Source organism: Cynocephalus volans, chromosome 14 (genome assembly GCF_027409185.1).
Source record: "Cynocephalus volans isolate mCynVol1 chromosome 14, mCynVol1.pri, whole genome shotgun sequence".
Classification (NCBI taxonomy): Eukaryota; Metazoa; Chordata; class Mammalia; order Dermoptera; family Cynocephalidae; genus Cynocephalus; species Cynocephalus volans.
This window is the reverse complement of record NC_084473.1, coordinates 12,209,798-12,786,513: the sequence shown is the minus strand read 5'-3', so window position 1 is coordinate 12,786,513 and position 576,716 is coordinate 12,209,798. Positions and strand designations below refer to the sequence as shown.

General features: G+C 40.4%; 1 protein-coding gene and 1 pseudogene across 1 annotated transcript; both read right to left on the bottom strand.

Moving 5' to 3' along the window:
• Positions 1–269,584: 269,584 nt before the first annotated feature.
• LOC134362464 (probable ATP-dependent RNA helicase DDX23) lies at positions 269,585–270,348 on the bottom strand (annotated as a pseudogene).
• A 180,370-nt stretch (positions 270,349–450,718) lies between these two features.
• Positions 450,719–451,605, bottom strand: LOC134363176 (NADH dehydrogenase [ubiquinone] 1 alpha subcomplex subunit 5-like). The gene has a single exon (XM_063078748.1). The coding sequence runs from the start codon at positions 451,573–451,575 to the stop codon at positions 451,225–451,227; it is 351 nt and encodes a 116-aa protein (XP_062934818.1). The 5' UTR covers positions 451,576–451,605; the 3' UTR covers positions 450,719–451,224.
• Positions 451,606–576,716: the final 125,111 nt, after the last annotated feature.

Below are 576,716 nucleotides of genomic sequence, written 5' to 3'. Positions count from 1 at the left end.
GGTACCATTCCCTTGAACACTTTTCAGCTGGCAAGAGACCAGGGCTATGGTTCTGCTCTTGCCACGTAGGCAGCAGGGCCCCTTGGGGCTTCTGTGTCCCCATGTCCCCCATCTCTACTGTGAAAGGGGTGGTCTTCATGAGCTCCAACTTTCTTCCGGAATTTAAATTCGATTGTGTTGCCCATGCACACATTTTGAGAAGCCATCTGCTCTGCTAGTGAGCGCACCTGTATTTCCCCTCACGCACCTGTTCCCATTGTCAGGCTTGAGGCAGCAGATTAGTAACATGAGAGGCTAAATGCACACACGAAGGAAAGCAAAGTGAGAATCTTCCAAAGAACATCGCCAGAGGGCAGGGTTCTCGGTGGAGGTGGTGGCCCCCTCGTCCAGAGCTCTCCCTGGCTGCAGTCCCTGATGTGGCCGCTTCATGGACTGTGTGGAGGGGAACAGGATGCCGAGATGACCGGGGTTCAGTTCAGACTCACATCTCTCTAGAATAATGTCTGAGCTCCTCAGCCGCATGTGCCTGGCCACTCATAATTTAACTGCCAATTCGTTGGTGTGTTCACTCCTTTCTCCAGCCTACTGTCTTTAACGCTCTCAGCACCTTCATAAGGTACCTGTGGATTTCTTATGGTTCCTCCTACATCACTAGATGTTTTATTCTTACTTTTTCCCTCTCTGAGCCCTTGCCCATGCTGTTTGCTTTGCCTGTCACAATCCTTATCACCCTTTTAGGTCCCCATGGCTGAGACCAGCTCTGCTAACAATACCAACACCGACGGGCTCCTCCACATGGACCCACTGTCCTTGACCTTAGTTAGTTGTGTGACTCATCTGGCCTAAGGACTGTGCATGAGGATGGCATGAGCGAGGTGTCCTGCAACACCTCTGTTCCCCACCCACCAGCTGACGGCAGCAGGTCAGCTTGGGCCAGAAGATGAAGAAGATGGTGGGGTCACAGGATGGAAGCACAAGCAAGAAAAGGAATTAAAAATTGGGTGATAAATGGCCCCTTTTCAGAAAAGGAAAAATATCTGTATCTATTTAAAAAAAGAGAAATGGAGAGGGTCCCAGTGTAATATCTCCCTCAATCCCAAACCATTGCCATTAGAGGTAGGGCCATGAAAGGCTTTTGTAATCTATACTTTATGATGTGAAGCTTTATTAAGGGGCCTATTCTGCATTTCAATTCCAATAAAGAAAAGTCCTCTAGAGAAGCCATCAGCATTGGGAAACTTCTCTGGTTCATCAAGCAGAGGAAAGTAGAGTTTGCCTTTCACATATTTGCAGAATTGAAAAAATTTGGAGGATCTTTATTGCAAATCTGGAAATAGTGTTTGAGAGAAGACACAGTGATGTCTTTCTAGTCTCCTGCACTGCTACAAGGGAGCCACCCCATGTGTAAGTTAGTGGCTAATGAACAGATAATTTCTGTCTTACAATGTAAACTCCCAGAGTTTCCTTTATGTAATGACAATAGACTATACACAGCTACCTTTGTGAAACCTAAAAACGTCATTGCTTGCAGCCAGATGTAATGTGCAGTAAATAATTTAGCAACAAAGCTCTCTTCATTCTATTTACAGTAAGTTAGAACTCATCCCCATGGCCAATGTGAAACACCACTTAGCGGACTGGCAAATTCCAAATATATCTCCAGTGTAACCCGATTCACACTGAAAGGCCTCCAATAATTCCAAGATACTTCTGTGCTTGGAAGTTCTCCTGCCCTCAAAATTAGCATATGTCTCCTTTTTCGTCCTAGTTTTTTTTTTTTTTTTACTCCAAATTAATTCAGTGTCAATTAATTAATGCACACCTATTTGTTTGTATCTTTAAATGCTTTTCTCACCTCCTAAGATGTTTTGGATAGAAACTATGGCACCTCGTTCCCCAGCTGTGATGATAATATTTCATGTCTAAAGAGTTTCATATTCCACATGCCCTCACCAGAATAATGTGATCCACTGGGTAGGTTCTTTTACATATATGGAAACCAAGCTTCAGTGGTATTCAGGCTTCCCAATAGGACCTACTAGGTGCTGTCTTTCATTCAAAATGTTTAATGAGCACCTGCTACATGCAAGGTGTAGTAGTTACAGTGAGCTCTGGGTTATAAGGCTGAAAAAGTCAGAAGTTGTCTCTGACCTCATAAAACTTACATTGTAGTGGAGAAGACAGCCATTTGTTGCAAATGATGACTTGTTACAGCTGTGGCTGTGCTGGTGACAATGCACAGGGTGTGCAAGTGTGCAGCAAGGGGCCCTGACTCAGTCCAGGAAGCCAGGGAAGCTTCCCAGAGGAACGGGCATGCAAAGTTGGAATTAACTGGTTCAAGCAGAGGGACTAGCAGGTGCAAAGGCCCCAAGGCAGGATCTGTTTGAGCACTGATAGTAGCCCTTCGTTAATTGGCAGAGGTCATCTTCAAATCCATCTTTCAATGCCAACTGTCATGCTCTTTTCCTGTTACAATGAAGACATCTCAGAGCATGTGAGCTGGTTGTGGCCTGAGAAAACCACCTTTACCTCCCAGAAAAAGGCTTTTTCACTCTTGAACCTCAGCCTTAGAGTGTAGTCTTCTTTGGGACAAGAGGGATAATTAATAAAAACTCATGGCAAATTTGCCTGGAACTCCTGAATTAATGGCAAATGGTAGCGGCATCTATTGCCCACAGTGGCATGGAAGCAAAAATGAGAATGCCCTAATGAGTCACATTAGCTCACATTTGACAGCACTTTCACGTATAAATCCTCTTCAGTCTCTCAACGGCCACGTGGATGCACATGATCAACCTCATTTTATACTTGAAGTTACTGAAATTTAGAAGATTCGGTTGCTTGCCCACGTGACTCAGTTGCTACAAGGCAGGACTTGAACCTAAGTCCTTGCCCCAACTATTGCATTTCCTCGAATCCAGCATGGATCCTGGATTCCCCACACTGCAGACCTGTGACCCTGAGTACAATGCTTAACATCTCTGCACCTCAGTGTTCTCCTCTGTAAAGTGAAGATAATAATACTGACTCACAGGGTTAGAGCGATGATTAAATCAGTTAAGATACGTACTGTGCTTAGAACCGTGCCTAGCACAGAGTAGAAGTCATGCAAGTGCTAGCGTGTTATTGGTTCTGTTTGTTATTACTTTTCTCCAGAACTTGGTTTAATATTTTAATTTTATATTAGTCGCATTTGGCCCTTCTGTCAGCTTATTCTGAAACTAATAATGAGTAGATAAGATCACCCAAAAAAAAGCTATTCTCTTTTTTTCATAAATGGAATCAATTAGAATTGGATTAAATGGACCTTGAACTTCAAAGAAGTCATGAACTATTCGGCTAAAATGATGGCTCCTTTTTCTAACAAACCTGCCAGCCTCAACACAAGTGGCTGCTGCCTGACTTCTTCCTTTCCTTTCTTCCTTTCTTCCTTCCTTCCTTCCTTCCTTCCTTCCTTCCTTCCTTCCTTCCTTCCTTCCTTCCTTCCTTCCTTCCTTCCTTCCTTCCTTCCTCTCTCCTCTCTCCCTCTCTCTCTTCCTCTCTCCTTTCCTTTCTTCCTTCCTTTCTTTGGTTTTCAGTATAGCATATAGGGAGCCCCCATGGTGTGTCAAGTGCATTTCTACATATAAGAATGAATAAAACAGGACAAATTCCTGTCTTTGTAAGACTTACATTCTAGTCAGAGGAATATAGTAAGACATAAAGAAAATAGAGAATTCAATGCATATTGTGTAATGTAATGATAAGGCTTTGATGAAAGATAAAGCAGAAAAGGGAAAAGGGTAGTGCAGGGTGAAGGTGTTTTAAGTAAGATGACCATTGAATGCCTCACTTAGAAGGTGACATTTGTGCCAGGACTAGAAGAGGGTTAGAGACTGGCCTGCACAGCTTCTGGGTTAACAGCATTCTAGGCAGACTATTTCATGTGTTCCATAAGTATTTCAGATTGATTTCTCTGAGAAAAGAACCATACCTTATATTTGATTAATTAATGGTTTTTATTCATTTATTCAGTATTTTGTGATTACCTGCTTTGTTCCAGGCCCTGTCCTGGGTGCTGTGGCTTCCAATGAATCCGCAATGACCACACTGTCTGATAAGGGCTCTAGCTCAGACAGAACTGTGGGAAATAAGGGAGATCATCCTCAATACCAAGGGTGAGGGCCTCAGTCCTGGGGATGAGTCACGGAGGAAGTGACAGGCAAATGAGCCCCAGTAAATGAGGGGACTTTATCAGGAAGGGCATTCCAGGCAGAGGAACGCACGCACTCAGTGACAAGCACAGAGGTGTCCTCTGGTGGCTGGAGCAAGGATGGGAGGAGGGGGTGGTAGGAAAGAGGCTGGCTGGAAGACAGGCAAGGCAGGAGCTCCTGGGGCCCTGCACACCAGGAGAAGGGGTGTGACTTTGTCCTGGGGCTAGCACAAGCCCCACAGGATTTTGAGCAAGAGTAGGGCACAGTCGTCTCTGTTAGGATGACTATTTCCACAGCTGTAAGCTGGGGAAGGATTGGCTTTCTATTATTTCCAGACTGCGGGACACAGATGAGACCCACAGACAGCGTGAAGATGATGAAGACTGCCGGGCAGAGGGACGTGAGAGGAGGCACAGGGTTCTAGATGGCGTAAGGAGGTCGATTCAGGAGGACTGGACAATCACTCATCTCAGAGCATGAGGAAGGAGGCCAGGAGGGACTGACATGGGAGAACAACGGGATGATGACATCACTGGCCAAGACAGGGATGAGGACAGTTTACGGCTCAAACGTGGACTTTCTGACTTTGAAGTTCTCCAGGGACATCTGCAAAGCAGTTGAAGACCATTGTGCATTTGGGTCAGGAGCCCATTTCCACAAGCAGCATCTACCATGAGCCATTCCTGTGCCCAACGCAAATACACTGGCCTGGCCTGGGCCCCACCTCAGGGCCCCATGACTTACGATGCCCTTGCAACACTCTCACATCCCGCAGCCCGGAGACAGAGGTGGCTTGTTTTAAATGTCCAGGCTCTGCCCTCACAAGAACAATTCATAGAGCACTGCCCATGTGCCGATGCTGTTTTGAGAATCTGACATTCATTTTTTCATTTTGATCTTCAAATGTTCTTCAAAAGGTAGGTACTCATATTATTACCATTTTATAGACAAGAAAACCAAGGCTCAGAGAGGTAACTTAGCTTCCCAAAGTCACGCAGCTAGTGGTAGAGTCAGGACTTGAACCCGGGTCATGGAGCAGAGCTGGCACTCCTAGCCACTGTCTTTCACCACTCTGGGTGTTGTTGTTGCTGTGTTTTGTTTTGTAATTTTTATTTATATATTTTTTTTGATGGCTTTACTTAAAAGAAGTTAAGGTGGAAACTTCGATTATGTGAATTATAAACTATTGTTGAAGAAATATTCACTGTAGAAGGAGAGCCTACAAAAAAACTGGTATTATTTGAAGCAGATTCAATAATAAGCTCATGGATACAAGAAGTGATGCTTTGGGTTCTCTCAAGGTTCCCCAACGACGTGCATGTATTAATCACCCAACATTCATCGAGCATCGGCAGGCACCAGGTTGTGCTGGGAAGACAGAGTGGGGAGAAAAAGACAGCACCCATGCCTCGGGGAGCTCAGCAAAATGAGAAACCAAAAATGAGGCTACTGGATTGGCCCCAAGGCAGGCTCTTATCAACCACATTATAGAAACTGAAATCTCAAAAGTGACTTACCTTGATTACATGTGTTGACGTAAGACCCAATGCTTCCTTGACAGGCCCCCAGGGGAAGAATTACTCTCAGCATTGCAGGGTCCTCTGGCAGGAAGGCAGAGGAAACAGGGAGAGGAAACCCTGGAATGGAAAACTGATGATATACAAACTAGTAGCTGCTGTTTTACTCTTATTAATAGTAGCCAGCACTTTTATTAATCTTTAAAGATCACAAAGAAGGGCAGCATCTGACAGCAATGCTGTAAAATTACTACCATCCTCATTTAATGGCTAGAGTCCCTTGAGCCAAGACCTGTCACATCATGTTCTGCCTGCAGCTGGATCCACTGATCCCCTTGAACCCCAAACATGTCCTTCCTGTAACTCAGGGGAGTCACAAAGAGGGTGTAGCATGGCAGAGGCCCACCGCTTGGTCACAGCCCCATCAGCCAATGTGCCAGGCACCAATTTTCCTGCTTCCAGAATGACAGCAAACTTGCTACACCCCGAATTGTGTTTCTTAGTACAAAGGAAAAGAAGAGCTCTCATTTTTCCTTTAAAAAGTGTGTTTTCTTGGTTTGCTTTTTTTCTTTTTTCTCTTTTTTTTTTTTTTTTTTGCTAGTGTTCATGAGTACATATACATGTTTGCTGAGATGAAAAATCTGGAAAAGCTCCAAAATTGCATTATGTTCCAACCCACACACCAGGAAAATCCTCAGGGAAACAGTGAGAGCGTGATGGTGGACGTTGTTTCATTCAGCGAGAGCCTAGATCTGGCGTATGAAATTTATCATCCCCTATTCCTTTGCTGAAGACTTTGTACCCAAATATACACCAGGAAAAGTCCTCTTGGTGGGTTATAGTCCAGGCAATAGGGTGATGCTCCTTCCTTTTTCCTGCTCAGTCAATGATTCAACCCAGCAATGGAGGAGTAGGCACCACTCCACTCCCCGTTGTCAGGAACTCTCTGTGCACCTCTGTGTGCCTGGCAAAGTGATAACTGCTGCAAGCTAGTTAAGAAATGTAGCCCTCAGTCCCCATAAACAAAAGAGTACCATTGGGATGGCATTGTGAAAACATCCTTACAAAGCCAGTAAACCAGCTGTGAGCCCCTGGAGGACAGGACTCGTTGTATTTGCATTTATACTCCTAACGGTGAAGGTGAGACCTGCATTCTAATAGACACTCAATGATTATTTCTTGAATAAAAATACAGCGAAGGAAAGCTTTGCATGTTCATGTTATATTTAATACCATTTTCTACTAGTGCATTAAAATGTTAAAATATGTGGTCCAGTTAGAGTATAGGACAATTTAACATGGTACACATTACGGTCTACAAATACAGTAGATCAGTTAATTTATCTCTCTCTTCCACATATTCATTCACTAGGCATTAATTTTGCTAATTACATGCTGCATACTGTGTTTTGTACCGGGGACATAGTGATTAATTACTGCCTTCCAACACACGGATCTCTCCTGTCTCCATTCAAGTAATCCATACTCAGCTGGGGAGAAAGACAAAGGAACAGGAGATTACAGTACCTAAAGGTAAGTTTTTTGGTGTTACACCCCCCACTTTGTCCCCCCTGACACACACACGTGCATGTGCTGCGTGTACTACCACAGAGCAATTCTGACAGGAGTTTTCATGGAATGTATCTCAGTCAATGGGGTGCTTGGGTTGAATTCTGAAAGGTTATGCGGTGTGTTTTCCTGGCACACTGCCGCAGTTCAGGGTGGATTTATGTGCGTTTGCTTGCTCTGCTCGACAGTAATCTCCTGAGAGTGCAGGAACAGAACGTGATTGAGCTTTTCTGTTTCTAACAGCACCTTCTGGAGGCAGCCCTATGAGTCAGCACGTTGTACTAGAAGGAGCAGGTATTTCAGTCCCACTTCTACTACTTACTGGTTCTTTGAGCAATTTCTCAAAAACACTTTGAACCTTAGTTTTCTCATCTAAAATAAGAGATAATTGATATCACCTTCTAGCGGTTGTTTGTTATGAGAATCAAATGTTATTACCTATGTCCAGTGCCTAGCGTGAAGACTGTAAAATTACTAGCATATGGTACATGATATGCCTCTACTCCTCCTTCTTCCTCGGTAGATTGTATATGCCAGAAGAGTTGAAACCAGAGTAAAAGGGTGGCATTCTGGTGGCAAAACTAAACATAGTGGAAGGGCTTCATCCTCTTCAAAAGCCCACAAATAGGGAAAGATAAAAAGGCCAGCTGTTGACTCACAGCCAGGATGGTATGGGCTGGAGATCAGGACTCTATTCAGATCTTGTAGGAGTAGTGACCAAAGAGAGTGTGGAATTTCTTTCTAGAGAAATCCTGATTCCCAAAGCAGGCTGTGCTTTTATTCTATCCCCCATCTGGAGCATCAGCCCTTCCTTGGACTCAATCAAATCCTACTCCCCTGGCCTTACTCCAAGATCAAACCCTTCTCAAGGGGACCTGTTACTCCTTTGGCCTCATCAATATTTCTATTCACTTCACTTATTTAATACTGAGTTTGGGGGCCAGGCCAGGTTTCACCGCAGACCTACTAACTCAGGAGTGGAAAGGATGGGTCTGGGCAGGTTAAGAGGAAGATTTTTAGAGGTCCTGTGCATTGTAAAGATGGCTACGTTCTCACCTGAAAAAACAAACAAACAAACAACAAAAAAAACTAAGCTGCAGAGTAAAAGTAAACTCAACTAAGTTGATATGTTACTGCTTTATAAAAACTCTCAAGAATCGGATTGTTTTTAGAAAGATTTCTTTTCATGCTACTGGCTTCCTAGTGTGTAGCCTGCCTGTTGAGGCATTTAATACTGATGCAGAGCAACTGAGGTTAAGGCTCTGGAAAAGGCTCCATTTTACCAAAAGAGGAAAGCCATCGGCAGACATCCAACCCACAGGAAAGAAGGTGGCGTGGCTAGAAACAAGACAAACCAGAGGCTAACCCAGAAGAAAGCAAATCGAGGACAAAGCAAGCAAGTCTCACACTTGCACAGGCCAAAGATCTCAAAGAGTGTCACATCTTTCAGATAAGATGAGGTGTCCCAGTCAGTTATCAGAGCGAAAGGGGCTGCTTTAGTAATTATGCTGAGAAAGCAGCAGGAACTAAGGGAGGTATGTCTACCCCCGAACAGACAGCACAGGATGTGTAGGTCATCTTATTGTCTCCTTGGAGGAGGATAAAGATAATAGAAGCACAATGTTTTATTTCACCCCACTCATTTATTTGGTACATGATTAATGTAGATTTGTGAGAATTCCAGATAAAATCAAAATTTCTTAGCCTCGCTTTCAAGGTCTTTCGCCCTCTCCCTACACTCTCTGCACAAGCAAAACTAAGCATTCAGCATATTCCCACCAAGCCCTTCTTTTATTCACTTTACAATTCTGCCTATCCCTCAAGCTCTCCTTCCCCCATCTCATGCCAACAGCACTTAGAAGTTTGGATCTTATTCTAATATAATCTAGGTTAACACCTGTTTGTCCTCTGAAATTTTTTTTTTTTTTTGGACACGTCCACTCTTTCTAAAGTAGTTTGTAAAATAGAATTATATGCTAACACGTAACTTGTAATAAATGTTGACTGAAAAAGAAACTGAAGCCTTATACATATAGCAAGTATTTATTGAGCCAATATGACAATTGCAACGAGAGAGACACAGAGATCAGGTCGCCCTGAAAACTGTGTTCCAAAGTAGGCCAGGAGAGCTTAGCATTTTATAATCACAAGAAGGGGTAGAAATCAACGGAGAGAAGTAGAAGGACAGCCCTCCTAATCACTTGGTCAGGTTTTCCGTTTATTGTTCACACCGTATAGATTTTGGAATTGTTATTAGTTTACATCCTACATGCAGCATTCCAGGGTAAGCTTTACAAGAAGCAGCTCAGGTTATTTTATAGCTTTCTGGTGCCATTATGGCTGCTTTTAAGTAAAGTGGTCTTACAATAACATTTTTAGGACAGGTGGACATGATGACTGACTTATCCCAGATCTCTCAAGGTACTATAATTCAGCTGATCTGGTGAGAGCGGATTCTCTGGGTTATCATCAACTTTGGAGCAATGTAGCTTTATACTACTTCTACCATGTTGCAAGTGGCACATTCTACTTGGCCCTCAGGAACCAATCCCAGAGTATCCTGCTTACCTTCCTCCCCACCTGCTCTGTTAGAACCTGGAGAGAATCATTTTATCTTCCTTTGAAGACTTATACTTCCTTTAGCCTGAATGGCATTTATTTAGTGATCTGTTTTTCCCATTGCCTGGGAGCTTCTCAAAGGTGGCAACTCAGTCTGGTTAAGCTCTGCTAACAATCCCTACCCCACTCCCACCCTGTGTCTAGAAAAGGGTCTGCCATACAGTAAATATTCTAATGAATTAATTTCATGATATTATTTCCATTCCAATTTTACCTATAGCTAATTGTGATTGGGGGCCCCTTCTTCAATTTCTTCTCCTTTTAAAAACTAATTGTAAGTTTTGTGTGTGGCAGGTGGGATGGAGCCTGGGGGAGTAGGAAGGACAATAGCTTCTTTGCTAAATTTGGAAATAAGTTCATAGATAGGCTGTAAAACGAATGTTGTGTTTTTTTTTTTTTAATAATGAAGGTTCTCCACTTTTAAAATGAATAATATATAATTACTGACAAAGAGAGGTTAGAAATGTTAATTAAATCCAAATCTAGACATTCAATCAGATCGCTATTATGTAAGCTTAATTGTTTAACTTTTTAAAGTTATCTGATGCTGACTCATGTTCGCATTAGCTGTACTTCACATCACAAACTCTTCTGCCTGTCAAACATTTCAGTGCCTGGAGACATTTCTATTTCAGCTGACTTCTCTTGTCAGACGTTTTGGTTTTCTCTGTCTTCCAATTAAGCATTAACACTGATTCTTAGATAATTCTTTCAAATGCACATGAACTCAGTAGTCTAGGAAGGAATTTTAATGACAAGGGAATTCAATCTTCATTTTCTTTCTTTCATCTCCAAACATGAGAATTCACGGAGGTTTCTGTGAAACTATGTGTGACTTCATTCAGCAGGGCTACTATACTGTCAACTTACCTTGAGATCTTCTCTGAATTTTCCTTTCCCCATCTTCCATGTATCTAGAACCCTCTCTCTGGAGTACTGGTCTATGATTTAGACAGGGCACAAGTTTTAAATCAAAGCTCAGAAGAAAACAGGTCAATTTACACCCAAACAGAAAGCAGCATGTTGAGAGTTTACTTTATCTCCAGCCCTCCTGGAGCTGACAACTTAAAACTTTTCATAAAGATACTTTACCTTCAAGCAGTTAACCTTCAAGATTTGTTGTTGGAAGAAGATGCATTTATTTAAATAGCTCAAACTAGAGTTGGCCTGAGAGAAGTGAACAGTGTCACTCATCCACCTGTCCCTGGCTATTGACCAAGGTTCCTTGAGTAAGAATTATTTAGAGAAATGCAAGTAGTAACAAACATGATTTTGGCTACAATTGAATACTCTGTTGGGGGCATTTCTGAAAAAGACCAGAAAAAGCTGCTTAAATAAATCAAACATATATCTTCTTAAAATTACTACTATTTTTTTCCCAATAAATCACTCTGTTTTATAAAGACAGATCCTGATTTAACTTTTTTAGGAAGTCAAATAAATAAGTGAAACTTTTTATTGAGCATCTATTCCAAGCTAGACTTTCTGTTAGCTCTTTACATGAGCATGAATCCTTTTAATAAATCTTGAGGTAAGTATTTCTTTCCTGCTTTATATATGAAGAATATCAGTGCAGTGAGACTAAGTAACTGCCCCAGAGTGAAGAGATATGGACTTTGATAAGCTGGAGTTTAAACTCAAATCTGACCTTTCTTTCCACCAAATGGTGCTCTCTTAGAGCTCCCTCTGAAACAAATCCTGGGTAGCTCTGAAATTTTAGCTCAAATTCTTCCTTCAGAGAGCCTCAGAATGCAAGCTGGAGTCATTAACGTGTCACTTAATACCTGTATTCACAAATCATTTATTTATTCACTATCCACGGAGTGCTTGTGTGTTCCAGGCACTGTGCTAGGATCCACAGATGGGTCAATATGATTTCTGTCTTCAAGGAGCTCAGTGCCTTAAATTTCCATTTTCTTCCTCTGTAGGCTGAATGGACACTGTGCAATGCCTGGTCCAAAGTATGTGCTCAGCCACAGTTGGTGAACTGACTGATATGCATGGGAGCAATATTACTAAGTCTCTGTGTGAATTACTTGTGGTTCTGGTCTCATAGGCATTGCACAAGCAGAGAGGCATTGCTCTTTGCTTTCTGTGTGACCTTCAACAAGTCATTTAATCTCTCTAGATTTCAGTGTCTCTAGGTGCAAAATAATGCAACACCACCTACCACACTTAAGGTTAAAGATAACATTAAATGAAAAAAGTGCCCCACAGAGAGCACACAAACTGAAGCACCACCATGTTGATCAAGGGTTGCAAAGGTCCCAATACTAATACAAATACCAATAGTATAAAACAGAAAAACGTGAACCCAGGAATACCTCCTAAAGACTCTACTTTGTAAATCACTGATGGATCAAATCTAGTTTTCATGGTGTGCTGATTAAAAAACTGAGTCCCAGATGGATTCTCTGATGGTTCCAAAGAGGAAAAACATCACACTTCATGGTGAAACACTGAATGCTTTCTCCTTAAGATCAGTAGTAAGGCAAGGATGTCCACTTTTGCTATTTGTATCAAGTAGTGGAATTTCCAGACACTGCAATAAGGCAAGAAAAATAAATAAATAAATAAATAAATAAACAAATAAATAAATAAATAAAAGCAAATTGGGTGGGGGGAACCCTCTGTATTTACAGATGATGTGATTTTTTTATGTAGAAATATAAAGAAATCTACCCCCCCCAAAAAAACCCAAATTTCTAGAAACAACAAGTGATTTCAACAAGGTAATGGGATATGAAAGCAACACATAAACAATATCATTTATATATACTAACAATGAAACTATGAAACCAAATTGAAAAAGCCAATCCCAAAAGGTTTTGTAACACATGATTTTACTAATAGAAGATTTTTGAAATGATCAAATTTTTGAAATGGAGAACATACTAGTGGGCCAGGGACTAAGGAAGGGGTGGGTTGAGTGGAATGTGAGTGTGGTTATAAGGGGGCAACGTGAGGGATCCTTGTGATAATGGATATGTTCTGCATCTTGACTGCATCAGTGTCAATATTCTGGTTGGGATAGTGCATTGTACTGTAGGTTTTCAAGATGTTGTCATTCGGCAAACTGGGTAAAGGTGCATGAGATTTCTCTGTATTCTGTTTTATCACTGCATCTGAATCTACGCTTATCTCAAATTTAAAAAGTTTAATTTAAAAAATACAGTGTATGAACATGATATAAAATTGTACAATACAAGTATTAGTTACAGTTTTTACTATTAGCACTGTTACTAATGGAACTGACATTCAAGAAAGGTGTTATGGAGAGAATAAATATTAAAGAATGAGAAAGAATTAAAAATACAGATACCATCACCAAGCCTCGGGAGGACATTTTCGATACCTGGGTTGGAGGTGGAGGGAATCAGGCTGGAGAGGTCTGCTGGAGTCTTCCATGTTCTCCTGAAGATGCTCTGGATTTACCCAGTTCATGGGGAAAGAGGATGCTAAAGGGTGGGCTAAGGATATCCATGCTTAATTAAGCCACATAAGGGATGCTAATAAAAATTCTCCAGACATTTTCTCTCTGAAGTAAGGGGAGGAAGGTGTGACTTAACAGAGGTGCATACAGTGAGGGAATGAGCTAGATAGTGTTGGATCACGTGGCAGAGGCCAGGAAGAGGGGGCTTCTTGAGACAATGAGGAAACACTGGGGTGGATGAGTGAGCAGGAGTGAGCCAAGGACATGGCATTGCACTCTGCCTGCAGTGTAGAGAAGGATGAGGGGTGGATAGAACAGGTCTGCAAGCCAGGTCATGGTCTAAGACCATGGTGCAGAATCAGGTAAGAGATGAAAGGGGCCAGATATGATGAAGGGGCAGGAAGTCCCTGTTTCAGGATAATGAGGCCTGTCTTTTACAGGTATTTGTAAATAAGCAGAGCAGAAAGTTGGTCTGTCTCATGTTAAGGAGATTGCCTGGGTTTCTTGCAATGAAAAAGGGAGGGATTCCAGAGGGATCAATTGGGAGGAGCACATTAGAAGAATTAGAAAGGGGGGTGGGTAATTAATGACTGGGATCCTGAGTTAAGAGGCCAGGTTAATCTCAGACAGGAAAAGTGCTGTCTCTTCCTTTGAGATAGAGATGATACATGAACGATGAAAGACAATCCAGAGAGAATTGGAGGTTTAGGGAAGAGGCACCAAATGAGATTGAGAGAGCAGAACAAAGTCCTACCTCACCTGTCCTTCTGAGGGCAGAATTCAGCTTCTTTAGACCTCCAGAATGTTTCAATCTGAGATTCTCCATTCAGAGGAAGGAAAAAAAAAAAAAAAAAAATCACAAGAGAAATGGCTCCCAGTGGACTAAGATAATCCATTTTTTTTTTTTTAATAAATTAACTTATAGCTTGTGACATTAAGAAAATCAATGCAGTTTCTCACGTTTGCATAGCATTTGCTTAGCTGAATAATTCTCTAGGGAGTGAATTTTTTCATGACAGATTTGATGGTAGATGTCATTAATTTGGAAAAGCCTCTCTCTAAACTTGCATGGTCTCCTCCAATTCATAAACTTGTGTGACACTGAAGCCAGAGCTCAAGTGTCACTGCTTCCTTTAAGAGAAGAAGAAAATTTAGACCAAGATAGAAGAGCTACCCCAAAGGTTAGAAACTAAATCAATGAGGCTATTTCCTGGCTCGTATCTAATTCTCTTTTCTGATTCTTTGAATCAGAAGAAATGGTTTGTAAATGACTTCAGTTTGATACAGCAATGCCCATATCATGGTTGCAGACTCTGCTCAGCAAGGTCAGTCCAGGAAGAGCACCTTAGGGGCTACTGAGGTCTGGACAGCTCTAAAGAAATTAGAGCTAATGGGGCAGAGGTGGTAGAGAACAAAGTGCAGGTTCAAGAAACGGGGCAGGGCTGTTCTATCACAAAAGCCAGCTGAGGAGTGTAGCTTGGGAAATGAGATGAGGTTAAGATCGAGTAAGGCAGATGTGCTGAAGTGGGGTAGGGAGACAGGTGTGGAGCAGGCACACAGATTTTGAATGGCTTGTGGGAACTGGGCTTCTCTTTTCAATTTTGCATAGTCTGCAAAACATTCTAAGCATTACATACCTGCAATTTGCCAAGTTCATTCATGGCAGAAGGGAGTAGACAGTCTAATTCCATAGGGTACTAAATATTTGATCCTCTAGTCCTGATGCCTTCTACTTTGCTACATTTGAGGCAGATTTGAATCAGTCATGAGCACTCTGGGCAAATGAAACTGGACCTAACTCTGACACAAACCCACAGAGTGACCTTAGTTATTTCCTTTCCCCTCTTGGAGGAACAAATGACAGTATTAAACTGGTCCCTTAGGACCTATCAGTCTCTGACCTGCTCTGATTGTACCTGGACAAGATGGTCAGGCTAAGCCCAGCAGTGAATTCCGTGAATCGCACTTCCCTCTAGCCCCGGCCCCCAAGTACCACAGTCGCCCTCGGATTAGCTCCAGGTGCCCAAAAGGGTTTTCTACTGTCTCACTGTGATATTCCCTGGGGGGTGGGGAAAGTCAGCAGCTCCTTTCCTGGATGCTGCAGACACATTTTATTTCCTGTTACTCTTAACATTCTCAGTGGCAGCCTCCTGAGCTGGGAGGAGAAGCAGGCGGTCCCCGCGTCATGCAGGAGTAGCTGGAGCCTGCTCTCCCTGCCGTCTGATTAGCACAGGATGCCCTCATGTTGACATCATGCTATAGTGAGTGACCTCTGAGGTCTCACGGTGAAGGGAACAATTACATAACTGGAGCAGTTATGCCGAAGGAAACAAAAACATAACAAGCCAGGCCTGCAGCTCAGAGCAGAGGAAGTGGTGAGAACAGGAGACAGACGAAGGCACTGAACTTGGGCCCCGCGGCCTCACCAGAGCACACATAGGTTTTTAGGAAACTTCCCAGCTTAACCTAACATGTTCTTTTGCAGTATCCCATATCCTTATTCTAAGACAAAAACAGTGATTTTAAGCTTATGCCACACATCTTTAATTTATATTAGAAAATTGTGTCATTTAAATTGTCCAGGCTCTGCTGCAAGAGATGCTTCTGATCATTTTACTTAACTGAAGAAAGGCTTTAGTCAAGAGATGTGGTCATATATTACACTCTCAGTGAGACATCTAGAAATAAATTCTGTCCTGGCACTTTTAGCTGGGGGATTCTGGGCGAGTTACTTTTCCTCTCTGGGCTTCAACTCCCACATGAATGAATTAATTTTATCTTTCATTTGTTTATTTATTCATTAAACCTCTATCAAGTGTCACTTGTTCAACTCTGTTCCAGGTGCTGGGAAAATCAATAATACCACAGCCTTCAAGGACAAATAGTGACCTTCACTTATTAAATGAGAGGTACTGACTGCAAGCTTGCTAGAGTCACTTCTCTAATTCATAGAATCAAAAAATGGATCCTTTTGTAATGCTGTTTCAGGTCCACCCATCACCAGTGGGCACTGAAGAACCAGTGGAAAAAACAGAGGTTTTGTCTCCATAAGGGCTGTGTTCACTCTTGGCTCTAACCTCTGCTAACATAAGGCACACAACTCTGACCTGCCCCCTCTATAACCTGGAGATAATGCCTGCCTACCAAGCAGGGCGGAAATCAGTGACTATGTGTAGAAAAGAACACTTTGTAAGCTGCAAAGTGATGTGAAATATTAGGGTTATTCATATAGGGAAAACCTGCTTATATAGTAAGGGACAAATTGATACCTAGAAAATGAATGCCTCCCCAACTGTTAAGGTTCAAAATGGCCCTGGATTTTGTATCTAGTTCAATCTTGTGTTGAATGGTATTTTGAAAGTTTTTATTAGACTTTATATAAGCCTGTGACTTTGGCAAGGTGGCCATAGAAACAAGCTATAACTTGTTGCAAATTTCAGATTCCAGATATATCCAAGAAAAGTTCCTAAAGATAGTACTTGGGGATCTTATCGGAAGTACCCCTAAAAATAACATTTTCCAGCCATTACATTTTCTGCTGGGGAAAAAAAAATGGACTCCAGAGAAAGTTAATGATTTTCTCTGGATCATATAGGAAATTGGTAGGGCCAAGATTGGATTCATATCTGTTAGAGGCAGCTGGTAACTCCCAGGTCTCCGGTTTTCAATTCACTGTTTGTTCAATTTGTCACTTTCCCTTACTGCATAGCTTTTTCTTTAATTTGTTACTCTGGACTGGAACTAGGTATGGACTTCTGATGGTTTCCCCAGAATTCCCCCCATCTCAAGATCCTTAATTAAATCACATCTGCAAAAACTCCTTTTCTAAATAAGGTAACATTCATAAGTTCCTGATATTAGGACATGGACGTGTATGTTTAAGGACCACATCCAGATAATGTGAGTATTAATTGTGTGAGTCTAGACTCTGCCATGCAAAGACAAGGCTTGGCAAATGCTGGTGGTCTCATGCACAGGTATTTAGAGAAAAATATAGCTGCCTATTTTGCTTTTAAAGGGAACAATGATTTTTCTATCTAGGTAACTTGGTTAACGTTAAAACTAAAAGCAGCTGCTGATTATTGTGTACCTGCTATGAAGCTGGCATTTTACATGCTTTGCCTGACTTAATCCTCACAACCATAAAAGTGGAAACTGAGGCTAAGATGGGCTGAATAGCTTGTGGGGCACACAGGCTATGCATGGCAGAGACTTGAGTCAATACCAGGCAGGCCTGACTGCCCTCTGGGTTCCCCGTGCCTTCTCTCCCATTTAAGGAAGCAACCATCTGAACAGATCTAATGCTCAGCTAATTCAGTCTCCTCAAGAAGTTTTCTTTCTAAAAGCAACAGATGAGAGTGCATTGCTTGACTTTTCATTCTGATTTCTAGACTACCCCATCATCCATGAGAAAAAGGCCTCTCAAAGTATTTTTAGCTTTTCCTCAAACCTGTATGAGTTTTGTAGCTTCTGAGTCATCTTTGTGTGCAATATGATTAGACTATTAATCAAATTCTTAATAAAAAGTTTTCTGAAAGAGTGCACATCATGAATTATGGAATACTGGCTTTCACTTGCCTCATCTTATTTAAAAACACAGAGCACCATGATTAAACATCTCTTCCATGAACATTTGGGCTTTTCAGAAGAGCACTCTGCTGAGATTTATTCAAGTGTTTAGAGGCAGTTCTAATAAAACAGTAGACTGTGGAATCTGCAGCTCAGTGCATTGAACTGATAGGGAAAAAAACATTCAGATGTCTGTGGGTTCTGAGGCTTGAAATAATTTTCACATCTGATGACCCTTTTCTGTTTTGGTCTACCTCATTCTAATTTTCTTTGTGGGGGTAAAGTGTGTATAAGGGAGGTCACTGTGGAGATGGGAAAGGAGTACAGCTTTGGACTAGAAGTCCATTTTCCCACAGTCCTCTTGGCCTACGTTGGGGATAGCTACTCCAAAATAAGGAAGAAACAGTTTGGCTTGGCTCTGCATTGGTCAAGGCAGTTTGGATGATTCTGTATGGATCCGAGCACTGTACTTCTGTAGGAGCATGGATGAATAGAGCATACTCAGAGAAAAGCAACCAGGATTGAGCGGTAGCTGGAAACCAGGTGATAGAAGATACTGTTGAAGGACATGACAATGGTCCTTCAGAACCCAAGTTCAGGCATCTGAAAGAGTAGACAATCTGCTAAATCTCAAGGGATACAATGAGAACTAAAATAGGAAAAAGATGCAAGAAGACCACAAATGGTAAGCTTCAACATCTTGCATGGTGCCCACATGGTGGAACCAGCAAATATTTGTGTAGTGAATAAATGAATGAATAAGCGAAAATGGAAAAGGCTTTGGTATGGAAAGAAGATTAGATTTTGAGTCAAATAGACTCGACTTCAATCTGCCTTTTCTTAGTATGTGTACTTAGGAGCATTACTTAATATCTTTGACTTGAGTCCTTGTCTTTACAATGAGGATAATGATATTCACTTTCCAAGACTGTCATGATGATTGAGATAAGTCAAGATTAGGGGTGTGAAAGCACTTTTTGAGGCATGATTAGGCTTGACAAGAGCACACTGAGAGCAGCTAAAAAGGAAGCTCATGATGAAGCCATGAGCAGATGTGGCTGGTGTAAGAGCCATGCAGTCGGGAGCGCTACATAGGTGGGTGAACGGCTGAGACTGGGTCCACCAGTGGTGCCACTGAATAAATGACACGTGTGATGAGGATCCTATGCTATTCAGATGTAACAATATGGTACTTTGGGGGGGCAAAACATGAGAAATGTTTAATGCATTTAGGAAGTTTTTTATAAAAGCTGTTTTGAATTTTCTTTAATTTATATATTTTTTATATATCTGCTTTAGGCTTAAGCAGGATAAAAATTTGTTTTTAGAAAATTCTCCTAGATAAAATGGCTCCTTCTCCAACTGAAGGGTAATATCTTAATTCTTTTATGGATTGATTGGTGTTCATTGTGGTTTTATGAGGCCAAACACTGGGCTAGTTGAATACATAGTTTCTGTTTCCTGAGTATGAAATTAGAGGATATAAAGTTAATTCTCAATTAGCATAGAAAAATCCTACAGAACCACGTAAGTCTCTTCCTATGACTTACACGGTCAAGGCAGACACGAAAGCCAGGACTGTTGACTTTTCCTCTCGAGATTCTACTCTCTGATGTCCTGCTAGAACCCTATGTCCCAGCCATTCCGGCTGCCTCCAGACCACCCTTGATGCTCTGGGAAGCTTCTCCTGACTCTGCCAGGTCGACTTCCTTCTCTTCTGTCATGTTTACTGAATCTTCTACCCACTTCTACTGTAGCACAAATAAGTAACAGTAGCTTCCTTTTACTGAGAGCTGGTCTGTAACAGGTACTGCATCAAAGGTTGTGCATATTCGTATATTGACTCATGAAATCCTTCCTACAACCTTAAGAGTAGACATAATTATCTTCCTTTTACAGATAAAGAAGCCAAAGCTTCAGGAGCTCGGAAGCTTGCTAATAAGCATTCAGCTAACGAAAGGCAGAGCCTGAATTTGAACTGAGGTTTGTCTGGACCCAAAGTCATTTTCCTCAACTTTTACATTGTACTGTGTCTCTTTACACTAGACTGTGAATGGTTTTCAGGGAAAATACTTTATCTAATTTAATTGTGTGTCCTCATTGCTTTCCGTGGGGCCTGGGCTATGTTAGATGCTCGGGAAATTTCTTTGTTATCATGAAAGTCACTTTCTAAATAAATGGCTCCTGGTAAGAAGCTGGACAAACAGATGCACACATTCAAAATCCTTTTTTTATACCTGACAAAATGAATAAAGCCCCTGATGTCTCAGTGATGCAGTTTCTGACCTGCACAGCACCTGTAAAAGCATCAAGACTGAAACACTACCGAACCTGCCCTCTCAGACCCCTGGCTTTTCAAGGCAACGAGTAACTTGGAATTTTCCCTTGATAGCTGATGAACGTGACTTCCAGCAAGATAGAAATAAGTTTGTTTGTTTTTAAGGTTGTCCATATGGCCACTTCCAGCAACAGTGAGAAAGAGCCTGGGACGTTGAAATAAAATGGGGGGAAAGGGAAGGGAGAAGAACAATGGATGTTCAAAGCTCAACCTGGGCCAGGGTTGAGCTGTGGCTCAGGTTTAAACTTTCTGTTTCAGCATGCTATTTGCTGTTTTCTTTCTCTATAAACCCCATCTAGCAATGTATTAAGTTTTGCCTCAGTCCATGCTACCATTTCTTCTGCCTTCATGGAACCAAGCAAATGAAAAGCTAAATTATTGTTGCTGGGTGTATTCATTTCCTAGGGCTGCTGAAACAGTACCATAAACTGGGTAGTTCAAAACGATAGAAATGTATTCTCTCAAAGTTCTGATGGCCGGAGAGCAAAGTCCAGGAGTTGGCAGGCTGCGCTCACTCTAGAGGAGCTAGGGGAGATTTCGTTCCTTCCCTCTCACAGTTCCTGTTGGCTCCAGGTGTCCCTTGCCTTGTGGCTGTATCACTCCAGTCTCTGCCTTTGAGGTCACGTTGTCACCTCCTCTTCTCTCTTTTCTTGTCTTCTCTGTCTTGTAAGGATGCATGTAACTACATTTAGGGTACACGCAGAAAACCCAGGACATCTCAAGATCCTTAATTATACCTGAAAAACTCTCTTCCAGTATGGTAACCCTCGTAGGTTAGGGGGTTTAGGACAAGTGCATATCTTTGGGGGGTCATCATTAATTCTACTACAATGTATATGGCTTCATGAGAATTGCCTGGGAGCATATTCAAAAGCCATCCCTGGACTCAGATTTAGAGTAGGTGAGACCCAGCAATCTGAATTTAGTACAAGTTCACTGAATGATTCTGATGGCTCAGCCAGGTTTAGATAACCCTGTCTCTAGCTTATATCAGTACATAACTAGTTTAAGACATCTTCAGAATAATCTTTCTAAAACAGAAATTAGAGCACGTCACCTCTCCAGGTAAAGCCTCCACTGCTCTATGTCCAGCTTAACCTCCTTTCCAGACACCCTGTGTGTGTAGAGGATGCTCTAGCCATGCAGGGCTCTTTGTAATTCTCTGAAGGTACAAAGACTTCTCTCATCTCAAATTCTTTACACATGCCCACTCCTCCATTTGGAATCCCCCAACCCCGCACCCTTAGCTTGATGACTTCTTCTGTCTAGTTCAGTAACTTCTCCCTGAACCTGGGCCTTCTGGTCACTCCCACAGGTGCTACGTTTACATTCCCATCACTGTGACCACATGGTTCCTTCTTTGTTTCTCTCCCATTAGATGGTGAGCTCACTGAGGAGCAGAACTGCGTGGTACACATTTCTCTTTCTCTAGTACTTGGCAGAGAATGGCTGACATATAATAGGAATTCAGTACTTGTCTAACATGAAATGAAGAATGAATGATTGCATCTTACATGAATTTTCCCTATCTTTCAAGGTCTTTACCAAATTTTCTTAGTATGCTAATTCTAATGAGAATTCTGTTTAAAGAGAAAAAGTCCAACAAGTTTCAAATTGTACTGCATTAAAAAAAAAAAGTCATACATATGCATACTTTTCCATTGATGGTCCTTTATCTCTTTCATTTGGATGGGATGTTTTAGTTTACAAAACACATTTTCAAATTTCATCCCACATAGCAGTCAATGACTTAGGCAGCGTGGATATTAGTGTCTTCATTTTATAGATGAGAATACAGATCCAGTTAGATCAACTGACTTGCCCAAGGTCACCCAAGTGTTCAGCAGTGAAACCAACAATTATATGACTCAAAGCCAGCAGAATTTGTACTGCCCAACTTTGACACTAGCACACTGCAGTGTCAGCTGAGTTGGGTACAAATTCCAGCAAAGCTCAGGCAAGCATGTGGCCTAAGATATGTATCTTTAGATCCCTAAGTCCCCAATTGTTTCTCTCCCATTAGATTGTAAGCAGATATCTGGAGCTAGAGAAGACAGGAAGAATGGTACGAGAGCTAGTCTGACCTGCCCTGAAAGTCAGGTTACCTCTCTGGCCAGATGTGAACATAGCAGGAAGAGCCACACCCATGTGGGTGACCTTTACTCGCACAGTGACCCACCCACCAATAGATATGACTCAACATGTGTTCAGTCAGATTAGCACTGCTCCTTCCTGTGGCACAGACAAGAAGGGAAGGCATAAGGGAGAAGTCTGGGGAGCTGGCCTGATACAGACTGGATCCCAGTGGCCAGTTCAGCAGTTCTTTAGCCTCAGGGAAGCCATTTCCCTTAGGGTCGTGTGCCAGGTTCTCCTTCAAAACTTCGTACTCACAAATGACAGAACAGGACAGGAGACTGGGTAGCATCAGTCTGCATGCCTCTCGGTGCCTCACAACAACCTCTGTGTCTCTAGAGCTGAGGTCTCCAGAATGGGGTGTGCTCACCCAGGCAATGCTCCAGGAGACCCACTGTGATGGGAAGATGACACTGGAGCTTCTACTTACATTTATTTCTAAGCCCTTCTTTTTTTGAATTTCTGTATTTTGTATGTCAGTTCAATAATAAGCATAATACTTTGAGTGCAGTAGTTTGAGTATATAATTTATAAGTAAATAAATATACGTATAAGAGAAGTAAAATAAAAATCACTTGTAGATGACTGGCCTGGACATGCCTCTATAAACATCCAGGTAGTCTATCAAAGCCGGGATGAAATGCTCTAATTCAGTGATTTCCAACACCAGTCCACCAATGTTTTGAGCTAGCTTTGTGAGAATAATTGTTAAAAATACAAAATTTCGGGCCTCCCACGTGGCACACTCGGGAGAGTGCAGCACTTGGGAGCGCAGCGACGCTCCCGCTGTGGGTTCAGATCCTATATAGGAATGGCCAGTGTGCTCACAGGCTGAGCGCGGTTCGGGCGACACCAAGCCAAGGGTTGCGATCCCCTTACCGGTCACAAAAAGACAAAAAAAAAAAATACAAAATTTCAGGCATTGCTTCTAGAGATGCCAATTCTGTAGGTTCAGAGTAGAGCCCAGCAACCTTCATTTCCAGGCATCTCCACAGGTAGCTTAAGTACACGGCCAGGGTTGCCCCTTTCTGCACCATGGTTTTCCCACTGCATAACAAAGAAACCAGGCAAAAGGGAGTCCTACTGTTGACATTTTGTGATTCTATTAACTTAACTAATGTGGAGGAAAGGATGTTACAGTGAGAGTCAGGAATGTTTGGTGCTAATTTCTTTAATTCAGTCTCTGACACGGTATCTGGTCATCTCAGTTTCCTTATCTATTAAATAGCAGTAATTAAATGATAGTTAACATTCACTCGGTGCATACCAAATGCCAAGCATTCTAAGCAGTGAATATCTAGTAACTCATTTAATACTCACGTCAATTTTATGAAGCCACTTATATTGACTCTCACTATTTTATAGATGGGACATTGGAACAGAGAAGATGAAGTCATTTGCCTAAGTCTACACAGCTAGCAAGTGGTATGGCTGGGTTGTCAACTTTGGTAATCTGTCTCTAGATCCCATGTTCTTACCCACAGCAGTAGCAGCCGCAGGTACCAAATGAGGCAGAGTATGGGACAATGACTGGCATGTCAATTGCTAGAATCCATCAGTTCAAGAATGTCACGATTCCATACTCAGGTGGAGCAGGAAACTGCTTCCATGCCTATGGTACTCACTCCGTGGGATTCATCTGGCAGCTTTAGTGTGTTGCTGTGGAAGAACACAGAGGTGGACATCAGGGGCCCGGGTTCCAGCCCTGCTCTGCCACAAAATCAACAAGCAAGACACACCCTCGCACTCTTCAGCTTCCCCATAAGACATGCTAAGATGTCTTCTGGCACTAAGGATTTATTCTGAACCTGATGCCTGTAGGAAAAATAGTGGGGAAGTGCTTATTTGAGGTGGAAACAGTGACAACATCGGTCACAGGTGAGTTTGCCTTGCAGGAAGGTATCTGAAAGGACTGCACACACCCGTGATGGAACCCCACATCCGAAGCCGTGGCCTTCCCACCTCTTTGCACTGTCAGCTCCCACACTATCGCACTCCATGGAGGGATGGGGACAGGGTAGCTTCAAGCAAGTTCAGTGGAGTGAGATGCGGGGATGTTGGGAGACATACGGAGCCCAGCATGAAGCAGCCCTGAGGCCTAAAGTCCCCTCTCGGGCGCACATCAGGTGGTTTAAAAATGATTTGGCTTTGGAGCCCTCTCTCTATTGAATAAACACTTTTCTGCTTATAGTTTTGAAAAGGTCAGCAGGAGCTTCAAGGCAGTGTGAGGGATAAGGGAAAATTACCAGGGTAATGCGCTGACTTTGAAGAAAGATATGGTCTGAATTCTACCGTAAATTTGCTCAGTGAGCTTGGGCAGGTCATTTTTCTTTTCTGGGCTGATAAACCCTTATAAGTTAGCAGCATTTTTTAAATAAATGAAGAAACTAACCAACAAACAATAGCTCACAGCATCATCTCACACAGAAACAGTGCTGTGACACAGGTATTATTATGCACACTGTTGACAACAGTATGAAGCTCCTGGGGGTTAAATGACTTAGCCCGGGTCACCCACCAGGTCAGAGAAGAGTGGGACATGAGTGCAGATCATCCAGGCTCTCTGGGACTTTGTACACCTGCTGCCTCCCTGGGACCTGCTAAATCAATTGGGCTGTAACCCTGTGTTAAAGCCCCGTCTTCCCTCTCCTCGAGAGGTCTGAGTGGGGCGTTGTGTCATTCATCACAAACAGTTCTTTCACCAGCTGCCCCCGCTGAGGACCACCCAGGACAAAGCTGGTTTCAGTCACAGCTGGACAACTTTAGGTCAGATCTGTAGAAGAATTTCCTGGCAGGGTGGATTAGACAATGGGATGAGTTCCTAAGCAAAGATGTAATCTTCATCTTCAGAGGATATAGAAATTAGAGCAATTTCCTCTGTCTCCAAGTAGCACAGGCATTCAGTTCACATCCTCTTCAGGTCCCTTTACACCAGACAGGTCCACAAAGCCCAGGAGACACAAAGTGTGCCCCCAGCCAAAAAGGAAGTTGCCTGGAGTAGTAGAAAGAGGCTGTCAGTCTACAACTTTTTATCAAACTCCTACTGTACACCCAGCACTGCCTAGATGCCAGGGATAGAGCAATAAATGAGACAGGGTCCTTGTGCACGAGGAGACATGATTCTAGTGAGGGGGGACAAACGCGACAGTGAATAAGGTGATAGCACGTTCTGATGAGAAGCGGCAGACACATTGAGATAATGTGGTACAGAGAGAATTTGGGGTGCTTTAGCAAGGTCATCCAGGAAGTCATCTCTGATTAGGTGTCTTTTGAATTGTGACCTGAAGGACGGCAAGCAGCATGCAGATGGACATGCAGCAAAGAGCATTCGCAGCAGAAGGAACAGTAATTGAAGAGGCTGAAGCAAACATGCCCAGAACTGTACTCCTCTTCCCAGCTCACAGTACCTCTCTGAGCTTGAATTTCTTTATCTATGAAATGGGGAGAGTATTAGTACCTGCTTCACTGGCTTGGTGTGAAGATTAAATAAGAAAAAGAGATTCACATGTCTGACACAGAATTGACACCCCAAATACTCTCTGCTGCGGCATTTGGGCATGCAGGTGTTTGACAGCACACGCTGGCTAGGACTGCTGCACACTCGGGGGATGGGAGCCAAATGAATAGTCAATGCCGAGTCCATCAGACCTTGGGTTTGGAGCAGCTCTGACTACCAGGCAGTTTTCATCAATCGTTTCTCCTCTTTGAGCCTTGGTTTCCCTGTCTTTCAAATGTAGACAGTATTACACTTTCCTCTGAGAGTTGTGGAGAGGATCACATTTATTTATTCAACAAATCCTTATTGAGTGCTTCCTATTTTCCAGCCCCTGTTCTCTGAAGGCTAGGGATTCACAGGGAACAAAGCAGAAAATGCTCACTCTCAGGGAGCTTCCACTCTAGTGGCGAGTGAGAGACGAGCAGAAGAGCAAACACGGAGGCAGTGTGCACGGGGCGCCCAGGCACAGCCGGGGACTTGGTCAGCCCGGAGCTCAGCGGGTGGTGGTGAGTCCCAGCAGGCCGGGGAGAACATGGCAGCCATCCCCCACATCTAATCCTGTTCTCTGGATTATGATGTCTGCTCAGAGCTGCTGCCACATTTAATCCTCTCCAGAACCCTGGGAGGGATCCATAATCACCATCAATTTAAAAATGAAAAGAAAACAGCTGGTCTCTCAGTCCTGAGGAAAGGAAGGAGAGTAGCCCCATATTTGGAGTTCACGGCCAGTATCCAGCCTGGGGGATAGAGGTCGGCAGCATAGGGTCCTTTCCTGGAGGACCTGGAGCAGTGTGGTGGCTGAGCCCCAGAGCAAGGGTGAAGTCCACCTGTGGGATGGGGGTGTGTGCAGAGTGGACAGGAAGCCAGACAGAATCGGCACTGTGGATCTGGGCCATGGATCCCTGGCTGGAGAGTGGAACCAGCCCCGAGCCAGGGCCAAGCATGGCGCAGAAGCAGCAGAAGAGGTAGACGTGGTGCTGGGTGGTGCGGTGGCCATAGAGGTGACCACCAGGGTCTCCCTCCAGAGCAGACCTTCCCCTTTGCACTGCTGGACAATTCCAGGACAAGGCTGTGCTCTTCCTGGGAAGCCCCGAAGCAACGACTGTGCGTGGCAACAGTAGTAGGGCCTGGCCACTTCCTCCAGGCACGGCCCTCTTCTGACAGGCAGTCCTTGCTCCAGAGCTCCCTGTTAGGTTGGCTGAACCTGTCAGATCTGCCCTGCTGTATGAGTCTCTCCCTGCCCAGGCTGTTAACCACAGTCTGCCTTTTTTTATTTTAGCAGGTGCCAATCTGCATCATGGTCTGAAAGCTTATGCACCCAACCTGGTGTCCCCGTCCTCTTATCATTCACAAGCTTTACCCTACGATCCTCTTGCACTCCTATTTCATCTCAGGGTCAGCTTCCTGGAGCACCCAGCTGGCACAGGCAGGGACTGTGCAGGCTATAATTGGACACCTGCTCCTGGACATGTTGTGCTGGGTCCCCTGGGTAAGCTGGTAAAACTGATCTTATCACGTGTCCAACACCAGATAGCAAGACCCAACTGTAAGTTTTTTTACACTTTCTTAATCGCCTGTATGGCTCATGGGGCCATTTGTGCCACATTAATGTTCTCAGCCAAACAATCTCTTTTTAGAAATGTAATCACATTGCATCCCAGTGGGTGGGAATCTTCCATGTTGCAACGTGGTTCGATTTTACAGACTTGTGGAGTTGGAAAGGCTGTCCATGTAATTATTCATTTATTTGCCATTGAAAACACACTAGGGTATCTGCCTTCTCCTCGTTTGCCTAGGTGGCAAACTCCAAGTCAGTATGTAATGCCCATATCAAACTGTACCTCCTTTAGGAAGCTGTCCCATTCATCTGGAAGTCTGAGGGTCTTTCATCACTGTGCACACATACACTGAGGCATTTTTGTTTCACCTTCTGAACTACTGGAGTTTTTGGAAGGCAGGAATCATGAAGTAACTCCTAGCAGAGTGTCTAACACATAATGTGGTTTTAATAAATATTTGATTTTTTAATATAAAGAAAAACAACATTTACTGAGGACCACAATGTGTTAAGCTTCTGTTAGATGCTGAGAAATGAAAGAAAAGTGAGACACACTGTCTGCCCTTGAGGAGCTCATGATACATGTGAGAAGGTGGAGGTGCAGGCAACAAAATGTAGAAAGAAGAGCCATGGGCTTATGAATATGTGATCAATATAGTCCGATCAAAGTGCAACGCGTTTTTCTCTTCTAATACACAGGCCTACCATCGTCATAGTCGAACATCTGTTTGTCTGAGTCATAAACCCATCGGGAAAAGGAAACAAACTCTGCTGAAAATGGCTTCTTCTCTGTGGGGCACTGCTAATACTCTTATGTCCCCCAGTGTTCTCTACACTCAGCAAAGACTATGACAGATTTTAAAATATTGATCCACAAGAGAAACCTAAGAAAGAAGAAAAAGGAAATTGAACCACAAGCTCCAGTGTTTGCCAGTCACAAATAATAAGCACGTACTTCCTTGTCTTTCTGCATGAGAAATTGTGCCCATGTGAAAGGTCAGTATTGTCTAGTGTTTCATTTTAAAGAATACTTCTCACCTTCCCAGGCAATTAAACAGTTCATGCTGATTATAGTTTTATTCCTAGAGGCCCTATTTTTTTTAACCTCTCAAAACAGTGCATATTTCAACTTTGGATAAAAATGATATCATTTCATTTGATCACAGTATTGAATGTCTTTATAAGAGTCTGCATGCTGTCATAGCCCAGAGGATTGTAGACCAGGGGACGACTGAAATCAATTGAGGAGTAATCTCCTTGGAAAAAGAGTGCTGCTTTAGGAGGCAGTATAATTGGCTGTTCTATAATAAGGGGCAGAGCTCAGGCAGCATTTATACAGAGGACCTTCAACCAAAACTTGATAGTCTCTGAAATTGGTGTTGGCGCATTGTCCTGTTGATGGAGCATGACTGTTCAGCATATCAAGGGACAGAGCTATCCCCCAACTATGTGCCATGTACTGGATTTTAACTGCACCACCACCTGTGACCTTGAGAACAGCTCTGCAAGGTAGACCTTGGTATTATTCCTACTTAGTTGATAAATAAATGAAGTCAAAGGGGTTAACGACTTGGCCGTGATCACATAGATTGTAAGGGGTGAGCTGACATTACAATCAGCCATATTATTTTCCAGCCTTTTTATTTTTTATGATTCAACTTTAGCATATAAGTTCAATTCAAATACATATAACGATGATGATAATTTAATAGGTACTATGGTCACACAGATATTTGGTCATTACAAAGATAACTTGATTCTTTTCTGAGAATGAAAATCCTTTATGACGTGTCTAACCATAATTGCCTCTTTATGGGAAAGTTTCCTGTGCATTCATACAGATTATACACTGTGCCTGACATGACCTTCTCCCTCCACCCCTTGACTTCCGGTAAATTCCTCCTCATCCTTTCTAAAACCTTCTAGGAACAGGTAATCACTCTATCCTCTGTGCTCCCCAAGATCCTGAACATCAGTGCATCACGCCCCCCATCACTTTCTATTGTGTGAGCCTCCATCATAACGGACTCAAATATTCACTTGTATCAACTGCAGGTAAGTTTTGAGGGCCAAGACTGGGCCGATTCACCTTTGTTTCCACATTGTCTGCATACAGTAGGTGCTCAGGATATGTTTGAAGAGGAGAGGGAAGGCAGGACGGAAAGAGAGAGTGCAATGTGTATGCCAGCTCCACAGGTGTAGATTCAAGTATGTTAGAAAAATAATCCCACAGCATCCCTGAAGCAAAAGGTGACCATGGCAGGAGGTGGGACCAGGGGCTGACCAGGGATTTCAGAGTCTACAGAAAGGCTGAGACCCTACAGAGCAAGGCTATCCTTGGGCTGAAGAATCAATACATAGTTTTCAGCTGTTGATCTAGTTTCATGAGCTGCAGGAAGTGCCTGCATATAGCCACGTAGAAGGTTTCATCTTGACAGTCATAAAACATTTGGCTTTGTCACTTCCTTTTATTTTCCTTTAACACATTAATTTTCTTTTAACAAAGAACATACAATCTAAATCTAGACATGCTCTCAGAGCTTTAGAAAAAAAGTGATTTCAAATTGTCTTGGGTTTCCTTTGGGTAGTCTTCAGATGTGCCTTGACTTGCATGTGTTGTTGCAGGTTTGGGCGTAGCAAACTCGGTGGCTCTTTGTCTCTCCATTCTCACCAACCACCATGAAAGGTGACAGTAGGTCCCCTGATGGCTGCAACTCAGTTTGAGATATAATCTCATCAATGTTGTAGATTGTCGGAAGTTTTGAATATAACCTCTTCAATGTCAGTGATGGTTGAACGATCCCTTTAGAGATTAACTCTACATTTCACCGGTGAGGAAATAGCTCCCTAGAAGTAACTGGCTTGAGGTCCCTCCACAATCTTTGGTACTAATCTCAACATTTCACGTTGAAGAAACTGAGGCCAAGGGAGTCAGGGGATGCACCTTCTAACTCTTGATTAAAATGATGCTATTTTTCTGGTCATCTAAGTTGTTAAAAATCTGTGGCATTTAGAATGTCAAAACAAGAATTCACCATGTCAATTTCTGAGCTATTGACTCAGATAAATATAATATATTTTTATCAAATTTCATCTTGAAATTATTTACATATTCAGTATTAACCTGTTTACAAATATAAAATATGGAACCACAGTGAAAGATTTTATAGATGCAAAGTGCTTTGTGCTATTTTATGCAGATATTCTGTGAAAAAAAGGTGTTTACTAAAAATGGGCATTTTTTTAAAACTTTGATCTGCTTACATTTTTCCTCTGGATGAATGCAATTTGATCAACTCATTTAAAAAATAAAAAAGACACATACTTTAGAAATTGTTGTGAATTATAAGATTGAAAGATTACAGAATCTATAAATTCTGGCAGAAAAATAAATAAATTGATATTCCTGGAGCTGTATGTTTTCTCATATGTAATGAATATTCACTACATGCAAGGCCCTGGGTTAGGCATGAGCACCAATTTGGGGACAAAAATCACAAATGGATATTACTTGTAGTATGAGAGGAGATATGATTATATGATTGAGACCTATATCATAATAATGTGATTAATGCTGCAAAAATATTAATCTATTCCAGATTAATTCACAGATTTAATGCAATTTATGTCAAATCTGTAGAGTTTTCAAAAGATAAAATGTTTCTAAATTTCATCTTGAATAATGAACAAATAGTGGATGAAAAATTAGAACATTAAGGCAAGATGCAGGAGTTGATTTACCTTATGCAATAATTTATATTATATAGCTATATAATTAAAAGAGTATGGTAGTTGCACAAAATTGCAAAGAAAAAAAAAGTACAGCACAGAAAACGCAGTAGTTGAATTCATCTCAGAAGGCAAAAGGACGCACCCTCATCCTCGAGCACCCAGAAAGCAGCGAAGTCTGGAAAAGCTAGTGAGGACCACACAGCACGTGGGGCAGGTGAGCAAGGCTGGCAGGGAGTTTCCTCTGTTAGCTCATTTCCAGTGCTCCATCGCAGTGCGTTCCTTCCAGGGATGGGATTTGCAACTTTCGAATGTCACAGATGCCTGGCGTTGAGATAGGAACTTTCTTGCGGTGAATCCTTTCAGCAACCCACAGGATGGAAGTCATTCCCATCTGATGGGTAAAAGTACTGAGACCTGAGATACTGCGGGGCTGGTGATTTGCCTAAGGTTTTGCAGCTCAGAGAGGTACCCGGTAAGTCCCCGCAGGCTTTCTAGGACGATGCTATGGGAAAGCCCAGCCAGTCACTGCGAGCCCCCTTTATAGGGATGCTAAACATGGACCGCCATTCCAAACACCCTCGGGCTTGCTTTATTATGATGTTTGCCTCCCCGTGGTATAATTTCTTGTGGGATTCAATAGCCTCTCCTCTCGTCTTTTCTTCAGCCTTGCTCCTCTCCAGATTCACATCCTAAAGCCCCAGAGAGGCTAGAATCACTTTCCAGAAAAGGGTTAGTGTGACTTGCAGTGGGATGAGGCAGGGTCTCCACTCCCTACTGACATACTTGCAAATAAACGAGGATAAGCACTTTCCCCAGCTAGACATTTATTTTTTAAGAAGTGATACATGACAATAAAGGCAGAGAGAAAGTTCCACTCCTCTCCTGTTACCCCCACTGGACTTCCCCTCCCCCCCAAGGCCATGCTCCCTCACCCATCACACACATAAAGAAAAAAAGCATTCATGAGCAGCGTCAGACACAGACACCGTGAGTGACACCCGTCCTCCCAGCTCCCCTCCCCCTGCCGTTGCTACAAGCAACCACTGCCAGCAGGTACCTAGGTTTGGGGCCTCATGGCAAGACTGGCTGCATGTCACATTACAGCTCCAGTAAGTGTGTGTGAGCAGGAGAGGGACACTCACCAGATGTGTTCTCTTCTGTAATTAGTCCTCAGAATAGCCTCCTTTGTCAATCTCAGCTCAGAAGAGGAGGGTTTCTCCTGAGGAAGAAAATAGCTGTGTTCTTGGTAAAGCAGACATTTCATTCCCAGAGCTCCCTGAGCATAGCACCTGATCTGGAGAACCAAAGAGGTGCCGGGCACTGAGCTGAGCATCTCACACATACGCCAGCCACTGCTCCTTAGGGCCAGCCCTGCAAAGTCAGCTTTCTCATCGCCACTTTACGGGACAGCAAGTTACTCACTTAATAGTGTACAGCAAATGCCTGGCAGAGCTAGGACTCAAAAAACTTGTTTTTCTGGCTCAAAGTTTATTCTCATGCCACAGCATCGTAACTGTCTTCAGAGTGCAAATCCTGGGGCAGGGCTGCACCTGGGGGGAGGGAGCTAGGGGTGAGCCGAGGGGCAGGGGGCGTCTCACACTGGTGGCGGCAGATACTCTGCTCTGACTTTGCTGCTAATGAGGTGTATGAGTAGGGCTCATCTCTGGACCTAACTCTCTGGCCCTCCAGAGGGGCTAGCTCTCATTGAGGCGGCTTCGTGGTTCTTTTTAATGCCGTACCCTTCCCTTCCGACCACTTTAGCCCGGGGTGCTTGGTCCGTCTGACCTGCCTGCACCTCCACACTCTGTATTGCTTGTCTTGGATAGCAATTTAACATCTTATGTTGATGTTTCAGCTTTTCACCTGCATAATCCTGAGGCAAGATGCAGCATCCTGCCCTCTTACAACCTATTCATCAGCTAAAACAAAGAAACAAAACTAGGGAGACCTATATCTTCCAGAGCTGAATCCAGCTTAAAGTCAAATGAGGTCACACATGAATAAAATACCAGAAACATAGCAACTCAATACATGTGTTTTCTACTCCTCTGGGTCCCTCCAAAGCCTACTGCTCTGCTAGGCATATAGAATATATAGTACATGCTCATAATGTCCTGTTAAATCAGCAAATGAATCGATGATGTCTAGATAGAACAAAGCCTGTTGGAACTCTTAGCTCCCATTATGCAGAGATGGAATCTCTGGAGCCCCACTTGACAATTTAAACTAGGTCAGGTTTGGTTTCTGTCATTTACAAATGAATTCAATTGTACTCTCAGTTGATCATTCTGATTGGCCTTGCTGAGTGAGAATTAAGTCAGTTACATACAAAACCTGAGTATTCGTCCCATCTCAGAATTAGCCAGAGACTGATATGTGGCCAAGCCGATCCAATGATTGATGAGAAAGACCTCAATAGGACACAGAGTAGAGAGGCTGCCTGTTTGGGGTCAGGGGACTTATCTCTAAGTCTCAATGTTGTCATCTGCAAGATAAGGATGGACAAACAGATAAGAATAATATAATGCCAATAACAGTTATAAAATAAGCTATGGTTTGGTGAGCCACTACCAGGTCCTGGGATTTTAACTTAGATTATCACTTTTTTCTTAATTATTCTTTGCCGTCTCTTCCTTTCTTTCTTCTTTCCCTTCTGTGATGGTTATTTTTATATGTCAACTTGTCTGGGCCACTGTGCCAAGATATTTGTTCAAACATTATTGTAGATGTATCTGTGAGGGTATTTTTCTTTTATGAGATTAGCATGTAAATTATTTAAAGGGGCGTACTTTGAGTAAAATAACTTGCCCTCCATAGTGTGGGTGGATTTCACTCAGTCAGTTGAAGGCCTGAATAGAACAAAAGACTGACCTCCCCTGAGCAAGAAGGAATTTTGCCAGCAGACTGCCTTTGAACTTGAACTGTAACTCTTCTCTGAGTCTCTAACCTTCCAGTTTATTCCATCAGATTTTGGACAAACCAAGCCTCTACAATTGCATAAGCCAATCCCTTAAAATAAATCTCTCTCTCTCTCTCTCTCTCTGTCTCTCTCTGTCTCTCTCTGTCTTTCTCTCTCTCTCTGTCTCTCTCTCTGTCTCTGTGTGTGTGTGTGTGTGTGTGTGTGTGTGTGTGCGCGCGTGTGTATGCCTACATATATGCATGCACACGCTGTTGATTCTGTTTCTCTGGAGAACCCTCATTTCCCTCCTTTCTCCTTTCTTCCATCCCTTCTTCCTGCCTTGTGGATGAAGAAATCGGCTCAAGGAGATGGAGTAAATTGCCCAAGGTCAAAGTACTTATAAGTAGCTGAAACTGGGACTGTATTTCAGGTCTGTCTCACTGCAAAGCCTCTGGAGCTTCAACAGTTCCATTCAGTGAGCTGTGAAGTGTTGCGCAAACAAACGGGAGACTCTGCTGGCAGGTCTGAGGTCACAGAGCAAATCCGGTTTTGGCTTCTCATCTCTTGTCTGTATTGCACCTGCGAGAGCTGCAATGAGACAGTTGAAGACTCTCTCAGATCTTTTGGAGCCCCACAGAGCCTGACACCAGGCATTTATTGTCTCTCCTCATATTTTGCAAGTACATTAGACATTTTGCTAGTGTTAACTTATCATTTCATGGGAAAAACAATCGCATTCTATCCATGCGTCCAGTTCAAGTAAGTGCAATTTGAGCTACTCTTCAAGCTCTCCAGTCTCTGCTTCCTGTCCACTCCCACCCCCTGAGTGCTTATCCCCATCACCTCTGCGACCACCTTCCCTTCCTCCGTTTCTGCCAGCAGTCCATGCCTGCAAACTATTCTCCACGATCCAGACAGGGTGATGTTTTTAAACTGGAAATCTGATGACAATACCCCTTTTCCCCACCTCCAAGCAAAACCCCACCAATTCTACAGTTGTTCAAAGGATCAAATCCAAGTTTCTTAGTACTACAAAGTCCTGCATTGTCTATCTTCTGCCTTAACATTAAGTCTCATCTCTCACCTACACTTGGTCTTACTTCATGCTGTAGCCACAATAAATGACAGCCATTTCTGCCTGAGGTAGGAAGTATCATTGTTCAAAACACTGAGTGCTGCTCCTCACTGGACTCCTCCCTATGGAACATTAAATAAACCCAGCCCTTGATGTCCATCTTGGCCATGTGACTTGCTTTAGCCAATGAAGTACGGCAGGAACTGACAAGTGCCACTCCTGACCGGTCATGTCCTTCCACCACAGGTCCTCTTTGCCGTCTGGCAAGAGACCCACATGTCCCAGACAAGGGCTGCTGCGCCTAACCTGGATTCCAGAATGATGATGACTTGTAGACAATCCTAAATGAATCTGATCATCACGTGAAATAAGCAGGAAATTAAGGTTTATAGTAAGCTGCTAAGATTTTAGGGTTGTTTGTTGTCATCATATTACTTAGTCTGTGCCAACTGAACCCTCTCTCATCCTGAATTAGGTAGCCCTTCCCTTAGAGCTCACTCTGCCATGCACTTTATTCTTATTAGAGCCCTTATCACATTAAATGGTGATTTCTTTTTACATGTCTTCCTTGATAGCTGGGGAACCCCTGAAGGGCAAGAGATTATGTGCTTATTTATCACTGTATCTCCAGTGCCCAGAACAGCCCGGCATTCCCAATGTGTTGTCTGAACACATTGAATCAAGCCCTGGACCCAAAAATCTTGCTTAAATATTGATTAATAAAGTTAACAGAAATCAAAGAGGTTGTTACCAATAGCTAGAATGAGGGAGAAGTGGTAGGTGTATGATGAAGATCAGAATGGTGTGCATCACGGAAATGGAAAGAGCTTGGCATTTTCTAATAAATGGAAACTACGGATGTGCGAGTATATATACTGAAGAAAGAATTTTAAACACGGTATTAGTGTCAATATGAGGCTATTCAAAAGACTTTTCACTAAAGTTCTGAAACAAGGGGATTCCCTTCTCCTTTACAGTTGCCCAGAAAAACAGTAACATTCACAAAATTCTTGTGTTTAAAAGAAGAAAAGATTTGATGGTATGTAAAGAACATAATAAAAAAGTATCGACTCTCCCGATGCTAGTGATTCACAATAACCCTCCTGACATCTGCTCCTTCGCCTTTGCTGAACTGAGATGTCACTCATGGATATGTGCTGTTAATTCTGCTCCCCTTTGAATAATTCTCTTGCTTTATTCTAATGCTATCCTGACACCAGTGATTTACATTGCCCGTGTTGAAAGAGACCAGGACAAATAGAAGATGTAAAAAACATTCACAGGAAGATGAATTTCCTGGAAATCACACCCAAGTAAAAATACAAGATACAGATAATCAGGTAACTAATGAATTAATTAATTTTAAAAGGAATATTGGTGGGTGGCGGGTGCTTATCAGCCTCTAACAACCCTGCCTGACAATCCTTTCCGGTCTAAGAACTCGTCATTAGAAGGATATCCAGAATCTTTTTTCTTTTACTCTTGCCACTTGCTTTCTCACAGCATAAGATAGAGACAAATGCACTTTTGAAATTATTAAGTCCAAACCTGATATTTTTTTCACTAAAGTCAAATCTGAAAAAATGACTCACTCAAGGGCAAACAGTGAATTTGTCATCAGAGCCAGCACTGGAACCAGAGTTGCTTATGCTATAAGTGTTGTTTTCCTCTTGTTTTCCTTCGTTTAAAATAATTTTTGAAGGATTATTCAAGGGCATTTCAAAGATAAACAAGGAGTTTCTACCATGTTTTTTAGTAATCATGTGAATGATTTTATATTAATCTCTGAGTTTATTCATTTGGATTACTATATATGGTTTGCACATCAACACAGGAGTACAGCTCTGGAGCCATGGGTATCAGGCAGACCTGGTCTTGGCTCTGAGCCAATGCGTGTTCTCAGACAAGTCACTTGACAAATTGTAGCCTCAATTTCCACTTCTGTTAAACATGTGAAAGCTACCTATCCATTGTGAGACTTACGTGAGAGCATGACTGAGAAAGTGCCTTTGAAACTGACAAGAGGCACATTGCCGCAAGCCATAACCATGTCAGATGTCTTTTTATACAAAGGGGGTTCAGATAAATTAACATTTTTCTGTTCAACTGGGCCAAGTGTAAGCTTAGAATTTCCTGAATACATAATTTCATAGTTAGGCATAGTGTTAATATGTGGGACTTAAAAGTACATACTTTTTTCCTTTCCTCATTAGTTACAGCATGCTATTTCTCAGTAAAAACATTTCCTTTGTGACTTTCATGAAATCACTATGATTTCCTAATAAGGAAATACACTCAAAGTCTACCCAAAGCCTCTATTTCCCACCACTTGGGGACTGCAGATTATGGGAGTAATCACTGGGGCTGTCATGCTAATTGCCTATTCTAGTTTCTGTCCTAAATTCTGACAGGAAGAACAAAGCATCCAAGAAAACAGAACAAAACAAAAACGAGTTTATTTTAAAATGTGGTATTTCTGGGGTTTGTATTTGCAAAGGTTCTAATTCCAATTGCCAGCATGACAAATTCCAACGTAGACTAGAAAAAAACATGTGGTTCTTCAGTTAGAGGTCAATCTCGATTCATGCATCCATTCACTCATTCATTTAACAAACATGTGCCAAGCCCTGGGGTACAAAGATGAATTGGAATACTTCTGCACTCAGGGTGCTCACATGCTAGTAAGAGTAGGAGATGCATAAGCAAGTCAGCACAAAGGTGTGTGGCAGGTTCTCTGAGGGAATTCTGCATGGGGAAGAGAATATGAGTCTATAGGGGGACAGGAGGAGAGAGCAGGTCGGGAAAGGCTCCTTAGAAGGGACTGAAGACTGCTTGGTTATTTGCCAGGCAAATGTGCCAGGGCAGAAGAGGAAGACAGATGGTCATTCAGAAAGGGGAGCAAGTGTGAACAAGGGAATGAGATCCAGAATAAATTTGGGAATAAGGAACTGATTGTAATGTCTATGATGAAGTAGGATAGTGGGGGATATGGGGGTGGGGGAGGAGCTGAGGATCGGCTAGAGGAAAAGCCAGAGAAGTAGATCCAGATCTTCTGGGTAAGTGGGGTTGAAAAAAATACTATATAGAAACACATGATCTACGGAGTTGATAGGTCCAGATTCGAGTCTTGATTGAACCCCAAACTAAAACCTGATTTCAAGAACATTTATTTAACTTCTCGCAGTCATGCAAACATACCTCGGTTAACAGTGTGATAATCAAATATACTAATGTATGTAAATGCTGAATGTGTTCAATAAACTTTCCACCTTCTTCCTTCCCTTCCACTCTCCCTTCTTTTTGCTGTATTTTTTTTTTTTTTTTTTTTTTTGTCTTTTTCGTGACCGGCACTCAGCCAGTGAGTGCACCGGCCATTCCTATATAGGATCCGAACCCGTGGCGGGAGCGTCGCCGCGCTCCCAGCGCCGCACTCTCCCGAGTGCGCCACGGGCTCGGCCCCTTTTTGCTGTATTTTGATAGATTTGAGATTCCCAGGCTGATGTTGTGACTGAGGTTGAAGAAACCTAATGTCCTCCTACATCCAGATAATTCCCTGTGCATTCCCGTCCTTGCCTTCTTCATTTAGCCATCTCTAAATGACGATGAGCATTTATCACCTTCTATAGGATGGGGTTTTCTTCTTAGAGAACACCCTCTGCTTGTGTTCTCTTGGGCATTCTGTCTGCTCACTCTCTCCGCGCTCTCTAACACATTTAATCTCTTTGTTTTCTCTGACAGCTTTATTTTGACCTTATATCACGCACATGTTTTTTCCAATCTGGAAAAGACAAGTCAAAATACACCAGCATTTCTCTTACTCTTGCTGTTTCTGTCCCCCGTTGTACCTCCTTGCCATTTTGTCCCATGCAAGGCAGGTAATACATGTGCTCTGACCATCATTGCACACTCACTCCTAAACTTCCCCCACCTAGATTCTTCCCTGAACTGAAAATATATGGGTGTATATCTGCCACCTTCCCAGCTCAGACCTGGAGGTGTCCAGGAGCAGCAGCACTGTGTTGGGAGCCACAAGGGAAAGCCACGATACGAGATGTCGATGCACATCTGAAGGAACAGGATCGTGAAGAAGCTGGAGACAAAGAATGAGCTCAGGAGAGAAAACAGGGAGCTGGCCCATAAATTTATATGGAAATTTGATTAGGGTAGTAGATATGGAGTAGCTGCAGGAAGTAGAAATTATCTGCCTTTTTTTATTATCAGGCAAAGAATCCTTTTTGAGAATAAAATCTTACAGCGTACAAAGCCTACAGATGCTCTCCTTGTATTGACGCTGGGTGTGGAGAGCTTGTCTGGACCCGTGAAGGGCCCTGCAAAGCTGCCAATGTCTCCTCATGGCTGGTCAGGCATCTTTCCTCCATCTCTCCTCCTCCAAATCCCTCTTGCTTTTAACATCGTTTCTCTCTATTAACCTTCCCCCCGCATTCCTCCTCTCTTTCCCTGCTTTGGCCCTAAGGCTTCAGGGAATTGCGAAGTCTTGTAACTTTCTATTTCTCTAATCCTGCTTCTTTGACTTTTTCACTGGCTCCATTTCTCTCTCATCCAATCACAGTGGCTTCTAGAACTCTGTGTTCCTCTTTCTTTATGCCTCTCTGTGGAGTGGAAAAGACACCCAAGCTGTCGCTCATATGGGAGGATGATGCACACTTATGTCCCTAATGCCCAGCCAGCCTGAGGGTTGATGTGCCCGGTCACCTGCACTACACTGAGATGAAATCAGGCTCTGCCTTCCTCCTCCAGTCTGTCTCTCTCCAGGCTCTGTTCATGTAGACCTGCCACCCAAATTTGGCTTCTGCCACTTCCCCAGGTCCCATAATTGGTCAGTTGACTAGTCTTGTCTGCTTTTCTTTTAGAATTACGTGTGTGTGTGTGTGTGTGTGTGTGTGTGTGTGTGTGTGTGTGTGTGTGTGCACCCGTCATCTTTTTCCATCCCTGCTGCCTCTGCCTCACTTCTCCACTGGACTCCTCAAGGGGTCTCCTGTCTGTTATCTGCATGACTTGGTTTCCTCTCTCCCACTGTGCTACAACAGTCTGACATTCTACAAGTGACAGAACCTGAGCTTAGGGAAGTTTAATGCCATTTCCGTAGGCACGTGCCATGTAACTGGCCAAGCCAGACTCAAATCTGGGTTTTCTGCTTCCAAATTCGGTCGTATACTTAGCATTTTCGTAACTGGGCTGTTTCATGTAGGATGAACATACACCAGAAAAGGTGAGAACCTGATACATTTGAAATGGGTGAAGAATCCAGTACTTACTAAGTGCATTCACATAGGCTGCTGGATAAATGATAGAGCCTAAGAGGGAACACGGAGCTACCGTGAGACCTGCAGAAAGGCACCACTGTGTGAATGCACAAGGATGCCTGAGGAGCGGCGGAAAGACCTGCTTCCCTTTTGATTCTAACCATCCTGTGACATAGGCACTATGGACACCTACCCATTTTATATTTAAATACCTTTGGGCTCAGAGAAGTTAGGAAAAGTGACCCCGCTAGTTAGTAGCAGAGGCAGATGTCTCCAAAATTGGTTCTTCCCTAGTCCATCACATTCCTTCAAGCCTGGAAGCTGTGACCACGTATAGTGCTTGAGTGCAGCCCTACACACACATGTGTGTGCACGCACATGCAAACACACGCACATGCTCACATGCACCTCTGTCAGTGGAGAGTAAAAGCAACAAGGGAGATTCATTTAATGATTAATGGGTTAAATAACCATATCGCTTTCTCAATACCTAAACCACTTCTCCTGTTTCTTCCTCTGTACCACGGTTCTTCCTGCTCGTGGTCTCAGGATAAAATGGTAAGGAAATGCTTCTCTTCTACATTGTAACACTCTTACTTCCTCCCTTTCCCAGAATTTGTGCTTAGCAAAGTTCCCTGCCGATAGTGGATCTTTAAAAACATGTGCCCATGTTGTTTAGCTCTTCTCTCACTTGAGCTGCAAAAACCCATTTGCACCATGGAGTTCAAGGTCTCAGGTAAGCTAAGTGGTCCAGTCTGCAGTCACTGGCTTGGAGGAGCTCTTGGAGCAGAAGCCAAGACCTGTGCCTTCTGCCTCTACCTCCTGAGCTGTGTAGCACCCGCTTCCCCCCCACACACCCCCAACCTCCCCGGGGAGCCTGTTCCTGCCAGTCAGCTCATTTGCATCATAATAACATCCTGTCTTAGTGTCTTTTCACCTTAAAAAAATGAGCGCCTGGACAGTCATTCTTCCCTGATGAGATGTCTGATAAGGTGTCTATCTTAGACAAAAAAGTTACTTTACTGCAGTGTTTTACAAACATGGAGGGAGGTGTCAAGATGCAGATGAAAATGGTGTCGACTTCTCCAGCCCTGACATTCCGCGGGAGACAGAAGGAGCCCTGCATCTCTGACATACAGCAGCCCCCTTCACCACACACAGCCGGTGCAAAGAGCTCCCCAGAGGCCTCAGCCTCGGGTTCAAGTTCTGCTTTGACTTGCTTATTAACCTTGGGCAAGTCGCTAAACCTCTCAGCCTCAGTTTAAATGTCTGTTCTCATAGAAGGGAAAAGAAACTATCACTTACAAAGAGCCGACAATATGCCAGACTCTCTGGCAGTTATGTTTACAAATTCCACCTCACCATATTCTCACATACCTGAGGATCGGGGATCGTTTCCCATCCTTTTCAGATTGTTTTTTGTTTGTTTGTTTGTTTTGTTAACCACTAATGCTCATTATTTTTCTTCCAAGTAGCTTAGGATTCCACATCCAACATGTTCTTATCTTTAAGGACCAGGATACAGGAAACCCAAATGTAATGAGCTCTTCCAAGGTGTCAGGCACTGCATGAACACTTTATATCCTCAGTTTATTCTTATATCAGGCCTCGAGGCAAATATCATTATCCCCATTTCTAGAGGAAAAAGATGCAGAAAAGCGCTGTCTCTAGCTTTGAGCTAACCAGGTAGTCATGGCCAGGTTGGGATTCACACTCAAATCTGGCTAACTCTACAGACTTCACCCTTTACACAACACCAAGCTCTTCCCTCTCTGTTTTCTCTTATCATCTCTTCATGTCTTATGGAGCCATTGAAAATGTTTCATCATTCCTGATTTAAAAAATAATTTTATGTCACATCATTCAATCTTTATTAAAACCTTCTAGAAAATTCTAGTTTTTGAAGGTGAATTGCTATAGAAATTTACAATAGTTTTTTTTACTTAATTATGCTAATTGCTATGTCTAAGCATACTTAGCATTTTGAATTATTTACTGTAATTACGTCAAACAACATGTTTAGTTTGTCATGTCAAGTACAATAATTAGTAATAATTCTTGAAAGGATGTCATTAAAAATTCGAAGTATTTACAAGGTATAATTATGTCAAATGTGATAGTCCTAAAGAGTAATACTAAAGCTTATAGAAAAATGTTACTACAAATATTTTGAAAGTTTAATGTTGTGGCCATTTTAAATATTTTTGTTGCTCAACAAAAGTCAAATCTGGTATGGTTTAGTGGTTTGCTACTAATTAAGAGAATAAAAACAGGGTCTTGGATTACAGCTGAACTAATGTTTAATCCGTCCAATGTCCCTTTCTTTCTTTCTTTTTTTTTTTCTTCTTTTTTTAAACTCCAGAGTGAATAGTAATGGTTTTCCATATTAAATAGTTATACTTAAAAAAATCACTCTGGGGAAATAAAGACAACCCCGAAACAAATGGATTTCTTCCAAATATGGAAATTTCAGGCTAAAGTAAGAGGTGAGTTAAATTAAATGGTCCAATCATTTCATGGCTGTGTGGCTTGCCAAATCCCAGGCATATTTCATTTTCAATAACCTTTGCTATAAAATGGGGATAACGCATGCTGTTTGCAGAGGGGAAATGAGATGATGCTAAATTGCTTTGTAGTTATAGGTGGTCTACCAATGCATGTATCATCATTACTATCAGGATAGCCCAGGACTAATCAAGAGAAATGGCAGGAAAATAAAAGAATTACGAGTGACGCAAGTCCTGTCACAAGTGGTGGTCAGCTGCTCACCAGCTGGGTGGTCCTGAACAAGCCATTTTGCCTCTTTGAGCTTTAGTTCTTCCAGCTATAAAATAAGAAAAATAATACAAATTTCAAAAACAAGTTGAGGACAAAATGACCTTTACTTGATGAATATGTGGGTTAAAGTGGAGCCCAGGGACCACATATTGGAAAAGCTGTATGAGGAGTCTTGTTCCTCTTACATCCCTGGCTTCCCAGTTTCATAGGACACTAAGTGAATGCAATTTTTAAGAGCCCAGTCTCTGGGCTTAGACACCCTTTACTTAGAATCCCAGCTCTAACCACTTACTCTTTACAAGTTGAAGGCAAATATTTTAGTCCGTTTTGTATTGCTATAACAGAAATATCTGAGACTGGGTAATTTATAAAGGAAAGAGGTTTATTTGGCTTACGATTCTGGGACAGCTGCATCTGGCATGGGCCTCAGGCTGCTTCTACTCATGGTGGAAAAGCAGCAGGCAGCCAGCGGGTACAAGCAGATCACATGGTGGGAAAGGAAGCAAGAGAGAGAAAGAGAAGGTGCCATGCCAGGGTCTTTTTTAAGCAACGAGCTCTCGCAGGAACTAATAGAGCAAGAACTCACTCATTAATACCCCTCCCCCAGGGAGAGCATTAATCCATTCATGAGGGATCAGTCCCCATGAGTCAATCAGTTTCCAACACTGCCACATTGGGGATCAGATTTCAACATGAGTTTTGGAGGGGACAACACATCCAAACTCCATCATTCTGCCCTTAGTCCCCCAAAACTCATGTCACTCTCACATACAAAATACTATCCCAAAATTCTATCCCAACAGTCCCAAACGTCTTAGCTTGTTCCAGCACCAACTTAAAAGCTCAAAGTCCAAAGTCTCATCTGAGACCAAAAGCAAAGGTCCTTCCAACTGTGAACCTGTAAAAGTGAAAACCAGATTTATCTACTGCCAAGATACAATGGTGGAACAGACATTGGGTACACATTCCCATTCCAAAAGGGAGGAATAGGCCAGAAGAAAGGAAAAACAGGCCCCAAACAAGTCCAAATCCCAGCAGGGAAGACATTATGTCTCAAAGCTCCAAAATAATGTTCTTTGACTCCAAGTCCTGCATCCTGGGCACAATTGGGCATCTGAGCCCCCAAAGCATCAGGCAGCCTTCTTCTCACAGCTCTGCTAGGCACAGCCCAGTGGGCCACACTGGTGCCTGTGGATTTTCCAGGCCTATGTTGCACGTTACCCGTGGCCCTGCTGTTCTGGGGTCCTGGCAGTAGCCCTGCTGCATTGGCTCTACTAGACATTTACCTGGTGGGGGCTCTCTGTGAGGGCTCCAACCCCACTTTTCTGCTCGGCATTGCTCTAGTAGATGACCTCTGTGGTGGCTCCACCCCGGCAGCAGGTCTCTGCCTGGGCTTCCAGGCTTTTCCATACATCCTCTGGAATCTGAGTGGAGACTGCCATGATTCCTGCTCTCACATCCTGCTGGCCTTCAGACTTAACCCAACGTGGAGGCAACCGAGGTTTCTGGCCTCTACTCTCCAGGGCTGCTGCATAAACCACACTTGGGGCCGCTCTAGCCAGATCAGCTGGGATGCAGGGAGCAGGTTCCCAAGGGCAGCTGTGCCCCAGGTCTGTCCTCTGGGACAACTCAGTCCTTCTAAGCCTCAGGGCCTGTGATGGGTGAGGCACCCTTCCAGACTTCTGAAATGCCTTCAGAGCTTTCCTCTCATTTTCTCTGCTATTAGCACCTGGCTGCCTCACCGCCAAGATAATGTCTTTAGCAACCAGTTTATCTGCTTCACCCTTGCATTGTTCTCTTCTTTACTGCATAGTGAGGCTGCAAAGTTTCCAAATCTTTATGCTGTGCTTCCATTTTAAATTCTGGCTTTACATTATGCCTTTGCCACCATAACTCAGAGTAGGCTGTTAGAAGTAGCCATGCAGCGTCCTGAATGCTTTGCTGCTTGGAAATTTCTTCAGCCGAATGCTCTGGTTCACAACTCTTAAGTCCCACTTTCCACAAAGTCTAAAGGTATGGACACAATGCAGCCAATTTCCTTGCTATGGTGTAGCAAGGGTGATCTTTTGTCCAATTGCCAATAAGTTCCTCATTCCTATCAGAGACCTCATCATCTGCATGGCCTTTACTGTCCACATTTCTATCAGCATTCTGCTCACCACTACATAAGTCTCTAAGACATTCCAAACTTTCCCTCATCTTTCTATCTTCTTCTAAGTCCTCCAAATGCCTCCAACCTTTGCCCATTACCCAGCTCCAAAGATGCATCCACATTTTCAGGTATCTGTATAGCAACACCCCACTCCTGGTACCAATTTTCTATTTTAGTCCGTTTTGTGTTGCTATAACAGAAATATCTGAGACTCGGTAATTTATAAAGGAAAAAGATTTATTTGGCTTACGATTCTTACAGCTGCATCTGGCACAGTCCACAGGCTGCTTCTACTCATGGCAGAAAAGTTTTGGAGTTTTGGAGCAGACAACACATCCAAACTCCATCAGCATGGGATCTTCCTCCCTTCCTTTTTAAGTTTGTATGTATTTGGGGCAGGGAGGGGAAAAGGATAGTTTATAATAGAAGAATTCTTTTCCTTCCCATCCAAAACCAAAGATCAGGAAATTGTTTTGCTATTTTAACTATGTGGATAGTTTTACATTAGAGTCATATCTCTCAGGGTGTGCGATTCACCCCTGGAACTCATGCCTTGCAAAACAAATTTCACTTCCAGAAGCCTGTTAAACTCCATCTTCCCAGGCTGACCCTTGCCCCATAGGTGACTGACAAACACCTATAATGGCTGACAAACACCTGTAATGGCTGTTACTTTTATTCAAGTATTTTTGTTTAAGTAAGAACTCTGTTGTCCTCCTTATTTGCTTGGTTTTTTCCATTACAATAAGTAGAACTTTTTAAGGGATAGAGCCTGTATCTTCAATAGTAGGTGAAAATCTGTAGATTCCCCAGTATTTAGCACTGGTCAGGCATATAGTGAGAGTTAAGCAAATGTTTACTAAATGAGATAAAAAATGAATAAACTTTGGTATGATGTCTAAAATGAGAGCTAGTAATAAAAACTTCTCGGGATTTGAATTCAAACAAAAATGGTTAACTTGTTCACTCATTCATTTATTCATTTATCAATTCTTCCTTTATTTGATTATCAGCTAAGTACCAGGCACTTGGCTAAGCTCTGGGAATGTTACACTTCCCCCTGTGTAATGGAGATGAAAAAAAGAATTACATGATTACTCAAGGAGTCTGTATGCATTGAGGCCTGGAAGGACTGCACTTCAGTAATTTCCCCATTAGGAGGAGAAAACTGAATGTGTCAGTACTGATTCAAAGTTAGCCTCTCCCTTTTATTGCAAAGATGAGGAAGTTTCACAAGAAAATTCAGTTGATTTAATCATTACAAAACACAAGTGTATGGGCAGAACTAATATAGTTTTAACAAGTGGAAACTAGTGACATCAGTGAAATAAACAAAGTGACATTCCATAATGCAATTTGTAAAAGGTTAAGTCAATCCACCAACAAAAGCTTGTTCTTAGCAAATACTGTCTTTTCTTACAGCAATTTCATTAGTATCAAGGAACTTTCTTAACATATCAATCAGTAGGCTAACCAAGGACATCTGTCCTTTAGCCAGCAATTTTGCTGTGTTACAATTCTTTATCCACAACAGAGACTTTAGCCTGGGGAAAGTTTCCTGTCTTTTGTAAGCTTAACATTTCTATGTGTAATTTTTAAAAGTTAGGTTATACCTGAAACTACAGGGCCTGGGAAGCTAGGCCCTGTGAAATACATTTGCTTTATTAATGTTAGTAAACTCCATATGGGAATGTATCAGCAAACTAATTTAACACAGATGAATCTTCCTTATATTCTAGTGCAGCATTTATCAAAGTGTGATTGAGGAATTACTGACATCAGAATCCAGGCAGGATGTTGTAAACAAATATTTATATCACAAATATTATAAATGGGTCATAACCTCTGAGCTGCTAAATTATATTCTCTGGATATGGGCCCTGAAGTCTCCATTTTTGACAAATCCTTGATTCTTATATTCATATAGTTGTAGAATTACTGGATTACATTTTGATTAAGTTAAATGCTAGATGGGTGAAATTAGAGCGGTTACTCAACACCTCAGAACCTCAATTTCCTCATCTGTAAAAATGGGACCAGCACTACCCACCACAGAATTAGTGATGAGAGCCATACATCTCTTTAAGGTGGCTCCTAGATGTTCAGTTACTTTTCAGTTATTGTTTCAAAGGTAAGGAGAACAGGAACAAGATAAGGATGCCCACCCTCATCACACCTAAATAGTTAAACAACATAGTACTTAAGGTACTTGCCAGAGAAATCAGGCAAGAGAAAGAAATAAAGAGCATCCAGATTGGAAAAGACAAACTCAAATTGTCCCTATTTGCAGATGACATGATCCTATATGTAGGAAAATCTAAAGACTCTATCAGAGCTGGTTAATAATTTCAGTAATGTTTCAGGATACAAAATCAATGGCCACAATCAGTTGCATTTATATTCTTCAATATGAACTAAAAGAAAGAGAAATCAAGAAAGTAATCCCATTTACAATAGTCACCCCCAAATTAAAATACCTAGGAATCAATTTAACCAAGGAGGTGAAAGTTCTGTACAATGAGAACTACAACCACTACTGAAAGATATTAAAGACACAAGAAGATGGAAAGACATCCCATGTTCTTGGATTGGAAGAATTAACATTGTGAAAATGTCCATAGTGATCTACAGATTCAATGCAATCCTCATCAAAATACCAATGACATTCTTCACAGAAACAGAAAAAGCAATCCTAACATTCATATGGAACAACAAAAGACTCCAAACAGCCAAAGCAATCCTGAGCAAGAAAAATAAAGCCAGAAGCATAAACCTACCTGACGTCAAATTATCCTACAAAGCTATAGTAACAAAAACAGCATGGTACTGGCACAAAAATAGACGCTCAGAGCAGTGGAAAAGAATAAAGAACCCAGAAATCAATGCACAAACTTACAGCCAGTTGACATTTGACAAAGACAACAAAAACATACATTGGGGAAAAGACTTCAATAAGTGGTGCTGGGAAAACTGGATATCCATATGCAGAAGAATGAAATGAGACCTGCACCTCTTACTATATAATAAAATCAACTCAAAATGGATTAAACTTAAGTATAAGACTTGAAACTGTAAAACTACTAAAGGAAAATACAGGGGAAACATTTTAGGAACAAGGTCTGGGCACAGACTTTATGAACAAGAGCCCAAAAGCACAAGCAACAAAGAAAAAAAGAAATAAATGGGATTCTATCAAACTAAAAACCTTCTGAACAGCAAAGGAAACAATCAAAAGAATGAAATGACAACCTACAGAGTGGGAGAAAATATTTGCAAACTATACATTTGGCAAGAGATTAATATCCAGAATATATAAGGTACTCAAGCAATTACACAGTAAAAAAATAAATAACCCAATTAAAAAATGGGCAAAGGAGTTGAATAGACATTTTTCAAAGGAAGATATACTAATGGCCAAAAGGTATATGAAAAAATGCTTAACATCACTAGTCATCAAGAAAATGCAAATTAAAACCACATTGGCATATCACCTCACCCCAGTTAGACTGGCTATAATCAAAAAGATGGAGAATAACCAATGCTGGTGAGGATATGGAGAGAAGGGAATGCTCCTACAGTGTTGGTGGGACTGTAAGTACAACCACTATTGAAAACAGTATGGAGGTTTCTCAAACAACTACAGAGATCTTCCATACTATCTAGCAATACCATTTGTATGTATATAGCCAAAGGAATGGAAATCATTATGTTAAAGGGATACCTGCACCCCATGTTCCTTGCAGCTCTATTTACAATAGCCATGATAACATCAATGGACGACTGGATAAGGAAACTGTGGTATATATACACCATGGAATACCACTGTGCCATAAAAAAGAATGAAATTCTGCCATTTCTCAGCTACATGAATGAGCTTAGAGAAAGTTATGTTGAGTGAAATAAGCCAGGCACAGAGGGAAAAATACCACATGTCCTCACTCATAAGTGGTAACTAAGAGAGAAAGAAGAAAGGAGAGAAAGACCACAGTGGTGTGTTGGACTTGCATGGGAAACAGCATACCTAGGGTTGCAAAGTAGGGTTGGGGAGGTGGGGAGGTGGAGGGAGATCAGGGATTAATTGGGTGGGGGACACAGGGAATAATTGCAATTTGTGGTAACGGGCATGCTGATAGTATTGATCTGGCCATCACATCTGGGGCAAAAGTGATGACAGCCAGCTTTGTACTCCATGAATACGCATAATCAATTTTTAAAAAAGGAAAGACTGCTGTAGATTTCTGTTCTCCTAGAAATTGCATGAACAGGTGATTTTTTTAAAATATCAACTCTAACCATAGTAGCAAATATCTCCATTTAAAATGAACAACCACTTCACAAGTTGTCAGTTTTGTCAGCTGAGATTTCACATACCATATTTTCAGTTCAATTGGACAGCAGTTTATCAAGTACCCACTCAAATGTATATGAACAAAGGTGGAGTTCTTGACTCCCAGCCGCTCCTGATCACATTGGGGATACAGATCTGTATATATTAATCTCAGCTCGACAAACCATTTCAATTCCTTCAAGAAGTTGGTTATTCAGAGATGAAAGGCTGAGAAGTCAAGCAGAGCAGAAAGAGGCAACAGAGCAACTGGGAAGAGCAGTGAACTGCTCCCACACCTCAGCTGGAAGGACAAAGAGGGAGGTGGTGTCACCAGAGCCAAAGCTCCCGGGTCACCTGACACAAGCTGAAATCACCACGAGCTTCCCTGGGGAGAGCAGGAGACACAGAACAGACAGGGCAAGCTGCTGCCAAGGACACCTTTTGAGGGAGAGAGAAGCAGAACAGAAACGTCCTGGCTTTATCCTCCTGCTCACCTCTTGCCCTTGCCTCGTGGTGGTGGAACCTACCTTGAATCAGCTGACAAGACCCTAGTAAGTGAGCCTGAATGGGGTCTGCAGATGGCAGGAGTGACAGGTGCAGAGATTCCGTGTAAGCAGGCAGCACTAAGTGCTCAGATGGAGGTGTACAGGCAGTGAGAGAGGACAACCACGCCCCATGGGAGCCAGGCAGAGCCTTGCAAAGGACAGAAAGGCAATGAGATCACCATGCTTTGGCAACTTCTCAGCAGAGTGTCGGTGGAGAGACTGTGTTTTGCCAAAGTGCCCCATAGGGATCAGACTCAGAGGTTCTCAACCTGCTGATCAGAGCCTTAGGTGATGGAAGTAGAAACCCAGAGTCCATGTTACTGGTTTACAATGAGAAATAACCCTACTAGATTACTCACCCTAATGCTTATCTAATCTCTCCTTTCAGTGACAGATATTTGGGAAGCTAAATTACAATCAGAGTGTGGAACCAGGTTGGGAAGGAAATTGAAGAGTCTTAAATTTAGTGTAATTCAGCTATATCTCCTCTGCAGGACTACTGCATTTCCTCTTACCTACGATACCACCAGGTGCAAGGACCACCATTATTTCATGCATCACGAAGAAGCGGGACGAAGAAGAGGAGAAGGTGTTAAATGTTAAAATGAAAATGTGCATATTAGACTCGTGAGAGTACAGTAACTGCAAGATGTAAGGATAGTCAGGGCAGCTCCTTAAGTTTTTCATAACCTGGAGATACTTTATGTTACAATGACTTGATCTTGCTCTTGGATCCTCTTTGGGTCCAGCCTCCAAACAGATAACTCCCCATCTGACCATTCAGAAAGGATCAATACAAAGAGATTTCACTTTCCTTATGCAAAATCACACTTGGTTATCTGTGATTGGATTGGGCGTCCTCAAATCCCCTTGACCTTGTATTTACAGAACCACACTTGGGCTACAACTAGAGGTGAATAATATTATTCATTATATTTTCAAATCTTCTCAATTGCAATCAGGAATTCCTGGGTGTTTTACTATCAACAACATAAAGACAGATCTGTTGAGTATTTTTTCATTCACAAGTATCTTACAGCCTAAAAAGTTTTATTTCTTGGATTTTCTTATTTGAACTTCATAATAAAGTTGTAAAAAGGCCAGGGTACCTAATAGTCCATTGTTATTATTATCTTCTTTTGACAGATGAGGAAGCAAAGGATCTGAGATGTTAAGTAATTTTCCAAAGTTTACACTGACAGTAAAAAGCACAGCTGGGACTCGTAATGCCAAATCCTGTTTACTTTCCACTGCAGTCTGCTACCGTAATATGTTTCGAAAACGAAGATTGGGTATGATATTGATTTTAGTTTGGGTATCTGGAGGTTTGGGTGATGGTTTTTCTAGGAAAATATATGACTTGAACTAGGTTATATTCAAACAAATTTTATCAGTATTTAAAATTGAGAAGAAAAGAAGAGTTTTCATTTCCCATAAATCTCCATTTTAGACTTAAAATGGATTCAGTGTCTCTGATCATATCTAAGGAATCATGAAGGACTGAGAACTCTGCTATAGTATCATAATATGTACTAGTGAATTTCACTTTATAGTTCTGAGATGTTGAAGAAAATTTCGTGTATCTACTGTTGTGTCATAATCCACCCCAAAATTTAGTGTTTCAAGACAACAACAATGATTTATTTTCTCTTATTTGCAGTGTTTTCCTCAGCAGATGGCTCATATAGCTCCATAAGAGTCAGCTGGGTCTCTCTGGGAGTCATGTTCAGCTGACGTTGATCCAGCCAGAAATGTCAAGGTGGTTTCACAAGCCCATGGTCTTGGAACTGGCTTTCAGGTGAGGCCTCCTCTCTGCTCCATGTATCCTTTCTTGCAGTATAGCTGGACCACTTTATATGATGGCTCATGGTTCCAAGAGAATGGAAACCACCAGACTTCTTCAGGGTTAAGCTCATAATTGGCACAGTGTCACTTCTGCTGCATTCTATTGGTCAAAGCAAGTTAGGTCAGGTCAGACTCACTGGAAGAAAGTATTTTCCACTTCTTGAGGCAGGAGTGGCAGGTAAGTACAGGGAGAGGGGCAATTGTTGACAACTGTCTTTGAAGACTACCTGTTTCAATATTCTATGAATTTCCTGGGAATACTGTAAAATAGACTGATGACTTCTAGGAGGCACCAAAGGCAAATAAGGACTGTGGGCTTTGGGGTGAAATATGGATGGTTAATGCTATGGATAGAATTGTGTCCCTCCAACGTTTAATGTATTAGAAACTTAATTCCCACTGTGACAGTGTAAAGAGGGTGGGAAATCCTATGATGGTAATTCAAAGGTGGGACCTTGAAGAGATGATTAGGTTGTGAGGACCACGCCGTAGTGAATGGATTAGTCCATTGATGGTTTAATGGTGGTCATGAGCATGGTTCTGAGGGCTTTAAAAGGAGAACACGTGAGAAGCAGTCTCTCTGCTCAAGCTATCCCCCATCTTGTAATGTGATACCCTACGTTGCTGAAGTCACCACCAAAGAAGGCCCTCACCAGGTGTGTTCCCTGGACTTCGGACTTCCCAGCCTCTGAAACTGTAAGCAATAAATATTATTTCTTTACAAATTACCCAGTTTCAGGTATTCACATTATAAGCAACAAAAATGGACTAATACAGTTGAGATGACCAATAACTGGCTTTGATGCCTCCTGTCCTCTAGCCGTATTTGCACTGGGCAGGCACTAGGCTAGCGAGGCAGAGAATTTAAGGCCGGGAGTTGAGGAAGTGGTGGAGCAGTGGAGAGTTGTTTTGTTGCAACCATACTCTGTCCCTGAATATTATTCCAGGCCTTAGATGGACCACATGCCTACCCTTTGGCATGGTCCTACTTTTCCTTATTAACTCCTTCCAGGTTTCACCTTGAACTTGGCTATGATCTGGAATTATTGCCTGGTATATGGCTTCATAAAACCTGTTGCTAGAATCCTGGCTGTGCAATTTCCTAGCTGTCTGATGTTGGGTGAGCCCTTGGGCTCTTCTGATCATCATTTTCCTGGTTTTTAATTGATGGCCATAATGCTTTCCATGGAGAGAAATGAGTATTATTTTCCTTCTCATTCTCTTGCACTCTCCTTTCCTTCTTTCCTTCATAAATAGCTCTGCAAAGTTTTATGTGATGCTTTACATGCCCTTGTATTTAACTTTGTTTTCAAATATAAGCAGGGTTCCTGGCACACATTGGGCACCTAAGATATATGTTTTATGCATAAATAAATGACCAAATGAACAAACTTTATGAGGCATTTTAGCTGATATTCAAAAGGTGTTCTTTTCGAGTGATATGGGCATATGCATATACGCCCAGATCTGTTACAAATGATGACTATGACTGCCATCGTGTAGCAATGCAAAGGTATTCTGGGTCTCTACCCACTCCTGAAACATGTGCATCATTTTTGAAGGAGGACCTCGGTCATTCACCTGGGTCCTTCAGTCTGACAAGAAGAAGGGAATACTCAGGCCAAAATTAAGACCTCTACAAAAGGGAACAAACCATTGAAAGTCAGTCCTGCTGAGGAAGGCAGAGTCATAGTAGTTGAGGAAGTGCCCTCCAAAGTCCATCAGCCCAGGGCTGGATCTCGGCTTTGCCTCCTCTCCCTCCTCGTTTCCAGCATTAGGGTGAGGAGTAGGGCAGGAGACAAAGTAGAAAACAACTCTTGCTTTCTATGAGCACACGCTCTAGTGAGAATAGGAGCCAGAAGCCTGAATTGGCTATTGCCCCCACAGCATGCCTCTTTATAAACAAAAGTTTTAAAGTTATGTATTTCGGGCACAATGTTGTCTTCATACATACGTCAATTACTTTCTCTGGTGGCCAACCAAAGAAAATAGTGATCTGTTACATTGCTAGATTAGGGGGAAAAACTGGCTGTGTTGGAGTTACTGAAGAACAGGTTGGTCTCTGCTGTGGCACCTTCCTAAGTGATTTTCAAGGGCAGTTTGACTATATTTAAATTTCCACCTATATTAATTTCACAACCCTACTGCCACATGAAGTGTGTCTTAATTATATGTCACAGAGGGACGCCGAGTAGGCCTCGTGCAGTAGGTATACTATACCAGACGTCACTTAGTTGAGTGCTTAATACCTACCAGGCACCATGCCAACCCCATGCATTACCTCTAATCCTTATGACAACCATCAGCAGTAGATATTACTATTCCTGTTTAACAAAGAAAAGCACAGAAGGCAACCATCCTGCTGAGCATTGCTCAGCCAGGAAGGGGCAGAGCTGGAAATCCAGCCTGGCTCAGACTGGCTCCACACCCGTGCTCATTTTCTCTTTCACACTGACTCCCAGAAGAAGCCAAGTTACACTAAGTGGCTGCTATTTGCTTCATGACTCAGTGTGGGCTGCCTTTCTTAGGCCTCCCAAGAAGTGTTCTCTTCGGTAAAATGGAAGTTTGGAGCTTCTGGTTCTAACATGTGCAATTCTGTGCCATAGCAAGGCAGGTTGGTTGCTTGGGACCACAGAATGGATCACTGGAAGTAAGCACAACCCAAGAAATAATACTCTTGACCAGCATGCAGGCCTTTGCAGGTCTTCTGCTGAATCTTCTGTTATCCTGTTATCTCTCTACAAACAGGAGTGATGGAAGACACAGTAGAGTGAACAGTTGTCTGCACTGTATGCCTGTTGCATTCTGAAAATCATTGAACAATGCTCCAAGGTCGTGTGGATGTCAAATCCATTATTCACTTTAACAGCACTGTTTGTTGAAGATATTAACATTGAGATTACCTCTTTATCTTTGACTACATTTAAAGACCAGGTTTTGGCCCAAAACCTGCTGTGGCTTCAGGGGAGGGATTTGTTTGTGGATCCTGTTTACATGAGAGATGGTCTACCACCATCTCTACTCTTCAAAGATACAATGGGTTTGTCAGGCTGATGGGTGCACACAGTGTACTGAAAGAGACCAGAGGCTCTATTGCTGACAAGCAGAAGCATTGTAGGATTGCAGAGTGGAAGCCAAGAACAGCGATAATTCAGTCAAACCACCCTTTTCCAGAAGAAAAATAAATCAGTGGCCCTGAGCTAGTGGTTTGTACAAGGCTCCAGATCTGAATCACTTAAGGCATTTAATCTGAATCCACAGGGCTGTTCCAGCTACAATGCCATCCTCATGTCACATTCCAGCCACACTGGATTTCTTACTGCTAATCATAGAAACTTCCACTAATTTGGTTCTGCATACGCCTTCTTGTGTGAAATACCCCCATTTTTCTTGCCACCCTTTCCTCTTGGACTAATGAATTCCTACTCTTTCTCAAAGTACAACTCTAGTGGCTGTCTTCCTCCCTGACTCCTTGGAGGTCAAAGCTAGCCGTCCTCTCCCAGGGACCTCACCACCACTGATTGCTATTTGCTTCAGCATTTATGAATCCTCCTGTAATGCGTCAGTTTACATTTATCGCTTCTATTTTCCCAGTGGGTTTTCCAAGGTCAGGGTTAATGCTTTGTTCCTGTCTTCAATTGTCCACCCAAATTCCCACCACAGTTTCTGGAATGTAGAGGCTAATAAGCAAATATTTGCTGAGAAAGGGATCTTCACATATTTAATTTATGTACTTCCTGCTTTGTTCAGATACACTAAAAGCATATTCAAAGGAAGGGTGGAAATGTAAGAGCGTGGGAGGGAGAAGAGAGAGAAAGGAAGAGAGAAATAGAAGGGCAGACAGAAAACAAAAGTTTAGAAATAATAAGTGATGAATTAATAGGACCCAGGTGTTCCAGCTCCAGCCTGGGGTGACTATGTTCCCCAAGACTTTGTGCTGTCTCTCACCCTGTGGATGAACCTGCAGAGGGACAAGGAAAGAAGCAGGTACCAGTGTTTGGCTTTATTTGTGCCATAAGGGTAGGGACTCGAGGCCTCCCAGCCATTCAGGGCTGGGGTCCCTGCCCCATCCCCAATACCAGGCCTAGTTGCTCTTTGGCACATCCCATCGGGACCACTGGACTGTGTGGCAGAGGGAGGCAGAAGTCCCCACCCCCTTCCCCTGTTCTTAGTCTACAGCTGAATTTATGATGCCTTTTTTGTTTCTGCAGCTTCCTGCTCTGCCCATCTGCCCTCAGACCAGTTTCACCCGTGCATTTCTGGAAGCCAGCTGTGCCTTCCAAAAGCTGAAAGATATGCACACCAAGGCTCCAGAAGGAGCTGCCTTTCCTCCCAAGCTGTATGATAGTTCTGAGGGACACTGTGAGGTACAGAGGGACTTTTCGGTCCACTGGGCTGTGTTCAGCTAGGCTGTCACTGTTTTTCCTTCAGCCTGTCTAGCTTTCATGCCAACCAGGACAACAAGCATAGCTGCTTCACATCCTGTGGCTTATTTTGGACAATTTAATCAATATTTCATCAGAAAATTATTTTTTAGCTTTTTGGAAATGTGATCTTGAAAGAACTGATTGCATTTTTAAGTAGAATTGTTCTTCAAAACCATACTACTTATTTTTATTTACAATAAGCCAAAGATATTTAAAACAGAATTTGATGAATTCTGGCCTATGTATATACCCATGAAACCATCAACACAATCAAGATAGTGAATATATCCGTCACCCCCCAAAAGTTCCCGAGTGTCCCTTTGTAATCCTTCCTTCCTGGTTCTCTTTGTACCCCAAACAACAATGTGCTTTCTCTGAATACATGAGCTCGCATTTCCTAGAATGTCATCTAAATGAAATCATAATACTATGTGCTCTTCTTTAGTCTCCCTTCTTTGATTTTCAGATTTATCCACAATGTAGCAATATTTTGGTTCTTTTATTCCATTATATGACTATATGACAATTTGTTTATCAATTCACCTATTATTTATTGGCATTCAGGTTATTTTCAGGTTTGGTCTATTAAAAGTAAAGCTACTGTGAACATTTTCAAACAAGTCTTTGTACAGGCGTATGCTTAGTTTTCTTTGGGGTAAATAAGTAGGAGTAGAATGGATTATATGGTAGATGTACGTTTAACTTTTTAGGAACCTGTCGAACTGTTCTCTAAAGTGGCTTTACCATTTTACATTGCACCAGCAGGTACCTGAGTTCCATATCTTCACCAACTCTTGATATGGTCATTTTTAAAAATTTTAGTAACTTCAATATTTGGGTAGCATTGTTCCAATGTGGTTTTAGTTTGCATTTCCCTAATGATTACTGATATAGGGCTTAAATTCATCTGCTTATTTTCCATGTGCTTATATCTTCTTTGGTGAAGTGTCTGTTCAAATATTGTACCCATTTTTTTTAAAAAAAAGTTTATGATCAGATAAGATCAGGTGCATTCAGGGTGCTATGGCCATGAGAGAGGGAGGGGGGAAGAGGAATGGGTAAAGGGTCATGAAAATCAACTACAATGTATATTGAGAAGTTACATTTTTTTAAAAAATGAAAATAAATTTTTAGTTGGGTTGTTTGTTTTTGTTATTGGGTTTTAAAACTTTATTATTTATTCTGTGCATAAGTTCTTTGTCAGATATATGCTTTGCTGTGATTGTGGTGTCTTCTTCCCTCCCCCCCCCATTCATTTGTATATTTACTTATTTATTTTTATTAGCTCCCACAAGTAAGTGAGAACATGCGGTATTTCTTTCTGTGCCTAACTTATTTCACTTAATATAGTTTACTCTAAGTCCATCCATGTTGCAATTTTTGCCTTTTAGTGGGGTTCTCTAAACTGCTTAAATTTGATGCATTTATTTCTATAGTTAAGTTCAAGACTATTGTATTACTGTTTTTGTTTATTGTATTACTGAAAGAAATTTTTTCAATTCTTCTTTGTTCCTATTTCTTCTTTCTCTGCCTTTACTATGGATTAATTGTGAATTTTTTATGATTCAATTTTACCTCCTCTGTTGGCATATTAGCTATAACTCATTTTTTTTATTTTAGTGGTTGCTTTAGTATAGACATTGTAAACATTTAACTTATCACAAATTATATGTAATATCATACTACTTCACATATGGTATAAGAACTTTCACATAGTATGCTTTCATTTCTTCTGTCTAGACTAATATTCCCATTTGATATTATATTAGTCTGTTTCTGATGCTTATAACAAAATACGTGGAACTGGGTACTTTATAAAGAAAATGAAATTTATTGCTTATAGTTTCTGAGGCTGGAAATTCCAAAGACTAGTGAACACAGCTGGTAAAGGTTTTGGTAGTAGCGACAGTGATGACAGAGTATCACATTGCAAAAATGGTGGAGCAGTGAGAGCAGAGACTAAGGTCCTCAATTGCTCTCTTTTTAAAGCCCTCAGAACCATTACCCTGACCACCATTTTTAATCCATTCATTATGGCATGGTCCTACAATCTAATCACCTCTTCAAGGCCTCATCTTTCAATTACCATAATAGGATTTCTCACCCTCAACAGTTACAGTGGGGATTAAGTTTTGGGGGGACATTCAACCCAAGGCAGATATTATTTTTCTTCAGCCTGAAAGACTTCCTTTAATATTTTTTAGAGTGTTTGCCTGCTAGTAGTGAGGCTTTCAGCTTTTGTATTTTTAAAAATGTTTTTATTACTCTATTGTCTTTTGAAAGATATTTTTGCTGGGTATAGAATTTGAGGTCGATGATATTTTTCTACCAGTTATCTTAAAGATGTTGCTGCACTGTCATCTTGCTTGCATTGTTTCTGATGAGAAATGTAACATCGCTCTTATCTTGTGGGTGAATAGCATCTATTTTTTTCTGGCTGTTTTTTAAGATTTTTCTCTTGATTGCTCATTTTGAGCAATTTGGTGCTGATACTTAGTTTTCTCCATATTTCTTTGATATGTAAGTTTGTAGTTCCATCAAATTGGAGAAGTCATTGGCCATTTTTTCTTTAAATATTTTTTTGTCCCCCCTGCTTTCTTCTCTACATCAGGGACTTCAAATTATACATTGTGCTGTTTGAAGTAATCCTACAACTCACCTATATTCTTTTCTCTTTTATTTTTATATTGCTTTTTTCTCTGTGGTTTATTTTTTTTCAATTGCTGTGCCTTTAAGTACTTTTCTAATATGACATAAAATCCTATCCAGTGTATTTTTCATATTGCACATTGTAATTTTTCTCTCTAGAAGTTCAATTTGGCTCTTTTTTTAAAAAAAACTTTTCCATGTCTTTACTTAATTTTGTGAACATATGGAATGCATTTATAATGACTGCTTTAATGTCTTTGTTTGCTAATTCTAACATATGTGTCAGTTCTGGGTCGGAATCTTTGATTGGATGCCAGACACTGTAAATTTTACCTTGTTGGATGCTGGGTATTTTTTTATTCTTACATATAAATATTCTTGAGACTTATACTAGGGTGTAGTTAAGTTATTTGGAAAACAATTTTATCCTTTAGAGTGTTGCTTTTATTATTTGTTGGACTGATTCAGAGCAGTTTAGGGCTAATTACTCCCCATTACTGAGGCAAGACTTTCCTTAGGATTCTACTCAATGCCCAGGGAATAATGAATATTTTTCAGTCCGGCTGGTGGCAACAGACACTGTTTCTAAATCTCTGTGAGTGCTTAACACTGTTGCATTTAATCCTTTGGATGGTTCTTTCTCCAGCCTTGAGTAATTTTCTCATGTGCATAGCTTGATCAATATTCTACTGAAAACTTAAGGGGGCCCTTTTGCATTTTTCCAGAATTCTCTCTCTGTACAGTTTTCTGCTCTTCAATTCTCTTTTCTACAAATTCTAGCTTCCTTGGTATTCGTAAAATCTTGGCTTTGTTTCTTTACCCAAGGAGTTTACCAGTTCTTCCTGGGTTCTCTCTTCCTGCATCATAGTCTGCAAACTGTCTCTAGGTAGTAAGCTGGGACTGTTGTAAGGCTCACTTCATTTGTTTTTGTCTCTTGTCAATCACTGTCTTTTAATGCCTCATCTTCAGTGTCTTGAAAATCATTGTTTCATATATTGTTTGTTCAGTTTTTATTTTTTCAGGTGGGATGGTAAATCCAGTCCTGTCGTTCCATTTTGGCTGAATGTGGGATATAAATTATATTACTTCTGATCTATACAATTATATCTCCAATATTGTAATAAAAGTCAAAGGACAAAAATAACTCAATAAACATTTGTTTTGTTTTTAACATAACTTTTTTTTTCATTTTTATCCATTTATTGAATGTGACTATTATTCCCCCTTTTTAAATTTTTTTAAATTTTAACTTCTCAATATACAGTGTAGTTGATTTTTGTGACTCCTTATCAGTTCCTCTTTCACCCCTCCCCCCCACAACATCATATCTGTTCACTTGTCTTAAAAAGTTCAAGGAATTGTTGTGATTGTGTATCTTCTTCCCCCCACACCCTTTATTTGTTTGTATGTTTATTTATTTATTTATTTTTATCTCCCACAAATAAGTGAGAACATGTGGTATTTCTCTTTCTGTGCCTGACTTATTTCACTTAATATAATATAAGTCCATCCTTGTTGCTGTGAATGGTAGTATTTCATTCCTTTTTATAGCAGAGTAGTATTCCATTGTGTAGGTATACCACATTTTCCATATCCACTCATCTGACGATGAATATTTGGGCTGGATTCAACTCTTGGCTATTGTAAATAGTGCTGCAATAAACACTGGGGTACAGGTATCCCTTCAACATGATGATTTCCATTCCTCTGGGTATATTCCCAGCAGTGGAATAGCTGGGTCATATGGTAGATCTATCTGTAATTGTTTGAGGAAACTCCATACCATTTTCCATAAAGGCTGCACCATTTTGCAGTCCCACCAACAGTGTCAGAGGGTTCCTTTTTCTCCACAACCTCACCAGCATTTATCATTCTCATGCTTTTGGATAGTAGCCATCCTAACTGGAGTGAAATGGTACCTCAAAGTGGTTTTGATTTGCATTTCCCGATTGCTGAGTAATGCTGAGCATTTTTTCATGTGTCTATTGGCCATTTGTATATTTTCCTTTCAGAAATGCCTATTTAGCTCCTTTGCCCATTTTTTAATTTGGTTATTTGGGTTTTTTTTGCTGTAAAGTTGTTTGAGTTCCTTGTATATTTTGGATATTAGTCCTTTGTCAGATGTATATTTTGGAAATATTTTCTCCCACTCTGTTGGCTGTCATTTCACTCTGTTGACAGTTTCTTTTGCTGTGCAGAAGCTTTTTAGTTTGATATAATCCCATTTGTCTATTTTTCCTTTGGTTTCCTGTGCTTTGGGGGTCATATTCATGAAGTCTGTACCCACTCCTACTTCCTGGAGTGTTTCTCCTATGTTTTCTTTAAGAAGTTTTATTGTTTCAGGGTGTATATTTAATTCTTTAATCCATTTTGATTTGATTTAGGTATATGGTGAAAGGTACGGGTCTAGTTTGATTCTCCTGCATGTGAATATCCAGTGTTCCCAGCACCATTTGCTGAAGAGGCAGACTCTTCCCCAGTGTATAGACTTGGTGCCTTTGTTTTTGACACAACTTTTAAGAATTATATGCCTATGGGTGCATTTTGGATGACGATTAACAGGAAGGTCTAAGTCTGTTCTCTTTTTGATCTCATCTAGATTTAGCTAAAATACCATTATGATTATTCTGAGGAGAAAGCATTTTTGATCTGTGGCATGTAAAGAATTAACCTTGCAATATATTCAGTTATAACAATCATTAAACATGTGACAGTCTTATGGAAGTTTGTTTGGGTCACTGGGGAAATGGAACACTTTGGAGATATGCAACCGGAGAAATCAGTGTGTCTCATACGAACCTGGATCTCTCAGAGGACCACTTCAGGGCCTCATTCACTGAAGGTGCTCAACAAATACTGTTGAATGAACAAATAAGTGAAGAAGATATGACTGTAGAGTGGTAAGGCTGGTTATTTGGTGCACATATTCAAATGCATGGAGGAGAAGCCCAGTGTGGTAGAAAAAGAACCAACTTTGAACTCAGAGGGAACTGGGTCCTAATTTTCACTCCTATTTACCAGACAGCTAAAAACAATCTTAAAAATCCAAGCTTCAGTGCCTTTATCTTTATAGAGAAATAACATTATCTATATATTATCAAGATAAAATCAGATGTGCATAATATACAGCCACACAGAGTATGCATACATTTGGCATCCAATTAATGCAAGTTATCTCTTCTACAGGCCATCCCACTGTGGAAGGTAAGATCTTTGCACTGTCATTGCTCACAATGTGTAAAGGACTAACTTAAGTAACCCAAATCCTGCCCATCTCATCTGGCTGTCTTTTTGCACCCAGCTCTAAAACCATCTTATTTTCAGAACAAAGTTAATGGTAGTCAATCAAACGGTAATACAAGTAAAAATATTTTGGGAAGTAAGCAATCCTATAAATTATTACAGTCATTATCATTATTAATTTCTATTCCCAATGTTTCAAGCTGGAGACAAACTTAATCTGCAGGCATTCTTAAAGAGTGACTTCAGTTTTGTGTAGCTGGGTCTTGGCAGTTGGGAAAACACACACAGTGACTTTAGTGAGATTCTGAATGGTTATCTCAGGAGTCTCCTGTGGCCTGTAGGCTCAGACAGAATGCAGTGGGAACTTCTTTTCCCACACCTCTTTCTCCAGCAAGTTTAGGCTCAGAGTGCTGGGGGTGCTCCAGCTGCTTCCAATTAGAATCCCCCAAACAGAAAGGGAGAGGGGCCAGGTTGCAGCTCCTGCAGAAACATTGGCATGAAGTCGCATTTCCACTAATGGTTCAGCCTCCTCACCAGGACTCACTTAGACGTGTTGTGTAGAAAGCTCTTGCTCTGGAATGAAGCGATTTTAACAATGGGAGCATTGTTCTCTGGAGCAGACAGCTTACTGCACTTCAAGAGTGCCCACACTGTGAGTCAGGAGGGGAAGCAGACCTCAGCTCCAAGTCAGCCTTACGCTTGCTTTTCCTGACCCAGATTCAAAAAAGTCTGATTTTAAAAACTACGCACCTTTAAGATCAAGTCAGGGCTGTCCCCATCTCTAAATATACTTGTGATTGAAAAATGTCTAAGACCAATGAAATATGGAGGTCTAAAAACTGAATACTATAAATTAAGCAGCTGACCCACATGATAAGACCTGCTCTAGGTAGGGTGGGAGGGCATGAGACCACTGGGCTTTCACAGTTTTTATTTGACCTGATAAGACAAAACATATCTGTCTAAATTAAATTACCAGTGCTTTTTTCCTGCCTTGCCACAGCCCATGTGTCTCACCCGTATACCCTATAGGGACCATCATTTGGCATTTTTGCTTAGCTCAGCTAGGTGAGAAGTCACGCATGAAAGTCATGTCAAATTGTCATTGAGGCTAAATTTTAAAAGGACAATCTTGCTTTTCCTTTGTTCTAGTTCATGGTGGTGTTACGGTGCCACAGTAGAGTTAGTTACCATGGAGTTAGATTGTTAAATCTTGAGGATATCCAAATAGAATGACTTCAATTGTATCTCATCAAAACACACATAAAGATAATGCATATTTCTAGCTGGAGTCCAATATTTCGGTAGTTCCTTCTTACCTAGTTAATGTTAAAGTCAGTTAAACCCCAAACTAGCAAATTTAATATATTGGGAACAATTTTGACATTTAATTAAAAAAATACATATGAGTTAAGTATTATTATGCCTCCTATATGAAAGAGAAAACCAGAATTCAAAGGGTGGGGTGCACCCATTGTAGGCATAAAGCTAGTGAATAGCACAGCTCAGACTTAAATTTGGAGTTCCTAGCACCTGGCGTATAACTTTTTACATCCCTTTGACAGCCCACCACCTGTCCCTTAATAAGGTCAAGGTAACTCTCAAGGTGGGGCAGGCTGCCCTCCTAGTCCCAGAAGTGCCTCAGGCTGCATATGGGTTCATGTATTGATAGAAGAGAAAAGAAACAGGACAGTCAGGTGAACGAAAGTACAAGTGCCAGGACTTTGAACTAGACAGCCCTATGTCCCATCCCTCCTTCACCATGCATTGGCCACCTTAGTGAGGATAGATCATATAACCCTAGCAAAGTTTTTACAGGGATTAAGTAGAGAAATGCATGTCAGATGCCTAGCATTGTTCCTGCATGTGGTAAGATCTGAGCTTTAGATCTGGTGCGGCTATCATAGGAACTGGGAGCTTGGTGAGCCCTCATTGTTTGAGAATCATTTTATGAGCTTTCACTTAGGATGTGTGGATGTCAGACTCCATCAGGGACATTTGTCTCTTGCAGCCATGTGCAGGGAAATTGAATTGCAAATGTTTGTGCCTTTCCTATGATGTGGCCACCCTCCTGCCTGAGGGATAGGTGGGAAAGCATCCCCGGCCAGTGACCCTGATGCTGCCTGAATTGGCTTTTCTATTCTTGTCCAGAACTATGTGCCTCAAGCCGAGCAAGACAGCTTTTCCAACAGAGCACAGGAGGATGACCAGGGCCTTGGGGAGGTCCCTCGTTGGTGGTCTGGCCTCAGCTGTGTTTGGCGATATCTAGGGCATGATGTAAGAGTGAGTTGTTTGTTTAACTTTGGGGTGAGACCAATATCTGAGGCTCTGCTTGCTTCTTTCTCCAGTCCCTGACGTTTCTGCTACTGATAGCAATTTCTTCCTCCTTTCAGAGCCACCTGCATACAATGGAAGGCTTTCACAGTGATGCCCTGTACCCCCTTCCCATGGCCCCATCATCTTCTTCCTCACTCCCAACCTCTCCCCACATGGACCCAGGTCCTTAGGTTTAGGACAGGCCCAGAAACCTGCCTTGTCCCCATCACTGCTACCCCTGAGGACGATGAGCCCTGGGCAGGCGCGGGACACCTGGAGTGGGGTGCGGTGCATCCCGGAGTTCTCCCGTGACTGAGGGTGAGGTAGGTAGGGTGGGGAGCATGCTCACATCTCTAGAGCCTGCAAGGACCTGGTGGCTGCCCTTATCCTAGCTGGAGGAATCATTTCTCACCTTGATTATGGGTTCGAGTTCATAAATATTAATATACATCAATCGCCAACCCAGGACTGCACACTGAGCTCCAGGTGCCTTCACACAATTGACTGCTGTAAACTCTGGCTGTGAAACAGGCAGCTCCAACTTAACAGATCTGAACGTGCGTTCGCCATCACGCCCATCAGACCCAGCCTGGAATCCTGTGTTTTCTACAGACCAGTGAATGGAGCCATCATCTGCCAAGCCATCAATGCCAGAAACTTCCCCTCCTCTCACCCCTTATGCAATTAATCTCACTCCCCTTGAATCACTCTTGGATGTCTCTGCCCTTGGACTTCTTCGCTGCACGTTCTCTGTTATTACGTCAGTTCTTCCCCTCATGATTTCTGCTCTGGCCTATTATAACATGGTCTACTTACCAGAAAAATGTTTAAGTCATAACAATTTCCAGGCCCCATTTCAGACAAGTTAGAATTACTGGGGGAGGGGACAAAGAGTGGTGTCTGGGCACCAGCATTGTTTTTAAAATCTCCTTGGGTTTCTGCTCTTGGAAACCATTGTCCAGCAATTCCAGCCTGACCCTCTTCCTCAAGTCACTTCTTTGAAGGACGTTTTCCATCCTTGCCTGAACTTGAAACCAGCTTCTGACTGGGCCCTTCATCCCAGTCCCCTTTGCCATTTCCCCTGCCATATTGAACCCATCGTCCTCAGTGACCCACCCTCTGGCCTCTGAATGGGCTCTGCCCTGGCCCTTTTGACAGCCTAGCAAAGCTCCCCTTCTTGATGCCAAATATTAGGGGTGCTACAGGCCAGCTCTACTGGAGCAAAATAAAACAAATCATGCTTATATTGAGATTTTATTTTTATATGGGCATCTCCCAACAGGATGATATTTTGGAAAACCCTAGTCTGGGAGTCAAGAGACCTCATCTCTGCCTTGAATGTAAAAATAGTTTTTTGTGTGATCTTGCATAGGTGGTCATCTCTCTCCCTCTTGGCTTAGTCTCTTCACACATAAAATAAAGGAACTGGATTAGGCGTTCTCTTACGTACAAGGTACAAAATTTCACGATGGTCTCCATTAATGATACATAATTCCCTCAAAGCAATTTGTGTTCCTGGAAGTCATTTCCCACCTTAAAGCATTTGTTTTGCTTTGGAATTGAGCTGCTTCCAGCTCAGATTTTATCACAACATTGATATGATTGAACCCAACACAAATTAGTACAAGGGCGATGAATGAACAGATTAAAGGCTTCATGCTGAGTTTGAAAGAGGGAGAGGGAGAGAAATAGAGAGAAAGAGAACAGGGTCGCCAGACTTCCAGGAGGTACCAGTGTGGCAGTGACAAAGGAATCCAGGAGATTCGTGTGTCCCTCACAGCCACACCCATACCCCTTCCCCAAATGCAACCATCAGCAATATCCCCAGTCCTAAAAATAAAGCAGTCATCTATTTGGGGGGGGGGGGGGGGGTTACCCATTGAGGATATGTTTGGAAATTGGCTAGATTCTTGGGCTCTTAACTCTGTCTCCCCACCCACCCCTGCTGGCTTTCCAGCTTGAGCAACCAGGTCTTTTCATATGGAATCTTGGTGTATCAACAAGCGTTAGTTATACAAAATAGCATTCCAATGATCACTTAAGTGTCACTGAATTAAAAACAGATGGCTCATATTGCCTCTTAAATATATGTGTTTGAGAACTGAAGGAAGAAATAGTTGACACAAGCTCATACATGTTTTCCCATCTTTCAGTGGCTGGAATGCCAGTGTGACCCATTTGGTTGAATCCCAAGGCCTCAGAATAGGCTCTCCATCAGTCAGTTTTCTCACCTGTAGAGATGTGATAAGCTCCCAGCATCTCAATGGATCAGTGTTCTCACCTTTGGTATACACTGGAATCACCTACGGAGCTTGGACAAGCAAGCTGACTCTTTGGTCCCTCCCCCAGAAATTCGGATAATTGTTTACAATGGGTCCTGGGCATCAGCCTTTGTTTGAAGTTTTCCAGGTGATTCCAATGAGCAGCCAAGGTTGAGCATGACTGTGATGCAGGATACCAGGGAGCCTGGGCTCTCCAAAACAAGGAGTTTTCTTCAAATTATTTAGATTACTGTTAAGCTAGGGTTAGGGTTCACAAACCCTTCAAACCTGTTGTACAGACTGGGCACACATGCACAGTTACATTAGACAACCAAGAAACACCTGGGTGCATGTGCATATTAACATCAGATGCTCAGCAAGATTCTGAACATCTGAGAGGCCCTGACCATTTTCCTATATTTTCCCAACAGCAAGGAATTCCTGGGCAGGTAGTCAATTTTCATCACTTGGCCCAAAGGCTAGGAAGGCTGTCAGTAGGATTCTAATATCAACTCGAAGACAAGTGTCATGGTTTGAATTCATAGGTTAAAGTGCTAACAACCCCCAGTACCTTAGAACATGACCTTATTTGGAGATAGTTCCCTTGCAGGCGTAATTAGTTAAGATGAGGTCATTAGAGTGGGCCCTAATCCAATATGACTGGTGTCTTTATAAAAAGGGTAAAATTGGATACAGAGACAGACAAACAGGGAGGACACCATGTGAAGATGAAGGCAGAGATCAGGGTGGTGCTTCTTTAAGCCAAAGAATGCCAAAGATGACCAGCAACCCACTAGAAGCTAGGAGAAAGTCATGGAGTAGATTCTTTCTCACAACCCGCAGAAGTAATCAACCCTGCTGTCACCTTGATCTTGGACTTTCCACTTCCTGAACTGAGAGACAATGAATTTCTGTAGTTTAAGCCACCCACCCAGTCCGTGGTACTTTGTTATGGCAACCTTGGCAAAAGGATACGATAAGTTTGATTTAAGATTCCCTTTACTTAGAGATTCTCAAAAGAGACAGAATAAAAAAAGAAAGAAAGAAAGAAAGAAATCAGCAACAACTGTGTACCTGCTATGTGTTCATCACTCTGCTGTGCCTCGTAAACTCTGTCACAACTTAGTTCTTACAACAGGTTTTAATGATTGGTGTGATTATCTCTAATTACAATGAGAAAACAAGTGAAAGTCAATTAACTAGAGAAACCATCATAAACAAGAAAATGAAGAGAAAAAAAGAAAAAGGAAACTGGTTCTGTTGGAGTGAGACTTCTGAAATTGTACATACTTCAAAGTAAGTTATTACAGAAAAAGTACTCCTGTCCTTTCAAAGCTAATGCTCCCCACCTCCTTAGGTCTGTATTATACACAGCTATTAAATTATCTTCCTTGTAGGAAAAGGTGTAAACATTTGTTCATTTAATACTATGAGCAATTAATTGGTGGAGACAAAATTACCTGCACCTGGGGTAGGGAGAGGTTTGTCTAAGGGATGCACTAGTTTGCTAGGGCTGCCATGACAAAATTCCACAGACCAGATGTCTTAAACAACAAACATTTATTTTCTCATAGTTCCCAAGGCTAGAAGTTCAAGATCAAGGAGTGGCAGAGCTGGTTTCTTCTGAGGCCTCTCTCCTTGGCTTGCAGATGGCTGTCTTGTGGCTCTGTCCTCACATGGTCTTTTCTCTGTGCACACACATTCCTGGTGTCTCTTTGTGTGTCCAAATTTCCTCTTCTTTGTGTATCCAAATTATCTCTTCTTAAAAGAGTGTCATTCGTACTGGATTAGGGCTGTCTAGCTAGGGCCCATAGACCCTTCAAACCCATTCTACTTAATGGGTCACAGACCACTCATGTGCCAGGCTAAGTCACAGACCCCTCACATGCAGATTGTGAGCTAGGTAATCGGGAAAGATCCCAGGAGCCATTGGCAGAGGATACTAGCTCAGTCCTCAGCTTCCTCAACAGCAACAGCCTCCAGCAGCAAAAGCAGCCTCCCTGTGGCCCCTCAGTGATGTCCCAGGGGCAGGGGGCACTGTGGATCAGAGCGGCTCATCCTTTATACTCAAGTCTGATAACCCAGGAACACCTGAGTGGAGTTAGACAACCAAAGAACATCTGGGCAGACATGCACAATTACATTAGACAAAAACCAAAGAACACCTGGGTGCACATGCATATTTACATCACATGCTCGGCAAAATTCTGAACATCTGAGGGGTCCTGACATTTACCTTCACTTTCCCTACAAGGGCCCACACTAATGACCTCATTTTACTTTAATTATCTGTTTAAGAATCCTATTTCCAAATACACTTACATTCTAAGATACTGGGGGATAAGGCTTCAATAAATAAATTTTGGAGGTACACAACTCAGCCCATAACAAGGGCAAGAGAAGCATTTGCACTAGTCCCCAGGGATAAAGTGAGCTTTGAGGTATCTGTGACATCAGAGGGAGGTCATTGCCCAAATGATTCTTGCCAGAGTCTACCACAGAGAGACAGTTGTTTTTGTGTGTTTGCTTGCTAGTTTTTTCAGGAGTCTGACAGAGATTCATCTGGAGTAAAGCATTGTGTTTGCAAATACATTCAATTTTTTTTCGTTGTTCTTTATGCCTGGTCTTATGTTGTTTACGGCTGCGTCTGCCCTCATTTAAAAGCTCCTCCCCTAGACTGCAGGACTGTCTAGACGCACAGACACCTGAAGACCCATTTTCCATCTCAGACAAGGCTTGCAGTGCGGCACTCTAAGCCAGCTGTCAAAGGTGGAGCTGATGCCTTTCCATCTGTAAAGTGGGAATAATAATAGTAACAGTCACAGTAACTTACATGATGTCTGAGAACTCCAGCCCCCACTGAAGGGCTAACACAAGTGGTCACTCAACATAGGTGAGCTTCCTGCCCTTACACGCAGAGCCAGGTAGCCAGTTACGACGCGGTCACAAAATGGTAGTGGGAGCAGTGGTGTCCAGGCCTGCATGGGAGCTTTGGCAGCAGAGCCGTAGGCACAAGCAGGATCTGTACACTTACAAACAGCAAAAACAGAGCTGTGCAGCCAGTGACAGGATGGCCAGGGAAGGGAGACCCACCTGTGCCAGTCGACAGAGACTGCTGCCTTTGGAATGTGAACAAATTTTGTTTCAATTCTTTCCAGAAGAAAGAAGGGGCAGGAAATCAAAGAGAAACAACTTTAAAGACCCTTCTGTCCACTCTTGGGGATCCATAAACCAAGGCCTGTTAAGCACAGCCAAGTGGGTAGCTAGTTTATACCCTGGGCACTGGCTGGAGCCAACCCTGGTGCTCTGCCCTGCAGGACGAAGGTGACTGTTCTTTGGCTGACACTTTTCTTCACAAATGGAACAAGTGCGTCACCCGGGAGAGAGAGTAAGGCTGGTGGAGGACACCACGCCACCAGCGGCACACGCGAGCTGTCAAGGTTTGTCACGCAAGGCCCACATTCATTTCCTGCAGCCCCTTTCCAGGCTGGTGAGGTGGTGGATGAAGGGGGGAGTGTGGTCTGACACATCATTAAAAGAAAAACTAAAACTCACCAGGCAGATGGAACTGGTGTGCTGGGGCTTTGCACAGGGCAGCGGCTGGGACATCTTCATTAATTTAGAGCCATGGGAAACGGGAAAGTGAAGATCACCCATTGTTCCTTCTTACAGCTGGGAAGGAGGGGCCCAGAGACGAGGGATCCATCCGCTTAACTGCACCCAGAGAACTTAACACTGTGTTGGGACGAGAATTATCCAGCACTCCTGAATCTGGTTCGGCGGTCTTCCCAATTCCTTTGTCATATGTTTACTCTTCACACCGCTGCTTGCACTAGTCCCCCTGCTCGGAATGCCTTTCCCCTGGTGCTCTGATGTGCCCTAAAAGCCTCTGTTCCATCCATATCTCCTTCAGGAAGTAAGCCTTTCCTGGCCACACACCTGTTCCAGGTGGAATGATGGACCTGTTCTCTGTGCCCTCTTAGCGCTTATCTCACCGTCCTGACATTGGGGCCCTGTGCTCTCTCTGCCCAGCTGGAAGGCAGCCAGCTGATGGCTGGGCCAGCGTGCAGCACAGCATGGCACCAGGGGTAGGTGTTTGGTCATGTGTGTTAACTACATGACATAATCCTGAAAGTCCAGAATCAATTGGCTCACCTACCAAATTGCCTTTGCAGATTTGGGGGTGTCATGGTCAGCTAGGATTTGTGAGGATGCCTTGCTTCTAAAGAAAAACAAATCCTTCTTCAAGAACAAAAGAAAAACAATTCAAAGGTTCAGGCATGAACTTCAATTTAGAATCAGAAGGTTGTTTTTCCAAGAAATATTTGTACCCTGTGTAGGGTTGGCTTATACATAGTAACAGCACGAAGTTTTCTATAGAGACTACTTTAGAATCTTTCAAAAAGCTCCACAGATCTCCTGTAATTTTTGCTGTTGTTGTTGTTAAAGCATTAGTCTATTTTTAAAATAAAAATGTACTCTGAGTTAGAAAATTCAAGGAGTTAGTGCCTTGGGTTGAATTATGTGTGCCATTAACAGGGAAGGGGACACTAAATGGTAGGTCTGAAAGTGAGGTGGAAAAGCCATTGAAACCGAGAGAGAGACAAGAGAAAGGTAACACCATATGGCTATCCTTTAAATTGTGTCTGAGCAAACAAGCTCCACTGAAGGTGAGAGAATCCTCCAAGTCACTGATTTTCAAGCTTGTCTATATGTTAGATTCAACTGTGGAGATTTCAAAAAGCAGGAATGTCTAGGATGCATTCCGGGCTAGAAAATAGACACCTGGCAGGGGAATCCCAGGCATCAGTATTTGATAAAGCTTCTCCAGACCATTCTAATGTGCAGGCCAAAAGAAAATCATGGATGTGAGGCCTCAATTTAGTGCTGATGGGAAGACCCACCTATCTCATAATGGGAGCTGAGGATCATTGAAGTCTATCTTCAAAACTTTGAATTTGTCTTTTGGGTCCGGTAAGCCATTGTGAATACCTTGTTGAGGGGACTTGGGTTGACTTAGCCATTGTCATCTTTTCCATATCCATTCACGTGCCAACACCCTTTCTAGAGCTCAGAACTGTGGGTTCCCCTGAGCACACGTGTCCTCTTGGCCATACTGGTTTGCCTTACAGAACACAAACCCATCCACAGGTCTGCCAAGCCCATGCCATATACCTCTGTCTTTCAGCAGAAGGTCTCAAAACACACAGAGCTTAGGCTGCTTACAGCTTCTGCTCAGCTTGAATCCTCCTTAGTTTAGCAAAACTGAGGCCATCAAAAGACAGGGAGTACTTTTCATTCCTCTTTGGAGACTGCATATGAGTAAGTTGAGAGAACAGACCCCTTGGAACCAAGCACACCTGGCTTCAAATTCCAGCTCCAGCATTTTCTAGCCATGACGTTCTCAATACCACTAGAAGTCTGAGCCTCAATTTCCTTTTCTATAGGATGGTGACAGTACAACAGCACGTGTCTCACATGGGAGAAGGGAGAACTTACATTCAATGCATGTGCGGTTCAGCAAGCCCCGTGTGTGAGTTGGATTCCTCCCTCCCCCGTCACCTCGTCCCCAGTGCCCACCATGGTTCAGGCACAATGTAGATGGGAAAATGGGCTGCTTTGAGAATGGAAAAATAAATTCATTAATCGATTCCAAGTGTGCCGTAATCTAAAAGCACAGCATGAACTTCTTAAGTCTCCTAGTTGAATAATAAATGGCTTTTTATAAAGCCATATTTTATGGGGTTTTAATTAATCCCTTATTGGGGGCTTTCCTATAAAATGGGAAATCACCTTAGGGTGCATACACAGCATGAAGACATCAGTTACCTGACACACAAACTGGTCTCCACTGAAGGAGCAGCCACGGAAAAGGAGCCTGTCAAGCCGGTGCTTGTTAGACCATGTCCAGTGGGGAAATGCCCAGCCGCAGAGCAGGCCCTGTCACTTGCCCCCCAGAGAACTTGCACTGCAGTCCAGGCATCTCGGGGGTAAGTCACAACAAGTCCCTTTTATCGGACCCCTTCCCAGCTCCAGGCAGCACTCACCTCCTTCCCTGTTTTATGTCAACCCTCACAGCCCCTTGGCCCCTTTTACCAGTGAGGAAACAGACTCCCAGAGGCTCGGCAATGGCCACACTGCTCACGGGTGCAGAGGCAGCGCTGAACCCTTGTGTCTCTCAACAGCCTGGGACAGGTCTCCTAAAAGTGAGGAGGTGGTGAGCGTGGCCTTCCCTCCAGGCCAGGCCTGGACCTAAGGGCTGCATGAACACGACGCTCACATCATAGGAAATATGACACGTCCTTCAAGGTGAGATTTGAAGGGGTCTTGGGGAGATCTGTAAGAGTGAGATGCACAGATAAGCCAAGAAATACAAGATCAATATTCATATTTCAACCCAGAAGTTTTAAACATCATTTTCTGATTTCTCTGGGGCAGATGGCTGGTGACGACAGTAATGAAGCCCCTTGGAAGGTTGGGCCAAATCTTCTCTCTCTGGGGAAGAGAGCGCCTCCCAGTTTGCAAGCCCAGGGGAAAGATTGACTGTCTGCTTCCTGTACCCTCATGTTTTAAAGATTTGTGGTCCAGACCTGCTCCAGATATTCAAAATGGCATTTTGTTTAAAGTGTAGATGATGCGAGAAAACCCATGTACTATCTCTCATAGCGTTTGTTCCTTTAGCCCTGGCCACGATGATCTTGGTTTCTTATACGTGCTGTGCATTGCACGATGCTCGCTCCTGCTCCTGTGCATTGGCGGCTCCTTGACCTTCTCTTGCTTTATCTTAACAACTTCTATTTACCCTCTAGCTTCATTTCATGTACTCTGCCTCAGCAAAGTTTTCCAGTACCTTTGCTGGATTTGATTAGGATCATTCGTGTAACGGAGTTGGTCTGTATCTTCCTGCCTTGCCAGCTTTCATTCTGCGCATTGCCCACCTTTCTCCTCTCAGGACCTAGCACAGGCCTGAAAGGGTAGAAGCTCAGCCATGTCGAATGAATGAATGTTCAGTTTTAAGAGCATGGTACAAATAGTATGTGTATATATGCATTACATAACTTCTCCCATAATATGTTTTATAGACCCACACACAGAAAACACAGGATATAAATATTAACCATTAGGGTCTGGGATTATAGGTATATTTTCCCTTATTTTTTGTCTGTATTATCTATATTTCCCACAAGCAGCATATGTGATTTTTATAATCAGATAATAATATAATCAAGTAATGAAAAGAAAAATAATAGCCCTAACGTTTGGTGAAAAATACAAAATAATTTATGTACAGCTTTCTTCTCATAATGCTTTTTTTTTTGCATAAAATGTGCATTTCTATTTGCTGAAAACTAATAATAATTTCCATTGCAGTGCTTCACAGCTTTCGAGGTGGTTTTGACATCCACCCCCACATCAGACTTTCCACAACCCTTGATTTATTTAACAGAAAGGTTTGTTTTTATTTTACAGAGGAAGATGTGTAGGCCCAGCCTGGGCAGTGGAAAGACAGCTGAGCTGGAGCTCGCACATCTTGAGTTGAGCGTCCACTTGGGAAGGGCATTTGGTTTCTCTTAGCTTTAGTTTCTTCATTAGTAAAATTGAAAGAAGGACTGACCTCCCAGAACTTAAGCACCATCCTGGAGTGATCGAATCGCTGCTTACACAGCAAAGATGCTCAGAAGCTTAACTGACCTATGTGAGGTTTGTCACCAATGCACATTGGGAGCTGGTTTGGAACCCAGGCTTGTTTATACCTTTTCCATACATTATACCATTAGCTGAAAATAAAATATCACCTCCACCGTAACTACCTCAGGATACAAAGTACAGGTTTCCACTTGTTGAAATAAAGGATTGGGATGGACCTTGTAAAGGAATCGCTGATAATGGCCTTTGTCTTCTCAGGATGGCAGATGTTCTTCTGCCATGGATTGGGCATCATGCAAGGAAGTGGGTCTAAGTGTGCTGCCTTCTTCCACTACACCCTGGAGTGCCATTGCTTGTGCCATCTTCATGTCACTATGCAGGTGTCCAAGCCAGAGCCTGGGAACTTCTCTGCTTGTGAAATTCACAGATGAAGAAAAATTAAGGTTGCGGGATCTGTTTGGATTGCATAGTTATAATGTAGTCGAGTGTCAAAGACAACTTTCCTTCCACATATGCTTCTACCAGAGCAGTTATCACCCTGGACTATGCACTACATAGTGTCTGTCTTCACCCATGGGAGTTCTTTAGCCAGACCATATATCTACTTAACCTTTTACTACATGCCTTCTATATAGAAGACTCTGCTTTGCTGAGCTATAGAAATAAAAAATAAATGTCTGTCTTTATAGATGTTTGCATTTCCTACCTCAGGTAGTGTGTGTGGTAGACCCTCAGTAAACTGTAGCAAGGGAACAGATGAACGTTCGAGAGCCTTCTCTAGCCTGTTCATCCATTACATTTAGAAATCCCTGTTTTATTAGTTTGGAATGCATGTTTTAAATAATCTGCGAAAAATGCCCATATCTGAATCAGTAATTGCTCTTTGATATGTGTGCAAGGTCCTGCCCTCAGAAAGGCCCCATGCTTGGTTTTATAATCTTTAGTCACCATCTTGAAATTCTAAATAGTTTTTGAGCAAGGGCTCCCACATTTGCACTGGACCACACAATTCATATAATATCTTTCTGCTCCAAAAAAGACTCACAGTACTGGAGGAATTTTTCAATATTAATTACTTACACAAAACAACATGTTAATGAACTGAGTGTGGCTGAATCAGAAACATGTGTTAAATTTTACTCTGCCTGAGCTTAAACAAAATGCAGAGTAAAGAGGGAACTGTGTACATATGCTTGAAGTTAAGCTGACGAGAAAATATCTGACAAAATTTTAGAAGTTAGCTAGGAAGAAGTTGTTCTGCTGTCCTCCATTTCTCTGGCTTTAGATTCTGAACACCAAACGCAAATTAGTTCATCTATTGAGTAGGCATGCTCCTTGCACCTCATTGAGACATTTCTGCCTCAAAATAAATCAGCACCTTCAACACCATAGCTTGATAACTATGAAAGTCTAGGGAGCATTAACCAATGTGTGCATTCTGCACAGAGAGAAGGAAAATGAACAGAGTTAGAGCTGGGAGTTTGAGGTCTCTTTAGTACAGAAGAAGTTTCTGGGAGTCTGAACTGCAGCTTGCATTGGCACATAGTAGAATAACAATCTGTCCTAGATTCGCCTCATCACGTCCCATTTTGTTTAGAAAGTTTTGTAGCCAAAATCTCTGTGAACTTATTGGTGTCTGAGGTCCTATTCTTTTTTTTTTTTAGTTGCAACGTATTGATTATACATATTTATAGGGTACAGAGTTATATATCAATTTATGCATACAATGTATGATGATCAAATCAGGTTAATTAGCATATTCATCATTGCAAAACAATCATTTCTTTGTGATAGAGAACATTTGATCTCCTTTCTTCTGGTCATTTGATAACGTACAGTAAGTTATCATAATTTATAGATGCCTGGCACTAATGTCCACCACTGGAACTTATTTTTATCTCCTGTAATTTTGTGCCCATTAACCAATCTCTTCCTCTCCTCCCTCCCCCTGCCCTTCACAACCACTAGAAACCACAATTCTACTGTCTACTTCTAAAAGTCCGACATTATTTATTTATTTATTTGCTTCCACATACAAGTGAGAACATGCAGTATTTATCTTTCTGTGCCTGACTTATTTCACTTAACATAATGTCTTCCAGGCTCATCTACATTGCTGCCAATGTCAAGATGTCATTCCTTTTTTTTCCTGAGTTGCATTCCATTGTGTGTATATACCACATTTTCTTTATTCATTCCTCTGTCCACAAACACCTAGTGTGATTCCATGTCTTGACTATTTTACAATAAACACGGAGGTGCAAATATCTCTTCAGTTTACAAATTTCCTTCCCTTTGGATGAATGCCTAGTAGTGGGATGGCTGGAGTAGCATTTCTATACACCAACAATGAATGAGCTGAAAACAAAATCAAGAAAGCAATCCCTTTTACAATAGCTACCAAAAAATAAAATACCTAGAAATAAATTTAACCAAAGAGATGAAAGGCCTATACAATGAAAATTACAATACACTGATGAAAGAAATTAAATAGAGCACAAAAAAGTGAAAATAAATTTCACATTCATTGATGGGAAGAATAAATATTGTCAAAATGACTATACTACCTACCCTAAGTGATCTGCAGATTCAATGCAATCTCTATCAAAATACCAATGACATCCTTCACAGAAATAGAAAAAAAAATCCTAAAATTCACACAGAACCACAAAAACTCTGAATAGCCAAAGCAATTCTAGACAAGATGAACAAATCTGGAGGCATTATGCTACCTGTCTTCAAAATATAGTACAAAACTATACTAATCAAAACAGCATGGTACTGGCATAAAAACAAACACATAAACTAATGGAAAAGAACAGAGAACCCAGAAATCCACATATCTATAGCCAACTGATCTTTGGCAAGGGCTCCAAGAACATACATTGGGGAAAGGATAGCCTCTGCAATAAATGGTGCTGGGAAAACTGGATATATGTATGGAGAAAAAAGAAACTAAACCCCTATCTCCCACCATATGCCAAAGTCAATTTGAAATGAATTAATGACTTAAATGTAAGATCTGAAACTATAAAACTACAGAAGAGACATAGGGAAAACACTCCAAGACATTGGTCTGGGCAGAAATTTTATGGAGGATACTGATAAAGCACAGGCAACAAAAGTAAAAAGAGACACATGGGATTACATCAAATTAAAAAGCTTCTGCAAAGCAAAAGAAACAATCAACACAGCAAGGATGCAACCAACAGAATGGGAGAAAACATTTACATACTGATCATTCAACAAGGGATTAATATCCAAAATATACAAGGAACTTAAACAACTCAACTGCAAAAAGAATGGCTATTATCAAAAAGAAAGAGAATAACAAATGTTGGCAAGGATGTGGAGAAAGCAGAACTCATGTGCTGTCAGTGGGAATGTAAATTATTACAGACAGACATTATGGAAAACAGCATGGAGATTTCCCATAAAACTAAATATAGAACTACTATATGAGATCCTACTCTCTGACAAGTGAGGCTACAACACAGAACAGCAGGTTGACAGCCAAAGGAAAGCTGGCATGTGTCAAGAGATGGGGCCCATCCTACCTGTTCAGTGATAGAGACGAGGACCCCACATTGTGAAGCCCTCCCTACCATGTCACCCCCATGATGACATTTAACCTCATATTTTGATCTATTCTTTTTATATGTTTTTCCATAGCTCTGCCTTTTGAGAGATCCGCAAATAAAATTTCTGATGGAAGACAAGTGTCCCTCTTAAAGAAAAGAAGAAGGGATCTTATATTTGTTGAGTATCAACAGGTACTTTTCTTATATTTTGGCATTTATATCTTCCAGAAATCCTCAGACAAAAGCATCAGTATTATCATCTTATAGGTAAATTAAGTGGGCTTTGGAGATGTTAGATAAAACGGTGAATAAACAATGGAACTAGTATTTGAATACAGCTAACTCAGTCTAAACACCTTGCTCTTTCGCTGCCACACAGCATCAGCCCTGTGGCCATGGAAGAAAAGTCAGTTCTGGGGTGACCTTGAGTGAAGTGGTTTTCTTAAGAAAGTTTCTTTCTGACAAGAGTCCAAGACTTGGGACCTGGATCAAGTCTGCCTGACACACTTTATTATGCTGGGGAAGTTGCTTTGCTTCTGGGGACCTTCATGTTCCCAATTGGCCAGTACAAAAAGTAACACCTTTGCTGCCTACTTCACTAGGTGTCTGGGATTAGAGGGGGCATGGTTCAGGTAGAAGACCTCAGAAAGAAGTAAATGCCACGTGGTCATGTGGTTATTGTTGGTGATGTCATTTGTTTTTGCAGAGAAGTGAATAAGTTTCTTCTGGAGGTGATAATTGAGAAGGGCTGTCCCCATGCCACCAGGCACCATAGCCAGCCAGCCGGAGCTCCTTAACTTGAGAATTTCATGAACACAGTAGACATCGTCGAGCTTCTGTGCAGGCAGAGCAAGGCCATAGCATTAATTAATGTGGGTGAGGGGAGACAGGCTTGGTTTTTAATTCAGATTCTCTATGAAGCATGTTTTCTTCTCCAGCATCTCTTAAACATGGAGAGAACTGCGACTTTCATGGAGTGAACAGCTGTCCGCCTCCCGAGCCCCCCTTCCTCAGCCGGCTGATTTCCAAGCCTGGCATCTGGGGTACAGGAAGATCAGGCTTACATCCTAAGCCGTAGGAAATTTTGCCTCAGCTCACCAGGTTTATTCCAACCAAAAGGTGAAAGGAAACTAAGAGTTAGTTGATGCCAAAAAGGGCAGTCAAACCAACACAAACCAGAACCAAGTTATGTCACTCTGGGCTTTCTGCACCGTTGCCCCCATTAACACCTAGAAGGCCTTTGATTCTCACATTAGCAAAACATGCCATAAAGCATGAGCTTCCCTTCTTCCCACAGAAACCCTAGCCCCTTTGCACGGGGGGGGGGGGGGGGGGGGTGGAGGGGACTGTCACAAAGGCACCATTCAGCCCTGGAAGGGTTTTTTGATTAGGCCTCTGAGGGGAGACTTCAACCAAGACTTCTCATAGGAATGTGCAGCAGCAGTTTCCAGCACCTCCTGGATGAATGACTCTTGGGATATCTGAGCTCAGAAGGGCAATGGAGGCTAGATGGGCAAACCACCTTATTTTATAGAGAAGATAATTGATGCCTCAGGTGAGGAACTTAGTTTGCAACACGACTTCTGTCTACTACGTGTCAGCCAGTATGCAAGATACTGAGGATGAAACAATCCCTAACTCCTGCCCTTTCAGAAGAGGAGACCATTCGTTCCTCAAGTGTATTATGCGGGAAACACTTGCCATCAGTGACTGGGTAAAAAGAGCTGTGGTAGAATGACAGCCCCACACTCCTAATGAGAAAGCCCCAAATAGGCTAACACACACACGATAGCTATACAGGTAGCTAAGTTGGCCAAATCATGCAATATTTACATTTCAAATTAGCTATAAATTTAAAATTACATCGTTTATAGAAAATGTTAATGTTTCTCCTCTCACTTCATGATGGGAGTTCATTCATACTCTTCTGGTCTGCTGAGTCCCTCACTTTCTGCACCAGCAAAGCTGCTGTTGGAGTCACTAGCGTGCCTTGTCTTTACATCACCTGAGTTGTTGAGAGACAGCTCTTCCCCAGTCCTTGTAAGATGTTGTCACTGGAAAGTTTTTCCCAAGCTATAAGTTTTTATTCACTGTTCATGATCTTCACAACATAAATCTCTTACTCTGTTGCTTTCTTAAAGTAAGTTTAAAAGCCTTGTTTGTGACATCATGTAAGGAATGAACTTGAGAGGTCATAACCAACCCCTCTCCCCAGAAAAACAATCACACCTAAATTCAATTTCTTTGCCTCCATGTTAATAATTCCATTAGGTGACTTCTATGGGGATCTAACACCAACATTTATTGGGGTTGCTTCTTGCTAATGTCTCTTCTCCAAATACTACTCTGATTTAAAAAGTATAATATTGGAGAGAGTCCTCTGTAATAGATTTCATATAAAATTAGACATAATATAACTCCTTATTTTCAAAAGGATATGTTTTTTAGGGAGAGCTATTTTGCCTTTTAATCTGGCACTTGTGGTAAATAAGCATACGCTAAAAGGTAATATAGAAGAGAGTGTGATTGACTTTTTCTAGTGGAGAGAGGGGGTGAGTTAAGAAATTTTCTGAAGAGGCAGAGATGCCTGAGGGTGATTTGGAAGGCCAGAGGTCACAGTGCTAAGGAAGTAAAGTTGGGAGAATCTCTCAGACAAAGGTGCTGTGGGAAATGTTAAGTACCATGAAAGGTCTGAGCTTCTATACTCTTTGGAAGTTAGCAAGTTAGTTCCAGTTTCACAGATGCTGGCAGAAAGAATAAGGTTCCTAAGCCAGAGACAAAGGACTGTATTATTTATAACACAGCGAGCAGCATGAGCTTCGTGGTGGCACAGGTTCTCCTGGTTCCCCACCTCTCATGGGGGCAGCACAGAAGTGGGCCTAGGAGGACACTGCACGCACAGTAGGTTTGCATTACAGGTGAGGAATCCCAATCTCAAGAAACCCAAATCTTTTGTACTGGACCACAAGCAAACTTGTGCAGCTACCAGCATGTAATGCCAGCCTATGAGGTCTAAAGCATGGCCTCAGACCAGGAGAGCTATAGGTGTAGAACTCCCCGAGGACTTGGGGACCCAACACCCACACCAGCATGCAAACGATGCCAAACATGGAGTCAAGGTACATGATTCACCAGCTGTGAGTGAGATTTAATGCCTGCTCTGCTGTTTTCAGACTTGCTTAGAACCTGTTACCCCATTCTTTTGGCCTATTTTCCCTTTTTAAATGGGAATATGAAGACTTAGGGGCTATAGGGGTGAAGTGAATATATTTGCTTGTGAAAAGGACATCAGTTTTGGTGGGCCAGGGGTAGAATGTAGTGGATTGAATTGTGTCCCCCAAAGTTTTATGTGTTGGAAGCTGGATCCCCACTGTGGCTGTTAAGAGGGTGGGGAATCCTATTATGATAATTGAAAGGTGGGGCCTTGAAGAAGTGATTAAGTTGATGGTTTAATGGTGGTCATGGGTGTGGTTCTGAGGGCATTAAAAGAAGAGGACATGAGGACCTGTCTCTCTCTCTCTCTTTCTCTCTCTACTCCATCATTTTTCTGCCATGTGAGACCCCCTAAATTGCTATAAAGCCACCACCAAGGAAGACCCTCACCAGATATGTTCCCTGGACTTTGGACTTGCCAGCCTCTGAAACTGTAAACAATAAATTTCACTTTCTTTATAAATCATCTAGTTCCAGGTATTTTTGTTATAAGCAACAGAAATGGACTAATACAAAAAATTGATACCAGAGAAGTGGGATGTTGCTTATAGCAAATACTTGAAAAATAGAACTGAGAGTTGAGGAGAGGCAGAGGAATTTGGAGGAACAGGCTAGAAAAAGCCTAGATGCTGTGAAAATTTAGAAAATTTAGAAGACAAGAAAACCAGGGAAACGTTTAGAGATTGGTTAATGGTGGTGACTGAATACTTATGGAAATATGGACTGTAAAGACCATTCTAAGGAGGTCTCAGATAGAAATAAGAAGGAGTTATTTTGGAAAATGGGGCAAAGATCACCCTTGCTATGATCTGGCAAGGAACTTGGCTGCATTCTGTTCATACCAAAAGCATTATGGAATGTGAAACTTCAAGGTGCTGATCCAGGGTACTTGGCAGAAGAAATTTCTAAGCAGCAAAGCATTCAGGAAGCTGCATGGCTACTTGTAACAGTCTATGCTGAGTTATGGTGGCAAAGGAATGACATAGAACAATTGAAAAGGGAAGCAGAGCATAAAGATTTTGAAAATTTGCAGCTTGGCCATGTGCTAGAGAAGCGAGAGAATTTTCAGGGGAAAAATTCAATGGTGCTAAGAAAATTAGTACAAAAGAAAGGGATTTTCAAGAAAGGGGGGGAAAGGCTCTGAAGGCATTGCAGAAGCCTCTGGGGCCAACTCTTCCATTTCAGGCCCAGAGGCCTAGGGGGACAGAATGGTCTTGGGGAACAGGCCTGAGGCACCTTCCATGGGCTCACTGCCCAGGGCCACCTCGGGAGGCTGCTTCCAGTACGAGAACCCCAGCTGCTTTGGCTGCTCCCATCATTGTATCTTGGAAGTAGATAACTTCTTTTGATTTCACAGATAGGACCTTGAGACTTTGGACTTATTTTAATTTTAATTTTTGATACTGTATTTTAATTTCATTGCATTTTTTCCCTAACTCTGCCAGCTCCTTTAAAACCTTGTCTTCCACTGGACCAACACTAATTTCATCTCACTTCATAGCAACAATATTTTCTTATATGCTGAAAACACAAAACAGATGCATTCTATTTTTTTCTGCCATTTGTATTGAATTATTTTCAAAAGTATGGTTTTCTCTGAATCTTTATTGCTATGTCTCACCTTTTTATCTGCCAGAATATTTTCATTCAACCTATGTTGTTTTTATGTTGTTTTTTTCTGGGTTTTTTTCATATGAGTTGAGATCTTTATGTGTCTGCTGTTTGCCAACAGGCAGGAAGTGACGATTCACTTTGATCTTTTTTATTGTCCACCTGGGTGCTGTCTTAATATCCCCTCACATCTTGAACTGTGCTGTAAGCATGGTTCCTATCCAAGTGGCTAGGGTCAGGTAGACCTTTATTTTGTGCTGTTTTGTTGGGAAGGTGGGATTTTTTTCTCATTCCCTCAATATGGTTCTCTGACTATCACACATTTTTTGTCCTCTCATGCTACCTTCTGTGTACTTGAAACAACCTATATTTTTTCTTGTTCTTATGAGTGTGAGGCATGTAAAAATACACTACACATGGCATTTTGCTTCTAACTCTTCGCCTGCCCTTGATGGATTCACTGCTGACAACATTCTATGCTGTAATGTCAATTTCACAGCTGGACTTGCTGAGATCAGGAGCAACTGAGCATAACTGGGATGTGGATGGGAGGAAAAGAAACAGAACTTGTCTCACCTGGGTAGAGGAGGACATATGCTACATGCGGGTGGGCCAATGGGTCTTTCTGTTGAGCCACATAGCCATGAGTCTTTGAGGGAGAGTCATGGAGTAGAGGTGGCTGACAGCATTCTCCAGCCTTCTCTCTTTCCTAGTTTCAGAAGTTGGGTGGGAGCCAATCACTGATTCTTTCCCCAAGTTCATTCCTGTTGCAGTTTAGAACAATTCCTTCAAAGACTGGTCTACCATGAATCAAAATCCTCACTTCTAACCATATTGCACCTTTACCTTTACCATTAAAAAAGAATGTTTCTTCAGGATGGGTTCAGTTCAATAAGTGACTTGCTTGAGATTTTGCAACAAGTAAGGATTGAAAACAGAATTTAAGCCCACTGCTACATAAATGTGAAAGCATGCTTCTTCCGATTGTAAAAAAAATAAAAACAATAAAGTAATTTATCAATGGAATACAAGATCAATTGCACTCAATGTGTTTTATGGGGTTTTTGTCTTCTCCCATCTATAGTTCTTTAGGAGACATTGGCATGAAGACACAATTTAGAAAGGAAGCCTGTGTTGTCACAATTCCAAGTTCTGTAGCTTTTTGATTTATAAGTGTGAGGCAGCTTGGGGAATGCAGGCGCCTATGATGCATATTGCAATCCATAAATTAATGAGTGATTAAAATCTTACTAAGGCAAACACATAGCCACAAATCTGAATGATGCACGATTATTGCCAGCTATAGCCAGCAGATGTATAGAAATAATTGGCTTTTAATGCTCATTAGTCAGTTTCATTACAAGTAATGCATTTGCATGTTTGTAAATTTATGCTCCAGTGTGAAGACATGGTGACAGCACAGTACAAACAGGCAAAGCAGTTATGAAAAGCGCATCCAAAATTTATTAATTGTCCAAAGACACATTTATTTATATGTTTGTTTTAACCTTGCCTCATTCCAAAATAGAATAATTTAAAGAGATTTGAAGAAATATAGCCATTATAAGAATTTTAAAATGAAGAAATTATAGAGAAAGGAAAAATGAAGGTCAGAAAATACAATGAATCAGGGGCAAAGTCAGTATGCAAGAAGAATGTCAGAACATTGTGCAAATGACAAAAATGTAATGCAAAGCAGCCTCTGCCTTAATTCACAGGCAAAGCAAAAGAGTGAAAACTGGTTAGTGTAAGATTGGTGGTGTTCAGAGGAAAAAAGCAGAAACAGCAAAAAAAAAGTTTATTTCAAGAGAAATATAACATTTCTTGGCAAAATGACCTGAGGGAAATTTACCTTATAGTTGATCATAATGGTGACATAAGCATAAAAGGAAATTAATATTTAATAATATCTCTAAAGCTAACACAATGAAGTTCTTTCTGATAATGCTCCAGCGTATTGGCTGATAACCTTCTACCAAATCACACTTTAACAAAAATTAGGCATGTGAAAGGGAGAATTTACCAATTTTCTTCTATCCCTTTCTCTGCCCTATTCATGCACACTTCCTGGCCCATCATCCTTCCAACCTATTTACATTTTAATTTTAGTTGAGTACAAAATATAGTGTTTACCTTATGCCATGACTGTATAAAAGCAATGTTCAGAGTATGTACTGCACTTTAATGAATCTTCTTGTACAACTTTGTTTTCCCTAAAGTTGTCTTGTTCATTTCTGATGTTTTCTATTAATTGTGATGATTTCATCCTAAATTCCTCCCCAGAAATAAAATCTCCTATCATGCAGTTGGGCACATCTAGTAATGTGAAAGTTTCATCTACTTAAAGACTTGTCTCTCAGAGGCTTCCATCCGGACCAGCAGCTCACTGAGCCTAGTGCATAGCTGTCACTCAGGAGCTCCCTCACCAGCACGTGGAGGTATCTCTGGCTCTCTTGTGTGAAATTCCTAGTTTAATGAATCCCACAGTTTTTGGTATCTTCCCTCCAATCCCCCACTTTTGTTTGTTTGTTTGTTTGTTTGTTTGTTTGTTAAAGTACCTCCTTGAGTTGCTATCTAGAAAAGGATATATGTGAGGCTGTTACTTCTGACTTGGGCCCACATTCAGAGCCAACTCACCTGCCTTGGGTTGAATGTCCCCCCAAAAGTTAATCCCCACTCTGACTATTGAGAGTGGGAAATCCTATTATGGTAATTGAAAGGTGGGTCCCTGAAGAGGTGATTGGATTGTAGGACCATGCCATAGTGAATGGATTAATAATGCAGGTCATGGGTGTGGTTCTAAGGCTTTAAAAGGAGAGTACATCAGAGGTTAGTCCCTCTCTTCTCTGCCATTTTCTGCCATGTGAGACCCCTGGGTCTTCACCAGCTGTGTTCCCTGGACTTTGGACTTCCCAACCTCTGAAACTGTAGGCAATAAATTTCATTTTCTGATAAATTACCCAGTTCCAAGTATTTTATTATAAGCAACAGAAACAGACTAATACATCATCTGTGAACCGAGCTCCAGCTCTTTCCTTTTTCACTATCTGGGAAGGCCCTAAATCCAATGACAAGTGTTTTTATAAGAGACATATGGGAGGTTTAACAGACAGAAAGGAAAAAACAATGTGACTAAGGAGGCTGAGATTGGAGTAATATAGTCACATGTTGAGGAATGCCTGCAGCTACCAGAAGCAGGAAGAGGCAAGGAACTAATCTTTCTGAAAGCCTTTGGCGGACACATGGCCATATCAACACCTTGATACTGGACTTCTGGCCTCCAAAACTGTGAGACAATGAATTTCTATTGTTTTACACCACCCATTTTTTTGTAATTGCTATGGCAGTTACAGAAAACTAACACAGGTAGAATCCTGGTTTGCCCTGAACACTGGACCCCTAAATATTTTACTGATGTGGTAGCCCATGAATTTTTGCATGGTGATGGAGTTTGGATATATTGTCCTCCCAGAACTCATGTGGAAATCTGATTCCCAGTGTGACAGTTTGAGTCAAGGGGGCTGATCCCTCATGGATGGATTAGTACTCTTCCTAGTGGGGAGAAGTAATGAGTGAGTTCTCTCTCTATTAATTCCTGCAAGAGCTGGTTGTTTAGAAGACCCTGGCACCTCCTCTCTCTCTCTCTTGCTTCCTCTCGCCATGTGATCTGCTTATACCCACTGGCTGCCTGCTGCTTTCTGCAATGAATAGAAGCAGCCTGAGGCCTGTGCCAGATGTAGCTGTCCCAGAATCGTAAGCCAAATAAACCTCTCTTCTTTATAAATTACCCAGTCTCAGATATTCTGTGATAGCAACACAAAATGGACTAATACAGAAAATTGGTACCAGAGAAGTGGGGTGTTGCTTGTAACAGATACTTGAAAATGTAGAAGTGGCTTTGAAACTGGGTGTTGAGGAGAGGTTGAGGGAATTTAGAAGAATAGGCTAGAAAAAGCCTAGATGCTAGTGAAAGTTTAGAAGACAAGAAAAACAGGCAAAATTTTAGAGTTTGGTTAAATGGTGGTGACCAGAATGCTCATAGACATATGGATTGTAAATACCATTCTAAAGAGGTCTCAGATAGAAATAAGAAGGAGTTTATTGGAAACTTGGACAAAGATCACCCTTGCTGTGAACTGGCAAGGAGTTTGGCTGCATTCAGTCCATGCCCTAGGACTTTGTGGAAGTTGGAACTTAGGAGTTGTGAACCAGAGAACTTTGGGGAAGAAATTTCTAAGCAGCAAAACATAAAGGAAGCTGCATGGCTACTTGCAACAGCCTACACCAAGTTGTGCTAAAGGCACAACATAAAGCCAAAATGTAAAAGAGAAGCAGAGTGTAAAGATTCGGAAAATTTACAGCCTGGCCATGTGGTAGAGAAGCAGAGAGCATTTTCAGAAGCAAAATGCATTGGTACTAAGAAGATTGACACAAAAGTACAGGATTATCAAGAGAAAGGGTAAAAGGCCCTAAAGGCACTGCAGAAGCCTCTGGGGCCAACCCTTCCATCTCAGGCCCAAAGGCCTAGGGAGACAAGATGGCCTTGGGGAATAGGCTTGAGGGACTCTCCATGGGCTCACTGTCCAGGACCACCTTGGTAAACTGCTTCCAGCACCCCAGCTGCTTTGGCTACTCTGGCTGTGGGTAAATTGGCCCCAGGTGTGGCTGGATGTGCAGCTTTGGAAAATACAAGCTGGAAGCCTTGGTGGAGTCCATGTGGTGTTAGGTCTGCAGCCTCCCAGAATGCCAGAGCTAGGAAGGCTTGGGGGCTTCCATCACAGTTTCAAAAGACCTATAGAAAAGCCTGTGGACCCAGGAAGATATCTGTCACAGGGTTGGAGTCACCACAGACAGCCTTCACTAGAGCAATGCCGAGTGGAAATGTGGGGTCAGAGTTGTAGCAGAGAAACCCCATCAGTGCCATGTCTAGTGAAGCCATCAGAGCGGGACTGCCATGGAGACCCCAGACCTGTGGAGCTACCAGAGTGGAACACCAGCCTGGGAGAGCTGAAGTGTGGCCTGCAACCAGGAAAGCCATGGGAGCAGAGCTGCCCAAGGATTTGGTGACCCAACCCCCACACCAGTGTGCAGAGGACTTTGAACATGGAGTCAAGTTACAGGATTCACCAGCTTTCAAATTGAATGCCTGTTCTGCTGTGTTTTGGACTTGTTTGGGACCTGTTACCCCCTTTTTTGGACTATTTCTACCTTTTTGAATGGGAATATGTACCTTATGTTTGTCCCACTATTGTATCTTGGAAGTAGATAACTTGTTTTTTATTTCAAAGATGGGCCTTTGAACTTTGGACTTTTGAGTTGAAACAAGTTAAGACTTTGGGGATGAAATGAATGTATCTGCATGTGACAAGACATGAATTTTGGGAGGCCAGGGGCAGAATGTAGTGGACTAAATAATATCCTCCCAAAACTCACTGAAGCTTGAATTGTGTCCCCCAAGTTTATGTATTAGAATCTTAGCCCCCACTGTGACTGTTAAGAGGGTGGGAAATCCTATTATGGTAATTGAAAGGTGGAACCTTAAATAGGTGATTGGATTGTAGGACCATGCCATAGTGAATGGATTAAAAATAGTGGTCAAGGGCATGGTTCTGTGCACTTTAAAAGAAGAGGAGAGTCTGTCTTTCTCACTCGCTCTGTTCTCTCTGCTTCCAGCATCTTGCAATGTGAGACCCCTAGGTCACTGTCACCACCATCAAATGGACTCTGGACTTCCCAGCATTAGAAACTGAAAGCAATAAATTTCATTTTTCTTTATAATTACCCAGTTCCATGTATTTTGTTATAAGCAACACAAAATGGACTAATACACAGGGATCGTCTCCCACCCTCAGCCATACATGTGTCTTACTAAGGCTTCTAACAAGGTCGACATTTTTTGCTCCTACAATCTGATTAGCATGAGGTCTCAACGTAGGGGACCAATGTGATGTTTGGTAGGATGTCAGATGGTCCAGGACCTCTCAGACTGTATTATTGATAGGGTAAGAGAAGTAAGGAATTAACGTCACCCTGGGACACAATTGTGAACCCATGATTCCATCCATTCAATGTAAATATTAGCTATTTTTGATCTTTTCTGATAGGAATAGAAAAGAATGACCACAGTTTATGGCCACAAACTGTGTACTAAAACAGTGTTAATCTGCTCTTTCAGGCATACTCAATCTGAAACAAAGACTGCAGTTGCAATGGGGTTATACTTGCTACACTGTCTTCCTCCAAGCTTTGTCTGATTTCTGTAGAGGCCAGACTGATGAATTAAAAGGAGGATTTGATAGGGATGACTCTTTATGTATCACTTTGATACTTATGAACAAAACTCTTTTTTGACACATCCCTGGAATGCATATTGTTTTTAATTTACTGCCTTGGCTTGGTGAAGGGAGCAGCTTCAGAAGGGTCTAAGAGAAGTTGTAGACTGTGGACCCACAGTTGATTGGGCATTCGCCAGAACTCCAGCTATACATTTGGCCCCATTCCAGCACTGGGGCCATAACGACTTAGGGGTCTCTAGTATCAATGTTAATCTGAATTCTCCTATTCCCTCAGTATAAATTTACCTAACTAAATGTCTATTGGTCCCTTTGGGGAAGTACTGGGGAAGTCATTATAACAACTCCTATGAAACTTGCCATGGTGATGCAGGGTTCTTCAACCTGTCTTCTCCTTTATTTAATGGATTCTTGTGACAAAAACTGGCTCAGGTCCAGAAGCTGCATGGGGGATTATAATTTCTTTGAGTGGGGTAACTGATTTCAGTCACCAGATCCCTCATCCTTGACTTTTAATGATACAAGTTAAGTATCACCCTTATTGGTTTTCCTTCTATTTTTGACCCTAGGGACACTGTGTTCTGTTCCTTATCTCTATAACTCCTCATGGGTAAGGCCTTCTTGATTGTCACTACAATCTTGCCACTTACTACAGTAATTGTGTCTACCTGGTATCAACAGGGATCTTCTCGTTTTCATTATCAGTGAGTCCAGTTGTGCAACGTCTTCTTCACTGTCAACCCCACCTACAAAGGAGAGCCACCGTGGGCTTCTTTATGATGACGATGCCCTTCTCACCAGCACATTCCTTGTTTCCTCTGGTATTTCCCATGGAATGCATTGATATGGTGAGTTTTCATACATTGTATATCCCCCCCAGCATGCCTACTCCCTAAGACTCTTTTTTTTTTTTTTTTTTTTTGTCTTTTTCGTCACCGGTGCTCAGCCAGTGAGCGCACCGGCCATTCCTATATAGGATCCGAACCCGCAGCAGGAGCGTCGCTGCGCTCCCTGCGCCGCACTCTCCCGAGTGCGCCACGGGCTCGGCCCTACTCCCTAAGACTTTTAATCCCATTCTCCACCATAAGACACAGTGGCTGCAGCATTTAGACTTACCATACTCTGGGCATTACTTTTTCCATGCTTCTGGGAAATAGTCAGTATGATCTAAGAACCAGTTTACACCATCTAATAGGGTTTTTGCTAAGTGTTACATCCTGCGTCTCGGGAGAGTGTTCCCAAATCACTAAACCACTAGTAGATAAACTCCCTTATTCACTCAGACTCCAGTTCCCTCCAGAACCTGTTCCCCTGGCTCCTTCTGATCTATGTTAGTATGTCTTATCGCTCCTTCAAGGTGTAACCCCTTTTCTTCCTCACCAGACTAGCATGTTCCTGGCTGGGTCATGCCTCAACTTACCTTAGTTATTGAGTTAATGGCCAGAAGGCAGATGGAGTCAGACCCTGAGTGCAGCACCTGCTGTTTTGCAGGGGAGTGACCTCTGGGTGGGTTAAAACAGAGGTAAAGGCCATTTCTGTAGGCTCACAGATTTGAAGAAATCAGGGAATTCAGAATTTTCTTGAGCATTAACCCATGTGTCAGGGACCCATTCTTTCCAGTCAGGGTCTTCATCTAGGCATAAGAGGCCTCGGTCATGAGTTTTCTCTTCATAGGTAAGGCCTTCATAGATTTCCATTATGATTAAAGGGTGGAACTGCTCCCCAGCTTTCTCTGCCCTGCTACGGCAGGAGATGAGAGCCTTTCAATACGGCATTACAGAGGCTTTGGATTCACACTTAGCCTCTTAATCACTCTTAACCTTATTTTTATGTTTTTCTAGAGCTTAGAGCTTAAAAATAGTCAGAGTTTGCCCTCATAGTCTACATTCCCCATACTTTTCAAATGCCTGATGTATCATGCCTTCTGTCACTGACATAGCATCCCAACTCACCTCCAGTGAAAGGTTTAACAAACACATGCCACCTTGTGCCAGGCCTCTATGGGCACCATAAGCCACAGTGACTGCATCTTAAGTGACAGCTGGGTGGTGAGGAACCCAGCCCTAAATCAAATCCCACCTTGGCTCTGCTTGCATCACTGATATTATTAGGACTGGCCAGGTTTAAAGTGTTTATTAGAGTATCCTTGAAATCAATGTCTATGGAAAGGCAAAAAAGGCAGGATTGGACAAAGGGAAAAGTTACACTACCATGCAGACCTCACCTTAGCCAGTCCCATGGAGAACTCAGGAACTAGAATGGCCAGAGCTGCCCTGCATTTGGCTGAAGTGGCTGGGCCTTCATAACCTTGCCTCGGTCAGTCATTGGATGTGGGTCACTCTTGGAAGGAAATGTCTTTGGGCAAAGTGGCTCACTGCAGCTGAGGCAATCCTTGAAAGTGCTGGCAGCTGAAGCCTGTCTCAACAGCTCTCCCCAACAGCCAGCAGGGGTCAAGGACTGTGTCCCTGGGAAATGTGGATGCTACATCCCTATGGCTACCATGTTTTGACTCTGCCTGAGGAAGATGTGGGCAGGAAATTAAAATGTCTTCCATCTTCTGCAGTCTTGTCCCTGCTATTGAAACACTGATTATAATTTCATTCTGAGTTGATGCTCCCCAAAAACCACAATAAATCCTGGAATAATTACCAATGCACTATAGAAATAACTATCTGTAGGTATAAGCAGAGAACATGGAAGCTAAACTCTTAATTCTTTAGAACATTGAAGAATGATTTCAAAATGATTCAATCAATAATAGATTTTTATTGATTGTCTGTGAAGTGCTAGATACAATGCCTGGTAGCAGTATTCTAAGCTACATGCTCCAGATCCAGTAGGGAAAACAGACAAAACACATATTTGACATGAATATTGTTCAGTACATGCTGTAATTAAATAATGTCCCAATTATGGTAGGAGCTTAGAAAAGAGAGCTTCTAAGGAAAGATTCACAAAGGAAAGGACCTCTGAACTGAGACGTCTGACACACAGCTTTCATTCAATGAACGTTTGTTGCATAAATTATGAGTGGAATATTAACAGGCAGCAGAAATGAGGATGGATGGGGAAATCACAAGCAGACCTCAGAGGCCTTTAAATGTTTCCCTGTATAGAAAGCAGTAGGTAGTCAGTATGAATATTCATTAGGTGAGGCTAGAAATGTGGGGTGATGTCATATTACCTTGAATTCTCTTATAAGGAGTATTGACAATATTCTATGGGCAGTGGGAGAGGGCATGGGCTTGAGAGTTTTTGAGCTGATGAGTAAGTGACACATTAGTGGTTCATTAAACGGCTTCTCTGTGGAAGTGAGAACAGATTGGTTAAAGCAAGAACTAAGGAAGGAGGACAAAATAGGGGTATATAGCAGTAGCCTTGGTGCTCAGTGACAAGACCTAAAGGACTACATGGCAGTGGTGGTGGACAGAAAGTATTCCTGAGGGATGATCTTGAAGCCACGTTTCTGAAACTGTATGATGCAGTAGCACCATATGTCCACTGGTCCTCATGGGACTCAGTGCTTCACGTACCTTACATTGTTTATCTGTCACCCCAAACCAGTGAGGTCAGTACCATGGGTCTCCAATTTACAAATGATAAAACTGAGCCTAGAGCCCTTAGAAGACTAGCAGAGGGAAGATGTGAACTCGGTCTGGACATCTCCAAAATCCCAGCCTCTTTCACTGCAGCCTTAGACTTATGATCGAGACTATCTCCCTTCAGCCAACAAAATTTCTTTTGTAATAACTGGACAGCAGTAAATACCATTTTTATCTCCACCCTCAGTAATATTACAAGATATTTAGGAAGTGAAGACACTTGCAGAACTGGGCAGCAACCTTTTATGACTGACTGCTGGGTCTGAGCTGTCCCGGAGCCACTGATAGTTGGCATGAGCTCCCTAGGGGACAATCATGAGCGCACACGTGTAAGGGATAGGGAAGCGCACAACAATGTATCCCAGCACTGTGTCACACTACACAAATTCACTGATTTGTTAGTCTCTGAGCCCAAATCAGCTCCTGCTAGCAATTGAGGTCACTGGTGCTGTTGCCTTCTTCGTATCTCCTGTGAACACCTTTTCCAGATACTTTTAAGGCCACCTGATAACAGATCTAGCCTTCCAGTTACCCACTCATTGCCTCTCTGGGCTATGGAAAGAGTTCCAGCAGGAGGAGAGGAGTGCTGTTAGTGTCCCCATGCATTTATCATGGGGCTACATGTCCACAGGTGGGACAGACTTCCCCTAAGTGGCTGTTTACTTAGACAGAGTTTTACAAAAATTCTGTGAGGAGATCACAGAGCTCAATGTAAAACCATTCAGAGGTTTAAGCCTAGAAAGAAATTATCATTATTATTATTATTATTATTATTACTATTATTATTAAGTAATATGCCTTTTGCTGTAAGTCTATCAGTGTCCCATGCCCCAGCTTTATAATGTCACCTTAAAGTATTGCTCATTGCCTGCTGTTGGCAATCAGCCCCCATCAGACAAGAGTTAGGTGATGTCTGCTGGAGGAAAAGGTCCGTCCATCTCAGCTTCTGAGAATAAGGTGAAGCCCATGTTTTATAGCAGGAGGACTTGCATTCGAATCATAGGACCTTCTAGTTGAAATCTCTTTTGTGTTCCTCTTCTGCCTTCTCATACTTCAGGGACAGAGTCTACTGGTACTAAAATATTCTGCATGAGCCAAAGTCCAGCATGTCTCAACCCAAATCATTTTACATATTTGGGGGGCAGTGAAGAGACTCAGATATGGAGTTGGGAAATCCTCAGGCGAGGAGAGAAGGCACAAGAGGAGGTCAAGTGAGGACGAGTTGGGAGGGGCCAGTTTCTGCCTAGCTCCGGTCCTTTGATTTCCCTCTATGTATCAGGGACTGAGCAGGGGTTAACTATGCAGTTAGCCAATCCACTTTCCTTCCAAATCTATTTTCTCATTCCAAACAGTACATAATGGTCTGGACTTCTCACGGTCATAATAAAAATTAAAAAAAAGAAAATAAAGTGTCAATCACAGCACCTGGCATATGAGAGGTGCTTGACAATTGGGGTCTGCCTTTTCTTAACAATGTAGAAATTTTCGAATTTGCCAGGTGCTTTTATGAACTCCATCTCTGAGATTTTTTAACTCTGGTAAAAAAAATTAGGATCTGCATTTGTATGCCTACTGAGCAGATGAGGAAAATTGAGGCTTAGGAAATTAGTTGAAGCCCTGTGATGATAAGGGCACCAACCTCTCCTCCTCGCAGTCCCATCTCAAATCCTGGTGGGATGCTAAGCAGGGACATGCCCCTTTTAAGAACGCCAGATGTGGAAAGCGTCAAGACATTGATTAATTTTGGATTGCCACTTTCCTGAATGCTGTACTCTGGAGAAATGAGAAATACCCTGTACCATTTTAACACCATATTTGGAGCTTCTCCCATAACCTGTAACTTTCAATATTATCTGCTTAGGACCCCTCTACTCTCCTTTATTGAGAAGCCAAACCTAAGTAATTTATTTTATAAAAATCAGTGCATTAGTAAATGATATATAAATTATCTTTCCATTCATTCCATTCATTTATCACCTTTTTGAGAAAAACGGTCACATGTAGAATGCTGTCTATAAAAGGTAACGAGAATATTGGCGTTTGATCAGCAGGTACCTGCTGTTGGGCCGGTCACTTTCTACGTGCTGTGAGGGTACAAAAGGCAGATGTGAGCTGCTGCCCTTTCAAAGCCATCAGCTCTCATTCACCCAGACCCAGAGAAGTGGAGACAGAACCTTCTAGCACACAGCTATGCTTCATGGAGTTAGCGAATGAGCATCCGAGTGGCAGCTACCGAGTGCAAAGGTATAAGTCTGAGGACCACGTAGTTAAATCGATCTCATCTGAGGTCGACCTCAAGCTGGACATCAAGGAGCCAGAGTTTAAAGGAGGATTGAAGCAAACTCTCTTACACAGAATCACTGAATCGGTATAATCCACATTTTGCAGCTCCTACGTGCATGTGTATGTTCTTCTTGTCAGAGCGGTGGGAACACTGTACACAACCCACTAGACTGTCTTTTTCATTTCTCCTCTTGATACATGAACATTCTACCAACACCGTACCATTGACTACTGATGAGAAAAGACCTGGAAGGAAAAGGAGCTGTGGGTGCCCTATCTTTCTCTTTTCTTCCATTTTATCATTTTTGTTGTATGTAATTGACTAATACAGGGAAGTAGCCCAACTGTGAAAAGGTGTGACAGGGTCTCCTTGTGTTTCTTAGAGCTTTGTTCCTGCATTTGAAGCAAGTTCTGGTTTGAAAGGAAAATGTGGCCTTCTAGGGCATCAGCATCCCTGCTTTCGTGGGCTTTGATTTAAGATGCTTCCCTCATCCTCTCTTGGGGTCTTGCCAAGCCCCCCTGCACTGTGGGTCCACTGGAATTCTGTGCTGACAGGGCATCGTGGGCACTAGCTGACGACGGGCTGGCAGGGACAGGCAGACACATTTATCATGCATATCTGCTCACAGCATGTTCTGTTACTGCATCTGACTTCACTTCCAAAGCATAAGCTCATAAAGAAAATTATTAAGAAATTCAAGATAACAACAGCAAAACATTCAACTAAATGTGGGGTCCTTTCAAGCATGGACCCCATGGGACTGTAAAGCCAGCCCAGTCCTTGACCTTCATGGTTCTTTACCATGTGCTTTGTCTCCGGTTAATGACTCCACCTTGTGTCTCTGATCTGAGGCCAAATACTATGCTTTTCTAGATTCTTCTTGACAGTGTTTTGTAACAACATGTTGATTATATTGAATTCAGATTCTTTGGTTGGCGATTCAAGGATTTTAGACAGTCTCATGGGGCTATCTCCCAGCCAGGCTATTCATGGCTGGCAAACTCACTAGCCAATTGCTCAAGTGGAACCAAGACCTTATAGTTAAGTGTAAACTCGCACATAGATTCCACCAGCATTTTAGACATATTTTCATGTAATGACTTTTTCCTTTCCTTCCCAGCCACTAATGCAACTCTTTTCTCTCTCCTGTCTACCACACCAGTTCTTACGAATATCCACATGGCGAACAGGGGTCTCCATTTCCTTCTCTTTGTGCTTCTCGCCCTGTAAGGAAGATGTTAATCAGCAATAAAATGCAAAGAGGTGGGCAGTAGGGGAGAGGACAAGCAGAAGCCTGACTCTTGGATCATCACCAGCTGTCTAATAATAAGTAAACTGCTGAAGGACCAGTGCCGGGTGTCCCTGCATCCCAAACCAGGCATGTCACGTCAAAATTAAGTCTCCTAGTTAATGACCATTTCATTCCAAATTCCTTTGTGGAAATAAAAACGTGTTGTACATCTTATTTATTTATTTATTTTTTATTTTGGTGGAAATGTAATTATTTAAATGTGTGCGGGTTGTCATCCCTTAGCAAAGACCTTCAAACTCTTGTCTAAATACCCATTACACAACAGAGAGAACATTTTTCTTTCTGTCATCCCTTCATTGCATTCAAACTTTGATCTATCATTTTCTTACATTATGCTTTTACAACTTTCAGGATGCCTTGTAAATAATCCAAATAGATTCGCAGAAAGCAGATCAGTTGTTCCTGTCAGTGTGGCATCAGGCAATCCCCACGAGTAAATGTTCATTAGCAGTTATTACTTTGATGACATCACCAGTAATTTGCCTCATTTACTTTCTAAGATGTTGTAATTTTGCTTTGAAAATGCTGCACATAATAAAGAGTTACTGGCAAGGGTTTTGAACTACCACATCTCAAGTAAGCTCACAATTTAACTCTTCCAACACTGATCATTTCTCGACAGCTGCAGCTTGAATAAATGTGGCTTCTGAGGGTCCTGGTTACGTGCAGATATTATCTCATTGGTTTCATGGTTTCAAATTATGGCAGCCTCTTCTCAGGACCCAGTCATCTGGAAAATAATGAAGTATGAAGCAGTCAGAGAGTACTGAAAGGAACACACAATTTTGACTCAGAAGATCCACATTAAGCCACAAACCTTGGCCAACTTACTAAAGTCTGAAGGTCTCAATTCCCATCTTTCCACTGTGACTATGGGAATCACTCAAGAGCATATACATGAAGATGATTTACAAAGCTTTTAAAAATTAATCAAGTGTAACACTAACGTGTAAAAATCATGAGTATGTTGCCTGGTAAATTTTACCAGAGGAACGAATCCATGTTAACCACCACAGAAATTAAGTCATGTAGTATTACCAGGACCCCAGGTGTATTTCTCTTGCCCCCTTCCAGTTCTTACGCCCCCATTCCCAAAATTATGTCTAGTCTTACTTCAATTATCATAGTTATGTTTGGCCTGTTTTTGGAACTTGACTTAAGTGAAGTCGTACTGTATGTACTCATTTATGTCCATATTCTTTCACTCGACATTATGTCTGTTAATTTCATCCTGATGTCTCATGTAGCAGCACTCAAAACTTGGCCATTGCACCGTAGTTTCCTATTGTGTACTTGAACAACAATTAACCTGTCATACTGTGGAAGGATGTGCGTGTTGATTCCATTTTGAAGCTATTATAAAATACATTTCCAAGAATATGCTTGTGCCTAACTTTTGGTGTATATGCGTGCGTATTTCTTCTGGGCATATTCTTAAAAGCAAAATTGATCAATCACAAGGTATGCAAATGTTTCATTTTAGTAAATGCTACGACAACATTTTCTAAGTTAATTGTGAAAATTCACATTTCCGTCAGCAATAGAGTTACTCCATATCCTCACCACCACTTAGTCTCGATAGGTTTTTGTTTGTTTGTTTTCATTTTCTTTTGGTTTTTTTGTTTGTTTGTTTGCTTGTTTTGTTTTTTCTTCTTTTAATTTGTTCTTTCAGGTGGTCATGCTTAATTGTGGTTTTCATTAGCTGTTTTTAGAGACTTGTAATATTGAGCAGATTTTACATGTTTATTGTTCATTTTGGTATCTTTTTCTGTGAAATTGCTGTTCCAGACTTTTGCCCATGTTTTTCCAATTATATTTTCTATATTGATTTGAGGAAGAAGGGGTAAACAGGATTGTCTTATTTCTCTCTCTTAAGAACAACTAAAATCAACATAAGTGGAAGTAAAAGTAATGCAAAATAAGATCAGTACTCAATGAAATAGAAAGCAAAGCAAAACAGAAAGGAGAAAAAATTCAAAACCGATTTTCGTGGAGATTAATAAAATTAGTAATTCCTAATGAGACTGTTGAAAACAAAAGAAAAAGAAAGAAAACACACATTTCCAATACCAGAGTGAAAGAGATCCTACATTCCTTGACAGGGTTGTAAGGGAATGCAGATGCTAAAATCAATAAAATGACTGTAGAAAAATAAATAAAACAACTTTTACATTAATGAATTTATCTATATTAATACATAGCTCCCTTTTCCTTTTATATGAAGAATAGTATTTCCTGCAATAAGATTATTGTATATTTTATTTAACCATTGTCATTTTTATGATGATGAACAATTAGGCTATCTCTAATATTTTCTATTATAAACTGTAATGGTGACATTTATACATGTGTCCTTGTGTGCAATTACAAGAGTTTAGGGTACTCGTCTAGAATTAAATGTCTTGGTCAAAGGGCACACTCAGGATAGTCTTTAAGTAACTGTTAGCTAAGTGGCTGGACAAGTTACACTCACATAGGCAGTGTCTGAGACCTTTTTCTATATTCCTCCCCATCACTTGGTGTTACTACATGTATTTTTCAATCTGACGACTGTGATATTTACTGTTTTATTTTGCATTTTGCTACATGCCAATAAAGTTAAGCAACTGTTCGTGTTATTATTATTATTGGCAATTCAGATTTCTTTTCCTGAAAATTATTTTTATTGTTATTAGATTTTTAGTAATGATTTTTTATAATATCTTGAATATCCAATTGATATAAAATGCCATCAATCATATATTGGTTATATGAATGGCAAATACCTTCTGACATTCTGTGGCTTTAAAAAAAAAAAAAAAACTACATTGTCTTCTGTCCCATAAAATTTTTCATTTTAAAGTAGTTAATTGAATCAATACTTTTCATTATGAGTTATGTCCATTATGTTTTATTTAACAAATTCTTCATTGCCAAGCCCAAGGTTATAATGTTAGTTTACAATCTGTTTCTCTGGGTGATTTAAAAGTTGTTGTCTTTTTGAGTTTTAGTCACTTGAAGTGAATTTATTTTACATGATTTGGAGTAGAGATATCATTTTTTCTTTATATGGAGAGCAGATTTTTGAAGTACCGGGTATTGAATCCTTCTTTCCTCCCCGATTTAAATGTTGCCTCTCATAGGACAAGTTTCTATACAAGTGCCAATCTGACTCTGGATTCTGTACATTGTAACATGAGTCCACTTTTCTATTACTGAACTAACACCGGACCACAGTGTTTTCCTTGTTATAGTAAATCTTGATTTTGTTTTTCTAGGCAAGTTCTCCCACTTTATTTTCATTCAAATATAAATAGCTGTTTTTGGCTATTTATTCTACTTCATGAATTTTGAGATCAGCATATCAGATTACATATATAAAAACAATTTCTTGGAGATTTTTAAAATAATAGTTTTATTGAGATCTAATTTATAAATTGTAAATTCCCCCTTTTGATTCAGGGTTCTTTTAACATATTCACAGAGTGGTGCAACCATCACAACTATTAATTTTTAAATATTTTTACCATCCCCAGAAGAAACCCTGTACCTATTAGTAGTCTTTCTTCCTGTCCCCGTTCTTCCACCTGTCCCCTAGCTTATGACGACTACTTATTTACCTTCTGTCTCCATGGATTTGTCTGTTCCTGACATTTCATATAATGGAATCATGCAATACATGGTTTTTTGTGCTTGATTTCTTTCACTTAGTGTAATGATTTTTAGGTTCATCCATGCTATATAGCATGTAAACGTACTTCATTCCTTTTCATGGCAGATAATATTCCATATACAGATATAGCACATTTTGTTTATCCATTTATTAGTTGACGAGCATTTGGGTGGTTTCTACTTTTGGGCTATTATGCATAATGCTACTATGACATTTGTGAACAAGTTTCTATATGAATGTATATTTTCAGTTCCCTTGAGTATACACCTAGGAGTAGAGTATACACTCTAGGAGTATACACCTAGAGTTTATGTTTAACTTTTTGAGTATACTAAACTGGGTCACCTGCTGGGTTGTCTCTATCAATTATCTTTTTTCTTAAGAACGGATCACATTTCTCTCATTCTTTGTATGCCACGTACTTTTGGATTACAATCCAAGGTATTTACCACCCATATAACAAAATATGTGGAACACACCCTATGTATTTGACTGGTATGCAGTGCAGCAACATTGGATTGGACTGGAGATTGCACTTCCTTGTATTTCTCTGAAGAATGTTGATGATTTTTTAAGCAGGCTTTAACTTGGTTGGACTCAAGCAGTTTTCACTTGATTGGACTCAAATAGCAAATTTTACCTCTTAAATGGCAGCTCAAATATTATTTTTCATCCTTTTCCTTTAGCTGGATTCTGTCCCCTATATGCATGTTTTGGGAATTAGCGAGACACTTACTAAGTGTTTATACACAAAATTTGATTTCAAATTTATCTTTGGTCTTCCGTTTCCTAAAAATGAAGACCTGAAAAATACGTAACATATTTTAATACTTGTTCATTCTAATTAGTGGACAAATGCATATGAATATGCTTTATCTTAAATTTGTTGTGAAAGCCAGTAAATATTGATAATGGGCATCCCGAAATGCAGCAGAATTTAGAAAGTTGTTAGCTTTAAATTATAATTTTTACCTTTGATTTTCTATTTCTTAGCAACAAAAGGAACTCTTTCAATGCCATGATTAGTATTTCCATAGTTAATATTTTGTAAGAGGTGGATTAACAGGTATAAAGTTACAGATGGATAGGAAGACTAAGTTCTGGTGTTCTAAGCTGACTAGAGCTAATAGTATTATATTATATACTTCTAAATAGCTAGAAAAGGGGATCTTGACCATAATCACCACAAAAAATTAAAAATACGGATAACATTTTTATTAAATTTTCTAATATTCTTGAGCTAACTTTTCTGCACATGCACATAAACACACAGCTACTATTGGTACATATGTATATTTGTATGTATTTAGCATATATTTTATATAATATATGAGGGTACATGAAAAAGTTCACAGAAAGATTTATATTATCTTTTATTTCTATTTTTCATGAACTTTTGAAGTACCCTTGTATATGTAAATAATGTTTTTTGCATATATATATATGTACTCATATATGTAGATGTGAGAACACATATATGTATATGCATACCTATGTGTTATATATGTTTGCATATATCACACATTTTATATACATGTAAGTATTATAAACAGTTGTGTATATACATTATATACTGCAGAATTATAGTTCTGACATTTTATTTGGACTTTCGTATTGATGTCCGTAGGTGGCACTGATCAGTAGTTTTCTCTTTGTATTTGTTTTCAGATTTTGCTCTTAACCTCATGATGGTTTGGTAAAAAAAAAAAAAAAAAATTCTAAAAAACATTTTTCTCTGTGGATTGAACAATTTAAACACATTTGGGTTTACATAGTCATCAAAAATACGAAAGTAAGTTGCCAATAAAACACCTTTTTAGAATGTGCTGTGATGTGTGTGCATGGGAGGAAGGGAGATCGCCCCATACTTTTTCTAAAAAATGTTTTTGTGTCATTGGTTTGTTTGGGTTTATGAGATCTTTTATGGAATGTAATTAAGTCTTTAATTTTTTTTAGAAATTCATCCATTTAGGGGAGTTATAATTTTATATACACAGAGTTTAGTGATACAACCACTCAGAAGCAATTAGCAATATTTAATGTGGGTTTCCCCTTTAACTGAGAGATTTCATTGAGCTTGAAATCATCCTTGCATATGTCTACAAGAAAAGATAAACAAAAAAGCATGTCTGGTTTTTCAAAAATGCATCTTGCAGAATAATTCAGCATGATATTATTTCTATAAATGTTAAAAGATCTCATGGTTTCAAATACAGTTCCCAAATATAGATGCATTCATTATTTATGGACATATATGTTGTTTTATAATTTGGTTCAACATACACAAAGTAAGTTCTCCATAACAACTGCCTCAGAGGAGAGTGAAAGGAGAAAGAACAAGTTGACAAGAGGACTTTGGTTATATCTCTGATGTTTTATTTCTTTCTTTAAAAATGTCTTGAAATAAACACAACATAATGTGAAAAACTGTCGGTTTAGGATAACATATATCTAGCCATTTCTTACCTTATTCTTCATATTAGTCTGCATTTTTTTTCTCAACAAAACAAAAAAAAATAAAAAGGAAAAAAAAAAGACATAAACATCCTTCCCCATCCCACCACCTCCACATATTCCCACTACCCAGGCAGCAGTCACTGTTCACAGTGCAGTCCTCCAGACCTTGGTCTATGCCTATGGCAATTTGCATTTCAACGCAATCAGGAAGAGTGAAATTTAACATTTCTTAAATGTAACATTTGTTTTTGTTTTTATTTGCATTTCCTTTTTCATAATTTGGAAATATTTTTTGCCTCATTAGTTCTTCTAGGGTTTACCTTCATACAAGAATAATTTTTCCAATAAACCTGTCATCTCTTGACTTTCCACTACGAACATAGAGAAATAGGAAAATGACACATCCTCCTTTCCTTCCCTACTCCCAGATATTCGTTATAAAACATTTTCCATGGTCTATCATAGTTATATAATTATTTTTCTTCATAAAGCAAAAAAAATATATATTTTTTTCTGTCTTAAAACATAACATATTTTAGGTAACCATCATCACCTCAATTATTTCAGCTTAGTTTTACATGTACATGGATTCAGGGCTTATTGCCAGTCCTTTTATCCTAGGTTTTTCCATTTTGTGAGTTTCTTGTTTTCACCAGTGAGATTTTTAAAGGTGTCAGTCTCTGTATCCTAGCATTTTTTTAGAATGTCAGTGGATTTCCTTTATACCTGAATGACTATCAAGCTGCTATAACATTCAGGGATCATACAGTTTCCTACCCCATGAGCCTCTGTTGACATTCCTGCCTTGTCTTCTGTCATTAATTAATACTAGGTAGAAGTTAGAGTGCAATGGGATTTTTCTTTTCCTTTTACAGGATCCTTTTTTTTCCCCTAATGGTCAGGAACTTTGCCAAGATACAAACAATAGCTAATACAGTACTTAGAAAGAATATCCTCTGTACCAATCACTCACCTAAGGACATTACATATATTAACTCATTTAATTCTCATTCATAACAAACCACGAAGCTGGTATTTTTAACATTCCCATCTTACAGATTAAAAATCAAACTGAGGAACCTGCCCAAAGTCACACAGCTGCTAATGCAGGAGCTGGGACTCGGGGCAGGTAGTCTCCCAAACTCCCTTTTCATACAGGGATGCAAATGCTTCTCACATTTGAGGGTTCAACAACTTTTTCATTTCAGGAAATATTTCTCTTTATCTGAGTGTCCTTTATTTGTTCCGTTATTTTGTCTTCTGCATTTCAAGGACACAGTGGTCCACATGCTGCTTCTCTGGTGTATAACTTCTACATCTCTCATTTCCTGGAGCTGTCATCCTGCTCTGCTTTCTATGACAATCCTTGTGATTATCATTACAGCTTTTTTTTTTTAATTTTATTTTGTCGATATACATTGTGATTGATTATTGTTGCCCCTTACCAAATTCCATTACAGTTTTAATTTTCACTGTTGTTCTCCTCACCCTGTAAAATATTAATTTATTAGCTCTGTAATGGTAATGTTTGATATTCAATTTCTTTCCCTACTTTTGCCAATTAATTTGGTAATCTTATATTTTAGATTTTAACTTTTATTTACATCAATCTGTCCATCGTCTTAATTGCAGTTTGGGGGTTTTAAAAATATGGTCTTCCGAGAAAGTGTGCATGGGAATATTTTTTCTATTACTTGGTGTGTACCTTTTTCCAGAAGGATTTTTTTTTTTTGTACTATTTCATGTGCTACCTTCCCTAATTATCCTCCTCCTACTTATTTTTCTCTTCTTTTATGATTTCTTAATAGGGGCATCATTTTTTTATTTGACTCATATTTAATATTAGTAGCTCTAGCTAGAAACTTTCTTTGTCCAGCCATTGCATATACAGATTCCTCTTGCTTATCTGCGCATCTTAGTGACGGCTTGTTTGTGTTTTCCCCTAGAGCTTCAGTTTGTGGACTGGTTACTACTGGTGTTTGCTTGTACATGTTTCTGTTTTCTTTAGGAGTCTTAGATGCAGTTGTGACTATGTTTATTGTTGGTGTGTTTGTTAAACTTTGTATAATATTATTATAATAGGGCTTTTTCTGAGTAGTCTAGGGTGTATCTTTCCCACGTGGGCAGAGATACTATGCTTATATTGGATTGTTCTGCCAGTGTAGACGTGGCCTGATGGATACAGCAGCTTCATTCTGCCATTGCCCTGGACTCTCCTAGGCTGTTATTCTTCTTCCTCTCCATCCACAGGTGGGGAACGTGAGTAAAATTTATTTTCTGAACAAGATGATATTGAACAAAAGACCATATAGAGGTTCTCTTTCCCCTTCCTTCCACACTGTTTTGTTTGTCAAGGGACAACCAAATCCCATCAAGGTTTGGTTTTACTTTGCTGTTGTTTATTACAAGAAATGATTACCTATGACCCATCTGTTTTAACTCCTACTTTTGTAAATTTCAGGAAAAATCAAGGAGTGCTAACAGTTTTCACTGACTTAGAAAAATTTCTCCTCTACAAGTGTAGTTCAAAAAGTTTATGGAATGATTTGTATTCTCTTTTAATTCCCGTTTTCCATAACCTTTTTGCAGAACCCTTGTATGATGTCGGGAAGAGGCTTCTATTATGAAGGGAGAATTTCACAAAATTACCCAGGATGGCTTTCTAAACTGAAGGATATAAAGAGATTTTTGCCAATAGATGTCCCCTTACACCCTACATACCTTCTTGAAAAATAGGGAAGTATTTTCATATCACCTTCTAGATTCCTCTTTTGTTTTCCAGATTACCTTCTTCAAAATGAGTAATAATAAATTATGCTCCATCTATTTTTGTATGCTCTTGGAGAATTGATATCTTACACATTTTTGCTCATTTCATTCATTTTGTTAGGTTTTGGGTCGGGGGGTTGCAATCTTGCTTTGCACATCATACTATTTTCCCAGAATTCCCTGTCATCTTTCATCCTGCCTGTAAAGTCACCTTACTGATCCCTGATTCCATTTTTGCATGCAAAATATTTAAATGTCTGCCTTAAACGTGGTTTACTCTCTCTTACACCTATGCTATATATGTTTTTGTTTGGTTGGTTGGTTTGTTAATTTTGTATTACAACCTCTCTTCTCTGGGCAACCACCGTTCTTCCTTATTTGCTAAACATTTACTTTATGGTGTTTTCCAGCCTAATATTCCCTCTCTAAAGTTTTAACATCTGCCTAGTGTTCTAGTTATCTATTACTGCATGTGAATTAACTCAAAACTAGTGATTTTAAAATAATAATAATAGTATTATTTTTCTCACACCTCTGCAGGATAACTGGACTCAGGTAAGTGCCTCTCCCTAGAGGTCTCTAATTTTGTTATAGTCAGAGAGTGGATAAGCTGGAATCATCTAAAGGTTTGTCCAGTCTTATGTCTGGTGGGCTGGGAAGATTCAAAGCCTATAACAGCTGGAGCTCCTTGGACATCTCTCTCTGTCACTAGGTTGTCTTGCCAGGCAGTTTCTCCAGGACGGCAACTTTGAGAGCAAGGCTGGGATGAGGTCCTGCCCAGTTTCAAGGGGAGGGTAAATGGACTCCACTTCTTTTTGGAGAGATAGGAGTATGATGGAAGAGCATGTGGACTATGTCTATTGGTATGGGTATTTTCAGAAAACAACAACAATCTTGCAGAGTCTATCCTCTGGCCACAATAATTCACTTTCCTTCCACCTGAAAAATGTACTAGACCTTACCCACAAGATCCCCCCACCCACAAGCTTTGTTTTATGATGGCATCAGGCTCAGCTTTAGATCCAGAATTTCCTCATCTAAATCAGTTCTAGGCATGATAAGGTTTCTTGCCTTGGGTGCGGTTCCTCAGTTACAGCTCTTGGAGAATGATTCCTGTGGATGTGAAGACTTGTGATGTAAAGAGAAAATTTGTCTGCCCCCTACCCTTCCTACCCTCAACATATAAAAATGCAACAAAAATAGGATAACCGCTATAAACATTCCCATCCAAAAGGGAATACCCGGGTACATAAAGCAGTTACTGGTTCATAGAATTCCTGAAATCAATCCTGGCACATTTTGTCAGATTTTTTTAACAACTTTGTTAATATATGAAGAATTGCACATATTTAATGTATACAATTTGATGAGTTTGGTCATAAGCAAATACCATGATTCCATCACTACAATCAAGGTAACAGATACATGCAACACCTCTAAAAGTTTCCTTGTGTTCCTTTGCTTATGGTTGTGTGTGTGTAGCTGTGTGTGTGTTGAGAACATTTACCATGAGACCTACCCTTTTGACAAATTTGAAACTGCACAATGCCTAATTGTTACAATGGACACTGTGTTGGACAGCAGATCCTTAGAACTTACTCATCCAGCATAAGTGAAACTTTAAACCCATTGAACAAAAACTTCCCATTTTTATATCCTACCCCAACCCCTGGCAACCACTACTGTATTCTTTGCTTCTATGACTTTGACTTTTATAAATAATTCATAAAAGTGAAATCTTGCAGTAATTATTCAGTGACTTGCTTATTTCACTTAGTATAACATCCTCCAGGTTCATTCGTGTCAAACATGGCAGAATTTCCTCTTTTTAAAGGCTAAACCATATTTTATTTTATGTATATACCACAATATTTTCATCTCTCCATTTATCTGTCGATGAACACCTAGATTATTTCCATATCTTGGCTACTGTGAGTAATGCTGCAATGAACGTGGGAGTACAGATATTTCATCATGATCCTGATTTCAATTCTTGTGAATATACTCCCAGAAGTGGGATTTCTGGATCATATGCTAATTCTGTTTTTAATTTGTGGGGAACCTCCACACTGCTTTTCATACTGGCTGCTGCACTGTTTTGCTTTCCTGTCAACATTGCACAAGGGTTCCAGTTTCTCCCCATCATTGCCAACACTTGTTATCTTTTAGTTTTTACTTTGATAATAGCCATCTGAACAGATGTGAGGTGATATTTCATTGTGGTTTTGATTTGCATTTTCCTGATAATTCCTGACTTCAAAATATATTACAAAGTTACAGTAATTAGAACAGTATGATACTGGCATAAAGACAGATATATAGACAAATGGAACAGAATAGACAGACTAGAAATAAGTCCATGTATATACAGTCAACTGATCTTTGACAAAGGTACTAAGAACACACAACCAGGAAAGAATAATCTCATCAACAAATAGTTTTGTGAAAACTGGACATCCACATGCAAAAGAATGAATTTGGAGCCCTACTTTATACCATATACAAAAATCAACTTAAAATGGATGAATGACTTAGATGTAAGACCTGTAAAACTCCTAGAAAAAACATAGGGAAAAAACTTCCTGACATTGCTTTTGGCAGTGATTTCTTGGATGTGACACCAAAAGCACAGGCAACAAAAGCAAAAACAGACAAAGTGAGCTACATCAAACTAAAAAGGTTCTGGAGAGCAAAAGAAACAATCAACAGAATGGAAAAGCAACTTCCAGAATGGGTGAAAATATCTACAAACAATGTATCCTCTAAGAGGTAACTTTTCAAAATATACTTTTATATAGAACTCCTACAACTCAATAGCAAAATGAACAAAGAAATGCCAAATAACCCAATGGACAATAAAATAAGAGGGCAAAGGACCTGACGTTTCTCCAATGAAGACATGCAATTTGTCAATGGGTATATGAAAATATGTTGTCAGTTTTTGATTGCAGCTCAGCTTAAATGCCTGGAAAAGATTCTCCATAGTACATAATGCTGCCCTCTGAATTATTCTTGCTTTTTCTTAAAAACTAGTACGTGTTCACAGCTTTTCAGTTTTCTTACCCTGCTTCCTGACTGTAGAAGTAAAGGGTACAGAGGTCTCTTTTTATTTTTTTAGTGTCTTTATTCCTTTCATATAAGCCAATATAATTCCTTTAAATGTTTTCTTGGTTTTCAATGAATTGACTTATAATTTACTCCATTAGATGAAAGCCACATCCATAAATTTATTTACGATAGTTTCTTTCCTACTGTGAACTCTTTGGGAGATTGCTCTGGGACAATGTTCTTAAGATTCTCAAAAGACCTGTTGTTTACAAGATAGAATCTGTGTGTCATGTCCTTAAGGTCTTTACAAGGCTTTCTGTTCATTGAAAGGGTCTATTAGGCAACATCTTAAATTGCTCTGTGGTCTTAACAGAATGATTTACTCTTACATTCTTGGCTTCTCCTTTACATCATATTTTCCTGACATTGTACAGAATTTGTTTTCTGTCGAAAAGTCATTTCTGAATTCCAGCATTGTTTGCCCACTGGTGGGGCTGGGAATGAGAAACAGTTTTATTTCCAAACCAAGCAAGTCCTAGCTCCTTTATATTTAACAGTTCTTTCTTGTTATTTACCTCCCTTCGCAGCCCACTATATGCAGTAAGAAGAAGCCGCAAAGCACCATCAACGTTCTGCTCAGAAATCTTGGCTGTATCATCCAGGGCACCGGGTAGATGGCCTATTTTCCATGTTACAGCTGGAAATGGTGATGCTAAATGTTCTACTACTTTGTAAGAAGGGTCCTCCTTCTTTCAACTTCTAATAGCCTTTTTCTCACTTTCCTTTAATTCTCCCCTAATGATCCCACTAAGTGCTTCTTCAACCTTCTCCAACTTTTGCTTTATACCTTAGTCCCAAAGTCACTTAGTCCTAAAGACACTACCACAGGTCTTAGACTTTGTTACAGATGCACTTCACTCACAGGTACCAAAAGATGTTCCAGTAATCTACTGCTGCTTAATAAATCACCCTACGCGTTAGTGGCCTTAAAGAACAGTATTAATTTTATTATTATTTCTCACATTTCTGGGATTCAGTGAGAAAGATCTACCCAATACCTTTCATGTAGGTATAGTCACACATGGCTGGAGCTGGAAACTTCTGAGTGCTTGCTCTCTCGCCTGTATGGTGACAGTGCTGGAAAATTTAAACTACTGGGGTCTAGAATGGCTGGGAACCTCAGATATTTCTGTCTCTCTGTGGTCTCCTCAAGTAGCCTTTCCAGCATGATGTCTTCAGGATAGCTTTGGGAGAGCTGGAATTCTCATGGGGGTGCTCAGTCCTCTAAAGTGAGTTTCCCAAGAGAAAGACAGACAGACAGAGAGAGGGGCAGAATCTGTATCCTTTCTAAGCCTGCTTCAGAAGTCACGTGTGTCACTTCTAACACCATCTTCTTGTCGGGCCAGTCATTAAGATCTGCCAATGCTCAAAGTACATATAAATATGCTCTGCTTCTTGATAAAATTCTGAAAGAGCATGTGGGACCAGAATTATTGTTGTGACCATTTTGGGAGACCATAATCTGCCACACTGAGTCCTACCTATTATTTCAGGCATTCAACGTTTCTAGGAGAAACACACTGGGAAGCAGGCAGATTAAGATTGGGAATGGAGAGGGTATCGTAAGCCCCATCCCAAGAATAAGAATGAGCATCAGACCCTCTCAGAAGAGTTAGGAGCCCAGGGCAGGAATCACAGCTGTGAAGACTTTGCAAGTTTCTAAACCTTTGCCACTTCCCCTGGGGTGTTGCTTCTGTAGTCCTTCACCATTGCTGACAACCCTTGCACTTGACTTCATGAGCAGCATGGAAGAGTGTTAGCTGTAGACTGATTCCACACTGCACTTATTTATAGAGATAGATCCTCAAAGGAGATCAGAAGGGTGTCTTCTCTCAAAGGAAGTGCTGAAAGCAAAGTCCTGGGTCCCGCAGCAAAAAAAAAAAAAAAAAAAAACATGGCCTCGGTCGGTGGATGGTTGGAACAGCCGCAAAGCAGCTGCTATGTGGTGACTGGTGGGTTGAGCTCTTCCGTTATGCTATTTCATCTTCACAGCAATCCTGTGAGGTCACCCTCTGTGTTATAGATGAGGAAACTGAGGCTCCCATGGTTTGATTAACTTCATACAGTTATGAAACAGGAAACTAGGACACGAAACCCCACACAAGTCTGTCTCCAAAGGCTCTGGCCTTTTATAGCAGTTCACTGGGACAGGTGGCTGAGAGGACCATGGCATCCCCACTCTTCAGGGACACGTTCCTTCCTCTCTCCCTGGGAACAAGAGAGCAGAGACACCCAAAGACTCAGAGGTGCTGGCCTGAGGGGAGGGGCGTTCGTTCCTTCTCTCCTATAGATTGAGCTAACTCCTTTCCATAGACTCTCCCTTAAAAGGTGGGAGGGTAATTTCTGCTATTGATTTGTTTATTTACAGTTAGCAAAATGCAGACATGAGTGAGAATAAAGAAATGAAAATACCAACTCAATTGCTTTTGTGCCTCCAAACTACACTAGGCACTTGAAGTTCCTTATTTAAATTGCACAGCATCTATTTAAGGTAGTAGCTAGCCACTCCATTTCACAGGTGAAATAGCTAAGTCTCAGAAAAGTTAAGCCTATGTCACATAAGCCATAGGTGGAAAGTCAAGTAAGTTGATAGGTACTTGTCTAATTTTATCAGTTAGGGATTTAGAAACCATCTGTTGTTTTAAGGTTAATCTTAGTGTCTGTAAATGTGTACTCCAAGCTAAGTGCTTTACATTCTTGATAGCAGTTAATATTCGCAGTGGCTCTGTCATGTTTCCTTATCCTCATTCAACAGATGTGAAAACTAAGGATCAGAGAAGTTAACCCAACCTCCAAGGTTGCCCAGCTCATTCTGGTGCAGCCAGAATTAAGAAGCAACTTTGTTTAACTCTGAAACCTGTGCTCCTTCTGTTGTACCACAATTCCAGCAGGAAAAGCCCTTCTCATGCAGCCCCTGCCATTTAGGGGCTAGTACACACTTCATGGCTTCAGCTGATGTTCCTTTCCTGGAGGATATTATGCAGAAATCCTGTGTCTTCACTCCCTGGGAGCTGCTCCCACCTGCTGTGACTCCAGCTTTTCAGTTCCTCTGCCCCTCAAACCCCTCACTAGGGAATCCAGGCCAGGGAGATTTCTCGGTACAGTTAAAAAGGTTTTTTCCTCCTTCCTATTTTTGCTTTTGTTTTTAACTGCATTTGCTCCTGACAGCAACTCTGTTTGTCCTGACTTGAGTCTGGTGTGATGAGTCACTGGGGAGATATAATACACTGATTGCTGCACCAGGTTATTATTTCTTTCTTCTTCTATGACTCATTCTCTTCAAAATCTCTAGTTTATGATAAAAGTCAGTAAGATGTAAGCACAGAAAATGTTTCTAATGGGCTGTCTTATTGTGCTCGGGCCCATTTTGTCTAGTTTAACTCTTGGGGTGAACACTGTAGCTCAGCGTGCCTCTTAGAAAGAGCTGGAACCAGTGGTCCCTAACCACCCTGCACCACAGGCAGACAGGCAACTTCTCAGCAGCAACAGGGCTCAGTGCGTAGGAAGACTTCAATCTGTGGGCTCAGTTGAAAGAAGAAAAGCTTTTAATGAGATGTTATTAATGCTCCCTACATGTGTGCAACAATAGGGTGAGGAGCCATGAAAAACATGTTTGATTTACAACATTTCTAATGAAGGCACATTGTAAGTTGTCATCACCTTAAGTTGCCACCAAGAAATGGAGCAAACTTAGATGCAATATATGACCTTGGCTCACAGATGACAGTGTTCACTAAGAAAATATATTCAGGTACAGGAAAAAAATGGGATTTTTTTTTTTATAACCCACCTTATCACATAAACAAAGAGTCAGAATATTAGACCAGGACAGGAGTTTCAAGGTCTCATTCGATGCACAACCACCTTCCATGTTCCACAGCCCCTCGGACAGATGCAGCCTCTATAAATCCCTAGTGGTGGGAAGCTGTCTATGTGCTCAAGAATTTAACCATCTCAAATTCGTTGATCAGTCATTGAACACTTACTGTGTGCCCCGATCTCCCCTAGGAGCCAGAGACACCAATGTGATAACAATGGCTCTGAGTTGCCCTGTCTCAGAAGGACAAACTCCTTACTCCCATGCAGTCCCAGCCACTGTCTCCCCAGCTCCTAGCCTCTCCCTAAGACTCTTCTGTCTATGTCATAGCCACAGCGGGAGACTGAGGCAGCTGCTGAGCTGCTGTAGACGTGACCTTTGATCCCCTGGGCTGCTCATTTGTGTCAGCCTGTATCTGGCAACACAGCTTGTCAGTGTCACAACCTGGGTGCAGCCACAGTGCAGTGGCTGGAATGGTTCAGACCTCTCTTCCAATTTCAGTGGTCCCCTCTCGTCATGGGCTAAATTCTGTCTTCCTAAAATCCATATTGAAGTCCTAACCCCCAATGCGACTGTATTTAGAGACAGGTCCTTAAGGAGGTAATTAAGGTTAAATGAGGTCACAGTGTGGGGCTGTAGTCCCGTAGGACTGGTGTCCCTGTGAGAAGAGGGAGAGGCACCAGGAGTGTGCATACACGGAGGAAAGGCCATGTGAGGACAGTGACAATGCAGCCACCTGCAAGCCGGGGAGAATCTACCCTGCCAGCACCCAGTTTTGGACTTTCAGCCTCCAGAACTGTGAGAAAATGAACTTGTGTTGTTTGAGCCACTGTGTCTGTGGCGTTCTGTTATGAGAGCCCAAGGGGACTAACATAGCTCCTTTGTCACCATTCTCTTGTCCAAGAGAAACTCCTTCCTGGAATGGAACATCTTGGTCTTGGCAGACAGGCCAGGTACTGCTTTCCTCCACCTGGTTCCCAGTGGGTGTCAACATTGTTTTGATTCAGCCTTAACAACAGCTCAGCCTTTTTTCTCTCTTCCTTTTTCATTTCAGTCCCACTTCTACATAGGCCTCCAGGGGCTTTATTTGTCATTCTTCTTTCTGACTCCAGAAGTCGGTATTCCTTCCACCTCTTTCCAAAAGACACTTGTTTTCAGTTTTTATGAGCAGATTCAACATAAGTTTTTGCACTCTTCTTCAAAGAGATCACAACCCTCCCCACCCCCACCCCTACCCCCGTCCCAATAAAAAAGCTTTCAAAGAGTTTGTAGTTTCATGATGAACACCAGGGAAAAAGCCAGGCCTCGCAGGGCAGGTGAGAGTTCACGGATGAAGGAGGGAGGAGACGGGTCCCAGCGAAGGGGACCATGTGTGCAGCTGCAGGCAGAGGTGGGAGAGCTGCGTTTGAGGCAGGGTGAGGGGCACGTGTGGCCGCAGCTCCTGGCTCTGGGTGGGGGAAGAGCTCTGGTGGGGGAGCCACATAGGAAGTGATGACTGCAGGTGGGCAGTTGCAATTAGCAGCTGCTTTCCAGATGGGTGACGAGCAGTTTCTGAGCACTTTGAGCCCATGTTTCTTCTGAGCAAGTCTTTAAAAAATGACATGAATGGCAACATGATTCTGGCCAGCAACTTACCTGGAGTAGAGGAGGGAGATCCGGGTAAAACAAAGCTCCTTCCTATCCCTCCCCCTATATTTGTGCTTTGATGAAATGGCACCAAATTTTTTTTTTTTTTAATTAAACTTTGCCTCTCATGGGTAGGTTCACACTGACATTCTACACTGTCTGATCAAGACGCAGTGAGGTGGACTCTGCGACCTTTTGAGATCTCTCACTGGGCAAATAATGGAACATGAAATTAGCCTCAGATCTTTATGTCTCCCACGCTGTGCTCTTTCAACCATGCTCCCCTCCTCACATGCTGAACAGAATTTTTATGAGAAAAGAAAAGCAATTCAATACATTGCGAGAGCTTATTCTGCCAACCGTAGGAAAATGTCCCAACGATTGGGTGATTTACCATTGGCAAAAACAGTTCTACTTTAGAACCATAGACATTCTACTCCCTGAGTTAAGTGGGTTACCTTAATGGGAAAAATATGGGTATATATTTTGAAAAATAACATACATAGGTGTTTAGGCCAAGACTTGGTATGTAGTAATCATCAAAAATATTGGTTACTGTTGGTATCAATAAACACTATTTTTTAAATTGTATACATATATTTTTTCTAAGTGCATATATAGGAATGTGGGAATTTGAAACTAAATACTGCTTATAAATGCATTCATTTAATTTATTCACTTATTCATTCAGCCACTATTCCCTCAGCACCAATATCCTCCTACGCCTCATGAATCAGAGTTTACATCCTCTATGGAATACACAGTCCAAATAGAGCTAAGGGTCAACTAGCCCTTACTAGAAAAATGGTTTGGCATGTGCTATGATCTTTGATTACTTCTTCATATGATAATAATTTCACCATATTTTTATATAGGAAGAGAAAAATAATTCGGTCTTTCTTCTTGCATGGATGGTTGATTTCTTTAGACTATTAATAGAAAAACTTCAAAAAATCTTCTGAAAAAAGTTCATAAAAATTTCTTTCACTCTCATTACTCCTTATCAGTAATGCCATGAAAATATTTGTCAAATTTGGGAAAACTGACATCACATTTCCTTTATTTAACAGCTATAAGATTTCAAGTCATTTTACATTTTCTCATGTAGTAGCCATTCTTAAAAACTCTGATTAGACAATATTCATTAGCCAGCTTCTCACGATATCTCTGTTGCAATGGCATATTGTAAGTTTCCTATTTTGTTCGATGTTAGTATTTCCAGTCGAATCAGCAGAAATTTAAATAGTCACTTTCATAAATCTATTTCATTTGATTCCCTCCTAAAAAGAAAAAAATGTGGCATGTTTTAATTGTATCTATTGTATTATCAAGTACTGCACATTCTTGGAAGGATCGAACTTCTGTTTCAAATTACCTGCTTACAATTTTACATGTTTGGTGATTGGAAGGATTTTCCACAGATTAGCTTCTGGCTCTACACATTTCACAACCTGTTTCTCCGCCACTCCCTGCACACTTCTGCAGCTGTGGGACAAGTTTATCTTGAGAATCAATCTCTGCCCTGCTCTGTTTTGTCGTGGTGCTAAGTGAGTTGATGCAGTGGGTGGTAGAAATATTTCTCGAAGCTTTTCCTAGACCAGAATGGTTCGCAATTACTCAATTGTTCTGGAAATGACCATGAGGCGTATAAATTCATTTCAACAAACTCAAACTAAACCCAACTGAAGTTCTTCTCAGATCCCCAAAATGTTGACAACCACTGTGACACCACCCAACACAAGGGAAAGCTTGACAGAGAAGAAGATGGAATGGAAAGAGACAGCAATGTCAACTGACTGCAGTTAAAGTATCTCACTGCTGTACATTTCACAAAACCACATGACCATCTAAACACACGGCCAGGGCCCCTCTGAGGGCTTTGGAAGGGACTCATGCACATGGGGCCCCATGCTTAAGTTGGATTAAACTCACAGAAAACACACTCCATGTAGAAGTCTTTGAAGAATGAAAGACTAGCTTACATCACTCTGAAAAGCACTGAATGGGATAACAAAGAACACATGCTAATCTCCAGAGCCATGACCCAGGACACAGATTTTTTCATGCAAATAGATCTTTTGTGACCAAAAAGCTTGTCTGGGCCTGCACACACAAGTCACCTCTGTTTCTGTGTTCTTTTTGGCACCTGAACTGTTGACTTAGGAGCAGTGGTCACTGAAATGGTTCTGAGTCAAGAATAACAGCTTTGTAGCCTAAATCAGTCCACCAACATGTAGCTAAATCCTCTCACTGTGGTTCTTGGTCACTGTGATCTGATCAAAACCAAAGGCTTGGAGAAATTGTGCACATGAGGTGGCCCAAGCTCAGTGTAAAACGAAACGTCAGCAGGGATGTCACAGCAGTTGAGCTCTAGCTGGTAGGAAGGTCTGAACAGCTGCAAAGTGGAAAACATGCCTCACTGATGGGTAGAGGTTCAGCTGAATGCTCCCAGGAATTGTTCCCTCGAAAGTCATGCTCTCCTAATTCGAGTTTCCCTAGAGATCCATCCCCCACACCCCTATAGCCAGGGTGGTTTTCCAGAAAATAAAATATGACCATTTTGCTCCTCTCCCTAAATACTATCACTGGTTCTGATGAACCTCAGAATAAAGTCCCAAAGCCTTCAGCTAACACCCAGAGCTCTTTATTATGTGGCCTTGGGCACAGACAGCATCATCTCACATTCCAGTCATCAGCCCTTCCACGTCTGCGTCAGGGTCCTTCAGAGGGACAGGACCAAAATGTATATACGTACATACACACACACACACACATTTATATATCTCCATATAATTTACATCATCTGTATCTCTGTTTACATATAAACACAGATTTCAACGAACCATTGCAATCCCTGCCTAGCTGGGTACATTGTTTCTATTTTTGCCCATATCACATTGCTCTGCAGATTGAGTCTGATGAGGGAGACTGTAGACTCCTTGAAGACTTCTTGCAGTCTGTGTCCAATCAGAATCCAATGTAGGTGTTTCAAATAGAGGGAACTTAATACAGGGAAGGTGTTATAAGAACGAGAGGAGCAGAAGAGAAACTAAGGAGGCGGAGGAATAAAAAGGAGGAAAGGTGCGATCCAGCGGTGTGCCATCCCCTTCGGGCAGGAGTCTGCGGTGTGCTCCTGCTTCTGAGCTGCTGCAGACACGGTCACAGCAGATCCGAAATCTACTAAAGGGACACTGCTTGAGCCAGGGCTGGAGCTGCGAAAAGGGTGCTCCTTCTGCTGGGGTCCCTAGAGCCTGAAATCCCCTTACGCTAACTGCCTGCTACATCTGGCAACTTCTACACTGTCAGAGGCACAAACCTCCAGCTTCTCTCCCCTGCCTGGTGATCTCCAGCCAGGGCTTCCTATTGGCAGAACTAAAGTGAATCCCATGGGCAAGGGAGCTCGGGAGGTATAGTTTGAGAACTCCCGGCTTTAGGGTACAGACAAAAGCGTGTGTTGTACTTTGGAGGCTTCCTGAGGCTTCTGATCCTGAAGATTTTATTGTTGTCTTCACATTTCTCTTTGCAGCATTTTTGTCACAGCAGCAATCAAACTTTAAATAAGTTAATCTGTTGCCAAGCAACTCACTTTTATATCAGCACACTTCTCATTGCTACTGGTGGCTTTTTTTTTTTTTTTTTCCTCAGTGACAAGGTACTGGCAGGTCATAAGGAATTATACATACACCTACAATACTGAGAGGTATTTTTTTTCTTTCTAAAAATGTGCTGATTTTTATTACCTTAGATAGAGGCCTCTAGGAAACTAGAGAGTGAAGTATCATGTCTCTTTTCAAACCTCATGTACTTTCAAGAAATACTGGTTGCACCATACATTTTTTAGGCTTTTTACTTGCTTGTTTTGAAAGCGAAGTAAACTTGGTGCCTGAGATGAAACTGTGGACCACTTCTCTCTCTTTTTTGGTGTTAATTCTGTTGAGTATTAATCATAGTCCAGATCTGGCTTTATTTTTTGAAAAAGAATGTTCAAAACTAGCTGATGAATCAGAGATTTTTAGACAGCGCCATTCAACTGTTATTTGGTTTTTCAATTAGAAAAGTTTCAATTCATTCCTCTCTTGGAGAAATTTACACACACCCATACACACATACACACACGAGGGTGCATTTCTTCACACATGCATTGTATCTTTATAAATTGAAAGGACGGATGCTTGTTGATAGTTCTGTTGTCGGTCAGTGCTGTCCTCAGCGCTTTTCATCCATTATTACAGCGCTGTGTCGGTGGTATTTCATGTTTTCTCCTTAGGCCTTATTGCCCCCATTTTAAGGATGAAGAAATGAGGAGCAGAGAAATTAAGTCACTTAGCAAAGTCAGACCCGTCACTGTCAGAGACAGGAGTCAAAGCCAGGTGTGCTAAGGTGCTTCTGATCACAGTGAACTTGATGAACTCGAAGATCCTTTTCAACTCTGACTTTCTGAACTATTACACTACTTTAGTTTTCTTTAGATTTATTTTTTTCACTGTGATCCTAACCAAGGTACTTTTGTATGTCCCCAAAATAAGTCTCCAGAAATGAAAGGATGAACAATCATTCAGGAATTCTTATCCCTGTGACAGTCTGTCACAGTAGGATCTCGAATGGGATCTACTTCCTGAGCACATTTGAAAAATATGGTATTGAGCGACAGCAGCATGTCAGCTCATATGGTTTTTGTACCAATTGCATAGCTTGGCCCGAAATTCTGAAAAAGAAAATACACTCTGTCATTCCATTGTCTTCGACATCCACAGACTCAGCTAAATATAATCCTATTTTTAGTGCTAGTTATCTCCACGCTGTAATTTTTTTTTTTGCTTTGTTTGCACAACTATACATTTTGAGAGCAATAGTTAAAATAGGGACAAGCATTTCCTTCTTTAATTTCATTTGTTAGACTTTTACTAAGACTTAGAAGATGGAGAAGCAAGACCTCCTTTTGGCTAAGGGTATTAGGATCCCCCAAACAAAAATACTAATTTTGCTACCTATTGCTCCCTGTTACCACTACCTCATTGGAACCATGTACTGTTCTGTCTTAAAGCAGTTTTCTTTATATTATATGTGTTTCAAAATATTAAGATACTAGCACCCTAGGAGATATAAAAACTTAGCTATCAACTAGTTGAATTCTGAGAGGGACATTGCGGAATAGTTTGACATGGAGATGGTGTAAGAAGAAAGGGTCATTGTCAAAGTGAATTCACGTCCAAGGCTAAATTTCAAAATCTCTCCTTTTAGATCTGATGTCATTTTTAAAATCTCTAATTCATGCCCTTTGTAATGCAAAAGCCTCGGGCCTACCCAACCCCGACCCCGTGGCTCACTCGGGAGAGTGTGGCGCTGGGAACGCAGCGGTGCTCCCGCCGCGGGTTCGCATCCTATATAAGGATGGCCGGTGAGCTCACTGGCCGAGCACGGTCACACAAAAAAAGGACAAAAAAAAAAAAAAAAAAAAAAGCCTAAAATATGTTCTATGAAAGCAACAGGCATTGGATAAGTGTGTGTTGGAGAGAAGAGAAAGGCCGCTGTAGAGAAGGAAAGGTACACACCATTACGTAAGCACCTTCCTTCTTCCGGGCTTCTGGGCTTTGGGAAAGTTAAGCTGAAGAGTTTTCTTCCATACAAGACTACCTTATATTTAATAATTCTGCATCCCATGAAACATTTGAAAGTGTATTGTTAAAATGTATTAGCAGCTTCTGTATTAACTATTCGCTTAATTCTCAAAGCCACCTCTCCCCCTTCCAGGCTGTAAAATCTGTTAAGGCAGGGATGGAGTCCCATTGCTTCCTTTTCTCTGGCCCCGCCCTCTTCCCACAGCACCCAGCACAAGCAGGCTCCCCAAGGACAGTCTTTAAAGAGCTGGGGATCTAAGCCCCTTCTTTCCTCCTTTTGCTTCAGATCTGTCTACCTGTAGAGAGGATGGACCTTTAGATTAGGCTGTGTCCTTGCAAAAATGCACCAGTACTGACAGTGACTGGGTGAAGATATCTGTCTAATTCTAGGAGTTAGTACGGGGAGCTCACTGTTGCCAAATAACTAAATCATATCTTCCAACTTGGCCTTTCTCACTATTTTATTTTAATTATCGTCTCCCTGGGTCCTATGGCTGTCTCCCAGTCGGTTCTGAACTTTGCCAAAGAGATTGTTAGCTATTGATGTTTCCAACTCTCAAGTGCCAACTCTGAGCAAATTGTAGCACTAATTATACATATTCACTCATGTAATGCTTACAGAAGTCCTGCAAGTTGCAAATGGGGAAAGGATGCTTCAAGGAATTAAGAAGAAAAAAAGAAACTTGCCAGAACTAAATAGCTAATTAACGGCAGGGCTGAAAATCAAATCTAGCACTACTTGACTCTAAAGTTCATGTCATTTGTAACACAGTCTATGTCCTTTAATAATCACTGCTCTTGTCCCACTTCCACCTCATCAATTGTATTTCTTGGTGACCCATTCAAATATCTATCCGAGAGGCATTGAAAGAATAATTCAATATTCTCCCGTGGCTCAATTCTAGGCACCGTCTTTCAATGTCATGTGTTTCCATCCCACCACTGGGCAGGGTCTATAAGAGAGACAGGTCTCTGAGTTGTCCTGCAGCTCCTCCATTTTATGAGTAATACGAGATGGCCTCTTTCACTTCTTTATAACCAAGAACCTAAGTACACCATGGTGATTCTGTGTCATACGAGAAGAAGCAGATTCTGACAGAAGAGAAACCTTTTCAAGAAGCACAGTGATCACTTTAGTCCACTACTATGACCAAGTGTGTCTGTTTCCTTTTCATTCATTCATTTATATCTTCATTCATTTATGGTTAAGGACAGCTGTCCCTCTCTTGGTTTAAAAGGAAATTGTTGGACTTGGTTTGAGTGAAATCAGATCCTGTGTTGCCTTCCTTTGATGGCTCATACACTCCAAAGTTGCTGATTACACCCTATAATAGAAAAAACAATCTGCAGGTTATAAAAACCTAGAGTAGGAGAAATAATCCAGATCCTTCTGCTTGATGAGACTTTTATCAGCCATGTGGAACCAATTTAGGTTACTCAATCACTGTAGCACTGAAATATTTAAAAATTCTGAGCCATGTGTTGCCACATACTAAACACAGATTCAGCAAACCATCCACAGCAGAGTTCTCATGGAATCCCAGGCTGAAGATTGTCAGAGATCCTGAATTTGCAAACCAGAAACAGCAGCACCTCATCAAGCCTTTAGGAAGGCCCCCGGGAAGGGCAGGCATTCCTGCTTTTCTTTCTTCCTTTCTACATAAGCTCCCCAAACACTTATTTCAGTCACCTGGGTAATCATTTAATACACATGAGCTTCTCCGACACGACATTTAATGAGAATCACATAGCTTGTTGGGAGAGCTTGAGAAGAGATAGAAGAATGGAAGCAAGGCAGAACCAGAGGGGAGGGCAGTTCTTGGGGACAGTTCACATGCAGACTAAGAATGATCCTTGCCTGTTTCTGGTCCAAGGAAGTTGTCATTCATGCTAGAGAGAGCAGATTTTCCTTCTGCTGATATTTTTATATAGGACAGCATGTCAGTCTTAATATAGATGATTTTTCAAAATGTATTCCTTTGCACAGGCAGATCCTTCTTCCTGAAACACTGTTCCCGCCCACATCTGCCCAGTTAATTTCTTCCCATTCCTTGATATTCAGCTCAAATGTCGCCTTAGGGAAACATATTCACTCCACATCACACCTCTCCTGCGTATGTCTCTGACACCTTACGTATGTCTCTGTGACGTGGACTGACCACCGTTAGTGCCTGATAGCCAGCCAGCTGCATGAGAGAATGGCTCTGTCTTACTGACTTCTGTATCCCTAGGAGTTAGCACAGAACCCGGAAAAGAGTATTCCTCCAGAAACTATGAATTAAAATCATTAATAAACTAGTGACTGAATGAATGATTGCAATTGAAAAGTTATTACCGGCATGTGTATTTCAGGTGTATGGTATTTATCCATAATAGTTATCCCAACTTATTCAAATTTCCCAGTGTCACAATCATAGTAGACCTGATATCTAGGTTTTCCAAATCCTTATGAAATTCAGGATCAGAACCAGGGACTGACTGCATTTGAAATAGTGGATCAAATTGTCACATCTTCACCTGTTTAACAGAATTGGGATGTGAAAAAATTTCTTCTCATTTCTAATACTATACTTGAGATATTAAAAATTGTGAAAGACAACATATATAAAAGAGTGTATGGAATGTTTATGCATTTTAAGGAATAATGCTTGTTATTGAGGAATAATAATGAAATAAACACTCATGGAAATTCTACCTAGCTTACGAAGTAATGGACTATGTTCTTTACCAACCGTAAAATAAAATTTGAAAATATGGCTAGCTTTTAATTATAAGCACAATTTATTAAGAGCTCATATTTTATTTGATGAACACGATTAACATTAGCAAAACAATATATAATTTTTAAGATTATTATTAAGACCTGAAAAGCCAATTTAATATTCTTTTGATCTCTGTGATAGCCATTGATTTTGATGTTGTTTGCCTTGCTTTCCCGGTGTGTAGATCACTCTCAGTCGTGTGTGTGTGTGTGTGAGTGTGTGTGTGTTTATCACCTGTCTACCCCTCTCCTGAACCCTACTCCTGCATACAATAATCATGCGATGGAAATCTGTGTCTGCACATGCCATAGGTCCTCACACTCAGCATATCTAAAACTGCATGCTTCAGATTCTCCCAGTACCTCTCATAACCTAATCCAGTTTCTCTGTTTCCTATTTCAGCCATTGACTGTCCCACACCCTACATTTGGAGTGATCGTGAATTTCTCCCTCTCTTTTCAAAACTACGATGTGTCATTAAATCCTCATAAATGGCTTTTTTTAATCTATGTCCTCTTACTTTCTGACATACCTTGCAGGCAATCTCCAGGATGATTTTTTTTTTTAATGTCTCTGGCCAACCCCTTCCCTGGGCAATCAACAGACAACAAACTTTGAAGGATTTCTGTGGTCTGTAATCTGAAGAGAACATAGGTCTATGGGTGGTAACTCAGGAGCCATCACAAGGTAAACCCAGAGGGCAAGTGAGCAGAGGTGTGGCTTCCTGACCTCAGACTCTGGTTGTGTGAGATCCACAGGCTATGCAGTGAGTCAGAGCTTCTCTTCTGCACAGAGAAGGAGAGATGGCTGGTCAGGATCTCAGACTTGGAAGGCAGTGCCCAGGATCACTGGGCTGCCCACCCCATTGCAACGCGGCACACGTTTTGCCAGCACACTGCTCCTCTTTCTTCTAGAACACAGTTTTAACTTTATCCAAGATGTCCAGAGTTTCCTCCTCATCTTGAATTTATCAGAAGCCTGCATTCACTCTGCATACCTGATGGAACTGGAAGGCACGAAAGAAAAGTTAAAACTTCTCTGCAAAGAAGTTAAATATTTCCCTAAAGGAGTTCTGTGCACAGGAATGTTTAGTTTATAATGAAACAATTGAACTATGACTGCCCCAACCCATCTCATTCTCCGAGAGGTGAGAGTGCCTGTAACTGCTGCTCAGACTTTTCAAGTGTCTTACAGTTTACTGAGAGGTTTCATATGCCTCCGCTTCATATAGTCCTCCCAGGAAAGAAGGTCTCAGATGATTATTTCCATTTAATAGAGGTTCCAAAGAAAGTGGAAGTTTCTAGAGGGTACACGTTTTGGCCAGTGCTACATTGCTAGTATGCAAGAAAGACAAGAAGCCAGATGTTTTGACTTTCCACAATTCTTAATGGAATCCCACTCTCTCCCACCTGGTAGTCACACATCTTTTTGTTTTGTTTTGTTTATTTTTTTTCTAACAGGCCTGTTGTCTTCAACCTCAATTCTTCGAGACAGAATTGTTTATTGGAAAGTGTTAGGGTTTGAAAAACCTGGATAAAAATCAGACTCTTGCTACATATTCGCTATGTGCCATTGGGTGATTCATTCAGAACCACTGAACTTCAATTTTCTCTCCTGTAAAAGAGAGGTATTACAATCTGCATCCTAGGGCTGTCGTGAGGATTGTGCAGGACACGATAAAACACTTGGGGACTCCATGTGCATTACATATGGCAACCATTGTTACCGTAATGGTGACTCTCATCCACTGGGCCCCTAAGTGCTCGTCGCTCAGTTCGCCCCTAACTTCTAGGTTCTTGTTTCCCATTTTGGCTATGTGCAATGGGATTCACTGTCTTGAAAGGGGTTCCTTATGATATTGCTTCTGGGTCTGCTGTATTTGGACAGTAAACAATTAGACTTAACCCTTGCTAAGGGACAATTTTGCTTTTCAGATATAATTAGAAGGTAATTATGAATGGTGTTATAATTACAGGTAAACTTGGTTTGATTCAATAAATATTTACTGGGCACCAGATATTTTGTATATAAAGACCAATAAGGTAAAGTTTCTGCCCTTAAGAGTTCATGGTATATGAAATCCCGAAGATAAACATGGGAATAATCTCATAAGAGTGTGATAAATAAGTTTACACCTATGCAAAGTGCCGTGAGGACATAGGAAGAAAACATAACTGGCTGTGCTTGATCCGAGGAAGGGTTCAGGGAAGGTCACGTATAAGAGACAGCACTGGGCTAGGACAACAGAAGATGAGGAGAAGTTGTCTCAGCAGACACGTGGAAAAAACATGATAGGCAGAGAGAACAATATCCAAAGTATCAACCAAGGTGCTTTAGAACCTTGTAGTTCTGGAATTTGCTCCTACGTGCTGGTGAAGCGCCACGTGCTTCCCTTTAGGTAAGTTACTAGACGTAGCATTTAGTTTTTCCTATTTGTAAATTGATTCTAATAACAGCTACCACAAAGGACTTGATGTTGAAGAAATTATAGTGTGGGATTTCACTAAGCCAATACACAGAAGGTGTTCCATAAATTTCTGAGTTAGCAGAAGCTTGAGTTATTCATGGAAGACACGGAACACGATGAAGGAAATGGAATTCAGCATTTTAATGAAAGTCTCCAGGGTTAAAATCCCTGGGGAACACGTAGCATGCATGCTCGGCTCAATGTTTAGGCGTGGGAGAGAAGCAATAGGGCCAGGTTTTGTTGTAGTGTGTTTGCTTCTTGTTTAGATGATCAAACTGAATTACTGGGGTGCCTTTCTCTCCTCTCCCCAGAGGACTGAACCCTGTTCATGTTGTTGAGGACTTTCTCAGATGTCTAAGAGCTGAGATCCCTTGCTTCAGTTGGTATGACAGTCATAATTTTCTCAGCATAGCAACACATCTGCTGTGACAGTCTTCATGGCCCTGGCCTTGCAGTGACACAGTTGGAAAAACTGCAGTTGATGACCGTCACCCTGGTTAATGTTTCATATGACAGAGGTTATATCATTGAAGCCAAATTCCAAGAGGAATGAATTTTGTACCACTGTTTCCAAATACATCTGTCCAAGCTCTAGTGCTGCGGTCCCCAAACCTAACTCCACACATGTGTATCCGGCACATGATCATACTCTTGACCCCAGAAGTAATCATCCAGGAGATAGCAGGTAAAATAAATACCTCCCACCAGGTACCTAATGGAAAACAAGTGAGCTACTCATATTCCCAGCACAGCTATCTTCATTTTTAAGTTCTCCTGAACAGCAAGAGGGCCACAGTCCAAACTTCCCAAATTCATGGTATTAAGTAACCGTTAATAGGGCTGTATTCAGACTACTGCACGGTGAACTGACCCTCTGGCTTGTGGTTTTGTTTTTTAATTCCAAGCTTGGGTTTGGAGCAATAAGTTTAGCCACCTGAAACAACAATATTTGCCTATTCTAACATGATCTATTTCCCCAGTGAAGATTGCTTGCTGTGTTATTTTTATTTTTAAAGAGAGTTAACATTTAACGCACACATTCACCTGTTCCTGTCTCCCTGAATGAGTCTGTTTGTTTCACGTGTCCCTCTGCCAGGCCGTTGAGCCCTGTTTTCCTCAAGGTTCAGAAAACTCTAAGTATTAATGACGGCCGCAAACCCATGCATCTGGCAACTCCTTCCCCACCACGCACCCCATTCAACACAATTTCCGAAGGCATTTTATAATTTGGGAAGCCTGACCAGGAAAAGCATAGCAGCATTACATTTGGGCAGGGTGGTATTTCTGACATGTCAGTTTTGCAGAAGAAATTGGTAGAATTGTCCAGCAAATAGTTTATATGAAGCATCTGAGAAGATTTACAGAGATGAGCGGTTCTCAGAGTGACCAGCAGCATCAGCATTGCCCAGGAAACTTGTTAGAAATGCAAGTTACTGAAACCTATCCCAAATCTGCTGAACCAGAGACTCATCAGAAATTCACGGGAAAGGCCCCACTATGCAGTGATTCTGATGCCTGTTATGGTTCGAGAATCAGTGGTGTGGACATAGCCTCCCTACCTTGCAGGACCATGATGGTCAGCGTTAAAGAAACACAAGCGTCCTTCAGTGAGTTTAGAATTGGGGCTCAGAGAGTCCCAGGTTCTATTCCCAGCTCTGCCATTGATTGGATATTGATCTTAAACATGTTTTGTAATATATCTGGGCCTCACTTTCCTCATTTGAGAAATGGTTATAGTCATACCATCTGTTTTATTTAACTCCTTGAGTTGTGATGGCATTAATAACAAATAATACACTTAGAATTTTTTAAAGTCTATTTTAAATAATAAAATGGATATTGGTAAAAATGCTTTGAGATCTTGAGAGTGCTTCACATAGTTAACACCTGTGATAGTGCCACCTTATTGCAAGGATTTCCTTAGTTAATCAGTCTCTCTGGGTTACATTGGGATCTCTGAAAATCAGGACAGATAGTCTTACCACAGTGTAATATGATTACATCCTATCAACAGTGGCAAAAAAGCGTTAATTTTAGGTGATTACTAGAGAAATAAAATGAAGGGGGTGTTCCAATGGGACACGAGGAAGCTTGAAAGATGAATTTGGCCAGCAGAAGAAATAGCACCTGCTTTTGGGAGCCAAGACAGAGCAAGGTGTGTTCACTAATGGCAGAGTTGAGGGTATGTGGGGCAGCAGGTGTGCATGAGTGCGTATAAATGCCTGTGTGTGTGTGTGAGAGAGAGAGAGAGAGAGAGAGAGAGAAGAGGAAAAAGCAGAGGAAAAAGCAGAGGAAAGGAGGAAGAGGGAAGGAGAGTCTAAGACAGAAACACTGTTATGGCATCTTAGAGTTTTCACATATTTAGCATCAGCAGCCCCCATCTGTACCTATCTGTCTGGGACTTGCTTGTTTACAGAATGCTGCACCTCACTCAGTCCTCACCCAGCCTGTTAGGTTTGCACAAGAGGAAACTGAGGACCAGAGGACATACATTCTCTCTCTCACTGATACTGACATGGGAAGAATCTCAAGCAGAAGCTGAAGAAATGGCCGTGGGAGCCAAGGACAAGCACAGGGCTCTGGATGTTCCTGGTCCTGCTGGGATGACCACACGTGGATCTCTCTATAACCTAAGTAGGGCAGGATCAGGGCACAGGTGACCACGACACAAGTAGGGCTGGCGCAAGCCACCTCTGGGCATGTGCTTCTCAGTCCCAGCAGCCCTCAGTCCTATCCATGCCGGTGCTCCAGAGTTTGGTCTTGGCGATGTTTCCAGGACACTCCTTTTTATATCAAATACTGAGAGAAGTTGGAGAGTTTTCATTTTGCACCGTTCATCTCTATTTATGCTTACTAAAACAATAACAGTTAAACCATTTAAATAAAAAAAATCTTCTCTATCCCCATCACCTTCAATATATAATATTTTTTTGCAGTATTTCCTTTCCTCCCTTTCCCACGGTTTTTTCCACAGTTGTAATTGTAGCATGCATATTAGGTTGGCCCTTGCCTTTTTCATTGCTATTATATAACAAACAATTTCACTTGTTGCTATGGTGTTTCCACAATGTTCATTTTAATAGCTACATAATATTTTATTCAGGGAACATGCCATAAATTATTGAATTGTTTGTTTCTCTGTTGTTTTTTTTTAGTTCAATTCCCATTTTGTGCTAAAATATTCATGTTGATATGTATATATAATAATTCATTTCACCTTACTATGCCTTTTGGTACGTTGGCTAATATTTTATTTTCTCTTATATTTTGATAGAATTTGATAGGTAAGTACACTGTTTTTAATAGGATGCTCATTGTTATCATAAGACATTCCACAAACATTCCAAAGACTGTGATCTTCTATTTATATCCATCCAGCCAAATACACCAACACTCGGCTCCCTTTTATGGAGTTTTGTGAATTTTGGCTCTGCTTTCCTTCCTTCTCTCCCATTCTTCACTAGATTAATCTGGGGGGTCTGACAACCCTCCTTAAACACACACTTCGGCTCGCCTCTCGGGTCCTGTTTCTAATCCAACAATGAGTCCGATTGCCAGAGTTTTTCTCCTCTCTTCCTCTCTATTCTGTTTTCTCTTCTTGTTGTGATAATTACTTGTCCCATCCCTGTCTCTTTAAATTTAGTACTTGATGTCATCACGCACATAAAGTATTCTTTTCAGGAATATCCCCCTCTATTCAGTTCCCGTTTTTAATGCATTTAGGGAAACGTGGTAGTCCCTGGCAGGAAAGAGCACAAGAGACCAGCATGAAAGACCATTATGAGCACAAGTTGGAGGTCTCCTTTACATCGGTTGCTGTTAAATGAGCTTATTTCCAACCCTCAATTTTATCCCTGTCTTTTTAAGACATACATGTATACATGAAATGTAATGTACCCTTATCTCTAGCTTCATTTGATTTTACTGTCAATAATATTCCCTTTTAAGGTCCTGGATCTATTATTTTCTTATTGGTTTTATATGTTTTATAGGCTGCATCAATTTACTTATTGAAAGGAATGGAAAGATAAATGAATGGATTTCTACATGATTGAATACACATACATCTGAAAGTTAAAAAATCATGGAAAGACGTTCCTTGATGTGGCAACTCAGATAAAATTGACTTAAAAAACCCATTTGAGCAGAATGCCATAGTAATTATTACTCAGAATACCAAGACGCTGGCCCATAGTACACTTGCTGGAAGTCCCGATGTTGATACTAACTCCACAGAAAGAGGACTCCCCAGTAAGGATGTGAAAGACCAGTCCCTGGATTCACTGCTGAAAATCGCTCCTAAATGCCAGCTGCATTCTGAATGCAGATAGACCTTGACACTTATGCCTTTTCACTGAAATAGGAGAGATGGCATGATTGGGGGTTTTTCATTTTCTTCGGGGTGGCAGACAGTGGCTAGCTGTTTACCAAACCCATTTCCTTTTCTGCCTCAGCACACGACCAAAAACATTTCCAGTTAGGTGGGGCCATGTGAGTTCTGGCCAATGGGATGCATGCAGAAGTAGCAGGTGCCACTTCCATCTTGGTCCACAAAGGTCTGTTACATATAATTTCCTGTGGTCTCTCCTTTCTTTCCAGCTTCATACAGATGACTCTGGTAATCATTTTGGGAAACAAGCATTGAAGATACCAGAGCCACAGTATGGAAGAAGATTGGGCCCCAGAATCAAAACTTGAAGGAAAGCCATGCACTAATGAAGAATGCAAAATTTGTGATTTATGTGAGCAAAAAAGATTTCTATCACGTTGCTGCCTTTACTCATTTTTTTCACTTGTTCGTTACAAATAGTGCTACTCTAACAAAATATACCATCAACACAACAACTTAAAGGAGACTCTATGAATCCTAGGCCACTTATCATTGTAGTTTAAATCTAACCTGCTGGTGTGGAATGCTGTGTAAATGCCTTCCAGAATCTAAAATGCATAATTTAGTCACTTGTTTCAGGTTCTGCTAAGAATCTCATGCCCTTTTTCTTTTCAAATGATTTCATAGGCACTATTACATAAAGTATAGAGAAGAGGTATCTAGGGTTTTCAATGCCTCTCCATCTCCCCAGGAACCTTATATAATAATCATTTAAAATACAAGACAATCTAGTAAAATGATGTAAAGCTTTCCATGAATACAAGGAGTCAATGAGAATAGACTTTTCTACAATATTGGTGAGCAGATGAATGACTGCCAAAGTCAGAACGATACATTTTAATTAAATTATTGCATTCACCAGGCATCCTAGAGCCAAAGCACTTCTCTTTTTTCCAGGAACAATTCTCTTCTAAAATGTGTACTTCTAGCTTGACATAGCATGACTTTTTCTTTCATTCGTCATGTTTGAATGGAGCAGTTCATTTTCTTGGGAGTCACTGTATAAATCCCACCTTTGCTTGTGCTGACGGAGTGCATGCACGCATGCGTGGCGAGGAATTCTGTGAACGTGACGCTCCCCCCCACGAGTGCAGAGAGAGGGTGACGGGAGGGGAAAAGGTGTGTGTTTTCTTCAGGGTTACAGACCACTGCACGGTGCTGGAAGAAGAGAGCCAATGCATCTGTGGGTGTTGAGCTGTCGGATATTCTAAATGCAGGTCGTTTTTGTTTTTTTAATTTGCAGTTTAATGAAACCCAGCTGACATGGAGCCTTTTTTTCACAGATCGTGTTTATGAGACGTGAGTCAGTGATGACATATCCCTAAGCTATTCCAGTGGAAGGAAAGCCTCTCGGGCCAGCGGCTGTTGGTTTTGTGGGAAGCTCAGCCAAGCATGTTGCTCTAGCCTGTGGGGTGGATTCTTTCCTAGCTTCAGTGAGAGGAGGAAATCTTCAGAGGAAGTTCCAAGATGGGGCTCCTTCTGTGAGAAGGTGAAGCCAGAGACCGGTTTGGTTTGGTCGTTGTCGTTCAGACTCTCCAGCTGTGAAAGCAGGGACTTGGCTGCAAACGATCATCTAGAGGCTGAAGCAAGCTGGGACAGCAGTCAGTGGCCTTCGTTTAGTTCTAGTTTACTGGTTTTTTTGTTTTGTTTTGTTTTGTTTTGTTTCATTTTGTTGGAAGCTTTTGAAAGTCTTCCCTGAAAGTGGTCCTGTGCAAGGAAGGAAGACACGTCTGTTGTTTTCTATGAAAACCTGCTTCTTTGAACCTCCAAAATAAGAAAGCAAATATACTTTGCTTGTCTCTCCATCCGATTCCTGGCATGCATGTTTGCCCCCATCAGACCTCTGTCCTCACTGTGCCTTCAGATGTGAAGCCATGTCCTTGAATGGCTTTACTAAATATCAGGGGGACATCTACACGGTTATGAGGCATAGGAAATAGTAACCTACCCTCATATTCTCCAAATAAGCTAAGCATTTCACTGGAGAGGAAATACTGTAGGTGTTAACCCTGGAGGAAGAGAATACACCCTCTATAAACTGAAACCTTTTATTTTAGTTTTTAAAAATCTCATATTTTCACTAGGAACTGGAAATAAGGTCAACTTTCTCTTGGGACCTCAAAATATAGAGTGCCAAACACAACCCAGGCATACAACAATAGATAGACATTCGAGTAGGGTTTCTTTATTAAAAAATTACCTGTGTGTTGTAGTATTAAGCTTGACCCCACTGCAAAATAATTTTGGTCATTGTTAGATCCCATATGGCACTACGCTAACAGTGTAACCTACACAAGCGATGGTGGCTCACACATCTCATCAATAATCATGGTATAACCAAGGATTTTAATAGCTGAAGTTACTTTCAGAAAAAGTTTTTCCCATATGTACAAAACATTGTTCAGAATTCTTATTTAATCAATTATTTTATTATTCAGATGACTTGCTTCCAGCAAACTCAGTTATGAACAAGATGCGCTTAGGAAAGTTGAAGAGAGAGAGGGAGAGACCCACGTCTGTCTGACGGGGGTTTCAGCTGCGATAAAACCTTTCTATTTCACTTCATACAAGAGCCGTGGAACAGGTCTTGATCTCAAACTGATCTTGAACCATCCCAGGAATGATTGTGAAACGAAGCAGAGTATTAAAACACAATCACTGGAGATAAACTCTGCTACTCTCTGCATGAGATTGTCCTGTCAAATATACCAGGTACATCCTACTTGGTTCTGAGTGTAAGAGTTTAAAATGGACAAACAGCAGTTTATTCAGAGACTAGTATACTAAGGATCATATAACCAGAAAACCACTTCAAATGAGGTCACGGTGAAGGAACAGGAGACATTTTGCTAAGAAAGAAAACTAAATGAGGACCCTAATTCTGTTTTCAAGTGTGAGGGAACTGCCAGGAGAAAGAAAGAATTGATTTATGCTAGGCAGCTCAACTGGGTGGAAAATTGAGAGAGGGAGACTCAGCTGAACGGGATTATTTAACCAATAACCGAAGAGGAAATGATCTATCTAGTAATCACTGGAAGTAATCAACAAGAGAGCTTTGATAATCCTGACCAGGAAGCTGCAGGTGAAGTTTACCATGGGTGGAGGTGATCAGATGATTTTATCTCTATGTTCCTTTTCTGCTCCAACCTTCTGTTGTTTAATAAACCATCAGTTGTGCGTGCATGTGTGTGTGTTGTGTTTTAAGACAACCCTATTGAACTGATGGAAAAGAGCCGAGGTTTAGAGGTAGTTCTATAGTTTATGCTGAGAAAGGCCCATCAACAGATTTGCTGACTTGCAGGCATCACATGACAGAAGCTCAGGAAGACTTCCCAATTCCCCTTAGTTGCCAGTACTGATTGTGCTGAGGTTTCTTTGAGTGCACAGCTAAACTATCCTGAGCATTGGAGACTTTTTCCTTCACAGGGTGGTCTTATTAAAAGATTCACTAGCATCTAACAGAAAAGTAACATTTCCCATATCGTCATCTAAAGTGCTACACAACTCACACTTACATCACCTCTACTTACACTTTTCAATAACCCTACCCAGCCATTACCATGGGAATTTATAAAAATGGGAAACTGAGTCCCATGAAACTGGGAATTGTTTGCCTCTAGGCATTTTGGTATGGCAGGTATTTTGCAATGGAAAGAAAAAATGATTTCCCTGTGTTTCTGTAATGTTAATTCAAGAAGTCTGCTGGGTATCTACTACATGTCACTTGCACAGTAGGTCCTGTAGAGAATTCATAAATCTGCAGATGGTCTGACCACAAGAAAATTACTGAAAAAGCAAGACTAAGCCAAGAACACTTGGTGGGCATGTCTGAAAATTTTCACCCTATCTACAATAACATGGCCTGTGTTATCTATGCATTTGGGATTTTATTCCTCAGTAAATCAGCTGGAATAAACCAACCATGTGACTTTTCTGTCACAATAATCTTAATGAATTAAAAACTAATATCCATATATTGATTTACAAATTTAAAAACCTTTTTAGATTTAAAGTCCCATTTTTTAATTCTTTAAAATGTTTGAAGGATTTAAAAGACCATCAAAAACAAATACGTAGGGATAAATCTGATGAAGGATGTGCAAGCCTTGAAAAGTTGAGTGTTTTTTAATATAATCCTTCACAATTAGATTTTGCTTCTAGGATTATACATATTTATTCTTTGCCTATATCTTTTTTGTCTCTTTCTTTTCTTTTATGAAAATTAATCTCCTGTCTGTCATAACCATTCAAATGTTTTCCCAATTGTTGTTATATCAATTTCCCTGATTTATGTTATATTTTGCCATGATTTCTTTTTAAGTATGAGCAACCTTTTTTTTTAAGCATCCGGTTGCAAGTCTTTATTACCACATTTAGATTATACACATAACATACTATTCTATTGATTTTTTTATAACTGTTGTTAGTTTTTCTGGAATTCAATTTTTTAAAATGTATCTCTTGAATAAATAGCAGTTGTACCAGTTCAATTTATTAATAGTCCTTTTATAACTGAATTAAAATATTAAAATATTACCTGACATAAACTAATTATATTTTAGGATGTACTTCTTGGTTTTCTATTTTTTTTATTGATCTGCTTATCCATTACTACTTAAAGTTGACAGCATTGTATTATAAATAACTTTTTATTATTTTGATTCATCAAAAGCACAAATCTTTCCACAGAATTTTATGTCATAGTCCTATTAGCTCTTTATCATTATCCCATATGAATTTTAAGAATATTTTTATAGAGATCTTTGTCCTCCACTACCAAAAAAATGGGATTTTAAGTGGAATTATATACAAAATCTTATGTATGCTTTGTTAAAATGAGAGTTAATAGGCTATCAAGGTTTCTCATTCAGGAAGTATACATGTTTTCATTTGTTTATATTCTTCAATAAAATTTATATTTTTCTATAAGGTTGTATATCTTCTACCTTTATTTTTCTTTGGGCCAATCACTGTGTTTTCAAGATATGTAATCACAACATTACCAAAAAAAAAAAAAAAAGATATTTACGCCGATCACTTAATACTGTCTTAATACTGTCTTATTACAATTTTTAGGCTTTGCCAAAAATGTTGAATAATAAGGGTAATATAGGTATCCCAGTTTTTGAGTTTAGCACAAGCAGTTTTAGCATCTCTATTTCCAGAAGTGTATTGGTTATTAGTTTATGGTAAGTCTTGTCATGTTAAATCATTTCCTTATATTACAAAGAGAGTTTTTATGGCTATTAAATTTTATCTAGCACCTTCTCAGGACCTATTAATTTCAAAATATGGTTTTATTTTAAAATTTGTTGTATTATAGTATTTCCAATGTCAAACCATCCTTGGATTTTTGTAATAGCTCTCCTCTAATAGTCTGAAAACTCATGTGATGGGGGAGAGAATGCCATTTAGGAGCTCTTGAAACCCAACAATTTAGCTAAACACTATATTTTTGAGTTTCCATTAAGTTCTTTATTTTTGCTGATACATGGTATTACTTAAATATCTAAAAGTTGGTGTACCTTTTGGTGAACATTTAAGGCATTAATTTTCAAAATTGGATGCACATTGGAATTACCTGGAAATCTTAAAAATAAAAAAATAAAATAAAAAGGCAACAACCTCAACATCCAGGCTTTAGCACAGATCTATGACATGAGAACACTGGGGAGCGTGACCCAGCACCAGTGTTTCTGCATCTCGTCTTATGTCCTTCTGGATCCTCATCAGTGTTTGGTGCTGCCATGTGTTTTGTTTGTTTTTGTTTCTGACAATCTGTTGGGTATAACATTCTCTCTTGTTGTGATTTGCATTTTCATTTATGCAATTCCATGTGGGGTCGAACATCTTTCCACATGTTCCTCAACCATCTGTTCATCCTCTTACAATCACCTCTCTATTTCCTTTGTACATTTTTATTTTGGAGAGTTTTTATCTTTCTTAATAATTTGTAACAGTTTTATTTTTTAACATTTTGGATAATATGCTTTTGTTGTGTGTATAGGCCGGCAGTATTTTTTTCCAGGGTTTTTTTTTTTTTTTTTTTTTTCATTTTTTTAATGGTTTCTTTCAAAGTTAGAAGTTTTAACATGCAACAAGATCAAAATATACTGCTTAACGCTTGACGGCTTACATTTTGTATCTTGTTTAAAAAAAAATTCACAAACCTGAGAGTATAAAGATTATCTCCAATATTTAAATATAAAATCATAAAAGCTGAAATATTTTTATTTATGAAATAAACAAACACGGTATAGGGTGGAGCTCTCTGTGGTTTCTTTTCAGTATGGGTAACTTATTTTTCCCAGTTCATTCAATTTATACAAGTTTTAATGTAAGCATAAAATGTTTTTGAGGTCTCTATTGTGTTCAAAGGATCTACTGTCAAGCCTGCAGCAATACTGTACTATACTAATTAGTAATAAGTTTTGGTATTTGGTAGGTCAAATTCACTAGCATCGCTATCTAGTTTCAAAATAGTTTTGTTTATTTTTGGCAACTAGCTCCTATTATATACACTTAAAATCAGCTTCTTTAGATTTAGGAAATATTTTTGAAAAAAAATTTTTTACTTATATTGATTTTATTGGTTGCTTTGGAAATAATTGTTACTTTTGCTTTGATACTTCTTGCATCAATTTTTTAAGTTTTACATTTATTAAATTTTCTTTAATGACTTTAAATAAAGTTATATAATTTTCCAAAAGCTCGTGAACAGTGTTTATTTAGATTCACTCCTAGGTGACATTTTTCTTTTGGTATACTGTTATAAATGGCACCATCGTAAAATGAAAGTTTTAGTTATATTTTGATGGTACATAGAAACATTATTTTTGACTTCCATCAAAATTGGTGAACTTTCTCGCAATTTCAATAATTGATCTGAATTTTTTTTTTTTTTTAGGCAGATAATCACATCAACTACTGAAAACTATGGCTTTTATTATTTCCAATCTAAGTGCATTCTATTTACTTTTTTCTTGTTTATTTTACTATCTAAGAGTGCCCTAGCCAACAAAATTGTAATACAAGTCACATATTTAAATTTACATTTTCTAGTAGTCATATAAAAAAAGTAAAAGAGAAACAACTTAAATTAAATTTAATTATGTATTCTATTTGAACAATATATCTCAATATTATCATTCCAACATGTGATCAATATAAAATTACAGATGAGATATTTTATATTGTTTTTTTTATACTAAGTCTTTGAAATCTAGTGTTCATTTTACATTTATAGCACATCCCCACTGGAATTAGCTCCATTTCAAGTGTCAGGAGTCACATGTGATTGTGTCTACTGTATTGGACAGTGCAATATAAAATCTCTAGTGCAATATTAGCTAGAAGTGATGACATTGGACATCCTCTTGCTGTTTTTGATTGTAAGAGGACAATTTGAAAAAAAAAATCATAGCCTTGAATGAAATATTTGCAGTATATCTTTAGTTCACAATTTTAATCATGTTTAAAGAAGTTGCTTCTATTCTTAGTTTCAGATTTTAAAAGTTATAAATAAGTTTTAAAATGTATTGAATATTTTGCTTCAACTATTGAGATTAACATATATTTTAGAACTAATCTACTAATATGGTTGATTCTATTAATAATTTTTTGATATTAAAATATCCTTGCTTTCTTAGGCTAAACCCAACTTGATCATGAATTTTTGTTGATACGTGTTTTCTAAAATGTATTGTGCTGTTTTGTGTTTAAACCTTAATGTGTAAAAATGGTCATCTCTTCATATGCTTATTAGTCTTTAGTTTTTTCTCTTTTGTAAATTTACTGTAACTCTTTTACTACTTTCTTTGTCAGCACTCTTTCTTATATCCAAGTATTTCTCTTTCTCGGATTTAGTTTGCATTTTGCTAGAGGCCAGATTTGAATAAACTCTCAGAAACAGCCTGTGAGTACTACATACTCTGAAGCCTTGGATATTGGAAACACCTCCATTTTGCTTCTACATGTGAATGCTGGGTAAATTTGTTGGAAATAAAATTCTAACTTCCACATTGCTTTTCTCAGAATTTTAAATATAAATCCCCATTGTCTTTCAGCAATCTGGGTTGCTAGTGATGACCTTTCTATTAGAGCCTCGTCATTCATTAGTAACCTGAATATTCTCTCTAAATCTTAGATGTGTTGTGAAATCTCACCATGCTAGGACCAATTGAACATATGTTGGCATTTTCTTATTTCTTTAATTCTGAAGACTCTGGGAAAATGTTTTTCTTCTTGCTTTGATTGTTTCTTCTATATTATACACACCTGGAATGCCTATTAGGAAAATGCTGAATCTCCTGACTCTAACAATTAGTTTCTAAACCTTTTCTATACTATTTTATATCTATTTTATTAGTCCTTTTGTACTATACTCTGAAAAATTCCACAGCTCAAACTCCCATTTTGTTAGTTCTTTCTTAAGGAGTCTTCTACCTACTATTCAGCCCAAGAAATTTTTGTTTAAGAATCACACTTTTTATCATCTTTTAATTCCATTTTTCCATGAAATTTTTGAAGAATCTTCTTATATGTGAATTATATTTTAGTAAAGCTGTTATTCAAAAAAGAAAAATCATGCTTTTAATGTACAAGATCTCAAATAACTCTTTTTTTGAGACTATTTTTTCCTCCTGTCTATGTGAAATTAGTAATTGTTGTAATTCTCTTTTTCCTTTTTCCCATATCACTTCTCATTTTTTGAGTGTGACTTTTTCTTTTTGAGTTTGGTGTCTCTCATTCATTTAGTTTAATTTTCTAAAACATTAGTTTAGTTTTATTTCTCTATTCATCCTGTTTGAATATCCCTGTCAGATTGTAGAAATCTGTATTGCAAGAATTTCGGTTTAGATGGTGGCACTCTTTCTTGATTTCTAGTACTGCTATGATTTTATTTATTTTTAGACTTTTTTTTTCTGTCATTCCTAGGGATTTGAGACAAAAGATCAAATGCTATGTGCACTTGGTCCAACATGTTGATCTAATCTTCTCTCCACTGTTTCCTAATTGAATCAGTTTTAGTGTTTATTATGCAATAATATGAGTTTGGGGCAGTGTTTTCATTCTTTTTCTAGGGTTGAGTTATGAGAGCAAAGACCAATTTCTGTTTAGATAGAAGGGATTAAACCTGTCTGATAGATCTGTGTGAGAGTTGTTGTACTGAAAAACATATTGTGCAGGTTGGAGGAGTTCCAGAGTGAGATTTGGGTGGTCTGCCAGCTCAGACCCGTGTGATCATCCTGCAGTACTAAGTCCCTTTAAAATCTACTATTCTTTTGGGTTTTTTTTTTTTTTTTTTTTGTCTTTTTTTCGTGACTGGCACTACAGCCAGTGAGTGCACCGGCCAGTCCTATATAGGATCTGAACCCGCGGCGGGAGCGTCGCTGCACTCCCAGCGCCACACTCTCCCGAGTGCGCCACGGGCTCGGCCCAAAATGTACTATTCTTGACATCTTTGTTAGTCCTTGCTCTGGCTTCCAATGCTCTCTCATGCCATAGCATTTTACCAACATGGTGGGGATCTCTGGAAGATGTATAGAAAGACTGGCTATCTTAAACTCACAATTTAAAACGCTAATGTAATTCTGAAATTCCATGATGACAAAAATAACAAAAGAGTTATAAGCATGAAAGTTACAACAGAATTATGGAAGAATCATTTTGAAAGGAATTCATGTAATAAATATGTATGCCACACAGTTATAAACAAGGGCCCTCAAGTGGCTGAAGGTGTAGTATCCTACTGGAAAGTTATCAAGACATGTACTGAGAATTTCTTATTTTGAGGTGGGGTACTCTTTTTGGTGAAATACTTGATATATATTGCTGTCAATAAGACAAAAGGATAATGTTCAAATCTCTCTGAGAAAGTTAGTGCTTTACACGTGTTAACTTCAATTAACGAAAAAGCATATCTTGATAGGTAAAATTATTTTTCTTTTTTTTTTTTTTTTTTGTCTTTTTCGTGACCAGCACTCAGCTAGTGAGCGCACTGGCCATTCCTATATGGGATCCGAACCCGCGGCGGGAGCGTCGCCGCGCTCCCAGCGCAGCACTCTACCAAGTGCGCCACAGGCTCGGCCCTAAAATTATTTTTCAAAAAATAACTTGCTTCTGCAGATTTCTTAGAATCAAATCAATAAGCACTTTCAGTTTCTACATCAAGTGCAGGGGGATATGATATTTATGGAATCTGGAAGACAAAAAATTGAATAAGTCAATAAAGTGTGACCTTTGTGTTTTTTTAAACTTATTTCCTGTTTACTTAGAAGCAACCTAAGATGTTTCTGGTAAAACATTAAAAATATATTTCAAGATGCAACATAGATTTGATAAAAACACCTGGTAGTCAGCCGGTGCTGGTATTTTCCTTGAAATTATCTGACACTTTACTCTGACACTTGTCAGCAGTCCCTGGAGTTTTCCTTGCACTTTGGCTTCCTTTCTTCTAGCTTTTCTTCTGGTTTTGCTCTGGCTCTAGAAATAATGCCTAGAGACAAAGCAGTTGTCTGTCAGTTTTCTCTGACCCTTATCACATTGCACCATAACTTTTGGATAGCTACATTCAAGTTTTCCTACCCATCAGTTCTTCAAAAACAAAATAAAAATCTAGACTATTTTATTTCTTTATTCTGCTAGAAGTAACTTACTATTATTTGAATAAATATCTGGCAATGACTGGCTTTTGTTAATTCTAGGATACACTTTTGCATGTATTACATCCTAACATCAATAACATTTACAAACATCTTACAGTTAGAATTGCCCAGGCGGAGGTTGCCATATAGTTTCATTTCTCATGTTGACAAAAAGTTGGTTAATATTCTGGTAGACTGACAGAAAAATGGCAACCTTCTGATGTTGTTTCAGCCTACAACTAGTTAAGAACTATTTGAGTAATGAACATAAATCCTAGTTGTCTAAAAATTTTTCATTGACACCTTTTGGTAAGATCAAGAATCTTACAGCATTAAAAGTTGCAGAACTGATATAATTGGCTTGAAAACAAATACCTTGAAGCAATTGTGGAAAGTTATTGATGGCAGAGAAGATGACAATTTGTGGAGAAAAAATACACATCAATAATTAAGTCAAAAATTATTTCAGATAAGTGATGCTGCATATGAAATAGTTTCAGGATTAATTAACCAGTTAACCTCAATTATATTTTCTTTTTCATGTTTAAGTAAGTGGTATAAGGTTAAAAACAATGTCTCATGTGTCTAAAAGAACTCTTTCATAAGTTTCCAATATGAATTCTCTATGATAAAAAGTATTATGTCAGAGTTTAATTGCCAGAAAATGAAGAGTTACATTTACTTTTTTAGAGGTACATAAAAATTGGTGCATTAGATTCTTTGAAATGTGACATTAAGCTAACAGCAGATAATATCATCATTTGAAAAGTTTAAAAATATATTTTAACAAAGTTTGTTTACCTTCTACCATGTATAAGTCACCATGCTGAGCCTGATAAAAGTTTGGGCAAATTTTGCAACAAACAGGAAGAAGCTTATGATGTAATGGAAAGAGTGAGACTTACTTAAAAACTATGAGTACTTTGCAAAGGGCCATCAACTATGTCCTATGAAGAGTACAAAAATAAGAAAGATTATTTCTAGCCTGAGCTGAGAAAAAGCCTCAAACATTGTCATTTGAGCTAGGTACGCTATATGGGCAAGATTTTAAAAAGCAAAGGTAGTGAATAAGGTGTCATCAAGGAGAAGCCTGTTCAGTAACCAACGAGCAGTTTGACGAGGCTACAGCTTATGGTCTTTGAGGACAGGCGGAGTGGCCTGAGGTGGGAGCAGAGCAAGGCCACCAGCCTACAGAGGGTCTCAAGTGCCAGGTTACCAGGCCATGGCCCTTGGACGTCATGTGTAAGCAGTCATAAACCATATATTCATATTTTTCAGAGTAGGTAAATCTGACTCTAATTTGATTACGTTCAAGGAAGATAATTCTAGTATTACATGTAGGGTGGATTTGCAGTGGGGTTTTGATGGGCGCAGCAACTAAAAAAATGGGAGAATGTGGGAGATGTAGGAGAGATTCCAGTTATAATATTCTCTGAGAACTATGCTATCTACACTAAATGAATCATTATGCAGTGTGTGCATGTATTGAAACAACACACTGTACCCCACAAATATGTATGAATAATGTTAAAATATTTTGAGTAAGAAAGGAAATTATAGCACTCTCCAAAAAGAAAAAAGAAAATAATTTTCAGTCTTGCAACCATACCTACAAATGCTAATCTGTGATAAAATCATTTCCTATGTGATGGAAGTAAACATCATTGTCATCAGTGCCGTACCTATTGCTATAATTTACCTTTTTTATTCCAAAGGGTTATCTCCTTTGGGATATGAACTCATTTCTCTAATTATATTGTGGGCTCAGCCCACTGCAATCACTGGTGAAATCAGGGAACTTTAGAGTTTAGGGGGTGGGGGACTCATTAACAACTTTCTCCACTGTGGCGGCCATCAGTCAAGAGAAGAAACTGGGTCGAGTCCCCATAATCCTAGGTCTCAGCTAACTGAGTTATGAACCTTTAGCTTGAGAGAGAGGAAGCTAGCAGGATGGAAAACACACACACACACACACACACACACACACACACACGTATGTAAAAGACATGAAAATCCATAACAGCTTTTTTCTATGTCTTTTAAAATAGAAAGAACTAGAAAAAGGTAAAAAGAGCACAGAATTCACCAGCTACAGTTGGGTTCCATCCTGATTATGTGACACTGGGCAAATGGTTTAAGGAGCATCTCTGAGCCTCTGTTTATATCCGTATTACAGTCTGTTGTGCTCACTTATAGTTGTTTTTTGGAGAGGAAAATTTCCCTGCAGCAAAGACTTGAGGTTGGTCCAAATGCCCATCATGTGCAAAGCACTCTTATCACAGGATTTCTGGCAAACACCTTGAAGTCAGCACATCCTAGGAGAGTGAGTCAGCCAAGGGTCGGCGAGCCATTAGTGTTTTGGTGAAGCAAGAAGAAGCTCCCGGCATGGATACATCAGCCTGGACACGTGCAGGGGATATTGTGACCTGAGGCCTGTCCCTGGCTTTCTCTGATCCTGAGATCATTTTTCTGTAAAAGAATTACAATAGGATTGTTGTCAGGATTAAACCAGCCTGTGATGGCTGCACACAGTAGGTACTTAACCTCGTCTCTCTTCTCACTCATATCCCCTCACCGTCCACCTCCCTGTAGGCGGCTGTCACGTTTGCTGGCACTTCTGGCTGTGCTGATGTTATCTCATTCCACAGCAGCTCCTGGCAGCTGTCCTCATCTCTGTCAGATTCCTGTGAGCACTTATCCCTCTGCCCACCACAGTGTATTTAATGCCACGCCCGAACAAGACAGACCTCACCCATCCAGCCAGACTCAGGGCGAGGCTTCATGGTATCTCTCAAACTGGGAGTTCTCTGCTGACAGTTTATCTGTGGAATTGAAGTGGTAGGAGCACGAGGAAGGAAGATGAAGACATACACTCACGCACACAGGATTTCTCACTCGTTACAAGGGTACGTCTTCCAGAGAACAAACTGATTTGTCTCAGAACCATTAAAGCCGTTTAAGTTCTCCTGATGAATATTCTATGCCGTGGTACTTGAATACTCTCTAGTAAAAGTGATGGACTCGATATAACCTCAGCCAGATGTTGGCACCACGTGCTCATGCTGAAGAGCCCTGCAGAGCTCAACTCTGATGGCGGGTTCCTTCCATCACACACCCCTTGACGAGAAACAACACCTGGAGCCTGTGAACCTGCTAACTCAGGATTAGCCATTCAGCCTCTATTTGAATGGAGGGGCTTCTTGTTGGAGACAATCTGTGCAAAGGCAGATGCTTTTGACAGAGGTTTGTTTTTGTGAATTTGGACCACACACACGCACCCTGGCACTTGTTATTGTGATGCTATATTCCAGTGGTTGAAAAAAAAGTTCCCATTCATTTAATTTAACAAACAGTAAGGAGAGTATACTGAATATCAGGCTCTGTCCTAGGCCCTGTGGTAGGTAGGGGGCAGGAGAAGAGATACAATCGTGTATTATTCTGGGTTCTCCAGAGAAACTGAATATGTACATATATGATTATACATATGATTATATGTGATTTTATATATATATATATATAGGATATATAATATAAGATATATATTATTTCATATATAAATATATATATGAGAATATTTCAAAAAGTTAGTGGAAAATAGAATTAAAAGATAATATAAATCTTTCCACGAACTTTTTGAAGTACCCATGTCTCTCTGTGTGTGTGTGTGTGTGTGTGTGTGTGTGTGTGTGTGTGGAGAGAGAGAGAGATTTAGTATGAAAAATTTGGCTCATAAAATTATAGAGGCTGAGAAATCCTACTTTCTTCAAACTGGGCCCCCTCCCCCTCCCCCCCCCCCAAAAAAACTGGTGTTTAATTCCTGTCTGATTCCAAAAGCCTGAGACCAGGGGAACCGATAGCATAAGTTCCAGTCCAAGAGGAGGAGAAGACCTATGTCCCAGCTCAAGCAGGCAGACGGGAAGAAAAGGGGGCAAAGTCTTTTTTCCTTTGCCTTTTTATTCCATCCAGGGCCACACAACTGGAGGATGCCCACCCACACTGGGGAGGGCAATCTGCTTTACTGAGTCCACACATTCACATGTTGATATCATCTGGAAACACCCTCGTAGACACACCCAGAAATAATGTTTCATCTGGGCACCCCATGGCACAAATTGACACCTAAAATATAGCATCACAGGTGGAAACTAAAATGTATTCTTTGCCCTGTAGGAGCTTATACTCTAAGCCCTGCGACTAGTGTTGGGGATGCAATAGTGTCCCTACCCTCAGCAGAGCTTACAGGCTAATAAGGACAGAGGCAATTAAATAGGAAAACTTGATGAGTGTTAGGGTAGGAGATGGACTCTAGGACTTTACAGAAAGTTGCAAAAGTAACCTAAAAAGTCCACAGAATGCAAACTGAAAAACAGACATTTAAGCTAAGACCTTAAGGATAAATAAGCATTAAGCAAGCCAAAGGAAGTGGTCTATCATATTTCAAGGAGAGGGAACGGTTCATGTGGAGGCCAGAATGTGAGAGGAGCTTGTAATGATGAACTGAGGATAGATAAGCTGTGTCGTGAAGCAGAAAGAAAACAATGGTTACATATGGGGCTAGAGAGATTAGCAGGGGCCAGATCATAAAGATCCATATAAATGATAACGATCCTTTGAAAGACTTTAATCCAGACATTATTAGCCTTCTGCTTTCAAGAGATTGCTCTGGCTGATACATAGGTTGGAGGGGGGAGAGTGGATATGGAGGACCAGTTAGGCTGTCAACGCGGTAGCCCGGGCAAGACACAAGAGTGGCAGAGCAGGTTAGTGGTTTCCAGGATGCAAGAAAGTAAGGAAATATGAGGAATAGTTGGGTGGTAGAGACAACAGGATTTTTGTGAGTCACTGTAAGTAGGGGTGAGGTCGAAGGAAAATATATAGGCATGATAAACTAACTGCAAGTAGATGCCACCCTGAATTAAATGCAAATGGAAACCAAATCTTCTGGCCTCACCATGTGGTTTAAGAATAGCCTCAAACCACACCATCTGGCGAATGTCATGTTGTCTTGGAATCTGTGGAATATCTCCTGGCGGCACCAGGGATAGTTCCAATTGTTAGAGAGAGCCAGTGGCCATAGTCAGGTGAGCTTGACATCTCTATAGGAGTTTGTGTAACTATCTTCAGGAAACCATCTGTGCAGGTATCAATGTTCCTGGGATTTGGCCCACAGGTGCTAAAGCCAACTTTGGCATTTGTTCTAAGAGCTATGGATCCAGAATTATTATGGCCCTTGAACAGAAATACCAGTCTTGGAACTGAACACAGACATTGATAAGATGGATATGCAGAACTCAAAACACCTTCTGTGAAAGGGATGAGCATTTTGATATTAAGGACTTGAGCGAACTGGACCCCAGTTTTAGTTCAGCTGCTAACCCACTATTTTACCTTCTTGGGCAAGAATTTGCCCTCCCAAGCTTTATTTTCCCCTCTGTAAAATGGACAGTTTGGCCAAATAGCATCAAGGGAACCTCTACCAATATGACCATCTGTATTTTTATTTTATAATTAACAAATGATGGAAAGACAGTGTTTATTATTACAGGTCTGACTCTGAAGGTTTTATTTGTGTATTTACTTATACTAGAGGTTTTTGTAAACAGTGATCCTCTAGAAAGCCAATTCAGTGGTGGCCATAGAACAGAACCTACTGAGAAATGAATAATCAACATTGTGATCTGAGCTTAGGGACAAATGTTAGGGGAAGAAAACTCCCAAGAATAAAGTGGCTTTTTTTAAAAATATAAGGAGTAACTACATATTATAAACCAAAATTTGGGACACAACACTTAATAATGAAGCAAATATTTGTTGTTTAGACTATTCTCAATATCCAGAATATATCATTTACATTTTCAGAGTTGATAAAAATTGTGATAAGAACCCAGTCTGGGCCACACAATCTTCTAAATGCTGTAGTCATTTTCTTTAATCCTTACATCAAACACTATTTTCACTATACAGCCAAGGAAACTGAAATTCACAGCAGTGTTGGGACTTACCTGAGGTCACACAATTACTTTGTATCAGAACAGGTGTTTGACGCAGGACCCCTTTAAAACCAAAAGGGGTATTTCCTCCAAAAGATTCAGAAGCAGTGAAGACAGCACTAGATGTCTGACCAAACCTCTCCTTATTCTGATTTGAGAATTCTCAGTATCTACAAAAATAACTGGATAAATAAAAACAAACACACAATAAATAGAGGGGTGTAAGGCAAACAAAAAATCACCTTGCCTAATTGGACAGTGATATCAAGAAATACAAAGGCAAAATATCTCTTGGAATAAATTTGGAAAACTCAATGGTCAGGCAGCTACAGTTTGCCCCAGGAAGAGGTCTATGAAGACAGCTCAAAGAGCAGAGTGTGCACATGCTTCAGCCACTTTTGTCCTGAGGCAGCAGTGCAGTTATGACCCAGGGAATAAAGGGTTCTGGTCCATTTGATCAATGGCTATGGCCTATCTGGGCAGTCAAAACTGAAGCCTCTCTCGGGAGCGACAGTAATATGAAGTGAGATCAAGTCATTATACTGTGTGCAGCCTCAACATGTCCATCTCTAAAGTGGGAAGATTACACAGAATAATTACAGATACTTCATGAGAACTAATAAGCAATGCCACTTTGCTTAGTGTAAAGTGCTATAGTCATGCTAGCTGCTATTGCTTGTATTTAAATACTATTTTCAGTATACAAGAAAGACTAAGGGTAAGAAATAGAAGGCAGTTGAATCAAGGAGGTGATTTTGGAACTGAGAATTATAGGTGTCCATGTGAAGGTTGGGGGATGGCACACGCCCACAACGAACGCTTCCCTTCCCCCACAAGAGTGCCATCATGGGGCCTTTCTGTGCACTGGATCCACACAGCTGCCACATTCTCATGCACCATATTCAATGAGGAAAGCAGGAATTGCCAGAGTCCTGACACTGGGGGAGGGAAAGCTAGAATGGGAAGTTAAAAATCAATACCAAATATGGAAAAATAAATGATACATATGTGATTAGGGAAAGCATTTTAAACTCTAACAATTACAGTTTTCATATCTGCAGAGTAGGGGCAAAAATGATACAAATTTAGGAATATTTCTAACTATAGTAACCTCTAGTTAGGGAGTTAGTTACAGTGTGTTTGTATAAAAAAGTTAGTTTCTTGAACACTGGTATCACAGCTCCCAAGTACACAGAGGCAACGTCATGGCATGCATCAGTATAAAGGCAGCTAACAGGAAGTGCACTAAGTTCCCAGGCACCGGGCTCTATTTCACGTTCACAGTTTGTTCTGTGCCTATGTCTTTAATTCAAAGGTAGAATCTATGTGTTTCCTCCACGTCCAGCCCTTCCTCTAGGTTCCAGAGATTTGTTGCAGGCACACTTCCTCTTGGCTCTGGTGACAGGTTTCTAGTACATCAGCCTCCCTGGGGTAGGACCGGGGCTGCCTGGAATTGGGTCCTTGAACATAGAGATCTAACATTTCCTGACAATTAAGCTGATGATATACTTTGAAGTCATGGGAAACCAAGCTGTATGTCGAGAAAAGACCATTTCCCAAGAGGGAGATTTTTTTTTCAGTATAAAAAAAATTTGATCTCTCTGTTTGACTCTTTGATACCAAATCTTATCTTTGATATTAACACAGTGACATTCACTTCAAGTTTAGCGCTGTGCTGAGCAATATGGTAGCCACAAACCACAAGTTTATTTAATAAAATTAGAAATTCAGTTCTTCAATCCCACTAGCCACATTTTTCAAGTGCTCAATAGACACATGTGGCTAGGAGTTACCATGAAGTATAGTGCAGATATAAAACATTTTCATCTCAAGGACTTCTTTTGGACAGTACTGCTCTAGACCGAGAATATGAAGTCTGAAAAAATTATGCAGAGAATTTTCTAAAGAAATGATATAATTTGCGTAAGAGACATTCCTCTTTTCAAGTCAATTTATTTTGGCTCCCCTGTAAAATGGTACCATGAAAACAGTATACCTGAACTCCAAAAACCTGAGCTTTATAACTTACTAGCCAAGACATATTGGACAGATTACTTAAACCCCCCTTTTTTAAGTCTTTGTTTTGTTTTCTGAATAATGTGAAGGATAATATCTCCTTAATGAATGAAATAGTGTAAATGAGAGTCATTTATTCAGCCTGTTTCCTCACTTCACTGTACAGTTCATGAAAGTAAGACGATAGCAGATTTCTTTACTGCTGTGTTGCTAGTAGGTAGCACCACGCTAGGCCACCACATAGTAGGTACTCAGTAAATAAGTACTGAATTGGTAAATCCAACAAGCAAGTAATGCATAAGTAAAAAAAATACATGCATTGAGACATTAAGAGTATATTCCTTGATAGGTACAAGGCTAGGCAGTAGAGCTATAAAATAAATAAGATTTTGAGCTTCAAGCAGTTCATAATAGGAGGGTACTTCAAAAAGTTCTTGAAAATATTCATATTATACTTTAATTCTATTTTTCCACAAACTTTTTGAAGCACCTGTATGTCTTAAAACAAAGAATCAGGTCATCACAATAGATAACGAGCCATGTTATTATGGAGTTTCCAAAGTTATTGTGGGAATACAGAAAAGGGGCATCTAACCCAGCCTTGGGGGAGACTTGGGGATATAGAGAGAGCATCACAGAGGAATGACTTTTAATCTTAGATCTGAAGTATGAATAGAATTTTGCCAGATTATTTTTTTTTAAAGATAATGACTGTGAAAAGGCAAGGTATTACGTGGTCACCCTCCCGAGTTTGCCCGGGACTGTACTGGTGTTAGCACTGAAAGTCTTGCATCCCAGGAAACCCCTTGAACCTCAGGAATACTAAATTGGTTGATCATTCTAGGAAGCATGAGTATGAAAATCACCTGTCAGTGTTTTAAGGCAGAGGTTAGAGAATAAGCAAAGACAGAGAGAGAGCAGCCACATGAAGCATTAAGAAAACAATGGTGTGTAGAATGTAGTAGGTCACAACAGGCCATGTTTCCTCTAAAACATGAATACAGAGAGTCAGAGAATTACAAAAACCTATGTATTTTAAAGGTATCATAGAGTGAGGAGACAAAAAGAACTAAATGTTCTAAATTTCCACAGAAGAGCCATTCAGAAGGGAGCTGATTACCAACAGCTGCCCCTTCCTGCACCTGTTCTGGAGTATTGCAATCTCTGAGTGTGATTGCAGGAGCAACGCTTGGCCCTTGAAGAGGATGCAAACCTACAATTGATCTCACATATAGGAGTCAGAGATGAAGACTTCAAAATATCTATGGCTAATATTTTTAAGAAAAGAGTGAAAAGCATAGCAAAATAATCAAACTAACGGAGAATTTCACCAGAAAACTCGAATCTATAACAGATTGATCAAATGGTCATTTTAGAATGAAAAAATGAAATATATTAACTTAAGACTGCAATGGATGGATTTAACAATAGATTAGACACAACAGAATATAGATTTAGTGAAATGAAGGATAGGTCACCAGAAAATACCCAATCTAAAGTACACAATAGAGAGAAAAATACTAAAATGACCAACTAGACAAAGAAACAAACAAAAAGTGTTAAGAACATAAAGCACATATATGGGACATGCTGAGACATTTTTTTATAATTATTGTAGAAGTCTTGGAAGGATAACAGGAAAGAGATGAGAGCAATATTCAAAGAAATAATAGCTAAGAATTTTACAAAACTGATGAAAAGTATTAATCCAAATATTCAGGAAGCTTGGTGAATTCAAGTTGCATAAATGCAAAGAAAATAAATATACATCTACAAGTTCATAGGCAATAAAATACTCCTGAAACATGAAGATAAAGTAAATATGTTTTCTGGTAAATAAAAGCTAAGAAAATCTATCACCTGTGAGGAAAGCAGTTCTCAGTGGAAACGTGAAAGTGTCTGAGGGAATAAGAGCACTGGAAAGGGCAAATGTGAAGGTAAACGAGCCAATATGGGTTGTAAAAAATACAGTAATTGGAATGTCCTGGGAGTTTGAATGGAAAGGACTAATAGTCCTTAATACTCAAGGCAGGAGTAGGTAAAAGAAGTCAAAGTGCCCAAAATTTCTAGCAGGACAATGGAAGCAGTAAAAGGAATTTGTATTAGACAGTAACATGTCAAGATGAACAATATTTAAAATGTAAAATGAAAAATTCAATGCAATCCTCATCAAAATTTCAATGACACTTTTCTCAGAAATGGAAAAAACTATCCAGACATTTATATGGAATAACAAAAGTCCATGAATAACCAAAGCAATTCTGAGCAAAAAAAATAAAGCTGGAGGCATAACACTACCTGACTTTAAACTATACTACAAAGCTATAATAACCAAAAGAGCATGGCATAAAAACAGGCACACTGATCAATGGAATAGAACAGAGAATCCAGAAATCAACCCACACACCTACAGCTGTCTGATCTTTGACAAAGACACCAAGCCTATACACTGGGGAAGAGACTGCCTCTTCAGCAAATGGTGCTGGGATAACTGGATATCCATATGCAGGAGAAAGAAGCTAGACCCATACCTCTCAGCATATACTAAAATCAACTCAAAAGGTATTAAAGAATTAAATATACACCCTGAAATGATAAAACTTCTTAAAGAAAACATGGGAGAAAAACTTCAGGAAGTAGGACTGGGCACAGACTTCATGAATATGACCCCAAAACACAGGCAACCAAAGGAAAAATAGGTAAATGTGATTATATCAAACTAAAAAGCTTCTGCACAGCAAAACAAACAATTAACAGAGTTAAAAGACCACCAACAGAGTGGGAGAAAATATTTGCAAAATATACATCTGACAAAGCATTAATATCCAGAATATACAAGGAACTGAAACAACTTTACAACAAAAAAACAAGTAACCCAATTAAAAAATGGGCAAAAGAGCTAAATAGGCATTTCTCAAAGGAAGATATATGAATGGCCAACAGACACATGAAAAAATGCTCAACATCACTCAGCATTCGGGAAATGCAAATCAAAACCACACTGAGATACCATCTTACCCAGGTTGGGATGGCTAATATCCAAAAGACTGTGAACGATAAATGCTGGCGAGGTTGCGGAGAAAAAGGAACTCTCATGCATTGTTGGTGGCACTGCAAAATGGTGCAGCCCCAATGGAAAATGGTATGGAAGTTCCTCAAACAATTGCGGATAGATCTACCATATGACCCAGCCATCCCACTGCTGGGAATAAACCCAGAGGAATGGAAATCATCAAGTTGAAGGTTTACCTATTCCCCAGTTTTCATCACAGCACTCTTTGCAATAGCTAAGAGTTGGAACCAGCCCAAATGTCCATCATCGGATGAGTGGATACAGAAAATGTGGTATATCTACACAATGGAGTACTACTCTGCCATAAAAAATAATGAATTATTGCCATTTGCAACAACATGGATGGACATAGACAGAATTATTTTAAATGACACAAGTCAGGCACAGAAAGAGAAATATCACATGTTCTCACTTATTTGTGGGAGCTAAAAATAAATAAATAAATGCACAAATAAACTGGGGGGGGGGAGGGAAGAAGACACAACAATTACAATTCCTTGAAGTTGGTACGACAAACGAACAGAAAGGACACTGTTGGCAGGGAGGGGGGAAAAGGGGGAGGGAGGTTTTGGTGATGGGCCACAATAATCAACCACATTGTATATTGACAACATAAAATTAAATTTAAAAAAATAAAGTAAAATAAATTTTAAAATGAAAAAAAAAATACATCAAAAGAAAAAAGGTGCATGGTATAATATCTAAGCTATCCACTAAAAGAATAACAAAAGAATGTATAATTTACATGTTAACAGGATGGAAAATGAAAGAATTTCCAAAAGTTAGATGAAGTAACTCTGTGAATAGAGACTCCTGTTAGAAATGACATCAGGAAAGCCACATTCTGCTAAAACAGCTAGCGCCCACAGAGAAAGGAGTTAACATTCAGTTCTGTAAACCTAAACACACTGACAAAACAACACACATACAAACCCAACTGGCCCCTGCTGATGTTCCGTTAGCCAATGTGCTTCTCATTTTAATGGTCTACAAAGACCTTAGGGCTCAAACTGAAGGTGCCATTGCTTTCATGACAAGGATTTTTATTTCAGCTGTAATTAGGAGGGTCAGTGCCTGAGCCGGATAAAATCTATGTTCTCTGAGGACAAATTGAAAAGTGCAGAAACGAATACAGAATTAGTGAAAAATTCACGAGATAAAAAGTTGAGGCTGGGAAATTGGGAGAACGCTCCTAGATCTGTAGATGGGTACTAATGCTTTTTCTTCATTCTTTTCCCCAAAGTCACATTTTGGAGAATCATTTCACAACATCTGCTCTCTGGAAATCCCTCACCTGGCTCATAAATTCATCAGTGACTCAGTGAGGTTAAGAACATGAAATCCTCCTAGGTCAGACTCATGGTTTCCTTTCAGGCTCATTTAGCCTTTAATTGCAAAACCAATGCATCTGCTAACCACAAGGACATGGTTCGTGCACGCTGGAGACAGTAAAAGCTTAGCGTTGTTGCTTCTGAGCTGTGGCTGAGGACCCAGGGGCACAGTTTATGTGGGAGGGTGCAGGATGATGAAGCATCACCTCTATGGCTTCTGAGTAGTGTTCCTCCTGCAGACAGCATTCAGTCTTCCCACCAGACCATTCTTCTGTGTCTACTTGGCTGGAAGACAGGGTCAGAACTTCTTGAAATAGTGCAATAGTGATGGAGTTTGGATGTGTTGTCCCGTCCAAAACTCATGTGGAAATCTGATCCCCAATGGCAGTGTTGGAAAGTGACTGAGTCATGGGGGCAGATCCCTCATCAATGGATTAATGCTCTCTCTGTGGGGGGGGGAGTAACGAGTGAGTTCTCACTCGATTAGTTCCCATGAGCTCGTTGTTTATAGGACCCCGGCACCTCCCCTCTCTCTTGCTTCCTGTTGCTATGTGATCTGCTTGTACCCACCAGCTGCCTGCCACTTTCCACCATGAGTAGAAGCAGCCTGAGGCCCAAGCCAGATGCAGCTGTCCCAGAATCGTAAGCCCAATAAACCTCTTTCCTTTATAAATGACCCAGTCGCAGGTGTTTCTGTTATAGCAACACAAAATGGACTAAAACAAATAAGTAGTGATCAATTATTTAAAAGACACCATAAAGAAGTCCTGCCAAACAGAGACACCCTCACCGCCATACTAGAAAGTCACAAATTCTTTCATTCACCACTCCATTAACTCAGATCATTGAAAGGTCTTGTGTTAGTGTAACCTGCACACTTGTTCTCTAGTTGAGCACTGTAGTAAGAACCTCTTCAGAATAAGACCTCGGTGCTAGTGAATGCAACGAAGCAAGACTCGTTTGGAATTAAATCATTGAACCATCATCTCCACGTGTCCTCCAGTCTTACAGACTTTGATCAAGGCATAGCGTTCTCCCAGAATCTTTGAGTAATATTCGAATAGCATGTGCTTGGCTGTTGTTGTCTGGTTATTTGCTCCCTTATTAGATTGTGAACTCCTTGAAAGTACAGACTTTATACAAATTTCTGAATATTTAGGATCAGGACCTGGCATTAAGAGCTTTGAAAATGGCTAAGTAGAAAAGAAAGAGGGAAAGGGAAAGAGAGAGGAAGGAAACTTTGGGTGGATCTTTAAGTGTTCTCAGTTAACTTACCAAAATAGAATTTTTGCTTATTTAAGTAAAAAGAGAAGCAAGAACAGATGGTACAGTGACCAGAAAGCAAGTTTGGAAAACCAGTATTTGAATTATTGCTCAGCCACTCTTCCCCTAATGCTACGAGGCAAGAATCTGAAATCCTTTATATGGTATGCACATTTTTGCAGTCTATATCCAAACTCAATTCAAGTTCCTCCCCTACCATTCCCTGCCACCGTACTTCTAAAGCAACATCCAAGCTAAAATTCCCATTACTATCTGGTCCTTGCTATGGGTACAAACTTTTGCTTCTGCCTATAATGTGTTCTCAATGGGAATCATTATTTATCCTTCAAAATTTATTTTAAAAATTGCTTCTGCTTTGAAACCATCCCCAGACATGATTGCTTTCATTCTCCTTGTATTTCCATTACTCTGTGCAATCACATTTATTACAACACATGTCAGCTTCATTTTTAATCACTTGTCTTCGCAGCTTCTCTACTAGACAGTGTCTGAACATTTCTAGCACAAATTCTGTGTTTTATTTATTTTTTAATCTCCAGTGTCCAGAACTACTGTGGCCCCTGAGACAGCAAACAATCTGTAAAATGTTGGACAAAGATGACCTTGGGCAGACTCCTATAAAGAAGCTGGAGGAATCTAAGTGAGGAAACTGAATAACTAGGAAGATGGTGGGCAGACGGCACTGAGATAGAAGGAATTTCCCTGTGTGGTAAGAAATGTTTCTAGAACTTGGAAATCACCAAACGTGCTAACTGTGGTTAGTAGAAGAGAAAAATCACAGGATCTTAGTTCACTACCTTGCAGGTGATACTTAGTACATCAGAATGTGATGTGTTTTCAGGATCGAGTTCTGCATTAGGTCATTAGAATAAATGTGTTAAAATTAAACAAATTACATACTGGGAAATCACAATGATTATGGCAGAAACTATCAAAAATTTATTAAAACCAACAACACCAGTTTTCCCTTTTTCCTGGGCTCACAGTTAGGTTACCCATCCCAACCTACTGTATGTAGGCGTGATTGCCTAAATTCTAGCAGATGGACTTTCAGCTAAGTGGGAGGCCTCCAAGTAGACTGCTGGATTGTAGGTGGATGGTAAGCCATTAGATCGAAGGTAGCAGTCTCTGAAAGAGCACATGGAGAAGAACCCTCCCACTTCCTATTGTCAACCCACGTCAGACTATGATGTGAGTGGCATCGACCCCATATCTCAGTCGCTTCACATATTAAAGATTTTCTTCTTGTAACAATTTGCCTCTAATACTGACAAATACAATACTTAATTAATCTCTAGTCCCTCATTTGACAAGTGGAGATTAATCCCTGCATTGCCTTCTTTATAAGGTTAGTGTAAAGATCAACAAGCAACACTCCTAACACATGTTGGTTGAGTTTATTGTTGCGTTTTCTCACAGGGAGTTGGGCAGAAGAAAGGAATCATTTCAGAGAAATTGCATTCCATTGTGAGAGACCATCCTGGAAAGTGTAGAACTTGCCCATGGTGAGTTGGAGGCACCATCTTCTATTTTAATGAATTTGGGGGGCTGGGGATTCTGTGATTCGGTAGTGTTATTTCTCCCGTCTGTTTAGTGCAGCATTGGGGTCTGGTGAAGCTGCTCTAGAAAGCTACCCTCAGTCAGCTGGGCGTACGCTACTGTGTGGTCCTGGGCAATTTATAGCCTTTCTTTGGGCCTCAACATCATCCGTACAGTGAAGGGTTGAATCAGAGGACCTCTGTGCCTCTCCCATCTTGGTTTTTTTTTTCATTCAGGCAGTATTTATTGAGCATCTACTATGTGCCAAGCAATATTCTTGGTTCTGGGGATAAACCAGTAACAAAACATCCAAAATTCCCTGCCCTCAAGGAGCTACATTCTTTTTTTTTTTGTCGATATACAATGTGGTTGATTATTGTGGCCCATCACCATGTACTCCCTCCCCCCATCCCTTTCCCCCCTCCATCCCAACAATGTCCTTTCTGTTCACTTGTCATATCAACTTCAAGGAATTGTAGTTATTATATCTTCTTCCCCCCCCCAGTTTTGTGTGTGTGTGTGTGTGTGTGTGTTTGTGAATTTATATATTAATTTTTAGCTCCCACCAATAAGTGAGAACATGTGGTATTTCTCTTTCTGTGCCTGACTTGTTTCACTTAATATAATTCTCTCAAGGTCCATCCATGCTGTTGCAAATGGCAGTATTTCATTCATTTTTATAGCTAAGTAGTATTCCATTGTGTAGATGTACCACATTTTCCATATCCACTCATCTGATGATGGACATTTGGGCTGGTTCCAACTCTTGGCTATTGTAAAGAGTGCTGCGATGAACATTGGGGAACAGGTATACCTTCGACTTGATGATTTCCATTCCTCTGGGTATATTCCCAACAGTGGGATAGCTGGGTCATATGGCAAATCTATCTGCAATTGTTTGAGGAACCTCCATACCATTTTCCATAGAGACTGCACGGGCAACCAAAGGAAAAATAAACAAATGGGATTATATCAAACTAAAGAGCTTCTGCACAGCAAAAGAAACAATTAACAGAGTTAAAAGACCACCAACAGAGTGGGAGAAAATATTTGCAAAATATACATCTGACAAAGGATTAATATCCAGAATATATAAGGAACTCAAACAACTTTACAAGAAGAAAATAAGCAACCCAATTAAAAAATGGGCAAAAGAGCTAAGTAGGCATTTCTCTAAGGAAGATATACAAATGGCCAACAGACATATGAAAAAATGCTCAACATCACTCAGCATCCGGGAAATGCAAATCAAAACCACACTGAGATACCATCTCACCCCAGTTAGGATGGCTAAAATCCAAAAGACTCTGAACGATAAATGCTGGTGAGGTTGTGGAGAAAAAGGAACTCTCATACATTGTTGGTGGGGCTCTCCCATCTTGTTGATCATCCCTAGAAGTAGGCAGCTCTCTGGATGTGTTTGAGTGGAGTACAGAACGATCAGGGGACATTGTAGAAGAGATTCCACCATCGGGAAGGAGATGACAATTGCCTGACTTGTCCTTCAAAGTCATTTATAAGACAAAGATTTTTGAGATGACTTTATGGCAAGGAGGACTGTGAGTCACACAGTTTTCTAATTCTATTTCAGGAAACCCGTGGGAGGCAGTGTGGTGCTGTGGGAAAAAACAGGGCACTGGAGTCATTCAGACCTGGGTTTGAAACCTGACTCTAAAACTCGCCAGGCTGTATAGCACAGAAACAGTACTCTGGCTCTCTGAACCTCACTTCCTTTCTCTGTAAAATGGGAGCAATAGCACCTACTCCCAAGTTTTGTTGATCACCAAAGGCAGTAGCAGGGAAAGGCACTAGGATAGTGTCTGGCGTGCTATTGACAGGATGGAGCCTTTCACTCTGGTACATACTGCCAAGGAATATTGCACCTTTCCTGAATCTTTGCATATTCCAAAGATAGAGTAAACACCGTGTCTTCTGTAAGTTAGGAAGTTAACCTCTCAGTATTACCAGAGTATACCCATTTATTTATCTTTAGGGTTCAAAGCCACCAAATGCATTATTCAGAAAAGTGTATTTCAAGTATACCAGCACCGCCTCAGTTTTCTCACATCTATAATAGAAATAATATCTATCATCAGTGTTTTGGGAGAGTTAAATTATTACCATGCCATGGAATGTCAGTAGAATTCGGATGCATTCATTCTTTTAGGGATGAAATAGTTATTATGCCCTTACTGTACTGTACTATGCATCCTGTGCCAAATGATGGGATTCAGCAAGGTATGAACCATAGCTATAATACCCATAACCAGCATTTAGTGAGTACTAATATGTACCAAGTACTGTGTTAAGTACTTTGAGTATATTTCCTTACTTCTTCAAAACAATGTAATTAACAGGTATCATTGCTTAATTAAAATTTTAATGATGAGACATTTGCTATTTGTAGTTGAAGTAACTTTCCAGTTTACTAATTGTTAGAATCAAGATTCCAATCCAGGATCTCCAGCTATGAAGTCCGTTCCTTTCCCAGTGTCTAACCCTGTCTCCAACCTTTCTATATTGCATAGCTGCGTGGTTGGGGATTCCTGTCTTTGAGATGGGGAACTCCATGGGGGAGCCAGCTTGGGGGAAATCAGGTCAGTTCATGCCATGACGAGGTTACAGTGCTGGTGGGATGTCCAGGTGGAGCTATCCTCTCAGCACTTTTATAAGGGAGAGTCCCAGAAACTAAATAGAAGGGCTGGAGTCTGAGATTTCATAAAATAATATATAGGAATGGGAAAAATACATCACCAGTAACAGACAGAACAGCCCTCGAGATTTAACAGTAGTCTTGTCCTGAGGGCTCAGAGAATTTAGAGCGTGATTGTTTAATAAAAGGCCAATAATGGCTGCCATGCTATCTATTTTTATTGTGTCATTTGAAACCACCTCTAGAGATCACAGTTGAAATATGTTAAACCCAAGTCATCTGTTTCCTTTTGCCTGGATTTTTGGGTGATTCTTTTGACAACTCTGGGTCCCACTGACTTAGACTTGTGGTTTTGGAGCTATTATTGGTGAGCCTCAAACCAGATGTTTCATGTGGGAAGGAGCTGTTGGGGGAGGCATGGGTGGCATTTACGTGCAGAGGCAGAAAGGTTGAATCAGCAAAGATCTCTGAGTTGTATTTTCATGTTCAGATGCAATGCACAGAATGGCAGAGTGAGAACTGGGCCATGAATCCAGAAACCTGGTTTTTGCCTTCCTCCATTTGGTGGTGTTCCTTCCTCTACCTCCGACTCTGCATCTCTCATTTTAAAGCTCTCTGCCAGTTGCCAATTCTCTGGTTCCCTTTTCAATTCTAAATTTTATGAGCTCAACTTTATGTCCTATTTGCTACCTTCCAGAATATTCTAACATCTGCTTAAGTCTGCTAACGCATTTCTTGAATTCTTGAATTTATTGATCTGTCTTCTCACCAGAAGTGCCTTTTCCAGAGTTCCTGAGACCACTCATTATTCAAGGCTCAATGACTGCTTCCCTCAGAGAGAGACCTTGGGTGACTTGCAGTCATGTCCTAATTCACCATTCTGAGTTTTGATCGTCCAAGAAATTCAGATTTGCCAAATGTTAGACTTGTTCAGGGTCCACAGAAACCCTCTAATTTTATACACAGAGTTACTGAGGGCTGCACAGACTTGACAGATCATAGACACAGCATTTTTTTCAATTGTGTTGCATATTTCTAGACCATATTAGAGAACATCTATTTAGAATTTCCCTCCAAGAGGTAATTTTTCTCTCTCTGTTAGCATTACCTCTTCCCCATTAGAGTTCATGGTAACCCTGAAAAATTGAAATGTTGTTGAAGCCCGTCCCCTACCCCCACACAGATTAGAGTCGTGAGGTGGTGTAAAGAGTACCCATGCTCTGTCTCTGACATTCATTTACTGTGTGGCCTTAGGAAAATCCATTCTCTTGTAGGAGCAGCTCCTGTTTCTTTATTCCCTCCTCCCTGTCCAACTCCTATGTGTGATAAGGTTTGTGAGAGCTCTGTGTAAACTGTAAGGGACTGTACAAATGCAAGTCACCTTTGATATTCAGTGAGGCTGAATCCCTGCATATGATACAGCAGTTGCATATGTGTGGGGGGAGGAGTGTTACAACAGTTTTAATGAGATATAATTCACATACCGTACAATTCTATTTAAGTTGTATTTTTAATGACTGAGATGTGCACTTCTGCCAAAATCACATGATTTTAAGTTGTCTTCTTATTCTTTTATGAGCTGCATTGTGTAGTTGGTTTAACTGAAGCTGATAGAAGCAAAAGCTTTCTCGGGCAACCTTGATTTGCAAGGCCCCGGCTCCCCTGGCTTTCGGTATGAGTGGGCCTGACCTTCATTTGCCTGTTCAACCAGTGGAGGGCAGGAAGGGGAAGGGCGGAGGAGAGCTCCCACCCTTTCCTGCATAACAGCAGAGACCTCAAACCTGCACCAGCACCCCAACCAGTGAACACAGCAGTGGGGCTTTCATGCCTTTTACCTGGTATCTCCTTAAATTGTCCTTCTTTCTGTTTTCTTTATTTTTATTTTTATTTTAAGTAGTCAAAATTGCCTGATTACTTGCAAGTGTACATCCACAGTATAAAAATGCTACCAGAGGAGAAAGCTGAGCCAGTAAATATGGACATCTCATTCAGCTTTCAACAATGATTGTTAAAATCACCCATTTTTGCTAATCTAACATATTATCTGTGACATGAAGTACTTTTTCTCCCTACTGAGACAAAAAAGGGCTCCAATTGGTCTTGACAGTACATGAGCCATTTTTATTTGGACACTGCATTATTTTTTTAAAAAAATAACCTTGTTTATCACATTTAAAGTGGCTCTGGATCAAAAGATAAGAGAGCCGCCAATCCATGAATCACTAACAGAGCCAGCTGCGCAGGGGCTCAGGCTGGCTGCTGCCCTTGGATAAGGACGGAGGAGGCACAGCTGGGGCCAAGAGAAGGGCAGATGCTGGTGAAGGGGCTCTGGATGGGGAGCTGGAGCCCAAACTTCTAGACATTTTTTTCCTCTCCAGCTTGGACTCTTTAGTCCCTTTTCAAGGCTTCAGTGTCCTCACCTAAAGGTTGGAAGGGCATTAAAATCTTTTAAGTGCCCCTAGAGCTGGGGGAAATGCATTCCTATAACTCTAAGACCCAGCTTAATAGGAAGACGCCAAGTCCCCATGTCCCTGCAGAAGGCTGAGTCCCTATAGGCATGAGGAGTCTGACATGTCAAGACTTCTCTCATTCTTTCACCTTGTTTTAGAAATCCGAGGAAATGCCCCAAGTTTTCTGCATATAAATAAAGAAAGCAGCAAAGCTTGCCATTACAAGCCTGATTGAAACTCCTTTTCATGCCACGTGAACTTCTGCCCACTCCCACGCCCAGGTTTGATTCAGCATTAGCCCAGGGTCTGAGTGTTCACCAGAAACAGCTACTGTGAGTTTGCTGTACGGATGGAAAACTGACTCATGCTCTCTGACCTTGAGCAGCAAGTGAGAGAGGAAAAAAAAATTACTTCACAGTGAAGTTTTTATATATATATATATCAATTATTTCATCAGATCTTTATTGCAATTCTATGAGATTACCCGGTCAGTGAGAAATGGTGTCTCCAATACACTGGGCTACTCATCTAGGGTCAGCGTAGAGCTGGCAGACCAGGTGCCCTGGCTCCGAATGTGCAGTGTTCTCTCCAAATACCCTTTTTTCTTTAGAGGATCAGGAAAGCAACTAAAACACAGAGCAGATGGTAGATAGAAAGTGCGTGCTCCGGAACACCATGAAAGAAGGTTAAACCAGACAATGCTGGGCCCTTAGCTGTGTGTTTATCTATAGACCTCGCACAGAGCCTGAAAAATGGGACTGTTATAGGTGATGGTTAAGTATACGATGAACACCTGATGGGCTGAGGAAGGCTTTGTGGATGCAGCAACATCGTCCTGGCTGTGAATCTGGATCTTCAGAGGCAACGATAACCTTTCCATTCTCAGGGGAAGCTATGAACAGAAAATGGATTCCCCAGGGTGGAAAGTGATCCCATGGGGCTGGAGAGTTGGAATTATGAAGGGGAAATGAAGAAGGAAAAGCCAGATTATATTTGTGGAGAGACATAAGTGTTTAAATGAGAAATTGGAGCACTACTCCCTAGGCAGCCTAAATCTATATGGAGACCCTAAATCTAATTGTTTTGAGTGAAATATTGACACTTTTTTGTGAGCAAATGAAAGTCTAACTATAATAATCAGGCATTTCAAGGGGCACATGGACAAGTGTGGACCAGGGATCTCTAAAATCAGCCCTACTGGGGCTACTACACTGTCGGCTATCAGCAAAGCCCACTGTTTGCTGACTTATTTGTGAGAGTATCTCTGGAGAGCCCTTTCCTCCTGGACTCTCTTGACTCCCTTCTCTTAGCATGTTTGCTTATGAGTAGGGTGACCAACGCATCCTGGTTTGCCCGGAATGCTTCTGGTTCCATCACTAAAAGTCATGCTTCTCAAAAACCCCCCAGTGCCTGCATACATTTATTGTGTACATGTTGCCATCTCCCAAATCCCTGGTCCCAGCCTAGCTTTTGCTCCTGAAATCCATACCCAACTATCCAACAACATTAAGGAAACTTTGCTTGGGTAATTCAGAGTTAATTAAAACCTGGTGTGTCCCCTACGGATGTCACCATTTTCCTGCTGCGCAGAACTGCTCCTCGGCTATTGTTCCAGCACAATCCACCCAGCTGGTCAAGGTGAAACCAGGGGAGTGTCCCAACTCTTCTCCCTCTGACTCATGCCACTCCCATCCAATCTCCTCTTGAGGACCTCTCAGGTCTATCCCCTTTCCCTTGTCCCATACCACTATCCCAAACCAAGCCACTGTCATCTCTTCCCTAAGTTTTTGTAACAGAATCTTGATTTGGCCTCTTGCTCCTCTGACAAATATGTTTTATCACAACCAGAATAATGATTTAAAAATACACATCTGATCCTATAACTGTGATATTTAGAAGTCTTCAGTGGTTTATATCCTAACTCCTTGACCCAATGCAAAAGGTCTCCCATATCTAAACAGTGCCTACATTTCCAAGTCAACCATACATATTCTGGATGTTCTCCCACTCAGTCCTGGATGAGAGGAGGTCGGGGGGAGAGACAGGGGCGGGAGGGTGGAGCCTTTTCCCTTTCTTCCCACTAACAATATAAACTCTTAGTAGAAAATATTTTTTTCTTCTTCCCATGGGGAGGAGGGTTGTTATGTTTTAAGAGACACTACCATCCCCATTTCCCCAAATAGACAGATTTTATTAATCTGATTGGTGAGAATTTGGATTTATTAGACTATGTTTTGCTAGTGGGCAGCATCTCTCTGTTACAAGCAGCTCTCACTTGGTATTCTCTCTCTCTCTTTCTCTCTTTCCTTTCCTTTCTCTCTGGAACTCAGGCATCCCTGCATATACAGAGCCAAAATTTAGATCTAGGGACAGGAAGTCCCAATAGAACCACAACTCTACACCATGATTTCTTTTTCTTCCCCCAACTTTTTATTCTGAAAGTTTTCAAACATCGAGAAAAGTCAAAATAATAGATCAAGCAGCATCCATAAACCTACCACCTACATTTAACTATTATTAACATTCCTCTTCATCTAACTATAGTTATTTCTGAACTATTGAAAGTAAGCTGCAGATATCATCACACTTCGCCCCTAAATACTTTCTCAAGTATCACTTAAGAATGAGGGTTTTCTCCTTCAAAATCTCAATGTCATTGTCACACTGAAGAAAATTAAGAATAATCCCCTAATATCTAATAACCATTTCAATTCAAATATTTATAATTTTCTCAAAGATGTCTTTTACAGCTGTTATTGTTTTAATTGAGATCTAATCAAGATTTACACATTGCATATGCTTATGTCATCTTTAAAGCTTACTTTTATTGGCATTTACTAAGCCATCTTATTTAATTTTCACAAAAAAATTTGAGGTAGTTTTTGTTGTTATGTAAAATAATAAAAAGGTATTTACCTCTGAATACTCTGATGTGTTTTAGTTATCACCAGCACATTCACAGAATCTAACACAGAGCTCTGCACATACTAGGTACTAATATGCAAGCAATTTTTAACCCAGGTTTTACCAACGCTGTGTTTTGAAGAATCAAATTCTTGCTTAGGTGCTGATGAAACTTTGTTTCCTTGGTTGGCCATGGTCCTGTTTCCTCAATCCTCACATCAAACCTTGGAGGTAAGACTTAAGTGTGATTTTTCTCAGTCATTCCATGAACGACCACCACTATTAGATTTCCTTCTGACATTCTTCTATGGCAAACTTTCCTCTTTTTGTAACAGATACCAAGATTGTAATTCCTTGTTCAGACTCCGTTCCCCACTAGAGTTTAAGCTCCAGGAGAGCAATGACCATGAGGGTTCCATTTGTTTTTATGCTCTCAGTCCTAGGCAAAGAGGTTAGCACATATTAATACTCAACAAATATTTTTGGAATAGATGCAGAAAACAACCTTCGTTTCATCTCTGTTTAGCTGGAGGATCCATTGAGGGTCAAAGGAGAATAGGAATGTAAAAGGGCTTTGAAAGACTACTAAGCTGCATGCCTTTGAGTGTTGCTACTTCTTCCTACACATTGAAACTCACTTTGGAATGCTGCTCTGTGTGCCAGTACCTACCCTCAACAGGCTTCCTCCATGGGGCAGAAGAAGGTATTTCTCTTTTATCCAACCTTCACCTTGGATCTTGGATCTTGGAGCTCCTGTGAAACTTCAGAATTCACATATATGTGGTTCCCTGTGCAACTATAAAGACCATAGTTATTCTAACGCTGGATACATCTACTTTCATTTAAATCTGAAAGTCTCTCTCTCATGAAACAAGACAGAAGTAAATTCAGTCTATTTCTTAAAAACTCCTTTTTCCTCTCAGCAGTTCCATTATAAGCTGGTTTTAAAACAATGGCCATGGGATTGGAGAGATGAAGTAACTAGCCATCTTCTGTAAGATTAGGCTAACGACAAGGGCAAGATCACCTCCACCCACGTGCCTTGCTTCTGAGAGATGTTGGGGTGGATAGAACTGCTGGCATCAGGTACAAGTCCCCTTCAGGTACAAAAAAATAATAATTAGCTATTCTGGAAAATTGTCACTCATACAAAGGTACTTCAAAACGTTCATGGGAAAAAAATCGATTGAAAGATAAGAATCTTTCCACTAACTTTTTGAAGACCCCTCATATAATCCGGCTGTAAGTAAGCTCTCTCAGAAAAGCGAGGAAAGAATATTGCTTTTGGTGTCAAGGCAAAAAATTCCAGTGTGTTACATGCATACCTCTTACACTGCTGTACCTGCACACGTGCAGACATACACACATATACAACAGCACATAGTAAAACCACATTACGTTCAAAGACAATATTCTTAAATCATGCATATGGGACAAAAATCACATATGAGTATAGTCACAATGACCCTAGTTTATCCTTTCTTTGATTGAGCCCCTGACAAAGAAGTTACATTGGTTCTAGGATCCATGTTGTAAGAAAGAAATGAACTTGGAGGGATTTGAAGTGTAGTGAGTGGCTCACACTGTAGTGGCACCAGCAGTTCACACCCATGGAGAGAACTGAAGATTAGCACCTCCCATCACACGCCCACCGCAGCACACACGCCTGTGGGGGGACCAGTGGGGGACCATCCGCCACTCCTGCTCCCTTTCCCTTTTCCTCTCTCTCTCTCTCTTTGTCAGAATTCTCCAGAAAAAGAGAACCAGTAATAATACACACACACATACACACACACACACGAGGTCTTTAAAAAGTTCATAGAAAGATTTGTATTATCTTATTTTTTTTAACATTAAAAACTTTTATTATTTAATATTTCTAGCATACTGAAAAGTGCACCCATATACATGCAGCCCACTTTTGCTACAGATTTTTTTGTTGTTGTTGTTTTGTTTTAGTTGATACATGGTGATGTATTTATTTATTTATTTATTTATTTATTTATTTTAATTTTATTTTGTTGATATACATTGTGGTTGATTATTGTTGCCCCTTACCAAAACCTCCCTCCCTCCTCCCTCTCCTCCCTCCCCCCTAACAATGTCCTTTCTGTTTGCTTGTCGTATCAACTTCAAGTAATTGTGGTTGTTATATCTTTGTATTATCTTTTAATTCCGTTTTTCCACGAACTTGTTGAAGTACCCTCATGTGTGTGCACATGTGCGCTCATGCGTGTCATCAGGTATAATGGTATAAATCCAGTCTGTGTCCAAAGGCCTGAGAACAAGGACACCCAATGGTGTGAGCTCCAGTCCAAGTCTGAGTCTGAATACGGAAGATCGATGTGCCAGCTGAATACAGTTGACAGAGAGAAAGTGCCTCCAACTCCACTTTGTGTTCAACCAAGGCCTTCATCAGGTTGTATGAAGCCCACGCTCTGGGAAAGCATTGTGCTTTACACCATCGATGGACTCATCCAAGCCAGAAACACCCTCGTGACACAGCCAGAATAGTAATAACCAAATATCTTGGCACCCCATGGCCTAGTCAGGTCGACATATAACACGCACATTCTCTTCTCTCTCTCTCTCTCTCATTTTTAGCTAACAGCATACACTTGAATGAACATTAAGAGCTCTTGTGCAAAGTGCATGCAACTTGTTTGGGGAGTGAGAGGAGGAAGCTGTTGGCTGCCTGGATTCAGGGCAATGTCAGGGAAGACATGACAGAAAGAGTTCACTCTCAGGTACACCTTGAAAGCCAAGCTTATCAAATGGGAAGGTTTGGTGGTGAGGCCAGCAGCAAGGCTAGTCCCCTGAGAGACACTCCTTATGCAGAATCTGAATGAAATAATGGCTTGACCTGACAAAACTTCTCTCAGAGCTGCTGACATTTTCTTCAGACATTTATTCTCTTTGTTAAATATGCCTCAGTTTCTCTCCAGGAAAGGCTAGCTATCTCAAGAATAAAGTAGTGCTTTATGGAGGAGAGGGTGCTGTCTCAGGAGCCAGACTCTGTGGGTCTCACTGGATGGCCTTGTGCAAACTGTTTGGCCTCTGCAAGTCTCCACTTCTTTTTATTTATTTGTAAAAAAAAGAAATAAAACTCTCTACTGTTCAGCACTGATGTTATTTAAACAAGATTCACATGAGAAAGCCTGTAGCTCTGTGCCCAACACAGAGAAGTACTCAGTCCACACCAACTCCCTTTGCCTCCTGGCACATGGGAGGTGCTCTGTCCTCGCAGGGGGAAGGGAGCAGGCTCCCCAAGCCACAGCCAGCACCATCAGTGAGGGCCAAGGATGAGTCAGCCCACCTGATACAAGAAGTAAGAAAGATGTGAAAGCCACCTGGGATGACAGGGAGAAGAGTCCAACAGCAGAGTGAATAATATCAGCCAATCCCTTCAGAGAGGAAAGGGCCTGCTTGTCTGAGCTGCAAGCTGCCAGGGGTGAGTACAGCCTTCCAGGGTGAGAGACAGTGTCCTGAGCATCCTGAGGTTGCTGCCTGAGGTCTGGCAGGCAGCCCCTGGCCACAGAAGGGGAGCCCAGAGGAAAGCCAGCCTGGCAGAGAGACCCAGCTCCTGGCACTGGCAGAGGGGTGCAGCGCAGATGCACAGAGAAGATCCACCTCCATCCTGAGGAGGCCACATCCCCAGAACCAGCTCCAAGCTGAGTCCATTCTAGAAACCTGGAACCCACCTCTCTGTCACAGCCAGGCCAGCTCTCGGGCCTGTCAATCAAGCCAAGCATACTCATCCTGTGCAAACTCTCCACACCTGTAAAATGGAGTCTTTCTAGACCCCCACTCACGTATTAACCTTCCCTAAACAATTTTCTCTTTTTTTAAACCACTTTATTAAAGCATGGCTGCCATACAAAACACAATACATATTTAATGTACCCATCTCGATGAGTTTGGGGATGTGAATAAACCTGTGAAACTGTCACAACCATCAAGGCCATTAACATATCCATCACCTCCCAAAATTTCTCCTCACCTCCATTATTACTGGAGTTTTGTTTGTTTGTTTGTTTTGTTTTTTCTGGTAAGAACATTTAGCCTAATATCTACCCTCTTAGCAAATTGTAAGTATTCAATATGGTATTGGTAGCTACTGAAACGACATTGTGTAGTTAACTCCAGAACTCGCGTACCCTGCATGACTGAAACTTAGCCCCCTTGGCCATAGCCTCTCCACTCCTTCCTTTCTTCAGCATCTATCTGCAGCTGCCCTGCTCTCAGCTTCTATGAGTTCAACTACTTTAGGGACCATGTATAACTGAGCCCCTGCAGACTCTCTGTGTCTGGCTTGCTTCACTTAACATGATACCCGTAAGCTTTTGTTCACCTGTCTCCTCTGCTTCAAAGGCCTTTCCCCCTTCTCAATTTATTAGAAATCTACTTATCTTTCAAGGCCCGCACCAGAGCCTCACTCTGTGTCCAGCTCCCCAAAGACACACAGTCGTGCTCAGGTATGCCCCACTCGGCTCACACCTGCGCTGAAGTTCTGCCAGTTTCTGTCACCTCTGTTCACTCTGGTGTGCCATATGTGGGGTGACTGGTGAAATGACCTCCCCCATTGGACTGGATGCCCTCTGAGGACATGAAGCTCAGAGGAGGAGAAGGAGGAGGGAATGGGGGTGAGTTCCTTTGGGGCATTTGAAGGGCAGGACTGGGGTTAAAATGAGGATAAGGGGATGCAAAGTACAAAGACAATCACAATATGGTGTCATAAGTGTGATGGTTAAGAGCGGGGATGACAGGCACATAGAAACAACAGGAGCCACAAATTCTGCATCCTTGGGTGGAGGGCTACTGGGACAGGGCAGTGGGGGTAGGATGGTGTGGAGCAGGTGCACAAGGAAGACAGAGGAGGTGGACAGTGCTCCTCCTGACACTCTCAAGGGGAAAGGGTGTTCCAGGCAAAGGCAGCAATGCATGGAGAATCCCAGAGGCAAGGGGAGGCTGCACGTGTTCAGGGGACACCCTGGCTCAGCGTGGCCAGCCTCAAAGGTAGGGAAGCATGGTTCTGGGCCTTCTGATCCCCACCAAGGAAAGCGGACTGGGGTTGGAACTCTTTGAAGGAGTTCAATGGTCAGAGTGACAAGTGAGCTGTGCATTCCCAGTTGCCTCCAGGCTGAGAGTGGGAGGCCAGGCAGGGTCAGCAGGGGAGGGGGTAAGCAGGCCGGTCCATCGGAGACATGCTCCCTGGTAATGAGAGGAAATAGAAAATGTAATTAACATGTCTGCCACCAGAAACGAGAGCTAAATCTATTACTCTCCCCCTCCCGTTTCCATTATGAATTATTGTGTTTCAATTATGATTGCAACAGTATTTCCTTCAGGAAACATGGCAGGGTTCCGCCACGGGAAAGACGGAAATGGAGCAATGAAAGTTTAATTTATTTCAGTGACTGCATTTTTAAAAGGAAGAAGAAAATGAAAATGAGAATAGAGAGGCAGGGAAATTGAGAGGAATACTGCCTGGGTCACCTGCCGCAAGCAACAAGCATTGGGCAAAAGAAGCCTGAAGTGTCTGGATATTTACAGTGTCATTTTACGGCAGGTGATGAGAAGGGCAGGGAAGTGCTGTCCCTCCAAGGCAGGTGCACCACTTCCTGCTCTGGGCTCCCGTTAATCTGCTCTCTTGTCCCCTATAGACACTTTTCAAGGAAGAATGTAAGCCTGGTCTGAGAGAGGACAATGGCCTGGCTCTGGCACTGTGCTGGACACTGGGGTACGGGTGTGAGAGTGGGTAGGTCACAGCCCCTGCCCCCACAAAACTCACTATGCAGTCATGAAGGGGCAGGAGGCTAAAATAACCAGAAAGGAAGTATGTACAAAAGAGCTTCTCCTTCAGGCTGCAAGAATAAGCCCACCCCAATGGATAGATAGGTGGGAAGCCAGATCCGAGGAATAAAGGGGTTACTGGGCTCTGATATCAGTCACGATCCTCCCAGGGGAGCAGACACCCAACAGTTTTTAGAAAGGATAGATGCATTCAAGGTGCATTCGTTTACTCAAACACTTGGCATTTAACTGAGAATTCAACCAAGAGTAAGTCCCAGGCCTTCTCCTTGAGCTCTGCACCGTTACTGTGGGAGACAGACACATCAGGAAGTAATTACAAAGCAAGGAGGTGGGAGCTAAGACAGTGATACACATAAGGTGTTATGGGATCTCAGATGCAGAGCAGTGAATTCTGTCTGGGAGGAAACCAAGTTTCCAAGAGAAAGAAAGCATTGAAATCAGTCTTAAAAGAGACTAGCAGTTTTCCTAGTCTATGGATAAGCAAAAGTGGGCAGAGAAGGTATCCCCACTAAAGCCATAGCCCGAGCCAAAGCAGAAATGGGAGCAGCGTGGTGATCTCAAGGAGCCCAGGGAGACCAGGATTGGTGTGAGGAGGGCCAGGGGAGAATGCTGGAGAGTCAGGCAGTGGTCAGATCCAGGGGGCAGGGGGGAGGGTGCCAGGGACTGTGGATCTAATCCTGATGACACTGGGAACACATGCATGTTTTCCAGCAAGAGGGTGACATTCGGGTTCTAGGAAGACCAGGCAGTGGCTCGCTGGAGGACGGCCAGGAAGAAAGAGAGACCTGGAGTTCCAGAGCCCCGGGGGAGTCCACAGTAGTCATACAAGAGTGTCAACGGTGAGGCCTAGGCAAGGCAGAGAGAGCCCAGTGAGAGGACATCCTGGTGGCTCTGCCAAGAGCAAGTGGGGAGGTCAGCCTGCAGATACTGAACACAAACCAATGGGAACTTCTGTCTGGAGACACGTTCCGCCCCGGCCCACACTTAAGGGATGAAGCCTGGGAAACAGGAGAATTTGGGAGGAGGGGATCTCATTATTTATTTCTTAATTGAGAGGTGATTCACAACCACCTTCATCTAATCTGTTTTTATTTTCACGTATTGATCTCATTTGGTCCCCAAAACAATCCTGCAAGATAACTGCATGCTCCCCTTTTAGAGATGAGGAGCTAAACCTCAGACTCAGAAAAGTTCAAGTCTGTTCAAAGTTTTACATGAAGTAAGGTGTGGATATGGAAATAGAACTCATGACTTTTGCACTCCGTAACCAGAATACGTTTCCCTCCCTTCCTCCCTCTCTCCCTCTGTCCTTCCTTCCTCTCTCCTTCTGTCCCTCTCATTTCCACTTACAGGGGGCTTCTTAGGAGCTCAGACCAAGGCTAAGCACAGGACTCCCGCCTCATGGAAGAGAAACGTCTGAATGAACTACTAGGGAAGAAGAGCTGAGACAGGGGTGTGCTCTAGTGTTTGTGCAAGACAGAGGAAGCAGCATCTCCCTCTGGGAATTCAGGTAAGGCGACATTTGCTTTGAAAGTAAATAGGAATTCTCTAGTTGCAGAGGGCTCTCCTAAGTACGGAGATTCAACACCAGAATTAATCAACAGAAAAATCTACCTTGGTCCCCTGATGAGTCAGATTGGAATTTCCTTTCATTTTCAGCTGGTTCATTGGTTTGCTAGCTAAAGCGGTTCCTGGCGATCTCCTCGGCTTCTCTCTCAGACATACTTAATTCTGGCCTCTGGGCCTTGACTGAAAAGCCTACGTGGAGCCCATGCAGGTCTCTGCACAAGGCCTCTGGGAGCAGGTGGGTCTGCTGAACAGTGTCACCTGAAATCTACAATCTTTTCTGCACTGATCTTTGGGGCTGGAGATAATGTCCTTAATAAGAACAATAAAACAAGTTAATTCCTTACTCTTCTGAGCAGCAGAAGGGCCCACACCCCGTTCACAGGGGGAAACAGCCAACATTTTAGAAGGATGCAGATGAATAATTAAGTCACCGTTTATAAGAAATTCTAATCTTAGGGCAGTTCAAGGTAAAGGCAGACACCAGTCAGAGCAGCCAAGAACAACATAGCCAGAACACTCGGAGACAGAGGCCTCCAGCCAGACACTGTTTTTTCTATAAATATTGTCACCAAAAGAAACTCGGAAAATCTCACTGTCCCCTGGGCAACCCCAGCATATCAGTAATAATAATAGTAAAAATAATTAACTATGATATAGGGTTGCCTACTATATGCTGGTCATTTGTTTATATATTTTATTTTAAGCCTCACCCATTCCCCCTCAAAATAAAATAAAATAAAATAAAAACTAAAGCAGACATTGTAACAGAAAAGGAAACAGAGAGGAGGAGTAATTGTTTGAAGTCACATAGTTAATAAGTAACAGAATTAACTTATGTCTAGGATGCGAACTCAAGTTTATCTGCTTTTCAGATTTTCACTTTGTTTTGCCAAGTAAGGAAACTGGTTCTCCAGACTAAGGTCTTACTTATTTCTGAATCTTCTACATGTAAACTAATGCATCTCAATTATTTGGTATTATGAAGATCTTTTTTTTAAATGTGGGGGAAAATATGGCCTGACTTACCTCCCAAAACTGCACATATGCATATGAGATGTTTTCTGTAAAATGTTAAGGCTTTCATAGAGTTTTTTTGAAAGCCATCTGTGAACTTCAGGTTAAGAACTCCTGATGAAGATATTTTTGGGGGAATTGATTTAGGAGCATAGTTTAAAATCTTAAGTCATCATTTCTGGTAGGGTTCCAGGATCCCATACAATCTCTTTACTGTCTCTCCCCCTCAACTCCAGTGTCAAAGGAGGACCTGCTAGTCAACCCTGCACTCTACGTGGGGGCAGGACAGATCCAGAGAGGGGACGTAGCCAGTCACTCGTAGTTCTAGGTTGCTCAAGCTTCCCTCACGTTTCACTGATGGTTAGGACATTCCACTTCTGAGATCACCTGCAGCTTGTCTGACTGTCTAGAGAGGCCAGGAGAAAACTTGTAAATTGCACGGTCTCTTTTCATTTTACTGGTGGCAGAGATGAAATGACAATGAACTCTTGACTTGTCATTTCTCCAAAACACTTTGCTCTTTCCTGGCTCCAGGCCTTTGCACTTGTCTCTCGCTCTGCCTAAAGCATTTGGTCCCCTCCTATCAAATGCCTATTCACCACTCAAGAGAAGGCCCACATCACCTCCTTTTGGATGCCCTCTTTGGTCACTCTGCACCCCCCGTGCACATGATTAATTATTGCTTTCCTTCTACCTTTGTGAACCCTGCACCTACCCACCCCCAGCTCCAGTCACACTGTCCTGCCCCACTAGACGTGAATAATGTCTGTGTCCCCAGAGCATGCCACAGTCTCACCCGTAGGAAGCGCTGAGTAGATGTTTGTTAAACAACAGGAGGAACAGGTAAAGGGAGCTGGTGGAAATTCCTTTGAGGCAAAGAAGAACTGAAAGATCCAGAAACTCACTTAAAGTGCTATTCCTTTAAATATTAGGCTGTTGTCATTTTCACCTCAGTTAATGTGATTTTAGTGAGTTTTTGTTTGGTTGGTTTTTTGTTTTGCTTCTTGGAATCTTTATTTGGGCAGTGCAGGACTTTTTGACCTCAAGCCCTGAGATAGTTTTGCAATGTTCTTCTCAGATTCCTTGGAGTTTGTCCTCAAGATATGCACCAAGAAAGTCTGTTTTTGAATCAAATATACCCTTTCAGAGATTCCCAAATTGGATTGGAAAGTCTGTTTAGTATGTGTGTCTGTTCAAATAAGAATTTGGGGTCACCTGTCTTTGCTTTTTAAGAGTATCTTCGAAGTATTTTCCCAGGCCTTTCCTACCACCCTTTATCAACATGCTTCTATCTTTTGTTTTATGGTTCACAAAAGAGAACACAATATAAATCATTAGTTACATTTCATGTCGTTTTAAATTTTGTGTAACATCATGAGAAAAAGGCTTTAAACAGCTTATTTTGTTTCTTTTTTTCTTTTGCAAGCAATCTCTCTTGTGCTTGCTTTCTCTTCCTCCCTTTCTTTCTCTCTCTCTCCCAAGTTAATTAAAGACTGGGTTTGACAAGATTGTAAGATGAGTAATTAGAACAGCCTGCAGGTGATGTTCTAATTCTGATAGCCTGCCAGTTATCAGAGCTTTAAATCACAGCTCTAAAATACAAGGGTACCTCAAAAAGTTCAGGAAAAATAGATTTAAAAACAACCCTAGTCTTTCCATGAACTTTCTGCAGTAGCCTGGTATTCAAGGGTGATGCCCTGTAGCATCAGTTCTTAAAGCGTGGTCCTTATACTTCTAGCAGTTCCTGAGATCTTCCTAGGGAGCCTACAAGGCCAAAAACATTGTTGTGATAATATGAGCACGATAATTACCATTTTCACTGTGTTGACATTTGCACTGATGGTGTAAAAGCAATAGGAGGTAAAACTGTCGGCGCCTGAGCACCAGTCAAAGACGTGGCAACAAACCGAGCAGAAGTCATTGTAGTCTTCAACATCACACGTTTGCAGTAAGACAAAACAAATAAGCAAAAAAAAAGTACCAGCTTGACCTACAAATGTCCTTGATGAAACAATGAAAATTATTAATCTAATACAATTTCAACCTGCAGGTCTTTTTAATACTCTGTGTGGTGAAGTGAAAGGCCCTCGTCCTGGCATAGGGTGGTCATCCAAAGAAAAGCACTGGTGCATTCACTTGAGTTGCAAGCTAAACTAGCAGCTCTTTTCATTGAATGCCATTTCTACTTGAAAGAACAACAGACAGTGTTTATTCATATTTGGATAATAGACATTTTCTCGAAAATAAACTATGAGCCTGTCACCATTGCAAGAGCACAACTGACATCATTTAATGCCAATAATAAATCTCATGCTTTTAAGCAAATATCAAAGATTAGAAAACTTCTATCTGCCACCAGAAGCTTGACTTTTGCTTAAAATATATGAAGAAATCTAGCCTCACACAGATACGTGGTTGGAAAGGGGAGAAGTATCTTAATAGCCTTTTTAGATAATTAGATAGTTTAGATAATTAATAATATAGTAGGTAATAGTTATTCTCCTTTGATACCACAGTAAAACTTGACATGTGGTAATTTCTTAAACAGTTGTAATGTGAAATCAAAAACCACAGAAGTGATTTTTTCATACCATTGTATTACCTCATATACTTCAACCGGAAAAACACTTTGAAATCAGATTGAAGGCAAAAGCAGATATAAAACACAGTAAACTTATATTAAACCTGACTTTAAATAGATTTACAAAAATATAAAACGATATCCTTCCTCTCACTAAGTGTTTTTATTTTAGAAGGAGTTATTTTCTTAAAATATTTATGTCAACAAGTAATTGGCATATTACTGTTATATTTGCATTGGCTAATACGTATTTTTTTTTAACTTTCTCAGTTTTCATTTCTAATATGGTAAATGTTAATAGATACAACCCACAGAAACAAAAGCTCAGTAGTTTTGGAGGGAGTAAAAGTATTCTGTAATCAAAAAGTATGAAAATCACTGCACTGTAACAACTGTTGGGTTTGCAAAAAAAAAAAAAAAAAAAGTACCTCAAAATGACATTTTTAGGACGGAATGAATGGGTGAGATGGCCCAGCTTTCATTACCTAATACCATCTAGCTCCACTCCCTTAGTGCTAGCATGGACAGATGTGGTTGGTAGACAGGTGGCAGCCTGGGAAGCTTGGACAGCTCTGGCTGTGAATCTGCGATATGCTTCTAAAGTGGACAAAGGTTGACAAGTGTGTATGTGTCCTGTAAGCCCGGGCCTCCACTGTTAGGTGGTTGGATATCTCCTTACCATACGATCAGCTCTAGCTCTCAGTGCAGGTAGCATAGCATCTTCTAGAAAGATAACTTGATACAGCCTGGGTGTGGAAGTGAAAGTACTGGTTTCTCCTCTCAGATTCACCATTAACCAACTATGTGACCAGGGCAGTCTCTCCTCTTCTCCAGGCCTCAGTATCCTTATCCACAAAAGGCAGATATTTGATAACTGGACCAGCCTCCTTCCAAGACATTTTCTAATTCTGATATTCTATGAGTCTATTTGGAGAAAATTTAAAAACAATAAAAATAGCAATTGGATTCTATACGGTATTTTATAATGGCCAAATTGCTTTCCCATCCAAATTCTTACTTTGTGTAATTTTCATTCTACACACATTATGGCAACTGTGATTGGAGACTGTAGAGGCAGATTAACTGGTACTGAGTTCTGATGTGTCACAATCTAGCTGTGTGGCCTCAAGTAAGTTATTTAACCCATCTATGCCTCATGGAACCTTTGAGTTGATTAAGTGAGGTAAGGTATGCACAGTGTTTAGAATAGGTTCTGGCTTATGCTACACACTCTGTAATTATTATTAACACCTGATTCATTGCAATGTCATTGCCTATTCACATGCCCATCTCCCCTCCTAGACTGTGAACTCCTTACACACCAGGACCTTGTCTGGTTCATCATTATGTTCCCAGCCTCTATCATGCTACCTAGGACATAGATAGTACTCAATAAGTACTCTTTAAATGGATGAATGAATGACTTATGTAATAGTTGAGATCATTATCCAGCTTATTTGGGCACCGTATAATTTTCCATGTGATTTGGATTGATCCATGGGATTTCAGAGGCCCTAAATGCACTTGTGTGGTTAGGCTTGAGATTTATGCTATGATGATGATGATGATGATTCATGAGGTCTGGCCTCAGTAGCCATTGCTTCTTTAGCCTGGGCTCTAGAATGACAGAGACAAACCCAGACAACCATCCTCGAAAGCCAAGCCCTCCTGCCAGTACCACCTCTAGACACAGGTGAGCTCTCACAGGCAGTGCCATATTTCTTCTGTGGGATCATGTGAGATTGAGCTGTTAGAATGGTGCTGATTTGGAGTGACTTAAAGACTTACTATAGACAGGGCTTCAAGCAAAACATCTTTCTGTTGTCCATACACTCCAATGGTAAGCCCTGGTCCCAGACAAACCCATCCTAGATCAGCTGAGCTGAAGTTGATCTGCAGACTCATCAGCATGAGAATAGTTGTTTGCTGCTAAGTGACTGAGATTTGGGAGTGGCTTTCAAAACATTAGTGGATGGATACAAACGAACAACTAGGGTACTTCAAAAAGTTCATGGAAATATTAGTATTCTGTTTCAATTCTATTTTTCCATGAACTTTTTGAAGTATCCTTGTATAATCTATGAGGTAATAATTATCGTTCTTCCCATTTTAAATGTGAGGAAACTACAAATTAATGGGACTATCATCAGTATACATTTGACTGCAAGTGATAGAAAACCTGGCTCAAACTGTTGTACAGGACACTGGGACCTAAAAAGGCAGAAGTAGAAAGAGCTTCTGGTAAAGGCTGATCCAGTGGATCCACAGGGTCACCGAGGACCCCGTTTCTATCTGTCTATTCATATTTCCTTTGATTATGTCAGCTTCACCTTCCCAGTGGCCTGCTCCATGCTTTGGGGATGGCTGTCAGTGGCAGCAAAAGTCATGTGCTAATTTGTGCACATCTGCAAAGGCAGAGTTCCTACCACATCCTGCGTCTCCACAAGGGCCTCAAGAGCTGCTCTGATTGGACCCCCTTGGGTCAGCACAAACCCTGAACTAATCACTGCTCCATTTCCAATTCTACCCTGTGTTCTTTATTATCACCCATTCATTTAACAAATATTTATTGTGAGCCTTCTCCAGCAGGCATTTTTCTATTTGATAGGAACAGGAGGAGACTTCAAAAAGTTTGTGGTAAATGAATTTAAAAGGTAAAAGTAAACATAAACTTTATCTCTCAACATAAACTCCATCAACTTCAAGACAGTTTTGTCAGTGATAGTTCCAGCCATTTATTTCATTCCTAAAGAACTGAGAGTCCTGGGAATTTAACGATGTCAATGCAGTCTTTTTTACATTATTAACTCAAAAAAAGGGGGGGTGATTTAAAAACAAAAAGAAGTCAGAAGATTCAGAAACAAAGATTAAGATTAAGAAACAAAAAGAAGTCAGAAAGATTCAAATCAGGACTATAAGGTAGATGTCTAATAATATTCCATCCAAACTCTCAAAAAATTGTCCTTGTTTGATGAGAGGGTTGAACACGAGCATTGTTGTGATGGAGAAAGACTCTCTAGTGAAGCTTTCCTGGGTGTTTTTCTGCTAAATCTTTGGCAAACTTTCTGAAAACACTCTCACAATAAGCAGATGTTATTGTTCTTTGTTCCTCCAGAATGTCAAAAAGCAAAATGCGATAAGCATCCAAAAAAAAAAAGAAAAAGAAAGAAAGAAAACTGTTGCCACAACCTTTGCTCTTGACCAGTCTGCTTTCGCTTTGACTAGACCACTTCTACCTCTTGGTAGTCATGGCTTTGATTTAGGATTGTACTGATAAAGCCATATTTCATCTCCTGCTGCAATTCTTTGAAGAAATTCTTTAGGATCTTGACCCAACTTGTTTAAAATTTCCATTTAAAGCTCTGCTCTTGGGCCAACCCCGTGGCTCACTCAGGAGAGTGCGGTGCTGGGAGCGTCGCGGCGCTCCCGCCATGGGTTCGGATCCTATGTAGGGATGGCCGGTGCACTCACTGGTTGAGCGTGGTTCGGGCGACACCAGGCCAAGGGTTGCCTTCCTCTTACCAGTCACACACAAAAAAAGCTCTGCTCTTGTCTGCAGTCAGTCTGGGTGCAACAGTGTTGGCACCCACTGAGCAGGAAGTTTGCTCAACTGCAATTTTTCAGTCAGACTTGTGTAAGCTGAACCAATTGAGATGTCTATGGTGTTTTCTATTGTTTCTGCTGTTAACCATCAGTCCTCTTCAATTAGGGCACACACAGGATTAATCGTTTCCTCTCAAATTGATGTGGATGGTCTGCCACTGTGGGCTTAGTCTTCAACATTGTTCTATCCCTTTATTAAATGAGTTATCCATCTGTGAACTGCTGATTTCTTGGGGGCATTGTCCCCATAAACTTTGCAAAAAGCATCAATGATTTTGCCATTCTTCCATCCAAGCTTCACCATAAATTTGATGTTTGTTCTTGCTTCAATTTTAGCAGAATTCATCTTTCTCTGATAGGGGCCTTTCTCAAACTTATGTCTTATCCTTCTTAGTGCATCAAGCTAGATCCTGTTCAGACGTGTTATAACAAGTCAGTAAGAGTTTATTTTGGTGCAAAAAATTTTACAATCCATGCATAGTGTTTTCATAATACCCATTTTTATGACCTTTTTGAAGATGCCTTGTACAATGTTGAATGAGGCAGAAATAGTCACGGCCTCATAGTCACACACAGTCACACAGAATTTACTTATTCTATATTGTACAGAACAATATAGGCAAATAGGTTAGGTAAAGAGGAAGTTAGATAATTATATATACAGAAACATAATAAAGGCTATAATTTGTGGAGACTAGTACCAGGCATTGCACCAGATGTTTTTAACTTGTATTTTAATCAATCCTCAAAATAATCTTATGGGATAAGTATTATTGTCCATATTGTAGCATTAAAGAAAATGGGACACAGCAAGGATGAGTAATTTACTAGGCTCACAGGACAAGTGAGTGTGGAAGGCTAAATTCGTAAAAATTTTGTGTTACTCATTTGCTGTGTGTTGCCTCCCATACAAGGAGATAGCCTGCTTCTCTGTGGATGAGCTATGATTCACATATCAAATGAGGATAGAATAAACTAACTTCTTATTAATTTTGTTATGGGGATTTAGTTAAATCCCGTAGTGCACTTTGGCTAAATACAATGTGCTTCAAACCCCATATGGTAATAAATTTTCCAAAAACAAACAGTTGTACATGTCCATAGATACTTGGTGTATATTCTTGCTGATACTATTACTCAGATGATTTTAAACTCTTCCCATATAATGTTGTAGTTATCCTTACCCCTTTTGACTAATTAAAAAGATTATTGTATTGTTACAGAAATTTTGAAAAGAACCAAAAATTATAAAAGTATATGAAAAAGTCACCCATAGTCCCCTTAAGCAGCAACTATGGACTTAGTTTTTCCTAGCTTTTTTCCCTCCCTATCATATCTTTACAAAAATAAGATTACATTCTATATACCATCTTGTATTATGCTCTTTCTTCACAATTTCATATGTTATTACAACAACTTTAATAACTTTACTTCCTATGTCATAATTATAATGTATAAAACACATCATAATTTTATTAATCATTTCCCCGTTGGACATCTAGATTGGATGACTAATACATTTATTTTCATTTTAATCTCAATTTATTTTTGCAATGGTAAATTAAAGAAGAAAGGACAAATTATGTTGAGACATAGTTAGGTTTTCCACTGTCTATGTCTCTAAATCAGAACTCATCAGCTTCTTACAGAAAAAAAGAAAAAAAATCATTGTTTCTCCTACACTTCCTCACTTGGCTAAGTCTCCCTGTTCTTCACGCTGATCTAGCTCAGAAATGTCCAGTCAGCCCAACTCTGCTCCTGGAGCACTCAAATGTAATCAGCCTACAAGGCATCAGAGCCCCTTTTCAGACTAGAATAACAACACCGCATCTGTGCCTCCCCCATCACCACCACCACCATATTCACAGTAAATATCCAAAGTTAGGCTCCTTATCCCATGTTCTCTTTATTTATGACTCAGATAACTCTATATTTGTATATAGTAGTGCCTGATGAATATTGGATACATGAATGTTGAATAATAATTATCTTTACCTTTTATTGATTTTAAACATGACTACTACCCCATTTCTCCAGTAGTCTTCTTGAGTACAAGAATCATGAATTAATAAAAACAGCAAGCAATGAAAAAGGCTCACTGCGTGCCAGAAACTCTCCTAAGTATTGCACATAGTTTTTCTTCAATGTTTTAACTGCCCCATATGCAAAAATCAGCTTTCATTTCACAGGTGAGTATATAGAAAGTAGTAAGACTTATGACCCAAGATTCCACAATAACTGCAGGGATGGATTTTTAACTCAGGTTCTCTGGCTTGGCACAGCTTCTGTAGCAGGCTCACCCCTCAGTACATGTTTATTACATTAAATCATGAAAAATGGGGCCTATAGGTGAGCCTCAATCATGGTGTGGTTATCCATGTTTTTTTTTTTTTTTTCCATTTGGGAGCCAAAGAATGTTCAGTGGCAGTGATGTTGGGAAGCCAAGAGTTTCAAGTAAAAGAGAAATATATTTAACAGTTTTCTATAGAAAAAAAAAAAAGTTTCCCAGTGGCGTGGCTTCATGTTTTTGTTCTCTGGCATTACCCTGAAGGCCAGCTTCTGGTGGGGACGTTTACTTGAACCATAATGAAGTGCATGTTCCAGTCTCTGAGTGGGACCGAGAGGTCACCCAGGAGCCAGGAACACAGTATTAGCTTCAAGCCACTTAACCTCAAATCACATAGGTGATACTTGCTAATCTGGTGTAACTGGCAACTTGTTTAATCTCTCAAAAACTTAGTTTCCTCTTTTTTTTTTTTTTTTTTTTTTTTTAATTTTATTTTGTCGATATACATTGTAGCTGATTAATGCTCCCCATCACCAAAACCTCCCTCCCTCCCCCCTCCCCCCCTCCCCCCCAACAATGTCCTTTCTGTTTGTTTGTTGTATCAACTTCAAATAATTGTGGTTGTTATATCTTCTTCCTCCCCGCCCCCCGGTTTGTGTGTGTATGTGTGTATGTGTGTGTGTGAATTTATATATTAATTTTTAGCTCCCTCCAATAAGTGAGAACATGTGGTATTTCTCTTTCTGTGCCTGACTTGTTTCACTTAATATAATTCTCTCAAGGTCCATCCATGTTGTTGCAAATGGCAGTATTTCATTCGTTTTTATAGCTGAGTAGTATTCCATTGTGTAGATGTACCACATTTTCCGTATCCACTCATCTGATGATGGGCATTTGGGCTGGTTCCAACTCTTGGCTATTGTAAAGAGTGCTGCGATGAACATTGGGGAACAGGTATACCTTCGACTTGATGATTTCCATTCCTCTGGGTATATTCCCAACAGTGGGATGGCTGGGTCGTATGGTAGATCTATTTGCAATTGTTTAAGGAACCTCCATACCATTTTCCATAGAGGCTGCACCATTTTGCAGTCCCACCAACAATGTATGAGAGTTCCTTTTTCTCCGCAGCCTCGCCAGCATTTATCGTTCATAGTCTTTTGGATTTTAGCCATCCTAACTGGGGTTAGATGGTATCTCAATGTGGTTTTGATTTGCATTTCCCGGATGCTGAGTGATGTTGAGCATTTTTTCATATGTCTGTTGGCCATTTGGATATCTTCCTTAGAGAAATGCCTACTTAGCTCTTTTGCCCATTTTTTAATTGGGTTGCTTATTTTCTTCTTGTAAAGTTGTTTGAGTTCCTTATATATTCTGGATATTAATCCTTTGTCAGATGTATATTTTGCAAATATTTTCTCCCACTCTGTTGGTTGTCTTTTAACTCTGCTAATTGTTTCTTTTGCTGTGCAGAAGCTTTTTAGTTTGATATAATCCCATATATTTATTTTTCCTTTGGTTGCCCGTGCTTTTGGGGTCGTATTCATGAAGTCTGTGTCCAGTCCTATTTCCTGAAGTGTTTCTCCTATGTTTTCTTTGAGAAGTTTTATTGTTTCAGGGTGTATATTTAAATCCTTAATCCATTTTGAATTGATTTTAGTATACGGTGAGAGGTATGGATCTAGTTTCATTCTCCTGCATATGAATATCCAGTTATCCCAGCACCATTTGCTGAAGAGGCAGTCCCTTCCCCAGTGAATAGGCTTGGTGCCTTTGTCAAAGATCAGATGGCAGTAAGTGTGTGGGTTGATTTCTGGATTCTCTATTCTATTCCATTGGTCAGTGTGTCTGTTTTTATGCCAGTACCATAAAAAAAAAAAAAAAAAAAAACTTAGTTTCCTCATATTGAAGATAACAGTACTTACACCTAACTAATAAATTTTGTTTGGGAAAGGAGTAAAGAAAATATTAACTGAAAAGCACAACCATTGAGCCTGGCACATGTTACACGCTTATTTTTATGGCAATGATTCCAGTGACTTCCTGCTAATTCAACAGTTATTCCTGCTGGTGCATCTGTCAGCCATTGAATGGCATACACTAGATATTTACCATAGAATTAGGTAGTTGATAAAGAAGGAAGAAATTATAAATAGAGGGAATAAATGTGCAGGGACATGAGCTGAAAAGCAGTAAGAAATTGCAAGTAATTTGTCATCTTCCAACCTAGTACCATGAACATAGGTGATGATCTTAAGTGGTTTTGCATTAAGAGCTAATTCCTTGATAAACATACATTGTTTTATTTATTGCAGACATATGTGTTCACACATCTAACACCATAAACTTCATCACTCCCAATCTAAAAAGTGGCAATTCCCAGTCCCTCTCTTGCTTTTAAAAATAAGTTTTAGAAGATAGTAATATTAAGTAGTCAGGCAAAAAAAGGATAAATATTCTTGATAATTAATTATGATGCCTGCTTTATATTGAGCTTAAGATAGTCTACCTCTCTAGAAATTTCTTGGTATAACATATATAAAACTCAACATAAAATATTTTTTAAATAATCTTTTCAAATAGATGACTGAGCTAGCAAGCAAATAAGGGAAATTCTGAAAGTCCAGAGATTAGGAGAAGCACAAGGCCAAGAGGTTAGTATTTACCTTGGCAATATTTTCCCATCACTGGGGGGCTAGTACATGGTTTCAGTGGCCACACATGTGTGTGATGATGAAAGAATAAAGCCTGAGCATAAACAGGACTGCAAAGCTAATATTCTTATGGGGTAAACTAGTAAGAGAGAACCATCCCATAGAGAGAAGCTTGGGATGACCACCTGTCCCCTCCTTGGCTCTGGGTGCAAGAAATGTCCCTGGACATTTCTTAAATCACATGCTAAGATTTGTGAGAGTCTGGGACCCCTAAGCCTCCACAATTATATTTGAAAATCTCTCTCCTCTGGTTTTTCCTTACTAAGGCATTTGACCTATGACTACCCCTTAATAAAAAGATATCCAAGTAATAATATTTCGCATTTCTAGAGTGCTTTCTCGTTTTCCTTCTGTAATATGTACCATCTTCCCTAATCCTCAAAATCTACCTTAGTCTACAATTCAGGTCTCTTGAGCTTCATTCTGTATCCTACTGATCAACATCAAGGTGATCTATTGAATCATTTAATATCAAAAGATGGGGGGAAAGAAAGTCTGTATTAGAAGCTGTGGTAAATGTGGCAGTAATAAATCTTTCTTACCCTCAAGATGCTTATAACTAAATGCTTATAACTTTTTGCCACAGCAAAAGAGTGTCTAGATGGATGTAAGAATGGTTTGAATGGTGAGGCATAGCAAGACATGACCTTTTGCAGGGTTTACAAGAAAAGGGCTTATGGTGGAGGTGGTACTGACCGTAAACCTTCAAGTAATGGGAACATCAACTACATGAGACTACAAGAAACTAATTTCAATATAATGATAGGTAGTTTCAAGGTAAAAGGGCGCAAAAGATGTACCATGCAAATAAAAACAAAAAGAAAGCTGGAGTGGCTGTATTAATATCAACGAAACAGACTTCAGAGCAAAGAAAAATACTAAAGATAAAGTAGGACACTACAAAATGAAAGAAAAGTCACAAGAGTCCTAAATGGGTTTGTATCTAATCACAGAGCCTCATAACTGAAAGAAGAAATATACAAATCCAGAATAATAGATTAGGACTACAACAATCCTCTCTCAATATTTGATCAAACAGATAAAGAGAAAATGAGGCAGGATATAGAAGAATTGGCCAGCATCAACCATCTAAATCTACTTGACATTATAAAACATTCTACCCAGAAAAGAGCAGAATACACATTCTTTTCCAGTGAATGTAAAACATTAAGCAAGATAGACCGTATCCTGGGTCATAAAACAAACCTCAACAAATCTAAAAGAAATAATACAAAGCATGTTCTTGAATCATGCATTAGTTTGCTAGTACTGCCATAACAAAGTTCCACAGACTGGGTGGCTTAAACAAGAGAAATTTATTTTCTCCTAATTCTGTATGCTAGAAGTCCAAGATCGAGGTGTTGGCTGGTTTAGTTTCTTCTTAGGCCCCTCTGTTTGGCTTGTAGATGGCTGTCCTCTCACTGTGTCCTTACATGGTCGCCCCTTCGTCTATGTTGTCTGTGTCCAAATATCCTCTTATTATAAGAACTACAATCATATTGAGTTAAGGCCCACCCTAACAGTCCCATTTTAACCTAACCACCTCTTTAAAAGTCCTGTCTCCAAATACAATCATCCTAGTTACTATGGATTAGGGCTTCAACACATGAACGTTAGAGGGGACAAAGTTCAGTCCATTACAGACCATACAGAATTAAACTAGGAAACAGTAACAGAAAGACAACAAAATCTCTAAACATGTGAAAATTAAACAAGACACATGGATTAAAGAGAAAGTCACAAGGTAAATAAGAAAACATTTCGAGCTGAAGAAAACGAAAATAAAACATCACACAACATTGCGGGATGCAGTTCAAACAACACTTCAAGGAAGATTAACAGCATTAAATGCTTATATAAGAAAAGAAGAAAGGATCTAAATCAGTAATTTAAGTTTTTACCGTAATAAACTAGGAAAAGAACAAAATAAAACCAAAGTGAGCAAAAAGAAGGGAATGAAGTTAAGAGCAGATACCAATGGAACTGTAAACAGAAAACCAATAGAGAGAAACAATGAAACCAAAAGTGTGTTCTTTGAGTAGATGAAAGAACAGTTATGCCACTACCAAGATAGAAAAGGGGAGAGGGAGAGAGAGAGAGAGACAGAGAGAGAGAGAGAGAGAGAGAGAGAGAGAGAGAGAGAGAGAGAGAGAGAGAGAAAGGCATGCATTACCAATATCAGGAATGGAAGAAGATATATTACTAAAGTGCCCACAGATATTAAAAGGATAATAAAGCAATACTGTAAACACCTCTATGTACCTGTATTCAGGAACCTGGATGAAGCAGACCAATCTCTCAAAAACAACTAAAACAATTTAACACAACCAAGATTAAACTGATAATCCGAATAATCTGGTAACTATTAAGGAAATTGAATTGGTAGTTAAAATACATACAAAAGAAAATTCCTGGGTCCCATGGTCCCAAAAGTACCAATTCTGTAAAATTTCTTCCATTTACTTTAAAAGGAAAAAACACTTTCCAACTAATGTTATAAGGCCAACACTACCTTGATGCCAAAACCTGAAACAGCACAAATAAAGTTAGCTCAAGATTGATATATCTCAATAATATGGATGCAAAAATTATATAAAAATATTTTTTAAATTAAAAAAGTTTTAAATCAACAATATATTGAAAAATCATGCACAACAACCAAAAAATATTTATCTTTGGAATTCAAGGCTGGATTACTATTTGAAAATTAAGCAAAGTAATCCACAATGTAACAATATAAAGAGAAAACCACATGATTATATTATTTGCTGCAGAAAAATAATTGGGAAAAATTCAACACAGATTCGTGATAAAAATGCTTTGCAAACTAAGATTGGAAGAGAATTTCTTCAATTTGATTAACAGGCATTTAAAATAAAGTACAGCTAACCGTCATATTTAATGGTAGAAAATTGAATGCTTTCCCTCTGCAATAGAGAAATACACAAAGATGTTCATTCTCACCACTCTATTGCATATCATCCGGGAGCACCTAGTTAGTGCAATAAGTCAAGAAAAAGAAATAAAAAACATACGGGTTAGAAAGAAAGAAATAAAAATGTTTGCACTCTCAGAATACATAATTGTCTACATAGAAAATCACAAGGAATCTATAGAAAAACTGCTAGAACCAATATGTCAGTTTAGAAAGCTCATAGAATATATGATTATCATACAAAGAAAGACTACTTCTCTACACTAGCAACAAAGAATTGGGAATAAAAAATAAAACAGCAGTACCATTCTCCATAGCTTCAGTTACTGAAATAGATGTAAATCTATCAAACTTTGTAAAGGATTTGTATTCTTCTACATACTAAAAAATGCTGATGAAAAAATGATAGAAAACCTAAACAATTGAAGAGACATACAGTGTTTGTGGATAAGAGTTATCAACATAGTAAGTGTCAATTTCCCCCTACTGATATGTAGATTTAATACAATATCAATAAAAATCAAAATCCAGCAAGATTTTTTTTCCAACATAGACAGTTGGTTCTAAATTCATACAAAAATGCAAAAACAATGTTGAAAAAACAATTAAGTTGGATGAATTATAGTAGTCAATTTTAGGACATACTATGAAGCTCTAGCAGTCATGGCACTATAACATTGGCAAAGGAGTACAAACATAGATCAGTAGAATAGATCACAGAATCCAGAAAAAGATTATACAAGCACAACCTATTTATTTTTGGCAAAAATGCAAAAGCAATTCAACAAAAAAGGACAGTTCCCTCAAAAGATATTAGAAAATTTGGACAGCCTTATGCTAAACAGTAAACCTAGACCTAATGGCCCCATCTTAAAAAAAAAAAAAAAAATGATTCAAAATGGATTATAGGTCTAAATGTAAAACATAAAACTATAAAATCTTCATAATAGAACATAAAAGAAAATATATAAAATCATACGGGCTTAGGCAAAAACAAAAGTACAATCCATTATAGAAAAACGTGATACATTGGATTTTATAAAAATGAAACATTTTTTTCTCTACAAAAAAGATAAACTATAGACTAAGACAAAATATTTGCAAATCACAAATATCCAAACAAAAAGTTGTATTTACAATTATAAATAATTCTCAAAAACTCAGCAGTGAGGAAACAACTGACTCAATTTAAAAGCATAGGCAAAAGATTTGAACATACATGTCAACAAAGAAGATACACAGTTAGCAAATAAGTTCAGTATATGACATATTCAACATTGTTTGCCATTAGGGATCACTATCACACCTATTAGAATCACAAATACATACATACATATATATACACACACATATATGCACGCACACATATATATACACATACATACATATAAGAGGGTACTTCAAAAAGTTCACCCAGACACACACACACACACACACACACACACACACACACACTAACCATTTCTTTGTATTTCCAGCTTCTAGAGGCTTCCTGCATTCCTTGGCTCCCTTCCTCCATCTTCAAAGCACATCACTCCACCCTCTGCCTCTGTCCTTACTTTTTCTGACTTTGACCCTCCTGCCTCCTTTTTATAAGGATCCACGTGATTACATTTGGCCCACCTCTATAACCCAGGAAAATCTGCTTATGTCAAGATCCTTAATCACATCTACAAAGTCCCTTTTGTTGCGTAGGTCAACATATTCTCAGGATTATGAATTAGGATGAGGATATTTTGGGGGCAACTCTTCTTCTTTCTACCCACATCTACACAATGGAAAACTTATGAGCAATAAAAGGAGCACGCTGTTGGTACAGGCAACAATTTAGACGACTCTTGAAGGTGTTACAGGCTCAGAAGGTCTTGCACTGCATGCTTCCATTTGCAGGACTTTCTTGAAAAGACAGATCTGTAGTGGTGGAGAACAGATCGGCATTTGCCAGGGGTTGAGGGGGGAGGTGTGACTACAGAGGGGTAGCAGGAAGTCATTGGTTGTACTGGAGGTACATGCTTCTATATTCTGACTGCGTGAGTCAATGAATTGATACCTGTATTAAATCTCGTAGCACTCTATGCCAAAAAAAATTTAAGCTCATTTTGTTCTATGTTTTAAAAAAAAAAAAAAGCATACACCTAGTAAGAGATGAATCTCCATCACTCTCTGAGTTTCAGTCTGTGCATTATATCTCTGCAGGAGGACGACGGTAGAACAGAAGACTGGAGGCACCTCCTGCTCACCTGCTGAAGCACTTTGCAGAGAACTCACATGATTTACCCACCTCTCACATCCTCAAACACATGTCAGTAGAGAAACAGAACGTCTCTCATTCCAGGTGCCTGGAGCTCCAGAAAGCCCGGAGGAAGAATATTCATGGGTCCTGAATCGAGTCCTCTGCTTGGCACTGAAGACAAAATGAAACCTTCCTGCAGCAATAGTTTCTAACACTCTTTATTTAGTGCTTTTTAAAAATATTTATGTCTTTGGCCCTGTTTAACATTTTTCACTGAGTTCCCCTTTCCTTTCAGGAGGCAGAGGCCAAAAAAAATAGAAAATAAGTTACAGGAGCCTCAACAAGAAGTCTACTGAGACGCCACCATCTCCTGGAAAATTGTCCTCAAGAGTTTATAAGACAAATACAGACATACATGGGATAAAATTTTCAGTGACCTTTAAACTGTTTGCATTTCAGGAAGATTCCAAGAATTCCTGTCCCTGGCAGACCCTTGGGATTCTAGGCTTAAATTTTAAAATGTAAATCAGATCACACCTCAGGCAAAGTATTCCAGAAACATGGAATCTGTTTGTGAAAGAAGCGCTCCTCTTCAGTGCCTCCTGGGTTGTAGGAAGTGATTCCGTGCTTTTTCTTTTCTTTTTTTTTTTTTTTTTATTTTGTCGATATACATTGTGGTTGATTATTGTTGCCCCTCACCAAAACCTCCCTCCCTCCTCCCTCTCCTCCCTCCCCCCCAACAATGTCCTTTCTGTTTGCTTGTCGTATCAACTTCAAGTAATTGTGGTTGTTATATCTTCTTCCCCTCCCCCCCCCGGTTTTGTGTGTGTGTGTGTGTGTGTGTGTGTGAATTTATATATTAATTTTTAGCTCACACCAATAAGTGAGAACATGTGGTATTTCTCTTTCTGTGCCTGACTTGTTTCACTTAATATAATTCTCTCAGGGTCCATCCATGTTGTTGCAAATGGCAGAATTTCATTCATTTTTATAGCTGAGTAGTATTCCATTGTGTAGATGTACCACATTTTCTGTATCCACTCATCTGATTATGGACATTTGGGCTGGTTCAAACTCTTGGCTATTGTAAAGAGTGCTGCGATGAATATTGGGGAACAGGTATACCTTTGACTTGATGATTTCCATTCCTCTGGGTATATTCCCAACAGTGGGATAGCTGGGTCGTATGGTAGATCTATCTGCAGTTGTTTGAGGAACCTCCATACCATTTTTCATAGAGGCTGCACCATTTTGCAGTCTCACCAACAATGTATGAGAGTGCCTTTTTCTCCGCAACCTCACCAGCAGTTATCGTTCGGAGTCTTTTGGATTTTAGCCATCCTAACTGGGGTTAGATGGTATCTCAGTGTGGTTTTGATTTGCATTTCCCGGATGCTGAGTGATGTTGAGCATTTTTTCATATGTCTGTTGGCCATTTGTATATCTTCCTTAGAGAAATGCCTACTTAGCTCTTGTGAAAAATCTCTATAATGAGAACTACAAACCACTGCTGAGAGAAATTAGAGAGGATACAAGAAGATGGAAAGATATCCCATGCTCTTGGATTGGAAGAATCAAAATAGTGAAAATGTCCATACTACCCAAAGTGATATACAAATTTAATGCAATCCCCATCAAAATTCCAAAGACATTTTTCTTAGAAATGGAAAGAACTCTCCAGACATTTATATGGAATAATAAAAGACCACACGTAGCCAAAGCAATGCTGAGCAAAAAAAATAAAGCTGGAGGCATAACACTACCCAACTTTAAGCTATACTACAAAGCTATAATAACCAAAACAGTATGGTACTGGCATAAAAACAGACACACTGATCAATGGAATAGAATAGAGAATCCAGAAATCAACCCACACACTTACTGCCATCTGGTCTTTGACAAAGGCACCAAGCCTATTCACTGGGGAAGGGACTGCCTCTTCAGCAAATGGTGCTGGGATAACTGGATATCAATATGCAGGAGAATGAAACTAGGCCCATATCTTTCACCATACACTAAAGTGAACTCAAAATGGGTTAAATAATTAAATATACACCCTGAAACAATAAAACTTCTTAAAGTAAACATAGGAGAAACACTTCAGGAAATAGGAGTGGACACAGACTTCATGAATACGACCCCAAAAGCACGAGCAACCAAAGGAAAAATAAACAAATGGGATTATATCAAACTAAAAAGCTTCTGCACAGCAAAAGAAACAATTAACAGAGTTAAAAGACAACCAACAGAGTGGGAGAAAATATTTGCAAAATATACATCTGACAAAGGATTAATATCCAGAATATATAAGGAACTCAAACAACTTTACAAGAAAAAAACAAGCAACCCAATTAAAAAATGGATTCCGTGCTTTTTCTATGTGGTTCATTTAATCCCAACAGCTTTAGGAAAGAGGGGTCGTTATTCTCTTCATACAGAGGGAGAAATAGAATCTCAGATTATATAGCCCAAGGTGACATACCCTGTAAGAGTCTCAAATCTCTTGTGTGTAAAATGGATTTATGTTGCCTCTCTTGCAGGCTTGTTACAGATTGAGCATTGAGGAAAAGAGCACAATAGGGGCTCAGTAAATAAGAAATGTTATTATATGTGTGTAAACCAGTATTGGAACCCAGCTCCACGGGCCTGTAATGACAGGTTTTTTCTACTACACCAAGCGGGATCCTCTGCTGCCCTCTGTTCCATGGCCACAGACACCAGAGCCTGCTTCCCTGGCTTTAAATGGGAACAGCCCTCACCCATCTGTCCCATAGGTCTCCTTCCCCCCAGCTGTGCAGGTAGGGCCCCTCTCACTGAGTTTTTCCTCCTTTCTGCCTGCAAGGGCAAGGTGCTCTTCTTTTTCAGGGCTTTGGTGTCCTTCACATTGGTGACAAGCTAGGGGTGACAAAAATAGCCAATATGAGGAATCATCCTAGAGGGTAAGAGACTAAAACAGCCTCCTAGACTATGATCAGAAGCATCTGTGTCTTGTTTCCAGCACCTTGTGGACAGAAGGTGACTGCAATGCTTATGTTTCTTCAGTCTTTATCCTGTAAGGCACATGGTGGGGGCTTCATCAAAATTTCCCAGGGGCCTTGAAACAGGGAAGGTAAGGCCATTCCTCCTGCCATCAAGAAGGTGCAGTTCAGACAAATTCTTGTGTGTCCATTGTCTCCAGTGAGCATTTGTATTTCTGATGCTCTTTAGATGAAGCAACACTTAACTGCCTTACGCCTCAACACCACTCCTATTTGGGTCCTCCATACTTGGTATATTTGCATGTTTGCAAAAGAAGGCAAGCAGGAAGAAAGGAAGGAGAGAAAGAGAAAAGAAATCACAAAATATGAGCTGTATTAGAACTAGAAGAAAGAAGGAATTATGTGCATAGCTACAACTCAGTGAAATAACATTTAGCTGGATTAAATAGGAGAACAAATTCTCTGGCTTAATAAAATTCTCTGGTTTAGAGAATTTATTAGTTCATATTATGTGTTTTTTCCCCTCTAGTTTTAAATATTGAATGACCATTTTTGAAAATTTATTTTAAAAAATAGAGGAAGTAAAAGTAGCAGGGAAATAATTACCTATAATCCCTCACCCAAGGATAAAATAAGAACTGCTAACATTTTGGGGTATTTCCTTCTGATGTTTTTTCTAGTCCTATCTCTCTGTGTAGAGACCACAGTGCATAGGTTTGTGTGTATACGTGTGTACGTGTGTGTGTATCTTTCTGAGTCCTGCTTTCCTCATCGAGCATAAACCATTAGTATATCTCCTTACCACCAAAGACAAGACTGAGGAACTCTTACTATTTGAAAGAGACTAACAAGAAATAACAGTTTTATGCAAAGTGGGATTCTCAGTAGGATCCTGGGACAGAAAAAGGATGTTGATGAAAAAACAAGTGTGAATCTATTAAAGTCTGAAGTTTAGGTTATAGTGTTACATCAATATTCATTTCCTGGTTCTGTTTATTGTACTGTGGTTATGTCAGATGCTAACATTAGCAGACACTGGCTGACAGGTATGTGGGAACTCTCTGTACTATTTTGCAAGTTTTCTGTAATTCTAAAATTAGCTCAAAATTTAAAAAGTTTTAAAAATTCCTCATTATATAACAATATATTTATCCTAAATATAACTTGTATCTTTTGTTTCATGTGCTTCATTAGAAAGTTCTGCAACATTGTTGCAGTGAATACTATTCTTTTAAAATCTCTTCCACAACATTGAGATCTTTCTCAAAATTAAGTTCAGAATGAAATTAATGGGTCAGAGGGCTTGGATATATTTAAGAGTTTTGATACATATTATCAAATGTCTTTCAAAAAAATCTTTTACCTATTAACATTCTAATCATCAATGTGTATCTTTTGTCATTAAAAAACAATTCTTTATTAACCTAATAGTTGAAAATGGACTTGAGATTTTTTAGATTGCATTTGTTTATACAAAAAATCAAGGCTGTACCTTTTGATCCTGATGTTTAGGGGTTTTGTTATTGATTTGAATAAGCTGTATATAAATAAATAGTGACGATTCTTTTTCTACATTCTGTCTTATAAATTTGTTTGACCTGGATATGTTTAAGAAAGCATTTTAGTTACATCACAATGCATACCTTAATAGAAACTGGTTCTTAAATATTTCTGAAGTCATATTAGTACTAAGATCTGCACTAATACATCAATAAGACATTTGTAATTATTTAAATTCTTACAAGTTTATTCTTTTTAGCATGGAAAGTACTGCCCCCACCCTTCTTTCACTAGGAATAATGAAATGACTTGCTTTAGTAGAACTGATGTAAATTTCCAAATTAAGTGAGTGAGTAAATGACTGTACCATATGCTGTAGTTCAAAGAATACTGACTTAGATACAGGATGCATGGACTGCAGTTTAGCCCACATATCACACAGGCTTGCAACCTTGGGCAGATCACCTAATCTCTCCTTGCCTTAGTTTATTTTTTCTTCAAAATGGCAAATACACCTGCTCTGCATCCTTCAGTGTTGTGAGGATCTAATGACATAATTCTATCTATTCCTATATTCACTCAGCAAAAAACTATGGAAAGGCTAGAGTAACATAGAACATTGGGTTCTTGCAAACAGCTATTGGCAATGACAATTAAGATTGCCCTGGGACTAGCTTAGAACTCTGAATACTATATTTGAAAATATTTGGCCTTTTGTGTTTCCTGAATATAAAGTCGAACTATTCAAATAATTTTGTGACCTGTTTATCCCCCATTAAGAGAAGTTCAGGGAGAATTAATACTTAGGTTTTCTAATGAGTAATTTGTTATATTTCTGAGGAACTTGTAAATTTTATGAGTTTTCAGATTTGGTGTCGTATCATTAAAGTCTACATTATATGGAGTTAATTCTTCTTTCTCATACTGAGTACTGCTTATGTGTGCTTTCTCTTTCTTTTTTATCATCACCAGAGCTGTGTTTATTTTGTTGCTTATTTTTCAGAGAATCAACTTTAGTTCTATTAAATACTCTTGATCCCTCGTGATTTTCAAATAATAACATTATTTTTGTTCTCATCATTGTCTTTTCCAATATTTTTTATTTTGCTTTATTATTTTTCCCAATGTCTTAAGGAAGATGATTACTGCACCACTTTTCATCAATTTTTTTCTAATGTAATTATCTAAAGCTGTCCTTTTCCCTCTGAGTACTGCTTTTGCTTCATTCCTCCATTTCATCATGTACTATTTTCATTTTTATTTACTTTTAAATAATTTCTAATTTCCATTAGGATCTCTTCTTTGAATTATGGGTTATTTAGAAGTGTGTTTTTCCCTGAACTTAAATGGTTTTTTTTTTTTTCTTATCAACTTAATTACACTGTAGTGAGAGAACATTATCTGTATGAAGGTTGTGCTTCGAAATGTGTTAGGGACTTGTTTCCAGCTCACCAGGTGGTTAGCATTCCTAGATGATCTGTATGTGCATAAACTTGCTTCTGCAGCTATTCGATGCAGTGTCACATACATACTCATACGTTAGACCAAGCTTATTAATTGTGTTTAAACTTTCTGCAAAAGTCTTATTTTTCAACGGCTTGATTGAATCTATTAATTACCGAGAGAAATGCATTAGAATTTGAAACAACGTTGGTGTATTTGTTCATTTCTTAACGTACTGTCAGTTAAATTTTTGAGAATATTTTTAAAAATTAAATGTAATCAGTTTTAAAAGTAGATATCTGAACATTGATCACTGACTACTTTCATCTTTAATGATGCTTTTTTCTCAAAGTTGATTTTGTTTGGTGTTAGTATAGTTGTTCCAGTTACCCTTTGGTTCTCCTTTGGCTAGTAATCTTTCTTTTCCTATGGTCTTAATTTTCACATTTATTTAGCATTCTAGTTTTTATATACCTCGATTAAAAGATATACAGCGGGACTCTTGTAAGCCTGTTTAAACAATCTTTATCTTAACTTGAGCACTTAGCTCATTTATTTGTCATAGTTACTGATATGTTTAGATTTATTCCTACCATCTTATGTTTTACTACTTGTCCTAGATTTTCTTATCATCTTATTTCTTGCCTTCTTCGGAAAATCTCCTAAGACATATGGGGTGTGTGTGTGTGCGCGTGTATGTGTGTGTATGCGTGTGTGTATTTTTCCCTTAGTGGTTTCCCTGGTGATTACAATAAACATCTTAATTTAAAACAATCTAGTTTGGAGTAAGACTGACTTAATTTCATTGAAACAAAATCTTTGGTGCAGTATAGCTCTATTCCTTCCAACCTCCTTTGTGCTATTATTATCATACATATTGTATCTTACACATAAGAATATATCAAGACAGTTTTATAATTATTGCGTTACGTGGTTTTAAAAAAATAAGTAATAAAACAAAAGAATTACAAATGAAAAATGTTCATACTGTCTTTTACGTTTATCTTCCAGTTGCCTTTAATTGTGTGCTTTATTTCTTCATGTAGACTGGAGTTACAGTCTAGTGCCTTTCTGTTTCAGCCTGAAGCATTAACCTTTAGTGTTTTATATAGGGAAGATTTGCTAATGACAGATTCTCTCAGTTTTTGTTTATCTGTAAATATCTTAATTTGTCTTTACTTTTCAAAGGATAGTTTTGCTGGATATCAATTCTGTTTGATTGCCCTTTTTTTTTTTTTTTCAGCTCTCTGATGGTTATTCTGCTGCCTTCTGGCATATATGGTTTCTGATGAGAAGTCATTGGTTAATGACCTCAGTAAGCTGAGGATCCCTTGTACACAACTAGTCGCTTTTCTCTTGCTGCATCCAAAAGTTTATTCTACATGAAGTTTAAACTTCTTGGATTTTCAGTTAAGGTTTTTCATCAAATTTGGATCTCTATGGCCATTATTTCTTCAAATACTATTTCTCATTCTCTCTTCCTCTTTTTTTTTTTTTTTTTGACTTCCATAATGTGCGTGTTGGTGTGCTTGATGTTATCCCACATGTTTCTGAGGCTCTGTTCATTTTTCTGCATTATTTTTTTATTTTGTTGCTTAGATTGGATAATCTCAATGGACCTGTCTTCACATTCACTAATTCTTTCTTCTGCCAGCTCAAATCAGCTGTTGAGCTCCTCCTAATTTTTTTTTATTTCAGATACTGAGCTTTTCCCACAACAAAATTTATATGTGGTACTTATATTAAATTTCAACTTTTGTATTGGTTGTCTCTATTTAATGAGACATCGTTCTCATACTTTCCTTTACTTCTTTACACCTGGTTTCCTTTAGTTTTTTGAACATACTTGTAATAGCTGTTTTAAAGTTTGTGTCTAGTAAGCCCGACATCTGGGATTCCTGACAGATGGTTTTCTGTGTGCGGACCATACTTTCCTGCATCCTTGCATATTATGTTGAAAACTGCACATTTTAAATAATATAATGTGGCAAATTTAAAATGCCACCCCCAGGCTTTGCTGTTATTATTGCTTGTTCTTGGTGATGCTGTTTGTTTGTTTGGTGACTTTCCTAGACTTATTCATAATGTCTATTTTTTGTCATGTGTGGCCACTGATGTCTCTGAGTGGATGACTTTACTGTTCGGCTCATAATTAGACAGTCATTTTCCTTGAACCAATAAGACTCTCAGTCTTTGCTGAGGGCCCTGTGTGTATCTGCATGCAGTCAGGGATTTCAATTCCCTGACGGGCAATTTACAATGCTGCACTAGCCTTCTTTTTCTGCTTGTGAAGATTTTCAGTGTTAGCCGGAAATAAGAAATACGTTCGAGCTTTTTAAAGCCCCTTACGGACAGCTCATTCCCTGATTTTTTTTTTTTTTAAGCTTTTTTGATCAGACGTTTGGTTACTCTCAATTAGTATTGCTGCCTCATGCAGCTGGGATGTTAAACAGTTACAACTGATTGTTTTTAACACGTCCCAGGGATAGCACTGTTTTCTAAAGCAAGCTGTGCATCAGGTGAAACGAAGGCAAACCTTGTGAATAGAACTTTCCAGAGAGCTTCCCGGAAGCTCAAGTTATGACAGTTCTCTGGGGATGGGGCTCATTCCAGTGGCTTTTAGATGGCTGCTTTTCAAAGCTGTTGTAGTCATGAGTCTGTTGGTTTTCAAGATTGTCATGTAGCTGGGAAAGGCAGGTGGAGATAGGGTGAGTCGAAACACCAAAAAGCATATGCTGTTCTTTCAAAGATTCAGGCATTTTTTAAAATAAATGATCATTGCAAGGCTTTGGTTAATTTCCAGATATTTGCAAAAGTTGATTTTCACATTTTTTGCCAGTGCACTTACTGATTTTATGAAGAAGTGGAGTTTTAAAGGTCCCTTCTCTGCCATTCTGAAAGTGTATCTTGTTTCTTACAAGGCTAAAAATAGTTTTACAATGAGTTCCAGAAATTGGGCTCCTAGATCTTTATCCAAGTGATTTCAAAACTTATGTGCAGACCAAAACTTAACTATTTATAGTAGCTTTATTCATAGTCACCAAAAACTGAAAGCAACCAAGATGTCTTTCAGTGAGTGAGTGGATAAACAGATTTTGGTACATTCATACAATGGAATAATTACTCAGCAATAAAAGGGAATGTTCTACCAAACCATGAAAAAACATGAATTAATTTAAAATGCATGTTGTTAAGTGAAAGAAAGCAGCCTGAAAAGAATACATACTGTATAATTCAGTTTATATGATCTTACAGAAAAGGCAAAACTACAGAGATTGTAAAAGGTCAGTATTCCAGGGATTTGGGTAAGGAGGAGGTTGAAGAAATGAAGCAAGGGGATATCTTTTGTTGGTGAAATTATTCCATATGATACTGTAGTGGTGGATATAGGACCCTGTGCATTGTCAAAACCCATAGGAATTTTCAGCACAAAGAATGAAGCTTAATGTATGTAAATATATTTTTTTTAATTATAAAGGAGATTGGTTCAGCAACCTTAGTTCTAGCATGAAGTGCAGATGCTCACAAAATAATCTAGCTATATTTTAAATGTATCAAATAACCTCACATGGGGGGAATGCTACTGTAATTAATTTTGGAAGCAATTTGAGACTGTGTAAGGCAAAAGCAACTGTACCTAAGAACCGCACTCTCTTTAACAAAGTTGTTTCCAATGAGGGTACAGATTAATAATTCTGATACTGCTATACATGTATACAAGATGTATAAACAATTAGTAAGTGGATGGTGGATGGTGGGAGCCAGGTTTCTTACTACTGGAGCAGAAAATTACAGATAAGCAAAGGGAAAGACTAGAATGACCCATGTGACAATGAATTAGAGTTTAGAGATGTGAGTGTAAATTAACGGTTAGCTTCATATAGATACAGATGGTTAAATGTAGAAATATTTATAGATAAATATATATAAGGGGGTTAGCATACACACATGGTCTCCTCGCTCTGCCAGCTGAGAGGGCCTAGAAGCAATGAAATCCCAGCTGAGTGAGCACAACTAGAGCCCAGATTTTGGTTTCTAATACCCTTCTTCAATAAAAAAAGCCAGGACTTCTTAGAGAAATGGCTGATTCAAAGGCTGGTGCAGGAAATACACAAAATGAGCTTGGAGCATTTTGTAATATTAGAAAGTTAAAAAAGATGCTTAACACACACAAACACAGTATGGGGTATGTCAATGGAATACAGGAGCCAGCTGAAAGAACTCTCAGTGGCCAGTGTTAAAACAATTTGTCCAAAAAAAAAAAAAATATATATATATATATATATATATATATATATATATATATATAAGGAATAGAGCTATATATATGAATGTAGTGTGGGATTGTAATCAAAGTATAAAATAAATATCAAGGAAGCCATACTAGATTAAAAAAAAAAAAGATCGAGTGCATAAATTCACCATGGGGAGAAATAGACAAATTTCTCTCTAGTATTTCCAAATGACTAAGTTAATAATATGAATGAATAGTAACATCCAATATTTTTGAATGAAAAATAAATAAATCCCCTGAAAGAATAACTATCTTACTTGTATCAGAATTTTCCTTCCTATAATAACCATTCTTGAAATATGCAGGTTAAATTATCAAAGTCTAATGATAGCCCTCTTCTCTCATTCCTGGACACACAGTTGCTAAATTAATTTTGAGTTTAAAGTTCCATTTAGTGCCTAGAGAACTACCATTGCTGGAATGATGTCAAACATTCTCAATATCTCGGTCTCAGGTTTATTTGTTCTATAGAACAATTTTAAACACTTGTCTCTGAGCTAACTACAGGAACAAAAGAGTCCAATCTGCAGAAATGTTCCAGCGTGGCTATACACTAAACCTATCCCAGGCACGATAAACCTTACATCTTGCAGGAAACGTGTCATCTGCATGGCATTTGCCCTTTGAGAATGTGTGTGAGCCCTTCTTGTGCTGAAGACAGTTGAGTTATAACAGTGTATGTGCTGGGCAAGGGGCTGAGCGGGGGCTGAGCAATGTATTTCAACTGCTTGTGGCAACTCCAGGCTGGGGCTTGGCTCAATTTCTTCCCTCTAAATCAATAAAAAAGCATCCATTTTATTGGAAGTGTCAATGTTGAATCTGCTCAAAACATAGTATCCTTTGTCTGATTGAAAACCCGCACCTCTTGTATTAAGCATGTAATTATGCACCATTATAATTTCTTGCATTCTCATAAGATGTTATGTTTGACAAGCTTGCATGTCAGTTATACCACTGAGCGTTAATTAATTTCCCCCACCCTGTCCTGTCCCCTTCCGCTTCCCATTCCTCCCTCAGAACACAAAGTAAAGTAGCATGGACTGCTGGCTGTATTTTACGGACTGAAGAAACGGAAACTCATAGAAAGCAAATGACACCCCAAAGTTAGAGAAGTAGAGAAGCAACTGGATAAATAGGCTGTGAGCTGACTGTTTTGTTCTTAGGGACACATCCCAAATTTCCTAGCAGTGTGCCTTGCTCATAGTATAACGTTAGATGGAAGCCCAGATCCTGCACAGTGATTTCTGGGAACTCTGGGTTTACATGTACTCCTCCTTTTTCTCCCTCCCATAATACTTCTCATTCTCTCCAGTCTCCATCAACTTTTGCCTCAGTACATACTGCAATCTGCCTTTTGCAGGATTCCCTTGAGGACGCACCCATTCCACCTGCAAACTGTGAGCACCATGATGGGTAATGCCCAGACTTGACACTTCCCTGTCCCTGCAGCCCCCACTCCAGGTACTAGCATAGGTCTGGGGCGGAATGATGTTCAGTAAGTGAGCATGGGACAGGACTGATTATGTGAGTCATGTTAGATGAGGAAGGGAGAGCTGGAAGGGAACTGGTATGGATCGATACCCCCACTGCCAGGCTGTGGCCTCAACCCCTCAGAGATATTCTCCATTAATTTCTGATAATATTCAATATTATCATCCCCATCATAAAGATGAAAGCAATTACACCCAAAGAGATTAAGTAATTTGCCCAAAGTCACCTAACTAGTACGTATCAGTATGAGGATTTGAACACAGACTGAACAATTCCATAATGGTGCTCTTTGTACTAAAAGACAACTGTGGATGGACTGGCAGTGTTATGAGGGGTTCAGAATGTCAAGGACCACGGACTAGTCCTATTTATATTCACCACGTGAACATAATATACCACACACCTGAGATGAAATGAGATGGGGGTTTTTCTATGATTGTTTTTTGGGCAAGGAGCATTGGGGTCTATTTTCATTGACTTTATACACATTTTTTTCAGACTCAGAACAACTGATTATTTCCCACGTGAGTATAAATGTATGTCTCAATTGCAAAGGTGGCTAGAGCTCAGACTCACTTGACTTTCAGTTTAGGTATGCACCCTGCATTGCACAATCATCAAATGGGATATGATGCAATTTTTTAAAAAACAGACTTTGCAAAACAAGTATTGAGTAACCCGAATCTCTCTTTATCCTTGTGTGTGCCTAGCAACCTTGCAGGTCTGTTTGACACAAAAAATTTGCCCTTGGATGGCAGTTCAGCAAAATACTCAAAGTCTGGGGAAAGCATGAGACTTTGGAGTGTTGCAATCAGCCGGCCAGGCTGACATTAACCAAGAAAAAAGGGCTTGGGCCCCGCTTTGCTCCCGTCCTCTCTATGCTAGGGCAGCAGGGACTGAGAAAGAAGCCAAATACATTAGACACATTCTGGTGTTTACTTTGTGGACCACAGGGCCTGCAGCAGGAGTTGGAAAACTTTCTAATATATTTTTTCTGTTGAAAAAATGATACAACTTTACAGAAAATTTTGAAAAATGGAAAAATTAATTAGGCATCATTTCATCACCCCAACAAAAGTGTTTTCATTTTTGTCCATTGCCTTCCAGTCCTACTCCTCATTCATATCTATTTTACACAATTGAACAGAATAAAAGAAGCACTGTCTCCTGAGCACCATTTGTTTAGCAATCAGACTCAATCGTTTATATTTATAATCAAATTTATTTCTGACAAAAGTCCTCCAAAGTCAGTCAAAAGATTTTCTCCCATTTTACAAATATGGATACAACCTAAAAAAAATTTCAGTGCCTGTCTAAAGTTCCCTGAGCAAGTCATGAATCTGGCATTGAAATCGAGTTCTGTATGACCACAATCCAGTGGTTTGTTCTGTACCTCGTCAATCAAATTTATATCTTTCTCATTTACCACTATATCTAAGCATGTTACGTTACTCTACCTACCTAAATTAATATTTTGGTATATATAATCTAAATATCAATAGATACATCTCCATTTACTCTGGAATATTGTTTTGCGTCAGGTATAAATATCAACCCACAAAAAATCCAAGTTTGCAAGAAATGTAGCTTTATTTTCTATGAACAGACAATATCCATTTCAAGCTTCCATTTTGCCAGATAGTAGGAACTTAATCTCATCAATGAGGTGCTCATATCCCCCAAACCTGGGCAAATTCCAGAGGGTTGTTTGTGTTTCACATTCTTAACTAGTGTTTGGCATGCTGGGGAAAAGCCAAGTCACCCTTAGATGTTTGCCCTCTGTCCACTTTAACATCTCCTGGGATGCCCTGATACCCTTCCAACTCCTAGTTTTTCTCCTTAAAGGTCACTCTGCACCCTTCTTTATCCAGCTGCAAAGCCTGCTAGATCTGGTTTAATTCAGCCACTCCCACGTTTTTCTTCAAAGCCAGGAAACAGGAATAGCATAACTGGATGAATTCATTACCAATGTCTTCCTGATTCCAGCTTTCCGTGGCCTCGCTTCCTCCTCTATTGGATTCCTGTTTATAACAGATTTGCTTCATTTCCAAACAAGGATCTCAGGTGGGTCACAGGCTATGAAGTTAGTAGCAGGCACTGTGATGACTGGGATGAAAATTGGGAAGGGTCAGGGCAAGAGAGGACACTCAAGTAGCCACACAGAAGTGTAGCCACCTTACAGGTGACCAGTGAATGGATGCATTTGTATTAGTCAACGTTCTCCAGAGAAACAGAACCAACAAGGTAGATATACACGTATATATAAAAAGAGACTTACTTAAGGAATTGGCTTTGGCCATTGTGGAGCCTTGGAGAGTAACAACCTGATGGGGGTGACTGGCAGGCTGGGAACAAGAAAAAGTTGCAGCTGGAGTGGAATGGTAGTCTTCCAGAGAATTCCTAATTGCTGGGAGATGGGACGGTCAGCCTTTGTTCTGTTCAGGTCTTCAGCTGAAGGGGTGAGGCCCACCCATGCTATGGAAGGGATCTGCTTCACTCAAAGTCCCCTGAATTAAGTGTAAATCTCATCCAAAAACACCATCATAGCTGGGTGTTGCGACCCAGACGAGATGACATGTAAAATTAACAACCAGAACATTCCTTGCATGAGCAGGCACTATAAACATAGACAGCAAAAATGGGCTACCTCCCCAATGCTTCTCTGCTGATTGTTTTAATCCAAGTTCTAAACCTCTATGCTTACTTTGAGAGAGCACTTCTAAGAAAAAGAAAGAAACGAAGAAAGACAAAAATATCCTATATTTACAACACACGAATTAATTCATTTGAGAAATATTTACTGTTGCATGCACTATGTTAATCTCTATAGAGTCAGGGGTGAGTAAAATCCTATTCTTTGTCTCAAGGAATTGACTTTAATGCAAAGATTAAATAAATAAATAAATAAATAAGCAAGAAGTTACAAAACATTACAATTGCTTAAACTGCAATAATTAAATGTGCTAAGAAAGATAATTATTTTGGTTTTTCATCATCCTTTCCTGATCTTTGCTTGGATTTTATGCACGGGCTGTACTGAAGGTATGAGAAAAGACAGCCATAAGAAATGTGTCACCGTGTTGGTGGTGGGATGCTGTGGCCAGGAACCTCTGCAAGATCACATAGTGCCCCCTTGATGGAGACCTAGGGTGAAAGGTACTTTGATTTCAGAATGGAAATAGTCATGCTTCTGCTGAGACACTGGTTCATTTTGGCCTTAAGGACACAGTTAATTTTATGAGTGTGTGTGTGTGTGTGTGTGTGTGTGTGTGTGTGTGTGTCTGTGTCTGTGTGTGTGTGTGTGTGTGTGTCTGTGTGTGTCTGTGTGTGTCTGTGTGTATATAGTTTTTCTTTGCTGGGCTATAAATGGGGAAAAATCCAAAGTTAAGAACAACCTCCAGTAACCCTACAGGACCATGTGGCATCAATTTTGCATGCTGTCCTCTCTTGATCTCACTTTCTCTCTTCCTTTACAATTTCTTCACCAGATTTTTTAAAAATCTTATTATATTTAATAGTTTGTTGTCAACCAACTTAAATCCACTTTGGAAAGATGTAGGAAATTAGGTTAATGGATAGACAGACAGATGGATGGATGCATGGATGGATGGGTAGATAGGAAGATAGATCTTCCTTTGATGCAGGGTGGGAAATATCATTGAAGCAATGACAATTCAAGTGTGGTCTAAGAGGACAAGTGGGCTGTTTTTTGGAACGAAAGGACAGTTTCCACCTGAGGATAGGTAGAATGAAGGGATGAGGAGTCCAAATTGCACTAATCTTTGGTGAACAGATTAATTAAGTAAGTGACTTAGTAATCACATCATCTGGTTAATGCACTTCAGAACGGGTCCCAGATACTTCGGTCATTATGTTGATGGAAAGCTTTTTGAAAAAAAAAAAAAAGCCATTTCTCTCTGATCATCCTGTAATTAGCCATTTCTTGCCTACCTCTTGCTGTTTTTGGTAAGAACCATTAGGATAATAATTACAGACTCAACTAATGTATTAACAACTCTGTAGATGTACACTCCTTTATGCCTCTGTGAAAGACTGAAATATGTTAACCTTTTTAATGTCCTCACTCACAGGCTGTGACAGAATTTTATTAATGGCCTGGGTCAGCTGCCCAAACTCCAGCGAGCTGCAAACGTGTGCAGCGTGTGGAAACAAAGCCTTTTCATTTCACTCGTGGTCATTTCCCTTTTTAGGAACTTGAAATGAAATACTGTGTTTATCCTGTATATCCTAAGAATGTACGTCAGCTGTAAAGCCTGAAATAGACATGGTTTGCTGCCCTAAATATTTGATTCTTGAGTCAAGTTATTATAATTGCTAGACATCCTTCTTTAAATATAGAAGGACAGTAGAACTGCACATTTGAAATAAACACCATGTCTAGATGCAGCACGGCTTCTATTTAATTTTTTTTTTTTAAATAATACCCTCAGGCTTGGTGAGTGCTATAGAGGGATGAGTAGTTGATTCATCTAAAGTTCGGCAGTTTGGTACTGGTGTTGGTACCGGTAAAGGGCCACAAAAAATAATTACATTGTACAATGTTGAATGTACTGGTTTTCCTGATTTGAGCATCACATATTGCACACAGGTACTGATATTCATCTCTGCACCCCACAGATGTGTACAATCAATTATGTTTCAATAAAAAAAAATTTAAAAATTAAGTCAGGCAGCTTTAAGGAGACATGATTAAGAGGTCTTTGGGTTACATACGAGAGGGTGTTTCTCGCAGTTAGAGGAATGCAGTCAATACAAGACGCCCTTTTGTAAAACTATTGTTAATCAGCCTTGCCCCCAACTCTGGCTGCTGTTTCACTGATAAGTATTTTCAGATTAAAAAGTGAAGACAAATACATTTGCCACAGACAAAAGCACACATTAGGGGACCTCACTGCCTTTGAACTGTTTGATAACTTATCTTGCAACCAGGGCAATAAGCTGAAGTTGCAAGGCAGCCTGACATCTGCAGAAATAGCCTTGGGACAAAAATGTTTTCAAGTCGTCCTGCTTGGTACAAGCTAAAGTTAGAGAACAAAATAAAGGACACAACATTCCTCTGTGTATATGGGTATGTTTATGCGTGCAAGATGCCCTCCGTTCGCCCTTCCTATTGTCCTAATATCAAAGTTGACCGGCTTTTAGACACTGGCAGTTAGATTCCAATGTTAATTTTTAAAGGGACTTGGTATAGTTTGGAATCGTTTGGAAATTAAGCTTAAGGAGGTGTCATAAATATGATCTGTTCATTTAAAGAAGTTATAATGAAAGGAGTTTTATAATGGCTGTTTGAAGATAATGGGAAAAGCTTTAAATACTAGAGAGAGGGAGAGAGAGAGAGCAAGAGAGAGAGAGAGCACACTCTAGTTTGCCAGGGACCAATTTGGTAAAAATTGATGAGTTCTATTAACTTATCTTCAATAACTTTGGTTTTTTTCCATCGTAATTAATGTAGTCAACAAATATGCAGATATTTATCAAACACTTGCTACCTATCAAGTGCTATGCAAGTTGCTGGAAATATAAAGTAGGCTTAGACAGGCATTTTCTGCCAAAGTTTGCCTAAACGGGTGCAAGGAAAATTGAGATTTTATAAGGTAGGCTCCATGAGGAAAGCAAACGGGAATTCTAAATGCTCACAGAATAGACACCATTTCAGGCTGAGGGGGGAGAAAAGAGGACACCAGATGACCTTCCAAGATGCTAATTTTGTTTGCTTCTTTGGGTTTTGACTATCCCTTTTTGTTTGGATATAAGAGAGGCAGAGGTGTAACTTAGACATACTTCTCCTTTCTGGCTTCTTATCGACATGTACATGTGTAAGGACCTTGTCTCTTTATGTCTGTCTATTTATTTACTTATTTCCCTTTCTTACCATTCCTTAGTCAAATTTCTCCTACCTCCGCTGTCAGCAACAATTGCATTCTGGTTAACACTTACTTTTGCATGCCTTCATACTGCAGTACTGTTGTTTCGTACGCATGCATTGCAATTTCCGGAAGTGGCATGGTTTTCTACATCCCATTGTGTTTCTAACTTTTTTACTGTGCACCATGTGGTTAGTATTCCTCCACTGTGCCATATGTCCATGACTTCTAATGGCTGCATAACTGTCCACCTCTACCTATTTATTCACCATCATAATGATGGAAAGGCAGGTGTCCTCCAACTCTCAGCCACCATATGTAAGTGTCTTTGTGAGATGGACTATTAAAGCACCTAAGACTTATGCATTTTTTTTTCACTAAACACAAATTATTCAGTATTTTCTAACACATGCCTTGTTGCAATACAAAGATGTGAAATGTACTTTTTTCTCTAGAAGTTAATTGCCTAGTTGGGATGGGAAGGAGGATGCATGATCTATAAATAAGTTATTCTGATAAAAACAGACACATGCTAGACGAATGATTTCAAGATGCAGGTGAAGGTAATTGGCACTTGCCAAGCCCCTGCTACAAGCTAGGCTTTATGCTGAGAATTTCCCAAGCACTGGACAACCTTCCTGGTAAGTACAGCAGAGAGAGGGAGACTTGAGGACAAAATCTAAGAAGCGAACTTGGAAAAGGCAAGATTTATTCAGGGAATACAGAACTACTTCAAGCATAGCTAGGGGGCAGGAAGAACATTACAGTCAGAGCAAACCTAAAGGATAAAGGATTAGCATTCAGAGCACGCAGGGCATTGCGGGAAGCAGAAATCAGTTCCATGTGGGGGACGCATGGAGATCATAAGGAATGGTGGACATTTCTTAGAAATTCATAGCATGTAATGTAGCATTTAATAATATTTTAAATTACGAGTAGAGATGATTTCCTACTAACTAATCCTATAAATATTTGTCAGACAACTAACAGGTGCCATGCAATATTCTAAAGTCTGGGATAACAGAGGTGAACCAAAGAGACACGGTCATTATCCTCATGGAATTTACATTCTAGTGGATAAAAGTTATTATAAATAAGTAAAAAAGGAGCAGATGAATAAATAAGCAAATGAAACAAGAAGATATCAGATAATATGTGCAAGCTCGTATGTCATTGTACAAATTAGAAAAATATCTGCCCACTCTAGAAAGACAAAATGTAGATAAAGATACCACCCCCTCTGTGTAGAAAGACTTGTCTACTCCATAGTGACTTTCTCTAATATAACTCTATATCTCAGCCCTCAGGAGGAATCTGGGTCAGATTTCAATGCTCACTCACCCCCATGGCCTGGAGCCTTTGGCAGCGTCCGCACCATGCAGGGTTATGAGGCAGACAAATTCCCAAGCCCTCTATCTATAGATCCATTGGGAATCTGTGGACCCCAGACCAAGAACCACTGTGCTAGAAGGACTGACTGGTATGTGCAAATATAAGGACCGTGAAGGAACATGTCAGTACTACAGAAGAGAAGAGAGTTAGGTCTGATCAGAGCTGTGCATGCAAACAAAAAGACCATAATAAAAAAGACTGAGTAGTTTTGACTTTATCTTTTTGACATGAAAAGCCTCCAAAGGACTTTGAGCAGGAGACTGACAATGTCATACTGGAGTTCTGGAAGTTAAATGTGATACTAAAGTAGAGGATATTTTAGACAGTTCTTTGTTTTTTTTCTAAAAAATATATTTATGTGAGTACACATAGCACAAAAGAGGGTTTATTTTATTTCCAAATGTTCTTAAATTCATTGTTTTTTTATATATGTAGTAAGGAAGTTACAAAAATAAAGACAAGATGACCTTCCATCATGATTTATTTTGACATTAAAAACTTTATTTTTCATTTATGATCAGAGCCTAGACAAACTGTTTTGAATGTTCTCAAACAACAGTAAATTTTTATACTTTTCAAATAATTTGTGGACTTGTCTTATGGATATAGCAACAGTAATTTGATTAAAAGCAGGCCTTATTAATGTGGGACCATCCTATTGACTGCCTGTTATCCTGTTATATGACTGCAAACTTATTTTGTTATTATTGTTACTATTATACTAATATTATAATATTACTTTTATTCCCATCTCACAGATGGGAAATTGAGTTTCAGGTATTTGCCCAGTGAAACATAATCAGGAAAGGATAGAGACCAAGTCATTTCTCTTTCCATTAAACTACAATGTCTCCTAAATTAAATCATTAAGATAGGAGACAAATGGGAAATAATTGCTCTATAATTGGCATTCTTCTTGTCCACTGATACCCAAGTTTAGGACAAATTTTAAAAGAACAAAGACTGTGAAATCAGACGATGGCAATGAATATTGTTTGCTTAATGAGTCAATTACATTGAATCAAGTGTTACATGTCAGATATTTTCTCTGGTATGATTTCTCCCCAGAGAAATTTGTTTGTTTAGAAACACTTTTCTTTATTAAAAATACAATCCATCATATCATGTCACACATCAGTCACATGTGAGTGTGTGTACGCACTTGTGTGTGCGTGTTGATATTCTCCACTGAGCACTAACTCGCCTTTCCAAGCTCACGCCACTGTGATCTCTTAGAGACTCTCCTGGCCTGTCCAGTTGAAACTGATGATGTCCTCTTTGAACTTTTATCATTCCCTCCAGAAAAGTCTACGACAGAAACTCCAACAAATGTTCAAATGCATTTGTTTTGAGGATTGTCTCCCTAACTCGGCGCAGAGGTACTTGAAGAGAATAACCATGGCTTTTACCTCTGTTCTCTCACTATCTAGCACAGCACCAAGCACAGGAAAGTACACAATAAGTATTTTTTAAATATGAATTTCAATTCAATTATCATTTGTTTCAAAACAGCATCGTTTTGCTGGTTTCTTTATGATATTGAATTAAAATCTAATTTGAAACATAAAACAATATTTACTGAGTATAAATTGTGTGCTAGGCACACTTTCTCGATCACTGCTTATTGTAGTTTGGCAATTTTACAGTATTTCATCTTTCCCCTGTCGATGTCAATCTTTTCATTTGTGACAAGTGTATACGCATGTGTGTTTGCACACACAGTGCAAACGTGTTTGCGTGTGTGATATGAATCTGAAGGGTCTGTGGCTGCAGGAACTACGTGTTTACTGAGCTGGTCCACATCTGCCTTCCTTATTCCTCTTTTCCATGACATGGGCACCTGGAAATCACATCAGGTCAGCCTTGCTGAGCTGAAGATGTGGCAGCATCTGTGCAGTTGAAGACATGCTCATCTTGTTAATCAAACTTGTTCATGACTTTGATATGTAGCCACCGCATTGAGTTTTCCTCCTTTATATTCATGGACCTCTTCCTGATCTTACTGTGGTAATGCTGGGTGCAGAATGGGACCCTTGAGCCCAACAGGTGTCTGAACACACTGGATCCACCAGGGCGGAGAATCCAGGGACTGAAATTTGTGTGACATGAAGATGGATCAGTTTTAAAGACACCCTCATGTGCCAGCTCTTAGCCAGATGTTGCAGAGAGTAACGAATTAGACAAGATCTCTGCCCTCTAAAGTCTAGCTGGGGAGAAAGATACCAAGGCTGATTCTTTCTGTCCCCTTGGTGAATGTGGTGATGAAGCTGCACACAGTAGATTAGGGACATCAGCAATAGGCCCAACTCACAGAGCCCTGGGAGGAGATGCCCAGTGGAACTGACATCTGAGCTAAATTAAGAAAAAGCCATCCTGATATAGAAGGGGAGGGGGAGGTGGTATGGGGAGAGCCTGATGGAATCAACATCGAGGACAAAGAAAGTACTAGAAGCTGTATGATGTGTGTCATTGGAACCACAAACAGTTTGTGCTGATAGTATGAGGCAGGTGCATTAGTCACCATTGTCTTTGTTATGCTGTAGTAACAAACAACCCCAGCAACAATAAAGGTTTATTTTTCTCTCACGTTTTATACTAACTGCAATCACTGTGTGTTGAGCTCAGCAGCTATGACTTGGTTCCATGTATCTTCTTTATTTGGGAATCCAAGCTAAAGAAATGGCCCCCACATGGAACATGCTGTTTTCATGGCAGAGGTAGAAGAGGAATGTTTGGAACATGCAATGACTCTCAAAGTTTCTGCTCAAGCACAAAGCATACATTACTTTCTCTCATAATCTATTAGCCAGATTATGTCACCTGACCAAGCCCAATGTTAATAAGAAGGAAAAGAATTCTCCTTCAATGGACAAAGTATGGGGACGTACAGTCTCCTCTAAAGGAGGGCAGAAAATTGGGAGGGTGGGGAAGAGTAACAATACAATATTCAGATCCTGCTTAGTCTCAGACAAAAGATGATTTTCCCCTGAAAGAAGCTCCAGCAAGCAAAGGTAATGTCAAAACCACCATCTCAGTGGGTCCTGGGCTCTGTATTAGTCCGCTCAGGCTGCCACCACAAACAGACTTAAACAACACAAACTTACTTTCTCACAATTCTGGAAACTGAGTAGTCCAAGATGAAGGTTCCACCCAATTCAGTTCCAGTGAGTTCTCTTTTCATGGTGTGCAGACAGCCACCTTCTCACTGTGTCTTCATGTGGCTTTTCCTCAGTGCGTGCATGCAGAGAGCGCAAGAGAGCTCTCGGGTGTCTCTTCTTATAAGGACAATTCCATTGGACCAGGGCTCCATTGTTATGACCTTATTTAACCTTAGCTTCTTCCTTAGAGAACCCATCTCCAAAGACAGCCACACCGAGGTTTAGTGCTTCAACATATGAGTATGAATTTGGGGGTACACGAAATTCAGTCCCTAACAGACCTGCTCTTTGAAAACTACACCAAGTGGCTCCAGCCTTGGATGGCTGCCAAAGCTGGGAGTACACGGGCCCCCCGTCTCCTGCCCCGTCAAGAACACAGAGACGTGGAGACAGGCTCCTGACTCTGCTGAGAGTGGCCTTCAGGTTAGAGTTCTCGTCTTTGTCCCTCTGAACCACCTGCAGTTCCTATATTTGCCAAACATCGAACTTTTGCTCATATCATTCCAACTTTCTGAAATGTTCTTTCCATCCTTTTAACTCACCAGTTCTCACTTCTCTTGCAACTTTTGTTTGTGTTTTAACATAAAAAAGTAATTTATTTTAGAAAACTGACTCCCTTGTCTCCTCTTATACTTTACCTACCCCACCCACTACCTCATTAACTATTACACTTTATCTGCAACATTCTTGTGGCCACTTTCCTACTTATTTAGAAATTCTGTGTATACTTGGATTACCTCTCTTTCTTAAATGTAAAGCAAGGTCATCGCTGCATCCCAAACTCTGGCCTGGAATCTAACTAGGTCAATGAAACAAACAAACAAAAAAAGAATGCATGCACCAATGGGTGACATAATTGAGAGTTCACCCTACCCTCTTCCGGGGAAATGTGCCTGCTTCATATTTGGCCTTTCCATCTTTCTTTGAGAAATTCAAAACTGTGCCATTAGTAGAATTTGAGGCATGACTTGGAGGAAGGAAGAAGGGGACAAAGGCAAAAAGGAAGCAAAACCTTCCAAATGCCTGAAATCCCCTCATCTGGCTTACTCGTTACTGTCAACTCCATCCAGTGCTACTGACCCTCTGAGCTTCCACGCTTTGCACCGTCTCTGGGCCATCAAAGGACTCCTTGCATCAGGCAATCTAATTAGCCAGACTAGAGGACCAGGGGAGGAACGGGCAGGCTCACCTCAGCTCGTTAAAGCTCCCAGTCTCCTGCTTGGGAAATTGCTCTCCTGTTTTACCAGAGCTGTTTGCATTTTGCAGCTCCCAGGGGATAGAGGGCAGTGCTGGTTGAATTCCTGGCTAAGCCATTTGGCCCAGAGCCTCCATAAAACTTCGGCACCAGCCTTCCTGACTTGGGGTTTTCCTCATTAAACATGGAGACAGCAGCCTGCTGTTTGGCTCTCAGAGGCCTAAGTGAGGCAGAGCCTGAGGGCTTGGGGCTGAGACAGAGCTCGGAAGGTGACAGAAGCCACCGTCATGGTGGTAGACAGTGGGTACTGCTGGGGAAAGAGTGAGGTAGCATGAAAATAAACATGTGCAAATCGAAACCCTGATTTCCCAAAACATGAGCCTCCTTTGTAATAGCTGAAAGTTTCCTGCTTAGAAAATCTCACAGTGAAAACTCACCTCCCACCTTGAACTTGAACTTCAACCCAGACTTACATTTCACTTTATCACTGTGTTGATGGTCTGCATATGAGCGGGGTCTTCTTGCTGTTCAATAGTAACTGCAAGGCACTGTGCACGAGTAGTTTGCAGAGAGGAAGAAATAAGGTAAGATGGTTAGAATATCATTTCAACATATTAGAAGATGGTGTCTAAGCATCCTCTGACAACCAACAAAGTGAACTTCGTAAAGCCAATGAAGCCTCTCACTGTATGGGACCCCTTCAGCAGCTCCAAACTTTCCTCGGTAAGGCTTGGACCCCTTCACTTAGAGACCCAGTGTGGGACAGGGGGGTGTGCGGGGAGTTCTGCCCCATCTGCCTCGGCCTTCACCATTCCACCCTTAACATAGGGCGTGCTGCCAAGGACAGTGGGTCTCCCTGAATCTTCTACTTTAGGGGACTTAATGGCACTTGAAGGAGAGTGGATAGGATTTAGAGAAAGAAAGAGTTCATTCAGAAGTAGGCCAGGAGCAGATTATAGGAGGTAGAGAGCTACATTACTCTAATAAGGAGAGGAGACCAGAAAATAGTCTGTCAACACTATCACATTTTCAGATAATATCTGATGCACATGCTATTTTGAAGGAAAAAAATCTAGGAAAAAAGGGTGTGCAATAGAATAGAAACAGCAGTTGGAGACAGAGGAAGGCAGTCAGAGCAAGAGGGACTAGGAAGAATACAAGCTCCTGCCCCCCAAGCCCCCAATAAGGAGTAGGTCCTATTTCATTTGAAATGCTTTTTTTTTTTGAGGGCAGGGCAGCTCAGCTGAGGATCTGACCCAAGTTACACAGTTTGCACATGGTAGGCTAGAATGGGGACCTCTCCTGAGCCAGCCAGTCATCCTTCCCGATCACAAGGTCACTAGCCACGTCACTGTACTGTTCAGTGAACACAGACACATTGCACAGCTTTCTGGCACGTGGAGCACTTAATGGGGTAGAGTGGGAGTTTATGGGTTTTGCACCCAGACATGCCTGGCTCTGCACGCTGGCTCCACCCCTTGTGAATGATGTCACCTCAGGCAGCTTCCTAAACTCCCTGAATTTCAGTTTTTCAAATATAAGATGTGGCAAGGATACCTCTCTTGATGGGTGGCTGAGAGATTAGAGATTATAGATGGAAAGTGATTAGCATAATACTTGTCTCATGGAAGACACTAAATCATTGGGAGCTGGAGTTATGTTTACTAGATGCATAAATTAATGAATGAACTAATAAGTAGGCTGTCCCCAGGGCCTCTTCCAGCTCGAACACTCCATACTCAGTGTTATGACACATTCCTTAGAGTATTTAAAAGCAGATCTCTAAAACGTACCTGAGTACCCAAGGGAATCCCACATCTGGGCAGGAGGTAAACAAAATAATGTTAAATATGACTTTTTTTCTCTGAATTCTAGGTACTGTGATTGATTATCAATTTCCCACTCCCTGGGAATTCTGCTGTAGTTGCTGCTATAAAGTAGGATGAAATCACCCTGCATTTGAGATGAATATAATTAAAAGTTTTCAAGAGCCCAGACAGGTAGTTTTCTGGAAGCCATCCTGTAAGAGCAGAACAGCCTAAGAGCCCCTGCTCTGCCCCTCAATTACCATTTCTCCAGTGCTCTTCTGCTTAGTGTGTTTGAAACACAGCTCATTTTACTGCCAGCACCTGTTATATGCTAGCGCATAAAATAATGAAGAGCAAGTGGTATTGTGCCTGCATCTAAATAATAATAATAGCTACCACTTGCTGAGCACTCCTGTATCCCACCTGCCTAGTTAAATATCTCACACATAACATCTCTGATTCTCCTACCAGCCTTGTTAGATAAGTGTAATAGCTCAGAGAGGTTATATCATTTCCTGGTGTTACTCAGTGAGCACCTTTCAGGATCAAAGTTCAAACCCAGTTTATTCTGGCTTCAAAGCCCATATGTTTTCTACTTCAGTATACAATCCAACAGATACACCAAAATAATAAAAATGGGTTAATTATATATGACAAAATGTGGTAACTTGGCATCCCAACTCCAACTCTGAGAGTCACTCAGTGGATGAACTGAGTCACAGCAGCTGACCTGCCTCATGGTTCCCACATAAAACTGCATCAAAATTGCTGTTGCCTTCATTCATTTTTTTAAAGGACATGAAGACTTAATGTACTTTTTAAAAAAATATATTGAACCAAAATCTCCAGGATTGACCCCTGAAATCTGTATTTTTATGTAGCTCGCGGTGTGGTTCTGATGCAACCCATCTGCAGAAACACAAAGGAAGCTGCTGTGTGATTAAGAGCCATACTGCATCTTTAAGATCCAGTAGCTCTTTTATTCTCCCACATTTACAACTTTTTTGTCTTCATTTTAAATATATATATTAATATGGTGAAATAAAAGCAAAGACAAAAATGGGTCATTAGCTCCCCTCCAAGATATATTACCTTTGACATCAGTTGATATATTTTAAAAATCATATACATGTGCATATGTATATATTTACAGGACAGAAAGTGCCATATGAAAAGTAAAAGTCTTTATACCCACCCTTTTGCTCTCCTCAAAGGCTACCACCATTAAAATTACATATGAATGTATACCTTCTTTTTCATTTACACAACAGATTCCTACCATAAACATTGTTCTACATCTTGCCTTTGTTTATCCTAGAAGATTTTTGGAGATCCTTTGGTATTGTTATGTCGAATTCTGTTTTTAAAAAAGATTCACAGTAATATTGATAAGCTCATTAATATTTTCCGGGTTTTGTTTGTTTGCTGTCTACTTTTGAAAACAATATTGCTTTGAATATTATTCTACAATGACCATGGTGAACATCTGCAAAAATCAATGTTAGGTAAATTTCCTAATTGTTGCCTTGCTAAGCCAAAAGCTAAGTGTATTTTAAATTTCGATCCATGTTGTCAAACCATCATCCAACCAAAAACATTAAGACTGCCCATATTTCATATAATCACTAGCTTAGGTCTTATCAAATATGACTGAGACTAATACACGAGAAAACAAGGAAGCAGGTTCCAAAGATTAATGGTTAAACTGGTGCTTGATGGAAATCTATTATCTAGTATCTTGCTAAAAGCTTTCTGAACCCATACACTAAAACATTGAAAACATACACACACACACACACAAATGCATGTATATACTATGCATGTACGTACACACATATATGTATGTATTCATACCCCCACCTACTATATGTATGGACACACATAAATTCATGTATACACACTCATAAATATGCACGTATGTGTGTGTAAACACACACTTATGTATGCATTGAATATCACTGGAAACAAGCATACACAAGATTTAGATAATTAAAATTTAAAAATAAAAAAAGGAAGAGGAACTGCTTCTTAGAGGAAAAGCATATGAGAAAGATATGTTTTCACTATTTATTCTTTTGTTGCTTTTGAATTGTGTGCCACATTCATGTATTAGCTAGTCAAAAAGTCAATAAAATAAAAAAGTACTTCAGAAAAAAAAAAAGCTAACAAACACCCCTAGCCTTTGATTCAACAATTTCTCCTGCAGAAATTTATTTTATAGCTAAACCAAGTCAACACATGTGCAGAATGAAATATATTTAGGATTATTCACTACAGCATTGCTTGTTATAAGAAAAGATTAGGACCAGCCTAAATGTACTTCAACTTTGGACTAGTAAAATGAATATGGCACACACTGAGATACTCTGCATCCATAACAAAGAAGAAATAAGTTAATTACATACTGATAAGGAATGTTCTCAGAGGTATATGGTTAAGTGAAAAGGCAAGTTGGAGAACAGTGTATGTGATATTTAACATTTGTATAGAAAAGAAGATAAAAATCATGGCTGAGCATGTGTGTGCATGACAAGTATACTATATATACAAATATATTACATGTGATATAAATATAATATATATATATAATATTATACACACCCAAGAAACCACCCCACATACATAAACATATATACATACATATGTATGTGCTTTTCCTTGTATTAGAATAAAACACCTCTGAATAGACAAACAGCAATAGATAATAATATAGGATTCTAAAAATTGGGTAACAGATAGAAAAGGATTTTCATTCTAAAGCCTTTTTATTGTTCCTTCTGAATTCAAAATATAGATAAATAAAAATAAAATTAAAGAGAAATATGTGCAAGCCACACTCCAAATTCTTGGAACTCTCCGTCTCTTTTCCACTATGTTTGTCTCATTGATTGAGATCTTGCTCCATGGATGAGCATAAGCCATTGTCGGGAATCTGCGTGGACATCTGACTGACAGTCTAGCTTCAATCCAAAAGGGCTTTATTGAATGAGGTTCCCTTCCATCATCTACGGATGTGACATTTTCCATTGCGTTTTCATGAAGGCGAATTGACACTTCGCTCCTGAGGGAAGGTGGTGGAGCCATGAGCATCCCACTCTTCTCAAGCAAGACATTTGCAGGTGGCTTTTGGGAGATCGGCACTCCCCAAACGGTGTGTGATCAAGCAGTGTGCTGGGTGACATTTGAATTTTAATCTACTTCCATCTACTAGCACTTCTGGGAATCGGAGTACCATTTTCTAAATGAAATGGCATGCTCCCTGCCCCCATGGAAATAATTCATACAACATTTAATTCTTTAAAAAAATAAATATATATGCTCTAAGAAACACACTGTATCTTAACTTCTCAGGGCAGTAGACATTCTAAGTACATAAATAAAGCAGAAAACACCGACTCTGAGTGAGGTCATGAGAGGCAGGGAAACCGCTCCTATCCGTGGGCTTTTATGCCTGAGTCTCATATATTTATGCATGCTCTCCACAGGTCTTTCCTCCCTCCTTCAGACTCTTGGCCATGTTCCAGAGACTGAAGTTGATCTTCGCTTAAGAGATTTTTCACACATTTGTACGGCTCCTGGTCTCAGATGTCAAATCTAAACATCCTCGTACTTACACTTTTAACACAGACAGTAGCTTAAATTCAATGCAGTAAACATTTAATTAGCATTTATTCTCTCTCTTTCTCTCTTTTTTACTTCTTCCCATCCTTTCATTTATTTTCCTTTTCTTCCCTCAATAAAAACGTATTTATTGCTATCCATGTTGTTGGGGACTTATTTAATCTAGGCCCTGGAATCATAAGCATGATTTTAAGGCACAGAACCTGCCCTCTAGGAGTCAGACTAGTGGGAAAGACAATATCATTCCCTGTGACACAGTGAAACCATTGCTGTCCCAGAAGGAAGTACCTGGCACCATCTGAAGATGACAAACAGCATGATTATTTCTTTGGAAATAGTGAGATGGAAAGTGACCTGGGAGTTTAGGAGCAAACACGAGGATTCCTGATAGCCAAATGGAAGAAAACCTTTCTGGGCAGAGGGAAGAGTGTTAAGCAGAGGTCTAGAGACATGAACCGGCATGATTGATCCATACAGGAAACCCAGAGCAGAGTCAAGTGCTTTGATAAAAGATGGACATGGGGAGGAGAAGCAGAGATAAAATCGACACGGTAGGCTGGGACCAGTTTGGCAAGAGTGCATATTCGTCACAAGAAGATCTGCTCATCCTTGTATTTTTGAGATTAAGGACATAGGCAGTGCTTGGGGAAAAAAATCCTATTTTGAAATTCTAAGATTTGAGATTAAGAGTTCTTAACTGTCAAGGTTAAGGCAGCTTTTAGCTCTTGGTTTTCCTTCCCCAAGACCTGCCACCACGGTGCCTGTCTGCCCTGACATCTGTCAAGAGACAGATAGCAGCCCCCTGGTAATCTCTGTTTCATGCACCTGGGGACTGCTGCCCTTGCGTCTTATCACCCCGACCTCTGTCGCCTCCCCTATCAGCCCACAATGCCAGGCTCTCCCCTCCTCTCAGTTAAAAACGGATGTTTCCCTTCCTTGCTTTTCGGACTGGGGGAACTCTTGCCCCTTCTTCTAGAGCAGAAAACCTCGAAGTCAAGGGGTAGAAGCTCTGGTGAGAAAAATTCTCTAGTTGGAGCCTCCTGCCATCTATATTAGAAACTGTGTTAATGCTTTCTTTTTGTGTTTGCTCTTTGAATTCCTGTTCTACAAAATCAGGTAATGACTATTACTTGTAAAAACTGGAAATACTGATACGCACCCTAAGGAACACAAGGCAGAAGATTGCTATGTTCTAAAACACTCTCCCCTCCTCAATGTAGACGTTTCTAAAACAAACAAACAAACATGTTTTGCTTTCTTTTGCATTGTTTTAATATGTATGATAAGAGGCTTATATAGCCACATTTTTTTTTTCTTTTTACACCATTTCCCTACTATTAGAAATTTGCACTAAGGAAGTAATTGGATGTAACCAAAGCTATAAGTGCTAGGTTGTTCAGTCAACATTATCAAAAGTAGGGAAAAATAGAAAGCATCCTAAACTTCTATCTATTGAAGAGTGGTTCATTAATGATCCTAAACCCACTAAAAATTGTAGTTTGGGAAAATAATGACAACATAATTTCAAATGAAGAAGTGGGAAACAGTAGCCCATATAATATTTAGACATAGCACAGGTGAAATGCTGGAGAGAGAGATGTCAGAATGTTAGAAGTAGTTGTATCTCAGCAGGATGTTACATGTGACTTTTATTTTCTTTTTGACAGGAAGATATGACATTAGGTCAGCTTCAGGGAGGATCTGGGCCAGGCATGTGGCATATAGGAGATTAAGGTTAGGCCATAGCTCAACATTAAAACTACGAATTATAAAAAACATGGTGGCCTATGCCAACAAGGCACAAGCCACAGGGCACAAAGGCAGGCTTCATGGCTGACAGAGGGAAGGAAGGCATGCAATTATTCAGGACACCAATAAAAAGGGGGGAAATACATAAATAAACTTACATCCCTAAAGAATTTAAATGGGATAGGGCTAAAAAAGAAAATCAGTGATGCTAAAAATTTCAGATTGTGAGATCCCTGTTCCAAAAAGCATTCAATCCATTCACTTCATGGGATTCAGACAAGGCTTTCATGCCTCGTTTTTGCCAATTTTGGGAAACATTTCATTCCTCCAATTATATCCCGTTGGGTTCTTTTGGAACAGTGATTTTCCCTCATGAAGAAATGTTCTAACTTTATAGCAATTACTATAGGAGGAAGGACTGAAACTGTTACTTTGAAAGTGATTTTTGCATCTTCCTTTGGATACTTTGCGTCGCTTAAAAAAATAACTATCGTGTTAAGAAATCAAAATTTTAAGCTTTGATGAGAATTAAGCCTTACTGAAAAAATTAAGAAAGACAATTCTGATGTCAATCTCATGTTTACTGTTTTAAAAGCTCTGTGCTAATACCAAAAGAATGTATTTCTGGTGGGAAATGATATATTTCCATGGCTTCAGGAGACTTGACTTCTGTCCTAAAAATATATTTCCTTAGATATTATAAACAAAAAACCTAAAACAGTAATAAAAGAAAATAAGGCAAAAAAAAAAAAAAAAACCTACATGAAACATAACAATGTTTTGTGTCATCACTTAAAGATCTTGTATTTACAAGAAGCACATGAACATCTGCCCCCTCCCAAAAATGTTTGCATATTGAATACAAAAGGCAGTTTACAAAATAAGATTTGCAGATGGAAAATAAATATAAAACAAAAAGTTAACCTTACTAGTAATCAAAGGCATGAATAGAAACACATCAATAAAATAAAATTGCTCCCAATAGGTTGAGTGAATATGTTATGGAACTTTTCTTATTGGTATTGTTACCTATGACTTGACATTGGTTAGCATGTGGTTCAGTGAATACTCTCATAACTTCCTGGTGTAGTAAACTGCTACAACTTTTCTGCAGGACAATTTAATATCGGTCTTAGTCCTTCAACCTAGTAATTCCAATTCTTTTATTATTTGGAAAAGCATAAATATATGCATATCTCCAAGAAGCATTTTTGTAATAGCAAAAATAATTAAAATAACCGAAAAGACCAAGAATAGAAAAATGTTCAAATTAATTATGCTTAATCCATTTGAAGTTCTATGCAGTCACTGAAGACCAGGTTTTTCAAAGACTACTTAATGACCTCTGAGATTTTATAGAGTAGTAAGTAATAACAATGCTCCTCAATATGTTTATACATGTATGTACATTACAAATACTGGAAGAAAATACATCAAAACACTGATAAGGGTTATCTCGGCATGATAGGATTATCCTTTCCTTCTCTTCCACATTGTTCCATATTTTCCAAAGTTTCTACCAGAAATGTGTATTATTGTCATGGTTCAATGAAAACCTGTTATTTGAAAACAAAATAGCATTTTTTGGAGTATAGAAAGTTCTCATTGACTACATATTACAACCCTGAGACATTGAGACTATATAATAACACCAGCTGTTTAGCAGCGTGTCTTCAAATCTGTCAATGCTTACATATTCGGTGATTTCTATTTTGAGGCAATCCAGAGGAGTGAAGGGTTTTGTCCAAGGTCATGTGTAGGTCTCCTAGATCCTATTCCAGTACTCCTCCCACTACCACATTTCTTTTCTGCATTTAAGAACTTTTCTGAGGGAATTCCAAACAGTACAGAAAAGACAAGAATAATTATTGAGGTATGGAGAAGGAAAAAGAAAATGTTTGTCTATAATAGTCTCCACCCCTCCCATTACGTGGATCTTGGTTAAAACACTCAGGAGTTAGTGTTAGTCTTCCTCTTAAACGGAGCATTTCCATTTGCTCTGTGGAGTTCTGCTTGAGTCTCAGCATTTAGTGGGTTGGATAAACTGTGCCTGCGGGTCTCACCACACAAAATAATTTCTAAGTAAGTGGTCACTTCAACATGTGTGCATGATATATAAAGTCCTGGGTAGTTTGGTGTCTCACATAGCTGACCAGTGAGATGCATCTTAATACTGATTTCCTCAGTTCACCCAGAGCCAAAGCATTGCTCGTTAAGCTCGTTGGTCAAGATCCTAAAAGCATGTGGCAGTTGTAGAGCTGGTTTGTGCCTTCAAAATCTGACGTTTAGAGAACTTTCTGGAATCACTGTAGAACTAGTAAAATCCTGAGGAAAGCCAACATTGGCTTTGCAAAAACATTCTCTTTCTAATCCAATTACTTCGTGTTCAGCCATTGCTGACAGCTTCCGTCCTTAGTTTTTTCCAGTTTCTCCATTTTTTCTTTTTCTATTTTCCCCCTCTTCTTGATCTCTTTTTCTTTTCTTTTGTCCTTCCTTCCAATCTCCAACTGATTTAGCAAACATTTTTGGCTTTCATTAGTTGCCAGAGCATGTAGCCACCCACTGAGAGCCTGGCTAGCAACTGCCAAAAGCATGGGCTTTGAGTCAGACAAGTCAAGGGTCAGTTTTTTGATTCAATATTGACTAAATGCCTAATCATGACCAAGTTATTCAATTTCTACATGCTTATTTATTTCGTGAAAACACATTTATTGTGTCTCTTATGTGTCCTCAGGTATGCTAGGTGTACTCAATATAGTATTTAAAAAATACTCTATAAAATGGGGCAAGTACTTGGTAATGATTCAACTAAACAACATATGTGACAATAGGTAAACTATACCTGGCGCATTGTAAATGTCTGATAAATGTTTATCTTCTGGTTCCTTTCTTTTTGCATCCTGGATGCCAAATATGCATAAGTAAAACCCGCTTTTTGAAAGAATTATATAGGCTAGTGAGGTTTCCTACAAAAAGTGTAAGGTTTTCCTACTCAAAAAATTTCCTACACTCTAAGTCATACATTTTTCATGTTCTAACATTTTTTATATAAGAATGCATCTTAAAATTGCTGCTAGCCAGGTGGTGGCAGTTGTGATGCTGTTGCTATTGTGGTCACATGTGGGATCAGAGCTGTCCATATTGTCACCACTTTAACTCATTAGTTATATTATTAGTACTACACATGTTGAGTTTAACTATCTTTAACATATTCTTCAAGTAGATTCTTTTTATGATCCAACATTAAAACAAAAAGCCATTCAAGTGCACAAAAAAGGAGAAAAATAGAGCACTAGTGCATTAATTCGATATTAGTGAAGTAAATATTTTTCATTGGAGAAACTACTACCAGTATCAAAACTTGCAGAATGGTGTCAACAGCTTGGAAGGAAATGTCATAGATGACAATAGAGTACTCTTCTCAAAAATGTTACATTACCATCATATTTAGTGGCCTGTATGGAAAAACAGCCATCTATGACTCTATAACTCTGGGTCAAAAAGTGACCAAAAGAAATAAAAGGCTTTAGGAACATAACAAAATAAAAACAAACAACAGCAACAGCAAAAAAAAAAAAAAAAAAAAAAACCCTCCAAAAAACACCTTGGGTTCAAATCCTGACTCTGCCTCTTATTAACTCGGGTAAAAGATTTCATTTTGCTGGGACTCAGTTTCCTCTGTTGAAAGAGTGTTAATAACATGTGCCCAGCAGGGTTGTTATAAAAATAAATTCAATAGAGGCTATGAAATAAACCTGCTTTTAGCTGCAAAGTATTGTAAAACCATAGATATTGTGCAGAGCTGATTGTTTACACTGCTGTTTTTGTTTTTCTTTTTTCCTGAAACTGTGAGCTCCTTGAGGACAGCGGCTGTTTGTCCTTGAGGTCCCTACCTCTAAGTGGGGTGTGGCCGACAACTCCACAGCTCGGTCAGTAAAAACAGGGCACCTGAGCCGAGCGTTTTGTTGCTACTGCTATCATTGTTTTAACAATCTATTTTGATGCTCACTGCATTCCCGACAGTTTTGTAAAGCAAGTATTGAAATTGATACTTTAGGTATAAGAAAACACACAGAAAAGTCTAGTGACTGGTCTGCCCAGAATGTTGGAACTGAATGCTACCAGGAGACTGATGTATTTCCCAACTAGGTCAGGACTGTCTCAGTCCTGAGGGCAGGTCTGGGCCAATAGGAGGGGCTCCGATGTATATCGGACTCCCAGAAGTTGGAAGCTGCATGGGTGGAAAGAAAGGCTGGGCTTGGGCTAGCTCTCTGAGGCTGGGCCTGCCCCAGCTGTGCAAAGAAACAAGTGTGTGAACAATCTTCTAAAAGAGGCCAAGGGTACCATTGGGCAGAAAGAAGCCTGTCCATATGCAAACATCTGTGAGGGTGAGAGGACAGGGAAGGAGCTGCAGGAGGGGGAGCAGGTAAGGCCTGAAGGAGAAGAAATGTAGGAAGAAATGTGGAGAAGTCACTGAAGATGGCGAGCAATTTGCTCCCTGCAGGCCCAGATGGAAGAGGGAGTAAAGGGTGTAGAAAAGGGCTGGTTAGTAAATCCCTCATGGGATATGGAAAATGAGGGAACCTACCCATTGAACCTACCCATTATACATAGAGCTGAAAAGAGTATGAGGGGATCAAATGTTTAGAATACAGACACATTGCAGCATTACTCACAATAGCCAAGACATGGAATCAACCCAGGCATCCATCAACAGATGAATGCATAAAGAAAATGTGGTATATATACACAGTGGAATACTAGTCAGAGTTTAAAAAGAAGGAGATCCTGTCATTTACACCAACATGGATGAAAGTGGAGGACATTGTGTTAAGTAAAATAATCCAGGCACAGAAAGACGAATACCACATGATCTCATTTATATGTGGAATCTTAAAAAGTGGATCTCATAGAAACAGAAATTAAAATGGTGGTTATCAGAGGCTGGGGGTGGGGGGGGTTAGGGAGATGTTAATCAAAGGATGCAAAATGTGAGAAGGGAAGAATAAGTTCAAGAGATCTATTGTGCATCACATTGACTATAGTTAATAATATATTGTATACACGAATATTTCTAAGAGAGTAGATTTTAAGTGTTCTCACCAGAAAAAAATTATAAGCATGTGAGGTAACGCGTATGTGAAATAGCTTGATTTAGCTATTCCACAATGTATGCATATATCTAAAGTTCATGCTGCACACCATAAATACATGAAATTTTCACTTGCCAATTAAACTAATAAATTTTAAAGAGGAAATTGAATTAGCATTCATAGGTAGAAAGTTATTCAAAAGTATTAACTCTATTTCAAAAAAAGTTTAGCATAAAATCAAACATGAATATACTATATAGATCTTTACGATGCATAGAGAGGTTAAAAGCCATTTGTGGGCAATGGGAAGTTCTCTCCTCCCCACCACCCCATGCCCTAAAATAGACTAATTTATTGCATTAATGTTAACACCACGCTCACTAGGGCCAAACTACAAAAGAAATATGACAGATTTAATACATTTTATTGTCTTGAAAATGAAAAAATAAAAACAGGTTTTGGGGAGAAAGGGTTGGATTACTGCTAGTAGATTCTGAGATGGATTTATCCCATAGGTCCCCAGACCTCAGACACAGCCCCGCTGTCCTGTCTTCTCGTATATCTCTGTGTCCCACATCATCTCGTGACACTTCCCCTATCTTTCTTCATCTAAGGATTTCTCATAGCACATGTTCAGCAGGCCACTTCAGGGTCCGCCCTTTGAATTACACATCCATTCACTCATTTGTCTGAAAAAATCCAAAATGTCTATCAGCAACGGATGCTGGACATTCAAAATGGATAAGAGGATGGTCCCTGCACTCCCAGTGTCCACGAGCTCAAGGAAGGACAAGAGGCACCGATTTGCAAGCGTCTCCTATAGGAATAGATCAAGGTCAACCCTAGAAGGGAGTCACTGAAGAACCAGGCCACACGCAGTGTTCTTCTATGTCCTTTGTTTGGATCTTTCGTTTTGGCTCTTTAAAGTGTGGATCTAGCCCCAGAGGGGAGGCATTGTCCATGCAGGGCCTGACAAGGGAGAGAAAGAGTGAGAGCCCCGCTCCCCCACTCCCCAGCCACTCCACTGCCCCATCCTGCCATCCACCAGGGAGACAGAAGGTTGAGGGGGCCCAAGACAGCCAGGCCAGCTGATGTCAGCTGCTCAGAGGTAAAATGGGTAGAGAACTAGTCTCTCAACAAACCTAAGGGTTTGAAGAAACATGGAGCAAGGCAGCTAAAGCAGAGAAGAGCTCCCCCACCCCAAAACCCACCCCCACCCCCAATGGCAAAACAAAGAGCCTGCAGCCAGCAAAGGTAGGGGGTGGACCCTAGAGGGCCAAGAGGAAAGCAAAGGGTCAGGATGGGTCCTCATGAGCTTTCTTCACTGGTCTGCTGGCTCCATTAACAACCAGGACCAAAGCAAGCAAAAGGTAGAGAGTAAAGGTAGATTAGGTTGAATTAATATCTGGCTTTGCTTTAAATACAGGTTTGAGTTCTACTTAGCCACGTCCTAGCAGTGACATGTTAATTTCATCATTTATCGCTCTGGGCCTCAGTTTCCTCATTGTATAGCAGGTAACCACCCTATAAACTGCTAAGGATTAAGTAGATCTTCAGTGTGAAAACATTTCATAAACTGTCAACAGCCTTTGCTGTTCTTAATCCTATCAAGATAATTGTACACAGGAGATTTGCAATCTTCATATCTTTAGGAACTTTTTGAGTTGTTTTGCCTTTCTTAATTAGAAATATATTGATTTTAAACTTTTTTTTCCCAGCTTTTAGATTTCAAAGACACATTTTTTTTCAAGACTGTGAACAGCACAGGCATTGAAAAGGATATGAACTTTCCAGTCCTTCTGGAGTACTGGTTTCAAATCCCAGCTCTGCCATTTAAAAGCTCTGTTACTCTGAATACGTGCCTTATGGCTTCTCACTATTGATTAATCCGTAAAATAGAATTAAAAATATGACATTCCCTATTTTAGAGTGAGATCACACTATATTGATCAATTCTGAAAACTGGATAACTGTTATCTTTCCAGTGAGATCTATGCCAATGGTAAGTTACTCTCAGAATAGACCAGAGATTGCTTTTGCCCCAACTCCTGTGCATATTGAGCACAGCACTTTGGTAATTTGTAAGGGAAACGAAACCCTGCCTTTTATAAGTGAGTGCCTGGGTGGCAGGCTGCCCAGTTCCCTGTCGGAACTCCCTCTGCTTATACAGAACTCCAGGCTGGTATTGATATCTGCATGCATATGTTGGCTCGGATCCCCCTTTGCAGGCGATAGATTCTTCTACTGAAACTGCCAGTGCAATATTTTGAAAATAGACATCCATTTCTAGAAGAAGAAAGATCCAAAGGAGACTTTTTTCTCTTTTACATTAAAAATAATTATAATATCAGCATCTTTCACGTCAGCATGATTTCTGAAACTGTTCAATAAGTTGTTCTTGTAATGACCAGCCGGTGGTGTAGAGGAAACAGATTGGGGAAAACCCTGTTGAGTCACTTATGTTTCTGTACAAAGAACAAGAGCCAGGTGTACTTCAGAGCAGCCTTTCCATTTCTTGGTCTTCCCTTGTGTTAGGGGTTGAATTATGTCTCCCAAAAGTCATACATTGTAGTCCCAAGCCTTGGTAGGCCGCAATGTGAACTTATTTGGAAATAGGGTCCTTGCAGATATAATTAGTTAAGTAAAGATGAGGTCATACTGGAGTAGAGTTGGCCCCTAATCCAATATGACTGGCGTCCTTATAAAAAAGGGAAAGATGGACACAGACACTCACAACAGGGAATACGCCATGTGAACATAAAGGCAGGGACCAGGGCGATGACTTTGCAAACCTAAGACTATCAGTGATTGCTGGCGAACCACCAGAGGCCAGGAGAGAGGCCTGGAACGGATTCTCCCTGGCAGCCTTAGGAGGAACCAACCCTGCAGACACTTTAATCTCCGACTTCTGCCCTCCAGACGTGAGAGAATAAATGGCTGTTGTTTAAGCCCCCCACTTTTTGGTACTTTATTATGGGGGGCCTAGCAAACTCCTAGACTTCGTGTGTGCTTAATGTAACTGAGAGTTAGAGATTGTTAGAGGTAGAGGCACATTTAGGAATCATTCAGTGAAATCATCTCATGGTACATCAGGAAAGTGATACCAGGAAAGGTTCCTCCATACTCAGAGGTGAGGGGTTCACTAGAACTCTGGATTCCTGGTAACCAGGAGTGTTGTGTGTGCATATTTCTTTACGCCCCACATTTGTTTGCTAAGAAATGAATGGGGACATGTTGGAGTTATTTAATATAAAAGTGCCATCAGCCTAGAAAGATCCAGACTTCCAAGATTACCTCCTGCTCAGTTCACTGATTTGCCTATCTCCTGCCCACACCCTGCAGGTGCAAATGCCCCGTGAAAGCTTCAGACCCACTCAGGACACTGGCCAGGCCTGCACCTGTCCTTCTAGAAGTAGAAGTTATGGCCGGAATGGTGCTTCCCCAGATATCCTTAAGACTCTTTCACCTTCTTTCAGTCAGTCTTTGCTCAAATATTGCTGTGTATTTCTTCCTTGTTCTGCTTTACCTCTTTCTAAATCGTTTTTCTAATATATCATGCAATTTACCTTATATTACGTTTATTTATATTTGTTGTCTGGGTTTCCACACTGAAATGTAAGTACCGGAAAGTCAGAGATTTTTTTTCTGATTTGTTCAGCAATGTATTCCATGTGCCTAGAATAATAGTGCCTGCCATATATTGAGCTTTTAATATTTTCTTTTGTTGAAAGAATGAATAAATATTTTTGAAATATGTTTATTTGAATATTTCCAGTGCTACTACTGAATTTATGGCTCTGCTGTTTTGAGAGACAGCTTCACACCAGAGGCCTCAGAGACCCAGGGAGCCTTTTCACTCTGGCAACCTTGGATTTGGTCTAGTGGCCTTGGCTGTACCTAATTGAGAGAAGTGCCAGGAGAAGACTGAAGGAGAAGCATTGCTAATGAGAATTAAGACTTAGCACTTAGCTGGTGACAACCCCTCTTTTGTGTTATTTGCAAATGTGTTTATGGCCGGTACCTTTTAAAATATTATATTTAGGCTATGGTGACAAAGGAATTTAAACAAGGAGATCTAAATATCCTCTAGAGCTACATTGGTTAATACAGTAGCAACTAACCACAGTGGCTGTTTAAACTGAGATTAATTAAAAGTGAATGAAGTTAAAAGTTCAGGTTCTCAGTTTTTTGCTGCTAAGCTCTTTGAGTTCCTTGTATATTCTGGATATTAATCCTTTGTCAGAAGCATAGTGTGCAAATATATTTTCCCACTCTGTTGATTGTCTTTTCACTCTGTTAATTGTTTCCTTTATTGTGCAGAAGCTTTTCAGTTTGACATAATCCCATTTGTTTATTTTTCTTTTGGTTGCCTGTGCTTTTGGGGTAAAATTCATAAAGTCTATGCCAATCCTACTTCCTGAGGTGTTTTCCCTATGTTTTCTTGTAGGAGTTTTATTGCTCCAGAAAGTATATTTAATTCTTTAATCCATTTTGAGTTGATTTTGGTGTGTGGCAAGAGGTATGGCTTTAGTTTCATTCTTCTGCATATGGATGTCCAATTTTCCCAGCACTGTTTATTGAATAGGTAGTCTCTTCTCCAGTGTGTGTTCTTGGTGCCTTTGTCAAAGATAGATGGCCATAGGTGTATGGGATGATTTCTGAGTTCTCTATTCTGTTCCATTGCTCTGTGTGTCTGTTTTTATGCCAGTATCATGCTGTTTTGCTTACTATAGCTTTGTAATATAATTTAAAGTTAGGTAGTGTTATGCCTCCAACTTTATTATTTTTCTCAGGATTGCTTTTGGCTATTCAAGGTCCTTTGTTGTTCTATGTCAATGTTAGAATTTTTTTTTCCATTTCTGTGAAGAATGTCATTAAGTAACCCAATTAAAAATGAGCAAAGTAGCTAAATAGGCATTTCTCAAAGGAACATACATGAATGGCCAACAGACACATGAAAAATGCTCAACATCACTCAGCATTCAGGAAATGCAAATCAAAACTACACTGAGATACCATCTCACTCCAGTTAGGCTAGCTAATATACAAAAGATTGAGAATAATAAATTCTGGCAATGATGTGGAGAAAAGGGAACCCTCCTACACTGTTGGTGGGACTGCAAAACGGTACAGCCATTATGAGAAATGGTATGGATGTTCCTCAAACAACTACATTGTTTTAGCCACGTTATGCTGCTCTATCTACAGATAGAACTGCCCTATGACCCAGCTATCCCGCTGCTGTGTATATACCCAAAGGAATGGAAATTATCATGTCAAAGGGATACCTGTACTCCTATGTTTATTGCAGCACTGTTTACAATAGCCAAGAGTTGGAACCAGCCCAAATGTCCATCATCAGATGAGTGGATACGGAAAATGTGGTACATCTACACAATGGAATACTACTCAGCTATAAAAATGAATGAAATACTGCCATTTGCAACAACATGGATGGACCTTGAGAGAATTATATTAAGTGAAACGAGTCAGGCACAGAAAGAGAAATACCACATGTTCTCGCTTACTGGTGGGAGCTAAAAATTAATATATAAATTCACACACACACACACACACACACACACACACACACACACACACACACACACACACACACACAAAAAAAAAAAACGGCGGGGGGAGAAGATATAACAACCACAATTCCTTGAAGTTGATACAACAAGCAAACAGAAAGGACATTGTTCCGGGGGAAGGGGGGAGGGAGGAGGGAGGGAGGTTTTGGTGATGGGGAGCAATAATCAGCCACAATGTATATCGACAAAATAAAAGTTAAAAAAATAATAATAATAATAAAATAAATAAAAAAGAATGAAATACTACCATTCACAGCGACATGGATGAACTTAGAGAAAATTATGTTAAGTGAAATAAGCCAGGCACAGAAAGAGAAATACTGCATGTTCTCACTTATATGTAGGAGCTAATAAAAATAAATAAACAAACAAACAAATAAGTGGGGGAAAAAAGGACACAGCAATCAGAATACTTCCTTTAACGTGTTAAAATAAATGAACAGATATGATGTTGATGGGGGTGGGAGGTGGCAGAGAGAGGGGGAGATGAAGGAAATGGTGAAGGGTCATGAAAATCAACTGCACTGTATATTGATAATTTTTTTTTAATTTTAATAAATAAAAATGTTAAAAAAATAAATTTAGTTTCTCAATCACCTTTGCCTCCTTTTAATTGTTTAACAGTCACATGTGGCCAGTGGCTGCCAGATTTACAGCGTAGATGTCGAACATTCCCATCACCATAGACAGAAATGTTCCAGACGTGTTTCTCAAGGCTGGATGCTCAGCATCTTGAAACGGAGGCATTGTCGTGAATGATGGAGGTTTTCACGCTTCCTTGGGTCATGTGACACATTGGTCAAGTTGACTGAGGCAAAGTTGCCTTTGCTAGGCTCTATGCTTCCTTTCTTCCATAATCACTTAACAGATTTGTGAGCCACAGGCAACACTGCAGTGTATTTTAGCCACGTTAAATGCTGTCAGTTGTTCAGATTTGGAGATTTCTTAATTCATAGATAAAAGAAGCAATGTAGGCAGGGGTACAGATGTGTGAATTGTTTGGATGGGTTCAGGAATAAACAAATAATAAACAAATAGTTCAGAATGACTGGCATCTGGAGTCTGTGTAGGGTGAGGCTTGCGTAGTGATATCTATGGAAAGACAGTGACATCCAGCTATAAACTCCTTGAGGTTGGGAGCTATGGCTGATACATATCTGTATCCTTAGTATTTAGCATCACATATACTAAGCTCTTCATATATGTTGTTGTATTAGTTGTTGAATTAGTTAATTAACCTATCGTCCACCTAACACGTCAACCAACCAACAAATGACAGATGCATTTGTTGGATAGGCAACGCTGTTCTCTAGTCATAAATACATCCCTAAATTCCAGGGATTTTTTTACCAGAAAAAAATTGCTTTTCTTATAATTGCACATGTCTAAAATAGGTCAGGATGAAGAATAAGCTCCACATGGCCATTCAGGGACTTATCATGCTAAAGCATCATCTGCCACCTTTTAGCTACAACATTCTGAATAAGTAGCCTGCAAGGTCACCAAGGGAGAATAAAAAGAGATGCAGGAGGTATACTGGCTCTTAGCTATCTCAGCCCCGAAGGGGCAGTAGTCACTTCTATTTAAAGTTTATTAACATGAACTTGTCACATAACCCCATTCCCTGCAGGGAGGACTGGGAAACCCACAAAGTATTTGGTGACCACTAACTGTGTCTACTACAACAGATCACACAAAACCACAGCAAGAAGTTTAAACTTTACCCGTTAGTGGTTTTCTAACTATTTTTTAAAGCAAAGAATTTGTTTCTCAAGTAATGTACAATATATTAATAAAACCAAAAAAAATAGAACTTTTCTGGTGAGAGCACAGAGGGGAACACCCACAACCTTGCCCACTCGACAAACCCTCATGTACCGTCTCTGTCCCTCCCACATTCCTCCAAGAAACCTGGGACTCCTCAAAGCACAGAGTGAAGACCACCCCTGCCATGGACTATTGAGAGAGCTTGAAGTGCTTTAAGTAGGAAAGTGATGGGCGCACAGTTTCCTTTTGGAAAGATAAATTTGGTACAGTCACATAAGGATGGCAGAGACAGACAGATTAGACTGCACTGTGTAGTATGTGTGTCAAGATGAGAGGCAGGGACAGGTTCATAGGCTGCTGGAGTCATCCAGATAAGAGCGCCTGAACTACGTCACCTGGGACTCAACACACTTTCCAAGTTTCTTTCAGCTCAGAATTCTGCCTCTCTTTCTCGGTGTAATCTAGTTTCACTTTTATAGAAGTTGGCATTATTCCAGGTTTTCTTTTAATACTGGCATAGGTCTATTATAGGAGTCAGCAACCTGTTTCTTTAAAAGGCCATGGAGTAACTGTTTGGGGCTTGCAGGCAGTTTGGTCTCTATGGCAACTACTCTCTGCTGTTGCAAAGCAAAAGCTGCCATGGACAATCTGCAAACAAATGTGCATAGTTGTATTCCAATAAAACTTTATTTATGAATGCTGAAGCTTGAATTTCATGTAATTCCCCCATGCCATAAAACATTATTCTTCCTTTGATTTGTTTTTAATCATTTAAAAATGTGAAAAACACTCTTAGCTCATGGGCCATATAAAAAAGGCCATGGGCCAGATTTGGCCTGTACTGTATATTATGTCAACCCCTGGTCTATTATACTGAATGATTGTATCATTATGGATGTGATTTTCTTTTTTTTTTTTTAATTTTTGAATTGGCATGCATTGTGATTAAATAAAAATAAAGGTATGAAACTAAAGTTTTCCATAGAACACACAGACACCATGAAAAAAATAAAATACTGGAAATCATTGTTGATTTAGTCAAAGCCAATGCTAGTGTATATTAATTTTGTGCCACCTCCAGGCACAATTTAGAGCAAACCCACACCATTAGAATAAACAAAGCAAAATAAAACAAAGCTGGAAGGCCCTGGGGTTCCTGGATTCCTTCTTGCCTCTGTAATAGAAACCCAGAAATAAAGATGTTCTCCCTCAGGGCGCACCCCCTGCTACGGAGGCCACCAGTTAATTGTGAGAATTCCCAGGGTCATTGAACTGAAAGAAAGTTTGGCTTTCTTTAGGCAAAGAAAAGAAAACAATTTTGTGAAATTTTCCCTTATCAGAAGTTATCCTATCCTTACAATTTCCCAACTGAATAAACACACCAACTGAAGTGCCAAATGGAATTATTTGTTCTTAAATTTCTTCTCAATTTTTAAAGTAATGCAGGCTTATTTTAGAAAATTTGGAAAATGACCTAAAGGTATAATGATGAGAACAAAAGTTGTTCCAAATCTCAGAACCCAGAGACAACCATTATAAACCAGAGGCCATTTCTTTCACATAATGGGAATCGACATATTTATATGTTTTTTTTTCCCTCAACATTATACTGTGGACATTTCTGCATGTAATTAAGAAGACCTTGGACTTTTTTTTTCCTTCTTTGACAACATAATTTTGTACAGATATGCTTTTGTTTAATTGACTAATGTCATAAAAATGATCCTTCATAAATTGTCATGCTTTCAGTCAACAGATATTCACTGCACACCTCCTGATGCCAGAGACTGGCCATATTCTGAGCTGGCTTGAGGACCTGGTCTCTGTCCTCATGGAGCTGACATCTTAGGCATCTTGAATGTGTAAACCCTGTGCTAGGTCTTGGTGAAGCCGAGATAAACAGCACAGCTTCTGTTCCCTGGGAACTCTGTTAGCGAGGGAGACGGGCAGGCGGACCAAGTGCAATTCCACCACAGTGTGGTGTGAAAAATGAGGCTCTGCACACACCAGGAGGACGGAATACATTTGCGGAGGTCGGGGGAAGGGTGTGGACAACTTCTGCAGAACAAATGCTTACTTTGAATGACATTATGTTGACAGATACTTTGGTTCTAGTCCAAAGTAGACACAGACCATGCTGTGACCAAGTAACGTTACCCCAGCCTAGAGAATCTGGCCTGGTTAGTCAGCTAGAGAAGTCTGAGCATTGAGGATTTACTGATTTACCAGAGCAGTGAAGATTCAAGTTCTCCCATCAGAAGACACAGAAGCAGTCTTGCCCAGTGTGAAATACTTTGGACCAGGACTCAACTGCCTTCAATCCTGGTCTCAGTCCATCCCCTTACCTGCTCCAGGAAGCTTCCAGGAGGACTCTCATAGCTAATCTCCATAACACTCCCCTCGCAGTGGAGACCATGGCATCCATGTGCCTTAAGACACAGCAAACATTTTCTGTGGCCAGTCATCTCAGTAGACTAGAATCTCCTCTGGGAAGATGCTGGCTCTGCATAGTCCAGAAGAGATTCTTCCTAATTGTGTGTTGAATTAATTTGTATAATCTTGCTCACCCAGATCCCTCTCTGGTGAAATCCTTTATTATTATTGCTGCTGTTGTCATACTGTGTATTTTCTTAATGCAACCTGGGTTTTCATTAACCCAGCATACTTGTTTCACCCTGTGCTGATTACCAACTCAGGAAACGTCCTAACCCATATTGCTGATAATTCATGTCTCTCCCATTCTGTATTTTTCTGGCTAAGTTTTTGGTTCTAAAAACAGATAGTTTTGCTACAACACTTCTTGAAAATATATGTGAAATTCTTCCAACGTGAGCGATATATTAGGGAACAATTTGAACTCAATGTGAAATGCATTTGCACATACATTATTTCATCCGCCAGGAACTGCATTTAGCTGACCCGACCTTCATAAAAATATGCAAAACGTGCTTCTCATACATCTACCAGCTACTGCAGATCACTGTGTGTTATGAGTCACACCCATTCACACCTGGTGTTAGGACTTTCTCTCTGATTTCTAATCACCTTTCTTTCTCCACTTCAAAATAACTCACAAGCTGCCCCCTTCTGGCACCCACCTCCACAAACTTCAGGTCTTTTTCAAAGTAACCTGATATATATACTCTGGTATTTAGGTATAAATTAACAATTTAACATGTGTACACCTTCACTACCATTTTAATAGATGCCTGTCTTGGTGAGTGTGTGTCACTAATAAAGTTTTTGAATACTCTAGCCCATTTCTTCCATCAGTCTTGTGGTTTTTATGACACAGTTTTGCATAGTGCTATAATTTATAGGAACACATATGTTGTGTTAGTGTTGTAACAGACCTTACCATAGAGGACTTTGAGTTCTACCCTAAATATTTTATTTTGTTGAACTTACCATTGAGATTAATTTTGATGATTTTTATAAAGTTCCAAGCAAGTGCTTTATTTTTTTTTTTATAGGCGGCTTATCCTGGGTTTAAGGAGAGTTAAGCCTGGCTTAACTTTTCATAAGTGAATGGTGAAATAGGAATTAGAATTACCTTGTGTCTCTTGATCCAGAGGAAGCAACATGTTACCGTAAAAAGAGGGTGGTCTTTGAAATGGAGCACATCTAGGCCTAAATTTCTGCTCATCAAAAGCCTTCTACCTGAGTGCCTTTAATATACTCCTCAGGTCTCCAAACCTCACTCTGCTCATGTATAAACATCAGAAAAATGGCATTCACTTCTCAGAGTCACTCTGGAAATTAAGCCACAAAATGTAAGAAAAATGCCAAGCTAGGGCCTAGGTCAGGGAAGACATGTGTTCTCTCCTCTTTCTGTATAATAATATCAGATTGTACAATTCAGGGTTCTCCTGAGGAAAAAAAAAATCAATAACTGTGTATGTGTATATATATATGTGTATATATGTGTGTGTCTTCATATGTATATATCTGTATACATACACATGCACATGAAATTTATTATAGAATTGGTTCAGAAAATCATGGGGGTTAAGTCCCGCCATCTGCCATATGCGAGCTAGAGAACCAGAAAAGCTGGTGATGTAATTCTGTCCGAGGCTGAAGCCCTAAGAACTAGAAGCAGCGATGTCTGAGGGCAGGAGAAGATGGATGGTCCAACTCAAAAAATGAACTCACCTTTCCTCTGCATTTTTGTTCTGTTCAGGCCCTCAACAGATATTGGTGAGAGCAATCTTTTTCACTCAGTTTACTGATTCCAATGTTAATGTCTTCTGGAAGCACCCTAAGGGAGATGCCCAGAAATAATGTTTTGCCAGGTATCTGGGCATCCCTTACCCCAGTCAAGTTGACATATAACATTAACCACCACATTGATAAATTTTATTGAGCACTTATTTTGTTCCAGGAACAGTCCTAAGCATTTTTGTATGTGTTAATTAATTTCATCTTTATAGCAACCCTGTGCAGAGGGTTCCATTATCATTCCTATTTTACAAGTGAGTAGATGGATGCACAGAAAGATCAGGTGATTTGCTTAAGGTCAAATAGTTAGTGTGCCAGCTGTTAAGTTGTGGACCGTCAGCTCCAAACCCACCCTTCTATACTCTGCTTTTGGAGCTGGGACTTAGGTTGGGCAAAGCACATTTCTGCTTTGCCTAATGCATGCCCATTACGCTCTGCAAGGCGTAAGGACAGGCCCTGCCTGCTTGCTGCTGTCTCACTCTTTGTCCACTTGCTCTTCCCCCAGTGACCCTTTTTCCCCTGTCAGGAGCAATTCCTTCCTGGTGCAGCAGCTGACCCCACTTGCAGGTTTCCCACCACTTGCAGGACAAGCTCCACTGCATGACCTCCAAAGCACAACACCAGCCAGCCCTCTGATCAAAGGCCTTTGATTTTGCTCCTAGGGGTCCTCTGCTGAGGTTCAAAGTTTTCATCATCTCAAATTCTTTATTTCCTTCCTTCAGTATCAGGATTATAGATGTGTCCTGCAATTAATGACTCTGTGATACCTCAGAGTTCTCTTCTTACCCTTTCAGTTACCTAGTTAACAACTTCATAGCTCTTTAACAATAATTTGTAGTAACAACAAATTATGCACCTGTTGGTTGATAAAATCTGTGTGCTCTGTGTTCTGGCTGCACCCTGACCAATGCATCTGTAAGTGGGAGAGACAGAACTAAACCAGCCATCCATGCATGGGGGCCAACCACTATGCTATATTGCTTCTCAAATATTAATACATAATATAGATCCTTACATAGCAGTTATTATCTTAAATATAAATCCAATTAGGAAGTAGCTGAACAATGTTATACTGTTAGCTCTGATGGTCTAGAGTCACAAGAAGATAAGGACTTCTGTTGACCCTCCATGGCACCTGACTTTTGAGGACCAGTGAGAATGACTACTAGCTTTTTGTTGTGACCCACTGACCACGAAACAAAAGAGGAAGGAGGCAAGGAAGGCTAACAGACAGCAGATGTTCACGTCTGACCCATTAAAAGGTTTTCTCTGGAATTCTGCACTTCCACACCATCTGATTTCTGTGGACCAGGAGTCCCTCGCTTTTACCCCATTTCTGTTCCTAGAAGCCTCGGGGGAGGGGAGAAGGAGAGGGTCTTTCCTCTGCTCTCCTTCTGTCTGGGCTTTTTCTCACGTCTTCCCTCTTCTATCTTCTCCTCACTCAGGGATGCAAGGTCACAGGGGTAAAGCACGTGAGGTGAGTCCGGAAAGTTCTGCATCGGGTCTTGTCTTGACTTAAAATCTGAAACTTTATTTGTCATCGATATTTTTGCATTAATTCTGTTTTTTAAATTTTGCATTAAAATATTATTTATCCAGATTGTGGAGTTTTTTGGTGCCTCCTTATGTTTTTTTCTGTCCCTGCTCTCCCTCCCCTTTTCCCTACCGTGTGCCCCAGACAGGTCAGGTTTTGGAATTTCATAGCCACTTCTGATGCATGGTTCCCACTCTGAAACAGCAAAAGCATTCCTGCTGACAGAGCAGACTGTGAGTAACATGAACAATGACCACCAGGATCATTTGATAGAGATCCAAGAACAAAAGGGAGCACACCCAGCTTTGATGAAAAGGGTGCTGGCGCTATGGCGGAGTGGAATTGCATAGTCTTTGAAGGCAGAGGAACTGGGGTTTGAATCCTGATAACACGCTTAGCAGCTGTGTGATGCCCATGGATTGATTGTCTGTGATCTGAAGGCAGTGGATACACAGACGTGACCAAAGCATACTCCACACTCATACAGCAACCACAGTCCAGATGGAGAAAACTGTTTACGTCTCTGGGCCTTCTCTTCTACAACTGCAAGCGGAAAGAGCATCATTTCAATGAGAAGGCTAAAAATGGCCTAGCATAGTGAGGGTGCCCAGATAAAATATGCCTCCACAAAAATAAGTTAGTGCATCACTGGAAAAGAGCCATTTGTACCAATTAGGGAAGATCCAGAAAAAAATTATTATTGGAATAAAACCTTTCAGTGAACTGCCTTAGTGTTTAAGGAAAATACTGAGAAAGACATAGATCCTTCAGCCACACTCAAAGATCTTCAGCCTTTCATCCCACAATTTTCATTCCCATACCTCCCACAGGCTCCACTTTTTAATATTATTACATTGGAAATTAGGTTTCAACATAAGAATTTTCGAGAAACACACATTCAAACCATAGCACATGGTATCTGCTATGCTTGTTCAAGTGGCTTTGCATTCAGCTGGTGGCTGCACTGGTCTACAAGAAACAAGAAGGCCTCTCCCGCCTGTCTGAGGCTTTGGTGCTGACTGTCGACTAATGCACCCCGGTTCTCCACGTGGGCCTGGTCCCCCTGTGGTGTCTCATCCTCACAGGTCGCTTCATGTGGCCTTTCTCTCCAGCAGGAGACCTTGCATATTCTTTGCTCAGCATCTGGGTGTCAAGAAAGCAAGAGGACAATCTTCCATGACTCTTAAGGGCTAACCCTGGAAGGTCTCAGAATCATTTCCACCACCTTTGTATTAGTTAAAACAAGTTACTAGACAGTCAAGACTCAAGAGAAAGGGAAATTGACTCCGCTTTTGTTAGGATGAGAGAGATGTGTGACCAAGGAGGGAAGGAATTGTTGGTGCACACTTTTAATGAGTATCTAAGGTATGAATTTGTGGGTCTTTCCATGAGACAATGTTTACAGATTTTCTTTTCTGTTTATAACATAATAAAGTATAATGTTCAAACTGTTAAATAATTTACTTTAAGCTATTTTTTTCACAATTTATATAATCAATTTCAAGTCTTTCAATTCATTCAATCAATCACAGAAGTCTCATTTCTTAGGGACACAGAAATGGCATTATACACAGTGGGGCTGGGTAAAGTTATGACGAATGGGTAAGGAAGGAAATACTGAGATAAGCTCTACATATGTATCCCACAGAAAACTACCACTGTGTCTATACGATAGGTTTCAGACATGGATTTCACAAGTTTAAGGACACACCTTGATCTTCTTAGGTTTCCTTCAATACTCCATTATTACTCTCTTATCTGTAATGCTATGATCAAAGAAATAGTCTACAAAGAAATTGTCTACTGAGAAAAACTCAAAATTTGGACTGATAAGGTTTTTTCATCTAGTCAACTGCTGGAAATTAAATACTGTTATATCGAAATGTCCTACACTATTTATTCATTCATCAGTATATTTGTTAGATAAATTACGAAACTGACACATAAAACGTATGATTCACTTAGTATCACCCATATAGTGATCAGCGATGGAGAATCCCCCCTGAGCCTCTGGCCTTCAAGACCAGTTACTGGGCCATGAGATGCCCTAAGGAGCACAGCACTGGGATGGAGACAGTGAGACAGGTCTGGCTCTGAATTAACACTCCATGTGTCAATTCATCCTCTCCTAATAGACGTCTATAACATTTAAAAAATAATTTATCCTTAATATAGGGACAATAATTTCTACTTTATTATTTAATAGTAAATTGTAAACCAAATAATAAATGCAGAAGACTTGAAACCCATGATAGCAATATTATTAATATATCACTGGTTTTGATAACAAATCACATTTTTCTGTACTGAGATAGTTCTCCCCAGGGAGCACTTGTTAGAATTACCTGAGAGGTAAATATTTTGAGTAATAATACACACCTGCTACCATGCCCATGATTCTCTCCTGGAATTTCTCACCCCTTGGGGCAGAAAATTTGATTCCATGCTGTTAATGTAGAGATCATTCTGACACGTAGAGTTCTCCCACCTATAAGCCCTTTCCTTACGAACCACTGCTGTATAGTAAATCATGTCCCTGCCACCTCATTTAAACTTGAACGGCAATAATATATTGCAAAGTAAGTATGGGGAAGTCCATTTCCAATGTACAGAGGAAGAAACTAAAACCTGGAAAGGCTGGGGGCCTTTCTTATAGTCATTTTGTCAGAAGCCTTCCGAGTTCAAGACCCATGCATCTTGCTTTCTCTCTTAATGTTGAAAAAATACAATAATGTCATGAGAAGAGCAAGAAACCAGACCATTTCCTGAGCAGCTTTTGGGTGCCAGGAACTTTTCTACAAGCGTCATAGGCAATAATTTCATTTAATAAGGTATGCATTATTAGGTTGACTTAACAGGAGAGGAAACTGATCTGAGACAGAATAGGCCAGCTTATACAACCAAACACTGCCACATTTCAAGAATGGAACCCAGAGAAGTTAACCTGATCCCCCATGCTGTTTTTCTCACCCTTATGATCTATGTGAGATAGGGGCAAAGAAGAGGCCTCTTCAAGTCAGAAGATCTGCAAAGTGCTCTCTTATATTCCAGCCTATGCTGAGCCTTCAGCCGCAATTGCAGTATGAAATATGAACTGGCAGGGGGTGTCCTGCCCGCCCCCCTCAAAGCTTGCCCTGGTAGAATTTCACCTGCGTGGAATAGGAGCACCGGGGTGCAGAGAGGTACAAAGTCAGCTTCGTAGCTGGGCTTTCTACCTCTGGGCAGCAGAGTCTGCAGCAGCATAATCTGATCCTATCTGATCACTAACCTTACACAGTCCCCTTCCTCATGCACAGCTGGCGTTGGCTCCCATAGCCTTAATGAGTTCAACCTTACAGATATCCTGTTGGAAGTTCCCCCGGTCTTTCTGTTAGCAGTGACTCACAAAAACCCCCTGTGAAAATGCATGTTCTTCTGCCCTGTGAAAATTTGGACACTCCCTGGAATTCTTCAGGGAATCTGGTGATCACCTAGTCTGGAAGGAAATGACCTTCACATAAAGTCAAAAAAGAGAAGTTGCCTCTTGAGTGTGCTTCTGTTTTAGTGTATTACCCAAGAACTGTAAAGGGCCAGACAAAGCTGGAGCCCACCAGGACCACCAGCGCTGAGAGGAACTTCATGCTTACAAGCTGTGACCAGTGAGCGTCCCATCTCCTGGGAACTGGACTCTTCCCCACTCCGTTTCATGATGAGGCTCTCTATTCTTTGCCCCAGAGGAGTGACCTTGAGGAGTTTGAGGTGGGGTGAGAGAGGTGACATTTGATAAGTGTATTAGTCACTTTGGCTGCCATTATAAGACACCACAGACTGGCAGCTTAAACAGACATTTCTTTGCTCACAGTTCTGGAGGCGGAAGTCCATGATCAAGGTGCCATCAAATTTGGTTTCTGGTGAGGGCTCCCTTCCCGGCCTGTAGACCGCCTTCTCACGTGTCCTCACATGGCTATAAGCACAGACAGAGAGAGATACCTCTGGTGTTTCTTCCTCTGCTTATAAGTATGCCAGTCCTTCCAGAATACAGCTTCACTGTTCTGATCCTATTTAACCTTAATTACCTCCCTGAAGGGCTTATTTCTAAATACAGTCACATTGGTGGTGAGGGCTTCAACATTTGAATTTGCAGGGAGGAACACAATTCAGTTTATAACAATAAATAACAGATATTATCATATATCAAAAACTGATTATATGACAGGCATCATACTATATATAGACTTTTACATTATTTCATTCAGTACTCGTAAAGCTTTCCCAGTACATATGAATGAGTATTTATAACCTTATTTTAAAGGTAAAGAAAACTAAAGAGAGGTTGAAAACTCACCACTGATAATACATAAGTATCAGAGCTACGAATTTAACACAGATGCGTTTGTCTCCAAAGACAACACCCAAATCTTAGTCCCCCCACCCGACCCCAACACACACATGCACGCTCTCTCTCTTTCACACACACATGCACACACACACATACACCTTAAAGGGACTATTTCAATTTGGAATTTAAGCAACAAACAACAAAAGAATTAAGACTAAATGCATAATGCAGAGGGGTTCTATGTAGCTTAATCAGTAGTTATACACAAATACCCTCCAAAGAGTTTAACGATCCATCTAAAGAAGTTCTGATATTAAGTACCAGTTAATTACTGGCAAAGCACTGGTGAGATCTTTACTAAGTAGTTAAGAAAAAAACCTGCCATATCTAATAGTGTGAAGCATTTTTTCTTTTACTTCACTCTACTTTGCATTTTCTACCTGTCCACTTCCTGGGCTCACAGCAGCGCATGCCAGAACAGTGTCAGAATAGCCATGTGTTACCTTTTCATAGAAGAGCTATCTACAGAGAAGTCTCAATCTTCTGTATACTCCCTTTCTGTAGATACAGACCACAACAATACCTGCTCCTCTGGTCATTTTTTTTCTGTCTGCTAAATGCAGGCAGAAACGGAGCAGTCCCTCCGCCCACCCCAGCTCCAAACATCCACAAAATGCCTTTTACAAAATGTGCTTTCTTCTCTGCCAGGCTGAGTCAAGATAACTATGAAAAGATTTAAAGTTTCCTTCCCCCTATTCCTGCCCCTACCTTCACTTTTGCAGAGTTGTGACAATGCTGATCTAGAGGTGCCCACCGGGATTTCCCATTCCCGTTCCCTGGAAATCTCTTTCTCTGTCTCATTTCTGCCTATTACAGCAGCAATGGTTCTCTCCAACAGAAAATTCCCCTCATGCCAGTGCTGGGCTGCAACTGTCAAGGCAGTCCTCTTCTCAGGTGTTTTACCACCGAACCACCTAGGCGGGCCATGCCTGCTTGGTTTTACCATCCTGCCCACCCAGCCTCACCCGCCTCCCTCTGGAAACTCATTTTGATACTGACACCAGGGTTGGGGCCAAAGGGGAGTGGTGATGAAAGCTGTAAAATAGGTTTAAATAAAGGGCAATTTTTCCCCAAAATGCTTAAAAAGAGAGCTAATTTCTGTACAAGTTGAGGAATTCAATTCACTCAGAGTGTGTGTGTGTGAGTGTGAGTGTGAGTGTGTGTGAGTGTGTGTGTGTGTGTGTGTGTGTGTGTGAATGTGAGTGAGTGAGGGGAGGAAGGAAGGCAAAGAAGGGAGAGAGGAATAAACAGAGAGAGGGAAACTCAACCAGTGCTCGCTAAAGCCATTAAAACGTGGAAAAACTACTGAACAAAGTCATTCATTATCCTCTCTTTGCACTTCAAACAAATGTTAATTGTTGGTTTAGCTAACAAGTTGTGCCTTAATTACAGGCCATTAGGCACCATTAATAAAGAAAACCAATTCCACAAGAATCTGAATTTCACTTCTTACATTTTCTTCCCTAGAAAGAAGACCTTCTCTAAAAAGACTTAAACCCCAGCCTCTGAACCCTGTGACAGCTCCTGGAAGCTCATCCTCTCCCAGCTCAGCTCAGCCACTCTGCACCTTGTCCGGGAAGCCTTCACTGCGCTCGCCCCCACTTCTCTGCCGCCTCGATCAATTGAAGCAGCCCTTCCTTCTCAGCCAAGAGGCAGGTGCTTATGTCAACGCTCACCCAAATGGCCTGTCACTTATCCACCTCTCCAGACAGCCTCTGAGCCACCTGCAAAGAGGAACACATTTTTTTTAATCCTACTGGCCAGTGAAATCATAGCAAAAATGACTACTTCTCTTATTTGTTGAACCCTCAATACACATCCTTCTATCTACTTCTATTGTCTAATTTAATCTTTTCCATAATCTGCTAGTGTAGACATTATTGCCTCTTGTTAAGTCCGAGAAAACTGAGGCTCAGAGTGGCTAACTAACTTGCCCAAGGTCATGAAGCTGGTAAGTGGCAGGGCCAGCTTTGAAATTTAGAGCTCATGTGTTTTTCAGAAGCAAAATTAAGTAGAAAAGTGCTGAATTTTTATTATTTGTCTATTTATAATGTGAACTATTTGCCACTAGTGCATTTTTTGGGTCAGTTTTGTGTTTCTGAAGAGGGTGGTGATGGCGGCTTTTTGGTTGTTGTCATATGCACGTCATTCAGATGGCAATCGTCACTGTCGATATAACATGGAGCAACTGGAACTCTCACACGTTGCTGGTGGGAGTGTAAAATGGCACGAGCACTTTGGAAAACTGTTTGGAAGTTTTTATAAAGTTCAGTATCATATGACCCAGCAATTCTAATGCTGGGTTATATCCAAAAGAAATAAAAACATTTGTTTACACAGACTTCTACAAGTGTGTTCCTAGAAGCTTTACTCATAATAACCAAAACCTGGAAACAGCCCAAACATCTACATTTGAGTGAATGGTTAAAAAAAAATGAAAAGTGTGGTATATTCATAGAATGGATTTTTTAAAATGACATCAAAGTGTGACTTTAAAGGGAGGACTGATTGATCCTAAGACGGCGGTGGCTGCAGCAGTTGGTGCTGAGTAGCTGTGGTGGAAAAGGCGGCCACTGGGCCTTAAGCAGCCAGGAAACTTGTGGACCTTCCCCTTGCCGTCTCTTAAGGGAGGACTGCTGCTGGTGGCCGGTGGTGGGGGCTGACCGCCACTTTGCCCTTGGCAGGAGAGGCTGCCTCGTTTACAGGCAACAGCTTTGAAGTGTGGAGCAGGAAAAGAACTGTTTCTTAGCTGCAGTGGCCAGCTGCCCTATTCAGGATTCAAGGTTTCAGGCCAGCATAAAAGAAGATTCCTCGGAGTGCCCGAGCCGCGCCACAGGACCGAGTGAGTAGCCCGAGGCAGCGGCGGCCAAGGACGGGGACGGCGACGACGCGGAGGCAGAGAGGGAGCTGCCTGGCCCAGCCCAGCCCCATGAGTGACCCCCGGCCCGGCCATGCTCCGGGGGGCGGACGCCCGCCCGGCTTCCGCCTGCCCCACTGGGCCACTCACCAGCCCCGGGGCTGCCTCCATTTTCTCAGGTGGTGGCAGCTCTGGCCTGGCTTGGCCAGGCCTGTCCTCCTTGCCCAGCTCGGTTCCTCACTGAGCCTTCCCACTTGCTTGACCTGGCGTGGGGCTTCCCGTGGCCTGCAGGCCAGCCTCCCCTCCCACTCCCTCTGCGGTTCTCTGGCAGGGCTGGTGACATGGGGCGTCCCCGGCAAGTGTCGGGAGGGCAAGGAAGTAGGGGCTGGGCCAACTGTCACTCCACCGCACCCTGGGCTCTGGCCCCTGGTAAACTTCCTGTTACCGGGAGGCAGATACCATCTCTGTGGCCATCAGTTTGGAAAAACACCTAACCGATTTCTGGTTAGGAATAGTGTGGTCGGAGAGTTCCCAAGTTCGCTTGAACCAGCCGGAGAGCTGACTGCGGGCAGGCACCAGAGTCGGTCGGCGCCGGGGACATTCAAATGTGAACCGTGTGCTGCAGGCTCCTCCCCCGAGGAGCTCACGCTCTGGTGTGGGAGATAAGACAAGTACACAAATAACCACGATACCAGGAGGAAGGTGATAAGTCCCGAGAAAAATCTGCACCCAGAGCGACCGGTCGTCTGCGCCTAGCAGAAACCTGGTAGACTTCCTGGGCGAGGCGGTGCCGAGCAGGGTCTTGAAGGCCCAGCTGATAGACAACGGTTGCAGAAGACACGTCCCAGCCAAGCCCAGTGCGCACAGAGCAGGGAGACATCTGGCTAGGGAGGCGGAGACTAGGCAGAAAATACACACCCTGGAGGGCCACCACTGCGAGATCCAGTAGCCCAGCCTAGTGCGCATAGAGTGGGGAGACATCTGGCTAGGGAGGTGGAGACTCGACAGAAACCACACACCCTGTGGGGCCACCACTGTGTGATCCAGCAGCCCGGGCCAGAGCGCACGGAACAGGGAGAAGTCCCGCATGGGAAGTGGAAGCTCAGCAGAGACCACACACCTGGTATCGACCCATGATCCAGCAGCCCAGCAGAGTCCAAGGTGACCAGAGAGGTGGCTCCCCGGAGAGGCCCAAGACCCGAGGCAACCACACACACAAGGCACAAGAGGCCAACTGAGCAGTCACGGAGGTAGCCATACCAAATTGGCAACCACAGCAACATCTTAGTAAGTCAATAGTCTCAAAACGATGGACTGTGAAACCCCCTGCCACAATGAATAAACATCAAAAAAAAGGTACCAGAAATACAAAAAATCAAGAAAGTACACCACCAAAAATTAATAAATCTCAAACTCTAGATCCTATAGAACAAGAAGCCCTTGAAATAACTGACAAGGAATTTCAAGTGATAATTCTAAGGAAACTGAATGAGATACAAGAAAACTCAGCTAGACATCATGATGAAATGAGGAAAAGTATACAGGACCTGAAAGAGGAAATATACAAGGAAATCAATGTCCTGAAAAAAAAATGTAGCAGAACTTGCTGAACTGAAGAAGTTATTCAGCGAAATAAAAAACACAACGGAGAGTTAAACCAGCAGGCTTGTCGAAGTTGAAGAGAGAACCTCTGAACTTGAAGATGGGCTGTTTGAAATAACACAAGCAGACAAAAAAAAAGAAAAAAGAATCAAAGACATTGAAGAAAATCTGAGAGAGATATCAGACAACCTTAAGCACTCAAATATCTGAGTCATGGGTATCCCAGAAGGGGAGGAAAACGGAGATTGCATTGAAAACATATTTAACAAAATAGTGGCAGAAAACTTCCCAGGCATAGGAAAAATCACAGATCTTCAGATCCAGGAAGCTCAACGATCTCCAAACGTATTCAACCCAAAAAGGACTTCTCCAAGACATATTATACTCAAATTGCCAAAACTCAGAGACAAAGAGAGAATCTTAAAAGTTGCAAGAGAGAAGCGTCAAATCACCTATAAGGGAGCCCCAATCAGGCTAACATCAGACTTTTCATCACAAACCCGAAAAGCTAGAAAGGAATGGGATGATATATTCAAAATACTAAAAGACGAAGATAGACAGCCAAGAATATTCTACCCTGCAAGGCTATCCTTCCAAAATGAAGGGCAAATAATATATTTCTCAGACAAACAAAAACTGCAGGAGTTCACTACCACATGACCACCCTTACAAGAAATCCTCAAGGGAGTACTGGGTTTGGTTCCTGAAAAATAACTACCACTGCCATAAAAACCCAAGAAAAATCAAAACCCACTAGTATAATAAAAATGGCTTTCATGAAGAGAAAACAAACAAACAGAAACTCTGTCTACAACCTAAGGAACCAACAAACACAGAAACCAAACAGTAAATTGGAAAGCAAGAAACAAAAGACACCTAAGACAACCAAACAACCAATAAAATGCTAGGAATAAATCAACACCTTTCCATACCAACTCTTAATGTAAAAGGCTTAAATTCCCCAATCAAAAGACACAGACTGGCTGACTGGATTAAAAAGAAGGACCCAACTATATGCTGCCTACAAGAGACCCACCTCGCCCATAAAGATTCACATAGACTAAGAGTGAAAGGATGGAAAAAGATTTACCATGCAAACAGAAAAGAAAAACGAGCTGGAGTAGCTATTCTTATATCTGACAAAATAGACTTTAAACTAAAAACCATAAAAAGAGACAATGAGGGACACTACTTAATGATAAAAGGACTGATCCATCAAGAAGACATAACAATCATAAATATGTACGCACACAATGTTGGAGCAGCCAGATTTATAAAACAAACTCTATCAGACCTAAAGAAGGAAATAGATACTAATACCATCATAGCAGGGGACCTGAACACCCCACTGTCAATATTAGACAGATCATCTAGGCAAAGAATCAGTAGAGAAACACAAGATCTAAACAATACTCTAGACCAATTGGATTTGGCAGATATCTACAGAACATTCCATCCAACAACCTCAGAATATTCAATCTTCTCATCAGCACATGGATCATTCTCCAGGATAGATCACATATTAGGTCACAAATCAAGTCTCAATAAATTCAAAAAAATTGGAATTATCCCATGTATTTTCTCAGACCACAATGGATTAAAACTAGAAATTAAAAATAAACAAAACTCTGGAAACTATACAAACACATGGAAATTAAACAGCATTCTACTTAATGACATATGGGTCCAAGAAGAAATCAAGAAGGAAATGAAAAAATTTCTTGAAACTAATGAAAATAATGATACATCATACCAAAACCTGTGGGATACTGCAAAAGCAGTATGAAGGGGGAAATTTATTGCATTAAATGCTCACCTCAGAAGAATGGAAAGATGGCAAGTGAACAACCTAACACTTCACCTTAAAGAACTAGAAAAACAAGAACAATCCAAACCTAAAGTTAGCAGATGGAAAGAAATCATTAAGATCAGAGCAGAACTTAATGAAATTGAAACCCAAAAAACAATACAAAAGATCAATGAACCAAAAAGCTGGTTTTTTGAAAAGATAAATAAATTGACAAACCATTAGCATGGCTAAAAAAAAAAGAAGAGAGAAGATTCAAATAACAAAAATTAGAAATGAAAAAGGCGATATTACAACTGATTCATCTGAAATACAAGAAATCATTCGAGACTACTATAAACAACTATACGCCAACAAATTTAAAAATTGGAGGAAGCGGATAAATTTCTGGACACACACAAGCTCCCCAAAATGAACCATGAAGATGTACAAAATATGAACAGACCAATAACAATAAGGGAGATTGAAGCTGTTTTCAGAAGGCTCCCAACAAAGAAAAGCCGAGGACCAGATGGATTCACAGCAGAATTTTACCAAACATTCAAACAGGAATTGACACCGATTCTTTACAAACTATTCCAAAAGATTGAAACAGATGCAAATCTCCCAAACTCATTCTATGAAGCAAATATCATCCTGATACCAAAACCAGGTAAAGATATAACCAAAAAAGAAAACTACAGGCCGATATCCTTGATGAATATAGATGCAAAAATCCTCACTAAAATACTAGCAAACAGAATACAGCAACACATACGTAAAATTATTCACCACGATCAAGTGGGATTCATCCCAAGGATGCAAGCTTGGTTCAAAATACGCAAATCAATAAATGTGATACACCATATTGATAAAGTCAAACACAAGGACCATAAGATCATCGTCATAGATGCTGAAAAAGCATTTGATAAAGTTCAGCACTCATTCATGACAAATACCCTCTATTAGTTAGGTATAGAGGGAAAGTATCTCAACATAATTAAAGCCATATATGCCAAACCCACTGCCAATATCATCCTGAATGGGGAAAAGCTGAAAGATTTTCCTTTAAGAACAGGAACTAGACAAGGATGCCCACTCTCACCACTCCTATTCAACATAGTGTTGGAAGTACTAGCCAGAGCAATCAGAGAAGAGAAGGAAATAAAGGGCATCCAGATAGGAAAAGATGAAGTCAAACTGTCCCTGTTTGCAGATGACATGATCCTATATATCGAACAGCCTAAAACCTCTACAAAAAAAGTCTAGGAATTGATAAATGATTTCAGCACAGTAGCAGGATACAAAATCAACACACAAAAATCAGTAGCATTTCTTTTCTCCAATAGTGAACATGCAAAATGAGAAATCAAGAAAGCCTGCCCATTTACAATAGCCACCAAAAAAATAAAATACTTAGGAATTGAGTTAATCACGGAGGTAAAAAATCTCTATAATGAAAACTACAAACCACTGCTGAGAGAAATTAGAGAGGATACAAGAAGATGGAAAGATACCCCATGCTCTTGGATTGGAAGAATCAACATAGTGAAAATGTCCATACTACCCAAAGTGATATACAAATTCAATGCAATCCCTGTCAAAATTCCAAAGACATTTTTCTCAGATATGGAAAGAACTATCTAGCCATTTATATGGAATAATAAAAGACCACTCGTAGCCAAAGCAATGCTGAGCAAAAAAAAATAAAGCTGGAGGCATAACACTACCTGACTTTAAGCTATACTACAAAGCTATAATAACCAAAACAGTATGGTACTGGCATAAAAACAGACACACTGACCAATGGAATAGAATAGAGAATCCCTAAATCAACCCACACACTTACTGCCATCTGATCTTTGACAAAGGCACCAAGCCTATTCACTGGGGAAGGGACTGCCTCTTCAGCAAATGGTGCTGGGATAACTGGATATCCATATGCAGGAGAATGAAACTAGACCCATACCACTCACCATATACTAAAATCAACTCAAAATGGATTAAGGATTTAAATATACACCCTGAAACAATAAAACTTCTTAAAGAACACATAGGAGAAACACTTCAGGAAATAGGCCTGGACACAGACTTCATGAATACGACCCCAAAAGCACGGGCAACCAAAGGAAAAATAAACAAATGGGATTATATCAAACTAAAAAGCTTCTGCACAGCAAAAGAAACAATTAACAGAGTTAAAAGACAACCAACAGAGTGGGAGAAAATATATGCAAAATATACATCTGACAAAGGATTAATATCCAGAATATATAAGGAACTCAAACAACTTTACAAGAAAAAAACAAGCAACCCAATTAAAAAATGGGCCAAAGAGCTAAGTAGGCATTTCTCTAAGGAAGATATACAAATGGCCAACAGACATATGAAAAAATGCTCCACATCACTCAGCATCCGGGAAATGCAAATCAAAACCACACTGAGATACCATCTAACCCCAGTTAGGATGGCTAAAATCCAAAAGACTCTGAACGATAAATGCTGGCAAGGTTGCGGAGAAAAAGGAACTCTCATACATTGTTGGTGGGACTGCAAAATGGTGCAGCCTCTATGGAAAATGGTATGGAGGTTCCTCAAACAACTGCAGATAGATCTACCATACGACCCAGCTATCCCACTGTTGGGAATATACCCAGAGGAATGGAAATCATCAAGTCGATGGTATACCTGTTTCCCAATGTTCATCGCAGCACTCTTTACAATAGCCAAGAGTTGGAACCAGCCCAAATGTCCATCATCGGATGAGTGGATACGGAAAATGTGGTATATCTACTCTGCTATAAAAACGAATGAAATACTGCCATTTGCAACAACATGGATGGACCTTGAGAGAATTATATTAAGTGAAACGAGTCAGGCACAGAAAGAGAAATACCACATGTTCTCACTTATTGGTGGGAGCTAAAAATTAATATATAAATTCACACACACACACAAAAAAAAGAAACCAGGGGTGGGGGGGAGAAGATATAACAACTACAATTACTTGAAGTTCACATTGTTGAGGGGGAGGGACGAGAGGGAGGAGGGAGGGAGGTTTTGGTAAGGGGCAACAATAATCAACCACAATGTATATCGACAAAATAAAATTAAAAAAAAAAATTATTGTCTAACAATAAAAAAATAAAATAAAATAAAATAAAATAAAGGGATTACTGATTTATACGGTCTCTACGTATTAGAAATGATATTTTCCTCCATATCACTTTATCTCTGTAATTTACCACAATACATTCGCCCAAATACGAGAAAGTACATCCATAAAAAGAAAATCCCCAGTATCTAGACTAAACTGTTGTGGAAAACTATAAATCCAGTGTGCGCTGCAGCAGCCACAACACACAGTGGGCTCCATCCTGTGCACCCACACGCCTTGCTCTGGGATTAATGTGGCTTTCATGTCATCGCCCTCTGATGGAGACCGCATTATAGAGGAGTGAGAGTTTTTTACTTTCCATTGGCAAGAACAAAATCAGCTCCATTCACTGACCAGGCCGAATCCAGGACTTCTGTGTGACAGAAGCCAAAGCATATGGAAGAGAGACATGCAAATGGCCCCAGGGCTTGTGTGCCCACATGAATCCTGCTTTCATGTCAGTTCAGACCACAGTTGAAGAAAAAGCTACCTTTGGATTCTCTTGAATAAACTACCCACATCCTCCAGCATCGCAGAGCAGGATGTATTGAGCACTTAATGTGGACAGAACGTTGACCAGCAATGAGAAAGGTCTGCGATACACATGAAACAGGATTCTTTCTTGAAGTAAAACGGGAGATTCCCATAAACTGCAGTGTGTGCCTGCAGTGTGTGACTTAAACACACTTGATACCGGAATCCAGAGCATGGGAAGGGAGAACGGCTTCCAACTACAGGCAGGCTGACCAGAGGACTCGCGGCTGGCTTAGAGGAAGGATTTGATCTGGACGGCAGATGTGAAAAGAAAGGACACAAAACTGCAGAGAGGTAGGAAGGATAAGATCTAGGGTCTATAGCAGGACAGGGAGACTACAGTCAACAACAACGTGCTGTGTATCTTTGAATAGTTAGTTGAGATGATATTGAATGTTCCCAACACAAAGGAGTGACAAATGTTTGAGGTGACGGATATACTAAGCACCCTACTATGATCACTGCGCAAAGTATGAATGTACCCAAATGTCATGTTGTACTCCATAAATATACACAGTTATTATGGGTCAATTAAGAAAAATAAATTAAAAAGAAAGAAATAGAGAGTAGAATAGTGGTTCCGGAGACAGGGGGCAGGGGGAGAGGACAGGGAAAGGTTGGTAGACTGGTACAAGCTACAAAGTTACAGTTAGGTAGGAGGAACAAGTTCTGGTGCTCTAGGGTGACAATAGCTAATAATATTGTATTGTATATTTCAGGATAGCCAGATAAGATCTTGAATGTTATAACTGCAAAGAAATGATACATGTTTAGGTGATACATAATGCTGACTATTCTGATTGGATCATTGTAAAATACATGCATGTATCGAGACAACAAACTGTACCCCATAAACATGTCCAATGACAAAAAGAAACAAAAAGAAAGAAAGGACATTTCGGGGATTACTATCCCCACCCACCCAGTGTCACCTCCTGCAGGCATGAGGTGCAGAGGAAAGGTCAGGGACTTTGGAGTCTGACAGAGCTGGAATGCAGCAGCTCTGCTCCTCAGTAGCTGTATGACCTTGGCGAGTCACTTGATCTCACAGAGCCTAAATTTGTCATCTGGGACACAGGATGATAGAAATGACCCTCTCAGAAGATGCTGTGAAGATTAAGAGATTAAAGAATGTTGGGGAAAGGGCTAATACGGCCTCTGCTATGAAGTACAAATGACATCCCCTGCCTTGCTAAGTGTAACCCAGTTCACCTCGGTTTTTCCCAGCCTCATCTTCCTCTGCTTTCAGGCCATAGTCGCTTCTAGGTGTTCACTACTCATCCCCCCAGTGAACGCCCAATCACCACCCAAAACAATTAGGAAAGGAAAGGAACTGGTGCTGGTCAGACATTCTTCAAACCAGTTCTCTTGTCAGGGGCCTCGGGACAGGAAGCTCGACTCCTTTGGGCGATAGAAGGCGTCACTTCAAGGAAAAGGACATCTGTGCATTGGTTCTAGAACGACAGTTTGGACTTTCTCCATGCTTAGGGGTTCAGTTGCCTGCTATACCTCTACATCAATCCAGCTATAAGTGAAAATCTCACAGGCAAATCTGGCAAACCACTTCTCTGATTCATGTGACCTACATGCCCAGCGTGACATTCTGAGATAGATATTGAAAACCTCTCATCACCACAGCAAAGTGAGAATGTAAGATCAGTCTCTTATGCTTCTAACACGAACCCGATCATGCTTCCATCTCCCTTAGTCTTCTGCCTGGCTCTGCTTTGCCATGAGGAAGAAGCTAGCATGACACATGGTCTGGACTTCATCACCTCTGCACACTCCATTCTGGACCTCAGACTTTACCATCTGGGGAGAACATAGCACTTGCATCAAGCAACTTTCTGAGCTTCTGGTGACACACATGTTCCCTGCCCTAAATGGGACTCAGTTTCCCTCACTGGCATTTGCAAAGATACATTGGCTTTGCACTGAATGTTTATGTAATATTCTGGAGTGCAAAACAAGTACAGCATTCACACAGTAGCAGAATATTAAAGACACCTTCAAATAAATGGAGGCTTCCCACACAGAAACAGGGGCCTGGCTAAATGGAAGAATCTTGAAGTTCTGCAAACTTAACACAGCAATTTTAAGGTTATCTTTGGCCCCTCAGACCTGGACTTTCTTATTCACCAACATGCCAGCTTTGAAGGCCAGCAGAATAAATGGCATCAGGTCTGGCCACTTATGTGGGGGTAAAACCTCTCAGATCAGTACAGAACTGGTCTACGCAAAAAAAGAAATCAGTCTTAGCAACTTATGGACTGTGTGATTCTTGAAATTTGTTGCAGTGAAAAGTCTTCTGGTTTTGTCAGTATACTTGCATAATATTGTATAAAATTGTATAATAGGTCCATAATAAATGCTAATTAAATAAATAAATACATGTTATTAGACACCTTGACTAAGTACCATTAATACCTCTAATTGTAGCAATAATAATAGCTGTCACCTTAGTATTTTTAAAATCACAGTATAAGTGTGTCATTTAATGTTTCCAACCATGTCAGATTAGCTTGTCATCATCTTATGACCAGGAAACACATATCAGGCACTCTCTTGTTTAGTGCTCACAGCAATTTCTGAAGAACATGCTACTATTGTTTCTATTTACAGGTGAAGACACTGAGGATCAGAGAGGGTAAATAAATGCTCAGGTTCACAGAGACTTTGACCCAGGGCATAATCTATGCACTTAGGCATACTGGGAATGAAAAGCTCAGCCTGGGGGTAATTAAATGACTTTCCCAAGGACAAAAGCTTCTATGTCAGGATCCAGTGTCAGCTCTTCAGATCACAGTTCCAGGTGTCTCAAATGCATCACAGTAACATTTACAGTGAAAACCTGTAAGTGTCCAGTCAAATAGCTTTCATATACCTGAGCTTTAACTGACATTGGCTCTGGCCCTTTAAGTTCCAGTTAACATTGATGGAAACAGGCAAAGGAAAGATCCAAATTGCCTTCCTAACAATAAATTCAAACTGGATGGCTGATTAAATCACAGTTCCCTTTGATGCAATGGAAATGTCTCGGGCTCAGTTTCTCTGATAGGACAAATGTCCTCAAAGCTCTTTTGTGCTGGATTTAATAAGCCTGATTGTCATCTTGCAGAAGAGAGTGCTGGTGAAGACTGTGCGGTCGGGGTGGATGGAATCACTCATCGATCCCGTTGTCACAGCCACCAAGCAGTCAGGAGAGCAGGGAAGGATGTGAAATCAATCTGGCCATCTATTTATAGATGAGTCACAGCCTTTGTCACAGTGATCCAACCAGCTACGCGGAAGGCAACAGCTGCAGTATATGACTTCCCCAAATTAAAAGTCATGTTCTGACAGCAAGTAAAAGGAAATTTTAAGTCTCTTCCAAAAATATCTTATAAATGGAGACTTTCCCTCTTCTTGTCCTTTTAATCTTTACAATCCTCCTTCTGTTTCTATTTCTATTTCTATTTCCCTCTATCTTTATTTTCTATGCCTTCCTCTCATTCTTTTTTCTTCTTTTCCATTCAAAACCTTTATGCAAGTTTCATTATGAGTTAAGTATTATATAAAGTGCTGTGAAGAATTTAGAGAAACTGCTCTATGGACCCTGCCTCAAGCAATTTCCAGTATCTTTGTGGATGAAGAGCACTCATAACTCAGAATAAAAACACCTGTTTCACAACTGTTTCCACCATTTATGTAGTTTCTTTATGATCTTGCACCAGTCACTTGTTTCTCAACCCCAGCCTCCTCATCCACAAAGTAAAGTAAGAACACCTATAGCACAGAAATGTTTGGATGGCTTACATTAAAAGAAACAAACTTAGTTAATAATGACAAAAAGCCTAGTTGGATAATTGAGCAAATTAGACTTTCTAAGACTCAATATCTATAAAATGAGTATGACATTAGTATGAATGCCATAAGTTTGATGTGATAATTAAATGAGGTTGTATATATGAAGTGCTTACAACAGGCAGAAGCTGGCTTAAGTACATGGCTCAGTAGGGGTTCAACAATATTTGGTTAATAATATAAGATATGTAGCTGTATGATAAAGCAATATAGCACTTGATGAATGATAAAGGGCTATATAAAGTCTTCCTTCCTTCCCTCTTTTCTGCTTTCTTTCCTTCTTTTCTCTCTTCCTCTCTGTAGAGCTAGGGCTGGGTCTGGAGCTCACAGACCCCTCAAGCCCATTGTCCAAACTGGGTCACACACCCTTAACATGCAGGTCTATGAGGTAGGTAACTGGAAAAATGGTCCTTGGAGCCTTGGTTGAAGAAAGAGTAGTCTTTATTCAGTACACACATGTCCAAGAGCTAGGCAGTCCAAAGAGAAACTCAGAAACTCAACTGCTACCAGCAAAGCCCGAAGAAAAACTGAGCAGCTGCCAACAAAGTAAACATGCTTTATTTTTAGACACAAGCTCTGCAGTCCAGCTGCTCCTTCACAAACTGAAAAACACACCAGAATAGCAACAAACTAAAAAGATACATTGGTGTGCCTGCACACTAACTCCACCCACACACAATTTGTTTACAAGGACTGTGTTGCACCACCCCCAACTGGACCAGAGGCAAGGGGGCCTGACTAAACTACTCTATTTTCCTCACACTCTCTCTCTTTCTCTTTCTTCCTTTAATCTTGTGTTAGAGTTAATTTTATAAAAGGGTATAATTCCTCTTCTACTTAGGATGAAGAAAGCTACGAACAACGTAACTTTCACCACATAGTTGCTCTGATCAGAATACATCACCACTTTTCTTGAGCCCATCAGAGAACTGAGGGTGCAATCTGAATTCCAGACTCAAGTTCTCTACCCTGTAATAGAGCACAGAGATATTAGCAGCCACCATACAGAAGAGGAAGAAGAAAACAACAAGACATTAACAAGTTATTAAACATGGCCTAGCATGTCATTTCAGAACAAATGCAGGCCTTAGACACAAGGGAAATTTCCAATTACTCCCAACCTCCATGCCATGGCCTCCATCAGATGTTCACCAGAAAGATGAAGGAAGTGTATGAGACTAGAGGGGGCCCCCTCAGTTATGCAGACATACAGGGGTACCTGACAGCTATGGGAAACCACTCACAAACCACCACCCACTTTCCTGGACACAAATGGCTAAACCACTTTAGGGGAGGAGCAGCAAAGATCATCACGCCCAGGGCACAAGCAAAGACAGATTGCAGTTTGAGAAAGATAAAAGAAAAAAAGTCCGTTATCCCCATGGAAGAGGAAGAAAATTATTTTGAGTTCAGACTCTGATCATGATATCAAGTAGAAATATCCTACCACTAAGGGAAAGATAGAAAACTCCAGCTCAAAACCAACCACAGATATCAAAGTTTTTCTAAAAATAAATGTATTTATTTTTTAATTGATACATATTAATTATACATATTTATGGGGTACAGAGGAATATTTCAATACATGAATGCAATACGTGATCATCAAATCAGGGTAGTTAGCACATTCTTCATCACAAAATTTTATCATTTCTTTGTAATGACAGCTTTTGAGCTCCTCTCTTCTAGCCATTTGAAAACATACAATAAATAATTGTTAATTATAGATGCCTAGCACTACTGTAAACCACTAGAAGTTATTTTTCCTATCTAGCTGTAACTTTTTTATGCAGGAATATTAAGAAATGCCCAGCCCCCAGGCCCAGAGAAAAAGGATCTCCAAAGACTGATATATGGTCCAGGATAACAGAGATTTTCCCACAAACCTGCCATAAACCTAGACTTGGTTAAAAATAATAAATGAATAGATAAAAACAGTTGACTATTTCTGGGGAAGGGGTAAAAGCAGGGAGAGGCTACCTCCATGGCACAAGTGTGCAAGGATATCTAAAAGCTGAAACCAGAGCATGAACTTCAAAACAACTCTGGAACCCCGGTTCTCAACCTCACATAATCAATGACAACCAACCACTAGACAAATTTGAGGCCTGTGGTTGTCACTGAAGCAAGAACAGCACTCAAAACCATCTCAACTCCTGATCAGACTGACTCAATACTCAACAACAACATTCTGACAGAAGAGTGTGACCATTTTGAGATGCAGATAATATTTACTTAGACCCTACTTTTCTACAAATAATATCCACCATTCTACCAAAGATTACAAGACACTAAAAAAGCAAAAAAGTTAAACCCACCATCAAGAATAAAACAATCAACAGAAGGAGACAAAGAGATGACCAAGAGTTGAAACTATCACACAGGTATTCTGAAATAACTGTATCTAAATATTAAAGGATTCAGTGGAAAAAGAGGACAACATGTATGCACATATGAGGAATTCAGTACAGAAATGGAAACATGCTAGAAATAAAAATCACAATATCAGAAATGAAAAATTCCTTTAACTCACCATAGCTGAAGAAAGAATTAGTGAACTCAAGGATACCTCTGTAGAATCCAAAACAAAACACAAAGAAAACATAGAGTGAAAAAAAAAAAATCAGCAGCAAAATGGAGCATCCAAGAACTTTGGGATAATATCAAGTGTTCTTATATGTGTAACTGGAGACTTCGAAAGAGATGGAGTAGAAGAAATATTTTGAGATGTAATGGCCAAGATGTTCCCAATATAAAAATTAAAAGAAAAAAGTTAAATCAAAGATCAAAGAATCTCATAGTATAAGCAAAATAAATGTCAAAAGGAAAAAAAACTGTATTTATCACTGTCAAACTGGTGAAAACCTAAGATGAAGAGTTGATCTTTAAATTAGCCAGACAAAAAACACAAACTACATAAAGAGAAACAGAGACGATATTTAGAGCACCCTTCTTTTCAGAAATTATGACAGCAGAAGACAATAATATGACATATTTAAAGTACTGGGAAAAAAAGATATAAACCAGACTTTTATACCATATGTAAATGTTTCCAAAAAATGAAGGCAATATAAGCATTTTTCAGACTCACATAAGCTTACATTGCTGGCAGTATTCCAAGAAAAGTAAAAAGTTTGCATCCTAGTACCAGTCATCCATCAAAAAAAAAAAAAAAAGTAGTAGAAGGAAGTTCTTGCAAAAGTTTATGGTAATAGGAAGAAATGTATCGACAGAAAGAAATGAAAAGTGCTATAAACTGTAAAAGTGAAGGCAAATAATAAAAATTGTTTTTCTTATTTTTAGTCATTTAAAAAGTAACTTACTGTCTAAAGCAAAAATTACAGTGATATATCGTGTTTTATAGCATAAGCAAAGGTGAAATATGTAATAGCAACAGTGTAAAAGATAGGAGGTATGAATTGAAAATATACTGTTGTAAGATTCTTATACTATACATGAAGTGGTGTTATATTACCTGAAAGTAGACTGTGGCAAGTTAAATATATATATTTATATATGTGTATGTATATATATGTGTGTGTGTGTCTATATATATAGTAAACCATATGATAATCACTTAAAAACTAAAAATAAAATGTAACTAATGAGTTAATAGTGGAGATAAGTCAAAGGAAGGCAGGAAAAGGGGGAAAAGGGAACAAAAAAATAGTAAGAAAATATGAATATTTAGCAGGATGGAAGATTTAAATCTAACTATATCAATAATTCCTTTAGATGGAAATGGTCTAAATACTCAGTTAAACAGCAGAAATTGTTACATTAGATTAACACACATACACTCACACTCCAACACGCACACACATAAAAATGTCTTAACTATATTCTATCTACAGAATATTTTAAATTTAAACATACAGATAGATTAAAAGTAAAAGAAGAGAAAAAAAGATACACCATGCAAGCATTAATTTTTAAAAAGCTGACATGGTGCTCCTTTCTCTCTCTCTCTCTCTCTCTCTCTCTCTCTCTCTCTCTCTCTTTCTTACACACACACACACACACAAACACACACACACGCACAAACACGCTGTTTTGCTCATCAAGGTGATAGATCAAAAGCAAATGAGTTCTACAAAAGTAACAGACCAGATAGTATGGTGTTAGCTAAAAGTTGTTGGTAGAGCTGAGAATGAGTCTAGTTAAAGAGGGTACAGGTTGGAAAAACTGAAAAGGCCCACAAGAAGAGAGAAAGCAAGAGAAAAACAGGAGAAGGAGGCAGATCAGAAGGCAGGGGTGGCTGGAATGGTGGATGAAAGCAAAAGCTTAAGAGAGATGGGAGGACAGTTTTACTGCTTGTGCTATGTGACGAGGCATATACGTGGTGTGATGTTCTCCTCTCTACCTGAAAACCTTCACTAAGATCATTATATTAGTTTTCTTTGCTAGTGGAGTTGAATTTGTGTACGGATGTCAGAGTAGGGGTGAGGGCCAGAAGACATAAACACAAGCATGTGTGTGCATACCTGTTTTATGAGTACATGTGGAGACTGCCACAGGAAAGAGGAAAAAGGGTCATGTTTGAATCATGTTTGCATCTTCAGAGCCAAGCATGATGCAGGCACAATAAAAGTCCTTCAAAAAGTAGTTGAACTAAACTTGCTATTGACTGAATGTTTGTGTCCCCCTAAAATTATATATTGAATTTCTAACCCTCAGTATGACTGTATTTGAAGGTGGGGCCTTTAGGAAGTAATTAAAATTAAATGAGGTCATAATGGTAAATGTCTGAGATGATAGATATACATTGGATACATTTATCAAAACATCACACTGTATGTTATAAATATGTACAATTATTATGTATCAATTAAAAATTTTAAAAAATAAAATAAAATAAAAAAGAATAAGAAGAGCACGTGAGAGAGAGAGAGATCTCACTGTCTTTCTCCACCTTAACACAGACAGGGCAAGAAGGTGGTTGTCTGTCTGTCTGTCTGCAAGCCAGGAAGAAAAACTTCACCATAACCAGCCCTTACTGGCACACTGATTTCAGACATTCAGCTTCCAGAACAGTGAAAAATAAATGTTTGTTGTTTATAAGCCACACAGATTATGGTATTTTGTTATAGCAGCCTGAACTAAGACAAAACTAAACTAAAATGTGCATCTCAGTCAGAGTTGGTAGAGGGACCCTGAGTTAATAACCTTATCTTACTTCCAGATTGTCCTTGAGAATTTTAATTTAACTGTTCTTCATTGCAAGTGTATTTACATTTGTAAGAACTCAGTACATTATTATGCATGCCTTATTAACTTTCATTAAGTTTGTAATAAATTATACACCCAACAGATTCTGTGCGAGTGCTTTTCTTATCAGAAACAGTGTTCCCTCCCCACCCTCCTCCTGCTCCTGCTCCTGCTCCTCTTCTCTCTCTCTCTTTCTCTCTCCTCATCCCCAACTGATGAAACAAAAATACTTTCATATCATGTAACCTTTATCTTTTTTTGCTTCACCTTGGTGAGGCATTATCTCAGCAGGCTCAGGGTGCTATAAAAAAACCATAGACTGGGAGTCTGAAACAATAAACACAATTTCTCACAGTTCTGGGAGATTGGCAAGTCTGAGATCAATGTGCTGGAAGACTTCATTCTTAATGATGGCCCTCTTCCTGGCTTGCAGATGGCTACCTTCTCTGGTCTTTCTCTTCATATAAGGACACTAATTCCATCATAAAGAGCCTCACTCTCATGACCTACTCTAAACCTAACTACCTTCCAAAGTCCCCATTTCTAAACACCCTCACACTGGGGGCTAGGGCTTCAACACGTAAATTTTTGGTCAGACACATTCAACCCATAACAGGTGTCATCATCAACGGAAGCAGAATGTTGAGGTTGCCCACGTGCAAAGGCAGATTTACCAGGAGGCCAAGCTTATCTTTCAGGGCTCTCACCTGCATGGGACTCCCTGAGAAGTGAAAGTTGCTGGGAGTTGTAGAATGTTCTAAACAGAGAAGGGATGTCAGGTGGCAATCAGGAAGCATGGGTACTTAAACATTTCTAGCAAATTGCCTAAAGGAATCTTGGAAGGAGAACTGGAATTTCCAAGTTTTCATTATGTTTTTGTGATTTATTTTCTCATTCCAAAAAAAAAAAAAAACTTAGTTAAATAATTAATGTTGTTTTCATAATTTTTATTTTTTCATATGCCTCCCCCCAGTCATATAAGCTTCAGGCCCCACAAAACCTGGATGGTTCCCCGCCCATGGTATTTTAAACGGATGCACTTACATTAATGGAGCATTAACAACTTACCTACCCTCAGTCTGTTTAATTTATCTACTGCTATCTACTTCCAAAGCTAGCATCTTAAAACAACAGCCTTTTATTTTGTGTAAGAGCATGACATGTTAGCAAGGATTATTGGGAAGGCTTATCTGTCTCATGCTGCATTAACTGGGGAAGCTCAGTGATGGGCCAGAAAATTGGTGCAATTGATGGATCTGATAGAAGCTTCACCAGGTCTGGGGGCTGTGGTTTTTCTCCAAATGGGTTTCTATTACATGGATCTTCTGCATGACATCTGGATTCTTCTAGTGAGGGTGTCAAGATAAGATGTGGAAGCTTCCAGACTCTTAATATCTTGGCCCAGAGACTAGTTTGGCATCACTACTACCAATTCTATTGATCAAGGCAGTTACAGAACACACCCAGAGTTAAGGGGAAGGAGCACAGACTACACCTCTTGATGAGCAGAACATCAAAGAATCTGTGGCCATCTTTAGTCTGTCACACTGTCCTATGCACTGAGGAGAAAAAAGCACTCAGGAAATCACCACTGACCACCATGCACACTGGAAGAAAAGACTTTTCTGTGCATATGGAATCCCTAATGGAACCATCTGGAAGGCCAGATTTTTGCATTATATACCACATATAATTGGTATTTATACCAAATCAATATGTTTTAATAAGCACTAATGTGTGAGCAGGATATTATTAATTTAAAAATATTTGAACTACGATAACACCAATTTGTCAGGCAAACAAGCAAATGAGTGAGGGGGCATGATATCTTTAAGAGACTCACACTATAATAAACCTTAAATGGAGGGGAAAACCTTGGAATTCAACTGCTGAAATTTTCCATTTTCCAGTTGGGGGGATGTGGTGGGGAGGGGATTCAGAATTAAGAGAAGCAGTGTAGCACAGAAGTTAAAAACTCCGACTCCAGCACCAAACCTGGACTGAAACTTTGTTCCATCTCTTACGATTGTATAACCTTGAGAGATCTATCTGCCTTATCATACTCTTCATCTCTCAAAATTTTGTGCCTTAGTATGCTATCATGTAAAATGGAGTTATAAAAGCATCAGTCTTGTAGAGTATTAGAAGGATTTAACAAGTAAATATTTATAAATTACATAAAAGATGGCTTGGCTACATGCTGTGTATTACATGTATTTGATAATACATATATACATACATACACATAGACATGGATACCGTAAGATAGATCATAGTCAGGATATCCAGCAGAAGCCAGTCTGGAAGGTAATATAGTCTATGTCTCTTTTTGAAGGTATAGATGCACCCAGACTTTCTTGAATTGCAAAGACAACTTCAGCTCACTGCATCATGGCACCTTATCAACAAAACCTAAATGCATTTTTTAGAGTTGCCTATGAATAAAAATAATTATTTCTGACTTAAAAAAAGAAGTTGTTTTTCCTTTTGTTTTCTAACAAGATTATTCTTTCCTCCAGAAGAATTCAGTTTGCAAGCTTCACAGAATGAAAAAAGAGCGTGAGGAGGAAGGAAGGACTTCAGGAAAAGGTAGGCCCGTTCTGCTGTGAATAATGCAAAGCATACAGGAGTCTTAAAGTGTTCAATATCAGCAGACTCAGTGTGGCAACTCTGCCATTTGTCTATAAATAACCAACAGGTCCAAAGTCTGAGGAAATATCTTAAATGTTGCAAATGATAAAAGCTGGGCTCTGAAGGATTCCAAGGAGAGAAATGGCCCAGTGGAATGTCAGAGAAAAAAGCTTGCAAGTGATGAAAAGAGTGAATAACTAAAGACTTTCAGGGTTGAAAGTGACCATCAGAGGTTTATTTGGTTTCCTAGGACTTGCCTGGAAATCCATGGTATTTACCGTAAGTTGAGTCATATTCGATCTGGCCTTGATCGACATCAACCTTGTGGGACCATGGAGCCTATCACCAGATCAGAAATGTGGAGGTATGGGGACTGGCTGCAGGTGAGAGGTGAGGTACGTGGGGGAAACCCTGGTTTTCATTTGTTTATTAGCTTGATTTTTCATTCATGGCCAGAGTAATATGAGTTAAGAAGATATAAAAGTATTTAACCAGTTCTGCTGGCTTTAGTTTTCTAAAGGGTCTCACTTCTATCTATCCATTCTCTCACCTCAGATGCTGTCATGCGTCGATTACTCAAGTAAATTCACTACCTGGCCTGCCTACTTTCAAGCCCCTGTCCAACCAATCCAGGCTGTTCTCCACTAAACCAGATGAAGCTTTCCACTGGGTCCCTCCAATTCCCTTTTCACAAGTTTCCGGCAGCTGCCACTGCCCACAGAATAAATTCCCATTGACTCCCAGAGCTTGAACTGCCACGTATGTGCTGAAGACTCTTGAATCTTGACTTCTTTGCTAAAAGTCCAAACCCACGCATCAAATTGCATATGATAAACATATTCATTTTGGTTGCCCGCAAACTTCTCAAACTCAAAATTTCCAAAATTGAACTCCTTATACCCACTTCCTTCCATGAAAAAGCTGTTCCATTTCTTCCACTTCAATTTATGCAGTCACTCATCTAAAAAAATAGAGGCCCAGTTTCATATTACCCCCTCTTTTACAAACCAAATCTTAGCATGTAAGCTCTGTCAATTTTTCTTATTAAATATCTTCAAAATCTGCCCCCTCCTCATCCATCTCAAGCACTTATCCTCTCATGGCATAACTTCTGTAAAAACCTAGCTTGTCTTACTAGCTCTGGTATCTTCACAGACAACTATAGAAAACAAACTTTAACAAATTGTTCTCACATTGATTTCCACTAGAAACCATGTAACTTCCAGCAGTGCAATTTTTAGTTAAGCAGGTCCCATTTCTGACATGCTTGGGTAAGCTACTAACAGATCAATGTACATGGGAAAAAATGTACAAAACAACTACCGGAAAGCGCTGAATAAAAATCTAAGGCAGAAAGATTTTGGAGGGATATTAAAATTTTGAATAAGGGAATAATATAATTTGAGCTCTATATTTTTGCAGATTTTGCCACAGGGTGATTGTGTTCTAGCATGGCATAGGATGACCAAAATTTCAATAGAAAAACCACTGTCTTTCTGGTCTGGGGAATAAGACAGGAGAACCCAGGGTAACCACAACCACAGAAGGTGAGGGGGAATCCTAGAAGAGAGAGAATTAAGGAAGGGGAGCTGCAGGTTCTGTGTACAAGCTTGCAAGATTCTGGCTGACCCCTGGTAAAATTCAAAACAATTGCATTAAAAGTTAAAAAAAAATTGAACTGTGATTTGAACTGCTGCTCATCACAGGTGAGACAAAATTTCAGTGTGGGTGTAGCCAAGTGAATTTTCAGCTAAAACAAAAATATCACATTTTTCAGAAGACTGCCATAAATCAGCAAAACATTCACAATGCTCAGGATGTAATCTAATACTACTGACATAAGAAAACCAGGAAGATGTAACCATTCTCAAGAAGAAGACCCAGTCAACAGATGCAAAACCTTGAGATTACACACATAATGAAATTAGCAAGCAAGCAACTTAAAGGAGTTGCTCTAAATATGTTCAATGAAACTAAAGAAAATATGCTCATTTTAAATGAAAATATAAGATAGCTCATCAGAGAAATAAAAGATATAAAACAGAACCAAAAGAAAATCTTAGGATTCAAAGATATAATACCTGAATTTTTTTAAAAAGATATGTGGGATGCGTTTAATAGCAGAATCATGATCACAGAAGATAGTCAATAAACTTGAACAAGATCAATAGGAATTAACCAACCTGACCTACAGATAGAATAAACACAGAAAGAGAGAGAGCCTCAAGGACATGTGACACAATATCAAAAAGTTTAACATATGTGTGGCTGTAGTCCCAAAACGTGAGAACAAAGAGAATGGTGCAAAAAAATATTTGAAAAAATAATGGTTAAAAAATTTCTCAAATTTGGTGCAAGGTATAAATTTTCTCTTTTTTTCAATTTTTTTTTTAATGATATTTTCTTTTTATTTTGACTGAAACAGAATTGATTATACATACTTGTGGGATACAAAGTTGAATATCAATACCTGTGTACAATGTGTGAGGATCAAGTCAGAATATTTAGTATATAAAAGAAATCAAGAAAGCTAGCACATTTACAATAGTCACCAAAAAAATAAAATACCTAGGAATAAATTTAACAACGGATGTGAAAAATCTCTACGATGAGAGCTATAAATCACTGTTGAGAGAAATTAAAGAGGACACAAGAAGATGGAAAAATATCCCATGCACTTTGATTGGAAGAATTAACACTGTGAAAATGTCCATACTACCCAAAATGATCTACAGATTCAATGCAATTCCCATCAAAATTCCAATGACATTTTTCTCAGAATTGGAAAAAACAATTCTAACATTCACACAGAACAACAAAAGACCATGAATAGCCAAAGCAATCCTGAGAAAAATAATAAAAATGGATTAAAGAATTAAATATGCTTCCTGAAACAATAAAACTCCTTAAAGAAAACATAGGGGAAACTCACCAGGAAGTAGGATTGGGTACAGACTTTATTAATGTGACCCCAAAAGCACAGGCAACCAAAGGAAAAATAAACAAATAGTATTATATCAAACCAAAAAGCTTCTGCAAAGCAAAAGAAACAATTAAGAGAGCGAAAAGACAACCAACAGAGTGGAAGAAATATACATATGACAAATATACATCTGACAAAGGATTAATAACCAGAACATACAAGGAACTCAAACAACTTAACAGCAAAAAAATAAGTAACCCAATTTAAAAATGGGCAAAGGAGCTGAAAAGGCATTTCTCAAAGGAAGATATATGAATGGCCAGCAGACACATGAAAAAATGCTCAATATTACTCAGCATTCGGGAAATGCAAATCAAAACCACTTTGATATACCATCTCACTCTAGTTAGGATGGCTAATATCCAAAAGACTGCAAATGACAAATGTTGGAGAGGATGTGGAGAAAAAGGAACCCTCCTACACTGTTGGTGGGACTGCAAAATGGTGCAGCCTTAATGGAAAATGGTATGGAGGTTCCTCAAACAATTACAAATAAATCCACCATATGACCTGCATATATATATTCACTGCTAGGAATATACCCAGAGAAATGGAAATCATCATGTCAAAGGGATACCTGCACCCCCATGTTTATTGCAGCACTATTTACAATAGCCAAGAGTTGGAACCAACCTGAATGCCCATCATCAGATGAGTGGATGAGGAAAATGTGGTATATCTACTACCATTCACAGCAATATGGATGGACCTAGAGAAAATTATATTAAGTGAAATAAGCCAGGCACAGAAAGAGAAATACCACATGTTCTGACTTATTTGTGGGAACTAATAAAAATAAATAAGCAAATATAAAATGAACGGGGGGGTGGGAAGAAGACACAGAAATCACAACAATTCCTTGAACTTGTTAAGACAAGAGAACAGATATGATGTTGATGGGTGGGAGTGGGGAAGAGGGAGGGAGGAAAAGGAGGAATTGGTAAAGGGATATGAAAATCAACTATGTTGTATATTGATAAATTAAAATTAAATCAATAGATAAATTTGAGCAGTGAAATAAAAACATCATTACAGTACATAATCATTTCTTTGTATTGAGGACATATCTCCTCTCTTCTATTCATTTGACAACATGCAGTAAATTAATGTTAAGTATAGGAGCCTAGCTGAACTGTGCATCAATAGGAACTATTTTTCCTAGCTAGCTGTTTTTTGCCCATTAACCCATTTCTTGCTATCCTCCCTTCCCTCCCCCTTTTCCTGCCTCTAGTAACCACATTTCTCTTCCCTCCTTCTTAAATTTCCACATACTAATATGATTGTTTCTCTTCCTTCCTTCCTTCCTTCCTTTATTTCTTTCTCTTTCTTAGCTCCCATTTATGGGTTAGGACATGAGGATGTGTTATTTCTCTTTCTGTGCCTGGCTTATTTCACTTAACGTAATTTTCTCTAGGCTCATCCATGCTGCTGCAAATGGCAGAATTTCATTCTTTTTAATGGCTGAGCAGTATTCCATATTGTATATTTACCACATTTTCCTTGTCCAGTTTTCCTCTGACAGACATTTATGTTGGTTCCATATCTTGGCTATTGTGCACAGAGCTACAATGAACATGGGAGTGCAGGTATCCCTTCAACATGATGATTTCCACTCCTTTGGGTATATACCCAGCAGTGGGATTGCTGGAGTGTATGGTAGTTCTATCTGTAGTTGTTTGAGAAACCTTCATATTGTTTTCCATAATGGCTGCACCAATTTACAGTCCCACCAACAATGTAGAAGAGTTCCCTTTTCTCCACATCCTTGCCAGCGTATGTTATTCTCAGTCTTTCTGGTAATAGCAATGTGGTTTTAACTTGCATTTTCCTGATGGTAAGTGATGTCGAGCATTTTTCATGTACCTGTTGGCCATTTGTATATCTTCCTTTAAAAAATGTCTATCCCACTCATTGGCCCATTTTTTAATCTGTTTTTGTTTTGGGAGAGGTTTTTTTGTTTTGCTTTTTTACTATTAAGTTGTTTGAATTCCTTGTATATTCTGGATATTAATCTCTTCCTGGAATGCATAGTTTGCAAATATTTTCTCCCATTCTGTAGGTTGCCTTTTCACTCTATTGATTATTTCCTTTGCTGTAAGCTTTTTAGTTTGATATAATGTCACTTGTTCATTTTTTCTTTTGTTGCCTATGCTTTTGAGATTTTATTCATAAAGCATTTGCCCAGTCCTACTTCTTGAAGTGTTTCCCCTATGTTTTCATTTATGGGTTTTATAGTTTCAGGTCTTATATTTCAGTCATCAATCCATTTTGAGTTAATTTTAGTATATGGTGAGAGGAAAGATCTAATTTCATTCTTCTATGTATGGATGCCCAGTTTTCTCAGCACCACTTGTTGAAAATGCTGTCCTTTCTCCAATGTATGTCCTTGATGCTTTTGTCAAAGATCATTTGGCTCTAAGTATGTAGACAGATTTCTGGGTTCTCTATTCTGTTCCATCAGTCTCTATGACTGTTTTTATGCCAATGCGATGCTGTTTTTTGGTTACTATAGCTTTTTAGTATAATTTGAAGTCAGGTAGTGTAATGCCTCCAGCTTTTTTTGTTGTTGTTCAGGATTTCTTTGGCCATTCAGGGTCCTTTTTTGTTCCATATGAATGTTAGTATTTTTTTTTTTTCTATTTCTGTGAAGAATGTCATTGGTATTTTGATGGGGATTGTATTGAATTTGTAGATCACTTTGGGTAGTATGGATATTTTCATATTCAAGAAAGTCAATAAATTGCAGAGGACAAATACAAAGAAAAGCATGGGTGAGTACATCATAGCCAAACTATTGAAAATCAAAGATAAAGAATATGCCTTTAAGGCAGTCAGAGAAAAACTACATTTACATACAGATGAGCAATAATTTAAATTATTAAGCATTTCTCATCAGAAACTGTGAAGGTCAGGTTGTGGAACAATATGAAAAACTACATATCAAATACAGGGGAGCAATAATTTAAAATTACCAAGTATTTTTCTTTTTCTTTCTTCTTTTTTTTTTTTTTTTGTTTCATGTATTTATTTTCAGAACATACAAACTCATCTTCTCAGAGAATAGAAAACAGAAATTTCACTCAGTGACTTAAAGATGGACACAACCAGCTCACCCTGTCCCCACATCTACTAAAAAAATTCCCAGGGGAGGGATGCCTAGAATGCACAATATCCCTGGGCAAGGGGCTGTGCACAGCTCTGAAGGCTCTCACGTTGTAATCCAAAGAAGAAAATGGCTGTCAAAATGACAGTAAGAGTCCAAGGTCCATAATCCTCAAGGTGCAGGTCATCTAGAGCAATAATTTTCTGCAGTTTGGAGTTACAAAGTCAAAGGAGATTCCATGCAAACAGCCAGCTTTTTGTTCAGCCTGGGGGGTAATGCAAATTGGTTGCTTCATAACCCGGCAAGAGCTGATGGGTCAGTACAATCCCAAAGCCCCCTCCCCATCCCGAGGGGCAGAGCTGGGCCCAAATCTGTAGTAATTTGCTCCCTGCCTCCTACAGTATCTTCCTCTCCTTTTGCAGCACCACACTCAGGCCTCCAGACCTGAGGTCTAGGTCAGGGAGTTTGATGTCCGGGGCCAAAGAGCCCAGATCATAGCCTGCCCAGGGTCATGAAGCCCTGCCAATAGCCCTCTGGCACTAAAGATATAAATGCTGTGACCTTTCTGCCCTTTTCTCCTTCTTACTGCTTGCACAGCCCTAGGCGTAGATAACGCTGCTACATTGCTTTAGATAGCTGAGAAATGTTCCGTTTCCCAGAACAACTTGCCCTGTGGTTTTTCCCGGAAAACATCTGCATACTTCCTTATCTGCTGATTCCCTCCTGATGGCTATATAAGCTGTGACCTTCTGGCTATAAACGAGACCTGATCAGAATACTGTCTTGTCTCCATTTCTCTCATCTCTTGTTCCCACCAATTCCCACTCCCCTCTCCAGGGTCCCGGTTGAATATCTCGCGGGTCGGGACATTTCGATTGCTTCCAATGCCCCCATAATCCAAAAGCAAGGATCTGGAAGGAGGGATGTGACGGTCCTGCAGAAGAGGCATCAGGCAGCTTCAGAGCATGCCCTAAAACCCGTGGGAATAGTGCTGTGTCAGGCAAAGATGATGGTCTCTTCCCAGCACTTCTTGGTGAGGATGTGCCTAACTTGTGCTGGGCATCTGGGTGGTTGGCTAGCTCTGGGGGGCAGGAAGACATGGGGCTTTCCAGAATGATTAACATCTGCTCATAGAACACAACAGAGTCCTCTTTGGTGAGAAAGGTGACAGCCACACCACTCTTGCCTGCTTGTCCCCTGTGGCCAATGCAATGGATGCAATCACCGATATTTTCGGCTACATCATAGTTGCCAATCATAGATACATCTTCAATGTCAGTACCATGACCAGTCACATCCATTTTAGCCACAAAAATATGCTTGACCCCAGCGTTGAGGTTGGACAGTATAAACTCTCGCTGCTCTTGGCCTTCTCCACCATGTGGTATTCAAACATTGTACCCCACCTTCTCCAGGGATTTGGCCAAACCCTCCTACCCCTTCTTCTGGTTGACAAAAATGATGACAGGTGGATCAAAGCCTTGCTCCAAGATTGCCAACAGCTTTTTTCTCTTTACTGATATGAGGAAGATCTTCTGTTCCATGTGTTCATGGGATTTGCATGCAGAGCCAATGTATATCACAGCAGGTAGCCTAAGAAAGTTCATGGTCAGATGCCTCACTGCTGGAGGGATGGTGGCTGTGAACATGACTGTGTGGTGGTACTTAAGTTTTTCTGACTCGAAGTTGGCCAACATCTTCTCAAGGTCCTCAGCCTCATCTGTGTCTGGTTTCTGGTTGCTGAGGAAGTCAGGACTCATTGGAACAATATCTATAAATATATATAAAGTGCCAGCAGAAAACAAACAAACAAAAACCTCTCAACCAATAATTCTATATTAGGCAGGTGAATAAAGAGAAATAATGATACTTTTCAATTAAAAAATACAACAGAATTTGCTGCCAGCAGAACTGCACTACAAGAAATGCTAAAGGAAGTTCTTCAAGAGGAAGGAAAAATATCAGAAGGAAACTCATATATTCATGAAAGAGAAAAGGGCAACACATATATACTAAATATCGGAATAAATACAAAAAAAACTTTTTAATAAATCTATTTTAAAAATTAGTATTTAAAGCAAAATCACAGCATTACCTTGTAGGTTTTGCAATGAAAGTAGATATAATTCATATAAAAATGTAAGTATATGGATGGTAAAGTAAGAGTATTTGGAACTTCTTGGTTGCAGACATGTTAAATTTTATGTAAATCAGTACAATATGTAACCGAAACAGATTGTGAAGAATAAGGATGTACATTTCAATCCATACATTACTACTAAAAATGATACAATGAGGTACAGCTAAAAAGCCAATAGATAAAGTGAAATGGAATTCCTCAATAAGGAAAAGAAAGCAGGGAGACAGAAACATAGTAATAAAAAGCAGTGGAGACAAATAATAGAATGGCAAATAAAATGGTAGACCTAAATCTAATCACATAAATAATTACATGGACTATGCATTCCAATTAAAAGCAGAGATTATTAGAATGGATAAAAAAGCAAGACCCAAATATATGCTGTCAATAAGAGGAACACTTTAAATATAAATACACATATGGATGGAAAAAGTAAATGAAATGGACAGAAAAGGCAAATAGTAGGCATGAGAAGACTAGAGTGGCTGTATTAATATTAGATAAAGTAGATGTTAAGAAAAAGTGTATTATAAAGGTGGACATGTGCTATGAACTGAATGTTTTTGACTCCCCCAACATTTCTGTTGAAATCCCAGCATCCAATCTGATGGTCTGAGAAGGTGTGGCCTTCAGGAGGCAATTAAGTCATAAGGACAGAGCCCTTGTAAAGGGAATTAGTGCTTTTATAAGAAACATGAGACCTTGATCTCCCTGTCTCCTCTCTGCTATGTAAGGAGACCAGGAGAAGAAGCCCTGCAGACCAGGAAGCAGGCCCTCCCAGACACAGGATCTGATGGCCCCTTGATCTTGGATTTCCCAGTCTCCAGAACTGTGAGAAATAAACTTGTGTTGTTTAAGCCACCAAGTCTCTGGTATTCTGATAAAGCAGCCTGAACTAAGACAACATTTCATAATGATTCATTCAAATGAAAATTTGTTACAAACACATAACAATCATAAACAGGGCCTCATTACACATGAAGCAAAAAACAGTTAAAAGGAGTAGTAGATGATTGCACATAGTAGGGGATTTTAACAGCTCTCCCTCTCGGCAATTGAAAAAGCAAGTCGAAAGAAATTCAGTAAAGACATAGATGATTTGAATACTATTAACTAACTTGACCTGATTGATATTTATGAAATACTATCAACAATCACAGGATATACCTTCTTTTCAAGAGCATATGGTGCATTTGCCAAGACAGACCATATGCCAGGCAAGGAAACAAATCTTGTTAAATCAAAAGATTGATATCATACAGAATATGTTCTCTGACAACAATGGAATTAAATACCAAACCAATAAAATAGGACATCTGGATTGTAGTCCTAAAAAGTGAGAAGTTAAAACCAAAATGCCAAGATTATTGCTCCTTAATATGCAATGGCCTATCAATTGCTGAAAAGTTTAAATCATAGCATGAATTATGAAAAACAGTGTACCATCGTGTTCAGTAATCTGAATCTTTTCCAATGGCTGCAAGGGATTTAAGTGAATCTTTACCTTCTCATTGTAAACAGGTTTAAATCAAACTTAACTATAAAAGTAAAATAAATTGGTTTCTAATTGGACAGCTGTCCAATTATAAATACATGGTCATGTCAGTTATTAAAATTGACTTTATGTTTCTTTTTTATCCTTAAAAATATGTTTTTAAATGTATGATATATAATTGGTGGCATCTTAAAATCAAGAAATTATGGCACGTGAAATGTGCTCTATCAAATACCTGGCATATAACAGGTATTTGTTTATAGTTTTAAAAGTAAATTTTTAATGTTTGGAAAAGGAGAAATAAAACCTTTTTTTTTAATTCAGTAGTCCACCAAAAATAAAATAATTCACTAGAAGAGGCTCTTTCCTAAATAATCTGCCAAATTAGTTTTACTGAAATGTATTCTATGCCAATAGATGGTCCCTTTACCAAGCAAAAACTAAATAGCCACAGAATTTAGAATAACCAATGTCCCTCCAAGAAATACAGCACTGGCAACATTGGTTACAACCTGATATTATGGGCCTTTTGATATAATACCTAAGGAAATATAACATTGCCTGTGTACTATTCTATTCACACTAAAAAAAAAGCTTAGCCTGAATTTAATCAAGCTTTAGAGCTAAATTCCAGTTCTAGGACACCAGGAAGAAGCAATCAGACCAATCCACTATGGGAATTCTGTAAGGTAACTCTTAGACTCTTCCAAAAGCCAATATCATGACAAGAAAATATCTAGGAATTGTTCTAACTCAGACCTGTCCATTAGAACTTCAAGCAATAATGAAAATATTCTCAATCTTTGAAATCTAATATAGTAACCATTAACTATGTATGGTTACTGGATACTTGAATGTGGCTAGTGATACTGAGGAACTATATTCAACAGGGTAGTTCTAGCCTGAAAGGGATTGAAATACATGAGAACTAAATGTGATACAATATCTTGATGAGATTCTGATTCAAAAAAATAAAATAAAGATAAAAGTAATAAAACACATTTTGGGGGCAATTTGGTAAAATTTTAATAAGGAGGTGATATGCCACTAGGTGATATACCACTAGGTGATATTGTGAATTTATTGCTAATTTTTCTAGGGCTGCTGATAGTAGTATGTTTATAAAGAAGATGGTTCTCGAGAGATAGGAAACTGATGCTTAAAATGGTTTAAGTGAATGATGCCTAAAATTTACTTTGAATGGTTTAACAAAAATGTGCATGTGTGTGTAAGGAGAGACACAGAGAGAGAGAAACAGAAAGCAAATATGGCAAAACATTGACAAACATAGGTGGAGGGTATATAGGCGTTCATCATAATATTCTTTAATATGTTTTGTATTTTGAAATTTTTAACAATAGCTGGGGAAAAAACAGTTCACAAAATGCTCATTTCCAGCTTCTCTGATTCTAAGTGTCTAAGAGCTTAAAGTTGCATATTACTGATGAGCATTGAATCTGCTTACCCAGAGACAGATGGCAAAGAATCAGAGGCCAGAAAGCATGAGGAACTTAGGGAATGCCTGTCATTCACAGGCTAAAAGGAGCCCATCAACTTAAACCCCGACCTCCAGTGTGGTGGTCTACTTTGCTGCACAGCCTCATGCACATTCCCAACTCCAAGAACCAGTGAGAAGTAGTGGCTCAGAGTGTAAGTCAGGTGACCTCATCAGTTTTCCTGCGTGTAAAATGGTTAGAACTATAGCGCCAGCTTAAAAGGACTTTTTTAAGGAATATTAAAACATACTGTGGTAATTGGCCCAGTGATTGGGACATATTTTCATCACTATGTATGTTATCATTAAGTAAAATGCTTGGCGCAGTGCCTGGCTTCTATACATTTACTAAATGTTAACTGATGATAATAATAATAACACATTATGTATGTATATAATCTTGATGGGAAAAACTTTGTTAGCTTTGGAGACAAATAACTGCCAAGTTCAACTTGGATTATAAATTAGGTAAGATAGCCTCAGGTATGTGTGGAGAATAATTCACCTTACAATTTCGGCATCTTATTACAATAAAAATTTATTTCTTGGGAGTGTTAGCTGTATTCTCTGTTTTAATCTGTATGCTGATTATATGTATGTATTTAGTTCATAAAAATTAACTAAGCTAAAAACATATTTTATGCCATTTTAAAAGAAAAGTCAATAAAAAGTTTTTGTAAAAAGTTAAACAGAAAATAAAAATACTTTGGCCTTGAATCGTTTTATTTGTAAATTTACTTCTGTTTTACACAAAACCCAATACAACTCATACATTTTTTGGAGCATAATGACTCAGACATTGTGGTGTTCATGAGAGCTGATCATAGGTTCTCTAGTTCCAGGCCTAGTAGATGTACCCTCTTAAAGTTAGGTGTGGCTTTGTCAGTCAGGGTTGTCCAGAGAAATAGAACCAGTAGAATGAATTTATTTATTTATTTATTTATTTATTTATTTATCTATTTATTTCAAGGAATTGGCATACATTATTGTGGGGGCTGGTAAATCCAAACTTTGTAGGACAGATCAGCAGGCTGGAAATTCTCAGGCAAGAGCTAGCTGGTGCTGTGGTCTCGGGCACAATTTCTTCTTTCTCAAGGAAACCCGAGTTTTGCTCTTGAGGCTTTTTACTGATTAGATGAGGCCTGCCCAGATTATCAACAATAATCTCCTTTAACTAAAGTCAACTGACTGTCAGTCTTAACCACATCTACAAAACACCTTCCCAGCAGCACTTAGATTAGGGTTTACATGAATAACTGGGTACTATAGTGAATTTCTTTGCTAATGAAATGAGAGAGGAAATCATGTTTGTTGCTTCTGAAAGGCAGACCTAAAACAAGCGTGCAGTCCAGCATTTTATTCCCTGTTTCAGCAGTCGTGGGCGCCTGTGTAGGACGGACAGCCCATGAGCCTGGGTACCTGGATAACTACAGTGACCACAGCTCCCACTGACCCTTTTGTGCAGGTAGGGTGAGCAAGAGAAAAACAGCAGTGGTTTTACGTCACTGACAATTAGGGTTCATATTTTATAGCAGCACAACCTGCCCAATATCTCAACATGTGGCATCTATGGTTGGTGGGTAGGGAAAGAAAAGCTAGAGGTTCATCCACTGACTCTATTTAACTTTGATCCAGCAATGGCAAACATCACTCTTGCTCTCAATCCATTGGCCACAACTAGTCTCCTGGTCCTCCCTAAGTACAATGAAGTTAGGAAAGGTAGGGGGTGGGTGCACGGATACTCCGCAAAGTCTTGTCTCACAATATTTAACAGTCACATTGACTTTATAAATTACTCAAATTCTTTGAACTTCGTTCCTTCCTCTACATAAATGGAGATAGAGATATCCACTTTGTGTCATTATGGTAGGATTTGATTAGATGATATATGTAAAAGAGAATCACAAGGTCACTCCCCAGAATGGAGTTAGCTGCTTTTATCTGTCCTATAAAGCAAAGGTTCTTAAGCAGTATGGAAGATAGCTTTTCAATTATGAAAACCAAAAATTAGAAGTAAAATGTATGTGCGTTTTTCATGGAGTGATCATTACTTTTCATCAGATATTCAGGGTGACTTTGGGCCCCAGATAAGAAGCAAATTATTTTCTTAACAAAAACAAAAAGCAAGTATGAACTCTAGACAGTATTTGTCTGGTAGTCTATTTCCCAAAAGGGGTTAGGGCTCAAGATGTGGGTCTCCATCCCACTCACTGTAAGGGCCAAATCCTCCCTGCGTTTGCTCCTGAGTCCGTCTTGACTTCATGTCCACCTTTAAACACGTTGCTGTGACAGTGTGTCAGCCTCATTTCTCACTGTCAGGCTTTGTGTTCTGAGCTCCACCATGTTTCTCTTCCTCTTTCTCATGGCCCTCTGCCTGCAGAGGCATTCACCTCACTCTCAAGTTGTAGTTCCACTAACAGGAAAAACCATTGCAATCAACGAATTTGCTAATTCCCACCCATTATTTTCTTCAATTTGATTTGACATTTTTAAGGACCTGCAGTGCACACGGTAAAATTGCTAAGCGCTGTCAGGAGATCATAGAGCTGGCTGGATTTAAAACTCCCATTTTTTGGTTCAGTTGAGTCTCCTGCATCAATTCTAGCTACAATTTGTCAGTCTCTGAGGCCTTGAATACCTTTCTTCAAGGAAATTGCAATTAAGAGAAATCACTTCTTATTAAACCTAGAAGGGTCTGTTCTTAGTTAAAGGCCATTATTCCTCATTCAAATGCCTTCTGGGAGTTTTAAGCAGTTATGTGGAGTAGTTTTTTTGTCATTAACCTTGAAATCATGTGGATTATTTAATTCTTAATGAAATCATATCGTATGCACACCCTTTGATCTTTAAATGAATTAATTTGATCTGTTTTCAGCTTTCCCTGATCATTCTGAAAAACCTGGCAGAGAACCAGTGTACATGGCTGGTTCAGGCCCAGAAGAAATGGGAATTGTTATTATTCAGTTTTCCAAGTGTGAAGGCTTATTCTTTGGCCATTTCTGTTTAGGCAAGATTTATGAGTTTGCAATGATTGTACCTCTCTTATTTGCTAAGGCACAAATGCCCTCCACAGGAAAGAGAATCTTATTGTGTCTTGGTAAACCAAAAAGCATTGCACATGACCACACGTGCTCTTTTAGCTATAGAAGCAATGTTCGACTAAAAAAACCTCAGGCTCTGTTACCAGGCAAACGTGTGCAGGCTCTCATCTTTAAATTTAGTGGTTGTTGGACCATGAGTTAATAAAAGTTATTTTAAAACAATTTTGATGATGATTACATCAGATAACTATATGAAAGTACCTAGTACATAATAGTCATTTATTAAATGTTCCAAGTGAACATTATGTGCCAGGCATGTACTGTGTCTCCTCAGCAGTCTAAGGCAACCACCTTAATTCAGATCCTCTGCTGCTGTTGATCCAAACCAGACTGACACTGACATTTGCCTTTATCTTTGTTTTTTTCTGTTTCTATGATTTTAATAAGAAGTGCAGTCTTTGAGAAGTTATAGTATACCTATTAAGAGCATAGTTTAAGATGAGTTTTATGTTAAATGGCTCAAGATTTGCCATTTTTTTCAGCTGTATGTCCTCTGCAAGTTACTTACTTAATATAAGCCTTTGGTTTTCTCATATGCAAAATGGAAAGAATAAGAATTTTCTTTCTTTTGTCAGGATTAAGTGAGTGTGTATATACATATATACATACATACGTATACAAGGAGTCTTCAAAAAGATTATGGAACATGTTTATTATGAAAAAGCTATGCATGGATTTCAAAATTATTTTGCACTAAAATAAACTCGCATTATCTTGTTATAACAGGTCTGAACAAGATCTGTTTTGAGGCGCTAAGAAGGATAAAACAACAGTTTGAAAAAATCTCTAATCAGAGCAACATAAATTTGGCTAAAATTGAAGAACGGACACCAAATTTATGGTGAAGCTTGGGTAGAAGAATGGTGAAATCATTGATGCTGTACAAAAAGTTTATGGGACAATGCCTGAAAGAAACCAGCAGTTTACAAACGAATAACTCATTTTAAGAAGGAATGAGACAATGTTGAAGATGAAGCCCACAGCGGCAGACCATCTACATCGATTTGCAAGGAAAAATTAATCTCATTCATACCCTAATTGAGGAGGATCGATGATTAACAGCAGAAACAATAGCCAACACCATAGGCATCTCAACTGGCTCAGCTTACACAATTCTGACTGAAAAATTATAGGTAAGCAAACTTTCTGCTGGATGGGTGCCAAAACTATTTGTGCCCAGATCAGCTGCAGACAAGAGTAGAGCACTCATTGGAAATTTTAAACAAGTGGGATCAAGATCCTGAAGTATTTCTTTGAAGAATTATAACAGGACATGAAACATGACTTTACCAGACGCTTCTGAAGACAAAGCACAATCTAATTAGTGGCTACCAAGAGGTGGAAGTGGTCCAGTCAAAGCAAAAGCAGACCAGTCAAGAGCAAAGGTCATGGCAACAGTTTTGGGGGGATGTGCAAGGCATTTTGCTTGTTGACTTTCTGGAGGGCCAAAGAACAATAACATCTGCTTATTATGAGAGTGTTTGGAGAAAGTTAGCCAAAGCTTTAGCAGAAAAATGCCTTGGAAAGTCTTACAGTTTTGGAGGCTGGGAAGTTCAAAGTCCAGGGAACATATCTGGTGAGGGCCTCCTTGATGGTGACTCTGTATAGCAACACACAACACAAGGTATCACATGAGGAGAATAGGTTGAGCAAAAGTGCTAACCTGATCACTTGCTTTCCTCATAAAGCCATCAGAAGCACACCCAAGACCAACCATTAAACTATCAACCCATTACTCCATGAATAGATCAATCCATTCACTAGGGCACAGCCCTCACAATCTAATTGTCCCTTAAAGACTCTACCTTTAAATGCCATCATTGGATTTCCCAGCCTCTTCACATTGATACAATAGAAATTAAGTTTCTAACACATGAACTTTTGGGGGATACATTTGACCCATAGCATTCTGCCCCAGCCCCAAAGTTCATGTCCTTCTCACAGGTAAATATATACATTCCATCCCCAGAGTCTTAATTTGTTTCAGCTCAAAAGTCCAAAGTTTCATCTGTGAAATCAGACAAGTTATCTTGTTCTAGGCTACAATGGTAAAACTAGCACTGAGTACATATTCCCATTCAAAAAAGGAAAAACAAGCCACAAGAAAGCGGTAACAGGTCCTGTGCATGCCCAAAACCCAGCAGGGCAGGCATGAAATCTCAAAGCTTGTGACTTAATGCTTGGCATCCTCTGCACACGTTGCAGTGGTTGGGCCTCTAAAACCTTGGGCAGCCCTGCTCCTGTGGCTTTCCTGGTCTCAGGCCATGCGTTAGCTCTCACAGGCTGGTGCTGCATGCTAGGAGCTCTATAGTTCTGAGGTAGTTCAATGATAGTCCTGCTCCAACCGTTCCACTAGGCATGGCCCTGATGGGGGTTCTCTGCTACAACCCCAACCCACGTTTGTGCTCTAGGAAAGCTCTCTGTGGTGACTCTGCCTCTGAGACAGATCTCTTCCTGGGTCCCCAGGCTTTACCACACATTCTTTGAAATTGGAGTGGAGGCTTGCATGGCTCCATAGCTCTGGCATTCTGCAAACCTGGAGGCTTAACACTGTCGGGTCCGCCGCCGGCCGACCCGAACAGCCCTAGCCTTGTTCCTTTCGGTGGGCGAGCGAATGGCCCGGATTACTCTTTCCCTCCTGTCCCCTTTAGAAGGAGACGGGGGAAGAGAGCCGTGAAGAGAGGTGAGCACAGCCACTGGCCCCAACCAGCCCAGTTTAAAGGACACTCAGACACGGCCGGGGTTCTGTCCAGCAGTTCCGTTTATTACCACACAAGCACTTGCTTTTATAGGCAGATGGGGAAGGGAGGTTCTTTACATAATCTTATCAGCTTAAAGGTCAAGGGCATGCATCCTGTCTCAATGCCTAGCTATTGCAACCACGCAGTGTTCACAAGCGCGGAAACATGTATTTGGCCAATAAGGGCTAAGGCAAGGTTCCCGCAGACACCCCCACCCTACTTCCTCCCGGCGCTGTCTTAGGCTGCCACATTAATACGCCCTTGTGGGCCCATAATGGCGCCACTTGTAATGTCACTTAAGGTAGCGTTAGTTTTTAAGGTCCAATAACTCCCCCTTTTTGTTTTAATAAGGCAGCTGGAGGCGGCTAACCTTCCCAGCCTCGCCTCCATTCCCTCTGGTGGCTGTGCCTGTCTTAGGTTGTTTCCCTCTGGAAATCTTACCGGTCATTGACTATCCAGCCAAGCGGGGGCAGGGCGGAGACTTAGAGATTGGTGTTGATTTCTTGAAGGGCCATATTGACCCAAGGGCTGTCAGGGCCACCTCCTCTACCACCTGGGTGAGCATTACGAGTGAAGTGGTGTTGTGCCTTGTAAGGGACACAACCTGGCGAATGGCGTAAGGCCCCAAGATGCTAGGGGGCCTGCCAGGGAGGACAGCAGGGTGGTGAGCCATGGGGAACTTGAAAGCCAGCTTTGGAACCAATTACTATTGGCTTCTCGCTCTTTTTTGCACTTTTCTAGCCCTTCTCTAAGCTTAGCTAGGGAATCTTTGACCACTCCAGAGTGGTTGGCATAGAAGCAGCACTCTTCTTTGAGGGCGGCACATAATTCTCCTTGCTGTAAGAACAACAGGTCTAGTACACGTCGATTCTGTAAAACAGCTTCAAAAAGTGATGTTAGTGATTTTTTTTTTTTTAATGTGGTACAGACACCTCCAAGTGGCTTGTATGACCTCCCAGGTTTGGTTGGCTGGCTCCTGGGGACCTTCCCCAGTGGCAGAGGCCCTTGTCCTTGTTGACCCAAGGAGGGCGGCCACTTGGAGCATCCACAAAGGGTTCATAATGCAGTCTGAAACATACAAACAATAAACTCCTCAGGGTCCTCAGTACCCTGGGTGTCTGGCAAGAACTTAAAATTTTTGGCTGGGACCCATATAGGGGTTGACTCACTGAGGGGGAAGACACAACCAAACCCTTGACCCATAGTTAGCAACGGGTCAGGGCCCCTCTACTGGCCTGTTAAGGGGTCTTTCCACTGCACTTGGACTTCCAGGCATGGTGGTTGAGCTGACCAGTGTTTCTGGAAGGCAGACAGGGGTTCATTTTTGGAAAAATTTAGGATGTTTAAAGTTAGGAGTGCCTGTCCCAACTGCTGGTGAGGGCTGGTGACTCCCCCTTTTTGTTTTAATAATTGATTTTTTAGGCATTGGTGATGCCGTTCAACAATGGCTTGTCCTTGGGGGTTATAGGGAATTCCTGTAGTATGTTTACGGAGGGGATAGAAAAGGCAAACTTTTCACAATCATTCGGGTGCAGTGGAATGGAGAAAAAGCAGTCCTTGATATTTACTAGGTATAAGTTGCTTGGTATAGCAGGGGTCCATGGCAGTCCTCTCTGTGGCGTGCCCTGAAGGATCATTCCTTTATTGACCTCTCTAAGGTCTTGTAGCATTCTCCACTTTCCAGAGGCCTTTTTAATTACAAATACTGGAGTATTCCAGGGGCTAGTGGATGGGCAAATATGCCCTGCTTGGAGCTGCTCATCGACAATTTGTTGTAGGGCCTGCAATTTATTATCAGGAAGTGGCTACTGCTGTACCCAAACTGGGGGCCCATTTACCCAACGGATGGGGGGGCACCAGGGGAGCAGTGGCCTCTAGGATTGGGAGTGACCGGCCATCTGTTTATGAGGGGTTTCCGGGAACTTGACCCTGGGGAGAGGCAGATGGTTTCTTAAAGGGCCTTATGATCAGTGGTAAATGAAAGCGTCTGCTTGGCCTAGAACATCTTGGCCTAGCAGGTTGGCCACCAATCCGGCAGCAATGAGAGGTTTTACTTCCCCTTTTGTGCCATCAGCATCTTCCCAGTGAAGGACTTCATGGGTTTCCCACGTTGGGGTTTTTCCCCCTACCCCCAAAATTTGGGGGCCTGGAACTAACTTCCAGCTTGAAGGGACTTCTTCCCATCTAAGGACTGTTCGATCCGCCCCCATGTCAACAAGGCATCGAAACTCTTTTCCTTGAATTTTAAGATTCATTTTTGGTCTTAAACAAGGGACTATAGGTATAGTCCAATGATCCTGGGGTACTGGCCGCGTGGTAGGGCATGGAGGTGCTGGCTTTGTATCCCCTTGGGGTGACAGGGTTGGGGATTGCCCCTCCTCTAGTTTAAAGGCTTTCCATCCTTGTCAAACTTAGACCGGCACTCACGCTTCCAAATGAAGCCCCTTACCGCACCTAGGGCAAGGCGTAGAGGGAAGGTTTTTATTTTTCCAGTTGGGACAGTCCCTTTTGAAATGACCTTGTTCCCCACAGCCATAACATTGACCCCTATGGGAGGGTTGGCTGGGGCTCTCCTTAGGGATCCTGACACTAAGAGCCTGGTTCATAGCACCTGCAAGGGTTTCCGCTTGAGCTTGTAGAGCAGAAATTAAGGCCCTGGTTACACTACATGGACATTGCCCAGGTTTCTGGCTTGTGTCCTCCAAAGCAGCAGGTCCAGAAGCACCTGGGGCAATTTAGCCATAGCAGAGCAACTAGAGCAGCTAGGGTTCATGGAGTAGCATCCCAGTATTGATTGCCCTGAGCAGCAAGTCTGCTGAGAGCGTCCTGAGTCTATTCCCCAATACCATGCTGCCTCTTTAAGCCTCTGGACCTGTGATGGGAGGGGCCTTCTGGGTCTTCTTTCTATTCTCTTGATAATCCCCCCTTCTGTCCTGGTCTTCTTAGCAGATGGTTGCTGGGCTACACCATTGGTTTCCTCTCCCAAAGACACCTTTTCACTCTTTACATGGCCAGGCTGAGAGTTTTCCAATTTTTTACCCTCTGCTTCCTTTTTTAATCAAAAATTTTTGCTTACCTCATACCTTTTCTGCCATTAACTCAGCATTAGCTGTTACAAGTACCTGTGCAGTTTCCTGAATGTTGTGCTGTTTAGAAATTTCTTCCACATAATACCCTGGTCCATAACGTTTAAGTTCCATATTCCATAAAGTTTTTGGAAATGAAAAAGATGCAGCCAAGTTCATTGCAACTCTGTAACAAGGGTGACCCTTGCTCCAGTTTCTTCCTCATTTCATATCTGAGATCTCCTCAGAATGGCCTTTATTGTCCATGTTTCTATCAGCATTCTGGTTACCATCACTTAACCAGAGGTTCCAAACTTTCCTTTGTCTTCTTGTCTTCTAAGCCCTCACCAGGATATCGGGTTTCTCTAACCTGCTCCTCCAAATTCTTCCAGCCTCTGCCAATCACCAGTTCCAAAACTGCTTCCATGTTTTCAGGTACTCAATATAAGCAACAGCCCACTTCTAGGTACCTATGTTCTGTATTAGTCCATTTCTGTTGCTTATAACAGAATACCTGAAACTGGGTAATTTCTAATAAAATAAATTTCTTACAGTTTTGGAGGTTGCAAAGCCCAAGGTCCAAGGAACACATCTGGTGAGGGCCTTGGTCGGCAACCAGGTGTCACCAAGGTGGCAACCAAGGTGTCACATGGAAAGAATGGGTTGAGCAAGAGTGCTAACCTGCTAACTCTCTCTCCTTATAAAGCCATCAGAACCACAACCCTGACCACCCATTAAAGCATCAACCCATTAATTCATGAATGAATCAATCTATTCACTAGGGCACTGTCCTCACATCTAATCACCTCTTAAAGACCTCACCTTTCAAATACCACAATTGGACTTTCCACCCTCTTAACACTATTACAATGGAGATTAAGTTTCCAGTACGTGAATTTTGGTGGAGCACATTTGACCCATAGCATAAAGCTTCACCAGAGACAGCAGAGACCTTCCTCACCATGACAAAGCTTCTGCTCATTCCTCTCATCAAATAAGGGCAATTTTATGAGTTTCAATCAGAAATCATTAGCCATCTACATTACAGTCCCAATTTGACCACTTCTGACTTCTTATTGTTTCCTTATCTTAACAAATCTTTAAAGGCACTTATTTTTCTTCAGTTAACAATGTAAAAAAGACTTCATTGGCAATGGTAATTTCCCAGGACCCTCATTTCTTTAGGAAAAGACTAAATGGCTGGTATCATTCCTTAAAAAAAGTGTCTTGGACTTGGTAAAGCTTCTTTTGAGGGATAAAGTTTATATTTTTTATTTTTCCAAGAACTTTTTTGACATCATATATCACTTGTATATCACTTAGAATCATGTCAGTCATGTGATAATTACTCTTTACATGTAAGTTATTACCAGTATTAAATTAAAAATGCATGAGTTATGGTATGTGCTCAGTACATGTTATTACTGTTACTACTTTTCTACCTGGAAAGAAGAGATGAAAGAAGTGTGAAAGAACTAAGACTAAGATATAGAAAATGGTCAAGAGCAACAAACCTCTCTCTGCCTTTAAGGAAGTAAAGTCTCTAGACTCAAAAAAGTTACAGAATTTTGAAAAATTCAGTAAAAAATAAATTAACAAAATAGTCATGGCATTATGGAAAATTCAGTGAAAATAGAAATAAAAGCAGTTAAAATCTAATTCTATTTCAATATTTAACACAATTAGTCAGAAAAACTAATTCAATTCAATTTTGAACTCAGTACGCTGTACATTTTTAGTGTGATATTCCTTAAGGACAAAAAACAGCAAAAACCTACCTAGAAACTTTCATCTTTATTATGCTTATTGTTAGTATTAATATTGACATTCAAATCTGAAAGTATTTGTTTCTATTATAGATAAGCAATAAGTAAGAATGTAGATATAATTAGAACTCAAGGTTTTCACTGTGAGAGAAATAAAGGTATAAAGTAAAATAAGAAATATCCTATGATGTCAACTTTGAATTGGAAATATTAGTATGAACTTATGGTTTAAATATATAAATATTTCCTAGCTTTTCTACCCAAAATATCAAGAATCAATAACACTACGGAAGCAGCAAACACATGTGGCAAACATGTCTTAATTCCCAAACACCAGGGAGTTGGGCTTCCCTAAGAAATGGCTGAGTCCAGATCCAAGACAGGGAAAGGACTCAATAAATCTGTAATACCATGTGGCAAAAATCAAGAAAGTGCTCAGAGCCTAAGGGACCATTAATAAAGAACATAGGAGTGTGCCATGTATATTTCAAATTATTGTAAAGGATGTTCCTTCCTGTCTGATTGAAATCATTGACCAAGTTACCCCAAATGAAACTCAGCTACACCAGCAAGCATTTGGCCACCTTGCCTAGGAAAGATAAAGGCATGGTCAGTGTGAGAACTTTCAAGAATAATGATGTAACTGAACAATTTAACCCAAATTGTGTAACTCAATGGTGTAACTTTGAACTAATAGAATAGGACTCTCAAGTCCCACACTAACATAAATCTTGGCACTGCTACATTTTCCCCCAGCCAGTTTCATTAAACAATGTCTGTGTTCCATTTCTTGTGAATTTCAGGGAAACATCAGAATATCAGCAGTCAGAGAACACCTCGTGGTAGGCAAAGCAGAGAGAAAAGCACTGAAAAATTAGGAAATTTGGATCATAGTTTCCTTTTCCATATTTTAATTTTGGTTAGCCACTTAGCTTTTTAAGGAAATAATGCTTGAATTTATAAATGCTTTAAAAAATGGTTTGTGTAGTTTTTTGCTTCTGCTTCTGTATTCTATTGCTGAAAACCCAGGTTTTCACTGAGATTTGAGTAAACTTGAAATGGGAACTAAAATTGGAAACTCAAGTGGAACACAGAAGCTGTCTTTAAGAGGCTCTTATTAGCTAAATGTGTGATAATTTGACATAAACAGAACAATTTTGAAAATGGATTATAACACGTTAAATTTTTAAAAATCTGTGTGTCCATAATGTTACATAAAAAATAGGGACTGAAAGGGAAAAAATGGAAAGTCAACTCAAATTGTATTAGTCAAGGTTTGCCAGAGAAACAGAACTATTCAGGCCCTCAGCAGATTGGATGGTGCCCACCCACACACAGAAGGGCGATCTACTTTATTTGATTCAAATGCTAATCTTTTCTTGAAACACTCTCACAGACACACAAAGAAATAATATTCAACAAGCTATCTGGGCATTCCATGGCCCAGTCAAGTTGACAAATAAAATTAACAATCACATAAATTTAGAAGGAATAATGGTTAGGAAAATTCATTATTTTGCAACCACAAATATAATAATTGATTCAGGCAAATATTATCGACAGATACTAAAATCTTTCGTGAAAAGTTGCTGGGAAATAAAGTAATCACATGATCTCAAAACATCATCCCATAGATTAATTACTAATTACAAACAGGAAAATGTACCTATAAAATGGAGATAGGCTAACCAAGTAATTAAACCTATTATGACAAATAATGGAAAAGCTGACATTATGTGCTTCTTTTGTTGCAATAAAAAGTATACAATATCTTCTGTGTATAGTATTCCTTCCAAATGCTACAGATAAAATACATTTTAAATATCCACAATGAGGACCTTTCCATTAAAATATGGCCTATACTCTAAACTTTTTAAATCTGTTAAAAATATTTGAATGATTCAAGAGACCTAAAAGTCCAATGTAATGCACAGAACATGACCGGATCCTGAATCAAGGGAGAAAAAAGCAGCTATGAAAGGAATATAATGGAAAACAATTAAAGATGTTTTAATATAAACTATCATGATGGAATTATGGAATTTTTGCTAATTTTCTCATGTGTATTAATAGCATTGTGCTGCTTGAGGCACCTGCTAATGTACTTTGGAATTGCTGTGGACTGAATGTCCCCAAAACTCATTGGAAACTTAATCTCCATCATAACAGCATTAAGAAGGTGGGAGATCTTATTATGGTAATTTAAAGGTGGGGCCTTTAAGAGGTGATTAGACTATGAGGACTATACCCTTGTGAATGGATTAATCCATTGATGGTTTAATGGGTAGTCATGGGTGTGGTTATGGTGAATTTATGAGAGCTAGTGAGAAGCTTAGCTCAGTCTTGCTTGTCCCATTCTGGCCATGTGATACCCCAGTCACCACAGAACCTTGTAGAGAGCCACCACCAAGAAAAAGACCCTCACCAGATGTGCTCCCGGACTTTAGACTTCTCAGCTTCTAAAACTGTAAGAAATAAATTCTATTTCTTTATAAATTACCCAGTTTACTTTCAAATTGTTTTCAAAATTACTTTCTAGTTGTTCAGAAAAAAGTAGACAGATAAACAATTGACACAAAATTTTAGCAACAGGTAAGAACAAGTGAACAATATATAGGTGTCCATTATTAAATCCCAGTGTCACGTTTGTGCATGCTGTTTATGATGCTGGAGTTGGTTTTCCTTAGCCCTAATGGGGACATTAGGCTCTCATGCTGGGGGTTGGGGAGATGAAAGGAGTACTAAAGGCTGCAAGAGGGAGAAGAAATGTGCTCCCTCTGTTTACTTGTTGTTCATGTCAGCATCCCACAGCAATGCTTCTTCAATCTAATAGGCAATTGTTTTCCAGTAGCACTTGATCCTGTTTCCTTTCTTAGACATTCAAAGACATTCAATCTCTCAGAGACTCCAGCTCCAGCCACCTTTGCCCCATCTGCACAGGGACCCTCCTCCAAGATCCTAAGGCACTAACTCCAGCTGGGCAGCACCTGCTCTGCTCTTCAAAGTCTCCATGCAAACTCTGTGGGCCCCCTTCTCCATGCATCTAGGTTTTAGTCCTCTAGTCTCTTGTTGAATAAAACCCCTATGCTGTATTCTTTCTGCTAATATAGCAGGTGTACTTTCTGTTTTCCTGATCAGACTCTGATGGATACACTGTACCATGCTTTCAACTTTTCTGAAAATTTGAAGTTTTTTAAAAAAATACATGTTGGGGAAATTTTACTCTGCTTAGGATATTTAAAAAATAAAAAATAAAACAAACAAAATCCTACCTACGTGATCACAGTCCACTGTCAGTGATTTTTGTGAAATGTAGAGAAAATGTGGTAGTTTTAAAAAAATTTATAAAGTGCAAAAGTAGACATAATTTATCAAAGAGTGAAAAAGTACAATCTGACAATTCCAGGCAGGAGTTAACAGCATGTAGGATTCTTTCACTGAATCACCATAGTAATGTTTGTCATCAGCAGCATCAACAACAAGAGGTATGAATGAGCAATAGCTGCATGTTCCAGAGAGTCACCCCTCTGGACTACTGTTTCTTCTCCAGTAGATTTTATCATTTGCTGACATCCTTTCTTCCCTCCTTACCATTGCATTGGTCCATCCTTTCCTACCCCATTCATGTGGGCTCAGCTGTATTACTAGCATTGGAAATAAAACGTAGGAAGAAATGACCTGGTATCAGTAATGAGCTGTGGCCTTAAGGAGCATTGAATATTCCCCCTCTGAGCATCTCCCATCCACCATGAGAAATGTATGTCTTGAATACCCAGTAGACCTAGCATGAGAGAAATGAACCCAAATCATAGCCTGAAGCAGAGCCACCCAAGAAAACCTGATTTACAAGCAAGAAAAATAGATGTTGTAATGATACTGATTATAATAAAAGTCTTAAAAATGTGATATTACTTTGAAACTATATAGTAAGTAACTAGGAAACCATTACAGGAGTTTGAAAAAAATGGTAATCCATGTTATGTGTCAGAAAAAAATTTGGCAAATCTTTCATTTGCAATAACATGGAAAGCAAGAAATAAATCTACTGAACAAAGATTTAAACAAGGAGGTTTTGAGGCAGAATGTTGATAGCTTGTTTTTAGCAACATTTGATTGTGTCCAGAGAGAAAGAGATCAGCTCAGCAAAGAACTAGTTAGTTTGCAAGCAGAATTGGAAAAGAATGTAGAGTTGTCTGAAATACTGGAAGTTGAAAATTAAACTCTTTCTTATCTCCTACCAAAGTTCGAAATTATGAAAATCTTAGAGTTACGAAGGCCAGTAAGACTCAGTCTCAGGGCAAGACCCAATCTAGGGTGTGTCTGTCATACCTTCTATTGAGATCCCTCGAAGGATTCAGGTAGTGCCAAATAGATTCTTTCAATGGGATAAAATGGTTCCCATAAAGAAGTCTAAAAATGAGTCCTCAAATATGGATAATTCTACTCACAATAATTACTATTATGCATAGGGAGTGAAAGTAGTATTTTTAAAATATTTGTGCATGTGGCTTTAGTCACATGAAGTTGATCAAAATCTACTACATAAAAACATTCTAAAGAAAGTACCCTTAACATCCTAAAGAAAAAATAGTTACTAAAACATCATAACTAAGCTGAGAAAAAAAAAAACAGAATTCTTCATAGAAATACAGCATGCACATAACTAAAGTCAGAACAGCTGCATTTTTAGCGTTAAATCTAGTTAAAAATACTCTCCTTTAAGAAAACACATAAGACTATGCTATATAATAATATGATTCCTGAATCACAGAAAGTCTATTTCCTACAGAAATTGTTCTTACCAGATAGCTCAAGGTCCTCAAGATCAATAACTTAAGTCAAAAAGCGGTCTATGCTGTTTATTATATTTTTAGCCAGAATAACTTGTCATTTTGCTGAAGGATTCTATTCTTGGCTGCTATGGTCTCTAACACCAGAGCCAACAGAATCCAGGTGGTCAGGAAGATCTAGTGTAATTGTCATTCATGACCATGGTTTTCATACCTTCTAGTAGGTCCTCGTGACTCAAGGTCAAGAAAGCTTTTAGAATCGTTGGCATGATGTGCCCAGAACAAATCTTCTCTTACCGGTTCACTCTGAGAACATCTGTGGCCCTCTACTTAACTCCTTCTAAAGAAACACTAGGTTCAGACATCATTCACTAGACCAGGCTCTCTAGAGTGGCTTCAGACCCCACATGCATGGTTTCAGATCCAAGCTGTAGCATTTTCCTATATTTTATGCATCAAGTCAATCATAAGGGCTTAACTTTGAGAAAGTGTATGAGTAAAGACTGTGTTTTGCTAATAATATAGATCCTGAATGAAAAAGCAGACACCGCAGCACAGCGCTCTCTACCTAGCCTACCTCCACGGATAGCATGGGACATGGACAGAAGCTCCACACTAGTCTGGAAAAGAAAATATTGCCTTGGCCACACTGGTTCAGATTCATCATAAAGAGGTTGAGACCTGAATCCTCTATCTGGCCATTTCTATTTCACTGGGTGCAGACAGGTCTCTACCTGGAGCTCAATTCAAAAAGCAGACCCAAAAATTTTAAATGGATCCAATAATTTAAAACAAACATTTTATAAAAAGGATCCTTTAGAGTAAAATGCTTTCCAGGTATTGCTTTAAATTGACATTTCTCAAAATGTGTTCAATAAAATTCCATGAGATATTTTTTAAATCTTTTCAGGAAGAAGTTACCATATTCAGCACTTCCAAACACATTGAGCCCTGTTTTTTCCCTCTCAACATCTTAAAGGGCTATTGTTCCTAAGAACGCTCCTTAGGAAATACCTACACTGAGCAAGTTTCACTGGGTAATTCAGGTCATGATTCTTGTGCCCAGAGAGGACAGGACCTGATAATGCTTCTCCTTGCCAGAGTCTGCCTCACTAAGTTCAATGTGCATTTTGGGGGAGTGAGGGGAGGCGACACATCACCACCACACCTCTGCTGTCCCTTGTGCAACACAGCCAAGTGATGGTCCACACAGTACCTTATACAGTGCTTGGCTCAGAGTCAAGGCTCCAAGAGTTTCTGCTGAACTGGATTAAAAGGATTTTAAGCTTAAAATTACTCCTAGGTAAAGAAATGTAAAATTACTTTGGGGGAATTTATGATTTATACTTGGAAACGGTAATAGAGCATTTAATTATTGAGGTAATTCTAATCCAAATGAAAAGAAAATCACCTTCAAGCTGCATCTTTCTTGCAATTTTGAACCTGTGCAAGTTTTTTAAAAACAGGAAAGATGACAGGATTCAGAGAGCGTGGAAATTCTATCATTTCTGTTGCTTCTCCCTGTGAATGCCACCTGCATATTGAGTGAACACAGCTTCAAGATTCCAAAACCGTATTCCAGCCCGGTCGCATGAGTCCATACTAAATGGGAAGATTGCAGCATTTCTGAATACAATTTTTTTTTTTCTGTATAGGATTTTTTTCTTAGGATGTATATATTTGGAGGAAAACTTGTGATATTTGGGGAGAGAAACAATTATACCAATATCAGTTCTCTTGTCACTTATTCAAGTCATTTCTCCTTTTGAAGCTTCTGAAGTCATAATGGTTGTGGATGAGAGGGAATACCAGCCACAAGGTGGTGTTCTTCAAACTTTTAGCAAGCACCTATTCGGTGTCAGAAATGTTCTAAAGCTGTGATAAATGAATGCATGAAATACAGCTTCTTATATCCTGGAGCTCACACACTGCTGGAGAAGACAAATACATGCGTATACAGTTGAAATCTTCATTCAAGAAATCTGTATTGAATGCCAGCCACAGATCAGAAACTGTGCTAAGCAATGAGGAATGGAATATGTAGATATGTAAAGCAGTTCCTATTCCTGATCAATTTTATGTGTACCTGGAGAAGAAGGTAGTGAATAATTCACTACACTACTGTGTAGTAAGTGCTACAATACAGTTGCTAACTCTGTCTAGAGAACTGGAACCATTTTCACTCATGGGTATTATTTTTTCTGGCTTTTGAAGAGGGAGGATGAGTCTATTTGGCAAAAAGAAAGACATGAATATCAGCAAAGGTAGACAGGGAAATCCCAAGCACAGTGTCCTTGAGGAAGAGGACAGAACTCGGGGCGCACACTCAGTCTGTTCTGGAAAGAGGTCCCACAGGGGACCAGAGGACCACGGGGACTGATCATTCTGTGCACTTGCTGATGTATTTGTTCATCCTGTAAGACATACAGCCTGTATGACAGTCTATTAATTTCTGTTCTTGCATCCCATACTTTGTGCTTTTTGTCGCCAAACACCTCCTCATACATCTCTTTCTTTCATTTCACTGCAGCCCCTTGAATTTTTGTTCCCTGTTATACAAGACTCCTTGGTCTTCACCCTCTCTACTCACACACCCTCCGTCTTGTATCTTAACTCATAAGCTTCTCAGATGAGTGCTACTTACAGTCACATCCAAACGTAGCTCAGGGTAAGGAGCTAGGATCCATCTGACTCCTGTTCCCCCACTGTGCGGACGTCTTTGGTCTTTTTACCATCAGACACTTGGTTAATAATAATAACAATAGTGGTTAAGAGTTACTGAGAGATTATGACTCAGATTTTAACTGCTTCACGTGCTCTGACACATGTCACCATTATAAATAAGTGGGGTTTTACATGTTCTCACTTATTTATATATAATTAATATATAATTCACACACACACACACACACACACACACACACACATACACAAAAAAGGGGGGGGAAGAAGATATAACAACCACAATTACTTGAAGTCTATACGACAAGCAAACAGAAAGGACATTGTTGGGTGGGAGGGAGGGGAGGGAGGAGGGAGGGAGGTTTTGGTGATAGGCCACAATAATCAATCACATTGTATATCGACAAAATTTTTTTTAAAAAAGGAAATAAATAAATAAATAAATAAATAAGTGGGGTTTTTAATGAAGTGTTAGACGTGGTCTCCTACAAAGACTGAGGAGGAGATGGAAGGTCAGTAGCTTAAAGAGAGAAGAGGTATGAAAAAGTACTGGACACTGGTATAACAGCTTATTAAAATATAATAAGATTTCCAGGTACAGGCACTAAGGTAAGTCAGTGCTCGTATCTAAGGATGGAGCTTTGCCAAGCAAGCATTAAAGAAAGGAAGGAGAGATTGTTCAGAGAATTTGGGTATCTGTAAGACAGTGTCTTAAACACTGGTCCACAAAAAATACACTAGTTGAGAAAGCTCAAGCTAGACAACTTTACTAAGTATAGAAACTCTTTGAGGTGGAATAGTCGAGCAAATGACCTGGAATAATAGGTCGTCATTATTATTATTATTTGTTATTATTATTAATTATTATTAATAATGGTCAGGGACAGTGTGAATTTGTAGTATTGGAGATTGTGTAGTCTGCTAATCTCAACATCTAGCATTTCTTCCCCGAGATCAAGACAGACAATGGGCATGTTCTTAAGCAGAGCTTTAGAACATAAAATACTTAATTTTTTTGTATTTATTTATGTGCTTATTTATAAATTTTATTAATTAAAATAAACAACTTTTTTTCCTGTGGTCACCAATGGTCTTCTTGTTGGTAAATCAAATTCAGCCTTCACCATTTTGAAGTTACCTTTTTATAGCAGTTGCATTAACTTTCTCCTTCTTGAAATGCTTTCTGCATTTGGACCCTGAGACATACACTGTCCTTTATTTTTTGAAATCATGCCTCCCTCTACTTTTATGTCTTCTGAGTGTGCTCACCCATGCGCTTCCCCATGTTATGGGACCACTTTCCTCAGTTTACATGTCTCTGCAGACACTTTCACCCACTCTCAGGATTTTAAATTCCAGATTCACTTTCTCATACTCTAATTTTGGACCTGAATTTCATCCTGAGCTCCAAAAGTGAGTAAAATTCTCTGTACCTCATCACCAACTAGATACCATACAGACAGCTCAAAATTAAAGTTTCTGAGCCTGCTCTAGGTCATCTTTCTCACAAATCTGCTTCTATGCATGTGTTCGTCATCTCAGTCAATCTTTTAGACTAATGTGTGGAGGTTTTAAACCATGTCTCTAATGTTTTTTTGTCATTTCTTTCATAGAGAGGTACTGTCCATGTATCATCCTCTCGATCTTAGGAGAGCTTGTGACTGTTTCAACCAATATTGCACTGCTGAAGTTATTCTGTGTGACCTTTGAGACTGGATCATAATAGTTGATACAACTTCAACCCTATTTGCACTTGGAAGCCTGAGCCACCAGATAGAAAGTGGAGCCCTGAGCCACCAGATAGAAAGTGCACCTATGCTGAGGCCACCATGATGTGAGAACACCAAATCACATGGAGGGACACACAGAGACTCACTAGTTTTCACTCTTCATCTTCAAATGCTCCCTCCTATCTGCCAGAGATGTGAATGACACTAGTTAATTCCAACTCACAACCATGAGTTACCTGCAGCCTTCAATTCTTCCAAGGTGAGACTTCACACAGACATCACAGGGCAGACATAGTTCATCCTCTCTAGGCCTTTCTGAATAATTGACCTTCAGAATCCATGGGGCATAATAAAATAGTGGTTGTTTTGAGCTTTGGGGTGGTTTTAGTATTATTTTGCTGCAGTAATTACTGGAACAAAATTTGGTATTTGGAAGTGATTATGGTTCTAATTTTGTTACTAACATAACAAAAGTGTAGAACTTGTGGCATAAGCTATAGAACTAGACAGGAAATGGGATTGGGAGGACCTTGAGAAAAGGCTGAGAGTTCAGGGAGGGAATTTTGTCAACACCGTCACCTGTCACCTGGAAATCAGAAAATATATTTAATGAACTCATGGATTTGCCTAAGATGATTTCAAGGCAGATTGTTGAAACTTCCAGTTGGCTTCTTTTAGCTGTGTATGATAAGATAAAAATAAAGAAAAATGAGCTAAAAAAGAAATTTTCCATTCTCAGCAAAATTTAAAGGAAATAGAGAGGATCCAAGACTTGCTGGGTTCAAAAGCAAAATTATTTTTTTCTCCAGTCTCTCCCAGCAGAATATTCTCAAACTAAGAAAGGGTTCTAGAGCTAAGATCAAACTGAGGGTGTTGCCAGAAGAGATATCTCCGGGTAAAGACAAAACCAAATATGTGACTGTAAACCCTTCAACAAGACCACAGAAAGTTTTAAGTTGGTGCTTTATAGAATCTAAAGGAGCCTTAAGATTTCTAGATGTCTTTTTGTCTCTTTGCATGCCTCATAAACCCTCTCTATAGAGCTTCAGTGAATTGTAAGAGTATTGTTCCAAGGCAGCCTCAGAGACAGCTCAAGTCAGAGAAGTGCTTATCTCAACTCTCTTTGTGAGTATAACCTTTGCCTAATAGAGGGTATTATAAATTGATACACAGAGGGCCAACCCCGTGGCGCACTCGGGAGAGTGCGGCGCTAGGAGCGCAGCGGCGCTCCCACCGCGGGTTCGGATCTTATATAGGCATGGCCGGTGCGCTCACTGGCTGAGCGCGGTGCGGCCGGTCACAAAAAGACAAAAAAAAAAAAATTGATACACAGAAACTCTGGACAATTCATAAAGGAAGTGTATCAACTTGAGCTAAAAGGGACAGAGACAACATGAAATGAAAAGAGACCCATAGACCTACAACCTTATATGGGGAAGAATCACGTTCAGAATGCCACTACTCAGATGCAAACATGAGTCTTGTTTGTTTGTTTGTTTGTTTGTTTGTTTGTTTGTTTGTTTGTTTGTTTGTATAGAAAACAAAGGATCACTCAGATGGAAAAACAGAGAGTCCCAAGACTTTAGCCAGGAAAATAGTAGAATTGTTCCTAAGAAGTAAGATTAAACCCTACCTAAGAAACTGGCAACATAGGCTTAGTTGAATTTCAAAATTGTTATGGATCAGAGAGTGATGTGTATCTCTCACATCAGTCCATTTCTGATTTTGAACAGGAATATTCGCCATTTCTGTTCAAAATTTCTCCATTTTGAACAGGAATTTCTACAGAAGTTATTTTACACTGATTCCAACACTGAGTGTTGGGTATGAGGGACATGAGACCGATAAATCACCTCTTTTGTTTGTAAGTCTTCAGATGAAGAAGACGCACACTGGAGAAACTGTACCTTAAGAGCACCATCTGCATCTAGACTTAATTTAGATAATAAAATTCTAGATTGTTGTTGTTGATTCTGTAATGATATGAGACATTTCGGATCTTAGAGAAGGAAGTAGGTGTATTCCACACGTGAAAGAAACATAAATTAATTTGCAGCCAAAGTACAAACTTTGGCCAATTTAAAACATGGCCTCAAGAAACTTTGACACTCCTTGCATTGAGTGGTACCCTTTCCTTGGCACTAATAGAGCATGATGTTTGTGCTGCTGGATGACTTCCAACTCTAGATCACAGAAGGTAATGTTTCCACATTGCCCACCATATCATTTGTATTCGGAGTCCTAAGCTACCCTGGAAGAAGTTCCAATACCTCAAGTCTACCATACTGTGAGAGATTCACACCACCTGGGGAAACAATGTTGGCAGTCCCAGTCATTGAGTTCCCCCCACCCAGATGCCAGAAATGTGAGTGAATGAGCCGTTAGTTAATTCCAGATCTCCAGTCTTTGAGTCACTCCCATCTTCAAGTTTTTCCAGATGAAGCCCCAGACATCATGAAGTTGCAACAAGCCATCCCTGTGGTAGGTGCCATTTCCAAATTCCTACCCCACTGAAACCATGAATACAATTATATCCAGGGTGGTTTTTCATACAACAGTGATAATCAGAACACCAAATAAGAGACGTGGAGGTTATTCTTAACATTCTTTTTCTTGCACACACTCCCATATCTCCGATATCAGCTGTCAACTTCAAAACTATGTCTTCATTTTGGTCAACTTCCTCCCATTTCCACTGCTACCATGTTGATTCTTGCCATTGTGATTCTTTCCAAAATTAATCCTCCCACAAACCAGCTTTCTCTCTGACTTTAGACATAACCCCATGTATTAGTCCATTTTTGTGTTGCTATAAAAGAACACCTGAAATTGGGCAATTTATTAAAAAAGGGAGTTTTATTTGGCTCACGATTCTGGGACAGCTGCACCTGATGTGGGCCTTAGGCTGCTACTAATCAAGGCAAAAAACAGCAGGGCAACCCACAGGTACAAGCAGACCATATGGTAAGAGAAAGCAAGATAGACAGGGAGGGGAGGTGCCAGGTTCCTTTTAGCAACCAGCTTTTGTGGGAACTAATAGAGCAAGAACTCATGCACTACCCACCCCCCCCACTGCTCCCCCAGGATGGGCATTAATCTATTCATGAGTAATCTGCCCTCATGACCCAAACACCTCCCAACACTGGCACATTGAGGAGATTTCAACATGGGGTTTGGGGCAACAACATATCCAAACTATAGCCCCCCTATTCTACTTGTCATATGCAACTAAAAAGACATTCCTAAAGTAGAAATATAATGAACATTCCCTCAGCATGCTTGAATCTCCCACCACCTAAAGTTTTTACAATACAATATGGCTCCCAAGGACCTTCATGAGATGGCCTCACTTGTGCTCTCTAGGTCCAGCCCTCAGTCTTCACGTTATACTCTATACTCCTGGCCATAAAGAGTTCCTTTAATTTTCTCAAACACATCTTTCTCTTTCTCTCACTTCTAGTCATTTACACTGTCTGGGCTCTTCGTTTGACAGGCAGTGGCAATCATCCTGCACTTTCTCGCTGACCCTTACTTATTCATCAGCTCTCAGCACAGACAGCACTTTGTCCCTGGTGTCCTCTGGTCTCATTCCCTCCTAGAATATAGGCTGACTTTAGTTGTCTATAAATTGTTAACTTTCCTACTAGACTGTAAGCTCCATGCAAGTAGGGACGTTGTCTCGTTTACTACCTCTTGTAGTGGATGAAGAAATAAAATACAGGCAAAGTAACACGTATCCCCTGAACTCAAGAAGACATCTTTCTTCCAGTAGGAAATAAGACAAAAATAAATTTTAAATGGATGGGATTTAGAGAAAGAAGGAATAATTTTTGTCTGGAGAATCAAACATAGCATTTTACAAATAGTGCTACTTAACTGGGCCTTGATGAATAATAATTGACAAAAAAAAAAAAAAAAGACAAAAGAAAGCATTCTACATTCTCCCCAAAATCTGGTTATTTTACATGGATGTCTGTAAGAATAAAATCCTTTTCTAGCTACTGCAAGCTACTGTGTTATACCTCATTTGCCTTCAGAAACGAAACCTTTCTTGAACATTTGGAAAACAGGTGCTTACAAATGGATATCCACCTTTGGGATTTAGGCCATTCTTTTTCAGCATTGCTTAATGATGATTAGGTTGCACCTGACCAGGGTCTCTAGAGCCTGCTCTCCTCATATTCTCGTAGGCACAATTATTTTAAGGAAATGCTGAAGGTCATTCTCATCATGGCAGAAAAAATCATAATCAGTAATCATTACAGAGTTTGAAGGGCTCTCAAAGAGATGGGCCACAGGTTTAGTTTGGGATTTGAGCTAATTAAAGCCAGGGTAAATATGTCTAAAAGGGTTCTGAGCTCTTTTATAGCAGAAACAATGTCTTGATTACAGAACATCCCTGCCTCTAGGCAGGCATGTTGTATTTCACTGAGGTCTAGGTTTTACAGGGTTCCTGTCACCCATTTATTTGAATAATTTCAGGAGAAGCTCTTTTTGCCCAAGTATCTTGCAGAGCAGCTTTCTGAGGACAATTCTGAAAGAGGCATCTGTTCCAGAATTCAAAGTTCCCCCATGTTGTTGTTCATTCTGAATATCTTTGTTGGTTGTTTTGGTTTAGCCAGTAACCACAGGCATATAATGTCACTGGGTGTAAAATCAAAAGAGTAATGAGAGACAATATGAAAGCTCATATGATAAAATTTCTTATTGTACATTCCTCTATTTGTCTATCCATTTACTCACTCATTTATTAAAAAGTATTTTTTAAACTTCAGAAATGTATTAGGCCAATAATAACACTTACCTCATAGGGTTGCTGTGAACATTTAAAAAATTAATATTTGCAAAACATTTAGAGTAATGCTTGTCTCATGATAAAAAAAAATACAAATTTTGAATATTATTTCTACTATAGTTTGTGTCCAATGAATTTTTGTTGAATGAATAAATGAAAGAACAGATTAAATATTGACATTTAGCAAGATGGGACCAGAATGGTGAAAGAAATTGAACAGTTGAATAGAAGGGAAAATTCACATTTCTTAGAGGTTTTCATGTGCAGGGAAGGTTAGACATATTCTGTTTGGAAGCAAGGCATGGAAAAAGGACCAGTCAATAGAAAATATGCTCCATGTAAGAAAGGGCTTTCTAACTGTGAGGAATATAAGATATTTGAATAGTTTGCTTTGGGGGGAGTAAAAATCATGTCCTCAGAGGTTTTCACATCTACAATGGATTATCACTGCAGAAATATTGAGTAGAGGGGGCAAGAAAGGCTTTTGAGGACCCGTACAAATTGAGGTTTTATAAATTCCAAGCAATTTCAACAATGTTTAATTCATCTCAGTTAGTGCAAGGATTTTTTTTTTTAGTAAAATAACACAAAGTAGCTATACAGCAGAGTTAAAAATGGTTATTCCAATTCAACCGTGCTAATTCTATATTCATTGAGGCATCAAAACTTTTTGCATTAAATCCAGAACATTTCAATGAAAGATAATCAAAACAACTTAATATTTTTGCATTTTTACTTATGCTATCCGATTAGCTAATGATCAGTCACAGGGAACATTTTTTAAACCTGAATCTGTGACTTCATCACTAACACACACACACATACACACACTTAAAGGAAAAGTAAGGATTCAGTAAAGCCTAGCAGGAAGAATACAGGCCTAATGGTCAGAAAGCTCCAGTTTCTAATTCTGTCTATGCAACAGGCTAGTAAACTTGGGCAAGCACTAATATGTGCTTTCTGAGCCTCAGCTGCCTGTTCCATGGAGTGAAGATATTATTTCAGTTACTATAGGAGAGGCAGGAGATCAGGATTCTAGGGCCAGCTCTGCCACTAACTGAATGAGGGACCTTCAGCGTGTCTTTGTCTTACTGTGGACCATCTGATATGTCTATAAAATGGACATATAATATGTTTTTTAAAAAGCCTGCCTATTTACAGAGTAATTGTAAGAATCAGAAATAATTGATATTTTTAAAACTTCATGTACGATAAAAACATGAGTGTTTTAAATATATATCTATATTTGCATCTTTATGCATTTATATATCCATAACTAATAGATAGGTCAAATTTTATGCCAGATTTATTATAAATTAAAGTGGGATCAAACAGCATTTTCTGCAAAGCTCCTTCAGCCTTTCATTTGTCCTGCCTGTTCTCATTCGACAACTTCTTTCCCATTTTTATTTGTTTCCTAAGGCTACTGTAACCGATAACTCTAAACTTAGTGACTGAAAACAACAGAAATTGATTCTTTCACAGATCTGGAGGCCAGAAGTAAAAAATTCAGATGTCAGTAAAGCTGGTTCTTTTTGGGGGGGTCAGAAGGAGAATCTATTCTATGCTTCTCTCCTAGCTTCGGGTGACAGCCATCAATCTTCAGTGTTCCTTGGCTTGTGACAGCATCTCTCCAAGGTCTGCCTCTGTTGTCACATGGCATTCTCCGTGTGTCTGTGTGTCCCTGTTTTCTCCTCTTGTAAGGACACCAGTCATTGGATTAGGGCCCACCTAAATGCAGTATGACTGCATCTCAACTAACTATATCTGCAAAATGCTATTTCCAAATACGGTTACATTCTGAGGTTCATAGTAGACTTGAGTTTGGGGGGACACTATTCAACACAGTATATCATCCATGTCTGCAAAGTCTGTTGCACAAAGGACTATGAAGAAAGAAATTCCAGATCCTAAGCATCTCTTAAATATATACAATAGGCTTATTACGTTGTATTTTGATGACTTCTCCTCAGTGCCCTATACCTGCATTCTGTGGAATATTCTCTCATGACACATTGTCTCCCATGAGGTGCATGCATGAGACCTAGGCATAGGAAGTGTCCTGAGAGGAAAATATAACTGAAAACATGCAGTAGGTAGCTTGGAGCTCAGGCTTCTGCCTCAGTCTGAACCTGGATCCCACCCTGACCACGTTAGGCATTTATGCCGGCATGTGCCAGTGTGGAACCTGGCAGATTGTGGACCCCATAAGATGAGGAGGAGGCCATACCTTATAAGCTACACTGTCAGGTGTCACATAATTCAGTGTGATTTTGTTGATTATGCTGTCCTTTCTCAGCTGTGCTGTAGAGAATTCAGACTGTGCTTATGTACGTATGTTGGTCATGGCAGAGTGGCAGTTCTCTGAGGCCAGATCCGTGGCAGCCGTAGGAAATACCAACAGATTCTCAGGACAAAGGGGAATATTTGGAAAAAGAGCTATAGTTTGAAGGTCTACCTACTTCTGCTCCCAAACAGCTTTTTCCCTCCACCAAAATCCTTGAAATCCATGAATTTGATTTAATGAAGGCTATAATTTTCATATAAAACATACACTCTGTAAGTCAATATTTGCTTAATTTAATTGAGACAAAATGGGTTCCATGAGCAATGGGTGTCATTGACCAAGTCACTTATACCTCTATATTTCAGCTTTTCAAAATACAGAACAGTTACTATTATCTGCCACTTCTTAGTAGGATTGTCAGAATGAATTCATCAAAGGCTTTAGAGTAAATTCTGTATTTTCCAAAGGGAAGGTAAGTGCATGGCCTCTTAATTATTGGCAAGTGTGACTGAGTGCTATCTCTTCAAAAGTATGCAGACTGGTGGTAGATGTCCCTTTCTTTCTCATCTACAGAATGAAGTACAGATTGTACTCTGACCATCACAAGGATTCCCCAGTGGTCTGGATAATAATTTCTGGTAGGCATTAATGAGAAAATTTGAAGTGAGAAATATGGATATTCAGATCTGAAAATATTGAAGCAAGTCTTTCCACTTACTTTCTGCTGAGACCATTGACATTTTTCCCTGAATGACCAGCCTGGGCAGGAATCACCGACATCTGAGGACCTCAGTGCAAGGTCAGTCTTGGTTAAAACTCTATAAAGAGGTGGCTCCAGAAGCACATTTAGAAGATCCTTTATATAAAAAATGTGGCTTTCCTTGAATGTATATTTGTATTAAACTAGATAAAATAGACCTATTACATTTAGACACTCTTATTTAAAGCATCTTCATCAAAAAAAGTGATGGCACGAAGATGTACTGAGACTATATATTTTAGCATTATTCAGGAAAATATAAGCAGGATAGTATGTGCAAAAGTAGATCTACCCTATGATGTCAGAAGACTGAAACTTAGTTGCATGTTATCATATAAAGAACGTCAGGCTGAACAATAAATTCCACAGACCAGCACTGATGACTGCTCCAGCACTCACTGGCTGGATGTATCTTTTGCCATTTGGGGCCAAGTTTTCTCATCTGTAAAATGAAGGGTTTGAACTAAAGGGTCTATAAGGTCACTGAAAATCTGCAATTATATTATATACTTCTAATTTCTTTTAGTTAAGTCCTTCCTCTATGAATTGCAATATACATAATTTTTCACATTCTAGTTAGAGTTCTTGTTTTGACACTTTAAATGTAAGGTAGCATTCTTGCCACAACTGTGTGTATGTCTGAAGCTTGCTTGGGGAGAGAGGAAAAATAAAACAGGATTTCCCTCCCTCCCTTTCATGTAGAGATCCCCTTCCCACTCTTCAAACCAAAAAGAGTGTTTTCCCTGGAACTCGCTCTGTCTACACTAGTGCACAGTTCCAGGACCTGGGCTGCCTTTGAATCTAAACTGGGAGTGTGTTCACTCTACTTTAACCAGAACTGGAACACTTCGCCAAGCGTTATCGCCCATTCACTATGAAATACTCCTTTTTAAAGTGGTCACCTCCATGTAACATGACGAATCTTCTCATTGATCCTTCTGTTAAGAATTCCTGAATGTAAGGCATGTGGTGTGGACAAGACAATGAGCAGCCACTTGCTTTTCTGCCTTTAAATCTTCTGACTTGCCAACACCCCACTGAAACACAAACAAGTGAAAGCCCAGTACACCAAGCTAGTTAATGACAGGGGGGTCATAGTCCCTTTAGCTCATTTTCAATTTGCTCTTTACCTTCTCTTCTTTTCCAGAAATACCCGGATGCACTTTTTATACCTGGCAACATTCAGCCGAGATTTTATATTCAACCAACTGTACTTGCATTGGGAATAACAAAAATCACATGCCACTTTCCATCTTTTAAAAGATCTATACACCTAGGTGTACTATGGTGAGATACTGTATTTAATAGAGGTGTCTATCAAATTTATTGGAATATGATGAAAGAGCACTTCCTTTTGCTGGAGAGGTTGGGTGAGAGAGAACAGAGACTTCTCTGGAGATGCCTTCAGATGGGCACTGAGAAATAAGAAGGATTGCAGACAGAAACAGCTCCTCTGTAAAATCAAGTGATTTTTTATAACCTAAATGGAGCAGGGTGAGAAAATGCAATCCTTTCCACTCTACTCTATAAAATAATTCTAAATTAAAAAACAAAACAAAACAAACAAAAAAAAACATTGCTTTTGCCAAGTATTGCATTGCTCTAGAATGCATGCCCATAGAATATTAAAATACATTATGTTCAACTTTTCAAAAAGCATTTGTTTATTGATCAGATAATTACATTATATAAGTTCTAAGTGCAAACATGTATAAATAAGCAGGAAGGAGGTGATGTGTTATTCATTGCTAAATCTACAGGACTTAATTTTTAATGCTTACTGTAGTTGTGAAAAATAATTTGTGAAGATATTTATACATATCAATATTTACCTGCTAGTTTTCTTTCTATTTTTGAGAAGTCTTCAGTTGGCAATGAAGTGTAGAACCCTAGGGCATGTAAAAAAAAAAATTTTTTTTTTTTGACCGATAAGGGGATCGCAACCCTTTGCACGGTGTGGTCCGCACCACGCTCAGCCAGTGAGTGCACCGGCCGTCCCCATATAGGATCCAAACCCGCAGCCTCGGCACTACCAGCGCTGCACTCTCCCAAGTGAGCCACGGGGCCGGCCCCATGTAAAAATTTTTTATCTTGGTTCATTAAATGTTTCCCTGTGCATTGAATAATGGCAAATAAAATAAAGACTAAGAGCTAGAAAATATTTAAAGTACAGTTGGCCTGTACACAAATGTCCTCTGGACTACGCAATTGCTATAAAGCAACTAGCACATTAAAATGGTCATTTTTGAGTCATTCATAGCAAAAAAAAAAAAAAATAGTTTACGTTTGTGAACGCATGTTAATGAACATTAAGATACAGGAGTCTATATGCTGCCTAAACTACAATCTCAGCTCTACCACTGACTAGCTCTGTGGCCGGGGGTAAGCTATTCAATCTCTCCAGGCCTTTTTTCACATTTGCAAAATGTGGCTAATAACAGTACCTATTTCCCAAGGTTATTAGGATTAAGTAAGTGAATATACAAAAAGCAACTAGTGCCTCGCACATAGAAAGTGCTAAACATGTTAGATATTAGTATCATACACATAACAATCATATAGAAAGTTTTTTTTTTTTTTTTGACCTTTTTGTGACCGGAAGGGGATCGCAACCCTTGGCTTGGTGTTGTCTGCACCACGCTCAGCCAGTGAGCACACCGGCCATCCCTCTTATAGGATCCGAACCCACGGCGGGAGCGCCACTGCACTCCCAAGTGCTGCACTCTCCCGAGTGTGCCACGGGGCCGGCCCAGAAAGTTATTTTTTTTTAAGTTACCATTAATTGAGTGCCCCTTTGTTTTAAGAAAGATACTATGTACTGGACATCTTTTTGCTCATCTGTAGAAATTTGAGTTTCAAAGAGGTAAAGTGATGTGTTTAGGATTATAGAGCTGGTGACAAAACTAGGATTAAAACCATAAGGCAAAAATTCAATAAATATAAATGATACACCTACTCTGTGCCAACCCTTTTGCTTGGAGTTTAAAATGTAAAAAATAAGACAGCGCCTCAATCTCTGATAAACTCAAAGTCTGTTGGAAGACACATAGATAGAAGCAGAGCTTATATAATAAGTGTGTTAATCTAACCCATAACTGTAATCACTACTTCAATAGGATGATTCCAAAATTTATATTTTTTCCTGAGTTTTCATCTTTCACTCTAGACCCAAATTTTCACCTGTCTACAGGACCAACCTGGATACTTTACTAATTTCAACAAATCTTTAATATAATTAATTCATTTTGGAGGGGAATATATCTATTTCTATACTATTTTCTTATTCAAATGCAAATGTTGAAGTCAGATTTTTTAATTCATCTTTCCTTTTGCTCTGAAATCTTGAAGCAGCAATACCATTTTCAATAGTATCAAAAATGCAGCATACTTAATGATTAATCTGCCAAAGGATGTGTAAGACATATACACTGAAAACAAAGCATTACTGAGAAAAATTAAAGAATACATAAATAAGTGGAGAAATATACCTTATTCAAAGATCAGAAGACTACGCATTGTTAAAATACAAATTCTCCATGAATGTAATCCCAATTATAATCTCAACAAGCTTGTTCGTAAAAATTAATATTCTGATTCTTTAATTCTTATGGAAATGCAAAGACCCTAGAATAGCCAAACAACTTTGAAAAAAAAAAAAAAAGAGCAAAGTGGTACCTGATTTCAACACTTATTATAAAGCTATAGTGTGGTATAAAAATGAATAAAGAGATCAGTGGAACAGAAGAGTCCACAAATAGACTCACACTTACACGGACAACTGAGTTTTTAAAAACATACAGAGGCAATTCAGTAAAGGACAGCCTATTTAACAAATGGTACTAGAAAATCACATATCCATACCAAAAAAGAAATAAACTTTCATCTATACTTTGTACCACTTAAAAAAAATCAACTCAAAATGTTGACTAGATCTAAATTTAAAAAAAATAATAACAACTATAAAACATAGGAATAAATTCTTAGGAATAAATTTTTGTGACCATGGGTACAGTGGATTGAATTATGTCGCTGTAAAACTCACTGGAGTTTGAATTGTCTCCCAAGTTTTATGTATTAGAAACTTACCCCCACTGTGACTGGTGAGAGGGTGGGAAATCCTATTACGGTAAATTGAAAGGTGGAGCCTTGAAGAGATGATTGGATTGTAAGACCCTGCAGTAGTGAATGGGTTAATAATGGTGGTCAGGGGCGTGGTTCTGATGGCTTTAAAGAGAGTGAATGAGGAGGTTACTCTCGCTCTCTCTGCTCCACTATTTTTGCAATGTGATACCTGCCATCACTGAAGTCACCACCAAGATGCTCACCAGATGTGTTCCCTGGATTTTTGGCTTCCTAGCCTTTGAAACTGTAAGCAATAATTTTTTTTTTTTAATAAATCACCCAGTTCCAGGTATTTTGTTTAAGCAATAGAAACAGACTAATACAGTAGGTTAGGCAAAGATTTCTTTGATAAAACACTCAAAACAAGATCCATGAAAGAATAAACTGATAAGTTAAACTTTATTAAAATTGAAAACATCTCCTCTTTTAAAGACATTGTTAGGAGAATGAACAGACAAGTCATGGAGAGGGATAAATTACTTCCAAAGCATATATCTGGTAAAGGGCTTATATCCAGAATATATCTCTAAAAACTCTCACAAGTCAAAAACAAAAAATCCAATAGCTCAATTTAAAAAACAGGCAAAAGATCTGAACAGACACCACCAAAGAATTTATATGGGTGTCCAACAACCACATAAGAAGATGCTCGACATCATTTACCAACAGGCAAACGCAAATGTAAGTGAAAACGAGAAACCACTTTGTATCTCTTATCATTGCTAAAATTTTAAAAACTGATCATACCAAGTGTTGGCAAGATTGTAGAGCAGCTGAAACTCTCCAACATTGCTGGTGAGAAAGTGAAATGGTAAACCATGATGGGAAAAGGTCTGGCAGTTCCTTAAAAATTTTAACATATATTTTTACCATATGATCCAGCTATTCTCTCATATGTATTTACCCAAGAGAAATGAAAGGTTTCCCATAAGTGGCAATGACACCCTCACCCCCCTACTTGGGTTACTCAGCCCCTCTGGGTAGACACAGGCAGAACCAAAGTCTCGATGGATCCAGGTAGATCAGAGGAAGGTGCTTGAGTTGCTGCAACTCCCCCAGGAAGACTGAGACAATCGATCTTACTAGAAAATGAAGAGTAGGCAGCAAATAAACTCAAAATCCACAGGAAAGACCTAAGCCATCACTAGGGTTGATGTATCTGTAGGAAAGGCAAGCAATCAAGAACCAGGGGTATGGGCCGGCCCGTGGCTCACTCGGGAGAGTGCGGTGCTGATAACACCAAGGCCCCAGGTTCGGATCCCATATACGGATGGCCGGTTCGCTCACTGGTCACTGGCTGAGCGTGGTGCTGACAACAGCAAGTCAAGGATTAAGATCCCCTTACCGGTCATCTTTAAAAAAAAAAAAAAAAAAAGAACCAGGGGTAGGCAGGGTTGAGTGGATGTGGGCTGGCACGTAAGCTGTGCCTGGCAACCCCTGTGGTCCTCCCTCTTGAACATGTTCTCTATCAGCATCTCCATTAGGCATCGAGCTCTGTTTAAGAGCTCAGGCTTTGGAGGCACTCAAACCTGAGTTCACCTCCCAGCTCTGATGCTTATTACCTGTGTGCCCTCTGGCAAGTAACTGATCTCTTGATTTCCTTATCTGTTAAAGGAGGGCCATATCTTCTGTAGAGAGTTCTGAAGATTGAAGAAAAAGGTATGTATGCAAACACTTGCACAGTTCCTAGCACGCAGAAAATATTTCATAAAGAGTAACTGCTGCTGTTGCTATCCATGCACACTTTCTTCATCTCACCGCCACTGTCCCTGATTGTGACATCGTCAGCTCTCACCTGAATTACTGCAACCACCTTTTAATGGGCTTTCCTAATGGTAGGGTTTTCTCCCTAGTGCATCCTTCCCAGTCTGTCATCTTTTAAAAATGTAAACCTGATATTCAACTTTCTTACTATTCAGCACACTTCATGAGGATAAGCAGCGTGTCTTGTTCAGAACTGTAGTTTCTTTTTCATGCTTAGTACAATGTCTAACACATAACAGGTGAATGAGTTTGGGGATGAATACATGAACGAACACAGAAAGAGAATGAGTTGATTGTGACAGATGGAATGACAGTTGGAAGCATTCCAGACACAGTGATGGAATATTTAGCACCTGTATTCTTTCCGATTTCTACTTTTATATACATATATTTTTTAATTGTTTTTATGGGTTTTTTTTATTGATTGAAGCATACTTGATTGTACATATCTGTAGGGTACAGAGTTGAATATCAGTGCAATATGTGATGCTCAATTCAGAATAATTAGCATATTCAACATTACACAATGTAATAATTTTATGTGGCCCTTTACCTCTCCTCCCCCTCCCCTTTTCCCACCTCTGGCAACCTCAGTTCTGTTCTCTCCTTTCGAAAGTTCAACATATTATTGTGATTGTTGTTTCTTTCTTTCTATTTTTTTTTTTTTTTTTTTGGTTTTGTTTTGTTTTTAGCTCCCACCTATGAATGAGGACATGCAGTATTTTTCTTTCTGTGCCTGGCTTATTTCACTTAACACAGTTTTCTCTAAGTTCATCCACATTGCTGAGAATAGCAGCATTTCATTCTTTTTCTACTGTGTAAATAGGCAAATATGCCACATTTTCCTTATCCCATCATCCGACGATGGACATTTAGGTTGGTTCCAACTCTTGGCTTATAGATTATTTTTTACATGCTTTTTTATATTGCATTCATGAGGTGATCCTCCTACCTGTGGGGACAGGTTTGTTAAAGAATTACAAAACACTGATGTCAAATATTTTATGGATTAAAACAGCATGTGTGGGGAGGTGAAGGAAGGGGCAAGAAGTGGGGGTGGGGTTAGGATAGGTCATCACAGCAAAGAGAACAGCTGTGCCAGGGCAAGATCATATGAAACAGGCTGGTGAACTAAGAGAAGTAGAAAGGAGAGTGGGAAGCCAAAAAATGGGACATCCAAGACATAGTTAGAAAACTGTGAGGCGTGTATGGTGGGAGCAGGAATAGAGTACACGTAGGGGAATACTGGGGGAATATTGGCCTACGGTCAAGATAGCCTTGTTACATTTTCTGCCAAATATCTCTTACTCTATGTCTACCATTTCCTGGAATACATATTAAGCAGCTTGGCATGTTTCAGCATGTCTCATGTCCAGCACTGATTATAAAGTAAACATAAAGCACACATTTCGGGAGTACTCGAGCGCTTTTCCATTTATAATACAGTAAATCTCCAAAATGCTGTGGGGTGTAAATATTGTAATCACCATTTTACAAAAGCCAAAACAGCAAATGAGATGGTCTGAATAAGCATTTTCAAATCACACAGCAAATAACAGACAGCTGGATTTTAAACTCAGTTCTTCTGCCCTTTTTGTTAAATTTTGTTTGATATTTTGGACATATTCCAAACCTAAAAATTATAATTAAGCAAGATGGAATAATAGGGATCAGGGGGCCTCACTAAATAGCATCATATTATTCTACTTTGGAAAGAAAAACAAGATGTATTTGGAAGATGGAAAAACACCTGTTTACTCAGGAACTACTGCATCATGGCCAATAGTGATCTAGACAAGAAAACTGGGACATAATCTATATACTCAGATAAACTTCCTGAGAAACGTGTAAATCTTTAACCAAATATATGAGTGCAACAAAATTAGAAAAATATTTTAATATTTATGGCACCAGGAAGAGTCAATCAATTTCCGGCATGTTTTCAAGTATTTCCCTTGTCAACTACCATGTCAGACAAGATACTACTTAGCATCAGAACTATCCTTAGAGTTTCCTGATGTAGATGTCACCCCATTTTATGGATGATGAAATTAAGCTAAATGGAATTTCAGAGTTTTTTTTTTAAGACCATGGCATTAAATAACAAGATCAAGATTAAAACCCGGGCATACAAAACCCCAGATCTGTCCTCTACCCCCACTATAGCAGGTAGTTTCGCTGCCCACTCAAATGTTGTTTTTTTATAGGCATTGATCACCCAAAATCCCCTGTGAGACCCCACTGTAATGCCCAACCCAAAAAATCCTATACTGTATAAGCAAACAGAATTGTTTCAGGTATAAGTTCAAGTTGAGTTCAATCTATACAGCATCAGAGATTCCAAATGTGTTCTAATTCTACCTAACATCCCCTTGTACCTCATAAAGAAAACTGTGTTGAGATTCTAAAACTTCTGAATTTCCTATTTGACATTTTAAATATTACAGCTGTTGTCCTAACAACCGTGTCTTATGAGTACCCAATCACAACCCTAGAAAGTGGGACCAGATGACCTTCCAAGTGCTTACAGTTTAATAGTAAATAAATGAGTCCCTACTAGTTCTCTTATAGCTAACTAGGGAGCCCATTCCCAGCTGCTGGGTCCACTAACAGCTGAGTAAATACATTGCTAGAAGCTGCAGCCAGAGAATTACCATTCAGTGCCCATAGCCCAGGATACACTAAGACTGCTGTTGTTTACCCATTAGGAGGTGGGAAATTACCAAAGCCCTCACTACTAAATCCCCTGCTAAGTTGTCTGTAAAAAGGATTGTTCTATTTATTAAACTGGAGTATTAGAGCCAGGACCCTTTTGATTTAGATAAAAGTAGATTAAAATCTTTAAGTTGTACCAAAAGCCTGTATAAATGCTTGCAGCCTCATTACTAAGCCTACGATTTTGGGCAACTTGTCCATTCCTGCACACCATATGTATCTGTCACAGCTGTGAGGGTGAAAGCAGCAAGCAATCAATATTTTTTTTTTTAACCTACATTTATTTAACCAGTTTATTATAAAGGGTGCAATAAAGGATGCAAATGAACAGCCAGATGAAGTGATACATACGGGTGAGGCCTGGGAGGGTCCTGAGTGCAGCGTTTGTCCAGTAGAGTTTGGGGTGTGCTACCCTCTGGCACATGGATGCATTCGCCAACCTAGAAGCTCTCTGAGTCCCTTCATTTAGGGATTTTATGGAGGTTTTATTTATTTCTTTATTTACTTGTTGATGCTCAAATCAATATTGTCATTCTTTTGTTCTGTTATGCATTCCTCTAATGAAAAACTATGTTAGGCTCTTGCTATTGTGCTTAGTGGGAGTATTTGGGGTAGATAACACTGGATCTTCATGGGATAGTATGGGATGCAGAAATCATTTTGCTTCTGTGTGACACATACAGCAGTAGACACACATTCAGGCAAAGAACTGATAACTCTAGCAGAATTAAGCAAGGGATGGCCAGCAGCAGACGTGTGAGCTCGGTTTTAAGGATGGATTTGAATGGGTGGTATGTGTGTGCTGGGGAAGTGTGAGCATCTGTTGAGAAATGTCATTCCATGTAAAGAAAGCAACAGGGAGCAGGGAACGGAGGAGTGAAGCAGCATAGCCCGTTTCAGGACGTCTAAGGAATTGAGAGTGACACAAAAACAAGGCTGGGAGGTAGAAATGGATGAAGATGTGGCCTCTCCTTTCAGCAATATGACTTGCTTAGGTCAAGGCTGAGTTCGGTCTGTAGACCGGTGTCCAGATTCTAGCATAAGCCCCGTCTGTCCTGCTGCCAAGCAGGATACAATCCCTTTTCAATGCCACATGATCCTTTCTTGGACAGCTGTTAGACCCACTCTCTTCTCCTATAGCTTTTACCTAATGCTATTAACACCATCATTTGTTCTGCAGAACAGGGATTTATTTTTCCCTCTGTGGTCCTCTAATGCATGTTTTGTCCCTGTAGCTGCTTATATTAAAGTGTGGCTCATTAACTAGAGTGGAAGACTTTGGAGTGTAAGGATCATTTGTTCTATGTTTACAGAGCTTCTGTTTGGTCCAGACCCTCTGCTGTGTGCTGATGATACAAAGATAAATATAAATAACAGCATTTTCTTTCAAGGAGCATACAATCTATTAAATTCTAGGCAAAAAGCAGAAAAGCAAAGATTATGCAATATGTTACTGGCAATGTGTTAGAGGTAAGTATGAGAAGCTGAGTAAGCATTGGAGATGACCTGCGTAGCCTGGCTCTTCCAGCAGTCGCACTGATTTTTCTCTTCATCCTAGTGCTAATCCCAAGACCATGGACAACACTGGTTAAGTTGTTATGGCAATACTGACTTATGGAATGAGTATTGAACTGCGGTCTAGAATCCTGATTTCATGCTATTTCTCTAAAACTAATAGCTGAACAACTCTTGATCATTGTTTTCCTATGAAAAAATAAAATAAAATAAGTATCCTCAATTTGCAAAGCATTTTCTAGTTTTCAAAGTGGTTTTGTATGTAATGACTCATCTACTTGTATAATCGACCCATTTACAGTTGCAGAAACTGGGCTTTGAAGATTAAGAGGAAGAGTTTGGGCTTGAAATCAGGATTTTCTATTAATTTCAAGTCCTATGTTTTATTTCCCTCTTCTATACATGATTTCTAAGGCCCCATACAGCTCTAAAACTCCATATTCTGTGACTTGAGATTTCTTATTCTTAATGAAGTGTTATAACCTTATCACTTTTTCATTTCAACTATGTTTGAAAGAATAGTGGACTTGACAGATGTCATTTTTGTTTTGTTCTGAACAGAAATAACCATGGTTCTTCCTGCTGACAGTAGCTCCTCTCCCTGACCTCAGCTCATGCTTCCACCCCCAGACGGCAGAGGCCCTGAGGATATCTGTTCCCAGGCAGTGCCGGCACACCTGCCACGGCTTTGAGATATATACAATTTCCTGTAGTGCATGGTGGTGACATCTGCTCTGTAACAAAACTTTTCTTTACAGTTTCCAGAAAGGTTAAGATCTTGCTCACTAAGTTTTTCTTAATGGCCACATGTCTCTTTTGGTTCAATGTGTATGCTGTGCTATGTTACATATTGTCAAGGACAATGGACTTGGAATAAGAGGGCTTGATCTGGGTCCTGAACTGATACCTTGTGACTTGGGGCCATTTGGTTAGCTTCTATGCGTCTTGACTATCTATAAAACAGGAATAATAATTGTAACTGTCCTACCCACAGCTTAGTGTTGGTATGATAATCAACTGCTATAAAAATGACACATTGTTATTATTACTACAGTTTTATTAGTAGCTGAATTACTGCAGGATTGGACAAATACACCTAGAACAGAATTAACTTGCAGTGTGATTCATTCAAGCAGATTCTGCAGGAACTCTCTCTGTCTTTCTATAGCACAAGGCGACTGTGCTAAAAGAAATGCACCTCACTTCTGTAGATTTGAGAGAGGAAGGAAAAATATTCATGTTTATGAATCTCACCATTTTCCAGATGTGTACTAGGCATGTGGCATTTAGTTTATTCTGAGCAGCCAGTGCTACAAAGTTGGTATAATTATCCCCATTTTATAAGTGAGGAAACTTAATGGCTGAGGGATTAAGGATCACATCCAACATCATTTAGCTAATATATAATATTTTATATTTTTTCCAAATTTATGTATATGAAAATTATATACACATTTTATGTATATATATATATATATATATATATACACATACGCAAACACACACACACAAGGGTACTTTAAAAAGTTCATGTGAAAATGGAATTAAAAAATAAAAGGAATCCTTCCATGAACTTTCTGAAACCCCCCTATCTGGCCTTGTCCTGTAAGTGTCAAGATTGAGATCAAATCCTGACCCATGAACTTAGAGCCCAGCGAGGTGAGACAGCAGGGTCTGCAGTCAACAGCAATAGTTTTAGGCAATGACATCTGTGTCTGGATTCCACCTGTCCCACTTGATTGGTCTGACAGTAATTATGAGCAACTTAGAGAAAATGTCTGGGTTTCAATTTCTGCATCTGAAAAACGGGGATCACCATCATGAGAACACATGGCACAAGTCTGGCAGAGTCGTGCTCAATAAATTAGAATTTTCTTCTCTCCTTGTCCGTGCACCTCCACTCTGGATTCACACATAAGCTGAGGAAACATTTCTCATTTGTCCCTGCATGGTACTGAAAGATCCTCAAGGGAAGGGGTAACAACCTATTCATCCGCATGTCTCCACAAGACCGAGCATAGTACTGGAGGAAGACTGTGTAACTGGGATACTCGGCCTGAACATTAGACTGGGCACCTGAAAACCTGGGTTTAAGTCTGGGTTCTGCTTGGGGGATGGTAGACAAACTTTTCTCTGTCCTGGGACTCAGTTTCTTCTTCTGTATAGTAATTCCTCTATCACAGGCTTATTATGGGTAAGTGACATAAAGTCTATTGTCAAAGCTCTTTGAAAACTCTAAATTTGAGTTGATACTATGAATGATTGAATAAACTTAGTTGCCACCTAAAATAAGGCACCTAATTTAAATCCGGTCTAACGTTACCCCTCTCATTTCATTTTTCCTACCCATCTCCATTCTCTCTGACTTTTAGTGGCATGACACTAGTTTAGCTCTGGAAAATATTCAGGGCTATGTGAAACCAGTGAACAAAACAGTTGACCACATTAATTACAGGAAACTTGTTGAGTCTGAGGGTCATGCTTTCCAGTTCTGATTATTTGCTGAGTGTATTCAACTGCTTTCTGTTTCCTAGTGTGATCACGTATTTCCACTCGCCTCCCTGCTTTCCGGCACAGTTGCTCCCTACAAAGCCTATTTTCCTCTGTAGATTGGAGGGATACAGATAAATGTTGAAGATATATTTGTATCTAATTGAAGCAGTCTAAATATAATCAAAAGAAGTCGAAAATTGGAATTGTCCTATCATTTTATAATGTGAGAACCAAACACTAATGAATGGCATGAATTCCAAGGGATCTTGAGAACTTGCCTGCATCTAGGAGAGAGATCATGTATAACTGTACTGAATTCCTACATAGGCTTCCAGATCTTACTGTGGGAGTCATCATAACTGGGATGTTTTATGAAATTGCATTAGCTTTTGTCACTTAACAGATTTGGACTTCTTGTCAGTTATTGCAATCATCAGTTTCACATGATTTATTGAAGAGGGTAAAAGGCAATGGTGGTTGCTTTTTCCTACTAAAGTATCCAAGAACTGTCTTAATATGCAATGGTTTCAGTCTGATCAAACACTCTTATGTAACAGACAACCCAATTTTAGCATCGTAGCAGATGAACGGATTAAAGTCAACTTTTTTCAAATATATAAACATTATAAAAATAAAAGCATTGCCTCATCGTAAAAGAAGAATATACTTCCTGAGAAATTTACAGAGTCAGAGAGAATGACAAGATGGTCTTTTTTTCTTTTTTCTTTGACAGAAGATTGTTCCAGAGCACTAGTGGAAACTTTAAAATTAGATATAAGATACAGAATTTGCCCAAATTTTATAGGTGAGAAAACAATTAGGGTGACTTGAGAAGAAAAACACAGTATTTTAACAGTTGCTATATTTTAGACATTTGAGTGTACATGGCACTATCTTAGGTATGTGTAAATATAGTACCTCTTTTGTTCCTCAAAAAGAAAAAATCCGATATCAATATTCGCCCTCACTTTATATATGAATAAATTTGAGCTTGTAAAGGATACCTGATTTCCTAGGGCTGTGTACTCAGTGTCAGAGTAAGGGTTAGAACTCAAGTCTCAAACATCAAACCTGTTTTTCTTTCCTATCTGGCATGAACAATATGTGTTAGAACAAAGGAATGATATAATGAAAAGTTTTCCTTATGAAAAGCATGAAACATGTAACTATTAAGACTATGCTGCTTTTGATGTAGCAAGCACTATATTCTTGGTTTTTTTCTCACAATATTTGCTAATCAAGAAGTAGTTAAATCCAACAAATGCAGTGCACACACTTTCCCTGGTTCTATCAAACATCACATATGTAATACATAATAATAATGTTATTTAAAAATCTTGTTTAATTTTTAAATGCATATCCCCTTTTTTTGTTTGTTCTGTTTATACAGCCTGCATAGGTTCATGAGTAATTTGAAATATGCATCTCCATGATTTTTTTCCTCTGCACATGTTTTTCCTCTGGACACAGTCTTAAATGTGGACCAGTTACTTCTCTGTAACAATCCCATCTTCAGAGTCAAAGGCTCACCTGCTGCAGGTTGAGCATGAGTTGAATAAGGTCATCTTGGGATTTATGAATCATCTCTTCCACCATGCTTTACGGGCAAATTCAAACTAAAAACCAAACCCATTGGGCATTGACTCAAGGTGAAACCTCCTGAAGCAGTGAAAGGAAAAGGAAAACTATTTAAAGCCATATCTTCTAAAATAGAGTTTAACCCCAGTGACCGTATCATGTGATAAGCAAGAACCCTAGCATGCAGGACTGTAGAACTTTTTGGTGGAAAAACCAACTGGCATCCTTGGCCTACCAGTTCAGTTACTGATTTTAGCTTCTTTTTGTCCACATTGATATTCGGTGGTCAAAGAAATCCCCTTCACTGACATATCGGTCTGTGCCACTTTCTTACAGGTTTCATTTCAAAGAAGGAAAATCCACTCATTCTTTCAATTGATTGATCAGTCCGTTAACAAGTATTTGCTGGGAAAGTTACCACCATTTGTTAAATATTTATTACATATTTGATGAGCAATTCTACATATTTAATTTTACTTAATCTAAAAAAGAACAAAAACACTGATGCCATACAAAAATATGTGAGAAAAGCTCTCTGGTAAAGGCAAATATGTAGACAAATACAAAAAGCAGTATTATTGTAATTTAGGTTTGTCGCTACACTTTTCGTGCTTTTATAGGATTTAAAAGAGAAAAGCACAAAAAGTGTATGTTAATGGCTGCACAATATATAAAGATGTAATTGTGACATCAATAATACAAAGGGGGAGAGGGGTGGACCCATAAAGGAGAAGAGTTTGTGCATGCAGCTGAAGTTAAGTTGATATTAGTTCAAAACACATTGTACTAATTTTAGGATGTTATATGTAATTCCCATAGCAACCACAAAGAAAATATCTATAGAATATGCACAAGAGGAAATGGGAAGATAATCAAAACGTGTCACTACAAAAAAATCTACTAAACACGAAGGAAGACGGCAAGGGAGGAAACGAGGGACAAAAAGCTATAAGACGTGGGGAAAGCAAATAACAAAATGGAAATGATAAGCCCTTTCCTATCAGTAATTACTTTAAATGTAAAAGGATACATCAAATGGAAGATTATTCAGCCATAAAAAGGAATACATGCTAAAACATGGATGAATCTTGATGACAGTATGCTAAGCAGAATAAGCCAGTCACAAAAAGACAAATACTGTATGATTTCACTTATTTGAGGTACCTAGAGTAGTCAAATTCATAGACACAGGGAATGGAAGCGTGGTTGCCAAGGACTGGGGAGAGGGTGCCTAGGGAGTTACTGCTTAACGGGTACAGAGATTCAGTCTTTCAAGATACAAAGTTCTGGAATCAGATAGTAGTGATGGCTTCATGACAATGTGAATGTACTTAATGCCCCTGAACTGTACACTAAAAAAGGGTTAAGATGGTACATTTTATGTTGTGTATATTTATTACAATTTTTTAAAGAAATATCAAAAAAAAAGTGAAGTAGATATCTTGGTTCCCATCTTACAGATGTGTAAACTAAGATTTAGAGCTATTTAGTGACATATGTGGTCCCATGGCAAGATGGGGTCAGAGCTTGGACATTCCACTGAGGCCTCTGTAAAGTGGACCCTAAACAAACAAAAAATAAAGCCACACAGAATTTCCATCTGCATAATAAAGGCAATAATTCTTTCTCACGTTATTTTGTAGGTGACAATCTTTTTAAAAGAAATATGAGTATTACGACTTGGGAAGTATATAAAGTATATAAACTTTTCAATTTGAGAGATGAAAGGAAAATTCTTGAGCTCTTTTAAGGCCTTAAACTAGTTTCCTCTTGAGTGATGAATGATGGAATGAGTAAGCACCATGCTTTTTATATCTGGTCGGTGAAGTTTTGTCTTGATTTGTATCCCAAAAAGGGGCTGCATCTCAATGAGATCTCTCTACAAGATCCTGCTCAGGAGGGATTGAGAACAAACATTTGATGCCACAGAGATCAGAACAGATAAGGGCCTCCTGGACTTTGAATTACGTGCCAAGGATTATGCTAAACTCTGGAAATAAACAGACTTTGTAGAACCTCCTGTTTAGCCATTTTTATCCTAAATTGATGAATAACAGAAATGAAGGCCTCTGTTCTCTATTGGGAATATACAAGAAATATTAATTTCCGTTTATAGAACACTAGATAATTAATCAAGTACTTCAAATATTACACTGGTCCAGGCAACATAGACCTGAAAATATCAAAACATCTGAACTTGCCCTTGAGTAGGGCAGAGGAAGTCAACAGCGAACATGAGGTGGTCGTTAACCAGAAGGGAGTTACTGAAAGCACCTTACCCCATGGCAGGAAGGGCTAGCAAAAGATGTGTTAATTCCCGGAGGTAGTTTCACCTCATATCAAAATTTTACATGGGTTCATTGACTGATGATAGCTCTCAGTAGCACCAAAAGGCTTGTATATTAGTGTGTTTTATGTTGCTTATAACAGAATACCTGAAACTGGGTAATTTATAAAGAAATAGAATTTATTTCTTACAGTTTTGGAGCCTGGGTAGTCCAAGGTCCAGGGAACACATCTGGTGAGGGCTTTCTTCCTGGTACAGGGTACTGTGGAGACTCAGGATATCACATAGTGAGGGCTGGGTGGGAATATGTTATCATGCTCACCTGCTGTCCTTATAGAGCCACCAGAGCCACTCCCTGATAATTCGTTAAGCTATTGACCTTTTAATCCGTGAATGGATTAACCCCGTCATGAAGGCAAGTACTCATGATCCCATCATTTCTTAAACTCCCCCACCTTTCAAATACCCTGTTGGAAGTTAAGTTCCCACATGAGCTTTGGAAGGGACAAACATTCAGACCATAGCACATGACTCTGAATACGAAAAAGTTTCCAAAGATGCTCTGGTCCGTGAAAAAGTGCTAGGTGTGAATCGTCCTGTGTAGTGGATATTTGTTTTTCTTGACTCCCCAACATCCATTGCACATTTTTACTTGGGAATTTTTTTCTTCACCACTGGATAAAATCAGGGAAGCAGAGAACTGACGTAGCCAGGAGGTTAGCACATGTCCTGATGTAGCCCAGCTACACGCTCTCTTCCTAGAATTTTTTAAAATTTCTTTTTGTTTTCAGTTTTTCTTTCTTTCCTTCTTTCTTTCTTTCTTATCTGTTTTATTATTTTTATCTCTTCATAGAATTTGAAGAGACAGAACATGTGTGTGGCTCACGTGTTCCAGCAGTTGCACCCTATGAAGCTTGGCAAGCGGGTCGTGCTCTGAAGCCTCTGTTGCTGCCTGGATTCTGCCTTGCTTAGCCTGGTTTTTGTTTTTCCTCCCACCCTCTGAGCTTCCCCTTAGCCTTCCAATAAAATCCCTTTTTGCTTAAGTTAGCTGGAGTAGGTTTCTTATGCTTACCACCAAAGGATCCTAACTGACATATGTTCATGCATTGATTCACTCATGCATTTATTCATTCAATAATTATTTAGTAAGCAAATATTTTGTGCAGCTCCTAAAATTAAATTTGACATAGTACCTGCTCCCAAGGTCACAGCTCACTGGGAGACACCATGCTCACTCCGCTATTTCCCATGCTTCATTCATGTTGTCCGTGCTACCTGCAATGCCCTCCTTGCCCCCGTTTCTTCCCACTCACACCTGTCATTGAAGCCTCAGCTCTTCGAAGAAGCCTTTGCTGAGTCCAGGCTGGGTTAGATGATCCTGCTCTGGACTTGACATGTCCCCACAGGTAACACTGCTGCAGGCTCCTTCACTAGGGGGGTGACCTCCCTGGAGCAAGGACTTGTGCCTTTATCTCCCAATGCCCAGCATAACATGAGACCCTCAGTGGGCTCTCTGTGATGTCCTCCTGAAGAAATGGAGTGTGACAATTGTTGGAAGAGATTTATATGCAAGATGCTAGCAGGAGAACAGAGAAGGGAGGGAATAAATCTGCCTCTAAACAAAGGGCTGTGAAAGTTTCAGAGAAGTAGCGATACCCAAATCGAATGTTAAAGGATGATTAAAAGTTTTCAGGTAACAAAGGAATAAAATTATTGGACAAGCAGGGGAAGAACCACATAGAATGTCATAAATTCATGAGAAAGAATAGAAGGGGAAGGCCAAGTACCTCAATATGTCTGGAATATATAGATTTTTAGTGGCATGAGGGCAGTGCATAAGGAAAAGAAGCAGATCTGAAGTCTTGGAGAGCTTTGCTTGTCACGTTAAAGGTGTTTAGACTTGGTCATTTGTCGTGAGAGGTCACATGACTATTAGTCTGCTTGGGCTGCCATAACAAACCACAGACCAGGTGGCTTAGATAACAGAAATTTATTGTCTCACAGTTCCAGAGGCTAGATCAGGATCAAGGTATGGACAAGTTTGGTTTCTTCTGAGGCCTCTCTCCTTGGCTTGCAGATGGCTAACCTCTCACTGTGTCTTCATGTGGTCTTTCTTTTGTGTATGCACATGTCTATATCCTTTTCTTATAAATGTCCTCCTCTTATAAGGACACCAGTTATACTGGACGAGGGCCCACCCTAAAGATTTCATTTTTAATTAATTACCTCTTTAAAGATGTTATCTCCAAATATAATCACACTCTGAGGTACTGAAGATTAGGACTTCAAGATATGAATCTGCAGGTGAGGCACAGTTCAGCCCATAACAATAACCTAGAGACTAGGAGCAGAGTCTCTGGAAATAGATTTCTTGGGTTCAGGTTCTTGCTTTCTCATCTAGCAGCTGTACGACTTTGGGCAAGTTACCTAGACTCTCCGTTCCTTTGTTTCCCCATCTGCAAAATGGTATTAGTAACTACCTCTTGGGTTGTTACCCATGAGAACAGTTTTTGATATAACAATAAATAAAAGAAAAAATATTCAGTGGGGAGGGACATAATCAGGTGTCACTCTGGGAACAGGCTATGCATGGGCTGAAGTAGAAAAGCTGGAAGCCAGGAGGCCAATAGGACAAACAGGATTTTATCACCTAGTTCATGATATCAGAGAAAGGAGGGGAGTCGCACACAGGTCAAGATGTTGGCATCAACTGGGATAGGGAAAGTGTGTTTGGGGCAAAGTGACAGGTGCTCAGTTAGGGACATTCTAGTTTGCGGTGCTTGAGATTCACCAAAGAACTGATCTAGCAGATAAATGACACAGGGAGGTCTAGAGCTTGGGACAGAATTTAGGCCTTGAAATGAAAGAGTTGAGAGTCATACATGAAAAAGTGGTAGCTGTGCTCATTAAGCTGTGGATGAGATTGTCCACAGAAAACCAAACTATATGACTTTGAGACTAGAACCATAGTTTGAGAACACAATCCCCACAGAATGTAAGACCAACCCCCACATCCTGACAATGGGCCATTTCTATTATCAGGGCCCTGCACAAGAATGTGCCAGGTCTATTGTAAATAGCACTTCAATAAACATGGTAGTGCAGGTATCCCTTTGATATGATGATTTCCATTCCTTTGGGTATACACCCAGCAGTGGGATAGCAGGGTCATAAGGCAGTTTATGATAGTCAAGACTTGCAACCAGCTTAAATGCCCATCATTGGATGAGTGATAAGGAAAAAGTGTTATATTTATACAATGGAATACACCTGTGCTTTAAAAAAGAATGAAATACTGGGCCGAGCCCGTGGCGCACTCGGGAGAGTGCAGCGCTGGGAGCGCGGAGACGCTCCCGCTGCGGGTTTGGATCCTATATAGGAATGGCCGGTGCACTCACTGTCTGAGTGCCGGTCAAGAAAAAGACAAAAAAAAAAAAAAAAAGAATGAAATACTGCCATTTGCAGCAACATGGATAAACTTAGAGAAAATTTTGTTAAGTGAAATTAGCCAACACAGAAAGAGAATGTTCTCACTTATATGTGGGAGCTAATAAAAATAAATAAATAAACCAACAAACAAATAGGAAAAAAAAAGACACAACAATCACAATAATTCCTTGAACTTGTTAAGAGAAGAGAACAGATCTGATGTTGCTGGAGGTGGGAAAAGCCAGGGCAAGGGAAGGGCGGAATTGGTAAAGGCCACAAAAGTCAATTACATTGTACAATGATAAATAATCATTTTGACTTTTACCATCAAAAAAAAAAAAAAAGCACATGCCAGGTCTCATTGCAGAGGGACTCACCAGCCTCCAGGTCCCAAAAATGAGCACCAGGGAAGACAGGATGGGATAGAGGACCCTGATATCCATCCCCTTTCCAATACATCCTATCGTGCTGTGATTGAGTAAAACCTAGACATATAAAGTATCAGGGATTTAGTTCACAGTTGTCCCTTAGGCCCAGGAGATAAAGACACTAGTCAAATGTAATCTCTTTCCTCAGAAACTGCCATCACCACTACGTATGTGACTGTGACTTTGAGCAGGTATTCAGGTCATTCTGAGCTAGTATTCTCTTCTGAAAAATTACAATAAAATTACACTGGCCTTGCCCTTCCTCTGGTATCACAGTGATGATCTCTAATAAAATAGTACTTTATAATTACCAAAATGTTACACCTATGGAGTACTTCTGTAGCATTATTGTTATTATTCAGCACTGACGTTGTCTAGTGATATTTCAATATAAAGGTATCCAGTGGACCCTACTTTTGTCTGCTTAAGGCAGCCATCTGGTAACTGCAAAATGACTATGTACGAAGAAAGCCATTTTATCACAAACCACGTGAGAAGTCATTTGAGAAAGATATCCCCCACCCCAGGCATGCTGTGATGAAGGGCAACATTCATTTCAGTATTATTCAGTCATGGGACACAGCAACCGGGCAGGAAGTGGAGCCCAGTCTTACAGATGGTTGATTCAGTCTCCAGACCGTCTGCAGATGAGTATTAAGGCCCTGCCTTGTTAGTCAAGTAGGAAATATCCAAAACAGCTGGAAAGAGGAGACGTGGCCTGGTTTAGTGAGAAGTCCACCAGGGTGGGAGTCAAGAGACTTGGTCCCACATCCCAGCTCCACCACACATTAATGACCTGGCTAAACGTGGACAAGCCATTTTCTTCTCTGGGCATCAGGTTCTTCCTCTGCAAAAAGAGAGACTTGAACTAGAGTCTCTCCTAGGGAAAGGAACATCCCCCCAGTGGGCATCTAATATTTCCCAGTAGTCTATTACAGTGTCAAAAATGAATGCACAATTAGCAAAGGACATCACCCTGGGATGTGAGGGAGATCTGGCTGCATCATCTGTCACCCCACTGATCGCCAGCATTGACTTGGCTGACCTGGCTGGCTACGCAGGTGTCTCCTTCCTCCCTCACTGCTCTACGTGCATCCCTCCCGAAGCTGTTCACTTGGTCAAAGAGGATGAGCTTCCCGCATAGAGGAGAGAACCGTTCTTCAGTCCAGGGTATACGAGTAGCTGCGCTCCCCTGCCAGAACCTCCAAACAAGCCCTCAAGGACATCACCTTATTTCATAGATGGAGATGCTAATACTCAGATAAGGTCATTTCAGCTTGAACTTCTCCCTCTGCTCCATCTCTGCTACGTTTCTACTGCTCACTCAGGACCAGCTCCATGGGAGTGCACGGGCCCTGCATCTGGTTTATTGCTCTCCTGTCAGGTCTTAAAATTCTTAGTAATTTTGGAAGAAAGGCCTTTCCTCTTGCACTGGGCACCACGTATTATTTAGCTGATCCTGCCTTGATTCCATGATCCAGGGTAACTGAGCCTCACAGTGGAAGGTGAGAAACACACAGAAGTACCTTCCACAGTTCTCCTTCTGTGGAACCCCAGTGATGTGGGAAGGGCGAAGGGGACAGAACGCGAGCTAATGAGTGAGTCCAGGACTCCCAGGGCAAGACACAGGGTCAATAGCTATGGACAGTGACAAGAAACTCTCATGATCTCGGGAGAACTAGGAATTAGCTCTATGCCTTCAGTTATCCTGACCTTCTGGAAAAAGCTCCCTTTGTATTGACTCAAAAAGTCAGGAGCTGAGTATGCGTTCAGTGCGGGGGTGATGGGAAAATGTCCTTCAAACCTCTGATTTCTCTGAGTCCTCAGGCGAGTGATCACAGTAAGATTCAAGTAGGAGACGGGAAAGGAAGACAAAGCGTTTGTTCCAATGATCACCCTAAACCCAGGGTCCGAACTCCCACCAGAGCTCTTCCAGTGTGAAAGTCTGATGCAGAGATTAAGGTTTCCAGGCGGCACCTCACACCTCACACCTCACAGCGCTCTCTGTCAAAGCTAAGTGGCCGCTGAGTCCAGGGTTGTCACCACTGACAGCAGTCAGACCCAGCTGTCCAGAGTTGTCCAGGATCTCCTGAGAGCTTCACGCCTCCCAGCCTGAGTGAGGGGGCCCGAGGCAGAGGCTCAGGAAACGGACCAAAGAGAATGAGGGGGTGCCCTGAGGGAGACGTAGATGGGAGTCCAGAGCCTCGGTTGAGAGATGTAGGCTCTGCCACATGTCGCAGCAAGTCACTTTCTCCCTCTGCTCCTTGTGTCCTCATCTAAAGCAGCTGGACAGCAGAGGCAATGTGGTTTAAAGTGGGGTACAGAGTTAAATAGTTCTGGTTTCTAATCCTAACTTCTCCACGTTCGTAGCTTTGTGATCATGGAGAAGTTACCTCACTTCTCAAAACTGTGCATTCTGGATTAACACTTTAACGTAGGGTTAATAATGTCTCTTTCACAGAGTTGTTGTGTGAAGTTAATGGAATACTGAGAGCACGAGTGTCCAGGTCTTACACAATAGGCTTTCAGTCTTTGAAAACTACTACTATTCATGAGGTTTTGAGGTTTCTCCAAAATCTGTGCCTATGTAGATCACATGAGGTTGGTTCCTGGGCCTGGGAAGTGGTCAGCCAGAGTACGAGAAGTGAGACTCTTCCCAGCATGCCTGGTCCCGGTGCGTATTTGTAGATGTGACAATACAGCAGGTAGAGACCTCTGCATTTTCAGGGGCACTCGAGAGCTATGGGGAAAAGGAGGCCCCCAGTCTCTCCAGCCCACATTCTGTCCTCGGATGCTCAGCCTCCAGTTGGCCAAGCATGAGTGAGCCTGGATCACAGTGTTCAGTACCTCACAGGTCCAATCTGTGCTCTGTCTAGACAGACAGCTGGAGACTGGCAGCACAGGGTGCCAAACACTCAGGGAGGAGAGGGTACCACAGCAAAAATATTCTCTTCTTGCCTCCGCTGACTGCTGGCTTCCAGAAGACAGTTGGGAGTAGCTGTGTACTGAGGCTACTCTAGGGCCTGGTGGTCAAAGTCTATAAACCAAGGAAACTATCCAGCAACTGGTGATTTCTGTGTCCTGCCCACCAGCCTCCTAGGTAGCGGGCAGCCCTGCCTCATCTGTATCAGATGACACATCACCCTGTGTCACACATTCTCCAGTCCACCCATACATCAGGCATCAGGAACCCTGCAATTCAGCTCCTGTTGCATTTCAGCCTATCTGTAGTCTCAATAGGTGCAAGAGTCCTCGTGACCTGCCTTCTCGTGTCTCCCATCACATCTCCTTCTGCTTCCCACCCCACACTTCGCACATCCACAGCTCCACGTCTCACCCAGGTCTCGCTCCTTCCGGGAACCTGTGTTCCTCCATCTTCACGGCACCCTCACCTGTCAACAGTTGGACTGAATCCTTCATTTCTCCCCGGGCTGGGCTAGTCACTACTTCTCCATGCTACCGTAACTCCGAGTGTACCTCTATTATGGTACTGGTCAAAATCCATAACTTTCTGTTCCCACCAGATCTGAAGACAGGATATGAGTCCTCTTCCTCATAATCCTGTTACTGAATGCACAACTGGAGCTCGCTGTATGTATTTAACAGGAAAAAAAAACTAAACTAAAACTTGTGCAAGTTGAACTCAGTCTACCATGTTTCATTCTAAACCCCTGCCCCTACCATTCATTCTCCACAGAGTAGCCAAGTCAATCTTTTTATGACACAAACCTAATTGTGTCACCTTCGTGCTCAAAACATTTCATTAGCTTCACATAACACTTAGGAGAAAGTGCCAAATCCACATCCTGCCTACAAAGTCCTACTGGGCCTGAGCTCTGCCTATCTTGCTCTCAAAATCCTTGTCCAGATTCTAACTCTGGTAACAGTTTTCTGCATAACAAACCACCCCAAACTCAGTGGCTTAACAGATAATCAGTTATTATTGTTCAATATCACTAATTATAATTTTAAGCCACTGGTCTCCTCCAGATTCACTGATGCATCTGCTGCCAGCCGCTGATCTTGGCTGGACTCGCTGGCATGTTCTGGAGCTGGCTTGCTATGGGCTGGTCTAGGATGGCATGAGAGGAACAGCTGGGCTCTCCTCCCTGGGGTCTCTCACTCTCTCGCAGGCTGCCTGCTCTGGTTTATACGGTGGGAGCAGGTTCCGAGAGAGAGAGCAGAAGCGCACCCTGCTTCTTGAGTCTTGAGCTCATCATCGGCATGAGAACACTTCCACCTCATTCTATTGGCCAAAGTGGGTCCCATCCCCAGAGACTCGGATTCAATACAGGGAGTGAGGATTAGGCGTTCGTGTTTTTGGCATGTATTCCAGCTGATTCCACAAAGTCACTCTGGGATCATCCTTTGAAAGCAATGCTTGTCCTCAAGCCATGCCACCTTCCTTCTGGCCCCTGAACAGGTGCTGCTGATTCCAGCAATACGTTCTTGACGTATGTGGCTGCTGCTACCTGGCGCTGTTGTCCCTGTCCCTCGTCTAATGAACGCCTCTTCATGCTCCAGGTCTCAGCCATCCCTGATTTTTCAGAGCCGGTTTACCATACTCACTGTCCCCTTTTTCACTTCTGTGCCACCTCTGCTTTCCTTCAAAAGGCGTTGGACATGTCTGATCTGCTCACCCCTGAATCCACAGAGTCTTTTAGGGCCCAGCCCCTAAGAGGGACTCAAGAAAGGTTTAAAAGGGTAGAAAGACACTGCTTTGATTCTTGTATTAGAGTCACCATCAACTAATGTACCTCGGAAGATACTTCAGGAATGGCTGCTTTAAACCAGTGAAGTCACTGACATTTTCTAAGAGGAGAGAGGACAAGATTAGTGTAACCCTGCCATTTGTAAGACGGATTGCAGAGTGAATGTGTCATTTCCCCTAAAGGGATCTGGCAACCCCAGGGGGAGGCGGGGGGGGGGGAGGTGTGTTTCCGACAGGAGCATGCCCGAGGAAAGAGCCCCAGGACGGCAGGGCGAGAGAGATCTTTACCCAAAGTGGCTTAAGCAAGAAGAAAACCCAAATGGTGAACGAGGACTGTTTCCATGGGCTTAGCATCAGGAAAGGAAGGAGAGGGGCATGCATAGATGAGAGAACAGAGACCTAGCAAGGCCTCCATAGATATGTAAGACAGAAGGAGCAATTGGTGACATCAGAAGTCAGGAGGATTGAAACAGAATCAGAGACTCAGGAAAAACAACAGCAAGGTAAAATCGAGGATGTTGGAGGTCCCTATTCTAGTTGAGTGTGAGGCTGGACATGGATGCCTGAAAGAGGGACCAGTGGGAAGTGACAGGGAGAACACAGCAGAGCACCGAGCCACCAGGATTCAACTCTCTTCTCTTCTCAGACTTGCCTCATCCTCCTGTGCCAGCCCTGCAAGGGATGCCTCTGCATCCAGGCAGCAGACCCTTCCCTGCACCCTATCTTCTCCCTGCCTCGTCACTGTTGGACACAGAGTCTCCTGCAAGTTCCCAGACAAAGGATCTCTGCTCTCACTGCACTCTGGCTCTGACATAACAGCAGACATCTACCAGCAATGCCTCTGTCACAGAGAGAGTGTTGGTGTGTTCAGGGACTGGTGGGGGAATCTTCATTCCCCATCACAGGAGATTGCACTGGAGGCCTGGTTTCTCTCAGCAACAATCAATAAAGAAATAAGCAAATTTTTCCAGAAAACCCCAGAGTCCTGAAGCCACAATCCGTATATCCAGGGAGGAAAGAACTACCAACATCTGCACCCAACACCTCACTCTTCCGAGCCTGACACTTGAAAGATCAGGACACATCTGATTTTTACTGTTCAATTCTGAAGGGAAATCTTTGTTTTCTATCACACTCACTCAGCTTGGATACTTTTCACATGTTCCTCCTTTCAAGCTCTCTTTCATCTCCCAAAATAGCCACATCAGTGATGAATTCTTCCCTCCTGTTTTCTTAAATAAGCTCACGTCTCGTTGGGTTTTCATTACCTGCACAGAGGGCTGAGTCATGCGGGTGGGATTCACATATCAACAGTCTGGGCCACATCTCCAGGCTGGGTGCTGCCCCCCACCACCACGTCTCCCCCACCATGTCCAATATGCCCTCCTTCTGTCCGCTCGGCCCCCACTGGCTCTCTCATCCTTCCTGATAAGCTGAGTTGTCAGAGGCTGCAGAGCCTCAGCTGGAGACAGCACTGAGTGCTCGCTGGTCTCCCTGATCAAAGACACAGTCACAGCAGACGATGATTCTCTTAGCTTGGAGTCAGCCACCTCCATTTCCTGGAGTGGGGAGCAGGAAACATCCACTTGTCAGGGCCCACCAGCCTCGCTTAACAGAATCAATTTCAACGGCTGGTGTTTGAGTTATCCACAGGATGCGTGGAACCCTCAGGATGAGATGTAACTAGATGCAGGATGCTGGCAGACAGTATGTCACAACAAAATCTACTGCCAGAAACAAGGAATAAAATGATAATTCCACCTAATTTTCATCATCAAGTAGAACTTCTCCCTTCAGATCCAAGTGACAAAGTAGCCTGAGGTCCTGGAAAAACACAGTAAACCAGAAGGCAGCAAACCTTGTTCGTAGTTTGGCTTATATGTTTCTCCACTGTGTACTTGAGCAGAGTTAGCCTCAGTTTGCTCACTCGGAGAATGGGGCTAATAATATTCACTACATTGAATTATTTTCAGGATTCAATGATGTCATACACACAGAGCACACAGCATGGAGTCTGCTCACTAATCCTTAACTGAGTGTAGCTCTAAGTTGAGACAGGAAATGAATGATGAGGTGTGAGTGGGGCCCTGACACAGGCCTACAGCAGATGCTGCCAGAAAGTTAAGGAGATGTGCATGCCTTGAAAACTTTTAAATTAAACTTTTAGTATCTGGAGTGATGAAGCAATTCAATGCTTGAGTTCATTTGTGCCCCAGGAAGAAAAGAATAATAAAATTGAGAAGATGAGAGAATTAATGATGAGTCCTAAAGGAATAAGGCAAAACAGGCTTACTGCAAAGCATGCAGTGCATTGTGGGAACAGAGAGTCCATTTGCTGCAATTGTAAGGACTTAATTATTATGAATGAGCACATGGTGGAATAACCTACATAAAACACTTAGTAAGGAGCCTTAGACACAGAACGTCCTTGACATTAAACTCAGATATAAGAAGCGCACATTGCATATTAAAAAGACATTGGACTGAGAAATAGAAGACCTGGGTTCCAGTTCTAAATTGCTGCATTATCTTAAAATAGGCCCTTCCTCCAAGGTCTCATTTGCCTACTTTATAAATTGTGGGGTTTGAAATGAGTGTCCTTCCTTAAAGACCTTCTCCAAGGTGACCTTTTACTGTCCTTTGAAGATCATCCCAATGAGCAGAAAGCTGAGATCTCATGAGCCAGAATCACCACAGGATGAGATGTCAGGACGTTTACGTGAGGAATCACATCCAGAATGCAGTCAGTGGACCATTCTGCAAGTGAGATTCCACCTAGGGAAGAATCCTGATGCCCTGACAGCCTCAAGAAGAAAGGCCAGTGGTCCTTCTGCTCAGTAGCCCTGGGTATGGCTTTCTGAATTTTTATTCAAGCACAAACAAAAGGAGATGTCCTAGGGCCCATGGTTACAATGGGGAGAAACTTTGCAAGGCACTGTGCTTGGGTCTCTGCATGTTTGCTTGCTCTGGAACACATTCAAGCTCCTGAATCTAAGAGGCCAAAAGGCTTTAAGTATCTAATTGACAAAGAACCTTTTGAAGAGTTAAGGAGTAAATAATTTTTTTTAAAAGAATTGAATTTCCTTGCAAATACATTTTTTCATTCCACAATCACCTAGCATCTGCAAGAAGCTAGGGCCACAGATTCCAAGATAAAGAAGAAATGGCCACCACCAAAAAAAGTGCTCACAGTTCTGATGGTTCAAATGACTATCATTGATGAAGAGGTCATTTCTGGTGCCTCATCTCCCACAGCACTCTCAACACGTCCTGTGGAGCAGCCACATTGAATCAATCAGTTGAACTTGCCATCTTCTCCATATCAGTCTGGTTATCTATTTGCCTACCCCAGTCTCTGCTCCTTTATCCAGCAGTCAAAATCTTATTCATTTTAAATTAAGATGCAGCTCAAATATTACCCCTAACATAAAAACTACCCTGCATCTTGACCTGAGTTAATCACCCTCTCAGCAGCATATGGATTTCACCATGATGACGACACTTATTCCACCCTCGTTTTATGTGTTAAGACTGTTAGCTAGATGCTTCTCTGTGAACTTCTGTTGGTAAAATAGAATGACTTAATCAGGCTCCCCTCACCTCAGGGCTGGTTGGTGGTGGTTCAGTAACCATTGTGTGAGGTGGGTGGAGTTAGTGTGCCTGCAGGACACCACTACTTTGGCTGGTGTTTACTGCCTGGGGTGGCAGCCATCAGCACAGCCATACTTTTCCAAACCTACGGCTTCCAAGGACCTTCTGGCTGGTTACCTAGCTCATAAACCTGCGTGTAAGGAGTCTGGTGACCCAGCCTGGTGTGTGAGGTGTCTGGGGACCCAGCCTGGTGTATGACGGGTTTGGGACACAGTCTGTGAATGGGCTTGAGGTGTCTATGAGCACCAGACCCAGCCCTAGCTTTACAATCAGCCCAGTCGGCAGGATTACCGGCAGGTAAAAGAGCCCGACAACTAGCGTGGTCATGTAGCTAGACAATTGGCGTCACAAACAGGATTAAGAGCACTACAATTGGCCATGTTGACAGGATTAAAGACATTAGCCATAGCAGATAGCCACAACTGGTTATGTCGGCAGGATTACACCACAACTTCAGTGCTTGCTTGTGAACTTTTTGTAGATAACTTTTTTGTTCATCTACCTAAAATTCTCTGTCTTCCCACCTTCCAGGCAGAGTATCACCCCGTACCAGTAAGTTAGCGTGCTGATCGCTGCACTGCCTGTGAAGGTGTTGACTTAGGCATCATCACGTAAGGCCTGCTGGGAACCAGGATGGGCTTTCCTCACCAATGAAAAGAAAGGTGGGTAATTATTCCCTAGATATAGTTGTGACTGGATGTGATTCTTGTAGCTGTTGCAGACATCTCGTGACCCAGGAGATGACATTAGCCTACATGTTAGAGACAGTAGAGAGGAAATGTGGAAAGAACCTGGGCCTTGATGATGCCATTGAGCAGCTAAATTAATTGACCCTAGAGACCAGAACAATCTTTTCCAATTTTCCTTTGTATTTAGTCCAGTTGAGTCAGCTTGTCCAGTTACTCGAGGTTGAGAACTTAATAATTAAAGGGCAGAGGCTATGTTATATTTGTTTATAGCAATGATTACCATGACTAAACATAAAATGATGATCAATAAATACTTGTTGAATTAATTAATAAGTGAAATGTACTGAGGGTCTACTGTGTGCCAGGTCCTATACGAGGATTAAGTAGAGAGAGATGCATTGAAACAGTGTCTCTCCCTAAAAGTTGTCTTCAGGTGGATAAGAAGTAAAGGGAACAGAGAAACATATAAAGTGTCATATGAGTTATGTGTGGTGTGCCTCACAGGGCGATTCTGGATTATAGCTCTCTACTGCAGAGAGTGAGTAAAATCTTCACAAAGGAGCTGGGCCCGGAAAAGTGTTTGCCGGGCGGAGAAGGAAGGAAAGGATATCCAAAGCTGAAAGACATCCAGCATGCATGAGGCATGGGAGGCATCGGAGGAGAGAACACCAGCCTGAGAGGGGGTTGTAAAGGACTTGTAGGAACTGTGGCTGGATGGATGATTGGGCAAAGTCATGAGGACTTTATGATTTATGCTGCACATAAGAGGGAACCATGAGACACCTCAAAGAAAGCCTGCCTCTCTAAAGAGTCGAGAGAAAGAACACACAGATATAGGACATTTGGAACAAAAGCAGCTAAGCAGTCTTTGGATGCTTTTATGGACAGCTTATGTTCTAGAATAATCCCATTTAAGCATTTGAATATTACTCCATTATTTAGCAGCTATGTGAATTAGGATGAATTACTTTTTACAATACAGTTTTCTTATCTATAAAATGGAGTTGTATTATTATAACCTATACTAGAGGGTGGTTGTGAGGCTCAAGTGAGCTGTTAAGTATTTATAGCACTGCTTGTCACATTGTCTAAGTGACTAGTAAGTAGCGATAGTTATTGTTGCTATCATTATTATCTTGGAAAGAGGACAGGAACTCTAAGTACCAGCTTAGTTTGAATAGTTGTGTTCAGTAGGAAGCGGATGTCAGATGTTCAGCTTAGGCAGTAGTCTCCCAGCTGCAATTTTCACATTTTTGAAACAGTAGGGAGACCAGCATTGCACAGGGATTACTCAGCAAGATTAACTGTGGACAGTGCCTTTCTGTCTAGAAATCCATTTCTGGAGCCCCAATGCCAGAAGAATATAGAGTTAAATTTAGCACACCTCATCCCTCTTCTAAATGACCTCGAGTTTCATGGACTTATTAAACAAGTAGTTATTGTGCTGTGTCATAAGATATGTTTCAAAACAAACACTTTTAAGTGTTAAAAGGTAACTGCTGCTTCTATGATTTGGTTAAGAGATTCAAATTTACTCACTCATTGAAAGGGTTCTAGTTCTGGAATCTGGTCTGGCCAGTGATGAAGAGCGTGGCCTTTGGTTTCATGGCACAGCTCTGCCACCCATTTCTTTAGATTTAGTTTTCCTGTAAAAGAGGGGTAATAAAGGCTACGCCATTGTTTATTATAATGATTGAGGAAAATGCTGCATAAAAAGAGATAAAGAGAGTGCCTGACATTATTGATCACAATAGCTCCAGACCCTGGGAATCTAGGAATGGATACAACTCGAGTTCCCAGCCATACCTCTAGGCAGGCGTTCAGAACACAACCTGACACAGGATAAAGTAGGGATGTACCAGTTTAGCTTCAAGAAGGGGTTACCTGACTTTGTCTTAGGAAAGGTCAAAGACAGTTTCATAGAGAACGCAGCTCTTGAGCTGAGACTCGAAGAGCAAGTAGAGTTCACCAGGCAAACAAGATGGGGATGCAAGGGGCAGAAGGCAGAGAATCTGGCACCACCAGGATCCACACACGTGGCTCAGCCCAGCTGCAGCACAGGAAGGAGGGTGACCAAGGAGACCAGATGCCGGGCTGAGGCCATCACTGTGATGATCTTGCCTACCACTTTCAGGTGTTGGGATTTTTTTCTTTTAGATTATGAGTGACTATTGAGAATTGGGAGCCTCATTTCAAATCTGCCACAGGTTTCCACATTTAATCCGTGTTCATGTTTGCGTCAGAGTGAAGTGTTCCACTTCTCTCTATGATGGTTTTCCAACGGAAGAACTTACTCCCTTTGTCATTAAAACATCCCTTTTGACAGTTCTTCACTCCTTTCTTCGTCTGCTGAACAGACTGCATGCCCTATCCTAGGCATAGCTGTAAGCAGCTTGCTGGGGAGAACAGGAGTGAATACATTGTGATTGTTTAGAGTCCCCTCAAGAGTCAACTCTGGACAAGGAGTGGCACAATATCACTTGTCACTGCTTTTCTCTCCAGGTTCTTTTCTCCCCACTGGCTTGGCTCCCTCTTGGAGTTGCCACATCAGGTTCACCCCCGGAGTTGGATGCGCTCACTCACGCTCTTGCTCCCTGCTGTGCTCTCCACCTGCCCTTCCCTCTGCTTGGAGCCCAACCTCCCTCCTGTATCTGCCCTCAACCTTGTACTCCAACCCACTTTTCCAGTCTCCATTTAGATGTCCTTTCTTTGGGAAGCTCTCCCTGTCCTTCTAAGTCTGGGTAAGCTGCCTTTCTTCCTTACTTGTTCCCATAATGTCCTCTGGCTTTTTATCTATTTACATCCCCTTCTAAACTGTAAAAACTGTGAGGCCAGTGACCATGTCTATCTCTGTTTCTGGTGTCTAACACATAGTCTGTCCCCAGCGCATGTGCTTGTGCATGTGTGTGCATGTGTGGGCATGTGCATGTGTGTGCATGTGTGTGTGTGTGTGTGCGTGCACACGTGCATGTACTTGTGTTAATGGAGATCCTGGCTCTGCACTTACCTGGGCTGGCCCATAACCTGCTTCCCCATCTTTTCTACCCTCTCCATCTCCATTGCCAATTCCCTAATTCAGGTCCTTATAATTGTTTACCTAGATTGTTTTAGAACCTTACTTTGAGTCTGCCCTCCCACCTCCCAATACTGCCTTTTGCTTGCTTTCAGGTAATTTTTGTTGAAACATCTGTAAGTGTTCTCTCTTATAAAAACCTCAGGATGTATAAAAAGTTTCCAACTCCTAAGTCTGGCTTTCAAGGCTGTTTGCCATCTAATCTCAACCTACCTTCCCAGCCACTCCTCTCACGAGCTCAGTGATTCACCAGCACCAGACCGTCTGCAGTTTCCTGAATGCCTCGTCAACTGTCATATCGCTGGGCCTTCAGGGCTGCTTTCATTTCTGTCCAAGATGCCTTTCCCCACTCCTTTTTCCACCTCAAAAAACTCTCTGGGCTCATATAGATGTGGTCTCCCTCCTCCTCCAGCAGTCACCGCTTCTGTATAATAGTGACATTAAAGTCGGCTTTCTCAATTCAAATTATAATTTCCTTAAGCAGAGATGGAATGTCTTTTTACCTTTGTCTCTCCTGCAGAACAGGATGGACTGCTTACAGGGCACCACCTGGAAGGTGGTCAATAAGAGTTTGTGGCAGGAATAAATATCCAAGGACAAGGGTCTAAGTGGTTCACTTCATTAAGAAATACTTTATCTTATGTACATGTTTGGCAATCAAGAAAATCCAGGCATATTGATGATCCCATATTTTAATATCAAGCAAGTTTTACAATCAAGCTGCACCTTAGAAGGTAAGTTTCACATGAACCTAAGCTAAAGCAAATGCCTGAATAAATACATGGAGCTTCTTAAATGGCTTTTCTCAGCCTTGGTTGCCCATTAGAATCTCCCGGGTAATTTTTAAACCCTTGATGTTGCATTTTGCATTTGCAATTTTGATTACTCCCTACCAAGTAAGCCAACATCTCCACATTGGAACCTGGGCATCATTTTTCTTCAAACTCCCCAGGAAATTAGAGTATGCCACCAAGGAGAACTAGTACCCTGAGCAGAAGAGAAGAAACTGAGGAACCAGTAGAGAAACTGGCTTGTCTGGAGAGAGCCCGGTATGTCAGGTTGAATCACATTTTTCGGTTCTCAAAGCCCTGGTTCTAGATCAGTGGTCCTCAACCCTGACTACATGTTGGAATCACCAGAGAAGTTAGTAAAGAATACCAGTTGTGATGGTTAATTTTATATACCAGCTTGGCTAGTCATGGTACCTAGATTTTTGGTCAAATATCAGTCTGAATGTTTTTGTGAAGATATTTTTTTAGATGAGATTAACATTTAAATCAGTAGACTTTGAGTAAACCAGATTGACCTCCATGATGTGGGTGGGCTTTGTCCAATCAGTTGAAGGCCTTAAGAAAAAACAGACTGACTTCTCTGGAGAAAGAGGCAATTCTGCCTCCAGACTACCTTCAGACCCAAACTGCAGTATCAGCTCTTGCCCGGGTCTCCAGCCTGTGAGCCTGCTGTGCAAATTTTAGACTTGCAGCCTCTGTAATCATGTGAGCCAGCTGCTTAAAATAAATCTCCCCTTCTCTCTCTCTCTCTCTCCTCTCTACCATCCTACTGGTTCTGTGTCTCTGGAGAACCCTGACTAATACCTCAGTGCCTGAGGTTCTTACTGTTCTGGGCTGGGACCCAGACACTGACACTCTTAGGAAGCTCTACAGTGATTCCATGTGTAGTCAGAGTTGAGAACTACTGTTCTAAGTGTTTCTAAATGGAATCCCATTGCTAACTGACCTCATGATTTTTCCATTCAAATAGATTTGCCGTAAAACTTCTGCTGTAACACCTTCTTCCTGTTATAGACTGAATTGTGGTCTCCCAAAATGCATATGTTGGAACCCTCAACCCCAGTGTGACTGTATTTGGAGATAAACACCCTTAAGGAGGTAAAGGTTAAGTGAGGTTAAAGATGGGTCCCTAGAAGAAGAGAGAGACACACCTGGGATGCATGCATAGAAGAAAAGGCCATGTGAGGACACAAGGAGAAGGCGGCCATCAGCAAGCCACAAAGAGAGGCCACTAAAGAAACCAAATCGGCTGGCACCTTGATCTTGAACTTTGAGCCTCCAAATACGAAAAATAATTTTCTCCTCTTTGTGTGAAACCATTTTCTGTGGTTCAAGTCACCCGGTCTGTGGTATCTGGTTATGGCATCCTGAGAGGACTAGTACACTTCCCATGTGAGTGACATCTGTAAATTTATTCAGATAAGCCAGCAATCCAGTGTTTTTACAAATTTTCTCAGACTGAATCTGAACTAGCCACTGGGCTTCTCACCACATAGCTGTTCCCCAAAGTGGAGTTAAACTGGCGAAGGCTTCTGAGATGGAGGGTTTTATTGCTATGTTGAAGTAAAGGAAATCCCACCTGACATTGCTGAAGAGGCACAAGGAGGGTGGGGGGCAGCTATTTCATGGGCATGGGCTCCAGCTCAGTGGTTACCATCGTATTCTCTGCCTGTTTGCCCGAGTGGCCGAGCTCACACGCCATTCCCTGCAGAACAGCTGCTGTATGATGTCACGCTTCTGTGCCAGGAAGCCTGATCAGGAAACACTCAGCCTCAGCATTTTCCATCTTTCCCCTGTTCCATTAACAGCATCCTCTTGACTTTGGAGGGCAGACCACTCTGTCGCTCAATCCACTCCAGAGCACTTAATAAACTTTGTTTCAGGATGATGGACAGTGTGATGGAGTTAAAAGAGCAGGGTCTTTGCAACTGCACTGACCTGCTTCCAACCCCTGCCTCTCTCATTTAGGCATCCTGAGAACGTGGGGCAACTTTTCTGACTTAAGTCACTCATATGCAAAATGGGAATGAAAGTAACTTTGACACCGGCGATGTAAGGGTTTATTAAGAATTTATTTAAGAATGTAGCATGGTGTCTGAGACATTGTGGCTGTCTCATATTTCCCTTTATCTGATGATCTTTTGAATCTATACGTTTTAATATGACTTATTTTAATTTTTGTCTTAATGTTGAGTACTTGCTAACATTGAGGATTGTTAGCATATTAGAGCTGAAATGTTTTTTGCATCTCATAGCCCAACCCATTTCACATTACAGTAAAAACCATTTGCCCACAATTGCTGTGTTAAGCTGAAACAAGACCCCCATTGTTCCGACTCCAGCACGTCACTTTTTCTAGAGGACCCTGTGCCTAACAGAGCACACAGTCACTGAATTCTCCTTAAGGCAGAATCACCCCACTGGTTTCATTCCTTCCTGGACAGTCTCTAGTTCACCCATTGGATTCTCAACTCTACTCTGCCCCATACTTCAACATTCCTAACGTAAGCCATTGAGTTACCCTCAGCTTGTCCCCAAACACCAGGATACCTTGCTTCCTTGACTTTAGAGGCCTCCATAATACAGAAAATTGGATTTTGTCACTTTGAATGAGTGCAGTAGAAAAGAGTTCACCACTACAGTATGTGAAGAGGGTACATTGTGTTAAACACCAGGAACCTGAACTTGAAGAAAGCCATTTTTCCATACTTTAGTATTTACCTATAGCTGCAATCATTGGTGTAACATACAAGAATCTCAACATCTGATTCTAGCCCCTTTCAGCATCATCTTAGACTTTCTTCCCACCAACACATAAACATGCGTACCCTGCGAGAGGGCATTCTTCCTGCAAACCTCATGTCCTTGCACCTGCTTCTCTCTTTGCCAGGAATGCTCTTCCAAAAAACTTTCATTCATCTACCAAAACCTACTAAGATTACCATCTCTTCAAGAGAGTCCTTCTGATTCTCTTCCTTCATCCTCTGTGCTAATTCCATACTTGGTGGCTAGCTTTAAATATCATATCTGTTTCACAAAAGGGTAAATTTGGCTTTTTGTACTCGGCTATTATTTCCCAAAGTGGCTGTGGAAAATAGTCACAGGGGAAAAGTGAGGGGCGGTGGTTATTGGTCATTAAAAATTTGAGAAGGCTGTTAAAGTCAAGCTAGTCACTTTTCTCAGGGACAGAGCCCTTAATGCAGTGACCATATGTCATGTATCTCTGTGAAGAGTGATAGGGAATTCAACATTTCCTAAAATGTTTAGACATGGCATAGTTTTAATGGTTCATCTCCAGGGACTAATGTTCTGTGACACATGCAAGGGAATTACACTCTAACCTATAAATCCTCTGAGAGGATAGACTGGGCTGAATCTATTTATTTCTTTCTGGGGCCTCTCACCGGGCCTGGTGCTCAGCAGAAACTCAGTAAATATATGTGCATTGAGTAGAATAAACTGAATTACATTTAATTACTGATTCTCCAACTAAGACCAAGAGGAGAATCTGGAAGTGGGTAGCAGAGCAGGACAAGCTCTTCCCTCTTTCCAAGAATTGACTAATTCCCATCAGTAACAGCAAGATGCTCAGGCAGCAGCTACTCCTGCTGCCACCCCCTTGCTTCTGACTCACAACAGGTTCCTAGTGCCTCCCCCAGGAGAAAAAATTTGAAATGTTTTGGCTGGAACTCAATGGCCAAGAATCTTGCCACCTGTCATACTTTTCTAGAGAGAACTATTAATTTGACAGCAGTTCTTACTTTTTGTCCTCACACAGACTGTTTGGGGTGGGAAGAAGCTGTCTCTACTAGAAGAAAGTGGGGCTTTTGCAAATAGTTTCCATCGTGGATCCTGTTCTTAGCCTGGCAGCTCCCACATGCTGTCTCTCAAAGTAACCCAAAGCAGATATGCTAAGAGACTCCAGCATTTTCAAATTGTACTCTTGGCTTTGAGGACCAGCTGGAAGCCCTTGAACCTATCTCCAGGGTTGAGTTTGGCAGACATCCCTCTCAGAAGATGCTGAGTTCTCTGTTTCATTTGGCCAGGCTGCTAAGGGTAGTGACTGAAGTGCAAGCTGCTAGGGATAGAAGAACCCAGTGGCTCTGGGTTTTGGCAAAATCTCTGGAAGGATTGCTGAAATATTCTGGTTTCAACAAAGGCCAAATTATCTTTCTGAAATATGTGTCCCCTTAATATCAAAACTCGTGCATTTCACGGGAAATTCAATCCATATGTTTCCAGGCTATTTATCCTTAATACACTCAAATGCCATCTTGTAAGAGAAATTTGATTTCAGGGAAAAAAAATAATTGAGCCTTCCATAAGCCCCCTTTCCTTGAGTCAAAAATCAGTACTTTTTTTGTAAATTCCCCTGAAATCTCCTTGTAAAGGATGCAGGTTTGGTTCTAAACCCTTGGCTCAGACATTCTCAGAAAGAAAGTTATAAACTCAGCTGTGTTCTAAGCTCTTCTTCATCATTTCTGCTATTCAAATTCACAACTGTAAACTGTAGACACGTAGTCACCAGAAACAAAGGAAGCCAACTGTATGTCTAAACGATGGTGCTAGTGCTGGGATGGTTTGATGGTAGACAATGCTTTGTTTTGTTTATTCTTGATGCAGTTACATATCATTTGACTGTTTATTTTTAGTCTTCTTCATAGAAATGGCATTGCTCCTTGAGTACAAACTAATTAAATTTGTAGTTAGAATTGTTATCACATTTAAGTGGTGCAGAGATGTATTATTTCATGTATTCCAGTAATAAGCATCCACCATGAATCGACCATGTGCCAGTCACTAGAGAAGCCGCATGCATGAGATGTGGACACTGGTGTGAAAATGCATAGTCAAGTTGGGACTGAGTGTCTCATAATCAGTCAGAAATGCATGACCAGAGACTGGAAAAAAGATCAGATGCAGATCCAGATTGATTTATAGAGGGCATGAATGTTTACTGATTGCATAGCGATCAAGTGGCTTCTTAAAACCAGCAGAAATAAGTAGACTTATCACAGGCCCAGAAAAGCCATGTGCAGTACAGTCATACCCTTTTTAATCAGATGTATAAAGAATTAGTCAAGGATAGGAGCTCTAGAACGAATGAACCTGAGTTTGAATCCTAAGCGAACCGTGTGCTAGCGGTGTGACCACAGGTACATTGTCTTCAGTTTCTCATTCTCAAAGTGGGATAAAATAACCTTATAGGGTTGTAGTGAGATGCAAATGAAAAACATGTACAGTGTTGTAATTTTTTTTTTTAATAAAAGGTAATTCTCTGAATAATGCCTGAGCAAAAGTAGGTGTGTACTAAAGAAAATAAAAATAGAAAGTCTAATTTTGGAGGCAAACAACTACTGTGAAAAATGGTCTCCATGGTGTGTTCTGCATTAGAAAAGGAGTAAATTTTCTTTAATCATCGAAGCCCTAGGGCAGTGTGCAGGTAACTAAAATTTGAGGGGTTGAAGGGTTGATAGAAATGATTCAGTTCGGTCCCCATTTCTTCACTGTACATATGGAGAAACAAGGGAAGAGGCTTGTGTAAAACAATAGGCCTTCTGATGGTGACAAGCCACATTCACCACAGTCCCTCCACCTTCTTCATGTCCATGTCTGCACAACAGCCATTGTTCTCCGTGGTGCTGACTTCAGTTAGTGAGGTGAGATCTACTAGTGAAGTTCATGTGAACAAGACAAGCCTTGAGCAGGTGTAGCCATAAATATTTTCCTAGACCTTACCCATCGAGGCAAGACAATCAGGTAATTCACTCCATGGTAACTTTATCCACCAGGATTGGTTTCTACTCAGTAATCCAGAAAATGAGTAGCAATAAATCCCTGCCTTCTCCAGTGTGACTGAGCTTCTCATATCAGGCTGCCATCAGTCAATCTTGGGATCTGACTTGTGCAGTGTACCAGGGTTTAGACAAAGCCAGGCACAAACACAAACATGGGTCTCTTCTGGGAAGTTCAATGCTACTGGACATTAGGGGGGAAACATTATTTTGTATTAAAATAGAGACAGAGATTTTAATGCAGCATCCATCACCTGCATTAAAATAAAACCTGGAACTTACTATTTTTTTTTTTCAAACAGTAGCTTACATTTATGGAGCAGTTATATACAGGAACTATGCTAAGGACTTAACACGTATTAACTCTTGGAGCCCTCTGAGTAACCTTATAAGGAAGATAAAATCATTGAAGTTGACAAGAATTAAAACTAAAAGAAGTGAAGGAAGTTATCCAAGCCGCACAGCTCCTAAATGTGTCAGGATTCAAACACAAGACCGCCTACCACCAGAGCGCATAAATTTAACCAATAAATCATTTTGCCTCTTGCTCTGATATTTGCTGGGGAAGTTAGTTTCAGCTATGTCACCGGAAAGCAAGGGATTATTCATTCACCCTCTCCTGCTGGCTTTGAGTACACAGTGGAAAATTTCGAGAAGCCCTGGATTCTAGCTTCCCCCACGGCTGGTGGCAGTTACATAACAGGCACATCAGTAAAAGAGCTGAATTGCAAATAGTCTACTAACCTGGAAGGAATGTCTGAATGACTCCCACACCACACTGGTGCTAATTCAGTTGGGAGAGTTCTGTGGGTTTGCTGGGATTCGATTGAAGTAGTGGGTTTGGCTATCATCGTTAGTAACTTGAGTGTGTCTTTTGATCCATGTAGAAATCGCTCATCTAAATGACATTTACATGTTATTCTTAACTGCCTGTGGAATCAGATAATCCTTTCCCCAGAAGGACATCGGCAGCCTCCATAATTTGTGCAGGAAGAACCTCCGGAAGGAAGGGTGTCAGGCACGCCTTGAGGCAAGATTTCTGGGTTGATGATTCACATACTTTTATAGCTTTGGTTTTCACGGTCTTTGTTTTTAAAAAGCAATTTGAACGTACATGAGCTTTATGACTGTGTGTATTTTTAGGGATGCATTTGAGAGTATTTTCCCCACACATGTAGTATCTCAGCATGTGATCTGGGAGATGAGAGGTGATATGATTTAATTCAAGGTTAGACAGTGTCACATGAATGAGGAGGGTGGAACCTCCTGTTCCAATATGCTAGCCCCGAACTGTGCCAACGATGAACAGACCAGGAAAAAATGACTCTGTCATGAGCCCAGACCTTGAGTTTTCACCAAAGGTCTCACCAAATGGTGTAGGGCTGAGTTTCAGGACCAGAGTGTTCTGTGCAGGATGTGAAAGTTCACTGTGGAAGTGCTCCAAAATTTATGACTAGTCTGAAGTCAGAGGAAAAGTACCATGCAGGCTCTGATTCACTGAGTACTATGGGATCTGTTTGCAAAGGCAGTAGGAGAGATGTAGAGGGTAAGATAAGTGACTGTCACTCAGGGATCCAAGGATGGCAGTAACGGACATCACAAGGAGGGATCAAGCTCGCCAGAGGCCCTGTGGCCCTCAGAAGCTTCTGTCTCACATGTGTGTTGATTGGAGATCCACCTGCCCGCTGCACACCTTCCTTGCCCAGCACCCTTCATCCAGTTGGCAACTGTCAATCCTGCCTTTCCGACAGTCCCCAGGCCCAGCCACTCCCCCTGCCTTCCCCCTACCCACTGTGAAGGCTCATCATTTCTTCCCTGGATAACTGGGATAGTTTCCCACTGTTCCCTGGCTCCCTGCTACAAGTCTACCCATGCAGACTGTCTTAACCCAGCTTCCATGGCCATCTTTCTACTACACAATTGACTGCATCTCTGCCCTGTCAATAAAGGATCCTATGGCATCACATTACACTAAGGTGTTGTCCAAATTCCTGAGCATGACATAGATGGCCACGGATCCCTAGTCCCTGCCCTTGTCTCCCTTCCCTGCCCTATTTCCACAGACCCACACTCTGCTGCATCCACACAGTGCCCTCTCACGATTCTGTGCCTCTGCTAATAACAGCTGTCCCTTTACTGAGGCACAGTCAGACACCCAACCCATGCTGCTCCTCGCCAGCTGGGCCAACGCACTCGTGTCCTCCAAGTCTCAGCTATTGCTGCCGCTCCCATGAAGTCTCTATGGTTTCCCCATAGTCTTGACACATCCTCTCTGTTGACCTGGACCATCGTGTAACTACCACGACAGTGCGATGGATCCCTATACATTGCAATTTTTACCTGACTGTCTCTCCCTCTGAACTGGGATCTCTTCTCAAGGGCCAAGTATCTTATCTGCTACTATGTCCACAACACCTTGCACAGGGACCAGCCCTGAGTAAGTTTTCAGTAAATCTTTGCTAAATTGAATGGAATTAAATTTACTTTATGCAAAATTGAAGACCAAGAGAGATTTAAGTGAATCATTTCTCTTTCAAACCATATGTCTGAATTATGCCAAAGGTAAAGGGTACTATTTTTTTGTGGCCAGTGAAAATTCAGCTCCCAAAGAGCAATGCCAGGGCATCACTGCTCAGCTTTTCCAAGGCTGTGCCTTCCAGAGGAAAGCTCTGCATCAGGCCTTTGGCACAGCCAGCTACCAACTCATTGTACATCTAAAAAAGCATCTGGACTGCTTTGGAGCAGAATACCATTCAGGACAATTTGTCAGGCTACACAAAACCAGTGCTGCTTACTTTCAAAAGGCCAGGCTTTTGTTAGTCCTTCTGACCCGTCTGCTCTTCAAAATTAGTTCCTTTTCATGCAAATGCATGTAGAAGGTTTAGGGACTGAGAGCAGGAAGAGGCAGACTCCCCGCTGCTCATCCCCCTGCTGTGTGAAGCAGATATTTGGAGGAGGAAGTAGTTTATCCAAACGCTGAGCAGCAGACTTCAACCTCGGGACACTGTAACTGCAATGAAAGAAAGGTCAGCTCTACTAATTCACCTCTGTAGATCTGGCTTACCCAAGATACACTGGTTCTATTATTTGCATGAAGACCTGCCGAGCATTCTGGAAGACAGGCTGGAGGTGGCATTGCGACTGATGGTTGGGAGCAAAGAGCCAAGTCCTTCAGGGGACAGTGCTTTGCACAGGCAAGAAAAGAACTTCAAGGTTAGTGACAGCTTTGAACCCCGACTATCACTATGGGGAAACACACAGGTAACACATTCGGTGGTCCACAGATACATCCTTATTTTGGTCCATTCCTGCTGCTATAACAAAATACCACAGACAGTAATTTATAAATAATAGAAATGGATTTCTCACAGTTCTGGAGGCTGGGAAGTCCAAGATCATGGTGCCAGAAGATTCAGTGTCTGGTGACGGATCTCTTCTTCCAAGACGGTGCCTCCTTGCTGTGTCCTCCTAGGGCAGAAAGGACAAACACTGTGTTCTCACATGGTGGAAGCCAAAAGGGAAGAAACACCATGTGAAGCCTCTTTTAGGAGGGCACGCTTATGAAATTCCATTCATGAGGGTAGAGCCCCCATGAATTAATCACTTTCCAAAGGCCCCGACTCTTAATACTATCACATTAGGGAGTAAATTTCAACATACAAATTTGAGGTGATGCATTCAGACCAGATCAATCCTGTAATGCAGCTCTAGAAGAGCATGTGGCAAGTTCCTTATTTTGTCTCCAGAGGATGGTAAGAATAGAAATGGTTGGTGTTATGGACTAAATGTTTGTGTCTTCCCACCTGCAAATTCATATATTGAAGCCCTACCCCCTAAAGTGTGGTATTTGGAGGTAGGGCATCATATGGAAGGTAATTCGGTTTAGATTAAGTTATCAGGGTAGGTCCCTCATAATGGAATTAGTGCTCTTATAAGAAGAGGAAGAGAGAGATCTTATCTCTCTCCCTGGCAGCTGTCTACTAGCCAGGAAGAGAGCCCTCATCAACAATCAAATCTGCCAGCACCTTGATCTTGGACTTCCAGCCTCCAGAACTATGAGAAATACATATCTGTTGGTTAAGCCACCCAGTCTATGGTATTTTGTTATGGCAGCCCAAGCTAACTAAGACAGTTGGACTAACTATCGGTACGGAATAAAGAACTAATAATGTAAAAGCTTCTCTGATTCGGTGGAAGGAGTGTGGAGTATATTTGTAAGCCAACAAGGGATGACTCTTTGTTTTACCAGCTATGAAACCCTGAGCAACTCACTCACTGCCTCTGCATTTTAAATTCCTCTCTGCACAGTGGGAGTGATACCCACCCCGTTGGGATATTGGGTGTATTCAAGATGGTAGCATATGTAATGTGCTGAATGAGCACCTGGTGGGGGTATGTGCCCATCTGCAGCTGCAAAAAGCAAGAAGGAAACTCAGAAGAAGGTGCCACTGCCTAAGCTGCCCAGAGCGAAGTGAAAGGCTCAGGAGGTAGCAGCAGGAGCAGGAAAAGCCAAAAGCTACCAAGGTAGAGGTACAAAAACAAACTACCTGAGACCACATGGGGAGGGTAAGGACATGGACAGATTAGAATCCCTGTGACTGCCCTGTCTGGGGGCTTCAGTCCGAAGCCCAAAGACCATTTCATAGGTTCTTCCTGCCCCCTTCTTCAGCCCCCTCCCCAGGCCGGATGATGTAAGAGTGTGTGGGTTTCATTGTGGGAAGGAAATTTAAGTGGTGTCCCGACTGACACCAAGGTGGATGGGGGGGGTCAGTCTCTTTGCAAGGACTCAAGCGTTCCTTGTTTTGCCTTCAATCGAGCTGAGTGTAAGACTTCAGCTACATGTTTTATGTAAGGGAAAAGGATCTTGAAGACTGCACAGTGTAAATGGGTATTCCATACATATCCACTTCCTGCCTCCAGGAAGCCAAAGAAAGCTCAGCTCCCGAAGCACAGAAGAGCTAAACAAAGAGCTCCAGCATCCTGTCGCTCTGACTTGTGCGATTCCAATTTGAATCACGCCGCAAATGCAAAATGACTTCATTTTCCTGTGCCAGATCCCCTGGGGAATTCAGTCTTGTTTATGCTTCTCTGAAATGAAGCTGAGCCTCGCCTGAGCAAAGGAAAACACTTCTATAGGCAGGAGGCTGATGGAGCCAAAGCATGAGCAGTCTATTCATCCCCCTTTGACAAAGCTCATCCTCTCAGAACAAGGGAACTTCAGTCCCTAACGTCCCAGGCTTGGCAGCACAATGAAAGCTAGTTTCATGTTTGGATTTAGAAACCAGTGCACAAATACACAATTTAGTGCTGGGAACCCAGAAAGATCACCTTGCTCTTACCCAGAACTTTGCTCCCAACACAACCTTAACCTTGGCCCTAGCCCTTGACATTATTTATGAACAATGAGGTCAGAAGGGAGATAGACACACACACCAGTCTGTTCAATCTCATGAACAGGAAGTGATCTCATTTTTTGGTTTACTGGATATGTACATCACCCTTGAAGAGCAAATAGTGACCTGTGTCCCTTTAGCAATGCAGACATCCATTGGTTAGATATTTATTGACCACCTACCATATGACAACAGGCACCAAGGATACAGAGAAAAAACAAACCTGGCTTCTGACCTCCCATTCCAAGTTTGAGAGACCACATGGTACAGGTTTAGTACCAAGCCCTGCTTCTCTGTATGCCATTTCCTCATCTGCAAGGTGGAGTTCACAGTTCATACCTTACAGCAGCACTGGGAAGATTCCATGAAACAGTGGTTGTTAAGGGCCCACACAAACAGCACTCACCTCTGCACTTTGGCCCCATGCCTGTTTGGTTAGGTCTGTGAGGACGGACTCTACGTTCCGTGCCTTCCATTTCAGTGTCTGTAAGAAATTAACTAAAGACAGTGAATGTGAGCTGCGTAGCTCTGAGCCAGTGTGAGAGAATTAAGCGGTTTGCATCCCTCAATGCTAATTAGGCAAAGTTGGCATGGGAGGCAGGTTGACACAGTAAATATTCCAAACCAGAAATAAAGATGCTGTGCATGTAGAAGGTGTCTTATACAAAGAAAGAATTGTCTGGGTACATTTAACTAAGCAATTGAAATGCCCCACCCCAAGAATCTTGTGACTTGTTAATTTTCTACACAAATGACTTCATGCGAAAGCATGGAAAAAACAATAAGTAAACTCAGAACTACCTGAAAGGCCGACAGACAATCATCTCAGAAAAGAAATTACCACACATCCCTAGGCAGAGATGGGATTAGAGGAGGTTTTAGAAGTGGCTGGGAGGATTTATTTAATCAGATTCATAATGAAAAGTCAAGGCCCTTTCATCTCTAAATTCTTGCACACGAGCTTGTACTCATCATAATGGGATTTCTGAGTTGGGGAACTGCATTTGGCTCTTGCTATGCAGTTAGTTGAAACACATTTTTTCAATCTCTGTGCAAGAAATGTAAGTAAAAAAGAACTGTGTTTGTAAATGGTAGTGCCTCCTCATCTGGTATTCCCAAGTCCCTTTGAATGTCCCACTACAGGACAGAAATCAGGGAGGATGCCTCTGTAGTTGTTATTCCAAACCAGCTGCCAGCATTTTCAAGTATGTATGGAACAGTGGGGGAAAGGATGGTATGCAGAAGAGCGAGAGCAAGCCTAAGACCCAGGAGCCCTGGATCCCAACCCAGTTCTGCCATTCATTCAATGGGGGGGGGGGGGGGCAGGATACAGGGAAGTGTTGGTTCTCATCATATGCCAGTGATCAGAAATTAATAACTTTTATAGATGAGGAAACACTGGATCAGAGAGATTAAGTAAACTTCCCAAGGTCACACAAAATGCCCGACTCCGGACTCTAAGCTTCTTCTACTAGAAACCTCTCTGGAGTCCATGTCTTCTCTCAAACCCTTGGCTTTCCAAGCTAAATGATGACAGAAGAAGACCACACTGTCTCTTTGACTCTTCCAGCCTTAAAAGAAGCCAAGTATGAGGATTTTTAATAATTAACATGAATATTTCTCTAGAGAGATGCAGAAGAAACATAACATGCTGATCGAGCATTATTAAAATACAAAGAACTGGAGTGTCAAAAATATACAAAGGAAAAAGTGATTGAGAGTTTCCATGTATTACAGATATGAACAGTGTAGTATGTATTCTTTACTTGTCTAAGAGTGGACTAAGCATGGGGTGTAAGGAGGCAGAAACTAAAGAAAAGTAAAGTCATAGAACCTTGCTCTCAATTCTGTCTTCTGAAAGTATTACATTGCTCTGAAATATAGGAAACATATAATTATGCAAATATTAGTTATTTAAGCAGCTGTTGAATCTAAACAATGTTAGTTGGGAGAAGAAAGGCATCTGGAAGGATTATCATTGCCTTTATTAATGTGGCACTTAAAGTTTACATCCAAAATCTCATGAGATACCCATGATAGCTCTTGAGATACATAAGGCAACTTTATCTTCAACAGGTAAAGAAAAGGATGCTCACTACATTTAAATGACATTTCAACGTTCAAATGCATACTAAATCTAATGCTGAGGAATATTTTTTTATTCTACTCTGTTATCTGTCTCCCCAGTGCCTTGACTTAGATGTGACAAATAGTTGGCACTTAGCGAACATTTTAATGAATGAATAAATTTAAAATTAGAAAATCCACCCTCGTAAGGATGTTAAAATTGTTCTTGTTTATACATAGGTTGAATAAGCATCTGTCTGACAGTTTTACTGAAATTGAAGGCTGAGTTTTCCTGGGAAAGCTGCCTTTACCTGAAATTATACTATCAGAAATACTTAAGAAATATTCTTTTTCCAATGCCTATAGAAGAGAGAATATAGTTGACAACAGATAAGTTCAATAATGTTGTGATAAATAAATTGAATAAATCATCCTAAAGCATAAATACATTCAATGAACAACTGCTGCAGTAGGGAATTCACAGTCTAGAGGTGCAAAACAGGCAAGTACACAGGCAATTATAACATGGCATGAAGCATAACACCACCAGAATGGTGCTATGACCTCACGGAACTGAGTAAGATACCAGAGAAGGGGATCCAAAGGCTGCATGGGGGAGACGAGGAGGTGTTAATGGATAGTCTTGGGGCTAATATTAGAAAAATTTGTAGGATTTGGCCTTTTTTAAAGGTGAAAGTGACATTGAGATCAATTTTGAATCAGTCAGACCCAGAGAGGGGAACTGACATGCACAAGATCACATGGGGGTTAATGTCAGTGGTAGAACACGAGGCTCCTGAGGCTCAGACCAGTGTTAGTTCTCAGGCCACATATGCAGAACACTAAGGAAGACTGTGAGTGAATGATGTCTCCACTGCGCCTTAGGTGAACAGTCTCCGAGTCCTCGCAAAGGCCAGGTGGAGTATGTGCTAGTCTCATTATATAGGAAACAGGACACACAGTCAACCACATAGTGATGCACCCAAGGTTTGAAGCCAGATCTGCCTGTCTCCAAGCTGACAACCTCAAAGTCAAACAAGTCCTTCAGTGTATGGATGAAAGCTGGAGCTCACTGAAGATTCCCAGCTTCTCACTCCCTTTTACATTTGGATGCCCTGTTGTGGACAAATTACTGTGAGCTCAGAGCCACAGTCTTCTAGGAGTAGTGAGGTCATCTGCCATCACACTCAGAACTGACCAGACACTTGGATGTGATTTGGCCCAGTTTATAGGCCATAGGACTTGAAGGAGGTGTCAATTCACAAGTCCTTCTGTGGAGAATAAGGGAAATGATTGCTGTACTCTGGTCACCCAGAGCTATTAACAGCACTCGGTCTACGATGATTTCATTACAGTCCTGTCTAAAGGAAGGGATGTATGAGCTGACCTCTCCTCGCTTCTCCATTCATGGGCTCTTGGGATTGTCCTTATTGGGTTGAGGTGGTGGGAAGTGAGATATACATTTCATCTGGGGTGACTTGTTTTGTGTATCTTTCAAGATTCATGAAACAGATTGTTAGAACAGATTTTTTTATTTTCCTTTTTGTTATGTTTTAATACTATAGTGTATGTAATGGCATAGAAAGAACTGTTTGAAATCTGCTATATTCTTCCTTATTTTAAACTGCCACTCGTCTACACATACCTACATATGGTACTTGAGACATTGGAATAGTAAATAGGCAGCACAAAACCTCAAGAAAGGGGGAGATTTCCCTTTCCATTGTGACCAAATATTTTCACCAGGGCGCTCCTGTTGCGTAGGGAAATGGGTGAATATGTTCTTATTCTTGTGCTTGTAATTTATAGCAAAAATTAAACTTTCTTTTCACAGCAGATTGGAATGTTCAGTAAATCATACTCTCCTACTGCAGCTGATGTCTATACATTGTAGTTTTATGTCATGAAAATCAGCAGGGATGCAGTATGTGGTTATTGACTTATGTTTAGGCTCTTGATCTTGAGACTCTCAGTCAATTCAAATGGAATAATTTTTTTTTAAAAAAAGAACTTTCTATAGTTGAAAAAGCACTGTGCAAGAACCACAGATAAATCTGTGTCCTACAGAAGATCACAGAATGATAGTAAACAAAATTTCAGAAGGGGGGATGATTAAATATATATAGACACCTGCTGGACTGCTGTATGAATACCTGAGACTGAGTAATTTATAAAGAACAGAAATTGATTTCCTTACAGTTCTAGAGGCTGAGAAGTCTAAGATCAAGACATCAGCATCTAGTGAGGGCCTTCTTGCTGCATCACCTCACGGCAGAAAGCAGAAGGGCGAAGAGGAGAAGAGAGAAAAGCAAAAGGGGGCCAATTCATCTTGTTAAAGGAAACCACTTCTATGATAACAAAGCCACATCTGAGGTAACTCCCCTGATAACAGTGTTAATCCATTCATGCAAGCAAAGCCTCAATAGCCTAATCACCTCTCATTAGGCCCTCACCTCCCAACACTGTTGCATTGGGGATTAAGTTTCCAACACATCTTTTGGGGGGGCACATTCAAACCATAGCAACACCACAGACCAAAAGCCTGTGAACCACAAGCTCTTCACATTAAAGTGGCTAGATTAGCCACCCAAAATGGGAGAACAGAGTAAAGGCAGATTATGCCCTAAATTTCACAGTGATGATCAGCCCCAGCTCAGAAGGGATTTTAATAAAATTATAGATGAAGGAAAAGGAGTCGGAGCCATCTGCTGAAGTCCAGTGTCCCAGCTCTCTTCCCACCTTGTAAGGGCTGCACAAGGATTTAAGCCTTCATGCCCAGCCCTCCAGACCCTGTTCGATTCAACCACACCATTTTTGACCATTAACCATCCTAATTGCAACAACCTCTGTTCAGAGAGAATTAAGAGGGAAGACAAAGACAATATGAGACCAATGCAAAAATTATGTCAAAAGACAAAGTGAAACAAAACAAAACAACAGATTATGAGCACTCTTTGGGAAAAAGATAACTTCCAGGGAACAGAAGCAAATTTTAGATGGCTACTGTTCTGTTTTTCCAAGACAATTAAACAGAACGAATGTTAAGAATATCAGATTAAAGATAAAATAACAAAATGAATAACAAAGTGGCATTAATGGTGCTAAAGAAAATACCAAGGGAGAGAAATAGGACCATTGCAAAATTTCAAAAAGGACACTAGAAGCACTAAAAAATAGAACTAATAGGATACTACAGAAGTGTAAGACAGTGACGTAGAAGAGAGAATGGGGAAAATTCCATAGAATAGGGAGAAAAAGGACAAAAAATTACAAATGGGCACATAAGGGTAACAGACAATTCAACCTTCACTTTTGGGTAATTAGTACTGCTGATAGAGTGAACAGAATGTATTAAACAGAAAAAAAATCAAATATATAAATGAAAAGTTTCTGAAAATGAAGACCTGGATCTGAAATCCTAAAGGGTTCAGTATGTTCCAGGAAGAATTCATGAAGAATGACTAACATTATACCATGTTGTGATAAAATTTACTAAACCTTGGGGATAAAGAAAGGTACCCACAAGTGTCCAGACATTAAAAGTTCGCCTACAACATTGCAGAAGTTGGATGGATTCAGAATTGACCAGAGCCAAAGCAGACGGCAGAAAACAATAAAACAATTGTTTGTGGACTTCTGAATAAAATGATTTGTGACCCTAGAATTCTACCTACATCCATATTCTCAGACATGTACAAATAAAGAAAAACATTAACAATATACTCTTCTTTAAAAATCTATTTTAACATGTATCTCACCAAATGGAGAAGATCTTATTTTTCAAGATAACAAATATGGCAATTCACATGCAGAGAACACATAGAGTGAGAGAATTGGTTGTGAATATTTAATTCATTAAATAAAGTCTAATGTCTAAAGTTTTTCAGGCTCTTGATATATACTTGCTGAATCATTTTTATTTAGGTTCTACCAGTGTATCCTCCCACCAACAGGATACATGAATTCAACTTAGCCTTAAGGATTTAATGTTTTGCTAATATGCCAGGATTTAAAAAAAAAAAAAAAACTGTTTATATTTTATTTTATGTATATGTTTTTACTCACTAATATGAGAGGAAAGTTCTTACATGTGTTTATTAGCCACGATTTAGCTTTCTAAGGGTCATTTTATTTATTTCCTGCCTCTGTGTAGGACTAGCCCACACCATCAAGCCCACATGGGAGAAGACAAAGGAAGAAAGGCATGTCTCTTCTATTTTCAGGTTTCTCACTGCAGACTCAAAGAGGTATCATTCCTACCTGGTGCCCGTGGGCATATCATGTGTCCACTGCAGTGTTCCTCCCCGGCTGGGGAGCCAGCTGGTCCAGCCCACCTCTGACTATGGCAATATTCTTACCCCACACTGCTTCATGAGCCATGGGTAAAAGATTCCCAAATCCAATACAATGCACAAGAGCTGGGGCTTGAACCCTGTGTCTACAACCCACGGCCAATTCAAAGGGTTCCCAGGAAGGCTGGGAAAAGAAAAGAAAGAAACAACTGGTCTGATCTGAAACAGATCTAAACAGACAACTGGTCTTTAGACAACTTGTCTAAAAGCTAAATTTCATTGGGGGTTAGCTGTATGCCTGCTGCAGATTCTGTGTCACCAGAAAATATTCTACATACAACCATATTGTCAGATATATAAAGGTGAACGAAAAATATCAAGAACATGTGGTATGGACACCGCAGAACTATTTTCAGGGACAGGTGGGTGGTCTTCTCTCTCGATGACTCACTCTAGTGTTGGAAATGCTGTGTTTTTCCAGGAGGGCTGTCAGGTAACCCAGGAGGAGATATCTAGCAAAACATCTGCCACTCAGTGAAAGTTGGTTTTAGCCCCAAACAGCTGTTTTAATGTTGTGACACAGTCCATGAAGGAGACACTACATCTGGCACTGACCACAAATTATTGTTTCATTGTCAGAATCAAGGCCATGCCAATACTGAAAATATGAAAAGCATCTTTAAATTATTTTCCTTTTTATGTGTAATGACACAATTACATGAAGACAATGCGGGCTCCAGCATTCTCTGGCTGGTACGGGAATTCTTTTCATGCAGCGTTTTCTAATAAGCTAAACTGGAAGGATTTGGAGATTCCAGATTAGAAGGACCTCTATACAGGTGAGGAGATCAAGGCCCAGAGGGGGAAGAAACTTGCCAAGGTCACACAGACAGTTCATGACAGAGCTGGGGCTAGAAATGTCACTTCTGATGCCCAGTGGAGTGGGTTTTCCATTAGTGGATATTTTTTTGATGTGTCAACCATGCAATAAGTAAACTACATTCTGCCTTTTTTTTTTTAAATGTAAGTAACTTCTCAAGGGCATCTCAAAGGCAGTGTCCAGCTGCATTTGTGTCTTCAATCCTTGGCACAGGGCTGGGCTCGATGTAGGCAACCATCTGTTGTGCTGATTGAACTGCACCATTAATGCCAGGTTCCTCAGGCAGCTCCGTGCCTGGCCATGGCCGAGACTGTGTTCTCTTCTCCTCTGCATGGTACGTGCCCCTTCCCAGCAGGCTTCTCTCCTCTCCCCACCCCCTGCAGCACCACAAGCCACAAAGCAAGAAAACACTAGAGTGACTCTGTGGCAGTGCAGACACATTAAAAGACCCGGGTCTGTTTGCTTTTGTCTGATGAAACTTGACAACAGCTAAATCTATTTATCTTGAAAACCCTCAAAGATAATACCAACAGTTCGCAGGAGGGGAATTAGTCATAAGCACACATTTTCCCAATATTGATCCAAGAAAAATATCCCCCTTCAAAGTTCTCTGGTTTCTAGGTCGGAACTGTGAGGTTCTGATTTCATCAGAAATTCTGCCATGAAAAATTGCTGGGCTGGACAGGACTCAGTAGACCTCAAAGGACCCTTGAAAATTTCCCCGAATAATTTTTCCTTTTTTAAAAAAATTATTTTTAGTTATACATATTTACAGTGTACAGAGTTGACTATCAGTATTTACGTACAGTATGTGATGATCACATCAATATTATTAGCATGCTCACCATTACAAATCAAAATTAATTTTTATGTCCCTTACCTAGTTATTCCCTATCCACTCCCCCTTTCCCACTTCTAGTAACTATAGGTCTGACCTCTCCTTCTGAAAATTCAATGATTTATTATGGTTGATCTTTCTTTCTTTCTTTCTTTCTTTCTTTCTTTCTTTCTTTCTTAGCTCCCACTTATGAGTGAGGACATGTGGTATGTCTCTTTCCGTGCCTGGCTTATTTCACTTAACAAAATTTTCTGCAAGCCCATCCATGTTGCTGTAAATGGCAGAATTTCATTCTTTTTTATGGCTGAGTAGTATTCCACTATGTACATATACCACATTTTCCTTATCTAGTTGTCCATTGATGGACATTTAGGTTGGTTCCATATCTTGGCTATTGTAAATAGAGCTGCAATGAACATGGGAGTGCAGGTATCCCTACAACATGATGACTTCCATTTCTTTGGGTATATACCCAGAAGCTGGATTGCTGGATTGTGTGGTAGTTCTATTTGTAGCTGTTTGAGAAACTTCCATACTGTTTTCCACAATGGCTGAACTAATTTAAAGTCCCGCCAACAGTGTAGAAGAGTTCCCTTTTCTCCACATCCTCACCAACATTTCTTATTCTCAGTCTTTTTAATAATAGCCAGTCTAGTTAGGGTGAGATAATGTCTCAATGTGGTTTTAATATGTGTTTTCCTCATGATTAGTGATATTGAGCATTTTTTCATGTCCCTGTTGGCCATTTGTATGCCTTCCTTTGAAAAATATCTATTCAGCTCCTTTGCCCATTTTTTAATTGGATTATTTGTTTTTTAATTGTGAAGTTATTTGAGTTCCTTGTATATTCTGGATATTAATCCCTTGTCAAATGTATGATTTGTAAATATCTTCTCCCATTCAGTAAGTTGTCTTTTCTTTCTTTTTTTTTTTGTGTGTGTCTTTTTCGTGACCGGTACTCAGCCAGTGAGTGCACCGGCCATTCCTATATAGGATCCGAACCTGCAGCAGGATTGTCGCCACGCTCCCAGCGCCGCACTCTCCCGAGTGCGCCACGGGCTCGGCCCCGGTAAGTTGTCTTTTCACTCTTCGATTGTTTCCTTTGCTGTGTAGCAGCTTTTTAGTTTGATACAATTGCCATTCTCAATTCATTCTATGAATCCAGCATCATTCTGACACCAAAACCAAAGACAAAACAAAGAAAGAAAGCTACAGGCCAATATCCTTGATGAACATAGATGCAAAAATCTTCAACAAGATGTTAGTAAACAGAATACAGCACATCAAAAAGATTATACCCATGAACAAGTGGGATTCATCCCAGGGATGCAAGGATGGTTCAACATATGCAAATTTCAATAAATGTGATATACCACATCAACAAAAGCAAGGACAAAACCCATGTGACTATCTCAATAGATGCAGAAAAAGCATTTGACAAATTAGGTATAGAAGGAAAATATCTCAACAAAATAAAAGCCATATGTAACAAACCCACTGTCAACATCATCCTGAATAGGGAAAAACTGAAACCTTTACCTTTGAGAACTGGAACAGGACAAGGATGCCCACTCTCACCACACCTATTCAACATAGTATTGGAAGTACTAGCCACCACTGTCAGGCAAGACAAAGAAATAAAGGGCATATGAACTGGAAAGACAAAGTCAAATTGTCACTGTTTGCAGATGACATGATCCTATGTACAGAAAAACCCATAACCTCTACCAAAAAACTCCTAGAGCTGATAAACAAATTCAGTAAAGTTACAGGATACAAAATCAATACACAAAAATCAGTAGTGTTCTTATACATCAACAACAAACAAGCAGAAAAAGAAATCAAGAAAGCGCACCCATTTACGATAGCTACCAAAAGAATGCAATACCTAGGAATAAATTGAACTGAAGAGGTGAAAGATCTCTACAATGAGAACTACAAAATTCTTTTGAAAGAAATTGAAGAGGTTACCAAAAGATGGAAAGACACTCCATGTTCATGGACTGGAAGAATTAACGTGTTGAAAATGTCCATACTATCCAAAGCAATTTACAGATTTAATGCAATCCCCATCAAAATACCAATGACATTCTGCACGGAAATACAAAAAACAATCCTAAAATTCACATGGAACAACAAAAGACCCCAAATAGCCAAAGCAATCCTGAGCAAACAAAATAAACAAATAAAACTGAAGGCATTAGACTTCCTGACTTCGAATTATACTACAAAGTTTTAGTAACCAAACCAGCATGGTACTGGCATAAAAACAGACACATGGACCAATGGAACAGAATAGAGAACCCAGAAATCAACCCAGGTATTTACAGCCAACTGATCTTTGACAAAGGTGCCAAGAACATATATTGGGGAAAAGACTGACTCTTTGGTACATGGTGCAGAGAAAACTGTATATCCATGTGTAGAAGAATGAAACTAGACCCATACCTATCGCCATATAACAAAATCAACTCAACATAGATTCAAGACTTAAGTATAAGAACTGAAACAGTAAAACTCCTAAAACATAAAGGAAACACTTCAGGATGTAGGACTAGGCAAAGTCTTTATGAATAAGACCTCAAAAGCACAAGCAACAAAAGAAAAAATATAAACAAATGGGGTCCCTGCATTTTCATCTTATACACATAAAAAATTCAAATATGCCTGCCCCCCTTCCCAGGATTGCATGTGCTATTGTAAAGAAAAAATGTTCGAATGACTAAATTGACACCACATTGTTTTTTAGAACCTTTTTAATATGCAATAGAAACAGAAGTTCTTGAATGTATATGTATGAGTATTCAAATAATAACTTAAGTGGCAACTCTTTCATCTTGTAAACATTTACTGAGCACCAGTCATGTGCAGGCACTGGAGATACAGTAATAAATAAGATGCAGCTCCTGTCTTCATGGAGCAGACATACATGATGACAGCAGTAGGAGCTATGGCAGAGGTAACCCAGCATGTCACAATTGCTTTGAGAGGGACAGGTACCTCAGAAGGCTACTCAGAACATGTGGAGTCTGAACCATGTCCGAAGGTGTGAAAGGAGTTGGCTAAGAGAATAGAGGACAAAGGGACACCTCAGATTTATTGTTACAATGGGAATAATTTAAAATCTTATAGTCAGAGCATTTTAGATATGGGAACCCAGTACTTTGTCTATTAGGATGCTAAGGCTAGAGAGGTTAAGCAACCTTCCCAATGCAGGCAGCATGTTAGTACCAGGACACAGACAGAACGCAGGTGTCCTTTCCTGAGGCTCACACATATGGAGAAATGAACAGCAGCCATAGTCCCTCAGCTCGGCGGTCCCCCATGCAAACCCATGCTAGAGATGGGCTCAGCAGCCTATTGGGTGCAGGTGCAGCTGACACCCACTGCAGCTGAGTGCACTCCCCACCATCTCAGGCCGGTGATGTGCTGCATGGTTGTTTGTGCACATAGCTCCCCCTGGAGTTGTTCAGGGAACATCTTGCCACACTGGCTGGTGAAACTGGCTAATTTACCCACTTAGTTAAATGGATTCATAGCTTTTGTCTTGCTAATCAGAGTTTGTGTCCTAGCAGCCTTACCCATCTCACAAATTGTTTTTAGGTATCTACATGGTGGGCTAATCACAGGGGTGTCAAGATGACTGTGACTATACCGGGCCCTTGAAAGATTACCCTCCAATGTGTGGCCTACTCTGGCCCTGAGCATCTCAATAGAAGTGCAAGCCGAGGAAGCCAGGTAGGTGCACACTCAGTTCACGCTACACCTTCCCAGTTCCTCAGGTAGAAAGTCCCCCCTCTTCAGTGCTTGGCGGCCCCTGGAAGCGGTCAGGCACAAGCCCATGATGTGTGCCTTCTTAATTTATCCATCTGAGGCTTGGGGTTTTTCTTTTATATCCAGGTCATAGCCCTTCTTAATTATTTATCTGAGTTTTCACCCTGTGTCCTTTATTCACACTCTGTTACTAGGATCCTCATCCCCCTCGGGAAAAAACCAAAGTCTTTCCAAAGTCCATGGGACCTACCTGACCTGGTCGTCCCCTCTCTGGACTGTCTCCTCTTGCCCACCCCTTGGGCACTCTGCTCAGCCATTCAGGCCCCTGGATGTTTGTTCACTGGTGAGGTAAGGCAGCCCACAGCCTGGCACCTAGCACACAGCAGGTGGGATCCAAAAATGTTTGCTAGGGGAGGAAAGGAATGAATGGGTTGCAGCTGTGAAGAGAAAGACTGTGAAGCTGGGCATCACTTAAACCATGGCCCCATCTACTCTCTCTAACCACAAAATGCCCACTGTTTTGCATGGCTGGCCAACTCCCCCAAGCCCACTCCCTTTGGTAAACCTTTGCATGTTCCCCACTCCAGATGTGTGCAATGATTCTGGAAATCCACCAGGACAACCTAGACCCAGCCAGCCTCATCAAGGCCAGCATCTTAGCTGTACCCCTCATAACACTATAAAATAGGAACAATCTTCCTCACATTACAGCTGAGGAGCTAAAGTTCACAGTGAGCCAGGCACTCGCAAAGGCCACACAGACGGATTTTTACCTAAACCTGTATGACTCCAAAACCAGCACTTGTCCTATGAAACCACCTCCATCAAAAAGTTTCTATGATCCATAGAAAACTTTAAATTCCACCCCCCAACTCCACAACCCCACTGGCATCTCCATAATGGCAAAGCCTTTTAGTGTGTGTCAATATACACAAGTGGTAACTAGTGGTGGAGATACTGGACCACTAAACTTTCGAAGATCTGGATTTTTATGAATTAAATCCTCTGTTTAAAAGTTTAGACCTGTTTCTGTACTTTTATCACTGAGCAAGATAGCTTCTCCTGAAGCAAGAGCAGACCATCTGATTATAGAAAATGTTAGAACATCTGTTTCTGTGGTACGATTTTATCCACTAGAAAATAGGGAGCCATTGAGGGCTTTAGAGGGGGACAGGCACATGAGCATTTCCTTTGATAAGAAATAACAGTGTGAAGGATGGATCTACAGGTTAGCTCTGACGCCAGGGAAACCACTGGGTCAAGATAAGAAATGAAAGAGAATTAAACAAGTGAGAAGAGGTGAGGAGGGAGAGGAAGGAACATCGAGGAGAGATATTCTTCCTCTCCAGAGTGTAAGCTCCAAGAGGGTAGAAACATGTTACTCTTACTGCTGTATTTTTAGCACCCAGAGCAATGTTTGGAAGAGAGAGTGCAGATGTTTGATCAATAGACGCTTGCCCTTGGTTGATCATCACCCATCAGCAAGAGCGGGGGATCAGGGACTGCTGTGACACTACCTGCCTTAAGACTATTTGTTTGGCAAATAGTCAGTGCTCAGCAAATGTTAGAAACTTGGTAGATATTGTTATGGAGGACTTGAGTGTTTTAGTAAGGGAGAGGTGGCAATCAACAAACCTACAAATCATTTCGAAAAAAACTGCCTTCACTGGTTGAATGTTATAAGGGATGAAGAACAAAGAGTGGTCTTTAATAGCAGAGTCCAAGGGACCAGCCAGTGGGGAGTGAGAGAGAAATCAGGAGGAAAATAAAACGAAGGTGTCTGCACTGAGCCGCTCTGGGCACCGGAGGCTCTGCAACTGCTTGAAGCAGTCATTGTGGTAACAGGGCAATCAGCACTCTGGGGAGAGGCAGCCGCAAGCCTGCCTGTGAATTGTGTGAGAACCTTCCAGCCATCCAGGCAGGTAGTATCACAGCGGCCCATGATCCCTCCCTCTTGTTGATGGTTGATGCCACCCAGGTGCAAGCATCTATGGATCAAACATGTGCACTCTCTCTTGCATCCCCCGTCTCCATCTCCACTGTCACTGCCCAGGTTTACCCTGAGGTGCCTTTCACCTGGAACACTGATGCAACTGCCCTGACACATGTACCCCAGGCACAGCCCATCCTAAAAGTCACCAACACAGTATTCTTTTCTAAATACAGTTATGATCATGGTAACCTCCTACTCAAAATTACTCCAGCCTTCCCTTCACCTAGCAAAGCTCTGTTTCTTACCATCAAGACCTTCTGTATGTGTCCCCAGTCTTGCCAGCCAGCCTCATTCCCACCACTAGCCTTACATACCCCACTTCCACCAAACTGCTTTGTCTACTTTCCACACACTCTCTCCCTATTTCCTTAACCAAGAATGCTTTTCACCAACTACCTCAGTTTCCGCCTTTTCCGTAAAGTGTTCCCTCAACCTCTTTGACTACTCAAGGGAATTTGTTTGAAACCTTTTATGATAATGATCATTTTCTGCCTTGTATTATGATCATCTATGCACATATTTTATTTTTCTTATTAGATTCTGAGTCTTCTAAGAGTAAGATTTGTATTATTTTTAACCCTCCAGAGGCCTAGTTCTTTATTTGACTTTATTTGTACTTCAGTAAAAGGAAATGAATAAATGAATGAATATCTGGCTTTAATTATTATATAAAAATGAGTCCAATACAAACATGACCCTAGAGCCACTGGAAGTGGACGGTCAGGGCTTAGAACAGATATACCCTGTTGTAGCTGGGAAAGTATCCTGGAGTAGTGAAATGACTAAATAGAAGGTGTCTTAATGGTTTTTGCCATGGAAGATTGCAAATTAGTGCCAACTGCAAAGATAAAGGGAATATGGGCACACACTTGATAACAAATTACTAGAATAGGAAATACAGCGACCAGCCTCCAAGAAAACCATGAGGTTAGGAGCTCACTGCATGTACAGAGAATTCCTGTGAGACTCTTGGCACTTTGTGCAGAACTGTCAGAGAGTGCCGTGTGGACTGTAGATACCGCCACGCTACTGATTGTTACCTTCAGAATCATCAGCTGATGATAACAAGGGTTACCATTCAATGATCACTCTCTATGTGTTCACCATCTTCTATGGGATTTACACATATCTAATTAGTATCTAATTTTAGCCTTAAAACAATCTTATGAGTTAGATAAAATCTGAAACCAGAGACGCTCACTAACTTTCCTAAGATTGCTGGTCTTTCCAATGAATATAACTATATTATAAGTTGAATACCTTCCCATATAAGATTGAGAAAAACTTGTTTTTGCTTTCGGAACTTGAAAGATGGAATCATCACCACCAAATCCAATGGTTATCAAACTGTACTTAATAGCCCATAGGCCAGAGAAGGGAATTCTGAAACTCAGAGATAAGCCTTGAGCCTACTGCAACTTGAACATCTCTATTTGTATTGGCTTTATAATTTGGACTTCTGGCTAAGATTTCATTGGAAGAAAACCTTCCACTACTTAAAAAAATAGTTTGAATAGACTAATACACTAATGGATGCCTTACCTGTGTAAGGCTCCATTTAAAATGTATTGTCTGCTGATAAAGTGCTCAGCGCAGAGCCCAGAGCACAAGAAGCACTCAGGAAAGCTGAGCTATAGATATTATCATCGTCTTCATTATTTTGCTTGCTATGGCACTCACAAGTCTCATCTGCATCTCTTGTGAGCTTCATATGACCATCTTCTTTCAACAAAAGTTAAAAGCCAGGCATGAAGGTGTTAGTGACTTATGTGTAAGGTGTCAAGGCCAGTAAGTAGAGGAACCAGGTGTCCCATTGCTCTAAGGACCCAGATCAAGTTCTCAACAAGGTGCATATGACCTTGTGTGGTCGGACTCTTTCCTGCACCTTCAGCCCATCTTGGACTAGTCCCCAGTACCCACACCTGTATGTTCTCCTCACCCAGTTGCGGGGCGGATACCTGCATGACTGTGAGGCTCCCCAAGCATGCTACCCCCCTCTCACCGTAGCCACTGTGCACACGCTCATCCCTCCTCTTGTGACTCTTCTGCAACCCACTCCCCTTCTCCTTGACCCAAGTCAGGTTGAAGGACATCATACTTGACCCCAGTGCAAGCCAGGCCTCCTCATTACTCAGTACCTCTCTCTCATAGCACTTATCTCAGTGTGCAATTATATCTTCACTGAGTATGATTGCTTGAGTATGTCTGAGTCTTCTAATAGTCTATTACCTCCATGAGGGTGGCACCCATTATAGCTCCAGGTTCCTGGCACACAGTCAGCAGTTAGAAATAATTGTTCAGAAAAAATTTTTTTAAATCTACTGTCTTTCTCACATTGTTCTTTCTTCCCTACCACATTCCTGTAATCCAGACTGTAATCTGTTCACAGGTTTCGATTTCTACCTACTGAGATAGACAGGAGTTGGCCACTTAGCTTATTAATATTTTCCCAAAGCTACCTCTAGGAAAGGGTCCATTTTGTAAAATTTTGGGGGACAGGAGAAAGGACGATCTAGTATGTTAGCCACAAACATTGGACGTGAGCCTAAAACTGAGGTATACATACCTGAAGCCTCCAGGCCGTGAGTTCTCTCTGCGTGCTGTTCTGCACGAGACCCTCAGGGTTGCTGCTGTGAGGCCCCCAGGGTCTCCATGTCTCTGTCTGCCTTAATGAGGCTTTCCATGAGGACAAAGCCAAGCCTCCTAAACCTCAGGTGGCGAGTACCAACTGTCACTGTAGGTGACACTAGCCTCAGCTTCCTCCAACCTTGCAGGAGCCCACACTGCCTCAGTGACTGTTTCCCACTGTGACATCATGGTGAGCAGGTATCCCAGGGACCCGCTGCCTCCTCCCCTGTCCCTGCTCACTTGCTGCTTTTGCTCCCACACTCTGCAGGGTGACTGCAGCCAGTTTCCTGCAGCAGCACAAGGGGACACATCCCTGCGCTGGTGGCTTCCAGGGTTTCTCACTCTTTATTACTGCTAACCCACAGTCCCTCAACTTTCCCTCCCCTCCCCTACTTGCTACTACTCAGACTTAGACACTGATTTCTCTAGAGGAGAACAAGCTAAATTATAACCTCAACTTTAGCCTCAGCATGAGGAGCTTCATGATTCAATTCCTCCAGGTGTTTTAACATTTCCTTTTTGGAAAAGATTCCCTTCAGTTGGTTTGTTTTAAAACCACACTTGCTGACTTCGCTTCAGTCCCCTTAAACACCAGGAAATGACGGCACGAGGACTGACATGGACACTTATTTGAGGATTAGTTCCAGAATTATTATTTCATCTGGGGTTTTCAGCAATCTTGAAAGGCAGGTATTTTAATCTCCGCTTTACAGATGAAGGAGCAGAGGAATCCCAAGCTATTACAGGCAAAGTTTATAACGGATGGCAGAGACCTAAAGGTGGAAAGGCAGCGCCCTGTCCCCTTTCCTTTCCCTCAAATCAATCAAAACAACAATGATGACAATGTAATGTTTTGTTAAAAAACCTAAATTTGAACTTTGGTAAAATATTCTGATTTCTTAATAACAGTATTACATGAGTACCTTCTACATGATGGTTTATTGCACACATATATTTACCGATTTTAACCTCACTCAAACTCTCTGAGATAGAATTGGTAAGTGTAATTGTTTATTACATGTGGCTAAGGAAACTGAGGCTTAGAGGAGTTATAGGCCAAACACAAGGTCACAAAGGTACCAATAGAGCTTGACCTTATCCCAATCATCCTGGCTTTATCACAAGGACTCAACAGAGTAGCGGAGGAGAAGACAGCGTGTACCCTCTGCTGGTCTTGGACACATGGAGGACACAGTGATCCCACTAACTGCCTTGCCATGGAGTCCCATAGAGCCTTGTAGATAGACTGGTTCTAGCTTGACCTTGATGCTAGCCAGATTCTGTATAATTCTTATAAACACTTACAAGTCAGCTTGCTGTTTTGGTACAGAGAAATTGACACAGCATGGCGAGGATGGAAAGAGGGAGAAATCATGGTCTGGTTCCATTTTTGTCCCAGACTCCTGGTGTTGAGTATGAGCCTGGATATTGGAATACAGAGACCTGAGCCCAGCTCCAGCACTCCGACTAACCATCTGTGTCACCCAGGGCATGGGACCTCGCCAAGTCTCTGTAGTGAGGGCCAGTCAGCTCTCTTTTCTGGGCCTTAATTTCCCTAATCCCCCCCCCCCCCAGTATGGTAGGACAGACTAGATGATCTCATCCAAGTGCTGTGCCAGGTGTCTTATATACAGCTACTCATGTCGTTCCCTCAACAAATCTGTAAGGTATGTATTATTATCCCCAATTTACAAACAAAAATAATATTGAATTCCAGAGAAATTAAGAGATCTGAGCAAAATAGCATGGCTAGGATGGAGAGCAAGAATTGAAACCCAGGACCAGGCATCACCTATGTTCTCAGGCCATTCAGACCTACACTCTTAATTGATAGATCCTCTTCTCTTAGTAGAAGTAATAATTACCTAGGAGTAGTAATGTTAATTTAAAAGGGAGGAGGGGAAGCTATATTAATGATTAAAGGATTAGAAAAGGTAAAAAAGAAAAATCAAGAAATGTCTACCTTGTTTTCCATTGATGGGACAGTCAGGTCAGGCTGTAAAGGGTGGTCATACTCTTTGGGAGACACGTCAACCCTTGCCACCTCCCATAATTCACCTCTAGTCACTCTGTCACCTAGTGCCACCTGGCTTCATCTCTACCACTCCACTGGAACAACTTTCACAAATGGTCACCATTGATGTGCTTGGTTTGAAACCACCAGACACCATCTAGATCTTGCTCCACACTAACCAGCCCTGTTCACTACCTTCTTGAAACCCTTTCTCCTCTCATTTCCCTCCCACTCCTTGAAGGACTCCTCAGATGTCTCCTCTTCTTCAAGTCATCCCTTAAATGTCAGTTTCCTTTGTGGTTCCTTTATTTCCCTCTTATTCTCACTTTGTCAAATTTTACTTTGAATTTTCATTCATTCCCAGAGTTAGAATTGATTTTTATATTGAAATGACTCTCAAATCTATAATTATAGACCAAATCTCTTTCCTGAATTCCAGTTACCTAGAGAACATCTCCACTTGGGTGTCCCAAAGTTGCTCTAAACTCAAGACAGCTAAACTTCTCCTAGTTCCTAAACCACTCTTTCCTCCTGTGTCCCATGGTGAAAGGTGTCATGTCAATCAGGAGCTCTATCTGGAAACCTGAGTGTCACCTTGGAGGCCTCCCTCTCCTGTGGCCCCCACTTCAAGTCACACGAGAAGTCCTATGGCTTCTACTCTTAACTTCTCTGTCTCTTTACACTTATTTTCATCCTCACTATTTCCAACTTAATTCAAACCACCATCATTGCTTATAAACTTCACAGCAGCCTCTAGATGGGCTTTCTCACTTTTGTTCCTGCTCTACTTCAATCCCATCTCTGCACTGTGATCTGTGGCCTCTGGTCATGTCATACCTCTGCTCTTACTTGCCAATATCCTGATTGCAGAAGGAGGAATCCAGACCCCCATGTGATATTCCTGCCTTTCCAGCTTTATCTTTTCTTACTCCTCACCTACAATTTAGTTTTGAGACATTCCAAATTTCTGGCAATTTATGAATTTGTCGAGCTCCCACACTCCTAAGTTGAAGCACATGTCATTCTGTTACCTGTATCCTCCTACCCTGCCTTTTCTTGGCTGACTTGCACAGATCCTTCTGGCCTCCATTTAAGTGTCACTTCACCTGGAAAGCCACTTAGACCTCTTCATCTCCCAAGAGTCAGTGATGTACTCACATGTTCTCACTGTGCCTCATTCTTATATTTATCCCAGCATTTAGCACATCTTTTAATGACTCATTTATTCCTCTTGTTTTTCCCCAAGCTCTACATGCAGAGACTGGATTTCAATCGTAGTTACCAGTCCAATGCATAAAACAGTGCCCAGAACAATTGTTTTCTGAAATAAATGAATGAACTTGTGAGTTTAGCATGTGCTTGCTGCACACCCTCATGATCTCACAGCCCATTTCATACCTGGATAATCTATCAAGTCAGGGTTCAGAAGATATCTCATAATGCCAGAATCCTAAAAGCTGTGGGAACCACGTGAGTTCCTATCACCCAATGACTCATGTATTAGTCTGTTTCTGTTGCTTATAACAAAATACCTGGAACTGGGTAATTAGTAAAGAAAACAAAATTTATTGCTTACAGTTCTGGAGACTGGGAAGTCCAAAGTCCAGGGAGCACTTATGGTGAGGGCATTCTTTGGCAACACAGAATCCCACATGGTGAGAATGGTGGAGCGGAGAGAGAGACTCTCACCTGCTCTCCTTTTAAAGTCCTCAGAACCACACCCCTGACAGCCATTATTAATGCTTTCACTTCCGCACAGTTCTGCAATCTAATCACCTCTTCAAGGCCCCACCCTTCAATTACCATAATAGGATTTCCCACCCTCAACAGTGACAGTAGGAATTAAGCTTCCAATACATGAACTTAGGGGACACAATTCAATCAAGCCACAGCATAATATATCTTTTAAGAGAAGAAAAAGGGAAAGTTAGGCTGAATGCAGACTGCGGAGGCCCCTAAAGTTGCTAATGCTCAGCCTGAGTCTGTGGGTTTTCTGCTCAGTAATTTTCCAGAAAAGAGAAATAATATTCTTATCACTTTGAACTCTCTGTTCATGGTGATCTGTTTTCCTTCACTGACATCTTAGTGTGAGGACTCAAGTTTTTACCACTATTATAGCTCACCTCACACTGTCTTGAAATTCATGGATCGTTTTCTCACAGCAGAAATGTCACAGACTCCCTCCTCTGCCTTTCCATACAGATGGCAGCAGTGAGAGCTTCCTTTATTATCTCATGGAAGACAAAAATCATCTATGCTAATCAACTCTTTTACAAAGACCTGACATTTGCCATCACTGTGCCCAGAGGCCTCATTTTCGATTGAGAGTCAGCCCCTGTCCATGTCCAGGTTTCAGCACAAGACAGCTGTTCTAGAAGCAGGAAAGCACCTTCAGCCAGAAGATCCACATTCTTTTCCTGACTCTGCCTTGTATTATGCCTGAACTTTCCAAACTGCAGATTTTGGGGAAAAGACAAGCCATCAATGGCTTTGTCTTACTCAACTCCTCAAATGCCCTGTGAAGTATGACATTTTTTAATTTTCTATTTCCCAGTTTGGGAAGTGAGACTTAATGAGGTAAGCCATTTTCCCTCACTCACACAGACAGGGATGACAGCTGAGATATGCATCTGGACTTCTGAAACCAAGTCACATGCCACTGCTCCTGCACCAAGATGCCTTGCCTGTCCACACCAATGTTGGGAAAACCAAACAAAATGTTCTCAGTTCATCAAGCACTAGACAAATATCCATGACAATTATTGTCCCCAAAGTCTTGTTTGCTACTGATATTAATTCTGCCTAACCATATTAACCTACAAGCAAATATGCATTCTCTGATTCAAGGCAGGTATTCAGGCAAACCCTCTTTTATCTGACATTAACATCTCAAAAGGCTCATGTCAACAAGATGAGGAGTTTCTTGACTTGACAGTCTAAGTTTCTTTTCAAATGCAGGAAACTAAGGAGGGGAGCCTCCCTTAAACTCTTTCAGCCATTTCAGAGAAAAGAGAACCAATGTTCTTGAGGTATTTGTTGGGGATGCTGCCACCAAGAGTGCAAAAAAGACAGAATGTTGTTCTTGAAAGTCCAGGAGGGATCACCTTCTATGGATGAGCAGGCTACCCAAGTCTGTGGCCATGTGAGAAGGGGGGCCCTGTGAGGCTTCTTCCCTAGCAACCTGATCTGGATTTATCAGCTCCAGCAACCCCTTGTTCAATTTATTAATTTTCTTATCCAGTCTTTTATCCCCTGAATGTAAAACAATAAAAGTATAGTCAAGGTAATTGACTTGAAAGAGAGTAAACAATAGATTGGATTGTTATGGAAATACTTAACAAATAGGTACAGGTAACGGGTATCAAATGTATACTCTACTTAAGCCAGAAATTATCTCATTTAATCCCTGATGGATTTTGGACATGACCGGGGCCATTGTGCATGTAATAAGCACCAGCACGAAATAGCCGCAGGCCTCATCTTCCACTCCAGCACCAAGCCCCTCCCCGCTTCCCTTTAGGAGAAGCCTCCTGACTTAAACAGAAACTCCTTTTGCCTCTGCAAGGATGCAGTTCTCTACCCCGATCCACATTAGCATAATGACCCTCCTTGATGGTATCAGCCAGCCCTTGGTGCACTGTATAAGCTCTACCACCCCCACACCTGGTGCTGTCCCCCGTTTCCAGGGCAGCCCCAGACTGCTCCCCACTTTGAGCGCAGCCCGGCAGATTCTTTTCCTTTAATAAAGCTTGATCAGTACAGGCATCTCATCTCACTTTCTTTCAATCCCTTCTTCATTTAATTTTCACTCTAATCTTCCACTAGGTAAATACTATTGTTATGTGTTATTGTTATGTGTAGATAAGGAAACAAAAGCCCAGAGAGGTTACACCATTTTCTCAAGGTCAAGACTCAAACCCAGGGTTGCCTAATCTAGGGCTGTCTGTGATCTTGACCATTGTCCTATAATGTCACATGTTACTTTGTGGTTACCCAGAGTCAAATCCCTATCCAGCTAGTTAGTGGTTTCCTGGGTCCCTCAAAGACTCCTCCTCTGTCAGCGCTGTGCGGGCACAGAGGAGCTGGTGCTTTTGCTGCCAGTCTGGCAAGACTTGCTTAAGACTGGTCTCTGTGAGCCGGACACCACCCAAATTCTCTGCTTCAGCAGGACGACTCCAAACCTTATTTCCATAGCTCAGTTTGTTTTCCATGATATTGGCTACAGAACAGAATCATGTCAAAAGTTTAAAAAAAGCTTAATGGCTTCAGGTACAAACTTTTGATGGTTTACAAATGGGGAATAAATAGCAAAAGTGAAGAAAAGGGAGTACAGAAAAAAATACTTTCCTTAATCAGCAGAGACACTTAGATGAGTAACAGGAAATGCTGAAAGGCAAGGTTAGCTGCTCATCTCAGGAAACATCTTTATCATGCAGAATGTGCTTCCTTTCACTCTGGGTTCTGAAAGCTAAAACAAGTTAGCCTTGGTTCCTAGAAAACTGTTTTCTTGAAGGGCAAAGAGCAAATATATTACAGTGTACTTAGTGCCTTTGGCAAGTGATCTAAAGGGAAAGTCCTGCTCCGGACCTGACGTGGGTGCACATATCCATCGTGGAATCAGAATAAACATCCAGCTGAGTCACAGGTCAGATCTGATTTCTAGGAGCATCTATTTCCTAACTTAAAATTAGAGCAATATCTTTATATGGTTGTTGTGAGGAGGAAATAAAAAAATGGATAAAAAAATGGATTTTAACAAACTATGAAGAATGCTTGTTATATGAAGGGTTGATTGCCCCTCCTCTTTGGCCTCTGAACTGTTACACAGCTTCAACTTTAGAACTCAGTCGAGCAGTTCAGTACGGATGGGAAGTAACTTTTTTAAAGTCTACATATTAAATGTTTCAGATTGCCAACCTGGTGTGCAAATATCGGTCCAGGTAATCCCAGGTTAAATATTATTTGCTGAAAGATTTCCAGCTGGGTTTTATGGAGAACAAGGATCCTGAGCCAGAGGCGAACATTCCCCCTTAACATCTATCCTTAGGAAAAAAACATTATCTGGAATCATGGGCCTCCTGATGGAGGTGATAAAAACCATGATTCATGCATCATGCCCAGGGCTAAATATATAATTTGTGGTACCCAGAGCAAAATGTTATTGCAGAGCCCCTAGTTCGAACAGCTGGTAAACATATTCAAATATAAAACTTTTCCCTTTAAAAAAAGTATTTTATTAACTAAAATGTGATAGGAGTAATGCTGGTACATAACTAATGACGTTGTTAAATAAAAATCAGAGGAGGCCATTGTTTTAAGTTTCTGCACTAAGCCCCAACAGACCAGACTAAAAACCAAAACGGAGTCACTTCGGTTGTGGTCTGACCTTCTGAGAAGTCAGGAGAAAGAGATAACAGCCAATTTCCCAAACAGGCCAGTTCAAATCTTCAACAGGTTTGGTAATTTAGTTCCCACTGTTTTAATCCTTACACAAGAGAGATAGCCTCAAGTAACCTGATGTTAACTAATCAGTTAATTTCCTACTGTTCTGTCTCCCTGTCCTCACCTTAAAAGGAAAGTAACTTTGAAATGACCAGTGTTCTTTGTTTGTGCTTTCTTCAGCCTTTCTGTCTATAAACCCTTTGGTATTTGTAATAAACTTTGAAGCACTTCCCTGACTCTGTCAGGTGGTGTTTTACTCACATTTGGCTACCAATAAACTCTACAAAATTATTTCTGCCTCAACAGCCTTAATTTTGGTCAACAACATAGACTTACAAATTACAAAAAATAATATTTCAGTGTCACAATTTTATATAATACAATATATAATACTGTATTAATGTGATGCCTTTCTCGACTGCATTTTTATGTCTTGCTTTCCTGCAAATTCAATTACTAGGTCATCAAAATTTATACTTTTTGCAGCTTCACTTTCAATCTATATAATTGAAAGGACATCAATCACTCTTGGCAAATGCAAGATCACAAATGATTTTTCATAAGTTTTAATTTTCAGAAGTATCCTTCTGCTGCTGCAACTGTTATTGGAGCTGCTAAAAGTATTTTCTATGTTGTGACAATCCTGATAAACTATTTCAAAATATAAATTTAGAACATTTTTTCTAAAAAGATTTAAATCTTCATGCAATAAGTTTCGTGGAAGTCTGAGTTTCATTTAAAATGTAAGATTATACAATGGCTTCAGTGTTTTCTCTGACATTTCCTACAACTTGTGGAGGTAATACAAGAAACCTCAAGTGGCTTTATGATTTCAACATGATTCAAAATATGTGAGTATGCATTCTATCATTATAGCTCTGATTGCAATGAAAAGTCATTTTAATTTTTGTCTTTTTCATCAATAAGTGTTTTATCTGAAGCTTCATATGAAAATACTGTTCTTTTCCATCATATGTAATAATCATTAAATTTAATTTCTATTCCTAAGACTGTAGATATTTGCTTTCCTATGTTGTGGCAGTTTTTAAAACCAAAGATTCTAAACGTTTTAAAGAATTCTCATAACTGCTTTGTATGTTTTATTGCAATGTTCATGTGTATACCTTTTTTTAATGAAGTGAAATTCACATACCATACAATTAACCATGTAACACTGCACAATCCAGTGGCATTTGGTGTATTCACAATGTGGTGAAACCATCACCTCTCTCTAGTTTCAAAAGGTTGTTGTTGTTGTTGTTGTTGTTGTTGTTGTTGTATTGTTTTGTTTGGTGGCTGGTGCATATGGGGATCCAAACCCTTGACTTTGGTGTTATGACACTGCACTCTAAACAACTGAGCTAACCAGCTAGCCCTAGTTTCAAAACTTTTTGATTACCCCAGAAAAACACCATGTACACATTAAGCAATCACTCCGCATTCCCTGCTCCCATACCCTGGAAACCATCAGTCTGCTTTCTGCCTCTGTGGATTTTTCTATTCTGGATACCATGTAAAAGCAGTCATACACTATGTAATATTTTGCGTCTGGCTTCTTTCATTTAGCATAATAATTCCAAGGTTTGTCCCAGTTGTAGTGTGTATCAATACTTCATTCCCTTTTTAGGGCTGATTAACTATATGTAGACATTTTGATTTATCCATTCATCCACTGATGAACATTTAGGTCATTTCTACCTTGTGAGCAGGGTTGCTTATAAACACAAGGAAAAAAATCTATTTGAACACCTGTTTTTAATTATTTTGTGTATATACCTGGGGGTAAAATTATTGGTCATACAGTAGTCCTGTGTGTAACTCCTTGAGGAACCACTAAACTGTTTTCCACAGTAACTGCTTCATTTCACATTCCCACCAGCAATGTACAAGAGTTTCTATTTCTCCACTTTCTTGTCAACACTTGTTATTTTCCTTTCTTTTCTTCTTCTTTCTTTTTTTTTTTTTTTTTTTTTTAATAGCCATCCTAGTGGATATGAAGTGGTCCTCATTGTGGTTTTGATTTGCATTTTCTTAATGGCCAGTGCTCTTGAGCAGCTTTTCATGTGCTTGTTGGACATTTGTATATCTTCTTTGGAAAAATATCTATTTTAGTCTCTGCTCATTCGAAAGGTTGTTCATCTTTTTCTTGTTGAATTATGAGTTCTTTTTATATTCTCGATACTAAACCTTTATATTAGATATATGATTTGCAAATATTTTCTCCCATTCTGTTGGATGTCTTTTCTCTTTCTTGATAATGTACTTTAACGCACAAAAGTTTTTAACTTTCATTAATCTGTTTATCTATTTTTCTTTTATTGGTCATGCTTTTAATGTCACATCTAAGAATTCATTGCCAAATTAGAGGCCATGAAGATTTACCCCCATATTTTTTCTATTAGTTTTGTGATTTTACCTCATATATTCAAGTCATGGATCCATTTTAAGTTAATTTTTGTGTATGGAATGAAAGAGGGGTCTAATTTCACTCTCTTGAACATGGTCTTCCAGTTATCCCAGCACCATTTATTTAAGAAACTGTTTTCCCTGTAGAAAGGTCTTGACAACATTGCTGGAAATCAATTGGCCGTAAATGTTTGGATTTGTTCCCAGACTCTCAGTTCTATCCCATTGATCTATATTCTATCCTTTTGCCAGTACAATGCTGTTTTGTTTACCACAGCTTTTTAGTAAGTTTTAAAATCAGAAATGTGTAGGCTTCCAACTTTGTTTTGTTTTGTTTTAATATTGTTTTGGCTATTTGGAGCCCCTTAGAATTCCATGTAAATTTGAAGATTAGCTTTGCCATTTTAGAAAAAAAAAAAAAAAAGCACCATTAATAGAGATTGCATTGATTGTGTAGATCTCTTTAGGGAATATCATCTTAACAATATTATGTCTTCTAATCTGTGAATATAGGAAGTCTTTTCATTTATTCATGTCTTCTTTAATTTCTTTAAGAAATGTTTTATTGTTTTCAGTGTATGAGTCTTTTGCTTCCTTTTTAAAATTTAATCCTAGATATCTTATTCTTTGGATGCTATTGTAAAATGGGATTGTTTTCTTAATTTTTTTTTGATTGTTCACTGTTAGTGTATAGAAGCACAATTGATTTTTATGTGTTTATCTTGCATCCTGAAACTTTGCTTTACTTCTAGTTTTTATGGATTCTTTGAGATTTTCTTTGTAAAGAACATGTTATCTGCAAGTAGAGATAGTTTTACTTCATCCTTTCCAATTTGAATTATATTTATTTCCTTTTCTTTTTTCTTTTTTCTTTTTTCTTTTTTTTTTGTTGTTGTTGTTGTTGTTTTTGTTTTTTTGCCTAACTGCTCTGTCTAGGACTTCTAGTACAATGCTGAATGGCAGGACTGGGTGCTGCTGAGGCTCTAGAGCATTACAGGATGATACCATTCCTATTAATTAACATAGTTTCTCTCTTGCACTCTCATTTACCTTCCAACTCTCCTCTAACATTTAGAAATCTTCCTAATGAGGGTTTTTTAGTAAATTTTAAAATTATTTCTTTAAGTATATAAAAAGTGCCATATCTTCAGATAAGTTTGCTGTAACAATTAATTGACATCAGATAAGGCTGACATTTATGAGCCAAATTTCAAAAACAAAAATAAGAGAAAGAAAACTTTACATAATTGGTAATTGGGACTGCAATATGTGTATCAAGATTTAAAGAAAAGCCAAGGATGCAGTTTTTCAATTTGATCTATGTGTCTTTATAAATAACACTTTTCAACTATAATAACTTTTAAAAAATCCATTAAATAAAATTAAATTAAAACCAATTTCTTTATCACCAATCACAATAAATTTAACCAAGATTTAAAAAATAAGCATAGTCAATGATGCTATTTCACTAAAAATTAAACTAATAAATAATTTTAGTTAAAATATTTTATTGACTTGAAAAAATAAATCATTTTAAAACTATGTATTTTAATTTTAAAATGTGTATTTAAAAATAAATGAAAATTGCTTATAAATAAATACAATAGTACATCAGGGTAGAGGCTCAAATATTTTTTCTTAATAGTGTTCAGTGATCAAAAGACAAACCAAATACTGTCAGAACAGATGTTTATGTATAAGATTTATCTATACTACCAGACCATAAAATTGAAGGAACCAGTTCTCATTTCCGATTCTTTTCAAACCTCCACAGCACATGGTATAATTCCTTGCACATGGCAAATAATCAGTAATCACTTGTTGAACAAATAGATGAGTAAATACACATGACTGTGTTATTACTGATCTACAAGTAATGGTTGGCCACCCACCTTTCAATTCTTCAAAAAGGAATTGTTTTTATGCTTATTAAACTATTTCACTGTAAGTTATGTGAGGTCAAGGAACCCACGTAACTTCCCTTCCATCTTCTTCTCTACTCCAGGCCATTCTGTCAGCATGTCTGTCATATTCCCTCTACCTAGTAAGTGCTTGCTCCACATATATGCTAATTTAATGTGGGAACACGTCTGTAATGAAACAAAAACCATTAAAAATAAAATTCATATGCCAAGAAAATAAAAAAGAACAAATGCATAGAAGAATATAATGGGGATATTGTTTTCTGCCTTTCATTTAAAAAGCTTTTCAGTAAAAGTCTTTTAGCTTTAGTCTTTTGAGTGTTGGGGAAGAATACCCCAAACTGAGAACCCTAGCAATATGCATGCTGAGATGCAAACTAAAAAGGCACACATTTGGGACACGGGTGTGTGCAGGAAAATAATTCTTCTGGAGCATTTTTAAGGCAACAGAAAAATCTGAAGGCATAACAATTTCCCTCTGTTGGAGAGAAGGGAAGATTTTTCATTTGCAGTACAAATATGTAAGCAACTCTGGGTGACATCTTCCCACTCCTGTGCTCATGCCTTGTTCTTAAGAATAAGATACAACAAAGAATTTTTACAAACATTATGTATATCTATTGTTGAGTTCCTGGTGAAGGGACTTTTATTTTCAGCAATGGTGGAATAGATGATTTGAACCAACACTTCTACCCAAGACAAATTAAAAATTAGAAAACACCCTTGAAAACAAAGACACTCCAAAATGATGAGATATAATGGACATACATAAAAAGATTCAACACAATAAAGATACAAAGGTGTCACTCTCTACCAAAATCATCTACAAACTTAGCTGAATACCAGTAAAAACTCGCATACTTTTTTTCTTTAATTGAGAAACTGATTCTCAAATCATTTCTCAGATTATCTGTTCTAATACATAAAGCTTACTAGGGCACTACCCTGTTTAATACTTTTCAGTGCCTCTCCATTTTTCTCAAGATAAAGTGCAAACTCCTTAAAATGTCTTTCCTGGTCCGGCTTCCATCTCCTTCAGCCTGGTCTCACCATCCTGCCACCAGGAAGTGGCACCTCCAGGCTTTTGAAGACATTGTTTCTTCTTTCAGGAGCACCTTCATTGTCCTTCACCCCCTTACCCAAGACCTCCTAAATGATCTCTCAGAATGCAGCTCAAGTGTCATCTCTGCACAAGGCAGTTTGGGGAGCCTGTCTTCTAGATGTTCATGGTCCCTGTACTTAACTCTGCCAGGGCATGTACTTATACGCTGTACTGTTACCACTGGTTACTATTCCGTTCCCTACATTTGATAGTGGGCTCTCTGCATTTTCCCAGCGGACACAGTGCTAATCACATAGAAGGTGCTAAATAATTACTGAATAGGTCAACGAATGAACAAGTGAATGAATCCAAGCAGCAAAAATATACTGATTTGTTTTTATGTCCAAAGACAAGAGCCCAATAGACATAGAAATGAAGACATGGAGTGATTTTTTGCTACCAGGTTAACAGTTTTATCCCTTTTTAAATTTTCATTGGCTAAACACAAACTTAGATGTCTGTCTTTCATCTATTCATCCACCCAACAAATATATTTTGCTACCTGCTATGTTCCACATACCTTATTAGATTGAACCACATGAAATTGCTGATATCAGACCGTGCTGATCATTTTTACATGGTTCAAACTCCTATAACCACTGTAGGGGGAAAGTGCGTTCATGGTCATATCCTTGTGGGAAGTTGGGGTGTGCACAGAGAAAATCCTTTTATAATGTAGTAAGTACTCCTAAAATGATTGTCTTTTTAAAGTTATATAAAATAAAATGCTAACACCTCTTTAAATCGGTAAAATGCTTACCTTGTATTCATTTGTTATCAATTACCTCATAAGTGTTGCTTATTAAAGAGCCAGTTTTATTCAAGGCAGATAATGGAAAATAACAATATCTATAAATTAATGGAGAAAACATCTGCCTGAACTTGCCTGCTGAAAAAGCAGAATAGTGGTATCTTTTTAAACTAATATAAGTGGAATATTTTATGGAAGATATAATGAGTGCTGACAATATGACAGATATTTTATTTTGACTAAGAGCAGCCCCTGTCCAGGCTTAATGAATCTGCAATCCAAGTTCTATAGACATTGCAGAAAGAAGAAGAAAACACACCAGAGGGAAGGTGGATGTCCGTGAGGAAGCAATCTCAAATAGTTTCTATCACACATGGTCTCTGGGAACCTCAGCACCGCTTTCTGTATAAAGGCAGCAGAAATGAATTTTAAAAGGTGTTTTTCTAGTTAAAATTATACTATAATAGCTCTCTGAATTTCCTTCCAGCCTACTACTTCACGGACACAGCTGGAAGCCTTGGAAACAGGTCAGTGTGCCCTCTGTCTAGCCCCATTATTCTCCATCAGAGTGCTATGAAAACTAAATTACGAGCTTAAAAAGGCTGTTTTTCTTCCAGTCCAAGTAGGTGAGGCAAGCCAAATCACTTAATGAATTTAAAGATCTTGGCGGAACTATGGGAACTGAGCTTCCTCAGGTACAGACCGAGGTTGATTAGGCACATACCTGGGCGCACCCAAACACTCATCAAACTTTCTTAGAGCTATAATAGCAGAATTAGAAAATCATGCGTTTGCAGAGTGGTGTTGTAATAAAAGCATATGGTGTAGAATCAGAGTCCTACGTTCAAATTCTTGTTCTGCCAATTACTCATTTTATGACCCATACTTCTTTGGGCTTTGGTTTCTTCACCTGAAAAGTGGGGTAGAATTATACCTACCATAAATAATTGTGAATACTAAATAAAATAATTATTTTTTAAACATTCAAACATAATGCCTATTCAGTGCAGTAATTCAGTGACTATCCAGTCTCAGTAAATGTGAGCTGAATTCAAATTTGCTGAAACTGAATACATGCCCCTGGAATGATTTATTTGTCTTCTCAGCAGCTTTGATACATTTACTCCTTGAAGCTCAGTGAGTGAGATGTGACAAGAGTGACAATTACTATTTTAAAAATGCATCTGTCTTGGATGTGAATCCCTTAATTACTGCAAAGTGTTTGTTAGCCCCATGCTACGACCTTTAGTTGGCAAAAGGATCACCTGATGATCTGAAAGTGCTCAGAACTGCTCCTCAATTGCATCCTTATTATTAGATTCTTATTATGACACTCTTCAATACCCAACATGGTAATTGAAGACTGTACTATAATAACACCCCATGCATAGGTAACATGAATATTTAGCTCTCACTTGCTATATCACATAAATTCCCACTCCTGACATACATGAGCAAGTAACAAAACCTCTCTAAGCCCCTATTTTTTAACCTTAAAATAGGTACAATGAAAGAAGTATAAGAAATTATTAGGATAACATATATAAAGTCCTTAGAGTGTGTAGGACATATTCAATGCTTAATAAATGGCTGTGATTGTCATCATGGTGTTAAATCTAGATACAAATTCTAATTTCATAATTACTAGCCCTGTGACACTAGATAAGTAAAATTATTTTCTGTTCTTCTTTTTCTCATCTGTAAAAATGGGGTTAATACTACTAACGCTTTAGGATTGTTAGAAAGATTGGAGAACATCAAGGAAGTCTCTGGGCTTCGTGGGCTTCACAGAGTCTTTTTATTTTTTTATTTTTTTTTCTTTTTCTTTTGTAATCCCATATCTCAGGTGCTCTGAGTTTATCACCCTCAGGATGCACCTGAGATACTGACTCAGCAAAGCGAGCTCCTTAAGGAGGCCCCAGACAACACAAAGTGAGTTCAGGTAAGGTCAAACCATTTTCCAGAACACTAGCAGAGTCCTGGTTTTTTTTTCTTCCTTATCTTAAGAGCCACATGTATGTTAAAAGGGGTCAGTTTGCACTTGTGTCTGACTCTCGGCTATTCTTCAAGCTCAGAAGGCTTGGCTCAGAGTTATAAAATAATATTAAGTTCTGACATTTTAAGAAGTGTGCCCAGAAAAATAACCAGAGCAGGAAGAAGAGGGAAAGCATCAGAAGGGTGCAGATGGGTTTTGCAGCTGGGGAGAGGAACATTAGCATTAGACACAGGAAAACGTCGACTACGGAGCCCAAGTTTCCTTCACACAAAGGTCACCAGCACTTCACTGTGAACAAAATCGTGTTGACGGTATGATGTTGCTTATGCAGTTTATCGTTCTTCCATCCTAAAAGGTTTTCAGCTTGGCAGCGTTTTCCCCTCCACTAATCCAACTCTCCTTGGAAAATGTCATTCTGCTTGAATTTTCTTAGCTCTGCCCCTCACTCAGGCACCTGGGATTTCCGGATGAAAGCTGCCGATCCAGCGAAAGTAGGAACCAGTGGGTGTTGGAGAAGCAATTTATCACTGTGGGTGCCCAAGTGGGTTAATTTCAAAGAAATGTCAAGCAATTTCTTTTCTGCCCATTTCCCTTGGTCTGCTTTTTTCTTTCTACATAGGCAAGGAAGGCTATCTCTGGAAGTCTCTATTGATTAAGCAACACTCTCAGCTCACATCTGTGCCTTACTTAGGAAAGGGCTCAAAGTGTAGCCACCATTTTGCAATGTAGGTGGAGATACGATGTGATACCGATGGGAACTGTCGGATCTCCACATGCCTGGTCCCTGGGGAAAGGACTGTGAGACAAACTGTGGAAAGGAACTTCCACTTCCTGAGCTTCCACTCTATGCCAAGCTCTTCACGGGCATGAGAAGTTACATAGACTGCTTACGAGTGGAGAGTAAAGAAATGAAAAAATGCTCAAAAGAAGCTGATCTCAAATCTCATTTTCTTTTCCTTGTAACATACAGTCAGAACCATATGGGACAGATTTGGGGGGACAATAACCTGGTGGCAAGGCATTTTTAAAAATGCAGTGTGATCAGGCAGATTTGTGCCTATCTTATGTCTTTTGTAGACTTAGGAATGACTAGTAGGTGCCCCAAAACCTGCCTATCAACATCACACAACACAGCAATTGTGTGTTTGGAAGGAAATACTAAATTTTATGTAATTTGTTACTTATTCTGAGACTCAAACATAGGTTCCTTAATCAAATGCTCCATGATCTAAAGTAGTTTGCTTAAGACATTTAAGAAACTGGGGAAGGCAAGTGAGGGAGGGACTTGCTCTAGAGAATTTTGTCCTAATCTGTTTGTGCTGCTGTAACAAAATGCTGGGTAATTTATAAAACACAAAAATTAATTTTCTCACTGTTCTAGAGGCTGGGAAGTCTAAGATCAAGGAGCCGACAGATTCAGTGTCTGGTGAGGGCTGCTCTCTGCTTTCAAGATGATGCTTCTTGCAGTGTCCTCACATGGTGGAAGGGATGGAAAGACAAAAGTAGTAGCAGGTTCCTTCACGTCCTTTTATCCTTATTATTAAATTCTCATTATGAAGCTTTTCTAGATCAAACATGGTAATTGAAGACTATACTATCACCTGATGCATGGCTGACACGAACATTTACCTCTCACTTGCTCTGCCCTCATGACTTGATTACCTCCAAAAGGTCCCACTTCTTAATACTGTCACACTGGGTTTGGGGTTCCAACATATAAATTTGGGGGGGACACATATATTCAAACCATAGAAAACTCTAAAGAACTAAGCCATAGAAGAGGGGCCACATGAGGAGTAAAAGACAAAAGGATTTTGAATATGAGAAAGGAAAGTATTATTAATCACATTCAAGGAAAATAGGCAAAACTCATCCTGAGAAGCCAAAATCAAAGAAAAGAAAGGGAGATGAAAACTATGAACCCTGTCATCTGAGCACCCAGTGAGCCTATCCCTTATCTGATGTTCCTGCTTGATCTGTTTTCCTCTCTTCTTACCCATTTCTATTCAGCTTTCTCACACTTACCAGAATGGACCTGACAGTATCACTCTTCTTCTTACACTGCCTGCGGACTTTCATCACCTACAGGACAATGTCCAGGGCAAGAATAATCTTTGCAAGACTGGCTGCATCCCCCTCCCCTGAATACCAGCCACCTCCCCCTGCCCCACCCCCATTCACCATATGCTGACAGCACACAGAACTTCACATCGCATCTGAGATGCACTAACCCCAAATCCTTCCACTGCTGTCGCTCAAGCTAAAGCAGCTTTTCTCCCTTTTCCAGATAAGGCTGCCATTTTAATCCATTAAGAATCAACTCAGATGTCACCTCCCTTAGAATGTCTTCCCTATCTTCCACAGTCTCCTGTTATGCCAACATCGTGTAGGCTCCATTAAAGTATTTACCATCCTGCATTGTAATTTCATGCTCTGGATATTCACCTCTGCATCCCACTGCAGTATTTTTTTTTTCTTTTTTTGGCTATTAAAAATAATGCTCCTAAGAACACATGTTACAAGTTCTTGAATGACCATATGTTTTCATTTCTTTTGGGCGTATATATAAGAGCAGAATTTGGGGTCATATGGTAATTCTATATTTAACTTTTTGTGGTACTACCAAACTGTTTTCCACAGTGGATACATTTTATTTTCTCACCAACAATGTATGAGGGTCCAATTTCCTAATATATTCACCTGACACTTGTTATTGTTAATTTTTTTATTTTTATTTATTTATTTTTTAAATCTATTGTTTGAATTGGAACATAATTGATTATACATATTTATGGGGTACAGAGTTGACTATCAGTATTTGTGCATAGTATGTGATGATGAAATAAATATTATTACCATGTTCATCATTACAAATCATAATTATTCTTTGTGTCCCTTACCCAATTGTTCCCTACACCCCTTCCTCCTCCCCCTTTCCCAATGCTAGTAATAATAGATCTGTTCTCTCTTTCTGAAGGTTTGATGTTTTGTTGTAGTCTTTCTTTCTCAGCTTATGAGTGAGGACATGCAGTATTTCTCTTTCTCTACTTGGCTTATTTCACTTAACATAATTTTCTTCAAGCTCATCCATGTTGCTGTTAATGGCAGAATTTCATTCTTTTTTATGGCTGAGTAGTAGTCCAAGGTGAATATATACCACTTTTTCTTTATTTAGTTGTCAGATGATGAATATTTAGGTTGGTTCCATATCTTGGCTCTTGTAAATAGAGCTGTAATGAACATGGAGGTGCAGGTGTCCCTTTGACATGATGCTTTCCATTCCTTTGGGTATACACCCAGAAGTGGATTGCTGGATCCTATGGTAGGTCTATCTGTAGTTGTGTGAGAAACTTTCATACTATTTTCCATGATGGCTGTACTAATTTACAGTCTCACCAAGAGTGTAGAATAGTTCTCTCCTCTAGATAGCCTCACCAGCATTTGTTATTCTCAGACTTGTGATAACAGCCAGTCTAGCTGGTGTGGATTTTTAAATACCTGTAATAATATACTTAAGAAAGAAGAAGACATGATGGATATTTTTATTAATGAATAAAAACTATTATTAAAAAGTAATCACTACAAATTACAGGATTGAAATAAAATAACTGATATAAATCCTCAGTGGATGTATTTAAGAGCAGTTTATTTTACACAGCTGTAGAGGATTATTGAACTAGGAGATAAATCTATAGAAAATATTCAGTCTAAAACCCAAGAGAAGCTGATGGAAAAATACAAAAAAGAAAAAATATATATATGAGATATGGCCAAAAAAAAAAAAATCTAACATGCAAGTAATTGAAGTCCCAGAGAGGAAAGGGGAAAAAGCAATATTTGAAGAGATGATTTATCAATGTATGACAATTTTTGAAACCAGTGAAAGACATCCTAAGGAAGATAAACATAAAGAAAACTCCATGTAAGCCCCTTATAGCTGAAGTTCTGAAAAAACAAAGAAAAACATCTGACATCTTCCAGAAGAGAAAAAATGCACATCACCTTTAATGGAGAAACAAAAGAGCAGTGGGAAAGAACATAGAAGACCAGAAGGACCTCTTGTAAGAAAATGACTGACAACCTAGAATTCTATAGTAATGAAAAAAGTCTGCCAAAAATGAAGGTGAATATATATATATATAGACAAATGTACATTGATATTATTTTAGATTAATAAAGCTGAGGTAACTTGTCACCTGCAGAAACTCACTTAAGGAAACTCTAGAGAGAATTATGTTGGAAGAATAAAAATGATCCTAAATGAAAATTCAGAAATGTAAGGTAGAATGATGAGTAGTGGAAATGAGTTAATAAATAGGTAAATATAAGTAATAATGACTGCAAAAAAATATAGTGTCTGAGGATGTTGAAACATAAAATTTAAATATATGATAATAAAAATATAAAAGATGAGAAGGGAGGAAATGGATTGAAATGTTCTAAAGTCTGTGGATGGTGATTAATTCTATATATTCAACTTCAATATATGAATAACGTATTATGTAAACATTGGGCAACCATCAAAAAACGATAAGAGCATATATAAGTAATACACATGGAGAGCACTTAAGGGGGAATGATTTAAAAAATTAATCAAACAGATGGAAAGAAAGAACTCAGAAGAAAATAGAAGAGATGTGAAAATAGAAAGAAAATACTAGGATGGAGGCTATAAACCTAAATATATCAGTAATTATGTTACATATGCATATACCAATTAAGAGACAAATGTTGTCAGATTTTATTTAAAAGAAACTATATGTTGCTTATAAGAAACACATCCATAATGAAAGAATACAGAAATACCGGCAGTGCAAGAAGAGCAACACCACGCAACAGCAGCTGAATTCAAGCTAATGTCAAAGTAAACTTTAAGATAAGGACAATTACCAGAGATGTAATGATAATAGGGTCAAACCACTAGTAAGACATAATTTTAAATTAGCCTTAAAAATATAACCTTAAAAAAATGAAGAACACTAAAAGAAAAAATTCACAGCCATAAAGAAAGATTTTAAGACACATCTCTCAGAACTGATAGAACAAGCAACGATAAATAAGACAAAATGGACATGGCAAATTTCTAAAATATGACTTAAAAATTGGCCCAGTTGCAAAAACAAACAACAAAAAAAGAACATTGCACCTAAAAATCCCCAAAATTGCAAACTATTTACATGGGATATTTACAAAAAAATTGCCATATGCCATGCTGTATGCTGGGCCATAAACAGGAATAAACCAATTACAAAAGATTAAAACTCATGTAGAGTATGTTCTCTGACCACAGTGACATTAAGCCAGAAATAAAAAAGATAATAAAAGCCTCCAAATATTTGGGAATTAAGCAAAATACTAGTAAATAATACATGAGTTAAAATGGAAATTACTACAGAAATTAGTAACTATTTTTAACTGACTGATAACAAATGGACAGCATGTTAATAATTGTGAGATGCAGGTAAAGGCATTATGAGAGGGAAATTTATAGCAAAATTCAACACAAAGAAATTTTTTAAAAGCAGATAAATATAAGAGCATAAGCAAATAAAATAGAAAACAAATGAAAATCGAGAAATCAACAAAACAAAAATTTGGTTTCTGAAAAGACTAATAAAAATTATAAGCTCTGGTAAGACTAATAGAGAGATGGAAAGGAGAGGGAAAGGAGAGAGAGAGAGAGAAGAAGAGATGAATGAATTTCCAATATCAGAAAAGACAGCAAGGGGACTTCCAGGAAGATGGCAGACTAGAAGTGCCCAGGGCATGATCCTCCAGCAGAAGAAGATCAAAATGGGCCCACCACTACCACCACTGCCTTTGCCGGAGACATTGTCCAGTCCCAGAATTGTTGCCCATCACAGAGGATCTCCCCACAGAGCAGCAGTCCTGCAGGTGGCCCATCCCTGCAGCTGAAGACTCTGCAGACATGAGGGGAGGTGGATACAACCACCTCCACCCTTGCCACTGTAGCAAGTTAACTTCACTGCCGCCAAGGACACTGCAGATGAGAGGGAAGCAGTTGCAGCCACAAGTGCCACCACTGCCATCACAAGGTAACCCTGTTCCTGCCGAGTACATTGCAGATGTGAGGGAAATAAATGCAACTTCTGGTGCTGCTGCTGCCACCATGAGATGACCCCCCCTGCCACTGTGGACACTGAAGATGTGATGAAGGCTGTTACAGCTGCCAGCGCCTCTGCCATCCCTAAAAGGTAACTCTGCTGCTGCCAGAGACACCACAGATGCAAGGGAGGCAGTTGCAGTTTCAAGAACCACTGCTGCCACCACAAGATAACCCTACTGTTGCCAAGGACAACGCAGATGTGAGGGAGGTGGTTGCGGCTGCTGGTACCACTGCCACCTCTGCAAGATAACCCTGCTGCTGCTATAGACACCACAGACACGACAGAGGCTGTTGCAGCTGCCAGCACTCCTGCTGCCCCTATGAGGTAATCCAGACACCACTGCAGACACTGCAGATAAGTTGGAGGGAATTCCAGCAGCCAGTGCTCCTGCTGCCCACATGAGGTATCTCTGCTGTGGCTGCAGATACCACATGTGCAAGAAATGCAGTTGTAGCCGCCAGCACTGCTGCCATCCCCAAGAGGTAATCTCACTACCACCAAGAATATCGCAGGAGGAGGCAGTTGCAGCTGCCGATACCACTGCTATTGCCACAAGGTAACCCTGCTGCCACTGCAGACACCATAGCTGTGAGGGCCACCACGGTGGACACTGCAGCCAAGCAGGCAGCTGCTACAACCACCACTGTTACAGATGCTGCTGTCATCAGGACTGCAAGCAGCCACCAATAACAACCAAGAAGATTGAAGCAATAATCAGTAGTCTCTCAACAACAAAAGGCCCATAATCAGATGGCTTTACTGCTGAATGATATCAAACCTTTAAAATGATTTAATACCAATTTTTTTCAAACTATTCCAAAAAATTGAAACAGAGACCATTCTCCCAAACTCATTCTATGAGGATGGCATCAACCTGATACCAAAACCAGACAAAGATACAACAAAAAAAGAAAACTACAGGCCAATATCTCTGATGAACATAGAAACAAAAATCCACAATAAAATATTAGCAAATAGAAAACAACAACACATCAAAAAAAATTATACCCCATGATCAAGTGGGATTCATCCCAAGGATGCAAGCATAGTTAAACATAGGCAAGTCAATAAATATGATACACCACATCAACAAAATCAAGGACAAAAATCATATGATCATCTCAACAAATGTAGAAAAAGCTAATATTTTGACAAAACTCAACATCCCTTCAGGATACTCAGAAAATTAGGTATAGAAGGAAAGTATCTGAGCACAGTAAAAGCCATATAAGACAAGCCCACTGCCACTATTATCCTGAATAGGGAAAAGCTTTTTAAGAACAGGAACAAGACAAGGATGCCCACTCTCACCTCCTCTATTTAACATAGGGTTGGAAGTACTAGCCAGAGTAACTACGCAAGAGAAAAAAATAAAGGCCATCCAGGTTGGAAAAAAAAACGGAGTCAAATTATCCCTGTTTGCAGATGACATGATCCTATACATAGAAAAGACTAAAGACTCTACCAAAAAACTTTAGAATTGATGAATGATTTCAGTAAAGTTGCGGGATACAAAATAAACACACAAAAATCAGTAGCATTTTCATACTCCAACAACCAACTAGCAGAAAAAGAAATGAAGAAACCTAGCCCATTTACAACAATACTCACCAAAAACCAAAATACCTAGGAATAAATTTAACCAAGTAGATGAAAGATCTCAATGACAAGAACTACAAATCACTGCTGAAAGAAATTAAAGAGGACACAAAAAGATGGAAAGATATTCCACGATGTCGTATTGGAAGAATTAACATTGTGAAAATGTCTGTTCTACCTAAAGTGATCTAGAGAATCAATGCAATCACCGTGAAAAGACCAACTACATTATTCACAGAAATAGAAAAAACAATCCTAACAATCATATGGAACAACAAAAGACCCTGAATAGCCAAAGCAATCCTGAGCAAAAAAAAAAAAAAAATTAAGCTGGAAGCATAACACTATGTGAGTTCAAATTATAGTACAAAGGTGTAGTAACCAAAACAGCATAGTACTGGCATAAAAATAGACACTTGGACCAATGGAACAGAAGAGAGAACCCAGAAATCAACCCACAAATTTACAGCAACTGATCTCCAACAAAGTCACCAAGAACATGAACTGGGGAAAAGACTGAATCTTCAATAAATGGTGCTGAGAAAACTGGACATCCATATGTAGAAGAATGAAACTAGACCTGTACCTCTTGCCATATACCAAAATCAGCTTAAAATGGATTAAAGACTTAAATATAATACCTGAAAATATAAAATTACTAAAAGAAAATATAGGGAAAACACTTCAATAAGTAATACTGGTCAAAGACTTTATGAATATGACCCGCAAAGCATAGGCAACAAAAGGAAAAGTAAATGGGATTATACCAAACTAAAAAGTTTCTGCACAGCAAAAGAAACAGTTAACAAAAAAAAAACACAACCTATAGAATGAGAAAAAATATTTCCAAACTATGCATATGACAAAGGATTAATATCCAAAATATATAAGGAACTCAAACAACTTAACTGCAAAAAAAAAACCAATTAACCTTATTTAAAAATAGGCAAATGATCAAGATGGTGGAATAGACGGTCCCCAGCATCACTCTCTCCCAGAAATCAACCAATTTACAACTACATAAAAAAGTAACAACAGCCAAGTTGGGGCCACTAGAGCTCAGGGGAAGAGGAGGAGAGACCTATGGAGTACATGAAGGTGGGAGAAGCCACAACAAGAGAAAGAAAAAACTGCTCTGACCATTTTGTGCTGTGGCTGCTTTAAGGCTGGAGCTGCTGAGTGCATGGAGAAGGAGCCATCAAAAGCTGCAGCTGTGCCCTTTGGATGGAGATGCTTAGAGGCAGCAGGGGCCCCCAAGGCCAGCAAGACCACTAACAGGGTTCCCATGGACCCACATAGGAGTGAGCAGCCAGAACAACTGAAAAAATGGAGCTCCTCAGAGGCCAGTGAGTCATCACAAGGGACTGGTGCACAGCCCATCCTACAGGAAGTGTTTGCAGCACGGGCAGTGGGAGAGACAGGCCCATCAGGGGAACACTGGGGCACAGCAAGGACAACTGATCTGCACCCCAATCAGCATAGGACCACTCAGAGGAGAATGTTCAGGAATATAGAATTTCATGGGGTGCAGTTTGATGAAAAGACTCGAGCCCAGATCAGAGTTACTACACAACCCAGGTCCACCAATATCTAGAGAGCTGGAAGTACTTATGAAGTCAATCATTATAACCTGTGCTGCACAAAAAGCCTTCCTAGGGAAGCAGCAGCAAAGCAGCAATTTAGCTAAACCAGAGAGCTCAAGTACTGGTCCCAGCGGGAAGTTCCACCACTTTAGAAGTAAGCAAAGAACAAAAAAATTAGCTCTGGCTCAGACAAACTGTCAGCTCCTCAGGTCCACCCAGGGACATGAGGCATGGATCCGGACACCAGACCCCATCCCCTCCACCGGGCACACCTCACCATCACCTTGGGGCCCACCTGGGGACCCAGGGATGCAGCCAGACATCGGACCCCACTCCCGTCAACCAGGCACACCACGCCAGTGCCTTGAGACCCACCTGGGGACCCAAGGCATGGATCTCAGGGCCTAACCCCTCTCCCACAACCTGGCACCCCATGCCAGTGCCTTGGGGCCTGTCCAGGGACCTGAGGTATGGAGCCAGGGACCGGACCATCCTCCCACAGCCTGGCACACCACACCAGCACCTCAGGGCCTGCCTGGGGACCCTAGGCATGGATCTGGGGACTGAAACCCCCTCCCACAACAAGGCAAACTGCACCAGCAATTTGGGGTCCACCCAGGGACCCGAGGCATGGATCTGGGGACCAGAACCCTGTCCCAAAACCCAACACACCACGCCAGTGACTCACGTCCTGCCTGGAGACCCTAGGCATGGAGAAGTGGACCAGAACCCCCTCCCACAACCAGGCACACCATGCCAGCACCTCGGGGCCCACCCAGGGACCCAAGGTCTGGAGCCAGGGATTGGACACCCCTGCCACAACCAGACACGCAGCACCAGTGCCTTGGGTCTGCCCAGAGACACAAAGGATAGAGTAGGGGGCCGGACCTCCCCCACAACCAGGCACACTGCCAGAGCCAAGGAGCATGCCAAAAACATCACCTCTGTGTGGGTGGCCCACCACAGCCACCACAATAACCATGGCTGCCACAAAACCAGCTAGACATCACAATCACCACACAGATGGCCTGCCAGCCACTGGAGTGCATTGACACAAGGAGAGTCACCAGCAAAGATAAAGAAAAGAAGAGGATGTCTCTCTCCACAGATCCCATTCCAAAGTGACAGAAGAAGCATCTGCTCTATGATAATATTAAGGGACCTGATCACACCTCTCAGCATTGGACAGATCATCTAGGCAACAAATCAACAGAGAAACCATTATTCTTTCATAAGGAGAGAAGAAATCTAGGGTAATTAGACGGGGGAGAGAGGAGTGTGAGGGAGATGGGGTGAGATTGGACAAGGGGCATAAAGAATAAGTATGATTTGTAACAATATATATGCTAGTAATATTGATTTGATCAATATATCTCAACATTGAACCCCAAAAATATGTATAATCAATTTTGATTCAATAAAACTTTTTTTTAAAAAGTTAATTGCAATAAGAAATCCAAAATGGTATCAATGATAAACTTTTCATATTCTATTACAATAAAATCTTTTGATCCATCTTGCAAAAAAATAAATATATAAATAAATACATAAAAATAGGCATTTCTTAAAGGAAGACATATAAATGGCCAATAGACACATAAAAAAATGCTCAACATCCTAATCATCAATGAAATACAAATCAAAACCACACTGAGACATCATCTCTCACCCAGTTAGACTGGCTATTATCAAAAATACTGAGTAACAAATGTTGGCAAGGATGTGGAGAAAGGCGAACCCTCCTACACTGCTGGTGCAACTGTAAATTGGTACAGCCACTATGGAAAATAGTATGGAGGTTCCTCAGACAACTACAGATGGAGCTGTCACACTATCCAGGAATCCCACTGCTGGATATATACTGAAAGGAATGAAAATCATCATGTCGAAGGGACACCTGCGCCCCCATGTTTATCGCAGCTCTGTTCACAATAGCTAAGAGTTGGAACCAACCTAAATATCCATTGTTGGAAGACTGGATAAGGAAAATGTGGTATACATGCGCAATGGAATACTACTCTGTCATAAAAAGAATAAAATACTGCCATACGAAGCAACATGGATGAACTTAGAGAAAATCATAAGTGAAATAGCAAAGCACAGAAAGAGAAATACTGCACTTCCTCACTCATATGTAGAAGCTAAAAAATAAACAAATAATTTTTTTAAGTAATGAAGAAAAATACAACAATCACAATAATACTTTGAACCTTTTAGAAAGAGAGAACAGAACTGAGGCTACCAGAGTTGGGAAAGGGAGAGGAGAGGGTAAAGGATAAAAAGGGCCATAAAAAATGATTACAGTGTATAATGTTGAATATACTAAGTATCTTGACTTGAGCATCACATATTGCACACAGGTAATGATACTCAACTGTGTACCCCACTGATATGTGCAATCAATCATGTCACAATAATAAAATAAAAAATTTTTTAAGGATAAAAATAAAATAAAAAATTTCTTAAAAGGATATACTAAAATAATTTTTTAAAAAAGAAATGATAATGACATAAATGACAAAGCCAGAATTTTTTAAATCTCCCAAATGTCTATCAGTAGTAGAATGAATAAATAAATGGTGGCATACTCATACAAAGTTTTCCTAAACACCTACAATGTGCAAAACGTTGTAGGCACAGACCCTAAGCTTGGGTTAATTGTCACTAAGAAGAAAGGTGAACAAATAATTACAATACCATGTGCAATGTGCCAGAATAATGTATAACATATGAGCAGGAATGTTGGCCTAAGGACCCCAAAAAACCCACTCCTTCATCAAATTAATGGGAACACTGGCAAAAATCAACACTTTTATCAAAAACAACTTTTTCAGAACGCTAAAGATTATTCAAAGTCTCGAAGAAATCTGTGTAGAATTTTTCAGAAAATATCTAGTAGAAGAGTACGCATTAGAGCATTAAAACTAGACCTTTTCCCATCCACTTCTTCAAAGAGCTTCTCAGTAGTATTGAAAGCCCTTAGCTTTATGACTGGATTAGCTATGAAAATCAGCATTCTAGTAATGACTAGAATTAGTGTAACAGGTTTGGAGCTCCCTAAAAGCCTTATTTCCTAAAGAATTACAAGTATTTGACTTATTTATATATCTTTGAAAAATTTTATTTTCAGGTCTTGTCTTCATTTGACCTGACTCAAAGATTGCTCTGAGAAAATAGTCCTATCGCTAGAGTGTTTGACTAAAATAATTAGTGGCAATAGTTTAAAATCATAGCTGTATGAAGAAGTGACGCAGGAGGTAAACAAAAAAAAATTAAAATTAAAATAAAAACTGGAGAATGAGATGTTCATAAGATGCTTTGAAAAACTCTGGTATATTTCTGAGGATTTAGAAAGCCATAGGCGTATACAGGGCTCTGTGCTCAGGTAAGACCTGAGAAGGCTCTAATCTCTCAACTGGGCCTCACTCTGAGATTTTGTTTGCTGTATTAGCTACTGAGAAAAGTATCTTGTAATTTCCAACCATGGTTGTGAATTTTACCATTTCTCCTTTTGGTTCTGTTTGACCACTTTGTATATTTTGATAATATGTTATTATGTGCATACAAATTTATAATTATTTTAGCTATAATTATTACAATTTCGTGGTGAATTGAAACTTTTTACATTAACAAATGTTAGCTTTGATTTCTAATAATGCAATAATATCAGTGTCTTACAGTCTGCTTTGTCTGATAGTAAAATACAGTAACTATATTCTGATTGACTTTTTCATGGTAAGTCTTTTTTTGTCCTTTCACTTTCAATGTTTCTGAATCCTTTATTTTATAGTCTCTTGTAAGCATATTTTAAATGATTTTCATCTTTTTTCATCCAGTTTGAAATCTTCATTGTTATGTCAAGATTTAAACTACATGTAATGTAATTACTGGTTTATTTGGGTTGAAGCCACCATATTTTCAGGCCGTAATGAAGTAACTGAAACCAGAATAGGTCTCTCACAATAAATGACTATAAAAGATTATATATTAAGTTTACGTGTTAATCATTTAAGGACAACACATAGAAAAAGGCTAAAATCATCTGTGAAGTGTAATCAGATAGTCGGCCCCACAACTGCAAACCTCTGTACATGGTGACAGTTTCTTGAGTGGAGTTCAGAAAGCTAAGATAGGAGCAGAGCCCAGCAGCTTTTCTGAGCTAAGTATGCATCGATCACATTTTGGACAGCTGAAGTAGCTGGAATCAGCAGCGAAGAGTATCAGAGAGTAGACAACTACAGAGAAAAGGCCCCAGAAGCATTTGTGGGGTTACCCAAAAATTAATGACTGAAGGCCGGGCTGTACAAGCACATAATAAGATCATTATAGTCTTACCAGATAGCAGTTGCTATTGGGATTAAAGAAGGAGAGATACTACTTTAATGTCAAACAGTGCTGAAAAAAACCTCATGATGAGGTCAGATATTGTCTGAGTGGGGAGATGCTCTAACACGTGCTTTATACATTGTCATGCAGCTGAGACACCAGAAAGTCTGGGCTTTAAGAGTAATTGTCATGCCCCAGATAATTCTAGACCAACCTTAGTCCAACCATGATGAGATCCAAAGGAAAAATATAGTTCGAAAGTTGACTCTCATCAAGTAGAAGGGCTCAGAAAATAGCTTGGCCTTTTTACAAGTGTACATTAGCTAAGCACTGTAGGTCAAATGTGTCCCCCAAAAGTTCCTGTGTTTGAAACTTGAAACTGTAGTAGTGTTAAGAGAGTGTTCAACTGTAATATTTGAAAGATGGGGCGTTTGAGAGATGATTGGATTGGGAGGACTGTGCCCTTGTGACTGGACGGATCCATTCATGGAGTCGTGGGTTGATGGTAATAGTCATGATGCATGTGGACTGGTGGCTTTATAAGGAAAACATATGGGAGAGCTCTTGCCATTCTCACCATGCGATACCCTTGTCACCAGGGGACATAGAGAGTTTCCATGCAGAAGGCAGCTTTCACCACATGTGTTCCCTGGACCTTAGTTTAACTGTAAGAAACAAATTTCATTTTCTTTATAAATTACCCAGTTTCAGGTATCCTATTGTAAGAAACAGAAGCACAGTTATACACTAAGTACAAAACTTAGTCTTCCCAAGTTCTAAGTCATTAGCCAGTAATTGAATTGTCCAGACGCTAGCAAGTCTGAAAATTGCACGTTATATAACCCTTGTTTATGAAAGTGTCCCGTGATTAAGTAAATCTTAAAACTACATTTCCTTTAAGATTTACTCTGTAAACTTATTGTTAAAAAAATCAGTAAACCTATTGTTGTTTTGTGGGTTGCCTCTTTGTGAATACATTCTTGATTAGACTATTTCTTGGCCCTCTTTAAGCTCTAATTTTTTACTTTTCTAGGAACACTAACAGAGAGCATGCTGAGTAAGTGGTTTCATTAGCCACCAGTAGAAAGACCCACAAAACTCAAATCCATTTCTGGTTTACATGTTCTTCGGATATGATATGTAATTCTCAAAAGGTAGAGAGAGAGAGAAATTAACTGACATTAATCCTATGAGGCAGTGTCACTTGCATTGTTTTCAGTTGAGGAAACTGAGGCTTAGAGGTCAAATGACTTGCTCACTGTCATAAACAATTGGTAAAACCATGTACCTAGAAGTCTGGTTGATAAGAAGTTCCCCCCAGGAATATAGAAGTCCATTTTGGGTAGCTATAAAACCCCAATTATGCCAGAAGCGTTTCCACATTTTCATTCTCTTGATGAGTCCTGAGGGTGTATTCAGGGGAACACAGAGGAGGTACTTCTTTGCTGGGATAGCACACTGCTGACTCAAAAATAAAGGCAGGGGGACTCAAAACTATATTTACCTCATTTAGATTGATCAAAAAACAACTAAAAATTATAGTAGGAACCTGTCAATCTGTTTTGTGTTGCTATAACAGAATACCACAGACTGAGTAATTTATAAACAACAGAAGTTTATTTGGCTCATGGTCCTGGAGGCTGGGAAGGCCAAGATGAAGGGGCTGCATCTGGCGAGGACCTTCTTGCTGCATCATAGCATGGCAGAAGACATCACATGGCAGGAGAGCACATGAAAGAGAGAAGGAGGCTAAACTCATTTTTATATCAGGGACCCACTCTCATGATAACCACCTATTCCTGTGATAAGAGCATTATTCCCTTCATGAGGACAGAACCCTCATGACCTGATCACCTCTTAAAGGTCCCACCTCTCAACACTGTTTCATTGGGGATGAAGTTTCCAACACATGAACTTTGGGGGACATATTTAAATCATAGCAAAACCACAGAGGGGGAAACATATTAAGTCTTAAAGTTCCTGTTAAAATTAAGTGGTAGGTTTCAAAAACATCACAGTGAATAAAATATTGTGTTAATAAATGTCCTAAGCATTTTTCTTAATTAAATATATGTTTTAACATAGAAGGGGAAGAAAATAATTGCCTTGAGTGTTTTGGGTACCATTCACTTTCATATATTATGTTTTCTCTATAAGTTGTAAGATTATGTAAATACAGGTCATGATTAAAGGGCATTTACTGTGTGACAGGCTTTATGCTAAAACTAGAGAAAGAATTTAAGACCATGGTTCTTGACCTCAAGTAGCACATGGTGGATTGGCTATGTAATTAGGATTTCTTAAGAGGGAATGCTAGGAAGCAGGTGCATACAGGTTCCGCATTAGCCAGAGGAGGGTGCCCTAACCAAAACATGAGGGTGGAAGATGTTTGGGGAGTTAGGTAGTGTTACCTGAGTTTAATGCTGAAGTATGAATAAGTTTACTCATGAGAAAAAGTAGAGAGAGCAATCCTAAGGAAAACAGAAGGTACAGCAATACTAAGCACCACAATAGACGCTGATTACTCTACGTGTCCGAGATTCCAGGTTCCTGCTCAGGCATCCACTACAACTCCTGGTGTTTCTATCTTCTCAGCCCCAGAACCTCATACTGCCTCCACCTTCATGAGGACCACAGAGGAGCCACATGGACTCCTGTCCTCCAATCTAAGGCTCTCACTAGAGGCTGGCCACGCGGCCTGCTCCTTCACTCCTTCCTATGAAGCCAGTACTCTGTCTTTGGCCTCACAAATTTAACAGCCCAAGGATGAGAGTCTTCTCTCAGAACAACTGTGTACCCTTCCCTCTTTCTTTTCTCTGGACCCAATTTTTATCCTCTAGGAACCTCCCAACAGACACATCCCAGAAGATGAGCAACTGTGTCCAAATCGCACAAAACGACCCCCAATGAGTCACTCTCATGTGTAATCCCCTCCCTCTGAGTGAGGGCAGAACCTGTGATTTGCTTCTAACCAACAGAATACAGCAAAGGTGATGGTGTACCACTCCCATGATTATCCTGCATTATATAAGATTTCTTAGCAGAATGGAGAGAGAGATTCTCCTGCTGGCCTTGAAAAGGCAAACAGCAATGTTATGAACTGCCCATGGAGAGGGCCACTTGACAGGACACTGACAAGAGGGCAGCCTCCAGCCAGCAGCCAGTAAGAAGCTGATGCTCTCAGTTTTACAGTTCTAAGGAAATAAATTCTGCCCATAATTCGAATGAGTATGGAGGTAGATTTTCTTCTAGTTGAGCATCCAGATGAGAATACAGCCTGAAAAATACCTGAATTGCAACCTTGTGAGATCTTAAGCAGAAGACCCAGATAAGCCATTCCTGGAATCCTGATGTACAAATAGTGTGAGCTGATCAATGTGTGTTGTTTTAAGCCACTAAGTTTGTGGTAATGTGTAACTCAGCAGCAGAAAGCTAGTACAGCAAACCACGTGTATCTTATGGCACCACCCATCCTTACATCTAAAGAGATGAACAATGCAGAAAGAATGATCTATCTTCCATGTACTTTCAACTCTGCTCACAGTGTTCTAGCTTATCTTTAGCCAACCCACATCTGAGCTCTTCTTCCTTAGGAATGGAGCAATGGTGGCAGACAGGGAGCACCGTGAGTGGCTGAAATATTTCCAATATGAAAATTTGTAGAAAACATAATAGGAAGAGACATAAAGAGTATTGGTGCTGAGGGACAATGAAAAATCAATGCTGACAGAGGAGAGATATGGGGTTCATGAGCAGACCTCAAAGGACAGAGAGTCAGGTTTGCATCATACAGGCAGCTGTATAATAAAGCTTTATTACTCATCTGACTTCAGAGTCTTGTTTGCTTGGGTGGAGTTACATGCTAGACAGGGAGCGTGAAAGTGAACAGTAGACCTCTGATCTCACAGCCTTCCATTTGACAGGAACATCAAGAAGTTAATCCCATCCTATAGAACGGTTGGGTTCTCCTGCTGTCCATAACTGTGGGACGTGGAATAAGGTTTTTATCAATGCCTGGCCTTAAGCACATCCTGTAGACCTCAGCATATTGTGATTCCTCCTTTGAGTGGAGGAAACTTTGATAGAGTGACCTGCCTACGGTAACACAGTACACACGTGACAGAATTCAGATGAAGTCTAGGGACTGTGACCCCAAAGCCTCTGCTTTCTCCGCTAGCATGGTTGTTCTCAATGCTGTGGGCTTTGAAAAACTAGTAACACCAAGGTGCCTCCCCAGCTCAATTAATTAATCAGAATCTCTGAGGGTGATGAGTAGAAATTCGGATGGGTTTTGTTTTCTTTCCTTTTTTTTTTTTTTTAACTTTTTAAAGTTCTCCAGGTGATTCTAATATTCAGCTAGGGTTGAAAACATTTGCTTCTCACAATGTCACCATGAGAGAGTAGAAATTTCAAAAGTTCATAGTGGAGCCAATCCCAAGAGGTATTTGAAGGAGATGGATGATGGAACTTACAAGTTTCAGCATTCCTTTCTCTGCTGCTCTTTAAGATTCACACACAGCTTTAAGGCATGCATGCACACACACACACAGGCACACACTTTTATTTACCGGAAGCTGGGTCACCTAACACTTCTTTCCTCATTTCTGTAGTTTCTCTTCTAAGCTAAGATCATAAAGCAGTTTATGCTATTGCTAAAAAATAAATAAAATGTGGAGTCCTTCAGGGGATCAGGATTTTTTTCTTGACCGAGATCTGTTATTAATAATTTGTGTGATCCTGGGAAAATCTGCCTAATCAGTTTGAATTGCCTACTCTGTAGAATAAGATTTACCGTGTTTATCATTACAGTCTTTCCAAGCTCTGAATTTCTGATAATTCCATATCTAAGAAAAAATATTATAGTGATATTTATATATATGATGTAGATGTGGGAGATGATATAATAAATGAGAAGTGTTTTATAGAATATTTATTGCTGATAATTATATTTGGATACTGTTGTGTCTGTGTGTTTGTGTGTTTAGTTAGTTAGTTAGTTAGTTAGTTAGTTTTTGTCTACATTTCACATGAAAAACAGAAAAAGACCTGAAAGAGCTTGCAGCAAACTTATAAACTCATTGTTCATGGAGACCACATACACGGAGTTTAAAAGGAAGGCCTCTGGAATTATACGGGCAGCATTCACCTTCTGCTTTAACATGTAAGCATGATTGTGCAGGTTTTTAACCTCTCCTAGGTTCTGATTCCTCATCTATAAAATCAGGAAAACAATAATTTCTAACTAAGAATAGTGTGAGAATCCAACATGTCACACAGAAATTGCTAAATATAATTCCTAATGCATAATATACAATCAATAACTTTCAGTGTGTATTAACTAAATTTAATAAGCTAATATTTCCTGACATCCCAGGACTGTAACTAGGATACAAAGGCAAGAGATGACAACTTGACAGAGGTAGAGAAAGTTTTGCTAGAAAACATTCTCTTATTCTGTGTTTTGCCAGGTCAGAAAATTAATTAGTCCACTTTCTCTGCTAAGAAATATGTCTAGTTACTGTTCCTGCAAGTCCTCACACATAAAACATGAGTCAAAAGAGGAATGATCAACCATTTCCAGTCAAGATGGCAGAGTAGACAGTTCCTAGTGTTGTTCTCTCCCACAAAGCAACCAACTTGCGACTATTAAAAAGCAGCAACAGGAGATGTGACATCTGTGCCAGAACAGGCAGGAGGCGTGTGCCATGGGGCCCCAGTCCAGTCCAGTGTCTGCCACCCAGAGAGGCCTGAGAGCCACAAGGCCCACATGCCCTGAAACAGCTGCACCCGAAAAGGCAGGCACTGTGGGACTTCCAGCCCAGGTTGGTCCCCGCCACTTAAAGAGACTTAAGAGCCTCTGGGCCCACACCCCCAGAGACTGCCATGCTGGAAAAGACAGGTGTCAGGGGATCTCCAGCTCAGGCTAGTTCCTGGTGCCCAGGATTGGCAGTCCCTTCAGGATCCAAGCCAGACATCATGGTGAAACTAGAGGACTGTGATACCCCCTGTCACAATGACAAAACACCAAAGGAAAGATGCCAGAAATATGACAAATCAAGAAAGTGCATCACCACCAAAGGAAAATAATAACTCTCAAGCACTAGATCCTATAGAATAGGAAGTCTTTGAAATGACTGACAAGGAATTTAGAGTAACAATTCTAAGGAAACTAAATGTGATACAAGAAAGCTCGGTTAGGCAACACAATGAAATGAGAAAAAAATATACAGGATCTGAAAGAAGAAATGTACAAATAAATCAATGCCTTGAAAAAGAATGTAGCTGAACTTGTGGAGGTGAAGGATTCATCCAATGAAATAAAAAACACAACAGATGAATATTCTTAGTAAATAAATAAATACGTAACACAACAGACAGTCTGACCAGCAAGCTAGAAGAAGCAGAAAAGAGAATTTCTGACCTTGAAGACAGGCTGTTTGAGTTAACACAGGCAGACCAGAAAAAAGAATTTAAAAAATTGAGGAAAATCTAAGAGAGACAACAAACAACCTCAAGGGCTCAAATATCTGAATCATGGGTATTCCAGAACAGGAGGAAAAAGGAAACAGCATTGAAAACATATTCAATGAAAGAATAGCAGAAAACTTCCCAAGTATAGGGAAAGTCACAGATCTCCAGATTCAGGAGGCCCAAAGATCCCCTAACATATTCAACCCAAAATGGTCCTCTCCAACACATGTGATAGTCAAACTGGCAAAACTCAAAGACAAAGAGAGAATCTTAAAAGCTGCAAGAGAGAAGCAGCAAGTCACCTATAAGGGAGCCCCAATGAGAATAACATCAGACTTTTCATCAGAAACCCTAAAAGCCAGAAAAGAATGGGATGATATATTCAAAATACTAAAGGGCAAAAATTGCCAACCAAGAATACTTCAGCTGGCAAGACTATCCTTCCAAAATGAAGGAAAATTATATATTTCTCAGACAAACAGAAACTGAGGGAGTTTACTACCACAGAACCAGCCTTAGGGCTGGCTGGTTGGCTCAGCTGGTTAGAGCGCAGTCTTGTAACACCAGGACCAGCCTTACAGGAAGTTCTCTGGGTTTGATATCTCAAAAACAACCATCACTGCCATGAATACTCAAGAAAGAACAAAATGTACTAGCAAAACAAAAATACTAACAATAAAGAAAAAACATAGTTTATTTACCACCCCAAGAAACCAACAAATACAGAAGAAAAACAGAAAATTAGGAAGAAAGGAAGAAAAGATACTTAAGACATCTAAACAAAAATTAATAAAATGCTAGGAGTAAATCGACACCTTTCAATAATGACTCTAAATGTAAAGGGATTAAATTCCCACTCAAAAGACACAGACTGACTGACTGGATTAAAAAGATGGACCCAACAATATGCTGCCTTCAAGACACTCAGCTGACCTGTAAAGACACACATAAACTAAGAGTGAAAAGATGGAAAAAGATATATCATGCAAATATCAATGATAAACAAGCTGGAGCAGCTATTCTTATATCAGATATAATAGACTTTAAAGCAAAAACCATAAAAAGAGATAAAGAAGGCCACTATATAATGATAAAAGGATCTATCCTTCAAGAAGACGTAACGATCATAAGTATATATGTACCCAATGTCAAAGCAGCCAGATTTATAAAGGAAACACTATTAGATCTAAAGAGTGAGATAGACACTAACACCATAATAGCACGAGACCTGAGCACCCCACTCTCAACATTGGACAGATCATTTAGGCAAAAAGTCAATAGAGAAATGCAAGATCTAAACAACACTTTGGACCAATTGGACTTGGCAGATATCTACAGAACATTCCACCCAACAACCTCAGAATATTCATTCTTCTCATCAGCACATGGAACATTCTCTAGGATAGATCACATGTTAGGTAACACAACAAGTCTCAACAAATTCAAAAAAATTGGAATTATTCCATGGATTTTTTTCCAATCACAATGGATTAAAATTAAAAATCAATAACAATCAAAACTCTAGAAACTATGCAAACACATGGAAATTAAACAACATTCTACTTAATGAAATATGGGTCCTAGAAAAAATTAAGAAGGAAATCAAAAAATTTCTTGAAATTAATGAAAATAATGACACATCATACCAAAACCTGTGGGATATAGCAAAAGCAATACTAAAGGGGAAATTCATTGTATTAAATGCTTACTTGAGAAGAATGGAAAGATGACAAATAAAAAATCTAACACTTCACCTTAAAAATCTAGAAAAACAATAGCAATCCAAACCCAAAGTTAGTAGACAGAAAGAAATAATTGAGATCAGAGCAGAACTAAATGAAATAGAAACCTGAAAAACAATACAAAAGATCAATAAAACAAGAAGTTGGTTTTTTGAAAACATAAATAAAACTGACAAACCTTTAGCAAAGCTAACTAAGAAAAAAAGAGAGAAGACCCAAGTAACAAAAATTAGAAATGAAAAAGGTGATATTACAACTGACACCTCAGAAAAACAAGAAATCATTAGAGACTACTATAAACAACTATATGCCAACAAATTTGAAAATCTGGAGAAAATAGATAAATTTCTGGACACATACAAACTACCAAAACTGAGGCAAGGATATATAGAAAATCTGAATAGACCCCATGCTCCCAAACTCATTCTATGAGGCAAACATCACCCTGATACCCAAACCATGCAAAGATGCATCAAAAATAGAAAACTACAGACCAATATCCTTGATGACTATAGATGCAAAAATCCTCAATAAAATACTAACTAACAGAATACAGCAACACATACCATGATCAAGTGGGATTTATTCCAGGGATGCAAGGTTGGTTCAACATACACAAATCAATAAATGTGATACACCACATCAATAAAAGCATAGACAAAAAACATGATCATCTCTGTAGATGTTGAAAAAGCATTTGACAAATTTCAACATTCGTTCATGATAAAGACTCCCTAAAAGTTGGGTATAGATGGAAAGTATCTCAATATAATTAAAGCCATATATGATAAGCCCCCTGCTAATATCATTATGAATGGGGAAGAGCCAAAAGCTTTTCTCTTAAGAACAGGAACTAGACAAGGATGCCCACTCTCATCACTCCTATTCAACATAGTGTTGGAAGTACTAGCCAGAGCAATCAGAGAAGAGAAGGAAATAAAGGGCATCCAGATTGGAAAAGATGAAGTCAAATTGTCCCTGTTCGTGGATGATATGATCCTATGCATTGAACAGCCTAAAGCCTCTACAAAAAAACTCCTAGAGTTTATAAATGATTTCAGCAAAGTCATAGGATACAAAATCAACACACAAAAATCAGTAGCATTTCTATACTCCAACAGTGAACATGCAAAAAAAAATAAATCAAGAAAGCTAGCCCATTTACAATAGCCACTAAAAGAATAAAATACTTAGAAATAAAGTTAACCAAGGATGTGAAAAATCTCTATGAAGAGAACTACAAACCACTGTTGAGAGAAATTAAAGTGGATACAAGAAGATGGAAAGATATCCCATGCTCTTGGATTGGAAGAATTAACATTGTGATAATGTCCATATTACCTAAAGTGATCTACAGATTTAATGCAATCCCCATCAAAATTCCAATGACATTTTTCTCAGAAATGGAAAAACTATCCAGAAATTTACATGGAATAACAAAAGATCACACATAGCCAAAGAAATCCTGAGCAAAAAAATAAATAAATAAATCTGGAGACATAACCCTCCCTGACTTTAAACAATATTACAAAGCTATAATAATCAAAACAGCATGGTACTGACATAAAAACAGATACATGGGTCAATGGAACAGAATAGGGAACCCAGAAATCAACCAGTAGACCTACAGCCATCTGATCTTTGACAAAGGCAGCAAGTCCACACACACTGGGGAAGAGACTGCCTCTTAAACAAATGATGCTGGGAAAACTGGATATTCATATGTAGGAGAATGAAATTAGACCCATACCTCTTACTATATACCAAAATCAACTCAAAATAGATTAAAGACTTAAACATACATCCTGAAACAATAAACCTCCTTAAAGAAAACATAGGGGAAACACTCCAGGAAGTAGAAGTGCATACAGACTTCATGAATAGGACCCTAAAAGCATAGGCAACCAAAGGTAAAATAAAGAAATGAGATTATATCAAACTAAAAATCTTCTGCACAGCAAAAGAAACAATCAACAGAGTGAAAAGACAACCAACAGAGCAGGAGAAAATATTTGCAAAATATACATCAGACAAAGAATTAATATCCAGAATATACAAGGAACTCAAACAATTTTATAGCAAAAAAACAAATAACACAATTAAAAAATGGGCAAAGGAGGTGCATAGGTATTTCCCAAAGGAAGATATACAAATGGCCAACAGACACATGAAAAAATACTCAACATCACTCAGCATCTGGGAAATGCAAATCAAGACCACTTTGAGATACCATCTCACTCCAGTCAGGATGGCTAATATCCAAAAGACTGAGAATGATAAGTGCTGGAGAGGCTGTGGAGAAAAAGGAACTCTCATACACTGTTGGTGGGACTGCAAAATGGTGCAGCCTTTATGGAAAATGGTATGGAGGTTTCTCAAATAATTACAGATAGATCTACCATATGACCCAGCTATCCCACTGCTGGGAATATACCCAGGGGAATGGAAATCATCATGTCGAAGGGATACCTGTTCTCCAACGTTCATTGCAGCACTATTTACAATAGCCAAGAGTTGGAACCAGCACAAATGTTCATCATCAGATGAGTGGATAAAGAAACTGTGGTATATCTACACAATGGAATTCTACTCTGCTATAAAGAAGAATGAAATACTACCACTTGCAACAACATGGATGGACTTAGAGAAAATTACATTAAGTGAAATAAGTCAGGCACAGAAAGAGAAATACCACATGTTCTCACTTATTTGTGGGAGCTAATAAATAAATAAATAAATAAATAAATAAATAAATAAATAAATAAATAGACAAACAAAAATGGGGAGGAAGAAGGCACAACAATCACAATAATTCCTTGAACTTTTTAAGACAAATGAATAGATATGATGTAGGGGAGGGAGGGGAGAAACAGACAGGGAAAGAGGAACAGGTAAAGGGTCATGATAATCGACTACAATGTATATTGAGAAGTAAAAATAAAATTAAATAAATAAATAAAAATTTAAAGATATTTAATTGACAAATAAAACTTGTATATATTCAAGGTGAAAAAAAAAAAGAGGAATGATCCACAAAAGAAAAAAAAATTCTAAATTTTTCTCAAAATCATAAGAAAATTTAGCCCAACAGTTCTTGAAATATAGTTTGGAAATATCCTGGGTTCCCTGGGACCTTTTCAGTGGTCCACAAGTTAAAACTGTTGCTATGATAACACCAAGACTCCACTTGCTCTTTCTGCCCTCAATCTGTCATGTTCTACCGTGGGCTTTTCGAAGGGCTTTGCAACCTTTGATGGTATCATTGCTGTTATGGTCAGTAGAATGTGTGCCTATGTATTCTTGTGTTTTAAAAAAATCTCTCGGCTTTAATTTCTAGCTCAGTAAATATCAATAGCTACAGCCCACATAAACAAAAGCACTAGGGAATCTAGTAATTTTTAAGAATGGAGAGAGTCCTAATATCAAAAATTTTGATGATCACTGTTCTAGCTTATCAAATAAAATCCATGTTAGTACACATTTTATGATAATAAAAAAACGTATAAGTCAAACTTCTATATGATACCACAGGCCTCTCCAACTCATTCTAGGATAGTTAATCTAAGCTTTGATTGTGCATTGTAATCACCTGGGGAGCTTTTAAAAGTGCTAATACCTGGATTCTTCAACCCTCTCCCCCAGACAGTCTTACTTGATGGACATAGAGTTTGGCCAGGGGATCAGGACTTTTAAAATCTCCCGAGATGATTCTGTTGTACAGCAAAATTTGAGAACCACTGCTCTAGGATGGGTGATCCTGGGAAATCACCCTTTGGTGGGCAGGGGAGGGAAGAGGTCACCACTGACCCACCTGGATTCTTTGAGCTGAACTCAAGTGGAGACAGGCTATTTAGATCGGGTGGTAGGAGCTGTTGCAGGGCCTCCCTCCCAGGGAATTACTCCAGAACTTTTGCCCTTGGACTGCAATGTGAGCCCGACAGACTGAAACCTTAAACCTGGGTTCTAGGGTCAAGGACCCTTGGACAATGCTCTTTTATTCATTCCTTCTCAGCCCGCCTTGCTCTTGCAGTGCCATGGAATCTTTGCCTGTCGGTAACCTTAACCCACCCGAGGCACCCTCCTCTAATCTAAATTAAGAAATTAAGGATCCACGTGGAACAGAATCTTTTTGCAGTCTGTTAGGTCCGCATCCCTTCCAAGACCAAGTGGGCTGGATCATCCTATGGCAGTTCCTAAGAGCCACTGCCCAGAAATCACAGCCGGGCCTGCAAACTTGCTGTCTGTGTGTCAGGAGATGGAAGACACCTGGGCCAGATCCCATGGTTGTCATGACAGCCAAGTCTAAAATAGACTTTCAGACACAAGAGCTGTTTGGCTGACTGTGACCTACATGTAAGCATAAATATTATTCATGTTGGAAAGGAAGTGATCTTCTATTTTATTCAGGGAGATATTTGGAAATGCAGGCTGTGGGTTTGCTCCATGGAGATATTAGAAAGTTTGAAAAGGATCCTAAATTGTGCAGGTAATAATAGCTTGTACTTTTTATAATAATGTCCTTGTATGAGGTGAAACCACCTTTTTTATTGCCATCTGGTTGCATGTTATGTATTCATTCTGTATATAGAGAAACCCATAGTTCACAAGCCTTGAGGTGAAAAGGGGAACAACGTTATTATTATTCTTGGGCATTCATGCTTTGTCACTTCCATCCATTCACAAGAAGAGAAGAAAACAGAGATCCAGGAAGGAGAGATGGGGTATCTGGGGTAAAAAATGGCAGATCCTGGAAATAGCATGGAATTAAGAAATTCAAAATCTTTCATCTTTATTGATCATGTCTCAACTCAATTTTGTCAGATTTGCTCTATCCATTAGAGTTCCACAATCTATAACATTTTTACAAACAATAATCCTGGCATTTTCCTCTAGAATTTTCTGGTGAATGCTGTGTTGATAAAGAGCACAGGCTCTGTGTTGCTGCTGTTCAGTTTAGCAGCCGTGAGCCCCTTGTGGCTTCTGAGCACTTGAAGTGTGGCTGATGTAAAGGAGATGTGCCGCAAGTGCACAGCCCACACTGCCTGCTGAAGATTTACTATGAAAAATAATATAAAATATTGCACTGATAATTTTTTATATTGATTACATGTTGAAATGAAAATATTTTTGATATATTTGGATAAATAAAACATATTATTTAAATTATTTTTACCTGCTTCTTTTTACTTTGTTAAAGTGGTTCCTTAAAACTTTTAATGTACGTATGTGGTTCATATTATAGATACATGGATAGGAGATAGGGAGGTGACAAATTATAGAGGATAAAAAAGAGCGAGAGAGAGAGAGCACGTGCACTGGTCTGGACTTGTTTCACCTGGATCTTGAACTCGGGTTTTTGCTGTTTTGTTTTTTTATATGATCTTGACCATATTAATACTTCCCTCCAACCTGATTCCCTTATCTGTAATATGATGATAAATATAGAAATACTATTTTAGGATTACTGTGAAGATTAAACACCCAGGACAAGTATTTATTATTTTTATTACAAGATAAAGCCCAAATTCTTTTTCCTGGCACCCAAGGCCCTTATTAATTTTGTACCCAGTAATTTCCTCAACCATATACTCTTACTTTCCCTCGTTCTTTTATTCATTCTACATTCCAATCAAATGAATGTCATGGAGCTGACCACAGGTTGTCACAATGATCCCCCCTTCCACCCTGGACCCAACTCATTCCAACTCCACCTTCCCTGTCACAGGTAATGCTAAGTCACCAGCTGCTGAGACCAAGACCCCAAGAGTCATCTAAGAAACTTATCTTGTCCCCTTCCCCCACATCTCCACCATGGTGTGCAGATTCTAATTCTGAAATATGTCCTGAATATTTCCTCTTTTCTCTCTCTGCATATTAGCTTTCTCCTTGATTAGCATTCCCTTTAACTTAATTTGTTGTAATTTAATTTACAAATCTTTCTGTATCCTCTGTATAAAACTACCTTATTCTTCTTGATAGTTGTATATTATTTGACATTAGGGATTATTATCATTGTTAACTGGGTCCCTACTGATGGGCACTTAACTTATTTTCAACCTTTTATAATTTCAAAATGAAGATGCTGAAATTAATAGCCTTGAATGTGTCTATGGCCAATCTATCAGTAAGATAAAATTCTAGAAGTAAAATTACTGAATCAAAAGGTAAATCCATTTTTTATTCTGATGTATTTTACCAAATTATTCTTAGTAGAACTGTACTATTTAAACTCCCATCAACAATTTATATTAGTGTATGTTGTTGTACACACTAACATAATGGTTATCAAATATTTTGTTATAATGTGTTGTAATTTTTATTTGCATCTCTCTTACCATGACTAAAGTTATATATGTTTCTATGTGTATAAAAGCCTTCTGTATATATTTTTCTATGAAATATCCCATAATATCATTTTCCTATTAATCTACTGCATTATTGGTCTTCTCATCAATATATAGAAACTTTTTATATATGAAGGACATTTTGTTTATAATGTCTATGCAAATATTTTTTCTGGTTTTCTGTTTGATCTTTCAGAAAATTTATGACTTGTGAATTTTTTTTAACTTACAAAAGTCTTCCCTTCCAATACTTATTTTTAATTTTCTAATGTTTTCTTCCAGTACAGAGTTTTACTTTTTCTGTCTGAATCTTGGATCGATCTATATTTTTTTTTATTGTAGTTGTGAAAGAGCTATCAGCATTGCTTTTTCCAGATGGTTATCCAGTTGTCCCTACACTATTTATAGAATATTTTTGTGTGTTCTGTAATCATACTTCTTAAGTTTATCATAGTCTTAGTTCTACAGTAAAATGGATTCAACTGTCTCTGCCATTTGTTACATTTTCTCCCCCTACTGTTCTCAGAATTGTTTTGAGAGTAAAAATTAATATCAATTAGCCTAGCATGGGCTAGTTGCTCAATGAATTTTATCTCTATTGCTATTGAAAGTTTTGTTGAATTATTTGATTATGTATTTAAATTCCTCTGTTTACTTAATAAAGAACTATGATAAAAACCCAAAAATGCAATTGCCACAGAATTTATTGGGCAACTATTTAATTATACTAGCTTTGGAGGATTTACCTAAGCAATTATCTATGCTGGGCATGTGTAGGATCCTGAAATGAACAGGACCAAAACTGCAAGGCAGTTCTATTGACAGCCATTCAACAGCTGACTTCAATGGCAGGAAAACTGGAAAAGAGCTAAAATAGAAGTGGAGGAAGAATACTGTGTGAGGAAATAGAGGGGGGGATTTATTCTTACTGAAAGAATTGTAGTAGGACTAATGTAAGTGATGTCCTTTTGTCTTGACTTTAAGGATAAGGAGTATTGTCATTGATGGAGTCAAGGAGGAGGAACATTCCAAATGGAGCCAACACGTGAGACAAGGCAGAGACCTGTGAGCTGGCAAAGCATGCACAGACTGGATAGTCGTATGAGCCAATTAAAGCATCTATCCATTTGCTTACATTGCTTGTGAAGGTTTTTGTGCCAGGGTGACCTTTACATAGAAGGCTGTTTGTCCAGGACTGAGCCAGCAGAGCCTTTAACCCAGTTCCTTGGACTCTGCTGCCCAAGAGCCTTAGAGGATTCTGGGCTAACAGAAGCTCTCCCACTACTTAAAGTTACCGTTTTTAGTACCTGTGTGAGTCCCTTAACCTCCTTTCCCTTCAATTTTCTCATTTGTTTTATAGTGTGATTACGAGTAGGTTACACAAAACATCTATCACAGTGCCAGGTTCATGGCTGTTTATGAACGTGAGTGAGGGCTCAGCCAAATTGTATTCGAAGTGCATTTTGGATGCCTGCATGGCATTCCCTAAGTAGAAGAGAGCTTTGGAACTCATAAAAAGTTAGAAATTAGAAATAAAAATTTTGGAATCAATGGCATGTAGATGATGTTTGCAGGGATGAATAAGATCTCAGGAAAATATTCAAAAAACAGAAAGATAAAGTTTAATAATACAGCCTTGCAGAATACCAACACATAAGGTCCACGCACAGCACCGTACAAGGCATCGAGATACAGAGATGAAAAGTGCAGTTACAAAAAGAAAAAATAAAAAGGAAATTGGAATATCTAGAAAAACAGGATGAGGAAATTGGAAATCCCTTTAGTTTTATGATGCAGAAATAGTCACTTTTCATATTTTAATCTGTTTCTGTTTTTTTTTCTATGCATAATATTTCATTTTTCACAAAAATTGGATCATATTCTTCATACATTTTGTAAAATATCAAATTCTGTGTGAAAATTTTCACCATTTACTCAACAAACATTCAAAGTGAGCTGGCTCCTCTGTTTAGGGTCAGGGAAGGAGATGACATTTGAGCATGCCCCTAAAGAAAAATAAACTTAAAAATTAAAATACAATATCATTTTTCTAGAGTTTGTGTTATTTGTGGTGTATTTCTAGCTTTTCAAGTGTTTAACCTGTGATTTCTTTTTTTCACTCTAAATAAACATTTGCCTCTCTCTCTCTCTCTCCCCCCCCACAAAAAAAGTACAATTACTTACCTGATCTTGAAGACAAAAGACACACAAATGAACAGGTAATACTATAGATCTACTGTAAGTGAAAAGACAGAGTGTCACAGGAGCTGAGCTGCGAGGAGAAACATCTAATTTAGTGGGGTCTGGGAAAACAGATTAGGTTACATCCAAATCAAGCCTTGATCAATCAAATGAAACGGGTAAGAAAGGGTATTGAGGCGGAGTAAACACGAACATAAAAGATCGTGTGTGAGGGCATTATCCTAGTAAATATAGTTTTATATGATGCATTTAGCCCATAACTATCTCATGAGAGATCAGACACTTTTGATCAGAATTCTCTTCCTAACAAGCAAATCTTTCTCTTTGTGGCTTCCCTTTGTCCAGAGGGCTTGCTTCATTTTTATACATAGATCAATTTCTTAAATAAATGTTCATCTTTCAGCAATTGTTTCAACTGCTGTTCAAACCTTATTTCATTAAAGTTTCTCATTTATCGAAATAGGTCTTGTATGTAGAGAGACAATGCACTATTAATGGAAAGCGCATAGAATTCTTGAGATCAATTCTGAGCTTCATCCCACCTCTAGGACTTGCTAGGTAGCTAACTTTGGGCTACTCATTTGAAACCCATGACTCTCAAAGTCTTCATGCACAGAATAGGGATAAGAACCAATCCCAATTTTACAGAGTTGTAGGAGTTTTAAACAAGATTGTGAATGTGAAAAATGCACTTTGTGAACTGTGAAATATTAGCTATAGTTCCTTTGATTTTGTAACCTCATCTTTCACCCCAGCTTGAAAAGAGAATTTACATTCCATCTGTGTTGATGTCGTTGTAACTCAGATTTTCCTTTTTTTTTTTTTTTTTTTTACTTCAGATATAAACATTTATTATTTCACACGGTTTCTGTGGGTCAGGAGTTTGGGAACAGTTTGCTGGATGGTGTTAGCTTGGGGTCTTTCTTAAGACTGGAGGTGGCAGGGGCTTACATTTTCTTGAGCTTTTCTAATTTAAAATTGTTGTAAGACTAAGTTGGGAGACCTCCTGTGTCTAGTTCATGGCATTTCACAGTCACACCATGTTTATAGCTTTCCTTCTTCAAAAATATCAAGAAAACATTCTACTACTTCCATTTTGGGTAGTATTCTTTACCTTTATTTCCTGGAAGTTTCTGAGGTTAATCCTTTTGTTGCAATTAAAGTGAAATAGACAAAGACTGTTCCTTTATGAGAACAGCAACAGGTTTTTAGTATAAACTAAAGATGCGTGATCATCTTCTGAGCCTTTTCTTGATTCTTCCTTGTAGATTAGACGACATATAACCAAAGCCGTTATTTTTCTTAAACCATCTTCATATGATAATAATTATCATTGAGTACTTTCTGCCAAGGAGGCACTATATTTTTGTGTTCTGTGTACATTATCACATTTCAATCTCCCAAACAACTTTATATGTTAGCTGCTATTATTGTGTCCACTTAACTGATGAGGTGCGTAAGGCTCAGAGACACTGAGTGGTTTCCTCAAGGCCACACGGCAGGCAAGTGGCTGAGTAGGATTTGAGAACAATTTTACCTGATTGCAAGACCAGTCTGACAGAGAAAGACTAGCAATGCAGAAAATCATGATATTTGAAACCTCATGTATTCAACATTTTATATTTATAAGCACAGAGTCTTTGGAATAAAAGCTGTGTTTAATTGCAATCTTTATCATTAATTGTTTGAACTTGGGCAAATTAACTTAAACTCTCTGAAGCTGCATTCCTTATCTATAAAATGATGATAATGTCTGCTAACTTGTAGGTTCTTTCTTATCTGAAAATTCTATAATTCTGTCCTTGGGCTGTGTTGAATTTCTAATACCAAGAAAAATCAATAGCAGCGGCCACCAGCTATTAGACAGTTGGGTAGCACTGTTGTCTTTCACTTTTAAAAGTAAATAATATGTAGAGAAGCTAGTAAATTTCTGGTACAACAGACAGAACTTGTAGGGGTTTTTTCTTTTTTTTTCTTTTCAGTGTGTCACAGTCCTTACAATCTTATAATATTATGTCTCAAAGAGGCCTTATAATTAGTAGTATTAGGGAAACACTGCTACTATAACAAATAAATCCCCAAATTTCAGCAATTTAGCAAAATAGAAGTTCATTTCTCTTTCAAATTGCAGCTCCATGCTACTGTTTTGGTTTGAGGACAACCTTCCTTCACATGCTGATTCAAGGATTCACACTCCTTCCATCGTGAAGCTCCTGTACAGCCAAGTCATTTTCAGTTTGTTGCTCGTGGAAGGGGAAAACGAGAGCATGAAAGATTATTCCATTTCTTAAAAGCTGTGGCCCAAAGAGTACACACAGGTTTCACTCACATTTCAGTGGCTAAAACCCTCATGTGACTGTTAAACCAAAAAAGAGGCTGGACCACGTAGAGGAAAGCACGATATTGGTGAACAGTAAGCAAACTCTGTGTCCGTCTACCTGTCGATCCGCAGATCTGTGATATAACCTTCTCCCTACCCACAGACACACTTGCCACTGAGTTACAGCATTCAGCAGCTCAGACTCCATGATCTCTAGGGGACGCAGTGACCTCTCCGTCAAGTCTAGAGGTGACTCCTCATGAGCTGGTGACCTATGATCTAAAAAGACCAGGCATCTGTCCCCCAAACATACTTCCATATACAAGAGTGCAGCAGGTCTACTTTTAGCACTCCAAAATTCCCACCAAGGCAAGAACAAGAAACACCAGGCACTCGCTGGGCCATCGTTATGACGGAACCCTGCTGGGAAGGTGACAGTGACGTGCTCTTGCTCTTGCCCTTGAGGAAGTTCTTTGGGATTAGACCTTGGATATGCTCTCCGGGAGGAACTCCCTTGTCTGCTGTCCGCTGGGACACTGGCTCTGGCTTGCGGGAAGTGGATTGCCATCCATTATCCTCATGTCACCCGGGTGCTGAGGCCGAGGAGGCTTTGCAGGCACCTCCTGCTTTTGTGAACACTGAGGTCCAACAGTTGTTTTATAATAACAGGCTTTTTCTTTCTTTCTTCCTTTCTTACATTTCCAGGAAAACTGTAATATAATGTCTTCAAAAAGTTCCTATTATGGGTGAAGTTGTGTCACTTAAAATTAATATGTTGACGTTCTAACCACCAGTCCCTCAGAATGTGACCTCATTTGGAGAGGATCTTCATAAAGTTAAATTGAGGTCATTAGCGTGGGTCCTAAGCTAATGACTAGTGTCCTTAAAAGAGGGAAAATTCAGAGACAAACTTCCATACAGATAAAAATGCCCAGTGAAGAAGGTGGTCATACACAAGCCAAGAAAAGAGGCCCGGAACAAATCCTTTCTTCACAGCCCTCAGCAGCAACCAATTCTGCCAACACCTGGATTTTGGACCAATAGCCTCCAGAAATGTCAGACAATAAATGTCTGTTGTTTACACACCCCAATTTGTAATACTTTTTATGGCATCCCTAGCAAATTGATAGTTTCTTTAAAAGTTTCTGATCTGTTTTTCTACTGATCATTCCATGTATAAGACTTAAAGTTCTTTTCCAGACATAATAATCTCGTTTGCTTTATATCTCTGCTTCCTAATCTCCATGCCTATATCTCTCAATCTTATATTCACTATCCTGAAACTATCTGAAACAACAAGCTTGAGTGGAAAGATTTTACCCTTCATCTGATCTTTGCCATAGGGCTGATTCCCTTTCCGATAGATGTATTAGGCCCTCTTTTTGTTGACAGATCTCCTAAAATCATATCTTACCATTTAGGATCCAGGTTCTGTTTGCTTTCCAACCTGGAAACCCAAATTTCTGAACTCTCTCCACTTCCTTATGCTTTTGGTCTCAAACCAGTTCCTCCCTGAGCTCACCTCTTTCTTATAATGCCTTACTACTAAGTAATGGCCAACGCACACTAACACTCTGGTTCTTTCCAACTGCTTTCTCTGAAGATTCAGTAGGAATGTGGTCTGTTTCCCAACAATGGTTTAATTACATGTATAGAATAATATTCTAGGCTACAATTGTTTTTGTTGTCATTAGTCCTGCCTAACTGCTAAGTCAATATCATCTATTTTAGGTTCTTGTTACAACAGTTTTTATTTCTAGTAGCATTTTTGGTATTAGTTATGGTAATAGTAGCAGCTGTGAGAAATTAGCCCCAAAGTTCAGTGGCATACATAATACAACAGAACTTTATTCCCTCTCACATAAAGGATAAACACCAGTGTTCCTGGTGTTTAAGTGTTTTGTTTTGTTTTCCTGTGTTTAATCGAAGACCCAGTCTCCTTTCATACTAAAGCTCCACTGATCCCAGAGGCCTCATAACTCTCTGCAACCAGCTGTCAAAGAGAAGAACATGGAGTGTGGAGAACTCACAGGTGCTTCTTTAAAACCTTGACCCGAATGGCATATATCACTTTTGCTCCCATACTGCTCTCTGAAGGTCAACCACGTGGCCATTTCTAATTGCAAGAGATGCCAAGAAATTAAATCTAGCTGTGTGCCCAGGAAGAACAGAATGCATGGATTTTGGTGAGCAGAAGTTGTCTTTGCCATTAGAAGTGTTATGCCTATTTTACAGATGAGAAAGTCTCAGAGAGACAGTGTAACTTGTCCAAGACCACAAAGCTTATAAATGATAGAACGGAGACTTGAATCCATGCATATGTGACTCTTAAACGAGAAAGACAAATCAGAAGAGGATAGCAGGATGGTTAATATTCTGAAAACTACAAATTGGCCCGATTTAGCAAATAAAAATACCAGCACTCACTTAAATTTGAATTTCAGAGAAGCAATAAAAAATTTAATGTAAGTATGTCTCACACAATATTTTACCTGGAAAGCCTGCATAAAAGGAATGTTTTAAGAATTACAAATAGTTAGCAAGTCCAAAGAAGATACGGAAATGGATGCACAAAACATATTTAAATATACTGCATGTAATAACCAAGGTAAGATAATGCTTGAAAATTACAAGAATGATATCTCTGGCTCAATCCAAGAAGGAATTGCCAGTAAGTCAGAGCAGCTCTTCAAATGAGCTCCTTGTCACTGAAAGCACGGGGTGAATCCTTTCTAAGGAACTGGCTGAGAACGTTCATGATTTATGTTTTGTTTCTGAGAGATGTTTATATGTAATGACCTGTGTGAGATGATGTTCTAAAAAATTGCTATGGGTGTTGGGTGTGGCATTGATGATGTGCAATAAGGCAACTATTCTAAGATATGCTAACATTAAAAATAAGTCATTTGCATTATTTAGAATATAAAGTAAATACTTACATTCTCTAAAATATAACTTTTATCACAAAATAACCTAGTAGACTTAAAGAGTCTTTTTGCTTACAGCCTTTCCCTAAATTATCTTATTGCCTGAGTCATTCAGGATGCTGTAACAAAATACCACAGACTAGGTAATTTATAAACCACAGAAATATATTTCTTACACTTCTAGAAGCTTGGATATTCAAGATCAGGGTGCTGGAAAATTTGGTGTCTGGTAAAGGCTCACTCCCTACTCCAAAGATGGCACCTTATTGTTGTATCTTCACATGGTACAGGGCAAAAGGGCCAACCAGGCTCCTCAAGGACTTTTATAAGGGCATTAATCCCATTCGTGAAGGTGAGTCCCCATGACCTAATCACCTCTAAAAGGCCCCATTTCTTAATACAATTGCATGGGATTAAGTTTCAACATGAATTTTTGGAGAGACACAATCATTCAAACCATTGTACTTGCTGTTTCTGATCCAGATGCAATTAGCTTTCTCATTTCCTGAAGATATTATTTAATACTCAGGGAAATATGGCAGGTACTAATTGCCACATGTAGTAGATCAGATAAATGAGGTTCAGAAATATTTCAAGGACACATTTCTCATCAGATGGGAGTTTTGTAAGGCCTAAAAACTGAGGTTTCTTCAGCCCTAATCTACCAGTTTCTCCACTAAGATAATTAATAGGCTGTTCTGCTCTCCTGCCCACATTTTAGACATTCCCCCAATCTAAGACACACAGGAACAAAAGTAATAGCTGGATATTATATGATTTGTGAGCAAGGTCTTTAGATAAGGAAAACAATGGTCTCAGCCACCACCTGCAGCAGCTTTGTATCCATGGTGAACATGCAGAAAACTCTGGGAGAAGATCAAACTTCAGTCTCCCTCCTCCTGATCTCCCAAGCAATGGACATTTGAATGTGATACTCATCTGTAAGTTAAAGATGGTTGGTGAGTATTTTGTTTTGGTCTTTTTGTTTTTGTTTTTGAGTAAAAGCAAGTTAGAAAGGCCAGTAATATACTGTCAAATCCCCAGCAGATGCAGTCTTTGGCAGCAGCATAAAACAGGCCTTCGTCTTTCCCCATTAGGGCTGATTAAGCAGCAATTCCCAGCCATCACAAAGTACTCCATCAAGCTCTAAAGTTCTCCAATAATTTTCTCAGTATGTGTTTCATACTTGAAAAATCCACATGAGTTTCCCATTCTAACACCACCGGAATGATCCATCCTTTCATTTTAGCAAGAACACAGACACAAGAGGAAAGAAGGTGTGCGTCAGGGGGTATGAGAGGGTGGAAAGTAAAACAAAGCATGCCAGAATTATCTTTGATTGCTGGAGATGAACTTTTGATCAGAAAACATATATTTTATAACCTAAATGTTAGTCTAGAAAAGAGAATCTCCACTTTCAGTCTGAAAGCAATGTATTCGTAGAAGAGCTGTTGCAATGAAGTTTGAGCTGGGTTCATCAATCTAATCAGGTGATCTCAATCAAGATTTTACTAAACCTAGTCTCATTAATCAATTTTTTTTTTTAAGTATTAACAAAAGCTGCAGTTCTCTGTCACCTTTTTGGATCCACATTGCTTTATCAAATTGTGCAAGTGGATTTTATGAAATAAATTTATTTTTCCAGCTTTATTGAAGTTTACTTGAAAAATAAAAATTGTATATATCTGTGGTACAATGTGATATTTTGATACATGTATACATTGTGACATGATTACCACAATCAAGCTAATTAACATAATATCCATTCTCTCACATAGTTATCTTTTGGGGGGGTGAGAACATTTAAAGTGTACTCTCTTAGCAATTTTGGAGTATACAATACATTATTATTAACTATAGTCACCATGCTGTTCAGTAGATCTCCAGAACTTATTCATCCTGATATTTTGGACAAATGCAGAATTGTTTATTTTAGAAAAGGTTTAAGAAGCACCCCAGATTTCCCTAGACATAACTGGAATAACCCATCTCTCATTGAGAAAGTTGTTTAAAATCAGCACCACTGTTAACCTCTGGCACCTATATTTTAAATTTTGTCTCCCTTTTCCAATTGTTTACTCGTGTGTGAGCTTGGTGTCTACTATATAAAAATTAAAACACATGACTGTGAATTATCCAAAATGCCTCTCACATATTATTAACAGGTGGCTAAACTGGTGTGTTAAATGAAAGAATCTTGGACAGAAATAGGAAATGATTATCTAGTTGATTATCCATCTAAAAAAACTGTGGCCACTTTAGTTAATTCTTTTGCCAAGTACTCAGATAGTAATGCTCTTCGATGGTTTCAGTGCTAGAAACCTGCACCCTTTTTCAAATGTTTCAAAGCACTTTGCAGACCTTTCTAGAGATTCTGAGGTACAGTGGGAAAAGAGCATATTTTGTAATCGAGTGGATTTGAGTTCAAATCCCAGCTTAGCCTCCACATGCTAGGTGGTATTGGGAAATTAACCTTGTTCCTCCTCTCTTGCATGACTTAGTAATGAATGCATGCTGTATGAAAAGAAAAGTTAACACACCAAGAATCCAGCAAAGTGTCTGACGTGTAGGAAATTCTTGGTAAATGTGATAGAAGTTTGATATGGCATTTTAGCATTGATAAAGCCATTTATGCCTTATTTCTCCTGCTAACCATTAGTTTTCATAACCATTAGAGTATCACCAAATCAGACAGTATCAGAAAACTACATTTAAGATATTGGAATGAAATGACAATGAGAAAAGAAACTTAAAAAAGGAAAATAAGGCCGGCCCGTGGCTCACTCAGTAGAGTGCGGTGCTGATAACACCAAGGCCACGGGTTCGGATCCTATATAGGGATGGCCGGTTTGCTCACTGGCTGAGCGTGGTGCTGACAACACCAAGCCAAGGGTTGAGATCCCCTTACCGGTCATCTTTTTTTAAAAAAAAGGAAAATAATAAAATGTTAATACAAGACTATTTCTGGCAATGTGAAAAAAAAAAAGATTCATGGTGGGGGAAAACCTCTCAATTTAAACACCAAGAATGAAAGATAAAAGTTTTAAAGCATCTTTTTTAATATACAGCTAAGCTTATCAAAGAAAAAGAAAAAGAAAAATTCTAAAAGACCAAAAATAAGAAGAAAGATAGAAGTTAGAGTGCTAAGATTTTTGCTAAACTCAAGATTGCTGAAGTAGCATCTACTGACCTGATTAAATCATAGCTAGGAGATGCAACAATCCCAGAAAGAAAATGAGAAAAATTATTAGGTTTGTAAAAAGTGGGATGTAGGAGCCGAGATTTACTATCAACAGTCAGTACCCTGAATGGCTGAAACTTGACAGAAATGATAGACCAGATAATATCCACCCACCAGTAAAGACAGACAACTAGAGAACTTTTCTGTCTTTGATTTAAGTCTCAGTTGAAGAAAGAGTCTCTTCTAAGGATTTATAACCATAGAAAATATCATGGTGTTTGGAGGAGAGATAGTTAGCAGAGGCAAAATAATCTAATGTCTTTGTATTTGAAAGGATGGTAGACAGATTAATTGTGTATTTTGTAAAGTAGTTATGAATATTACCATTTGAATAGCAACCACTAGAAGAATAGAAATAGAGGTTATAACTTTAAAACTAGTAGAGAAGTACAAATAGAATTTTTAAAAATCTTTAATCAATTAAGAAAAAAATGGTCAGAAACAATAAGAGAAAGAGCAGGACATATAAAAAAATACAGGATAGCAGATACAAATTTAATTCTGTAAGTAATCACAAGACATAGTTTAACTGAATTTGCACTTACAAGGCAGAGATTGCAAAATTTGATTGTTAAAAATCAAATACAAAAGGAATTGACACCATGGTAATAAAAATTTCAATACAATGTCAAAGATAAATAAAGTCGGGGGGGGGGAGAACAGAAAGATAAAAAGCAAGAAAATAATAGTAGAAACGTGAGACTATTGAAAAACAGTTCAGAAAGCTCAACGTTCAAATAAAAATTCCACTATAAAGAAAGAGTAAAGAAAACAGAGGAAGAAAAAATATCAAAGTATGGTCTAGAACCACATCATTAAACTACAAATCAATACAGAAAAGATATCTAGAAATTCCAAATAGTCTAAAATTAAACAACTTCCAAATAAAATATATGTGAAAGAAGAAATAACAAGGAAAATTTAAAAATAATTTGAAAGGAATAATAAAAACACAACATATCAAAAATTGTTGGATGCAGTTAAAGCAGTGCTTAGAGAGGAATGTGCAGTGGTATATGCTTATATTAGGAAAGAAGTAACAAATAAATTGGCAGTTTCCACCTTAAATTAAGGCGAGGGGGAAGGGAGTAAATTAAATCCAAACAAGTGGAAGAATGTAAGTAATAAGTTTAAGAGCAGAAGTGAATAAAATAGAAAATGAGAGTCAGTGGTGAAAGTCAATGTCCCAAAGCTGATTCTTTAAGAGAGCAATAAAGCCGATACGGTGTTTACCAAATCAATGAGATGAAAGGAAAGAGAAGAAACAGAGTAGCAATGCTGAGAATGAGGGAGGGCACAGTATGAGATACATCCTGAGACAGCAAAAGGAGCAATGGGATTTACGGTAGAAATCCCAGAAACATACCCTACATAAGAATGGCTATTGGTATTGTAGGAAATTGTAGGGGAATTGTAGAAAAATATAACTTTAATATACGCAGTTTTGTAACAAATGCTTGCTAAAAACATTTTAAGTAAAGCAGCTTCTAAGGGGCCGTATAAAGGTCAGGCGGGCCCGAGCACACTAAACATTCCAGGAAGAGAATGACCCCCACCCAGTTCCAGGAACTGACTAGTTCCTTATCTAAAGGCCACCTGGCCAGACCCCAGGGAAGATAAATGATTGAGAAATGCGCTGTTCCTTATCAGGGTACCAGCCTGCTAAAACCCACCTGTAAATCTAAAGGTGCCACAAATCTATCAGGGTACCAGCCTGCTAAAGTCTACCCATAAATCTAAAGGCGCCACAGATAACTAACAACTCATCCTGTCACAAAGATCTGTTCAGAAAAACTGTATAAAAGGTGCTTGTGCTGTAATCTCGGGGTCGCTTCTGTCCAGGAGACTAAGTGACCCCAGCATGCTGGAATAAAACTCCTCTTGCCTGATTGCAACGGTCTCTGTCTCATGGTCTTTGTGAAGTGAGCTGTCCTGGAGTGTGTGTGGGATTTGTGCATGGAGCATGGGTCTTACAGTATATGACAGAATTGGTACAGAAAATCATTGAGTAAAAGTTGAAATTGTTTATCAAATGTGTTGGGACAGTGTAGTAGACAGAGTGGGAGCCTTACCCACAGTCCCTCAGGCGTAATCATTATGATGTAAAGCACCCTGATCCCCAAATGCATAAGGGCTCTGGGGGGAGCAGAGCTCACTTGCTCTTGCCAATGGCAGTCCAGAAAGAGCAGAAATAATACTCCTCTAAATGATGACTAATGTGACTAATATGCAAAGATTCCCACTTCATCACCACTGGAGAGGATGAATCTGAGATTCCATTTCTGTGCTGACTTCCACACTTCCACAGTGGGATTGCTTTTTGATTTCTCTTTGTGGTAACTGGCTTAATAATGTAATTTTTATTAGCTGATTTTTTTTCTCCTGATCTCTTCCCTAATACCTTTCCACAATAAACTTCTTAAATAAACTGCTTGTTCTCCAATCATTTCTGTGGTCTTTGGGGGGAAGTGGGCAATCAAGATAGTTGTCATATATATACAAAAGATGAAAGAGGAATGGAAGGAAGGAAGGAGGGTAGGAAGGAAGGAGGGAAGGAAGGAAGGGAGGAAAGGAAGGAGGGAGGGAAGGAAGGAGGGAAGGAAGGAAGGAAGGAGGAAGGAAGGAAGAAAGGAGGAAGGAAGGAAGGAAGGAAGGAAGGAAGGAGAAAGGAAGGAAGGAGGAAGGAAGGAAGAAAGCAGGAATGAAGGAAGGAAGGAAGGAAGGAAGGAAGGAAGGAAGGAAGGAAGGAAGGAAGAGCACAGATGAAAAGGTGTGATACATTTTCTCACCCATCGTAAGGGTTACAGCCAACATTCTTATAACAAAAGACAGTTTAACAAGAGAAAAACAAAACAAATTTATTTAATCAAAGTTTTGTAGTACACAGAAGGCTTCATAAATGAAGTCCCCTAAACCCAGGGAAGACTGCCTACTTTATGCTAAGGTTCGATGAAGCATGGACAACCATATAGAAATGTGACTGGACAAAGGGTATGATCTAACGCTGATAAACTGAAGGGGAAACCCAGCAAGGCCTGTCTGCTCAGATCAAGGAAAGCCTCCTCCGGAATGAGGGGGAAGAAGGGAGAGAGTTACCTTTCTAGGTTTTATTGCTCGCTTTGGGAGAGAAGGTGGTTCTAGTTTCTATGACACACATTGAGGAAGAGGAACTCTGGTTTCTATGACTCCACTCAGGGGAGAAAGAGGAGCAAGAGACCAGAGGGCAGGAGAAGGTCAGAGAGACTTTGACTCTGAGGCCTTCCAATGACCTTTAGCTCAAATTACTCAGCATGCCAAAGTATCCTACTTTGTGGTATTGTTTTCTGAGCCCAATAGAAGGAAGAAGGGAAATAAGGAAGAAACGAAGGGAAGGAAGGAGAAAGGGAGGGAGGGAAGCGAGAATAGGAGACTGAAGTAGGGAAGGAAGGAGGGAAATTGGATTCCTGATTCATACCACACTAAAAATCAATTTTAAGTTAATTCTCGTTCACAATGGGATCACAATGGGTTTGGAACTCCCTAAATGCCCCATCCCCAGGGCTTTCTCACTATTTGACTTGAGGTAAAAGCTTTATTCTTAGGACTTGTCTTTATCTGACTTAGTTCAGAGCTCACTCTGTGCAAACAGCCATATCTTTAGAGTGCTTGTCAATAAAAAAGCAACAATTTTGCATCCCAATTGCCTAAGGAAGTGATACCAGTTGTAGCTAATACAAAACTGAACAAAAAACTTAAAAGGAAAAACTGGACAATGAAATTCCATACAGGGAAATTTTCTGACATATTTCTGAGGATCTAGGAAGTCCCACGCATGTGTAGGGATGTGAAGATGCCCAAGAAGGATATGAGAAGGGCTATTCTCTCACTTCTGGCTGGCCTGAGGTCCTGTGCTAGCAGAAAGTGAAGACTAATAGACTTCTAAACTACCTGCAGATGTGTCAAGAGCATGCCACAGCAGACGTGTTGAAAGCATGCTGCAACACACACAGCGCCCCTCAGAAAAGGCTGGGATACTAATTGATTCTAGGCATTTAAGGAAATCTTCACCTAATTAGTAGCTCACTGCTAAGCTAAGCAAGCAGAGAGGTCAATGGCTACACATAAGAAAAAATACAGACTTGACAGAGTTAGTTCAAGAAAATCACTAAACAAACCACAATAGCAACAAATCCTGGGAAAAGAGAAATCTGATTTTTCAGGTTTGCTGTATTATAATGTGTAAGTATTTAGTTTTCAACAGCAACCAAAAATTATGACACATGCAAAGAAATAGGAAAATATGTCCCATACGCAGGATTTTTTTTAAAAGTCAATAGAAACTATCCTTGAGGCAGTCCAGATGATGGACTTACTATACAAACACTTTAAATTAGCTATTATAAATAGGTTCAAAGAACTAAACAAAACCCTAAGAATTAAAGAAAAGCATGAGAATGATGTCTTACCAAGTGGAGAATATCAATAAAAAGATAGAAATGATAGAAAAAAGATCAAATAAAGTTCTGAGTTAGAAAGTACAATAATAGAAATGATAAATTCACTAGAGGGACTCAACAGCAGATTGGAATTGGCAGAAGAAAAATATTTGTAGGCTTGTAGATAGGTCAATTAAAATTATTCAGTCTGAGAAACAAAGAGAAAAAGAATGAAGAAAAATAAACAGAGCCTTAGAGACCTATAGATCACCAAAAAGCATACCAACATACGCATAATGGGATTTCCAGAAGGACATAAGAGAGGGAAAGAAAGAGAATTTGAAAACTTAAGGATAAAAAACTTCCAAAGTGATGAAAAACATTAATCCACATTTCCAAGACATAGCAACATTCAAAGAGACAGATATATCAGAATCAAACTATCAAAAGACAAAGAGAAGTGGAGAATTTTGAAAGCAGCAAGAGACAAGTGACTCATCAAGTACTTGTTTATCAGAAAAAAACAGTCTTTCAGTCAGGAATTGTTGTTAGAGACAAAGAAGGATGTTTTATGATAAAAGGATCAATCCATTAGGAAGACACAACAATTGTACATGCACCTAATAAAAGAAACCCAAATGACCCCAAAATGAATAGAATTGAAGGGAGAGATAGACAATTCAACAATAATAACTGGGAATTTCAACACCAAACTTTCAACAATTGATAGAAAAGCTAGGCTGAAGGTCAATAAGGAAATAGAAGACTTGAACAGATATAAACCAACTATACCTAAAAGACGTCTACAGAACCATTCACCCCAAAATAGCATAATATATCTTCTTCTCAAATGCACAAGAAACATTTTCCATGATATGTTTGGCCACAAAACCTTTCTTGATAAATTTAAAATGACTGAAATCTTACAGATCATGTTCTTCAACCACAATGGAATAAAATTAGAAATCAATAATAGAAGGAATTTAGGAAATTCACAAATATTTGGAAATTAAACATGACACTCCTAAGTAACCAATAGGCCAAGGAAGAAATCACAAGAGAAATTAGAAAACACTTTGTGATGAAAAACTATGAAAACACAACTACTAAAACTTACACAGAGAAACAGTACTTAAAGGGAAATTTATAGTTATAAATGCCAAGTGTGGCCGTGATACGCAGAAAAGGACACTGTTAAACTTTGCTGGTGAGAATATAAGTTGAAGAGAAAACTGTAATAACTAATACATTTGAAGGTCTGCTACCTTAAGATACAGAATTTTCCTCTAAGCATGTAACCTAGAAATAGTATTACATACATGCACAAAACTATGTGCACATGACTGTTAGATCAGCATTGGTTTTAATACCAAAAAGTAAGAAATTACATATGTTTACATTCAAAGTGTAATAGTTAAAGAAACTGAATAATTTTCATGGAATGAAACACTGTCAAGTAATGACAATAAAGAAACTAGAGTTAATATTATCTACATTTATTTACATATATACATATACCTATATATCACAAAAGAAATATATATATGAGTGCCGCATAATGACATTTCAGTCAACAATAGACCCCGTATATGACAGTGATCCCATATTATACCGTATTCTTACTCTACCTTTTCTACATTTAGATATGTTTAAATACAGAAATACTAACAATTATGTTACCATTGACTACAGTATTCAGTACAGTAACATACTATACAGGTTTGTAGCCAAAAGTCATAGGCTATTCCGTATTGCCTAGGTGTGTAGTAGGCTGTATCATCTAGGTTTGTGTAAGTATAATCTGTGACGTTTGCACAACAACAAAATTGCTTAATAATACATTTCTAAAACATATTCCCATCATTAAACGACATATGACCGTGTGTGTATGTCTGTGTGTGTGTACATATATATCACTCAAAGAAAACATTGAGCATTAAAAAATCAAATTACAAAAGAACACATTTGACATGCAGCCATTCATATAAAGTTTTTAAATGTGCAAAATAATACCAGTATTTTTTAGAGATACATACATGTGTAAAAGTTAATGGAAAGTCACGTGAATAAGACAGACCTAATCCAGGCTAGTTACTATACTTGGTGTGGGACTGGGAGAGAAGGGAATGTTCTGAAGGTAGAACTCACAAGAAACTTCAATGACACTTTTTTTAAGCTGCTACATGAGCACCTTCTTTACATATTTTTATAAAACAGAATTAATTTATCATTTTAATTTTTAATTGAAAATACAAAACTTTAATAATTGAATTGAGCAGATACTTACTTAAAAAGTGAGTCATTCAAAATTGCTGATAATATCTGGGGCCTGGGGAAAGTTGGGATGATATTGGCCATGATTTTCTAATAAGACATAGAATAGAGGAAAGGTATATGAGAAGGAATTCCAGGGTCAGCCTCTGAATTGGGGTTAAAAAAAAATGGAAGAACAGCTTTGGGGGGGGAAATGATGAGTTCAGAACAGCACGTGTTAAATTGTTGGAGTCTGTGGAACAGATAAGCTATTTAAATTATTGTCTGGAGCTCAGAAAAAGCTGAAAATATTTATTTGGATGTCACCTGCAAAAAGATGGTAGTTTCAGCCATGAAAGTAAATGCGTAATAAAATTCAAGAACACATGTAGAGAAAAAAGTACTGTGGTCTGAGAACGTGCTTGCCAAGAAAAGAATGTTTTTCAAAGATGAGATGAACAACTTTGCCCCATGCTGCTGAAACACCATGTAAGAAGAGTGTTGAAACTTCCTATCGTATTTGACAATATGAATATGTCAGGCGACTTTAGGATATGAAGATACAGAAACCCTAAGTTACCTCTGGTGATGCCTTAATTGCCAGAATAAAGCAAAGAGAGCTTTGCTGGCAGTAGTCACCTGAACAGCCATATGGTTACCCCAAACTTGGAGGCCTCAGAAAAATGTAACTCAGCTTCCCTCCAAAACCGATGTGACTCAAGGGACCCACCTTCTCTTTGTTCCCAACACCTATGCCTCCAGGAGGAGAAGAGTCACAGTGTCCGTGGCTGAGCTGCTGCTGTCCAACGTGAATGGACTGTTAATGGTGGTCAGGGCCACATCATTTTTGAGAGTTTTGACAACCCTCATGTCCATACCGGTAGCTCTTCACTAACTTCTAGGCCAGTTAGCCAACACCAGGAAAAAAGCAAAGTTTTCACTTGACTCCAGGGTCACAAATCACAGAAGTGTATGCAGCAGAAAAGTATCGCTTGGTTTGCCAGAGGTAGCAAGAGGTATCTTCAGTCTTTCCTCTACCGGCCACTGCCGCCGCTCAGCCTCTCTGGAGATGGCAGTACCGGCGGATTTACACTCACGCCCTGCTCTTTGGATAAAACACTCTTTCCTAAGTATACTTCCCCTTAAAAATTTTTCTCTAATCATCTATGTATATAGAAAAGTGCTAATTTTATATTTTATAATTGTTGCTAATTTGAACTACTTTAAAACATGAAATGATTTGTATCTATTTTATACCATGAAACAAATTTTCTTACAAGTTTCTAAGCATAAAAGCAACATTTCGAGTTGATGACCTTGAACCGTAAGTGAAGAGTTTTGAATTAATTTGTATAATTACCTGAATTGAATTAAAAAAAAAACAACAGAGACACTCCGAAATTTGACTGGGAAATTACTTTGGCTTACAAAAGCAGATGTGCACTATAACTTTTTGAAAATAAATAGAAAGTGTTTTAAAACCCATTCAAAACAATAATTATTATCTATCACACTTTATAACAATAATTAATTGGTTTTTCCTATTTGGCCACACTGAATAAGAGCCATTACTATTCAATTTATTTTAAGATAACATAAAATAATTTTTTGGTTGACTTCTTAATATATTTAATTTATTTTAATGTATTTATTTTAATTTAACTTAATAATTTTCTTGGTTACTTAATACAAGGTATTTTTTTCAATGTTTTTTCTAATTCTGTAGTTGTTTAGTCATGTGGAAGAATTATAACATGCTTTTGAGCTCTTTTATCACTTCCTTGCAATCAAGTCTCTAGTGTTTATTGTACGAACATACGCATGTAGAAGATTAAAGAGTTTTTCCCAGATTTCCTTTTGTTTTTTTGGGGGGGGTCCTTTTTTTAATTGAAGCATAATTGATTATACATATTTGGGGAGTACAGCATTGACTACCATCACCTGTGTACAACATGTGATGATCAAATCGATTCAGATTTCCTTTTGGAAATCATCTTTTTGTCTTTGAACAGATCACAGATCCACATTGTTAAACCTATGTGAAAAGTTATAGACCTAGTCTAAGTGAAAGCTGAGACCCAGAGAATGCTGTCACTATTATAATCATACAATGTTTGGGGAGATGATGTCTTCCCCGTTCTAGATGTTTTCCCCATTCTAGATGTTTCCTTTCATGTGGAAAGAGTCCATTACCTTTGCCTAAAGAAAAAAAGTATTCATGGTGCTTGCTAAAGATGTTCAGGAAGACTTTATTTAAGGGGAAACTATCATAAAAGGTATAGAGACCACTACAATGGGGTCTTGCAGTAGGGGAGAGAGATGGGGCTCGACTCCCAATATGACAGGGACAAGTGGAGATTTACAGCCAAGGAGCTGTGTCGAGGTCAGTGAATAGAAAATGACAAAGAGGAAACATCAGGGGTAAAGGGGACTCTGTCTACATTGACTTGACAAGATTTTTGCTGAAGGCAGTCCAGGATGATGGGACATCAAGGATGGGGGATGAGGAAGTTCATCAGCTGTAAAGGGTTGTCAGACACCAAGGGTGGGAGATTTTTGCTTGACAGACCCAGCAGAATTCTTGCTAACACTGGATTTTAGAAGGACAGAGAGGGAAGTCTAACTTTGGCCTCATGGAGCAGAAGGCTCAGGGGAACCTGATTAAAGTTAGGCCAAGGACAGGGTCTTTGCCAACTTATCACTCCTGGCCTCTCCACTCTCCTCTGCTCTGCACTAGGAGGAGGTAGGGAGCTGTCAGACTGGTGTGCTTGAAAAGTGAACAGAGACGTTCATATCCCTTCCTTTTCCTCTCTCTAGGGAAAAAGAAGACTCACACACATGCTTTGTTGCTGGAATGTATGCCTTGACACACTCCTTGGTCTGTTGCTGCCTGTCTAAAGGCAGATGAGTCTGACTAGTTTTGGCATTCACCGTCAGGAAGCACACTTGCAGTCCCAAGCTACAGAGGTGACAGTGGTGACATTTTGTCGCCAGCTGACAGCTCTTTGCCTTATTTGTCATTTGATTTAGAACTAGCCAGGGGAAGAGGACTGCTTTTTACTGAGACTCTTCAAAGGCTCCAATGACAATAATAATATTTACTGAGAATATTCTTCATTCTGGACACTGTTCTAAAAGTCATTGTATAGATTATCTCATGTAATCTTTGCAACAATCCAAGGTGACAGTTATATTATTTAAAGATGAGAAAACTTTAAAAACTTTAAAGATGTGAAAACTGAGGCACAGAAATGTTAGATATAAAGAACTACCTTTAAGTCACATAGTTAATAAGAAATAAAACTGGCACCTAAATGTGGCCGTTTTACTCCAAAAAATGTATACTCTTAACACTATACAAAATAGTTATTTTGCTGCAAAAGTGAAAGTTAATAAAATTGAAATTCTCTTACTCTAGCCAGTTTGCCTGATATTAGAAACTCCATGAGTCATTCAAAAGGTAGTAGCTCTTGCCATGTGTGTTTTCAAGCCAAACACAATTTTTGAATGTATATATTAGAGTAGATTCTATTACTTTTAGGCAAGGATAAAAGAAGCAATAGCCCAATGTCTAATTAAAGTGTTTATTAAAAATAGATTGCTGATCAGGAAAATGGAGATGTCACCTAGGTTCAATATTTTCCTCAAGCTCTTAAAATTTTTGAGTCTATATAAAGTTTCATTTATAGTATGAGAGCACAGGACACATGAGTCCTGTGATCTCAGACTAAAGATAATACAATATAAAGTATATATTGGAGGCCTCGGGGTTGTGAGAAATGATATGGTTCTCTTGAACTAAGAGTCTTCTCAAATCAATGCATATTTGATTGTGTCAGATGTATACTAATATGTCCAAAGAAACCAAATGAGTTCTGAGCTTCAGGCAGGTCTTCTGAAGGTACTTAGGAATCTGAAACCTTGTTAATAAATGGGTGTGATCAACTTGGGACACCCCTGGGGGCCCGGAGTGGGCAGAGAAATAAAATTTGGCAGGGCTTATCCTGTGTTGCCTGGGGACTGGGGATTGCTAAAAAGAGCACATAAAGGTTTAATCCTCACAGCAGGTTTATCTGCAAAGAGAAAATGGCCTTCAAAGTTCTAACAGAATCGTTGGCACCCTCACATTCTAAATCCAACTATACTAACAACAAAGCATGATGGCAAAGCAAGGTTATTTTCAGAAATATTAGACCAAGCCTGTGTATTCATCAGGTACATTTTCAGAGGAAATTACTTGAGTTCACATACCATTAAAATGTGGAGGAAAAACTAAAGCAAAGAAAAATGCAGAATGGAAGTAATTGTGAGATAGCTCAGGAGATCCAGTGAACTAAATCCCAGGAAGTTAACTGCACTGTAAGCTTGGAAGGCAACCAGAGTTAGAACAAGAAGTGAATGGGCTTTGAGACAAGAATGGAATGGAATCCAAGGAATAAACTGAATGACTAGGAAGTTGCATGAGATTAGTAGTTTAGTGGCACAGTGAAGAAAACACATATTGCTTCTCCCATCAAAAAAAAAAAAAAATGAGAGAGAGCCAATTAGATAGTCTAGGAAAAAACATGCATTAGCAACAAAACCACAAAATATAAGAAAGTCATAACCTCAATATGGTTGAGGTTGACTAAAGCAAACTAAAGCTTGGCATGGCTTTAAGCCATTGATTAACTGCAAGTCAAAAGAATCCCTTTGCCTTGGGAGAAACATTCTCTTTAAAGTCACACAAATCTTAACATTGGACCCATAGGAAAAAAGAAATGAGGTCCTAGCACTCTTTATGGCTTTGCAGTGAATATTGTATAAATAGTCACAATCACGTAAATGCTGCTTATTCAGTTTTAATTTTTAGAACAAAGATGGACAAAAGTTGAAGGATATAAATATTTTTACATATCAGAGTGTAAGTGCAATCTAACATTACTAGAAGTTGGTAATTGAAAAAGAGTAAGGACGGATAAAAGGGAATATAGAGACACTGATAGTGTTTAGTGGAAATTCAGTGGAACATCAAGAGATGTTCATCTCTTTCTGTTTTTTTATGTTGTCATAGATATCTGTCAATTACATTTTTGTTCTTTATATTCTGACATAAAATTTGTGTATTGAATTTTTGCTTATTTTTAAAATAAAGTATATATTTTTACAAGCATTTGAGTGAATAAAAACTTGGGTACCTCCACAAGAATTCAAGAGCATCACCTTCACAGGTACCCAGATCTGCAAGACTAAGAAATTTAAGTAGATAACTTAATGTTACAAAGGCAACCAAATGTACTAGTAAAAATGACTTGTCTGCAAGTACCAAAGACCCCAGACAGCAATGACTTATGCAAGATAAAAGTTTATTTCTCTCTCATACAAAAATCTAGAAGAAGGCAGCCCAGAGCAGGCGTGGCAGGTCTGATTTAGAAATCCTCAGGGACCTAGATGTGTTTTGTTTTGCTTCTCTGCTGTGGGAGTCATCCTTCGCAAGGTTACGTCATTGTCCAAAATAGCTGCTTGAGATTCAGCAATTATGTCTGCATTCCAGCCAGCAGAAAGAAGGAAGGGCTAGAGGACGAATCAAAGGTGCTGGAGTGATTTTAAGAAAAGTCCCTAGAATCTGAAATACAGCTTTGATTCTTAAATGTTATTTGCCAAAACCTGTAACATGGCCACACACAGTTGAAAAAAAAGCTGAGAAATATAATCATTCTGTAGTCTAAATTTTTAAAAAGTGTATCTAGATTCTGTTGTGACAATATTTGGGGACAATTGGCAATATCTGTTTTGCCAATAAAGCAGTACAAAAATATATAATTTGGAAAAGAACTGAAGACAGCATAATGTAAGTGATAGTCTCAGTTTTCCTAGAACCAATTCAATGAAGCACACATAAAGTTGATTAGGGCCGGCCCGTGGCTCACTCGGTAGAGTGCGGTGCTGATAACACCAAGGTCACGGGTTCGGATCCTATATAGGGATGGCCGGTTAGCTCATTTGGGAGAGCCTGGTGCTGACAACACCAAGTCAAGGGTTAAGATCCCCTTACCAGTCATCTTTTAAAAAAAAAAAAAAAAAAAGTTGATAATTCAAGAACAAGAAATTTGCAGGTGACCACCAGAAAAACTAAAAACAGAAAATGCTTTTTAAAACGCCTCATGGAATTTAGGGTAAGTAAAGCAAGAGATTAATGCTTCTCACTATCAGCACATCAGCACTTATATTTAGAAAGTAAAGCTTTACAAGTAAAAAAAGAAAGACTTTACTGATATTATCAAATGCTGTCAACAGCTCAAATAAGAAAAACAGCCTATGGATCTGAGAAATAAGGCATGGAATAGCAAGGCCAGATGCCTGTTTGCATAGGGTTGAAGACTGAAGAAAGAAAGCTTTTAATTTAAACCACTTGGGTCATTACATCTTTGCACATGAGACAGGACTTCCAGGATTTCATTACCCTGTTTTCTCCTGTTTCTTCAGTTTGTGAATGCCCTTGTCGTCCTCCAGCATTTAGAACTGAGAAGAATGTATGATCTGCGGTCTGCCCACCAGAGAATGAAAAACATGGAACTTCCTTATTCTGAACTTCTATTGAAGCTCTGTTGAAGCAGCCTAGGTTTGCCCTCAAATTTTGAGGACATTCCCACTATGGGATACTCCTTCTGATAGAAACACACACGCATATATAAATATATATATATATATATATGTAAATCACGTGAGTATTACTTGCTCATTCTATCAAGCAACAGAATGCAAAAATGTACATATAATCAGCTCCTCATTCACTTTCATTCCCACTCCCCTGTTTAATTGCTATTAAACTCCCCAAGCTGGGATTACTGAATCAAATTTTTTACGCATTTTTAATTTTAATAGATAGTTTTAGATTGATTTTCAAAGGAGGTATAGAAATTTATGCTCTCACCAGTATGAGTACCCAATCATATAAATTCTTTCTTATATTTTTGTCAATCTGAAGGCTGAAAACTTCATATATTTTTTAATTTGTATTTATCTGATTACTAGGGAGAATGAATATCATGTGATATGTTTATTGGCCATTTATATATTCTCCTCTATAAATTGTTTAAATATTTTGCTTATTTTTCTATTTGATTTCTTCTTTTTTAATCAGCTTGTAGGAGCTCTGTGTATATAGAAAACATTTTTCCTATCATCCATGTTACCCATATTTTACCTATAATTTGTTTTTAGACTTTCTATTAATTTTTTATAAAGTTTGTACGTGTTTTCATTTATTTTTTAAAAATAAGATTTTTTTCTAATTTTTAACAAGCACCTGAGTCAATGTAGACTTGGGCACTTCCACAATAATTCAAGGGCCCCACCTCCAAAGAAACCCCCAAGTCTTCTGACCCACTAACTTCTCTAACCGGGGAAGATTCACGGACCAGCAGAGTACTCACTCAAGAGCACTGAATAACTCACAGCTGAAGTCAAAATCAACCAACTCAGTCATTCCACAAACTGAGTCGTTCCTCCTTTAATACTAAAAACAAATGTGACAAACAGAATGAATGTGATCTTGTGTTAAACATCACCTTAGAAATCAACCACAGAATGCCTTCCAGACACTAAAAAATGCCTTCCAGACACTGAAAATCCCACCAATTAAAAAGAAAGGAATAATGAAATATATTCTACTCATCTCTAAGTAATTTATTTCTTTTTTTTATTAGAACATAGTTGATTGTACATACCTATGGGGTATAGCATTGAATGTCAATATCTGTGTGCAATATGTGATGTTCAAATCAGGACAATTAGCATATTAAACATTATACACTGTAATCAATTTTCGTGGCCCTTTACCAATTCTTACCCAACCCCTTCCCGCTCCTCCGTTCCCACCTCTCGTAACCTCAGTTCTCTTCTTTTGAAAGTTCAACGTATTCCTGTGATTCTTGTATCCTTTTTTTTTTTTTTTTTTGAAAACACAATTCTAGAAGCAGTGTCTGAAGGGGTTTGGGGTGGGGTCGCCTCTCCCACATTGTCTCTTCTTCCCTTGTAGATTCCTCTTCTGCTCTTCAAACTCACTCAGCCAAGATTCTTCTTAGTGTTTGACCGCAGACATCAAAGTATCAACAGATCTGGCTAACAGATACTTTGACTTTAACTTTGAGTGAGATTAGTTTCCAGAATAAATGTGGTAACTTTTTCTCCTTAGGTTTTCTGCTTTACCTAAAATGTTCTTCCCCTTGTCTAAAAAATGTTTATTGAAGACAGAGCCCTAGGCTCTCAACATAATAAAATGTTATTTAGGCAAAGAAGAAAATACTCAAAGGAAAATAGTTTATTGCTGAGCTGTCGGTTTAAGTTTGTTTCAGCAGAGACCACAGGGATGCAGCATGAAGCTGAGGAGAGCACGTGCTTGGGGTATGTGCAGATGCGGGACCCTAGCTGTGCCAGTGACCAGCAGCACATGTGCCTTGAACTCTAAATATGGCAGAGAAGATGACAGAACTGCTGCCTTTTCTTGTTTTGGTGCTATGTTGCAGGCTCTACGCTTTGTGAGAATTATCTCTATTAAATGTCCACAAAACCCTAATAGGCTTCACGGGCCCATTTACAAAGCCATTGTGAGAATAAAGAAAAACAAAACACTAAGTGACTGTCATGGGGCCATCTGAACTATGTTGGGCCTTTTCACATAATTAAATGTTGGTAAATACTGTAGTGTATGGACAGTAGGGTAGAATGGAACAGGTGTTAATTGAAGAGTCTGTTAGAGCAAAATTCAAAGGAAATTGGAATCTGCCACGGAAATGTGATCTCTGCCTAACCACAGTTAAAACTTGGTAGTTATAGCTGAAGATAATTTTAAACAAAAAAAAAAAAAATTGAGGTAAGAAACTCATTATACAAGATACAATCATTTTGGAAAGAAAAGTATTATTTAACACATTTCCCCATGTGATATGGCTCCAGATTGTAAGATGACTTTTCTGTATTGGAGTTCACTCAAATCCCATCTTGGGTACAATGTGCTTACAGATCTAATTCTAAAAATATCCCTTTGTAGTTTGGAACTTAAAACTAGTCTCCTGGTCGGGGGGAGAGGGAAGAGTCTTAAGTTCTTCATTCTCTTATTGATCGTTGATGAATTGCTACAAAGCAAACAAATTTAATCTCTATTGTGCCAAACAGATAAAATTTTTGAAAGGTTCAGGGAAATCACTTGAGTATAGGATTGTTCAGACACCACACTCAATGAAATCCTTTTCTCATATGTGTTAAAAAAAAAAAAAAAAAAAAAAAAAAAAGGACTGGATGGTTTTATTTCTAACCAGATATTTGGACACTTAAAGATTTTTTTTTTTCTTTTCTTTTTTTTTTTTTGAGCCTAAGAGCCTGAACCTACTGCCAGGCTGAGAAAAACTCCACTAGAATCATACAGCCAAATGTCCTTTTATGAAGCCAACTTATGTGGCACTTTGGGGGAATTATGTGTTTGTTTTTCCTCGCAGGATCTTCTTGGTGCGTTTCACAGCAGTTTAAGCAGAAGTGCTAATCCAGGACATGCCATGGACGTGCCACTCGATCAAAACAAAGAAAGTTCTTCTGTCCCTCAGATGCCTTTATTTTAGAGAAAGTGTAGAACAGGTCAAGTTGTCCAACACACTCGGGCAAGTGTGGACCAACTCATACAGTTAATTGAAGGGCTTGCACCAGGTTGGTTGTCCTCAGTGGACCTACTCTGTGTAGGAAGCACACTACAGGATAAGAGCAATTGCTTTTTCCAAATCTAATTTCGGAAGCAGTGGAAAGGCTTCCCTGTGCACCTGCCCGCTGAAAATTTCAGATTAATAGTCTGTGCTCTTCTTCTGCTTATATTTAAATTTAAATTTAGATTAATTAGATAAAATAAAATTTAAAACTTAATCCCTCAGTTATACTAGGCATTTTTGGCTAGTGGCTGTCCCATTGGACACTACAGATCTAGAAAAATTCCCTGTCTTATGGAAAGTTCTATTGGAAGTGTTGGCTATGTATTAGGCATCTTGTTAGCATTAAGTAAGTCTGATAGCCTGCCAGATTTTGAACTTTCTTGACTCCCTCTTTTTATTGCACTGAGACAAAAATGAAGACCCAACTGCTTAAAATCAAAGATTTTATTCTTCAATTATTCCCTGTTAAGCAAAATTTCTGTTAATTAAACTATCACTTGAAGTATTCTCCCAACCAGGACAACCATACCGGACTGTGGTACAAGCAAACATAAACTTTTCTTATGTAAAGACATAGATAATGGGGTTTGTTTGTTATAGAAGTAAGCCTACCCTGAGTAATAAAGAAATCAGTACTACAACAAAAACCAAAGTATGTGGCATTGACTTAGTAATTAAGTAGTAAGCAGCAGGAAATATCAGATGATAGAAGGCTGAAGAACACTTTTATTTGGGGGAAAACATTTTATTAAACTGTTTTATTAATAACGTGGAAGGCAGAACAAATGCCTCCTGGACTAGACCAGAAAATAGGTCAGTGTTATATATTGGATGTTACTGGCTGCATTTAGCAAGGTATTAAAATAAAAATATAACTTTGGGTAAAAATTGTCTGGATTGAAGGAAAATGGAGTGAGATAAGAAATTTTTAAATTTGACGGTTGGTATAAACTGAGCTTCTAAACCCAAAACAGTAAAGAAAAGATCAAAAAGTGCTTTGAGTAACAAATGTCTATTAGAACTCAGTCCTATGTCAAAAATCAGATTAGCGGTGTGTTTTCCACTCAAGCTCATTATCTCAGATAGACTCAAGGTAGCCCCATTAAGTTTAGAGAGAGAGGTCTGTGGGCCAGAAAGCAAAGAAATATATAAGGTTGAAAATACGTCTGAGAACTAATTCTGTGGGGCTTTCACCTTAAGGAGACAACTGTAAGGAAAAAGATGAGCTGCCAACCAAGTCTCAGGGACAACTGTACTGCAAAAGAAGCCGTGAACCTAAATGATCAATCGATCAGCCCATCGATCAACAATAGACAAATGCCTTTGACTATCTGAGAGTTAAAACAACTTTAGGTCCCCACATTGCATTATCAGGAGGAGAGCTATGAAGCCTGAGCAGCCTACAAGGACAGAATATTCTACAACATCTCAGATTTGGCAGTGGAGGAAAAACAATCAAAGAATCGACTCCCATGGGCAGATCAAAATGCCAAGGTAATACAGGACAAGGGGGTTCTCCCAGGGAGCAGAATCAGAGTCTCCTAAGGGAACTTCCTCTACTTTCACGGTAAGGCACCTTCACAGTGCCAGTTCAGTGGGATTTTAGAATTGCTATGGATCATTGACGAATGCATTTCTCCCATTCTTTGTCTTCATAAGTAACAGTTTTTGTATCCTGCCCTTGACTTACGATTATATTTTGGATATGGGTTGGGCAGATGATTTTTCTTTAGTTCATAGGTTGCCAGGTCACAAGATGCCACAGTGAAATCTGAAGGGAGAACTGCGACTACCCTGAGATCCTGGACTGTAAATTGGATATAACTGGATAAGCCCGATGGGATTCATGTTGTCTCACTTCAAGAAGGGTAAGTGTGCAGAGAAGTGAATCTGGTGACCGAGCTGATGAACTGTGGCAGAGACTTCAGTGCTTGTCGATATCCACGTGCTCCTCTCCTTTCTGAACACACATTGAGGCTGCATATCCCAGCTTCCTTGCATGCAGGTGAGGCAGTCTTGGTACGTCCTGGTAGCTGAGTGTGAGTAGGAGTAATGTGTACCCCTTTTCAGGCAAGGCCCATAAAATAGCTCCCCTGTGACATCTTTCTCTGTCTTTCTCCATCAGCCAGCTAAATGGAGAGGACTCTAAGAGTCTAGAAAAGGGAGAAGCTGAAACATTCTGAGTCCCAGTAATTTCTGCCCTTCACCAATGTGATGTAAGGGAGATATAAACTTTGACTATATTAAACTGTCGCGATTTGGGGTTGTTTTTACAGCAGTTAGCCTACTGCGACTAATGAGCCAAGAATTGCTCATTCCAGTCCACTGAAAATAGGATTCTTCTACTAAGCAAAGAGTTGGTATGGATTATTTGGTGATATGAGCAAAAGATAGAGGGTCTTTTCCCCCACAGTTTCTAGGATCTAGTTGCAGGAAAGAGAGAAGGGGATAAAGTTGCTCTTACCCTTTTTATTAATTTAATTAGGGTAGAAATTAGGGAACAACAACCAACATATGTTTTTAAAAAATGTTTGGAACAATGAAAGATAAACTTTATTCTGATTTTGTAGGAACATTAAAATCAAGCTAGCATAACTTCTAAGTTAGAGGGCATTAAGCAGTAACTTACAATGACGTTACTTGTTCACCATCCAATTCAAAATTCAACCTCTCTATCGCATAGCACACAAGGACCTTGAGCTTGTGTGCTTTATTGAGAACAATTGTCATGGTCTATCAACTTCTACTGTTTTTTAAGAATGAAAGAGTATTACATGATGGTGTCATGGATCTCAGGGCCTGCCTTTTAAGGGGATTTTCCTAAGGGATTTTCAGATGTAATTATCTATGACTGTCCCGAGGAATCTCATTCAAGCATTCTGTAGAAAACTAGAGACATTGCTCAAATAATTGGGATACCTCTCTCTACCTTCATTTCACCACCGATATGACTATATATGTAATAGTACAGCTGAACTTCTGGTCAGGTGGAATGTTAGCGAAGAGTATATGATTTGGAATTGCCGATTGTTTTCCAAGGAAGACATAGCTCTTCACCATGGAAAATATTTTTGTGTGTGTGATTCTTAAAAATCAGGTAAGTGAAGCAGGAAGGGTGTGACAGTCAGTCATGACAGGGTGTGACAGGCTGCACTGTACTGCTGCCACCACTGCAGCTGAGGGAGCACTACGGGGACAGCCACATAGCTGAGGCTGTGAGCAGAAACTAGTCATCTCAGACACCAAGCATGGAGTGCATCTGGCTCAGAGTGACACTGACGAAGTGATATTTTCCTCCCTCAAAGACTGGAAGTGTCTGCAGTGGGGATCTGGACATCACAATAACAAAGATACACTGGACAATGTAGAAGCAGTTTTATACAGTGACACTGGGGACAAAACAGAAGCCATGGCCACCCCCGAACATAAAATTGATCTGTTCCCTCAGTTCTCTCGCTGCATGGCAGTTATAGGCAAGAGCAGCAACTTTAGATTGAGTCCATTAAGGTTCTCAGAAAATTTAGGGAAGAAAGAATTACAAAGAATTGACTCCCAACTAATTTTGCACAAGACCATAAATAGGTTTTAATTCAAAAAGAATTTAAAGATCTTATTTAAACCCCACATGTGTGAAGTTGTCCGTGCCTGGTATACAGAAGTCACTGGCATTGTACAAATCGTAAGGTATCATATCACTAAGCATTCATGCATAGGGTCCTTACCTTCTTTGTTAGTGAGACAACTGTGGCTCAGAAGAGTTCATCTTCTTGGGCAAGATGTCATACTCGGCAGGTGTCTGGGTACAATCCTAGTCTTCTGACTGTAGAGGTCTGCCATGGTCCTAGGCCCAGGAATGTGCTGCCTCATTGGTGGCCCCTGCCCTGTATATTGGTTCAGCATGTCAGAAGGCTCTTATATCACAAGTAGCCTCACTTAGGAAAACCATCATCTTATCTTGGGATAATGCGCTATTCTGTATTGTACTCACATGCTTCAAAACAGCTGCTGTGCAGTATAGCAGTTGAATATGCCCCTGTTCCCTGGACATCCCAAGGACCCAGAGCAGTAGAGTGGTCACAGCTCACAAACAATAATAATGTAAAACTGCTATTTTAGAAATTAATTTTTTCTATGATGGCATAACTCAATATCTTAGATGCTCTTTGAAAAAAAATGTCACTTTTTATATTGCAGAAGAGGTAAGCACGCACTAACACTTGCTTTTGCATAAAAGCATAGATGCCAACCTATGGTATTTTGAGCCTCTGTTTTGAAGTATAAAGTGCAAAGGAGAGGAGATAAAGCTTAGAACTTTCCCAAGGCACAGAGAGAAATAAGAGATCTCAATGTATTTAATAAATACTAGATAACTATGCCCTATCTTGGGATGAATAAAGAATACAACCTTACAGAGGGGGGAAAGCAAGAAAACTTGCCTATCTCAATATTGGTGCCGGGCAAAGAGAAATCTTTAGAATCCATAACTATAAGACTCCCTTTCTTCAAAAGTGTCTATGTGCTGCTAATCCTATATGTATTTTTTTCATTTCATATACTGAATTTTTCATTTTTAGAAGTCCCATATTTTTTGTTTTCCATTTCTCTCTTTGTGATGTTCATGTTTTCCGTTAAATCTTTGAATATAAAACAACTGTTTTAAATTTCCTGCATGTTAAATCCATCATCTCTGTCATTCCTGGATTGTTTCGATGGTGAAATTTTTCTCCTGATTATGTGTCACATTTTTCCTCTCTTTGTAATAGTTTTAACCCTTTTGCAAGGGCACAATCCTTACTACCCAATCGCCTCTCAAAGAATCCACCTTTCAAATATCATAATTGAATTTCCTACCTTCGTAACACTGTTACAGTGGGATCAAGTTTCCAAAACATGAGCTTTTGGGGAACACATTTGACCTATAGCATTCTGCCCCTGGCTGCCCAAATTCATGTCCTTTTCACATGCAATTTTTGACTGGAGACTGGTCATTGTAAATGTTACATTACTGAGAGCTAAATTTTGTTGTCTTCTTTTTCCTTTTTTGTCCTTAGAATACACTTTTTATTTCTTCATTTTTATAACAGTTTTTGTTTTACCGAGAAATTGAGCAAAAAGTACAGGTGATTTCCATACCCTCTCCCCACTCACACATGCAGTTTCTTTATTATTGACATGTTTCATTAGTGTAGTACATTTGTTACAATTATGAAGCAATATTAATTTATTATTATCAACTTAATTTTACATTGGGGTTCCCTCTTTGTATTGTACAGTTCTACAGGTTTTGCCAAATGCATAATGACATGTATTCACCATTTGTGCTGGAAATATTCAAAATCCTCTCTGCTAGCTAATTGAAACTATACAATAAATCGTTGTTGTCGTCTTTTAAATAGTCTAGGACATTGCTCTGACAAGCAGGTAAGTTACTTGCAGTTCACCTTGATACTTTCAAGCCTTGTTGTCAAACTTTGTTGAGAAGCCTAGAGTACCCTTTATTCCAGGACTAGTTTAGCTATGCTACTAAGGCATGACCCTTCTGGGGTCTTTACTGAATGGCCCAGGTGTTCAGTGATATGTTTACTCTGTCTGATCAGAGCTCTGTCTCCTGGCCCCGTGTGGGCTCTGAGAATTTTCCAGCTTTTATGTATAGCTTAATATTTAGCCACAAACTCATGAAGAGCCTTATACAGGTTTCTGAAGCTCTTTCTCTATATAGTTCCTTTCTCTTCAGTACTCGGTCCTAAAAATTACAGCTTCAACATTCTTTAATCCCAGTTTCTGTCTTCTCAACTTGGCAGGATTGTTGTGATCTGCTCAGGTTTCCCATCCCTGTACCATATTCCCATGTTCCTAGAAGTGACTCTAGGCAGAATGCCAGAGCAGTTATAGAGCTTCTGTCATGTGACCCCTCCTCTTGGGGAACACAGTCCTGGGATACTTGCTGTCCAAGTGTGTAGTGGATTGAATTGTGTCCCCGCAAAGTTTAATGTGTTGGAGGTTTGGTCCCCACTGTGACAGTGTTAAGAGGGTGGGAAATCTTATTATGGTTAATTGAAAGGCAGGGCCTTGAAGAGGGGATTAAGTTGATGGTTTAATGGTGGTCGTGGGCATGGTTCTGAGGGTTTTAAAAGAAAAGCACATGAGAAGTTCTCTCTCTTTGCTCCACCATGTTCTACCATGTGAGACCCCACATTCCTGTAAAGCCACCACCAAAAAAGACCTTCACCAGATGTGTTCCCTGGACTTTGGACTTCCCAACCTCTGAAACTATAAGCAATAAAGTTCATTTTCTTATAAATCAGCCAGTTCAAGATATTTTGTTATAAGCGAAAGAAACTAATACAAAGTCTAAAACCAATTATTTCATAAATATTATGGTGGTTGTTACACAGCTGTATACAGAGTCAAAAGTTATTAAACTGTATGCTTTAAATGAGTGTATTTTATTGTATGTAAATTATACCTCAGTAAAGTTAATTTTTGAACACTGTGTAAAGATGAAAAGATACTACTCTAATATCTGTCAGTCGAAGTGTTGATAATAGTTAACAAGGGATAGTAATTAAGACATGATATAATATAGACCCCTGGAACAGAAAAGAAGAACCTAGAAACACACTTACACATATATTAAAATTTTAGTTATGACAGATCTGGCAATTAAGATCAGTGAAAAAAAATGTAAAATTGAGTGGTACTACAATAATTGGCTATCCATATTGAGAAAAATAATTGCATTCCTACCTCACATTATATTAAAAATATATAGATTGATAAAAGACTTAAATGTGAAAAGTGAAAACAGAAAAATTTTAGAAGGTAACACAAAAGAATATTTTTATGGCTTAAAGGTAGGGAAAAAATTTATATACACAAAAAAATCTGAAAAAGATTGATAAATATTAGTATAGTAAAATTAAAAATATTCTATTCATTGAAGAATATCATAAATTAGTGAAATGAGAAGTTGAAAATTTTGAGATAATAACTGCAACACATAGCTGAAAAATTAATATCAAGAAAATATTAAGAAATTCTACAAATTGATAAAAAAAAAAGAACAAAAATACTCCAGTAAAATGAACAAAATACTTGAGCAAGAACTTCAAGGAAGAAGATGCAGAAATAGGAAACAAACATGAAAATATTCAATCTTATAAATAATCAGGAAAATACTTAAAACTCAATGAGATACTATTCTCTACTTAACAATTTGGCAAAACTTTAAAAACCTTTGCATCTCATGAATATTCAAAATAAATAAATAAATAAATAAATAAATAAAAACCTGCCAATATCAAGTGCTGACAGTTACATGAATAACAGGAACTATTTTGTGCTTGCTACTGGTAGGTATGCAAATTATTATAACCATTTGAAAAATGACATTTTCAAGCCAAACTGAACACCAACAAACCCAATAACCTACAATCTTCCAGACTCGTTTACCTAGAGAAACTCTTACACATGTCCACCAAGAAACATATAAATAATATCCATAGCAGTTTCCATGTTATCAAATATTTGGAAACAACCCAAATGTTTACTGGCATAAGTAGATTTTGGAATAGTCATACAATAAAATAATACACACAGTAAGAGTTAATTACAGCCATTTAAAAATAACTAAACAACTTTAAAATCCATAAAAAATGAAACATATTTCTTAAGAATACCTGAAGAGAGATCCTCAAAATGTTTAACACACGATACAGCACAGGTACTGACCACACAGGACAGATGCTGGCCTTGATGCTGGAGAAGTTTCCTGGAGGTGCTTGGAGGTACCAGGTAGAAACTCTTTGTTTTATGGATCATGGAAAGGTCCAGAAGATCCCACGAAATAGGCCTGAATGGCCAGGCAGGTGGGCGCACAGGGCTTGGGATGTGACTATTTATCAACTGATCAGGAAGTATTTTAATATTTTACAAACAGGCATATAAGTGCTTAACAATTGAATATTAGCCATAGATGCATGCATCAGTCAGTAAGCTACAAAGGGAAGTTGGGGCATGATGACAGACACGTGCTGCAGGGTGTGGAGTGCAGGGTCAGAACTGGACCAGGGAAGATTGCACAGGGTGAGCAGCAGAGAAACTGACGATGTGGAAACACCAAGGTTTGTATTGCTGCTGGTCTTTATACTCTTTCCATGTCATAGAATCAAATATTAATAATTATATTTTGTCTTAGTCTATTTGGGCTGCTATAAAAAACTACCATACACTGGGTAGCTATCATAAGTGTGTTTAATATAATTGCTGCCTCGGCATCGATTTTTAGGCCTGACGTAAGTTGTTTGAAACCTAGTCATACCCTGTCTCCTTTGGCCTAGTAAAAAGTTCCCCTCTGCATATGGTTGTTCCTCATCTCCCTGACCCAAATCCCAGCACTTTCCAGAGCTGCTGACCACAATAAAAACCTAATGGTCAATGCCAGAGTTATGTGAATAAGTGTTTGTTTCCTTTGGGGGCTCCACAACCCATGAGCAAAAGCCTAAGGACTAATGCCCATGGACCCTTTTTTTTTATTAATTTTTTTTTTTTTTACATTCTGTGATATCGTTGCAGAGCAGTTGGGAGGGAGGGGGAGAGGGGAACAGGGAAGGAAATGGGATGGAAGAAGGAGGAAGGAGGCGGGGTGGGATTGAGGCCTATGGCACCCCCCACATTCCCAGAGGGGAGATCGGGGGGGGGGGGCTTCCAGCAGTGGCTTGGTCATTGCCAGGCTGGGTGCAGATGTCAGGGGGGTGTGGCAAAAGCCCTCACCTCCTACGTCCCCAGCTCAGGAACCTGGGGCCCTTCTTGCTGCAGCTTGCTGGTCATCACTGGGCTAGGTGCTCGTGTTGGGGGGGCATGACCAAGGCCCTCAGCCCCCCACTGCCTCAGCTCGGGAGAGCCCAGGGCACTTCCTGTGGTGGCACCCATGGACCTTAATAAAGGCATAGCCCCACAAGTTCTATCTCTCCTCTCTCTCTCTCTTTCTCATTTACACTTTCGCTTTTCTACCCACTAATTGAGATCCCTGCCATCTACAGATTTCCTGTCAGCCTTCTGTCAGCACCCAAACCTCTCTTGGATTTGTAAGGAATAAGTCTCTTCTGTTTCATGCATTTTTGGTTTCACATCCTCATTCAATCTCACTGGATAGACATGCCCAAAACTTAATTTCCCCTGGTCAGGGCTTTCCTAGAAACCAGAAAGCAGTTGTCTTGGCTTATGGTCACTCTTGAGAAAGACCTTAGAACCAAATTAGAAGGAAAGTACAACCTTAAAAATCACAAGAGTAGCTTCTCAACAACAGAAATTGATTTTCTGTTGTTCTAGTGGCTGGGAAGTCCTAAATCAAAGCAATGGGAAATTCAGTCTCTGATGGGTACCCACTTCCTGATTCATAGATGTCTGTCTTCTTGTTATAACCTCACATTGTGGAAGGGTTAAACAACCTCTCTTGGGCCTCTTTCACGAAGGCACTAATCCCATTCATGAGAGCTCCACCCTTATGACCTTATCACCTCCCAAAGATCCCACCTCCTAAGACCATCACTTTGGGGACTAAGATTTACATATGAATTTTGGGGAGACACAAATACTCAGTCTATAGCATTCATTATTTAATATAAGCAATAAAAATTTGTAAAAAAAAAATTTGGAAGTTATAGTAATTTTCGGTTAAAGGATAGAGATTGCAAGCCAGATGGACAGTATAGTTATTGAAAGAAGAATTGCTGAGAAAAGCTGGTCCTGGTTGTGCAACTTCGTGCAGGTCATTTAACCACTTTTTCATCAGTTAAGCAGGAATCCTAATCACTAACAAATAGCTTGTGTAGTAAGGGTTAAATAAAGTAGTACTATGTGTTCTGAATTTTTTCATTACAAATCTCCTGGTTAAAAGATTTTTTAAAAGGCAGAAACATAATAGCATTTTCTAGACCTGCATAGCAAACAGCACACTTAGATTTAGTTTTGTAATTACTGAACAACATAAAATGAATTTTGGAAATACACCCTGGTTTCCTGTTGTGGACCCTCCTGGTCCGCACTGCACACTCAACCCTCTGCATCACTAGCAGCAACACCCTCGATCAGATCACACAGCTGCCAATGCCTCCTTCAGATGCTGTTTCTCTCTTCCCTGATACCTACACCACATAAAAAAGTTGGCCTGCTTTGGAAATATACCACATGAAGAAATAAACTACACAGTCAGAAAGATAACCCCGTTTCAGGGAACTCTTCATTTTCACAAGACTGAGACAAAATAATTCATCAGCAATTATTGACAGTAAATTCTCAGAAAATGCGACGCATTTAACAAAGCGGATAGTGGGGAAAGGTGAAAAGCTGTGCTGGAGGATTTGGCTAGTAGTTACTTTTTTTTTTTTTTTAACTTAACTAATTTTGAAGAGAAAAATGCTTTTGTGGCCATAAAATTTGCTTTTGCAGCACACCCTTTCTAGAGTGCTATCTTATCACCTTTACAACTCTAGAGGTGAGAATTTACTTCTACTTTCTTTCTTAACTGCTTCTTAGAATCTAGAAATAGTTTCTGAGTGAAGCAGGATGTTTTGACCGTACCAATTTTAAATCCGAGTTCATGTTGACCTGCTGTGCTTTCAAGACTCAGCAGCCACTATGCCACATGGCTTTGGCTAAACTTACATTATTCCAGATTTACCTATTTATGACTCCCGTGGAATCTTGGAACTTAGCAATTAGCTTGCTTTTCTCACTAGGTCTAGTCAGTGTATGAAATATTAACCAAGAATAATAACTGAATAAAACATTTGTCAAAGCTGAACATTATCCATGCAAGCAGAATCCAAAGCAGATACCCTACAATCTGGAAACTATCTGATGAAAGCCAGAGACTCTATCCCAGAAGAGGATAAGCCTCTTAAGGGCAGAGCAACCCTAGGACACATAAAATACCTAAAAGTCGAAAAATAATTTTGATGCAGTTAAAAAGTTTTGACAACACAGAAATTCTGGAATTTCTCCTCATTTTTTCATGGATTAGCTATGACATGAATACAAATTATCAGTCTTTTATCCAGTATATAATAACATTATTAGCAGAAAAAATAAACTGAAGTAAAAATGAAAGGAGAAAAAACTCTAAATGATAAAATTTATTAGTCATTTACACTTTTAGAAGATAAAATATTGACAGAATTTTGGACTTATAAAATGTTACCTACAATAATTGAACTTAATAAAAATAATAGTCCTCACATGAAATTGCACATAGCAAAAGTTGTAATCTGTAAGATTTTCTAGAAACCAAAACTACAGACAAATAAACTATTTTTTTGTAAAATTTACAGAGAAAATAATGAATTCCAGTGAAAATGAAAATGGAAAATACTGGAAATACCTTGAGTGACTATACAGAACACTGATTTTGAATTAGAATGACTTAATGAAATTTGCTCTCAAATATGCCATCTAAATGAAAATTTAATGATTTTGATACAGTGTTGGATAATTTTATCCAAAATGTCTGTTTTTGAAACATCCTAGCTTCTCAACCCCGTCGAGTATCACCATCCCTAAGCCAAAGTAGCAGGACCAGAAAGTTGGTAGAAAAGCAATTTGTGTTGATTTTCGAGATTTCCTCTAATCTAAATTTCACCCTTCAATACAAAAATTTCTGCTGCAATTCACGTTGTCATTGTGAATTCCTCCCATTCCTTCATTCTCAAATGGATCCATCACCACAGTCAGATAATTCTGCTAAACATCATTCAAAAACGTACTCTTCTCTCTGTTTCTTTTTGGTATAATAATTGCTACTTTTTTTTTTTAATACAAATTGTATTATGCCATCATCCCACTCAGCTTCTGATTTTAACAGATTAATTGCAACCAGACTAGCCCTTTCACCATAAAAAATATAAACGGTTTTTATTTTTATGGTTTTATTTTTTATAAAGATGACCAGTAAGGGGATCTTAACCCTTGGCTTGGTGTTGTCAGCACCACGCTCAGCCAGTGAGCGAACCGGCCATCCCTATATAGGATCCGAACCCGTGGCCTTGGTGTTGTCAGCACCGCACTCTCCCAGCCGCAGGTCAGCCCAAATATAAACAGTTTTGAGGTGACTGTTTTCAGACATTGGTTAATAGGCAGTGCAAGACTGTGACCCTTATGAGAATAAAAATACATGAGGTGGGCCCTGCCTTCACCCAAGCAATCCATTCAGGGACAATTTCCTAACCGTAGCGCAGGGAGGTAGAGAACAAGTAGAACAAGTAAGCGTCTTGGTCCTGAGGAGTTTAGGAGTCAGAGATCAGAGTTCACTAGCTGGGCTAAAGTTGCTGGGCAAGGCACCAGAGCTAGTTAGAGGAAAGAGCCTAGAAGTCTGTTTGAGGGTCCCCTGCAGGTCCATGACCAAAGGCTGGGGTGCATATGCTTAGGTGGAGACTCCTTGAGAACTACCAGAAAGCAGGGGCTACGAGGTTGACAGTAGATAAAAGATCCTAAATGGCACAGTGCGGGGACATGTTGATATGCTGGCTCAGCCACAGGGGAGAGATTTTGTTAACACCACGATGTTCAGCTGGAACATCAGAAAGTTCACACCTTATGTGAACCACATTCTAGATTATAGAATACTCTAGACCCGGGCTAACAAGGCCTAAAATCAAGCTTTGACAAGATCGAAGAGAGTCACTAGTAAGTGAACTACCTGCCAGGGCAAAACTCAATAATCATTAAAAGACAGTGACATAAGCAAGACTTCTGACAACATACCACATATGATGTTCAACAAAATATGAAAAATTACTAGACCTGTACAGAAGCAGGAAATTGTGGCCCATAATTTAAAAACAAACAAAAAAAATCTTCTGAGTACTCCTTATGGACTAGAAACTAAAATAAAAATTTTAGTGATGTGCTAGGCTCTTCATAATCTAGACGTTACTTATAATGTTACACTTTACTTCTGCCACTCTTGCCCCACATGCAGTTTAGACTAGAATCTCTTGAAACTTTACAGCGTTACCTTACCACCTAAGCTAATCATCTTCATGTGTACCTCTATGACTTTGCAAGTGTTATTCTCTACAATTTTGTAGTTCCTACCTTTCCAAAGTAAATTCCTCACCCTACACATTCAGGACTATCTCACATTTAAAGCATGCACTAAATAGTATCTTGCAAGGGAATATTATTTCTTTGTCTGCTTTAAGCAGCTTTGCTGTATACCCTCACACCATTTATTCACAACATTTAGATTTACTCCTGCTCCATACACACATATATAAATACATATGTACTCAAGAAATGTTTGCTAAATCTTGAAATGTTGATTAAAGTTCAGAACATTGTCACTTCAATTGTTATAAAAATTAAATCATTTTTCAAAATGAATTCAATATGTAAATGTGTAATTAGAGTTTACCTAAATTGCACATTCAAATATGTGCCTATTATGAAAACTTAAAAGAAAACATGGCTTTAAATTTACACAAAACAAGTAATGCTTATTTCAAATATTTTGCTTTTTTTAAACTTATTTTAATTGAAACATAATTGATTATATATATTTATGGGGTACAGAGCTGACTATCAGTATTTGTGTATAATATGTGATGATTGAATCAATATTATTAGCATATTCATCATTACAAATCATAATTATTCTTTGTATCCCTTATCCAAACAATTTTGCTTTTAATCCAGGTTTTGAAGGCTTTTCTATATACACATACCCACTCACAGCCACCACCACCAAGCTCCACATTTTCTTTTTTTTTTCTTTTTTTAATTTAATTTTATTTTATCAGTGTACCATGTGGTTGATTTTTGTGTCCCTTTACCGAATCCTCCTCCTCCCTCTCCCTTCTCCCACCCATCTACATCATATCTGTTCACTTGTCTTAACAACTCCAAGGAATTGTAATTGTTGTGTCTTCTTCCCTCCCCCCCCCAGGTTTTTGTGTATTTATTTATTTATTTTTAGCTCCCACAAATACGTGAGAACAGGTGATATTTCTCTTTCTGTGCCTGATTCATTTCACTTAATATAATTCTCTCTAGGTCCACCCATGTCATTGCAAATGGCAGTATTTCATTCGTTTTTATAGCTGAGTAGTATTCCATTGTTTAGATATACCACATTTTCTGTATCCACCCATCCAATGATGGACATTTGGGCTGGCTCCAACTCTTGGCTATTGTAAAGAGTGCTGCGATGAACATTGGGGAACAGGTATACCTTCGACATGATGATTTCCATTCCTCTGGGTATATTCCCAGCAGTGGGATAGCTGGGTCATACGGTAGATCTATCTGCAATTGTTTGAGGAACCTCCAAATCATTTTCCATAAAGGCTGCACCATTTTGCAGTCCCACCAACAGTGTAGGAGGGATCCTTTTTCTCTGCAACCTCGCCAGCATTTATCATTCACAGTCTTTTGGATATTAGCCATCCTGACTGGAGTGAGATGGAATTTCAGTGTGGTCTTGATGAAACAATGCTCAACATCACTCAGCATTCGGGAAAGCTTCACATTTTCTACAAATATTTCCCAACTCTTGGACCACTTTTTTGCATCTCTGATGTCTTCCTCATAAGTTATATACATCTCTGCAAGGGGTGTCCATTTCTATTGCTCAGGAGATCCCTTCCTTCAGGTCCGGTTCTTCAGGATTCCATATTGTATGTTTTGCTGTGTTTTAATCGTTGCTATAACAAATTAGTACATGCTTAGAGGCTTAAAACCCCATAAATGTATTGTCCCCCAGTTCCATAGATCAGAAGTCCAGGTGGTGGTGGCTAGTCCCTCTGTCCCTGTCTGCCTGCACTGAACTCAAGATGTCAGCTGGCTGGGCTCTTATTTGAGGCTCTGTGGGGAGAATTCACTTCCAGGCCCATTCGGATTGCCGGCAGAATTCTGACTTTCTGGCTGCAGGGTTGAGGCCCCCTTTCCTTGCTGGCTGTAAGCGTGGAGACTATTTGTTTGTCCCTCCTTCTCCACACCAGCAACAGCAGATAGAGTCACTTCCATGTTTGGAATCTCGCTGATTTCTCTTTCTGCCTTTTCTCTTCTGCTGAGAAATTTTCAGCTTTTAAGTGTTCATATGATTAGATTGTGCCCACCCCAAAAGGCCATGGAAATCTCCCTATCTTAAGGTCTATAAACCTTTTTACATCTGTCAACTTCCTCCCTTCATGAAGCATCATACATTCACAATTCCAGGAATTAGGGTGTGGTCATCTCTGGGGAGCCACTGCACCTGCCGCACATAATATTCACGACATGTAGCCATTATTACATCGTTGGAACAAAGCTTCTCGCTAATTTTACCTACCCCTCTGCAAAATAGCCATGGCAGGCTGGCTTTGCTGGAACTGGTGGCTTATGACCATACATGTTGTTTGCAGCACTGGAATATAAATGAGAGAAGAGGGTACTTCTGTTTGAGAAAAGCATGAAAAAATAAAAATCAGTTTTCTATTTGAAAGGAAACAGGTATTTCAAAAATTATCTATGTGTCATTACCCCACCGTCAATCACGTCATAATTTGGCATGGCGAATACAGTTAGCCTAGTGCCTGGATTTATTTTTAGCAGTTGATATTAATCCCTGTTTCTCAATAAAAGATATACTTAATGGTGTGTTCTCAAGATTTGGATCACTGGAATGTAATAGATGAGGAATGGAGTTTGTCAGTTGCTGATGCAAATAACTGTATAAAAAATTTTATTTTTCTTTTAACCAAGGCACTTTACCAAGACATTTACCACACATCTGTCCTGCAGAGGCACTGACCCTGATGCAGGGTCCAGGGACATATATTCCTACATGGAACCTACATGTCTATATTCCACATGTTTCTAAAGTAAAACATCCTGACCCTCTGGAGTTTTCATAATTGTTCAATGATTTGGCACATTAAAGTAGGAGCTCTTTCAGTGGTTGCAATATCTGCAAGGCAGATAATAGCTTCTCGTTATATAATCAGGAAACTAAGGCTTTAAATAATTCACCTCTGATCACCTAGCCTGGAGTTCAATCCAATTTCACTGATTCCAAAGGCAACACTTTCTTTCTTTCTTTCTTTTTTTTACTAAATCATATTTAAAAATACAGACTGGCCTCTTTTGATGGCATGACAAAATGTTAGGAAAAGCTTTGGGAATGTAGTCCTGGATACCTTTATATCTAAGCTTTTTAAGGAGGCAGGTGGCAACAGGAGTGGGAAGATGTAGTCCTGCCTCCGTCTCTGGTTCTTTACAACTGAGCTTTTTCAAAGTAATGCAAACATATGGCTTATTGTCCATTATTCCTGCTTTGTCTGTGTTTTTGTTTCTTAGGACTGAAATGGTGTAGAAAATGCCTGCTGTGCTCTAGTCTAAAGCAGCAAAACACAGCTGTTGCTAACTTAGGTACATATAATATTTAATTTTGTGTTGTTGATAAGTAGCATCTATTTATATTTAAGCAAGTACAAGTTCAGGAGTGAGTACACGTATCTGAGGTGTATGAGGTTTGCCTGAGTTATTAAATTCATTGGTAACGAGGATTGCTTTGGTTCTCTCTTTGCCTTAGTCTCACATGCTGGCTGGCCACCATTCGGGCATATAGCCACTAGTCCTCATCTTCCCTCTAAGGGCGCAAAATTTATCTGAGACCACATGAACAGGGATCCTCCCCACTCTCTCCTTTTCTCCCTTGTCCTGTAAATCTAATGGACCACAAAGCTTGCTGATGATAATGCCTCAGCATGGTTTTCTGGGTTCTTCCTTTCCATGTCCACAGCCACTTCTGGAATCAGGGGTCAATGGGGTTTGGATCTGGAGAACTGAAAAGCCTGAGGCAGGATTCCGCAGCTGGTGTCTGGTCTGCGTATTAGAAAATCTTCCCCCAACAACATCTTCATCTCCTTTCCTCTCTAGAAATGCTCTGCCCCACTTTGCCTCTCCTTCCAAATCCAAGTTCCTCAGCTTGGTGTTCCAGGCTAGATTCATTGTGTCCCCCTCCTCTTCCCTCTCATGGTCCCAGACCCCTAAAACTGACTTGGCCTTGAACAAATACTTATCGTCTCTGAGCTCAATTCCTTACCCCATAAAGTGAGGAGGCTAAATAAGATGACTGCACATTCCTGCTGAATTATTATTCCTCTTAGGAATCAGCAGCTAAGCTGAGCTAAAATAAAGATACAATTGACAATCTGATCACTATTAGTACATCTGAATATATTGCTTTTGATGTTTCCACTGTTTCAAAAGTGGAAAATTTCAAATACGTATACAAGTAGACACAGGATGTAATGAATCTACCTCCACCACTTCCACTCTTCTTTGATGTTTTGGAAGTAAAACCCGGGCATAGTGTTATGTCACCTACATGTAATTCAGTAATTATGAATTAATAAGAAATAAGAGTTTGTAAAAGCTGAACAACAATACTATCATCACACCTAGAAATAATTCCTTGTTATTATTTTTTTTTATTTATTTTTTTTTCAGTATGTAAATATATATTTAAATTTTACTTTATATTCATAGGATCACAGCTAAAGAGGTTAATCACAATTTTAAATTTTATCACCAGGTACTTTTGACATTTATCACATTTGAAAATATTCTCTTATTACCTCACTTCAAACAGTGACCTATAAATCTATTTAGACAATAATAATCAAGTGCCTTTTCTCTTTTTTTTCAGGATAAAAAAAATTAAATGACATATTGAAGATACTACTAAAGATACTTTACCTTTCAATTATGGCATCTGCAATAAAGATCTGTAGAAATTTTTCTAAGTAACTTTCAAATCTTTCCACAACTTCTCTGTTCAAAGAAATATAATCTTTGAAATAATCTGAGTGAATACAAACTAAAAACTGATTCACAACCCTATAACCATAATCACTAATTTTAACAAGTTTCCTAAATATGTTTTTATCAGTTTTCTTGATGTCAATAACATGGAAATATTTTTAATATAACAGAACACTTAATCATATTAGCTTCCCATCAACCCACCAAAGTCATTTAATGATTATATTGGCCATTTCCATTGGTTGGCGGGAGGCTCTTCCACTAACGGCTCCCATGGTTTCCACTGAATCATTTTTCTCACCAGACTTAGTTCATTTTCTGCCTGAAGAATTACCTCTTCTATTTGGCCATATTGAAGTTGGTCTTCTAATTTTTTAATATCTGGCTCCGCTTCAACAATATCCAGCCTCTCATTTGTAATCTGTTCTGTATACTTCCTATATGCTGCATTTTTTGGAATTTGCTCAAGAATACCAAGAATCTTTCTGTATAATATTCTTAGCTTCTCGTGTGGAGTCTCACATACAGCCAACCCCACAAGGCCCGTGGTCTTCTTCAGCGCACCCGCCATGACAGCGCCGACGAGCCAACGACGCGCGGCTCTCTGGGAACCGTTATTATTAATTATCCAGTTTTTCCCAACTCTCCTCTTGGGGTGTTTTCAATGATACATTGAATGGAAATCTGCTTTAACACTAATGTGCCACAGGCACTGAAATAGGATCTATGTCAGAAAACTCAGTGAATTCATCTATATATAGTGCAAATAAAGATTTAGCATCTATAGTCTTTCAAAGTCCCACTGCTAAAAAGCAAATGTCCCAGAGTTTCAAAGAAATTAGTATGGTTCTAGGGTTAATCCATCAAAAGCTGTCCATGGCTGTTTTTTGGTTTGGTTTGGTTTGGGTTGGGTTTATTCATTCCTTTTTAAGAAAGAAAATACTATGAGAATATATAGAGCCAAGCCCAACAGAAACAAGCGATGCTAACTGGAATGAGATCATTTCAAGAGGCCCACTTGGTGCTAAAAGCCTGTGATTTTAATGGAGATGGGGAATGTACAGGAAAGAAGCTAGTCCAAATTAGGGAAAATAATGAATTAGAGTATGCTTTATAAAACGATGTTGTAAATTGGCTCTCTTGGGGACTACAGCAAGCCTGTAAAAGGGTTTTATTTGACCCAGTCATTTGATTCTTCCAATAATTCATGTGAGAAGTACCTATCATATGTTACCTGTACCAGGCACAGTTATAAGTGCTAGAGACACAGCAGTGAGCAAAATGAACCGTGCCTGCCTCTTCTGTGTGATTTGAATGCACAAGGTGGCTTAGGTACTCCTTACTGCTTTCCTTTTATTCTTTCTCTGCTTTTTAACTAAGAAGACCTTGAGGGAAGGCATGCCATCTCCTGCTGGGCCATAAGCCACTCCCTTCTTGTTTTGTATTATCTTTTCATTCTATTTTTCCACAAAGTTTTTGAAGTACACTCGTGTGTGTATCTATATATATATATTGTGTGTGTAGAGCATTTGGGTTTGTGACACTGTTGTAAAACAAAAGCTATTCTGTCTTCAAATAGATATAATGACTAATAATGCTATCCATTAGCAGTCATCATTTTTTGGAACAAGTTTTTAATCCATCAAGCAATGACGGAAACTCTAATCTATACAAGGTCCTGGGACTAAAGCCAGTAATACAGAGAGCACTGAGTCCTGGTCCATGATATTCTGGAACTCTGGATCTACTGGGGAGACAGACGCATAAACATCTCACAGTGTCGTGCCACAACCACCGCATTAGAAGCGCTGAAAGTGCTGGAGGCGGTGCGGGGAGTCCATTCTTCCCAATACTGGGAGGGAAAGGATGAAGGAGATTTAGAGAAAGTACACACATCCTCCAGGGCAATAAAAGAGATGGATATTAAATATACTGATATAAGATTTACAGATTCATTATTAATAATTTAAAAGTTTGCTTGAGAAAGTGTTATCTACTTTTCAGCAAACTTGTTGCTACAAGTACGTCAAGTCCTCAATTTTTTTGTAAGAGAGTGCAAACATAGTTTCTAGATCTCCTTTACTTCAGATCATTATAAATTAACAGTACCTAAATTTAATGCATTTTTCCTTCAGGTCATTAATACTTACTGGTATTAAATAATTGCTTCTTCAAAAACATAGGAACCATTACAAATATTGTAGACTTATTTGCATGCCTATGGATTTAATTAGAGCCAAAATATAATTTCCCCTCATAAAGATGGAATACCTGCTTTGGCTCAACTCTTTCGCAAACATGAAAGGATGCTCACAGTGGATCTAATTTATCACAAAATTTCAGAACTGCATAGGTAAAGGAAGTCGTAAGCTTCAGTCTCCTGCTTCCTGATGAGACAGTTCTGGAAGCATACAGGAGAGCTGGAGACATTTGAAGACTTCCCAGGGCTTTAATCTCAACACCATCCTCCCCTGGTGGCCTCTACAGTGTTTACTCAGGGGAGGGAGAGGGATTCCTCCTGCTGCTCACTAACCAAGCACACCGGCTGTGACACACGACTCCTCTTCCACCCTTCCCTGGAGAAAGAATATGCGACAGTGTCCTCCCCAAGAAACGCTTTACATATTTGAAACCAGTTGCTTTTGGTGGTTTCATGGTTATGAACATCTGAATGTAACTGACTGAGCTTGGGTCTTAAACGTTCCAATTAGCTGGATTTCAGTCCTTTTGCCTCCTGGACCAGTTTCCTCATCACAACCCCACCTCCTTAGCTCTTACTGGGAATCCTCTAGTCTCCATCTAATGTAGCTCCCCTGTTGCTTTTCTGTGGATCTGCTGCAATTCCTAAGCATTCTGTTTTGAAATAGGGAATGAAATTCAGTCTCTTTAATCTAATCACTTGATGAATATTTTAACAATATATTCACACTAATCAGGAAATTAGACGGTTTGACCAAGACCAGCATCTGTCCATCCCTGTTATATAGATAGTGCTAGTTGTTGGCAACGGCTGCAGACAAGTGTGTAAACTGGTAATCTCACCCCAGCGTCCACTGACTAATTCATCCCAGTTTCCGAGGTTCCATTCCTCAGCTGTCAAATATCCCTCCCTCCTCCCTCCCCAGCGTCACTATCACTGACTGAGGATATGCTCCTCTTGCCTGTGTCTGCACAGTCGCCACCAAACGTGCCTCCTCTGCTCCATTCTCTCTACTAAAAACAGAGCAATCTGTTGACAATCCAAATCTGACTATGCCATTCCCCTCTTTAAATTTAGTCCTTTGTTCCATATGTAACCTTCTCAGCACAGCACAGGAGATTCTTCAGGATGTGGCCTATTTACAACTCATGCTCTCCTCCCAGCATCCCTCCAAGACTTCAACCATAAGGACACCAACCTACCCATGTCCTCCAAACTCGCTAGCGGGTTTGCACAAGCTTTCCCTTCAACACCCTCTTCAGGAGCCCTCCAGGCCTTGTTTCTCCCCTTCCTCCTGGTTGGGTATGCCCACTCCAACCTGGGCAACAGTAAAAGCTCCCATTCTTCTAAATTTTTACATTACAAAACGAGCCCCACTTTCAAACTCCAACCAAGTCCCAGGTTCTCAGTCACTTCCCAACCTCATGTGAGCTCAGGAAGAAGGGCTGCATGCTTTCTGCTGGGCTGCAATGCCAGCCCTGGGCTCTTCTCTTACGGAAACAGTGCCCTACCAGGACAGCAGAACAAAAGAACACAGAATAAACTGGCAACTGTTAGATGACTCTACAACTTTTAATGACCACAAACTCATCCACCATCTGTCTGTCCCAAACAGGACATCCCAAACAGGATGATTTTCTGTGATTCTGCTGTCTCTCTCTCTGTGACCCATCAGCCTCCATCTAACAGGGAGCAGGCTGCTTTGCCTTACATGAGGGTTCTCAGCTCCAAATTCTCAAGTGGTCTCAAATAGAAAAGAGCTCTCCTTTCTCTGGTCTAACGTTGGTCTCGCCCATCCTAATTTTTTATCCCCAAGTTAGTCTCATCATAGGAGACTGACAGTGGGAATATCCACTTCCCCTTTGGGGAAACCTCATTAGACCCAAAAGGAAGATAAAACTACATCAGTGCATAATGGTTGAACTCTAGTATATTTTGGGTTATTCAGTCTTGAATACTTTGAGTAGCATGTCAACTGTGGGCAGAAAAAAGTCAGATTCCATCCTTTCCCATGGTGTCCAGCTGGAAGTAAAGGGAAAGCACCAGGCCTGTTTCTCCTCAGCCCTGTGGCTCTGTGCTCACTGTCCACGATGAGTGAATGCATAAACAGAAACACACACAGGCTTCCTATCTCCGAGAGCAAACCATTAGTGACCTGTATGCATGTACACATGGAGAAGCTATGTTCTCAGTTTGCAAATCCTTTATGTTTTTAGGGAACTATATCTCTGCAAACTTTACTGCAACTTTTGGAACATTTTTTCATGTGTTCAGGTTCATCATTACTTCAGTTTTGCCCAGAATGGTAGATGGCATTTGCTTTCCATCTGCAGAATACACAGGGTGCTCAGGATGAAATCTCCCCTTCCCACCTCATAAGGCTGTGCACGCTCTGGACTTGGGATATCCTGCAGCCTCCCCTCCTGCTGCTCTCTGCTTTGCATCCCCAGACTTCAGCTCCAAAGGTTGCCTGTCCATTTTTGAAGAAAGCTAAGAAGCTAATTGATTCTCGACATCAGGGCCTTCCACATGCTCTTTCCTCTGCCTGAGACACTAGCCCTCCCCGCCCCATTGCTCACTCCTGAGCCTTGCAAACTCCTCTCCTTCAAGCACCTCCAGGCGACATTCTGAGAACTCTCCTCCAACATCCCCAAACAAGGTCAAGACCGGCTCTACGTAAGTTTGTGCTTCTTTAAAACAGGCAATGCCTGTCTTTCCAGATGCCTGCACTCATGGAACAAACCACATTGGTCTTATTTGCCTATCTCCAGTACCAGGCCAAAACAAGTTTGCTGAATTAATATTTTTGAATGAAATCATTTCCCCCAAATGATTAATTATTGTGGCCCAGAGTTAAATTTTCTATTCTTTGGTAGATTAAAAAAATATATATTAGTTTAAAGCTATGAAATAGCAGGTTGTCCCTTCTTCTAAGGGTACATATCTTACACATACAGGGGGGCTCTTCTCAGCCACAGAGCATCCCGTTACACTTAATTCACAGATTTGTTCTCCCTCTCAATCTTCAGACAAAAAAGACACAGATTCTTTAATAAGTATTTCTGTCATTTAGGCTGCCTGCCCCCGTTCCCCACTCTACCTCTACTCTACTGTCAAATCTTATCTGCATTTCAAATTCACCTCCAGTGGGACCTCCTCCATGAAGTCCCCCTAGTTCCATTCAACCACATGTGCCCTACTCTGATTTCGACTTAAAATCCATAACATTTCTTTAAGGATAATGTCACATTCAACCACAAATAATCATGAGCTGGGTGATTGTCTTTTATTTATATAACTTGGAAGAGGCATGATGTCCTGGAAAAGACAACAGCTCTGGAGTAAGACCAGCTTAACTTTGTTTGAAACAGATTGACTGTATGAACTTTAAAAAGTTATGAGCCTGCACTGAGCTAGACTTCTTTACCCATAAATCCAGATGATTATTACCTACCCCAAAGGACTCTGAAGGTTAAATGTGGCCATGGTTGTAATATACGAAGGCCTTCCTAGACGCAAACTTGATCATCTTCCTGTTCTTGTTAACAGAAGAGGAAGTTCAGGAAGATTTCTTCCATTTTCCTTTTACTGGATGACAATCATGATTTGACTTTTGCAAAGGATTTGTCTACTTTGAAGATACAGACATTCCATCCCTGAGTCACAATTTGTATTTCCAAAAACTAAAATTCTTGCTCAGAATGTTATCATCACTACTTGTATGCAAAAACCTGTCACTGCTACCAGTATAAAATAATAACTCCTCAAATGTGAACATCAGACCAGTCTGCTGTTTATGGTGAACTTGACACTGTGTATTTAAATAAGAGGTGCTTGAAACAGGCTGCTATGGGACAAGGCTTACTGTGATTTCTCCTGGGATTTTCTCACCGTAATTCAGTAGGTTGGCCTAGACTGTTCGAAAAACCACCAGTGTTTGTTTGGGGGGTGATAAATGATTAAGTAACAACTTGTGATCATGACTTACATATTCTGATCAGAAATTCTCTGTAGTTTTTCTTTCATACAATATATTTTCTAATTTGAACATGCAGAAAATTTGCCTTTTTATTTCCTGGATGAAGATAATAGGTAACTCCTTCTGCTTCTTGGTGCAATCTTTGGACCCTTCTTGTCTAATCTATTATGTACCAAAAAGCTGTTTCTGGGATTCTATATGCACCCTTCTCTGCTCTCTCTGCCTGGAATTCCACTTCAGGTTCAACACAAATACATCTTTCCAATAAATAGATACCTAATCTTTGCCTTGTCCATTTAAAATTAGTTTAAATCAATATAATTATAAATAAATAAATATAATGATTCTATCATCAGATATATGTAACCTACTCTCATAAAATTATATGTGCATCTTACAAAATTTAGTTTCTATTTTATTGTAAATATTTGTGAACCCAGCTTATCTCCCTCACATCATTAAAAATAAAATTTTTAAAAAACTATATTGAGTTCCCACTGTCCCCTCAAAATACTTATCAAGCAACTTCTAAGAGTTCTCTTAGTAGATAATCGGTAAATATTTTTAAATGAATGAATGTTTAGCTATACCATCCAATAAGGTAGCCACTAGCAACATATAGCTATTTAAATTAACTAAAATTAAATAAAATAACAAATTCAGTTTCTAGCCCCATTTCAAGAGCTCAATAGTCACAAGTGGCTGGTGACTTCGGTTTCAGCTAGTGCAGTTATGGAACACTTCCACCATAACAGAAAGTTCTACTGGACAGTCCTGGATTCAATGAATGAAAAAATGAATGAGTGAATGAACAACACATCAGGAGGCTCCCAAGCTAGCTCCTCTGCACCTCTCCATCTGGCTTCTAGGACAGATTACACTGTGTAATATAAACATATTGCCTAATTTGGAGGTCAGCTTCCCAGGGAAAGTGTCACAGCCTGGATTATTTAAAAGGAGCTGGGGACAGGAATGCACACATCGTGCAGGCGTGATTGCTGTTGTTCTGCAGACCCGCCAGCCTCATTGTCACAGGAGTACTTTCCAACTCCAATTTGTCTAATTCTCGCCTGTTATACTAACAAAGAATGCCTGGCCAGAACCTGTCACTCATCTCCACAAAGAGCTATTTCCGTCTTCTCTCTTCTTCCAGAACTGCAGAGATTGATTTGGGGCAGATAATCTTTTATGTGTAGTCCTGCACACAGGCTGGCTGCAGCTGTTCCCAAATGCAACATCAATACTTGTTTTATGAGTTGGGTTTTCTCTTTTTCTTTTTTGTAATGTGTGAAGCTCACCATCTTGATTATGACACAAAAAGCATTTGCCTTGAAATCTCAAGTGCCGTGTTCCGTCACTTGATCTTGCTCTGAGCACAGCATTCCTTGAAAAAGGCATTGTTGGGACTGAATGTGTTGACTCTTGATTTTGTAATTCAGCTCCATCCCACAGTGCAGCAAGGGATGGACATGGGTAGCCTTCACAGCTGGGCTTCTGTCTTATCCTGAGTCATCTAGAAAACAAAACCTGAAGCTTCATTTGGGAGGTGCAAACCCAGGGTAGAGAGAATGAAGGGACATAAAGGCAAAGAAACTTATGATGCCAGGAGAAGTGACAAATCCTCCTGCTGCTGCTTCCCCATGAGCCTTGAAGTGACAGCAGGCAGCTGCATGCTGTGTTCATCAGGTACCCGGGCCCTGTGCAGGAAGGCTACAGCAAACTCTGTGCCTTGGAGTAGAACATGGGAGAAAGGCAGAAGAGGGAGTTACCCACCTCTTCCCCTCCCTTCCCTGTTTGCATCCATTCATTTGACCCATGGAGAGTTAACCCTCCAGAACTCCAGGTTGCATTGTCCCGTTCAACAGAGCCTTGGGATATCAGATCTCCTCCCTGCATGGAGGGCCTCATCCACCACTGGAAGTAGATGGGCACCTCACTGCAGATGGGCTTGGTGTTGGGGCACATGAGCCTGCAGGCTCAAGACTCCCAGTTGTCTCTAATGGAGCATCAAAGGCTGTGCCACTAAGAGAAATCTGGGAGGTGGGTGGTATTTAGAAGGGAGGAGACAGTCAGATCACTGAGGGAATCTGAAGGGGTACATGATTTCCTGATACTATACAGTGTCTCTGCTTACATGCTTACAAGATTCAATTTCAATGGCAGGAATTATTATTTTCTAAAGAAAAAGTATATATCCCTCTCTAGGCTCTTCAAAGTAGTGCTATTCTGATAGAAAGGGCTGAAGAGATGAGCAAATCCTACTCCTCAAATGTTCCATACATGAAAATTAATGTTGAATAATTGGTGTTTAACAGATTTGAGTTAAAATCCTAAATACCTCACTTACTAGAAGTGAACTTGCCCCTCCAGCCAACCAGGAAAAGTGACTTAAATGCTCTAATGCTTCTGTTTTCTCTCCAAACAGCAGAGAAATAACATCTATGAACTAATTCATAAAAATTAGTGTAGAAAATGAGCATGGAGGGGCAGCTCATGAACCTGGAAGCCCACCTGAGTTTGATTCAAAGAAGGAGTCTGGGAGCCTCCAGGGAGCTGGGCCATTAAAACCCCAAAGCATTGAGTGCATGATGTTGATAGCTCTAGATGATCTTCAGGTAGGTGAGGCCCAGAGGCTGTGAGGAGATGAAACAATGAAGGACATCACTTTCTAGAAACTAAGGCCAGGTGCCTCAGATGACTCTGCAGGTGAGGAAGAGGAAGCTCAGTGCATGCAGGGAAAGGAGGCCTGAGTTCACGGGGGGAAGCGTAAGAGCGCTGTGCATTGTGGGGAAGGCATCAGGGGATGCCAAAATCTATAGCTTCCGTAGTTTGGGGACAACTTAACGAAGGGCCAGTAGTAAGTCAGGTTAGAGCAATGAAAGAGGCACTGACGTTATTTCACAGAACGCTGACATGATCATATTTGTGTTGTCACTCTGGTGCTGTGTAGAAAATGGGATTGGAGTGGATTTTCTAGAAGAAGAGAAACCAGTGTAGAGGCAGTTTCCATGGACCAAGTGAGAGGTGATGATGGCCTGAGGATGGCAGAGGCATGGCACACTGGCCTCAAGAGGGAGGGAGGGAGCTCTCACATATGTGGGGTCTCTGAGAGGTCTTGAAGTGCAGTACCGAGCAAGCAGGTAGAAATTGTAACGTAGACCTTAGGCCAAGGTCTGAACTAGGGAGTGAGAATTAAAAGGTGGTCGAAACAGCAATGCTTAATGAGTAATTCTATTTGTTTCCAAAAGAAGCAAGAGCAATAATTCTATTTTCCCAGTATAAAAAGCAACAAGTTCTGACAAAATAGAAGACACTTTTGTACTGAGGTGGTTGTCAAGCATATACATGACTCTTCAATCTCTCTTCCCCCACCTCTTGGACTACATCCCAAACAATGCAGCTATGAGATGGAAGAGGGTGTCAGTCAGGGATCAATCGGGGAAACTGAGCCACTCAGGATGACACAGACTAGGGAAGCTCACAAAGATATTTCAATGGACACAACAGAATGAGCTGGTAAAACAGTTTATGTGCAGCTGTTGTTTCCATGTGTTGTGTTGGTCCTGAAATCAGCAGGACAGGCATTCAAGAAAGAAATTTGGGAGAACAAGCACAAACTGGAACCCACAGGACAAGCTGAAACCCGTGTTGGCATGTCACCACCACCAAGCCTCCAACCTCAGTGATGTGTGTGCCCTGTAGCAAAAGCTGGTACCTTTGTCACAGGGCCCAGGTTGTCCAAGGTCTGTGAACCAGGGAATGAGAAGGCTGTTTCATCTTCAAGTAGTAGAACCAGAAGAAACCTGAATTTAAACTCTTAAATGTGCACATGGGAAATCTGGGCCCAGAGAGGAGGAGGGACACAGAAAAGTGGAAACCGGAGGCTGAGAGTCCCAGTCTTCATTCCCATGTTCTCTTTACCACCTCCTGCCCTTAGTTCTAAGCACTGTGGCCAAAAATAAATCTGACTGGCCATTCCTATCCCTCCTCTTGGAATACCACGTTGTGCCATGGAGATAACCCAAAGGATGCACCATTGTCCAGCCAAGGGAGCATAGATGGCCCGTGACAGTGTCAACAATTAGAATACATCACTAGGGTTTGTTTTTGAACTTGGACTCACTTGAGACCTTGTGAGCTCAGCAGGCTGTATACATGCTACTCTCTCCAAATGACACACAGACTCGGGACAGAATTTCCCAGGGTTTGGCTTATCTTAAATAAGAGTTTTCCAAAACCTCTTGGGCAAAATAAGTAAACTGCCTTCAAACGTAGGCACACGGGATGGGAAATACATGAAAAACATGCAATTATTTATACCAAAGACATTTCTAAGTGCACAGGTGGCATTTTAGGAGATAGATATCCCAACAAAACAGGCATCATCTTCAAGGAACTTAATGCCAAGTAGGGAGACAAAACACACATGTGGATAGTTAGAATGCAAAACTGAAAGGGACACCTGCTCTAGGAAAGGCAGCAAACTTGGAAGTGCCCGAAGAAAAGAATTTTTCAACTGGGAGGACCAGCCCAAGGTCCCAGAGGCTGGTGCTCCTGAAGTGATGGTGGACCACTGGCTCAGAGTCCAACAGCTGCAGGTGGAGAAGGAAGACCCCACAGGCAGGGCACAAGCCAGGTCTGGGATTGGGAATGATGAGCACTTTGGGGGAAGGGAAGCATGCAATGGGATCCTCGCTTCAAGGATTGTATAATCTCACTCAGAAAAAAATCTTTAAAGACAAATATTAATGTCTGAGGTGCAGAAGAGCAAACAAAGATGTTGCTGAGAAATGTCCTCTGCTCATTTCTCAGACACGTGTCTTTGAGTAAGTTCCTAGTCTTCCTGTGCCTCATCTGTAACGTGGTGAGAATGAAATGACCTGCCCTGGAAGGCTGTAAATTGCTTGGTAGAGTTCTGGACACACAACGAGCATTCAGTAAGAGACCGTCATTATCATCAGCAGCATCGTTGTCATTTTGTAAAGGGTCAAATCACAAGGCGGATTTAAATACTGGTTGCCTGGTCTTTCCTCTAATTTGTTGTTAATAATATTAACCTCCCCAATTTAGTGATGTTCAAAATGATTTATTGAGCACCTGAATCTGCAGTGTCAACTGGAACTTTCTATAATGATGAACATGTCTTGACCTGTATTGTCCAGTATGATAGCTACCAGCCGCACCTGGATATTGAGTGCTTAAAATATGGCTAGCATAACGAAGGAAATAAATTTTTAATCTTATTTAATTCAAATTAATTTAAATTCAAAAACTTACACTGACTCAGTTATTTGAAAACTTTTAAGTATGCTTGGAATAACTTGGGTATGTGAATACACACTTTCAACTGTAAATTTTATAAAAACTAAATATAGAACACATATTTCCAGAAATTTAGCATCTAAATTGAGATGTTCTATAAGAAAAGTACACACTGAATTTTAAAGATTTAGTATTAAAAAAAGCAAAGTAGCTCATTAATAATTTTATATTGATTACATATTGAAATTATAAGATTTTGCCTATATTAGAATAAGAAAATATATTATTAAGATTAATTTTACCAATTTCTTTTTGTTTTTAATGTGGCTACCGGAAAATTTTTTAATTACATCATATTACATTACACTGTATTACTGTTGAACAGAACTAACCTAGATCGATAAATTCAAACCATGCACTAAGAACAAAATTTAAAATTGCTTTCGCATTTATATAAAATTTGGAGTGAGAGAAATGACGTATGTAATGACACAGCAAATATCTTACTCTGGAGTTATTTTACCAGTTTCAAACATACCACTGTCCTTACATGCACACATTTTAAAATTAAAGGCATTCTCAAAGCTGTATCTTTGAACAGAAAGACTTAGTGAAATGACTAGAATTTTTCAAATATGCCTTATTATGGTATTTATAACTAACTGTTATCTGACATTGTTCACCAAAAAAAAAAAAAAAGTGTAATAATGTCTCTCTACTCCAAATTAAAGTATTTCCAAGTTATTTGAAAGAATATTGTAATCACAGAGACCCTCTTAAATTGAACTCTAAAGATGGGGTTTTGTGGGAGTTGGGAAGAATAATCCTTACTGAAGTGATTTGTGTGGCCTGACCTCTAGGCCAGTGAACCTGAAACAGCTCTGTTAGAGATGGCCAGGTGCCCACAGGGAAGAAGAGTGCCACTCCACCATCAGAGTAGAGGAGAAGAGATTTCACCTGCTACACCTGCCCCATGCTCAGAGGTTGTCCCCTGGTCTTCCCGAGGAAGAGGGGTAGTGCAGGAAAAATAACTCTTGCTGTGACCTCTGCTAAATCCCAGACACATTTCTACTAGCTTGTGACTTTTGGGCAAATTACTTCACCTTTGGGAGGCTCAATTTCCTCATTGATAAAGTAATATTAATACGCACCTCAGAGTAAGCTTGAAAAGATTAATTATCCCATATCTTTAAAGTTCCTGACACATAGTAGTCTTGGTTGACAGACTCTAAGTTGGCTCCTATGGTCTACCCCACCTGGTATTCATGCCCTTATCTAACTTACTCACCTTGACCATGGGTGGGCCTGAAAGAATACAGCCAAGGTGACGAGATGCACTTCCTTGATAATGCTACCTGTGATCACAGTGACAGTCATGCTGAGAGACTCTCTTCCCTGTGGTTTTGAAGAAACACGGTGCTACATTGTGATTTGCCCTATAGGGAGAGTTACGTGGCAAGGACGTGAGGGTGACATTTGGCACACAACTGGCAAGAAACTTAAGCCCCTAGTCCAGAAGCCTGCAAGGACTCCAAAACTGCTAACAACCTTATGAGTTTAGAAGTAGACCCTTCCCCAGTCGAGCCTCAGATGAGTTCTCAGCCCTGGCTGACACCTAGTTTGTAGCCTTACAAAGGGCTACATGCCCTAACTCATGCCCAGACTCTCTATGCACAGAATTTTGAGATAATAAATGTGTGTGGCTTTAAGCTTGTAAGTTTGTGGTGATGTTGTCATGCAGCAGTAGATAACAATGCTGCTGTCTTTCCACAAACCTCGCTCCCCTGCCTCATGCTATCCTGTCACAGCATGGGAGGGTGAGTGTGAACAATATCGTTAAAGCCATTTGTTCCCTGTCTCTCTTTTTAATCTACCTGTAGAAGATCTTTAACTTTAAGCTTCAGATGAATTTAAAAGGGGTGTGTGTGTGTGTGTGTGTGTGTGTGTGTGTGTGTTTGGAGAAGGGATGGAGAAAACACTCAACTTTAGACAATGAGCTATGCACAGTAGGCACTGGTCTTGCCCTGGGTTATACCCAGGGACAGGCACCAACATCTGCTCCCCAGGCTGTGAATAACCACTATGGTGCACTTGCTTTCTGTGCCTGTGTGCCAGCTCTTCTGCACTGCTTTTGTCACGAGCATTTTCACTCACTGACTGCCCAGGTCCTTTCTCAGGGCTCATATACAAACAGCTTCCATTGCTCTGACTGCTCTATTTCCACCGCTGTTCTGCAAGCGTCCAAAAATTGTTCAGGGTAGCTGGACTTCTGCGTATTCTCCAAATGGCCTCTGCTTGACTACTGTCAAGGAAGGGACATTACCATCCTCCTTGTACCCTCTGTGGGAGATGGTCAGGGTTCTATCGGAATGACTTGCTTACCGTACCTCACTTTATTTTTTCCCTTCTATCTCACTTTCAAATATGTCCTGAGCTATGAGGGCTAGAGAGAAATATTCTTTTTCTGACATCATTTCCCACCTAGGAGTAAGGAACCATTTCACGTTCACTAGACATAGTTTATGTATGCCTACTCTTTGTATATCCAAGATGGGGTGATATTTTCAGGTCATTAATAGTTTTTGTTTTATACAACACAACTATTTAATTAGCTATAGTTTATCATGTCTACCTGAGAATAGAATAAGAATGGAAGTTTCAGTTAAGGACTACTGCTTCCACACTGGGAGTGATAAAGTTCATCATAGTTACAATCGACCCAGGGCCTTACAGAATGCTGTACCTGTGCTGGGTATTTAGAATGCGTATTGCATTTGGCTCTTATTGAATTCTAAAAACTGGGTTCCATAATAATCCCATTTCACAGATAAAAAGGATCTTTAGACTTTTGTGAGCATCAGCTGGTAAAGGTAAACCTGCTTCAAATTGGTTTCAAATCTCTTCAAAGCTCTTGCTCTGCAGAAAGAGATGACGTGGACTCTGAAGAGAGGCATTGAACCCCATACAACCCTCATTCTCAATAAACCCCAGAGCTGTTTCTGTCACTCTTTCCTGCAATCCAAATGTACCGTTTTTTTCAATCACACACTTAAACTATCCAAACACATAAAAACGGTATCAAGATTGAAAGCTGTGTTCTGACTTCAAGATATTTCAAAAATAAAGTGAAAATTATTTTGGTACGTTGGCTGGGGCCAGATATCTGTTCAGGGATGTGTGTAACCTATTCCAGAGCAATAAGTGAGTTCCACTGTCACTTACTGCTCTACAGTGTTCCTGTGTGGGGTCTGAGCAACTTTTATTCAGAAGAATATTTGGTTCTGTTGGCCTTAATGAAGGTACACTCCCCTGTGAAGCAGGATTAAATCACTTGGTGGACACAGCTTCCATGCTATGATGACATATGCTCATCCTACTCAATCATCTGGCTGGAACTATACTTATTTCCTCTATGAAGAAACGGCCGCACAGAGAGGACAATTTCCAGCCAGTTGTACAGCCAGTTAAAGGCACAGTCAGATACAGAGAAGTAGGTTCCTGTTCTTGACATGAGAATTGAAATACCCCAGATCTGGAAGGAAAGATTGAAGCGAGCTTTTAGCACTAGTTAAGACTGTGGCCATAGCTTGGCTGTTGTGAATAACGCTGCAGTGAACATGGGAGTGCAGGTATTGGGCAAATATCTCTTCAGGATCCTGATTTCATTTATTTTAGATATATACCTAGAAGTGGGATGGCTGGATCGTGTGTGATCCTATTTTTAATTTTTTGAGGAATCTCCATACTGTTTTCCACAGTGGCTTCACCATTTCACAATCACACCAACAATGCACAAGGGTTCCAGTTTGTCCATATCCTTGCCACCTGTCTTTGTCCATTTTGTGCTGCAATAACAGAATACCTGAAACTGGGTAATTTATGAAGAACAGAAAAGTCATTTCTCACAGTTCTGGAGGCTGGGGAGTCCAAGGTTAAGGGGCTGCATCTGGTGGGGGCCCTCTTGCTGCATTTTCCCATGGAGGAAGAGCAAAGAGAGGGCAAGAGAGAGTAAGAGGAGGCTGAACTCATGCTGTTAGAAGGAACCCACTACCAGGATAGCGGCATTAAACACCTCTTAAAGCCCAACGTCCCAACATTTCCACACTGGTATCAAGTTTCCAACACATAAACTTTGAGGGACACATTCTACCATAGCAACTTAATTTTTGTTTTTTTGATAATAGCCATCCTAACAGGTGTGAGATGATCTCTTGTGATTTTGATTTGCTTTTCCCTAATGATTAGTGATATCTATCAATGGATGAATGGATTAGAAAAATGTGGTGTACACATAAACGGAATACTATTCAGCCTTAAAAAAGAAGTAAATCCTGCCATATGTGACAACATGGACAAACCTAGAGGACATCATGCTACGTGAAATAAGCTAGTCACAGAAGGACAAATACTGCATGATTCTACTGATATAAGGTATCTAAAATGGTCAAACTTATGGAAGCAGAGAGTAGAACAGTGGTTGTTAGGGGCGAGGTGGGTAGCGATGGGGAGTTGCTGTTCAACAGGTATAAAGTTTCAGTTACACAAGATGACTCAATCTAGAGATCTGCTGTCTACGTTGTGACCATAGTTAACAATACTGCATTGTGCACTTAAAAATTAACAGAGTAAATCTCATGTTAAACGTTCTCACTAAAATCCCCCCCCCCCAAAAAAAAGACTGACCATCAAGACAGTGATTAGTTTGTACCACAAACTTGCAATTCCTCTGTTGATTGCAAAATAAAATGGGAAAGTATTATTAATGATTTACTGGGGAGGAGGACAGGTGGCAGTTCGATACCATGAACATGATTACTCTCCCACTGGCAGTGTCAGATCCCTGCATAGCCCAAAGGTCCCACTTGCTGGGAGCTGCTGTCTGTATTCCTTCTAACAGGGCTGTCACTGAGCTCTGAGAGGCTTGAGGTTTCAGCAGAGGTGACTTGTAAACGCAGAAAGGAAACTAAGCAGTAACTAAGCAGGAAACTGCTCTAAGGAAACTAAGCAGTAACATCTCCCATCACCTCTTTAGCTTCAAGGATAATAACTGAACCTCAGGGCAAGTCCCCCTTATGGCGACTAATGTGTCCTGCAGTACCTCGGAGCAACAACTGCTGAGCACGATGGAGGTAAGCAAGGAGGGGAAGGAAATGGGAACTTTCCTGAGGTTTTCCAGTCACTTAGTTATATACGTGTGTGTGTGTGTGTGTGTGTGTGTGTGTGTGTGTACGTGTGTGTATTCCTCTAAGGAAAATGGTTCCAAACATGGAAGATATGCCAAGGTTTTATGCTTGACACTGTTTCCTGTTTTCTACAAGTTTTTGTTTTTGCATTGCTTTAAAAGTCTGGATTTTGTTTTTCAATGTGCTTTGTCATTTTTGCCCATCCAGGCAAACTTGGTAATTAAATGGCAGTAACAACTTGCAGATTTGTAAGCACTTTCCCAAGCAGTATTTTGTGTGATCCTTATGAAAATCATATGAAGTCTTTTCTCCACATTCAGATGAGGAAGCTGTCACTCAGAAAGTTTCAGCAATTGGGTCAAGGTCACTTGTTTAACTGATAGCAGTTGCTTATGGCTCAGCTTCTGACTCCAAAGCCAGACCCAGGCTGTTTGGATCTTCATTGCAGTTAGAAGAGCTGCGTCTCCCCACCCACTGCTCATTGACTCACCTCTTCTTCATGCGAGTTAGTTTGTTTCCACCCCTGCTCTTGGTCTCAAGTTCTTCCTTCCTTTTGCATTCAGCCTATTTCTGGTTTTCTCCCTTAGACGGTGGAGCCATGTGTCAGATTTCACTAATTGACCACACACTTGCCCACCACACCATCCTTCAGCCAGTGCAGAGGTGCTGAGGGCCCAGGCAAAGAGAAGCCACTGCTCTGGATTCATGGGAGGAACTCCCAACTCACAGCCGGCACGAGTGTTGCCTCCACTCCAGCTAGAGGAGCAGTGAGAGGTGGTGAAGGAACAAGAGAAAAGAAGCAAAAGCAACATCGATGAGGAGGTCAGCTCAGAACTCTGGGTGAGGACCAGCCTAGACAGCAGATCAGATCCTCCACAGAATGCCCCGGTCTAGCTGCCAAGCTCCTCTCTTGCCCCACTCCTGACACAGCCGACTTACTAGCAATGACTGAAACCTGCCATGCACTCTCAGTACACAGTGTTTTCCTATTTCCATGTCCAGAATGCCCTTATCCTTCCTGGATAATCCTTTTCATCCTTAGAAATTTGGCCTGGTTACCTCTTGACCACCAAAGACTAAGTTAGATGATCGTCTTTCACATCTTGATACGTCCTGAGTTTGCTTTTTTCTCTATCATGGCCTCCATAGGTGAGTCTTTCCCATCATTGAAATAATCACAGTTCCCTGAGACATGAATATACTAATAGCAACAACTTAAGGATAATAAGGTGGATGCTGTAGTGTATACTAATAGATCTTATGTGTTAATATAGTATTAAGGATTTTTAATCTATATATATAAGGAGCTGATCAAATTTTTGTTTTCTTGTTTTGGTGCTGAAATTACATTGGCTTATAAAATAAGTTAGATAGACTTTTTTTTTTTTTCAATTCTCTGAATCATTTGCTTCAGCATAGTTATTACCTGTTCCCTGAAGGTTTGGTTAAACTCTCCTACAAACCATGTGAGCCTGTTATTCCTTGCTAAGGAAAACTTAGATTACTTGTCGAACTTATTAACAGTTATGGATTTACTCAGATTTCTTCTCTTTTTAAAATACATGCATGACTTTTTTCTAAGATATCATCTTTACCTAATTTTTCAAATTTATTAGTATAAAGTTATTCAGAATATGTTCCTATGAATTTTGTGTCGTAACTGTCCCTGTTTTGTTTCTAATATTTGTTTCTAATATTGTTTATCCATGGCATTTAAAAATTTTTTTCTTAATATTGCTAAATGAATGCATATTTTATTAGTTTTTACAGAGAATATTTTCTCTATTTTTGAGCAAAGAAAGGCATATACACTACACCTTATGGAAAAGGCACAGGAGTCCAATATAACCGAATGCCAGTCTGGAAGGACAGGTCCTGCAGCCCGTGGCTCTTCAGCCACGTGGTTGGGGCTGCACAGCCCGCAGCCGCGCAGTGTGGCAGAACTCTGGCCTCTACTGCTTGTGTTCATCAGCTAGAAAAGCACCAGCCTTCCCCGCCTACCCCAGAGACCCGGGGTCCAAGCTTTTCTTTCTTTTTTTTTTTTTAATTTTTATTTTGTCAATATACAATGGGGTTGATTATTGTGGCCCATTACCGAAACCTCCCTCCCTCCTCCCTCTACCCCCTCCCACCCAACAATGTCCTTTCTGTTTGCTTGTCGTATCAACTTCAAGGAATTGTAGTTATTATATCTTCTTCCCCCCCTCGTTTTTTTTTTTTTTTGTGTGTGTGTGTGTGTGTGTGTGTGTGTGTGTGTGTGTGATTTTATTTATTTATTTTTAGTTCCCACCAATAAGTGAGAACATGTGGTATTTCTCTTTCTGTGCCTGACTTGTTTCACTTAATATAATTCTCTCTAGGTCCATCCATGTTGTTGCAAATGGCAGTATTTCATTCGTTTTTATAGCTGAGTAGTATTCCATTGTGTAGATGTACCACATTTTCCGTATCCCAAGCTTTTTGCTGTGTATTACCATTGTGTTTTCTGTGAAACAGCCTCTATTTTTCTCCCTTCTGGACTTACTTTGTGTTACTGATCATTTCTATACTGCATGATTTATTTGGGGGGGGGGGGTGTTGGGTTTTTTTTCTTCCCTTCTCATCAGATTTTAGGGAACCTATAGATCACCATCCTAATTTTACACATGATTCTCAATTTTTAAATGTACACTCTGAATTTTATTTTTTTAAAGAAAGCCTAAAGACCATGTGTTTTTCTATTCTTTTCCATGTATACCTTATGTTTTAATGGCTACTTAACATGACTAACCTGTTATGACCTATTACTGTTATCTAGGGTTTTAATTTTGTACTTTTTCATATAAAAATAGTTACTTTTATATCCAGTAATTTCTGATATACTTTCCTAATTTCTGTATCCACTCACTATTGTCATTTTTACCCTGTCTTGGTTCACTTTTCATCTTCTTGATGTACATTTGTTAGAAACAGACTTAATAAGGCCTATGACCAGTAAAATCTTTTGGTAAATAAAATCTTCTTATGTATGTAAATATGACTATATTGTTCTCAATTTTTTTTTTTTAATAAAAAAGATGACTGGTAAGGGGATCTAACCCTTAACTTGGTGCTGTCAGCACCACACTCTCCCGGGTGAGCCATGGGCCAGCCCTTGTTCTCAACAGAGTGATACTTCTCCAGGGTATAAAATTCTAGGTGGATGGTATATTTTTTCTCAGTTCTTTGATGATAGTATTTATCTTCCGGCATCCTTTGTGGCTGATGAGAACATTACCCAAGTGGACCAGATTCTCAGAAAAAGCACTCAGTATGCCCTGAACTTAAATTCCTGTATTGATTTTGAGAGATCCTGGTGAAGAGAGACTGTCATGAAGTCCCCAGATCCACATTCACCTCCCAGAGACCACTGTCCCACCCCTCCCCTCAAGCCTTTCTTCTTTTAAGAGCCAGACTGGAGGATTAAGCCTCCTTCAGGAGAGTCTATCTTCCATGGGTGCAGAGGAAGGAGATTATGGTCAGGGAAGACCAGGGGTCAAGGGTTGAGGACACCCTGAAGTGATTGTGTGTGTGTGTGTGTGTGTGTGTGTGTGTGTGTGTGTGTGTGTTAAAAAAATAACTTTTTATTCCTATTTCCTTTGCTGTTTGATGTTTCGTTCCTACACTTATTTGATCCTGGTGATAATCTGCTCTGTAGGGTAAGAAATTCTACAAAACCCAATCCCAGATCTTACGAGAAGGTTCTCTTTAATTCCATGAAAGCAAAACTTACAGCTGCTTTGTTTTACACTCTATCCTCACAGTACCCAGCAAAATGCCTGGCATGTAGTTATGTATGTACTCAATTAATCCATTAAGTTAAATTGGACCGAATTATTACAAGAAGTGAGTTTTGGGGATGTTAAAAGAACCGGTTTGCATATGGAAAGTTAAAGACTATTTAAGGGAGTGAAGAGTGAATAGTTTTGAAAAGGTGCAAAGGCAAGATGAGCAAGACAGGAAGATTCCAGACCCAGTTGCTGGTAGAAGTTTCAGTATAGTTTCCATATAGTGGGCAAGGAAACAGATGCTAACACCAAGGTACACAACGGGAAGACCATGGTAATATTTTCAGGATTTTTGGAAACAAAGTGCTCTGTTGTCCTGTACTGCACACAACTGCACTGTGATTGTAACAGAATAGTTATATCCATTTATATCTAATGAGATAAGCAAAATGAACAAATCTTGCCTTTTCCTTTTCTGAAAATGTCAGAAAAATTCTCAAAGCTATATGTCCCATTGCTATTTTTCAGTCCGCTCCAAGCTTTTTAAATGTGATTCCAGTTGTCTTTCTTATTTTCTTTTTTTGTTGTTGTTCCATTTATCCCATGTCAGTGGTAACTGGATACGTGTGGTTGTAACTACTTTTCTAGTGTGTTCTTGATGGTTAGACTGGAGCATTTCTTTTCGTTGATGAACCTTTACAATTAAGGGTGAATATTTCCAGTGGTCAAATCCAAGTATAACACAAGTAACAATAGTAAAAATAACATTTTATACTTCATTCCCTTAAATAGTAAAAGTAACAGAGATTTAATATAAAACTGAACAAGATTGGAGGTCTGAATTGAAAGAAGGCCCCTTGTAAAACCCAGAAGTTACAGGAAACAGCCCTGGCTAAGTCATTAAGAATATTTATTTGTTTTGTTTTGTTTTATGTCAGGTACTCTTCTATGAACCTGTAGTGAACAAGACAGATAGAATTCCTGCCTTGGTATCCACATGGTATCTAGCAAATCTATGCACCTGGAGGTCCGATATATCCTTTAGTAATCAATTCTTAGTTATTGTACAGTCTACTCATCTGATATTATTTATAGTACACTATCTGTTATTTTTAATTCTTTGTATTGCTCTAAGATAAGAAAGTTTGTGTTTCATGTATGTATTTGTAGAACTAAAATAAAAGGGAATGGGCACCCTAACATTACATACTCCATGTAATAAAATATCTGCGTATATGTGAAATATCATTTGGGTTGAGATGCTGCCCGTACATAATATTAAAACTTATCTATTCTATGACTAACAGATAAAAACGTTTCTTTTTAGGAAATCAACAACCAAAAAACCATAGGAATAAAGGCTGTTATCGTCATCATGATGACCATTTGATAGCATTGGTTTTAATAATCTGAAAATGTATGGTTATTTACAGTGATTTTAACCTCTTTTTTATGCATATTCTTAATTGGTACAGAAAAACTGCTCTTGGGAAAATCATAAAATTATTCATAGGTTTCTATTTCACTGATTCTTATATAAATGATTATTTAATTTTCTGTAGATTAAATGCAAGTGTGTGATAAAAAGAATGTAAAAAAAGAATTCTGAGACAGACAATTTTTCATTAATATTTAATCGGTTGCAAGTTTTGCTGTCTCAAAAAGTTTCTGCTCTCTGCTTCATTAAATATAAGTTCTGTCATTGTTCAAGGTAATTATAGCTTTGAGGAAATTTTCCCAATAAAAGCTTAGAAGGAAAAAAAGGGAGCCTAACAATTAATGATAAAAGCTTAGTTAATAGTTCTCAGCTTCCAGACTTTCTCAGAGTTTTGAGCAGTGTCAGTCTCTATGACCTATATGAGTGGGTTAGATGAATGTTCATAATTGATTTAGACAAGAGAGAGGGTGTCAGGAAAGCAGACAGATTTTTCTCCACTTACAATTCCCTGTATGTCTGAGGATTTCCTGAATTCTAGGATTCACTCAGCTGTTTTATATACTGTGTATATGAAAAACATCTGCAGATTTTCTGCTCTTGCCAGTTCCCCAAATGTTTGTTCAAAGTCCCAATATGAGGCATTCTAGATCCATTTGAGAAACACTTTTGATCCATTTATACCAAATTTTGTTTAAGCATTTGAATTCCTGACGTTATTGCTTCCTGTCTGTGTGGTTCCCAACTGTGGATCAATGATTTGAATTCTCTGATGCGTAAGGCCTAATGTGTTTTCAAAGGTCAATTTGCCCTCTCTACCTTTTAGAATGTCTTTCTTCAGTGTTTTCTTATACATTGACTACAGAGCAATTGGCCATGACCTAAAGATCTACCAGCTCATGCAAACATTTTCTTATAACTTTCTATGGCTAGTACAAAGAGCCATGAGATGCTACCAATTATATTAGATGCTCCACTTTAGGAATCAACTCAAACCTATATTATATCATCCGGCATATGGGAAGATTCAACAAATGAAACACCTGGGTCAAATCATTTATCATTTCAGATTTTAGTGTGAGGAATAAACCCAGGTAATTTCTCTGCAGTTCCTGTCGAACCACAAGTACATGTTTAGCTCCTATGCATTACATAGGCACTTACCATTCCTGATTAGATTTACTTCCATTGTCACAACAAAGCTCTGAAGTCAGTAGCACTGTGACCACTTTAGAGTTGAGGATGTCAAGACTTAGAAAGATGAATTGGTTTTCAGCCACTTTTCCCCAGCAAACTAAAAAACTAAATGAGAACTCTCACCCCTATTTCAGAGTACTTTTTATCCTAAACAGATAACCCCCAAACACTGCAACATCTTCCTTGACATAATAATGCTCTGTCAAAGAAGAGAGGGAGATCTCTCAAATCAGACGCACATCTGTTTAGTAGAGAGAAATTCCTCTGCCACCTAATGACAAAAATTTCCACTGTTATCCAACTGCTAAGCTTCTAGAAACATTCTGCCACTAGTCTCTTTCAGTTAAGATACTGAAAGCTCCTATTAGTGGTAAAATTTGGAATTAGTGAGTAAAATAAATTAGATTGTTATTCCCTCAGCACCCAGAAAAGACATAAATAAGTGAAGGTGCAGGATTGGTTTAGCCCATTCACCTGATCGTTACACAGATGTCAAGCAAACCTGTATTACCTTCCTGACACTGTGTTACATACCCATATATATAACTGGACGAAAACACACAGAGTATTAAGGGGCTCATAAATAAATGATCAATGACAAAACAATACAGTACGATTATCCTCAAAGCAGATAAAGGTCAGCTCTCTATCAGCTTTTATAAATAAAGTTTTATTGAAATGCAGCTGTTTCCATTCCATTACATCATTTTCTATGGCTGCTTTCACAGCATGGTAGAGAGCTGAGTAATTGCTACAGAGATCATATGGCTTTCAGGGTCCAAAATATTTACCAGCTGGCCCTTTATGAAAGCATTTGCCTACCCTTGCCCCAGACCATGAGCCTTATATCACAGCAACATCACATTCTCAGCACTTTCTGAATCCCCATGTAATTCCAAGCCCAATATAATTTCAAGCCTTTTACAAGAATTTTCCCTCTGCTTACATATCACTTAAGATTAGGTTCAGTTGTAATTATCAAATCCCACAGCGACATATGCTGTAAAAAGATTGAAATTTATTTCTTCCTCACATAAAAATCTGAAGTAGGTAGTTCAGGAAATTCACCCTGCTCCAAAAACTCTCTCAGGGTCTCTGGCATTTTTGAACTTTTCACTCAACCATCTCGGATGTGGTCCTCAACCCCAGGGTTTCAGATGGTTACTAGGACTCCAGCTGTCACTTGGAGCAGACTAGAGAAGGGACAGAGAAGAAAGGAGCAAAGGAGCCACAGCTGATGTTAAGGCATTTCTTGGAAGTGGTCATACACTTCCATATTTATCCCATTGGCCAGAATTTAATCATACAGCTACACCCAGCCACACAAGAAGTTGGGAATTGGAACCTCTACCCAACCCAAACCCAGGATGGTAGCATGGGTGGTAGCTGCCCACCAATGATTTTTGCTCCTTTTCCATAGTGTAGCTCTGCTGCTAGAAAACTGGCTGCCCAGCTAGGAACTTGATTTCCAAGATTCTCTAGTAGCTGAAAGTATTCAGTGGATTATGAACATAGATGAAGGGTCTTCAGGGCCAAGGTGCTTCCGAGGTAGATGCCCTCTCTCCATTCTCCCCTCCCCTGTCTTCTGTCTGCTTGCTGACACCCCCAGATAAACTTGGAAACCAGATGTTGAAGAAGATGGAGTCACAAGATGGAAAGAACCTGGATCTCTGAATTACGGATTATAGGAGAGTCTCCTGCTAATTAGAAACCCACATTTCAGATTTTATGTGTGCAAGAGATGAACTTCTATTGTATTTAGCCACTTCGATTCTCAGGGCTTATCATACTTCCCACAGTGAATTAATGATGGTTACATATTGTATTCAATACTAGTAAAAATACCATGTCAATTTCTCCTTATAGCTCTATACCCTCAATACCTACTACATTACCTATTGCTACAGTATGTGCAGAGTAAACACTGGGTGGATTATTACTGAGTAATAGAGGCATACACAAATACTATGGGAACACAGGAGAAATAGTGTTTAATTCAGCATGAGAACATTATATTTATTTTTCTTTTTAAAATTTTTTATTGAAACATTGATTGCATGTATTTATGGGATACAGAGCTATATTTCAATGCATGTATACAATGTGTGATGACCTAATCAGGGTAATTAGCATATTCATCATTGCAAAACTTAATCATTTCTTTGTGATGGGGATCTCCTCTCTTCTAGTCATTTGATAACATGCAGTATATCATTGTTAATTATAGATTCCTGGTTCTACTGTATGGCAGTAGAACTTATTTTTCTTATCTAGCTGTAATTGTGGGTCCAATCCAGGGTCATGTGTGTTATAAAATTATATTTTCTATAAAGCATAAGTGTTTCTTTGGATAAATTTTCTAGTTAACCTTAAACTGAACTTTTTGTTCTGTCCTGCATTGCACATTCAAATGGTGTTGCCTGTGCTGTCTTGATAGACACCTCATATATTCAAAAGAGGAGGCATTGGACTCTGAAAAAATTTATATAGTGTGACTTCAAGGAGAATGGTGAATTTATAGGCAATGTGGCACTCTCATTCAAACCCCAAAATGGTGACTGCCTGGAAAACAGAGAGGCTTTCTTCAAGCTGTCATTTTTAAATATCCACACCCTATTCCTGCGACAACCAGAGCCTTTCCCACCAACACGGAAACACAGAGCGCTGATAATTCTGAATGACAAGGTGAGTTTCCAAACAGAACTTTTTCTACGTCAATGGAACCATTAGATGAAAATCTGGCTTGGCCTGCTACCAGTTCACTTTTCCCTATTTCTTTTCTTTTAGCAAAATTTTCCTGTCCTTGAATTTCACAACCTAAACAGCTCCTAACATTCACCTTAGCACACTGTATTCTGTTTAGGTATATTTTTGATAAATTGTCTCTTCTCCTAGAATTTATGTGTCTTGAGGATAGAAACTTATTTCTTATTCATCTTTAATTTTCCCAAATTCTTGCACAGAGCGTTGTATATAGTAGCAAACATGTGACTTATTTTGAATGCAGAATGAACTGATTGGCTTTGAGTTGACAGGAAAACTGGAAGGGAAAAACTACATCCAGTAATGAGATTTTAAAAAACAAGTTAAAAATAAAATCCTTGAGGAAAAAAGTGAGTCCTGGAGTTGCACTATCTTGAAACAAGTTATGGGCTGGGAGGCAGGAGGCTTAGACTCTAGCCTCAGCTTGGCCACCAACCAAGTGACCTTGGGCAAGCCAGCTAACCTCTCTGTGTCTCAAGGTCCTCATCCGGAAAACAATGGTGTTGGAAGAGATCGCCTCTGCAGGCCTCTCATGATCCATAACCCTCTTCTAGAAAGAAAAGGGCCACAGTTTAAAATAAGACTGGGCCATCCATCAGCTATGAATCTTCCATTTTATCTCATTTAATTGTTTTATTTTATTTTAGTAGGAAAGATGAGGTGAACAATCCATAGGGTGTGAATGGTACCTACTGTGGTTTAAATGTGTCCCCCAAAGAAAGGTTCATGTATTGGAACTTAATCTCCATTGTAATAGTGTTAAGAAGGTGAGAATTCCTATTACGGTAATTGAAAGGTTGGGACCTTTAAGAAATGATTAGATTTCGAGGACTATGCCCTTTGAATGGATTGATCCATTCCTGGAGTAACGGGCATAGTTCTGATGGGCTCACAAAGAAAGCAAGTGAGGAAGTTAGCTCTCTCTTGCTCAGCCCATCCGCCATGTGACACCCTGCGTTGCTGTAGAAGAATGCTCTCAACAGATGTGTTCCCTGGACTTTGGACTTCCCAGCCTCCAAAACTGTAAGAAATAAATTATATCTTTTCCTAAGTTATGCAGTTTCAGATATTCTGTTATAAGTAACATAAACAGACTAATATAGAAAATCCCACCTCTGGACTCCAGGAGAAAGTGGGTGACCTACTGCAATTCCAACCTTGAAAGTTTCTTTGGCCATGCAGATATGTAGAGAATAGTGCCCAGAGAGGCCTGGCTGCCACTGGAGGAAGAGTGCTCACCCACCAGGGCACAATGGAATCCTTCTCGTTTTTAAATTTTGTTTATTTTTCTAATCGACAAACATTGTCTACATTTATTGTATATAGCATGATGTTTTGAAATATGTATGCATTGTGGAATGACTAGATCAAGCTAATTAATATGACCATTACCTCACATATTTATTTTTTTGTGGTGAGAACATTTAAAATCTAACCTCTGAGCGATTTTCAAGTGTACAATACATTATTAACTATAGTCACCAAGTTGAACAATAGATCTCCTCAATTTTTTCCTCCTGTCTAACTGAAACTTTGTATCCTTTGGCCAACAATTTTTTTTTTTTTTCTGCAACATTCTGCCTGGCAAACAAGACACCTAGGTAAGTAGCACTGGCTATAAATGTGAAACTCCTGGCAGATTTCCCATATTTTTATATTATACACTGTTGACTTTTCTTTGTGTATAATTTTCACAAAAACCTTGGCATTTACATACATCCTTATTTGGATGTGTAATCTGGCAATGCAGAGTTTTTATATTTGCGTGTTCATACTCTTTGCCACTTCTGTTCAGTGAGACCTGCTGGTCTCTGGGTAACTCTTTAAGTGCAGCTGTAACTGCCCCATAGTGAGCAACTACGAAAGTGTTAAATATCTATGGGAGTTCATCTTCACAAAAGTGCAGAATTGGTTCAGCAGCTCCTCCACTGGTGGAAATAGACACCAATAAAGCAGATCAGAAAGAAGGGGGCTGTTCTAAGAAGATGAACCTTTCACCACAGGAGCAATAAGCCCAGCCCCATCACAGACTCGGAGCAGAGTTAACCTAGAACACACTTCATTAAGTGAGTGTGATCAGTTAGGCCAGCCTCTGAAAAGTGGTTTTGGTCATTCTGCAGCCACAGTGCTTGGAAATGACTAAAGATAAGATAAAGGACAAGGGATGAGGTTATTTTGGGTCTGCCAACCAGATAGATTCCCCAGACCAGTGCTTCTCAAAACACATGTATGGAGACCAAGTTTGTTTTTCCTTAATCCCTAAAAGACGAAAATGTATAAAACATATCCCACATGAAATACCGAAAAAAAAAAAAAGAAAAGAAATACAAAAGTCTGATTTGCATTAGTGTTAGACTACATTAATATTTAATTAACATAGTATATTATTACTATTAGATTATAAGATTGCTCTGTCAGGTTGCTATTAAAGTTTTCTAACAGCTTACTCTTAAATTCTGTATTTATCCCACTATGGACAAGTAACAAGCAGACCATGGACCATGCTTTACATAGCAGTGCCCTAGACTGGGATGGGAAGCTGAGACCTGCCCTAGGTGGCAGTGGAGGCAGAGGTTGTGCAAGACAAGTTCAAACTAAAGAGCAAATGCAGAGCCCAGGGTGAAAAGGACTCAAGAGACGTAACTCAGCCCAGTGACAGCAGCAAGAAGGAAGCAAATCCAAGCAGTGCAAAGCAACATGCAGCTAAGCAGAGAGGAGAGAGAAGGGGTGAGCTGCTGGGAGCATCACTGCATCCCCACAAACATCTGATCACTGTCGTGGTGTCCAATCAGCTAATTGGTTATACACGAGCTGTGTGTGTAGCATCCAGTTGGAACACAGTTATACATGAACTCATTGGACTGGGAGTCCCATGAGAGAAGCAACAGTGTCTTCTTTCCCCATATCCCCTCCACAAGATCAGGGTACTGGTTACATGTCTCTGAATATGTAACCCTACTTAACCCACCCTGGTTTGAGTAGGAATCTAGGAGAGTGAGACACCCATTTTGGAGAGAACAATCAGAATTGTATTTGACTTGACGATCCCATGCAGTGTTACTACAGGGTTTCTACATGCATGGAGGTTCCTAGGAAACTTCTTAGGGATATCTTTTCCACCATAGTTGCTGATGCTCTCAGTGTTCACAGTGATGATCCACTGCTAACGCCTTGGTCCCGCTATTGTCCCCGTCACGCCACCTCCAGTCAGTACCGTTGGTTTTGCAGCAACTCTGAGGGTGGCAGAAAAATGTTGTTTTCCTTCAGAAATTATAGCTTTTGGAGCTCTTTAAAGTCTTGCTCATTTCATTTTATAGTCATCTCTGCAGGAGAATGAAGAACATTTTTTCCCCAGAGACTTCACCAGTAGACACTTGAGAGCTGCCCATCACGCACAATTTGTGTTAGCTAGAATCAGTCTAGAGACAGAAGACAGAACCTGTGCTTTTCAGCTCTCCCCCACCACTGGGTGTGTCAGCTGCCTTTTCCTGGCATCCCATAAAGGGTGGACACCTTCCCTCCTGCCCTTCACTGGGAATTTTATTCCAGGAGCCCGACTTTCAGCCCCAAATCTTCTCAATCATGTGTTTCAACAAACATGCAAGTTCTCATTAAAAAACAACTCGGCAGGAACTGTCAGACAGGCAAGAATTCCAAAGCAGATTGAGTTTTACAGCAGAAAAACAACTCTGAACACAGTTAGTCAAGAGGATCGATATCCATGGGACAAGAAACCTTCTCAGAGGCACTGTCCTCCATGCAGTCACCAAAACAGATATGAGTCCTGTCTATTACTCATTCGTTTAAGAATCTTCTCTATGAAAATCTCTGTCTAATGATCAGGAAGTCACATCTTGAGCTTGGTAAACAAGGTAGAAAAAAGCAAATTCAAAAAAGTTCCAGGGCAGTGGTTCTTAACTGAGAGCAATATCCTCCCCTATCCCTTACCTCTGAAGAACATTTGGCAATGGCTGGAAACATTTTTGATTTTCACAACTGGGGTTGGAGTGTTCTACTGGCATCTGGAAGGCAGAAGCCACAGACACTGCTCAATATCCTGCTTTGCCCAGGACAGCCCCTTACAACAAAGACTTATCCAGTCCCTCATGCCAATAGTACAAATTTGAGAAACTCTGCTCTGGTGCCATACTGTGGATGAGCGAGTAATTAATAACTATGATTCAGACTGGATTGGTTTGATACATATATTTGGTAGGCCAGTTACCTGAATTTGTCCTGGAGAGAAATGTGCAATTACAGGAATGTGCAATTACAGGATAAATAGAAAAATAGCACTAGTTTGGGAAATCAGCTGCTGAGGGAGTGTTCTCTCTTAGAACAAATGTGTAATGATTTTATCTTCCCAGGCACACATCTCTCTCTGGCAACGGTTGTTGGCCTGGGAACCACTGCACTCATCTCTCTCTGTCATTTACCTCCCAGCAGAGGCTTCTCCCTATAGTGTGATCCTGGCCAAAGATGACAATTCTGGCATTCTCACACCTTTTTACAGTGGCATATGGTCTCTCCTCCAAAATTCTAGCCCAGGACTCCTCACACTTGAACGTACAGATGAAACTCCTGGAGGAGCAGGGATGTCTCGGTAAGATGCACATTCGGATTCAGTAAGTCCTGGGTGTGCCCCAAGCTTCTGCATTTCTAATGAGCACTCACATCCAGTGATGCCAGTGCTGCTGGGGCAAGGGCCATACTTCGGGCAGCAAGGTTCTGGAGGGCACTCGTGTCCCTGCTCATGGTCCTCTTTCACTTTTGCCTCCCTAAAGAAGCTAGGAAGACCACATGGAATGGTGGACAAGACATGCATGTCGGAATCTGAAAAGCACATATTTAATCCTGGATCTTCCTCACAATGGTTTGTGACCTGAATGAATGAACCAGTTTTTCCAATATCAGTTTTCTATCTTAATACAGATGTAACAATTATTTCACAAAATGGTTGGCAAGAGTTAAATGAGATCACAAGTCCTCAATTCCTTACCCAAAATTCCCAAAATGCTAGTACATGGAGTCAGATGTATTATGAAATCCAGAATATTCTTAGATTTGAAAAAGTAATGTGGTGCATACACAATATACTATGTAACAGGCCCAGAGTCATCTATGGCAGGAGCCCATAATGAAACACATCAATGAAGCAAAATACATGAATATTACACCAAGCAGAGGAATAAGGACCATAAACAGCTGAAGTTCATGACAGATTTTGCTGCCAAATAAGTTCAGGTCAGGCATGAGTTACAAGAAAGTTTTCAGTTTTCAGAGATTTTTGGATTTTGAAACTATGAAAAAAGAGAGCGTGACCCTGTGCTGGCCTGTGAGTGCATTAATCTTCCTGCTGGAAGATCAGGACCCACTCCTTCCTCCTCCATGTCACAGGCTAGGAAAGCAAAGTTTCTGTGACTAGGACTAGACACAGAGCAGAACAAACCTGGGGTGTGAGAACCAAACCAAGGGAGAAGCCCATTCACTAGGACCAGGTAGGATCCAAGGTCACAGGCACGCCAGCACCTAGAGAGCTCCTAATGAATTCTGTCATTACTCTTTAAATCACAGATATAGGCACTTACCCACACTCCTTAAACCATCAGGACCAGGGTCATGGCTAAATTCAGAAGCTGGGTCTGGTGGAAGGTGGAGGCAGTAAGCCAAATAGCTTCTGAGAAAAACACACCCTAATTGGCCCATCAACACATGAAATTAGATGAGAATTTCTCTATGGAGGGCATTTGACTACATCTTTTGAAAATATACTTCAGGGGATGGGTACTGGACAGAAGAATATGTCATTCCATAGCGCTTCATTTAAATGGATTATTAGATGTTTGCTGGTGTAACTCTTTTCTTTTTCTTTCTCTATTTTTTTGATCATCTTATAATTACAGCTCTTTATGCAAGATGTGGAGATGAAAACTTTGCATATCATTTTTTAAAAAAGAGAGAGAGAACTACTTGTCAATTCAGGCTATGCCAGTCTCTCATTTTGGGGGACAATCTTTATAACCATAGCCAAATCAAAGTGGGACCACCTCCACCCTGTGGCTTCTGCACCAATGCATGCACCCACTGAAAAGGCCAGAGACAAGGGCCCATTGCACATCCTAAACAGATTGGCTGAGGGGTCATGAATAGTAGGTTCTCATCCTGGGATGTCATGTATTCTGCAACCAAACTCAAAGCCTGATATTATTTTAGAGATGATTTCGGAGATTATTTTTTGAGAGGCAGTTTAGTATGGTGGTGCTGGGCTTGGTCTCTGCAGGGAGCCTGCCTGAGTTTGATGCTGAATTCCACTGCTCGCTGATTATGTGACCCATAGCTAGTTGTTTCAGTTCTCTGAGAGCCTGTGTCCTCACATGTCAAATAGGGATAATCATAAGACCTACCTCATAGGATTGCTGTGAAGATTAAATGAGTTAATGGACATAAGGCTTAAAAAGAGCACATAGTAGGTACCTCTGTGTTAATGGCTACTGTTTTATAGATCTAGCGTCCATTTCTAGACCGGATTGCACTGAAAGTCGGTCCCTGTTGACTGACATCCCCTAGAAGATGACAGCACTTCCACACATGGAGGGAGTTTGGGCTGTCCCTTCCATCTGCTCCAGAGTCTGGGGCGGTCCTTACAGGAAAGAATCATCTACCAAGCCCCAGGCTCGGTGCTGGGCTCTTGAACATTTCGTCTCTCAAGGTAGACATTAGTTATCCCCATTTCACAGATGAGGAACCGGATGCTCAGTGAATTTAAGTGACTTGCCTAAGTCCACACAACTAGTAAAAGGTGAAGCCACATTTGGAAACTATGTCTACATAGTTTCAAATTCCAGAGATTTTCCACCAAATTCACAGTCAACAGAATTTCACACAACCTGTAAAATTCTCACCTAGAAAGTCTGAGAACACAGACAAGATCGTCATCTTTTTCAGGGGAAGGAGGGTGGAACAAGTGAGGATATTAACCACAAATGAATAAATTAATCACAGCATACAAATGACAACCAAAAATCATATGATCTATTATCACCATCATGTCATTTAATCTACAGCATGTCAATAGCAAAAATGTGGACAGGATAGAATATCCTGGAAAATGCAGGGCAGATCTTTCCATCAGGTATGTCCCACTCTCTAAACAAGTCACAACTCTGCCTTGATTTCTCATTTGCAGCCCAGGCTGCCAGCCCCATGTGGGACACCTTCTGAGCCAACTCCCCAGTGGAAGCCAGTGTAGAAAACAGCAGTCCAGTTTAGACAACTGCTCGCACTCCCACGAGGCTCCGGACTCCACAGAGCCAAAGAGAGGAAAACACTCTTCCTTTCAACAGCTGAAAAATTCTGCTTCAGGCCTCAAGGGAGGTGCAACTCGGGCCTGTGTGGTCTAGCAGAAGGATTCCTTGGCTGTAGGAAGAAGAGATGCTAAGTCTCATCTAAGTGATGGGGAGAAGGGTGCGATTCTCCCCATGTGTCCTGGCTGCTTCTCCTGCCAGCTGGGCAACAACACAGAAGCAGCGCCACTCAGGGAAAACGCTTCCAAACAAGTAACCTATAGCCTGCGTCAAGGCTCTGGCCCAGGAGCCACAAATCTGGCTGAGAATGAATGAGATGCCTCTCAGTAGAGTTCCAAGTTGGAAAGAATCATTAAAAATGTGGCCATAATTTCTCTGCAGAAAAAAAAGACATGTCCAGGGTCATTCTAAAATAGTCTTTGCAGAGACATCTGTTCCAGTTACAGCTTTGCTAAACCAAATATGTACGTGATGCTTCTGGCTTCCTGTCAAGCTGATCAAAGGGTGTTTGCATGTAGAATAATACATTTTAGCAACGAATGCCCAGCATATCTGCAAATATTAAATTAGAGGAGGGACAAGTGGGGGTGGGGTGGTGAGGGAGGACACGTGGCTGAGCTAACGTCCTTCCTGAGCAGACTGGAGGAGCAGGGCTAAGGTGACTGTGGTACTTTAATGAAACTGATAGCATCTCCAACTCCAGGCTGGGAGATGACTCACCAGACCAGACTCATGAGCACAGGATCACTCAGGGACTGAGAGTTTCCTTTCAGAAAAGTGAGGTGCAGACATCCAGCACCCTTCTTGCAACCAAACTCGAAGCTTTCTTCAAAACAGGAGAAACTGGTTCTACAAGACCAGGAATCCACCTTGTGAAAAGATAAGGTTTAGGGAATTTAAAAAATTCTGGGTATCAAGCTGACAGAGTTCTTTCATTTCATTCACTTTTTTTGTTGTTGTTCTGAAATGCTGACTGCTATATCTCACATGTATCCACAATTCTGTGTATAAGTGCTCACATGGGACCCGAGCACCCACACGGGAGCCTGCAGGCCTTGATTTTACGATCACCATTCACCTTGGCAACATCAAATGTCCTATGTGCATTTGTGCAAAAACTACCATGTCTGGATTAGAAATATCAGTCAGAGAATCATGCTAATAATGAAAAGCAAAACTCTCCTTCGGAGGACGAAAATGGCATGTGTAGCTCATTTTCTCCTATAGAACCACTGCTCAGACCTGTCCATCTCTCACCATGTGGCACCTCTTGACAGCAGCTGACATTTGAGACCTCCTGCCTTCAAATATTTCCCTTGGGTTTGGTGACACGATTTACATCTTGTTTTTCCCCTGCCTTTCTGGTCATTGCTTCCAGACTTTTCTTGCAGGCTTCACTTTCTCTGCATCTCTTATAAGCTGGTGGCTGCGTGGATTCTGCTCTGACTCTTTGCTACACTTTCTCTGCATGTTGTGGGATCATGTTCACTGTCCTGGCTTCAGTCCCCAACTCTACACTGATGAATCTCCTATCTGTCCTCCAGACCCATCCTTCTACCAAGTTCAAGCCCCAGAGAGCCAACAGCCTACACGCAATCCAATCCAGCTATACCCCCATGCATCCTTCCCTTTGCCCCTAATCCTGCTGCTCTCTTGCCTGCCCATCCCCCTCCAAGTCAAGTCATCCCAAAACCTGGGAATGATTCTGGACCTGCTCTCTCCTTCATATGCCTTAAACTGAGTCTCACACTTTCTGCCTTCTTAACATCAGATGTTCCTTCCTCTCCGTCTGCACTGAGATCCTCCTCACAGTCCAGGTGCTCCCTTCTTATGCCAGGACCACTGCCATCCTGATAAAGGGTCTCCCTGCTTCCAACCTGATAAAGGGTCTCCCTGTTTCCTTGAACACCTTATGAGATGCAAAAGCGATCATTCTTAATACTCTCCAGGGTCTTCCAGGCAGCTGGGGGATCATTTCCAAGACCCCCAATAATTTGATCCCACCCTCTCAAGCCACCCCCTTAGTTGAGCTCCTGACAAGCATTACTACTTAAAATTCGCCCAAATTGCCACGTTATTTCACCCTTCTTTGCTTTTTCTGAAGCTGAAATACTATTAGCACCCACTGTAGTCTTTCTCTCTTATTCATTTTCAAGCCTCGATTCCTCTTCCCTAAATCTCCACCTCTTTTCTGGAAGAATTACTCTCCCTAGGTCCCTGCCGCATTCTGTCTCCCAGCACAGGTTTTGTCAGGCTACATTGCATGTGTTGGCATACCTGTGGCTCTCTACATTCCAGCTGTGTGATCCTGACTACATCGCCGTGCCATGCCTTGCTTTCCTCATCTATAAAATGGGTATAGCAATACCTACCTCAGAGGTCTATGCTCAGGATCAAATGAGTTGGAATGTTTCAAGTCTCTAGAATAGCATCTCCCAGAGCAACTGGCACATAGAAGGTTCTCAATAAATGTGTGATTAAATAGTTAAAATGAATAGACACTAGCTACCTTTGTCAGTCCATGTATTAATGTGCTAAAACTGCCATAGTAAAGTACCAGACTGGCTTAAACAACAGAAATTTATTCTCTTAGTTCAGGAGGCCAGAAGTCCAAGATTAAGGTGCCAGCAGGGTTGGTTTCCTCTGATGCTCTGTCCTCGGCTTGTAGATGCCGTCTTGTCCCTGTGTCTTCATGTAGTTGTCCCTCTGTGCTTGTCTGTGTCCTAATCACCTCTTCTTATAACACCAGTCATATTGGATTGAGACCCATCCTAGTGACCTCATTTTACCTTAATTACGTCTCTAAAAGTCCTATCTCCAAATGCAGTCACATTCTGAGGTACTGGGGGATAGAACATTAATATATAAATTTGGGGGGGATATAATTCAGCCTTTACTAGTGCATGTATCTCAACTTCCACAGATGTTTTGGTTTAATGCTTTGATAAGTAAGCAGAAGAGACTTGAAATGCCCCAGTCATAGAAGGAATGGGGAATGTGATATCTCAATGCTGACATGAACATGCTCTAAGGTCTTGGGTGAGTCCCATCACCCAAAAGTGAATTCCACTCTGTGAAGAGAGGAGATAGGCCCCAGATGATGAGTTAAATCCCTTCCAGCTCTGGCATTTTGTGATTATACAAGAGTACCTCAAAACATTTGTGGAAAAATAGAATGGAAAGATAATACGAGTCTTTCCATGATCTTTTTGAATATCCCTCATATGTAGCCATATCAGTTTTGAGGCTCAGTGTGGTAAAGGAGCAGGGAATCCTGAGATTTTTCTTTCTAAGCCATCTTCTATTCTTGAGTGTGATTGACTCTGAGATTTGAGCAGGGAATGCCAGCATGGCAAGCTGCTACCAGGAGCTTAGGGGACATCACCCAGGGTCCGGCCCCCACCTCGAGCACCCGGCTCTTTCCTCTACCAAGCACACAGACACAACTTAGTGAGGAGAAGCTGAGAGGGGAAAGGCATGTTGGTGAGCACAGTGATGTGCTGGGAGGGGGATGTGCCCCAATTCAACAGGGAGGGGGCACAGAAGCTCTGCACTTCACCCAGACTTTGTCCTGTGTATTCTTTATAATAAAACTGTAGTCATTAAATATAGCACTTTCCTGAGTTCTTTGAGTTGTTGTAGCAAATTATCAAACCTGAGTGGGGTTGTGGGAATCCCTGAATTCACAGCCAGTCATTCAGAAGTGCAAGTGGCCCAGGGACCCCAGAAGTGTGGCTGGAAGTGTAGAGGTCTCTTGAATATGCAGAGTCTGATGCTGGCACTAGGTGGTTAGCATCAGCATTGAAAGGCAGTGCACCCGATCGGGGTGGAAACAGAATAGAACGTCACCCCAAGCTCTAGCCATACGGACAGTGTTCACAGCAGGCCAGGGGTTCCCTCCTTTGTGTTCCACTGTACCCTGCCTGACTTGTACCCTGGCGCCTGTGCTACTACGTTCGAGAGTTCATTTGTTTACACGAATCTCGCACAAGGTTGAGGCTACTCTTGGGGACGAACAAAACAAATTCAGGTTTCATGGAAACTGAAGCCTTCATATTGGGGGTGGGGTAGGGGAACTTTATATATAAGTATTTTACAAAAACAAAGGCCATGTGCACACATTGCTGGGGCCTCTCCCCAGGCCTTGGAAGGGATCGGGAGCTCAGGAGCATGGAGAGAGGGGTCCTGAAGCTTGAGTATCATCAGTGGCACAGCAAATCCACTCTGGCCAGGACCTCTCTATCCCTCCCTGGCATCTGGTGCATAATGGACACTCAGACTCAGTTAGCAATGCATGAAAGAGTGAGTGGTTCAGCCACAACAGATCCAAGTACGAGTACAGCGTCCCCTAACCTTGCATTTCAAAGGTGATTTGATTCCTTCTATTTAGATGACATGGGCTCTTTTTGTCCTTTGAGGACTAACCTTACTTACCATTTTTGCCCAAGTCCCTAAAGTGGGACTAGGAAGGATTTACAGGCTGTGATTACTGGGTCTAAATACACAGAAGCTAGGGAATCTGGTCATCTGCTATTTGCAACCAGATTAGAAAAATCCCCCCAAGGAGTTTGTATTTTCATTTCAATGTGAAATCACAAAACAACCAAAGAAATAGAGGTGAAATGCAAATTTAGGGTCAGTTTTAAGTATAGGGGGATTTAAGGTCTTTTTCTCAGAGCCAAAAGCTTTCTCTCTGTGGAGAATCCGAGGTATTAGGTGGCCCTGACATTTGTGGGATTTGTAACACAATGAAGGCTAGAGGCTTTCCACAGTCACCCAGCATTAGGAAACACATGTTTTTAGAAACTCAAATATCTCTTCAAGTCATTCCACCTCTCCCTTCCTGCTGTCACTGCCCTGATTAGGCCCCCAGTGCAGGTGTGGGATGGCAGAGGAGCCTGGGTCTCACTGACCTGGCTCCTGCTTCCGACAGCCCCTGATGCACCAGAGGCATCCTTCAAGCTTCTCCAAGCCTCCGCGTATCCACAAGACCCCCCTACTCAGTAGCTTCCTCCATCTCAGCACTTCCCGTACTCTTGCACCAGTTCAAGCTTATTTTGGAGAAAACTGGAACCCCAAAATGTCATCTCTAGTAGCTGAAGACTGACATCTAAGGAGTTATTTGGAATCACTAGTCTGACTTCTATGTCTGGCTCTGGGATGAGATTTCACTGCCAAGGGGAGAAATATAGAAAGGTCTCTTTTACCAACCTGGGAAATTGATGTACTCAGGGGCTCCGGAGAACAATGGACTGTTCGGTACATGCTGTGAAGGGCCCAGGAGGCAGGTAGGTCATCCAGGGTTAGGGTTAGGGTTAGGGTTAGGAGCTGGAAATCATACAGGGATAAACTGGAGAAGGTAAATGGTAAACTCAGACAGGAAAATAAAGAGGTGGTGTGCCAGATAAAGGACTAACAGCTCCCTTAGGAAGTATGAGACCTGTTTTGCCTCTAGGGTACTGGGAACTCATTACTGAGTAACTAAAATAGTGTTGACTAAACCGCCAAGCCTGAGAAGGAAATGAGCTTATGTCCTCACCCGTGTCTCCTTTTCATGCCTCTGCACCTCCTCCCAAGCCGAGCTGATGAAATGGTCACTTGTGCAAGGGTCACTGCGAGTTCAGAGCAGCCTGCGGTGCTCCAGTTCACAGAGTAAGAGCTGGATGTGTCTCAGTAAGGTTCACAAGACTATGAAGTCATTCTGGGTCCCAATCAGCTGATTAAAAATAACCACATTCCAGTTTCAGAGAACTTCAGTTTTTTGAGGGTAGGGAAAATTCTAACTTTTTTTTTTTAACACGTTTGCCACATTCTAACTGTTCAACAGATGGCAAAGGAAACTAATGTTTTCCAGCACCTATCGCTGACTAGGCACCAGGCTAAGTTGCTTTTCCTGTCGCTTCCTGTGATCTTGACATCCAGTCTGGAAGGCAGAATCAATATCCCATTTTAGAGATAAGGAGAGAGCAGGTTAAGGTTACTTACCTAAACCTGGACAACTGGCAGAGACAGAGTCTGGTTCCAGTCCTGGGTCTGTTCAACTCCAAATCTGATCCAGCCAGGGCCTGAAGTTCACGTCTGCTCTCTGGGCGTCCTGTGTTCTCCTGTCTTCTGAATCTGACTTTCCTTGGAATCCACGTGAGGCGGTCAGGCCCCAGCCAGGCTGAGCAGTGGGTGTCCTGATGCTAGGAGCCAGGCTGGCTCAGTTTGACCAACATCCAAGGGATTTCCAAAGTCAGAAGAGCCCTCGGCTGTCCACCAGGCCAGTGGCGTCGTTCCGCCCCTCAGAAGACGGCTGTGCTCTCGCTGTGCTCTCGCTGTGCTCAGAGGCAACATGCTGTTGTTAATGCATTATTTTACGGCTGGCTGCATTTTCCACCCACCTCATATTTTTGGAATATGTGCCTCAAAGGAAATGGGCAAAAGTGTTCTCATATTCTACGTGAAATCTCACCTTGTGGTTCCGTCATCCACCCCTGTGCTTTACGCTGCTCCTTCTGCCTGATGCGGGCTTGTTCTCCAAGGCTCGGGTTAATGCTCCTTCTTGCACAAGCCTGACCTGGTACCTTCAGCTGCACGTGGCCTCTGCTCCTCCGACCTTTCAAACCCACCCCTGCAGCAGCACTCACCACACCGCCCTGTGTCCCTGGTTTACTCCTGGGGGCCTGGGAGCTCCTTCCTGTCTCTCACTACCTCCTGCATCCTTCATAGTTCCTTGAAGGTCCTGCCTGAGATAGTATTGAAAGCAATGGCTATGCCTTGAGAAAAGTCCACATTAGACTCTCAGCTGTTCCACTTCATGCAAATCACTTAACCTTTCTGCTTGTCTCACTCAGTACCTGCAAGAGGCCGCCTCATGAGGTATGGTAAGGATCAATTTTGTTATTTGCATAAATACACGTATGCACAATGACCACTCACTCCTTGTCAGTCACAGTAGGCCACTGAATTCCACTGAATTATAATCCTCTGCTATGCACAATGAGGCACTCTCTTCTCAGACAAGGACCCTGTTGAAGTCTTTCCAGTTGTCTCTGCTGCCCCAGGGAAGGACAGTGAGGAGATGGTGTTCAGCCGGCTGGCACAGGCGGGGCCATCACAGGCAGTTCACCTTTGGCTTTGGGTATTTGAGAAATTGATTTTCTCCTGAAATCAGAGGCACTAGAGGACTGAGACACTCATCAAACTCATGGGTGACTGAAAAGAAATTGAAGAGGTGTCTTGTGCAAATTTCTCACTTTCTATTGAACAGAACTTCCAGCCTGCAATTGTCCATGGAGAATGATTGCATGTTCATGTCCCTATAGAAACATCTCAGTGGGGATGCACTGAGCACCAGGAGCAGTCTAGGGAGCCCAGAGTTGCAGAAAAGGGCTCTGGGAGATATCATGGGTCCATATTATCCAGAGACAGCACATCACGAGGTAAGAAAGATGAGTTTGTTGGCTCCATAGGCAACCTATCCTGGTGGACATCCAGACCTTGTGAGCAATGCTTACTGCTTTTCTAGCATGCCTTACCAATCTCCAACACTGCTGTCCTCAGTGATTGTTGATTTCAGACATATTTTAATTTCCTAGACAACAGATTTCCCTACGTTTCATTTTACATGACTAATAAACTGACAAACAACTGATATTCACATACTGTTTTTCTATGCACAAAATGCCTTCGCAGACATTATTGCATTTAACTGTCCTACCATGCTGTGAGGAGGGAAATGTCAGTCTGCTTAAAGGATGAGGAAATCAAAGTGCAGGGCGTGCCTTTACTCCAGAGCCACTAGCTCAGGAAAAACAGGACCAGGATTCAAACCCAATTCCTTTGACTCCAAATGCCATGTTTTTTCCATTAATTATATTTGTAAACTACTTTTTTGTTTTCATAGTGCTTTACCTAGTTCTCCAAACAACCCTGAGAAGTAGCATCCTATCTGTTTTAATATGTAAGCTCCAGAGAAGAGGGCAAGCTCCATGAGGCAGTGGGTCTGTCTGTCTGTTCATTGCTCTGTGGTCCTGAAAATAGGAGTTGCCTAACAAACACTTTTTGAATGAAAGAGTGAAAGGTACAAAGAAATTAAATTACTTGTCCCAGATCACACAACTAATGAGTGCTGAAGCCCTGGCTTCTTGATCTAGGTGTAATCATATTCCCAAACAACACTCTGTTGCATAAACTGACTACTGGACCACCTTTCCCTATTATCCAAAGTGACACTCACGTTTACAAATTGCCATAAAGAAAGGAAGTCAGTAAACTAAAACTAAGCACTTTCTTGTGCACTATATCTAGTCATTCCAAAATCACTCAAAAGGGAGCTAGTGTCCTTTTTGTATAGACAAGTAAATTGAGCCTTAGAGAAATGATATAACTTGTCCATGATCACACATCAGTCAGGATGCCTGACTGAAATGGCATTTATCATAGCTACAATGAACAGGGAGAAAGCAGCATTCTCAAAGGTGTAGAGCTGAACCGGATCTTGTGCCGGTGCTAATCTATGGGCAACTTTGCTTCTTTCATTCCAACAAAATTATTAACAGATTGGGTAATAGGACTAGCCACTATTAAGCAATTAGAGACATAGGTCTAACATGCAGTGGTTCGAGGGCTGGTGTGTAGTAAGATTTGAGGGTGCCATGATAAATACGGAAAAAGAGAAATCCCAAAGATGTGCAGTACATAGGAAAGGCTTTGCAGACCACTGGACCTTAATTTTAGGGAGCTCACAATGTAATTTTAGATTATTCAAACAGCAATTTATTCTATAAATTCACTGAGCACTTACCGATGTGTTAGGCAGGGTGCTCAAATTCCAGAGCTAAAATTCTGTTTGCCATCTTGAAGAAGATTCACAAACTAGTGGAGGAGCCAGAAAAATAAATCAATAATTACATCCTACTACAGAGCTTAGAACCCTCCAGGTAACCCAGTCTTCTGACTAACAGAAGAATCCAAGTTGACCCAAACCCCTAGGTCATCATTACATGAATGAAACGTTTTATTTATTTATTTATTTATTTATTTATTTATTTATTTATATTTATTTGGCGGGTACATGTGTTGTTTCAATACATGCATATACTACACAATGATTCACTTAGGGTGGAGAGCACAGTTTTGTACCAGGTAATCGACCACTTCTCCTCAGCACCAACCTCCCCTCCTGGTCTCTGGTAACAATAATCCTACTCTCTACTTCTATGAGAACCACTTTTTTTCTTCTTTTAGATCCCAAATAAGTGAGATCGTGTGGTATTTGTCTTTCTGTGCCTGACTAACTTCACTTAACATGGTGGTTTCTAGTCCCATCCATGTTGCTACAAATGGTAGGCTATCATTTCTTTTTATAACTGAATAGTATTCTATTGCGCATATATACCACAGATTTTTATTCATTCATCCATTGATGGGCATTTAGGTTGTATTCCATCTCTTGGCTCTTGTGAATAGGGCTGCAATGAACATGGGAGTGCAGATGTGTCTTTTTGATATATTGATTTCATTTCCTTTGTGTATATACCCAGTAATAGAATAGCTGGGTCATAAGGTAGGTCTATTTTTAGCTCTCTAAGGAACCTCCAAACTTTTTTCCACAGTGGCTGTACCAGTTTACACTCTCACTAACAATGTAGGAGGGTTCCCTTTTCTCTGAATTCTCACCAGCATTTGTTATTTTCTGTCTTGTTGATAATAGCCATTCTAACTGGTGAGATGGTATCTCATTGTGGTTTTAGTTTGCATTTCCTGGGTGATTAGTGATTTTGAACATTTTTTGCATTCTCTTGTTGGTTATTGTATGTCTATTCAGGTCCTTTGCCCATTTTTTAATCGAGTTATTTGATTTCTTGCCATTGAGTTGCTTGAGTTGCTTATGTATTCTGCATATTAGCCCCTTGTCAGATGTGCAGTTTGCAAACGCTTTCTCCTATTCTGTAGGTCCTCTCTTCACTTTGTTGACAGTGTCGCTTGCTGTGCAGAGCTTTTCAGTTTGATGTAGCCCAATTATGTATTTTTACTTCTGTTGCCTGTGCCTTTGTAGTCTTGCTCAAAACAGCACCACCCACTCCCATTTCGTGGAGCATTTCCCCTATGTTTTCTTCTAGTAGTTTCATAGTTTAGGGTATTAAATTTAGGTCTTCAATCCCTTTTGAGTTGATTTTTGTGTATGGTGAGAGACAGGGGTCTAGTTTCAATCCTCTGCATGTGGATATCCAATTTTCCCAGCACCATTTATTGAAGAGACTATCTTTCCCCACTGTATATTCTTGGCACCTTTGTAGAAAATAAGTTGGCTGTAAGTGTGTGGGTTTGTTTCTGGGCTCTCTATTCTGTTCCATTGGTCTATTTGTCTACTTTTAGGCCAGTACCATGATGTTTTGGTTACCAGGCCTTATAATATATTTTGAAGTCAGGAATTGTGATGCCTCCAACTTTGTTCTTTTTGTTCAAGATTACTTTAGCTATATGAGGTCTTTTGTGGTTCCATACAATTTTTAAGGTAGTTTTTTGTTTTCTAAAGTTGCCATCGATGTCACAAGGAAAACAGGCATATTATTGAATATGACCCTGTATGAGTGTCAGTCTGGGACAAAAGAAAGCCTAAAAAAGAGGAATAAACCAGCCTTTGGGAGCTGACCAGCAATGTCACAGGCCCAAGTCAAGATGTGTGAATGCAGACATGTCAGGAATTAAGCTGAAATCTGGGAAAAAATGAAAAGTAATCCCCAGTTAGGTGCCTAGCAGGGTACGGGCTGATGAGCAGAAGCATTCAAGCTTCAGTGTGGCAAGGAGCTTGGATCAATTAGAGAAAAGGGAGTAGAAATAACATAAACACACTTTCTGCCCCATGCCTTTGGCCTGGCCGGCTCAGTGCCCATGACCACCTGTCACGCAGCAGACTGGCTTGGGCACAGTATCATAAATGAGGTGAGGTCTAAAGAACTTGTGTTTGCATTTCTGAGATCCCTCAGTGACAGGGGGATTCTGGTATGGAGTGGCTCACTGCTGGTGAAAGCTGGCACTGGAATAAAATGGGAGCTGCATCGAGAGAGAGGAAAGCACAGCATGCCATGGGTTCAGCAAAGAGGAATCTGGTGACTGCGGTGGGAGATGGCCAAGGGCAGAGCAGGGGACTCAGTGGAGCAACCGTTGAGCTGAGAGGAGGAGGAATGAGGGAAGGGAAAGAGAGCCTTCTACAGAAAATGGAATTAGATCAAATGTGCACCCAGGGGTGCACATTAACCCGGGCTATGAAGGGCACAGTCAGCAGCCCCCAGCTGCAGGGTGGGGCTATGTGGGGTGCAGGGAAGATCAGACCAGGAGAGCCCCAAGCCTGGTGTGACAGTTCCCCTGTACTCAGCCAAGATTGGTCCTGTGAGCATCGTAGCATTTATCATAATGTGACAAAGAGTTACTTTTTCATCACTTCTATTGCTTTCTTCCCTTCCCCCCAAGAATGTAAGTTTCATGAGAGTTTCATTCACTGATAAATCCAAAGTTCCTGAGACCAAACCTTGCACATAGACCATGTTCAATAAAATTTGCTGAATGAATGTATGCTAACTCCTCAGCAATGTGCCCAGGGTATAAATGTCAGCTATTACTAGCTATTCTTTCAAATATAACCTATTATTTTTGTTCTCCAAATGCGTGATTGGTCTGTTTTTGGAGGAGCAAGTAAACATGAAGACAGGATTTCATTCCACCTCTGATTTACCTTTCAGTCATTTTCCTGAATACCCTCTCCCCCGCCCCCACCGCACCACCCCCTTGACTCTTCTGGGGGGAGAACAAACACTTTTATCAAGTCCACTCCAACATGAGCACCCCTGTACAAGGGCATGTGAGGATAACGAATCCATGGGAAGTCAACAGAAATATTTATCCCAAGTTTCCTGCATGTCAGGCTATGACAGCTTGCCTTCTGTCTCAGGCACTATGTTCATGTCAATAAATCTGCTAAACTCCTCCACCAACCTGCTCTCTCTTCCCAAGGCGGAGAAGCTGTGAAGAATGGGAGTTCTGTCTTAAACAAAAACGCACTACTCTCCAGGGCACATTTGAAGTGCACCTGGGTAGATAACTATGCCTTTGAGAACTTTGTCTAATTACACCTAAGTTTTAAAAATTAGGTGCTGACCCCAAAGTGCTGCAATAGCTGCAATTGTATGGAAGGTGGGACAGGTGTCTGTAAACATGTCAGTAGTGGGGGTGTATACATGTGCATATGTCTGTGTGTGTGGACACACTGTTGACCAGACACACTGAGTGATGTGTGGGTGCAGTGTGTATATATGTGGCATATGTTTGTGTGTGTGTGGTGTAGTGTGTGTATGTGTGTGTGTGCATGTGAATGTGTGTGGTGGTGCGGGGGGGTGTGTACTATGTGTATGTGTGTGATGTGTGGATGCATGGTATGTGCGTGGTGTGATATGTATGTGGTATTGTGTGTGTGTTGTGGGTGTGGTGTATTTGTATTGTATGTATATTGGGTGGTATGGGGTGTGTTTTGTGTGCGTGTGCTGTGTTTGTGTTGTGTTTTTTGTGTGTGTGGTGTGTGTGGTGTGTTTTTATTGCGTTTGTGTGCTGTGTGTGAGCTCTGTGTGTAGAGTGTGGTATGTGTGTACATGTGTGCTGTGTGTGGTGTGTTGGTCATGTATGTATCTTGTATGGCATATTTGTGTTGTGTGTGCATTGCATGGTATGTGGTATGTGTTGTGTGTGGTGTGTTTTGTATGTGTGTGTGGTGCTGTGTGTGTGTGGTGTGTGGTGTGTGTGTGGTGTGTGGTGTGTGTGGTGTGTTTGTGTTGTGTGGTGTGTGTGGTGTGTGGTGTGTGTGGTGTGTGGTGCTGTGTGTGTGGTGTGTGGTGTGTGTGTGTGGGTGTGTGGTGCTGTGTGTGTGGTGTGTTTGTGTTGTTGTGTGTAGTGTGTGTGGTGTGTGGTATGTGTGGTGTGTGGTGTGTTTGTCTTGTTGTGTGGTGTGTGGTCTGTGTGGTGTGTGGTGCTGTGTGTGGTGTGTGTGTGTGTGTGTGTGTGGTGCTGTGTGGTGTGTGTGTGTGTGCTGTGTGTGTGTGTGTGGTGTGTGTGTTGTGGTGTGTGTGTGGTGCTGTGTGGTGTGTGTGTGTAGTGTGTGTGTGTAGTGTGTGTGTGGTGCTGTGTGGTGTGTGTGTGTGTAGTGTGTGTGTGGTGCTGTGTGGTGTGTGTGTGTGTGTGGTGTGTGTGTGGTGCTGTGTGGTGTGTGTGTGTAGTGTGTGTGTGGTGCTGTGTGGTGTGTGTGTGTGTAGTGTGTGTGCGTAGTGTGTGTGTGGTGCTGTGTGGTGTGTGTGTGGTGCTGTGTGGTGTGTGTGTGTGTAGTGTGTGTGTGGTGCTGTGTGGTGTGTGTGTGTGTGTGTGTGTGTGGTGCTGTGTGGTGTGTGTGTGTGTGTGTGGTGTGTGTGTGGTGCTGTGTGGTGTGTAGTGTGTGTGTGGTGCTGTGTGGTGTGTGTGTGTGCGTGGTGTGTGTGTGGTGCTGTGTGGTGTGTGTGTGTGTAGTGTGTGTGTGGTGCTGTGTGGTGTGTGTGTGTGTGTGTGTGTGTGGTGCTGTGTGGTGTGTGTGTGTGTGTGGTGTGTGTGTGGTGCTGTGTGGTGTGTAGTGTGTGTGTGGTGCTGTGTGGTGTGTGTGTGTGTGTGGTGTGTGTGTGGTGCTGTGTGGTGTGTGTGTGTGTAGTGTGTGTGTGGTGTTGTGTGGTGTATGTGGTGTGTGTGTGTGGTGTGTGTGTGGTGCTGTGTGTGTGTGGTGTGTTTGTGTTGTTGTGTGTAGTGTATGTGGTGTGTGGTATGTGTGGTGTGTGGTGTGTTTGTCTTGTGTGGTGTGTGTGGTATGTGGTGCCGTCTGTGTGTGTGGTGTGTGTGGTTTGTGTGTGTGTGGTGCTGTGTGGTTTGTGTGTGTGTGTGGTGCTGTGTGTGTGTGTGTGTGTGTGTGTGTGTGGTGTGTGTGTGGTGCTGTGTGGTGTGTGTGTGTGTGGTGTGTGTGTGGTGCTGTGTGGTGTGTTTGTGTTGTTGTGTGTGGTGTGTGCTGTGTGTGCTGTGTGCTGTGTTTGTGTTGTTGTGTGGTGTGTGTGGTGTGGCACCTTTCGCAATGGTCCTGCTAACCCTGGAGCAGGCAGAGTTCGGGCGTCGGTGGGGACGTCCGTGCTTTTGCAGAGGCCCCTGTGCGGCGGGATCAGGCGCCGGTTGGAAGCCCAGGGACAGGGACGCGGCTGCGGCTCCAGGCACAGCTTGTGAGAGCCGGGCGGCGGGGCGGCCTCTCCGAGACTCCTTCGTCCCATCTGCAGACCTCGGCGCCCGAGCCCGGCGTCTAGCACGACGCACCTCAGCAGCCAGGGCTCCACGACAATCAGAACTGAGCCTGCGACGCGCACGCCACTGTCGCCCTTGTGGTGGTCGGTGGTCGTTCTGGTGGTGAAGACGAAAGACAGGGCCGAGAGGAGACGGTGCTGTGCACGTCCCCCAGGGTCGGAGATGCCGTTGCTGGCTTCTGCTGGAGGCGCCCACCTTCACAGGACCTTTCCTGACAAGGCTGGAGGTACAGGCCCTCGGGCACGAGTAGGTGCCCATTCCAGTGGCATCTGCCACGGCCACGGCCTGCCAGCCTCTCCTCAGCCACTCTGCAGCGGAGCTTGAGGTGGTCCCTTCCCTCCCAGGGGCTCAACTTCCCAAATGAAAGAAAGTGCCTGGATTAGATTGAGTGGTTTTCAAGCCCAGCTGGCAGCAGCTCCACAGCAGTAAGAGGGAGCCTGGAGCGTTCAGCAGGGCGGTCCTGGGCCCTCTTGTCTTCAACATCAGCAACTCCATGTTTATCTGTTTGGGGTACCAGGCTCCTGCCTCCCACTGGAGATGTTATGCGAACAAAGGATACCAACCAAAGCCAAAAGAAAAACAAGCATGAGTCCACATCCATCATAACAAAATCACCTCCCCATAAAGCAACAATGAGGTTGGACAAACTTCCCAAAACTGCCATTTCAGTCCTCTGAAAATCAACTAAAGTCATACGACAAACTAAGAAGCATTTTTTTTTTCTCCAAAAAACAACTGAATTTCTTAAAGAACAGCAGGAACCTGTGGTGTTCTTGCCCAGAGATGCTCCCATCTCTACCCCCAACTCTATCAAAAGTTCAACCACATGGTGGAGGCTGTGGAAACGGTAAGCTTCTCTACCACTCCCAGGGGGCTCACTTGATTTGAGGTGTTGTCAGTTCAAGTGGCAAAGCAACAGGGAGAGCAGGTGGCTCCACTGTCCTGAGGCTGAGGTCCTTGTGGAGCAAGCAGTGGACTGATGGACCAGGCAAAGAATGAACTGGCAGACTAGCTGGGGGGTTTACAAGGGCTAAGGGAGGTGAGGCAGCCATGATGGGCTGACAAGCTCCCGCGTGTCCTGGGTAGACCCCAGGCTGTGCACATGCACAGCAGAGACAGGAGCAGACCCAGGGCACCCACACATTCCTGGGCTCCAGACCCTGCATGCTCACTTGTGCAGAGGAGATGTGAGAGGTGAGCAAGCCCAAACAAAAGAAAAGCCAGAACAGATGTAAAAACAGCCTGAAGTTTGAAGCCCACTCCAACCTACACACAAAACCTTCACTAGGATAGACAGTATGCTGGACTACAAATCAGGTCTTTGTTAATTTTAAAAAATGGAAACCATACAAAGTCTATCCTCTGACAGCAATGAAGTTAATTAGAATTTAAGAAAAGAAAAATAACTGGGAAAACCCCTAATATTTAGAAATTAAACAAAACAGTACTAAAAAACCCATGGGTCAAGAAAGAAATCACAAAGGAAACAAAAAATATGTTTGAACTGAGTGAAAATTTAGCACAACATATTAAAATGTATGGGATGCAGCCAAAGCATTGCTTACAGGTGCATTTATAGCTTTAAACACCTGTACAGAAAAACATCTATACCAATCACCTAAGCTTCCATTTTAAGAAAGACAAAGAACAATATGAACACAAAACAAACAGAAGGAAAAAACAATTAAAAAAATAAGTGTAAATTAAGGAAATCAAAACAGAAAAACAATAGAGAAAAAATGAAAAATGAAAGCAAAAGTTGTATTTTTAACAAGATCAACAAAACTCACAAGCCCTTAGTCAGACTGACACAGAAAATAGAGAGTAAATACCAGATACCAAACCAGGAAGGAAAGGAGAGCACATCTTTCATTATAAGGACTGTAAGGGAATATTGTGAATAATCTTCCACCAACAAACTAAATAATTTAAATGAAATGGACACGTTCATAGAAAGACACAAATTATCCCAAAACTGACGAAAGAGGAAATAGAAAAATCTGAATATACTTATAACAAATAAATAAATTGAAATAAAAATATAAATTTTTCTACAAAAATATCCAAGATTCGGTTGACTTCACTCATGAATCACATATTTAAAGAACAAGTAGTGCCAAACCCTCACAATCTTTTCTAGAAAACAGAGGAGAAAATATTCCCCCAGTTCATTCTATGAGACTAGAATTATCCTGATATCAAAGTCAGATGAAGACATCCCAAGAAAAGAACACTAAAAACCAATATCCCTTATAAATATTGATGCAAAATCCTCAACATCCTTTCTAATCCTTTCTAGAAAACTAAATTCAGCAACTTATAATAAGTGTTAAATACCAGGACCAAGTGTGGCTTATCCCAGGCATACAAATTTTGTTTAGCATAGCCTTTGAAAAATCTAACACCTGTTCATGATTTAAAAACAAAAACAAAAATAAGCAAAGAAAAGAAAACAAACAGAAAACTCTAAACCAAGTAGATATAGAAGAAAACTTCCTTAACCTGGTAAAGGACATTAATTAGAAGCCTACAATTAACATTATATTTAATGGTGAAAGACTTTGTTTTCCCTCTGAGATCAATAACTGTACAAGAATGCACACTTTTGCCACTTCTGTTTAACATTGTCCTGGAAGGGAGGGAGAGAGAGAGGGAGAAAGAAAAAACCTGGGAAGAAAGAAAATTTGGGGGGGGGGAAGATTTTATTCACATATGACACCATCTTACCTGTAAAAAGTCCTAAGGAGTCCACAACAAGACTACCAGGACTGAGAAATACACTTAGCAAGGTTGCAGTATATATATACTAACAATAAAAAATCCAAAAATGAAAGTAAGAAAGTAGCATAATTGACAGTAGCATAAAAAAGAGTAAAATATTAAGGAAAAAATTTAACAAGAGAAGTGCATGGTTTGAACTTGAAAAGACCATATATTTCTAGGAGAAAATACAAAGACATCCTATGCTCGTGAATTTGAAGAGTTGGTATTGGAGAGGTGGCCCTTCTCCCTAAATTGACCTATATATTCAACACAATCCCTTTTGACACATGAGCAGACTTTTTAATAGAAATTGACAAGCTGTTCATTTCTGTTGCTTATAACAGAAATACCTGAAACTGGATAATTTATAAGAAACAACGCTTATTGCTCACAGTTTCAGAGGCTGGGAAGTCCAAAGTCCAGGGAACACATCTTGTGAAGGCCTTGTTGGTGACAGTGACACAGGGGTCTCATATAGCAGAACAGAGGAGCAGAGAAAGAGCTGATCCTCACTCCTCCTTTTCAAACCCTCACAACCATGCCCAGGACCACCATTAAACCATCATTGAATTAATCCATTCACTAGGGCATGGACCTCACAATCTAATCACCTCTTCAAGGCCCTACCTTTCAATTCTCATAATACGATTTCCCACCCTGTTAACACTGTCACAGTGGGAGCTGAGTTTCTAACACAGGGACTTTGGGGGACACAATTCAATCCAAACCACTAACCTGCATTTATTTGGAAATACAAACAAAGGACCTAGAAAAGCCAAAAAAAGTTTTTTTGAAAATGAAAAACAAAATTGGGGAACACCATCCAATTTCAAAACTCACTATAATGCTATAGTAACCAAGACAGCGTGGGAGGTTAGGCATAATGATCAAGGAAATAGAATTGAATGTCCAGAAGAAAACCTGGCACTTAGGACCAGTTGACTTTCAACAACATGTGAAAGCAAGTCAGTGGGATGATCTTTTCAATAAATGGCAAATGGTGCTGGGAAAATGAGAGATCCATGAGCAAAAGCAAAAACAGACAAGACCTTAGACTCTTATCTCACACACACTGAAAAAATAACTGTGAATGGGTCATATATTAAATGAAAGAGTTAAAATGATTCTAAAAGAACACACAGGAGATCTTTGACATGTTGCTTAGACAAAGAGTTCTTAAACACAATACCAAATGCATAAACCATAATAAGAAAAAAAAGATAAATTGGGCTCCATGAAAATTAAAATCACTTGGGCTTCAAAAGACATCATTAAGAAAATGAAAAAACAAGCCACACATTGGAAGAAAGTATTGCGAATCACGTATCTGATGAAGAAACTGCATCAGGAATGTATAAAAACACTTGTAACTCAAGAATATGGTGCTAAATAAGCCAAGTTAAAAGCAGGCAAAATATATGAACAGATATTTCACCAAAGAATACAAATAAATGGCTGATAAGCATAAGGAAAGGTATTTATCATTAGTAATTAGGTAAATTCCACAACCAGTAGAATGGCCATAATTAAAAAGGCAGACAATATTAAGCATTGACTACAGGGATGTGGGGTAAGTGAACCCCTACCCCCCACCATATTGCTGATGGGAATATAAAATGGTCTAGTCACTCTGGAAAACAATTTGAAAGTGTCTTGAAGTGTTAACCACACACTTATCATGAAACCCAGCAACTGTACTTTTAGGAATCTACCCAAGAGAAATGAAAATGTATATCCACACAAAGATTTGACCATGAACATATATAGGATCATTATTTAAAATAAATAAAAATGGAAACAAGCCAATCATTCATCACACAGTGAATGGATAAACAAAATGTATTATAGCCATACATTAGAATACTACCCAGCAATAAAAAGGGACAATATACTGATACCTACTTCAACATAGATGAGCCTCAGAAATAATATACCAAGTGTAGAGAAGGCAGAACAAAAAAAAAACCAAAAAACCTGCATCTTATACGACTCTATTCATATGACATATCCAGAAAAGACTAATTTATAGAAATCAAAAGCAAACCAGTTCTTTTCCTGAAGCTGTGAGTGGAAGTGCAAATTGACTGCAAACAGGCTCAAGGGAATTTTGCTGGGGTGATGGAAATGTTCTGAAACTGGATTTTTGTTGATGTTTGCACAGCTCTATAACTTTTCTGAAACTCATTGAATTGTAAACTTATAATAGCTGTATTTTATGGAATGTGAATTATAAATAAAGCTTTTTTTTCTTTTTAAGGCAGATTGGAAGCTTAAAACAAACACAAAAAACCTCCCTTGAATATTCATTCTTTCTCTAATGCTGCATGGAGCTGAGACCCTGTACCCCAATTCATTTCTGTCCACCCCTTGAAGTCTAAAGCTCCCCAGGTCTGGAAGATTCCGTGCTTAGCTTCCCCTGAACTTTTTGGTTCCATTTGGTAAGCAATGCTCTCCCATTTTTGCAACCCATAATTTACACATTTCATAGACTATCCTTTGCATTTCTCTCTTTCCTCCTACAAACTAAGCCCATCCTCACATTACCTACACAATAGCCATTTTGTCATCTAAGAATGCTTCCGTGTGGATTTTTAAGCAGGAAGCCCTGCTTACAGAAGAGTTGCCATTTTTTGTTACAAAATCTACCAATTAGATTGACTGCATTTGACCCAATTCAAAAAAAGAAAATGCTCTAGTATTTTCAGATAAGACATTTTTTTTCTTGGCAATAGCAGAGCTGCTTCTCCCATTTCCAAAAACTCTCTAGGCAAGGGAACATGTCTACTGGATGGCTAACTTAGAACTGAGTCTGAATTCAGGCTGACAACAGCTCCTTGAGTTCAGATTCTACAAGAATCTGCGGCTTTGTGCAATAACTCGACCTTTCGCTTCACTTCCAACACAGATCTTCTGGACAAATCTACTTTCTGGAGGTTAAGCTCCTCGGGGAAGGGATTCTCTCCTTCTGGCATGTGGTAATTTTAACTACAGGGCCCAAAACTGCCATATATTCCACACGTGATTTGTATACCTCTTGGCAAAAGGCTGCAGAGAGGTGCCGGGCTGAAGATATCTGTAGCGATCTTTATGCTAATCTGATAGCCTCTTAGACATGAAAGGACACTGTCTTCTTTTCAAATGAAGTCCTCAGCCTGCATGGTGCCCAGAGCAGATCCTGTGCTCTCAAAGAAAATAGAGCCTAAAATGAAAATGATTCCATTTAAACCATAGTAACATCTGTTCCCATCCACACTCTCCTGTCAAGGGCACAAGTCTTCAGAAGAACCCATCTGGCCTCAGCGCACTCCCCACTATTTCTCCAAAATCCGTGACTCAGTCTTGCTTATCCTGTACATTCTAGTCATTGTTGCCAGAACACTCTTTTAAAAATGCAATCACTTTCATGCTCATTATTTCTTACAGTCTCTCCCTGCCTCTGGCATAAGGTCTAGACACCCAAGCTGCCATCCAACCCATCATCCACATTTTGACTGAAACCTTGCTACTAAGCTCAGGTACCCTCCTACGACCAACAGTCTAGAGTCATAAGACTTGCTTGTTCTTAAAGAGCTGCTCACATCCATGAGTAGGTGCCCTGTACTTAGCTGCATCCTGTGCTGGCTGCTGCTTCTGAAATGTTTACTCTCCCTTCAAGCTTCAGTTACAATGTAATCTACTCTCTGAAAACTTTCCAAATTGCTCTCCACCCAGAAGTTAGTCACTTCCTTCTCTTTGTCCTGTGGAAACACACAGATACATCTTCCAAAACATTTCTGTCCCAGTGCAATATAATTGTTCACAAGTCAGCACTCTGGAAAGACCACACACTTCTCCAAGGATGGCATTTCTTGTGTTTATTTGGTGTTGTCCATTGGACATAACTGGAAAAATAAGAAACTAATAATTAATTAATAATAAATTGCAAAGAATGAGGGAGAAGAAGCTTAGAGGAAACAGTAGGAGGTAAGACAAGGGACTGAGATGAAGAATGCAGATGCAGAGGCTTTGGGGTAGGAACCAGAATAAGTTTGTTTGCAACATGTGGTGACCAAGCACCTGGGGGGCACCAGGGAGAGGTGTCAAGTGGACAGGTCATGACTCTGAATGTTCTTCAGTGTTTGAGGCTCAGGAGAAAGGTCAGGTTCAGGAGTGAAAGCTTCTAAAAATCATCAGCGTTTGGAGGTAACTGAAGCCACAGATGTTGGTAAGATCAAAATTTGAAAAACTATGGAGAACAGATGCGGAAAGCTTTAAAACCTTGAGTAATTAAAGATTTTGAAAGTAGATATCAAGAGAATGAGAAGACAAACCACACACTGCACAGAAATATTTGCAAAAGACGCATCTGATAAAAGATTCTTATCTAAAATATACAAAGAACTCTTAAAGCTCAGCACTAAGAAAATGAACAGCCTGATTTTAAAAACAGGCAAAAGACTTGAACAGACACCTCATTAAAGAGGGTATACAGATGGCAAGTAAGTGTATGAAAAGATGCTTCCCACATCACACATCAGGGGATTGAAAATTAAAACAAAAACGAGATACCACCACACATCCATTAGACTGACCAAAATCCAAAATACTGACACCACTAAATGCTGGTGAGGATGTGGAGCAATAGGAACTCCCATTCATTGCTGGGGGGAATGCAAAATGGTACAACCACTTTGGAAGACAGTTTGATAGTTTCTTACAGAACTAAATATGCTCTTGCCATGTGATACAGAAATTGTACTTTTTGGTATTAACCCAAATTAATTGAAAAGTTATGTCTATGCAAAAACCTGCACACAGATGTTTGTTTATATCAGCTTTATTCATAATTGTTCAAACTTGGAAACAACCAAGATGTCATTCAGAAGGTGAATGAATAAACTGTGGTGCATCCAGACAATGGAATACTACTCAGCACTAAAAAGAAATGAGCTATGAAACCAAGACATGGAGGAACCTTCCATTCATACTACTAAGTAAGAAAAACCAATCTGAAATGGCTACATACTGTGTGATTTCAAGTATATGCCATTTTGAGAAAGGTAAAACTATGGAGACAGTTTAAAAAATTAATTTCAGAGATTATGTGGGGAGCGGGATGTACAGGCAGAGCACAGAGGGCTTTTAGAGCAGTGACACGACTCTGTACATTACATGTCATTAAATGTGTCAAAAACCATAAGACGTGTAGCACCAGGAGTGAACCCTAATGTAAACTGTGGACTTTGGGTGATAATGATGTGTCCATGTGGATTTATCAGCTGCAACAAATGTGCCACTCTGGTGCAGGACGTAGGTGAAAGGCTGTGCATGTGTGGATAGGAGGTTTATGGGAACTCTGTACTTTCTGCTCCCTTTCGGTGTGAGCCTAAAATTGCTCTAAGAAAGTAAAGCTTATTAAGTTTTTTCAAAAAGGTAGACTGAACAATAAAAGTCAGTGCAGGATCAAGAAAGAAAACTCAGAGTGGTACTTCTGAAAGCAGTAAAGAAGAAAGTTTTCCTCTGATTCATCTTTTCCAGAAAACATTCCTGCAGAGTCCTGCCACATGAGAGAGGGACAGCCACCTGTCTGTGTTTTGGGATTTGGGAATCTAACTGCTATTTATACAGCCTTTCAGCCTATCTGCCTGTTTTCAGCTTCAGAAATGTCTGATATCTCTGATTCTTGAGCCTTCTCAGGTTCTGAAGTACAAACTGCTTTTGCTTTTTATTTTTTCCCATTTCTTCCATAGGACTGAGCTTTTTCAAATCTGTTCAATTCAGTTATCACTTGTCCATCGGCTTTCCAGATTCCAAAAGTCTTTTGCTATATTCTCCTTTCTCTTTCTCCTTGCTGTGAAAAATGCCATTTTAATACTGCTATGGGAGAGAACAGAGGTAAATGTCTATATTTAAAATGCCATCGTTAATGGGAACCCAGTTTTTTCTTCTGCTTTTCAAAAGGCCAGATGGCCCTATCTCAAACACTGAGTTTTTCCCCTAAAATAAGAGAAATTTTAATTCTGAAATGACTACAGATACTCCTGAAGTTAGAGTTTGGTCGTATCATCTAGACGAGTTATTTCCAAGCAAACACCTTCCTAATGCTGCAGATACTCAATAAACACTTACTGATTTATGTTAATTTATTGCTGCCAACAACCAACGTGTTCTTGCCAAATCCCCTGCAGACACACAAATCCATGTTCAGATAGCAGGACGAGACTATTGCTACTGCTTCACCAGGCACTGATTTAGTTGCTTTGCACACACCATCTCCTTTAATACTTAAAATAATACTATGGGATAATTATTAACCCCTCAACAGATGAGAAAAGAAAGAATAAATAATTGTTCAAAGATGACACAGCTAATAGATGGCAAAAAAAAAAAATGTGAACATGGGTTTTGAAAATGTGGTGTATCTCAGTAGTTCTAAAGGGAAGCAGAATTTGATAGGGTGGGAGATCTGGGTACACCTGGGTCCCAGCACAGCAGTGGAAATGTCAGTCAGAGGGAGGGTCCTCACAGGGGGCTGGATGGAGCCCCTCTGGAGCCAGACAATGTCCTTCCAGAATTGTGTTCTATGTTTGTGGAGGGTCCTATGTTTTGTTTTAAAATGAGTGGCCCTGTCCTTACACAGTGGTTCGTCGACTGAGTTATTCCTATTCCCTAATGCATCTGGACGTATGCCAGCAATACTGGAATGTGGGAAATTAATGTGGCCCTTCTTTCCCAAGTATCAATTTTATGTAATGATAAGTACTTTAGGTATTATTCCTATATTCAAACAAATAGGGTTGTAATATGAAACAGAAGACAAAATTCACTGCAATACTTTTCTTTTTTCTTTCTTTTTTTTGGAACTGGCTGGTATACGGATTTGGACCCTTGACCTTGGTGCTCTAAACAACTGCGCTGACAAGCCAGCTCTCACTGCAATATTTTTAAAGATTAAAGAAATAATTCCAAAGAACGTTTTCGATAGTGGGAATGCTTGGAGCTCTGACCGCAGACACCCACTTTCTCCTGCGTTTAAGACAATGTTTCATTCCTTGTTTCCATCAAATATTTACTAGGCTCCTGATACATGCCAGGTACTGTTGGTGGTGAATGGCAGACCTGAGTTCTGCTTCTCACGGAGTTTACAGTCTAGCTATAGTAAGAAGACACATGCTGCTGACTCCTGAGGAGGAAATGAAGCAGGTTCATTTCCTCCTCTGTGAGAACATGTCACTTGAGGGGAATCCTGACTGTTAAGAAGGAGCCAGCCGAGTGGAGATCTGGAAGCCAGCATTGCAGGCCAAGCCTCCTTTAGACAGGAAGAAGCTGGTATGTCCAAGCACAGAGAGCAGAGCCGGGCCCCCGAAGCTTGATGCGTGAGGGGAGGCCACTGCCAAGGGGATCACAGTCCACTAGTGACACACCCATGTCAGAGTCACCTGGTGAGCATATATGAAAATGCAGGTTCCCCAGCTCCACCCCAGACATCCTGATTCAGAGTCAAAGAGGGAAGCTCCCAGGACTAGGCATTTTAAGATTTTTTCCAGCACCATCTCCCCCTCAAAATACACACAAAAGTTTAAGAACACTGTTTGAAATAAACTTTAGCTGAAACATTTTTGAAACATAGTAATGAGAGCTAAGGTGACTGACTGCTTGGGACTTTCTTGCTAGATAAGCCCTTGATGTTGTCCAAAACAGCAACAAAAGTGTCTTCTGAAACTCTACCACATATCCTTTCCTGGTGAAACCAAACTTTCTCAGACTTTATCGAGTGGAATTTTTCAGTGACCCCTGAGAAGATGATTCACCGCAGGAAAAAATGGGCTATTATTTCAGAGCAGACCCCTGTTGCACTTCTGGCCTCTTGTGGCAGTCTCTACTTAGTTTGGCTCCTCATGTGAAATAAAGAAGTGCTGGGATTGATTGGGCAACAGCTGTTCTCATGAATTAACTATCTCTGAATTTAGAAAATTGCTGTGTTCCATCAGACTGTCGTCCCAGCTGGTTAAATGAAGATAAACAGAGACAATTATTATAATTTTGTGCAGTTGTGGGGGGTTTTCTGCAAAAGTTACAGTATTTCTATATTTTTTACATTAGAGATAAAAAGAGATGAATGACTTCAATTTTCTAGGATTTCAATTACAGGGCTTGAATTGTCCCCAAGATAAGGGAGAAGTTGAGAATTCTGAATACAGAGTCATCCTTTAAAGGTGATCCCCCGGATCAGGAATGCAGACAGAATGATGGAGCACACCAGGAAACTCAGATTTGCTCTTATTTGCAATTATTTTAGTAGTTCCATTTGGATAGTTACCAATTTCTCAGGAGGGGGAGCATCCAGGAGATCGGCCAGAATGCACGCTTGGATGTTGGCAGTGGCCATGACATCCAGAGGAATCAGATGCTGCTCGGGGTTGTAGCTTCATGTATCTCTAACCTGTCCTACAAGGAAAATAAAGAAGGAGAGTCAGTTTTCATGACCAGGAAACAGAGGGGGGCAATGTCACTGCGACTCAAGATTAAATCTTGGAATATTATAACTAACGTTTGCATAGCACTCTTGCAGTTTATAGAGCAATGTCACTGAGTTTATCTTTTTGATTCTCACAATGACCCTGGGAAGCTGGCTCTGCATTGATAAAGAAATGGAGTCCCAAAGAGATTTAAGATAGTCCCAGAGGACACAAGTCCTGAGCTTCTGAGTCCAACTGATGAATGAGTTTCTTTTTTTTTTTTTTTTTTCGTGACCGGCACTCAGCCAGTGAGTGCACTGGTCAGTCCTATATAGGATCCGAACCCGCGGCGGGAGCGTCGCCGCGCTCCCAGCGCAGCACTCTACCAAGTGCACCACGGGCTCGGCCCAATGAATGAGTTTCTTAATCCAGTCTCCAACGCAGAGCACGTGTGAGAGGGCCTAGTCACACAGTTGTGCAGATCACACATGTGGGAACAAATGCAGACAGGTGGGGACTCCAAATTTTAAGTAGGACGAATTTTACTGAAAGCCTTGTATGCTTCTAAAAATAAGATGGAGACTTGGAAGTAAATCTGGAGTGAGGTACTCCATAATGAGTTCACGTTGCTACCCTGAATCCAATATTGAAGAGTTCTGCTGAATGAAATTCACTAGGAAACACCAGTAGCAGGCTCATTATTTTTATTACCCTTTTAAAGCCCCATTTTAATCCAAGGGTTGTAAAATACATTCCATTTCCTGAAATTATACAGTGAATGAAGACCAAGAAACTGGCCTAGAAAACCTGCATGTGACCTGCCGAAGAGGGTGATGCTTGCTGAGGTAGCTTTTCTACATGCCCCTGAAATTTCTACCTAAAAGGCCAAGTGTCCACTATTGTTGCTGTTCTCGTAGTACAGTTATCATCAGTCAGATCTTTTAGTCTCCTGAGGGGGAGAAAGCAAAATTGGGGGGTCTGAGCAGCCAGCTGCACATACGCCCTCATCAGGGGTAAGGCCTGGCTCGTTGGGGGCCCTCCCTAGTGCAGAAAGTCCATGTGACTTCCCACAGTTGTGAGAGCAATGTCTTGCTCGGTCTTTGTTTTCCTTGAGGGCTCTCACCACCTTCGGAATGAAGCTCACACTCTGTGACTTCGTGTTTGGTATCGTCTGTGCTGTGGCCCCTGCCTCCTTCTCCAGCCACATCCTCCGAAGGCCACTTCTCCTCTCCGAACCCCCCACAAACCCTTTCATTTCTCCACCGCCCACAACTTCTCAGTGCTCAAGCTTGAAAAGCTTTCTGAGCCCCCCCCCCCCCCCGACCTCTGAAGCTATGACCTTCTCAATCCCGGTGGAACAACATCCTCTTTTAAAACTCGCCTCTACAGTGACAGTTTCTGAAAGTCCCCAGAAGGAGTGAATTTCCCGCCTTTGTATTTCCCTTGCAGTCAATGAATACGTCACACAAAACAGTAGCACATTATTGTATGATCATTTCTTCCCATGGGATCTTCCAGCTCAAGATTATGTAAAACTCATTTTTATATTTGCTGGCCTGCCAGTGTGTTTGACACATCTTAGGCACATAAAATGTGATTTTTGAATGAAGTTGTCTATTATTGATGTCCCTGAAATGATGCAGTTGGTGCTTTAAAGATATTCCTCAGGTGTGGATTTCCAGCACAAGACAAGGGATTATTGTCTTCATCTCTCTTTCCTTCTCGGCCCAGCAAGAAGGATTGTGAAGACTTCCCACCAACAGCTCCCAACAAAGCAGTGCCCAATGCAGCCCTTATAGAAGTGGTTTGTAACTCCCAGGGCATTAGGAAGTCATTAGAGTTTGTTATGAAAGTTGCCTATGCCACTGTTTTGACAAAGGACATTTTCTAAACACTCACCCCTGGAATCCTCAGAACTTGGCCCAGACACTGGCCAGCACCTAGAAGCCCTGACATCAGAAGATGAGTTTAAAGAGGAAACATACAAAGTCTAGGATGAGGATTGAAAAAACAAAGAAATCGTTTCCAGGGGAATAACTGTCATTTGGCAGCCCAGCAGAAAACAGCCCTGGGATATGGCTGGAAATTTTTAAAAAGAGAAAGAAAGAAAGAAATGCAAATCCCATGTCTGAACAAGGAAGGTATTTCTTTTTGCTGGAGTGTCTCAGAAGGATCAGACAAAGAATTAGGAATAAAAAGTTTTCCCTTATTATTGCCATTTCCTACCTAATTTCTAATTATCTGGACTATATGCTATTAGAAGAAAAATATAATGTTATAGGACTTTGGAAAAGGATAGTAGTTATGACAACAGAGGAAGCCAAGTCCATTGACATATGCAAATTGATGCTTGATTTGTGAGGTATACTGATGTAAATTTGTGTTATAAATATGTACTTTATGTTATATAAAAGCACCTAAAATTGAAGCACGTAGCCACAGCAGTTAGTCTCTACAGTGTCCTCATCTGTAAATTGGAACAAAGAACACCTGTCTCCTGATGCTGTCATGTTGACAGGGCGGGGCAGCAGTGCCTTAACAGGATCAGTGCAGTCCTTGGGAGGGTCTAGGGGATCCACTGAGTTCATTGCTAAGTGATCACTCTCTGGGACAATCAGGTACAGCACCAAGTCAGCTCAAATGAGCAATTATCTTTGGCATCTGGCACTTCTTACTAGATGCCATGGAGGATACAGACGTGTCTCACAACCTCAGACTTCATGGAGAGCTTGTGAAGCAAGCATACAAAGCATACCACCAAATTATTATGACACCACGTCAGACAATGCTAGGTGCACAGTGTGTCAAACCACGCTACATCTTGTCACTTACACAGAGAGTAGGGAATAACTCTTGATGTCTCCTTCGAAGCAATGAGATCCTCCATAATGACTTCTCTTTGCTACCCTGGATGCAGTCGTGAAGTGTCTGCTAAATAAAATTCATTAGGAAAGGCCAGAAATGGGCTCATTATTTCCATCACCCTTTTCAAGCCTTCGTTTTAATCCCTGGCACCGCAAGCCGGCACCCACCTGCTTCTTAGTGAAGGGTGTCCAGAGCCTGCATCTAGGCCTTCATTCAGAAAGAGGGAGTGTCAGGGACCCTATGCCTGCAGGTCCCATGGGCCACAGCTGTGGCTGCAGAACAAAGCCGGACCCAGGCTGTGATGGGGACATGGGTGCCCATCCTCCCCCTGACAAGCGAGCTCAGCTCTGAGGCCCTCTTTCCTCTCCAATCGAAACCCCACTTCAAAATGCTCAAAAATTACCTACTTAACTCACTTTTTAAACCTTATATGACCTCAAGGGACAAATGACTGGGAGTGTGCTACCATAACTCACCATCTCACCAGAAGGTCCAGACACTGGGACACGGGTTTGTTTCTGATACTAGAGAGAAAAAGTGCACCTTTCGATCCTAAAAGATTTTTATGTTATTTACCAGAAGAAAATCATAAATCCTCTGTATGACACAAAAGATTAAAATGGCCACTCATATCTCAGTGCAAAATGCTGTAAATGTTATTTGAAGGTATTGGCTTTACAACATCCACCACCTAGATTACAATATTCTGTCACAAGCAAACTGTACCACACCACGAGCCCTTGACACATGAGTGAGCCAGCAAGGTCCCTCAGGACACCTCATGTGCCCTATGGAACACATCACAGGCTGAAAAACACATGGTGTGTTTGAAGTCCTCCATGTTACCTGTGTTCTACATATTCGTAAAGCTTCATTTCTTTCTCATTTTTTCCACATATAAAATAAATCATATCTGAAGTCCTAATATGTTCCTCCCACACCTGGTGGACTATCTTATGCACCCCCTGGGATACAGCCCTCCGCTCTGCTAGATAACTCGTGTCTTAAAGTAATTTACAATACCCATATCTGAGCATGCATGTTGCAAGCATGGAATCTGGTCCTGTGTGGGTTTCTAAGAGTCCATAAATCCTCATGAATTACATATAAAATGTGTCCTGTGTTTCTATAAGAACACTTTTTTTGTTTTTCTTGGACAGGCCACAGTTTCATTATATTCAAAAAAGGGCCCTTGAACCCAAAAAAGTTTAATAGTCACTAACCCAGATAATTAATGCAAAATTTTTGTTCCTATTAAATTAGTCAGATAACTGCATTGGTTCTCAAAATAGACACAGTTAGAAACAAATTTGGTCATTCAAACCCTGAGAAGGAAAGTTTTCCCAATGGATGAAGGGATATCTTGGGTCCTGCTGCTAACTTCCCTGTTCACCCTTTTGAAGATAGAGGACCTCGTCCAGCCCCTCACACGCAGGTGGGGACAGGAGCCCAATGAGGAGAAATGGTGTGCCAAACTTGAAGGATGACAAAGTGAGGCAATCCTTCCCAATCTGTGACATTTAACCACCAAACATCTCTTCACTCAAGCCAATCGCATCTAAGTATCTTTATTCCATGAGATGCACAATCTCCTCTTGGAAAATCTATTTCCCAAGATTTCACTTCTAAACTAGTTTTTAATTCTCTCTTTTCTTTGTAGGAACATTGAAGCTCTTGGGGCTGACCTTGAGCTTCTGGAGACACGATTTGGTCTTGGTTTGACCATTTCCCTGATTAGAATTAATATTTTCTTTCTTTGCTACAGAGATTTCCAGAGAGGAAGTTTCCACAGGGAGCCCTTCCCCAGCCTGCTGGACAGAGCTGTGTCCCCACTGTGCTACAGTTGAACCTCCCCTCTGCATTCCTTGCATGGACTGTGGTGAACGGTTCCCTTGTCTGGCTTTACTCATTGGACAGTTCCCCTTTGGGGCAGGGACCGTGTGTCCCCAACACCAAGCCTTGAGGCTAACATGGGGTCAGTAAATGAATGACTGTGATCCCAAAAGGAAGCTGCCTCTTGGGGGTGCTGGGGAATTCTCACACTCCCTGAGAATGACATAAGATGTGAGTCATTCAGTAACACTAGATTTGATCTCTCAAAAATTCAGTAGCACCCTATATTTTTCATCTTCACATTGTTCAAAACAAAACAAAACAAAAACACTGTCTCCACTTCACTCAGTGAAGGCATTAGCTTATACAGGCTGTGCCACTGGTTTTCATTCAGTGATCACACAGCAAAGTCCTTATGAAATAATCCTTGACTTTCATAAATCATTTTAGGTTTTTAATTCATCTTGTTCTCTCCAGTACACAAAGTGCCAGCACACTTAGCCTCAAATGACCTGAGGATGTCATATTACAAATGAATGTCTTAAAAAAGGTTACCCCCTATACTGTGAGGTGGACATAAAGACTTCAAAACAGTTGCAGTGAATCAGTGAGACAGGAACTCTAGAAATAGAATGTACATTAAGAAGCTGTATCTTGCCTCATTCATCAGTTTTCCCATACTCTGAAAGGAAGTGGATGAAATCACTATATCTAATCGTATTTTTCATTTCCAATATATTATAAACTTAAAAATTGCATATTCCATATTACCGATCAGATGAAAATGTGAGCATATTATTAATGTTTTAGTTTATTTCTCAGAAGATATAAACAGTGCTTCCAGGACTTATAGAAATGTGTAGGAACACACACATACAGTGCATTAGGACACAGCATTACATGAGTGCATCTTTATGGGGGGGGTGCATGTTGTGGGGGGAGGATGCTTTTTAAAGGGCAAAAATCTGGCAGCAGCCACAAATTCTGGGTCATCGTTCTCCATCTGGTTTGATTTTGAGAACTAGGAGAATTGTGGGCCCCGTGGGCTTGTGGCAATTGTAAGAAAGCCAGTGGCCGTGGTTGTTCCTTAGGTACAGTCTTTCAACCCACTCATCCCAGCCCCTTTTACAACATGCATGTTCACATATGCACACAGAGTCTAACCCAGCTTTGTCCCCAGGCTACTGGAGTGCTTGGCTGATGATTTGGTCTAATTTGACCTTGTCTGCACAACTGATGTAGCTGGACAAAAGAAAGTCCCTAAAAGTTTCATTCTAACTAAATCAGTTAGACCCAGAAAACTAAAATCAAATCATGAATGCAGAGATTCAGAGAATACCTCGGAAGATATTTGTGGCCCCATGAATCAGTGGCAAAGGCGAAAACACCAAAGCAGGAGCATCTGGCCACTTTGTCTCCGACTGTGCCCAGCAGTGCCTGCAAGAGTCCCCGGGCCAAGGGGCCCGGCCCAAGCCTACCCTGGGAGAAGGAAAGCAGCACCCCACATGGCTACCCAGTTCCTAGGGGTGCTGCCCACTCATGAGCCCCTCCGTGTTTAGGTGTTCACCCATTCATGTGAATAAACAGAGATGAATTTCACCAAGCACTAAACCATGTGCCAAGAACTCAGAAACAAATTACAAATTTCCCTTGCTCTTTGCTGTCAGTGCAGTCCAAATAACTATAAAAATAGCTGTGTTCATTAAAGTGTTTATGCTGTGCTAGGCTCCTGACATGCATTGTCTCTAGTTCTCAAAGCAGTACTGCAAGGACGGTGTTATTTCTCCCTGTTTTACTGCAGAAGAAACTATAGCTCGAAAAGGTGAAGAAACTCATAACAACACAGCTTCAAATAGCAGAGCAGGATTTGAACACAGATCTACCTGTCCTTGCACGAGGTTGCTACCCTGCTGCACAGGTAGCCCGTCTCTCCAGCTCTAAACCATAGCATCCGCATCTCAGCTGCCTGCAATGCCTGCCCCACCCTGTTACATCTTGGGGTCCCCAGAGAGTGTGTTGGACATGCTCCAGAACACACTGTCACCTGTCTCATGGTGTCTGTTGTTTGCCTCCTCCTTCCCAGCACCACCACAAGGTGGCCCACATGTGGCACCTCCAGGTCCAGCCCTGTGTGCAGCCAGCTGTCCAGCATGTCCCGTGCAGAGGTGGGCAGAAGGCCTTCCTCATCCCATCAGCCTCACACTTCACAAAAGGGGCACAAAGCAGAGCTCCTTGTACTCAGCATCGTATTGACATGAGCTCTTTCTGTCTGAGGACAATCTGAGTGACACGTCATATCGTACTCAGAATATCTCTTCCTGCAGGCTCTGTCAATCGACTAAACCTTTGTCCCTAACTCCCTCCTGCCATCGCTGTGTTTTCTCTAGGAAGTTCCCCCACCCACACAATGTGGCAGAGGTGCCAAGTGGTGCCAAGTGGTGGACAGGTGTCCAGGATACTTCAGTTGGGCTTTCTCCCTACACACATACACACGTGCACACGCACACTCACACATGCATCCTTCACAAAGTGGGTATGAGGGTACTTCAGAAAGCCTGTGGAAAAATAGAATTGAAAGAGAAGTAGGAAAGGAGGAGGGGGAGGAGGAGTTAGCAAGAATTTGGTAAAGGGCCACAAAAAGTGACTGCATTGTGTAACATTGAATATACTAATTATCCTGATTTGAGCACCACATATTATACACAGGTATTGATATTCAAAATGGTACTCCACAGATATGTACAATCAAATATGTTTCAATAAAAAAATTAGCTAAAAAAAAGAGAGATAATTTGAATCTTTCCGTGGACTCTTTGAAGCACCGTTGTACCTCCTCTCTGCAAAGCAGCAACTGCATTTGTCTGTCTTTCCCAGGACAGAAGCTGTAGTTCATATGTGTTACCCATGCTTAAGCCATGCAGTCGGTTTGCACCTTAGGACTGAGTGTGCAAAGTGATGCATCCTTTCTCAGGAAAGGCTGTGTATCCTAAGCTTTGCCCACAAACTCCAACCATAGGGACTGCAAAGGAAGAGGCGAGGAAAGACAGACGGATGCAGTGCTCAGGCCATGCTGAGGATCCTAATGCCATCTCCCTGGAAGAAAAGTAGACTCTGCAGGATGAGGGAGAAGAAGGGAGATAGAGAAACAGAGGGCCGCTCCCTCCACCATGAGACCATGGCCCCATGGGGACCAGTTCACTTCCTCATTTATGCCATGCCAAGGAGCCAGAGGATGCCAGTGCTGCGGGGTTTGCAGAAAACAGGAAGCAGCGCAGGGAGGATGTGGTCCAGCCGTGGGAGGGAGGGCCGCGGCATGACAGGGCACGTCTCCACAGCCCTGCAGCCCAGCCCCTCTGACTTCCCAGAGCCCAGACCTCTGCCGGGCAGCATGACATTCCTTCCTCCTGCCAGACTGGGTCACCTGATCCTTCAATGCCTTTCAGTGTTTGCATAAATGCATGAATTTATTCCTGCACTCGGTGGTCTGCACATTCCTGTTGCATGTCCACCCTGTGCCAGGGTTCTAGGTTCTTGGAACACAGCATTGAATAACCAGGCAAGCATCTCTACCTCTTTGAGACTCTATTTTCCTGGAGAGAGACAGGCAATAAATGTAATGAGTCAGCAAGCTGTTGGCCAGGGTGGCAGGTGGGATGTGCTGTGGAAGAAGGTAACTCAGGAAGGAGCAGGGGGAACGTTGGGACCTGGGGTAGTAGCTCACCCCAGGCCTCCCTGCAAACACGGCCTGGGAGTAAAGAGCTGGAGGTGGTATCAGGTCAGGTCCTAAGGTGGGAGCATGCCTGGGACATTCAAAGATGGCAAGAAGGCCAGGGTGGCCAGAGATGAGTGGGTGAGGGGGTAGTGGAAGTGGTAGAGAGGGAGAAGAGGCAGAGCCTCCAGGGCCACGTGGGCCATGGGAAAGCTCCTGGCTGGCCTTAGTAAGGAGGCCATCACAAAGTCTGAGCAGGGAAGAGACAGGATCTGACTTGTTTTTGATTGCCATGGCAACTGTGTGGAAAGTAGGTAAACTGGCACCAGGGCAGAAGCCAGACCATCAGTCACGTGCAGCAGTCGAGGTGAGAGATCAGAGCAGCTCGGCCTGGGTGTTACCACGACAGTGTTAAGAACTGCTCAGATGCTGGGAGCATTTTGAAAGCTGAGACAGGAAGATGGGCCGGTGGGTAGCACGAGGAACAGGAGCCATAAACTGGGGGTAAGGTTGACTACAAGATTATTAGCCTGAGAATCACAAAGGATGGGACTTCCATTTCTAGAGATGCAGAAACCATGAAAAGAGCACCTTTAGGGGAAAAGATCGGGCACTCTGCTTTATACCCCTCAGGTTTGAGATGCCTGATACAGGGGAGACAGCAAGGAGGCGACTGGGCAGGTGGATCTGAAGGCCAGGAGAGACCTGTACCAGACACATGGATTCGGGCAGTGCCAGGGCATAGATGGTATTTAGTTCCAAGAGACCTAATGAGATCACCTTGGTACTGAGTGTAGCTAGAAAGAGTAGAGGTCCAGGGACTGGGCCCAGGGGTGGCCAACAGGGAAAATCAGGGAATGAAGATAAACTAGAAAGGAAGGCTAAGAAGGTGAGGAGAGTCCCACGGACAGAGGCAGAAATGATTTCAGAAAATAGACAAGCGGCAACTGTGCCTAAGCTGCTGGGAGGTCCAGCAGGACGAGGGCTGAGCGTTGACTGTTCAGTTTAGCCGTGTGGGCATCCTCTTGTTGGTGGCCTCAACAGGAGCAGTGTCAGGGCAGTGGTGACAAATGCCTAATGAGAGCCTTGTGGTAGAGCTGAGGAGAAGCTTTCCAGTCTTACTACTTCTTCTTAGACACAAAGGAGGACCGTGGCTGCTTTTTCTAGTCAGTTTCATGAGTCAGAAACACACCCGAGCTTTATTTCTGGACACACAGCTCTTACGTGACCACAGTCTCCCTCGCTCTCCACCCCCTCCTCTCCCTTCTTCCATCTCTTTCTCTTCCTCTCCCCTTAATGACAGACACTGTCAGGTTCTCAAGTTTGAGTGGAAAAGCCAGACCCTTAATCTAACCTTTGCTCTGAGTCTCTTCATTCAACTCAGGAGTGTTCGGAGAATTTTTCACTGAAGGCCTTACTAAATTCTGTATCATGTTTAGAACTGAGGCAGCAGGCTTTTCCAGTCCTCTGAGAACCGCACATTTCTGGGTTCTACCTGCTTTTATTTTTGCTGGCAAATTGTCCAGGTCCTGTTGAGCGGACCTTTTTCATCTCATACCTTACATGTGCAGATCATAATATTCTCCACACTCTACTGTACACACACTCTGGTTCCAACTTTACCTTAGAGCTATGATCTTGGTAAACATGGGTTTTTACCAAATATTTTGCTGCTACGTAACGTGGATCTCTAGCTCTCCAGAGTGTTGTGTCTATTTTTTCTCACCTTTCAAACTCCCCACTAAGCCAACATCATACATTTTAGTTTTTTCCTTACAGCAAAAACTGATACCAATTTATGTATTAGTCAGGATAAGTAATGTTAGTGATTATAACAAAAAACTTCTAAATCTTAATTATTTAGCAGAATACAGGTTTATTCCACTTCCTTTTCTTCAGAACACTGGAATATGATGTTTTTCATCTTGCTTTATAGTTATATTGGGGCCCTGTGGCCTGGATTTCAGACATAAAAATGTGAGCAGAAATGATACATGCACACTCCAGGCAGGCCTGACCATTTGAACCCCTGTGTGTCCTGCTCACGCTCTTCACCTCTGGGGTCACCAAGGAGGAGGATGCACATGGAAGATGGGGGTGTCAGAGCAGAGAAGACTGACTGCCCGGGTCATCCCCTGGAGAAGACCCACAAGGACAGCCAGTCAACCCACATCAGGCTAGCATTTATTGTTTATCCCATTCAAGTAATTCATTGCAGAAACTACCCTGCTAGTATACACGTGTTAAAAAAAAAAAAGTAAAAGAAAAATAGAAGGGGAAAAATGAAGGCAGAGAGTGAGGAACTTTTTTTTTTTTTTTGAGGATTTTTGGTGCATAGAAAGGAAATAAATGGGACAATAGATGGAGAAGTAACAAGAGAGGGTCTTTGCTTACTTTGTTTTGTGCATGAGGGGACAAATGATGATTTGCATGCTCATAGGAGAGATCTGATACAGAAGAAAAACTGATGATGAGGTCAGAGAGTGGAGAACAGCAGGAGCAACCTCCTTTGGTAGGGAAAGGAGATGGAGTCTACTACACACTGATCGGGAATGAGGTTGGCAGGGAGCACAGACAAGTCATCTCATGCTACAGGAGCGGAAGCGGTACGTATGGGCACAGGTTCAGGTTGGTGAGTGGATGAGTTGGTGGTAGCTTGCAGAGATTCACTTCTGAAAATTTCAATTTTCTCAGCAAGAGCACCAGTGGATTTGAGCAAAGAGATGAAGGTGAATGAAATAGTTGCTGGGGGTGGGGTGGGGACAGTGAATGGGCAAGTGACACTGCTTTAAGCATCCACTTGAAATTAACGATCATGACTTTACAGCAAGACCAGCATTTTTCCTCCAGCCAAGTCCAGGTTCCAGCTGGTTATAATGATGAGCCATGGAATGTCAGTTGGGTCAACAGGGCAGTGACAATATAAGGAAGAGAGATGATGGAGAAAATGACAGGATTAATACATTGCAGGGCCCTGTGAGGTTAAAGACTGTGAGAGCCCAGGGAATTAGGACAAGGGAGCTGAAGACATGGTCAAGAACAGAAAGAGGGATCTTTAAAATGGGAGGTTCTGGAGAAGCTACAGTTATGACTGCTAGTGACGAGATCTTGCAGGACTGTGGGACTGCACAGCTAGGTGCGTGAAGGAAAAGAGGAGGCCGGGGAATTAGGAGATCCCAGTGATAAAGTGTCATCTCAACGGATGCTGAAACCACCATCACGGTGACTCTCACGTACTAACAATGAGTCAGGAGCGACAAACTTCAAACAACTGGGGGAATGACCTAGGGGTGGGCAAATGGCTTCACAAGGAGAGGTGGTGGGAGATATAAACTGATGAGAGGGATGGAGAGCTGGGGGAGGGGAGGAGAGCAGATGGGAAGAAAGGCCTGGAGTCTGCAAGGATTCCAGAAGCAAGGACTCGCCGCACCACATTGATGCCCAAGGGTGTGAGAGGGTGGGAAGAGAAGCGGCATCACTTGGGAGGGGAGCCAGTGTCCTCATGGGAGAGCCAAGTGTCGGTAGCCAAAAGTAAAGGGACCAAGCAGGAAAGAGGGACGCTAGAGGTGACAGAGATCACAGGGAAAGAGTTACAGGAGTTGGGGAAGATTCAAGGAAGATCAGAAAGTCACATCACAGACAATTAAGGGGGCGAGAGTGTGGGACTGAGGGCTGACCTGGTCACTCGTGGTGACCCACATAAGCAGGGCAAAGGGCATGTTGGGAGTGGTGGGAGGTAGCAGAAGAAAGGGACAGAGACTTGTCACGAGCACTCAGCATTCTGGGCTCCCTCGAGCATCAGCCGCAAAACCCAAGGGAAACAAAACCTTACTGGAGCGCGCTAAACCCCTACTGTATGCCAGGAATGAATGAGTGAGTGAACGAATGAGTCCATTAACTAGGCTCTCATTTTAAAGAGGAGGAAACCTAGGCCCCGAGAGGTACAGTCCCTGGTTCCAGGTTCTTGGCCTGATACTAACTCTCACTCTGGCCAGCTCTGTGACCTTAGGCAAAAGGTCTTAGCTTCCAGGAGCCTCAGTTTCCTAATTCGCCAAAAGAAAAAGGAAAAAAGAAAAAAAAGTAGATAAGAAAAGCACCAGCTTCACCAGTTGTTGAAGGAAATGGGTTAATGAATTCTTAGAACAAAGTCTGGCATTTAGCAAATAATCTTTATGTGTTAGTTATGATTATTAACTATGAACCCTGTTTGATCTCTTCATTTCTAAAGTTTTTAACCCGCATGTCCAAGTCTTCCAGCTCTCTGGGCTCAACAACACAGTATCTGATTGAAACGGCCTAAGTGGCCATTCCACAGACAGTGGAGAATTCTGTCTCCGCCCCCGGGCTTCCGAGGACCAGGACCGGCTCCGCATGCTCGCCTGGCTGCACCTCCCACCCCTCGATCACAGGACCTGCTGGTTCTCCCAATCCCCGCAGCCGCGAGCCCTGTTCCCTCTCCTCAGTCCTTCCTGGGCAACGCAAATTCTCTCCTTTGCTTCATCAGAGCAGCCCTAAGAAGGCTTCCCGGGGAATGACGCATTTACTGAATACTGAAAGTGAACAGTGGCGTGGCACGGGATGGCACACGACAGAGTCTGACTCTCTCCCGCCACTCTTGCTCAGGCATTGGGCAGGGTTTAGTCTTCAACTGAGGGGTCTCGTCTCCTTACCGGGATTTTTTTCTCCTCTCTTATTCCACTTGCTCACCTTTGCCTTCCTTTGCCTTCTCTGTGGGCGCATGCACACACACACACACACACACACACGCACACACACACACACACACACACACACACCTGTACATACCTGTACACACCTGCGCTTTCACTCTCCCTGTGCAACACATCGGGAAGACTCCAAATTCCTGCAAATTTCTGTTGCTTAATTACACAGATCAATTTCCAATCTCAGCTCCAAACCTAAACTAGATTCTAGTTCTAGCTTTGTGGCTTACACTTCTAAATAGGAAGGATTGACTGACCCTTTTTAAATTACTTTGTGTTTTAGCACATTCCAGTTTAAGTCCCTAAACAGGACTCCCTCTCCTGATGAGAATTTGTCCATGGGTCAGATGCTGCATGAAGCACTAGCATGTGTATAGATGTCTGCAATGAGTCATGAGGGACAAGACCCTGGATAAGAGGAGAACACAGGTCTATAGAAGTGCCTTAAAGCCAGAGTTCGTGCCCAATCGTTCTGTGTCAAATCCTGCAGGGGCTGTTGTAGGAAAGAAGCCCAAGAACATGACAGAATTTTGAGTAAAGGTCAGCAGCATGACTTTAGCCAGCCTCACACCAAATGAGGGTCTCAGTAAGGAAGGGACGGTGCAAATTCAAGCCATGCAGCCGTTTCTGTGACCCATAGAAAATGAATAAGAAATGTACGTTTGTAAGAAATGATAGAGCAACATTGCTCACTACACTAACCAGTTGTGGAAGTCCATGTTTCACTACTCCTTAAAGAAAGGGGGAAATGAGAAAGAGGGAAAATGGGAATTTTTTTTAAAAGTAAAGGGGAAGAAAAGGAAAAGGGATGACTGTCATTTTAAACAGGAGTGTCCGTCCCCCACCTCCATCTCACAGCTAATGAAGGGTGAATTTCGGACTCTGTGCTTTGATTCCAAGCCACAGCATAGTAATTGACTGAGACTGGCTCATTTTCACATCTTAAAAAGAGAAAATGCTCAATTGTGATGGTGAAAATTCAAGCAGAGTCTGATTTATTCTTTACCATTAATGATCCATTTAAAGCAGAAAATAAACTCTGATATCAAAAATGTAAACCAAACCTCAATGCATGGATGAAGTCTTCATTTTTCTCTCTTTCATCAAACTACTGCTTCTCTTATTTAAAATATACAGTTGGCTACCTCCACCTGTTTTCAAACACAGCCTCCATCTCAGTTTGGGCTGTATAACAAAGTACCACAGACTGGGTGGCTTATGAAAATCAGAAATTTATGTCTTACATTTCTGAAGGCTGGAAGTCCAGGATTAAGTGCTGGCATGGTCCGGTTCTGGTAAGGGCTGGTGTATTAGTCAGGGTTCTCCAGAGAGACAGAACCAATAGGATATGTATATACATATATGAGAAGGGATTTATTAGGGGATTGGCTCATGTGATTATGAAAGCTAAGAAGTCCCAGGATAGCCCATCTGCAAACTGGGTGCCAGTAGCATGGCCTAGTCCGAGTCTGAAGGCTTCAGAACCAGGGAATGTGATAGTGCCGTTGGTGTAAGTCCTGGAACCCCAAAGTTGAAGAGTCTTAAGTTCTGATATCGACCGACAGGAGAGCAGAGTGTACCCCAGCTCCAGCTGATAGAGAAAGTGATTTGCCTTTTCCTCTGTTTTCATTCTCTCTAGGCCCCCTGCAGATTGGAGGGTGCCCACCCATATGGAGGGTGGACCTTTCCCACCCAGTCCACTCAGGCCACATTTTAATCTCTTCTGGAAACACCCTCATGGACACACCTGAAAAGATAGCTTTATGAGATTTCTTGGTGTTCCTCAATTAAATCAAGTTGACACCTAGAATTAACCATCACAGCCCTCTTCTGGGTGATGGACTTCTGACTTCTCTCTGTGTCTTCACGTGATGGAAAGAGAGGAGTGAACTCTCGGGCCTCTTTCACAAAGGCTCTAATCCCATTCATGGGGCTGCACCCTCATGACCTAATTACCTCTCAAAGACCCTACCTCCAAATGCCATCACATAGGGGATTAGATTTCAATATATGAATTTTGAAGGAAACACAAACATTCAGTCCATCGTAGCCTCTGTCCCTGACGGTCACAGAGCTGTGGTGGAAGAGTCCCCTAATCATCATAGTCCTGTACACACTAGTAGTGTAGTATTATAAGGCAACTCTCTCACTGCTGGGAGTAAGTCACTATTCTAAAAGAAACTGTATCTTTTCAGTCTAGCCTACAAAAAAAAAAAAAAAAAAGGAAAAGAAAACTCTCATATGACTAGCCTGAGTTTTGTTACCTAGACATGTCTTCAAAGCTATGACATTTTATTCTAAAAATGGATGTTATGTATCAGCTAAAAAGATGATAATTAACAAGTATGCTTTGAATCACATAATAGCAAATGTCATTTTCCTGTAAGACAGCAGTCTTAATCATGAGCACTAGCTAATCAGAAACCAATTCTGCCTAACAGGAGCCAACAGGGCACCTCCAACTTGGCAAGTGGACCACAGTCACTGTTGGCAAACAGGACTTAAAAGTGCCCAAGAACACCTGCAGCCATGGATCTCTGCGTGGGAGGTAAAGAGGTGTTTAAAACCCAGCTCTCTGAGCACGGATTCACAGGCAGCCTCCCAGCTATTAGAAGGCCACCTGCCATCATCTGGCTCAGGTTGGATGCTGATAAATGATAGAAAACACCACTGTGGTGCATTATTTCTGTTAATAGCCGTGAACTACAGAGGAGGCTAGTATTTAGTACCCTAGATATCACAGTGGTATCCAACAGTAATCTGTTTTGTGTTGTTTTGATTAATTATCATTTTAGGGATGAAAATCAGAAAGCAGGAAGAAGGGAAGTTTGTGATAAGTGATGTTTCTCCATTCATTGATTCACTTATTCATTCATTCATTCGTTCTGCTTCATTGAACAAATGTTCACTCAATTCCTCTTCAGTGCCAGGCATCATGCTGAGTCCCACCCACATGGAGACAGGCAGACACAGGCAGTCAGCCAGAACAAGAGTCTGTGATGGAACTTGCTCCAGAGCCATCATGGCACGAAGGCAGGACAGGCCACAAAAAAGGTGAAGAGAAGCTCAACCTAAGAGGAGATTTCCTGAGTCGAGCATTGAAAGATGAAAGCCTGTTGCCCTGGCTGAGAGCTGAGCAGGCGTTGCAAGTATGAGCACTGAGGCAGGCTCCTGTCTCAGAATTCAGAAAACCACAAGAGCTTCACCATCACTGCAGTGTTCCAGGGCAGTATTTTTTCTTTGTGAAACACCCCCGAAAACAGAATCATCATCACACATCACACTGTAGCAACAATGTCAGTCCTCTTTATTTTTTCCCTCTTAGAACAGAGTGGCTGTTTACCTGTTCACTCATTTCACAAACAGTGACTCGGGTACTGGAGGTGGAAAGGTGGACATGCCTCGGGGTGTTCATAGTCCAGTGAGTGATGAAGTTCACGTGCACACGTGCATAATAACATAGATACCTATCGTATTAGTCAGGGTTCTCCAGAGAGACAGAACCAATAGACTGTGTGTATAAAAATATGGCAGGGCACTTATTAGGGGAACTGTCTCACATGATTGTACAGGCTGAGGAGTCCTGCAATAGCCATCTGCAAACCGGATGATGGTAGCGCGGCTCAGTCCAAGTCTGAAGGCCTCAAAACCAGGGAAGCCGATGGCACGATTCTCAGTCTGAGGCCAAAAGCCTGAGAGCCAGCAGTGCCACCAGTGTAAGTCCTAGAACCCAAAGGCTGAAGAGTCTCAAGTTTGGATGTCCACAGACAAGAGGACACAGTGTATCCCAGCTCCAGCAGATAGAATGAGAGAGTCATCTTTTCCTCGATTTTTGTTCTCTCCGGGCCCTCGGTGGGTTGGAGGGTGCCCGCCCGTACTGAGAGCGCATCTTTCCCATCCAGTCCACTCAGGCCCACATGCTAATCTCTTCTGGAAATATCCTCATAGACAAACCCAAAAAAAATGTTTTACGAGGTTTCTAGGTATTCCTAAATCTGATCAAGTTGACACCTAAAATTAACCATCACTCCTATCACAGACAAATTTTATCAGAAAGATATCAGTTCCATAGAGGGTGGTCAAGAAAGACAGGATGTGCTTGGATGCATGGTCTCCCGGAACTCTGGGTCTCACACTGGACTTAACTGTCCCAGGAGCTCAGTGAAGCAGAACACAGATCCTGACTCTGCTCATGTCAGCATGCACAATGCCCTCGTCACTGGGTCCACCAGCACGCAGGACAGGTGCTTGGGGTTATTCCAGGGTAGACAGAAAGGAAGAGAGAGAGCAGAGGCACGGGGAAGGAGGTAGATCCCTGACACGGTATGGGATGACCTCTAATTAGTCTCTAATTCGACAGCTTCCAGTGTAAGCCCTCACTTTACAAAGGCCCAGAAAGAGTTGGTGACTCACCATGGTCATAAAACAGGAGAATCAAATAGAAAGCATTCAGGTTGGGGTAATGGAGACTGTAACCAGCAAGAACTTCAGGCCACCTCAAGTGTTGATCTCCATGCTGTTCCCATCGCTGCCCCCTCTCTTAGGTTCCAGCAACATCCGCAGGTGCCTCAACCCTGTTACCTGCACTCATCCCCTTTGTGCAAAGCATAGAGGCTTTCATGGCTGCTACTACTCACCTGTGTATTTGGCTCTGCACTTCCTGATGGCCAATCCAAAAAGGAAGATATAGTCAGTCTTGTCACCAAAAAGGAAAAAGTGTTCCAGCTACTCAGAGGAAGCTGAGCTTTTCCTGGCCCTTACTTTTACAAAAGAGTTTCTTGCTCAAGGCTTCATCTAGAAGGAACTGGAGAACTTAATGCACACTACCTCAAAAACATCCCTACAGTGATAGTTTTCATAAAGCCATTATGTATAATATCCCTGGATGTAAGCCAAGGAAACAACATTAAAATGCATGAAAATTCTGCTGGGGACTAAGAACATATGGTCCAAGTGCACAGCTTGATGCAGGAATAAAAATTAGCACAACCAGAGGAAGGGATAAATAGCATGCCCTTCAAACAAGTCCTCATAAATATCACTTCCATTATCCAGGCTTTTGATAAGGCAGTAGAGGATTTAGGTTTAATTCACTGGCCTCAAATGCCATTGCTTTGTGTCATAAATTAAAGGAAAAGCCCAAACAAGCAATAGTAGGGTTACCATTCATTTACAAAAACTCCTAACTCTATCCAAGACTTTTGGGAGAATAGAGGATCTTCCATTTTTGTTCAAAATTTGTCCAAGTGTGCATAAATCCAAAGGACAATCCAATCCAGGAGTTTCCTCAAGAAGGAGCTTGTCTCCATTACAGCACACAAATGTATAAACGATTGATCAAGTCCTGAAATTCTGTATACCAAGCCTAGTGTACAGAATGGGTCTCTACCTTTCCGTGGCCCTTGTTTCTAAATGCTTCAGGAGTCCTGGGGTGACACTCTGTCACAGAGCTTGTCTCTACAAGGAAATTCTTGCAGGAAAGATGAAAATTGAAACAAACATTGAAAGATGAGGAGGATGTCATTAATTTAAAATGGATGAGGATGCTGTGGACTGAAGAAAACAAGGGCAGAGCAGCTGTAGCCTTAGAGGTGGGCATCGCTAGACTGCTGCAGCGAGCGTGAGCTCTGGCCTGGCAGCCTGCCTGGTTGATGGAACGTTCTGTATAGAGGAGGCGTGGAGAGTGCAGGTCAGTTCTCTTCCATCCAGCAACCATTCCTCCCACATTTAAGAGCTCAGCTAATAGAACAATCATCACTTAGTGGCTCGAGCTGGAAACCTGGGCATCATCTTGTCTCCCTTCTCTTCATTTTCTGCATCCTGTGGGCGTCATGTCAATTCCATCTACAGAATGTCTGCTGAATCCTTCCATTCGCTTTTACTTCTCATAGCTCAGATTGGGTCATCTCTCATGCGGTCCATTGCAAAAGGCACCCAGCTCATTTCCTGTCTGCGGCTCCCTGCTCCAGACTAACCTTCACGCTGGGGCTAGAGTGATCTTCCTAAACATCTCAGCCAAACATCTTTGGTTTTAAGAAACACAAACCCACTCCAGTTGGTTGGATTAAAGAGGGGTCTTTAAAAAAAAAAAAAAAAAAAAAAAGACACGATAGGCAATCTCAGGAACAGAGGAACAGAAGGATAATGGGCCTTTTAAGAACAGGACAGTGAAGGGCCAGAACTGGATGCCCCTCTCTCTGATTTTGGAATCTGTATAATCACTACTTTTTTTATAATTACTGCTTTTTCCTTTCCTCTCTCCTCTCTTTTGAGTAACTTCCTCTGCTTGCAAGATCCCCAGATGGCTCCCACCTCAAGACTGTGAGGCATTAGAAATCCAAAACTCGCCACCACCAACGGGAGTCTCGGTATTGCTCAGTTTAAATTTTTAAGAGAGAGAATCTTCTTGGGGGTTGATAAGCCAATAAATAAGCTAAGCCTGGTCTAGATGACCGTTCCTAATGTGAAGGTCAAGGTTGCATGTCATAAACTACAGCCACCAAAATCTGCTCTTTAGCAAGGTGTATGAGCAAGTCACACATCCTGCAAATATTTATTGAGCACCTATGAGTCAAGCATCGTATGGGGAACTGAGAATAAACTGAAAAAAGCGCTAGTGAGCAATGTGATAAGTGCTATAGAAAGAAAAAACGGATGCTGCAAAATAGACTGATAGGACAAAGGGTGGAGTCAGGAAGGCCTTTCTGAGCAGTTGGCATATACACTGAGGTCTAAGTCAGCCACGCAAAAGTGTGATAAGGCCATGCCTGGCAGAGAGAAGAGCACGTGTGATTGTCCTAAAGTGGGTACAATGTGTCAGAGTGAAGGAGGGTGTAAGTCAGGCAGTGGGAGGAGGCTGAGGCAGGTGCAACAAGCCTGGAGCAGTCAGCAAGGCAGGACCCTGCAGGCCACAGGAAGGTGTGTGAAAGTTATTTATCGAGAAGCCACTAGCGTGTTTTAATGAGGGTGGCATGCTGACCCCATTGGATTTGCATTTTTAAAGATATCTCTGGCTGCTGTGCAAGAAGAGAAAACCAGGAGGTGTAAATGGAAGCAGCAAAATTCACTGGGGGGCCAGGGCACTTCAGGCAAGAGATGATGATGGTTCCACCTACAGAGTGATGGTGGTGACCAAGAGAAGTAGATAAGTTTGGAGTAGACTTGGGAGATAGATGGACAGATTTGGGGAGGAGATGGATGGAAGAAGGTGAGGAAACAAGAATCAAAATGATCCCTGGCTTTTTGGTTAAGCAACTGGATGATGATGCCCGGAGAGGAAGGCAGTGGGTGGGGGAGGCCAGCCCACATGGTCACTCCAGTGAGACACAGGGGAGGGTCCTCTGCTGGAACACTGTTGTGCTGCCTCCTCACTAGTTCATGACAATATCAATGTGTGAGTTCCTTCACCGTCTAGTCCCAGCCTAACCTCTTAGCATGTCCCATTCCCCTCTCCCCCTACTGTCTGCACTCCAGGGATATGTCACCCTCCTGTGCCCTTGAAAAAGCCTTTCCTCTTCCTGAACATCTGGTAGACCCTATTCATCCTTCAGAGCTTAGATGACATGTCACCCACTGTATTAGTTCATTTCTGTTGCTTATAATAAAATTACCTAGACTTGGGTGATTTATAAAGAACACAAAATTTATTGCTTACAGTTTCTGAGCCTGGGAAGTCCAAAGTCCATCTGGTGTTGGTGACAGTGACCCAGGGGTCTCACATTGCAAGAAGGTGGAAGCAGAGAGAGCACAAGAGAACAAATTCTTCATTCACTCTCCTTTTAAAATCTTCAGAACCACACCCTTGACCATCATTATTAATCCATTCACTACCGCACGGTCCTACAGTCTAATCACCTCTTCAAGGCCGCACCTTTCAATTACCATAATAGGATTTCCCACCCTCAACAGTTACAGTGGGGATTAAGCTTCTAATATACAAAACTTGGGGACACAATTCAAGCTTCAGTGAGCTTGGGGGGGACACAATTCAATCCACTACATCCACTGCCACAGTGGTGTCGTCCAGGCCATCCCTCACAGGAGCAGTGTCCCTCTTTTGTCTCCACAGCACCTCATACCCATTGTGACATGGTCTTTCTGTGTGGTGATGATGAGGTAATCTGTGAACTCCTCAAGGCTGCAACTATATATATATATTACATATGATTCATTTCATGTCCTGTGCAGTACATGATAGGTTTTGATTAAAAAAAAGAAGAAGAAAAAGGTTGCTGAGGTGAATTGAATAGAACATAGAAACATCACACTTTTTTTTTTAAAACATCCCGATCTTTTTTTTCTCCCTACTCTCTGGGCCTTGGCTGAACCTGGGCCTGCCCCTTCCTCGTCACCCCCTGCCCTTCATGTCTATGTGACAAGGACCCAACACCTCCTCCTTAACTGATTAGCAAGACCAGTTCCTCCTCTCTCTCATCGGTGCAGTGTGGCTGGCAATTCAGGACACGTTTAGGTGCACCCGAAGTAGCTACAACTTCACTGATGCCACATATGACAGTCTCTCTTCCAGGGAGAGCTCTAGATTTAACACGTGTTGTGTATTTCTAAAGCTCAGTGCCCTCTATAACAGATAGTGATGAGGTGTGTGGCCTCCGTTCTCCCATGTGCAAACAAGGGGTCCTGCTTGGTGATCATATGGGCTTCCCAGTTCTAGCTTTTACGGCTCTCTGATGATTAACAGAATGGGAGAAGATGAGGTGATACATCCGCATGCTCACTAGACTAAAAATTAGGCATTGGTCAGAGCCTCAGGGATTAGTCATATCATAAGCAAAAGTTATGCATATTTTTAACCCCCTGAAGAATACATGCAGGGAAGAAAAAGTCATAATAGATAATATTATTAAATGCTTATACATGCCGGAGGCTATTCTAAGCATTTAAAAGAGAAACAGGGAAAAATCATCCCAAAATGCAACATACTTTGCCTCGGGTGATCTGCAAAGCATGACACGACAGGAGAGCCAATATCTGCATCTCACAGAGACGTCCAATCCCGCAGAGAGGCCTGGGGAGCCTGATTTCTGCATCTCACGTTCATTTGTGCAGCTTTGCTGATTTTACTGCTCAAATGACTCAGGCTCTAATAGCACTAGGAGTTGGTGATTTTTTTTAAATTAGAGGAAGAAGATTCCAAAATAGAACCATAGCTGAAGATGGAAGAGGTAATTATCCTTTCTGAAATCATCTGTGAATCCAAAGAAGAGGCACAATGTTTTAACTTTCTGAAAGTCTCTTTATTGGAAAAATAACAAGCAGCCCCAAAGAAGGATTGATCCAGGCTTTAGGAGACCAGATGAAGGAACCAGGTCCCTAATTGGGAAAAGAAATGTTTCTGAAGTGGCAGCTGCGTACCTGGTGAGCAATTCAATGAGGCTACTGAGCAAAAGGGGAGGGTTTAGGACCACTGTCAAGTTTCTGTCTCATTTTCTGAGAAAGGAAATGAAGAGAAAGAATTTAAGGAGAAGATAAAGTTTCCGTTTTGGCAACCGAGGGGCCTGTGAAAAATGCGAGGGAAGGTATCCTGTCGGCAGTTGACTGTGTGAGAAAAACCCGGGCTAGACTTTTGAATGCAGTAGACATGGGTGTGTGAGAAGTGAGCTGGGCTCACTTCCATCTCGGATTACTGGCAGAGGCCACACGTCATGGGCAGAGTCCTCGCCACGCTCCGGTGGACAGGGGACGATCAGGAGTTTCACTATAGGAGGACACTTCATGGAATGGGAGAAAACTGGACTAAGAACTAGGAAAACGTCCACCATTCCTCTTTCTAATTCCATCAGTATGTGCTTGAAGAACCATGACTCCTCTCAGAAGCTCAGTTTCCCCATCTGTGAAAGGGGACAAAGAGCCCTTCTAGCCAGAAAATTCCAGGACTGAATAGCTCAGAACATATGTGATTGGAGTGTGGAAAAATCTATTACAAAAAAAAAAAATTAATTCAGCCTCAACTCTGGGTTCTAAACCATGGCTTTATTGATTGCATTTATTCATTTAACATGCACTTATTAAGCACCTACAGTATGATAGGCCACAGGGCAGGTGAGACTTAGAATACTGAATCAAGATATATTTAGTCTGGAAGGGGATCCCAGACTCAACAGCAACTAGGTTCTCTGACAGAGGCATAAAGCGGTTACTCAGAGAGGGGTTGACGCTGGCCTGAGGTTGTTGAGAAGGCTTCTTGGACTGTTGACAGAGGACTCAAAAGACAAATAAATCCTCGTCATGCAAAGCTGGGCAGACAGAAGTCTCAGATAAGGAGCATGCAGCTGATGTGAGAACATGAAAATCGTGTTTAGGGTTCATCAAATGCTCCTGTGAAATTGACTCTGAGATGTAGCAAGTGCTTGGTGCGAGGGGTCGGGGAGGGCTGAAAGTGCAGGTGACACCCAGGCTGTGGAGGGTTTTGAATGCCACAGCAAGAGCTTGGGTTTGTTCCAAGTGGAAGGAATCAAAGTGTCACAACCCTGGTCAGATACTACTCAATTTCCTAATCCCAGCTGATGGATGGGAGGATACTATTTTCTTATAAGCAGCATCTCCTCCAGAGAAACCCTTTGCCTTGTATCTGATTTATTCTTATTTTTCACAGGGCATAGTTCTCAAAGATGGATGCACATTATAGATATCTAGGAGCTTACGGGGGTTGGGGGAGAGGAAATAATAGTGATGGCTAGGTGCCACCACGAACCAATTTTATCTGAATATTTTCTGTAGCAAGCACCAGTGATCTTTGTTTTTGTTTTTGTTTTTGCTTTTTAACTGTCTAGGCAATTTTAAGATGCAGCCAGAGTAGATAAGCAATACTTTAGCTCCAAACCTTCTTTGTCAACAGTGGAAATAACCATCAGCTAGTTCCCAACCATGAGGTTGCCTCTGTAAGACTCTTAAAGGTCAAAGATCCAAAGCAATTGTACTACTCACGAAGCACATTTTTAAAACATTAGGATAAAACTAAATTACTTGACTTTAACAGGTTCCTCCTCAGCAACCCTAAAGTTTGGTTTAGACTGACACCCCCCTTAGCTTTTGCTAAAGAAAATCCAAGCAGCAGTCTACATAGCTGAGCTCCACCTTTTCCTCTGGATGGATGTCCTGGATCATTCATCTGTATCTCCATGGCCATCCCAGAAAACTCACACGAACTATCCCCCAATGAGGGGAGGCCAGCTGGGACCTTGGCTTCCACCTATTATTTAGTGATGATCTACAAATGAAATGTTTTAAAGGACAAAATTTTTCTGATACTTTTACTTATGACATTTATTAAAACTGCAACCAGACGAATATGAATCTGGTGAGAAGCTTCAATCTGTATTGGAGATTTGCTTTTCCTGCCGCAGATGTAACTTGCAGCACATTTGAGATATACTCTTAAAATGCAATAAATAATTCATTGACATTGACATAGAATAGGAATATTCATGGAATATGTTTTTTTACATATCTAATAAATGTGACTTTTTTGGTTTGGATAAAAACTTCAGCAATGACAAGGAAGAAAAGGCATTTGACCAAAAGCATCCCAGTAGGGCAGAAGCACATATCTGTTTGTTTTTCAACTGACACATAATAACTCTACATATTTATGGGATAGAGTGGCATTTCAATATGCATAATTGGCAGAACTTTCAAAATCCTCTCTTCTTGCTATTTTGAAATACACAATGTATTATGGTTAACCTTAGTCTTCCCACTATGTATCAGAACACGACAACTAATTATTCCTGTCTAATTTGCACCCATTAACCAACCTTTCCCATCCTCCCCTCCCCTGTACCCTTCCCAGCCTCTGGCAACCACAAGTCTACTCTTCACTTCTGTGAGATCAACTTCCTTAGATTCCACAAATGAGTAAAATCATGTGATATTTGTCTTTCTGTGCCTGGCTCACTTCACTTAACATAATGACCTCCAGTTCCATCCATGTTGCTGCAAATGATAGAATTTCATTCTTTTTTATGACTGAATAGTATTCCATTGTGTAATCCATACCACGTTTTTTCAATCCTTTCATCTGTCAATGAACATTTAGGTTGATTGCATATCTTGGCTACTCCGAATAGTGTTATAATAGACACGGGTGAGCAGATGTCTCTCTGACATACTGATTTTGTTACTTTTGGATATATTCCCAGTATTGGGATTGCTGGATCATATGGGAGTTATATTTTTAATTCTTTGAGGAACCTCTATACTGTGTTCCATAGTGGCTGTACTAACTTATATTCCTGCTAACAGCATATAGTAATTCACCTTTCTCCACATCCTTGCCAGCATTTGTTATTTTTTGTCTTTTTGATAAGAACCATTCTAACTGGGGTGAGATGATACCTCACTGTGGTTTTCATTTGCATTTCCATGATGATTAGTGATGCTGCACATTTTTTCTCATACCTGTTGGCCGTTTGTATGTCATCTTTTGAAAAATGTTGATTCAAATCTTTTGCCCATTTTTCTAATTGAATTACTTAGGTTTTTTGCTATTGACTTATTCGGCTTTCTTACATATCCTGGATATTAACCCCTTGTCAGATGCATAGTTTGCAAATATTTTCTCCCATTCTATAGGTTGTTTCTTCATTTTATAGTGTTCTCTCCATTCTGCTGATTATTTCCTTTGCTGTACAGATCTGTTTAGTTTGATATAATCCCATTTGTGTGTTTTTGCTTGTGTCGCTTGTGCTTTCGAGGTCTTATTCAAAAATTCCTTGCTCAGACCAATATTGTGAACCATTTCTCTATGTTTTCTCTAGTTGTTTCATAGTTTGGGGTCTTACATTTAAGTCTTTAATCTATTTTTCATTGATTTTTTTAATATGGTGAGAGAAAGGGGCCTAGTTTCATTCTTCTTCATGTCGCCATCCAGTTTTCCCAGCACCATTTATTGAAGACACTATCCTTTCCCTAGTGTGTTTCTTGGCATCTTTCTGGAAGATCGGTTGGCTGTAAGTGCATGGATTTATATCTGGATTTTCTATTCTGAAAAGCACATATCTTTGATGGGAGCACTAGGGAGGGAGTCACAAGATGTAGATTCTGGCCTCTGCCATATATTGACCTACCTATGCCCTTACACAAGTCAGTCCCTTTACTGGGACTCAGTTTCCCTATTGGGTTGGATTAGATGTTGTCAAAACCCTTTTTCAATTATAAGTCACATTTTTACCAATGAGCAACTTTGATTATGGTGGAAAACATGCTTTCCTTGGTTTAAATCACAGCTGTTACTTACTAGCTGGGTGGTGTTGCCTAAGTCGCTACTTCTTTCTTTTTTGTAAAATGGAGACATAACCATTGACTGGGCAGAGTGCATATGTAAAGCAGAGTGTTTGCAACTTCTGGGGGCTCAATAAAGCTAAAAGTAAAAACAGCCATCATTTATTGAGTGCTACTGTGTACTGGATGGTTTACTTGGGTTATGAGGGTACTTCAAAAAGTTCATGGAAAATAGAATTAAAAGATAATAAGAATCTTTCCATGAACTTAAAAAAAGAAGAGAGAAGACCCAAACAACAAAAATCAGAAATGAAAAAGGAGACATCAGAACGGAATCCACAGAAATACCAAGAATCATTAGAGACTACTATGAGCAAATATATGGCAACAAATTTGAAAACTTGGAGGAAATGGATACATTTCTGGACACATACAAACTACCAAGACTGAACCAAGAAGAAATACAAAACATGAACAGAGCAATAGCAAGCAACAAGATTGACATAGTGATCAGCAATCTCCCAACAAAGAAAAGCCCAGAACCAGATGGCTTCACTGCTGAATTCTACCAAATATTTAAAGAATTAACACCAATCCTCTTCAAACTATTCCAAAAAATTGAAACAGAGGCTATTTTCCCAAATTCATTCTATGAGGAGGACAGCATCACCTTGACACCAAAATTGGACAAAGACACAACAAAAAAAGAAAACTACAGGCCAATATCCTTAATGAACATAGATGCAAAAATCCTCAATAAGATATTAGTAAACAGAATACAACAGCACATCAAAAAGATTATACACCACAATCAAGTGGGATTCATCCTAGGGATTCAAGGACAGTTCAACATATGTAAATCAATAAATATAACACACCACATTAACAAAAGAAAGGACAAAATCATATGATCATCTCAATAGATGTAGAAAAAGAATTTGACAAAATTCAGCATCCCTTCATAATAAAGACCCTCAACAAATTAGGTTTAGAAAGAAAGTATCTCAACACAATCAAAGCCATATATGACAAACCCACTACCAATATCATTCTGAATGGGGAAAAGCTGAAAGCTTTGCCTTTAAGAACAGCAACAAGGCAAGGATGCCCACTCTTAACACTCCTATTCAACATAGTATTGGAAGTATTAGCCAGAAAAAATCAGGCAAGACAAAGAAATAAAGAGCATACAAACTGGAAAAGATGAAGTCAAATTGTCACTGTTCACAGATGACATTATCATTATATATAGAAAAACCCATAACCTCTACCAAAAACTCCTAGAGCTCATAAACAAGCTCAGTAAATTATCAGGATACAAAATCAATACACAAAATCAGTAGCATTCATATATACCAACAATGAACAAGCAGAAAAAGTCAAGAAAGCAAGCCCCTTTACAATAGCTACCAAGACAATAAAATGCCTAGGAATAAATTTAACCAAAGAGGTGAAAGATCTCTACAGTGAAAACTACAAACACTGCTGAAAGAAATTAAAGAGGACAACAAAAGATGAAAAGACATCCCATGTTCATGGATTGGAAGAATTAATGTTGTGAAAATGTCCATACTATCCAAAGTGATATACAGATGTAAGTGATCCCCATCAAAATACCAATGACATTTTTCAGAGAAATAGAAAAATACAATCCTAACATTCATATGGAACAACAAAAGACTCCTAATAACCAAAGCAATCCGGAGCAAAAAAAAAAAAAAACTAATAATGAAACTTATAATACTGGAGGCATTATACTACCTTACTACAAAGCTATAGTAAACAAAACAGCATGGTACTGGCATAAACACAGACACACGGACCAATGGAACAGAATGAAGAACTCAGAAATCAACCAAGGTATTTACAACTAGCTGATCTTTGACAAAGTCACCAAGAACATACATTGGGGAAAGGACAGCCTCTTCAGTAAATGGCACTGGGCAAACTGAATATCCATGTGTAGAATAATGAAACTTGACCCATACTTCTTGTCATGTACCAAAATAAACTCAAAATGGATGAAAGACTTAAGGATAAGTTTCATGTGTATGAAACAATAAAACTCCTAGAGGAAAACATAGGGGAAACACTTCAGGATGTATGACTGGGCAAAGACTTTATGAATAAGATGCCAAAAGTACAAGCAACAAAACAAAAAATAAACAAATGGGATTACATCAAACTAAAAAGCTTCTGCACAGCAAAGGAAACAACCAACATAGTGAAAAGACAACTTACAGAATGGGAGAAAATATTAGCAAACCATACTTCTGACAAGGGATTAACATTCAGAATATACAAGCAACACAAACAACTTCACAGTTAATAATAATAATAATAATAATCCAATATAAAAATGGGCAAAGAAGCTGAATAGACATTTTTCAAAGGAAGACATACAAATGGCCAACAGGTACTTGAAAAAAATGCTCAACATCACAAATCATTGGGTAAATACAAATCAAAACCACTTTGAAATAGCATCTCACCCCAGCTAGACGGGCTATAATCAAAAAGACTAAGAATAACAAATGCTGGCAAAGAAGCAGAGAAAAGGAAACTCTTCTACATGGTTGGTGAGACTGTACCTTAGTACAGCCATTATGGAAAACAGTATGGAGGTTTCTCAAACTACAGACAGAGCTACCATATGATCCAGCAATCTCCCTTCTGGGTGTACACCCAAAAGGAATGGAAGTCATCATTTCAAAGGGATACCTGCATTCACACGTTCATTGCAGCTCTATCTACAACAGCCAAGACATGGAACTAACCTCAATATCCAACCTCAATGGATGCCTGAATAAGGAAAATGTGGTATATACATGCAATGCAATACTGCTCAGCCATAAAAAAGGATAAAATTCTGTCACTTGCAGCAACATGGATGGGCGTGGAGAAAATCATATCAAGTGAAATACACCACAGTAAGAGAAATATCATTTGTCCTCACTCAAAAGTGGAAGCTAGGAAAGAAAGACCACAATAAAACATAGAACTTTCAGAAGTAGAGAACAGACTTATATAGTTACTCGAGGTGGGAAAAGGGGAGAGTGAGGGGAGTTAGGGAGTAACTGGGTAAGGGACACAAAGAATAATTACAATTTATAAGATGAACATGCTAATAATATTGATTTGATCATCACACACTGTACAAATATATGTATATATATAGTAAATGCATTAGTCTAATATTAAGAAACTATTTTCAGTATTGCCACAAAATATCTTTAAAGCATAAAGTGACAAAATAATCAGGAAAGTACTATCTGATAAAATTTCAAAAATAAAATCTTCCCAGCATATAATGAAAAGGAAAGAAAAGAAAACAGACGATAAACAAATTAATATATAACGAATTATATATAATGTGCTTTTTTATTTTAATTAGTTTTTTTCATCGTATGTGTTTATGGGGTACTATTTGTTGTTTCAATACATGGATATATATTGTATGATGTTCTAATCAGAATAGTTAGCATATCTATCACCTAAACATTTATCGTTTCTTCTTGGTTATAACATTCAATATCTTTCCTCGTTTCTGGCTATCTTGAAATACGCGATACCATATTATTAGCTATTGTCATCCTGGAGCACCAGATCTAGTTCTTCCTATCTAACTGTAACTCGATAATTGTTCCAGTCTACAAGGCTTCCCCAGCCCCCTGCCCGTCCCTTTCCCTGCCTCCGGTAACCACTATTCTACTCTCTATTGCTTTACTTTCCTCTCTTTTTAACTTTTTTCTTAATTGACCATGATAATTGTACATATTTATGGAGTACGATATGATGTACTCATAGTATGAGTACAATTTGGGTGCCTTCGTACTGTGTGCAATAACCATATCACGGTGCTTACTACATCCATCACCTCAAACATTTGTCACTTCTTTGTGTCAGGAGCATTCAACATCATCACCACTAGCTACCTCATAATTAAACTTCTCTGGAACCAGTTGAGGTTAGAAATGAATTGGCACATTGTTTTTCAATCCTCATAATCCAGCAGTTTTACAGATGAAGAATGGCAGCTGGGAAGGATCTGAAATCCCAGCAATACACAGTCAGGCAAAGGTCGCCTGAGGCCTTGAACTAGCGACTCCCTAGTTCCAAACCTGGCTTCTGCCAGAGACCTTTCCAAGGCTGACTGCCACCTCCCTTGGTCACTTTCAGAGTGTCAAGTAGTCCTCGTAAGCCTTCCCCAGTCCCTTCCATCTGTTTTTCTCACAGAGTTTTCATAAAGGGCGAATTAATTGAGAACTAGGAAAACAGCTTTTAAACTGTGGAGCAGATGCACAGAAGTGAACAGTTATTGATACTGAAACGTCCTCTCACATGTTGAAAAAGAACTTAAATTATCATGAAGAATCCTCATGAAACCTTCAGTCCATTAGAATCCCTTTCTAAACCTAGTTTCATTGCAACTTTCTTTCAGAACTGCTTGGTAGAGTGAAAGGAGGAAGGGTGGGGAGAGGAGACAGCATGCTGAGCTCTCTCCAGGACCAAGGCTTGGGCTGGGCACTTGGCAGAGCAACCCAAGGAGACCTTGCCAGCACCTTATGCAGAAAGTGCTCTTATATCCACCTCACAGACAGCAAAGCACAGGTGTTGTCCCAAACTGCACAACTACCAAGTGGCAGAGTTGGGTCCTAAATCAACTGCTCTTTGAAGCTTGCTATTATGTGATGGGATTTCTAAAGCCCTCCTGAAGCATCCACCAGATTCATTCAGCACAAGATTTTGTAAAGCATTGTCTTCTCTTGGCATTCTTTTGAGAGAACACAATCTTAATATATCCAGATGTGTGGCCAATATATCAACTGGAATGTGACTTCACTTATTTCAACAACAAAAAAAAGCAAAACTGCTGTCGTTTTTTCCAATCCAGGGTAGGGTCTTCCTCAAAATCCAGGCCCCTCTGAACTCCTAGGGTCTTCAGTCCTGGGAACCCTTTTCCCAAGGAGCTTGTGAGCAACACAGCCATTCTGGGGATGGCTTGGGCACTCGGGCTCTCAGCACCAGGGCTGTAGTGACTGGCAGTGGTTATCTTCCCCATCAGAGAAGGTCAAGAGCTACCAAACAGCCGCAGGTCCATTAACAAGAAAGGTAGGTCATGTCTGATTTCAACAGACTGTGTATTCCTTGGAGGCAAAAGAGCATAATTCACCATTTCAGAGAAATACACTCCCATTTATGGCCCTACCCATAACAAAGAGACAAGGTGAGAGCTGTCGCTGCCCCTTCCCAAGCTTCAATATGCAAACTTTTTTGGTAACTGTTCTGTTAGCTGCTGTTCCTGGCACTGTGAGGGCAGAAGAGAGGCGTGAACTTGCTCCCTGCCCTGAAGGAGCTCCCTTCCAAGTGGAACCTGTGGAGGTGGGATATGAGGCAGCACTTCCTTATGGTGGGGGGAGCAGCAGGGGGCGGGGGCAGAAGTGAGAGAGCTGATCAGGAGAAACCTGATTGATAACGAAGGACCGGGCTTTGTCCAGGAGGCATATTAGGGAGTTACTCAAGGGTTTTATGCCAAAACCTCAATTGGGCATATCTCTGTTCTACATTCCTTGAATTCTCATATATATATGACTATTTTTGAGTCCTGTGGCTTCTAGCCGGGTTCATTCTTTATCGCATCCTTAAAGGATTCCACATACCTGTGGGTGCAACTGACCTCTGAGCAAAGGTCCTCATGGGGCAAAGGTGTGAGTTAATTCCTTAGCATGGCTGTAGGACCCTGCCCATTTATCATTTAAGGGTCATTCAACCCCCTTTTCTGAACTTCAAGGAGTCTCTTTCTTGCCTAAACCAAGGTTTGGTCTTGGCTTGGTTGGGCTTGAAGGTGAACCCTCTAGTTTAGCAGCTAGTCAGGTTAAAAGTTATCAAATCCGAGAATCACAGGACTCCAAGGCCAGTCACCACTGGTTTCCCTTTCATACACTGATGGTTGATTCTTCCCATAGTGTCCTCCACAAGGTCAGCTATATCCTGACCTGACATTTGGCTTGTGCTTGCCATCTTGGGAGTGAGGAGCCTATCTGGGGTTAGAAAAATGTTACCTACTCTTAACCAGCTCACCTGTTGGAAAGTTGTTCTTAATATTAAGCTAAAACCCATTGGCAGTCTGCATCCCTTAGTCTAAGTTTTATCCTCTAGGGTCATACAGAACATTCCAGTTTTCTCTTCAATGTGGCATATTTATTCATCTTATTCTCCCTGAAAATGTGAGTTCCTTTTGGGTGGGGACAGTGTCTGATTCCTGTTGGAATCCCCCAAATAGATTTTGGGAGATTCCAGCATATCTGATATATAACAAGTCTGATACATAACAAGTTGGCTGAATAAATAAATGTTGACTGAATTAATAAATAAATGTTGGCTGAATTAATGGATGTACAAATGATCCATGAGATTAATAAATGCATATCTGGTAAGCTATGTGAGGTGAATGTAGAAACAATATTTGTAGGTAGTGTCCATATCTTATAACTTCTCACAGCCCTCTCCTCCCATAACTACTACGGGTTGTAGTTTGAAAATTCTTTAGTCTTTCAGCTTCCCCTAGTAGCCCCAATTCAGACTGAAATAGTCCATCTGAGACAGAAGGCACGACGCTCTCAGAACTGTTTTCCTTTACAACATGGGTCAGTGTCTCAAATTAGCACTTTCTCACCTAGGGAAAAAGCTAGGCTCTGAGGAGATGGAATAAAGAGAAAATCTATTTGGTCCAGAAAGATGGAGGTGAGACACATCCTGAGAAGGTGACCTTCCTTTATTACCTACTTTGCATGCCTTTCCTGTGCCCCCCAGAGAGCAGGATTCTCCCTTCTCTGTGCCAGCACAGTACTCTCAGCTACTTCCCTCTCTCACTGCATAGTAAGAACCTGCCATAAGTCAGCCTCCTATGGCAGAGGACTGAGTCCCGTACCCGCAGATGACTCTGGCATCTGGTTTATCTTTCTGCCTTCAGCCCAGCACAGGGCCTAGCATACTAAACAGCAAACCAGACTCTCCCAGTGCATGCACTTAGCATTAATTCATGCCTCACCACATGGAGCCAGCATGGATATGTGTCTGCCCTTCAGAAGTGCGATGCATTTCCAGGTGCCCCTGAGGGAAGGTTCCTATCTCTCTGTAACATTTCTACAAATGAAGAATATTTCCATCCCCAATAAGTGCATCTTAATTTACTGCTAGGGCTTGCAGTTGGGTTCTCTGCCTTTTTGAAAGTGCACACAACTACTTGATTCAGAGGGCGCAGAAGGCATCGGCTCAACTGTCTGCACGTGGGAAGCAGAGACTCACACAAAGTCTATCATGTTGCTTTGCTACTTGGATCCTTACACTCGGAATAACTTCCAAACTCCTGGCCGGGGCCTGCAGGAGTCAGCATGATCTGTCCCTGCATCCTCTCCAGCCTCAGCTACTGCCACCAGCCCTCTGCTCACTCGTCCCCAGGCATACTTGGCCTCTGTTGGTTCCTGGAACATGCCAAGCTCTGTCCTGCTGCAAAGGCTTTATGCTCACCGGTCCCTCCGCTGGGAATCTGCCTCCCTGCATCTCCAATGGCCGATTCTTCACATCTGTCAAATGGGAGATTAAATATCACCTTTCCAGAGATGCTGTCCCTTGCCACTGTTTCTGAAGCACACTCTGCCCTGCTGCTCTCTCTCACAGCATTGTGCCTACTCTTTCTGCTGTGCCACTTTCAATATGAATTGCTCTGTTTAGCCACTTCTTTATTACTTTCTGTCCCTTGATGGCGTGAACCACATCTGCCTGGCATTCTCTCATCTCCAACACCACATACTGTATCAGAAAAATACAAGAAAACATTCCCTGAGTGCTTGCCATGGGTCAGGCACTCTCCTGCACGTCTATGGGCACTGCCTCTTTTAATTCTCTCCACAACGCTGGGGATACTTACTATCCCTATTTTATAAATGAGAAAAATGGGGGCTTACATGACTTGCCTAAATTCACACATGAAGTGACACAGTCAGGATTTACATCTATACTGTCTGACTTCAGAATTAGTGGTCACACAATTATAACCCAGAGCCACATGGCATTCAATAAATATGTGCTGAATAAATCAGTGTTAAAAGCAACAGTGGCAGACCTCATCATCTCCATGATTGCACATTTCTAGAAGACTGGAATCATGTCGTCTATTTCTTCGGCGTTTTCCAACACCCACTGCAATGCTGGGGATGGAGTCACTGAATTGAAGATTACAGAAAGCAGGACTTTTTCGTAATAACGCAGCCATGGCAGTGGCCCTGCGTGTCGCGATGCCAGGCTTCTCCCATGGGTCAAATCCAGCAGGTAGAGCATCTGGAGTATTTGGAGATTATCAGCCCCATTCCTCTGTTTTCAGACTCCCATTTGCTCCTAAGCCCAGTGTGCTGTGCCTGGCACACACGGTCCTCTGTGACCTGCCCTTGCCTCGTCTCTGCCTCATCCCCCACTCTCGCTCCCCCTCCATAGCCCCCTCAGCAGCCACAGTGTCAGGAGCCTGTAGACCCTGGCCTGTAAAGGAGCTTGGGCTTTAATTTTCAGGTGGAGAAGCCACTGAAGAGTTTTATTCAGGAGTGTGGCAAGATTCAGTGTGGTGAGTGTAGCTGGAGCACTGCAGACCAGATGGAACCCCATGGCCTGGACCATTATTAGAGGGCACAGCACTTTTGCCCAGTGGGCACACAGTAAGCAATTGTGAGAGGAAGAAAGCAGAGAAGAGGATATCACCCTTCGAATAACCCAGCTGAGCGGTGATGAGGGATGTTAAAGAATAAGGTCTTTATATTTTGTTTACAAATACAAGTGCATCCTAAAGGTAGTAGATTGAAAAGTAATAATTTGGAGGGTGTTCTTCAGGTTGTGTAATTTCTCTGTCATCTATTCAATGTCCCCAGACAAAAGCAGAGGTGAATAGACAAGAGTTCCCATTATCAAGGAATTCACAAGACAGAGCTGACCTAAGAAGACCTGTGGTTCTGCTTGGAGGAAAAGGAAAAGGTGAAGGGAATACAGCTCTCGACTGGTGCCAGAGACATGAGTTCCAGTCCTGCCCTGGTGCACTTTGGAAGCCGTCCCAGGGTCTACCAGGTGGAAGCGACAAAGCCAATTGAACCTGGACCTCGGATTTCAAACCCTGTGCTCTTTACAATAGTAATAAATCAGCCTGTTCAGGAACTTCCCCCATCGCCCACCTCCTAGGACTGTGTGAGAGTCAGACAAAAAGGTACACTAAAAAGCTATGCATCGGAAGTAGTTTTTATTGCTAAGAATTATTTCTGTGCAAATCTCAAGGCTTGGATACGAACTGCCTGCCGCTGCTGAAGCAGAGCCCTCCAGCAACTTCGCACTTTCTTCTCATGAGCTCCCATTATTAAATCAAACTGCTGTGAGTCTCATGTAGCAAATGGGGTGGTGTGCGGTGTGCACAGAGACTACAGTGTGGAAACTTCCACCATCCTCTCCCTCCCCCTTTCCCTTTTCCTCTCTGTCTTTCTCCCTGTTTGTACAAACCACCTATGATGATTGCTACACTTAAACAGAAATAGAATGCTAGGCTTTATTTTATTTATTACAAATAATAGCCAGGTTTTCATCTCATTGTGAAACAATCAGAATTGGTGGTGTGGGCCCCCATTTCCTCTCATATGAAATAATTTCTAAGGTTTCCTTCAGCTCTAACATTGTGTACTTTCCTCTGTTCTAAACCTTCGCCTGCAGAGCTCATTACTCCTGCCAAGATTTGCAATGTTTTAAAAGTCCTGCTCTGAGCAAAACTCAGCATTCTAATCACATTCAATTCTTCCACTTTTTTTCAGTTTCTACCTACACTATGGGAAGGGAGAAAATGGGTTATGGTATGATTCCTGCCCTCAAGATACAGGAATAATGAGGTTTCTGATAGACCTGCATCTGTTCTTACCATTTCAGATCCCAGCACAGGCATTCCCCCCTCACCCCAAATCAGAGGGATGCATATGTCCATAGGTACCATTCCCACTATTAAGAGGTTGCTCTGATTATAGATCTTACAGGACTCATGCTTCATCCTGTAGAGCTTTTGTAGTTTCTAATGTCCAGGCAAAAAAAGGATATTTAAGGACTCTGAAATAACACGGCAGGAAATTGAGATTCACTTACTGCATATAAAGTAATCGAAAAATCCCCTCTCACTATCTCTTTTCCCTTTGGGTCTGTGGTTCACAAACTGCAGAGCATAAATCGTGGAGCAAACCATGCTGGAATATCAATAAACCCACATCGACCCGAGGCAGGAACTCAGCCTGCAGCGCGGGGACTTTTTTTTAGACTTTGGTTGGCAGCCAGGTTGATGAAAGGAGAAACCAAAGAGAATAACAGCTTTGCAGCAGCCAGAAAAGGAGTTAGAATTCAGGAAATGTTGTCCATGTGCCTCTCTGTAAATTCATGAGGCATGAAGCGTTCCAGGGAGAGGACGTGGAAGGGTAAGGAGTGAAAACAACATTCATTTCTGCCGGAGGCTACGAGCCCCCAAGTCTATGAAGTCCCCAAATGTTATGGGGGTGAATTGTGTCCCCCAAAATCCACATGTTGAAGTCCTAAAGCCCAGTACCTCAGAATGTGACTTAATTTAGAAAAACTTCTCTATAGAGGTAATAAACTTAAAGTGAGGTCATTTGGGGGGTTCCTAATCTGATGTGACCAGTGTCCTTACAGACGGACAATCTGAACACAGACATGCACAGAGAGAAGTGGAGGCACACACACATGCCCATCCCCGTGTGAGCATGACTGAAGAGCCAGAGGAGAGTAGACTCAGACCAGGAGCAACAGCAATCAACTGAAAATAACTTGAGCTGCTGGAAAAGCAAGTTTGATGTAGAAAGTGGCAGGACTTAAAATTAGACCTGTTAGACCTACCTACAGGCCCCGAATTGTGGAAAGCTTTTAGGTCCAGAGAGATTAAGTGATTTACCTACACCCACTTGGCTAGTGAGTATCACAGATGAGACTTTGGTCTTCTTTATCCCAATTCAGTGCTAGCTCCACTGAGTCACGATAATGACTGACGTGTATTAGTAGTTACCATAAGACGTTGTGTGCATTAAATCATTTAATCTTTACAGCAATCCAATAAAATAGGTGTTATCATTACTAACTACACGTTTTCGATGAAAACGCTGAGGCATAGGGAGTTTAAGCATTGCACAAAGCCGCACAGCTGGGAAGTGATTGTCAAATGTCTTGACCATTTTCTTCTTGTTCCTCTATATTGTCTTCTGCAGCATGAGTATGGATAGAAAAAAAGTCGGCTTATATGATGTATTTTGAGATGCGGGAAAATACATGTACATGCAACTGTGTAAGTTCGAAGGGTATCTTTATGGAGGAGAATACCGTTTTATCCATGTAAGTCTCAGTATGGTAAGAATTTGCACAAATTTCAGGGATGCCTGACATGCATCTTTAGTGGGAAAAGCAAAGCCGAACTCAAAAATGGATTTCCTCTTGCTTTAACTTTTTAAGTCTCACTGGTACAATGTCCTAAGGAGCACTTTGTCGAATATGATTAATGTGTATGTATCTTTGAGTACCTCAAAGTACCTATTGTGAGACCATATCTAAAAGGACTCTTTTAAGAGGAAAATGTGGTTTGATAAAAGGAAGATTAACCTGCAACACCTTTCTAGATTGATAAGCATTACCAGTCAGAAAAGTTAGGGTTGGGCGGGAGGATCCCACCTTAATTCTAACATGAGCTCTAAATCCCAGAGTTCTATATCAATGTTTTGGTGGAAGACATGAAAATACTATGTCGGAATAATGACTTCCGAGAAATAATAAAGTCCACCATTGTTGTTTTTAACAGTGCTGAACACATATGTGTCGCACGCTTGATGCTATGTATACATATTGAACATAATATGTAGTGTTGCTTTTTCGATGCAGAGCCACCTTGAGGGAAGTAAAGGTCAGAATGATGAGTAAGATGTTGGATGGGCAGAAACGAGGCAGCGAATGAAACCAAGAAAACTACAAGGGCAGCAACCTCCTGGCAGGGGAGTCCAAAGTGCAAAGAGTGACAGAAGCAGAGATTGCTTCTGGAAGGCTGGCCTGGCATTGGTTCTAAGGTGTGTTTGCAGGTGCTGAGCTTGAAGCCATGGGCATCTGAGGCTGTGGCTGTCACCTAAGGGTGTGCAGAGCAAGAGGTAGCCAGGGCCAGTGCTGAGTCTCTCTAAAGGGAAGGGCCAGCTCAGTCTGGAGAAAGTTACAGAAGGCTTCAGAGGCAGTTAGTATCCTCATAGTGAAAGCATGGCCGAGTCAGGCCTCCTGAGTTCAAATCTATGAACTACCACTTAATGAAACTTCAGCAATTACATCGCCACTACAGGATTTAGCTGCCTCATCTGTAAATTTATGATTATTAATAGTCCTGATTGGATGGGGATTCGTGAACAGCATGTGAGATAATTTCTGTAAAACACTTAGCACAGACCCTGCCCCAGAGTTAATACTGGACAGATATTAGCTATGATTATTATTATCTGAAGAGCTGAATTTGAGCTGGGCTGTGCAAGATGAAGAGTATTTTGCTAGGTGGAAAAGGGTGGGGTAAGGACATTCCAAGGAGCAAGATTAACATTGAGATCGATTTTCCAGGCCAAGAAGAAAAATACCTCTTTTGTGAAAAGTTCCTTTTTAGCTTGACTGTTGGAAAAAGCAAGCCAAGAATTTCACTTGGGAAATGGGATCTGAAACTCCACCTTTCACTCTGAAATCCAGGAGATATAAGTTTGCATTTTCCTATTCCCAGTCGGTGAGTCTTTTCTTTTTCGTAACCTCCATCCCCACCCACCACACCCATCCCAAAGTGCTTTGCTAAAGCAATTCACTTTCACACTGAGAAGCGAATAAATTATGCTGGAGCATAAAGGGCTGATACAGGGATGTTGGTAAATGAAAACACAGAAGCTTTTCAAACATGCTGTTGGGTTTCTCCTCTGTGCCAAGCGTTATGCTCAGATCAGAGGATGGAAAGGTCCTTACATCATCACCCCTGTCCTTGGGGGGCTCTGACTAGTGAGAGAGAAGTTTAAGTAACCAGACAAATACAATTTCAAAGGACAGAGGAAGAAGCAAGAGGCCTGGGAAGGATGACCCAGCCTGGAGGGCCAAGGGAAAAGTCACATGATATCTAAAACCTACATTAACCTCCTTGAAATCCCCCACTGGAAAGAATGCTGGAGTCATATCTGACAGCGTAAGAGGCAGGTTGTTCTCCAGGCATCGCCTGGTGATTATTATGAGTATGTACGACTCGGCCCCGTGTTAGCCATACAGAGCATCCTTCCAACTGATAACCACATTCGTCAGAGGAACCTTTCCTCCCACCTGTGTCTCACACTTTCAATTTCCTCCTTCTGGAAAAAAAAAAGTTTAATCAGGGCTGAATTAAATTAGAAATGTTAATGCTGGGATAATTACCACTGCTTTCGGAAGAATTATTTTTAATAACGCATTTCATTCATCAGCCCTAAATGCGGTTTTAAACCTACCACCCCCTGATGTGGCGGAAGCAGTCTGGAGCTGGCTTTCCTTACCCAATTGCAGCTTTCAGGCACATGTCACATACTGGGGCTTGGATCCCGCATGGAAGGTGGCATGCAGTCACTGCTCATTTGAGTGTTAACATTCAGTGTACAGTCGCACGGCTGCTGGGGGACTGTTTGAATTTAATGAAGATAACTCACGGGGCTGGGAGGTAGGAAGGACAGGCTCTGAGGCTGCTGGCAGTTGGAGTTCAGGGGAAGCAAGGTTAATCGGGCCTCTTGAGCTGCCTCTGGGGGCAAGGCATCTGAGACCTTTTTCTATTCCAGTCCCACTGACTGTTTCCCACCAAGAGGGTGGAATACCTGGTAGTAGTACCTTGTAGGAGGCACAAGCCCTGGAGGCAGAATCAGACAGATTGCCCCTGCCCCCACCCCACCAGCTTTGACATGTACTAGATGCATACTGCCTAAACTCTCTAAAGGCTGCACATCTGTGAAATGGGTTAGTAAAACCTATCCTATAGAGTTGTCATGGTGATAATATAGATTTAAAAATACTTCCAGCAACAGTCACTATGAGTCCCTTGTTTTCCCTCTGGTAGATTGCGGGTGGGATCCATGCCTCACGGTTTTGGATGCTCCATGCTCTAACACAGCAGGGGCTTGGCGAATGTGTGTTGAATAGTGGTGTTGTCAGGATACCTGTGCAGGAGGCTTGGGTGTCTCAGTCTGTGGTCTGCGGTATATCATTTTTATTTTTACTACTACGACCACAGAATTCACTTTATAAACTATTTAAAAGAACCAACACCTGAGAATGGCAGAGAATGTAACTTACATTTACAGACCTAGGCAGGATTTGCAAGTCATTTCGCCTCCTGGGGCCTCAGTTTCCCCTTTATACAGTGGGAAGTTTGGACTTGTGGATCTATTAGATACCTTCCATCTCCACTCTCTCTAAGGAAGGAAGGAAGCTGATATTTATTGAATGCCTACTATGTACCCACATCTGGGCAGTGCCACAGTGAATTTGGCAGCAATTCAGTGGGGCAAGTCTCTTGCCCACCCCTGATTCAGGGTGCCCAGTTCAGAGTCACCCCTGGGAGGGGTTGCCCATACATGGTGGACTGGGGTGTCAGGCTGGTGGGAAGGGGAGAGGCCTGACAAGGACAGGAGAGAGGTGACTTGAGTTGCAGGTGGGACCCCCAGGCGACTGTTGGTATATTCCCTTGTCCCACAGGTATCCACAGGTCAGAGAGGGTGTGACATAGAGCAAATAAAAAACACCATGACAGACCAAGAAAGACAGTGGAATAAAGGAAAAAACTTTATACTTCAGTACCTTTACTGGCATTTTTATTCCCTCTGTTTTGAACAAGGCCACCTTCTCATTTTGCACTGGACCCTGCAATTAGGTAGTCATTTGGGGCTGCAGATCCTGAGTCCCATCATGAGGAAACATCAGAGAAACCCAGATTGAGGGACATTCTACCAAATAACTGCCCTGGAACCCTCTAAGTCTCAAATGTTGAAGGTGAAGGAAAGACTTAAGAATTGTTCCAGATTGAAGAAGACATGGCAGCTAAACACAACAGGTAATTGTGAACTGGATTTTTTGCAATAAAATATGTACTGTGGGAAATTGGCAAAACTTAAATGGGGTCTAAAGATTAGACGATAGTAATGCATCACTGTTTTTGTGTTTGTTTGTTTGTTTTTAATTTTGGTGGTATATTGTGCTTATATAAGAGAATGCCTTGGTTTGTAGAAAACACTAAAATATCCAAGGATGATCATTCTTTGGCTCTTTCAAAACATTTTCAAATGTTGGAAATTTACATTCAAATGTTTTAGGAAAAAACACTTTTGTATTGTACCTAAAATTTCTCTATAATTTAAACATTTGAAATTATTTTGAAATTATAAATTATAATTACTGAAATATTGAAATTATAACTTAAACATTCAATTAAAAAATTGAAAAAAAAAAGCCATTAAAGAAAACAATAGCTGGGAATGGCAGACAGATCGATACACAAGTGCAGTGAAGAGAGGTTAAATGGTTTGCCTAAGACTGCTGTTGGTAGGGTGAGGAGAGAGGATGTCACCCCAGGGCTTTCCTATAAAAGCCCTGGAGTCTCCATTCTCTCCTGTCGTCTGTTCCAGGGCACAAGGACTGTGCTCCAAACTCCTGGTCTTGGCAGGTTGGCTAGAAGTTGTTTGTTTCTATGTTTACTGCCCATGTCTGACTCCCCAGACAACTCTTTTGATGATTTCCTTTTGATCTTGCAGGCTTAAATTTACCAGGTGCTTGAGAATCAAATTTTGGCCATTGAACACCATGACCAAATAGAGTTCTGTTCACTCCATTTTTCGAAGGTGATGGACAAGCTATAACAGAGAATCCAATGTACTTGGCCAAGGGTGCTATGCAAGAAAAGAAAACATCAATAAAATTTAAAAATGTAAAGGGCTTTTAATTCAAGATATTCAAGATATATGGAATGAGATGAATAAGTAATTATATAATTCTGTAAAACAAGGGAGCAATATAGGCAGTGGGGTAGAAGCATAAATGAGAGAGTTGATAATGGTGCATCAGAAGACTTTCCAGACCAGGTGGACTTTGAAAAGATTTTTGAAACCTGAATAGGTAATTTTACTTCAATTAAAATGTAGTCATCTGGGCCGAGCCCGTGGCGCATTCGGGAGAGTGCAGCACTGGGAGCGCAGCGACGCTCCCGCCTCGGGTTCGGATCCTGTATAGGAATGGCCGGTGCACTCACTGGCTGAGTGCCGGTCATGAAAAAGACAAAAAAAAAAAAAAAATGTAGTCATCTATATAAGCTCTTAGTTGTACAAAAGCAGAAAAACTTTGCTGTGTGCTAGAAAAGTTTACAATCTGTAGTCCATATACACCTACCTTCATTCATTCCTCATTATGTTCATTATGTGCCAAGCATGGTACAGCATGGCCCCTGCCTTCAAGAAGCTCACAGCATGGCCCCTGCCTTCAAGAAGCTCACATTATAGGAAAGGAGACTGAGAGGTAATCAACTGAACAACAAAACAGTGCGATAAACTCCAAGAAAGATGCAGGCACAAAACATGGATACAGAGAAGAAAGCTGACTCAATCTAGGAAGATCGAGGTAACTTTCCCTTCTAGACATGGAAGTATGGGCAATGTGCTACCTGAATAGTCTACTGAATTACAGTTCAGTATGAGATAATATAGTAGGAAGTGCATTCACACAGACCTGGGTTCCAGTCCTAGCCCCACTGCCTACTAGCTGTATGATTTTAACGAAGGTATTTAACCTCTCCTAGCCCTCGTTTCCACATCTAGAAACTGGGGGAAAAAAGACATAACTGCTAAAAGAGTACATCTGAAATACTCTCACCACAAAAAAGAAGTGACAAGTATGTGAGGTGATGGGTATGTTATTTAGCTTGATTTAATTATTATAATATACACATATATCAAAAAATCATATTGTACACGTAAATATGTACAATTTTTATGTGTCAATTACACCGTAACAAAACTGGGGGGGTGGGGGGGAGAAGAAGAAACCTACCCCATAGAATTAATTGAGATAATGGATGTGAAAAGTACACTTCAATAAAAATGCTCAGTAGGGTTTAACTATCATTAATAACAATTTGTCCCCCAGTGATTCATTTAACATGAAAAGAAACACTGGCTCACTAGCAACCATCCAATGTGCTGTCTTCTGTGTTCATGATGCCTCCATGAAAGGTTGATGTCATATCCTTGGAAATCCTGAGGAACATCTTTTTTTAAAAAAAAATATTTATTTATTTTAATCAACACATTGTAATTGTACATACTCATGTGGTACAATCTAAAGGTATGATACATACATATGTTGAGTAAAGATTGGGTCAGGTTAATTAATGTATCCATCACCTAATACATTTAGCATTTCTTTGTGACAAAAACATTCAAAAGCATCTCCTACAGCTACTATGTAATACACAAAACTTAGCCACAGTCACCCTACTGTGCAATAGAACACCAGCACTCATTCCTTCTATCTAATCATAGCTTTGTACTCATCGGCCAACCTCTACCTGTTTTCCCTTTCCCCTATTATTGTCTTTATAATATCAACCTTTTTGTTATTTTTTTTTTCAGATTCTTCATATGAGTGAGATCAGGTGATATTTGTCTTTCTGTGCATGACTTACTTCACTTAACCTAATGTCCTCCACATCTATCCATGTTGCTGCAGATGACAAGATTTCATTCTTTTTAATGGCTGTATAGTATTCCATTGTGTGTGTGTGTGTGTGTGTGTGTGTGTGTGTGTGTGTGTGTGTGTGTGCGCATGTGAACCTTTTTTTTTTTATCCTTTCATCCATTGTTGAACACTTAGGTTGATTCCATCTCTTGACTGTTACAAATTGTGCTGCAGTAAACAGGAGGGTGCAGACATCTCTTCTACATACGCACTTTGTTTCCATTGTTTACATGCCCAGAAGTGGGATGGCTGGATCATATGGTAGTTCCATTTTTATTTTTTGAGGAACTGAGGGACATCTTTGTTGCATCCTTATTCTACGAAGCAGAATTACAGATATGATAAAAGTAATTCTGAATGTGGGTTTAGCATAAAAATACAGTAAATACACCCAAAGGAATTCTCGTCTGACCGTAGTGAATCCTCCCTGTCATGACGCCTGACACATTACCTACCCAGGAAAGCCCTCAATAAATTCTTGCCAGATGGGATGAATAAATAAGTAAAGAAATAAGTCAGTCATGAGTGAAGAGTATATGAATAGCTCTTTTCCTTTTGGGCAAGTTTCCCAAACTGAACAAACCATTCAGTGTGAAATCTGCTTCAGACTCCCCAGCAAACACTGCCCTGTTGTGCCAGCCACCGGCTTCCGTCCGTGCTGCTGTCTTTGTACACTTTCTCATCCGCCCTTTGGATTAGGATGGCATTGCCTCTGTTTTATGAGTTTGGGAATAGAAGTCCAGAAAGGTGAAGTGTCTTATCTGAGAATTACACTGCTGGTTGAAAGCGTTTGAATCCAGCTAAGTGCATTTCCTATTTAATGGTGTAGCTCTTATGAGGGCAGTGAACTTAAAGCCTTTCCACCAAAACCTGCCTCTCTTTTACTTCTACTTCTCTCATTTAAGTCTCAGGTGTCTACCAGACACCTGTTCTAGAAACCCAGGCACCATCTGAAACTCCACATTACCCCCACTGCCTATTCCCAATGAATCACCAAGACCCACCAAGTCCCCCTCCTAAAAATCTCAAATATATCCCCCCTTCCTCTGTCGTCCATGCCACTGTCTAAGTCAGCCCACCACCTTCTTCCTCCTTGTTGCACTCAATAACCTTGTAGCTGATGAGAAGCCCTCTAGCCTCTGTCATCTCCAATGCGTCCTCCACACAGCAGGCACAATGGTCTTGGTGGGACACATGAATGATCGTCTTACTCTCCTGCTTTCCATTCTTCAACCACTTCTCTTTTCTCATAAGAAAAATATATGTGACATTCAGAGCTCATCATGGTCTGTTTCCTCTCAGTTTGTCCATCTTCATACCCTTCTGTTGCCCTGCCCCCACCATCACACAAGGCTTACTACACGTCAGCACTATGCGTCCAGAACTCTTCTCAGTGCTTGAAGTCTATCAATTCCTTCAATCTCAAAACAAACCTGTGAGGAGTCACTATAGTAGACTGTGAAATCTGTGGAAGAAATGACCCACATGACTATGTCTTGTTCAATTATTTATGCCCAATGCCCACCACAGGGCCTGGTCCATGGTAGGTATTTGGTGAACCATTTGGATATAACATGGAATAAAGGGGCCTATGCTGATACTAAAAATAATCTAAAGTTAAATGCTCCAGCAACATGGGGCCCAACTAATCAGTGCCCCATACTATTCCTCTCTCCCCATTTGAAATCTCTAAAACCAATCCTATTTTCAACATGCTCGTTACAGGTACATAAATACTCCAGAAAAGAAAAATGACAAACCGATGGTGAGTGAATGTGAGATAGTGCTTGTTCTCTCCTTTCCTCAAAACTTTCTGAAGTCCTGCCAAGCCACCCCAAGAGAAGACCACAGTTAGGAAGCCTCTGTATGTGTCCAGTCATTTGCATTCAACTAAGATTTGCCATAAAGAATTGCTGTTTCTGGAGTCTTTCAGCGATTGAGCTGATTTGCATTCTCCCTTCAACATGAACTGATTTTAAGTGGGAGAAAAATCAACTTCTGTTTTGCACTCTAATGGGAGGATAAAAGTTATACAACCATGAATTCTACTGATTAGAGATTCCTGCTCATTTTCTGCTGCCTGCTAGCCATTTGGTAGCATTTTAATTTAACTTTCCACTTGCATATTCTCCATTAATATTTATGAAATGATTACTAGCTATGGCTTAGTCTTTAAAAACTGGATTTGAAGCATTCGGTAAAGTACATTTGCTAGCACTTGTGAACAAATAATCCTGTAACAAGCTGTTAGGAGGCTTTCATTTCTTAATGTAGCTTTTTTTTTTTCCCTCTGAAACTAAGATAATTAAAAGCAGTGTGGGCCTAACCAACAGGTAGAAATTCCAATAATTATAGTAAACATTGTATATTACAGGAATCTTTAGACCAAGTCCAATTCCTGACTTTGAGTAAAATCTTTGGAGTTTTAAATGCTCATTAGATAAATAAAAAGTTTTATTCCCAGCACATTAATTTCATAATAATAGCTAGGATGTATAATAATCTTTATAGCTTAAAAAGTTCTTTTTCAGATGTGTTTTTTTTTTTTTATTTTATCCTCACAATTCCATGAGATGAGTGTTATTCCTATCTTATAAATTAGAGTTTTGGGGGTAAGAAAGCTTAAGTAATAATGTTTATTTAACAAACACTGTCTGAATGACAGTCCTGCAGCAGACTCTGTGCCCAGTTCTTGCATCTGGAGGGTACACGTTACAGTCCTGCCATCTGCGAGCTCATGATTTCCGCAGGAGCCTCTAAAGGGAGGCACACTAGTAAGCAGATCATTGCAACCTAGTGAGGGACAAGATTGATGACAGTGAAGATCTGTGCAAGGTACAGTATAACACCAAAGAGGAACTAATCAAAACTGCAGCAGAGAGAAGGTAGGGCGGTGCTAGGACATTAAGAAAGCTTTCACACACAAGAAAGGAAAATATCAAAGCTAAATGCTAAGGACACCTAGCAAATATAACCTAGAATCACAAAGCGTTATAACCTACTCATGGCCTGATATGCTACAGCAGAGAGTGAGGTGGGAGGGGTAGCTGGGAGAAGGGGGCATGGACCAGATCACAAAGGGCTTCTGCTGAATTCAGGTTTTATAGTTTAGGTGATGAGGTACCGTTAACAAATATTTCAAGTAGGGCAGTAAAATGACAAGACGTGGGCTGAATAGGTTGTCCAACAACAAGGACTGACTAAATCAGAGAGTAAGCAGCCAGAGGCAAGGACACCAGGCAGACATTCAGGAAAGGAGTGGCAAAGGCTTGGACTTGGCCACGGTGCCTCACTGGCCATGGCAGTGGGGATGAAGGTCAAGCTGCCAGAAAGTGGCAGAACCCATTACCGCTCCAAATTCTCTGGTTCCAAAGGCCATGGTCTGCACACCACACCACCCTGTCTTCGTAAGACAGACTTTAGAAACCATGTCGACAGGCACAAAGATACCAAGAAGACAACACCAAAGCTGATGAGATCCCCACTGGATATTAAAGCTGAATGGCCTGCTTACCACAGCAAGGCACAGTCACACCGATCAGGCTCAGTCTCAATTGTCTTCCATTTTTGTACAAGGCTGGCTCATGCAAAATCAGAGAAGGTGAGGACTTTGGGCTTCATCTCACCTCCTTCCTCCCTGTCTGAATGATAACACTTTCACTGATGGCAGCTTAAAATGCAATCTCACTCCAAGGTGTACTGTCATGAAGAACAGAATACTCTGGTCCAAAAGAATTCACCTCTGATGGTGGAAATTCTGGAGCTTTAAGACATATTGGGGAGATTTTTGGCCATTCTGGGGAGCCTGGGTCATGAAGCATTCTTCCTGTTTGTGTTCATCTCCACCCCGTAGTGTAATGTGAGTTCTTCCAGAACAGGCTTCCTTTATTCCCATTAGCACAGGTCTTCCTTCTGCTGGATAAGGAATTCATATCTTTGTATTATGCCCGCTAGAAGTTTGCAGGTAAAATATAATTCTCCTGGAGAAACAAATTCATGGAGTCATTATCCACTGTTATGAAAGAGTAATGATTAAACTGCTTTGTAAGGAAATAGTTGGCTAAAAGGAAATAGAACAATGAACCGACCTGTAGGCTTCATTGGTGGCAAAGGAGCAAGGACTTAGACAAAGAAAGAGTTTATTAGTCAAGTGCTCAGGCACTGTTGTGGCACTATGTGAAAAGAGGTATGAGGCCTCGTATGCTCACACACATACACAAACATGCACACACGCCTGCTCACGTGCACACACACACAAATCACTGCACATAGGAAGGAACTGGGTGAACCATTTATCTGCTGGTGACTTTCTATCACAAAGAAAGTTGTCCTAGAGGACCATGTTTTTCAAACAAAAATCAAAATTCATGTTCTCAAAAGAGGACTTTTCCCTTTTACTTTTCTTTAGCAAAATAAATATATTTCATAAAGTCAAATATTCATCACCTGATACCCAGATGAACAATGGTCTTTGCCTCCCAGCTCTTTCTCCTCTCGCCCCTACCAGGACTCACTTCCCATTTAACTGAAGTGATTACAGCTCATTGGTATAAATGCCCACTCTCTCTTCTCTTCAAAATATGTTACTACTCTACTTTGTCTTCTTTTTAGCACAGTGGAAATTGTATAATAAAAACTGCCTAAGATCTAAAGTATAACACACTTGAGACTGTATTGACTGAATTCCAACCCTGGTAATTACAAAACCTGAGATCCAGGGCAAGTTCTTCCACATTTTTGAGTCTTGGGTTTCTCATCTGTGAAATGTAGTTAACAGTGGCCACCATGAAGCTTCTGATACATAGTAAATGCTCAATAAATATTCACTCCCGTTTCCTCCTTTCTCTTTGATTTTCACCACCTTGGGAGCTATAGTACCTGTTCCTAATTCCATTGTTATTTCTAAAGTGGCTATAGACTTTTGAACTGATTTTTAATCAATGACATTTACCAAACACACTTCAAGATCCAATTCCAACATGTCTACAAATCTGCAGATGTCAAGTGTATTTCTCTTTTTAATATAAGCAAATAAAATGTTGGTATTCCATATGCTATTTCAGATTAAAATACAGAATTTCACAGGAGGCAAGAGTTTATTTTGTTTGGTCGTGTGCGTGTATGTGTTTTTAATCTCAACATTTCTACATTTCTGTAGTTTCTCTGAAATCAATAAAGCAAAGCCTATTATTTTCAATGCTCATTTTGGAGCTTATGAAAGAGAAATGAGTGTAATAACATTGTAACTTAAAATATTCACAGTAAGGAAGGAAGCAATGATCATTTTTCATTTTGAAACAGTGGGCCTGAGGTGGTAATATATTTCTGAGCTGCTATGAGAATGAATGCAGTTATTAACTGGGCAGCATGAAAGAGAATTGATTAACGGAAGCACTCTGCTTAGATGCCACACATCACCTTACAGACACTGAACAAAATACTCTTGCCTTAAAGGCGACTCAGTTCAGTTCAGCTAAAAATGAGGCTAAATAGCACAAGATACTCTGCATGTTGCTAATTAGAAAAAGTGTATGTTCGTCTCCTTACCCATCTTTCTTTCCCAAACTAATGCTTATCTATTATTCTTCAAGACCTAGTTCATATGTCTAATTGCTATCTCCTCCAAGAAGCTTTCACTGATCTTGCAGCTGGGTTAAATGCTGCATGATCTCACCCAGGAGGCTCTGTGCCAGCTATCACACAGCACCTGCTGCCATGCACCGTAGCTCTTTACTTCTTCACTTGTCACCCCCAGTGATTATGAGCTCTGTGAGGGCAGGGACCGTTGATTTTGTCCCAAAATCCACAGCACCTAGCACAGGCTCTGGCCTACACAGGCATTCACCAAATGTTTGTTTAAAAAATGAATGGATGAATCAATGGATAAATCAAAGAATGAGTGGAAGCGCCCATTTAATCTAGCATTTCAGTGGAAGATACACACAAAGCAGTGATAGAACTAGTGGCAGTGAACAGATAACTAACTAGGAGACGATCCTGAACTACAGAGAGTTTAGAAATCCTACTGAGATTATTTTAGTACTATATACCAGTCACGTTTCCATTAGCAGCTACTGTAACATGCTTTTTGCCTTTAAAAAAAAATCATATTTTAAGGTAAGATTGAAATAGGAAAGTATTGTTATAGTAATAATAATAGTAATATATTGTAATAATCCTGTACATTTGTCCAAATCTTTCCATTTACAAATCATTTTCAAATATGTCAGCTCAGAGCTTTGCCAGGTTATGGAACTTTCCCTGGGGTAACAGTCCTGTGGCCTCCCAGGCTCTGTGTGCACAAGTGTCTATACTGGTCTAACACCCCACTGGAGCCTAACCATGCTGCTTGTGATTATTACTAGACAGTTCTGCACTCTAGCAGACATGTTTTTCTGAAATCTGGTGAGAATTGAAGAGTAAACCTGTCAAAAATAAATTGACTAAAATGACAACTATCCCAGTCAAAATTTTCTTCACATAATGCCAATTTTGTACACGATGGACCAGTATTCAAACTTTACATGAATCTTTTAAGTGGTTGCATCCATGCCTCAGAATTCATTTTACTTTTTAAATAATTTTATGTATCTTTTATGTTGTTGTGGAATTTATTCTCATTTTTTATACTTTTGCTTTTTTATTTCTAATCTACCTTCCTCCAATTATGCTAACTTTCACTTTTCTAAAAATTTTATGACATATCTAATCTTCATCTAAAAGAAAAATTTACAAAAGTAAAAGCTGAGAATCACAACTTCAAATGTTGATGATTTCTTGACACCTCTACATTGATTTCTTTTATCTGTCATAATTTGCCTATTTTCTAAGTTCTTTCACTAAATGTATTTTTATTTTAAATTTGTTTCAGATAGTTATTTCTATTTTACTTCTTTTGATTTTATTTTTACCACATTAGACTCTAAATTTATTTTATTTTAAATTACTCTTACATAATTCGTGCTACCTCATGACATTATATCACCATCATTTAAGAGGTCTTCTGAAGTCAGAATTAAAGCTCTTGTGAAAGAAGTGTAACATGCAGATTTAAGGACAAACCATAGGGTTAGAAAAATAAACCAAAATGAATGTTTCCAATGAAAACTTGCATAAAGATTCAGAAATGTTTTTTAAAAACACATGAAATATAATGAGAGCTTGAAGATATGTAAAAATTTACAAAATTACTCCACGATGCACCAAATTTACAACACATAAAAATATTTGTTTTGCTCAATTTGTTCCTTAAAATCATAGTGTAGATTTAGTGGTGTAACATCTGAGTCCCTATCCTAATAAATGAGCATCGTGATATCATGATTTCAGTGATAGATTATTGGGCAACTCTTTAATTACCCTGATGGGGTTCATTTATTTGTTCGTTTTTGACAAGGTGCGGCTTTCACTCTGAAAGATACGTCAATAACCCTGGTCAAGAAATGGGGCTGGCTTTAAGATTGAAAGATGGAAGGACTTCCTTTTCTCTGGCAAGACAAAAAGATTATGGGGAAGGGCGGTGTGCAAAAATGCTGGAAACCCTCTTGACTCACTCACATTGGGTGTGGCCACCAAGACCATGATCGTGTGGGATTGTGTAAACTGAAAGAGCTGTGTAGTTAAAGAGGTGGGACTCTGAGAATCCAAGATGACACAAGGATGCTGCCTCCCCACCCCACACTTACTGCTAACTCATTGAGGGTGGCGTGTGCCCTCAACACTGAAACACTCAGTATTTGGGCACTGTACTCAGCTGACGGACCACCAGGTTTGTGTGGAGGTGTGTCTGGTAGCAGCCAAAGCAGGCACTGAACTCTCAGACCACCCAACAGTGGAAGCAAAAACAGTTAAAGAGAATGGGCTCCTTGAAGACTGAAGGCATTTCTCCATATTCTTTCTTGGAGCCAAACCGAAATTAACTCTATGGGCTGAGTCCATATGTCTGGGACGCTGGGATGCTTGGAATGAAAGTATCACAACGGGGAGTTAGGTAGGAGTACTCCAGAACAGGAAAAAGATACTAGTGATTGGCAGGATGGGGGCTCAGAGTCATTTAATTTTATATTAAAAATAAATGTGCCCTAATTTTGCACCTCAAACTCATAAAACAAGTTGGGGGGGTTACATTTATTTAACATACTCAGATCAGGAAAGCCATAGGAGAGGAGCTGGCCAAAGACTTGAGGACCCAACCCCCACTCCAGCATGCAGAGGACATCAGACGTGGAGTGAAGGTACATGATTCGCCAGCTGTGAGATCTAATCCTTTCCCTGCTGGGTTTCGACTTGCTTGGGGCCTGTTACCCCTTTCTTTTGGCCTATTTCTCCCTTTTCGGATGGAAATATGTACGCTATGCTTGCCCCACCATTGTATCTTGGAAGTAGATAACTTGATTTAATTTTACAATTGGGACTTTGAACTTTAGGCTTTTGAGATGAAACAAGTTAAGACTTTGGGGACAAAATTAATGTATTTGTATGTGAAAAGGACGTGAGTTTTAGGGGGCCAGCTTTGGATTGCTGTGGATTGAATGTTCCCCCTCCAACTTATTGAAGCTTGAATTGTGTCCTGCAAATTTTATGTATTAGAAATTTGGCACCCACTGTGACTGTTAGGAGGGTGGGAAATCCTATCATGGTAATTGAAAGGTGGAGCCTTGAAGAGGTGATTAGATTGTAGGCTCATGCAGTAGTGAATGCATTAATAATGGTGGCCAGCAGCATGGTTCTGAGGGCTTTAAAAGGAGAGCTTGTGTGGGCTGGTCAGTTATCTCAGTTGGTTAGAGCGCAGCTTTGTAGCACCAAGGTCAAGGGTTTGGTTCCCCATACTGGCCGGTGCCAAAAAAAAAAAAAAGAGAGAGAGCATGTGAGAGTGTCTCTCTCTGCCATTTCTGCCATGTGAGACCCCTGAGTCACTGTCACCACCACCAAGACCTTCACCAGATGTGTTCCCTGGACTTTGGACTTCCCAACCTCCAAAACTGTAAGCAATAAAGTTTGTTTTCTTTATAAACCACCCAGTTTCAAGCACTTATATTAAAAGCAACGGAAACAGACTAATACAGTCACCAAATTCAAATAAAATAAATCCAAAAATAGAGTCAAGATCAGACACATAATAGGTACAAACATAGGAATACAAGGATAATAGAGCTCAGGTCCAGGGTATTGGTCAAGTTGGCCATTGATGTACTGCATCAGGGTAACTAGACCCTGTATTTTGGGAGAAGAAGGTCCCATTCCAGATGTTAAAGATATCAGGGAAATGAGAAGCGAGCGGGTGTCGAAGCTGTGCACCACGCCCAGCAGCTTTCTCAAAGGGTTAACAGTTTAGTTGTCAGGATCATGTGCAGTTGATCTACTCTATGTATATGACAATTTACAATTTTCCACGCATGTTCTTTACTGGCATATCATTGGCTTTGAAACCAACTTGTGGAGAGGAGACAGTCAGTAGCATTAGTTCCAGATATGATAGTGCCACGCTTCTTGAGATGTTCCACCAGTAAGTAACATTCTTTAGATTGCCTTCTTTTCTTTGCAAATGTAAAGACCTTCCACTGTTAAGAGAAGCAAATGTGTCAGTATTCTGTGGCTCACCCTCTCCCCACTAAGCAATACATAATTTTCAAAGTAGAATTATTAATTTATTTTGTTTTTTACCCACCCAAAGAATGATTACGCCAGTGTCATATAAATGGGCAACGGGATGTTGGAATTCTCTCTCAGAATGCTAGCATTCTTTTTTTTGCTTACTTCCCCAGTATTATTTTCCACTTTTTGAAGGTTCCTGGCTTTGTGAACTCACAGCAGCAAACCATGAATGATAGATGAGAAGGAAAATCCTCTCTCTTCAACTAATAAACTGTGAGAGCTCAGGCAACACTTTAAATCTCTCAGATAAGATATTCCAATTATTCGCAGGAATACAGTAACATACAGAACAACAGAAACATTAGTTGGGAAAATAAAATTATTTTAATAGGGTCAAGGAAAGAAATAAAGAGGAAAAGGGAGAATTCGAAAGCGGGGTAACTAATTTATATTGCAAATGATGCAATTTTTTTTTTACTTTCTGTTTCAACCCTTTTGTCTACAAGGCAATCTAAATATTGTTTACACACACACACACACACACACACACACACACACACACACTCTCTCTCTCTCTTGCACTTGCCCTGTTCAAATCTATTTTCTTTACCTGCTGCATGATTTTTAAAAGATGGGTCTGTTTTATTTTCCATTATGGTCATCTCAATTCCAACCAGTGTCGTGATGTAATAGTGACTATTTCTCAATTGAAGAAAATGGCACAAAACTCAGCCCATGCAGACTTCCATCCACCGTGCTAGCTTTGTAAGACTGCTGCAGCTCTGACAACCTTCAGCCTTCCACATGGCTTTGATCCTGGGCTTGTTGTTGAGGGAGGTAGGGAGGGAGCCCTAGGGGAGCCAGAGGGCTGGAAACCACCACCAACCCCCTCCCTCCCCACGGAGAGAAACTTCAGAGTTTTGTTTTCATTCCTACTTTGCCATTCACCAGCTTTATTATGGCAGGCAAATTGCTTAAACTCTGAGTGCCTTTTTTTTTTAAACCAGTAAATTGGAAGAAGAATACCAACTTAAAGTCTCCTATGAAAAATTAGCTATAACACATGCAAAGCATATAGTATCTGAAATATAATGCATTAAATAACTATTAACTCTGGGTTTTTTAATATTAAAATTTAGAGATGCAGTCCTTCTTTGATGACAGTCATTAGTTATTGTTTCAGTTATTCTCATAAGTGCCTTTTCTTGGTTATTACACTTATTTTTTTTCTGTAAAATGAATGTTATAACTCTAGTGTCTGAAAATGAAGTAATAAGTTAGCCAAGGTAAAAGAAAAAAAAAAGAAAGAGAGAGCATATTCACATAGTCTCTTATTTTCTCTTTTGACTAATATTATCAATCAAAACTATATCATTAATGGACAATGATTTACAGGAATCAGCTTGTGTTGTATCACGAAAGGCATCTTAACACTGAGGAAAGAGTCCTGGACGTGGAGCTGGGCAGACCTGACTTTAAATCAAGAATCTGTTTCTTATTTGCCATTTTGCACTTGGGCAACTCAGACTCTCATTTTAGTTTGATTCAAAAAAGTATCAGTTGAGATCCCAGAACTGTCTTAAGGACTAGAGATTCTGTAATAACAGTATGAAGTCTAAGAGCTACAGTTTCCTCATCTGTCAAATGGATACAATAAACGCCACCATCTGCTCTTGCCTGGACAAGTTAATAAACCTTAACTGTTCTGTTTTCACTCTTGCCCTCTTGCACTCCCTGCCCCACTGCCCGTCTCTTCTCCCCATGAGATCCAGACAATCTGCTGAAATATGTAAATCACATATTGGTGTCCACACTTGCTTAGATTTGCCAGTGGTCACCTAGCACAGGCAGAGTGAAATCCAGAATTCGGAACATGGCCACAAGGCCCTGTGGCCTGCCCTGCCTACCCCTCCAACCACATCTCCTCTCACTGTCCCCTTTGCTCAGTGTGCTCCTTTCCTTCTTCAAACATGCTGAGCTCCTTTCCACCGCAGGACCTTTGCACATGCTGTTTCCTCTGCCTTTTCCCAGGACTGTATATAGCTTGATCTCTCCCTTCAGTAAGGTCTGCTGCTTCTCAGAAGTACTTTCTCTGACCTTCCTCGTTGAAATAGCCACCCCCCTTCTCTCCATCACCTCAGCATCTTTGCTCTTCCCCTACTGTATTTTAATTCATATCACTCACCTTTATTCATAATTATTTCACGTATCTATTTAATTATTTATGGTCTGTTTCCCCACTAGAATGTAATCTTCTTAAGGGCAGAATCTGATGCTGTTTTCATTACATTATTTTAAATACATAGATGAGTGCCTGGCACATAATGGGTGTTCAACAGGTGTTTGCTGCCCACCTGAACAAATGAATGCCTTCAAGACCATTTGATGATGAAATGACATGTGTAGTGACAACAGAGCAGATGCTCAATGAATGAACTCTTGTACTAATTCAAACATACCATGATTCTATACCTGCAATTAATGGACCCCCTAATCATCTTATTATCTTAATACGTCCTCATTACGGTTGTGCAATCAAAGTAAAAAAGAATGAGAAATCCTTTACAGCAGAGAAAATGGTGAGGAATGAAGGTGTTCATTCAAGTACAGAGCAAAAAATGCAGGGGCCCAGGGTGTGGATACACTAGGACAGGGCAGAGCAGAAGTCACATCTGAGGCCAGGGACATGGAGGAAGTTGGGACCCAGGCCAGGAAATGGCAACAATGTCACAGCAGACTGGCCTGGGAAGAGAGAGATCTTAACTGGAAAGGAAGAGTTAGGCATCAACTCCTTTGGGAGATGAGCATCAAGGCTTTGGTGACACCAGAGGCCTGTCACTGTGTATCAAATTCTTCAGGAAGACGGGAAATTCATTTTAGTGTTCTCCACGTGAACTTTTCTCAAAGACTCTGTGTCCCCACTTTCCTACATTCATGGTAAATCCCTGTCCCCCTCCCCATGGTCATTACTACTGCTCTTTTTCAGGTGTTCATTATCTCTCAACTAAATAAGTAATTGTTGACTGTCTCAAACTAGTTTTGCATGGATCCAATAGATATTGTATTAGATCCATGGTTTTTTATTTATTTATCTACATGGCTTTTTTTTTTACATTTTTAATTTTATTTTTTACACTTTTAATTTTATTATATTCCGAAGGCGGAAATATTAGAGCTTGAGCAGAATTGTTAGGTTTCCGTATTTTAGCAGCAAAAGATTTCAAAGACTGATGAGACTCAGTATTGTGCAGGGGGAGGTAGAGAAGGGAATCTACGTATCTGTTGATGGAAGCTGCATAAAAACTTTCCTAGAGGACAATCTGGCAACATGTGTCAAAATCTGAAATGCCCTAGCAATTTCATTTAGTGTAATTTTTGCCTAAAACATATGATGGTTAATTTTGTGTTAACTTAACTGAGCTAAGGGACGCCCAGATAGTTGGTAAAACAGTTTTTCTGGCTGTGTCTGGGAGGGTGTTTCCAGAAGAGATTAGATTTGAATCAGTACACTGAATAAAGAAGATCATCCTCGCCAATACAGATGGGCACCATCCAGTCCTTTGAGGGACTAAATAGACCAAAACAGTGGAGAAAGGGTGAATTTGCTCCCTCTGCTTCAGCTGGGACATCAACCTTCTCTCACCCCCAGACATTATACTGCTGATTCTCAGGCCTTTGGGATTGGACTGGAACTATATGGCCAGCTTCCCTGGATCTCCAGCTTGCAAACAGCAAATTGTGAAACTTCTCAGCCCCCATAATCTCATGAGCCAATCCCTCATAATAAATCTCTTTCTATGTACCTATATATATCTTATTGGTTCTGTTTCTCTAGCAAACCATGACTAATACAGGAAGTAACTGAATAATTACTCAAATGTACATATAAAAATATATTAATTGCTCATTTTCAATAGTGAAACTCTAAAAATTTCCAAACATATGGGAAATCTAAATAAATTATAGCACGTCTAGGCAATGTATTATTATATATTTGCCACACTGCTACCAATAGTTCTCTCAGGAAAGTAGATCATAGAGAGTCTTCATTTTATTTTTGATACATGCATTAGTCCATTTCTGTTGCTCATAACAAGATACCTGCAACTGAGTGATTTATAAAGAAAATGAAATTTTTGGCTTACAGTTTCAGAGGCTGGGAAGTCCAAAGTCCACAGAGCACATCTGGTGAAGGCGTTCTCTGGTGGAGACTTCAATGATAGCAGGGTATCACATTGCAAAAATGGTGGAGCCGGGTGGGGGAGATGCCAGGGTCCTTTAAACAATCAGCTCTCATGGGAACTAATAGAGCAAAAACTTACTCACTACCCCCACCCCAGGGAGAGCATTAAATCCATTCATGAGGGATCCACCCCCATGACTCAAACAGCTCCCAACACCGCCACATTGGGGATCAGATTTCCACATGAGTTTTGGGGAGACAACACATCCAAACTCTACCAATATATGTCTGAATTATTTGATTTTTTTAAATAGCTAATTGGCATACTTGAATAATAAGATAAATAGTAAAGTTATTTTTTTCCTGGGAAAAATAGCTTCCATGTGTTATTTCTTATTCTTTGGAGTATATGCTAATTATTGCTCTGTCTGTATTTTATAAAATGTACCTATGCAGATGTGAGGATATTCTGTGTACATGCTTGCAATCCATCTGGTTGTTTAGGAACATGTGTGTATCACACATACTAGGGTTTGTTCTAATGTTTGGTTTAAAACAGATACAAGTATAGACTGTTAGAAAACATAAAATTATTTCTGAATACATTCATCTCATGATATTGGAGAGAGAAAATCAACTGGATTCTAAATGCAATATGAGAATGCATAGTATAAAGATTCAACCCTGGAATCATAGAAGCTTGTGAATCTGGGAGTAAGAGAGAAATTGCCCGGCTACGGGACTTTGAAAGAGGGTGGAAGAGAGTTTGCAAATAACACTGCACTCAATGCAGACTATTGCATTTTTTGTGTCAGTTTTAGTTTCTTGTTTTTCAAATCTATCAAAATTTTTTGGGGGGGAGGGGTTCTTCTAATCTGATCCAAGGTAATTGACCTTATTTTGAGACCAGCATGGTTTACAGAGGATGATTTCTAGTGTCACAGGACCTGGGCTACATATTGCATATTAACTTCGTGACCATGGCTACGTACTCGATTCCATGTAAGGGTGTGCATGTAAAAGTGTTTCGTAAACTGTAAAGCATTTGCAGAAATGTTCACCCATTTTATTTTTGTCATCATTCCCTCAAAATTTCCAGAGACCACCCTAGCCCCTAGTTCTCAGGAGATTAAAAACAAACAAACAAACAAACTCACTGCTTGTGTCCAAGTAAAAAGGGTAAAGAATTTGGAGAGTTAGAGACAGAGTCAAGTCTTCCCTGCACCCCTTCCTCTCTGAATGTACACAGCATGTCAACATGGTTTGTATTCTTCTTCTGAAAAGTGGGATTGCTAATCTTTACTTTACAGCATGGCTGTGTGGCTCAAATTAGACAGTGGATATAAAAAGGCTCTATAAACTGTTGCATGTCATACAAGTTTGCTAGAGAAACGGAACCAATAAGAGATATATAGGTATATAGAAAGAGATTTATTATGAGGGATTGGCTCATGAGATTATGGGGGCTGAGAAAGAGATAACAGCCAATTTCCCCAACATGCCAGTTTAAATTTTCAAGAGGCATGATAATGAAGTTCCCTCTGCTTTAATCCTTGGATGAAAGAGATAGCCCAAGTAACCTGATGATAGCAGATGTTATTTTCCTATTGTTCCGTCCCCACCTTACGAGGAAGGTCACTTTGAAATGACCAATCCACGTCTTGCTCTTTGTTTCTGCTTCCTGCAGCCTTTCTGTCTGGAAAGCCTTTGTTATTTGTAATAGACCTCAGAACACTTCTCTGACTCTGTCGAATGGTGTTTCCTGAGTCAATCCTCGCATTTGGCTCCCAGTAACCCTTACAAAATTATTTCTGTCTTGACAGACTTAATTTCGGTCGACAGTACCAATGTTGGCTTTTCTTCAGAGTTTTTATTTTCATCGTATCCTGGGCAGACTGGCCCCCCATCAGCAGTCTGTGGAGTACTCTGCTGACACCGATCACCTCTGTTCTGGATCACTTTGCATGCTGTACTGGGAGGAAGTGTTGAATGGGGCTTTCCTGGCAGCAAAGCCAGCACTGTGACACGCTTCATCATCATTATGTGAACTTGGCATTAGCCTTTTGCCAGAAACACCTGCCTGAAAGATTGTGGCAGGAAGCAACCGGGAACAAGTAAGAATCTACTTTAGCCTGTCACTCACTTTGCTCAAATTAAACCCATTTGCATTTATAAAATATATTAGTTCTGTTCAAAACCTGCCATAGAAATGGAAATGGTCTTGGGGGAAGAGCCTGTTCCTAATCAGTGATCTTAGAGGATGAGGCAGCCACTGACTTTGAAACCCAACTTAGATTTCTCTGCAGGAAACCTCAGTTGCAAGTTTCCAAAGGTAATCGGATGTAAATGTCACTTGCCTTCTCCATGTCACTAATTACCAGGGTCCTGGCACTCAGAGCTGTCAGAGCTGACTCCAGAGCCAAAGGACAGAACTTCCTGGAAATGGTATGAAACAAAAGTTACAAAATAATAACTGCGAACCAAAAGCCATTCTTAAATCTTCAGTAAACTCATTTTGAATAGAAAAGACAGAAGCAAAGCTGTTGGTCAGTTGAAAGAGCTGTAAACAGTTAAGCCCAGAAAAACAATCAGGAGGGGAAAAGCTGGAAGTAATTTTTTAAATGAACCACTAAAAATTGCTACTGGTAATCGGTATCTCTGGAAACCAGCAGTGACCCACTGGATTGTCATCTCTCTCTCTGTACCAGTCTACGGACAGTGCCATCCCAACTTATCCCAGGCATTAGTCATCATCCTGGGGTCAGACAAGAGCCCCACATGATTTACAGATGCTCGGGGAGGTCCTCAAACTTTAATCCACGTTTCCCAGAGCCAGATTGTTTTAGGGTTAAAACGAGGTTCACTGGTTCAACATACGCAAATCAATAAATGTGATACACCATATTAATAAACTCAAACACAAGGACCATATGATCATCTCTATAGATGCTGAAAAAGCATTTGATAAAGTTCAGCACTCATTCATGACAAAGACCCTCTATAAGTTAGGTATAGAGGGAAAGTATCTCAACATAATTAAAGCCATATATGACAAACCCACTGCCAATATCATCCTGAATGGGGAAAAGCTGAAAGCTTTTCCTTTAAGAACAGGCACTAGACAAGGATGCCCACTCTCACCACTCCTATTCAACATAGTGTTGGAAGTACTAGCCAGAGCAATCAGAGAAGAGAAGGAAATAAAGGGCATCCAGATTGGAAAAGATGAAGTCAAACTGTCCCTGTTTGCAGATGACATGATCCTATATATCGAACAGCCTAAAACCTCTACAAAAAAACTGTTGGAATTGATAAATGATTTCAGCACAGTAGCAGGATACAAAATCAACACACAAAAATCAGTAGCATTTCTTTTCTCCAATAGTGAACATGCAGAAGGAGAAATCAAGAAAGCCTGCCCATTTACAATAGCCACCAAAAAAATAAAATACTTAGGAATTGAGTTAACCAAGGAGGTGAAAAATCTCTATAATGAGAACTACAAACCACTGCTGAGAGAAATTAGAGAGGATACAAGAAGATGGAAAGATATTCCATGCTCTTGGATTGGAAGAATCAACATAGTGAAAATGTCCATACTACCCAAAGTGATATACAAATTCAATGCAATCCCCATCAAAATTCCAAAGACATTTTTCTCAGAAATGGAAAAAACTATTCAGACATTTATATGGAACAATAAAAGACCACGAATAGCCAAAGCAATGCTCAGCAAAAAAAATAAAGCTGGAGGCATAACACTACCTGACTTTAAGCTATATTACAAAGCTATAATAACCAAAACAGTATGGTACTGGCATAAAAACAGACACACTGACCAATGGAATAGAATAGAGAATCCAGAAATCAACCCTCACACTTACTGCCATCTGATCTTTGACAAAGGCACCAAGCCTATTCCCTGGGGAAGGGACTGCCTCTTCAGCAAGTGGTGCTGGGATAACTGGATATCGATATGCAGGAGAATGAAACTAGATCCATACCTCTCACCGTATACTAAAATCAACTCAAAATGGATTAAGGATTTAAATATACACCCTGAGACAATAAAACTTCTTAAAGAAAACATAGGGGAAACACTTCAGGAAATAGGACTGGGCACAGACTTCATGAATACGACCCCAAAAGCACGGGCAACCAAAGGAAAAATAAACAAATGGGATTATATCAAACTAAAAAGCTTCTGCACAGCAAAAGAAACAATTAAAAGAGTTAAAAGACAACCAACAGAGTGGGAGAAAATATTTGCAAAATATACATCTGACAAAGGATTAATATCCAGAATATATAAGGAACTCAAACAACTTTACAAGAAGAAAACAAGCAACCCAATTAAAAAATGGGCAAAAGAGCTAAGTAGGCATTTCTCTAAGGAAGATATACAAATGGCCAACAGACATATGAAAAAATGCTCAACATCACTCAGCATCCGGGAAATGCAAATCAAAACCACATTGAGATACCATCTAACCCCAGTTAGGATGGCTAAAATCCAAAAGACTATGAACGATAAATGCTGGCGAGGCTGCGGAGAAAAAGGAACTCTCATACATTGTTGGTGGGACTGCAAAATGGTGCAGCCTCTATGGAAAATGGTATGGAGGTTCCTTAAACAATTGCAAATAGATCTACCATACGACCCAGCCATCCCACTGTTGGGAATATACCCAGAGGAATGGAAATCATCAAGTCGAAGGTATACCTGTTCCCCAATGTTCATCGCAGCACTCTTTACAATAGCCAAGAGTTGGAACCAGCCCAAATGCCCATCATCAGATGAGTGGATACGGAAAATGTGGTACATCTACACAATGGAATACTACTCAGCTATAAAAACGAATGAAATACTGCCATTTGCAACAACATGGATGGACCTCGAGAGAATTATATTAAGTGAAACAAGTCAGGCACAGAAAGAGAAATACCACATGTTCTCACTTATTGGTGGGAGCTAAAAATTAATATATAAATTCACACACACACATACACACATACACACACAAACCGGGGGGGGGGGGAGAAGATATAACAACCACAATTATTTGAAGTTGATACAACAAACAAACAGAAAGGACATGGTTGGGGGGTAGGGGGGGAGGGAGAAGGGAGGGAGGTTTTGGTGATGGGGAGCATTAATCAGCTACAATGTATATCGACAAAATAAAATTTAAAAAAAAAAAAAAAAAAAAAAAACGAGGTTCACAGTTAAAATTACGAATATGGATTTGTGATGTAACACCCATACTGGCTAGTACTCCCAAAAAAGTCCAAACACCCATAATGAATATTTATTTGCACTTCACAGAACATCATCTGGACTATGTGCCCACCAAGGTGCTTGTGTAGACTCAAGTCATCAGGGTAGTGAATGACCTGGCAGACCACCCAGCAGCCATACATCCATGTGGTTTTGGATTCACCATCCATCATGATCTACACAACAAATTTTTGGAAAGAGAAAATGCTTCTGAGTAAAAAATGGCTCTCACATGAAAAACACAGAATTAATAAAATTTAAAAGGTTTCTCATATAGAGGCATACACAGAAAATATGTTTGTTGATTGAAATGTGATTTAGGATAAAGTCTACAGTCTATTCCACCATTTTCTTACTCATAAATTTAGAGATTTGAGATAGTTCTCGGGAAAACTTTCTAGTATACTGTTGAGGACCTGCTGTATTTGTCTGCCTTGATTCCTACCTGTCATCTTCAGAATTCCAAGCCCTCTCCAAAGTTTCTTCTAAATATTTCAGAGATCCCACAGGAGATATCACATACGTTTATTCAATAAGTAATTACTGTGTACCTACTACATGCCGTATGCATAATAGAAAACAGAAATACAATGGTATTGGATAAAGCAGAAATGGCTCTGCATGCATGGGGTGCTCTTATGACATCCTTTCCCTTCTTTTCTGACTCCCAACAGAGCAAAGTATCTGATTCCCTGGAAATCTCAGACATTGCTGATGGTCACAACAAAATGCCATCCCTGTATTAGTTTCCTGTTGCTGCTGAAACTAATTACCACAAACTCAGTGGCTCAAAACAGCACAACTTTATCATCTTCCAGTTGGGGACAGATGTCAGCAGTCTGAACTGCGTCTTACAGGGCTAGCACCAACGTGTCAGCAGAACTGTATTTCTTCTGGAGGCTCCAGGGGAGAATCCATTTTCTGCCTTTTCCATCTTCTAGAGGCTGCCTGCATGCCACGGCTCCTGGCTACCTCACTCAAACCTCTGCCTTTATTACCACATCTTCTCTGAAGATGGCCCTCCCTTATAAGGACCCTTGTGATGACACAGGGCTCATCAGATAACCCAGGATGAACTCTCAAGATCATTGACTTAATCACATTTGTAAAGTTCCTTTAGCCCTGTAAGTCACACATGCACAGGTTCTGGGGATTTGGTCATGACCATCTTCGAGGAGCCTTTATTCTGTCTACCACAATTTCTATCTCTGATGAGGCGGCTGATAAGTGCTACCATGACCTCCAGTGCATGGGGTAATAGTACCACTTCATGTGACTGGAAAAAATATGCTTTCACAACCAGTCAACTTGTTCTTCCTGACAGTATTTATTAAATACCTGTTAGGTGCCAGCTTTATTCTCAGAGCTGGGCTTAGTGGCCAACAAGCAAGATAATGTGCTTGCTCTCAAAAAAAAGCCTATATTTCTCATTTGAGTGGGGCTGTCAGTAATCAAGCAAAAAATAGCCAATATGATTTAAATATTGATAAGTTCTCTAAAGGAATGAAGCAGAGAGCTACTACACAGTACTGGGGAGGTGCTGGCTACAGGAGACCTCTCTGAGGAGGGGGCTTGAAGCTGAGACCTAGATGATGCGAGGAAGCAGCTGTGAATAGAGCCAGAGAAGGAGCCCTCAGACAGAGGGACGCTACCACAAAGGCTGTGGGCAGGAATGGACTTTGCACATGGGGGAAGACCAGGGTGGCCAGAGAGCACGAAAGTGAGGGGAGAGCGGAGCAAGACAGAGTAGCAACACAGAAAGCCTTGGTAGGTGCAGAATTTTGTTTTTGCCATGGGAGCTACGGGATGCCAAGAGAGGGATTGTAATAGAAAAGTGGCCTGATCTAAAATGTTTAAAGAACTCCCTGGCTTAACGTGGAAGCAGAGATGTGAGTTTCATGGTAAATGCAGTAGCCCAGCAAGAGACAATGGTTGTTTGATTGTATAACGGAAGCAGTAGGTAGATTCAGGATATATTCTGGAATATGTTGCTCTGATGGAGGAGGAAGCAAAAACAAAGACTCAAGGAGAACACTTGGCTTTTTTCTGAAGAAGGTGGGTGGATGGTGGTACATTACTGAGGAAGAATGGAAAGACAGGAACACAGATGGATTTGAATGATGGGGTAGGGGGCAGAGGGAGCCAAGCTCATTTTGGATAAGTCAAGTTTGATGCCTATTTGACTTTGAAGACGAGATCCAAATCAGCAGTTAGATGGATGAGTTGGGAGCTTAGAGGATCAAGCAGGGAGAGAAATATAAACGGGGAGCCATCAGAGATGCAGGGACATCTGCATCCTCTTCTGTAAGTGACTCTAGATACTCTGCCAGCACCCCCACTGTGGTCGGTTCTCTGAGGCCCAGATGCTGCAAGGACAGACTGACTCTGAGGAGGAGGAGAAGCCCTCGGAGGAGGGGAGATATCCATGGCCTGGAAACCACTGAGCCAAATCAGCATGAACAAGACTCCACTTTTCTCCGGCCCATCCCAGGTCTCCCTGTAGGAATGGGGACCCGCCAGTGAAGATACCCACGGAGAGGGACTTCCCGGTCTAAAGGAGAAGCTGCACTCTGATACCCTTAAGGTGGGTGTCACCAGCAGCCAGGGTGCATTCAACCCAGACCACTTTTAAAATATTTAATTATTTGCTAATATTATAAATTTTAGAGGGCTTTTTCCCTCTTGAAAATTATCAAAAGACATGACAACCTAGAGTCCACATTCCCTCTTGACATCGGCTGCAACTGAAATACTTGCTTTCAAGGCACCATCACCTTCCTTCAAAATGACATTACCCCTGTGCCTTAAATATGCAAAAAGCCATATTGTGCAGAGTATGAAAAAAATCACTGTTTCTACCACTGGGCCAATAGAATCACGTGCCAAGTGTTGCTGCTCTGAAGTATTGCTGTATTTCTCTGAGTAAGATCCACTTGCTATAAAGGTCTAGTCCTCTATGAAGGAACTGAGTCATCCCCCAAGACTTAGGAACGTGGCCTTAAAACTGTCATGATTAAGTCTTGCATCACTTCTCCCACAATTTCCCAGTAAAAAAAAAAAAAAAAAAATTCTGCAGAAACACAGCTCAAATGATACCTTGATTGCAGTTTCTAATACACACTTTCTCAGTGACCTGCCCCCCACCAAATGCCTGCAAAGACAGAAAAAGGTGAAAACTCAGAACACTGCAGAATAAGCCTGAGAAGCAGCTGAAACCTATAATCTACTTGGAATTTCCTCCTACAAAGAATGCATTTTAAGAAAAAAATTATCCAAGTTTCGACAAATCATAAACTCCTATTTCTCTGAGTGAAAGTGTGATGGTCTTAAAGTTTTAAAACCATTTCATAAATCTATAATATCATTTACTGGCCCAGGCAACCCAGCCTATACTAACCATGTGTAGCCATCTCTCATGTTAACCTATCAGGTACTGATTTGAGTGTGGATCTCTTCCTTCCATCAAGGTTTGACCATCTTTAACCTAAATCTAGAGAATGGAAACATAACTGGATGTGGAAGTTATTTAGAGTGACACTGGTACATGTTGTCTTGGAGGTGAGTTCCATCAGAGATACCCAGATGTCAGATGGGAGCCCCTTGCTCTTTGAATATCTGGTTAAATCGACTCAGCCTTCCGTTCTATGGCCTGGGAATGCCATAGAACCATTTCCATGCACGCCAAGGATGCTAGCCTTCTCAAGATCATCTTTCTTCTTCTGGCTCAGAATGTGTTATCTTAGCAGCACATCAACTCAGATCCAGAAGGCCTCCTCTTTCTTATTTCAACAGTAAAAATTACTCATACAAAGTACTTGTGAATAGAGCAGAATTTAGTAGATTTACTTGGTTAGTGGCAT

Excerpts from the sequence above, each read along its gene's own strand:
- LOC134363176 (XM_063078748.1), bottom strand. The coding sequence starts at position 451,575 with ATGGCGGGTGCGCTGAAGAAGACCACGGGCCTTGTGGGGTTGGCTGTA.